This window comes from Vulpes vulpes, chromosome 10, assembly GCF_048418805.1.
Source record: "Vulpes vulpes isolate BD-2025 chromosome 10, VulVul3, whole genome shotgun sequence".
In the NCBI taxonomy this organism is placed as follows: domain Eukaryota; kingdom Metazoa; phylum Chordata; class Mammalia; order Carnivora; family Canidae; genus Vulpes; species Vulpes vulpes.
Window position 1 is genome coordinate 54,175,071 of NC_132789.1, and position 448,711 is coordinate 54,623,781.

The window sequence follows — 448,711 nt, forward strand, 5'->3', positions numbered from 1 at the left end:
GGATGCCACGTAGTAGAGCCAGAGCCAGATAGGAGATGTGGCCCATCCGGGCTTAGCAGACAGAACCTTGAAGAAGCCGGGGGAGGAGAACAGCCCCCTCCCCTGCACAAACACCTGGGTCCATATCCCCAGACTCTCTTGTTCCCTCCAGGAAAGATGTTCAGCATCCTTCCTCTCCAACCCAGGAACCAGCTCTGTCTAGAGCAGAGACAATGTGTATGAGACAGAAATGTGCCAAGAGGGTGGCATAAGATTGAGGCCTACAGGCCTGTTTACCCTCCCTCCATGAAAGAAAGTAGCAAAGAAGGGCAACAGAAGCAGCATTGACCCAGACGAAAACCACGTTTATTTCACAAACACTGGGAAGATGGGTTGGGGGCAGAGGTGGGACACCGGTACACAGGTGCACGCGGCCATCAGTGGCCCACTCCCCACACTGAGGGTCCAGCCAGGCAGTGCCTCCAAGTTGACAGGCAGCGTGCGCAGCAAGTGCAGGGGGGGCCCTGAACACCAAGCCCCCTGAAAGGCCAAGGATGACAGCTCCAGCTGTCCCGGGAAAACCACAAATAAATAAAGAGTGGGACACGGCCCCACCCAAACAGATCATCTAGTCACCCATCTTCACTCTGGAGGTCTGCAAAAGAAGAACAGGAGAAATCAGGCAGAGACAGAGGAACAGATTAAGACAGGGACAAATGACAGATCAGCTCTAGCAAACCCATGGTGGGATGGGCAGACCACAACAGATGGATGACTGGACCAAGATGGACATGGTGTGACAAACACAGGGACAGACAACTGCAGAGTCAGGCTGTGGGACACAGAGACGGAGAAGTGGCAATATGGACAGGACCAGTTACCAAGTGTCAACCCCACTTAGCACACAGTCACGTTCAGACCATCAGGCTGATCCTCAGCCTCCCTTACACACTGTTGGACAAGACACACACAATACAGACATGCTGTCCTACTGACAGCACACATGCACACAGACCCTGAGATACACAGTCACATCGAGACAAACTGACACAAGACAAGATCCCAACCTCGTCTAGACTACAAACAGAAACAAAAACTAATGGAACAAAAAGCCTCAACGGAAGACCTATAGGCACAGAACAACAGGAAAATACACATTACACTTGTCAACAATACCAGATTGGAAAGCTTCAAAAGGAAAAAACAAAAAAAATGGGAATGAAGTGGTGGGAGCTGTTCAGGGGTTCTCTGGTTACAGATGGAGAAGGGAACACAGTGGCTCCTCTGAAAGGAGGGTGAGGCTGGGATAGGGACAAGGACAGAGACTCCCCAAGGGATTCATCACCTGAAGGATTGCAACAATGACCCCAAAGAGGCCAATGGCACTGCCAAAGATCTCCACGATGAGAATCTTTACAAAGAGGCTTGGGTTCTGTGCATCGGCCAGGGCGGCTCCACTGCCCACGATGCCCACGCAGACTCCACAGAAGAGGTTAGATAGGCCTACTGTGAGGCCAGCTCCGAACATGGAGTAGCCTGAGAGGATAAAGAGTATTGAGGCCAAGCCAGGCACAGGGGGAGAGGAGGACAAGGGCCCAACATGGACTAATGGGGATAGTCAGCACTCCAACTAGGCCAAGCAGGCCAAACAAAGGGAGTGAATATTGAAATAAAGAGTCTAAGCTGAGGCATGCAAGTGGGGAAGCAGATGTGAAGCCCCAGCCTTTTTCCTTCACACATCTACCTACCTGCGTGGTAGTTTCGATGTCCAATGGCTTGGGGGTCAGTGGCACTGAAAGGCTGCAGGAGGCAGAGAAATAATCAGAATCCCCCCTCCCCCTTATGCCACTCCCTCTCCTCCAGCCTCACTAAGCACTGAATAGAACACATTGGAAGAGATGCCCACACCACCCTGGTTCTCCGTACCTCAGCCATGTTGCTAATCACAATTGCCATGATGATGCCATAGATGGCCACAGCCTCACAGAAGATGATGCTGGTAGTGGTAGTGGTGGGCATGAGGGGTGGAGAGGAGAAAAAAATGAGAAAGAAATCAACCTTCCTCCCCAGAATCCTCAGTCACCATTTCCCCCACTGACATCTCACCCCACCAGGAGGCTGGTCAGCAGCAGCATTATCAGTTCAAACAAATAGGCAGCTCCCAATGCAGCTGGTTCTGACAACCCTCCAAAGGCCCTACATTTACCTGACCAGGTTCTTGGTCTTGATTCTGGGGGCCTTCACTCCTCCCCCAATGATAGAAGAGCCAGTAATATAGATACCCCTGGTGGAAAGGTAAGAAACGGATGAGCAGAGCCTGTCACTGCCCCCAGGATGACTAAGGACCCAGTGACACCTGCTATGACTCACACCCCCCCCCCCCAACACTCACCATGCTGCCCCAACCACAGACAGGGAGATAGCTAGACCAATGCCCAAGTTTGACCACATGAAGGGGGAAGTCTCAGTCAGGAACCTGGTGTGGAAATAGGGAAGAAAGCAATTTCAGCTTTGGTGGAGAAGGGAGCACAAAATCCGTCCTCCGACCCTCCAAGCCAGTCCTGGATGCTGAGATAAAACACGTCACATCTCCCAAAGGTCTACACCGCAGACAGCTGGGGATGGGGCGGAGTAGGGGCTTAGATCAGTGAAGAGGAGCTGCAAAGTTCTTAGGGGAATCCTCTCTCCGCTCTCCGCTCTCCCTTACCAGGCCACATCAAAGCGGAACCCCAAGTCAAAAATGGTGTAGCAGATTCCTGCAGCGGTGAGGCAAAAAAAAAAAAAAAAAAAAAAAAAAAAAAAAAAGAGTTAGAGGCGGCTCTCTACAAAGAAACTTCCGAACTTCGTGGAGAAACTGCTGCTCGGCTGACATGCCCGTCCCCAAAGGCCCGCCACGCTAAGTCAAGGGAGACTCCTCGGCCGGCCTCCGTGCGGAAGCGCGGTATCTATTCAGGCTCCTCTGCTCAGACCTCCATTTTCCCCACTACCTCAGTAACCGCCCCCCCCCCCGCCCCAGGTCACCACCTCCCAGCCCGAGCCCCAGCCCAACCCCCCCCGCGGCCAGGCTCGTGGGCCTGAATCCCCTGGAGCCCGGGAGGGTGCACCGGACCCCACCAGCCCAGGCTGAGCTGCTGTTTACCCAACAAGCTGAGAGGGGGGGAAGGGCAAAAGGACCCGGTAAAGAGGAACCGGAACAGCCGGCTCGTGACCCAAGCGGGCCCCTCTGGAAGGAGCGACGGACCGCGGCAGTGAGACGGGGGAGGGGCTGCTCTCGGCCCCCTCCCCGTCATCCGCGCTCCGCGTCACGGGGCCAGAGACCCGGGTCTCCCCCGGCAGGGTCACAAGAGCCGCCGGGCCGGAGGCCACGTCCCGAAGCCCCGGACACAGGGCCCGCGCTGGGGCCCAGCACTCCTGGGACCCCGCTGCTCCCGCGGCGTTGCAGCCCCGCCCGCCAGGGCCCGGCCTCACCCACGACGACCATGCAAGCCCAGAAGGCCACGAAGACCCCGGAATAGAGCAGCGCTAGCCCCGTCATGGCGGCGACGACGGCGGGGCTCGGGTCAGTGGGGCCACAGCTAAACCCGCGTCCCTGCGTCCACCGTCCGCCCCGCAGTCTGTCCGCCCGCCCCGCAGCGTCACCTGACTCACCCACGTGACGCGCCGGCACCACGTGACCCCACGCCAGGCCTGGCGTCGCGCCGCTGCCACCCGGCCAGAACTCGGCGACGCCGGAACTGGAGCCTGGAGGATTGTGGTTGTTGTAGTCTCGCGCTTCCCGAGAGGCTCCGGCGTCCTTCGGCCCCCGACCTCTGCCTGGTCACCCGCGCTCCTCGTCTGCCCCGCAGCCAGCCCCCCTTGGGCCCACCAGCCCTGCTTCACACGGAGCCCGCCCGCGGGCCTCCCTAGCTTAGCCTCCAGCCCCGTGCTATTCCGTGGGCCTCCTCCGTTGCTGTCCTTCCCAGTCCAGGCAGGGGACTCTCCCTCACTGTGCTCTTGCTGTTTCCTCTCCCTGAAGCATCTTCGTGCTCACCCCGTTGCCCAGCTAACGCCCATTGGTCCCCAGAAAGCACTCCTCCAGGGTTCCCTCCCTAACGCAGAGGCAGATGATGGGCCTGCTCTGGGCTAACCCTGCTGCCCTGGTGATCCTTATGAAACTTAAGATCATGTCACTCTGGTTTAAAATGCCATTTCGGGCAGCCCCGGTGGTGCAGTGGTTTAGCGCCGCCTGCAGCCTGGGGTGTCATCCTGGAGACCCCGGATCGAGTCCCACGTCGGGCTCCCTGCAAGGAGTCTGCTTCTCCCTCTGCCTGTGTCTCTCTGAATAAACAAAACCTTAAAAAAAAAAAAAAAAAAAAAAAAAAAAAAAAAAAAAGCCATTTCATTCAGAATAAAAGCTAAAGTCCTAATAATGGCCAACGAGGCCTCTTCCGATGTGGCTTCCCATGCCCCTGACCTGACTTCATCTAATACACCCCTACCAACTGCACTGGCCTCCTTGCTATTTCTTGAACACACCAGCCATACCCCCACTACGTCACCCTTGCACTCGTTCCCTCTGCATCTACTCATCCATGTGGCTCACTCCATCACTCCCTTTCAGTCTTTGCTCACCCTCTTCACAAGGCCGTCCCTAGCCAACTTGTTCAATATGGCAATCCACTCTCCTCCCTTACACTCCCTCCCAGCTTTATAGCTCTCCGTAGTACTTGCTTATCACTATTGGGCATACTAATTGTTTTACTTTGTCCATCTCTTCCCCCACCCCCCAAGGGAATGTAAGCACTAGGAAACGGTTTCTGTTGAGCTTACTATTTTATGTTCAGTGACTGGCACACAGTGGCTGCTCCATACCTATTTGTAAAATAGACGATTGGTGTCCACTTTGTCTGCTGCCAGAGTTAGTTTACAGATCTGCCTCTACCAATAGACTGGGCACTCCCTGAGAGCCCGGACCTCATAGCTCCCTGTGTACCTGCTTCTTCAACACCTTGGACAGGGCGAGTATGCCAAGATTCTCTGCAAACGTGGAGATGTACGCCCTGGGGGCTTCCCTCCTCATGGAAAGTACCATTTCACTGTGTGGTAATTGCTTAAATAATTGCCTCTCTTCCTAACTACACTGTGAGGACGGGAATCCAATTAAATACAATTCAGATCTCCACTCAGGACCTGTAGTGTTTGATGAATAAAAAGAAACAGAAGGAAAAAATGTATCTAGTTTATTTAAGTTTCCCCACTCTCCCTGAGAAACAAAGTTACAGTCCGTGTAGACCAGCACTGTTCAATACAACTTTGTGCAATAATGGAAATGTCCTATAGATACACTGTCCTCTCCTGTGGCCAAACGAGCACCAAAATGTGCCCAAACGAGCACCAAAATGTGACTAGTGTGACTGAGAAACTGAGTTTTTATTTTTAAAGGTTTGTGTTGTTGTTTTTTTGTCATCTTTTTTTTTTTTGTTTTTGTTTTGTTTTGTTTGTTTTTTTTAGTAATCTCTATACCCATCATGGGGCTTGAACTCATGACTCAGATCAAGAATTGCATGAGCTGGCCAGGCACCCTGAGAAACTGAGTTTTTCAAATTGAATTTAAATTAAAAAAAAAAAAAAAAAGTAAACGAGCAAACAAAAACAAATTGAATTTGGGACACCTGGGTGGCTCAGCGGTTGAACATCTGCCTTTGGCTCAGGGTGTGATCCCGGAGACCAGGAATTGAGTCCCACATCAGGCTTCCTGCATGGAGCCTGCTTCTCTCTCTGCCTGTGTCTCTCTCTCTCTGTGTGTCTCTCATGAATAAATAAAAAATCTTAAAAAAAAAAACAAAAACAAATTGAATTTAAAATAATAAAAAAAGAAACCGTTTTTAATTTTAACTAATTTAAATTCATGCTTAAATAGCTATATGTGTCGAGTGGTTACTTTTTGGAAGGACACAAGTCTAGACTAATGGTTCTCAACTAGGGGCAGTTTTGCCCCCATTGGAGACATTTGTCAATGTCTGGAGGCATTTTTGGTTATCACAATTGGGAAGGGGTATGTTGGGGGGGGCATCTAGTGGGCAGAAACCACAGACGATGTTAAACATACTACAGTGCACAGGACAACCCCTCACAGCAAAGAATTCCGTGGCCCAAAATGTCAATAGAACCAAAGTTGAGAAACCCTGGTCTAGACCACCTAGAACCTTTGACAAGGGTAAACTGTCAATTGCACATCAGAAACTGGGACTGGCCAGAGGTCCTGGGCTGTTCCCAGGAGGACAGATGGGCCAATAAACCTTCAGGAAAGCCTCAAATCAATCCCATCAGTACAAAAGGCATTTATTAAGCCACTATATGCTAAGCCCTGTGCCGGTGCCAGGACAGGACAGAGCTGGACTCCCTTCCTCAGTGAGGGGCTATCTGCCCTTCCCTGCAGCCAGGCTCTTTCAAGGTTCCTGGCAAGGAGTGAGGTTGATGCAGGGAACATTAAAGGTCTTTGCATCAATTCTTAAGTCCATCTGTGTCTCTGGCCTCACATGGTATCAGCTGTTTCCCTCATCCTCATAGGCGATGGCAATCCCTCGTCTTCCGCTCACAGCTCCTGTCACTGGTGTCTGACCCAGGCGGGGCTCCAAGCCTCGCCAGCTCCGGGAACTAAGGAACAAGGCTGCAAAGAGAGGGGACTGAGGCCAAGTGGGCCAAATCTGGGGAAAGAGTTCAGCTGGGAACAGAGACTTGGCACACTTACCTGCAGGGCTGCTCTCAGCCAGCTCTAGCTGGGGCCGCAAGTTCAGGTCCAAACATCCAGGATCATTTGATGGCTTCCATGCAGGTGGGGGTCGGAGTTCCCCAGTAATGAGTGACACATCTGGGGTGTCCCACAGTTCTGAGTCAGGTGGTGGGAGGGGCACATGGAAGGGAGAGCCTAGGAGGGAGAAAGAGGATCCATACCGGCTCAATTCCATGCCCCAAGTGTTTCTACCTCAGCCAGTACCCCAGTACTCACCAGGCAATAAATCTGCATAATGTGTGAGGTAGGGAGCCAGGCCTGAAGGTGGCCAGGCGGGGTTGCAGGCAGCTTCTAGCTCACACGGTGCCAAGATAGGCCGGAAGAGGCCACCAGGAGGCTGTGGAGCTAAAGCACCAAGAGGGCAGGCCAATAGCACAAAGACATCCACCTCAGGGAAGTTGGCGAGCTTGGGAGGCGTGGGTCGCCCCAGGGCCAACACATAGCTACGCTTGCCTGCAGCCCGAGTCAGGTTCCGCAAGTGTGCCAGTGCCTCACGGTGTCGGGCCACACCCAATGTGCCTGCCAAGAGCCCCACCACACGGGCATCTCTGGCCCTCTCTACCAGATAGTGTCTACGTGCCTTGAGCCGCCCAGCCCGGACACCTTCATCCTGAGTCTGCCCTGTATCCGGGCAGCAGGTGAAGAAAGGCTGCCCTGGTGCCCAGCCCAAAAGCAGCCGGCTAAGGTCCGGGTCTAGGTCAGCACTGGCTTCAGAGCCCCCCACGTAGAAGGCACCATATTCTTCCAGACACCTCCCTGGAGCAAGGGGGAAGCGGCGGCCAAAACGCTCTAGGGGCTCAGGCTCTGGACTACAGGAGCCCGCTGGCAAGGGAAGAGCTGGGCTGGAGACAAGCAGGTCCAGGTACCGTGGGCGCAGGAGAGTGGCCAAAGCCTCTGGAAGGAGGAGGTGGTGTCAGAGTTGGGGTCTGCCTAAACAGGAACCCCTTCATCCCCAAGAGACTGAATGTGACCCAAAAGACTGGGATCAAGCCCATATCCCGAGATTTCTCTGGGAGTGTACTGAAGCGGGACTATCGAGGAACAAAGTAGTTGGCCTACCCTTCCTGCATGCACAGGCAAAAACCCTCACCCAAAGCGTGGGCACAGGCCGGCTCACTTAGCAGCACCACCGGAGCTTTGGGGTCTGGGTTCTCGGCCTCAAAGGCCTTGGCGCAGAGCTCCAAGTGCACAGGACGCTGACCGAGGACAAAGGCCACAGGCAGTGGGCGGGCTGGAGGGCTTAAGCAGGCAGGGCCAAAGTGTACAAGGGCCTGAGCTCCAGCTTGCTCGGCGCCCAGCACATCCACACAGCAGCTGCAGGGAAAATACAGTGAGAAGAGTTCACCGTCCTTCATGGAAGTGTGAAATGTCAGTGGGGAAAACGACGTTAGAAAAAGAAGACACTGTCTGTCATCCGGCAGAGCAAGTATCAGAAGAGGAGGGAGGCATTATCAAGGTAAAACACAGCCACTGGGGGCACACAAGGTCATAGAAGGGAAACACCCAGAGCCTTGGGTCACTAGACCTACACCCTCCCCCCACCCCCCACCCCCCAGTCCTCCAGCTCAAATCCACACCTGCCGTAGGCCGTGTCGCCCAGAATGAACATCTTCGACCCCGTGGTCCCCTCCAGTCGTGCAGCCACGGCCCCAGCATCTCCCAGTAGCTGGTCAGGGAACTGCAAGGCCACCTGTAGGCACAAGCCACGGAGTCAGGAACAGCCTCTCCTCCACTGAGCGCCTCTTCAAGAAAACCTTCCCCGAGTCCCTACCTAGCCTTCAAAGCCCCTCCTCTCAGAGGAACAACGCCCCCGCCCCATAAAGTTACCCCAAGATCCGGCTTCCGGGCTGCCCATCCCGAGGGGAGCCACCCTTCCCTGCCCTCACCCGCTGACACCCCAGGTCGCGGACAAATCCAGCGACTCGCTCCAGCTCGTACACGCGGTCCAGGTCCTCGGGGGGCGTGAGCAGCCCCGGGGCGCCCGCCTCCCGCTGCAGCGCAGCCTCAGAGGGGCTGCTGAACGTAGACTCCATGAGGCACAGCCGGGGTGGCGGGAAGCAGCGGGGACGTCCCTCGGTCAGCTTCAGGCCCCGCGTCCTCGAAAGCAGCCCTCGCTGAGTCACAGTCACCCAGTGAGGGCAGCCCTCGGACCTCGCCTGCACGGATCCAAGCTCACATTTCTCCGCTACGAAGGTGCCCACGCGCCCCGGGATCACTTCCGGGTTCTTGAGGCGGGGTCGGCGGCAGCCTCGCCAATCGTAAGCCAGCACTGCTCCCGCCCTCCAATCCCCGCCCGGCCTTCCACAGAGAACCAATGACGTGCCTCGGAGCCCGAGTCCTTCCCCAGAGGAAGGCGCGGAGCCTTGTGGGTGTTGTAGTTCCCCGGGCCTTCTTCTCCAGCCTGTCATGTCCTGGTTCAACCCCCCCCCCCCCCCACGCCTTCCAAGCGACTCTCCGGGCGTCTGGCTGGCTCCGTCAGAAGAGTATGACTCTTGACTGCAGGGTTGTGAATTGGAGCCCCACGTTGGGGGTTGAGATTAAGTTAATAAACTTAAAAAAAAAGCAGAAAAAAAAAAAAAACCAACACGACTAAGTATAGTCGTTTGAGCTCTCATCTGCCGTACACTGTTAAGCGCTTCACGTGCACTGCATAATTTTCAACTCAGGTGCCGAAGTGCCTGGCTTTGGAAATTGTGCTTACTATTTACTCAACATCTCTGTGGCTCTTTCCTCATCTGCAGGGTGGGGGTTGTAACAATAACATTCCTAGGATTGCTGTAGGATTGCTGGATCGGGTTAATCTAGATATAAAACTTCACAAAGTAAGTCTTCGAATATCATGTATACTGAAAGCATTTGCTGTTATCCTCACAGCAGTCGGTCAATCAGGCAAATATTGAGCACTTACTGTTCACCAGGTACTACATTCTTAAAGTTAACAGTCTTTGGAATAAGAATTGTCCCAGAAGCACCTGGCTGGTTGTCGGTAGAGGGTGTGTGACTCTTAATCTCAGGGTTGTGGGTTTGCACCCCACAGTGGGTGTAGAAATTACTTTTTAAAAAATCTAAAAAAAATTTTGTCTTATTTTACGATGAGGACACTGAAGTCCTGGTGAGACACAGCAAGTCAGTGGCACAATCAATATCAAACCCAGATCTGACTTCAGAAAGTAGGCTTCAGCTCCCTCGTTCTTCTAGCTTACATATGCCACATTTGATCATAGGGGATGGGGGAGGAAGAAGACGCTTGGATACCATATAGTAAGAGTAAAGGACTCAAAAGAAACATTTCCACATACTCCAGAAGTGAGAAATCAAGGATAAGGTGAGAATGGGACCAAGGAGGGGCAGGGAAAAGGGACAGAGTGGCCTCAGGGGTGATATATGGTATATAAAAGGGGGACTGATGCTGGCTGACATGGGGGGAAAAAATGAATGTTCCTCCATTTTTGTGCAAAGATTGGGAAGTGAACAGGGAAGGAGACAAACGTGGGAGTAACCAATTTTCCTGTCCCCACCAAGAAGATGCAAGGTTCAGGAATGGAAATGGGGAGATCCGAGTCCTGCTCTTCAGATCTTACTGAGGAGAAAGCTGGGATGGATAAGAGGCAACAGCGGTGGAGTTATGGCTAAGGAGACGGAAAGGAGGGAACCCTGCTCAGGGAGGGAGAGCAACAGCCATCCAGGAGCTGTCCCTGGTCCTGACTGAGCTCCAACCAAGAGCGGGTCAGGTACCACAGAGGTGGGCAGCCCTGGGTATGAAGACAGTTCTAGATCCTGCGTTCCTCTTCCTCTGGGGGCTGCCACCGTTCCTCTCACACATGTTCAGCCCCACCTTCTACACCTTTCCCCAACCCTGTGCAAGTTTGGTCTCCAGAACCCCACACAAGAAACCCATCCTGGGACTTAAAACCACTCATCATTTCTTCCCTCCTAGCTGGATCCCGCCCCACCTCATTTCTGGCCAAAAGTCCCAAGTCCTCTACCTAGGAAACCTTCCATTTCCATCAGAAATGAAAGTTCCTCCATGCATCCTTCCCTTACTGGTCCCATCCTCCGAGTTTAACATGGTGGCTATGGACTAGATCAGCCCTTGTTCAGACAGAACAAAGCAAGGCAGAACTAGGGGGCTAACACTCAGCATTGTTGAATGTCACATAAATCAATGTATGCATGCATGGATGCTGGGACTAATTTAATGGGTGGCAGTAGGGGAGGAGGTGGCTGATACTACTGCAGTCCCACTCCAACCCAACGGCAATGGCAGTATTATGAATGGCTCCAGCCTAGTAGGCTTGGCTACAGGGAACCCCTTCCACTCTAGGATCTAGAAGTTGGCCCCGTAACTCCCTATTAAGGCCTGGATCTAAAAATCCTCCCATCCTTCCCCCAGACCTTCCCACAGTTATGTGACGGTGGCAGAGGAAAGGAAGCAGAGACAGCAATGCAGTGAAGATCCAGGTTTACTCTTTGGGGATAGGGAGGGGTGAGGAGGAGGTGTGGGTGGGACAGGGGGGTGCCCCTCAGTAGTCAGCTGTATAATCTGTGCCATGTAGCCCCCGGCACAGCAGTGTGAATTCCTTCACCATCTCCTTCACCCGCCTCTTGTTCACTCGCTCACTGAAGAAGGGAAGGGAGATCAGGTTAGTACCATCCACCAGGACCACCCCCTCCTCTGCACCCAAGCCCAGGCCCCGCCAGCTCTGCTCACCGAAGGATCTGCTGGCTGAAGGTGTCCTTCTGTTCAGGACTGAGGCGGGCAGAGGGAAAACCAGGTGGCTGCAGTGCCTCCTTGATCCACATGCTCAGGAGGCTGAAGCAGTGTTTGTTCAGAGCAAATAGGATGTCGGCAAAGCAGTCCATGAGGCTGCGGGAGGCCTGGCCCCCAATGGCCTGAGGGAGATGGGTTCTCAGTATACCAGGGCCTTGCCCCTTTTGCAGCAAAGGTGCCTAGCCACACCCCACCCACTCCTGGACAGTTCCTCAGCCAAACTGCACATGGCAAGTGAGTGCTGTTTTCTGAGAGCCAGCTGATCCTCACAGCAACCCTAACAACTGTCAGCTATTTAACTGATGAAGAAACAGAATCAGAGAGAGTTTAGGGAACCAAAGGTTCAAGCTTCCCAGAAGGGCAGCTGCCTCAGCAGTGAGGGCTACCCCACCCCCCTCAAGCCCCCACCAAACACTGGCTCCATCTCACCTCCAGCACTGCTATGAGCAGCATACGGCCATCCTCCTGAACCACTTTCCCCACAGGTTCTACTTCCCCACACCGAGGCAGCAGCTCTGTCTACAGAGGATGGAGAGGCCGGTCAGCCTCAGCTCTTCCCCCATTCTCCCTGGGGACAAGACCTGCACACCACACCCCTACCCTCTGGAGTCCTGAGCAGGGCAGGGCTGGGTATAGGGGTGGTGGGGGCTCAGGACTCAGCATGGGACTCACAAAGAAGCCACAGGAGGCCTTGACAGTAGGTGCCTCGGGGAACTTGAGGGCCAGCACAGCTGTGGGAGAGGCAGAGGCAGATCAGATGGGGCCTAAGGATCCTTCTGAGGGGGCCCCAGGCCCTCCTGTCCACCTGACCCCACTTACCACACTGGAACACAGCTTTGACATCCAATCGTTCACACAGGAACAAATCTGGCTTCCGCTTCAGAGCCTGCAGGAGGTGGAGCTGGTAAGCCCAGCCCCAACCAGCTCCAAGGACCATCCCCCCTACCCCCCACTCACCTGCCACCCCAGGCCCCGACTTCACGCACCATAGGTACAGGCTGCCAAAATCAGCCACCCAGCCATCTCTGGGAGACCCAAACCACCCCACAGTTCAGTCAGCCAGGAGGGGAGCAGCCAGGGGATGCTATGTACATGTATGTGTACATGAATGCACAAGTGTGTGTGAGAGGTTGGAGAGGGTGTCACAATACAGAAAGCTTGGGTCCCAAGTCACTCCCTGAGAAAACACTTTTATTATCCCCTCCATCAAGGCCAGACCTCCTGCAGGCTCCAGATAGCCAGCAGTGACTGCTTTGATTCAGAGGCAGTCAAAGCCCTCTGGATTTATTAACAGGACAGCAGGAAGAAGAGATGGCAGCTGGATGCGGAGCCCAGTCCAAAAGCCCCCCTCCCACATCCCGCCTGCATTCCTCAGACACCCTCCAGCTTAGGAAGAGGAAAAGTAGGGTAGGAGCCTTGGAGCCACGGCCCCACCATTCAACCAGGATACCCTGTGTCCAGGCCCTTCTCAGCCACACCCAGCCCAGGAGTCAATGCTGCCATGTGGGGGGAATGGAAGGAGTACAGGGGGCAGAGAGCCCACCCCAAGTGGTACCAGGACACGAATGGCACATCCTCAGGTCACAGGAGATGCTCTGCACAGCTCCAGCAGTCATCAAACACTGCTGCTCCCCAGCAGCCCCCCAATGCCATAGCATGTAGACCCCTAACCGTCCAGCCCCTTACATACCTTCCACTCCCCCATGTTCACTCATGTGCAAACACCGCCACAAGCACTCTCTCTGGAAACACCCTACTTACCCTCTAACACACCTCTATCACATCCTTTATACATACTTTCCCACATTCGCAACACACTCTGCTACATATTCAGGTCCCCAAACCTCCCCAATCCCCCAGCCACATCCACATGCCGACACCTTCAGACTACCCAGCTCTCCAGCACATGTACTCTCCCGACACACCCATCCACAAACACACACGTCAACGCCCTCACCCCTAAAGATGCACCTTCACAGATACCCACACACGTGTCCATCCAGGCCCAGAACATACTCCCTATTCTCCCCTCCTCCTGCACCCCATCCCCCCACTAGACTATAAGTTCTAAGTGAGTAAGAACTGTGCCTGCCTTTGCTTATCATTATATCCTCAGCATCTAGCAGATACCAAACATGTATTACACACCCAATAAATATTTGTGGAATGATTAAGCAAAAAACACATCATTTACCCCAACCCACAGGAACCCCCCATTGTCCCCCCACTAACCCCATGGCCCCACAGCTCAACACATGTATCTTCCACAACATACAACCTCTAATACAGACATAGTGGTACCGTAATATATACTCCTCCACCAAAATACACACTCCCACAGTCCAATACACACACCTCCAACACATATCACTGTTCAAGCCCCATTAATGCCTAGTGCACATCAACATACAACATTCATCAATGCACGTGCCCACACTTAACACATTTATCCCAACACAACACACATGCCACTTAGAGCAGCTACATGATTTGTTTCCAGACCAAACTAAACTCAAAACACAAATAAGGTCCAACACACTTAAACACACACCAAACACAAACACATCCCAACGCAGTCTCACAATGGAGCCAGCACCCTGCCCCCCAGCAGCAGCAAACCCATCTGACAGCCCGACTCAGGGCTCCACCCCAGCACATTCATCTTCAGCCCCTCCCTTCAGAGCTCCTCCTGGCCACCTCTTCAGAGCAGGCTGGGGGCACTGAGGCAGGCAGTTCCCGGCAGGAGCACGGGGACAATGAACCCCAGGCCCTTCAACTCCAATCTTACCCCTGAACTTCTCGGGCACCCCAACTGCACAGGAGCTGCTGGGCACAGTTACTCCCCCTCCCCCGCCCAGGCCAGCCCAGCTCCCTCCCTTCGGGATGGCCTCTCCCTGGTCTTGGTGGAAGAATGAGCTAGTTGAGGCAAAGGGGCACTAAAGGAGGATGTTGGGTTGTCAACTTCCACGGAAACAGATGAAGAAACTCTATTCAACTGAACAGAAAAAAAATTTGTCAACAGAAAGCTAAAAATAGGCTTAAATTGAATTTCAACATAAGAGAAAGAGAAAGAGAGAGAACAGAACGTGAATGAATAAAACTAAAACACACCTGTGCCAGGAGTTGCATAAATGAATCAACAATATCAGGATGATCCCTGGGCCCTAAAATATAATAAAGATGGAACTTAAGAAAAAATTATACAAACAGCAACTCAACCTCATATAGTTATGTGGGACTGAGAGCCTGCAGGGAGACAGCGTGGGGGCACATGAGCAGCAGGAAGCAAGATAAAGAAACAAAACATACAAAAACCATGAACTGGGAGAAGCCCAACAGAAAGAGACGGCAAAGTGAAGGACGGGCCTGCCCCAGCTCCCTCCCAAGGGGCCTTCCACCTACTCCCCACTCCTCCTCAGGCCAGTCCCCCAAGTGATCCTTTGGTGCTGGAGCAATGTTGGACTCCACAGAGCTGAAGAGACAACCCCTACACTCTTGCTGCGGCCTCTGGCTGGCTGGGGTGCCCCTATACTGCCTCCTGGCACTTATCTCCCCAACACTAGCCATCAAAGAGGAGAGCAGGCTGGTGGGAGGCAGTCCTTGGTAACTCCCTCGGACGCCCCACTCGCCTGAAAAGGTGAGGTCATTAGGGCCTGAGCACGTGCCCTCTCGCTTTGATGGCCTTAGGGCTCTTGGTCTGGCCAGGGAAAGGAGTCACTTGGGTCCACTTAAACCAGAGGACTCCTCTCTGGCTAGGCAGAGCCCAATATGCGGTGGGGATGGTTGGGCAAGCTGCCGGCAGGGCCTAGGGGAAGAAACTGTATCATGAGGCCAAAAATGAGAGCCCCACCCAGCAAAGTCCCTCCACATGAACACCGACTCAGCAGAGAGCCAGGCTCAGGGTTGAAGACCAGCTCCCCCAATCTGGACACACAAAGAAAGAGGGAAACCAGTCAACATATCACCCCATGGTGTAGTGGGAGGGCAGAGGCTGAGAAAGGAATGGGAAGACTGGGACAGCATAACAGGTAAGGGGGCCATCCTGTCCTGCAAGACAACCAACAAGCCCAACAAATATGACTGCTGTTGGACACTACTCTGCCTCCAGTGCTGTTGACACTTGCAGCAAGGACAAGGTATGTGTCTGGAGCTCCTGCTTTGGCTGTTCCACTTTCAGGAGGAGGCGCTGCACAAATATCTGTCTGAAACACCACTAAGGAGCTGTGTGATCTTGTGCAAGCCACAAATGCCCAGTTTCCCCAACTGTAGATAATGATCTCTTTCCTGCTTCCTTCTCCAGGCTATGAGGAGCCACTGATAAAGCCCATCTCCTTCACATCTGAGCCCTGAGTTACTCAAGTCCTGGAGAGTGAGGCCCAATGTGCCCCATGCCTGGGGTCCCCCTGTGGACAGCATGTTTGATGTCCAGCAGTCACCCTGCTCGCGGTGGGCCCCAGATGGTGAGGAAGAAAGGTTCTGAGGGCAGAGGCCTCACTCTCCTCTCTTCAACAGCGTCTGATATCTGCTCTATGCTGCCCCTGTTCTGGGTACCGAGGATGCAGAAAGAAGAGACTCAATCCTGCCTTTGAGGGGCTTAGTCTAGGGAGAGAGACAAACACATGAAAGCTAATCACTGAGTATGATTGGTGCTATATCAGCAGGGCGTATGTGATGCAGTTTCAGCACGAAGTCGGTGCACCCAATTTGGCCCCAGAGAAGCTTCTCAGGGCTGATGCATGGGTAAGGCATGGAGGAGTGAGAGCTCACCCATTAAAGGGCACAGGGCATTCCAGTCAGAGGATCAAATGGGACACAGGAAAGGAGAAGTCAGTGTGGCTGGACTGCTGGTATCTTGGGGATGCTGGCAGAAGACACTGAGGAGTATGCAGGAGCTGCATCATGTGGGTGGGAGTGGGATGAGAACCTGAGGCAATGGAGAACAATGAAAGGGTTTCCAGCCAGGGAGGGAAAATACTCAGATGTGTGTAGTCTAAAGATCATTACACCTGCAGGGTGCAGAATGGCCTGGGGAGAAGGGCAGATGTCAGAGAAAGCAGTTAGAGGACGGCTGAGGTGATCCAGACACCCTACACGGAGGTGTGGTCATGGAGGGAGGGGAGAGGTAGGCAGATGGAGGGATAATCAGAAGCCAGAACCATCCAGACTTGCTCCTGACTGAGTATGAGGAGTGGGAGGGGTGGAGTTAAGGATGGCCACATCCGGTTTCTGGCTCAAGTTTCTGCCCACTTTGCACCTACCCATGGCCCACTGGAGCAGAGGCCAACATCATGGGACCACACACTTGAGGACAGAAGCAGAGAGCACTCTGGCTCCAGCTGAAATCCCTGGTAAGCTCCCAACCCGTGACTACAAGTCCAGGCAAGATTCATGAGGCTGGTGAAGTAGCGCCATTTCTTTTCCAAGTTAGAAGCCTGGAGCCCCCTGCTCCCAGCTCTCTCAGGCAGAGGGCCACAGAGAATAGAGTGCTGGGGCCTTAGCCATAGGGTGTTAGCCTAGAATGTACAGAAAGGAACCAGCACTCCCTGAACACTTCATGTGCAAAAACCCCAAGCCAGGGGACCAAAAAAAAAAAAACGCTACTTTTATACCTATCACAATTCTATCAAGTACATGAAATCTCCATTTCATAGACATGGAAACGAAGGCTCTGCAAAGGTAAGTGACTTGCCCAAGGTCACACAACTAGTTGGTGGTGATGAGCTTAAAATCTAGGTCTATCTGACTCCAAAGCCCATGCTCTTTCCACTTTTCATTATATCCCAAAGAAAAGGAGCCAGCCTAGTTCCCCAAGTCCCTCAGAGCTCTGGCCCCACCTTCCCCCACATCAAGACTGGCCCTGAGCCCAGGAGGCCAGTAGAAGACATCATTCACTCTCTTATCCACTTCAACCTAAGGTGTCAGCTATTTGTAGGGTGACAGTTGTGCTGTGCTTGATCCCGTAAGTTTCCCACCAAGTCCCATGTGCAACTCAGGGGACAGAGGAGAACAGAGTGGGCAGCTTTGGCTCCCCAGTCAGGGAAGCAGAGGCAGTGGCAGTGGCGGCAGCAGCAGAGACCCTGGTCAGGACCTACCTTGCTGGAAGAGAGTGAGTGTGACGGAGGTGACGAGCAGGAAGAGGGCCTCGATTGGGGGAAAGTGGGCAGGTTCATGAGCAAAGATGTGGACCAGCTACAACAAAGCAGGGAATGCTGGTCAGCTGAGGCCCTGTCTCATCAAGAACTGGCCAGCATCCCTGGAATGCAGGTCAGGATCCCTGCCAGGGCAGCCCTTCACCCCACTCTACCCACCCACCCATCCCCGGGTCAGATCTCTAACTAGGATGAAATCTAGAACACTGCTGCCTCAGTCAGAAGGCCTACCTGTCGAGTGAGGTCAAGAGCAGAGGCCTGGGGTATGGTGCTGTACATCCGGCCCAGCATCTCACACAGCTGTGGCACCATGGGGGCAAAGTCATCCAGCAGCGTCTTAACGGACTTCTCAAAGATAGCGCACACCGCCTTGGGAAGGAAGCAAAGGGACAAATGAGATAAACAACACTATTACGATCATCAAACTTGCCAAGAGACTAGATCTTAATTATTCCAACCACTAAAAAGAAATTATAATTGTGTGACTTGATAGGGGTGTTAATTATCATACAGCGGTAATCATATTATAATGTAGAATTGCATCAAATCCACATACTGTACACCTTGAATTTAAACAATGTTAAACATCAGATACATTTCAGTTGAAAAAAAAAAAAAATAAAGAGAAAAGGAAGAAAGCAAAGGGACCTTGGTTAGCAGGTCCTAATCAGCTGGAATAGAACTGAGGCCCTGCACAGAGGAGGCCTAAGGAGGAACCCTTACCTATAACCCTGGCCTGACCCTGAAAGGTAAACAAGTCTGACCCTCACCCTGAAAGGCAGGAGGCAAAAATGCCCTTCTCACAGCGGCACAGGATAAAACTTTGCAATTCAAGTCTTGCTACTTACATCTCCACCATTTCCTCTCAGAGAGCGGCAAAAGCAAGAAAATCCTGAATTGAAAAGGGACCAAAGGCAGGTCTCTGATTACAAAGCGGACCCCTGACTGTCACAGACCCAACATCACAGTTCTTCAGTGAAGCATTTCTTGTGATATTGGGAAGTTCTGAATGTCTTCCCAAAAGATTCCTTGTACCTGTAGGGCAGGATTCACTTCCTTTATTTTCTCCAGACCATTGCAAGCCAAGCTGGAGCAGCAACACCTTCGTCCTGCTCCATATCTAAGCAAAGTCACCATGAGGACAGAGAGCAGGACTGAGGCTTACCTCCACCACCTGGGCATCATTCAGCCATTTGCTCAGCACCTTCTGGATAAGCTGGAAGACCTGCTGCAACACCACAACCACCTGAAGACACAGAATAAGTGAGATGCCCCCGCCATCACTCTCACCTACCCATGATGGACCTGATAATACGAAGCAGGCCAGAAGTTCAAACCTATTACCCCAGACTGGACATTGGGGACTCAATGGATGGGACCTTGGGGGAAGGAGTGGTTTGTTGAAATCCTCATGAATGAAAGAGGATATTCTGAATTCTAGGGATCATTTTATAGGAAGCGTCAAAGTGCAAAGCAGGGATACTATGAGGGCTTCAGAAAATTACCAAAACTGTAACCTTTAAAAAAAATCACTCCCTATCCATTTCTGCTCAGAAAAATCCTTTTAGTGCCAAAAGCCTTTGGGTTAGCCCCTGAAGAAGTAGAGATGCTGTGTCATCTAGAGACCCTAGGCCTAAGGTGGAGAGTCCCAAGGGATGCACACATATGGTAGCACATATATGGTAGAGGGAGCAGAGAGCAGACTGAGGTCCTAGGAGGTGAGGGAAGGCAGGACAATGACTACCATGGAAGGAGAAGGGGCTCTGTTGGGAGGACGCTGGCCCAAGTTTGGTCTAGAGCCAAAAGGGCACGTGAAACTAAGGTGAGGAGTCGAGGAGAGGAGCCAGGATACTGTGGCTTCCTTTTCTCTAGGAGAAACTGTGGGAACAGTGATCCAAACAGTCTCTCACTTTTCTACAGAACTTTACAGTGTGCCAAGTACTTTCACTCAAGACCACATATGCCATCCAGCGTAGTTCTACGAGATGAACAAGCCAGCCAGTCTGACATTCATAGTTTTGAAAGGGAAGCTGAGGCTTGCCCCGGATCAAACAGCTTGTAAGTGGCCACCCCAACACCCCTGTGCCTGAGCTTACCACAGTACTTATCACATCGCTTTGTGACAATCTGTTTATATGTATTTTCCTCTAGACAGGGAGCAACTCAAAGGCAAGAACTATTACATGTAGAGCATGTAAGCATTCCCAGTGCCTGCTGGGGACAGTGAATAGTGAAGTAGAAGTAGGGGGTTAAACAGGGGCCCATAATTACATCACTTAGGAGGCTGAAGGAAAATGCCAGTGTCTCCCATGGGGTGGAGAAACCGCAATGACATTACCCTGGTTGGACTGGGGACAAAGACCATATCATCCACAGGGTTGGATGAGACAATGACATCACTCCCTATAAAGTAAGTGGCAATGATAAGGTCATTCAGGGGTCAGAGGACTAAATGTATCATGCCCCATGGGGCCAAGGGAACAATGGCAATATTACCCATAACGTTGGGGAGAAACAATGACATTCCCACAGGGTGTGTGGTGGGGGTGGGACAATGGCAACATCACCCACGGGATTGGGTCCCTGCGGCACTGGCAGCTTCCGGAGCTCAGAGCCTTCATGATCATCTTCATGATGACTGACATCCAGTGTGGTGAAGAGGTTGGAGAGAAGCCCCAAGATGTGGACAATGGCCAGCTTGTTGGAAGGATTAGGCTATGGGGAAAATCAAACCAAGCTCTGGATCTCCCGGCCCCAGCTTGGCCCCTGACCCCAGCCCTGACTGCCAACTCCAACCCTATGCCCTGACAGCCACAGCCCACACAAAGGGGAGCCCACCCCTGCCCTCTGGTGACACATACACACACACATACACACACACACACACACACACACACACACACACCCCAGCTCACTCACTATCTCCTCTGCTAGCTTCTCCAGTTGCTGGATATAGGGCGAGATAAGTGAGTGCAGATTCTTAAGGATCTCCTCCACCTGCAGGGCTGACAGCAGGAAGCCCAGTGCCTGCATCAGCCACATGCACTGGCTTGTCTGTGGAGCAGAACATGGAGAGTCAATCCTGGACACATCTCGTCATGGGTAGGAAGAATGAACCTCTTGAGGGAAGGTTCCAAGAACAGAATAAAAGACAAGGGGTAGAAAAAGGCAGAAAAGGATTTCCGCAGATTTCCATAATATCCCCAAGGATCCTCTAGAAACTTTTGGGCTCACCTTGTGGATCTGTTTCATCAGCACATCCTGGAGGTAAACAAAAGGAATATGGTACCAGTGGAGTCAGGAGAGGAGCCCTGACTCCACATGACAATGTGCCCTGAGACCCAGCCCCACCGCAGCCCCTGCATACCTGGGAGACAGCCACGATGTTAGCAGCATAGGGTGGCAGGTCATACTTGCATTCTCGGCAGATCTTCTTGAGGGTGGATACAGAAGAGACAGAGAGCTCAGGATTGCCTAGGGCATGCAGTACGAGGGGCAGAACACTGTTGATCATGACAGGGTGGTCAGCCAGCCATTCAGACAAAGCTCCTGGAGGAAGAAGGAAGATGGGAGATATTTGAGGCAGGCCAGGCTGGCTTTGTACTATGTCCCTGTGAGGTAGGCAGAGCTTCTGGCAGGATCAAGTTATAGCCCTCGTACTGAATAGGGAGATATGCATGCACATGCTTAAATAGGAGCCTTATAGCTGAGAAGCAGGAATGAGTTACTCAGAAGAGACCTAGTGCTGCTGTTCCATTGACAGCAAACCAGCCTCACTGAATTGCAGCTCAGAACACTGTGGGAAGGACCCCTAGATGTGCCAGGACAGTCAGTTGGCTGCCATGCTGATTGTGTGTGTGTGTATGTGTGGGCATGTGTGTCTTTCCCATTTTGGACAGGAACCAGCAGGCTGACTGCGGCTGGGGATGGGTGCCTGTGGCTCTGGAAATGTGCTCATGGGTATGTGCCAGGTCTCACCAATGGTGAACATGACAGTATCCGCCAGCTGCACGTTGCTGATACTGATCCGTGGAATGAGGCCAATGAGCCCAGGCACCACATCAGAATAATTGACATCGATGGTCTCTGCGATGGATTGGAAGCCATAGAGCAGGGCCTCTGTGTGCTGAGGAAAGAGGGTACCACTGGCTTGCCTGAGGAAGGGCAGTTTGGGGGAGGGCTAAGGGAATCAGGCTTGGGAAATACCTGCCAGGAGTAGGGCTCCTCTGAGCTGGTGAGCAAACGGCCTAGCTTCTCATAGAGGTTGCTGAGCAGCTCGGCCCCCAGCATCTCATACACATACATGAGCGTATCTGAGATGTCCACCCTAAGAAGTAGATGAAGACCTTATATAATGCCCGGATCCTGCCCCCAAGCCCAGGAGCCCACCCAGTTCCCTCACAACCCTGTAAAAGTGCCTAGAGAATAGGGAAAGGAGCCCCAGGATTCAGGAAGCCTGGCCTTGGGCTCCTCCTCTTATTGACTTCATTATTTCAGGATTCTATTTAGAGGTAGGACTGGCCTGCTACCATCACCTGTAAATTCGGAACTGCTCCTTCTCGTCTGAGGACCAGAATCCGTATTCCTCATCAGAAGGGAACTGAGCCTTGTGCAGAAGTACATCCACCAGCTGGAAGTAGACTGGCCGGTACACCTGCTGGTACACAGCCTGCTTCTCTGCCTCGAAAGACAGAATGTCATCCTGAGAGAGCCAGGGAAGGAAGTTAGCCATCGAGGCACTAGGCCCTATCATTACAGCTTAATCCTACTAGAGCTCACACAGACACACCTGCAGCGTGTACCAGAAGGTGAGGGTCAGGGAACTGGTGGTCTCGTTGACAGGATAGTGGCCAGGGATGCCAGTACAGAACATAATCATGTTGACAAGGGCTAGGAAGCTCTGCCAGTGCTCCACTTGGTCCAGCAAGGCCCTTGGAAAGAGGAGGTATAGTAAGGTCATTCCACCTCCCCCAGTAGGACTCCATAACTCTACCTCTTAGAGGACCCTACCCCACCCTCAGCTGCCCCACTCCTTACCGGGAGTGGTTCTCGCCCAGGGCCACAGCAATGCGACAGATGCCATGGGAGGTCTCCATGTCCCCATTCTGCACTGCCTGTCGCAATTGATCTTGCAGTCCCAGCACCAGTGGGATGAGTTTCAGGAGTGTATTCACATACCTGGAGGCATGAGGTAAGGAGACTCATCAGAGCCCTCTGCCTATCCCCCACCAGCTTTGAGAGAGAGGCACGTTCTCTGTCTGCCAGCAAAGCACCCACCCCACATTAAACCCAAAACAAAAAAGAGGTCAGGGCCTATAGGGCAGCTTTGATGCTGCCCATATCAGGAAAACCCTTAAGTCAGGGACCTCCAGGAGAACTCCAGGAAGGAAGTATGAGAAGGCCAGCGTTGAATGGGTTGAATTATGTCCTCAAATTAGACTTATAGTTGATGCTAGCATGGCTTAAGATTTCTGGGGAAGTTGGAATGAGATATACATATTTTGCATGTGGGAGGAACATAAATTTGGTGGGGGGGGGGCAGAGGGCAGACGGTTATGGGCTAAACTGTATCCCCAAAAAAGATATGTTGAAGTCCTAACCTCAGAATGCAATCTTATTTGGAAACAGGGTCATTGCAGATGAGGTCATGGCGGGGTGCGGGGGCGGGGGGGGACTCTAATACAATATAACAGGTATTCTTTTTATTTTTTTAAAGATTTTATTTATTTATTTATGAGAGACAGAGAGAGAGAGAGGCAGAGACACAGGCAGAGGGAGAAGCAGGCTCCATGCAGGGAGCCTGATGTGGGACTCGATCCTGGGACTCCAGGATCAGGATCACGCTTTGGGCTGAAGGCGGCGCTAAACCACTCAGCCACCCAGGGATCCCCCTATAACAGGTATTCTTATATGAAAACAACCATGAACACAGACTCTTACAGGGAGAATGATATGTGATCACAAAGGCAAAGATTGGAGTCATACAACTGCAAGCCAAGGAACAAGACTGCCAGCAAACCAGCAGAAGCTAGGAGGGAGTGAGGAAGGTTTGATTCTCCTACAGGTTTTTAGAGGAAGCCAACACCTTGACTTTGGACTTCTAGCCTTTGCAACCATGAGGCAATAAATTTCTGTTGTTTAAAGCTACCCAGTGTGCAGTACTTTATTATAGGTCCTCTAGGAGACTAACACAGATGCTGTTAAGGGAGACTGAACAAGGATGGGAGACAGAGAAGTTAATACAGACTTAGGAGCCCTAATAAAGACATCAGGAGGCACTGACAGCAATCCCCACAGTCCACTCCATTCCCTACCACCAAATCCTAATTCCTATGTACTCCGGTGGCAGTACGAAGGGAGAGCAATAGATGATGAACCTGGAGACAGCTAAGAGGCAAAATGGACAGGACTTGATGACTAACTGGATATAACAATGGGGAAGAATTAAGGACACCTCTCAGGTTACTGGCTGAACAACTAAGTAGATGATGGAGCTATTTACTGAGGTCAAGAGGAATGGGTGGAAGGTGAGAGTAATAAATGTAATGGGAGGCCAGAAGGTGCTAAGTTCAGTGTCAGGCATGTTGAATCAGAGGTACCTGGTGAGATCTGCAAATAGAAGTGTCCAGAGAGTTGGATATGAAAACCTGAAGCCCAAGGGAGAAGTCAGAGCAAGAGACACAGTCATGGGCAAACAGCTGGTAATTGAAGCTATGGGAGTAGATGAGCATTGCCCAGGAAGCAAGCACTGAATGGGAAAAAAGAGGGTCCAAGTCAGAGTCCTGAAGCACAATGATTTTAAAGGGGGAGCAGGGGAAGTGAAGTATACAAAGGAGATGGAGAGACTGTTACCTCAATCTCTCTGTACCCCTCCCCAGCAGCCTGCTCTGTGGAGATCAGACTAGTCAGAGGAAGTGATGCTCTTAGGGGGTGGCAGAATCAGATGCTTGAGACCCCTCTGCTACCAATCACAGTGTCACCAGAGCAATCTGTGGAGAGGCAGGGGGACTGATGGGCCAGAGGAGTTCTATCTGCATTTGCCCTAAGCAGAGTGCTAGGCAGATAGCCTCATAACCTCAAGGGTAGGATGTAAACAAGAGGCAACCAGCCAGGGATAATGGCTTTCTCCAAATCTCTATTCTGGTGGGACAAGGTGTCCACACCAGGACACCCTCAACCCAGAGACAGCCCTAGAGTGTGCTGCCTGGAGACAGCTGGGATAGCTTCAGTCTCATGACCCTGACACAGGCCGCACCACCAGACAATGGGCACCTTCAGGCCAGACTCCGGCACAAAGAGCAGGGGCAGGGCCAAAGCCATGGCCTGCGAGCTCCCCAGCAGCTGAGATGGGGGCAGGAAGTAGTGCTCTATCCCCAACGCATCCCTACCATGGCTCCTTCACACCTGCCAAAGTTGATGTACACAGCAAGTACCCCAATCTTCACTGGGTTCTTGATTTGTCACGTTTGAGTTGCATAATAGGCTAAATTACAGACAATATGGTCCAGAAGGGCTCAGAGTATTACTCAAGGTCATATAGCAACTTAGAGACAAATTCCAGGCTGAGGTAGCTGCTTCTGCTGCAGGATTGCTCTTTGAGGGCCCAACCTGAATTTCTCCAAAGGATCTATGCAAATCTCAGTCCGTATCTCAAATTCTAACTGATGGGAGCCCCCCAAGAGCCTGTTTAATTCACCTTCTTTTTTCCCCCAGCCCCCAGTGAAAAGCTTTTCCAAGATTAAAAACACATTTCAAGAAAAAGAAAACCAACGGAGAGGGAGCTGCGCAAGCAGCAGCAGCTGTGGAAGAGCGGGGATGAGGGGCCCTGAGTGCAAGCTTAGCCAAGGGGAGAGCCAATGTCAGGACACCTGGGGAAGAGAGTGGCTGGATGACCCAAGACTCAAAACCACAGGTGACTTTCTCAAGCCAAAGTCTAGGAAACTTGACTCAACAGAGCAAGGCCCAAACTCTGACACCAGGCTAGGTGCAGCCCACCAATAGGAGAAGCCCTTGTTTAGATTTCCTACCAGCTGGGCACCTGCTCCTAAGAACTGTGAGTAGACAGAGGGCAAGTCTGAGGCTTCCAGAGGTTTCTAGGTTTGGGGGAGGGAGATAGCGAGGATGTCTTTTAAGGCTGTGGCTGAGACTGGGTTCAAGAGGCCTAGTTCCATTGGTCAGCTCAAGCTGCCAGGGCAGGGCTGCTGGGACTTGCTGGCTGCCACTCACACTGAGCTCAGCCCAGACCTGCAATTAGAGCTCCGGGAGGAGAGCTGAGAAAATGGGGAGAGTTGCTAAGCAACCATGGGGGCTGCAGCCAATGGGCGCTCAGGAGGCTGTGGGTTCCCTCACTGGCTCCTTGTTCGCTCATTCGTTCAGCGGAAAAGAGGCATCAATTACCTGCCAGAGCCCTCAAGACTGGTTGGGCAGGTAAACCTGGGTGTATCCAAGGACACCCCATATCACCCATTCAGTGGCCCTGGGCAATCCCCCCTTGGCCACCAACTGTCCGAGCCCAGCTGGCACTCGAGCTTCAGGCTGCCAAGGAAGGCTAGACCTCAGACTTGGTACCCACCTTGAGTTGGAAAATCTGGGAAACCACAGGAAAGATACACTAACTGCCAATGCAGTAACAATACCAAATACTAGCAAGTGCTGTTTATGGGGGGTACAGGAACCACACGAAACCTTTCACAGACCTTCTCTTCTTTAATCCTCATACCAAAATATTCTTTATAGAGTACCAGGGGCCCTGTGCACACTATCCTATTTAAGCCTTTACAGCTCTGTGAGGTCAATATGATCACACACATTTTACTGATGAGGAAACTGAGGTTTAAAAGTAACTTATCCAAGGTCTCAGATCTAGTGAGTGGACCATCCGGGATTCAAAAGTCAGAGGTGACTAATGCCAAGGCTGGAGCCATTGACCACTCTTTGAAGCTATCTCTTTCAGCGTTTTCCCCTCCAACTCTATTAAGGGTTTCTGAAGCCCCATCTCTCATTCCTTTTTTTTTTTTTTTTTTTTTTTTTAAGTAGGCTCCTTGCCCAGTGTGGAACCTAACTCAGAGCTTGAACTCATGACCCCGAGATCAAGACCTGAGCTGAGATAAAAAGTTGGGCACTCAAATGACTGAGCCACTCAGGCACCCTATCTCTGAAGTGTTGGTGTCTCCAGTCCTGCCCTGGCCAATCCAACTTATACTAAAAATCTCATTATGCCATTTTCTCTACTTAAAATTCTTTAATAACTTTAATCCTCCTCAGGATGAAGACCAAAATCTTAAGCCTGGTTGACAAGGTCTTGCATGATCTGGACCCAAACCTCCCACAACTGGCCCTTAAACCATGCTGTTTAAGCATCACCACTCACCAGGCCCTCTCTGTGCCCTTTCCTTGCTCAGGCTCCTCTGGGAAGCCTTTCACGACCCTAAGACGGGGTTAAATGCCTCCTCTGGGCTCACATCTCCCCACTTTCTCCATTATAGCACTCATCTCATTGACCATACTTGCCCTTTACGTGTCTATTATTAGACTGTGACTTTCTGGCCTGCTGAAGTCAACCCATTCAACTTTGTGCACCTGGCACTCAACACAGGTGCTCAACAAGCGTTTGCACAAACACCTCACCATATTCACCTTCTTTCAGGTCCTTGTAGGTAACTATGGTGCTGCCCACCAAGGCCATGCCCCTGCTTTAGTTCCTGAAGCCTGGAACACTCACTCCTCCCCTGGTCTCTCCCACCCCACTCCCACCTCTCGCCACTCAGGCAACTCCTACTTTTCATCTGTTTGAAAAATACTGAATGCTACCAAATGCTGCCAGGCATAATGTGACAAAATAAAATGACACAGTGCCTGTCCTCACAGAGCTGAGAAACCAATGGAGAGACATACACTAATTTACAATGAAACTGTGTTATGGGCTAAGAAGGAAAAACACTAAGAGCTCTGAGATAAAATAATAAAAAAGACCAAAGTTGGTCTTAAAAATCATTGATGGCTTTCCCAAGAAAGAGAAGTTTCAGCTGAGGTAGAGATGATATGTCAAGTACATGTGATGGTTCAGAGGCTAGGAGGAACATGGGACATTCGAGGAACTGAAAAGATTGTGTGAGAGTAAAGAAAGGAGCATAGCATGAGAAGAGGCTAGAGGTTAGCCATACTGTGCAGCTGCTTTGTGAATCACATTAAGGATTCTGAACTTCATCCTAAGAACTGTGAAAAGCTACTGAAGAGTTCTGAACAGAAAGGACAAACTCGCTCATTTCCAAAAGATCACTCCAGCTGCTGGGTGTGCAATAAAGGGTACAAGAGTAAAAACCAGGGGACTAGTGAAAAAGCTCTGCAGTAATTTGGGGAGAGAGATGATGACAGCTTGGACTAGGGTGGTGGCAGTGGAGATGGAAAAAATAGATTTGCAATATGGTCAAGAGCAGAACAGCCAGGACTTGGCGACTGATTGGTTGAGAGAAAAAGAAGAAAGAGTCAAATACTGTAATGAATAATTCGTTGGATGGTTAGTTGTCTGTCTCCCTATTTGAACCATAAGGACCGTGTCTTGTTTGCCTCCTTGTGTATCTCCAGCATAGGACCTCATATGCAGTAGGCACTCAATTAGTGTTTATTGAATGGATGGATGGATGGATGGATGGATGGATGGATGGATGGCCACACAAGCTGTCCTTCTCTGGGAAGATGGGGACCAGCTCACCTCTGGGCATCAGGTTGCGAGATGGCATTGACAATGGCCTCCACACTGCTGTCGAAGAGCTCCGAGTCCTGCAGAGCAGCAAAGGCAGCCTGAATGAGCGCCTCACAGTCCTGCAGTGGTACCTCCAGCTGCACCCAGCTGGAAAAGCACTTGAGCACCTTCTGACGCACACAGCTGGGTGAGCTGGGCTGCTGTAGCAGCTGCTCTAGCAATGGGAAGACAGCCCCACACTCCACTGCCAGGCTGGCCCGCACCAGGCCTTTGCGGTACTGGGGCAGACGGCTTGTCTGGAACTCCTCTGGCAGCACTGTCAGCAGCTCCAGTAGGGCTAGGCAGCGGCCCTGGCCATCCACCGGTGAGTCCTCAGCCTGGAAGAGCCGTACCATATCTGCGACAGCACATGGCCAAGCGTCAGGCATCATACTGAGAGCCAGGGAGGCCAGCGCCACACACAGCCGAGTCAGCACAATCTTGGAGCCACTAGCAAAGTGGGTGATCTGGGTGAAGAGCTGTGCCTTTAGACTTTCATACTGGTCAGTGGGAATGTCACTCCAGTAGCGAGAGATCTTGATGTGTAGGGCACTGGCCCCAAAGTACTGGATCTCAGGCACCTTGTCGGGCTGCAGTAGCTGCCAGCTGAAGTGCCAGGCCTGTGGGGAGACCTGGGCCTGCATCAGCCACTTCTGAGCCAGGTTCTTGTTCTCAATGTTGGGATCGTAGTAGAGCTGGTGCAGCGCCTGCAGGACAGCACAGGACTGAGCAAGTGCTGGCCACTCTGGGTCCTGCCAGAGCCCAGAACAGAGGGCATGACTTGGTCTTGCAAGTCTGCTCTCTGTTTCTGACCGAGGGGCTCAGCAGGAAGGGCCCAGGGTCCTACTGACATCTTGAGAGCCTGAACTCTGCCCACGCTCTGCCATATTCTCTTCCTCTTATAGCAAAACACTATGGGCCAGAGAGTGAACCTCCATAGGAAAGCAGAAAAAGTGGAGGCTGAGCTCTCCAAAGGGGAGGCACCTGAGGTAAAGGATAAGGCCCAGGTTGAAGGAATGGCTCCAAAGGGATGAAGCTAAGCCTGAAAAGAGCATGGAACAGCCTGAGGGGCTGTGACCCTCCCAGGCACAGCTGCTCCCATCAACTCCAAGAGTCCTATTCAGCTCCCCCAGGATCATCCCTAGGTCACTCCAGATGCTGACACCAAAGCCAGTGTGAAATCTGAGCAGGACTAAGACTGCCAGGCGGCCGTAGGCCAGAGACGTACTGGAAGGGAGGGTGAGGACACCCCTCAGAGAGCATATGTGAGGGTCCAAAAAGCTAGTGAAGAAGTCTTGGCCGGGAGCCCTGGCAAATATCTTGTCTGGAGCTCTCAACTAGCCAAATCTCCAGGGTCCCAATTCCACAGGGACTTCACACGGCAAGAACACAGTGGTTTGTCTCCCTGGTAGCACATGGAAGAGAACGCCACCATGCCAACACCGCCCAGTCCCAGGGGGTGGAACAGCCAGGTCAGGACTCTGACTCCCTAAGCAGGATCCATCCATGTAGGCTTAGCCATATCCATACCTCTGACGGCAAGTTACAGCTACTGTCCCTTGTCTGGCCCCTCGGGGATGCTGAGGCAGGCAGAGCAAGGCAGAAAGGATGCATTCCCATCATGTGGTATGGCAAAAAGGGCTCAAGAATAACAAATGAATATCTGCAACCATTCCTTGCTTTCCTGCGCGGTACCCCAATTTTCCCATTCATCCCAGTGGGGAGGCATTTCTGCATCCCAGGCCCCCCTGGGGCAGAACACAGGAAAGAGCCAGAGAAACAGTTCAAAGAAGACAGCCTGGGCAGTGGGAAAGCCTGGGGAGGCCATGACAGGAGGCTGTGTGGGCAGGAGAGCAGGGAAGGGACCCTGAAGCTGCCAGCAGGACTGAACCCCCTGGACCCAGCACAAAACAAAGGGGGCCAGCCCTTCCTGCCTGCCCAGGACTGGTCTGGCCTCCATCCAACACAAGAAGGACCCTTCCCCAAGAAAAAGGGAAAACAGCCCAGGCTGTTTCAGTCTCGGGTTATCTCCTGAGCCGCTGGGTCACAACACAGGTCCAGGATGGCTCAGCATCTGTATGGTTCCCGGGGAATGAGCTGTAGGTCTCCCAGGTTCCCGGGTTCCTACTGCGCTGCTCATGCAGTTCCCATGGAGCTGGAGGACAGCCAGGCTGGCTGTAGGTCTGGGCTATCCGCACCCTGGAGGGACCATCCCAAGACCCTAGAGTAGCCACAGGGAACCCATATCTAAGGAAAGTCAAAAATAGCCCATTCGGAGGCCACCACACTGCTGTCCACCCTACTCAGAGAAGCAGCAAGTGCCAGGTGCCCTGGGGCACCAGCCCAGCAGGCAGCCGGCCCAAGCCTGGCTCTGGCATCCGAGCCGGGCCCCAGGACTTCTGCTCTGTCACCAGACGGCCCACCCCCGGGGCCCTCGTACCTTCTCCACGTTCTCCACAGTGAAGTCCAAGGCTGGTGCTGCTCCAGCCCCTGCAGCCCCCGGCTGCTCCTCCCGCCGCTCCATCTTTGCTCCCTCCCCGGCAGGGAGGTGGACCCCGACCTGCCTCCGGCCCCAGCCCCTTGGCTGCTGGCCCCCTGCTAGACCCCGGCTTGGGTGCCCAGGAAGCGGCGGGGTGCCAGGGGGCCCAGGGCGGGCATGGCTGCCGAGGCCGCCCCACCTCGGGCGGGGATGGGGGGCTTGCCAGACGCCCAAAGGGGTGTTCGCAGGGGGAGGCCAACCGAGGGGGCCTGGGGGAGGGGCCGGCAGTGAAGAGTCCGCAGGCGGGGTGTCGGCGGCAGGTCACGGGTCTGTCCGCACAATCTACGAGGCAGGAGTCCCTGGGAAGGCAGGCCGGGGTGGGGGGCGAGCCCCGGGCCCGGGGGAGGTCACAGGGTCGACGGCCTGTACCCACAACACCCTCGTGTGAGCGGGCTGCCGGGTCCTGCGAGGAGGTCACGGGGCGGGGGTGACGGGGGAGCGAGCCCTCCGCGGGTTACGGAGGCGTCCGACGGGGCGCAGGGCTGCAGCCTCGCGAGTCTGCGGCGAAGAGTCCGTAGAGTTGAGGGGCGGTGGCAGGTCCCCTCCGCCCGGCCCGGCCCGCGCTCTCCCCTCCGCCCGGCTCCGGCCCCGCTACCGCCGCCGCCGCCGCCCCAGTGACTGACAGGCGAGCCGGCCCGGCCGGGACGGGGCGGGGACCTCGGCGAGGCGCGGGCTGCCCCCGGCGCCTGTCCCCCGCACCGCCGCCTCAGGCGCCGCCCTCCCCCCGCGCCTGCCCTGGCCCGGCCCGGCCCGGCACAGCCCGGCCCGGCCCAGCGGAACTGCGCGGAAACTCATTCCGGGTCCCTGGTCCCGTCCCCGCGCCGGCCCGCGCGCCCCCGCGCAGGCGGCGGACCGGCGCGCCGCTCGAGGCCCCCGCTGGGCCAAGGCCCCGCCGCTGAGTGCTCTGGGATATGTAGTCCGCGCTGGGCCCAGCGGGAGGGCGGCGCCTTGCGGCAGAGGTCGGGAGCACGTGGGCTGGGGACCCGCGGGGAGCCCCGCCTGCGCGGACCTGCTGCGGGCCGCGGGGTCGGAGCCGCGGGCGGCGCCGCGGAGCAGCTCCCGAGGAGGGCGTGCCGAAGGGGCCGGGGGACGGAGCTGGGAAGCCGGGCCAGTGGATGAAGGTGCGTGTTGGCGGGTGGCGGAGAGAAACAGGTCACTGCGGTGCCGCGCGGCCGCCGCCACCTGGGGCGCAGGAAGGGGGGTTCTGGGGAGGAGGCAGCGCCCCGCCCAGAGAAGCGGGGGGGGGGGCTCGGCGCGCCGCTGGAACGGGAAGGGACGGCTCTCGGGACTGCCCGGGGAGCCACCGGCAAACCCCATACCATGGACAGTACTCGGAGACTTGGGGAGGCGCTGGGAAGCAACTTGTCTTTTATGAGTGATCAGAGTAAGAAGAGCTCACATTTAAGTGCTAGGAACAGTGCTTTGCACACCTTAGGTCCGATTCTCTGGACAACTCGGGTGGGATTTTTAGTCCCCGTTTTCAGAGGAGGAAACCGAGGTTGGGGAAGGTTCGTTCAGCTTGCCTTGTCCAGAGACACAGCTAGTGTAGCGGAGACCAGCCACAGATCTGGCTCCCGCAGACCCCAGCAGCCCCTACCCCTTAAACTTCCACTTGTCCTTTTATTAACTCTTATTTTTAAGGTTTGTTTATTATTTTTAAAAGATTGTATTTATTTACTCATGAGAGACACAAAGAGGCAGAGATAGGCAGAGGGAGAAGCAGACTCCCTGCAGGGAGCCCGATGCGGGACTCAATCCCAGGACCCCAGGATCACTACCTGAGCCAAACAAAGACAGGTGCTCAACCGCTGAGCCACCCAGGGGCCCCTAAAGTTTATTTATTTAAGTAATCTCACGTGGGGCTCAAACTCACAACCCTGAGACCAAGAGCCACATGCTCGCTCCTGACTGAGCCGCCAGGTGCCCTGTCCTCTCTGTCCTTTTATTAACTTTTGCCAGCTATCCCAGCAGGGGAAAAAATAATAATCAAAATGGAAAGGAGGACCTCTGTACCTGGATTCAGATGGAAGAAGCTGACATTGGCAATAGCTGCTAAGGCCAAAGACGATGAGTGTAGGCTCCCCTGAGGAGGAGAAACCTAGTCAGAGGTTGAAGAATAGAGAGACGCTGGTGAGGTGGGGAGCTTGATTAAGTGCGGAAGCAAAATCCTGTGAGAATCTAGTTGTTCAACAAATACCTATCTGTAGGACGTAGGATAAATTGCAGGAATGGTCTTTTCATCATTGCGGGGGGGGGGGGGGGGGGGGGTGTGGCGCAGGGAGAGAATCCCTGGCTGTTATCAGATTCTCTAAGAACTCTACAGCCCCCAAACAGGTTAAGAACCACTGCTGTGAATAATAAAGGGGATCTCATGTGGCACAGACTCTCCGACGACATCTTTTCTCTGATCCCTCAGTTTTCTACCCAGCCTCTCCTTTTCTGGAGGAGACCTCAGGGAGTAGGCCAGCGCACCAACACTCTGCCGCAGGGGTCTCGAGCCAGGGTAAATAGGGCAATCCTTGGACAAGAGAGGAGGAAAGTCGTTGGCAAGTTCAGGAAAGCACATGGAACCCCAAACCTCGATTCCTGGATGAACCAAATCTAGAGGGCAGTTGGGTGCTCCCTGAAGCTGGAAAAGCTGCCATTTCAAAGCTGCCTGTAGTTTTTCGTCTTACAAGAGGTGGTGACTTGATGGCCCTTTGGAGGAGACCGTACCTCGGTTCTGGGAAGACCACTCAAAGGGGCAATGTAGCTTTGCAAATGTGAAACGAAGACTGCAGTCAAAAATAGAGCTACCAGAACCACCTGTGACTCTCAGGAGTGGAAAGTGCTCTCCTGGTCAGGTCATAGGCAGAGAACTATAGCTCTGGGGCTTCTTCCTTTTGGGGGGAAAGTGGCTTTATTTACTTTTTTTTATTTTTATTTATTTTTATTTTTTTTTAATTTTTATTTATTTATGATAGTCACACACAGAGAGAGAGAGAGAGAGAGGCAGAGACATAGGCAGAGGGAGAAGCAGGCTCCATACACCGGGAGCCCGACGTGGGATTCGATCCCGGGTCTCCAGGATCGCGCCCTGGGCCAAAGGCAGGCGCTAAACCCCTGCGCCACCCAGGGATCCCTATTTACTTTTTTTAAAGAGGGATTTGGGAATGTGTTCTTGGAAAAGGTTCTGTTTCATCTAGGACTTTGTGAGATGTTGGGCACAATCTCTCTGGGGCCCAGAATGCAGTTGGAGGGACCCTACTGGCTTAAGGACTGGCAGTCTGGGGACAGTTGAGAACCAGCACCATTGGCTTGGGGTCTGACCTGGCTCTCTTGCTGTGAGCATTGTCAGAGGTGGCCTCAGTCGGCCTCCTTCGAGGGCTTGGGGGCTAGGCTAGGCTTTCAAGTCTTTCCAGCAGGGGCTCTCTGGGCCCAATGACCCTGCTCAACAGGATGCTCCCTCCATCCTCAACCGGGGCCAGGGCCCAGGCCTCCACGAGGCATCTGCAAACTGTATGGCACTGGTGCCATTATCTTCGGGTGGGAGTGGGAGGGCAGGAGACTGAGGATCCTGAATCAGTTTGGAGGCAGAGAGAGGTACCAAAGGAGGGTTTGAAGGTGGTGTGAGCACCAGAGTTTTGGGAGCATCTAGAACTGGGCCAGTGAGCACAGAAGACTAGAAGCCCAGACTGGTTTCTCCTTGACCCAGAATGCACACAGCCCTCACTTTTGCCTGCTCCTCGCCCTGTCCTGGGTGACGGGGGCACCTGTGCCAAAGCAGGCAGGCGCTTAGACAGTTTGCAAGGAATTTTGGTTAGCAGTGGCAGATGGCTGAGGGGTCCCAGCCTCAGCCGGCTCACTCCCATGGTGCTCCCACGCACCTCGGCCGCAGCTACTGCCCTTGTGCTCACAGCCGCCAGCACAGTCTCCAGCCCAGACCTCTCTCCTCAGCTTCAGGCCAGCGACAGGCCACCGACAACCCCTCTATATGCCTGGTGGTTCCTCTGAGTCGGCATCCTTTCCAAACGCATGTCCTCATCTTCTTTCCAAAGAACATCATCATATTGGACAAATTCATAGGACCCAGGAAACAGGATTTCACAGGACATGCAGGAAAGCTCAGAGGGGTTGCATGGACTTTTGAGAGATGACTTGGGGACACTGTGAAGGCCAGGGTCAGCACTAACCCCTCCTTCCTTCCAGATGAATGTGTATACCTATTAGTTTCTTGTCCTTTTTCATACGGTTTGTCAAATTGAATTTGTCTCTCCTGACTTAAGCTTCAGGGCAGGGATCTTGGCCCTTTCACTTCTGTATCTCTGGGGTCTCCCTAGTGTCTGACATATAGGTAACTAATCACTGTTTGTTGAATGAATAAATATCCTTGTTCATCACTCAAAATTGCAGATCCCTCTTGGGGTCTCTCAGTCCTTTCCTGCCTTTCTATTGCCTTGACACTCTCTGCTTCGTTCCTCCAGAAACCAGCCTCCCATTGCACCTTCTTCCCCAGCCCCAGCCTTTTCTGCAGCTCTTTTACCCTGGGCTGCTTCATGGAACTCGGGTAGTGAGCGCCCCCCATGCTGGATTGTCTACAAGCAGAGGCAGTGTATGCGCATGTCAGGGTGCCCTGGAGGGTAGGACACAGATTAGTGATAGTGGGATGGGGCAAGGTGTGGTTCACTGACTGTGTCATTACACATTGAGGCCCCCAGAAAGCCTGGGGTCTGTCCCAAGGGTAGGGTTTTCTTGTAACTCCAGATCCCGAGCACTGGGGACTGTGCGTGTGCACTGGGGACTGTGCGTGCGTGCGAGAGCTGGCCTGTTGGGCCAGAGAACACACCTGTGCCACCCGCTCTGCCTGTGTTCAGTGCCCCATGTCCCAGAGCTGCAGGATGGAGGCGAGCAATGGAAAATCCGGGCCAGGCCCGATTGCTGACTCAGCCTGAGGCCAGGCTCGAAGGCCATCAGCGGCTTTGACGCAGCCAGCCCCACTGCCCGGGAAAGGATCCGACACAGCACGGAAGTAAATAAATAACTTAAGAGTAATAAATAGGGGTCCAGCTCCCACCAGTGGGTACAGGCCCGTGCGCGCAACGCAACCGCGCCTCCTCCTCCGGTCCGCGCCCCCCAGGCCTAGTCAAGGCTTGGCAGCCCGGCCACTGCGGGGGGGGGGGGGGGGGCTGGCTTCGGGGCCTGGTCCGTGGGGCCTGGGGGAGGCTTGGCGCCCCGGCCACTGCAGGGTGGGGGGGTGGTGCTGGCTCCGGGGCCTGGTCCGTGGGGCCTGGTCCGTGCCAGTCCGTGCGCAGCGCGTCCTACGGGCTCCAGAGCCGACGTGTCCGTGTCTGCGGGGCGGGCACCCGGGGGGCGCGGGTCCCTGGGCCCTCCGCGTCTCGGGGCTGCTGGCATCACTCACCCGCCGGCTCCGGCTCCGAGGGGGCCCCGCGGCCGAGGGTGCAGTCCGCCCGGCCCTGGGGCGAGGCCTCAGCCCAGGCAGCCGCAGGCGGTGGCCGACAGGCGGTCCACGGTCCTCCAGGTGCTGTTGACGTCCATGAAGGAGACGGCCTCGTAGCGCGTGGGGCGGCAGCACGGCTGGCTGGCGGGCCGCGAGCCCGGGGGCGGCCGCAGCGCCCCGGCGCCCAGCAGGCTGGCCAGGCTCAGGTCGTGCGCGGAGCGCGCGCGGCGGCACGAGCCGCTGCAGAAGCGGAAGCGCACCAGCTCGTCGGAGCTGTGGCCCAGGCCGAGCGCGCGCACCGGCACCAGCTGCGAGCGCAGGCGGCAGCCCCGCGCCCCCGCGCGGCCCCCCCGGCCCCCCCGGCCCCCCGCCCGCGCCGCACGGCCCCCGCGGGAGGGCGCGGGCGAGGGCGCGGGCGGCGGGGGCGCGGCCCGGGGCGGGGGCGGCGGCCGCCGGGCTCTTCCGCCGCACGTGCGCGCCGCGCGGCCCCCTGCAAGGAGACGGAGTCACGCGCCGGGCCCCGCCCCGCCCCCGCCCCGCCCCCGCCCCTCGCCGTCACCTACCCGGCAGGTGGCCGGTGGGGGGCGCCGGGGCCGGAGCGGGGCCGAGGCGCGGGGCGGGACTGCGGGGCGCGGGGCCCAGGGAGGCCTCGGCGACGCTGCTGAGCAGGGCCAGGGCGGCCAGGGCGGGCCACAGGACGGGCTGCGCGGAGACAGGGTGTCTGGAGCCCGTAGGACCCGCTGCGCACGGATGGCACGGACCAGGCCCCACGGACCAGGCCCCGGAGCCAGCCCCGCCCCCAACCCGCAGTGGCCCGGCTCGGGTGGGGGCAGCGCGGGAAGGGATCGGAGAGAGGCTGCGCGCCTGGCTGGGTGCGCGGAGCCCCCTTAGGATGCAGGGCGGGGGAGGGCGGGGGAGGGCGGGTCCGCTGCCCCCGGGGCGCCCAGGGGCGAGCTCACACCCGAGGACGCCAACTTCCCTCCTTCTGCGGCCTGCCCAGGCCAAGCCCTGTGCTCCCTCCCCGCTCAGACCACTTCCCTCCATTGGGGGCGGCGGTGCCGGGAGGGCCGCTCACCTGCCGCCTAGGCTGCGGCCAGGGGGGCAGCACGGAAGGGCTTCCGCATCCGGACTCCATCTCTGTCAGGACCAGGAGCTCCCATCAGCCGCGGCTGACCTGGTGGCCGCCCCTCCTCTCGAGGCAGCTTGGAACATTGAGAGAGGAGTTATCCTTTGGGCAGGTCATCCCTCCACTTCGGTGTCTCCAGACGAGGTCCAAGGGGCTCGGACAGCTGGACTCAAGCCAGGAGGAGAAGTAGCTGCATTGAGAACCTAACTATGAGTTGGTGCTTTGCACCTGTCCCCGCTTGCAGTCCTCACAGCTCCAGGCCGTGGACGGCATAATCCGCATTTTCCACCCAAGCAAATAAGACTCAGAGAAGCTCAGCGGCTGCCTGACATCACAAGGCCTCTTGCCCCAGGACCTCCCTGCTCGGCGCTGCAGGGCCGGAGCTGCCAGCAGCAGCTGGAGAAGGGACTAGTTGGACATGTGTGGTCCCACCTACAGAGAGCTTCGTCTCCATGTCCCAGACAGGGCCTAGGGAGGATTTGGGGTTGACCTATCTGACATCAGCGACGCCCCGGCCTCAGCCTGTGTTGCCCACCCAGCGCTGCTGGCCCGGGGCTCCTCGGCCAGCTCTGCCTGGGTCCAGAGCCGCCAGGGTGCTCTCATCTCACCGCAGATGCCCCTCAGGAGCGCGCCGCCGTTGGGGCTGAGGGGTCCTCGCACAGAGGGCCTGGGCCTGGCTCCCCGAGGCCACCAGGGGGCAGCATTGCCAAGCCTGCAGACTCAAAGGGTGGGTGGGGGGTGGGCTTTCCACTCGGCTCAAATAGACCCCATGGTGAGCAACTCCTAGGAGGGCCAGCCAGGCCTCCACTGTAGCCAGGTCTTGGAGGGCTGGCCCAGGTCTGTCCGCCCTCCAGCTTCCTGTGCACCTGGGAGTCTGCGCCCCCCCCCCCACATCAGGTTCCCCCACGAGCCATCCTTCCTGAGCCCAGCCAGCCTTGCAGAGCCCCACCAACTTTTGGTGAACCCACACTGGCTGGCATTCCTCCCTCTGGGGCCCTGGAGCCCTCCCTGGCTCGTCCACCCTTAGGTCCCAGGTGTCACCCTCCACTCCCCCCTGCCCCCCAGGCCACAGCACACAGGACGTCTGCATACCTGTGGACCAGACCTCCCCTGGCCTCCCAGGTGTGGTCCTCCAGGGCCAGGTGTGCCTTGCTAATTGAATGAGGCCTTGAGGGGCTGTTCTCGTCGCTGGAGGGCGGGCGGGGCTGGGCAGCCTCAGTGGCCCCCTGCGCTAGGGGGAGCTCAGGAGCGGGTCTCTAGAGGGCAGGGCAGGCCCAGTCTCCCTCCTGGCAGCCTGGGGCCACTTGGTCCTCCAGTCCTCCCGCCTGCCAGCCAGCCGGATACTCACCGCGGGAGGGTCCTCCGTGTTCTTCTAGGCACCTTTCCTGGGACCAGTGCTGGCCTTTCCTCCGCAGCTGAACAGGCTCATGCCCAGGGCTGTGCACCTGGCAGCGCGTCTCTTAGCCAAGAGTGTGGCCTTGGCAGCCGGTGTGCACCCTGTAGCGGCGCGGGAGCCTCACGTTACAGCGGGCGGGCACAGTCCGGCCAGCGACAGGGGGACTGAGGGCTGGGAGGGGCGGAGAGCCGTGCCTCCAGCCCAGGAGAGGGAGGATGCGAGGGGGAGCGGAGGGGGGCTATCCAGCCCGCGCCCCCTCGCCCCACGGCTGGGACGGGGTGGGCCAACAGGTCGGCTTACCGCAGTGCAGGACTCTGGATCCGGGACACAGTAGGGCTGGCGCCCGAGGGACCTGCTGCTGGCGGAGCCCGTGGGCCGTGTCTGGGGGCCGGGCCCAACTCCATCCCTCGGCAGCCTCCTGCCCGCCGCCATCCGGTGTCAAATTCCAGCCCCGGCGTCACCGGATCCCGGGGTGGGGCCCGCAGCGCCCCCGCCCAACCCCACCTTTCAGGGCTCACCTGGCCGCTCCACCTGCTGGGATCCGGTCTCCCCCCCCACCCCACCCCCCAATCCCCGGGCTATGCTAGGTGCCCCGAGCGGGGCGGGGAGGTGGGGGGAGGAGACGCGGGGAAGGGACCCGAGACACAGGGTGAAGCCGGCGCGGCGGAGAGGCGCGGGAACTAGGCGTTCAGAGTTTGTAGACACGCGAAGTACGGAGCTGGGAGGCTGGGCTGAGGGCGGGCGGGGAGGGGACGGGCAGGTCCCTGCCTCGGCCGGGGGATGGGGGCGCCGAGATCGGCGTGGTGTCCGGGATCCCGCACCCGCAGGGTCTGGCCCACCGCTAGCTCCTCTCTGCAGACGCGGGGAAGGTGTCCAGGCGCCGGGGTGCTGCGCTGGCCTCTGGGAGCCTGACCCTGCTCCAGCCGCGCCTGGGGCTTGGGGACACACCCTGGCAAACCCCGTGCTCCAGCCTCGCCGGGCCAGCGGCCGAAGGGAGGGTCACAGAGGAGAAACATACGCGAGGCTCCTAGGTAGGAGCTGGAGGCTAGTATTTCAGGTGCCTAATGACAGCAATTTGGCAGGTGGGGTGGAGGTGGCGTGAGTAACGCGGATAGAGGTAAGGAAAGGCCAGGTGCCGCGCGTCATGCTAGGGGGTCTGGACTTTATACCAGTGGCCCTGGGGACCACCGAGGGGTGTCAGGCAAAATGTTGTGACCAGACACACATCGCAGTGACTGGCTGCGGCCGGCTGGATGGTCTGGGGAGACCGAAGCAGGCTGCGGGGAGAGGGGAGTCTGAGTTAGAGACGCGGGGTGAGCAGGGGGCTGCAAGGCTCTTCAGACCACACCTGCTGGAAAACTCAGTTGGTGCCTGATTAGATGGGGTGAAGTGACCAAGTGGAGGGGGTGCCCGCTGGCAGCTGGGGCTCCCTCCAGGAGGACAAGCTGGAGACGGGAGCTCAGGGTTGGACGGGTGGAGTTGGAGGGGCCTGTGGATCACCCCCGGGGCAATGTCCAGGAAGTGTCTGAAGCTGTGGCCCCGAGCAAAGTGGAGAGCTGGGCTGAAGATGGCAATTTGGGAACTGTCGACCGACGGACAACTGGAAGCCGTGGGTGGGGCCCAAAGTACTCAGGGGACGTGTGTGGACCAGCTTTACCTTGCCAATGCATCGGAATCACCCGTGGACCTTTAAAAACCACCCACGTCTGGGCCCCACCCCAGACCTGAATCAGAATCTTGGGGTAGGCATGTGCAGTCTTTCCAGCCCACACCGGTTTATCCTGGTGGATGGCGGCAGCAGCGGGAACCACAGCTTCGTAAGAGCAGCTTCCATGCAGTACAAGCCAGGCCTCAGAGCAATGTGGGGCCGGGGGGTGGCAAGGGGGGCTGTCCGCAGGCTTGACAGGCCCCCTGTGGGACAGGGGACCAAGCAGTGAGTAGCTCCTCGCTTTGCTGCCTCCTGCAACCTGGGGCTTGCGCAGCCCCGCTGCCTCCTGCAGGCATGCAGCCTGCGCCCCGTGACTCCAGGGGACGGCATTCCCGTAGAATAGGATGTGCGTTGGAGTTGGAGTCCTGCCCTGTTTCCAGCAACATCCCAAGGGAGCCCTGGGTGTGCCTGTCCCTCAGGGCCTTGCTTTCTTTCCAAACCTCAGCGGACACTTCTGCCTGAGGACAAAGCACAGCAGTGCAGGGGCATTGGGAGGCTGGTGGTCATTGGGATGGCAAGGACTCTAGGATTGGGGCGGCTGCCTCACTCTGCCCCAGTGGCAGCTCTGGCAGGAAGCTCACTCGCTGGCCTCAGGTGCACGTGGGTGTTGGCCCCAATCTCAGGCCCTGGGCATACCGGGAGGGTAGAAATCAGATTCTAGGGCTCTCCAGGGTTGGGGTCCGGGATGTCCTTTCTCGGGTTCACCTGAGGGTGCCTAGAGCTGGGCTGTGCCTTCCTGTCCTGTGTAGGTTAAGGGGAGCTGAGGGAAGAGGGAGAGGGTGTGCCTTTGTGCTCTGGGGGTGGGGGTGGGGGTGGGGCACATTCTCCAGAGTTCGGCCTGGCCAGGAGCAAGTGTGGCCTGTGAGCCTGTGTCGGGGCTCGGCATATAGCTTTCCTGTGCTTGCAGGAATCTCTGCATACCGAGCTGGGGCTCTGGGGACCCGGGGGCGCTGTCCTAAGGCTGTGGACTTCAGCCCCCCGCCCTGTGGCTCCTTTAGGGTAGGACAGACTACCCTATGACTACCCCTGCCCTCATACTTCTGGTCTGCCTCTTAAGGCCAAGAGGGTGCGGCCCGTGTGGGATGGGAGAGGCTTCCGAAGGCCCCCAGGTGGCCCCCAAGCTACCCAGGTCCTGCGGTAGAAGAGACAGAAGAGACAGGGACCCAGGAGTCTGTGGGCTAGAGAGATGGCCCTTGGGTTTAAGGTAGTAGCTGAGGCCCCAGGCTCCTGCTTCTTCCAGGAAAGTCAGAGAAAGCAAGAGGAGGCCAAATTCAGGGAAGAGCTTTATTGCTTCCAGGATGGCTGCCACAGCCTGCGTGAGGTCCTTGAGCCTCGCTTCCTTCTGGTCCAGGCTAAAGGCAGAGCCCAAGGACCTGACAGTCTCATTGCTGAAATCCAGAACAGCTGCCAAGTTGGTCAGTTCAGGCTGGGGCACTGTCCTATGGATCAGCGGCTGCAGGGGAGGGGGGGTGTTCCCACCACTTAGGCCGGGCCTCACCTCCCGAGCTTTGAAGTCCTCTCTGCTTAACCCAGGGTCTGTCTTGTTGGCTTAAGTGATGGCTCCAGGGTTTCCCTGTGCGGTAGTTAGGGGCTGGTGAATGGGAATACCCCATCTTCTCCTCAAGAAAGGCCAGTATCATGAGCTGGAGGGCGCTGGCGGGAGGCCCTGCCCACATCCCTGTAGCCCTGAGCAGGGCACAGGCGAGTCACGGCACCCCCACTCTACAGGGAGCCCGCTGGTACTACTACCCGGTGGGCTGCCTACGGGGCCTCTTTCTGCACGGCAAGTGGACCAAACTTGACATCTCCAACCTTATTTAAAAATAAATTATCCCTACCCTCCCCCCTACCCAAATTCACAAAATGATAATACACCAAACACTGATTGGAGAAATGATTCCAGCAGCAGCCCTGCGGCCTGATGTCTACTTCCTGCATGCTGGGCCTGCTGGGCACGGCCGGTGGCCTCCTGGCCCTCTGGCTTCAAGGACCCAGGCTGAGAATGAGCCTAAGTGCTGGTCTCTGAGGCTGGCCTCTGGGCGGACACAGCTCTGGCTGCCCTGCCAAGGCCTCGCCAGCACTGGGGCCCCTTGGCACTGTCCTTCTCTGGGTCTGAAGACTCCTGTGCCTTTCAGGCAAAGCCAGACCGAGGCCAATGAAGTGGACAGGTGGCAGTGGCTGCGGCTTCCTCTTGGCGGTGCCAGGACCTCCGTGGCCATGTGCTGGGCCCACCTCAGATGCCGCTGGTTAGGTCGGTGATGACGCGCGCCTTCACCAGCTTGCGCAGAAACTCTTTCTCTCGCTGGATATTGTGTGTCCAGGACTGAAAGGAAAGGCACGGGGAAGTGATGAGTGGAGCTTGGCACTCTCTTCTGACCACCACTCTCCCAGCGCCCTGTGACTGTGGGAAATCTGCTCTCTGAGTCCCAGGGCTCCTCCTCCTCCCTTCCCAGAACCTCTTTCCACCCCCCTACGAGAACTACGCCTCTTTCCTTCTGAGTCTTAGGAGATGTAAGACCTTCTGGCCTTGTTCCCACAGACTTGGCCTCGTCGCAGTACGTCCAGGGCACCTGGGTCCTAGACACCCTGAGGATAGGCAATGTGAGTCAGGGAGATGTGGCCCAGGCCTGGGGGGTGGGCCCTGCCGGAAGGAGAACCGTGTGGGGTGGCTGAGTCATCCTCGGGCTTGATGCAATGCAGTCTCCAGGCTGATGAAATCCTGCCTCTCAGATCAGAGGAGCCAGGGGGCCTGAGGACAAGAGGCTCACCTTTCTGCTAATTTGGAAATCACAGGGAACATGCCGCCTTCTGGGGCTTTCCTGGGTGAACAGTGCACCCAGGCTCGGGCTCTCCTGGTCCCCCGTACTCAGACCAGGAGGCTCTGGTGGCTAAGTCTCTCAGAATGAAAAAAGACTGGTGGCCTGACTCAGGGAAAGCTGACAGCCTCTTGGAGGTCTGTCTGCACCCGCGTGCTCCGCTCTACGTCAGCACTGAGCCTCACCGCCTTGTTCACGGGCACTGCTGACCTACTTGGGACCGACGGCTCTGTCCCGGCCCTGTTCTCATCCAGTCACCTTTCTCCAACCTGAGGCCAGAGATCTTTTCAATCTGAAACTCAGGCAAAATTCCCTATATCCTCTGAATATCCCTTTCAGTATCTTGGGCTGACCACGAACCTGGCTACCCCAAGGACAGTGTCCCCCTGACACCTCCCCAATGTGACTGTTTCTTCTCTCCCGCTCCATGCTCCATGGCGCCTGGAAGGTCTACAGGGTCTTCCTCTCTCAATTGCTGCGTCCACACCACTGTCTCTCCAAACTCCCCAAAACCTCTGGCCCCCCCTGGAGGCTCCTGTCATGACATTCTGCTGTCTGTGAACTGCTGCAGACCCCCAGCGCGATCTGCCCTCCTCCCTTGAGGAGTCAATCATCCAGCACACTGTCTCTCTTTGAAGGAGGGGCCTGTTTGGCACACAGTGGGTGCTCAATAAAGATGTGCCGATGGAGATTAGATTTGTGGGTCAGAACACAGAGGCTTGGAGGACTGGCAGAGCCAGGATCTGAACAAGTGTGTAAACTTGTACTGCTCTTTCCTGCTTGCCCTTTGTCACCCCCAGGAAGAAGCAGTCAGCCTGATGGGTTAGTTTCAAGAACACCCACTGGGAGTCACTGATGGCTAAAAGCTTGGTGGAAGACTGGACCTTCTTTTTTTTTTTTTTTTTTTAAAGCTTATTTATTTATTTTTTTTACTAATCTCTACACCTATCACGAGGTTCACACTCATGAACCTGATACCAAGAGTTGCATGCTCTTCTGACTGGGCCAGCCAGGCACCCCAAAACTGGAATTTTTTATGATATTAAGGAATTATTAATTTAAAAATTTTTAGGTGTGATAATGGTATCATGATGGTTTTTTGGAAGTTCCTGTCTTTTGGAGAAAGTTACGGAAATATTTATGCCTGGAATGATATGGTATCTGAGACTTGTTTCCAAATAACCAGTGGGGAGGGATGCATGATGGGAAGAACAGATGAACACTGGGCAGGTGCTGATACTTGAGGGAGTGAGTGACAGGTGCATGAGAGTTCATTATATTATTTTCTACATTTATGAATAGGTTTGACAGTGTCCATGATAAAATAGTAAACAAAAAGGTCGGCCCTGGGCTGTAGCTCTCTGGGGCCAGGCAATGCCTCCTCATTCCCCCTCCGGTGCAGAGGGCGCAGGAGCTTATGAGCGGGCTACACTATGCTGTCTATACTGTCTCCAGGCAGTCCTGGGTCCCCGGGCTCAGCGGGACCCCTGATTCTGGATGTACCTGTCCTTCTGACACCTCTTTTTCCATCTTTATCTCTGGCTCCCCATCCTTGGTCCAGTCATTAACCACTGGTGCTGCCCTGACCACCTGCACTTTGTACTCTGGGCTCCCTGGGGTATGCCCTCCAGGCGGGCCGCCTATCTGAACAGGCAGCTGGGCTCGCAGCGCACTAATGGACATTTCCAGCCTGAGTTTCCCCGCTGAGTGGCACAGTCCTGTGTGAGCCCCCTTCGGCCTTGAGCGAGCTGCTGCTCCGTCCCTCTCCTCATCCTCCTCCCCCCTTCTGGGGAGCACGTCCTATGCACCATGCCCGCCTCTCTGCACAGCCTCTACCCACTGCTCAGCTAGCAGTCTAGCTCCTAGCCACTGGCCATTTCCCACTACTCCTCTTACTGGACTCCTGGATGGCACCTGGCATGGTGGACAGCACGTGAACACCCTTGGTCTCTGCAACCCTGCACCTTAGGAACTCTTCCCTACTTTGGCTCTGTCTCCTCTCTAAACTCCCTTGAAATCCCTTGTACATCCCCCAGCCTGTGACCCTTGCTCTGCTTGTCTCCACAGCCCGCCCACTTCTGCTGGGTCTGGAGAATGGACCCGTGGGCCGAGTGCAGGGGAAGTGGTGCTGGGGCCAGGGTGCTGCATGGTTAAGTTGCTTCCTGGAGACACTCAAGGAAGAGATGCAGCAGGGATCCTAAACCCAGGCATTTCCAGGGAGTCCTCATCTAGGATATTGGGAGGTAACAGTGATGAGCACGGATAAAACATTAGTAATAATGGCTAACATTTATGAGTGCTTACTATGTGCCAGGCCTTTCTTTTTTCACACGTCATTGTGTCTAATCTTCCCCAAACCTAGGCGGTAGGTGCTGTCATTACCCTTTTACTGGTAAGGAAAGAAAAGTACAGAGCCAGGTTCTAAACCCAGGCCATTTGATCTCCTGGTGTGAAGTCCCCAGCACTCCGCATGGAGGGGGTGCAGCAGATGCCAGAAGCCTCAAGCCAGCCAGTGTCAGAGGATAATTGGGGGTGGGGGGTGGGCAGCCTGGCCTGAAAACTGAGATCTTTCTTTGGCATAAGGAAGGGAACGGGCTCCACCAGAGGGCTTCAGGGAAGGTGCTGTCCTCCCTCATTCCTATATCGAGGCAAGCCCGGGCCCTGCTGATTTAAAATTCCGTTTTTCTCTGTCTTCTCATCAACACTGAGCAGTTCCTGGTCAGGAGTCTTCATCTCTTGCCTAGACTGCCGTGATGCCCTTCCAGCTAGTTTGACCTCTCTGCCTTGTGCCGCTCTATTTGATGCTGCGGCCACAGTGACCTGCTACACGCTGATCTACAGCCTAAAACCCCTCCATGGCTCCTCCTGGCCTTCAGAGTCAAGTCCAAACTCTTCACCATGGCACAGAAAGCCCTGGGTGAGCTGGCTACAGCTTCTCATCCTCTGCCTGAAACTCTGACACAAAGTTTACACAAAAAGAGTTTGTAAGAGACCAAAGATACAAGGAACCAGAAACCAGAAGACAGGAAAGAGCTGTGCTAGTGGTTCAGAGGGGGTGGTGGCAGGGGACAAGAGAGCAAGAAGATATACAGGAGAAGAGACACAGATGGAAAGACCACTGGGCTCCTGGCAACAAGGAGGCAGGGCCTGGAACCGCTGCCGAGGTGGATGGCATCAGACAGTTCTGGAGCTGACCTAGACCCAGGATGGGCGCCCTGCTCCTGAACCCCGCTCCAGGCAACAGGAAGGCTGCTTCTGGTTTCCCAAGGCTCTCTCTTAAATTCCTGCAGTAACTTCCCATCACTTGAGATGTCCTGAGTGAACCAACAAATGCGAGACCATACAGATGGTAACTCAAGCTACAGGTGGGGACGCCAATCTCCTGGAGGATGTGGAGAGTGAGAAGAGAAGGCGGTCCAGGATGGAGCCCTAGCGAACACGGACCTTTGGGGGGTGGACTGAAATCAAGGACGCCGAGAAAGAGAAGGAGAGAGACTGGCGTGTGAAATAAGAGGAACACCAGAGACTACAGGCTCACCAGTCTGAGCAGGAAAAGTTTCAAAGAGGAAGGAGTGGTCAACAGAAAAAGCGTTTCTGGGAGTTCAGGAAAGATGAGGCTTCCATGTGTCCACTGGATTTGGCAGCCTTGAGCTGAGTCGCTGGTGACCTTAGTGGGAGACATGGCAGGTGAATGGGGCAGCCAGGGAGGGCGGAGGGCAGATGGGGTGAGTCCTTCCTGCAGGGAGGGTCGGGGAGCTTTCAGAGAGTACAGGGCTCTGGGTTGGAGAAGCACATGTGAAAGGGTAATGAGCAGGAAGGAGGGCTGGCTGAGATGGGAACCCCTATATTTACAGAACTAGAAATCTGCACAGATGGGAGGCGTCCTCAACACCCCGTCCACCCCATCCCCTCATGTGGGAGCAGAGAAGCTGCTCAAAGCGCCAGCTCACGATGTGCTGGTCCCAGGCTGGCGTCAGTGGAAGGCTGACAGTGGAAGTGGAGAGAGTTGTAAGAGGGGCTCCCACGGCTCTGGATGTGAAGGCAGAGATGCTGTCACAAGTAGCTGATGCCAGCCCAGAGAGCCTCAACGCTGCTGAACATGAGGGCAGCTGGACGTATGGATCACCCAGGAAGCAATTCTGGGTGATAAAGAGCTTCAGCTCTTCAGTGCTCCCCTTCACAGGGGAGGGAAGAACAGGTACAGGGACTGTCCCCGCGCTGACAGGCAACGTCTCTGGGTGGTTTGAGGGGGCATGGAAGTCTTCTGGGGGAAGACAAGACTTGCAATAGAGAAGATGGCCCTGAGCTGGAACCAGGATTAGCGTATGACATTTGGGAATAGCGAGGATGAGGCAGGTGCAGGACCAGGGCAGGGAGAAGGCCAGGGAGGCAAAGTTTGGGGACCAGGGATGGGAAGGGGGCACAGAATACCTGGTGATCAGACCCAAAGGCAGGGAGGGACCTCCAGTGACCCAACCTAGCTAAGGGCAGGGCGAGCCTTCTTGCCAGCTCCAGGCAGCCAGACTAGCCACTGGCTCACCCCTTTCTGTTCGTTTGTGCTGCGTGCACCCCTCCCCCGGCCCCTCCCAGGGACTGCCCCCCGCCCAGCCTGGCACCTCTTTGATGGCTGCCATGCGCACGGTCTCATAGTAGTGCAGGGGCGCGTTGGGCGTGCTCATGTCGTAGCCAAAGCCTGCGACTGCCACCTCATCACAGCCGTGTAGTGCCATGGTCACTGCCACACTGCCAAGGGTCGGGATGTTCTGGAGGGGATGGATGTGCAGAATTCAGCTGGAGCACCGAGTTGGGCTGAGAACCTTAGCCACACTCCCCAGAGCTGAACTCCATGCCCGAAGACTAGGCCCTCTGCCCCTCACCCTGCTGCACGGTCCTCCCCTCCCAGGGCATCTCTAAACCGGCTCCCCCTGCCCTCCCCAGGGCCCCGTCCCCTCACCCCGCGGCCCATGAGGCCGTTGTTGAAGGGCAGTCCGATGAGGGTGAAGGCGGCCTCCTGGATGAAGTACGGGTTGAGGATGCGAATCTCAGGGGGCTCCTTGGGCACTCGCGTGGCCACGGATTTCCAGAAGCCATCTGATGCACTCTGCGGACGTAGCATAAGGGGGCATGAGCTGGGCACACAGCTTGTGATGGGACTGCGTGCATGGCAGGGCCCCCGGTCTGTGCAAGCTAACAAGAAACAAGGAGGGGGCCCATGGTAGAGGGATGAGCTGGTGTGTGTTGGGGTGGGGTGGGGAGGGGCTGGGGATGTAGGATGTAGGACAGAGGGACAAGAGTACGTGGCAGGGCCACAGTGTGCAATGGAGGACACGGGGTGAACTGCCCACAAACGTCAGGGGCACACCGTGTGGGGCCTCGAGGTGTGCTGCTCTGGTCGGAGGGGGTGCTTGGGTCAGCAGGAAGACCCGGTCACCCAGCTGTCCCCTCCCATTGGCAGCTAATGGAGGGGCCTGCGAGGAGCCTGCCCTCTCTCTATCTGCTCTGCTGGGCTTGCCTCCTGTCCCTTCTGCTGTTTCTCCTTGCTTTCTAGTCAACTGTTCTAAAGCGAACCTGAAAAATAAGGATAGAACGTGAGCTAGTAAGGCACAGCAGACCACGGTAAGCCACTGATCAGCAGTGGGGGACTTTAGACAATGGACAAGCTCTCAGAGCTCCAGTTTCTGTAACTGCAAAGTGGAGATCTCAGGGAGCTTGGGCCCATACGGAAAAGGCATCAGCTCTGAAACCTGCCATCCCAGCATCCATTCCAGGGCCACAACATCCTCTCCCGGTTCTCTCCCTCCCTCCAGTTCCCACCCCTACGTGTCTGTTCAGCACATGAGCCCTTCCTTGTCTAGTCCCTGAAGCAGGTCACTCTAGGGACCTCTCAGGAGCATTTTACCCCTTGCCCTGCTATGGCCCCAGGCTAGGGAACCCCTGGACTTGGGCTCAACCCAATCAGCCACTTTTTCTACCCTGGGTTTTCTACTGGGTTCCGAGTACTGCTGGAGGGAAAATCTAACCACCCCTGCAGACTGGTGGCATTACCAAGCCATGGACTCCAACCTGGTATTTCAGGGCGTTTGTTATTTGCCCAGGAAACCTAAGAAAAATCAACTAAACTTAGAATGGACAGAATAATTTCATACTGGGATCTGTACTGCAACAGGAAACAGTCACTAGAAATAATACAGATCCCAATTGCAATCCTAATGAAAATATCAAATACTGACTGACAGACTTAAAGATACGTGACCTCTAAAAAAAAAACAAAAACAAAACAAAAACCCCTACAATCCTTTATTGATAAATATTTAAAAATGACTTTAAAACAAAAACAACAGGAGAGGATCCCAGGGTGGCTATATATATAGATATATATATAGTTATGCTAAAGGAAGATTCACTGTCAGTGGGTACAAGATGATTTTCTCAGCAAGTGATATTTGAAAATTTGCTTTTTAGAAAAGAAGATCCTTTTACCTCCTTTCCTCGTACCGTCCACAAAATAACTAAATGCTGAAAAAGCAAACTAAAAGAAAACTGAGGTATATATTTTATCACTGAACTTTCTACATGTTAATACAATGTTAGAAATAAATTTTTAAAAGATTCTGACTTGGTAAACATTTTTAAGGGCTTTGGTATATCAAAAATAAAATAAGTAAGACTAAGAGGGGAAACAAAAAAGTGAGAAACATTTTGTCACAAATAATAACTACATATTTTAAAAATTCATGAAAGTTAATGAGACACCGTAAAAATAGGAGAACATAAAATAAGGTTAATAAGCATAAAAAAACTCAATAGTGACAGAGATACAAATTAAAATAAGATGCTATTTATCCTCTAAAATACGTGTATGTGTATGTATGTGTCTCCGTGACCGGATCTTGGTGCTTGTGGTGGGAAGTACACCCAGGTGGAGTTCCCTGTACTGCTACAGGAGTAAAATTGGTAGAGCCTTTCTAAAAAGCAATCTGACATTATGTATCAACAGCATCAAGGCTGTTTTTATACCTGACGGCTGCAACATTTCTCTTCTAAAAGTAACCAGAATGGTGAAGACCTTTGTAAAAAAGCTGTTTATCCCAGTGTTCTTGATAAAAGTGAAATTCAAACCAGAAAATACCCCAGAAGTATACAGCAGAGGTTTGGTTAAATGATAAATCTATATAACTGAATGTTAGATATCAAAAGTATGTTTTCTTGAACACCTGGGTGGCTCAGCAGTTGAGCGCCTGCCTTCGGCCCCGGGCTCGAGTCCCACATCGGGCTCCCTGCATGGAGCCTGCTTCTCCTCTGCCTATGTCTCTGCCTCTCTCTGTGTGTCTCTCAGGAATAAATAAAGAAAATCTTAACCAAAAAAAATTTTTTAAATTTGTATTTATTTATTTAATTAAAAAATGTTTTCTAAGAACCGTGTCACCAGGATATATCATAGCTTAGTTAACCATCTGCTGTTGCTAGACATGGTTTCTGGTTTCCCCAGATCTGTTCTGTCCCTCTTCTACTATCTATATGCTCTTCTCTCTCTTTTACTATTTGTCCTCTCTCTTCTACTATCCACCCCATCTTCCAAACCAGAAACCCGGGAATCCACATTGGATTTTTGGTCTCTCCAGCCCACCCTGGCTTACTGGTCATCTGCTTTTTTCAATTCCTCTTCTCAGATTTCCACAGGCCCTAAGGCAGGGACAATAGGACCCAGTAGGAAAGGGAAGGGCAGGGATGGCTGAGATCTTATGCAGACCTGGGGAGGAGCCCCTCCTGAGAAGGCCAGGTGTGGACTGAAAGGAATGCAGGTGCCAGCCTGTGCCAGGCCCCTGTCCCTTCTGCGGAGCCTGGCAGGCCTCAACAGTTCCCCACCTAGGGTTCCTGCCCATGCCTGCCCCCCACACCTGAAGAGCAGAAGGCGGAGGGGCACAGCTAAGGGTGTGCAAGGCTCCTGGCTAGTTTTCAGAAACATTACTTGATTTCTATGTCCTCCACTTTCAACCACTTCATAGGTACAGACTCTAAGATGAGGCAATATGCTCAATCAAGGTCACGCAAGTGGCTGGGCCAATAATCAAACTTGAGTGCCATGATGCCAAGATGGTCAATGGACTACCGTCACTACCGTTCCTGCCTTAGGAATTCTAGGGCCTGGGGTTAAGGATGAATGGGACCTCCCCTCTTCCCTCCAGCAGCTCTGAGGTGAGTTGGGGTCACCTGGTAGGTGCCCCATATCCCATTTCACAGAGGGCCCTGGGGATCCGAGAGGCTAGGGGAGAATCTGGCTGGTCCAATCTCAGAATCTGGTTCTCTCCATGACACGAGATGTCCTCTCTGAAACAACGTCTGAAGTCCCGTATGTGACCACTATGCGAAACTGTTGGAAATTGGCTTATTAGCTCAAACCCTCTGTGAGATTCTGACAAAGGTTCAGTGGGGAGGAGAAGCAGCTGATCTGGCCATTTAGGTACGAGGGTACTGCGTGTGTCACATTTACTGGGATAAGGCAAGAAGTCTTTCTCTCTCACACCCACACACACCCCTCTTTTTAACTTCCTGCTTCCACGCAGCATGGGCCCAGCCTCTGCTACCGGCCTCCGGGGAAAGGAGCCCTGTGCTTGGGTCTCGAGTCCCAGAGAGCCCTGTACGAGAGCGCTGGGAACTGGCACACTGAACAATTCCGTGACTCTATATTTTATTCTTCCCATCTGTCACTGTCCTGAGGCAGAGACTCCTCAGGAATTTCAGGGAAAGGAGGAGTAAGACCAAAATATGATTTGGGGCATTTCGGGGTTTCCCCAGCCATAAAAATATCAAGTACCAACAAAACCCCAGCCTAGCTCCTAAAATAAAAGCTATGGCTTCTCTTCTCAGAAGACCCTACACATGATATTTTGCATACCACTGCGGAGGGTCGCAGGATCCCCGAAGCCAAGGGCTCTGCTGACTTCTGATTAAGAATCTCTGCTATCGGGGCAGCTCCGATGGCCCAGCAGTTTAGCGCCGCCTTCAGTCCAGGGCCTGATCCTGGAGATCTGGGATGGAGTCCCATGTCAGGATCCCAGCATGGAGCCTGCTTCTCCCTCTGCCTGTGTCCCTGCCCCACCCCCCTGTCTCTTGTGAAAAAAAAAAAAAAATCTCTGCTATCAGGATGGGCGAACTAGGTGATGGGGCTTAAAGGAGGGCACTTGTGATGAGCACCAGGTGTTATAGGGAAGCGCTGCACCACTAAATTCTACACTGGAAACTAAATAGACACTGTATGTTAACTAACTGAATTTAAGTAAAGACTTATTTAATAAGGGGGACGGCTCAGTGGTTGAGCATCTGCCTTTGGCTCAGGTCATGATCCCAGGTCCTGGGATCGAGTCCCACATTGGGCTCCCCAATGGGAGCCCACTTCTCCCTCTGCCTATGTCTCTGCCTCTCTCTGTGTCTCTCATGAATAAACAAAATTTAAAAGAAAAAAAAAAACCCTTGGAAAGGGAAAAAAAAAAAAAGAATCTCGGTATTGGGTAAGAAGGGAAGAGAACCCTGTAACCAGCTCTACTGATGGGGCAGGTGGAAGCAGCGGTGCCCGGGTTGGAGGTGGGGGGACTGGCAGGAACCAGGGGAGAGATAGGGAATGCGGTAGAGTAGCGGAGCCCTGGAGTCCACAAAACTGAGGTTCACGTCCTGATTCCACACGTGTGTGACCTGGGGTAGAGGAGTAATCTCTTTAAGCCTCAACTTCCTCGTGCATAACGGGGATGACAGGACCCTCTGGCAGAGGGCTGGGAGGGCTATCCCAGAGGCCCGGCCCGTCGGCACACAGCACAGGCCCCCTAAGTCTGATCTCCTAGGACTGTGAACCAGGGTCACAGAAGTGGAGAGTGAAGTAGAGGGTGTGGTCGGCAGTGCTGGATGCCACACAGGCAGTGCACAGACACACAGATGTTCAAATGGATGGGGGGACGCTTTGCCCTGTGGTTCCCTACAGGAGGGCAGTGGGCGTTGGAGCTGTCCCTGGCTGGGTGACACTGCCAAGCCCGCCACCAGAATACAGCCATGTCCCTGAGGGCCTACCCAAATTTGGCCCTGGGGCCTCTCACGGCTCATTTCCTTGCCCCACAGGACACAACCCAGAGGCCCATAGAGCCAGCCCATGACACTGGCCCCAGAATGGTCAAACCTCTCCCCACGGCCAGCTGTGGGCTGCATTCCTTGTCTAGTCCCTCCCCCTCCAGGAATGTCCCTGCCTCAGTCAAGTCTGGACCCAGCTCATCAGTGTGCCCTGCTCTTCAGAACAGCCAAGAGCAGTGGGGAAAGCTTCTGGGAAGAAAGCGCCTCCCCAGCCGAGCCCCTGCTGTTTGCCTTTGCAGGGTCTCCTCCCCTCCCAGAGGAGGTGAGATGTCTGGGAGTAGAGGGACTCACTGTGGGCTGGCTTTCTGTGGCCCAGAGCAGGGCAGGCGATCTCCCTCCTGCTCCCTGCTGCTGCAGCCTTGGGACAGGCCACCACCTCTCCCTGGGGGTCACCCCAACAGCCACCAGGCCTCCCAACTCCCCTTCCAATTCCTTCACTTTCCTATGCAAATCAGATCTGCACACTCTCAGGACTAAAATGTTCAGTGGCTTTCCACAGCCGACTGAGACAGCTTGGCAGGGTAATTAAGAGTGTAGGTCTGGTTTTTGTTTTTGTTTTCCTAAGCCAACAGGAATCTGAAATGCAAAAAAAAAAAAAAAAAAAAAAGGAATCTGAAATGCAATGGAAAAGATGGGGTTGTATCCAAATACCTCACTATATGGTAGGGTTAGGGTTATTATAATGCGAGAAAGAGCCAGAGAGAGGTTTAAAATATCTGCTATACTTATTTAAGTTATATACAAAGGAGACATATCCAAAAACATTCATGTGCATGGCACATAAAATGGAAGGGCATGGTGACACACTAACAGAACCATATAAGCAAAATGAAGAGCCCTAGGGGCACCTGGGAGGCTCAGTCTGCCGTTAAGTGTTCAACTCTTTTTTTTTTTTAATTAATTTATTTGACAGAGTGGGCACAAGCAGGGGGAGTGCAGGCAGAGGGAGAGGGAGAAGCAGGCTCCCTGCATAGCAGAGTGCCTGATGCGGGGCTCCATCCCAGGACCCTGGGATCATGACCTGGGCCGAAGGCAGATTCTCAACTGACTGAACCACCCAAGGTGCCCCAGGGTCCAGCTCTTGATTTTGGATCAGGTCATGAACTCAGGGTCGTGAGATCGAGCCCTGCATTGGGCTCCAAACTAGGCTTGTGGGATCTGCCTAAGATTCTCTCTCTCTCTCTCTCTCTCTCTCTCTCATTCCCTCTGCCCTTCCCCCTCCCTTTCTTACAAAAAAAAATGAGCTCAAAAAGAAGGCTATTTATAGTTGCAAATATTTCAGAGCTAATGAGTACCCTGGATCAACCAAATACCTGCGTGCTTGTTATATATAAATATATTCTTTAATATCTCGGACAACCAACAACCCTCAAAGCACGGATTTCAATCACACAAAAAGAGACATTGAACAGCATCTGGTCCGGTCTCCTGCTAAAGAAACCAAGGCCCAGGAGGATTGTTTTCTTATCCAATCTATTTTCCCGAAGGATCCACCACCATCATTCTTCCCCAACAGCCCAGGCGTGAGTCCTCCATCTCCCTTGACCCTTCCCCTCTCCCTCACCCCCAGGAACTAAGCAACTACCAAACCTTTGGCTTCTGGGCAGATCCATCACACAACCATATGCCTCCCACCTTCAAGCTCTCTGTCCACCCACCCTGGCTGGCGGCCTGGGTTGCCTCCATGATTCCATAGGTCTGTCTTTGAACCCTGACACCCTAACTACCAACTCTGTGTCCCAACCACGTTATTTGCCCCTTGTACGTCACCTTATCCTCATCTACAAAATAAGGAAAATGGGTGGCTCAGTTGGTTAAGCATCTGCCTTTGGCTCAGGTCATGATCCTGGGGTCCTGAGATCCAGCTCCCTCTGCTCCTCCTCCTGCTTGTGCTCTCTCTCTCAAATGAATAAATAAAATCTTTAAAATAAGTAAATAAATAAAAGTGAACTTATCCCTTTAAAAAAATAAGGAAAATAAGAATAGTTCCTCCTGCATAGTGGTTTTGTGCTATGACATGTAAGTCCTGCATGCAGTGTTTGGCAACAAGTCAGCTCGCTGGCCTTTGCTATTATTTCTACCTCAGGATGAAGTCCAAGCTCCTTGATGTGACCCTTTTCTAGGGACCCATTACCAGACCCTTTACCGTCTGTCCCCTGTCTACCCAGCCTCACCTGCAACCCTTGCCCATACATCCACACAAGCCACCCCCAATGCTTGTGAGCCAGAGACAAAATTACAAACGGAAACCCACATACCACACTTCTGAATTTTAGATCCTAAATATTTGAAAGTTACAGATCAAGACCTCAAGCTGTTCAATAAGATATATTCTATTCTCCCTTGAAAAACCACCTGGAAACCCAGGTTTGAATTTAGAACCCGGACTCCTGCAGATCTGTGCCAGGCTGTGGTGGTGTCAGGAGAGCCAGCCCCAGCCTGCCTCCCTTCCCTCCCCACTCCAGCTCCCACCCCACACCATGAGAAGTGCTGTGCACACATGAGCGGACTCCCCAGCCCGCACATCCGCCTTCTGCTCCCAGCCTCTGCAAACAGCCCTCCTTGGTCTACACAGCGAGGTATACAGTGTCTTCAGGAGGATGGAAGTGGACTTGGCACCACCGCTAACACAAGAAATCCTGAGGTCTCTAGGAGCTGGTGACAGTCTACCCAGTGGGGATGGGCCCACGTGGGCATCTCCCTCTTGCCTGCATATTCTTTTTCACACCAGAGCAAACAATGTGGCTAGAGGAGAGCCAGGCACCCTCTCAGCCAGGTCTAAGGGCACTACTGCACTCATACCAGTCACACTGGATTATTTTTAATTCACCAAATATACCACGCTGGTTACCAGTGCTCCTCTCTGTGCCCCAAACTTCATCTAGCACCTACAAGAGGCCAGGGCAGGCAGCTGGGTAGGGTCCTGAGTTTATTTAAGTGTCTTGGACACCAAGAAGAAATGGGAGTGGCGGGACCTTTTCCGGCCAGGTGGCACTTGCCCTGTGCCCAGGCCCTCTTGCCCTCCCTGACACACTCATCCCTGAGCCCCGGCCTGGCTGACTCTCACTGCGGTGATTGTCAGTGATCGCAGGAAGAGCACGGTGTGCCCAGTGTTGCCATGTGCACTGTCTCGCTCCCTCCTGAGGGCAGTGTGACAGGGAGCCACTCAGGGAAGCTTTTCGAATCCCCAGTGTACAGAGGAGGAAACTCAGAGATATGGGCCGAGGCAGAGGAACCATCTGTGCCCAACGCAGAATCCAGCGCTGCCTTGCGGATCTGGCTCACGCCGGAGGAGCACGGGCTGGGGGTTGGGTGGTATGTGGCTGTGACAGCAGCTGGCCCAAGCGCCCACCCCGGCTGTGGGGTCGCCGCACTGCTGCTTCACACTCCTTCGTGTCACTGAACTATACTTTGCACAATAAACCCCTCAGGTGATATTTGGGTTTGGCCATTATAAATAACACCATAATAATAATCTTTGTGTGATATTTGGATTTGTCCTATGGGTGCCAAATGTCATTTCCTTGCCAAAAATCTTGTCCCCATTTACACTGTGACCAGTAGCCTCTGAGAGCACCTGTCACTGCCCTCTTGCCAGAATCACGTATTATGATTTTATTTTAATCTTTTTAAAAAGATTTTATTTATTCATGAGACACACCGAGAGAGGCAGAGACACAGGCAGAGGGAGAAGCAGGCTCCACGCAGGAAGCCCGATGCGGGACTTGATCCCAGGACCCCGGGATCATGCCCTGAGTTGAAGGCAGACGCTCAACCACTGAGCCACCCAGGGATCCCACATATTATGATTTTAAACACATTCTTTAAAGATGTGGCAGGTGATAAAGGCATCCTGTTGCCTTCACACGAATTTTCTCTGCTGCAAAGTTGAGCATATTTGTGTTGTTCCCAGTTGTAGTTCTTCCTGTGTGATCTGTTCGGTCTCCTGCCCTTCTCTCTGCTCGGGTCCTACTGGCTTTCTTGTCAACTTCCGTAACAAACACCAGTGATCTGTCGTCTTTCCCAAACACACTTTTCAAGGTTTTGTGCTATCTCCCGTCTTTTCGTTGTTGTCAATTCAGTATAAATTTTCATATGTTATTAATCTGAGCTCTCCTAGCACGCCTATCCCTTGAAAGTTCTTTTCCCTCCAGGGATCTGATTTCTGTTCTACTCACTTTAAGGTTCCCTTTGGTCGTATTTTTTTGGGAATATTTTTACTTTTTAGCCCGTTTGGGATTTACCTTGATGTGCGCTATGAGGAGAGAGTGAGAAAACCTTTTTGAACACTGTATTTGGAAAAAGCGGCGAACAGAAATAGCTTCGTGAGGCTAACGGACAACTCCAAGAGGAAGGGCGCCAGGGAGATGGGGCAGTTCTAACCTCTTCATCGAGGACAGTGATCTTGACCCGCAGAAGGAAGATCAAACGTGGCTGAGGGAAAAGACGCCCAGGGGAGGCAAGAGGAGAGCCGGGGTCTGGATCTAAAAGAACGGCCTCCCAGGGCCATGAAAGAGGGAGGCAGCCCGGCTGAGAGGAAAGAGCCCTGACTGAGGGGCTGGAAGACCTGGGTTGGAATCCTGGCTCTACCAGAGCTTCCTGCCCTACTCTGGGCCTCAGTTTCCACACGTATCTATTCGTTTGTGGGTGGCTGACTTTTGTTAAAGACGCTGCTGGAGGTGATAGGCCTAGAGAGACAAATGCCACTGTCCCTGTCCGCCAGGGCCTTGTAAGAGCTGAGAGGGACGTAAACCCTCGTGTAGGACAGAGGGAGGAGTGTTCCGGTGTGAGGGCGGGAAACAGGATACCTATTCCGCCACAACCAGAGCGGAGGGTGTATGTTGGGTGCAAGAAAGAGGGGGCGAGGACAAGGAAGGGGCTGGGGTTGGCAGGGGCCAGGTCGCGGAGCCTGGTTTTACCACAGCTGAGCCTGTGTCCAGACCTCCTGGGGGCATCATTACAACAGGCTGTTGGGCCGGCCCCAGACTTTCTCATGAGGCCAAAGATGGAGCCCAAATGCATTTCTGACACGTTTCCAGGTGAGGCCCACGCTGTGGGCGTGAGACGTGTAGGCCGTGGGAAGCGTTAGGCAGAAGGAACCAACCAGACGGACACCCCTGGGGAGGATTCTTTTGGATACAGAGGTGGAGCATGGACTGCAGGCAGGGGGCTAGGAAGCTGCTGACACAGTGCACGCAAGGCATTTTTAAAGGTGCGAATCCCAGATTTGGAGACTGGATGAATACGGAGGGTGAAGGAGAGGGGGAGTCAAGCACGGCCCCCTGGGTGTTTAGGCAGGAGCTCAGAAGACCACGGGCTGTCCCCGCTACGCAGCCCTGAGCCCGGTTCAGTGCTCCCTGGGGGTCGGCCAACAAGGTGTTCCCGAGAGAGAGGAAGAGGTTGAGCCCGCTGGACTTGGAATCAAGAGAAGAGAAGGGAAAGATGGAGAGATGAGTCAGGGACAGGTGATCACTCTTTCCAGACACCTGGAGAAGGAGGGAAGGAGAGGGAGGAACACAAAGTAAAGAGGGCTTCTGTTTGTAAGGCGAGAGAGACCCGATCGAAATCACGTCCGTGAGAGGAGGATCCAGGAAGAGGTGAGAAGACAGACCGTCCCTGAGGAGGCAGGAGAAGATGGTGTCCGCAGGAGGCAGGAGGCAGGAGAAGATGGTGTCCGCAGCCTGAGAGAAGAGCGAGCTTGGGCGGGAGGCACAGGGAGGACGGTGAGGACGGAAGCGGGATGGACGGGGCTGCAGCCAAGTCGGGAGGGGGGAGCCTGGAAGGCCAGAGCTGCTGACTGCTGCTGACCTGGATCTTCCCTGGGGAGCGGGGTGTGAGACTTCTGCTTAGAACAGGGGTGGAGGAGGGGGCGTCACGCAGAACTGCAGACCATGGTGGGTAGGTTCTGAGAGGAGCAATGGCCAGGGACAGGACACAGGCTGGCGAGCAGCATCCAGATGCTGGTAAGGTGCTGGGGCATCTGGATGGCTCAGGGTTGAGCGTCTGCCTTCAGCTCAGGGCGTGATCCTAGGGTTCTGGATCGAGTCCCCCATCGGGCTCCCTGCAGGAAGCCTGCTTCTCCCTCTGCCTGTGTCTCTGCCTCTCTCTGTGTCTCTCATGAATAAATAAAATCTTCAACAAGGCCTCACATACAGGGACCTGGTGGCCCTGTGTGTCCTGGGGACTCCCCGGGCTATTAGCCCACCCCTGCTGTCTCTCTCAGGAGGCCTCAAGTCTCCTTCCTCTGGGCCTAGCCTCTGATTCCTGTTTTAGGTCACCTTCTGGGTCAGACCCTACAGCATAGACAGACGATCCTTCATTGCCTAGTGCAACTGGGCTGTTCTAACAGCACCACCACCAATTACAACAGTAATCATAAAATAAACAGCATTAGTCATTGCCACCGACAGCGCTTACCACGCCAGGTGCTTGTATATTGCACGTGCTTTAATTTTTAAAACAACCCCGAATGATGTGTAAAACGAAAGAGACTAAATCTAAGGGGCCTGGGTAATTTGCCCAAGGTAACTCAGCCAGCAAGTGACCGCCTCCATTTAAACCCAAGTCCAGGGACGCCCAGGTGGCTCAGCGGTTAAGCATCTGCCTTTGGCTCAGGGTGTGATCCCAGAGTCTGGGAATCGAGTCCCACAACGGGCTTCCAGCATGGAGCCTGCTTCTCCCTCTGCCTATGTCTCGATCTCTCTCCCTCTGTCTTTCTCATGAATAAATAAATAAAATCTTTAAAAATATAAACCCAAGTCCACATGATTCCAAGGCCTGATCTGCTTTCTCCTCCTAAACCATGCTGTCTTCCCAAAGTTGGGGCCCAGTGCGCTCGCGCTTGAATGCAGAGTCCCAGCAGCCTTATGCCCCTCCCTCCTTCCCGAAGGCCTTGAGCTACCACTGGGAGTCAGGCCTGTGTCAAGGTTGTCCAGGGGCTGCCCACCGTAGCCCGTCTTCTCCTGTCCCCCAGCCCAGGCCACATCTCAGGGCCTCATAGAACTGACAGCTAGTCAGGGGCCCTGCAGCGAGGCCAGCCTCCCAGTTTCCGTAGTGAGGACGAGGTGGGAGGAGGAGGAGGAAGAGGAGGAGGTAGCTAAGAGGTCTAGGAAGGCTGCTCCCTTCTGGGTTACCAGGCATCCTGGGGCATGGCGAGGGGAGGCTGGCAGAGGTGGGAGGAACAGGGCCTGAGTGGCTGCACGGGAAGCCCTGTCTCTCACGTGTCCCGTCCTCTCCAGGATGGAGCATCTTCAGCCTTCAGCAAACACCAGGAGGAGGATGCTCAGCCACAGCACCTACCACGCTGCATTATAGCTCTAGTTTCGGGACCATCACTGCCACTAGACTGTGAGACACTTGGGGACAGGAATGAGTCAAGAGCAGCACAGTGCCAGCACCTGGGACACCTCACTGACGCCTGGCAAATGAGTGCGTGTGTGGCGATATGAAGTGGGATGTGCCTCCGAGGATTCCACGAGAACTGGAGGCTGCCCTGGCCCACCGTGGACTTCCATACACCTCCACCCCCAACCTTGGCAGTCCACTGGTGCTCCTCTGAGCTGCCCCCAGCACACATGGCCTGCTGGGAACTCCCCCAAGCTTGCTGCCTAGCACAGGGCTCCTGGGGGCTGGGAGACAACGAGCCTTTGAGTAACTTGTTTGGAGTTATCTGTGCAGCTGTCCAGTGATCGGGGAACCAAATGGCCACAAATGGTGACAAGAGCCTCCATATGGATGAAGGAAGTATGGCTGGCTTTAGCACCAGCTGTCTTTTGGGTTGTTCAGTCTTCCTGTCCCATCTTTCCCCTTTCCAGATCCCATCAAGGCTCGTGGGTACCAGAAAGTTACACCCAGTGGGCAACTGTTCACAATAGCCAGTGGCAGGTGGCAGCCGTGAGTGAGGCCCAGTAACCTTTCCAGCCCTGCTCAGCCAGGCCTTGGCTCCCAAACACAGAGCTGCCTCCTGCCTGCTGGAATTCTACAGGTAAGCCTCTGGGCAGGTACAGAGAGCTCCCCAGCAGCCAAGAGGCTGCACGGTTGGAAACATCACTGTAGGAGCAGGACCAGCCTGTGGTTGGCACCAGAGAGGAAGGGCCTTCCCCACATTTACCTGGGTCTCAGATGCCAGAGAAGTGAAACAGAGCATCAGCCCTGGACTTGGGGTAGGGAAGGGTTCTAAAGGAGAGGCTTCCTGGATCACCAGAGATGGCTACAGTTGGGGAGGCATTGCTGGCTCTCCTCCAGCAGCTCACTCTAAAGGCCTGAGCTATCTCTGACTTGGGGGCCAGGGAAGGCTTGTGGAACTTCAAAGGAGTCCTCCTTGTCCCCTCTCTCTCCTCACTTACCTCTACGAACCCTGGGAATGAGTTCTCCCTAACACGAGGCTGGTCCTACAACGCTGGGCATGGCCAGGCCGAGACAGACATCCACACGCGTGAGCGTGTGCCCGAGCACAGCCCACACTTCCTCATCCCAACTGCTCCGGTACCTTCGGTCAGCCTGCAGCCAAGGCCAGGCCAGGTGGGAGCGCCTTGGAGTCTTCCTGGGAATAGTGAGGCCCTGCTGTCTGCTTCCTGAATGGCTGGAGCACAGTGAGTCTCCTGACGCTACCTGGCTGTCCTCCTTTTTTGCCTTCTTTCCTGATTTCCTTGGATGAACTCTAAGAGCCTTGAGTGAACTGACCTTGGTGTTCTTGGAGGGAACCTATGATGACAACCACCTGGCTGTCCTGACCCACCCCCTTGGCCTGTCTGTTTGATCCCAGTCTGCTCAGCAGGAAGCAGGATCTGGTGTTTGAGCCAAGTCCAGATCATTTATGATGACCGGGCATTGAGGGGTTTAAAAAAAAGCCAATGGGAGCAGGGCCCTGCCTTCCAGAAGCTCCTCTGACAGGTGTCTGTGCGCAGAGGAGAGGACGTGCCAGGAGGGGACGGGCAGGTGGGCAAGAGGCCAGGGGGAGGAAACAGCCCTCAGGCTCCCCAGAGGTCATCAAGGCAGATCCAATTCCCTCCCTTTTGCCCTGAGAAGTGTCTACCTGTGGTCCCAGTTCTGTTGCCTTCAAGGCAAAAAGAAGGACCCTGAGGACACTAGTATTCAGGCCGTGGTTCTAAAAACAGAGGGGTGCTCCCCCAGCCCCCATTCTCTCCCTGGTTTGCACGGGCAGTGGGCCTTCTTGCAACTGGAGCTGGCCAAAGCCAACCCTTTTCCTCCCCTGTGGGGAGCCAGGCTGGGCCTGGTGGAGCCTGGCTGCCACGTTCAGCTTGGCTCTGGGTGGGTTCCCCTTCCCCGCTGTCCCACCTACCTGCACTTCTGGACCTGCCTTCTGTCTTCTCTCTCGCTTGCTACCTACGTGACACTGCCTGCACTTGGCATTTCTTGGGAAAGGGCTGTGGATTTAAACCAAATTGCACTGAGACCCCCACAGGCAGGTTAAGCTGCTCCCACCCCCAAACTCGCCTGGAAACCTCCAGAAAGAACAATTAGCTTCTCACTGTCGCCAGAGGCTGTCTGTCATCATTCTCCTCCAGTAGGAGGCTCGGGTATTGGAAGAAGAATGGCCTGAACTCTGCAGGACCCCTCCCCTGGGGTGGCTAGTGACAGCTGGTGGAGGGGAGAGGGGGATGGGCCCAGACAGATTGGCAGGTATCCCTGCGGGCCCAGAGCTGAGAAGAAGAGAACAGGAGGGGACTCAGTGGGTGGCCTACCAAGGAGCAGTCACCTAGGTCACTTGGCCACACAACGTCCCTAGAGAAACAGGCCCAGGCCCTTGCCCGCCTAGAACAAGGAGTACAGAATCTGATCATTCCTGGAGTGGAACCCCTTTTCGGTGGCAGCTGGGGATCCCGCGGCAGGTCAGCGGTAAAATTATAAAAGTAGGGGAGAGGCTAGGATTTATGGGCTGGGGAATGGGACCCCTCAAGCTCAGAGAGGTCTGTTATCCCTGTGGGATGGGCCAGGGTCCAGATAAGGCCTTCCTCCCCGGGGCTGGGAATGAGGGTGGACCCACATTAGAGTCAGAGAGTCTTCACAGAGGGTAAGGGGCTCAGAGTGGGGGGCACTACAAGGTCAGGGCAGGGGAGGAGGAAGAGTAGGAGTGAAGCTGGGGCTAGCCAGATAAAAGCAGTCCTTCCAGGGGGACCTGAGGCCAGGGAAGGGCCTGCAGGGGCTGCTGGGAGACACCCATGGTCTGGCTAGGGAAGGCTGAAAGAGACCTTGCACTCTGGGCATCCGGGCAGGTGGCAGGTATCAGGCTTAGCAGCTCCCGGAGTCCACACCAGTGCCCCCTGGCATCCCCTGGCCTCTCTGTCCCTTGGTCTGAGTTTGGGTGTCTTTCAGCTTTGGGTCATTAATGCTTCTTTTGAAAGGTTCCTACTGGTTCTTTGTGGGGTTCAGGGGAAGGGGCTGACCTGGAAGCCAGGCAAGGACAGGGCAAGAGGGGAAGGAGCTGGTGCATGGGGAGCTCACCACTCTCTCCTTGTAGACGATGTACTTCAACCACTTGAAGTCCTGCCACTTGAAGCCAGCAAGGACAAATAGAGAATCGCGTTCATATTGCTCGGGCCGCTGCATGGCGCCCTCAGGGTAGGTGATGCGCAGTGTAGTTTTGCTGCCCACGTCCTTCTCAAAGCCTTTCACTGGTGCGGAGTTCAGTCTACAGAGAGCAGGCCCAGTCAGAGCCTGCCCTGGGCTCGCTGCGTGTAGTCTGTGGGCTTGTGTTTGGGGAGCCACTCTGACCCCAGAATTCCCCAGGTGCAGAGAATAGGGAGCCAGGTCACCTGAAGCCAACAGGTCACCTGGAGCCACCTAGCTTTCTACAGCCCTCCGACCAGGGTTCTTCTCTAGGCTTCTGATGACCTCCAGTCCGACTAGCCAGATGGACAGACAGTTCTCAGTGGATTCAGGGACGAGGGTTCGGGCCAGGATTCTCAGGTGCCTGAGGCACTGCTGTTTGGGGAGCTCACCTGACCACAATGTCATAGTCATCAATTCGTGACCCCAGAGACTTGTTGGCTAGGACACCTCCGTTGCCCACGATGATGCAGCGGCGGCAGCTGAGGCTGAGGGGAGAGAGGCAGAGACCTCTGGAGAGCTATCCACCAGGGCTCCTTCTCCCTACCCCTTGGGCCCATGACCTCATGCCTTTGGCCAGATGCAGGCTGGGATGGGGGAAGACCAATGGGCTTCGGGCAGCATTCTGAGGCCAAAGCCATACTGTGGTAGCTGGGCCACTTGGGACTCTTGGACAACCCTAGTCCCAGAGATTCTCCACGAAAGTGTGGCTGTGGAAGGGGCAAGGACATTAGTTCTGGGGTGGTGAGGAAGGGGCCTCTGGTAAGACGGCATTCTAGGCTCAAGGCTCCCCAAGAGTTAGTGGAGTTCAAGAAAGAGGGCAAAGTGGGCTGATTTGAAGGCTGTGCCAGAGAGGGAAGCAGAGAGGACAGGCCTGGAGGCTCCAGGACCCAAGGGTGGGCTTATTTATATTCAGCTCAGAAGCCCCCAGGCTCCCATTAGCCACCAGAGAGCCCTACTTATTTTGCTTCTCCCACCTGGGGCTTCCCGCACCCAGGGGCCATGGGCTCCTCAGCTGTCACTGCCTCCTGCGTGTAAGCCCTGCCCCCTCAGCTGCCTCCTCCACCCTGTCCTTCAGCCCCACGGCTGGGCTGATCTCAGCCCAGTGCCTGGCCTGTCCTTACCCTCCGACCTCTGCTGGCTGAGGACTGAAACACCTTGCCAAGTGCTGATGGTCCAGGGGGTGCAGGCCAGCACCGGATGGCCCCACTGATCTGCTCACCACCCCAGCATGTGTGCTGTGTGTGCACGTCCGTGGACATGCTGGAGAATGTGCTCGTGTCCACGCTAAGCCGGCAGGGCCTCGGCACCTCTGTGCATGCCAGGCAGCTGAGGGGCGGGAGGGTGGGTAGGGAGCAGCTCACCTGTCCAAGGCAGGGGTCAGGCGGTACTCTTTGGTGACTGACAAGATGGCTTTGATCAGATTGTCTGTGGACAGAGGAGGGAGGTTACTGTTAGAGGGTCACGGGCATCCCCATGAAGTGTTTGCGGATGACGTTCAGGAGGCACATGCTCCCATGTAGGGTGCAGATGGAGGTGAGGGTGGGGAGAGGGAGCTCTGGCACAAGGTTGGGCTGGGCCACTGGCCCAGCTTTCTCCCTGAGGAACGAGATGCAGGCAGGGGAACCGGCTGGTGCACTCGGCTCTGCCTGGAACCAGTTCCAGCATGGACGTGCGCTTTCTCCTCCAGGGCTCCCCAGCCCTTCCTGGGATGCCTCCTCTGGCTTCTGGAGGCTTGTGGTCAGGCCCCAGAACACGGATCCCCGGCCTGTCCCTGCTCAGGGAGAGAGACCATGCTCGGCTCGCCTCCGTGCCCCCAGTGAGGAGACACCAGAGAGCGAGTGAGGAGGCCAGCAATGATGAAGAGCTCAAGTGGGCCCACCAGTTCCCGAGTCAGACCCCTTTGCCACTTTCTGATACCAGCTTCCCCTCACTTCCCCCTCTAGCACTGCTCATCTTCAATCTTGGCCTTGCCCACCTGTCTCTGCCTCCTTCGCTCTCCAACCCAAGGCCTGGGATCTGCCCACCTGCACTCCACTCAGGCAGCCCTCAGCAAGGGCCCAGGACCTCTGTGTTCTCAGATCTGTGACCATTAGCCAGACCTCCTACTTCTTGGCCTCAGGCTTTGCCTATGGTGACTTACTCTTCTTTCAAACTCAGGTATAAGGAGAACATTGTAATATAACGTGTAAAGATACTGGCTTTGGAGTCAATCCTAGCTGTGCTACCTCAGAGCTCCGTGACCTTAGATAAATCATGTACTTTCTTTGCGTTTTAGTTCCCCATCTTTCAAGTAAAGATGGTAATTCCTATTCTGGCAGAGTCATTGGGAAGATAAAAAGATAATATACGTAGAGATCTAGAGGTAAAAGTAAGGAAATCAGTGCAACCATAGTGGAGAGCATCTTAGTAACACTGAGCAGAGATGTGGATGTGCACAGACTAAGATCTTGCAAGTCTCCTCCTAGGCAGATAGCATCTGAATGTTCCCACATTTGTTTAAGGAAACTTGTGCAAGAAGGTTCGCTGTGGAGCTGTTCATAATAGCAAAATGCTGGAGGCAAGCTAAATGTTCACCAAAGGAAGACAGATTAAATGTGGAACCCAGAGTACTATGCAGCAGTAAAAACAAATAAAAAAGTGACCTTGGGCCACATGTACTAATACAGATAATCCTGAAAAGCATAAGCAAAAAAAATTAATTTGAAACACACACACATATACATATGTATACATATAATATTATTTGTAAAATGTAAAAACATGCAAAAACAATGCCTTATTTTCAATGGACATATAAATATGTCACAGACATAGATTAAACAGGCTTTGTAATAGTAACCCCCCCAACCAGGCCAATGGTCTCCTGAGAAGGAGGGGCAGGGAATGGGAAAGGCCACACAGCTTTGATTGTATCTCCTGTTTTATTCCTTAAGCTGGCGACACAATACGTAGTTGCTCACGGTTTTCGTCTTCATTCTTTTTTATATGACTGAAATATTCCACGCAAAGAAACACTGACTCCCAACTTAAAAGAAACAACCCTGTGATTTTTTTTTTACAAGATGGGGCCACAGACCCCCTCCTTTTCCCACCTCCCATTCACCTCTAACAAAAAAGCAATATTGCTACTAATTGGCCAAAGTCAAGGATATGGCTTGGGTTTTTGTTTCCTAGGAGGGGACTTTAGCAGAAAGAGTATGAATTAGTAGGTGCTCTCCTCTTGCTGGCCAATGGGCTGTGTACCAGCCTTCTCAGGCCTTCATAGTTTAACAGGATCAGAGTGAGGATTTAGGAAAAGAGTAGGCTGCTGAGACACCTGTGCCCAGTAAAAAGGAGTTCTACCCATTAGATTTGTCCTTGGGGATCTGAGATTGAAATTTCTATTCTTGAGTGTCCTTTTGCTGGTCACTGTCTTCTTTTCAGGGAGGGGTGGACTGACTAAGTGGCAAATTCAGGTATGTTTGAGTCCCCTGGCCAAATGATATCACCTCTTCAACAGTGCTCTTATGTAAGTCTGGCCACAACCTAATACAATGGGATTATTTTCCCCCATGTAACTGATGAAGACACTAAAGCACAGGCAGGTTAAGGAACTTGTCCAAGGTCACAGCTAGTAAAGAAGTAGTACTGAGATCTGATCCTTCAGTGTCTGACCATAAGGCCCAATCCCTACCATGCAGGAACTTGACAACAGAACTGTCAAACTGTCAGGGCTAGAAAGTCTTCAGTCAGGAGGGAGCTGCATGGCCAAGGTCCCTAAGGCAATGGAAGGGGACAGTCCTGAGGGCACAAGGGACAGGTGAGCCTTGGACAGGGTAGGAAAGGACTGGAGGGGGGACCGGGGTAAGGAGGAGGTGATGGAGGAGCCTGGAGTCTTTGTGGGGGATGGCCTCTGTCTTCTCAGGGATACTCCAGCACGGATGTCCCTGGCATCCTGTGATCTCATTGTGCTCTTTCTGTGTCAGAGCCCTTACTGTCTTGCACTCTAAGTATCTGTGTCTCTACTAGACTGGAGCTTTTTTTCTTTTTTTTTTAGACTGGAGCTTTTTTAAGGCACAGGACTGTGTTGTCCGCTCCACTGTTGTGTGCCTGGCTCTGGCCGAGTGGTGGGCTCTGAGTAAACAAACAGTCCATTGAAGTTTAGAAGAAAGGAAGGTGGAAGAGAGAAGGAGAGGGGTGGATCCCCAGCATGGGGACTTCTGAGGGTATAGCCTTGCCCTGAGTGCAGGGACACAGGCTGAGGGATGACATGTTAATACAGAGTGGGCCAGGGTTCCCAACCTACCTTGACCTTTGATCCCAAAAGGCGGCACAAACTCCCGAATCCTAGCCCACTTGCGGAAAGAGTCATCCAGGAACATGGGTGCTGGCTTGGAGAACCTGGAATAAAATAGGGCTGTTGAGGATCCCCAAATACAACAAGATGGAGTTCAGATGGGCTCCTCAGTACATCTGTGTGGGCAGTGGATCTGCTGGGAGCACCTTCACAGTCCAGCATGCCCTCCCTACCCTTGGTCTGCGGGAAGCTGCGGCATCTGACCCATCTTGTCCAGTGGAGCCTGAGTTGAAGGGGCAGGTCTGGCCGGTCCCTCCGCGGCCAACTACAGGGGTGGAGAGGCAAGCTCCCACTCGGCCCGGATGGAGTTGCACACTGCAAGCTCTCTGGCAGGCGACCTAGGCACATACCCACAGCCACCGCTGCCCACACTGTGCCTGCAGTCTGGGAACCTGGAGACAACACGCTGGCCAGGTGAGAAAGAGACCCAAAGAAAGCTGGTGCCTGGGAATAGAGTTTTGGAGAGAATTCTGGGAGGTGGCCACCCAGCATGAGGAGGAAGGAGAATTCACGGCCACAGTGGGAAGAAGAACAGCCACTGGAGCAGATGTTTGGTAGAGAAGAAAAAACCCGGAGCATCCTGTGCCTGGGAGGCAGGCCTGAGAGGAGGCCTCACACGGATAGGAGCCTGGCAGAGACAAGGATGAGAGAATGCTACCCTCCTCAGGAGCTGAGGGAGGGGTATGTGAATAAAGGGAGGGGGTATCTTGCACGGAGATGCTGAGTTGAGAAGGGAAAAGAAAGTTTCACTTTTCCGGGGAAAGCCAGGGCGTGGGCAGGCCGAGGTGCAGGCTTTGGCAAGTAAGAAGGGACAGAGAAGGCAGTGAGGACTGAGGGGAGAGCAACAGGAGGCAAGCTCTTCAGGGATGCTCGGACAACGAGCCTCGCATGGAACCTGGTATCCTGGTTTTGAGGCCTTTTCAGGAACCCTGGAGGCCCTGAAGATGGCCAGCACCTGATAGTCTACTGTGTGTTGACTCTTCTGAGGAGCCTGGTTGGGGCCTTGCTGGCCAAGGAGGAAGGTGCGGAGGCCTAGGCCTTGGCTCCGTCTCTGCATTTCTAACTCAACCTGAATCAGCCACTGAAAACCTGAAGATGGGAAGAGAGGCCTCCAAGCCCTGGACCTAGAACTGAGCCCTCTGAATGTACTCCGACTCAAGCAAACCCTTCTCATTTCCATCCCACTAACCATTATAATCACCCTACCCAGGAGGAATAATATTATTAGATTTTGAAGGGAACTTGAAGGAGGCAGAAAACTTGCAGTCCTGCTCCCTCTCCCATCACTCACGGTTGGGAAGAAGTTGTCAATACCTGATAGCATAGAGGCCACTCCCCGCCGAGCAGCCCTCCTTTGGACTTAGGAGTTAGCACGCTTCCCTTCTGTGTACGGGGGTCACGCATGTTTCTCATACCTGGTATAACAAATCTAAGTACATTAATATATTTGATGTTTTCCAGAGGCGCTGAGGATGCTGGCCACAGCTTAGGTGTACCAGCAAAGGAAACCGGTCCCTGGATAAGCCCACACCAAGAACCTTTCCTCTTGTGTCAGGACTGAGCTGATGAAAAATGTTTACAAAGTCTCTCAGCCAGACCTGGACAGGATTTTATCTGCTTCCCAATATGTACTGGATGTTATATGCTAATAAAATCTCTTAAGATCTGGCCAAACATTCTCAACATATTTTTTTTTCCTTTTCTTCTCCTTTCCCTGTGTTTTTCAGTTGATGAGAAAGTTCATTACATTAATTTTTACTTTAAAAAAACTCCTTATTGGGGATCCCTGGGTGGCTCAGCAGTTTGGCACTTGCCTTCGGCCCAGGGCGTGATCCTGGAGACCTAGGATCGCATCCCACATCAGGCTCCCTGCATGGAGCCTGCTTCTCTTTCTGCCTGTGTCTCTGCCTCTCTCTCTCTCTCTCTCTCTGAGTGTGTCTCTCATGAATAAATAAAATCTTAAAGAAAAAACCTTATTTTTGGTGTAGCTTGTAATAAGTGTTAATTTGGGGGAAAAAATACTAAGGGGTGTACACACAAACACAAGTAAATAAAAAATACTCATAATCCTAAAACACAAAGGATTGTGTTTGTGTATATATCTGCACTGAGCTCTGTAGACTCTTCATTCACTTTATAATAATGAGAACATTGCTATGCAAATGGACGCAACTTTCTCCTAACACACAAAGACTAGATCAAACAACAAAAACAGTAAGCTGCTGGTAACTGACCCAAGTTGACTCCCAATGATTGAATGTACAAGGACACACAAGTGAAAATAGGACCAAGAAAAAGCGTTAAGTTCCAATATTAGTGTTACACGTTGAATGCCTGTGATCCCTCAAATTCATATGCTGAAATTTCATCCCCAACATGATAGTGTTTGCTGGTAGGGACCTTTGGGAGGTCACTGGGTCATGACGGTAGTCTTCATGAGTGGGGTTAGTGCTCTTATAAGAAGAGGCCAGAGAGCTAACCAGCTCTCCTTCCACCGTAGGAGGATACAAGGAGAAGCCAGTCATCTGAACCTGAAGACACTCTCACCAGGACCTGACCACACTGGTACCATGATCTCAGAGTTTGGCCTCCAGAACTGTGAGAAAATACATTTCTGTTGTTGAGAAGCCCAGCCTATGGTAGTTCGTTACAGCAGCTAGAGGTGATGAAGTCAGTAAGTAAGGAGAAAAAAAAGAAAAAAAAAATCGTGGGAGAGATCCTGGCAAAAAGCATTTACAGGAGTCTGATAAGCATTTCTTAAAAACCTTTGCCTCCAGTATAGAACTCATTTATTTATTTTTATTATCTGGTTTTAAACATTGTCCTTTTCACCTTGTTCTTTTATTGGGTCTTCATGTTTCAGTTGCTTATTTTGTAGACCTTCTTTATTCTTTGACAGATGGAGCCAGCCTCCTCTAACATTTCTTTCTGCTTGTTGGGTGCACCTTTGTGCAAAGGGTATTCTTTTTTCCTCCTGGGGATATATTTTTAAAACTTTGTATTATGGGAGATTTCAAACATGCACAAAAGTTGAAAAGAGAAAACAGTGAACCTTCATGGATGGACGTGTTACCCAGATGCAGAATCAGTGGTCATGGTCAATTTTGTTTCTCTTGTACTCCCTCTATTCTCTTTCTGTATTATTTTGGAAACTCCCAGAGATCCTGCCATTTCATCCATGAAATACTTTAGTATTAGTTTCTAAAAGATAAGGCCAACCTTAAAAACCATAACCACACCTAAACAACTCCTCTTAAAACCATTATCACACCTAAAACACTACAATTTCTTTTTTTAAATTTTATTTTATTATTTATTTATAATAGTCATACAGAGAGAGAGAGAGAGAGAGGCAGAGACACAGGCAGAGGGAGAAGTAGGCTCCATGCACCGGGAGCCTGACGTGGGATTCGATCCCGGGTCTCCAGGATCGCGCCCTGGGCCAAAGGCAGGCGCCAAACCGCTGCGCCACCCAGGGATCCCAACACTACAATTTCTTAATAGCAACAAATAGTTTCAGATTTCTCATTACTGTTTGCTGTTGTTGCTTCTTTTAATAGTTGGTTATTTAGATCAGAATGAAAGCATGATCCACACACTGAATTGGGCTTGTCTCTAGTCTCTTTTAAATCGATAGATTTGGGGATCCCTGGGTGGCTCAGCGGTTTGGCGTCTGCCTTCAGCCCAGGGCGTGATCCTGGAGTCCCGGGATCGAGTCCCGGGATCGAGTCCCACATCCAGCTCCCTGCATGGAGCCTGCCTCTCCCTCTGCCTGTGTCTCTGCCTCTCTGTGTCTCTCATGAATACATAAATAAATTCTTAAAAATAAATAAATAAATAAATAAATAGGTTTCCTCCTCATTCTTCTTCTCTCTTTGGCCTTTTCATCTTGGCTCTTGAATCCATTTGACGACACACCCCAATAATATGAGAAAAAAGCCTTGCTGCCCAGTATGTAAAGATGTCCCAAGTTCATCCTGTACATTTTTCTTTCTTTCTCTCTTTTCTTTCTTTCTTTCTTTCTTTCTTTCTTTCTTTTCTTTCTTTCTTTCTTTCTTTCTTTCTTTCTTTCTTTCTTTCTTTCTTTCTCTTTCTTTCTTTCCTTCCTTCCTTCTTCCTTTCCTTTCCTTTCTCTTTTTCTTTCTTTCCTTCTTTCCTTTTTTCTTTCTTTCTTTCTTTCTTTCTTTTCTTTCTCTCTCTCTCTCTCTCTCTCTCTCTCTCTCTTTCTTTCTTTCTTTCTTTCTTTCTCCTTCCTCTTCTTTCAGATTTTATTTGGGACGCCTGGGTGGCTCAAGGGCTGAGTGTCTGCCTTCAGCTCAGGGCATGATCCCAGGGTTCTGGAATCGAGTCCCGCATTGGGCTCCCTGGATGGAGCCTGCTTCTCTCTCTGCCTGTGTCTCTGCCTCTCTCTCTCTATCATGAATAAATAAATAAAATCTAATTTTTAAAAGTGATTCTTCTTCTTCTTTTTTTAAAGATTTTTATTTATTCGGGCATCTTGGGTGGCTCAGTGGTTTGGCGCCTCCTTCAGCCCAGGGTGTGATCCTGGAAACCCAGGATCCAGTCCCATGTCGGGCTCCCTTCATGGAGCCTGCTTCTCCCTCTGCCTATGTCTCTGCCTCTCTCTGTCTATCATGAATGAATAAATAAAAACCTTAAAAAAAAGAAGAAAAAAAAGAATCACTTAAAAAAATCACTTTTAAAAAAGTAAAAAGAAGAATCACATTTTATTTATTCATGATAAATGTTTGAATGAGAGGCAGAGACACAGGCAGAGGGAGAAGCAGGCTCCCTGCAGGGTGCCCAATGTGGGACTCGATCCCAGGACCCCGGGATCACGCTCTGAGCCGAAGACAGACACTCAGCCCTTGAGCCACCCACGTATGCTGTCCTGTACATTTTTTATTTAAAGACCTTATGCATTTATTCATGAAAGACATACACAGAGAGAGAGGCAGAGACACAGGCAGAGGGAGAAGCAGGCTCCATGCAGGGAGCCCGGTGTGGGACTCGATCCCAGGACTCCAGGATCATGCCCTGGGCTGAAGGCAGATGCCAAACCGCTGAGCCACCCAGGGATTCCCATGTCCTGTACATTTCTTGCCTCCTACCTGGAATTGGTCATTTTCCAAGGAACCCTGGTTCCTTTTCACTGGAAATGGTATTTAGAGACCACCTTCTCAATGGCTAGGTCACTCAGTTGCTAGGGTTAGTCATTTTCCCCAGACTTTTTCAGGGGGACAAAGCCAGGAAATAATTTTTTGAAGAAAAAGTGCATCATGCATTTATACTAGTATTCCAGTCCAAATTCAGGATGACAAGATTTGTACTTTCTTTCTCTTGTTTAATAGCTTCACTGAGATAGAATTCATATGCCATAAAAGTCATCTATCCAAACTTCCTTTATTTTATATTTGTATCTGTTTTCAATTAAGTAGACATTCTTGTTTATAGTGACATTAACACAATTGCTTATTTGCTTTAATACATACACACATACAGGTACATGTAGAAAATATAGTAGTTTCAGAATAACATTACTAACACTATCATTACTAAAAATAATTTAAAGTTTCTTTACAATTCTTTCTGCTTCAAGTATGCCCTACTAGAGAAGTACAGACAAATGACTTTGCTTTTGCCACTTGAAATAATTCTGCTGAGTTTAATTCACCAATGATACATAGTTAAGTTCATTTGTTCAATTTTGCTTTTAAGGGGTTGCTTATACTTCACTTTAATTTAATTTTGTTTTACGATGATATAAAACCTTACACAGTGCCAAAACTAAATTCACAAAACAAGATATATTCAGAGGAGTCTAACATTTATCTCTGTGTCTGGCTCCTGTTGCTTCTATTCCCATGTAGTATTTATATTTTATTATTAAACTCACTTTATTTTTATTTTATTCAGATTAGTATTATTCCTATAATGAATTCATTTTTATTTTATCCTTCCTTTGTCATTTTTTTTGATGTAAGCATTTATCATAACACACGTGTGTGTGAATAGTGTATTTTACTATTCCCTTCTTTATTCGATAAAATGATAGCCTATTATATATACTGTTTTGCCTACTGAGGGTTTGGGTTGTTGTTTTTTTGTGTTTTTTTTGCCCTATAATATATTGTGATGAACACTCCGCAGCAGCATATAGAATTACAGACTTGATAATATTATTCAGTTAGTCCCCTGGGTTGAGGCAGCCTTTTGTAAAGTGGGTTCTACCAACAGCAGTTACAATGAATAACTTCATGTATATGTCTTTTCTCTTTGCCAATTTATCTTTGGAATGGATTCCTTGAAGTGGGTCAGTCAGGTCAAAGGGAAAATGCAATAAGTAATTTTGCTCCATATTGCCAGATTACCCTCTGTGGGGATGGTGCTGTGTCGCAGTGCCCACCAGCAACAGTATGAGAGCACACTGCCAAACATTTCAATTCTGCTTGGCTGATAGGAGAAAGTATCTGTGTTGTTTTAATTTGTATTTGTTTTATTGTAAGTGAAACTGCACATCGTTATATATAGAAAGAGGTCATCTACAGCTCTTACTTTTACTTTTGTTCCTATCTTTTGCTCATTTTTCTACAGGGTTATCAGTCTCTTCTTTCTTTTCTCCCAGCTTTTTTTTTTTAAGCTTCCATTTATTTATTTGACAGAGAGAGAGAGAGAGCAAGAGCATGAGTGCACAAGCAGGGGGGAGAGGAAGAGGCAGGCTCCCCGCTGAGCAGGGAGACTGATGCAGGGCTCGATCCCAGGACCCTGGCTGGGATCATGAACTGAGCTGAAGGCAGACACTTAACCACTGAGCCACCCAGGCGCCCCTCTCCCAGCTTTTTTGACATATAATTTATGTCATTGTGTAAGTGTAAGATGTACAAGGTGTTGACTTGATACATGTCTATACTGCATTATGATCACCACCACAGCATTAGCTACCAATCTTTTTTTTTTTGCATATATCAAATATTAAACCTCCGAGATGCAATTACAAATATTTCTCCTACTTTGTTTGCTTATTTATTTAATATTTACTTGGCGGGATCCCTGGGTGGCTCAGCAGTTTGGCGCCTGCCTTCAGCCCAGGGTGTGATCCTGGAGTCCCGGGATCGAGTCCCACATCCGGCTCCCTGAATGGAGCCTGCTTCTCCTTCTGCCTGTGTCTCTGCCTCTCTCTGTGTCTCTCTGTGTCTATCATGGATATATTTTTTAAAAATCTTAAAAAAATAATATTTACTTGGCTTCTGGTGTTTTTTTCCTTTCTTTTTCCCTCCACATTTTTTGCAATAGATTTAAAAAAAAATTTTTTTTTTAAATTTAGTCACATTTATTAAACTTTTACCTTATTGTTTCTGAATTCTGAGTCTTAGAAAAATTCTCTTCATTCCCCGGTTATATCTCTTTCCTGGCTAGAATCCCATCCATTTTTTACCACTTTCTTGCCAAGACCCCATACCCTCAGTCCCACTGTCTTTCTGTCCCACTCATTAGGCAAATCCCAGAGATAATCTAATCCTACAGCCTTGTATTCTTTATACGTTAAGTGCTGCGAGAACACACACACACTGACACACTCCCATGAATTGACTTGAACCTTGGACCCTCACCTTTGCTCAGTTGCTATCCCAATTCTTCTCCAAGTCCACACTCTATCCTTTCCAGCTTTCTCGAAACTGATTACCTCTTCTCTCACTTCACAGCCCCAACCAGGACACTCAGATAGGAACTCACTCGGCTTCCTGCTTCCTTACCCCATCCCTTGGCTCACCCAGGCTGATCTCTCCAGCAGGCTATGGTTCCCTTTGCTGTGTTTTCTCCAAGCATAAATCAAGCTCAGGTCTCTCCTATGGGAGAGACACACAAACCCACTCAACAAACCTTCCTGATCAGATACCCCTTTAGCTACCCACCTTTCTCTCTCTCTCTCTCTCTCTCTCTCTCTCTCTTCCTGGCAAAACCTCCAGGAAGACCAATGGATGTGCTATCTCAGGTCCCTCATCTAGTTGCTCCTCAATCTAATGTAACTGGGATTTACATTTCTGAGACTACTGCTATGTTCCACGGCTGGCACCCTATTTGTGGCTCCCTGAACATGCTGGTCTGCGAGCATTCACACAGGCAGTGCCACTGCCCGAAATGTGCCCCCCACCCCAATTCGCACACACTCTATTCCCCGATCACCTGCCATCTCTCTCTGCCTGGAAAATCCCTTCTTATTCTTTCGGTTCACATCCTATTTCCTCGGGGACAGCCTTCCCCGATGCCCCCAGGTAGGCTCGTACTCTTCCTGCAGTGATTCCAGGGCACGTCGCTCAGCCCCCATCAGGTGGCTCAGTGCCCTCAGAGGCCTTGGAAGCTGAGCCAGGGGCCATAAACAACAGGAAATGAGGGCGGGGTGATAGCAGCGGTGATGTCTGTGTGTGTGTTTGTGTCAATTCTACAGGTGGCCTGGCCTCATGCTACACCTGGAAGAGAACCAAGGGCTTCTGTCCAGAGACTAGTGTGCCAGTTTGGGGGTCTGGCCAGGGTGGAGGTGGCCTCTGAGGTGCAGAAGGACTGGTCAGACTAGCAGGGGGTGGTGTGTGGGACGCCTGACCTGCCTGCCCTGGCCTAGGGGGTAGCAGGGGAGGGTGGGGCTAGCTCCAGGCAGACAGGTCCCAGCCTGCCAGCCCAGGGCTCCAGCACATGAGGCAGCCTCAGGATCCGGTTTCAGGAGGGTGTGTGAGTGCGTGAGAAGGAACAGGGGAAGGAGGAGAGGGAGGCAGCGCTGGAACGTGCTCCTCCTTCCTCCTTAGGTCCCAGAGCACAGTAGTTTGGAGACTTGTGGCTCTAGGAGGGCACGTGATAAGGGTGGGTCTGACCCCAATGCTCTCATAGCAAGGCTGTGACCCCAGGACCCACAAGCTGTCCTATCCACAGACTCTGAGCAGCTAGAAGGGCATTCCAGGACCCTCTGAAGATACCTCTTGGCTCATTTAATGGCCAGCGGTGTGACTGAGGTGCAGCGTAGAAGGTGAATGACCCCAACTCTGGCTAAACAACCTAAACCACTCCGGGAAGCCCAGCACTTTAGCCTGTACCCAGAGACCAGCAGGAAAGGCGACTGGGTCTATCAGGGTGGGGGAGTAGTTTTACGTGGGCACCAGCAGACTCAGAGTATCATCTCTCTCCTCCTGGTCCCATCAACCCAACTGAAAAAGTGCCTCCACAAGTGGGTTTGCTGGATTAGGGTAACGCACACTCTTAGCTCTCCATCTGTGCCCGTTTAGCCTGGTAGCTACTCACCCAAGGAACTGTGAGCAGCTCAAACAGTCTGGGGGACACAGGGAAGGCAGATCCCAGTAGTGGGTCCTGAGGACCAGAGGCCAGAACACATCAGTCCGTTAGATTCAGCCACAGGCCTTGGCCCCACAAAGTGAGACTGTCATCCAGCAGGGTGAAAGGAAAACCCCACAGACTCATCAACCTTGAGCCTGTTCTGGGAAGTGGTGAGGTGGACAAAGCAGAGGGACACTGGTTTTCTATAATTTACCTGGTCTTGTTTGGGATCTAGCTACAGCAGCCCCACCACAAATGACCCTGCACAGTGAGACCTTGGTATACATCTGTGCAGGCAAGACGCACACTTCTCAAACGCCTTGCTAAAGTCTTCCTGAGTATCTCCCTTGCTCACCACCTGAATGGGTCCCCTGAGAAAGCGGGAGAAGAGGAGGAGAGAGGATGGTAAAAGTCTGTAGAGCAGGTGGACATAGGCACAGGGAGAAGCAGCACAGAGACGAGAAGGTGAACACCAGGTAGCAACCCTGTTCCAAGCATCAGCACGAAGCTCTGGCCTCCATATCGTGTGTGGGACCAGACGAGAGTGGAAAACGCAGCCCTGTCCAACACCTACTTGCCTACTGAGTGCCAGCTCCTGTGTTGAGGGCTGGCTCGGGACCTAAAGGAAAATTAACCCTGGTATTTCCCTTCAGGAGGTAATCGCAGACACAGGTAAATAAAAAATCAAAAAATACATCTGCACACCGTGTGTTTTGTAACAGGCAGGGGTACAAAGGTCTTAGACCGACTTAGGTCTAAGAGAGGTCTAGGGTACAGGAGAAGCTTTGTGAAGGAGATGACAATGAAACTGAGCTGAGCCTTGAAAGACCAGTCAATGAGCCTGGGAGATAATGTCGGGAAGGCTGTTCCAGGAGAAGGGTGGTGTAGGCAAAGGCGTAGGAGAGAAGAGAATCTTCCCTTCAAGACAAGGCGAGGTACTGCTGAGGCCAGAGAGGGCAAAGCAGAACCCACCCCGGCCAGAACAGCTCAGCCTGGTACCTCCTCCCAGGGAATCTGCCCTCTGGTCCCACCCAGGAGGTAGGGCGGCGTGTGAGGAAGGAAGGCCCGGGCAAGTGCATTCCGACCAACCGGTGTAAATAAGGCAGCTGAGGTGCAAACTCTGCGTGGAACGAAAAGGCCAGGGCAGGGCGGGCGTCAGCAGCGTCAGAGTTGGCCTGGTGCCCTGACTCTGTGTCAGGACCAATTTCAAGCTGGATCATCACTGGTAACTTCGGGCGCTCAGTTCATGCTCTTTCTTGTTGGCGCCTTGCAGTGGGTATCTGCATCCCTTCCCCCTTTTTCCTGGAAGCCCATCTGACGGTTCATTCCGTATGGTCCTACTGAGCTGACCCCATCACTGCTACGGGGACGAACAAGTGCATGTCCTAGGCTGGCCAGTCAGGGTACTTCACCCCCTTGAACCACAATAATGTGGAATGAATCAAATTCTTCTCTGGAGTCTAATATGTGGACACTGGAGGACAAGGGAGTTTCTTTTTTTCTCTGAGATAGTGAGTTGTCATGACCATGTAAGCCAAGAACAGGGTTTGCAAAGGGACGCCTGGGTGGCTCCGTGGTTGAGCATCTGCCTTTGGCTCAGGGCGTGATCCAGGGTCCTGGGATTGAGTCCTGCATCGGGCTCCCTGCATGGAGCCTGCTTCTCCCTCTGCCTGTGTCTCTGCCTCTCTCTGTGTCTCTCATGAATAAATAAATAAAATCTTTTAAAAAAGAAAGAAAGAAAGAAAGAGAAGAGTCTACAGAACAGGCCAACTGAGATGAACATAGGACCAAAACATTGGGAGAAAGACACTGTTTGGGTCCTATATTCACTTGGGCCCAGAGAGAGTTCAGTCCCTGAACTTAACAGTTACATAGACCAATACATTTTCTTTGTGCTTCAATTAGTTTGATCTGGGTTTCTCCCGACAGTAGGTGCTAACTAGAGGATAAATTTTAACCAATTTGGTCTGGTTTCTGAAACCACTGTGATCCGGCTCCTGTCTACCTGCCTCAGATATCCCCTCTTTCCTTCTCCCTTTCCTTGAGCACTAGCCCTAACCACCTATGTAGAGTTTCTACAACCTGCCAGGCTTTTTTTTTTTTTTTTTTTAAAGATTTTATTCACTTATTCATGAGAGACATGGAGAGAGAGGCAGAGACACAGTCAGAGGGAGAAGCAGGCTCCATGCAGGGAGCCCGATGTGGGACTCAATCCTGGGTCTCCAGGATCACGCCCTGAGCTGAAGGCAGATGCTCAACCACTGAGCCCCCCAGCCGCCCCCCTGCCAGGCTCCCGAATGCCTCCGTGATTTTGTAGACTCGCTATTCCATTTGCCTGGAACTCTCTTCCCCTTCTCATTCACAGGCTCCATTTCTGCTCCTTCTTCAAGCAGGGCCCAGCATCTCTACCTCCTAACAGTGAGAATCTTCCCTGAGCCACCTGGGGCTGATGGAGGCCCCTCTCTCTGGTCTCCATGGCTTTGTGTGTACTGTGTCTTCAGGGTGCTCTCTGCACGCTGGTGTCGTTGCCTGGTCCCCCCCACCCGCCCCGGACCATGTGGCACCCCTAGTGCTCGGCCATGCACACAGTAGGTGTCCAGCAGATGCCTGCTGGTTAGAAGCGGGAGGAGCAGCTCAGGTGGCAGATTCCACAGTGTACATCCTGCTGGGCCAATCAGGCCAAATTTCTGCTCCTTCATGGAGGCCTAGGGGGCTGCCTGCCTTCTTGGGGCTCCTCATGGACACTTGGATCTCCCTGCTCCAAAGGGCCAGGCTTCCTGCGACGTCTCTGTTGTTCCACGGCAAACCCCTCCCAAGTCTGAAATACTGCCAGCGACTGCCCCTCAGCCTGCTTAGGGACCGCGGCCACAGACAGCCTGGAGCCACACGCAGGACATTTCTGACAGGCAGGGAGGCCCACACTGAAGGAGGAGAGGAAAGGCTGAGGCAGGGGTCCTCCAGGGGGCAGTGCCCGGGCTTCTGCTGACAGGCTCTCACTGGCCGTGCTGACAGCCTGGGCCTCCTGCGGATGAAGGAGGGAGGGAGGGAGGCATGAGGAGCCAGAGGGGAGGACTTCGAGCCGAGAAGCTGCTGAGAGCAGCCACTCCTCCCTGTGAGAGCATGGCTGCTGGCCAGACTGCACAGAGGCCACCTAACCCAGAGCTGAGGGCGCAGTCCCAGGTGTCCTCAGTATCCCCTCTCCAGCTCAATGACAGGGGCTAAGCCCCGCCCCCCCAGCCCCTGCGCTCGTCACTGGGAGCGTGACCACACACAGTTGAGCCTCTGCCTCTGAGGATGATGGGTGAAGCAGCCAAGCACATGCAGGCCCCCGCGCAATACCTGGTAAGGGCCATGATGATCACTACAGCAATGACGGAGACTTAAACGTTCCAGACACTGTCCTACATGCTGTGTGCACGCGGCCTCGCTTCATCCTTACAAGCACCCCATGGACAGGCACCACCCGCACCCATACTGATCACACTGCCTTCGGGAACACACGAAGGCCACTTGCCCCTTTGAGAGAAGCCTGTTGTCGGGGGGATGGGGTGGCCTGTGGTGGGGAGAGAAGTGAAAGTGTTTGGGAGAGCTCAGGCAGTCTCTATGGAACCTTGGTGGTGGAGGAGAGGATGGAAATGGAACGGGAAGTGGGGAAGCTGCAGGGTCAAGGTGGGGAGCTGGCAAGCAACATGTCTGTACTTGGGCTGGAAGGAGGCAAGCAGAAGTGGGGGAGGGGGAATGAGGCCCAAGCAGGGACGGGGGCAGGATCCAGAGTAGGAGGGAGGGACACAGGAGGCAGGACACCTCCCTGGTAATGCTGGTAATGGGGTGGGGTGAGATGTGACGCCGGCTACCCTGACAGGTGCGGCTGGAGGGAGGAGGACCCAAGTAAATGTCCCCCAGACAGAAGCTCTGATGCTGAGCACTGAGCAGAGACGCAGACCACGGCACGCCAGGGGGCCAGTGCGTGTCTTGGGTTCTCCATCAGCAGTTCAGCAGCCCAGAGGCAGAGAAGCGCCTGCAGGAATTCAATCACGGCCATCGCTGTATTTGGAACCCAATGGGACTCGGAGAAATGATGAGAGCACCCATGATGCCTAGGACTCCGAAGCTGGGTGGTGGTCTTTGGCTTCAATGGTGAAGAGGGCAAGTCCAGGCCAATGCAGCCCCCCAAGATAAACCTAACATTTCCCCATTTTCCATTCCGGTGCCATTTACCTAGCATCAGCACCTTCTATGAAGGGGAACACCTATTTCACAAACAAATCTCTATCTTGCCGACTGGATGGTATCCCTCGGCAAATCCTATTCATCTCTGAACATACTGGAAATCTATCCACTTCTCTCTATCCCCACTGCTGCCATCTGGGGCTAAGTCATCACCTCTTGACTACTGTTGATGGTCGGCGACCAGCTTCCACTCTTGCCCCTCAATCCATTCTCTAGGAAGGCCAGAACGATAGTTCTCAATTATCAGCCGTATCATGCCATTCGTCTGCGTAAGACCTTCCCAGTGCCCTTTGGATAAAACCAAACCAGGGGTGACAAGGCCAAACCCTCACCTGCCTCTCACTCCATTTCAGGTCTTCTCCTTACTCAGCCTCCTTCTGTGGAGCCGTTGAAAACAACCTAGTTTTTTCTTTGTCTGGAATTTTCCAAAAACACTCTGGGCTCTTCCCAAGGCTGGCTCTTTGTTTTCACTCAGCTCTGTTCATATGCCACCTCCTCAGGGAGGTCTTCTAGGACTCCTCCGTCTAAGGGGTTTCTCCTCCTGCCACTATCATTCACTTGCTGGATTTTCTTCTTTCTTCAATTTAGCACTGTATAAAATTATCTCGTTATTTGCTTGTGCTCTCTCTCATGTACCAGTTTCTCATAGCACAGAGAATGCAAGCTCTATGGGACGAGGGATCTGCCTATCTCGTTCACTACCATATCCCCCGGCACCCAGAACCATGTCTAGCAGAGTAGGTGCTGAATAAACATGTGCTACGTGAGATCAGCGGTCTGCCTCCCTCCCAGTCTACAAAGCCACCTGCGTCTGCTCCACCACCTCTTCCATCCTTCATGATAAGGCTGAGGAAGTGTCCGTTTTTTCTATCAATGATCAATCTCCCCACGCCCCACCTGCACAACGTCTTCCCATCTCAGTCACAGTAAAGGGTGATGTCCCTGCAATGGCCTAGAGGTCAGCCCTGATCCCTGACGCCCCTCCTCCCCCACTTCCTCTCCTGCTACTTCGCCCCCCTGCTCATACACCACAGCCATACCCCTTGCTGCCTTAGGGCCTTTACTCAGCTGTTTCCTCAGCCTGGAACGTTCTTCCTCCAATAGTCATTTGGTTTACGCCCTCACCTCTCTCGTCTTTATTCAAATTGCACCTCTCCCAGGAGATGAACTCTGACCACCCTATTTACACTGCAACCTCCTCTTACCCACCCTGGCCTACCCTTTCTCTTTTCCCACAGTATGTATCTTGTTCTGATTTACTAAATACTTTACTTACTAGTTGTTTAGGGTCTGTGCTTCCCTGCTAGAATATAAGCTTCATAAAGGTAGGCTTTTGAGATGAGGAAATTATCCTAGATTATTCAAGTGGGCCCTAAAGCATGCACAGGTGTCCTTCGAGGAGACATGGAGACAGATTTTATCACATACAGAAGAAAAGACAAAGTGACCAGAGGGGCAGAGATTGAAGTGATGTGGCCACAAGTCGGGGAACACCAGCAGCCACCAGAAGCTGGAAGAGGCAAGGAACAGATGATCTCCCACAGCATCCCGAGGGAGTGTGGCCCTGGTGACTGATTTGGGCCCAAGGATGTGGATTTTGGACTTCTAGCTTCCCGAATGGTGAGAGAATCACTTGTTACAGCAGCTACAGGAAACTCATACAGGTACGTTGTTTTCTGAGCCCCAACGGAGAAATGAAAGGAGGCTGCAGCCATCTCTCCCCTCTGCTTGGGAATGAGACATGACAGTGAGCGAGCAGAAGTGGTCTTGTCAGATGAGACCTTGTGCCTCAGCAGAGAGGGCTGGGGAAGGCAGCCCAGACTTGGGAGGGGCACAGGGGCAGTTGTTGCTGCCCCCCAACTACTCTGCATCGCACCACCGCTTACAGGCTCAGGAAGGACTAGAAAGGAAAGACTGGACAATATGACTGTTTTGACAGGGTTCAAGTTCCAAACACCCAGATGCTTATGCCCAACGGGTGGCTGCCAAATGTCCATCTCAAATTCAGACCTAAATCCTGGGCTCAAGACTTATTATCCAACTGCATCTGGAGCATCTTGGCCACGATCCCTCACTGGCATCTAGGTTCAACATATTTTTAAAAAGTAACCCCCCCCCAAAAAATAAATAAATAAATAGAAATTAAAAAAAAATAAAAAGGAATCCATGATCTCCTCCCAAATCTATGCCTCCTCCTCCCCCCCCCCCCCCCCCCCCCCAGTGAAGAGCACCCGAGTCACAGACAAAGGGACAACCTATCAGGCTGCTCGCTGCCTCTGGGGCCTGAGTGTGGCCCCACTGCTTCTTTCTCAGGGGCCAGTCCCTGAGACTTTCACATTCAGCGAAATCTACACCACCTTCCTTAGAGGGCTCAGGTCCCCTCAACTTCAGTCTCAGTCCAAAATAAAGTGTGGAAGAGAAGCCCTAAAGCAGTTATCACCTGTCTAAACACCTGTAGCATCTTCCTTCCTCACCAAGCAGGGAACAGGGCAGATGAGCTTCCTTCTAGAAGCTGCCTTGCCCTCCCCTCCTCCAGTGATCTTATTCTCTACCCTTCCTCAGTTATTTGCTCCTACATCACACCGTGGACCGGGTCATTACTAACAACGAAAGCCCTGTCCTACCCCAATCTCAGACAGGTTCTCCGGCCATCTCCACCTACTGAAGTATCTACGGCTCACCTACTCCTGTAGCTAAACTCCAAACCTTCAACTCACTAGATCTTCAGGCCACAGGTCCTGTTGTCTTTTTACTATCCTTCACCTCCTTCTGTTTGTTCTACCATCCTCACCCATCTGAAATCCATCATAACAATCTTTTTTTTTTTAATATTTTATTTATTTGACAGAGAGAGAGAGAGAGAGAGAGAGATCACGCACACAAGTAGGCAGAGCAGTAAGCAGAGGGAGAGGGAGAAGCAGGCTCTCTGTGGGGAGCCCAACACAGGGCTCAATCCCAGGATCCCGGGATCATAACCTGAGCCGAAGGCAGAGCCATCCAGGCGCCCCACACTTCCTTAATTCACTCTCAGGTTCTTCCCTCCTCTCTCATTCAGCTAAAACACAACCGTATCCATTTCCTGCCTACTCCGGGCACGTGCCTGCACAGAGAAAGGATGCAGGCCAGAGAGGGATGCACGCCGGTTCATCTCATCTGAAATGCCAGGGAGTGAGGCCTTTGTGTGGCCTGGGCCACCGTACTGTACGTTACTAGCTCAGCCACTCTCCCATCCTGGGTAACTATTCACACCTTCTCCTCTCCTGATGTCCCCCACCTCTCCTCCCTCATCCCTACTGTCCCCAGGTGGCCCCGCTGACCATGGCACTGAAGGAGCGGAGACTGTGAGAACAGAGCTTCCACAGGCTCCAAACCACCACGTGCCTGCCCTTGTGCCCATCGTTTCTACTGTCTCTACTTTCTTTCCTATTTGAACTGTCCATACTCATCACTGGGCCAACTTTTGTTCCCTCGACCTTATCCCTTCCCATGTACTACAGGACACAGCTCCGGGAAGTCTTCACTCCTGCACTGTCTCATTTCTGGATTGTTCCTGTCAGCATACAGACATTATCTTCCCCACAATGAACTGTCCCTGGCCTCCTCTTTCTTCTAAAGCTTTAACATTTTTGCTTTTCCAACTCGGTATTAGGAAAAAATTCAAACATACATAAAAGTTGAGAGACAAGTACAATGATCCCCTATATATCTGCCACCTAGATTCAGCTACTGTGCATTTCTTTCTTTCTCTCTATGGAAACACACCTTGAAAGGGTTACCTACACTTGCCCTCTCCTGACTCTTGATTTCCACTCAGGTCATGATCTCAGGGTTGTGAGATGGAGCCGAGATGGGCTCCACATGGGGCATGGAGCCTGCTTGGGATTCTCTCTCCCGCTCCCTCTGCCCCTCCCCATCTTCCTCTCTTAAAAAAAAAAAAAGTGTCCTAGTTTGGACAACTTACAGGAGCACCCTACCTACAAGCAACACATTACACAGTTAATTGTCCCTCTTAAAATACTTTAACTTGGCTTCCAGAACACCATACTTTCCTGGCTTTCCTACTATCCCACTGGTCACTCTTCTGTTTCTTTCTCCTTTGTGGAAGGTGTCTCCTCATCCCACAGGACTAAATGTTCGTTTGCCCGAGGGCTCGGTCCTTGCTTTTCTTCTCCCCCTACCTTCACTTATTTGGCGGTCTCTTCCGTTTCCATAGCCTGGACCTCTCCCCTGAGTCCCAGGCTCCTTGACACCTCCATTTGAAGGTCTAAGAGGCCTCTCTCCCTGTTGAAACTCGAATTCCCCATCCTCCCCCTAAAACCTGCTCCTCTTGCAGACCTTTCTCCAGCTTGGTAAAGGGCGCCTTCTTGGTCTTTCTCGTTGCCCAGGCTAAACACCGAACGTCAGCCTCCCCTCCTCTCTTTCTCTCACACCCACATGTGAGCTGCTGGCACGCCTGTCACCTCTGCCTTCAGATAATATGTCTCGTCTGACCACCTCTGCTGCTTCCACCATGGCCTGCGTCACCACTGTCTCTCTGGTAGATGATGACAACGGTCTCCTAGGTGGACTCCCTGCCTGGCCACAGTCTATTCTCTTTTTTTTTTTTTTTTAAGATTTATTTATTTATGATAGACATAGAGAGAGAGAGGCAGAGACACAGGAGGAGGGAGAAGCAGGCTCCACACCGGGAGCCCGACATGGGACTCGATCCCAGGACTCCAGGATCGCGCCCTGGGCCAAAGGCAGGCGCTAAACCTCTGAGCCACCCATGGATCCCCCGCCACAGTCTATTCTCATCAAGACAGCCAGAGAGATTCTGTAAAGCCTGTGATAACGCCTCTGCTCAAAATCCTCCATCCTTATAATGACCTACAAAGTCCCCATGCTTTAGACTTCTCTTTCTCTCTCTCTCTTTTTTTTTAAGATTTTATTCATTTGTCAGAGAGAGAGAGAGAGAGAGAGAAAACAAGCAGGGGGAGAGGTTGGACACAGAGAGAAACAGGCTCTCGGCTGAGCAGGGAGCCAGACATGGGGCTCGATCCCAGGACTCCAAGACCACAACCCAAGCCTAAGGCTTAACTGACTGAGCCACCTGGGCGCCCCAACTGCTGGACTTCTCTTAACTCCCTGACTTCATCTCCCATTACTTCTCACTCGGGGAACAGAGGCTCCCCTCCTGTTCTGGGATCCCACCTGAGAGCCTTCACACAGGCTGCTTCCTCTCCGGGCAAGGCTCTTCCCTCGGCAGCAGCACGGCCCCTCCCTAACTGCCCTCAGGGTTTTACCTGAGTGTCACCTGCCCAGGGAGGGCTTTTCCAGTCACCCTATCTAAAGTGGCAGCCCCCAGCCCAGGTGGCTCAGCAGTTTAGTGCCGCCTTCAGTCCTGGGGGTGATCCTGGAGACCCAGGATCGAGTCCCGCATCGGGCTCCCTGCATGGAGCCTGCTTCTCCCTCTGCCTGTGTCTCTGCCTCTCTCTGTGTCTGTCATGAGTAAATAAATGAAATCTTTAAAATAAATAAATAAATAAATAAATAAATAAATAAATAAATGGCAGCCCCTCCCTGACTTTCTAGTCACTCCCCCGCTCCATCTCACGTCCTATACATTTTACTTCTATGTCTTGGGTTTTTTTGCCTGCTTCCACTAGAATATGAGCCCCGGGAAGGCAGGGACATTTGTCTCTTTATTTTGCTCACTGCTGTGTCTCCAGCATCCGGAGCAGCACTTGATGCCTAGCAGGCCCTCCATAAATATTTGTTGAATGAATGAATGAAAGACGGAGCTAAGGCCTCCACCTCCACGGATTACCAAGTGGAGGAGATGAGATAAAGCATGCAAAGTTCCTGGCACACCATGTTGCTCAATAACTGTCAGGTTCCTTCACCTCCCTGCCTCCCCTCCCAGTTTTGGTATCAGCCATGCCCTCCCTCTCCCTCGGGGAGTGCCGGCTTAGAGGTAGGGGTGATGCAGGAGCTGCCCTACCAGACTCCAGGACTCCCTCAGCCCTGAGGCCCGGCTTGGCTCCCAGACATTGGCTCCTCTGGCTGGATGCAAGCTACGTTGCTTTAACTCAGGAAGCTGAAGGCTCCAGAACGATTGAGTGAGGCTTTCAGAAGTCCCACCTGCAAGCAGATCTGTGTATCCAAGGCCCAGGGACTGTTGTACCCAATACCCCAGCCTCTCACACACACATCAACGCTGCCCCTCTCCAGAATGCTCTCCCACAGTTCCTTGGGCCCCTTCACGTTACAGCGTACAACCTGCCCGACTCCGGCCACCTCACTCCAGGAAGACTGGTGTGTTCCATCCCCCAGAGACTGCTGCTGTTCCCCTACACAGGACGGGGCCCTGGGAACTAACCATCCTCGGCCAGCTACTTGCCTGGCACAATCCATTCTGGCCATGGCTGCTCCCTTCTGGGGTGGCCTGAGACCCAACCCTGCCCTAACTCTGGGCGCCTTTCTCTTCACTTTGGGAAAAAGGCTGTTTCCTACAGACGAACCCCTGGTCTGGGGCTGCCTCTCTTGGAGTCCCTGCCCCTATATTTGGATGACTAAGCCCGCTGGAGAAAACCCTCACAAGCACACCAGCTGGTGCCACTATGGATTCCCTGTTCCCCATGAGGCCTGCTCTGCTGCTTGGCAGTCTCTGGGTTGTCCATTCTGCAGAGTGGCCTCGTAAGCACCTCCACTCGCCCCGAACCTCCATCCTAGCACCCCGCCTTCCCATGCCACACGGGAACCCCTCTTCTGCTTTCTAGGGAAGATTAAAGGGAACCCCTTCACCCTTGTACTGCACTTCTGAGCCCGTCTAAATTTCTAGCAACCCCCCGCCTTGAGATCAAAGGCCAGTCCCTCCCCTCTCTGTCCTCAGGGATCTTGCGGTATCACCCACCCCGTCCTTCCTTCCTGTGTTCCCACCACTCCTCTCTGTGTACAAGACTTTCGACACTCTCTTCACTCTCGTGGCCACACCCTCCCCAGCTTGACGCACCTGTCCCCTCCCTCAGGAGCACAGCGCCTGCAAGAGTCCACACACACTGACCACAGGGCCCGTGTCACAATTCCGCCAGATGTGTGGCTCCCCCCAGGTCCTCCACCCCGAGACACAGGTCTCAAGGATGCCTCTGTCTCTGGTTCCAAACGCTAAGGCCCCCCCTTCCTGCCTTGACTCCTGCAGGTTTTAAGCCTCGTATTCTCCAAACATGTGTTCAGACCCTGGACCAGGCTGAGGGAAGGCCAACTGTTCTCAGCCTGACCTCAGACCTTCCTGGGAAGCCCTTCCTCTGCTTTGTCTCGGGTCCCTAGGCACTGACTGCCCCAATCCCAGGTTCGGCAACCTTGTTTCCCACGTGGCCCATGAGTGCCCCGGGCTGGTGGCATGCCCAAACCTCCCGCTGGATCAAACTTCAGCAGGACTCGTGTGGTTCCTACTGTGTCACACACAGCGCTTACAGATTGGTAGGTCTCTGATATGTGTTTAGGAAATAATAATCATCACCTTACTTTTAGCTATTGTTTTGCATTGTAACATAATCCTTTTCTCCTCACAAAAGCCACCTGCGGTAAGCGAGGTAGGCATTTCCCCTCATTTACAGATGAGGTTCAAAGAGTTTAGGTAATTTGTCCAAGGCGAGAAGATGCTGAGCCAGGTCTGAAACCTGGGATTTCTGGTTTCAACGTCGGTGTGCCTCCTAGGGCTCCGCAGTGCTCATTTAAAGGATGAGTCTTGTTTTTTGTTTTTTGTTTTTAAGGATGAGACTTGTGCCTGGAGCTCCCAGACACCAGAAGTGACAAGGTCCCAAAAGAGCATGTGGCCAACATCCTCTCACGTGGACTCAGCAAGGTATAGGAGATGGCTAGCAAAGCGGGCTAGGTGGCAGGATGGTTCAAGAGGTTGGTAGCTGGTGAACAGCTCTGCTCATGCCTACCACGTCAGTGGCAAGGTTCTGCTGTAGGCTTATCTTGATCACTGTTTTTATATATATTGTTCGGCACGGGGATAGAACGGCTTAATCATCAAATCTATGGAAAACGGGCAGCCCGGGTGGCTCAGCGGTTTAGCACCACCTTCAGCCCAAGGCCTGATCCTGGAGGCCCAGGATCGAGTCCCACATCCCTGCATGGAGCCTGCTTCTCCCTTTGCCTGTGTCTCTGCCACCCCCCCTTCATTAATAAGTAAATAAATAAAAATCTTTTAAAAAAATCTATGGAAGACAAAGAAAGGAAAGAAACAGCTTATGGTGGAGGTCTAAGGAGGATCCAAAAAGCTTCGGACAGGCAGCTACATGGGCAGGCCTGGTTTGGGCCCAGAAATTCCCTCCCACACGCCGAGTAGGACAGGGATGGGGACTTGGCAGCAGCACGTGCAGCACAGGCTTACAGCCTGTGAGTCGTGCCCATAAAGCAGTGTCTCTTGGAGGTCAGTGTCCACGAAGAGCATCACTAGGGAGGTGCTCACCCTTCTATCCTCTCTGCCTACGCGCCTACCTCTGAGGAAGCCCGAGCCCCACTCTGGGTGTCTCCCAGGGGAACAGCAATGAAGTGGACCTGCCTGAGAGAAGAGGATCGTCATGATAGCGAGGGACCTTCAGTACCTCGTTAGAGTGGAGCTGTTGGGCTAGAGAGGACAGAGTGCACATGATCAGTGGCTTTGAATCTCTGACCATCTGATAGAGGGGATCAGATTTGTTCTGTGGCTCTGGCAGTCACAAGAGGTCCCTGCACAGACGGAAGTTACAGAAAGGAAGATTTTGCCTTTTCTTAGTTTAAAACTCTCTAGTTACTGAGTATCTTGGAGTGGATGGGCTGTTTCTGCAGGCGAAGAGCCTCTGGCTATTGGGAATGGGGGATGGACCAGGTAACCTCCAGGGTTCAGAGACACTGGGGCTCTAGACGTGCCCCCCCACCCCAAGCCCAGCAAAAGGACAGGAACCATGGAAAGGAAAGGAAAGGCCCCCCCGGGGCTGAAGTTAGGTGGGAAGGGGTGGCAGGTCTAGTGTCTGTAGTCCCACTTCCGTGGCTCAGGCTGCCAGTCCAGTCACTCGGTGCCAGAGTCTGGGGACTTTCTTGGTAGGGCTGTCTACAGTTTGGATAACTTGTTTTCTCTCTTTAAAAGGAAAGACTTTGGAAAGGGGGGAGGCTGTGGGAGACTATTTCCATCTCGGGTGTCTATTCCAAAGTGCTGGTGTTTTGCCAGGATTTAAGCATAGTATACACAACACCGTTAAAAATAACCCCTTGATTGAACAGAAGGCGTGGGAGAGACGGGACAGCCAGGCAATCCTACTAGAGGGTCGGGAGGTGGATGCGGAGATGAAACTTGTACCCGGAGACCCTGGGAAGGGTTTTATTCCAGAAGAGTCATATCGACTCTAAGGGCCTAAGGGCCATCGAGATACTCTCCCTAAGTGCTCCTTTCCAGAGAACTGCCCAGTGAGTGCCCTGCTTTGGGCGTGCCTGGGACATAAACAAGCTGCCAGTTTTGAAAGGCTCTCCCAGGATCGAGTCTGCCATTTTTCAGTCCCGATTGCCAGCCTGAGACAAAGGTCAGGGAATAACAACAAAGAGAAAGAGCCAAGAAAGGTTAACCATGTCAAAAGCCACAAAGAGGTCAAAGCCACAGAGGCCAGAGAAAGGTCTACTACACTTAGCTATTGGGAGATTCTTGTGATTGTATGTGAAGCCTTCCAGACTTTTCCTTCTATAACCAGACATTTAAACACACACGGAAAAAAATAAAAAATAAAAAAATAAACACACACGGGATTATCTCATACGTACTGTTCCACAACTCGCTTTTAAAAAATTTCACAATAAATTGTGGGGTCGTGACATTAAAGCTGACATCATTTTTTATGACTACATAATATTTCATCATGTGGACATACTGTATTTACTTAATCATTCTCAACTAGGAGACACTTATGTTGTTTCCAATTTTTTGCTATCATAAACATGCTGCAGCAAGCATCATATGATAATAACTTGCATGCACAGACATGATTATGTCCTTATGTTAAATATTTAGAAGTGGAATTGTTGGATCAAATGGAATCCACATTTTATATTTTATTACACATTGCCTACATTGCCCTCCAAAATTGTGGAGAGAGCAAAATGCTGTTCTCACGACTTCCTCCAGTCTCTTGGGCCACTCTTGCCCCTATTCATCCCTTATGTGTTGGTATTCCCCAGAGTAATGTCCTTCTGTTTTCCTCTTCTTCCTCTCCAAATTACAAACTCAAATGCCTATGAAAGCCAAGAAGGTGCCATAAATACATTAATTGGACCAGATGTGAAACAATAAGAAGCAGCATGGTTATACTGAGGTGGAATATATACACCAAGCATTCACATTACCTGAAAACCCTGTGCCAGCCACACAAAGTGTGTCTGCAGGTAGATTTAGCTGGTAAGCAGCCAGTCTGTGACCTCGTCTACACACTCATCTTACACTACCTCATCCACTGCCAAAACTCCGTCTATATGCTAATAGCTCCCACTGCATCATCTCTGGCCCTGACCGCTCCTCCTGGACTCCAGTCTCATGCATGCAAATAATGGCTCTTCATCTCCCAAGTGTCCTCAAGGCATCTTAAAGTCATTGTGTCCACAACCAAGTTCATGATCTTCACCCTTCCCTCTCCTCCTGACAAAGGCCAAGAAATCCAAAGCCAGAAACAACTGTCCTTCTTTTAGGCTCCCTAGCTCGATGAATGGCACCCCTCATTTTTCCTATCTTTGAAGCCAGAAACTTGGGAGTCATTCCAGATTCTTTTCTCTCCCTAGCCTTCCAAATTACCAAATCAATACAATAGGTTTAAATAAGCATTTACTTGAGTACCTCATCAGTGCCAGGTACTCTTAGGGTTGGCCACTCAGAGGGATGATATGCAGACCCCGTCCTGGAGGGGGAGACAGATAACAATGTCACGATCAGATGTGGTGGTGGCGGCAGTATGAGAAACGACTTACAAGAGGTTCTGGGATAAGAGATGGGACACTTTGATTCTGTTTCCTAAGTGTTCCTCAAACAGTCCCTGTTCTCTGTCCTCACAGGATTGTCATTAGCAGCTACTGCAACAGTGTCCTAACTGATCTCCATGTTCCCAAGCTTCCTCCTCCAATTCATCCTCCACAAGGGGTTAGAGCGATCTTTCCAAATAGCAAATCTGACCATGTCATTCTCTCGTCTCTTGTCTAAAACATGTCAATAATTCCCCATGTTCTTCAGGATAGAATCAAAATCCTTTCAAAATGACTTGTACGGTCTCCCAGGATCTGGGCCTAGATGACTTCTCCAGTCTGTCTTCCAGCATTCTAGGACGTAACGCTACACGCAAGCCATACCAAACCATTCACAATTCTCTGAATATCCTTCTTGGATATCATGCTCTTGGTTTATGCATTCCCTCTGTCTAGAACACCTGTCCTATCATTTCTCAATTGCCTAATTCCCATACAATCTTTAAGACTTGCATAAAATATCATTTCCTTCAAAAACCCTTTCCTGATCACTTCACCCAAAAAGATGATTTCTCCAGGTGTTTCCTGTTAGAAACCCTCCCAGGACTGCAGGCTTATGGCAGGGGAAAGAAAGGAATTTCTAAGACATTTTGCCCAGGCTGCTGAAGGGGACCACATGTCCTTATCTGGAGGTCTTTGAGAACAGACAGTGTTAAGAAAATACGGGAATGTGGGGTAGATAGTGAGTGATTCCAGGGGAGGTCCGGAGACCAGAAAAAGGCACAGCTCTGGCTCTGGTTGGGCATGGCCACAAGGGTCCCATGAATGTTTCAGGTCTGTAGACCACATAATTTGAGGAGCTGCAGACATGATCTATCCCATCCACGAACACTTAAGGCACCCCCTTGCCAAATACAAAACAACACAAAACAAAACAAAAAAAGAAAGAAATGTTTTCAACTAAATGACAGTAAGATACCACTCACCAATGGACCCATGAGAGGATCATCTCTGGCTTTTATTTTTATTTTTTTAAAGATTTTATTTATTTATTCACAAGAGACACAGAGAGAGAGAGAGAGAAAGGGCAGAAACATAGGCAGAGGGAGACACAGGCTCCATGCAGGGAGCCCGATATGGGACTCGATCCCAGGACTCCAGGATCATGCCCTGGGCCAAAGGTAGGCACCAAACCGCTGAGCCACCCAGGGAGCCCTCATCTCTGGCTTTTAAATGCTAGAAGCAAATTACTAGAACTAAGGCCAAGAAGTACTGTAAATAACAGTGGTAGAAGAGAAGTGGACCCAGAAATCCAAGCCTCCTCTGACCCCCCTCAATTTAATTAGGTGTCTCCTCTCTATGTATCCATAGCATCCTATGCTTTCATCTATCATAGCACCAACACTCTATATTATAATCATTTTGTGTTCATGCCTGACTCTCTCTCTAGACTGAATTCTAGGCTGGGAATTATGTATTACTCTACATTCTTAGTACCCAGCATGGTGCCCAGCACGTGGAAATGCTTATAAGATATGTAACAGGGGAAGGAGTCAAAGGAAGCTTAGGCAAACAGATTTCAAGTGGAGAAGTCTGGTGATAAAAAGGGAAATATACAATGAATCAGTGCAATATTAAGAAAAAATGTCTTTTATTATGTCAGAGGGATGAGGAAATTGTCAAGGAACCACATAAAGATTTTGTTACAAGAATACTGTCCACAGCACTGTTGTTTATAATAGAAAGGAATTAGAAAAAAAGAAAAACAGGAGCACCTGGCTGGCTCAGTCCATGGAGCATGCAACTTTTGACCTTGGGGTTGTAAGTTTAAGTCCCACATTGGGTGTTGAGATTATTTTAAAATAAAATCTTGGGGTGCCTGGGTGGCTCAGTTGGTTAAGTGCCTGCCTTTGGCTCAGGTCATGATCTCAGGGTCCTGGGATCAAGCCCCACATTAGGCTCCCTGCTCGCTGGGGAGTCTGCTTCTTCCTCTCCCTCTGCCTCTCCCCACTGCTCATGGTCTCTCTCATAAATAAGTAAATAAATAAACAAACAAATAAAATCTTTAAAAATAAATAAAATCTTGAAAAATAAAAAGCTCCACATCTCTACTGGATGTTCCACTGAAGTTCAAGGTCAGCATTTTCCCAAATGAACTCAAGAGCTGCCCCCAAGCCTGTGTTCTCTAGGTTAGAAAGTGGTGCCAGCGTCTCCCCTTCTGCCTGGAGCAGAAGCGAGAGCTATTTTCACTCCTTCCTATACCAGCCACCTAACAGCCCCATTGCTGCTCCTCTAACATCTCACCAACCACCCCCCCACACACACCCCTTTTGTCCTATCACTGCTTCCAGAGTGTTGCCCTCCTCATTCTCACCTCCTCTAACCACTCCACTCCACCCCCATTTCCGGTAATGATCTTTTTTTTTTCTTTTTTAAAGATTTCATTTATTTATTCATTAGAGACAGAGAGGCAGAGACACAGGCAGAGAGAGAGAAGTAGACTCCCTACAGGAAGCCCGATGTAGGACTTGATCCCAGGACCCCAGGATCACATCCTGAGCCAAAGGCAGACGCTCCACCTTCTTTTTTTTTAAATTCTTTTTTTTTTTTAATTTTTAAATTTTTTTTATTTATTTATTTATGATAGTCACACACAGAGAGAGAGAGAGAGAGGCAGAGACACAGGCAGAGGGAGAAGCAGGCTCCATGCACCGGGAGCCCGATGTGGGATTCGATCCCGGGTCTCCAGGATCGCGCCCTGGGCCAAAGGCAGGCGCTAAACCGCTGCACCACCCAGGGATCCCAGACGCTCCACCTTCTGAGCCACTCAGGCATCCCGATGTTTCTTTTTCTTTTTCTTTTTTTTTTTTTTTTAAGATTTATTTATTTATTTGAGGGAAAGAGAGAGAGAGAGAGAGTGAGAGTCGGGGGAGGGGGCAGAGGGACAGAATCCTCAAGCAGTCTCCCTGTAGAGCATGGAGCCCACTGCGGGGCTCGATCCCAGGACCCTGAGATCATGACCTGAGCTGACACCAAGAGTTGGACACTTAACCAATCATGGGCCACCCAGGCACCCCAGGTAATGCCCTTTCTAAATCACAAATCCAATGCCACCCTTCCCTCCTTGCCTGGGAACCTTTACTGACCTTATCATAAATTCCTTGGCATGGCATTCAGGGCCTGTTCCCACCCCAGGGCCTCTACTCTAGGCGGCCCAAGTGATTTGCCAGGGAGCTTCCTTCTCCCAGGGTGAGTGCCTTTCCCAGACTCTGGCCAGCTGTGAATGTCCTCCAAGAGTCACCACAGGTGGCATCTCTTCTAGGAAGCTCTTCCTGCCTCCCTGCCCATTTGGTAAGCTGTCCCTAATCTGCTTGGCTTGTTCATTCCTTGCAGTCGCCCCATTCTCCTGCTTGTCACCCACTTACCATAAGCTCCCGGGTGGCAGTGACTCTTTCTTACCACTGTCCTCCAAAGCTCTGCATAGGCTTGGCAGAGAGGGGGTGCTCAGGGGTTGGGAAAGGGGGTCAGGAGTGGAGCAAGAAGCAGTCTCCATGGGCAGGGTCCAGAGGGAGCTCTGTGAGGCCTGGTCTGGTCTGCACAGAGGTGGAGGATGTGGGAAGCTTTCTTGCACGCTGAGGGCACTCCCTGTCCCGCTGGAGCCTCTGCAGGGGGCTCCGAGGATTGAGAACACATGCTGTGCAGACATGCCCAATTTCAGAGGGTGACGGTGACTTAATGATGGAGCCCTGCTTTCCCCAAGCCATTCTTCATTCTTTATGGTCTCTGAATTGCAGAAGCAGAAATTGCTCACCCTTGGTCTGAAGCTTTTCGTGACTTGTGCAGAAGAAATGTCATCAACAGCCTTTTGTTTAGGCTTGACTTGGGTGAACATGCCAAGAAGACTGGCTCAGAAGAGGCTTTTCAGATGTCATTTCTGTCTCCTTAAAGCCCTGCTCCATGAAAGCCATTCACAAGCCAGTTTTTCTGCGGCTCCAAAACTGTCATCCCCTCAGCTCTGCCACAGCTCACAGAGCTACTGTGTGACACTCACTCTGCAACGGCCTTTGCTGTCACCACACCCTGGCCCGGTGCAGGGAGGCTCTTAGACCAGTGCCTCACTTTCAACCCGGTCTGAATGTCACTAGCACCCTGAGGTGCAACCCCAACTTATATCCCCCAGATGGTGACCTGGCACCATGCCTGCATTTGTCAAAACCATTTTTTCCAATGCCCAATGCAGGCACGCAATAAAAATGCATTCAATGAAGAAATAAACAAATATGCAATTCTCAAGTATTTGAGCTAATTGAGGGAGCCCATCATACTCAGTATTTTGAGGGGGGGAATTATCTAGAAATTAATATATTCTTAAAATCATTTTAGACTCTTCCCACTACTGATGCTGGCAGTGTGGTTGCTGAGACAGAAGCCCAGAGCATTGGGTCCAGTGACACAGTGGGTCTGGATGTAGCGCAAAAAGATCGGCAGGATTCCCTTGCTTCCATTTCCCTCCCCGAGCCAAAGCTAACTGTGACAGCTGTGCTGAGGACGGAAAAAGGCAGGGGAAGCTGTCCCCGATTCATTCCCAGCTAAGTGGTGACACAGAGTGGATTAAAGGTGAAAATGAGACGAGGATTAGTGGAGGACCCAAGAGAGAACTACGAAACGATGTGTGAAGTGTTGCAAAGACACACAAAGCCATGGGAGCCCCAAACCAACTCTGCCTGGAGATCCAGGGAAGAGCTTGTCACAGAGGAGGTGACATGTGAGTTGGAGTTTGAGAGGTGGAGGCCGTGAGGAGGGACCCTCCAGATAGCAGGTACATGTGGCCAGCCCCCCAGGCTGAGAGCACACCCAGTCCAGGCCCCTTTGGCAGGAGAAGCTGCCACAAGCAGCTCTTGGAGTAGAGATTACCCTGCGCTGACCCAGGCGACATTTGGACTGCTTCCTGAAGTGAAAGGAGTGGTTCTGAAGGCAGAGAATTTGCAGGAGAGCGTTCCAGGTTGCAGGAGATGCGCACAGCACAAAGGTGAAAAAGGCTATGGCTCCAAAGGGCAAGGCCACCCGAGGGTTATGGTTCCAGGAGGCAGCAGTTCCCTGGTTCTCCGACAGCTCTGAGAAGTCTTTTGATTAAATTACAAGTTATCAGTTGCATCCTGTGTGGCTGGAGTTGCCCAAAGCCATACTTCCCGATCCGTGGAGGCATTCCTGTATCAACAAATGCCAATCACCTGGGTTTGTATACACAGTCGGGACAAGTCCTGACGGCTCCCAGCCGAGATATGTTACTGGAAGGGTTCCGGGAGAGCTGAAGCATCCAGGGTGTGAGGACAGTGCAGCAGCAACAGTTACCACCACGGGCCGGGTGTGCCCACACCAGCTGCTCGCTGCTGTGACGGCCAGCACCAGGCCCAAGCCTCACGGACGTGGAGTCCTCCTGTTACAGGACTGCGTGCTCCCTCGGCAGATGAGGGAGCCGAAACTGGCACGACTGTGGAACTTGTCCAAGGGCACACAGCGAGCTGAGTGGCAGAGCTGGGATTCAAACCCAGGTTTGCCTGATACCCAAACCAAGCTCTTTTCACTGGCGCAGCCTGAGGACGGGGATCCCCAGGCCCTATTCAGTCTCTGTTAAGATGAGATGCCGTGAATGTGGCACAGTCACTGACAAGGCCCGGACCTCAAGGGATCACTGACGCAGTGGTGAGGTCAGATGGCAAAGACACCCCCTCCTAAGGTCCCTAACCAACTTCACTCCAGCACCAGGCGATGACAGTCTGGCTACGGTGGGACCACCGCATCCCAGCTACAAAGCCCTCTGCTTACTGAAATCCAGGCCAACGCTCAGAAAAAGGGCTGAAATACAGCCAGCAGTTCAGTTCAGTCATGGCCTGGGAGGAAAACAGGCAACCTCTGGATACAGGGAGCGTGGGGGCTGCAGCCACGGAGCCCGTCTTCTTGGCCTCCTCTCTCTGCTGCATCCAGCCTCCCAGGCCCCTGCTGGCAAGGGCTCATGGCTGGACAAGGACGAGAGCTGCAGCTCACAGGGGTAGGCCCCTGGGCTCCGGAGGCAGCACTGAGAAGAATAGTCCTTCCTCTCTTCCTTGAGCAAGCGCTCCTTCACAGAGTCTTTGTGTGAGCCCCAGAACAGATGGGAGGCCCCAAACCCTTGGTTTCTTCCTGATAATCTGAGCAGCAAAGGAATGCATTTCCATGGGGGTCAGGGACTTTGCTGGAGGCCACTGGAGACAGGGCTGGGTCAAAGGCCCCATGGTCCTGGATGAGCAGTCCTTCCCTACAGCCTCGAAAACCGGGGATAAGGTTTGTGGTGCTCTGGCCTTCTGCCTCTTGCACTGCTCTTCACTCAACCTCAGGAGGACAAGGCTGCCAGCAGGACTGGCTCCACCAGAGAAAGCCACTGGCCATATTTTTTTTAAAAAAAGGTCATTGCTTCTGAAGGCTTCTTATCATCAGTGGAACCACATTAGCTCCCAGGACCTAATCAAACCAGCGGTCATTCTTGTTGCTTCCTCTCCCAGAGGTAGGGGCAGAGTAGAGCCAAGTCCACTGAGGAAGGAAAAGGACCTGGATTTCAGGGGCACTTGAGCATGTGTTAGCTTGTGAGCAGGAAGAGAAAGGCACAGGTGCAGACAGCAGCTTAGAGAGGGTCCTATGGGCAAACACACAGCTGGGCAGGGTGCTGCCCTTAATACCCTTTGCAGGTCCTGGGGGTGTGCAGGATGAGGGTGGGGGGAGAGCAGGACTCAGGTGGAGACAGCCCTTTACCTGGCCGGAACTGCACTGATCACAGCCTCCCCTTAATCCATGGAAGCAAGGTCAGCATGGGCAGCAAGCACGGGACCATCACTAATTAGGCTCCACGGAGCTCGTTTCTGCATCCAGGTCCCAGGCCCCGTATGGGGGTCTTGTTTCATTTGGGGGTATGCTTCCCTGGCAAGCTCTGCAGCCGGCCACTGGCCTAGACCCCCCTTCTTGAGAGGCTGAGCAGCAGAGTGCAAAGCATCCTTTTGTTTTTTCCAGCCATCTGTTTTCAAACTGTGTGTTCTCAAGTGCTCCTGCCGCAGGAAACTTCCCTATGCTAGGCCCCGGGAATGCAGGGAAGGAGGATGGGTCTGTCCCAACACAAAAGGCCCAGAGATATCTGGGGGTCCGCTGTTAACAGACCTGCTTTCGTGATGCTGCCAGGAGCCAGGCTGGTGTTATCTCCATCAGGGTCTCCGCAGAGCAGAGACCATGTTGCCCGATACCCTCCATACCATCTCGGACAATCTTGTCCACCTTCCAAGGTTCGTATATAAGTCACCTCCAAATTGTTCCTCTGGACCAGGCCTCTCCCCTGAGCAATTCACTGAACTCCTGCTGTGCGGGGCTGTGGCTTCCCTCTGGCTACTTCATTTGCCTAGGCCTGGACTCCCCACATGGCAAAGGGGCAGAGGCACAGGGGTGCCTGGGTGGCTCAGTAAGTTAAGTGTCTGCCTTTCGCTTAGGTCCTGAACCCAGGGCCTGGAATTGAGCCCCGCATGAGGCTCCCTGCTCAGGGGGGAGCCTGCTTCCCTGTCTCCCTCTGCCCCTCCCCTCTGTTCATGCTCTCTCTCAAATAAACAAATAAAATCTTTTTTTTTTTTTTTTTTTTTTAAAAGAAGGCTGTCGTGACACGCAGGCGGCACAGGCTGGTGTCCTGCCTCCGCCTGGGGGAGGTCAGTCTTCAGCACTGCTTCTCCCCTCTACCTCTGGCTATTTACTCTGAGGGGGCCAGTCACACAGTGACCATCCCTACTCCCTGAAATCCAGCCAGGGTAGGAAGGGCAGGACCAGTCCTCAACACGCCAGCACCGCCCCTCGGCCCACCTTCTGCCCTGGGTCGTGTGTGAGTGGAGCTGGGACGAGAACCCTCCCTCTCGCTGCAGAGCCAGAGAGATGAGCCCTGCAGGGCTGTTCCTGGCCCAAGCCTCTTGGCTTGGGAGAAGGGCCAGGATCACGTTTTGTGCTTTCACCAGCTTTTGCTCTTCACGAGCAGCACAGCTCCCCACGTGGGGATCTTGTACCTCAACCAAGAAAAGCAAAGCTGCTAATCTGACAAGATCAATCCTCAACTACCACAGGAATGCGGCCTGCCTGCCTGCTCTCACCAGGGACTGCGCTGCTAAGTACCTCGAGGATTCCTGCTGCCCCGCAGAGCCTGGAGCTCGGTCTGCAAGGGGGGAAGCTGCTCCACACCGGTGTGTTCGACCTTGCATCCTTCCAGGCACAGCTCAGGTGTCACCTGCACCAGGAACTCCCCTCACTCATCTCTTGCCAGCTCTCCCCACCTAAGGGCCTCCTCTGTGCCTGCACAGGCCTCTGTCCTCACCGCTCTCAGAGCGCATATTGCTGCAGATCTGTGCGTGTGTGTGTGTGTGTCTGTGTCTGTGTCTGCGTCTGCGTGTGTGTGCTGCCCCCCTTAATCCTGAGGTTAGGAGGTACAGACGAGGGAGGGAGGTCCAGAGTTTCAGCCACCCCGCCTTCCTCCCTAGGCTCTTACCACTACACACTGGTGCTTCTCAAACCATCTGGGAAGAAGCAACAGTTTGTTTTGCTTTTGAAACCTCCAGTCTGTTACAGCATGATACTGTTGATTTCGGCTCAGGTCTTGATCTCAGGGGCGTGAGTTCAAGCCCCACACTGGGCACTGGGCTCCACGCTAAGTGTGGAGTCTACTTAAAAAAATAAAAATAAGGGCGCCTGGATGGCTCAGTCGGTTAAGTGTCTGTCGATGGCACAGGTCATGATCTCAGGGCCGGAGAATTAAGCCCTGAGTCGGACTCTCTGCTCAAAGGGGAGTCTGCTTCTCTCTCTCACTCTGTCCTTCCCCCTGCTCATGCTCTCTCTCTCTCTTTCTCCCTCCCTCCCTCCCTCCCTCCCTCCCTCTCATAAACAAAAAAAATTTTTTTCACCCTTAAAAAAAAAAATAAGGGTGCCTGGGTGGCTGAGTTGGTTAAGCATCTGCCTTAGGCTCAGAGCATGATCTCAAGGTCCTGGGATCCAGCCCCACATTGGGCTCTCTGCCTAGCAGGGAGTCTGCTTCTCTCTCTATGTTCTCTCTCTCACTCTCTCAAATAAATAAAAATCTCTTTAAAATAAAGAAATAGGGACACCTGGGTGGCTCAGTGGTTCAGCATCTGCCTTTGGCTCAGGACATGATCCTGGAGTCCTGGGATTGAGTCCCACATCGGGCTCCCTGCATGGAGCCTGCTTCTCCCTCTGCCTGCTTCTCTGTCTCTGTCTCTGTCTGTCTCTGTCTCTGTCTCTGTCTCTGTCTCTCTCTCTCTCTTGCTGTGTCTCTCATGAATAAATAAGATCTTTGAAAAAATAAATAAAATGAATTACTAGAAAAGTTAAAATACATATAAAACATAAGCTCCATTTTTAAATGATTAGATTCACTTGGCATAAACTTACTCTAGTTGCTACAGACATTTCTAACACTTTATTACCAATTTCTCAGAAATCTGGTGGCAGACCAGGTCACATCGCTTTTGATTCCATAGCACACAACAAGCTTCCTGATTGATGCCCAAGGGTTTTGCCCAGCATTCGCCTTCTGGAGAAGTTGGAGAGAGGCCAAGACACACCTGGCTCCTCAGGTCCTGAATCTGGCAGAAGGACATGCCGGCATCATCAGGGGCAGGCAGCAGACCGAGGCCTAGCCCCACATCTGTAGCAGATGAATTTAGAGCCAGGAAAAAACCAACAGGTTTTCTGCAATGTTCAACAGTTCAAAGAAGTAGGTAGGGGTCCCCAATCATGTAGGGAAGGAAATTTTTCCATGGAAAACAACTTCTGGCCATTTACCACAGACTCACCTATAAGGGTTAGTGTACAGAGCAAAGAGGAAGGAGATGGAATGCCCAGCTCTAAGGCACAGGGCGGGGAAGACAGGGCTGGGGGTGGTGGAAAGGGAAGGCTGAGACAGGAGCAGTGTTAATTTAAAAGCAGATCATGGACTGGTTCCCAGAGGTCAGAACAGACACAGCGAATACATGAAGAAAAAACTGCCAGCGGAGAAACCAAGAGGACACAGGTGGCAACTCCTTTAGCTTCAGGCTGGAGCCCAAGTCAAGGCCAGCTGTTTAGCCTGTCTAGAACCTGCAGGGCTGTAGACCCTTGGGCACTGGGCAGCCCCAGTGGCGCAGCGGTTTGGCACTGCCTGCAGCCTGGGGTGTGATCCTGGAGACCTAGGATCAAGTCCCGCATCGGGCTCCCTGCATGGAGACTGCTTCTCTTCCTCTGCCTGTGTCTCTGCCTCTCTCTCTGTGTCAATGAATAAATAAATAAAATATTTAAAAAAAAAAGACCCTTGGGCACTATGCAGAGAAGCCTGAGTTCCTGAGTGCTCTGCACCTCCCAGAAAGGCCCAGCCCCCAGGGATTTCCTTGCAGGGGTACCCACTGAAAATATTTAAAACACTCTCCAATTAAAGGAAGGAAGGAAGGAAGGAAGGAAGGAAGGAAGGAAGGAAGGAAGGAAGGAAGGAAATAAATGGAATTTACATTCCCCTACAGGCTCATGGTTCACGGCCAAGACTCAGGACATAAGGTAGGGTGGGTGACTTTGATTCCTGGCTCTGTACTACTGTGACTGTGGCCAAGCTATAGCTAAACAACACTTATTCCAAAGGGTCACTGCACAGAATAAATCAAGTAATGAATATACAATGATGAGCACAGTGGCTGGTACGTAGTAAAACTGTGTGACCTTTTATACACACAGGCTGTGTATGTCTGCCAATGGAAAGTAAGGCCTCTGAGGGATGGATTACATGTATCTTATACAATGCTGAGGCTCTAGCACCTGGAGAAGGATCTAGCACCCAGGAGGTGCTCAAAAAACATCTGCTGAACAAATGAAATGGTAGCTATTATCATTAGGTCTAAAGGATAGTAGAGTCAATGTGGCAACTACTCTTTTTTTTTTTTTTTTAAGATTTATTTATTATTTTAAAGAGACAGTGCTAATGGGGACAGGGGTAGAGGGAGAGAATCTTTAAGCAGACCCTCAGCTGAGTACAGAATCTGCTGCCGGGGTGGGCCTACAACTCACAAGATCATGACCTGAGCTGACACCAAGAGTCAGATGTTCTACCAACCGAGCAACCCAGGCGTCCAACATGGCAACTTTTTAAGGGAAACCAGAGACCTCAGTATGATTAAATACTGGTATGAAGGAGACAGTAAAGAGAATGAAGATCCAGGTTCCTGGGTCTTTAGGTCCAAGATCCAGGAGAGGTTGAAGAGCCAGGGCACAAGAAAGGATTGACCTCAGAGAAGAGATATTCTAGAGGACAGAAGTGTCAGGACTCAGTGACTAACTGGATATTTGGTTGAGAGAAGGAGAAAGAAGAACTCTCAGATTTCTGGCTCAGGCAACACTCTCAGGTAGATATTGGTGTCATTTACTGAAATAGGCAATAGGGGCTGATTAGATTTAATAGAAATTCAGTGAGTTGGTCACATTGAGTTTGAGATCCTTGAGTCATCCAAGTGGAGCTGTCCAGCTGGAAGTTGGGTATCTGGGTCCAGAGACCAGGAGCTGAGAGTCATTGGCACATAGGTGTTAGCTGATAACAGCCAATTAAGAAGTGAAGAGGACCGTAACTGAGCCCTGGCACACATCAGCATTTGAAGGTGGGCACAAAAGAAGAAGGCTGAAGAGGGACTGAAAAGGAACAATCAGAGAAGCAGGAGGAGAACTAGAAGGGAGTTTGGCCAAAGAATTACTGAGAGGAGAGAGTTTCAAAATGGAGGAAGAGATCAATACTGCCAAATACTTCAGAGAGGTCAGAAAAAGAGAAGCTCTACCCTTGGGTTTGTCAGTTAGTCCTTTCAAGTGATCTGAGCAAGAACATTTCAGGGAGGGAAGTGGTGGGAGTGGAAAAAGCAATTGTAATGAGTCTCTGCACACTCTTGGTTGGGAGGTACTCAACTTGCTCTTAGTCTGGAAGGACAATAATTTTGTAGAAGTGGATGGTGCTCTATTCTCCTCTATAATTTAGGACAAAGTTTAGTAAGGATGACTTTCAATCTTACCATCCCTCCCTGGTATTGCAGTGATAAGAATCCCAGGATCCTTCTTGGAAGAGCAGAGAGGGAGGATCTTTGGGATATGGGGATACCACATTGCCCTGGCCAGGAGCCCATAAGCTTTCAAACCCCCCGAAGGCAGTGCAATAGGTCTCCTCTGCCTTCTCACACAAGGGTCCCAAAACACACAGCTGGGACTGTCAATATTCCAGACTTCCTGCCTCAGAGAGCTCGGCATGGTTTCAAAGGCCATCCCTACATTCTCAGGAATTCAACCAGCTTGGACCATGGCAATAATTCCTTAACGGTATGAAAATCACAGATACACACAGTCACAGATAGACACCGTGCTCCTTGGCCTTTGGAAAGCCAAGTGGATCTCAAGAGAAGGGAGGTTTTCCTCTGTAGAAATGGACAAGAAGGAAATTTCTACACCAGTATCTCATCAGCCACCACCAGACACCTGGTAGACTTCTGTACTATGGCTACTAGCCAGCCTATCCATGAGATAGCCTCTAGGAGAGGAAGCAGCACGTGGCAGGTAAGCTGGAGGGCTCTGTGGTGCTTGGGTTCAAAACTCAGCTTCATCGCTTCCAATCTTTATGACTTTAAGCAAATCGATCGATTCTCTCCACCTCCACTTCTCATACTTAAAACTGGCTCAATGACAACACCTATCTCATAAGATTGTTGGGAGGATTAAACCAGAAAAGATAGGAAAAGGTCTCAGCAGAAGACCTGGCACACTGAGAAGTATTAGCTATCACTGCTGCTGCTGTCTGGCTCTGCAGCATGGCCACAGCCTGGGCCTGGATTCTGCTTTCTGCTGAAACTGCTTGACCCACACTTAGCCTGTAGATGCTATGCCTGCTCCCCATGCTAAGTGGCTCCACTGGCCACCATCTAAAAGACATTAAATTAAATCTTTCACCAAGGTCTGCCTGGGTGGCTCAGTTAGTAAAGTATCTGACTTGATTTTGCCTCAGGCCATGATCTCAGAGTCATGAGATGGAGCCCCACATCGGGCTCCATACTAGGTGTGGAGCCTGCTTAAGATTCTCTCTCTCTCCCCTCTAAAATAAATAAATAAGTAAAAAGAAATCAATCTTTCACCAAAGCACAAAAAGTGATTCAAAAGCAGGTAGCGAAGTATTGCCAGGAAAACGGAGAGTGTCAATTAAGGTTTCATCAGCTATACTTTTTGCTTTAAAAGCTTACACTCCTTCACTCCACCCCTAAAAATTACATTTTAAATATTTATCATGATCTATTCTGGGAGCTTCCTTCCTGGAAAAAAAAAAAAAAACTTATCCGATCATAATAAAAGTCATTGAGAAAACAGAATTCACTTAGTAAGTGTCTAACATTAAAATTTTCTGGAATGATCAACATTTGTAGCCCCAAAATAGATTATCTCATTTCATTCTCTTGACTAATGAGATAAGTAATGCCCAGACTTTTCCAAAATCACACAGTATGTTAAGTGAGAAATTTGTGAGAACTTTCTGTCTCCAAATCTCATCTCTTTCCAATCTTTCATGTATTAGTATATGACAAAATAATAAATTTTCTACATCAAAAAAATTATTTTCTTCACTCTTTCCATTAGAAGAGTATTTTACCAACATCCCTCACACCTTAAGCCTCTCCATCTCCTACGGTCAGAAATTAATATCCACTCATAGAACAAATATTAAATGCCTACTAAGTGTTAAAGCCTCTATGTTAAGTGTTGGCAGCCATGGACAAGAGCACGTCTCTATGCTGAGAAGTTCACAGTCTACTATGAAAGAAATATCAATAATTTTAAGTACAATGACAGAGCTATGTAGGTGACACTGTGGTGGTATAGGTTGAGGAAAGAATAACTGAGTGGGTGCAGAGAGATGGAGGTCAGTCAGAGAAGGCTTCCCCTTCCGTGAGACCAACACTGCTCAGAGCAGAGCAGATGCTCAATAAATCTGAGTTCCTTTGGGCCTTATTCTCCCCTCTTCCCTGTCTCTCTCATTAGAAGAAGATGTCTCCAAGCAGGCAAGTCTCAGGAAAAGAAAGGCAGACTTCCCAGCAGACAGCACAAAGGGTGAAAAAGGGAACAAGCTGGCTTCCTGAGAAGCAGGACTCTGTAGGCAGAACAGGCTGGCACATTGGCATCCCTTCCATTACCACCGCCTGCTCCTCCATATGTACCCCAGTGTGAGAGTCAGTGACAGGGTGGGCTCCACAAGGAGCAAGGCTTAGAAATAGAGTAAGAATGTATGTTTCACAGAGCACTCAGTGGAAAAAAAAAAAAAAGATAAAGATTTATGGTTTATTTTTATTAGACTGTGTCATAACTAACACATCAAAACTGCATTAAGACCTTCTGTGTCAAAATGTTGATGCTATAAAAATCAAAATCCTGATTTTACTTAGTACATTTGGTCAAAATAATCAAGAAATGCTAGCTACAGTGTTCCTGGGTGGCTGTCAGTTAAGCATCAGCCTTTGTCTCAAGTCATGATCCCAGGATCCTGGAATGGAGCCCTGCTTAGCAGAGAGCCTTCTTCTCCCTCACCTTCCCACTTGTGCTCTCTCACTATCTCTGTTGTTATCTCTGTCTCTCTCTGTCTCTCTCTCTGTCTCTCTCTCTCGCAAAACAAAACAAAACAAAAGGTGAACTACCCACAGGGAAAAAAGTAAACAAACCTAAATTACAACATCACTCCTAACACCACAAACAACACAAAACCAAACAACAAAACCCCAGATGGATTAATAATTCAAATATAAATAATAAAGTCATAAAAGTACCTGAAGAAAGCATAGAAGGAGGCACCTTCACAGACTACTATGTGCAGATGTAAATCCAAAAACTGCTTGCAGAAGGCAATCCACCAGGAACTTTCAAAGTTTCAAATGCTTATAATTGTGATCCAGAAATATTATTCTTTATTCTCGATGATCTTAAATGTGTAGAAAGTGACGCACAGAGAAGATTATTCAATGATGTAATAGTAATAGTAAATGATGTAATTTAAGTAAAGTAATAGTAAAGATGAGAAATTACCTAAATGCCCATCAATAGGTAATCACCTAATAAACTATTATACATCTGTACAACCGAATGCCATGTAAAACAGAATAAGGGACTTCTGTTTCTAGCCATGATGGAATAACAGGGATGAGGTTTAACCTCTTACCTTTAACAACTAGAAAACAAGCTAAAATACATGAAAACACACACACACACACACACACACACACACACACACACACAATTTCAGACCACTACAAGGGGTCAATGGTCTTTCTGAGTTGAGAAAAAAGGTCACAGTTTAGAAGACCAAAGAGGCTAGAATTTGTGGAGAAGACTAGAAGATAGAGCTGTATAGAAAGCTCTAGAGATCTGCAAAGGGGTTCCCTTAGATCTTTGGCCAAGCACTCATCTGTATATGTGAGAGGAAACTCTGAGGCTGAGGGAAAACCACCAGGAAGCAATTCCTGATGCTCATATAGGGCTGGGAAGTGTTAGTGTTCACACAAACCCAAGTGGAAATAAGTCCGTCAGAGTGGAAATATCTCATAAAGCACAAGGAATGGGTCAAATCCTCAGAATGGTACCACATGAGAAATGAGGATAAATTAGCCCCAGACAAAAGACCACTCACAACCTGCACTAGTGGTGTGAAAAGGCAGCATCACAAGGCTACAACTGATTCCAAGTAACTCAACCCCATGCCCAAGCAAAATCTAGCACTCTTTAAAAGAATATGACAAAATCTAGCACAGAAAAATGTAAACTTTGCAATGTCTGGAATCTAATAAAAAATTACCAGGCAAGGAATACAAATAGCCAAAAAATAGGGGTCATAACCAGAAGAAAAATCATCAAGAGAAACCACCCCAGAAATGACAGACATGATGGAATTAGCAGACAAGGATGTGAAAACAGCTATTGTAAATATATTCCACATGTTCAGGAAGGTAGAGGAACACATGAGCATACCAAGGAATGAAATGGAAGATATAAAAAGACCTAAATGGATCTAGAGAGATTAAAAACTCAATATCTGAAATGAAAACATACCAGATGGGATAAACGGCTGACTGGACACTATAAAAGAAAATTCAGTGGACAGGAAAACACAGCAATATTAACTATCCAAATGAGGCACAGAGAGAAATAAGATTGTGGGGGTAGGGAAGGGAAAAGCATCAGTGGCCTATAGGATCCCCTAGAATCCAGGGAAGAAAGGTAAGGTAGAAAAAATATTTAAAAAAAAAAACAAGGATAAGAAAAAAGTCCAAATCTGATTTTTAAAAAGTCAACTATGAACCCATAGATCCAAGGAGCTAAAAAAAAAAAAAAAAAAAAATCCCAAACCAAATTAAAGAAAACCACAATAAGCCACATCATAATCAGGTTACTGAAAATCAGTGACAAAGAGAAAATCTTAAAAAGCAAGCAGAGGAAGATAAAGACATTAAGTATGAGGTAAAACAAGATAAGAATGACAGAGACTTTCATTGGAAACTATGCAAGCCAAAAGAAAATGAAGTTCTAACTTTGAAGTACTTGGTATGTGTGAAACTGTCAACCTAGAATTGTATACCCAGTCCAAAAAAACAAAACAAAAGAAAACAAAACACTCTTTCAAAACTTAATGTAAAATAAAGATTTTATCAGAGAAACCAAGGCTGAAAGACTGCATTACTGTCAAATCTGATTCATAAGAACCATTAAAAAAAGTTCTTCAGGCAGAAGAAAAGAGAAACCATATGGAAATATATATCTCTACAAAGGAAGAAAGACCAACAGTAAAAATTAACTTGTGGGTAACTATAATAGACTTCTCTCTCATTAAAAATTAAAAAGAGGGCAGCCTGGGTGGCTCACCGGTTTAGCGCTGCCTTCAGCCCCGCGGTGTGATCCTGGAGACCCGGGATCGAGTCCCACGTTGGGCTCCCTGCATGGAGCCTACCTCTCCCTCTGCCTGTATCTCTGCCTCTCTCTCTCTCTCTCTCTCTCTCTCTCTCTGTCTCTCGTGAATAAATAAATAAAATCTTTTTTAAAAAAAATTAAAAAGAAATTGGGGGCACCTGCCTGGCTCATTTGGTACAGCATGCATCCAACGCTTAGTCAAAGGGTTGTGAGTTCGAACTCCACATTGGGTATAGAATTTACTTAAAAATAAAGTCTTAAATTTTTTAAAAATTAAATTGTGGTAAAATACACATAGCATATTACCATCTTAAACTTTTTTTTTTAAGATTTATTTATTTTAGAGAAAGAGAAAGAGCACACAAGGAGGGGAAGGGACAGAGGGAATGGAAGAGAGAGAATCCTTAAGCAGACTCTCCACTGAGCATGGAGCCTGATGCAGAGCTCAACCACAGGACCTTGAGATTATGACTCAAGCCAAAATCAAGAGTTGGACACTTAACCTACTGAGCCACTCAGGTGCCCCCATCTTAAACATTTTTTTAAAAAGATTTATTTATTTATTTATTCATGATAGGGAGAGAGAGAGAGAGAGAGAGAGGCAGAGACACAGGCAGAGGGAGAAGCAGGCTCCATCCCGGAAGCCCAACGGCAGGACCCGATCCCGGGACTCCAGGGCCGCGCCCTGGGCCAAAGGCAGGTGCTAAACCGCTGAGCCACCCAGGGATCCCCATAAACATTTTTTCTTTTTTTCTTTTTTTTTAAAGATTTTATTTATTTATTCCTGAGAGACACAGAGAGAAAGAGAGGCAGAGACACAGGTAGAGGGAGAAGCAGGCTCCATGCAGGGAGCCCGACATGGGACTCGATCCCAGGTCTCCAGGACCGAAGGTGGCGCTAAACCGCTGAGCCACCTGGGCTGCCCTACATTTTTTTTAAAGTAAGCTCTATACCCAACGTTGGGCTCAAACTTATGACCCCAAGATCAAGAGTCACATGCTCCACCAACTGAGCCAGCCAGGTCCCCTCCATCTTAAACATTTTTAAGTGTACAATTGAATAGTGTTAAAGTACATACATACATATCATTATGCAATCAATCTCCAGAACTCTTTTCATTTTGCAAAACTGAAACTCTTTATCTATTTTTTTCCCTTTGCAAAAACTTGGCATTTACTAGAAAATAAAGTTAATTTTATTTATTTATTTATTTATTTATTTTTAGTCTTTATCTAATAAACAACTACTTCCCACTGCCCTTACCCCCAGTTGCTGGCAAACATGATTCTGTTTTCTGTCTCTATGAATTTGGCTACTCTATGTAGCATATAAGTGGAATCAAAGGTATTTTTCTATGACTGGCTTATTTCACTTTGCATAATGTCCTCAAAGTTCACACATGTTGAACACATGTTCACATACACAACACATATGTTGCAGCATATTAAAATTTCCTTTCTTTTTCAGGCTAAATAATGCTCCACTGCATGAATGTACCATATTTTGTTTATCCTTCCATCTCTCGATAGACACTTGGATTGCTTTGGCTATTGTAAAATAATGCTGCTATGAACATGGGTGTACAAATATCAATTTAGGACCCTGCTTTCATTTCTTTTGGGTATATACCCAGAAATGGAATTGCTGGGTCACAGAGTCATTCCATTTTCAATTTTTCTGAGGAATTACCATACTGTTCATAAACTGACTGGACCATTTTACATTCTTTTTTTTTTTTTTTTTTTTTAAGATTTTATTTATTTATTTGACAGAGAGAGAGCACAAGCAGAGGGAGTGGCAGGCAGAGGGAGCAGGAGAAGCAGGCTCCTCGCCAAGCAGGAAGCCCAATGCAGGGCTCAATCCCAGGACCTCGGGACCTTGGGACCCCGGGACCATGACCCTAGCTGAAGGCAAATGCTCAACTGACTGAGGCATGCAGGTGCCCCTCATTTTACATTCTGATCAACAATGCACAAGGGTTCCAATTTGTTTGTTGTCTTCATCAACACGTTTTTCTCTTTCTTTCTGTCTATCCTTCCTTCCTTTCTTCCTTTCTTCTCTCTCTCTCTCCCTCTCTGGATAGCAACCATCCAGTGAGATGGTTATTTATTCATGAGAGACACACACAGAGAGAGAGAGAGAGAGAGAGGCAGAGACTTAGGCAGAGGGAGGAGCAGGCTCCACACAGGGAGCCTGATGTGGGACTTGATCCTGGGACCCCAGGATCATGCCCTGGGCCAAAGGGGGTGAGATGGTAGCTCACTATGGGGGCGAGATGGTAGCTCACTATGGTTTTGATTTGCATTCCCTAGTGATTAGTGATGTTGTGTTTGTTGGGTCCTTTGTATATCTTCTTTGGAGAAGTACCTATTCAAATCTTTTGCCCATTTTTAAATCAACTGTTTTGTTGTTGTTGATAGGTGTTGAGCTGGAGTTCTTCATATATTCTAAATATAACTCCACATCAGATGTATGATTTGGAAATATCTTCTCCCACTCCGCAGGCTGCATTTTCCAGTTCATTTCTAAATCACTTTAAATAGCTGACTATTTAAAACAAAAATAAATAAGAACAATGCCATGTGGATTTATAATACATAAATGTAAAATGTATGACAAAAATAGCACAAAGGACAGGGGTGGGTAATGGAACTATACTGTTGTAAGGTTCTTAAACTCTAGATGAAGTCCTGGAATATTATATTAGAGTAGATTACAGGATTGCTTGAGTGGCTCAGTCGGTTAAGTGTCTGCCTTCAGCTCAAGTCATGATCTGGGATCATGACATCATCAACCCTGAGATCAAGCCCTATATCGAGCTCCCTGCTCAGCAGAGAGTCTGCTTCTCCCTCTGCCTCTCCCCCTGCTCATGTTCTCTCTCTCAAATAAATAAAATCTTTAAAAAAAAATTAAAGACAGATTGTAAACACTAGAACAATCATGAAAAATATAAAACAAAGAGGTATAGATAACAAGCCAACAGTATGGGTAAATTGAAGCCATAAAACACACATTCAATTAGGAGGCAGAAAAGGAAAGAAAAAAAGAACAGAAAATGGGTATCAAGATAGTAGATTTAAATCCAACCCTATTGGGATCCCTGGGTGGCGCAGCGCTTTGGCGCCTGCCTTTGGCCCAGGGCGCGATCCTGGAGACCCGGGATCGAATCCCACGTCAGGCTCCCGGTGCATGGAGCCTGCTTCTCCCTCTGCCTATGTCTCTGCCTCTCTCTCTCTCTCTCTGTATGACTCTCATAAATAAATAATAAAAAAATTTAAAAAAATGAAAGGCAAAATAACATATAAAAAAAATAACCATAAATCCAACCATATTGATGACTACATTAAAAGTAAATGGTATAAGCACTGCAATAAAAGGCAGACATTGCCAGGTTGGATAAAAAAGCAAGACTCGACTATGTGCTGTCTATAAGAAACCCACTTTAATTATAAAGACACGGGATGCCTGGGTGGCTCAGTGGTTTAGTGCCTGCCTTTGGCCCAGGGCATGATCCTGGGGTCCCAGGATCAAGTCCCACATCAGGCTCTCTGTGTGGAGCCTGCTCCTCCCTCTGCCTAAGTCTCTGCCTCTCTCTCTCTCTCTCTCTCTCTTTCTCTGTGTGTGTGTCTCTCATGAATAAATAAATAAAATCTTTAAAAAATAATAATAATTATAAAGACACATATATTTAAACATAAGAAGACCAGTTCTGAATTGAACCAGCCCTGAGAACCAACTTCTCTGAGGCTCAAGGGTAAACAAAAAGATATGCTGCCCCCCAAACACACACAATAGTAAAAGTATGGGGAAACATCAAGCACAATGAAGCTAACTCTAAAAAGGCTGGAGTAGTTACATAAGTATCAAACAAAGAAGATTTCAGAACAGAGATTATTATACCAGAGAAGAAGGGACATTTCAAAATATTGAAGGAATCTATTCACAGCAAGGGAATATAACAATCCTAAATGTATAAAAACTAGTGGCACAGCCTCAAAATATGTGAAGCAAAAACTAATAAATGAAGACTTCAACATCCCTTTGTCAATAACTGACAGAAAAATCAGTAAGGATGTAGGAAACTTGAAATAATCAACCAGTATAATCTAATTGCCATTTATAGACTACTCAATCACTGCAGAAAAATTTTTAAATGCACACTGAATATTTATCAAAACAGACCATAGTTTATCCCACAACTCAGGTCTCAATCAACTTCAAAGTGTTAAAATCATACAAGAAAATATTCTGATTACAACAAAAGTAAACCAGGTATCTGTAACACAAAGATACTTGGAACAACCTCAAATATTTGGAAATTAAGCAAAACACTTCAAAAGAACCCATGGGTCAAAGTAGAAATCACAAGTGAAGTTAGAAAATATCTTTAATGCAAAGAAAATAAGAATATAATATCAAAATTTGTGGGATGTAGCTGATACAGTTTATAGAGGGAAATTTATAGCATGAAATCAAGGAATCAAGAAATCAAATCAGTGGTCCTAACTTCTATCTCAATTAACAAAGAACAAATTTAACCCCAATAAAGCGTATGGTAGGAAAAAATAAAGGTGAGAGCAGAAAACAATGATCATAGTGAAAAAAATGAAAAGAGAAAAACCAATGAACCCAAAAGCTAGTTCTATGAGATCAATAAAAATGATAAACCTCTAACCAGAAAGACTAAGAAAAAAAGAGAAAATATATAAATTACCAATATTAAGCATAGTAAGCCAATACATTCAACAACTCAATGAAATCCACAAATTCCTCGTCTGGTACAACTACCAAAGAAGAAACAGGAAAACCTGAATACAAATAAGAAAGCTCTGGGGGTGGGGGGGGGAACAAATAAGAAAGCTCTAGATCTAATAAGGAAGTGAAATTCTTCACCTTTTTTTTTTTTTTTTTAGAAATGTAATTCTTTATTTTTATTTATTTATTTATTTATTTTTTGTAATTCTTAATTTAAAAAGGCTTCCCACGACGGGATTTTTTTTTCTAAGATTTATTTATTTATTTGAGAGACAGCATGGGTGAGTGAGAGGAGGGACAGAGGGAGAGGGACAGAAAATCTCAAGCAGACTTCCCAATGACTGTGGAGGCCAGGGCTCGATCTCAAGACCCACAAGATCATGACCCGAGCTGAAACCAAGAGTTGGGAGCTCAACCACCTGAGTCACCCAGGTGCCCCAAAGGAATTTTCTTAATACAAAACCTAGGTAGCCCTAGATATTTTTGCTGGTAAATTCTATCAGTCATTTAAAATATAAATATAAAATAAAACCAGTACTAGTTCTGTACAAAACTTTCAGGAAACTGCAGATGAAGGAGTATTTTCTCACTCGTTCTATGATGTCAGCATTACCCTGATGCCAAAACAGAACACTGTTCAGCAATAAAAAGAAACAACTGGGGGCACCTGTGTGGTTCAGTCAATTAAGCAGCTGCCTTTGGCTCAGGTCATGATCCCAGTGTCCTGGGATAGAGTTCCACACGGGGCTCCCTGTTCAGCAGGGCGCTTGCTTCTCCCTTTGACCCTCACCCCACTTGTGCTCACACATTCTCTTTTCTCTCTCTCTCTCTCTCTCTCTCTCAATGAATGAATGAATGAATGAATGAATGAATGAAATCTTAAAAAAAAAAAAAAGACCAAGAACACCAGAACGCAGCTCTGGTAAAGAAGATGCCTATATCCAGCCCTGTGTGTTTCAAGTGCCTCCTGGACGCCAGCGTATGTACCCAGCATACTGTGATTGGGGCCCAGGAAATGCAAATACAGGCGACACAAGATACCAAGCCTCAAGGAGTTCCTGGCCCAGCAGGGGGCGGGGGGCTTGATGTGCACAACTCAAGTCTCTGCCCTTTCCACTACTGTCTTCTCTCTCATCCCCAACTCAAGCTCTCTCTTGCTGTCTCTCTCTCAAATAAATAAAACCTTTAAAAAAAAAAAGACAAAAGATACACACGATACACATATGAATCTCAAATGCATTCTACTAAATGAAAGAGGTACACTCAAAAGGCTTCGACTGTATGATTCCATTAATATAACACTCTGAAAATACTATAGGAACAGGAAATGATCAGTGGTTGTCAGGGGCTGGGGGTCAGGAGAGAGGTTAACTACAAAGCAGCACAATGGAACCTTCAGGAGCCGATGATGGAAACGTTCTATTGGACTGCTGTGGTAGTTGCTCAAAGGTATGCATTTAGCAAAACTCCTACAACTACACCAAAAAGTAAATTTTACTGTATGCAAATTAAGCTTCAATAAATCCTACTTTAAAAAAATTATAATATATCCATACAATCATATGTTACACAATCATTAAACAAATAAGATTATCATATATGCTGATAAGAGGATAATCTCCAACATATATTGTTAGGAATAAAAAACAAGATACAAAATAATAAGTATGTGATGTTTCTATTTATGGTACTACTGGCAGTCTCTGGGGCAGGGATCTGGAGCAGGAGTGTATGCCCTTTTACATATTTTCAGTTATTATTTAACCATATGCTTGTATTACTTTCAATTAGAAAAAGCCAAAAAAACAAACCACATCTATATCCAGGTCAAGGAAAACTCACAGGCATCTGGTCCAGGGGACTGAGTCAAGTAAGCCCTAGAAAACATGTATAAGGACATGGAACATAGCACCAGATACTTTAGAGCTGCTCAATAAATAGCTGGGGGAAGAAAGTTATTTGGAAGCAAGTAGGAAGGCAGACCTTAGACAAAGAGATCCCTATCTGGAAACCAGATATTCAGCCAGCAGACCCCCCGTTTTTGACAAGGAACTAAGCTTGATCACTCACATTAGAAAAAGAAAAGGAGTGGGGTGCCTGGGTGGCTCAATAGGTTAAGAGTCTGACTTTGGCTCAGGGTCCTGGGATTGAGCCCCGAGTCAGGCTCCCTGCTCAGTGGAGAGTCTGCTTGTCCCTCTCCTGCCTCTCCCTTGGCTCATGCCTTCTCTTTCTCTCTCAAATAAATAAAATCTAAAAAAGAAAGAAAAAAGAAAGAAGAAAGAAAGAAAGAAAAGAAAGAAAGAAAGAAAGAAAGAAAGAAAGAAAGAAAGAAAGAAAGAAAAAGAAGCATAAAAACCACATATTCTGGGGATCCCTGGGTGGCGCAGCGGTTTGGCGCCTGCCTTTGGCCCAGGGCGCGATCCTGGAGACCCGGGATCGAATCCCACGTCGGGCTCCCGGTGCATGGAGCCTGCTTCTCCCTCTGCCTGTGTCTCTGCCTCTCTCTCTCTCTCTCTCTCTCTCTGTGACTATCATAAATAAATAAAATTTAAAGAAAAAAAAAAAACCACATATTCTGGATTTACTTTCAGGCAAGCTGTTTCTCAACACTCCTCTGCAAGCACACTATGTGCCCTAACCTCACCCTGCTCAGGCATGGATGCAAGCTGTTCCCCCAGTGAACAGATCCCACCCCAAGAGGCCACTTCCAGGGCTCCTCTGAGGTCTGAGTCCTACATCCCATCTCCCAGAGGTTCCTGGGCAGTCTTTCCTCCAACCCCTCTAAGTCAGACACTACAAGAACTTTCTGAAGGAACAAAATGACCCCGACAGTCTCATTGCACTCCAGGCTGCAGACAAACCCATCCTGGCATGTCAGAACCTTCTCTACACTACGGCTTCATGGAAAGAAAACTCGAGAGGAAAAGGCAGATATGTAAGCAAGGCCCCTCAGCAGTGGTAAAAGGAACTCCCGGGGTTTGGAACAGTTTCTCTCAGCAGGCCCGGTATCAGGAAATCAGGAACTCCAGAATGCAAGATGGACAATGAGAGAAGGTGCTGGAACAGACAGCCTCTGAAACTCTTCTTTGTTTCTTGCTTTATTTGGGTATGTTTCCCTGAAGCTGGGTAGTTCTGATACTACAGCTTGGCTCGGAGCTTCTGTGCTGGGTAGCCTTGTCTGGCTGCCTCCGGGTACCTGGCTTCCAAGGAGCAACCACACAGGTTCGACCCGTTCCCTCCCCTCCAAAGAAACAGGCTGGCAGGTGTAAGCTCCCAGAGGCAGGACAGAGTATGGTAGAGCAAGGACATAGAGTGGGACTGAGGTAGGAACCAACCCCAAACAAGTCCTTTCCAGGCACCCCTGGACTCAAGGACACAGTGAGTGAGTTACAACAGAATCTCGCATGCTCAGAGCACATCACTTATGCAGCATTGGGGTTCTGATTCCTGGGCCACGGACCAGGCCGTCTGGGCGGTGGAAAGAAACAGAAGCACTTACCGGGGAAAGATGGCAGTCATCAAGGCCGAAGCATAGCCAGGCTTGCAAGCTCCCTCTGAAAAGTTTGCGTACTTGGTGGCTAACTCAGCAGGCCTATGGGGAGAGAAGGAAAGTCACAGCTTGTTGGGCACGGAGCAGTCAGTGGTGTCCATTCTTGAAGAGCTGTAGGTAAAGAGCTTGAATAAAGCTTCATTGTCTACAATCAGCCTTTCAGCCCCTTTTCCACAAAAAGGGTTCAGGGGGAAAAAAAAATCCCAAACCAAAAAACCCTAAAGGAATAATAGGTAGATAAATGAGCAAGGCCCCTCTGTAGAATTTGGTCAAAGGGGGTGCCTGGGTGGCTCAGTCAGTTGGGTGTCTGCCTCGGGCTCAAGTCATGATCCCAGAGTCCCAGAATCCAGCCCCAGGTCCGGGCTCCCTGCTTCTCCCTCTGCCCTTCCCCCTGCTTGATCTCTCTCTCTCTCAAATAAATAATTTTTTTTTTTTTTAAGATTTAACGTATTTATTCATGAGAGACACAGAAAGAGAGAGGCAGAGACACAGGCAGAGGGAGAAGCAGGCTCCACGTAAGGAGCCTGACGTGGGACTGGATCCCGGGTCTCCAGGATCATGCCCTGGACTGAAGGTGGCGCTGAACCACTGAACCACCCAGGCTGCCCTCAAATAAAAAAAAAAAAATCTTAAAAAAAAAAAGAATTTGGTAAAAGGAACTCACTGGGTTTTGCACAGATTCCTTGCAGCAAGCTCAACTCAACACCAAGGACGTGAGGAACTCCATCCAGGCTCCTGGACAAGGCACATGGGAGAGAGCCGCCCAGGCTCTGACAGTCACGGGCACTGCCCTTCCAAGCCTCATCGGGGGACCCAACACGACACGCCGGCCACGCCTGCCTCTGCTCTCTCCACACACACACAGTGGCAACCACTCTCAGGGGCCTGAGCGGAGTCAGACAATGTTGGGGCTGTTGCAGTAACAACTAGATGTTTAGTTGAAGACGCTCTCCTGCTCTCCTATCCTCTCTGCCTGGAACGTTCTTCATTATCCCTCACCACCTGGCTCTGCCTACCCGTCCTTTGCAACCGAGCTCAAATCTCACCTTCACTGGAGTCCTGCCCTGACCCTCAGGTGGGGCTAAGTGGCTCCCCGTGCCCCACGGCCCATGCCCCTGCCCCCCACATTACAGGCCCAGCCCAGAGGCGCTGCCACACGCTACTGTAATTGCCGCTAGTACGTCTGCCCCCCTACACTGTGCATTCCCACGGCTGGGGCCTGGTCTGACCCTGCATCCCCACGACCTTGCACAGAGATGGGCCCACAGAAGACGCCGAGAAAGTTTTCTGAAGGAACAAAATGACTCTGATACAGTCTCAATGCACTTGTCCTGAAAAACAAGACCACCTGGGGAGCCCACAGTTCAGAGTGTTTGCTGACCATCTGCGGGATGTTTTTCCGAAGACGTGGGTGTTTTAGCCCTGGCTTTGTGGCTGCGACTACAGTCATGTCACTAGGGCATCAGTGTCCTTATGTGTTTGATGAGGGGCTGGAGTCATTGCCGTGCGGCCCAAACCCCTGCCAGTGCAGTCTGGAGAGAAGCACACTGGGACAACAGGACACACGCAGGGGCTGTGAGGCTGGAGGCCATGCGTGCTGGGGCACCTGAGGGAGCCCTGGCGGGGTGCCAGTCCCTGGGCCCATCCCCCTACCCCCCCTTGGGCCTGTGGCCAATGCTGCTCTGCGGCACGGGGGGCCCCCTGGTAGGTCTCCCTTCAGGCCTGCCTTCTGCAGGAACTGGGTGCGGCAGGGGCAGGGCCAGCGGGGAGGGGGCTGCCGCCCACACTGGCTCTCCAGAAACCACAATGTGTCTGTGTGATTCACTCATGTGCCCCTGCGGGTCTAGCCCAGGGCCCTGCGCAGAGTAACTCCTCACTCAATGTAGACAAACTCTTCTGCATCCCTGTGCCCCTGCTTCTAGAAATCTACTTTTTTTTTTTTTTTAAGTCTTTCTTACCAATGAAATGTAAAGCCAGAAATGCAAATGCCAATGCCAAGGGCTAAGCCAGAGTTAGAGACTTTATTTGGTAGGCAAAAGAAAGTCAAAGGTAGGGATCCCTGGGTGGCGCAGCGGTTTAGCGCCTGCCTTTGGCCCAGGGCGCGATCCTGGAGACCCGGGATTCTACATCGGGCTCCCGGTGCATGGAGCCTGCTTCTCCCTCTGCCTGTGTCTCTGCCTCTCTCTCTCTCTCTGTGACTATCATAAATAAATTAAAAAAAAAAAAAAAGAAAGTCAAAGGTTTAACAAGAGAATTTACGTAACAGTACTCTCTTATGTAAACAACTGTTATTTCCGAAACAAAACACAAAACTTCAGGACAATTCATGAACTTGCGGGAAGCCCTCAGACAGGGCACTGGTGACTGAAATATAGGTGACTGAAATATAGATTTTGTTACTTCTTCAGCAGCCATGTGAGTAGGTGGCCATGAGTTATCAATTTACACATGAGCTCAGGAAAATGAAGAGACCTAACCAAGATCAGAAGGCTCGTCAAGTGGCAGCCTTGGTAGATTTGTGCAGTGTGGATCACAGAGGGAGGCACGGAGTCCTCGGCTAGCACAGAAGTGGTGAGGGCTGGTGGGGAGGGGCAGAGAAGAGGGCCACGAAGGCCTCACACCGCGCTCTGAAAGTACGCCCCAAGCACCGAGGTGTCCTGAGTCCTTCATATCCCTGTCTCCCAGTCCCCCACCATCTGTGGGCCTGCCTTCTAACTGTGGGTTTCTGTGTTCTTTCTGAATTCCAGAAGTTTCACATTGAAGACAGAAATGTATATACAACAAGAGAAAAGCCTGTGGCCACATCTTTCCTCTCTCCAGTTTATACCATCAACCTGTGGCAAGGTGCTTCAAGGATTAAGGGCCATGGGCAGTGTTGTGCCCAAGATTGCGAATCCGAGAAACCACCAAGGAGCCGACACCGATGCAAGCGCACGAGGGTTTATTAGCAAGCTCGAGCTTGGGTCCAAGTGTACCCGACACTGTGGAGCAGGGGCTTGGACCCCGAGGTGGGTTACAGCTGGGTTTTTTATGGGCTGGTCTAGGGGATTTTCAGAAGGGGTGGAGGAATTTTTTTTTTCCATTCCAATATGGGAGCAAAGGGTTGGGGAGTCTCTTAAGATCTGATATGGGATTCTCTGAGTTCTGTTGTCTTTCTGATATGGGATTTCCTGCCGAGGGCATTCTGAGCTTTGTTCTCATTCTAATATGGGGCTTAATTGAAGTAAGGTAAAGTTCAGCTCTTATTCACAGGGCCTGAGATGGCTGTACTTGTGCTAACGCTGAACTTAAGGTGGAATGGCCTTAATTTTTCTCGGCCTCCACAGGCAGTCCAAGGTCCGAGGACTCAGGTAATCTCTCATGGGGAAGAGGGGCCACTGGTCAGATGGGGCACGGGGAAGCCAGAACTCAGCCGGGAAGGCTCTTCCCATGAGAGCGCAAGGTAGCCAGATGTGGAGGATGAGCAGCTCTAAATCAACCCCCCATTGAGAAAGCAACAGTAACTCCTAAAACATACAGCCCCGGGACAGTGGGCCAGGTCAAGTTATTACCAAATTAAAATGCCTTAGCAATGGCCTCTGACTACCCCAGGGAGAGAAGAATAGGGGGAGTGTTGGGGAGTCTGAGTCATCCAGCAGGCTGGGACCTCTGGGGCAGTTAGCGGTCAAAACCACCAAGATTAACAGTCGCCAACTCCCTCAGGCCAGAATAGTTAGTTTCTCTAAGGCACTCACACTCCAAATGCCAGGAGGGCCCCACAGATGTCTGATCAAATCATTCAGCCCTTGTTCTTCTCATACTCTCCAGCTGGCCTTTCATTTTGGGAGATTTAGCATTTCAACCAGTAAGAGCACCCATTGTCCTGCAAACGTGACTACCAAGCCCCTGGGGTGAAGAGTGTGAACCACTGCACTCAAGAGGAAATCCAGATAGACAGACTGGAACCCAAGAGAAGGAACCACACTTCCACTCAGCTGCTGCAGCCAGGAGCACGGGGTTGAAGGATCAGGCCAGGCAACGGGTGGCAAATGGGAAGAGCATAGAATCTGGAATGAGAAACTTTCACAGAAGACACTGGCACGTTGTGTGACCTTGGGCAAGTAATGGAAAATCTGATTCTCAAGCTTCCTCATCTGCAAATGGGAACCACTTAATTCCCAGGGATCTTGGGAGGATGTGGTGAGAAAGCACACTTGGAGGGGCTGGCTGTCCTCTAGAGCACCACACGAAGGCTATGTGAACCATGAGGTGGAAGAGGCAGGCATCCAGATCACGGAGACTGAATCCTTCGCTCCAGTTTGGATCCTGTCTTTGCAGAGGGTCACTGAATGATGGCCAGTGGGAGGGAGCATTTAGGGATCAATGTTTGGGAGGTGAGGAGGCTGCGAGAGGCTGGAAGGGGCAGTGCATGGGACAGAATACTCTTCTAGAGAGAGTAAGTAGGTGCTCTGTCAGTTGCCAAAGGTGAGGAAGTGTCCCAAGAGGGACAGAGGAACAAACTGCAACAACACACTGGAGGGCCTGGTAACATGTGGCCACTGGCTTGAAAGCTGGCTTTGGCAATGGGGAGGTCACTCCTGAACTTGACAAGAGCTGGTTCACTGGAGAGTGGGGGTGAAATGCTGATTTCATTGGCTTTAAGAGAAAACAGAAGAAGTGGGGTCATGGTATAGAGACCATGGTTTTTGCTATAAAGGGAGACAGAGAAATGGAGCAACAGCTGGAGGGAGGAAGCAGGGAAAGATGTTTTTGAGGTTAAAAGACAGTTGAGCATGTTTGTAAGTTGGTTGGAATAAGAGGGAAACTCCTGATGTGGCAGAGATGGGACAGTTGTAGGACAAATGTCCTCGAGGAGGTGGCAGGGGGGGTGGGGGTGGGGTGGAGAAAAGGACCCAATACAAAGTAGGAGGGCTTGCCTTCCTCTGCTCACCCTCCACCCTGGCCATCTTTGCAACATTCGGTTAAGCACCATTCCCATCCCCAGCAGAACCAACCCACCTGCCTGAAGACCCCATTTCGCCCAGCCAGCTCCACCTTAGCTTGCTTGTTCCCATGTTCTCTTTCTCTCCCGCCTCCTTCTCTTCCTCCTTCTCATTCGTTCATTCATTCATTCATGCATTCACTCGACAAAACATTTAGAGGCAAAAAAGTCACTCTGCTTGGATTTGTGTCCTGGCTCCACCCCTTCCTAGCTGTGCGACTTTGGGCACGTTATTGAATTGCTCTGTGCCTTTGTTTCCACATCTTTAAAAACTGGGATGATACTCATACAACCATATTGAAAGTTAGGTTGAGAATAAAGTACTTTTAACTAACTAGAATTAAAATTTTTTTTAAAGACATGACAAATAAACACAAAAACAAAACAACAAAACAACCAAAAATAAATTGCATCCAGGTCTTTGTGTAGCCTAAAGTTCATTTGTTTTTATCACTGAATATTAGTTAATTGTATGGATGCCCCAAACTTTGTGCATCCATTCACCTTGACAGATATCTTGGCTCCTTCCAGTTTTGGATGATTTTGAATAAAATTGCTATAAGTACTCATTTAAAAAGGAGAGAGAGAGAGAGAGAGAGAGAGAGAATAAAGTGCTTAGTATAATGCCTGGCACTTAGTTTTCTCTCAATACATGGTGACTGTAAAAGCCTTGCTGTTGTGTGCCAGACACTGGCCTGGGATTAGGGACCCAGCGATGGCCAGGACCTGGTTATGGCCTCCCACTGGTTACACTGAACAGGAACTGTCCTTTTAAATGATCCTTCTATCCTAGACCATGGTAACTAAGCATGGTGCATAGCAGAACGGTGCAAGGCATAGAGTACATAAGCACCCAACAAAACCTTTGTTGGAGTGAACTCAACTGGTTACCTTGACTGGCTGGAAGTACAATTAACAAAGTGTGAGGGAGAGATGGTGATGGCTGGGGGGAAATGGAGATGGGACTCTGAGGGTTCTCCCTAGGCTTCTACAGGCCAGTGGTGGGCATCTTGTGAGCAATAATCTAAGTTCTAGAACCTTCTTAGAGAGGACTAAAATCAGATCAGCCCCTGGCTGTCTGTCTCCTCATTCATTCAGCCCCTAGTTCACCAGTTCAGGAACTGGTCTTCACAATGAAACAAGAACACGCAGGTAACACCTGACACACTGCTTGATAAGCAGTGTGTTAATAAATATTAGTGTCCCTTCAAGCAAGTATAGTAATTTAATCAGAGATAGCCAATATTATTGTCAGAGGGAACTGCCTGAACACACCAATAAGAATCCTCAGCCCAGGGCTGGTCCCACCACTGCTTCTTCAGTGCTATCCTCTCTAACTTCCCTGATGAAGATGTATTTCTCCAATTACTAGAGATCTGTTTCTGGAACATGACTTGGGAAATGGCAGATGCAGGTTAGGTTAGCTTTCATAACCCTATTCTGTTGTTAAATACTTTCATTTTTATTTCTTTCTGAAGTAGACTAACAAAAGAAAGGCTACTAACTATGGCCATAGGTCCTTTCAAGCTCTGAGATGAAACTCTTCTCCTTAAGGATAATTTCTCTCTCCTCTGGCTGCCTCTTCCATCTGACTTCATAATTACAGATCTGCTGGCTCTTCGCATCGTTAGTCTCTTAATTCACCCACACTTGGCAGTTGCCAACCCATCTTGTGAACTCCACTGCAGGCTGGGGCTTCCATACGGTTTTTGCCCCACTTACGGTGATCTATAATAAACTTGGCAGCATTGTCCTATGTCTCTTTCATCGCTTTAAGGCAGAGAGACTGCTTGATCTGAGACATCTGGAATTTGTGATATTTCTCAGCTCTAGAGGACTTGCCTTTCAGCTCTTGCTACTTACTGTGCACTGTAATACCTTTTCAACAAACCAGGCCATTCTGCTATTCCATCAGTGATTCTGGACCTGATGCTACTGCAGTTTATCTTTGTCTCCAGAATCATGTCATTTATTTCATTTTGGCCAAGAGGATGCTCTCCTCTCCAGCAAGCTCTTGCAAGTCCTTTAGCCTGAGCTGTATAGGCAAAGCTCACAGTGATTCTCTATCAGGGGTCTGTTGCAAATGCTCCAATTCAATTGTGTTTCTATATTTCATTTCTTTTTTTTTTTTTTTAAGATTTTATTTATTTAATCATGAGAGATCCACAGAGAGAGAGAGGGAGAGAGACACAGGCACAGGCAGAGGGAGAAGCAGGCTCCATGCAGGGAGCCCGACATGGGACTCGATCCTGGGTCTCCAGGATCTGGCCCTGGGCCGAAGGTGGCACCAAACCGCTGAGTCACCAGGCTGCCCTACATTTCATTTCTTTAAACACACACACACACACACACACACACACACACACACACACACACACACACCACATCCTCTTTCAGGGTGGTAGTGGGAAGAACAGGGAAACTAACATTTACTGAGCATAAACCATATGCTAATAGTTGACCTAATTATTTCATTTAGCTTTACAATAATTCTCTAAGGCAGTAAAGCCCTGAGATCCAGGCATGCAGGGTGTAGAGTCCAAGAGAAGACATGGTTGGAAGATGTGTTCTATTTTTAACACTATAAAATTTCAAATGATAAATTCTGACAAGGATTGCATTGAATCTGTAGATTGCTTTTTTTTGTTTGTTTGGGTTTTTTTTGTAGATTGCTTTGAGTGGTATGTACATTTTAACAATATTAATTCTTCCGATCCAAGAACATGGAATATTTTTCCATTTATTTGTGTCTTCTTCGACTTCTTTCATCAAAGTCTTATAGTCTTCAGTGTACAGGTTTTTCACCTCCTTGGTTAAATTTATTTCTAGGGGTTTTATTCTTTTTGAGGCAACTGTAAATGGAATTTTTAAAAAAATATTTATTTATTTATGATAGAGAGAGAGAGAGAAAGAGGCAGAGACACAGGAGGAGGGAGAAGCAGGCCCATGCCAAGAGCCTGACGTGGGACTCGATCCCGGGACTCCAGGATCGCGCCCTGGACCAGAGGCAGACACTAAACCGCTGAGCCACCCAGGGATCCCCTGTAAATGGAATTTTAAGGAATTTCTCTTACTGATAGTTACTGCTGTATAAAAATGCAATTCATTTTTGCGTAATGACTTTATATCCCGCAACTTTACTGAATCTGTTTATCAGTTTTAATGGTCTTTGGTGGTCTTTAAAATCTTCTCTATATATCATGCCATCTGCAAATACACATACTTTCACTTCTTCCTTTCTGATTTGGATGCCTTTCTTTTTCTTGCCTGTTCTGGCTCAGACTTCTAATACTATGATGAATAAAAGTGGTGAGAGTGGACATCCTTGTCTTGTTCCTGATCTTAGAGGAAAAGCTTTAAGCTTTTTTTTTTTTTTTTAGCTTTCAGCTTTTTACTGTTGAGGATGATGTTAGCTATGAGCTTCTCATATATGGTCTTTATTATGCCAAGGTTAAGTTCCCCCTATACCCACTTTGTTGAGGGTTTTTATTATGAGCAGACATTGAAGTTTTTCAAATGCAGGTTCCTGGGTACCTTAGTCGGTTGTGCAGCTGTCTCTTGATCTCATGTCATGATCTTGGGGTCATGAGATCCAGCCCCATGTCAGGCTCCATGCTCCTTAGGGAGTCTGTTCAAGACTCTGTCTCCCTCTCCTTCTGCACCCCCACCTTCTCCACCCGCCCCCACGCCGGTGTATGCATGTGCACTCTCTCTCTCTCAAATAAACAAATCTTTAAAAAAAAAAAAACCCACAAGTTCCAGAGAGCTAAGGCACTATGAATAATAACAGTATTATTAGTTTTTTTTCTTGTGGTAGGAGGTGTGAAGTAGCCAGGAGTGATGCCCTGGACAATAAAATCCACAAAGAGAAGCCTGAACCAGAACAGAAAGAGGTGGCGTCTGGATACTGTGAAGAACTTTCATGTGTACTGAGCGGATAATAAACAAATACATAAGCATGCCCACTAAGCACCAAGCCTTATATACATTATCTCTTTGAGACCACATCTAGTTTTCTCATCTTCTTTCCCCACTGTTCTAAATCTTAATCAGTAAATCATTACATTTCACATGGGCCCATCAATGTGTTTATATACCAGAGGTGCTACTTAAAAATATTTAGCCAGGCCTCTGCACACCCTTGGTGCAGCCCTACTTTAAGGTAAGTATTATTCTCATTTTTGACAAGACAAACTGAGTCTAAAACTCATCCTCTGCTCTCACCAAAGCCCTTGCTTTCTTTGGTATGAAGAACAATGGGCATAAAGGTAAAAAGACTTGAGTTTAAGAAGCTAGCTCTTCCACTTACTAGTTAGTTGTATAACCTCCAATAAGAAGTAATTGGTTTCCTCAACTCTTACAATAGCTATAATAATACATATTTTCTAGAATGGAACGGAAAGACCAAATGATTTCCTATAACAATGTAGGTTAAAACATTCTTTGAAAGGTTACAGAAATGCCAGTTAACTACTACTGTTTTTTGTTTTCTGGGTTTCTTTTTACTCCTACTGTTTTAATGCTTGATTTCTGCTTTTACTACTTCTGGATCATCTGAATTATTATCATTTTACTAATCTAATGAGGCAAAAATTGTTCCTTTTATGTTTCTTACTTGGATTATTGTCTCCAACTCCCCTGGCTGTCTCCAAACCTCTGCTAGCAGGTGTGTGTGTAGTTAGACTTATACCAAAGTCTTGCGTTGTGTGCGTATGCTAATATAAATGATACTGTATTTTTATATATATTTTTTACTTAAAAAATATATTATTCATGTATTCATGAAAGACACAGAGTGAAAGGCAGAGACATAGGCAGAGGGAGAAGCAGGCTCCCCGCAGGGAGCCTGATTCAGGACTTGATTCCCAGACCCGGAATTACACTGAGCCAAAGGCAGACGCTCAACCGCTGAGCCACCCAGGCGTTCCTACTTTCATTTTTTTTTTACATATGAGCTATTCTTTTTATTTTCCCAGATGCAGCAATTCTTTGAAGGCTTGAGTTTTTACTTGCAAAACGGATAACAATGGCACCTACCTTAGAGGTGAGGTCTCAAAGAGATAATGTATATAAGGCTCGGTGCTTAGTGGGCATGCAGTATACTATTAGTAATTAACATAGGTTTCATTTGTTTCTGCTAATCCAAATTTTGCACTGGAACAATTAAAGCACAGGACTTCACTGTCCTCTAGAGGTTCACAGTCTAGTATTATGGCGTATTAAGAAACAAATACACGTCATACTTGTCATAACCATATTAAACATGGGTACGCAGGTCTGGGCATCTCTGATGGGCAATCTTCATCTAAGGCAGAGTAGACATCCTGACACCCCCAGGACTGTGCCAGCTGGTGCCCTGCCTGGCACTTCTTTTCTCCCACTATTAGGCTCCTGAGGCTGCCACCACAAATTATCCCAAACCAGGAAGCCTAAAACAACAGAAATTTATCCTCTCACAGTTCAGGAGGCCAGAAGTCTAAAATCAAGGTGGTTCCCTCAAGTGGTTCCTCCTAGAGGCTGTAAGGGAGACTTTGCTCTGTGCTCCTTTGTAGCTTCTGGTAGCAGCTGTCAATCCTCAGCGTTCCTTGGCTTGTGGGCACATCACTCCACTCTCTGCCTCCACTGTCATAGTGTTTCCTCAATGACACTGTTTTTAATGCCAAATTTCAGTTGCTTATTCCTGGAATATAGGAAAACAACTGACTTTTGTATATTATTAACTTCGTATCCTACAACCTTGTTAGAATTGCTAATTTTAGCTCCAGGAGTTTTTTGGCAAGTCTCTGGGTTTTTCTAGATAGACAATCATGTCATCTTTGAAAAAAAAGACAGTTTTATGTCTTCATTCCCAATCTCTAACCCTTTTAGTTCCTCTCCTTTTCTTTCTTTCTTTCTTTTTTTTTTTTTAATTGAATTAGCTGGAGCTTATAGTATATACTGTCAAGGAATAGAGAAAGGGGACATCCTTGCCTCTTCCCAATTTGGAGAAAACACATCTAGTTTTCTCATCATGAAGTATGATGTTAACTGCAAATTTTTTGTAGGTGGTCCTTATACTTTTACTAGCTTGCTGATAGTTTTTTTTTTTTCCTAAAATCATGATTGGATATTGGGTTATATCAAATGCTTTTTCTGTATCTAAGAAATTTGACCATATAATTTTTCTCCTTTAGCCTGCTGATGGGATGGAATACATAATTTTCTAATGTTGAACCAGGCTTGCATACCTGGAATAAATCCCCTTGGTCGTAGTGTTGATTCTTCTTACACATTGTTGGATTCAAAACGCTAATATTTTGTTGAAGATTTCTGTTATGTTCACAAGAGATAATGGTCTATAGTTTTCCTTTCTTATAATATATATATATATATATTTTTAAAGCAATCTGTACACCCAACGTGGGCCTTGAACCTCATGACCCTGAGCTCAAGAGTTTCATGCTTGGGATGCTTGGGTGGCTCAGTGGTTGAGAGCCTCCCTTTGGCTCAGGGCGTGATCCTGGGGTCCTGGGATCGAGTCCCGCATGGGGCTCCCCACAGGGAGCCTGCTTCTGTCTCTGCCTCTCTCTGTGTCTCTCATGAATAAATAAGTAAAACCTTTAAAAAGAAAAAAAAAGTCTCATGCTCTACCAACTGAGCTGGCCAGGTGTCCCCCTTTCTTATGTCTTCATCTGGTTTTGGTGTTAGGATAATACTAGCTTCATAGAACAAGTTAGGAAGTGTTCTCTCTCTCTCTCTCTCTCTTTTTTTTTTTTTTTTTTTTTGTTCTCTCTGTTTCTATTTCCTGGAAGAGATTATAGAGAACCCGTGACATCTTTTCCTTAAATGTTTGATAGAATTTACCAGTGAAACCAACTAAGTATAGTATTTTCTGTTTGGGAAGGTTATTAAATTTCGATTCAATTTCTTTTTTTTTTAATTATTATTTATTTATGATAGTCAGAGAGAGAGAGAGAGACAGGCAGAGACATAGGCAGAGGGAGAAGCAGGCTCCATGCACTGGGAGCCCGACATGGGATTCGATCCTGGGTCTCCAGGATCGCGCCCTGGGCCAAAGGCAGGCGCCAAACCGCTGCGCCACCCAGGGATCCCTCGATTCAATTTCTTTAGATACAGGCCTATTCAGATGATCTACTTCTTCTTGTGTGAGTTTTAGTAGTTTGTACCTTCCAAGGAGTTGGCCCATTGCACCTAAGTTATTAAATGTGCCTTTACAGAGTTGTTAATTATATTCCTTCATTATCCTTTTAATATCCATGGGATCAGTAGTAATAATGCACCTTTTATTCCTGATATTGCTCATTTGTATATTCTCTCTTTTTTCTCGGTTAGCCTGGCTAGAGGTTTATCAATTTTATTAAGATTTTTCAAAGAACCAGCTTTTGGCTTTGTTGATTTTTCTCTACTGATTTCCATCCTTTACTTCTTTACTATGTACTATCTTTCTTTATACTTCTGTCCTCTCCAATCCACCTACCCTCCTGCAGCCAAAGTCATCTTCCTACAGGTCAAAACTGATACGTTTTTCACCTGCTTAAAACACTTCAATGGCTAAATAAATATAATCTTTAAAAAAGGGTGTGGGGCACCTGGGTGGCTCAGTGGTTGAGTGTCTGCTTTTGGTTCAGGGTGTGATCCTGGGGTCCTGAGATCGAGTCCTGCACTGGGCTCCCCACAGGGAGCCTGCTTCTCCCTCTGCCTGTATCTCTGCCTCTCTCTGAGTCTCTCATGAATAAATAAATAAAATCTTTAAAAAAAGAACTTCAATATCAAATAGAAGCCTAGGGATCCCTGGGTGGCGCAGTGGTTTGGCGCCTGCCTTTGGCCCAGGGCGCGATCCTGGAGACCCGGGATCGAATCCCACGTCGGGCTCCCAGTGCATGGAGTCTGCTTCTCCTTCTGCCTGTGTCTCTGCCTCTCTCTCTCTCTGTGTGACTATCATAAATAAATAAAAATTAAAAAAAACAAAAAAAAATAGAAGCCTAAACTTGTACTGTCTGCCCTTGAGATGAAGCCTAAACTACTGTTCTATAGAAAGCCCTGCACGGGGTTGCCTGGGTGGCTCAGCAGTTGAGCATCTGCCTTCGGCTCAGGGTGTGATCCTGGGTTCCTGGGATCGAGTCTCACATCAGGCTCCCTGCATGGAGCCTGCTTCTCTCTCTGCCTATGTCTCTGCCTCTCTCTCATTCCGTGTCTCTCATGAATAAATAAAATCTTTTAAAAAAAAAAAAAACCCACATGATTTGGTCTGCCCATTCTTCCAGACTTAACATGTCTCACCCTCAGACCTCCTGGGGATTTGACAGCAGAGCAAAGACAGATATTAAGTCTTTACACAAATATTTATTTCAATTACAGATAAGAGATACTTAAATAGGCCAATAAAATGCATAGGAAACCCTTCAACTGATTCAGATTTTAAAAGGCCATAAAGAAAAAGCTAGAGAAAGGACTGGTAACCAAAAATTAATATAAAATAGATTTTTGAAAGTAGTGTTTAAAGATGTAGAGACCGTTGTGGAAGTTAGAAAAGAAGTTACAGAAAAGAATATATTCAAATATGTCTTTTCATTGTAAATGTATATGAGACAACACAGGAAATGTAAACTCAAAGGAAAAAAGGTACCCACAATGCCACTATCCTAATATAACTACAGCTACATTTCGCAGTAGTTAGTACGATATTCAGATTTGACTACAGTGACGGGCTTAAAGGCTATCTCCCATAGTTCTCAACATCCTGGGATGTTAGAATTACCTGAGAGAACTTTTAAACATTAAAGCACCTATGTCTGATTCCTGATTTGCTAAATCAGAAGAATCTCTGGGTGATGAGGACCTGGGTTGAAAGACCATGTATGCAGACAGACTCCTGTGTGTCGGCAGGGCTCTCCTCTCAAACCTGAGTTTATTCTTGGTATCAACTACCTAGGAAAGTGGAGAGTTCCTCAGACAGAGAACAGTTATCTTTCAGAGCAGGGAATCTCAACTTGGAACCATATCAGACTCACCTGAAGAGCTTAAGAAACCCTAATACCCAAGCTACACCTCAACCCCATGACTTCAGAGTCTATACAGGGTGGGATGCAGGCATGGGTAATTTCTTAAGCTCCCCAGGTGATTCCAATCTGCAGTCCAGTTTAAGGGGCTGAGAGCTCCAGGTGAGCTACAAAGTAGGAATGTGGCTCTTTGGGTCTTGATCACATAGGTATTGAGATGTGTAGGAGGAAGTCTTTGAACCGTGGGTTGTGAACAAGCTACAAGTTGTGAAGCAAAGAGCCCCATCAAATTCTGCAATGCTGTGCTCTCCTGCTGTGAACTAAGTATGGCTCTGGCTTGAGCCATCAAGAGAAGAAACAGAACTCTGTAGTTTGCAGACCACAAACTAGAGTTTTATGGGTTTCTTATGCTCTCGGGGTTTATTTCTCTATTGTCTCCCTTTTCATCTTTAGTGAAATATTTTTAGCTTTGCTTAAAGGAACCAAGAAAAAAGGTTTTTGTTGTTGTTTTCTCTCCTTCCTTTTTAAAGCATTAAAGAGAACCTGTGCTCTCTAGAGTCATCGTGATGGTGGCGGCAGCAGTCTGGAAGTGAGAGACCCTGAGGGAGACGGTGACACTCGGGGCTGAAGACAGGGCCACGTGGCAGTTCTCATCACTGTACTTCCCATTCCTCCAAAATCTTCCAAAATTGAGACCTGGGGCCTGGGTTTTGTTATTAAAGATGGTGTTAGTCTGTCTTATATTCTCTTCCTCTGTCCTTAACTGAGTTAACACTTACTGATTAATTAGTTCCTGGGCACCAGGAACAGTGTACGAGGCACCTGGGAATACATCTGTGGGCAGGACATTCATTCCTCCTGCCCTTATGAAGCTCACTTAGAATTTGGGGGGAAAAAGGGGGCAGTGGGGGTGGGAAAGCTCTTTAGAATAGTGGGACGGGTAGGAAGTCAGGAGCCAGGGAGGAGAGGGTCTGAATGCTGGCTTGATCACCCACAGTTCTGTAAATGCAGGGAAATTTTATCTACGGTGATGCTGTCATTGGTTAAAATGCACTTAAATACCACCTACTTCATAGAACTGTCCACCAATTCATTCACTCATTAATTTAACAAATATTTACTGAGCAATCACCAAGAGCTGGGCACTGTTTTAGGTGCTAAGAAATAATAGTGAGAAAAAAACAGACAAATTCCTTCCACCTGCCCTCCCTCTAGTGGGAGGGAACAACCGACAATTAGGCAAAACATAGATAGCTGACAATGAAAGACACTGGAGAAAAATGACACAGTAGGGGGGGATGGGGAATGCCAACGGAGGTTAGAGTTATGACCATAAATGGCACAGGCAAGGGACATTTGAGCTAAGGTCTGAAAAGGTGAGGCAGTCTCCGCAGATGTCTGAGGAAGAGTATCCCAAACAAAGAAATGGGCAAATGCCAAGAGGCTGAGGTGGGAATATTTGGAGCATTTGAGGCACAGCAAGGAGCCCAGTCTGGCATAATAAACAAGGAGGGGGTAAGAAAACACAGGTCGGGACTATGGAAGGGCCTGGGTGAGTGTGATAAAAACTCTGGCCCTTATTCTAAGAGAAATGGGGAGCCATTGGAGAGTTCTAATCACGGGAGAAACAAGGTCTATCTTGCACTTAACAGGATCATTTTGGCTTCCGTGTGGAATTGGACCACCGGGAAACAAGCATGAAAACAACCAGGAGTGCAATAATGTTGGGGATGGTGGCTGTCTGGACAGAGTGATGGTGGGAGAGGGAGAGAGAAGCAGCTGGATCTGGAGATATTCAAGGTAAAGCCAATAGGCTTTGCTGATGATTAGTGTCAAAGATGTGATGCTAAGGTTTTTGACCTGAGCAACCGGAAGGATGAAGTCACCATGTACTGGGGCAAGGGGTGTGAATCAGGAGTTTGGTTCTAGATATGTGAAGTGTGAGATGCCTAAACATCCACTTTAAGGAGGCATCTGGATAAACGTGTCTGCAGTACAGGCAAAGAGGACTAGGCTTGCATGACATATTTGGGAGTCAACAGCTTCAGATGACACGGTATCTAAGCTACGGGACTGGTGACATCTTCCAAGTGGCTGTGGTGAGGACAGGTAATGCAGAAAGCACCAAGCACAGCACGAGGCATATAGTAAGTGTTCAATAAACACTTGCCCGGTGTAGCCACAGGGAACTTGGCAGGCTCCTCGGGAAACAGAAAACTAGGTCTTGGGGTCTATTTTAGGCTGCCCCAGGTTTATGGGCTTTTCAGAGTTGGCTTGATTTTCACAAGCCTTTGGGGGTTAAAAATGGTTGGTTTTGGCTTTTGTATCTGTGTCTTCACAGAGAATGCCTTATGAAAGTAGGCTGAGCACTGCAGTCCCCAAGCTCTCGCCCACATAGTGACTATAAAACACCACACTGTGGCAGCAGACAGGAGCTTTCCCAGAGCACAGAGCACCTGCCCACACTCAGCTGAAACAGACGGAACCTCCATTTAACCAAATCAGCTCCCCGAAGGCTGACGTGAGCTCAGAAAACACGCACACCTGGACACCAGGGGCTGGCTCCTTCAAGGATCCAGGTGGCTCTTCTCTCCACCGGACTAACGGGCACATTCCCGGCTCCTGGTGTCACTGCCATCCATTCCTCATAACAGATTTCCTCAGGGTCCTGTGCTGAATGCTCTGCACCCCCATACTGGTGGGCCTAACCCCGTCTCTTCCTTTGAAGCCTGACTCAAATATCACCTTCCAATGAGGCCTACCCTGAATACCTCAAGTTCAAACTTAAAATCTCTCCTCCAGCATTCGCCTATCCTGCTCTATTTTCTTCCAGGCCACCTGTTAATCTTCCAAGATATTGAAAACTTTACTTATTGGTTACACGTTTGGTTCAATGACCATCGTGTTCAACCGGGATACTCTCAGAGCACAGAACACCGCCTGATGCACTCAAGTTGCTCAAGAAATTGGCTGAATAAGTGAAGAAACGCTTACCCCACTGTTGGGGCAGCAGCCTGTAGCCCTGAGCCTTTCCCCAGCACCCTCCAGAGGAGAACCTGGAGCCTCCCCAGAAACCAGACTGCTCCCCCTCCCCCACCAGAGGTATCATCAACCCAGCCGGAGTTGAGCGCACTGAGAGCCTCCATGGCCCCCCTCCCCATTCTGGGGACAAGGTGAGATTAATTCTTGGGCAATCTTGGGGCAGCCTCACATCCTGGATATTCTTGTTCAGTCCCTCAATTATGTCCTTGTTGGTCTCCTCCTGCTCAAGTCACCTCTCTGCTTGCTTTTCTCGGCCCCATCCCTCATTTCTCCCGGCCTCACTATTCTAACTTTCCACTGGGTTGTCCCTTATACATCCTTGGCTTCTTCAGTGACCATCACTTCCATCTGCTGCTGTCATGGAAACTTGGGTCTCTTCTGAAAATTCCATTTCCTCTCCAGCCCTGTGTGATGGAAGGGTGCTCTTTCTTGTGTTCCCCACGCAGCCAAGGATTCCTTGTATCCTCTTGGTACTCCATTTATGCTTCTAAGCGACAGCTTATGTCCTTCTTTTTTTTTTTATTTTAAAGCTTATGTCATTCTTATTAGACAAAATAAAAAACAAAAACCCGCTCATTGTTCATACTCTCCAGAAATACTACCTCCTACCCTCCCCTGAGGCTCTCATCTACCCCCTTCCCATTCACTAAGCCTCTGGCTCACAGGAACCCTTTCCAATCAAGCTTGTAAGGTCATCCATTTGGCTTAGAATTTCATTTTATCCCAATTACAAAGAGCATAGTTGGTACTCAAGAAATATTTGCGGGGTGCCTGGGGGTGTTCACTCAAGTCGGGTGAGTGTAGTACTCTTGGTTTGGGTTTGGGTCATGATCTTGGGGTCATGAGGTCAAGCCCTGAGTCAGGCTTCACACTCAGTGGGGAGTCTGCTTGGGATTCTTTTCCTCTCCCTCTCGGTCTGCCCCTCCCCCTGCTTATAAGCGCAGGCACACACTCTCTTTCTCTCTAAAATAAATAATCTTAAAAAAAAATACTTGTTAAATGTATGAGTTAAAAAATGAAATCTAAAAAAATAAAATAAAAAAAAAATGAAATCTGAGGCACGAACAGGAGGCAAGCTGAGGCTCAAGTCTCATTTTTGGGCTATATCCTTCCCAGTTTAGCAGACACTGATAAGGGTAGGCTGAGTCTCATCCTTGGATGATTATTATCATTCCCATTTTATAACTCACTCAAGATTACAGTTAGTAAGACGTGGAACTGGGCCTTAAAAAATCCACATCTGACACCACAGTCCACGTTTTTAACTGCCAAAAAACACTGGCCTCCTGAACATAGTTTGTAGTTAAAAGACAAGGTTTCGTCGTATAGCTCAATGTATATAGTATTCTGAATAATTTTCAAAGTGTTGACATATGATTTTGTCATATAGATACAAGCAGCAAGGAATTCTCAAAGGAAAGAGGAGACTATTTTTCTTCACAGGGATATAATTAAAATAATATAGTAAAGACCAAAAAAATCCAAAACATCTATTTCCAGATTTGGGGAGAATCACTGGATCTAGAGACATTATTTAATTAAGACTATTTGGGCAGCCCCGGTGGCGCAGCGGTTTAGCGCCGCCTGCAGCCCAGGGTGTGATCCTGGGGACCCGGGATCGAGTCCCACATCGGGCTCCTTGCATGGAGCCTGCTTCTCCCTCTGCCTGTGTCTCTGCCTCTCTCTCTCTCTGTGTGTCTCTCATGAATAAATAAATATTTTTTTAAAAAATAATAAGTAAGACTATTTCTGGGGCAGCCTGGGTGGCTCAGCAGTTTAGTGCCACCTTCAGCCCAGGGTGTGACCCTGGAGGCCTGGGATCGAGTCCCACATTGAGCTCCCTGCAAGGAGCCTGCTTCTCCCTCTGCCTGTGTCTCTGCCTCTCTTCCTCTCGGTGTACACCTCTCATGAATAAATAAATAAAATCTTAAAAAAAAAAAAAAAGACTATTTCTGCGTATTAGGATTTCAAGAATGGAAAGCACCTGAGGTGGGGAGACAATTTTCATGTAGATATATCTGTGCAGAACTCTCAATGAAGGCAACTATGATTCGTGGACCAAATCCAACCCACTATCTTGTTTTTCTTATGGCCCATGAGTTAAGAGTTATTTTTAACAGCTGAGAAAAAAAAATCAGGACTATTTCATGATACATAAAAACTATATTAAAATTTCAGTGTCCATAAATGAAATTTCATTGGAATACAAACTTACTCATTTGTCTACGTGCTGTCCCTGGCTGCCTTCATGTTATGGCAGTAGAGCTAAGGAGTTGCAACAGAAACAATAAAGCCAATGTTGGCTAAAATGTTGATCATCTGGCACTTACAGAAAATGTTGGCTAACCCATTACAAATCATTTCTTCTGACTTATCTTCCAGTTTACTAACACGGTCTTCTGTTGTATCTAATCCTGATCAATCCTATTGAGTTTTTAATTTTACTAAATGTGTTTTTCAATTCTAGAAGTTTTATTTTTCCAATATTTTGCTTTTTATAATCCCCTATACCATGTATGTAATATATAATTCAACCTTGTCTGTGTTTCCTTAAACATAGTAAATCTAATTGCTTTATCAATTGTGTCTGGTAATTCTGATTTCACAAGTCTTTATGGGTCCCCCTCTGTTGTCTGTTGTTTTTCATGGTTCTCACTAATGGAGCCTTATTTCCTTTTGTGCTTAGTTATTTTTACTGTTAGCTGTTCATTTCCTTGAAAGGTTATTTGCAAGGAGTTCATGTCTATCTCCAGAGCAGGTCTGCATTTGCCTCTGCCAAGACCTTGACAGGCACTGCCAGTCTGGAGTACCTTAAACTCTCATATACTTGAAGTTCATAGCTTGAGGTTCCATAGCTCACCAGGCTGTGAATATCAAGTGTTGCTTTTTTTTCTTTTTGAGTGTTGTTTTACTAACTTATTACCCTGGGACGCCTGGGTGGCTTAGCCGTTGAGTGCCTCTCTTCAGCCCTGGGCATGATCCTGGAGTCCTGGGATCGAGTCCCACGTTGGGCTCCTTGCATGGAGCCTGCATCTCCCTCTGCCTGTGTCTCTGCCTTTCTCTCTCTCTGTCTCTCATGAATAAATAAAATCTTAAAAACAAACAACTTATTACTCTGATCCACTCAGATCCTGGCAACCTTTACTGCAGTCCTGGTTTAGGGGTGCAGGTTTCCTTCTAGGTCATCCTATGCTGAGTCCTTTGGGGTTCCAGTTTAATGTGGAAAGGATCAAAAGATGAAAAATATGGAAGAGATGTTAGTAGACTTGGAGGCTAGAATGAAAGGTCTAACATTTAAAAACTCTGATTAAAAGGGAGAAGAGAGAGAATGGGCAGAGGCAATACTTAAACAGATAATGGGGGTGCCTGGGTGGCTCAGTCGATTAAGTGTCTGCCTTTGGCTTAGGTCATAATCCTGGGGTCCTAGGATTGAGCCCCACATCCGGCTCCCTGCTCAGTGGAGAGCCTGCTTCTCCCTCTCCCTCAACTGCTCCCCCTACTTGTCCACTCGTGCTCTCTCTGTCAAATAAATAAATAAATAAATAAATAAATAAATAAATAAATAATCTAAAAAATAAAAATAAGTAAACAAGTAATGGCTGAAAGATTTCCAAAACATATGAATTCCTATACTCCAGAAGTACAGCGACTGATAGCAGCTACACTTGTGGTGAGCAAAGCATTACGTGTGGACTCTTTAAATCACTATGTTGTACACCTGAAGCTAGTGTAACATCGTGTATCAACTATACTTCAATTTTAGACAATTCTGTTTAAAAAACTGTTCACTTTAAAAACTAAATAAATAAAAATTTAAGAATCTAAATTAATCCAATCAAGATAAAAAGAAATTCTTACATTTAAATTTATTCATATTTATACAACCCTTTCTTCTATTCTTCCTAAAAACCTTGGGAGGTATGTACTACCACCTACATTTTTCATAAGGAAAAACTGGTATTCTGAGAACTAAAACAAATTAGCTAGTCACGTAATCCTAAGCAGCAGGGGCAGGATTCAAATCCAGTTCTTGAGTCAGAACTCAAGTTCAGGTTCTTTCCCGTAGGCTGGAAATAGAATACGATACAGCAGAAGGCGACTTCATAAGAGGAGATCTGGAAACTGCTAAGGGATTATATCAGAACTCTTAATTTGGAAACTTCTTCCTGGAAGCAGGTAAAAATCATTCCCACATTATCTGTGCTTTCTTCTAAAGATAAGCACTCGGGATCCCTGGGTGGCGCAGCAGTTTGGCGCCTGCCTTTGGCCCAGGGTACGATCCTGGAGACCTGGGATCGAATCCCACATCGGGCTCCCGGTGCATGGAGCCTGCTTCTCCCTCTGCCTATGTCTCTGCCTCTCTCTCTCTCTCTCTGTGACTATCATAAATAAATAAAAATTAAAAATAAAATAAAATAAAAATAAAGATAAGCACTGGACTGGAAAAGCCTTTGCAGTAAGAAACAGGAAGAGTTCCAGCTTATACCTTAACTTGTGAGTTATTCCCTGAGCTAAAGACCAGGTTGAGGGCAGCCTGGGTGGCTCAGTGGTTGAGCGCCGCCTTCAGCCCAGGGCATGATCCTGGAGTCCCAGGATCGAGTCCCAATGTTGGGCTCCCTGCAGGGAGCCTGCTTCTCCCACTGCCTGTGTCTCTGCCTCTCTCTCTGCGTCTCTTGTGAATAAATAAATAAAATCTTAAAAAAAAAAATCAGGTTGACTCAAATGGCTCATGGGTCAAGCCTGGTACATCACAGGCTTGTGATGCACAACAGCCTGCTGGGTACCACCCAACTGTCAGGACAGCAGGACAGGAGCGCCCTCCTAATTCCCCTCCTTATGCCGCTGGAGACCGTTTAAATACTGTAGTTAACGTGTCTCAGATAACATGCCTTTTGTTCATCAATGTGATTTGACTTGGTAAATTACTACATCTCTTCCATTCTGGTGGCATTTCACTTGTTTACAACTTATCCTGGATTTCTTTTCTGCCCAGAGCACTAAATTAAGAATTTTCCTAAGAGTGAGGTCTGTGGCTTTCTAGCATAATTGGGCCCCAGTCCCCAGATGTTAACATGTGGCTGACATCTCTCTACGGGCCTGATATCAAAAGTGGACCATCTTTCCCTCGTGGCTGCCTCTGTGATGTTAGGCAACTGGGAGAATTACGATGCCTGAACTCACAGCCTGAGGCACAAGAACCACAAATCAGGAAACAGGCCTAGGCTCTAGACAATTCAGTGGGAAAGCCAAACAGCCCTAGGTTCAGTGCATCGTGTGCAGGCGCAGTCATCACCATCACAAGCAGCTCTGGCCAAGGCCTCATGCAAGAGAGCATAGAAGCCACAGGCAGTTTTGCAACCATTTCCTGCATATCAACCATGTGGGAGGTGCCGGGCAGGGCATGAACACACAGGATGGATACAGCCCAATCTCAAGGCATCTTAGGTCACCCACCTCTCCTCCATGCATCCATCAAGGGGCCACAGTGGTAGGTGCTAGGGAGACCAAGAAGGCCAGGACAGAGGGAGGATTCTGAAAGGATTACATACTCTGTACTTGAAAGCCCCTATGAATTAATGATTTCAATTAAATCCTTACAATAACCCTGTGAGGTAGGTATATTGGTGTCCTCATCTTACAGACGGAAGTGAGGCTCAGTGTGGCTAAGTAGCTCGCCCCCAATCACCAAGACAGTAAATGGCAATCCGGGATTCGAACCAAATCAGGTCTGGCTCCGAGCCCACGCTCTTAATAAATTGATAATTATTACACAGTTAATTATAGTACACGGAGATCATGGGTGACAGAGGGCAAACATTCACAGGAAGCATGGAGAAGAGGTCATGAATATTGTGTAGGGAAGAGGTGGTCTTTGAGTTTTCCTAGTTGACCAGCCAGCCAGGAAAGGGAAGTGCAAGCACCAGTAAGGAACACATGTAGAGGCAGAGGGGGATGGAGGCTTTGCCTGTGGCAGAGTGACAGGAGCTAATGCGGGACAGGAAGTCTGATCACGGAAGGCTTTGCACACCAGGCTGCCAAGAATCTTCGTGAGGTACTGCTTCCTACTGCAAAAGCCTTTCCAAAGGCCTCCTTCTTCCTCAAAGCCGGCAGTGGCTCCTTGTGTACGGAGCTGCCTGTACCAGCCAAATTGAAGGTTTTATGTTTGCACCTACAATCCCATCCTCTCTGGGCCCCTGCAAACCGCAACATGCTCTAAGAGTCAGCTGACTAGGCTGGAGACCCCAGGGAGTCCCACAACAAACACAGGGCTGAGGAGGTGAGCCTTTGAAGCTGGACCCCAGCTCCCACAGATGTCTCTAACACAGAGTCAAGGCACTTTCTCATTCTACTCACAGTTTAGAGTCCAGCTTCAGGAGGAAACCCAACCGATCATACTCTGAAAAAGAAAACCAGAAAATGTCGTTGAAGTCAAGCCACTGTTGACACTAGCAAACTGTATTATTCCCCAGACATAGACCATGGGGACAGACACCTGCTCAAGGAACAGACCCAAATACATAAGCCATGATTAAATTTAAGTCATGCTGAACACCTGTTTATTGAAGGACCAGGTTCAATGCCAGGTGTTTCCCAGACCCTCTAGGCCAGCAGTCCTAGCTGGCATGTAACTGCCTTCCTGTTTAAATGTGGTACTTGACTAAAATTTACTTAAACCACAAAACCAGACCCCCAGAAGTAATAGGGCCAGAAGCAGTCTCTGCTTCCTCTAAGTTCTAATCATAATTTTTTGCTGAAGCAGCTATGTTCACTATGAAGACTTGGAAGCCAAGGGGTCTTCAAATCCATAGCCATGATCCCTTCTTCTACATGACAACCACAAAGAGCTGACATATCTGATTACATAAAGGACAGGAAATTTAAAACAACATCTAAAATTAAGTTGTAGGATGTTTACTGCAAATGATAAATCATTAAGAGTTTAAGTCCTTTATGTCTTGCCTCATCCTAAAGTGAAGTTGAAGCAGTCTTACAAAGTTGATGAAGTATAAGATTATTAAAAAGAAGATATCTGGGACCAAAGGGGAAAGAAGCACAAGAAAAATAGTAAAACACAGCCAGGATGAGAATTCCAAAATCAGATGACCTATAAGGTCCTATATGCTTGCTAGGGGATGATTATAGATGTACCCCCAAGATTTCTCATAGCTAAAGCTAAATGCAAAGCACTGATAAAATGGTTTACAGTGTTCATATATAAACCAGGAGAATCACAGCTATTCCTGCGACTAAGCCTTGAGAAATGTCTTAAGATTATTTCTTATATCTTTGTTCAATGATTTCAAGGTGTGTGTGTGTGTGTGTGTGTGTGTGTGTGTGTGTGTGTAGAGTGACTACATCAAAACAAGGCAGTCTATGAATGCAGTTCTCAGTGAGCCTGGCTTCACCTGAAGGTAAAACAGAACACCAGGACCAAACAACTAAATGGAAAAGACCATGCAGCAAGGCTTTGGGGGAACTCAGTCTTTAATAAGCAACAATGGGCCAAGAGAAGGACGTTACACATAATAGCAAGTACCTCACAGGAGCCATTCTGCAAGGCCAAGTAAGGCCCAGATTTGTACTCTTTCTTAAGCAGCAGAGCTGTAGTAGGAGAGTAATTCCTCTTCTTAAAACTGAAGCTATCAGCTAGGACATACAGCCCAACAGAAGCTGGCCTCCCAGGAGAATACACTTGAGCAGTCAATGCCTTTCCTCAAAATAACTCTGCTTTTGCTCCAACTCAGATAGATGGATGAGAGATTTTGCTTAATATATCAGGAACTTCTAAAAGTCAGTAAGGGGGGAAAAAAGGCTTTAATTTTAAAAATAAATCGAAAACAAAATTCGCAAAAAGGCTTGGTTTCAAAGGTTAATACTCTTTCAACAATCCTATTTATCATTCCGTAAAAAAAAAATCATTAACTTGCCCACACCTGTTGCTTCTCCCCCATGTGGTCATAACCTTGGGGCAACTAGCCTGCTACTGCTCCTCAGACCTGAGCTAACACTTCCTTGGACATAGAGTGAATCCATGCTTTGGCTGCTCCCTTCCAGGGACACCAAAGAATGTTTCCCCTCGTTGCAAATTCAGATGTCAGGGCCAAGCAAGAACATAACCCAAATGAAGGGAGAAGGGGGGGGGAATATGATACTCTCCCACAGTAACTCATACTACTAATTTCAGTTGCATTAAAAACAAATCCGGTTGAAATGTCTTTTGTTTTCACTCTTCATTTTTGTACAGTAGCCACAATGATATCTATCGATTATTTTCCAGTGGCACCTTAAATTTGGTTTTATACAAATATGTACTAACTGCATTTTAAATAGATAAGAACTCTTTGCATTTCTAAAGATACTCTCTTCATGGCTCTCTTTGACTGTTGTTTTCTCTCTTTTGTTAAGAGACAGGAGTACCAGAGATGTTTCACTTTACTCTGTAATTTAAGGAAAGGTAATTGTGTGAGCCCAACAATGATAAATGGCAACTGACATTGCCTTTGGGTCACAGAGCCGAGCGGATTGGAGCCCATCTGGAGACTCCATGCCCTGCCAAAAGGGGAGCCTCCACCAGCACCAGCTAACAACGGCAGTCAGTGATGCAGGCCCAGCACTGCCATCTTCTAATTTTTTTTTTTAATTCAAGAATCTGGATCTTTTAAGGTAAAACTTCTCAATGCGTAACTATTAGCAATAGATTCAAGAAAATTTTAAAGATTATGAAAGTTACCCAAAATGTGTCCATGGGCAGGATTCAGCCTGTGGGCTAACAGTTTATAAACCCTGTCCTAGACTGGCAGCCCATGAGGACTGGAAGCGACTCTCTTTCATGGCTACAATAGTAGGTGATCCATAAATATCTGTTGATAGTTATTACCAAGATTATTTGGTCACGATGGTCATATATGCAAATCAAATTAGTCTAAGAAGATGCTAATGAGAGCATTTGAGGGGTACCTGGGTGGCTCAGTCCGTTAAGTGTCCAACCCTTGATTTTGGCTGAGTTGTGAGATACAGCCCCGAGTCAGGCTCTGCACTGGGTGTGGAGCCTGCTTAGGATTCTCTGTCTCCCTCTCCCTCTGCCCCTCCCCACCCCCTTGCTCATTTGTGCTCTCTCTTTTTAAAACAAAAAAGGGTATTTCAGGCAAGACTCCGGGATGAGAAATCTCAGGCACTAAGGTGAGGTTCTAGACTGAGATGTAAATTTTTAAGGGAAATATCTGAAAGCTTGCTATGTAATTCAAAAGGCCCTCCCTACCTCAAATATAAAAGTAACTGGCTATGAGAAATTAAGGACAGAGGATTCGAACAACTTCCCTGGAGAGGGTAGTGCTATGGACACCATTTCACTTAAGAGGCAGAACGAGTAGGACTTGTCTGTCCCTCACTCCTTGTGAGGGAAGCTTAACATTGAGCCTTAAATAATAGGGAACATGGTGGACTTCCAGGGGCCTGACTTCCATCTGACAAGTGTAAAAGGACACAAGATGGGCTGGATGCGAAGGAGAGCTGCATTAGAACCGGTCTCCACGCCCAGAATTTGTTGTAGAAAAGGATGTGTGAATGAGCTAGTATGGGTTTGTTCTAGGTCCCTTCCAAAACATCTGTCCAGGGGGTAGCCAGGGCCTCAGCAGTTCCCTCAGTGGAAAGACAGTGGTAGTCCCAGAAGCTGCAGAAGGAGTGACGAGGTTTTGGTGAGTGCATTACCCCCATCAGGGGAACTGCACAGAAGGTCTCCAAAATGCCTACCAGAGCATCTCACAAGCATTAGCCTTAAACACTCAACAGTTGAGACAGTGCTAACAGGATCTTATGTCTTTTCTGCTCACACCCTCTCTCTCCATTCCCCACCGATTCTAGAGAGGTCAGAAACTACAGCCAGCATCTGGGGAGGAGTGGCAGGAGAACGCCAAGCAGGGCACACCTCCTTCCCAGGGGCAGGCACCTGCTGGTACGAAGCCCTAAGTGCAGGGAGGGGAAAAGTCACTGGAGCTTTGAATGAATTGAAAGCTATGGCTATTACATAAGGCTGGATACTCTAATTTTGGAATTGGTGACTCAATGTGACCATGGGATTTTTATTACCTCAGCGGTATCAAAAAGATTCTCCGGACCTCCCACACTGAAAACATTTTAAGGGGACATGGGGAAACAAAATGATGTTGGCTTTGATTATTCCCTGATGTGTCTTGAATGTGCAATATCCTGGTTGTACTAATTAAGGCAGAAAGAGCAATTTAATGGTTCACACAACCAAAGCGTAGAAAGGGACTCAGTCTCTCTGCTCCTGATAGCAAAACTCCCAGGAAGGGCCCAAATGGCCTAGTGTGCATTCGTTCCTCACACCTGCTCTAATCACAGCGACAGGAGACAGGGTTGTAAAAAATTATGATTCCCACATGACACATGTGGTTGGGAGCATTTACCAGAAGAAGGAATGGGCGGTCCTGAACAAAGGCAGGGTCTCGGGACATAGGAAGTCTTTGGAAAACTTAGAGCTAGCTTCATCTCCCAGGTACAATAGGTGTGGCCACGCCTACGTCAAATGGGCCACTGTTAAAATGGGCGGTAGACTGTTTTCCCTTCACCCTCATTCTGCTGTGGGTTTTTCTTCCCTCACCAACCTTCCTTTTAAAATCTTTCTAAAGGGGTGCCTGGGTGGCTCAGTAGTTGAGCATCTGCCTTTGGCTCAGGTCATGATCCCAGAGTCCTGGGATGGACTCCCGCATCAGGCTCCCTGCAGGGAGCCTGCTTCTCCCTCTGCCTACATCTCCACCTCTCTCTCTGTCTTTCCTGAATAAATAAATTTTTTAAAGCTTTAAAAAAATAAAATAAAATCTTTCTAGAATGTCCTCTGGCTTACCTCCCTCTACTTCCCAGCAGACCGAAGCCTTGCTCTGCCCTGCAAGACCTTGCTTTTCCTGCAGCTCTCAATGGGAGGCCACTTTTCCTCTCAAATGCCAACTTCCCTCAGACATGACCAGAGAGTACTTACGAAGTGCTGTGGTGCAGTTTTCATCACCTTTCTTATGTTTGGGGTTCACTGAAGATTCTTGGATCTATGGGTTTATGGTTTTAATCAAATTTGAAAATTTTCTGGCCATGACTTCTTCAAAATGTCTGCTCTCTCTTTCAATGACACAGTATTAGTCTGCTTGACATCCCACCAGTCACTGATGCTGTCAATTTTTTTTTCCCAGTAATTTTGCTCTCTGTATTTTATTTTAGGTAATCCTATTGAAGTATCTTCTAGCTCACTACTCTTATCTTCTGGAGTGTCTAATTGGCTGTTTACCCATTCAGTATATTCTTCATCTCAAACACTATTTTTAAATCTCTGTATTTCTTTTTTATATCTTATATGTCTTTCCTTAATATTGCCATATTTTCTTCTACCTTCTTGAAGATACATGTTTCAATGTCTTTGCCTACTAATTCCACCCTTTGCATTATCACTAGGCCCATTTCTTTTATTTAATAATTTTTTAAAAATTATTTATTTTAAAATTAATTTAAAATTAAATTTTTTTTTAATTTTTAATTTTTAAAAATAATTTATTTATTTATTTGAGAGAGAGAAAGCACGCATGAGAGAGAGAGTGCGCACACACGACCGGGGGGACCAGGTAGAGGAGCAGCAGACTGCCTGCCGAGCAGGAGCCCAATGCAAGACTCGATCCCGGAACCCTGGGATTGTGACCTGAGCCAAAGGCAGATGCTTAACTGACTGAGCAACCTAGGCGCCCTCTAGGCCTATTTCTATTGATTGTTTTTTCTCCTCATTATGGGTTGTATTTTCATGCTTTTCTGAATTGCCTGGTCATTCTTTATTTATTTTAAGTTTTTGATTTAATTTAAATTTTTCAAAGATTTTTCCTTAAGTAATCTCTACACCCAACACGGTGTAGGCACCACAACCCCGAGATCATGAGATCTCACAACCCCAAGATCAAGAGTCACATGCTCTACTGACTGAGCCAGCCAGACACCCTTACACTTTTTATTTTATTCCAGTATAGTTAACAGAGTATTGTATTAGTTTCAGGTGAGCTTGGTTGATTGGATGCCAGCCATGTGAATTTTACTTTGTTGGGTGCAGGATATTTGTGCATTCCTTATTTATTTTTGAGGTGCAGTTAAATTACTTAGTACGTTTGCTCCTTTCAAGGCCTGCTTTTAAGCTCTGTAGGGTTAAGATCAGAGGCAAAGTGGACTTTAGTCTCAGTCTTCAGTCACATACTGTTTCCTGAGCTCCAGACTTGTATACCCAGCTGTCTGCTGGACATTTCCACTTCCTACAGACACCTGAAACTCAGGCTGCCTCACACAGAGTTCTCTTTCACCACTCTCACATGTGCAGAACCTGGTTCTCCTCCTGTAGTCCCTGGCTTAATGAATGGTACCACTATTCACCCAGCTCCTGAGCTTGAAACCTGAGAGAATTCCTTGATTCCTGTTTCCTTCTTACTTAATTACCATGTCCTTTTTTTAAAAAAAAGTTTCTATTTAAATTCCAGTTAGTTAACATATAGTGTAATATTAGTTTCAGGGTACAGTACAGTGATTCAACACTTCATTCCTCACCTGGTGCTCCTCGTGACAAGTGCACTCCTTAATCCCGTCCTCTATTTCCCCCACCTCCCCCACCCACCTCTCCTCTGGTAGCCAGTTTATTCTCTGTAGTTAAGAGTCTGTTTCTTGGTTTGCCTCTCTCTCTCTCTTTTTCCTCCTTGGCTCATTTCTTTTGTTTCTTAAATTCTACACATAAAATCATGGTATTTGCCTTTCTCTGACTGACTTATTTCACTTACCCTAATACTCTCTAGCTCTGTCCACATCCTTGCAAATGGCAAGGTTTCATCTTTTTTATGGCTGAGTAATTTTCCATTGTATACACACCACATCTTCTTTATCCATTCATCAATTGATGGGACACTTGGGCTGTCTCCATAATTTGGCTATTGTAGATAATGCTGCTATAAACATCGGGATGCATGAACTACTGTGTTCTTTTAATTTCATCTTCTAAGTAGATCTCAAACCCATTTACCTTTGTCCATTTTTACTATCGCTGACTAAAAAGCCAGCTTCACCTCTCATTTGGATTACCTGCCTCCTGTCTTATTCCTATCAAAGACTCTTCCTGATGTGACCAGAGCTACCTTTCTATAGGATAAATGTGGTTATGTCATATGTCTGCTTAGAACCTCTGAATGACCACTATTGTTCTAAGAATGTATCTCGGTCTCTTGGTTCATAAGGTCCTTCAGGATCTGACCTATAGAGACCATTTCAATTTTACTTTTGGAGTCCCTGCATCACCCCCACTCTGCCCCTGCCAAATTCTATGCTCTGGCCAGACTGAGCTACTTTATTTTCCTCCAAAGTATCTTTACCATCTCCAGGCCTTCATACATGCTTTTCCCCTCACTCAAAACATTATTCCCAACCCATTTCCACACTGGTTATTTCCTACACATTGCTCTAAATAACCCACAGTCGCCTCAAACTCAAAATGCTACAAATCAGACTTATCTGCACCCTTTTTTTTTTTTTAAAAGATGTATTTATTTATGACAGACAGAGAGAGGCAGAGACACAGGAGGAGGGAGAAGCGGGCTCCATGCCGAGAGCCCCACACGGAACTCAATCCCAGGACTCCAGGATCGCGCCGTGGGCCAAAGGCAGGTGCTAAACCGCTGAGCTACCCAGTGATCCCCCAACCTACTTTTTTTTAATGTTATTTATTTATTCACGAGAGACACAGAGAGAGGCAGAGACACAGGCAGAGGGAGAAGCAGTCTCCTCGCAGGGAGCCCCATGCGGGACTCGATCCCAGAACCTGGAATCATGCCCTGGGCCGAAGGCAGATGCTCAACCGCTGAGCCACCCAGGTGTCACTGCACCCTACTTTTTGGTTTGTTTCATTTGCTAGTGCCATTGCCATTCAGTTCTTCGGGAAAGACATGTTTAGTGTACCTTCTCTCATTTCTAAATACAGATCCTCTTCCCTATATCATGGTCACTGCTTTTGCGGGATCTGCGCTGCTGCTTAGGCCATGTGGCAAGCTCTTCATCTGCCTGTACCTGTCCCCCTGGCCTCACCCTCTGCCACTCCCCTTTGGGCAGCCTTGCTACCTGAGAGCTACTGCAGACAATGTTCCCTCTATTTGCAATGCCCTCACTCACCTGCTGACTTGGCAAATGCCCACTCATCCTTCAAGACAGTTGTCACCAAAGCACAATCTAACAGGTACTCCTGTAGTGCCATGAGGGCCTTCATGGCTTGGCCTTTACCTACCTTTCCATCTCCATCTTACACTATTTTCCCCACTGTGCTCTCTGCTCAGGCCTCTCCAGCTTTCTTTCAGGTCCCTGAATGAGCCATGAGCTGTCTCAACATAAGAGTTTTTCTAAGAAACAGTTTTTTCCTGTCTGAAATGTCTCCTCACCTCTCTACTTGGTTAATCCCTGCTTATCCTTTAGACTCTAGTTTGAATGTACTCTCTTTCACTTCAAATGTACATCTTTCAAATGTACCCTCCTGCCCAGGTTGCGCCCCCTCTTACATGTTCCTCTAACACCGTGCTAGAGCATCAACAAAGTTGTCCTCCGGTCCTTCTGTCCTCCTCTGGAAACAAGCCCCTTGAATTTCTTTTAAGGAACCATCCTTCTCCTACTGCAGGCAAGTGGTGAGACTGTCAACAGGATTTGCCTGCCCAGACTGGAGCCACTTGACAAAAGCTAGGTTAGTTGGACTCTCTCTCTTAAACTAAGTGGCACCAGGCAGTAAAACAGGGTGCTGAAGAAATGGACCATTTGTTGTAACCTAGATTTCTGGCACTGCCCTTTATGTCCTTTTGGAGGGCCAGCTGGTTGACATTTAACTTGACTATGGGTACCCATGCCCTTCCAGTAAATTCCTTTTAAGTTAGTCAGCTTCAGTTTCTGTTGCTTGCAATTAAACAATCCTAACTATCTGTATCTCATATAGGGTCTGACATAGGGGTTGGTATTCTTTTTTTTTTTTTTTTAAGGGATTGGTATTCCATGGACGTGCTAAACAAATGGAAGAATGCATGGAGTGACCAAATGACCAAGAGAGCCTAGTGAGTAGCCCTAAGACTTGGGTTCCTTGTCTTCTTCCACCCCTTGATGCCAGGAGAAACAATGATTGTGCACCAATGGTGGTGGCAGTAGCTGCATCTACCTATCAATAGCCTGACCACCTTTTACTGAGCTTGGGCCATTTCTGGCTCCCAGTGCTCCCAGCTAATTACATCATGGTCACCGGCCCTTAGAGAGCCTGCCCTGGCTCTTCGTAGACCCCGCTTCTCCCATTTTGGTTTCTGGCTTTTACTGTGAGGCTCCCTTTCAAAGGCTCCATATTTGCCAATGTAATTCCCTCCTGTCATTTATAAAAGCTGAAAACTTAACTTTATCCACAAAGACTTTCTGAGGCTCCTGAGTGACTACCCCATTTCCAGCACAGCCAGGGATCTGACCTGACAGGCACCACACTCTCATATTCATCAGCTGGTTACTGGTGATCTGTTCTGTGTCCAGTTCCCCAACCGGCAGGAAAGCTTAAGTCTAATCTTCAGAAAATGTAAACCAGAATAGAAAGCAGTCAGGAAGGCAGAGGCATAAAGCTCTTGGACACAGGAGCAGAATTTCTTACTGTCGGATTTGGGCAAGGCTGCAGATCCCAGGACATCTCACTGTATGCAAATGTGTTTTTGAAGTTGGATGTGAATTCAGCTTAGACAACGGAAATGCTATTTTGAGTGTACCAACTCTTCAGGGTCAGTTCATGTCTGGGGAATCTGGCAGTAAAGCCTGGGTCTCACTGTCAGTCCACTGATGCCAAATCTGCAGTAACTATAGAAGACTCTAGGACTCGCAAGTCAGCCAGGTACAATGTAGGCTGATGTGCATAGACAGCCCCCCACCCCCAGTGCCTGAAGGTACCCTCTCCTCAGGTGTCAAAGCAGCAAGCCCACAGATATGCAGTGAAGGAGAGATGTTTAGTCTAGTGGTTTGGGCTTCCTGCCTTAGCCAGGCTGCAAAGCTCAGCATTATAAAAATGCCTGACCAAGGAGCACACGTGTGTCCTTTGCCAGGCTCCAGGGGGGAAGTGGTATGGATAATGCAAATCTCTGCTCTCCTCCTGCACCTGTACCACATCAGACCTGTGAATGTACACAGACGGTGCTTTTTCAGATGCCCACGGTCTTTGAAATTAACCATTAACTCTTCTGCTGCCATTCCAAAGGACCAAGTCGATGTTCTGAGCTCAGGCAAATTCCTAGAAGGTTCAGAAGCTGGAAAGAAACAAAAGAAGGCCATGCACTGACATGTATACGTGCCTAGTGATGAAACCTCTCTCTCTGTAGGACAAAATTAATGAAATTACAAGGAGAAATATACAATATGTTTCCTGCCATCATAATGGGAAACACAAGAAGCATTGAAAAACCAGGTTCACAGAGTCAGTGAGAATTCAAAAGACCTGAACAGAACAATTAATAGAGTTGAACTGATATAAACCCAACGAGTAGAGAAAGCACATTCTTTTCAAGCATATATGTAATATTCAGGAAAACTGATGAGCTCTAAGGCATAAACCTTGATATAAGAAATTATGGACACTGAAACAAACACAAGCTTTTCACTTAAAAATTTGAAAATGTGGGCAGCCCTGGTGGCTTAGAGGTTTAGCGCCGCCTTCGGCCTGAGGTGTGATCCTGGAGACCTGGGATCAGGTCCCGCACTGGGCTCCCTGCATGGAGCCTGCTTCTCCCTCTGCCTGTGTCTCTGTCTCCTTCTCTCTCTGTGTGTGTCTCTCATGAATAAATAAATAAAATCTTTAAAAAATTTTTTTGGAAAATGTTTGTGTTTTACAGCAATTTGGTATTTAATGTAGTGCATAATACTTTGTATTTCATTTTGTTCATGATTCTGTAAACAAAATTATAAATGCTTTCATAACACGCACTTTAGATAATCCTAAGTCCCCTCCTGTTTATTTTAGGGTAGTGTACAAATAGTATCATTCTCAACTTCTGCTCTCACGTGTAAAGAGCCAGGAGCATTGCACTAAACTGCGAGATCCTATTCTAGGACGAAGGGAGACCTCCCTCAAAGTTCCCCAAGCCAAGTATCCTACCCTAGCCTCATCATCAGGCCAGTGAGCCCCAGAATGCAATTTCTGGGAATACAGGTACACATCATGAGCCAACTGTACGACTGGCATTTTGGTCTCCAGAGACCCCCATCCCTTTTTCATTCTAAAGAATCACCACAAATTCCCACCAACTGTCCCTATAATCTGCACAACACAGATGTTTATTAACTAACAGCTGCTGATGATATCAGCAAACATTTCCCATGAAGACCAGTTTGAGGAACACTATTAAGATATATAAAGTTTAGTTTACAGGATAAAAATATGGACTTCATTCTATCAGAAAAACTGCAGTGCTTCATATTGGAATGCACACAAGCCAGACAGACAGGGCAGGCCAACAGGCAAGAAAACTCCGACCGCCAAAAAGAAGAGGCTCTGCAGCCAGATTTTCTCTAAACGAGTCGTCTTTGGTTCCAATCTCTGAGCTACAATAAATTACTATGTGCCAAGGGCTAAAGGATAATGGAATGAGGACCTACCCTCACTGAAATAGGTCTCTCATTTCCAAAGGAATGGCATTTCACAGTCTCTGATAAAAGTCCTATACTATATTAAATATAAGTAATATATGTCATGGCGTGGGTAAAGGAGAAGATTGGCAAGAGTAGCAAATGGACTGTCAGACATGAAAGGGAAAAAGTGAGGGGAATGATAGCTTATCGAGCACCCACTGTGTACTCTCGCTGCTATCCGTATTTTACCTACACTCTCTATTTAATCTCATGGCCCAAAGGGGCAGGCACTGGCTCCACTCTACAGATGAGAGAACAGAGGCTTAAAGAGCAGAGATCACGTGTTCAAAATCCCCAACCAGTAAGTGGACCAGCTGAACCAACCCAGGTCTGACTATAAAGCTTCTTTTCTTTAAATTATGCCACGCTGACTCTTCGAGGCCACAACAGCAGACCTGCATATTAAGAGAACAGCTGCTTGGAGGGCAGTTATCTATTACCTCCACCCCTCTGCCCCAGGGTGGTGTCAAAAAAGCCCTAGCCATGCACCCCCCCAACCTGCCCATGAATCATGGGAGTCAACAAAAGCCCAGAGGGGTTGGCCAAAATGCAAACAGCTCCCACACATCATCTCAAGTCAGGGAAATAAATCATAATGGAGGATCAATTAATCAAAGACAAACTAAAATAGGAAAAGCAGTATTATAAAAAAAAACACAGAAAAATTCACTGACCTAGACTAAATTAAGTGACCCAGTAAAATAACTTAGAAGTTCACAAACTGAAATCCCATCCTAAATGGTGCACATTGGTATGGGGAGGAGAGAGGCCTTGTGAGAAGCTCCTGATAAGTCGTGGTCCCCTGGGACTGTGTCCCCTCCATCCGAGCACAGCATAGCTCTTCTCCAGTGTGTCACACTTGGCGCCAATGGAAAGTGGAACCTCAACTGGGAGGCAGAAGCCCCAGCCCAGCCAATGGAAGCAAAGGGGTCATGCACCTATTTCCCCTCTGTCCTGGGGAAACAGCAATGCCCAGAGCAAGGCATCCAGTGATTTCAGCTCTATTCTAGCAAGTTGTGTCCAGACTAGGGCATCTCGAGTGAAGCTGCAGGAGAATTTTGGCGGACGACATGTCAAAAAGAGCAGCTGGGACAAGAGAGAGCAAAAATGGCTCACTCTGTAGTTCATATCTCAAACTTCATGGAGCTTACCACCTACTAGGGTAGATAAGGACAAATAATCACCAAACAATTATTATTTAAAATAAGACAGTCCCGGGATCCCTAGGTGGCGCAGCGGTTTGGCGCCTGCCTTTGGCCCAGGGCGCGATCCTGGAGGCCCGGGATCGAGTCCCACGTCGGGCTCCCGGTGCATGGAGCCTGCTTCTCCCTCTGCCTGTGTCTTTGCCTCTCTTTCTCTCTGTGACTATCATAAATAAATAAAAATTTAAAAAAAAATTAAAAGAAAATAAGACAGTCCCTCTCTCCAAACAAAAATCATTTTCTTTTTTCCCAGTTATGGGATTAACACATGCTATTTATTTATTTATTTTTTAACACATGCTATTTATTAACCACATAATAATTTTTTTACATTTGGATTTTCAAAGAACGAAGAATCATTTGAAATTCTCATAACCTAAAGTTAATTGCTGCAAATATGTTGGTGAATATCTTCCCAGAAATCTTTTTCCATAAATACATGTGTGACTATGCATATATAATTTTACTAGAAGGCCATGGCCTTAGTATACATGCTCTTTGTTCCTGTTTTTGCTCACTCAACAATATCCTCAACATCTTCTGTGTCAATAAAAATTAAATTGTATTATCATTTTTAGTGACTATCCAGTATTCCACTATATAGATGTGCCTTTTTTTCAACGTAATCCTTAAGTACGTATTGCATCATGGACATTACCATTTCTATTTTTCTACTCTTCATTCAACACATATTTACTGAGTGCCTACTATGTGCCAGGTACTATTCTCTTAGTACCAGGGACACAGTGATGACCAAGACCAGCAAGGTCCCTGCCAAATTCTACTGGGGGAGATTGACAGTATGCAAGTAAATAGCAGATAATTTGAAGTAAGGATGAGTGCAAAGAAGAAATAAAGACATATCTTCTTAGAGAAGGACTGGGTGTCAAGAGGGCAGACTACTTTAGGTGCAGTAAAGGTGCCAGAAGACCTCCCTGCAGAGAGGACATGTGAACACACACCTGGGACAGTCACGTAAAGCAGGGGTAAAGCACTCTAGGTAGAGGAGACACTGAGCACAAAGGCCCTGGTGCAGGAAAGGGCCTGGCATATTCACGGACTCAGGAATGTCAACGTGGCTTCAGGGCAGGGAGGGACAAAATGGACATACACGCAAGTGTTGTGATAATTCAAGAGAAACCGAAGTGGGAGGCAGCAAGTTGGACTCTGCAGGTCATGGAGTTTGGACTTTATTTTAAGTGCATTATGAAGTCAGCAGACAGCTTTCAGTGGGAACAAGATATGTCCGATCTACATTTTAAAAGATCATTCTGGCTACAGTGCAGAGAATAGACTACTGGGAGGGCAACCAATGAGCAGGGAGACCAATAGATGTTTCCTTACCCAGGAAAGAGAGGATGGTACCTTGGACAGAGCTGCTAGAGAAAGGCTGGACAAGAACACCCCGAAAAGACAGAAAAAGTGAGAAAGGGAGAAAAGACAGGCAACAAAGTGGTTTCCAGGGCTGTGGCTTGAACGCTGGGGTGGAGGGGGACGAACAAATGGAAGAGGAACAACTTCGAGTGCACAGCTCCCATACATGTTCCATTAGGTTAATACATAAGTATTTTGGTTTGGAGAGGGGCTACTATTAATTTTTTATTTTTTTAAGATTTTATTTATTTATTCATGAGAGACACAGAGAGAAGCAGAGACATAGGCAGAGGGAGAGGCTGGCTCCCTGATGTGGACTTGATCCCAGGACCCCAGGGTCATGACCTGAGCCAAAGGCAGATGCTCAACCACTGAGCACCCAGGCATCCTATACTGTTAATTTTTTAAATTATTTTTATTTTTATGTATTCATTGCTAGCATACAGAAATACAATTAATTTTTCATGTTTTGATCTTATATCCCATCATCTTGCTAAACTCAGTTATTAGTTCTAGGAGATTTTGTGTGTGTGTGTGTGTGTGTGTGTGTAGATTCCTTGAGATTTTTCTATGTAGGCAATCATGTCACCTATGAGAAGGGTCAGTTGTATTCCTTCCTTTCCAATCCATATTCTCATCGTTCCTTTTTCTTGCCTTACTGCACTGGCTAGGACTTGCAGGAGTGGCTCCGGATCTCTGGGGAAGGGCAGTCTCTCACCATGAAAGCATGATGTTTGCTATAGGTTGTTTGGAAACGTCTCATATCCAATTGAAGAAGTTCCCTTCTAAGTTTACTGAGAGTTTTTCTCAGGAGTAGACGTTGAATTTTTGTCAAACGTTTTTTCTTCACCAATCAACATGAACATACAGTTTACCTTCCTTAGTGCACAAGGCAGACTACACTGACTGACTTTTGAATGATGAACCAGCCTTCCATTTATTTGCAGGATAAACCCGGCTTATCCTGGGGAGGGGTTATCCTTATCTGGGGAGCTTTAGCCATTATTCCTTTGAGCGCCTCTTTTCCTCTTCTTCTGGGACTCCAATGGCAGACAGTAACCTTCTGGTATTGCCCCACGAGTCACTGAGGCTCTGCTCAACTTTTTAACTCTTTTTTTCTTCTGTTGTTCACAATGAATACTTCCTATTGCTTTACTTTCAAGTTTATTGATTCTTTCCTCTTCATCTCTATTTTGTTATTAAGTATATTTTTTTAAAATTTCAGTTACTGTATTTTTTTCCTTTATCTCCACTTAGTTCTTTTTTATATCTTTTTTTTTTTTTTTTGGCAGGGGGAGGGCTTAACAGTTTCAATCTTTTTTTTTTTAATCTTTTTTGTTTCAATATTGTCTGTTCTTACTGTGTGAAGCGTTTTTGTAATAGCTACTTTAAAGTCATTGTCAAATTATTCCAACATCTCTGTTGAGATTTTCCTGGTTCTTCACATGATGAGTAATTTCGGATTATATCTTGGCTATTTTGAATATGAAGTTATGAAACTCTAGGTCCTGTTTAAATTCAGTGGAAAGCCACTCTGTCGGCTTATGTGTTGGACTCTTGATTTCAGTTCAGGTCCTGATCCCAGGGTCCTTGGATCAAGCCCCATATCAGGCTCTGCACTTAGCAGGGAGTCTGCTTAAGGATTCTCTCTCCCTCTGCCCCTCCCCCTGCTGGCGTGCACGCTCTCTTTCTCTCTCATTCTCTCTCCCTAAAATAAATAAATAAATCTTTAAAAATAAATAAATAGATCCAGTGGAGAATGTTGAGATTTTTGTTTTACCAGATTCTCAACCAGGCTGGATTTAGGTGGCAAGTTCTGACCAGCCTTCCATGGGTTGTGGTTTCAATGTCAGTTCCAGTTTTAAAGCCTACTCAGGTGTGTCCTCTGTGGATGCCACCCCATGTCCAGTCTGGGTCTTAGGTGGTGGTCTACCTTTCAGATCAGTTCTCAAAGTCTTTGGTAGGTTGGTTAGAATCAGACACATGCTGGTACAGCTCAGGGGTTAGCTCAGAAGGTTGTAAGTAACTTTCTGCAGTTGCTTTCTTGAGTTCTTTCCTCTCTGCTTTCTCCTTGTAGCTTCCAGTTCCTTGAGCCTGCCCTTCTTGGTTCTCTGGCCTGAAAGCTGGGATCTTGGTTACCACATTCTGCTACACATTTTCTGAACTGTACCCAAATCCAATCAGCAGGAAGTCAGAGGGGGGGAAAAGCATTAAAAAAAAAAAAAAAAAGACTTCACCCCACCTTCTTGAAATTATACCTCCTCTGACCAGAGAGAAAGGCTTTACTTTTTTAGTTTTAGGTGCCTGAAGACCCGACTGCTGCCACTGAAACCAGCACCACCACTACCATGGGACTTTCTGGGGACTAAGGCATCAGAGGACAGAGGAACAGATAATTCTTGAGATTTCCCCCTCTGCCTGAGCCTTAGAGCCCCTTCCCCACCCCAGAGCCCTGAGTAGAGGTCTTCTGGAATTCCCTCTTGTTGTGCCCTGATGTGCACTGCTGGATGTAGGGCTCTAAGTCTAGGACGTGGAACATCAGAGGAAAAATGAGAAATTCACTGCCAGTATGGCAGTACTTTTAATTCTAGTCTTTTCCCCCAATCTGTCTGCTACCATTTATATTTCAGAGTCTTCAGATAGCTGCTAAATGCATCGGTCCAGGCCATTAGCTGCATTCAATGATCCAGAGAGATTCTTGTGCATGTATCTTATACACATATTCTGGTATCTACAGAAGCATCCGTTTATGTAGGGAATATAGTGATGAGAGGAAACGCCAGGTCATGAGGGATGCGGATATTTACATTTTGCTAGATACTATGTGGTCTTTTCTACAGGGGCTGTAACCAACTTACCCTCTGGCCAGTAAAGACTCAGTCTCCACTGTACACTAGCCTCACCGACACTGAAATAGCAAGTTTTTCTAATTTTGCCATTTTGGTAGAGGTGCTGTGGTATCTCACTGTAGTCCTAATTTGCCTTTCCCTAGGTAGCAATGCAAAATGCCATCAAACACCTTTTCACAAGTTTCTTGGCCTTCTGGATTTCCTTCTTTGTGAAGCGCCCACTCAGGTCTTTTGTTCGTTTCGATAATGGGTTGTTTCCTTATCCCTATTGATTTTTTGTAGTTCTTCACTCTGGAAAACACCCCCTGTTGGCTGTTTGTGTTATAAATATATTTTTTCTGTTCTGGATTGCTTTTCACTTGCTTAATGGTGTCTTTTTGATGAATGAGAAGTTCTTAACTTTAATGTAATAAAATTGATCATTCTTTTCCCATAGATACAACTTTTGTGTCTATATAAAAACTTTCTATTTGTCTACTCTGTCTGAAAGTGATCTCTCTTGGGCAGCCTGGGTGGCTCAGCGGTTTAAGTGCCTGCCTTCCACCCAGGGCGTGATCCTGGAGTCCCAGGATCGAGGTCCCACGTCAGACTCCCTGCATGGAGCCTGCTCCTCCCTCTGCCTGTGTCTCTGCCTGTCTCTCTGTGTGTGTCTATCATGAATAAATAAATAAAATCTTTAAAAAAGAAAGAAAGAAAGAAAGAAAGAAAGAAAGAAAGAAAGAAAGAAAGAAGAAAGAAAGAAAGTGATCTCTCATGTCTTAACATCTGGGTGGAATACATCTCAAGCCTATGAGGTATGAGACAGCAAGATCACAAGGGGGACAGTATGAGCTCCAGAGGTAGAGAGATCTGAGTGGCCTCAGACAGGTTCCTTTATCTTTTGAAGCATTAGTTTCTTTTACCTTATCAAAGATACACTCTCTACCTACAAGATGTGTATAAAGCACCTACCATGGCGTTGGTACATAGTAAGCCCTTAGTAAATGATGGTAGCCATGACTACATTCTCCGAATTCACCTTTCCCCTTGTCCACATTGCCACGACTGCCTGAACCTCATGGCTGCTTTGTGAAACATCAGTCGACTGCATTCAAGGACAACTAAATGGATTAACTGCCCTCAGTAGGCCAGCAGTCTCTCGCAGGCAGCACCCACCATACAAGAACCACCATCTTCAACTAAAAATGCAGGCCTGACACCCGGAGGTGTCCTTCTCACAAAGTCAAGTCATCCTGGGGCTCCCATGCAAACCTAATGGCTGCAAGTTGAAGAATCAAAGTAACGTGTCTCTCTGCTCACTGCCCACAGCACAGTGATACGCAGCAGGTCAACTGCCTCAGACATGGGAGAGCCAAGCTCCACCGAGCCTGGCTGATGTGGTGTCAGAGGTGCGGGTAGGTCAATCTGTGTCCTGCATGTGGACACAAGGAAGAGAGGGAGCATGTTGGCCTGCACATGGGTTGTCATCCTGGAGGACGTGTGTACCTGAGCATATGGGATGTCCATGTAAACGTGCAATGGTGTATATTCCCAGGAAGCTATATCTTGCTGGAGAGCTCTGATGATTACCTACTCTAGCATACCCAGAGTTTGGGGTCTCTTCAGGCTCTCTGCCCCGCTCTCTGGGCCAGGATATGTGCTCAGAAAATACACACCCTTTATACGAACCTGGAACACTCTGAATAAGGAGGGAGCATCTACCCAAACCTCTTCAGTGCCCACTTTTAAAGCAACTGACAAAATCTTCTGGATGTTGCATCCCACTTTGTAGGCCATGAGTCCCCAGAAAAGTTGAAGACTTTCCCACAATTCTGAGGTATGCCACTGCCCTCCCCAGATACCTCCCTCACCCAACCTCACCAGGCTCCACTTCAAATGTGGCCAAGTGCTGCGTGCCCAAAGGATAGAGGTGGAAGGATTGGTACCTGAGCCTAGTGTTTGTCCAGCGGAGTCAAAGGAAAGAACCACTGAATCTGCAACACAAGAGGACAAGTTCATTTTTTCTCCTTCTTAGAGGGAAAAACAAAAACAAAAACCAAAAACCAAGCTCCCACCGACTCTGCCCAAACCCTCCCCGGAGGGAAAGTCAACTGGATGGAAACTGAGCTGCATAGACAGCTTCCACGGGTCCATGCCCACCCATCCACTGGGCCAGGAGGCCCTGCCGAGCCCCACCCCTCGCCTCCTGCCACTGGGAAGAACATCTCAGGGCAGAGACAGGCCCCACATTCTTCAGAGGTATTTCCTGCCAAATTAGGGGAGACATTTATATCTTTTTTCCTTCTTACAATGAAAATAAAATTAAAGCAATGCAAAAGAAAACATCTCTCCTGCATCTGGTTAAAGGCACTAACATTCCCCTTTGATTCTCCCTTTCTTTTCCTCCTCTTATACCCAAGTGTTGATTATTTCTTTCCCAAAAGGACTTAGAGTGGCCTACAGGAATTTATAGTACACACTGGAACTTAAAAATGAAGAAGTCAAGAAAGGAAAGATATGGTCAGGGGAATGTTAGTACACAACACGCATGCCATGAGGACACATACGCCAGAAGCAGGATCAGGAAGGCTGGAGCTCCCAAACCACCAAAGGAAAGGAGAAAATAAACAGCTACAAGATTTGGTGCCCACCGTGCACTCATTTGGCCATTCAGTAAATATTTATTGGGTGCGATATCAGACAATGACTTTGAGATACAGCAGCTAGCAAACAAGCATGCTCTCTACCCTCACAGATCTCCCTGCGATTAGTCTAAGAGACAAAAAAAGTTGCCAAACAACAAAAGCATCTGATTAAAAGCTGATGAAGTAAAAAAGGGTGCTGTGAACATTCCCATTAAGAACCAGACCTAGGGGGGCACCTAGAGGGCTCAGTCAGTTAAGCGTCCGACTCTTGGTCTCAGCTCACAGTCTTGATCTCAGGGTCGTGAGTTCGAGCCCCGTGTTGGGCTCCATGCCAGGTGTGGAGCCTACTTAAAACATAAAAATTAGAACTCACAGGTGAAGGGAAGTAGGGATTAAACCTAACAAGAATGGAATGACACATTCAGGGGGATCCCTGGGTGGCGCAGCGGTTTGGCGCCTGCCTTTGGCCCAGGGCGCGATCCTGGAGACCCGGGATCGAATCCCACATCGGGCTCCCGGTGCATGGAGCCTGCTTCTCCCTCTGCCTATGTCTCTGCCTCTCTCTCTCTCTCTCTCTCTCTCTCTCTCTCTCTCTGTGACTATCATAAAAAAAAAAAAATTTAAAAAGGAATGATGCATTCAAAGAGAATGCCATGTCTCATGTGTGGAGACCTGAATCACAGCAGAGCAATTAAAAGACCAAAATACTCAACAGTATTTAGCAAATACTAAACAGTCATCAGAAAGAAATTTCTCTTGTGGGTCCTAATAATAAAGGGGGCGCCATATGATGTTGAAGACTGTAGCTTCTACAGCATGTCTATAATAAGTAAGTGTGAATCTTGTATGGCTATTCCTTCCAACAGGGGCTCATACAAAATGATGGCATAAAGCCAATGAACAGTTCAATAAAAGCAATTATAAGGAACACCAAGATAATTTAAGGCCCAAGACAACCCCAGATACCCCAGACTCAAAAGGGATCATATTCCAAAGGTTCACTCACTACCAATGAAAGCCAGCTGGATGCATAGAGGACCAGGATCTACAGCCACACTCCCACCCTAGCATTATCCTTCAGATCTTAGGTTGATGTCATTTTCTCTCATTGTACAAGGAAATCCAATGCAATAGTTATCTTAACTGTAAGTAACATCTGTGCCCACTGCTGGACTATCAGCCCCATAAAGGCAGACACTCTGCCTGCTTTGTCCCCTGCTCCATTACCAGCAGAACCCCTGGCACTCAATAACCATTGACTGAATAACCGTGCCCAGAGAAATGAATGGGCCACAGATCGTTTGGGCAAGCCTTCATAAAATATTTTGTCTTGGAGCCAAGTGTTTACAAAGAAAAAGGGTGGCAGACAGCTGGAGGATACGGCTTTTGATAAGGATCCAGAGGCAATATTCTGTACTGACAGTTAAGGGCAGATCCACATGCTTTGAAACCTACCAAGTAGATGGTAGGGTTGATTTTTTTTTTTTTTTTTTTTTTTTTTTTTTTTTTTTTTTTTACAAAACTGCAAAAGCACAGGTAGGTCACTTGGCTGGTCAGACAGGTGACCATCCTATCTCTGTGAGGTAAAATCAATGTCTCTTACAAATTCTACTTCTTTTTTTTTTTTAAGATTTTATTTATTTATTCATGGGAGACACAGGCAGAGGGAGAAACAGGCTCCATGCAGGGAGCCCGATGTGGGACTCGATCCCGGATCCCAGGATCAGGCCCTGGGCTGAAGGTGGCGCTAAACTGCTGAGCCACCAGGGCTGCCCCCAAATTCTACTTCTTTATCAACGTTTCACACATCTGTCTTCTCTCAATGCTACTGCCCTTCCAGAAGAGAACCCTGTATTTCTTTTTTTTAAGGCGCTTTATTGAGATATAATTTACATACTATAAAATTCACTCATTTAAAATGTACAATTCAGGCAGCCCCGGTGGCTCAGGGGTTTAGCGCCGCCTTCAGCCCAGGGCCTGACCCTGGAGACCCAGGATTGAGTCCCACGTCAGGCTCCCTGCATGGAGCATGCTTCTCCCTCTGCCTGTGTCTCCGCCTCTCTCTCTCTCTCTCTCTCTCTCTCTGTCTCTCATGCATAAATAAAAGTCTTTTAAAAAAATAAAAAATAAAAATAAAATGTACAATTCGATGACTTTTAGAGAATTTACAGAGCTATGCAACCATCACCACATGCAATTTTTCGACATCTCCATTACTCTAAGATCCCTCATGTCCATTTACAGTCCCGCCCCGTTCCCACCTCTGGCCCCAGGCAAACACTGACTGGTTCACTTACTGTTTCTATAAATTTGCCTTTCTGGACATCTGTTTACCACTTTTGCTGGGTTGTTCTGATAGCCGCTAACCACACCCCTGCCCTCAATGTGGCCCACTTCCATCAGCCTTTGTACCGCTGCTATTATTTCCAAAGGAAAAATATACCTCACTGTGGCTTTGCTCCTGATTAAAATCCCTCAGAGGCTTCCCAGTGCCTATAAGATTAAGTCCAAGCTCTGACATTCCTTCATTTGCCATTTTTAATATATCTCATGTTCTAGATGGGCCAAACTACCTCTACTTCCCCCCAGAGGTATCCATCTGCGTGTCTTCACACATCAGACATACTGTGCTCACTTCCCATTTGCATGAGAAAAATCTCCAACTTTTCCATTAAGATCCAACTCAATTATCTCTTCTTCTTTCTTTTTCTTCTCCTTCTCCTTCCCCTTCCCCTCCTCCTCCATCTTCTTCTTCTTCTTCTTCTTCTTCTTCTTCTTCTTCTTCTTCTTCTTCTTCTTCTTCTTCTTCTTTTTTTAAGTAGGCTCCATGCCTAGTGCAGAGCCCAACACATGGCTTAACTCATGACCCTCAGGTCAAGACCTGAGCTGAGATCATGAGTCGGGACCCTTAGCCAACTGAGCCACCCAGGCGCCCTAATCGTCCCCTCTTCTTGATGCCTTCTCTAGTCAGTTCTGGTCATCCCCTTTGGGACATCACTGTACTGTTATGTCATTTATTATAATCCCTGGTTACTTCTCTTTTTCTCTTATTAAGCAATTCAAGTTCCCTGAGGACAAGAAGTGTGTATTTTTTTGAGGTGGTGATGCCTAGCTCAGTGATTAACACACAGAAAGTGGTCAATGTGTTTCTTAAGCAAAAAAATAGGGCATATGAGTGGCTCAGTCAGTTAAGCATCTGCCTTCGGCTAAGGTCATGATCCCAGGGTACTGGGATCAAGCACCACATTGGTCTCCCTATTCAGAGGAGAGCCTGCTTCTCCTTCTCCCTCTCCCTCTGCCACTCCTTTTGCTTGTGCTCTCTTGCTCTCTACAAATAAATAAAATCTTTTTTAAAAAATGAGTGAAGGATGCCTGGGTGGCTCAGTGGTTGAGTGTCTGGCCTTTGGCTCAGGGCGTGATCCCCAGGCCAGGGTCTTGGGATCAAGTCCCACATCAGGATCCTCACAGGGAGCCTACTTCTCCCTCTGCCTATGTCTCTGCCTCTCTCTGTGTTTCTCATGGATGAAGAAATAAAATCTTTTAAAAAAATAATAAATTAAAAAAATAATAATAATAATAATAAAAATATTAATGAATTAAACAAATAAACAAAGGAATAAATCATTAAATGTCCTTGCTTGCTTTCAGAGGTGATGTGATCTAAATGGTATTTCACAAGCTGGAGGGAAAAAAAAACTCCATTCTGCATATAGATTTTCATTCAATTCAAGTCAACCTAACTGTCCCTTGGCAGTGAGGCTTCAGGGGTTCGAGTGTGGCCTCCTCCTAGTAGGATAAAAATATGTACGTGAATTAGCATAAGGAGAATAAGAAAAGAGGCCTCACAGCTTCTAGGTTAGAGGCTGCAGCCACCTGGAGAAGATTAGGACCAGCTTCCTGAGGAGGTGATTGCTCACATGAGCAACAATAAAAACAGCATCTCAAATTTTTATTGCATTTAACAAGTACCATTCCAATTGTAATTCACGTTCTTTGTACTCTCAAGCAGTCCTGAAATAATCTCTTTTAAACTTTCCAATATAAAAAAAATAATAATAAAATAAAATAAAATAAAATAAAATAAAATAAAATAAAATAAAATAAAATAAAATAAACTTTCCAATATAAACCAAGAAAAATAGCTTAAGAGTTAAGTAAAAGACTAAAACTTAACTGAGCCTAAAAGTAGTGAGATGAAATGTTAACAGTGGCTGTCTCTGGTGACAGAATTAGAATAATGTTTTTTATTGTGTTTTTGCAAAATTTCTGCAGTGAACATGTATTGCTTATATCATCAGAATAAAAAAAACTGAAAAAAATAACTCTAACCCATGTGTAAGATTTTAACCTCTAATTCGCTGGTACCAATGCAAAAGGATGGAAGGTTCTTGATTGTCTTCGTTTTTCACTGTACATGCCAAAAAGCTGTTCAGCTTTTTCCTGTAGTTACTGAGGTCATCCTTATATTCCAATTCCTAAATAGAATGGGCTTTTTATTGTTATTATTCTTTTTATCTTCCCTCCTCTCCTCCCTCCAAATATCATCAAATGCCTATTATGTGCCAGGTCCTGTGCCAGATACTAGAGACAGGGAGCCAAATAAGAGACTGTCTCTGACTATCTTGCAGCCAAGGAAGATGGACAAGCTAATTGGCACCTAAAATAAAAATAAAGTAGATAAAGATGTGCAAAAAGTAAGCAGTAAGCAAATGACAGTTTTACTGGAAAGAAAAAGTCAGGGTTTTTGCAGCTATTACTTCCAGTGGTAGTGGCCTGCCCCCAAGAGCAGCACACCTCTGTACTGTGGAAGATGCAAGTGACAGGGTGGAAATTTCAGGAAGAAATTAGTGACATATTCATACTTTGTGTAAGTTTTGATGGATTTTGCTTTCAGCATGAAAGGCACAGACTTGAGAATCAGTTTGGTCATTTGTTACTTGTGTTTATTCTAAAGGATGTAAGATCATTTTAGTCATCAACCACTGTGACAGCAAAAGCGAAAACTCAGTATTCAACGCATCAAGAAGTTTGTTTTGCGAGAAACAGAGCAAGAATATCCAGACTTCTCCCTCTCAAGCTAACAAATATGTCATTTTTATTTCAAGCAGCCCAGGCTCCAGCTGTTCCTGGCTCCCAGGCCAGAGGCAGCCATGTGGTGTGCTACACAAGTGACCGAAGAGAATTCCAGACCAAGGTACAACAGAGCTTTGCTGTGCACAACTTTGTTCAATGAGGACCTAGAATTTACTGGAAATCTTTTATTATAGTCAGATGTTTCCTGTGTCTGGTTTCTGAGGCGGATAAAAGGAATATAAAAGCACTATGAAGAATGGGGCTCAGTCTTTCCAGTCGCTGGAGCGGCTTCCAAAGATCAAATTACGTGAACACGTATGTATTCGGGTACATTGGGGTAGTTGTCACAGTGCACACTCAACACGTATCTTCTGCTATCTCCCATGTGTAAGCCCTAGAGATGTAAGAGTGATCAAAAAAATCTTGCACGCAGGTGAAATAAAAACACATCCCATACTATACATGTGATATTTGCTACGAGAGTGGATCTTAAATGTTGTCACCACACGCAAATACACACACAAAACTAGGATGAGTTGATGGACGTCCTAACTTGCCTTGTTGGGTGATCATTTCAAATCATCACATTGTACATCTTGAACTTACACAAAGTTGGTGGTCAATTCTATCTGATTAAAGTTGGGGATAAAAGGCTAAGCAATAACACAGAGGGATGGAAATAAGAGTAATGAGGGAGATGTTTCACTGTCTGTTAATTTAGCAGGTATTTATTAAGCAACTCCTCTACACCAGTCTTAGGGATAAGCAAGGACAAGAATGTTCTTATTCTCAAGGAATTATGTTTTAGGCAGGGAGATGAAAAAAATGAGTAAGCAAACCTGTGGTATGAGGAATGTTCAGTGATGTGACAGTGGCCAAGGGTGAAGCAGATGGGGTGTTTCGGGAAGGCTTCTATGAGGAGGTGCCATTTGGACTGAGACCCAAAGACACAGGCCAGCCAGGAGAAGACGAAGGGTACAAAAGAGCACTTGGCCAAAGGAAAAGCAAATATAGCAATCTTAGTACATTTAAGAAACAGAGAGAAGGCCAGTGTTGCTGGATCACAGAACACGGAAAATTCAAGGAGGGTGGGAAATGAGGTCAAAGAGGAAAACAGGAACCAGATCCTTGGGAGGCCCTATGTAGGAGGCCACAGAAAGACTCTGCATTGTATTTCAATACTTTTAACCAGTGGAGTAACATGATCTGATTTATTTTTTAAACATCAACTTTGACTGCTATGTGGGAATGAAATGGATTATTCTGGCAAGGGAGTAAAAGACAGATTAGGGCAGAGAGCCTGAAGGCAGGGAGATAGATAAGGAGGAGAACACTCATCCAGATAAGAGAACATGGCACCCTGAACCAAGGCAGTGGCAACAGGAAGAGAAGGATGGATGCTAACTATGTTTAAAAGTGACTGGTGGGACAAGACGGAAAGATGAGGAAGGAGAAGGATTATTTCTACATGTGGGGCTTGGGCAACTAGACGGTAACTGTGGCTTGACTGTCTTCATCTACACCATGTGACCCTGCCTCTCCTCTGGCCACTGACAACTGGACCATAGTGGGAACCTGACCCAGGGACAGGCAATCCACAGATTGATCATCATCCATCTATGAGGCAGACAGGGTCTACCTTTGGTAGTTCAGAGAGTTAAGGAGACACAGCAGACAAATAAGAGCAAAGACCAGTAGGCCATGAGCCAGAGTTCATGCTGGGCCCTAGAGCCCAGCCCGCCTTAGAGGCAGAGAGTACAACCCTGCCATTGAGGGCAACAAGACATCTTAAAGAGCTATCTTGGGGGATCCCTGGGTGGCTCAGTGGTTTGGTGCCTGCCTTTGGCCCAGGGCGCGATCCTGGAGTCCCAGGATCGAGTCCTGCGTCGGGCTCCCTGCATGGAGCCTGCTTCTCCCTCCTCCTGTGTCTCTGCCTCTCTCTCTCTCTCTCTCTCTCTCTCTCTGTCTATCATAAATAAATAAATACATACATACATATATAAATAAATAAATCTTGGGGACCCCTGGGTGGTGCAGCGGTTTGGCGCCTGCCTTTGGCCCAGGGCGCGATCCTGGAGACCCGGGATCGAGTCCCACGTCGGGCTCCCGGTGCATGGAGCCTGCTTCTCCCTCTGCCTGTGTCTCTGCCTCTCTCTCTGTGTGTGTGTGTGTGTGTGTGTGTGTGTGACTATCATAAATAAATAAAAAAATTTTTAAAAATAAATAAATAAATAAATAAATAAATCTTAAAAAAAAAAAAAGAGCTATCTTAAATCCAATGCCAGTGCCTGTGGCATTCAACTATACCATGGATCACACTTCCACTAGACCTTAGGGTTCAGCTTTTCCTTGGTTCCTTTGAGGCTTACCCTATAGTTGAGATTCTCCTTTTTGTGTCTCTTGCTATCTGTCATGGAATCATCTATAGTCTGAGTGGGCTCACTTACTCTACCTTCCAGTCCTCACCCTTTAATACTCTAAAGCACATTCCACCTTCCTGATGACTGGGTATAACATGCAGATCTGACACTAGGCTGGACCTACACCACTCACCCCACAGGGTCTGAATCTCAGAAGTAGAAGGCCCCTCTTGGACCTTGGCTCTCAGCTGTGTTCTCCAACTGAGCTTTACAGAAGAGCCTCAACTTTAAGAGTTTATTGGTCTATTAGCAGAACCCATACTTTAATGGCCATGTGGCTGTTTCTTATTCTAGCTTCTCCTTAGCTCTACTCCTGGGCAGAGGGTTCTAACCTCCTAGCCTTGGCTGCTAAATTTCTACCCTCTCTCCCCAGTCCCAAACATACAAAACCTGAATAAATGAGATTCCTGAAGATAAAGAAAAAAGAAGATAGAGAAAAAAGGTCTGAGGACAGAAAATAAAACCCACCCATTAATTTAAGGGCACGTGGTATATGGAAGAGAAATCAGTGAAATAATCAAAGAGACAGGAGTGACAGGACAGAGCAAGCCATAGGAGGTAAGAGCTGGTTACAAGAAGAAATATTGAAATGTGGCAAGAGGTGGAAGAAACTGATGGATGAAAAGATACAGCAGAATTATTCACTGCAAAGACACCTGTAACCTCAGTGGGAACCATTTCTGTACAATGATCTGCTTGCAGACTCGGCTGTGAATAAGCAGAGTAGATATAGTAAACTTATTTCAAGAAGTTTCTTAGATCTATTTCATTAATTTAACTTCTCAAACACACATAATAGGATTCTTACTAAGCTCGAAAGAGGAAAAGATTAGACATGGTCCCTGACATGGAAGAGTTTATGAACGAACCATCCATCAGGAAGAGAATACAGAGATGTTGCTATAGGAGTTCAGAGGCAAGAGGAAGAGTTTTTGCTGGGAGAACCTAGTAAGACATGGAAGAGATAGTGTTCGAGCTGGTATGAAATGACCTTATAGGACAGGCTATGCTGGTAGGGTGGGAACAGCTTAGGAGAGGCACTGAAGCATTGCAAGTGAGGGGTGTGTGGTTTCAGGAAGCTAAAATCATACCTAATTAATATATTAGGGTTTCTTTCAGGAGGTAAAAATGCATGTGACTAAAAGGGAACTCGTCAATACGATCTGTTTAGACTTTCAAAAAAGGCTTTGACACATCAAAGACTATTTTTAAAAAGTGAGTCACCACAGAATTGAGAAAGAAAGTGCTATATCATCCAGGAGACAAAAGGCACTTGGCTGAGGAGCAGGGGCAGGACGCCCCCTGGGGCATCAGCACCCACAGGGAGACCAGAAAGTCTAGGAGGAGCTGGAATTCTACTACCTCTGTGAGGGTGGAGCTGGAATTCTACTACCTCTGTGAGGGTGGGGGAAGGGAAGGAGGGTAGCACTGCTTATAAACCCCAGAGTGGGCAACAGAAGCAGCTGGAATGACACCAGAACTAGGCATGTGCTGAAACTGAGTGAGGTGTCAGATGAAGTCTGGAACTGCAGGGGCACTAGAAAGCTTTAGTCCTAGTGCCCTCAAAATAGGAAAGAGCTGGACTGGGTGCGGGAACTACAGTTTGCTGTACTCTGGCTTCAAGTACCCACATAACTCCACTCCCTTCTAAACCCCTCTAAGTGACATAAAAGATCATTTGTTGTAAAGCAGAAAGAAGTACACAAAGACAAAGAAAACAGGAGAGGAGACACGGTTTTTGCAATAACGGTTTTTGAAGCTGGAAAGCAGGTAAACAAGAACTGATGCAGCAAACCCCCTGAAAGCTAAATCCTAGGCTAGTAGTGGAGAAAGCTGACATAGAACCTGAAATACCCCACAGAACCCCCCAAAGGCTCAATCGTTGAGCACAACAGGTACCACTGAAGTGGGAGAGCAAACAATACTAAAAACAAGACACCACACTCTTAAGTACGGACTGAGATCACAAGGCATTAGAAAAAAGTATCCAATGTAAAGAACAGAGACCAAAACAATTGGAAAACAACTGCAATGGTGGAAAACACAGAAGATACAAATGGAGATGAAAACTCATTGAAAAAAATTATTAAAATCCTCAGAGAGAAGATACTTTATTCATGAAACAAATGATGTCAATTTTTCAAAAAGGCACGTTTAGTGAATAAAATGAAAATAATAACTCTCAAAAATTAAAAAGATGATAGTAGAAATGAAAAAGATTGGAAAATAAGTTGAGGAAATCTCTCAGAATGTACAGTGAAAAATAGTTAGAAAACAGGAGAGAAAAAAATTCTTTTTAAATTAGAGGGCCAGTCTAGGAGACATGACATCTGAATACAGGAGTTCTAGGAAGAAAAAATAAGAAAAAAATGAAAGGGAGAAAATATTCAAAGAAGTAACTCAATAAAATCTCTCCATAATTAAAGGGCTTGGGGGTTTTCTTTTACCTCTGAAAGGACTTCTGAGAGTAGAGCACAATATGAAAATCACCCTCCATCAAGGTACAGCATCATGAGATTTCAGAACAGCCAAATTTCCAGAGGTTTTATGCAAATAATAAATCGGAATGGCATTAAGACCCCTCAACAGAACAGAGAAAGACTAGAATGCAGTGGGACAATATCTTCAAAATACTAAAGGAAAATAATTTCCTTCTTTAGAGTTTATTCATATGAGAGAGAGAGAGAGAGAGAGAGAGAGCACGTGAACATGAGCAGGGGGAGGGGCAAAGAGAGAAAGGCAAGGAGAGAGTCAAGCAGACTCCCCAATGAATGCAGCGCCCAGACGCACACTTGATCCCAGGACCCAGAGATCATGACCTGAGCCAAATTCAGACATTTAACCAACTGAGCCACTCAGGTACCCCTAAGGGAAAATAATTTCTAACCAAGAATTCTATACCTAGCTAGACTATCCATTAAGTATGAGATTAAAAACACATTCATACAGGCAAGGTCTCAAAAATTTACCTCTCATGCATCCTTCCTCAGGAAACTATTAGAGGATATGTTCCATTAAATGAAGAAAAACAACAACAACAAGAAAAACAACACACACACAAAAAAAAAACCCATGGGATCCAGGAAGCAAGACACACCAGAAGAGTATGACAGTGGAGAGTGACTCCAAGACACAGCCCAGCAGTAGGGATAAAGAGCAAACGGTCCAGAGTAGTGCCCATCAGAAGGCTCCTAGAGAGATTTTATTCAAGAAAATGAAAATGATAGACCACCTAACATGTTTGAAGGTATGGAGAATAGATTCATACAACTGAGGAAGAATTTAAAATTGAATTAGTGATAAATACACAGAAAACTAAGCAAAACAAAATGTGCAGTGAAAACACAGTAACCTTGTTATCTACAGATAGCATTTTCATGGTCATAGTATATGGACTGAATGCTGTTCTAACTGTATCAGAAGAATGGGAGGATGAACTTCCTATCTGTGGTGGAGAAGCAGTGAGTGTGATCAAGTACCAAATCTTCATCTTCCATTGTAGAAAGTCAATAGGTAATACCCAAAGCAAAAGTATTAAGAACTAGCAATATAAGTATGTTATTTAGAGATTTAGAGGTAAATACCAAGCACAGTACTTAAAAGAATTGAAAGTGGATGCCTCTAGAGGTAGGAAATCAAGTAGCGGTGGTAATACAGGAGGGCTTTTCTTTCTTGTCCATTTTTGTTGGTAACAAGCCTTGCAGAGGTGTCTTTCTGAACTATGTACATGTATAATTTCAGTAAGAACAAACACTAAATTAACTTGCACAGGATTACATAGCCTACAGTGGTAGGAATGGGGCTTCAAATCTAGTTGATCTGGTTCTCTAACCTATTTGTCATATATCTACCAACAAGGCCAAGGAAGAGTCTATTAGAAATCTGGGTGACTCATATTTGACCACATCCTACTTACTTAATGCCTTACTAGATACTGTCTTATGTCATTTCATGATTATTTATCTAAACTTGATTTATCAAAAATAGTTTAGAATAAAAGGCAATCAAAAGACAAACAACCAAATACGTGAACCTTGTTTGGGCCCAGATTAAAAAAAACAACAACAACAAACTACAATAATTAGAGACATTTGAGTATGGATTATGTATTAGAAGATTAATTAAAGAATTAGATTAATGTGAGGTAATAACACGATAGCTATATTTTTAAAAGTCCTTCTCTTAGAGATGTATACTGAAATATTTATGGGTAAAACGACATAATATCTAGGATTTGCTTTAAAATCCAATATAATTTTTTAAAAATCCAATAATAAAAGAGAAATGAATCTCTGTGAGAACAGGGCCTGCATTATTCACATGTACCAGAGACTCTCAGACAGTATGGGACTCTAGTCATTTGCTCTATGACATTCTGTTCTTCATCTGGAAAAAAGATGTACTTGATAGGCTGTCATTAAAAGAAGATGATCCTGGGATGTCTGGGTAGCTCAGTCAGTTGAGCATCTGACTCTTCATTTTAGCTCAGGTCATGATCTCAGGGTTGTGGGATTGAGCCCTGAGTCAGTCTCCCTGCTCAGCATGGAGTCTGCTTGAAATCCTCTCTCTCCCTCTGTCCAAGCCCCCAGTCTCTCTCTCTCTCTCAAATAATAAATAAATAAATCTTTAAAAAAGAGAGAGTATGGTATTTGGGGCACCTGGCTAGCTCAGTGGGTGGAATATGTGATTCTTCACTTGATCTTAGCCAAAAGGCCGAGAAGCAATGAGTATATGACTCTTGATCTCGAGATCATGAGTTCAAGTCCCTTGTTGGGTGTGAAGATTATTTTAAAAAAATAAAATTTTTTAAATAAACAAATAAAAATAAAAAAGTATGATGCCATTCTATTCTCCGGAGATAACTTAGTTAAGGCAAAGGGAGGGGATAGAGTAAAAAGGTTGCTCAACAAAGTTTTTATATTATGTCGTGAGAAATTATGTGTATCTATGACTCTGTAATATTTCTATATAAGAAGGGAGGGTATGCACCAGTCAGTACTCCAGTTGAGAAATGAAAAGCTGTACCTAGTTGCCATCACTATTGTTCATCTTAAGTACTGAGAATGGAAGGTAGGGGAGAAATGGAATACATCATGGGTGAGAATGTAAAATGATGAAGCAGCTCTGGAAGAGTCTGGGATTTCCTCAGTAGTTTTTTGTTGTTGTTGTTGTTGCTTTATTTTTTTTTATTTTTTATGTTTTTTTAAAGATTTTATTTATTTATTCATAGACACCGAGAGAAAGGCAGAGACACAGGCAGGGGGAGAGGGAGAGGGAGAAGCAGGCTCCATGCAGGGAGCCCAGTTGTGGGACTCGATCCCAGGTCTCCAGGATCACACCCCAGGCTGCAGGCGGAGCCAAACCGCTGTGCCACCGGGGCTGCCCTGTTGTTGCTTTAGTTTTTGTTTATATACTTATCTAAGTAATCTCTATACCCAACATGGGGCTCAAACTCATGACCCTGAGATCAAGAGTCACCTGTTCCTCCACCCCAGTCAGCTGGCCCTCCGCACCCCCCTCAGTAGGTTAAATATAGTTTCTATATGACTCAACAATTCTACTGCTAGGTGTATACATACCCAAGAGAATTTTATGTCCACACAAAAACCTGAACATCAATGTTTACAGCAGTATTACTCACGATAGCCAGAAAGTGGAAGCCACCTAAATGTCTATCAGCTGATTAGTGGATAAACTAGATGTGGACTATCTATATCATGGATTATCATTCACCATAAAAAGGAATGAAGTATTGTTACATGCTTCAGCATGGATGAATCTTGAAACATTATACAAAGTGAAAGCCAGTCACAAAAGACCAAATACTGTATGATTCCATTTATACGAAATGCCCCAAATAGGCAAATCTATCGTGGTAGAAAGTAGATTAGCAGCTGCCTAGGGCTAGGAGTGGTTGGGGGAAAGTAGAGCATGACTACAAATGGGCAGGGTTTCTTCCTAAAATAATGAAAATGTTAAAAAATTCATTGTAGTGATGTGTACACCCTCTAAAAGGACCAAAAACCATTTGATTGTGCACTTTCAATGGGTGAGCTGTATCTGATATAAATTATAGTTCAAGAAAGCTGTTACCTAAAGAAAAGGGGGAGGAGACTGGAAGACACATCATGTCCCCTCTAGGGAAACATGACTCCTCTGAACACAGGGAACTTTACTGTTCGGATTTTTTTTTTTTTTTAAGATTTATTTATTTATTCAGAGAGAGAGAGAGGCAGAAACACAGGCAGAGGGAGAAGCAGGCTCCATGCAGGAAGCCTGACATGGAACTTGATCCCAGGTCTCCAGGATCACACCCCGGGCTGCAGGCTGCGCTAAACCGCTGCGCCAATAGGGCTGCCCTTTTTTTTTTTTTTTAAAATCTTTTTTTTTTTTATTTATGATAGTCACAGAGAGAGAGAGAGAGAGGCAGAGACACAGGCAGAGGGAGAAGCAGGCTCCATGCACCGGGAGCCCGACGTGGGATTCGATCCCGGGTCTCCAGGATCGCGCCCTGGGCCAAAGGCAGGCGCTAAACCGCTGCGCCACCCAGGGATCCCTTTTTTTTTTTTTTTTAACAAAAGCAAGAAAGAAACCTCAGCAGAGGGCTAAGAAATCAGTGAAGGCAATCATTATTTATTACTTAATTATTATAGCGAAGAGAAAATTAAAAGGACCTAGTTTTAAAAATCCTCTTTTGGCTTCTTTCCTTAGTATTCTGAATCTCTTATATAGCAATTTTTTTAAAGGATTTTATTTATTTATTCATGAAAGACAGAGAGAGAGAGAGAGAGAGAGAGAGGCAGAGACACAGGCAGAGGGAGAAGCAGGCTCCATGCAGAGAGTCTGCCGCGGGACTCCATCCCGGGTCTCCAGGATCAGGCCCTGAGCCGAAGGCGGCGCCAAACCGCTGAGCCACCGGGGCTGCCCCACATACTCTTTACTTAGCACAGTACCTGATGCACAGCAGACATTCAGTAACTATTCTTTTTTTAAAGATTTATTTATTTATTCATTAGAGGCACAGACTGAGACAGAGGCAGAGACACGGGCAGAGGGAGAAGCAGGCTCCATGCAGGGAGCCCGACATGGGACTCCATCCCGGATCCCAGGATCACGACCTGAGCCAAAGGCAGGCGCCAAACCACTGAGCCACCCAGGCGTCCCAGTAACTATTTATTGAATGATAAATTTAAAAAATGAATGAACAAATGATGTGGAATCTGAAAACAGTCAATCTTTAGTAAACAAAAATCCTACCATGTCCTTTTTCACTATAAAAGAGTTGAAACTTACATAGCGTTACTGTAGATTTTTTGAAGTCTGTGTTTTAGAATATCCACAGGATGCTTGATTCCACCTCCCTCAGAGAGAGGAATAACGTATGCCTTCATGCAGGGCTTTCCCTTACTTCATACAGGGCTTTACTATTCTAGTCCTGTCTCTGGCCCCTAAGCTAAAAACTCGTGATCATGGTCAGCAATGCAAAGGTCCTGAATCTGCCAGAGAGGATCTCACTCAGTGGCCCACATACCTGCACTTATAGCAAGGTGCAGTCTTCTGGAAACATTCACTGCAAAACTCTCCACCAGAGACTGGCACAGAAAACAACTCTGATTCTTTTTTTTTTTTTAACAGCTCTGATTCTTATTAAAATATATAATAAGCTATATGGCCCCATTTGCTCAGTGAAACTATAATAAAATATCAAGAGAAAAAACCAAGTTAGAACTGGAATCACCACAGCCTCTAACACTGTTTTATATAATAACAACGATTCAGTGTCATCACATACAGTACATATTAAGATCTAACCAACTGCCCCCCAAATGTCTTTTACGGCCTTTCTCTTCACATGTGGGTTCCAATTAAACTTCACCCATCCCATGTGGCTATTTTGTCTCCTTAACCTCTTAATTTAGGAACAGCCCACTTCCTCTCATTTTTGTTTACTCATGTCACTGACTTTTTTTTTCAGAAGAGTCCAGGTCAATTGGTTTGTAGCATGTCCTACACATTGGATTTGTCCGATTATGTCCTCAATATCAGATTCAGGTTAAATATTTTTGGCACACTCTGTAGATGATGGGGATTTACCTCTGCATCACATTAGAAGGCATATAATGTCAGACTACCATACTGATGATGTTATACTTGATCATCTGATTAAGATCACCTTTTCTCCCTTGTGATTAGTAAGCTAATTATTAAGAAATTAATGAGAATTAATAAGTCAATTTTCTTAGTGTGATAATGGTACTGTGGCTATGTAGGAGAAAATGCTTGAGGTTTTTTTGGAGGGGAGGGTTGGGGCTTTTTTGAGGGGGAGTTGGAGTTTTTTTGAGGGAGGGAGAGGCACAGAGGGAGAAGAAAAGAGAGAATCTCAAGCAGGCTTCACACCCAGCATGCAGCCTGATGCAGGGCTAGATCTCATGATCCTGAGATCATGACCTGAGCCAAAATCAAGAGTGGGATGGGAGGCAGCCGGGTTGGCTCAGTGGTTTAGCGCCCCCTTCAGTCCAGGGCCTGATCCTGGAGACCTGGGATCAAGTCCCATGTTGGGCTCTCTACGTGGAGCCTGCTTCTCCCTCTGCCTGTGTCTCTGCCTCTCTCTGTGTGTGTCTCTCATGAATAAATAAATAAAATCTTAAAAAAAAAAGTATCAAAAACTGCAGCTTACTTTTAAATAAAGGAATACTATGAACAACCCTAGGCCTACAGGTTTGATAACCTAGATGAGATGGATTAATTCCTTGGAGACACAATATGCCAAAACTCACACAAGAAGAAATCAACAATCTGAATAGGCCTGTATCTATCAAAGAAATTGAATCAATAATCAATAGCCTTCTAAAACAGAAGGCACCAAGCCCAGATGGGTTCACTGGTGAATTCTACCAAACATTTAGGTAAGACATTAAACCAATTCGCTATTATATCTTCCAGAAGACTTCTAGAAGCAGAGGGAATGCTTCCTCACTTATTCTAAAAACCTGGCATTATTCTAATACCAAAACAGGACAAAGACATTACAGGAAAAGAAAACTACAGACCGATATCTCTCATGAACATAGATGTAAAAATCCTCAACAACATATCAGAAAATTGAATCCAGCAATGTATTAAAAGAATCATATACCACAACCAAGTGGGATTTATCCCAGATGGAAGGCTGATTTGATATTTGAAAATCAATTAATATAACACATCAATATCAGCAGGCTAATAAAGAAGAAAAAGCACATGATCACATCAACAAATACAGAAAAAGCATTTAACACAATCTAACACCCAGTGATGATAAAAACTCTCAGTAAACTAAGAAAAGAGCAGAACTTTCTCAACTCGATAAAGAATATCTACAAGAAAACTACTAATACTATCACTTAATGGTGAGAAACTAGAAGTTTTCCCACTATGATCAGGAAAGGAACAAGGCAAGAATGTCCCCTCTCACCACTCCTTTTCAACACTGTACTGGAAGTCCAAGCTAACGCAATGAGGGGGAAAAAAGGAAATAAGGTATACTGATAGGGAAGACATAAAACTGTCTTTGTTCACAGATGACATGACTGTCTATGTAAAAAATCTGAAAGAATTGACAAAAAAAAAAAACCTCTTATAACTAATAAGTAATTATAGCAAGGGTGCAAGATACAATGTTAATATATAAACGTCAATCACTCCTATAAACTAGCATTGAATGAATGGAATTTGAAATTTAAGACAATACCATTTACAGTAGTACTCCCCAAAATGAAACACTTAGGTTTAAATCTAACAAAATACAAGATCTATATGAGGAAAAATGTAATTTCAGATGAACGAAATCAAAGCAGAATTAATAAATGGAGAGACATCTCACATTCTACTAGAAGACTAAATATTGCCAAGAGGTTAGTTCTTCCAAACTTGAGCTATAGATTCAAGGCAATCCCAACCAAAATCCCAGCAAGCTATTTTATGAATACTGACAAACTGATTCTAAGGTTTATATGGAGAGGTAAATGACCCAGAACAGGTGACATAACACTGTAGAAGAAGAACAAAGGTGGGAGACTGGCATTACCTAACTTCAACACTTACTATAACACTACAGTAATCAAGACAGTGTATTGGCCAAAGAAGAGACAAACAGATCAATGGAACAGCACAGAGAGTCCAGACACAGACTCACATAGAGTCAACTGATCTTTGACAAAGGAGCAAAAGCAACACAGGGAGCTTTCAACAAGTGGTGTCCTTTCAACAAGTGGTGCTGGAACAATTGGCCATCCACATGAAAAAGAAAGAAAGAAAGAAAAGAAAGAAAGGAAAGGAAAGGAAAGCAAAGGAAAGGAAAGCAAAGGAAAGGAAAGGAAAGGAATCTAGGTAGGGACCTTTCAAAAAACTCAAAATGGATCACAGACCTATTTATAAAACAGAGAACTCTTTAGAAGACAGAGGAGAGGGGATCCCTGGGTGGCGCAGCGGTTTGGCGCCTGCCTTTGGCCCAGGGTGCGATCCTGGAGACCCGGGATCGAATCCCACGTCGGGCTCCCGGTGCATGGAGCCCGCTTCTCCCTCTGCCTGTGTCTCTGCCTCTCTCTCTCTCTCTCTCTCTCTCTGTGACTATCATAAATAAATAAATAAATAAATAAATAAATAAATAAATAAAGAAGACAGAGGAGAAATCTAGATGACCTTGGGTTTGGCGGTAACTTTTTAGATACAACACCAAAAGTGTGATCCAGGAAAGAAAGAACTGTCATATTAGACCTCGTTAAAATGAAAAACTTCTGCTCCATAAAGACAGTGAAGAGACAAGCACAGTTTGGGAGAAAATAATTGTAAAAGGCAAATCTGATAAAGGACAATTATCCAAAATACACAAAGAACTCTTAAAACTCAACAATAAAAACAGACAACCCAATTTAAAAATGGGCTAAAGACCTTAATAGACTCCTCACCAAACAGAATATATGGATGACAAACAAACCTATAAAAAGACATTCCACAGGGCACCTGGCTGGCTCAGTGGGTAGAGCAGGTGACCCTTGATCTCAGGGGTTGTGAGTTCAAGTCCCATGGTGGGTGTGGAACCTAATTAAAATAATAAATAAAGTAAAAACTTCCCCCCAAAATAGATGTTCCATATCATATGCCAACAAGCTTTGCACAGTGACAGTATCATAGCCAATGAGGTTCATCTGAGGTGTGATTATTGGCAATTGAAAATTTTTCCCATATCATATGCCAACAGAGAAATGCAAATCAAAACAATGACATACTACTACACATCTATTAGAATGGCCAAGATCCAGAACACTGACAGCACCAAATACTGACAAGGATGTGGAGCAACAGGATTTTTCATTTATTGTTAGTAGGAATGCAAAGTGGTTCAGCCATTTTAGAAAACAATTTGGCAGTATCTTACAGAACTAAACCTACCCTGCTATACATTCCAACAATCGTATTCTTTAGTATTTATTGTAAGGGACTGAAAATTTACATCCACACACACACAAAAAAAACCTGCATACAGATGTTTATAACAGCTTCATTCACAATTGCCAAAACCTGGAAGCAATTGAGATGTCCTTTAGTAGTTAAATAGATAAGTAAACTGTGGTAGATCCAGAAAATGGAATATTATTAAGTGATAACAAGAAATAAACTATCAAGTCATGAAAAGACATGGAGGAGCCATAAATCCATATTACTGAGTGAAAGAAGCCAATCTGAAAAGGCTGCATACTGTAGGATTCCAACAATATGACATTTCAGGAAAAGGCAAAACTATAGAGACAATAAAAAGATCAGTGTTTACCAGGGGTTGGGAAGAAGGGGAGAGATGAACAAGTGGAGCACAGGGGATTTTTTTAGGGCAGTGAAACTATCCTGTATGACAATATAATAGTGGATACATGTCATTACACATTTATCCAAAGCAACACACAGTGTAACACTAAGAGTAAACCCTACTGTAAACGATGGGCTCTGGGTGATAATGATGTGTCTGTGGTTCATCAACTGCAACAATGGGGATGGTTGGGGGTGTTGATAGTGGTGGAGGCCATATATGTGAGGGGACAGAGGGTTTATGGGAAAAAACTGTACTTCCCCCTCAATTTTGCTATGAACCTAAAACTGCTCTAAAAAATGAAGTCTTAAAAATAAAAACTCTGCAACTTACTTTCAAATAGTACAGAAAAATGTGTCTGTCCATCCGTCTGTCTACAGAGAAAGAACAGATGCGGCAAGACATTAAAATGTTAACTAGAAAATCTAGCTGAAAGGATCCTGATGCTCACTGTACTGCTGTTTCAACATTTCATTGGTTTTTTTTTTTTTTTTTTTTTTTTGGTAATTTTTCCAAAGCAAAAAACTGAGGTGAAACAAACAAAAAGGATTAACAGTGGGTCAGAACTGAAGTCCTGAGACAAGAGCGTGTAGTAATCTCCATCAGCTAACACTAAGATGCCAAAGAAGGTTGAGCTAGAATCTCTCCACTCCTTAGGGAAAAAGAAAAAACAAAAACTCACAGGTTGAATGTCAACCAGAAGCCATAATCACAGCCACCAGAGGTGGGTCAGATGCGAGCCTACGGAGGTAATTGAGAAGTAAGTCACTGCAGTGACAATACTCAAAACCCTTCACTTCTTACTGTCTCACTCCCATGTTCCTACTCATGAGAGCATTCACAACCAAACTAAGAAATTCATTAGGGACGCCTGGGTGGCTCAGTGGTTGAGCATCTGTCTTGGGCTCAGGGCGTGATCCCGGAGTCCTGGGATTGAGCCCCACGTTGGGCCCCCCACAGGGAGCCTTCTTCTCCCTCTGCTTGTGTCTCTGCCTCTGTGTGTCTCTCTCACGAATAAATAAAATCTTTAAAAAAAAAGAAAACTTAAAATTATATCTATACACCAATGTGATTATATACAACAAGGAAAAATGTTTGGGACACAGGAAGCAATTCAAAAAAAAATAGAACAAAAAATTACTTCAGATTGCCTCTGAATGACAGAAGTATATATAGGTGTTCATTCTAAAACGAGCCTTATTTTTTCGTGACTCAAACACACACACACACACACACAATTTTATGAAAAATTCTAATTCCTGAGTTCTGGTCTAATTTTGAGATTTACTGCATCGAAAGTGGTTTCCAAAAAGACCCAGTCTCACTTATTTAAATAAAAATGAGGATTTCCAAGAATCTGTATCACAGTGCATGCAGAAAAGGTCTCTAATTCATGTTTTCCAAACCAGTTTGTTTATGGCAGACACGTTCAAGCACTCATTTTAGATATAAAATGCGTTCAAAATTTTTATGTACATGTAAATAAGCAGGCATGCTGATTGCCCAAAGGGAGGGAGCCAGGGGAAGGTGGGTGCTGGGAACCACAGAGAGAGACGCCAGGGTCGACCCCAGGTGACACGGGAAGAGGGAATCCCACTGGATGTGGCAAAACCGGAATGAAGATCGGATTCTGGCAGATGCAGGGGGGAGGCCCCGGGTCACAGGAGATGCCAGCCAGCCTTGGCCTTCTGGCAGACGAGCTGCGAAGCTGGTGGCCCATCAGGGCATGCAGGGCTCTGTACACCCTGCCGGGGAGTTTTGAACACATCCTGCCCGGGACCAGGGCGCAGTGCTTCCCTCCAGCTCCGAGCCGGGACTTCATTTGATTTAATATCCCAGCCATTTGGCAAAATATCTGGCCTGCAGCAGGAATTCAGCAATATTCGCTGAACTGAATGAGGTCTTCTCCCTTCTGAGCAATGAGAGGTCAGGGGAGCTCTGATCAGAGGCTTTGCTTCTCGCATGGACAGTCGAGAGCGGTCCAACTAATTTTCATCCCTGTCTCGCTTCCAGGACGGCTTGTTGCTTTTCCTCTGATCAAGGTGGTCTTTGGACAAGATGTGCCTTTTTTAAAAAAATATTTTATTTATTTATTCATGAGACACACAGAGAGAGAGAGAGAGAGAGAGAGGTAGAGACACAGGCAGAGGGAGAAGCAGGCTCCATGCAGGGAGCCCGATGTGGGACTCCATCCTGGGGCTCTAGGATCACACCCTGGGCCCAAGGCAGCGCTAAACTGCTGAGTCACCTGGGCTGCCCAAGACATGCCTTTTCATTATGATTTTTGTCACCAGCTCGACAAGATGAGCTTGCACCTCCCTTTTTGCACCAAAAGCTCTAAGTCTGCTCTGTTCCTATTCGTTAATCTATGCATACAGGTGGGGGCCTGAAGGCCAGTCACCGGGGAAGAGGTTCTCTCTCAAAACTTCTTGTATAAAATTGCTCGTAATACACTGTTTTTAAGGTCTTCGGCTTCTCTCGCACAGTCTCTCCTCCATTCCTGGCGTTGCTCATTTGGCCCTGGTGTTCCCACGCTCCCCCCCCCCAACCCATCCATCCTTCTATGCTCAGCCCTACCAGAGGTCTGTCCATTTTATCACTCTTTTGAAAGGACAAACTTTTGTTTTGTTTTGTTTGTTAATTCTCTATATTCTGAGGTGAGTTGTGTTTTTGTTTTTGTTTTTTCTCTTCCAACTCTCTTTATTACTTTGGCTTCCTTCTTTGGGTTTAACTTGCTGTACATTTCCTAACTTCTTGAAACACAGGTTCAGATCTCTGATTTTCAGCCTTTGTTTGTTTTTTCCTAATACACGTACTTAGGTCTGATTTCCCAGGAAGCTTGGTTTTAATAGCATTACATATGTTCTAACGTGTTTTTAGTGTTTTTAGTATCGTTTAGCTCAAAATACTCTCCAGTTTCCGTTATGATTTGTTTTCATTGACATGACAGTTATTTACAAGTTTACTTCTTGACTTCTAAACACGTGATGATTTTCTAGTTATCTTTCTGTTACTATTTCTAGCTTAATTCCACTCTGGCCAGAGAATTTATTCTGTATGCTATCAATCCTGGGAAATTGGTTGAGACCTGCTATGTGGACAGCCTGGGGCCTCCTCTTCATTTACCTGGTAGAGTCTAAATTTTTCAGTGCAACCTGAGTCATGACCCACCCACCTGGTGAGGGACATGTCCCCATTAGAGCCCTGCCGTGCTGGCCATGCTGGCTTCCCCATAGTTGTCCAAAAATGCCAGGCTTTCATATTCTGTCACTTCACCTGTAATCTTCACTTTGCCAGAGATGCCCCAGTGCCACTGTCTGCTCCTCCTTAGGATCCTTCTCTATGCAGCTCGGATCACCCCCCACCCTCCATGCAGCCTTTCCAGTCCCCACCCCATCCCTGAACTCACAGAGGCAGCTGGTACCTACACTTCATCTCCTTTCTCTCGTTACTGCTCTTCCACGCTGCTGCCAGAGTTACCTTTCTAGAGCACAGATCCAACCATTTCTCGCTCTGGCTTACAATCCTCATCAGACCCCTCTACCCAGAGCCTGAAGTCTGTGTTCCACACAGGAGTCTCTCCTGGCCTTTGTCCAGGTCCCCACACCTGTGTTCATGCTATTTCCTACCTAAAATGCACTTCCCGCCTCATTCCTGCAGCTTTCAAGTAAAGGCTCAGGACTTGCTTCCTCCACAAAGTCCTTGCAACACCCCCATCCCCTAACACTGCACTTCCAGGGCAAAGTAATCATTCCCTGTATAACGGTCATCATCAAGGGCAGAGGCGGGAGCAGGGTAATTTTAATTATGCTATTTCTTTTATTTCAGGGAGATTTTGGTACTTTCACAGCAGAGTGTGGGCTTTGCAAAAGGTTGGCCTGCACTGTATACCCAGCCATATCTCCCTCCATCTTAGCACATGTCACACCTAGGGCACTAATTTTTTAAAGTATGTCTTACCTACCAGACTATAATTTCCTTAAAAGTAGGGAATGAAGCTTATTTAATTTTGTTCTTCAGAGACAAGCACAGTAACTAGCTTAATAAGTACAACTAAATGAACTTCACTGAGGGAATTAAAGGAAGACAATTTTAAATTCTAGGTACTCAAATAGAAATTCCAGAAGAAAGCTCTGCGCTCTGTTAATTCCTGAAGTCCAGAGCACCATGTTTCCACCAGGTATTTCCATTCCGGGTAAGAAACTTTAATGGCTCCGCTGCATTAAATCTAAATTTGCAGAGCTGGCACCCAGGCCTCCGTAATGGGACTCTGCCCCCCATTCCAATCTTCTGTCCCACTTCTGCGCCCCACCCCACCCCCTGCCACCATTATTCACAAATGACTCTCAGCAATCACTGTTGCTTCAGAAATATTGCTAATGCTCTACTTAACGGGAGCACTTTCCCCAGGTCCCCTAATGTCTTACCCCACCCATCAGGGTCCCGGCTTCAGAGAACACTTAATCCCACCTGTCTTAGCCTTGGTTCCTTTCTCTGAGCCTCAGCTTTCAGGCTGCAAACTTGTCAGGCCCTGGTGCCTCTCATCCTGTGTGCCCACACAGTGCCTAGAACATGGCTAGAAGAGGCCCAGCTGTCACTTGGCAGTAACACCTGTTGACGACAAAGTCATTGATCTCTCTACCTTGGCTTCCCTCCTGCGATTCAAGGGCTACCTGGGTGGTATCCAGCAAATCCCCAGGAGCTATCAGTGCTATTTGTGTGAATATTTCCTTGTAATTCTATACCTCCCGACTATCTCCTTGGCACCCTGCGGAAGATATTTCTGGATAACAGAGAGAAAAGCCTGTTTCCATAGCCATGGAGTAGAATCAGAGGCTTTTCCATTTTCTTCTGCACCCCTAGAAATATATACACATACACACGTGCACACACAACTGCACTTGTTTTACCTCTTTTTGCCTTTCCAGAGCAAGCAATCCTTAAATTCTCGGCTCTGTGTGACTTTGTTCTATTTCCACCATCTGGTAAAATTTTGCTTTCCTGAACCTTTTAAAAATACCCCCAGGTAAAAATAAAACTGTGATATGATAGTTTGGGAAATTTAAATATGTAGCTCTAAGAAATTAAAAGCACAGTTTTGAAGCATCTTTCATCTACCAATAGTGCTGAAATCCAGCCACAGCAGGGTATGGGCAAAATAATACTGGAGCGATGAGGGTTCCATGTCTGTCCTTTCCCGCCCAGGCACATAACTCCTCTAGGTGCCAGCTTCCCTTAGTCAGTGACCGGGGTCTGGTCAATGGGATGTGGGCTACAGAAGCACGTCACCTCCAGTACTGGCCCACAGAGACCTATAGAATCTCAACGTTCTCACCAGTTTCTCCTCTGTGGACTGGATCAGGACCAGAGGAGGACTCCAAGGCCCCAGGGGCTGGTGGGGTCACTAGATAGGAGGAGACTGTGGCTCTGAGCCAATGAGGTAGAACAGAACTCTTCCCCCCAGCCCTGCACTAGAGTGTGATAAGAAAGAAATAAACCTTCACTGTGTTAAGCCACTGCAATTCAGGGGTGGTTTGTAATAACAGAAAGTCCACCCTAAAATGATATTATCCTGAATTCTTAAAGTTAAAAATTATTATTATCCCTGAGAATTACTTACAAGCAACTCTGTCTAAAGCTCTTTTGTCACTATTCTCCCTGTGACTTAGGCGCAGGGGGGAGTTGTAGCATACCCCTCAGATCCCCCCACCACCCGGCAAGGAGGAAGACTAGTCCCCATCTGCTGGCATCATGGTGAGCAGAAAGACCCCAGATGTCAGGCATCTTCAGGAAATGGTTTAGTTGAAAAGAGCTGCCTGCCCAGGGTCATGCCATTCCTGGATTGGCCTTCCAAAGATTAGTGGCAGTCTATGACCAGTTGAGGAGAAACGATAAAGGCACAGCCCCTTCACCCCAACTCTGAAGGGCTGTCCCTACTTCACAGTCCCCATGGCATCAGCTGAGGCCTTTCCTGGGACTGAAGTACAGCCCAAATTCTCCCTCTGCACAATCCCGCTTCCCTTTCCTCCCTTTCCTTTCTTTGCGTATCAGGGCATTAACCCCAAAACCACTCCCCGGTAAGCTTTCTACACACTAACTCTTCTCTCAGAGTTACTTCCCTGTGATCCCAACCTGAGACAGGCACTGTGTTCTTGATGCAGCGTCACGTTGCCCAAGCCTGCCTCAGCATATGGCACAAATACCATGTTTTTCAATCAAAAATGAAAATACACAAAGTCACAATGGGTCAGAAGCTCCAAAATTGAGACTCTCCAAGATGGGTTAAACAGGTGATGGGGATTAAGGAGTGGATCTTCTGTGATGAGCACCCAGGAAGGTACAGAAGTGTGGAATCTATACTATGCACCTGAAACTAGTATTACACTGCAGGCTAACTTGCTGGAATTTAAGATTTTTTTTTTATTTTTTTTATTTTTTATTTTTTTGCCCAGAGAAAAAGAGTACAAGCAGGGGGAGCAGCAGGCAGAGAGAGAGAGAGGGAGAAGCAGGCTCCTGGAGGAGCAGACAACCTGATGCAGGCAGAACTCGAGCCCAGGACCCTGGGACCATGACCTGAGATGAAGGCAGACACTTAACCAACTGAGCCACCCAAATTCTAAATAAAAACTAAAAGAAAAAAGAAAAAAGAAAAAAAAAACCCTGAGTCTTATAGTATTATACCATTAAAAGATAGACTCTTTGCTAGGAAATGAGAGAAACCATAAACATTTGAGACCCCCGTCGGGAAAAGGGGCTTTGAAATTTCCCAAAGAAAACATCACTACCTGGCTTGTCATCCAATAAAGAAATTATTAAATACATAATAAAGAGCTACATTACAAAAATTATTGAGGATCCATTATCCACCTGTGCAGGTATTTGGTATTATTATTATACTTGCAGCAGTTACTTTTTGAGCTAAGAGCTTTATGGACACTCATTACCTCAATAAATTCTTCATACATTTGGCAGGTGGTAAAACTCAGGTTCACAGTGAGTAAATAAATTACCTAAAGTCAGGGATCCCTGGGTGGCTCAGCAGTTTAGCGCCTGCCTTTGGCACGGGGCGTGGTCCTGGAGTCCTGGAGTCCTGGGATCGAGTCCTGCGTCGGGCTCCCTGCATGTGGCCTGCTCTGCCCTCTGCCTGTGTCTCTGCCTCTCTCTCTCTCTCTCTCTCTGTCTCTCATGAATAAATAAATAAAATCTTTAAAAAAAAATTACCTCAAGTCCCAGAGTTAGGGCTCAAAGTCAGGTTGGGGTTACTCCAAGCCTCAACTCTGTGGTATGTCTTGCATATTCAAGCTACTATAAGGAGTTCAGTAAGTAATTTGCAAGGGGGGAGGGAAAGCAAAAGGCAAGTATATATGATTCCAAGACCTGTTCTCTTCTCTTACCCCGTCTCAACTGACAATAGGCAGTCACTGCCTTTTAGGTACACAGACGCCAGACATGAATTAAAGAATTATTCCACACACAATTTTGCCAAAAGAAGATACCTTCCCCCCCCCAAAAAAAAGAAAGTGGATCCCTGAGTGGCTCAGCGGTTTAGCACCTGCCTTTGGCCCAGGGCGTGATCCTGGAGTCCTGGGATGGAGTCCCACATCGGGCTCTCGGCATGGAGCCTGCTTCTCCCTCTGCCTGTGTCTCTGCCTCTCTCTCTATGTGTATCATAAATAAATAAATCTTTTTAAAATATAAAAAAATAAAAATAAAAAGATACCCAGCACAAAACTGTTCTATGGCGATTCAAAAGGTAATCCTGCCCTCTTGTGGCTCAAGGAGACGACTACATATCAAAGCTCCATTAAAAAGCTAAAATACCATATAAAGGCAACTGGCAGTCACATAAAACAGCAGGAGGCAACTGAGATGGGCTCTAAATGAAGCCGATTCAGTGACTCAAAAATCTGATTTTTTTAAAAAAAATTATTTGTCCATGAGAGACACACACAGAGAGGCAGAGACACAGGCAGAGGGAGAAGCAGGCTCCATGCAGGGAGCCTGACATGGGACTCGATTCCAGGCTGCCTCGGGGTGACTTTATAAGCAGCAATCACTTGCTGTTCCCCCACCCTTAGTTATAAAATCCTCCAGGACTTGGTTCTGGGTCCTCTTTCATCCCATGTCCTTTCCCAGCTATCAGTTTTCTTCCCCGAAGGCATTCAATGTTACTATTTTGGGGGTTTATGCTTCCAAAATAATCTTATGCATATCATGCAAATCTATATGTTATATATATATATATGTATACATATATATATGCCTGTGTGTGTGTACAAATATGAATGTACACGCACAAGACTTTTCCTCTTCCCGTCTATAAAAATGTCAGCATTCATATTCATATGCAAACTGAAGGAGTTCTAAGGGGATATTGCCAAGCAGCAACTTTCATAAGAAATGAAACTGTGACCCCAAACATTTTGCAACCCACAGTTATGTGGCAGACAACTGGAGTGAATCCATAGGGGAAGATCAAATTCAAGTACTGTCTCCCACCCTAGTCTACTGTTTGAAAAGGTTTCACAAAGTAGCCACAAATTAATTCAAGGGAAGGATAGAACACAGATGCTGATAAATCAAAGATCAGAGACTACATACGATCTTTCACATCTATGGTTATTTACCTATGAAAAATATTATATTTTATTTTTTTTTAAGATTTTGTTTATTTATTCATAGAGACACAGAGAGAGAGAGAGAGGCAGAGATACAGGCAGAGGGAGAAGCAGGCTCCATGCAGGGAGCCCGACGGGGGACTTGATCCCAGGTCTCCAGGATCACACCCCAGGCTGCAGGCGGCGCTAAAACTGCTGTGCCACCGGGGCTGCCCCTTTTATTTTATTTTTAATGAAAGTTCTCTAACTACATAAAAGTCAAGAGAAGAGTGAAATGAACCCCATCCTACAGATTAAACAATTAAAACGTTTCACTACTGGTTTTGTGGCTTCATTCCTTTCTTCTGTCTCTCTTCCCTTCCCTCCTGGGCTGGGCCGCTCCTTCTCTCTGTTTTAGCTATATTATTTAAAAATAAGTCCCTGACATCATGCTGTTTCATCCCTAAATGCTTTGTCTGGACATAATTATAAAACACAAAGACATTTCCTTATATGACCACAATATCATTATCGCATCTAACAAAGTCAATAATTTCTTGATATCATCAAATGCTCAGTCCATATTCATACTTCTACAATTATCTCAAGAAAATCTTTCTACAGCTGGCCTCTCAAGTTTCAAAGGAACTGTACAGCCAAAGAAATTCCAAGGCCAGTCTGCAACGGCCCATGACTATTAAATCTTGAATCTCCAGGTTTCCAAACCCCCACCAACAGGAAATGAACTGCTAAAGCTCCCAGGAACGGCATTTCTCCCAGTGCCCATTCTGACGTGGCCTTGGGAACTCTGGGTTAAGGAAGAACCACTCTTTACCCTTTAGCTACCATATTCCCAGACCCCCGGTCCTATACAAAGACTATTTTGTCTCTATAGATTTGTCTAATTTGGACATCTCATACAACATATGGTCCTTTGTTGGGTTCACATGCTTTCAATGTTCATTCATGTTGTAGGATATATCAGTACCTCATTCCTTTCCTAATATTCCATTCTATGGATATACCACATTTCATTTCATTTATCCACCCATCAGTGGATAGACATTTGGGTTGTTCACACTTTTTGGCTGTTATGAATAATACTGCTATGATCATTTGTGTATAAGTTTTAATTTGGACAAATGTTTCCATTTCTCTTGAGACTCTGGGTCAAATGGCAACCCAAATTCTAACTTTAAGGAACTGCCAGACTGTTCTCCAAAGTGGCCACACCATTTTATATTCCTTGCAGCAGTGCATGAAGGCTCTAATTTCTCCATGTCCTCACCAACACATATTGTTATCTATTGTTTTGATTAGAACAACATTAGTAGGTGTTAAGTGGTGTCTCAGTGTGATTCTGATTTGCATTGCCCTGGTCACTAATGATGTTGGACATCTTTTCATGTGCTTATTGACCATGTACACAGGTTCCCTCCATTACCCAAAAGTGGAATGTTCCTATGAAATCTTTCATAAGCCAAAATGGCATACAGTGAAGAAGCACTTAACCATTAATTTATATAGAAAAATGTTTGAGCGTCCCCGACCCAAAAATATAACCCCTCTAGGCCTTTCTGACACCTTAGGGCACATCTTGCTAAAGGATGCACAAAATAAATTGAGCAAAAGTGCAGATGCTCACAGACACAGTTCAATGCTATAGGCGGCTTGATGATGACACACTGAAGGAGCTTGGAGGTGCCACTCTTGTTGCTTAGAGTTCGCGCTGCCTTTATAATAGTTTGCTGCAAAACACTGCATGTCTTTTTCTCTTTTTGTCTTTTTTTTTTTTTCCCATGAAAGCAAAAATCCTCTTCAGAGTTCCCTCAGAGAAAGCAGGTACTAATAATGTAGGTCTTTCGTAAAAGTGAAGTGGCTAACACGAACTTTTGAAAAACCAGGAGATACCTGTATCTTTGGTGAAATGGCTATTCAGATCCTTTGCCCATTTGAAAAATTGGTTTGTCTTTTGATTATTGAGTTATAAGAGTTATACGTTCTATTTTTTTCCCCATCTTTTCCATTGAGAATAAAAGGTTTCCAACCACTTAAAAGAGTATTGATTGTTCTTTTTTCTATAGCAAAAAGTAACCACCAAAACTAGTTTCAAGCTTATCCAAATCAATGACAGATTCACACCATAATACAGGCTTTTGAAAAGCCAGACAATCAACAACAGCTTCACTTCAATGACTATGCTTCTGAAAGCCATCCCATTCAACAACAATCTTACTCAGACAACTGAGTAAAGGTCACAGCGAAAGGTCAACCAATCCCTAAACGCTCTTACTTCTGAAAGTCTACCATGGCCTGAACGCCATTCTTTTGAAGACTCTAGAATAAACCACTGGTTCTTAAATTTCTGGTATCAGGACCATTTTACATCCTTAAAACTTACTGAGAACTCTAAGGAGGGTCTATATGTGTGGGTGAATAATATTTACTATACCAGAAATAAAAAGAAATGTTTAAATACTAATTTAAAATTTATAATAAGCCCATTAAATATTATCATAAACAATATAATTTTATGAAAAAAGAACTTTCTAAAAATATGAGTAGGAAAAGAGTGGCACTGTTTTACATTTGTACAATGTCTTTAATTTACAACTTTATAAAAGTGTGGATTCTCATCAATTTCCACCTTCACTCTGTTGTGAAACATTGTTTCTTTTTTTTTAAGATTTTATTTATTTATTCATAGACACAGAGAAAGAGGCAGAGACACAGGCAGAGGGAGAAGCAGGCTCCACGCAGGAAGCCCGATGCGGGACTCGATCCCTGGTCTCCAGGATCACACCCCAGGCTGCAGGCGGCGCCAAACCGCTGCGCCACCGGGGCTGCCCGAAACACTGTTTTAAATGCATGAAAAAAAAATTCTGGCCTCTCACAGATACATGATTAGAAGAGGGAGAGGTGAAGAAGGAGGAGGAGGAAGATGAGGGAGAGGTATTATAATAACCTTTTCAGATGTTTATGGATATTCCTCTTTGATGCTATACCAAAAGTCAAAAAGTGGTAGTTTCTTAAAGGTTAGAGGCAATACTGAATCTGAAACCATACCAGTAAACATTTTCATACTTTATCACATTAACATCCACTGGTCTCACGCTTTGAACAAAGCTTTTCACCATGCATGAACTGTGAGCATCAGAACAGCGGGCTTTTGGACATTATTAGTTCACTGAGTTATATAGAACTTCCAATGCTTTCATATTCATTAATCCATATTTTTAAAAAATCACATTTGTAGGGCACCTGGGCGGCTCAACATCAATGCAAATGTCAACACGGTTCAACAGCCAACCAATATTTTATCATCAATGTGAGAATACTTTTTTTTAAAGACTTCTTTTTTTTTTAAGATGTATTCATTTTAGAGGAGAGGGGCAGAGGGAAAAGGAGAATCTCAAACAGACTCTGTGATGAGCATGGAGCCCGATGTGGGGCTCGATCCCATGATCCCAAGATCACAACCTGAGCTGAAACACCCAACCGACTGCACCACCCAGGAGCCCCAACATGAAAATACTCTTGATAAAAAAAAAAAAAAAGAAAAGAAAATACTCTTGATCAAACTCTGAAAATTACTGCTACAAGACAGCTCTCTGCTTTGTCTAGAGAGACTGTGTCCCACACAAGCACAGTTCTCCTCGCTCCAACTACCAGTACATTCAACAATTTTGGTTGATGTTAAGTGTTGGCCTCCTCTGGCAAAATCATTTGTTTGACTTTCCTGCCTTCTGTTTATTCTCATTACATTTTTCCTTCTGTTGGCTTTTGAGTCATGCACTTTCCACACTCTATTTGCATGGCGGTTAACCTAGAAATCTTACCTGCATGTAAAACTTAAAACTCTAAATTTATCAATATATTTAACCCTCCTACTAAACAACACAAGAAAAATACTTTAACTCTTAACATTTCTCAGATATGCTATTGCTGGCTAGTGGTAGAGTTCTCTCCCTTTGTTCTTATAATGCCAAACACTGTGCAATACTGTCATTTCTTTTTCTATGGCCATCTTGAACTTCAATTTCCCCACATGCCTACTGTTCCCTTTGCTCACCATTCCCCCCTGCACCTTCCTTCTAGGATCATTTTCTTTACTCTGATGTTGATACTCTCCAAGTGCCTTTACTGAGTATCTGTTAGTGTGAACTTCCTTCAACATTTGTCTCATTCTTGAAACATGGTTTAGCTGCAAATACAAGTTCTAGGCTGACAGTTGTTTTCTTTACACACAATAAAATAGCTCACTGTCTCTGGCTTTTATTGCTACTCTTGAGGAGACAATTATCAGTCCAACTCTTGTTCCTTGGACAGTAATCAGTCTTTTTTCTCTGGCTATTCTTTTTTTTTTTTTTTTTAAGATTTTATTTATGTATTCATGAGAGACAGAGAGAGATAGAGAGAGAGGCAGAGACAGAAAGAAGCAGGCTCCATGCAGGGAGCCCGACGTGGGACTCGATCCCGGGACTCCAGGATCACGCCCTGGGCCGAAGGCAGGCACTCAACCGCTGAGCTACCCAAGGATCCCTCTCTGGCTATTCTTAAAAACAGTATCACCAAGGTATAAACTAACATACAATAAACTGTCCATATAGAAAGTGTACATCATGAATTTTAACATTAACCCATGAAATCATCATCACAATTACAATAAATATATCAACCCCCAAAGTTTCCCCTTGCCTCTTTACTTCCACTCCTCACCCCACCCCATTACCATGCTACCCTTGGTCTGCTCCTTGTCACTATAAATAAGTTTGCCTGTTATAAATAGAGTCATATTTTATGTACTCATCTGTGTCTGGCTTCTTTCACTCAGCACAATCATTGTGAGATTATTCCATGTTATTTGTGTATCAGAAGTTCATTCCTTTTCTGTAACTATGTGAGGTGATAGATGTTATGTAAATTTATTGTGATTACTTCACAATATATACATATATCAAGTCATCATGCTCTACACCTAAAACCAATACAATGCTGTATGTCAATTATGTCTCATAAAACTGGAAAAAACAGCTCATTTTTTTAGGTCATTCCTTTTTAATTAATTAATTTATTTATTTATTATTTATTTATTTATTTTAGGTCATTCCTTTTTAATACTGAGTTGCATTCCCTTGTATGGATGTACCACCATTTACCTACTGATTGATCTTTGAGTTATTTCTAGTTTCAGCTTTTACAAATAAACCTGCAATGAACATGCATGTACAAGTCTTCGTATGAACATATGCTTTCACTCCTCTTGGATAGGAGTGGTTGGGGGTGTTTAATGTTTTAAAAAATTGCCAAACTATTTTTCCAAGCAGTTATACCATTTTACATTCCCACCAGTAGGTGTTATGGTTGTTCCAATCCTGAACACCTGATATGGTCCATCTTTTAAATTTTAGCCATTCTAAAGAGTTTAGAGTAGGAGCACCTCGGTGGCTCAGTGGTTGAGCATCTACCTTTGGCTCAGGGGGTGATCCCGGGGTCCTGGGATCGAGTCCTGCATTAGGCTCCCTGCAAGGAGCCTGTTTCTCCCTTTGCCTGTGTCTCTGCCTATCTCTCTGGGTCTTTCATGAATAAATAAAATCTTAAAAAAAAAGTTTAGAGTAATATTTCATTGTGGTTTTAATTTCCATTTTCTCCTAATGACTAATCATGTTGAGAATCTGTCCATGTGCTCACAATGCCATCCACACATCTACTTTAGTAAAGTGTGGATTCACATCTTTGCCCATTTTTAACTGGCTCTTTGTCTTATTACTAAGTTGTAAAAGGTCTATAAATTCAAAATGCAAGTTATTTACTGTACATATGGTTTGTAAAATTTTCTCTCAGCCTGTGGCTTGCCTTTAAATTTTTGGAACAATGTCAGGGCACCTGGGTGGCTCAGTCTGTTAAGTGTAAGACTCTCGATTTCAGCTCAGGTCATGATCTCAGGTCATGAGGTCATGCCCTGCCTCAGGCTCTGCACTCAGCACAGAATCTGCTTGAGGATTCTCTCTCTCTCCCTCTCCTTCTGCCCCCTCCTCCAATCTCTGTCTTTTTCTCAAATAAAATATTTTTTAAAAATCTTTTAATGTTTTTAGAAGAGCAAAATTTTTTACTGTTGATGAAGCCCAATTTATTAATTTTTTTCTTTTTTTTTCTTTTTCTTTTTTTTTTTTTTTATCCTCCTTAAGAAATCTTTAGCAAACCTGGGTGGCTCTGTCGGTTGAGCATCCAACTCTTGATTTTGCCTCAGGTCATGGTTTCAGGGTTGTGGGATCAAGCCCTGGGTAAGGCTCCACACTCAGTGAGGACTCTGCTTGGTTTTTCTCACCCTCTGTCCCCTCTCCCTGATCACGTACTTTCTCTCTCTCTAAAATAAATAAATAAATATTGTAAAAAATCTTTAGCAAACTCAAGGTTACTAAGATTCTCCTCTATATTTTGTTCTAGGAGTTTCAGTTTTAGCACTTCCATTTAGATTTGTGATACATTTTAAATTTGGGGATCCCTGGTTGGCGCAGCGGTTTGGCGCCTGCCTGCCTTTGGCCCAGGGCGCGATCCTGGAGACCCGGGATCGAATCCCACGTCGGGCTCCCGGTGCATGGAGCCTGCTTCTCCCTCTGCCTGTATCTCTGCCTCTCTCTCTCTCTCTGTGTGACTATCATAAATAAATAAAAATTAAAAAAAAAAATAAATAAAATAAATTAATCTTGTATATGGGGAGAAACACAAGTCAAGTTTTGCCTGTTTACTACCATTTATTGAAAAAATTATACTTTTTCTATTGAACTGCCTTGGCACCTTTATCAAAAATCAATTGGCTATTAAATGAATAAGTCAGAGGAATAAAAGGCACAGCATAAAGAATACAGTCAATGATATCGTTACAGAGATGAAACAGGACAGGTGGTATCTACACTTGTGGTGAATACAGCATCATATGTAAACTTGTCAAATCACTAAGTTGCATACCTGAAGCTAATGTAACATTGTGTCAACTATGCCCAAATTTAAAAAAAAGTTTTTAATAAAAAAAATTCCATTGGCCATATATGTGTGGGTCTATTACTTGACTGTTTTCTATTCCATTCGCTTTAATACCATCAGCATTCTATTGTGATTATTGTAGCTTTATAAGTTTTTGAAAGCAGGTAGTAAATAAATCCTGCAATTTATTTATTTTTTTCTAGTATTTATTTTTAAGTAAGCTTTACACCCAACTTGGGGCTTCAACTCACAACCTCAAAATCAAAAGTCGAATGCTCCACTGACTGAGCCAGCCAGGTGTCCCTGTTATTTTTTAAAACTGTTTTGACTATTTTAAATTCTCTGTATTTGCATATAAACTTTAGAGTCAGTTAGCAATTTCTACCAAAAAATAAATTAAAAAAAAAAAAAGCCTACCAAGCCTTCTGGAATTTTTTTTTTTTTAAGATTTTATTTATTTATTCATGAGAGACATACAGAGAAAGAGAGGCAGAGACACAGACAGAGGGAGAAGCAGGCTCCACGCAGGGAGCCGGATGTGGGATTCAATCCCAGGTCTCCAGGATCCGGCCCTGGGCTGAAGGCGGCGCTAAACTGCTGAGCCACCCAGGCTGCCCTGCCTTTTGGAATTTTTATTGGAAATGTGTTGAAGCTTAAAACAAACTGGGGAGACTCAGTATCTTAATATCATGCCTTCTGCTCCATGAATACGGTGTATCTTTATTTCAATTTTCTTTCATTTCTCATGCAGCAATGTTTTTCAGTGTACATACTAGCTATTTGGCTCCCTAGAGGGTCTTTTCATTCTGCACTCAGGCTATCCTCCTAACCATCACAGAATGTACAGGCACACAGAAATAAATATCCAACCACATTGAGGGAATGCAAGGAACCCTATGGAAAATAGTATTAATCAAGTCATAAATTATATTCCACTTTTTTTTCATTTCCTTCCTCCTACAGAGGCATACACTCTATTACTTAATATATATATTTGCTGATGTTCTTTTAATATGTATGTTTGATATGCATTTACTTTTTCTTATCAACTTTATCCAGGAATAATTTATATACAATAAACTGCTTTAATTTACTGTATACAATATGAAGAGTATTGACAGTTGTATACATTCACAAAACCACTGCCATCATCAAGACACAGAACATTTCTATCAATCCCAAAAAATTCCTATACCCTTTTGCAATCCATCCCTCATTTCACATTTCATCGAAGGGAACAATCTGCTTTTAATAACTAATAATTAGTTTGTATTTTATATAAATGTAGCCATATAATATGTACTTTTCTTGGTCTGATTTCCTCTGCTCAGAGTACTGTTTGACATTCATCCACGATGTTGCATGTATCAAGGCTGTTCCTTTTCATTGTGAAATGGTACTTCACTGTCTAAATATACCACATTTGTTTATCCATTCACCTGTTTATAGACATTTAGGTTGGTTTCCAGTTTAGAGCTCCTGGGAATAAACCTGCTTTGAGCATTCACGTACAGATCTTTATGTAGTCATCTGCTTTTATTTTTCTCAGGTAAATATTGAAGAGTGGAGTACTCTGTCATTTGGCAGGTATATGTATAACTTTTTAAGATACTGCCAAACTGGTTTCCAAAGTCGTTGAACAATTTTATATTCACAACAGTAACAGGAGAGATCCATTTATTCCATATTCTTGCTAACACTTTATCTTTTTCTAAAACTGAAGTCATCTTAATTGGTATCTAATGTTACCTGTGGTTTTAATTTGTATTTCTATAATGAGTAACAATGTTGAGAATTTTTTCCTGTGTTTATTGGCCATTCCTACATCTTCTTTTGTAAAGTGTCTCTTTAAATCTTTTACCCATTTTGATTAAGCTGTTTACCTTCTTATTAACTTACGAGAATTTTTAAATATACTTTAGATACAAACATAGGCATGTGCTGAATATTTCATAACTGAATATTGTATGTACAAGTACTGAATATTCATTCCCATTCTATGGCTTGTCTTTTCATTTCCTTAGTGGTGTTTTTTAAAGGGCAAACATTTTTAATTTTGATAAAGCTTAATTTATCAAATTTTAATTTTATGGCTCATGTTTTTTGTACCCTAAGAAGTCCTCGTATGCCTGTCTTTTTAATTTATAGAAAAATGGCATTGTGTTGTTTCAGTTTTTACTTAAACTGTGTTTTTAACGTCCCATCCATGTTGTTTTGTGTATATTGGATCTGTTATTTTTAACAGCTGTAAATCATTACATGATATAAATACCCTACTTTTTGCCTATTCACCCCTACCCCTAGGATGGAAGCACACTCATTTTCCAACTCCCTGGACACACAAATAATGCATGTAACTGTTAAGTGCCATGGGATGGATGGATGGATATATATATATGATATATATATATATATATCATATATATATATCATATATATAGACTTGCTGAGCTAAATGACATGTTGATTAATTATTACAACTGTGCTCCAGAATGGCTTTGCTAGCCTACTTTCCCTCCAGCAAAGAATACTGGTTACTATATTCTCACATTCCTACCAACACTTGCCATTATCCAGCTAACTATTTTTTGTCAGTCTAAGAGATATAAAGTAGTATCTTGTTAATAAATATTTTAATATTTGTTATAGCCCACGAGTTTGAATATCTATTCCTATGCCTAGCCTATGGGTTTCTTATTCTGTAAATTCTTTGTTCTAATTCTTTGCCCATTTTCTTTCCTTCTTTTTTGTTTTAGATTTATTTGAGGGTGGGAGCAGAGGGAAAAGGATAAGACTCCATGCTGAGCACGGAGCTGCAGGGGGCTCGATCTCACAACCCTAAATTACAACCTGAGCCAAAATCAAATCAGTGGCTTAACTGACTAAGCCACCCAGGCACCTCCTCTCTGCCCATTTTCTACTGGAAATGCTGCCTTTTTCTTCTTAATTTGCAGGAATTCCTTGTGTATTCTAAATATCAACCCTAGCAATTTTTTTAAAATTTTAGTTCCAGTACAGTTAACATACAAATATTGAAGTTTTTGGGGCGCCTGGGTGGCTCAGTTCACTGGTCATCAGCCTTTGGCTCAGGTCATGATTCCAGAGTCCTGGAGTCAACCCCCACGTCGGGCTCCTGCTCAGTGGGGAGTCTTCTCTCTCTGCCTCTCCTCCTGCTTGTGCTCCCTCTCTCTCGAATGAATAAATAAAATCTTTAAAAAAATAATTAAAATGCTCTTCTCCCAGCATATTATCTGCATATTAACTGTCTATGATGTCTTCAATGACATAAAAATCTCAATGAGGGATCCCTGGGTGGCGCAGCGGTTTGGCACCGGTCTTTGGCCCAGGGCGCGATCCTGGAAACCCGGGATCGAATCCCACGTCGGGCTCCCGGTGCATGGAGCCTGCTTCTCCCTCTGCCTATGTCTCTGCCTCTCTCTCTCTCTCTCTCTCTCTCTCTCTCTCCGTGACTATCATAAATAAATTAAAAAAAAAAAAAGGAAAACATTTAAAAAAAATAAAAAAATAAAAAAAAAATAAAAATCTCAATGAACATTCTGTGCACACTTGGAACAAATGTATAGTCTGGCATTATTTTGTAAAGTGTTCTATAAATGTCAATTAGGTAAAGGTAGTTGCTTAGATCTTCTATATCCTTACAGATTTTTGACCTGTTTTATTAATTACTGAGAGAAGGGTATTAATATACTTGAGCATCATTGTGGATTTGTCCCTTTCTCCTCCCTAGGCTTAACAGTTTTTGCTTAATGAAGTTGGATACTTTCTGAGTAGGCACATACATATTTATGTATGTCTTTCTGATAAATTGCTTTTTGACCATTATGTAATGACACTCTGCAATCTCTTGTAATACTCTTGCTTAAGGTATGTGCTGAAACTAATACAGCTACGTCAGCTTCTCTATGCTTATTGTTTATTTTCCTTCCTTTTAATTTGAACCTGTTATGGTATTTGGTTTTTTGTAAGATTTATTTATTTATTTTCAAAAGAGAGAGCATGTGGTGTGGGGCATGGGAGCGGAGGAGAGACAGAGAGAGGGAAGGAGACACTCAAGCAGACTGGGTGCTGAGTGCAGAGCCTGATGCAGGGCTCAATCTCACAACCCCGAGATCACAACCTGAGCTGAAACCAAGAGTAGGATGCCCAACCAACTGTGTTCCCCAGGTGTCCCTACTTTGACCCTTTTTTTTTTTAAGATTTTATTTATTGAGGATCCCTAGGTGGCTCAGCAGTTCAGTACCTGCCTTTGGCCCAGGGCATGATCCTGGAGTCCCGGGATCGAGTCCCACATCGGGCTCCTGGCATGGAGCCCACTTCTCCCTCTGCCTGTGTCTCTACCTCTCTCTCTCTCTCTCTATCATGAATAAATAAACAAAATCTTTTAAATATATGTTTTAAATATAAGATTTTATTTATTTATTCATGAGAGACACAAAGAGAGAGGGAGAGACATAGGCAGAGGGAGAAGCAGGCTCCCAGCAAGGAGCCAGATGTGGAACTCAATCCCAGGACCCCAGGATCATGACTTGAGCCAAAGGCTCAATCACTGAGCCACTCAGGTGTCCCTAAGCCTGTTTTTAAACTTAAAATATAGGTCTCTTATATCAAAACATACATCATGCTTTGTTAACAATTTTGACAATTTCTGGCTTTAGCTGGAGCTTTAATACATTCACATGTAAATGTAACTGTTGATACTCAAGAGTAAGTCAACTATCTTACCATTTGTTTTTCATTTCTCTCATCTGTTTTGTGCTTTTATATTGCTATTTAATTGCTTTCTTTGGGGTTAACTAGATTTTTTTTAGTGCTTTTTATTTCTTCTTCGGCTTCTTAGATATATATTTGGGAGGGGATTGTTGTTGTTTTTATTAATTTTTTTTCTAGTAGTTGTTTTACCAAGGAGTTCTATTAAGGAATACACATCTTTACCTTATCAGAGTCTATGTAGAATCAATATAATACCTCTTCATATCGGATAGTTCATTCCTCTTATTTTAACTCTTTCTTCATCTTACACACAACATTCCTACTTCCCACTTATTTTTCACAAATGTAATAACCTTACAACATAAGGTTCCATTTAGCTCCTCTCTCCCCATTCCTTGTGCAAATTTTGTCACAGCTTACTTCTACATATATTCTAAACCTCATTCTATGTGGTTATTATTTTTGCCTTAATCAACTGTCTTTTAAGCAAATTTTAAGAAAAAAACAGAAAAGAGCCTTTTGTATTTGCCCATTATTTACCTTTTCCAGTGATCTTCATTTTTTCCTATAGATCCAAGTTTCCATCTGGTCTCCCGTCCTATTGTCCCAAAGGACATCCATTAGTATTTTTTATAATGCTGTCTGCTAACAACCAATTCTCTTTTATTTGAAAAAATACCTTCATTTCATCCTTGTTTTAAAAGGATATTTTCAACAGATAAAGAATTCTGGAACAACAGGTGTTTTGGTATTTTTCTTTCAGCACGTTAAAGATCTTCATTGTGTTAACTCCACTATTTATGATGAAGGGTCAGTGGGATTTCTTACCCACATATATAACGTTTCTTTTTCTCCACTTTCAAGATTTTCATGTTAGATTTCAGATGCTTGACTATGATAAACCTAGATTTTCCCAATATTTATCCTTTAAGTTTGCTGAAGATCTGTTAAGTCAATTGTTTTCACCAAATTTAGGAAGTTTCCAGACATTACATCTTTAATTTTTTCCTGTCCAATACTCATATAGATCAGATAATTTTATATTGTAACACAGCCCCCTGAGACGATTCATTTTTCTTCAATATTTTTTCTTTCTGTGATGGGATAATTTTTATTGCACTCCAGTTCACTGACTTCTGTTATATTCAATCTACTGGTACATGAAATCTTCATTTTCCGTTCCTATACTTCTCAGTACTATAATTTGCTCCCTTTTTAATGGTTTTCTCTCCTGAGACTACTTAACTGTTCACTGTATTTTTAATTCTTTAAATTACTTATAATAGCTACATTGCTAAGTCCAATATCTGAGCCATCTCATCTATAGACTTTTTCATGAATATGGGTCACAATTTCCCGTGTGTTTGTATGTTTGGTAACTTTTAACACTGACCACTGTGGATATCGCTTGAAGAAACTATGAATACTGACCACTGTCAGTTTGTATTTTCTTTAATAAGAATTTTAAAAATCTTATTTAAATTCAATATAATTACCAAATAATGTATTATTAGTTTCAGAGATAGAGGTCAGTGATTCATCGGTCTTATATAACACCCAGGACTCATTATCTCACGTGCCCTCCTTAATGTCTATCACCCAGTTACCCCATCCTCTGACCACCTCCCCTCAGTTTATTTCCTATGACTAAGAGTTTTTATGGTTTGTCTCCCTCTCTGATTTCATCTTGTTTTACTTTTGCCTCCCTTCCCCTATGATCTTGTTTCTTAAATTCCACATATGAATGAGATCATGACAATCGTCTTTCTTTGATATACCTTTTTCACTAAGCATAATATCCTCCAGTTCCATCCACATCATTGCAAATGGCAAGATTTCTTTTTTTGATGGCTGAGTAGTATTCAACTGTATATATACCACCTCTATATCCATTCATCTGTTGATGGACATCTGGGCTCTTTCCAAGTCTGGCTATTGTGAACATTGCTGCTATAAACACTTAGGGTGCAGGCACCCCTTCAAATCACTACATTTGTATCTTGGGGGTAAATACCCAGTAGTGCAATTACTGGGTCATAGGGTAGCTCTATTTTCAACTTCTTAAGGAATCTCTATACTGTTTTCTGGAGTGGCTAAACCAGCTTGCATTTCCACCAACAATGTAAGAGGGATTCCTTTTCTCTGCATCCTCACCATCATCTTGCTTCCTGACTTGAGAGAGAGAGAGAGAGAGGCAGAGACACAGGCAGAGGGAGAAGCAGGCTCCATGCACCGGGAGCCCGACGTGGGATTCGATCCCAGGTCTCCAGGATCGCGCCCTGGGCCAAAGGCAGGCACTTAACCGCTGCGCCACCCAGGGATCCCTCATTGTGGTTTTGAATTGTATTTCCCTGATGCCAAATAATGTTGAGCATTTTTTTCATGTGTCTGTTGGCCATTTGCATGTCTTCTTTGAAGAAAGGTCTGTTCATGTCTTCTGCCTATTTCTTGGTTGGGTTATTTGTTCTTTGGGTGTTGAGTTTGAGAAGTTCTTTACAGATTTTGGATAAGTAGGGCAGCCCAGGTGGCTCAGCAGTTTAGCGCTGCCTTCGGTCCAGGGTGTGATCCAAGAGATCCAGGATCGAATCCCATGTCAGGCTCCCATGGAGCTTGCTTCTCCCTCTGCCCGCCCCCCCACCGCCTCTCTCTCATGAATAAATAAAATATTTTTAAAAAAGGATTTTGGACAACTAGCCCTTTATCTGATGTGTCATTTGTAAATATCTTCTCCCATTCTGTCAGTTGTCTTTTGGTTTTGTCACCAATTTTCTTTGTTGTGCAAAACCATTTTATCTTGATGAAGTCCCAACAGTTCATTTTTGCCCTTGTTTCCCTTGTCTCCATTTCCCTTGCCTCTGGAGACGTATCTAGCAAGAACTTGCTGTGGCTAAGGTCACAAAGGTTGCTGCCTGTGTTCTCCTCTAAGATTTTGATGGATTCTTATCTCACAATTAAGTCTTTCATCCATTTTGAGCCTATTTTTTTGGATGGTGTGAAGAAATGGGCCAGTTTATTCTTCTGCATGTGGCTACCTAATTTTCCCAACACTATTTGTTGAAGAGACAGTCTTTTATCTATTGCAATAGATATTCTTTTCTGCTTTGTCAAAGATTAGCTGACCATAGAGGGTCCTTTCTGAATTCTCTATTCTGTTCCATTAATCTGTGTGTCTGTTTTTGTGCCAGTACCATACTGTCTTGATGATTACAGCTCTGTAATGGAGCTTGAAGTCCAGAATTGTGATGCCACCAGTTTGGGTTTTATCAACATTCCTTGGTTATTCTGGCTCTTTTCTGGTTCCATACAAATTTTAGGATTATTTATTCCAGCTCTGGAAAATAAGTTGATGGAATTTTGATAGGGATTGCATGGAATGTATAGATCGCTCTAAGTAGCATAGGTATTTTAACAATATTTGTTCTTCCAATCCATGGGCATGGAATGTTTTTTCAGGTGTTTGTATCTCCCTCAATTTCTTTCATGAGTGTTCTATAGTTTTCTGAGCACAGATCCTTTGCCTCTTTGTTTAGGTTTATTCCTAAAGTCATCTTATGGTTTTGGGTGCAATTATAAATGGGACTGACTCATTAATTTCTCCTTCTTCTGCCTCATTGTTAATGTACAGAAATGCAACTGATTTCTGTGCATCGATTTTATACCCTGCCACGCTGCTGAATTCCTGTGTGAGTGCTAGCAATTTTGAGGTGGAGTCTTTTGGATTTTCCACATAGAGTATCATGTCATCTGCAAAGAGTGAGAGTTTGACTTCTTTGCCAACGCAGATGCCTTTTTATTTCTTTTTGTTGTCTGACTGCTGAGGCTAGATCTTCTGGTACTATGTTGAACAACAGTGTTGAGAGTGGACATCCCTGCTGTGTTCCTGACCTTAGGGGGAAAACACTGTTTTTCTTCATTGAGGATATTTGCTGTGATCTTTTTGTATATGGCTTTTACGAGATTGAGGTATGTTCCCTCTGTCCCTACACTGTGAAGAGTTTTAACCAAGGAAGGATGTTGTACTTTGTCAAATGCTTTTTCTGCATCTATTAAGAGGATCCTATGGTTCTTGTCCTTTCTTTATTAAAGTAGTGTATCACAGATTGATTTGCAGATGTTGAACTACCCTTGCAGCCCAGGAATAAATCCCACTTGGTCGTGATGAATAATCCTTTTAATGTACTGTTGAATTCTATTGGCTAGTATTTTAGTGAGAATTTTTGCATCCATGTTCATCAGGGATATTGGTCTATAATTCTCCTTTTTGGTGGGGTCTCTGTCAGGTTTTGGGATTAAGGTAATGTGGGCCTCATAGAAAGAGTTTGGAAGTTTTCCAGTTCTTTTTTTGAAACAGCTTCAAAAGAATAGGTATTCACTATTCTTTAAATGTTTGTAGCATTCCACTGGGAAGCCATCTGTCCCTGGACTCATTTGTTGGGAGATTGTTTTAATACTGCTTCAATTTCCTTGCTGGTTATGGGTCTGTTCAGGTTTTCTATTTCTTCCTGTTTCACTTTTGGTAAATACGTCTCTAGGATGCATCCATTTCTTCCAGATTGCCTAATTTTTTGGCATATAATTGTTCATGATATGTTCTTATAATTGTTTGTATTTCTTCAGTGTTGGTTGTGATCTCTCTTCTTTCATTCATGATTTTATTTATTTGGGTCCTTTCTCTTTTCTTTTTGATAAATCTGTCCAGGGGTTTATCAATCTTATTAATTCTTTCAAAGAACCAGGTCTTAGTTTCATTGATCTGTTCTACTGTTCTTTTGGTTTCTCTTTCATGGATTCTCCTCTAATCTTATTTCTCTTCTCCTCTAATCTTTATTATTTCTCTTCTCCTGCTGGGTTTAGGCTTTATTTGCTGTTTCTCCAGCACACTTAGGTATAAGGTTAGGTTGTGTAGTTGAGACCTTTCTTGTTTTTTGAGAAAGGCTGGACTGCTAAATATTTTCCTCTTAGGACTGCCTTTGTTGCATCCCAAAGGTTTCAACAGTTGTATTTTCTTTTTCATTTGTTTCCTGAATTTTTAAATTCTTCTTTAATTTCCTGGTTGATCCATTCATTCTTTGATAGGATGTTCTTTAGCCTTCATGTATATGAGTCCTTTCCAAATTTCCTCTTGTGATTGAGTTCCAGTTTCAAAGCATTGTGGTCTGGAAATATATAGGGAATGATCCCAATCTTTTGGTACTCATTGAGGCCTGATTTGTGACTCAGTATGTGATTTATTCTGAAGAATGTTCCACGTCCACTTGAGAAGAATGTGTTTTGTTGCTTTAGGATAGAATGCTCTGAATATATCTGTGAAGTCTATCTGGTCCTGTGTGTCATTCAAAGCCCTTGTTTCCTTGCTTATCTTCAGTTTAGGTTATCTATCCACTGCAGTGAGTGGGGTGTTAAAGTCCCCTACTATTATTGTATTATTATCAGTGTGTTGAATTTTGCTATTAATTGCCTTATATAATTGGCTGCTCCCGTGTTAGGGGCATAAATTTTCACAATTGCTAGATCTTGTTGGTTAGAGCCTTTAATTATGATATAGTGTCCTTCCTCATCTTTCACTACAGTCTTTGGTTTAAAATTGAATTTTTCTGATATATGATTGCCACTCCAGCTTTCTATTCATGTCCATTAGCATGATAAATGGTTTTCCACCCCCTCACTTTCAATCTGGAGGTGTCTTTGGGTCTAAAATGAGTCCCTTTTAAAAATTAATTAATTAATTAATTAATTAATTAATTAATTAATTAAAATTAGTCTCTTGCAGACAGCATATTGATGGATCTTGCTTTTTTAATTCAATCTGATACCCTGCATGTTTTGATTGGGGCATTTAGTCCATTTACATTCAGAATATGAATTTAGTGTCATTGTATTACCTGTAAAGTCACTGTTTCTGTATGTTGTTCTGTTCTTTCTGGTCTATGTTATTTTGGGGCTCTCTTTTCACTTCACCTCAAGGATCCCCTTTAATATTTCTTGCAAGGCTGGTTTGGTAATCACTTTTTTTTTTTTTTTTAATTCTTTTAGTTTCTGTTTGTCCTGGAAGCTTTTTATCTATTTTGAATGACACTCTAGCTGGATAAAGTATTCCTGGCTGCATATTTCCCTCATTTAGCACCCTGAATTTATCATGCCAGTCCTTTCTGGCCTGCCAGGTCTGTGGATAGATGCTGCCAGTCTAATGTTTCTATCCTTGTAGGTTATGGACTTCTTGGCAAAGCTGCTTTCAGGATTTTCTCTTTGTTTCTGAGATTTCCAAGCTTCACTATTATATGTTAGGGTGCTTATCTATTTTTATTGATTTTGAGGGGGGTTCCCTGTGCCTCATGGACTTGGTTGGATACCTGTTTCCTTCCCCAGAGTAGGGAAATTCTCTGCTATAATTTCCTCCAATCGGGATCCCTGGGTGGCGCAGCGGTTTGGTGCCTGCCTTTGGCCCAGGGCGCGATCCTGGAGACCCGGGATTGAATCCCATATCAGGCTCCCGGTGCATGAAGCCTGCTTCTCCCTCCGCCTGTGTCTCTGCCTCTCTCTCTCTCTGTGACTATCATAAATAAATAAAAATTAAAAAAATAATAATAAAATGTTCAAAATAGAGCTTCTGCCTCCCCCCTCCCCTTTAAAAAAAAATAATAATAATAATTTCCTCCAATCTACCTTCTGCCTGACTCTACTCTTCTTATAGGATCCCAATTATTCTAATATTGTTTTATTTTATGGTACCCACTTATCTCTTGATTTCCTCCCTCGAGATCCAGTAATTGTTTATCTTTTTCTCAGACAGCTTCTTTATTCTCCATCATTTTGTCCTCTATATAACTAATTCTCTCTTCTGCCTCATTTATCCTAGCAGTTAGAGCCTCTATTGTATATTGCATCTCACTAATAGCCTTTTTTATTTCGACTTGAGTAAATTTTAGTTCTTTCATTTCTCCAGAAACGGATTCTCTAGTGTCCTCTATGCTTTTTTCAAGCCTAGCTAGTATCTTTATAATCAATATTCTGAACCCCAGTTCTGACATCTTACTTTTGTCCATACTAATTATATCCCTGGCAGTCAGTACTGCTTCTTGTTCTTTTTTTAATTTTTATTTTTTTTAAGGATTTAATTTATTTTTTCATGACAGACACAGAGAGAGAGAGGGGCAAGGACACAGGCAGAGGGAGAAGCAGGCTCCATGCAGAGAGCCCAGCGTGGGACTCGATCCGGGGACTCCAGGATGATGCCCTGGGCTCAAGGTAGTGCTAAACTGCTGAGCCACCCAGTCTGCCCTCTTGTTCGCTTTTCTGAGGTGAGTTTTTCCATCCTTCATTTTGTCCAGAGAAGAACAGATGAATGAGAGAACAAAATACTGAAATGGCAACAACCCCAGAGAAATATACACTAAGCAAATCAGAAAAGACCCAAAATTGAAAAATAAATAAATAATAAACAAAAACAAAGAGAGAATATAATCAGACAGAGGAACAGAAACAGGAGCAATACACTGGTTCTCATGTGTATTTTGGCCCATTTATTAGAAAACTAGATCCCAAAATTGTAACAAAAGAAAAACCTGTATGTACCCCCCACCCCGACAAAAAAATTTAAATACAATGAAAGGATAGTCTGTAACTGTAAAACTAAAGAGTAAAAGCCAAAAAAAAGGAAGTAGAAGGAGATCCCTGGGTGGCTCAGCAGTTTAGTGCCTGCCTTTGGTCCAGGGCAGATCCTGGAGTCCCGGGATCGAGTCTCACATCGGGATCCCTGCATGGAGCCTGCTTTTCCCTCTGCCTGTGTCTTTGCCTGTCTCTGTGTCTCTCATAAAATAAAATCTTTTTTAAAATACATAAATAAAAATTTTAAAAACTCTGACCTAGCTACAAAAGCCAAAGTTGATTTGACTAATGCTCCATTTAGATAATGTCAAAGCAAACACAATTAGGTTTAAGATGTACAAGACTGACTTAGTAATACCCCAAGAGTTTCTTTCCGGTCACTGTATTTAAAATTTGGGTCATTTCTCTCAGAGAAAGCATCTGACAAAGTACAACAGCCATTCATGATAAAAAACCCTCAACAGGGCAGCCCAGGTGGCTCAGCGGTTTAGTGCTGCCTTCAGCCCAGGGCGTGATCCTAGAGACCCCGATCGAGTCCCATGTCGGGCTCCCTGCATGGAACCTGCTTCTCTCTATGCGTCTCTCTCTCTGTCTCTCATGAATAAATAAAATATCAAAAAAAGAAGAAGGAGGAGGAGGAGGAATATAAACAGACAAGTGAGCAGAACAGAGCAATACACCACATCCTGAGTGTATTTTGGTCAGTTGGTTAGAAGAGACTACATCTCAAAATTGTAAAGAAAGAAAAAGATACATGTATACAAAACAAAAATTAAATACACTAAAAAGACAGAATGTAACTGTAGAGATGAAAATTAAAAACGACTTTAACAAAAAAGAAAAAGAAGAAGAAAAAAGAAAAGAAGTGAATATAATTAGATAAGTGAAGAGAACAGAGCCATACACTAGATTCTGGCTGTATTTTGGTCTGTTAGAAGAGCCTGCATCCCAAAATTATAAAGAAAAACATATATATATATATATATATAAAACATATATATATATATTACATATATATATGCTATATACATATATATACAAAAATAGAATTATTTTTTTAAATGATTTTATTTATTCATAGAGACACAGAAAGAGAGAGAGAGAGGCAGAGGCACAGGCAGAGGGAGAAGCAGGCTCCATGCAGGGAGCCTGATGTGGGACTCGATCCAGGGTCCCCAGGATCAAACCCCAGGCTGCAGGCGGCGCTAAACCGCTGCGCCACCAGGGCTGCCCACAAAAATAGAATTAAATATAACGAAAGGGTAGAATGCAATTGTGAAGTGAGAATTTAAAAATATTTTTTAAAAAGAAAACAGTTGGGATCCCTGGGTGGCGCAGCGGTTTGGCGCCTGCCTTTGGCCCAGGGCGTGATCCTGGAGACCCGGGATCGAATCCCACGTCGGGCTCCCGGTGCATGGAGCCTGCTTCTCCCTCTGCCTGTGTCTCTGCCTCTCTCTCTCTCTCTGTGACTATCATAAATAAATAAATAAAATTTAAAAAAAAAAAAGAAAAAGAAAACAGTTTTATTTTGATAAAATAAGAAATTGGTTGGAAAAGGAACGAGAAATAGAATTAAAATTGGAAAACTAAAGAATCGTGGGGGACCATTTGCTTCAACGTGGATGGAACTGGAGGGTATTATGCTGAGTGCAGTAAGTCAATCGGAGAAGGACAAACGTGTATGTTCTCATTCATTTGGGGAATATAAATAATAGTGAAAGGGAATATAAAGGAAGGGAGAAGAAATGTGTGGGAAATATCAGGAAGGGAGACAGAACATAAAGACTCCTAACTCTGGGAAACGAACTAGGGGTGGTGGAAGGGGAGGAGGGAGGGGGGTGGGGGGGAATGGGTGACGGGCACTGAGGGGGACACTTGACGGGATGAGCACTGGGTGTTATTCTGTATGTTGGTAAATTGAACACCAATAAAAATTAATTTATTAAAAAAAAAAAGAATAGTGGGGGAAAAAAACCCATAAATTCTATATGACATATACCCGTAGCACTGGAAATTTAAAGTTCTCAATGTTTGAATGGTAAACTTGGCCTTGGCTGGATGTTCTTGTTGATCTTCTGGGGAAGGAGCCTGTTGTTGATTCTTAGGTGTCTTTGCCCCAGGCGGAACTGTAACTTGCCAGGGGGCCAGGCTAAGTAATCGGTTTGGGATTGCTCTATGTGGCTTTTGTTCCCTGAAGGCTTTCCACAAAGCTTCAGAGGATGAGAATGAAAAGGGCAGCCTCCCAATCTCCAGCCCCAGAATCTACAGCTCAGGGCCCCACTCCTCAGTGCACCCTCAGGGAAAAGCAGTCAGTCACTCCTGTCTCCCGGGTCTCTGTCCCTGCTCACCCAACCTGTGACCCAGCATCTCTATCTCAGGCACACAACTCCATCTGGAGTCCCCAAACCCTGCAGACTCCTGCAGCACACTCTCACACTGCTCCTCCAGAGGGAAGAAGAAGGGGTGGGGTGTCTCCCTGCTTCTGCTGCCAGCTGGGCCCCTGCTCAGACAGCAGTTCAGTTCGTGGTTTATGCTCCACCACCCCCGGCGCCCCCCACTGGCTGAGAGCCCACTCCTGGGCTCCTTGATTGCAGCTAGCTTCCCAACCCGATGCCTGGGAACTTGCTGCACTCAGGCACACCCCCACCCCCGTCTTCCTATGACCTCAGGGATCTTGAGACCACACTGTCCCACCTAGGATTCCACTCCCGCTTCACTGCCTGAGCACCTTCCAGGCCAGGATGTCCTGCACCAAAGCAGACTTCTAAAAGTTCTGATTTTAGAACTGGTGCTCCGCTGCCAGAGGCTCCCTCCCCTCTGCGGTTTACCTTCCCATATATCGCCTGAGTCACTTCTCTGCACTTCTTACCTTGCAGAAAGAGGTCGCTTTTTTATTTGTAGAGTCCTAGCTATTCTTTTCTTAGATCTTTGGTTGAGTTCACAGGTGTTCAGAATAATTTAATAGCTATCTAGCTGAATTCCTGAGACCAGATGGAACTAAAGTCTCCTACTCTGCCATCTTGGACTCTCTCCTTTTGATGCGTATTTTAACAGGTTGTTCAATTACTGCCTGACCACCTTGAATTTGTGTAGGAATGAGTCTACGCTATGTTTTTGTGTATCTGAGGAAATCCATGGTATTTTTTACTTCTCTAACTTGATGGGACCCAACATTCAAAATCTGCATTGCAGGGGCTTGGTTATACTCTTGTTAGGGTGAGTCTTGAGTAGATCTTATTCTTTATTCTTAAGGCCTGGCCTTTCCAGCACCTTCATGCCAGGGGTAGTAAAGTATTAATGAGATTTCTCCACTCTGCAGGGCTATCACTTCAAAGTCCCTGACTCTTCAGCTGCCCACAACACTGCTTGACCTCCACTCCCATTCTGTGTGCATGGTTATACTCAGATGGTTTTGCCCTGTGCATATTATACAGCCCAGTCCCCAGCTACAGACTCCAAGGAACTGCCTCTGCCCCCAGACTTCCGAGACCCTGTCTCTGAGCAATTTCCTACTCAGTGATGACCCATCTCATGGACTCCAACCACTTCAGCTGCCCTGAAGTCTGATCTCTGCCTTGTTAGCCAAGTGGAAGCACTGCAGTGTTTAGATTCCAGTTCTCTGAACAAGGTTGGGAAACTGTTCCGCCCCCCTCCAAAGAGAACCGTGGAGCTCACCTCACAAGTTTCCTTTCCTTAGGGACTAAATTTTATACTGCCTACTGTCCACTACTTGACAAGAGTTGCTTCATTTATTTTGTCCAGTTTCAGAACTATAGAGAGGCTAGCCCAATACCAGTTATGCCTTTATCAATAAGAAGCAGAGGGTTACCCTCAGCTACAAGCTAAAAATGCCAGCCTCTATTTCATTTTTAAGATGGAAAACTAATAGTTAATATAATTTCTTAGGTCTATTAAGTTAAACTGAATCTACCCTTCTCCCAATATCAGATCCAAAATTCAACTTACTTGCCAGATGGTACTCTCCATAGTAATCAGATCAATAATGCATATTTTATAATCTCTCCAATTATGATCTTTTGTAAATATAGGCAAGAACACAGAGGAGTTGCTGTAATGATAAACATGATAGTATGAATTTTTAAAGGTCTCATAAGAAATTAATCCTACTCCTATAAAATATCCACTTTATGAAATACAAATAGATAAAAATAGTAAAATACGTAAAGTTTCCATGAAATGGACCACAGGTATTAAGTCTACTGATAGGAGACAACTGCCCAACTCTCCTACAAGGCCTGACCTGAATAAAGCATCAGATCCAAGGGAAATGTCAGTATTTTGTCTCCATTTTGGAGATGAAGAAACTGAAGTACACCCAATTCCTTCCAAGACTGTGTTGATTTGTTCATTGAGTTAAAGATATGTACATATATTTTTTATCATATTATGTGTGTTTACATGTACACACATACATAAAATATAATTTTACAGTACTTTTTTATTAAGACTTTAAGATTTTATTTATTTATCTGACACACAGAGAGAGAGAGAGAGAGAAAGAGAGAGTGAGCACTCACAAGCAGGAGGAGCAGGAGAGGGAGAAGGAGAAGCACGCTTCCCATCAAGCATGGAGCCCGATGTGGGGCTCGATCCTAGGACCCTGGTACCATGACCTGAGCTGAAGGTAGATGCTTAAGCAACTGAGCCATCCAGGTGCCCCAAGACTATTTTTTTTTTAGAACAGTATTAGGTTCACAGCAAAGTGAGGGGAAAGTACAGGGATTTCTCTTATATCTCCAGCCCCCACATATGTATATCCTCCCCCATTATTGATATCCCTCATCAGAGTGGTATACTTTTAAAAGTGATGAACCTACACTGACACATCATAATTACCTAAAGTCCATAGTTTACGTAAGGGTTTATGCTTAGTGTTGTGTATTCTATGTGTCTGGACAAAAGTACAAAAACATATTCATCATTATGATACCATACAGATTGATCACTCTAAAAATTCTCTATGACTTGCTTGTACATCACTCCCTTCATTGCCAACCATTAATCTTTTTTACTGTCCCCATAGTTTTGCCTTTTCCAGAAATGTCATATAGTTGGAATCACACAGTATGTAGCATTTTCAGATTGGCTTCTTTCACTTAAAAATATGCATGTAAGGCTCTTCCATAACTTTTCATAACTTGATAGTTTATTTAGTTTTAGCACTTAATAATATTTCATTGTATGGATCTATCACAGTTTATCCATTCAACTACTAAAGGACATCTCAGTTGCTTCCAAGTTTTGGCAATTATGAATATAACTGCTATAAACATCCGTATGCAGGGTTTTTTTGTGAATATAAGCTTTCAATTCCTTTTGGTAAATACTAAGGAATGTGACTGCTGGATCACAGAGTTATCTTTAGTATTATAAGAAACTCCCAAACTGTTTTCCAAAGTCACTGTACCATTATGCATTCCCACCAGCAATGATTGAGAGGTCCTGGTGCTCCAAACCTTGCCAGCATGCGGTGTTATCAGTGTTCTGGATTTTGGCTATTCTAATAGGTATATAGTGGTATCTGAGTGTTGTGGTTGTTTTGTTTGTTTGAAACAGGCTCCAATGTACAATGTGGGGCTGAACTCATGACCCAGAGATCAAGACATGTTCTACCCACTGAACCACCCAGGCACCCCAAGCTATAGGACTTTTAAAAACAGGTTGAGGGGTGTCTGGGTGACTCAGTTGGTTAAGCATTCAACTCCTGATCTCAGCTTGGGTCTCGATCCCAGGGTCATAAGTTTAGGCCCTGCACTGGGCTCCATGTTAGGCTTGGAGCCTACTTAATAAAGAAAAAACATTTTTTTTTTTAATTTGAAAACAGGTTAATAACTAGATCAATCTTATACTTAAAGCCTTTCATGTTGAGCATCTGACCCAAGTCCTAGCAATCTGACCAAGACTTAATCACACATAGCTAGCTCTAAGCTGCTCAAAACAAAGCAGTTTGCATCCTGCCACAGTATGTCTCAGGATTAACAAAATCATAAAATTTTCCATCTGGAGGGGACTCCATGCTCCAACATGGCATTTCATACAGACATCTGCTTTAAAACACAACACAGAAGTGCTATTTTATTTCTTTCTCATGTTATAGGGCTACAAGTACACAGGTCTACGTCCATCTTACATGCTGTTTACACAGAACAGCACATGGACCATAACAGGAATAAACTGCTTAGAAAATGAATAATTTAGTGATAGAAATCTCTAGACCCCCTACCACCACCGCTATGAAGGAATTCTAATACATGAATTTGGTAAGTCATAAAAAGTATAAAAACTAAAGAAATGTAATGCTAAAGACATTTATTTTTCAAACTTGTAAATGTCCTCGTGTGAAAGGCATAAACACTCTTACTGAGCCTCTCTGAAGCCTCAGCTTCCACATCTGTGGGACAGGACAGTCATGGTCAGTCTAAAGTCCGAGGACCCAGTGAAAGTTGGAATGTGTATTGTTCCCATGACAGTGCGGACACAGAGTAGACACTAAGTCACTATTCCCATTATTGGCAGCAGCACCAGTATTAACCACAACCTAAATCTCCCTCCACAACAGGCACCTATCTGCCTTAGGGAGCACCCTCCGGCTGACTCTGTGAATGGAGTAAAGGTCCTTTCTTCGCCTTGGTAAGCCATCAGAGTTAGTCATATTACCCTGCTTTCTGATGTGACGGCACAGGGAACAATGTGCTACAGTAAGATAGTCTAAAACAACCTATTCAAACTCAAGTATCTGAAAGGTTTGGGAGTCGGAATAAGAGAAAGATGCAAATGGTGGTTAGTCAGCTGATAACTCACTCAAAGGAAAGCAGACAGCTATTCAGGAACTACTGAGGCAAGCCTACAGCCCTCGTGAGTGGATCACCTCCAAGGTCATAAACCCCTCTGTCTTCTGGAGCACTTTCTTGCCATTCCCCTTACTTTCCTTCCTTTTTCTTTCTCCACCGCCCTCCTGATGCTCTTCACTATTTCTTCTGAGTCCTTCTCATCTCTTTTTACCAATCAGAATTCAATCCAATTCTTAGTCTTTGTACTTACTGAACTTTTCAACAACATAATGATACAGGTTTTAAAGACAACAGGGGGGTGGGGGATGTGGGGGCAGGCACCAGGGCGGCTGAGTCATTAAGCATCCTACTCCTGATACTGGCTCAGGTCATGAACTCAGGGTCGTGAGATAGAGCCCCACATAGGGCTCTGTGCTCAGAGTGGAATCTGCTAGAGATTCTCCCTCTCCCTCTGCCTCTCTCCTCCCTGCTCACTTGCGCACACATTCTCAATCTCTCTAAAACAAATAAATAAAATTTCTATAAAAATTTGTAAAAATAAAGATAAACCAAGATTCAATTCTGGCTCTAATAATTAGCTGTGTAACTTAGGTAAATTAATTAAATACTTCAGTTTGCTCAACAGGAAAACAAGGATAACTGCATTTTGTCATGGCTAGAGTGAGAAGTAAATTAAATTTGTAAGTTGGCTAGCTTAAAGTCTGACATCTAATAGGTCTTCCATAAAGTTAATGTCCTTCTCAACTTTCTCCAGGAAAACATTATCTAATTCTTGGTTATGTTGTCTACAGGTCAATAGTTCTCGACCGAAAAGGAGACAGCTGTTCCTCGAATGTAGTTTTATCTATTTTATGGATACAGACGAATCTATCCATTATGGACACAGACAATGCCTTTCACTACAGAATTTTGCACTGCAGTGATACAAACACTTTATTTCAGGTAGTCTCCTTGATTTTAAAAATAAGCGAACAGAGAAATTTAAACAACTCTGGAAACACAAAGTAATTAGTAAAAATTATAAGCTGAGCATTTAAGAGGCATGTAAACATTAAATATAAAACAAAAGAGGTGCCTGGGTGGCTCAGCTGGTTAAGCAACTACCTTAAAATATAGTGTTATAGCTTTAATTTATTGTTTCATTTTTATTTATTTACTTATTGTAAAGACTTTATTAAAACCCAGGACCTCTGGGATCATGACCTGAGCCAAAGGCAGACGATTAACTCACTGAGCCATCCAGGCCCCCCATAACACTACATTTTAAAAAATGGCTTGACACTGCTTCAGGAGTTTGAGCCAGGTAAGAAATAAATGAGCCTATTTCATAGGAATGGTTCCCATATTACAGTCTCAGTACACTCTACCAGGCAAACTGCCAGCTGCCTCTTCTAACTCACTCTAGCTCATTTTAACCTCACACCTAGAGACTGACTCTACTCTTGGGTAAATTCTACACTGGTATCCAATTGTTATTTGTAAAAATAAAACTATTTTAGAGAAATCACATTCACTGGGAATCAGGACCCACTACCCAATGTCTCCTGCACCTAGCTCAGACAGCCACGAGACAAAAGAAGCCAAAGGAAAACTACTTATGGCCGCTGTGTGATACTTCGAGCTGCATCCAAGAAGAGAACAAGCCAAGGTCAGTGCCACCCAAAGTGAGCCCTTCAACCACAAGCCTAAAACCACAATACAGAAGCCAGGCTGGATGAATCGAAACTAAGTCAGAAGGGTGCAGAAAGCTACGTAGGAAACACTGTGTAACACAGAAGCCACAGGTACTACAAGCCAAATAAAGGGATTAGGAGTTACTGGGGATGAGGGGTGGGGAAAGCCATTATTCTATTCAGAGGGCAAAATAATTAGACAAGTGAACTTTCTTTAGGGAAAACAAAGCAAAGACAATATCAAATTAAAAACTGAAAATTCAAAGAATAGGTAAAGGTGAATGTTTTAAGGGCAGAAGAAAACCAACTTCAATCCCAAGCCCTAAGGCAATGAATACAAATGGGAGTGGCAATACACTACAGTGATTAAAAAGAACTGCATTCAAAAACTAGAAGTACTGGTAGAGTTTGGGGGTTTTATTGCAGATTAGCATGTTTTCACTGGGATCATAAAAGGATATGCCATGGCATGCAGTTTTTGAAAAACATCAAAGTTCTCAACCTACAGCAACAAAAATGGCAGGCAATCTGAGCCAGGAGCATGTGGCTTCCTCTCACTGCCAGTCTCTGAAGAATATGAGAGCACTGCAGCCCCCTGAACCCCCAGTTACTGCCCGTTCCACGACGGGCTTCTCCTGGGGGCAGGCTGGAGCAACCATACTTACTGGAGTCCTCCCACTGGAGTAAATGCAGCTTCCACGCAGAATAATACAAAAATCCCAGTACCAGAAAAAGGCAGAGGGCTAGCAGCAGATTGCGTACAAATACCAAGAGTCCCATCTTCACATGATTTACGATTTCCTACATGACCTAAAATCAAAAAACAAACAAAAAACCAATTTAGGTCTTAAAGGATAAAGCAATCATCTTGTTGATATACTCTACCTTAAAATAAGCGTGCATAGGGGAATTTGCAAATGAAGAACCACCTGAATTCCTGACATGGTGTCCTCCAACCTGCTAGTCCTGGGTCTCAAGAAAACAGCTTCACCAGTCACTCACCAGTATCCAAGCCAGAAATCAGCAATCACCCCAGTGTCCCTCCTCTCCCTCGTTCCCAGCAGCCAATGACCAAATTCTGGCAATTCCAACCCTGCCAGATAAACCCTCAATCACACCCCCTGCCCGCCCATCACTACCCTAGTCCGTGCCACCACTGGGCCCCAAAGACAAGCTCCCCCCATCTCCAAACTGCGCTCTCCCAAATCCACTTTCCACACGGAAGCAGGACTGGTCTGTTAGCAACACAAAATCTGACATTCCTCTCCTGCTTAAACCCCTCTCCACTGCTGCTGTGACAACACCACAACCTCGGTGGCTGAAAACATGAACATATTATCTCAAGTCCAGGTGTGGTTCAGCAGGGTCCTCTACATGGGGTCTCCCAGGGCCAAGACCAAGGGGGCGGCAGGGCTGTGCTAGGCTCTGCAGACTCCCAAGGCCAAGCCGCCTAAAAGCTCACTCATTCCAGCTACTGGCCAAAAGCAGTTCCCTGCATCTGCAGAGCCGGGTCCCATCTCCTTGCTGGTTATCACACAGTCTCTGCTCCTGTATTTCCTTCTCATGTTTTCCAAGGAACCCCCTTCATCCACAATGAGTCTCTCTACCACATTTTGCTTCTGTGTCCGGCCAGAGAAATTTCTTTGCTTCTCAGGCTCATGTGATGAGGAGGTTGGGCCCTCTTGAAGAATCCAGAATAATGTCCCTATTTTAAGGCCTTATAGCCTTAATTGCATCTACAAAGTCCCTTCTGGCACATAAGGGAATATATTTTTGGATTCCAGGGATTCAGGTATGGACATCTTTGGGGTGCCATTCCTCCTCACACACCTTTCAGTAAATCCTCAATTCCTTTAGAATAAACTAATTACCCCTGAGAGTCTAGCAGCTTCTGACTGCGCCCCTACTTTACTCTCCAAGCCACCTCTTACACTCCCAACCTTGTCTGTGTCCCGTGCCTGTCTTCTTCCAATTCATAGGAATGTAGCCTTGTTATTTCTCTCTCCCCGAGGCCTGTCTGGGACATTCTCTGCCACACTGCTTGCACCTATGGCACATTATCTGATGGATGCTCATCTGAAATGGAACATCAGCCAAGAAGACTTTCCAGGATCACCCCCAACCCCAATATTTTAAATAAAGTGATAAAAAGTTACCATTTGCAGATTTAACTGTCCACCTAGAAAAGCAAAGAGAATCAACTGAAAAACCATTAGAACTAATAAGTAGGTGATTATTAAGATTAATTTACAATTTTTTAAAAGTTTTATTTATTTAAGCAATCTACACCCTACATGGCACTCAAACTTACAACCTTGAGATTAAGAGTCACATGCTCTCCCAACTGAGCCAGCCAGGTGCCCCACAAAAACCAACAGCTTCTTAAAAACTATACCAGCAATAACTGATGAGAACACATAAGGGGAAGAATTCCACTCATGATGGCAACAAAATCTGTAAAATATCTAAAAATGAACAGGAGGAAACGGGCAAGATTTTCACCAATGAACGTAAGAGATCTGAATAAATAAAGACACGTAATAAGCTCCTCAGTGAGAAGTTTCAGCACTGGAAATAATATATCAGTACTCTATAAATTCAATCTGACTCCAGGCAAAACCCATGTTTGTTTGTTTAACTTAAATCTAAAGTTAATCCGAAGATTTCATGCCCAAGAAGAGCCCAAAAATTAAAAAGAAAAAAAAATTAGATGAGGATTTGCCTTATCAGATATGAAAACTGATGCAAAGGATGCCTGGGTGGCTCAGCTGGTTAAGTGTCTGCCTTCGGCTCAGGTCATGATCCCAGAGTCCTGGGATCGAGTCCGGTATCGGACTCCTTGCTCAGCAGGGAGCCTGCTTCTCCCTCTGCTTGCCACTCCCCCTGCTTGTGCTGTCTCTTTCTCTCTCTCTCTGACAAATAATAAAATCTCAAAAAAAAAAAAAAAAAAAACTAACTCAAAGCTGTAATTCTTAAGATAGATGAGTACTGGCACAGGAAAAGACAAATAGATCAATAGAACAGAGTAGAGTCTACAGATGCACTCGCAAAAGAGACAGATACACATATATATAAATGAATTTACCTTATCTATATATGAATTTATTCTATGATAAGCATATAAGTTTCGCAAAGAAAAAAAACATGATAGGCTACGTAGCTAACTGTGATGTGGTTATCTCCAGGAAACACGATGAAACAATGGGAAGTACTTTTCCTTTTATATATGTCTAAAATTCAATTTATTTGTTTTAAGTCACAAGTATTACTTCTATAATTTTTTTTAAGATTTACTTATTTGAGAAAGAGAGAGAGAGAGTTGGGCAGCCTGGTGGCTCAGTGGTTTAGAGCTGCCTTTAGCCTGGGGCGTGATCCTGGAGTCCTGGGATGAAGTCCTGTATCGGGCTCCCTACATGGAGCCTGCTTCTCCCTCTGCCTGTGTCTCTGCATCTCTCTCTCTCCCTGTGTGTTTCATGAATAAATAAATAAAATCTTAAAAAAGAGAGAGAGAGAGAGAGAGAGAAAGAGAGGGCATGAGCCAGAGAGGCAGAGAGAGAGGGAGAATCTTAAGCAGACTCTGCACTCAGCACAGAACCCTACATGGAACTCAATCTCATGACCCTGAGATCATGACCTGAGCTGAAATAAAGAGTCGGACACTTAACTGACTGTGTCACCCAGCCACCCTATACCTCTATAATTTTTTATATTAAAAAAAAATCAAACAACACATTGTAGAAATGTAAACTGGTAAACTCCTGAAGGAGCAACTGGGAAATAGCTACTGAAATTTCCAACATTCATGCACCTCCACCTGCTATTTCTACTTCTGTGATTTTTTTCCTACAGGAACATTCCAACAAATACTTTACAAGATATGTATATGACTATTCATTAGCAATGCTCATTATAAGAACAAAATATAAGAAAAAAATTTCAAATGTCCATCAATAGTGAACAAAGAAATGAATTACGGTACGTCTACACAATGACATCTCTATCAGTGGGTGTCTTGGCAGGAAACAGATGGCACTTGCAAAGGAATTAACCAAAGGAAGTTAATGATGGGACTTTTTTATAGCTGTGTGATTAGAGTTAAAGGAACCAACTGGGGGTGCAGGGGTGGTGAAGCACCCAGGGACCATCAACAGTAGGAAGCTACTCCTGCCTTCGAGGTAAAAGAACAAAAGACAGAAGGGTTCCAGTGGAAGAGAGCCCAGCCATCAGGAGCAGTGCTGGGGCGAGGGGGGGGGGGGGTTGGACGACGGGGACAGCCACTCCAGGGGGCAGAGGGGGATATGAAATGCTCTGACTTCTCTCATCACTTTGATCTCTGTCAGTGTCTTTTATCAGCTGATTCCAATTGGAAGCCAGAGGGCAAGGAAGCTGGGATGATGCTGTCTGTAAAGGTCAGTCACCAGCACAGAGGATACAGGTGGGTAATGGATCAATGAGGGGAGGAGAATAACAAGCATAGAGCATGATGTATTGGTTAGAGAGAGTGAGGCACCGCTGTATGTCCTGACACAGGGGAAATGTCTAGTATATACTGCTAAATGAAAACAAAAATCGAGTTGTAGAATAGTAATATACATCTACGTAGGGCCTCATACTGGTGGTAACAAACAAGGGCAACAGTAATACTGAAAATTAAGGCTACATATTAAGTACATACTTAATATGCATAGACTGAAAAGTAGAGGGGGTGTTTTATACAATCTATTTATTAGTATATTTATTATTAATTTTAATTTTTATACTTATGCAAATAACAAAGTTTTCAAATTGCAAATGAACTCAGAGACTTGTAATTCTAGCAACACAAAGGACTATATATCCAGTGCTCCCAATGAAGACAAATTTAAAGTATAAGTGGCCTGCCTACAAAAGCAGGTGGCTGTTGGAAAGCCTTTCCCTTCAGAAGGTGGCTGGTACCAGGCCCTCCTCCTTCTGTCTGTCCAGAAAGCAGATGTGATACCTGAACTGCCACAGCCACACAGTGACTCCAACCTAAGGCTCCAGCCGACACACAACCATCAGTCAGCCACCTGACTTATCTGTCCATTCAGCAAATATCAAATATCACAGAGAAGGCTGAACTAATTACCTATTTTACTTCTATCTTTTCCATTATGGAAAAGGATCTTCAATGAAGAGTTAGAACAAACACCCAAAGAGGAAACTGATTTCTAAAAGTAGATGACAAAAAAAAAAAAAAGTAGATGACATACAAAGAAGAGCTTAAAATAAGTCAAGACCTTCAAGACAAGGAAAAGAACAATATCTCGAGATTCTTAAAGAGATAAAATTTCAAACTCATTGCTAGGACAAAAGCTTGAGGCTGTGAGAGGAACCGGTCCTCTCACATACTGCTTGGCAGTGGAAAGGAAAAGACCACATCTAACGAAATTACACATGCTTTTACCCTTTACCTCAATAACCTCACTTTTAAGAAACCATCCCAAGGGCACCTGGGTGACTCAGTACATTGAGGGTACTACTCTTGATTTGGCTCAGGTCGTGACCTCAGAGTCATGAGATCCAGCCCTGCATCAGGCTCTGCACTCAGCACGGAGTCTGCTTGAGATGCTCTCTCTCCCGCTGCCCTTCCCTCGCTTGTACTCACTCTTGCTCTTTCTGCGTCTCTCTAAAATAAATAAAGAAGTTAAATATAAAAAAAAAAAAAATCCCAAAGATACACTGACAAAAATTCAAAACAACTTATGCACATAGCTGTTCACTACAGCACTATTTGTAATATAAGAGAGTAAGTCAGTCCTTCACTGGGATTGAATGAACTATATAACCACAAAACGGGAGGATTATACAACCACAAAAAGGCATGAGCTCTCTCTCCATGTTCCTTTCTGAATAATTTAATCTAAAAGCCATTAAGCTTCAGGCACCAATCAAGGCAGGCATGCATACCTGGAATGAAGGGACATGTGGGGCATCAGTCCATCGTGACTGGTCCGGGGGTGTGGCAACAGGCAATACTGGGATTGACCAAGTAAGTAAATATACTGACGCTAAGAGGAGCCAGATTTCTCAATGATGGAGAAGGGAGGTGCAAACAGGAAAACTGGAATAAATTTGGAGGGTGTACTGAAGTTGAAGGGATTGGTGTAAATGGATGGCTTTTGATATATAAAAAAGATATAGGGCAGCCCGGCTGACTCAGTGGTTTAGCGCCGCCTTCAGCCCAGGGCCTGACCCTGGAGACCCAGGATCGAGTCCCACGTCAGGCTCCCTGCCTGCTTCTCCCTCTGCCTGTGTCTCTGCCTCTCTGTGTCTCTCATGAATAAATAAATAAAATCCTTAAAATAAAATTAAATTTAAAAGATATAAAAATAGAAGTAAAGATAGTGTGTGCCTTTGTGTGCAATACATGCATAAATTCCCAGCTCTGGTCACTGAAAAGGGCCTGGCAGCAGTCATGCTCCGATTACAGGGACATGTACATCTAGCAACTAGGTCTTGGTTTTTATTTGATTTTTTAAAGATTTCATTTATTTATTTGAAAGATAGAAAGGGAGCATGAGCAGAGAGAGGGGCAGAGGGAGAAGCAGACTCCCCACTGAGCAGGGAGCCTGACGTGGGGCTCCATCAGGTTCCTGGGATCATGACCTGAGCTGAAGGCAGATGCTTAGCAGACTGAGCCACCCAGGTGCCCCTAGACCTTGGTTTTTAAATACCATTCTTCCCTAATGGGAACCAAGGATCCCTGGAAGAATGGCCAATAGCAGGGCTGAAGCAAAGAAAGTATAAACAAGCCGAGGCTGGAAACTTCTAGGTGCCTAGAAGTAAGAAAAGTCTCAGAGTAAAACCATGTCAGAAGGAAAAAGGAGCCAGCTTGAGGGGCTCCTAATGGCCAGCTAAGGAGCAATTCAGACCAATAATAATAGATTATAACCCATTAACTAAGAACCTAATGAATGAGAGGAGAAAGCTCTCCCTCAGAGCAGAATGCCCACTGATGAATGCAGAAGGAATAGTGTAATTAGAAAGTCACCATTTGGTGACCATTTCAGTAATAATTTGGCTAAGAAATATCAAAGGATGCTAAAATTAATGGGTAGACTTTTGAGAAATGGGGTATTATACAGTCTTCAAGTATCTGCCCACAAGATGTTTCTTAATTACAGAGGGGACAAGAGTTGCTTCACAAAGGAGAGACCTGATAGACCCACCATAAACTGGCTGAAGGCTATAGGGGAGTTCTCTGTAATATTTTTTGCAACTTTTTTGTAATTTTCAGATATTTCAAAAGAAAAAAGAAACCAAATGCTCAAGTAAGTGTTTGAATGAACATCCAAATGAGACATTTGGCAGCCACGTGAGATGTAACTGATGAAAAAAAAAAAAAGATGTAATTTATGTCTTTAAAAGATTTTATTCATTTGAGAGAAAGAGAGAGTGTGCACACACAAGCAGGAGGAGTGGCAGGCAGAGGCAGAGGGACAAGCCAACTCCTCACCAATGCGGGGCTCGATCCCAGGACCCCGGGATCATGACCTGAACTGAAGGCAGATGCTTAACCGACTGAGCCACCCAGGCACCCCAAAAGGTTTTATTTTGTGAAAAAAAACTGTAATGACATAGGGAAATGCTGATGACATACTACTGGGTGAAAAAAAAATTGACAATGATGTACCCAATCATTAAAAAAAAGAAGAAAAAGACTAGACTAAAACATAAGAACACTAACACTAGATTAATACTGAAGATTGTTGGGGCTAGAGGAGCTCACGTGGCCTCCCTGCGCAGGTGAACAGCTGCAGTAAGCTCACTTCAGCCGTAGAGGGAATGCGGCGATCCGGGCTCTTGCCCTTCCCCTGCAGTCATCTTGGAGAAGGAGGTGTTTCTCTTCTGTCCAAAGCTGATACAACACTAAGTGCCAGGAGTTATGCAAAGCATGGGGGACGCTAAGACAATCAAATTCATACCCTGCGCTAGAGGGTCCCCAAGTGTGCCACTGACCTAGTAACTGTCAGGCCTGCTGGACGTTACTGTCTTCCCATGCCTTGACCTTTCTACAGCATCTGAAACTGGAGGAGGCAGCACAGCAGGTGGGAGAGACCCTTCTCTGCCTTCTGTGCCTACCAATGCCAGCTCATCTTTAGGGCTCCGTTCAAGTCTTACCTCCTTCAGGAAGCTTTCCTTCATCATAGCCCTATACTCTGTGTCTGCTTCCATAACCTCCCACGCTTACCTGTGTCATAGCATTTATAAAACATCCTGCCTGTTTTTCTGCCTCGGCCAAGAATAAGTACACAATTTGAAAGCAGAAATCTGTAACTTAGGCCTGTGAATCACCTGCCTTTAACAGCACAGCACCACTGTTTAAAGAATAAACTACTGTATTTCTAATGATATGCCCCAACTCCAGACACAGTATAGTAAGTTGTACACATTCCAAAACATAAAACATCCTGAAGGTATGATTTGTGTGCATGTACATATGCACAGCAATTTTTTAATCAGGAGAGAAGCTTGCGGTAATGTGTGCAGCTTAACATTTCCATTCTGCAGACATCCCCAAGGCAATTTCGTTCTGCTTCTGTGATTTAATTTGCCATCATTATGCTGACCATCCCAAACTTGATCTCTTCCATCTAGATAACTACTTCTGAATTTCACGTCCGTGTATTTAACTTCCCACTCGACAGCATCATCTAGATGTTTCACAGATGCCCCAAATTTCCTCTTTCTCCACTGGTCCCCATCTCAAGTAAGAAGCAACAGCCTCCCAGGTGCTTCTGTCAGAGACCTGGAAGTTATCCTTGACACTACCCTCCTCCTCGCTCTCACCTCCACATAAAGTCAATCACCGAGTCCTGTGAACTTCACCTCTGAAACCCTTCCTGAATCCATCCTCCCTCCCTCCATCCCATTTCAAGTCGCTATCATCTTTGGCTTGGACTCCTACTACAGCCCCAGGTTAGCCTCCCATACCCACTCCCGATCCTCTCCAACTCATTCTCCACACAGCAGCCGATGTGAATTTATCTCACTCCCAGGCTTTAACTGTGCAAATGTCCCACCGTCCTTAGGGTAAGGCCCCATTCCCTTCACAGGGCCTGTAAGGCTCAGGTGCTCTGGCCCCTGCCGTCCTCTCCCCACACCTCTTGCCATCCCTGACACCTCGCCCCGGTGGGTCTGCAACACTGACCACCTCTCGGAGTGTTCCAGGCCCCATGCTCCCTTCCCAGGTCAGGATGACACTGTCTGGACCCTCCCACTTCAGCTCACCAGGTCCCACTCAGCCTTTAATTCTCAGCTTAAAGATTAATTCCACAGAAAAGCCTTACCCGGCTCCACACTTTAGTTAGGTCTCCCTGTTATAAATTCCCACAGCAGCTGTTTATCCTCATCCCAGTACCCAGGGCACTTGTAATCTTCCGAGTATTTACAGTAATTTGTTTTAACATTTATACTGCGGCTAATCCAGGCAGGGAGTGCGTCTATTTAGTCACCACTGTATCCCTGGTAGGTATTCAAGAACTATCTGCTCACTGACTGAAGATTCATTCAGTCAATGATAATATGCTCACAAAAGAAACAAAGAAAGGTACAAAGGGTATATAATGCTAGGTTATTTTAATTGAACCATCAAAAGAAAATCATATAAAAATCTGAGCTCACTGAAACAAACTGCACCAAACTCCGTCATTTCTAAAACAGCCTACAATACGGTTATTTTCTCAACTCTACCTGGCAACATTTTTTAGTCTAAAATGTCAGAATTTTGCTGACCTTCAAATATCAGCCATACTGGATATAAACCCAAGTATGACGAAAGTATGCAGAGCAAAAACCGCTAAGTATTTCCTGAGCATGTCCCCTGTGAATATTTTTGAGGCAAGCTAATCAGAAGTTATTATATGCAGTATTATTTATCATCCAGCTTCCCAAAAAAAGTCACTGAAAAGCTCATCAATTTTTTTAACAAACATTTTTGCTGAATGCACACCTCCTATTCAGACATTATGCATGACAAGGAGGATTTAAGTAGTTAATTAATATGCAATATGTTAAATTATTCTATGCAGAAGAACTGTATTTTCTAATTGCAAGTCAATGTGCAGGTAAGTTTATATTGTTAATATTCATATAGCACTTACTGTGGACCAATCACAGGTCTAAATTTTGAACAATTTAATTCACTGAATCTTCTCGCCAATCCTAAGGTTATCATTCCGATTACATACAGAAAAAACTGAGGCACAGAGAGGTTAAATTATCTTGTTTAAGATCACAGAGCTAGTGGAGTGCCTGGGTGGCTCAGCTGGTTAAAAATCTGCCTTCTCAGGTCATGATCCCAGGGTTCTGGGATCAAGCCCCACATCCGTCTCTCTGCACAGCAGAGAGCCTGCTTCTCCCTCGGCCTGCCACTCCCCCTGCTTGTGCTCCCTCTCTTTGTCAAATAAATAAATAAAATCTTTAAAAAAAAAAAAATCATTACCGAGGTAGTAAGTGGCAAAGCCAGGATCCAAATCCCAATGATCTGGCTTCAAGTTACAATACTTTTTCATCTGAAGAGGTGCTATAGAGTATATCAAAACAAAACAAAAAAATCAGTATGGGGTCTAAACAAAAATGCTGCAACCCAGTGGAAGAAAGAAGTAGGGAGGGTTGAGGCAAAACATGGTAGATGAAGATCCCAGGACAGAAAAATATGCTGTCACAGAACAGATTAAAGATCCTTAACAAAGATTACCCAAGCCCCCACCCACTCCCAAATGGCTCACAAGAGCTAAGAGCAGGCATTAAAGGGAGAGCTCAGGAAAAAAATACTAAGAAACACCATTTTTCTAAATAAAATAAAATTAGCATTCGGGCAGAGTGAACAAAGAAAAAAAAATACCATCACGAAAATGAAAATCTCAGTGGAAGAGAACAAAGTGGTCACTGCTGAAAAAACAGTTAAGAGTCATGAAAGCAACAGTGGGGGTGCCTGGCTGACTAAGTGGGCAGAGGGTGTGGCTCTTCATCTTCGGATGGTGAGTTTGAGCCCCATGTTGGGTGTGGAGTTTACTTAAAAAAAGTAAAATCTGGGCAGCCCGGGTGGCTCAGCGGTTTAGCGCCACCTTCAGCCCAGGGTGTGATCCTGGAGACCTGGGATGGAGTCCCACATCGGGCTCCCTGCATGGAGCCTGCTCCTCCCTCTGCCTGTGTCTCTGCCCCTCTCTCTCTGTCCCTGATGAATAAAAAAAAAAAAAAAAAAAAAAGTAAAATCTTGGAGGGAGGGAGGGAGGGAGGAAAGAAGGAAGGAAGGAAGGAAGGAAGGAAGGAAGGAAGGAAGGAAGGAAGGAAGGAAGGAAACACTGGTGGTTAAAAAGCAAGATAAAATGAAAAACAGGAGCGCCTGGGTGGCTCAGCCAGTTAAGCCTGGGCTCAGGTCATGATCCTCACTCTAGAGCCCAGTCCCTCCTCCCCTCATGCTTGCACTCTCTCTCCCTATCAAGTAAATAAATAAAATCTTTTTTAAAAAGAAAAAGAATAAAAAACGTAGGATTACTAAAACAAATCCAAACAACAAAACAAAAACATGCAGCAGCAGGAGTTAGAGGAGATCCACTGTACTCATAGTTGCTATCTGAAAAAAAGAGAACCAAGCAAACAGAACAGAAAAACATATGTAAAAATGGACTAGAGAGAGCTGGGCTGAGGGCGAGTTGTCCCAAAGATATAGTATTCTGGCTTCTCTGAACCACAATGGCCTAGAGGCAAGGATAACCTTGAGAACCCCAAAGGGAATGAAAAAGCTGGGGGGATACTGAGGTCCCAATGACTCCTGTGTGGGTTACTGACTTACTGCCCCTCAGCTCCACATTCACCGTGTTTGCTTGCTCTGTCAAGATGGATCTACTCCCGCTAAGTACTTTTCTTGCCAGGAGGCAGGATATTGAGTTCTATCAGTAAAAGGTGCGGGATGAAAAAAAGGGTTTTGTTTCTGGGTTCCAGTGTGTTCCTCTGGGTAGGCTCCTCTAGCACACCTGGCTTTCCCAGTGCCCAACCATGTGCAATGAGCAGCAGCCAACAGCTCCCCCAAGCACCCTTCTTGGGCAGTTTTGTAGCAGAGCGCCTCTGGTGAGACTTCTCTATGCAAACAGCTTCCTCCCAACACCACTGAAGGCTGATTTCCAGCCAATTCCAGCACGCAGCATCACAGGAACTCATCTGCAACCCAGCAGGCCATGGTCCTGTCCACTACACCCCAAAGTCTGTATCTTGGCTTGCACCAGGTGTGCGGTAGACCGGGGAGCTCTTCAATGAACCCTCTCTCTCAGCCCTGGGGTGGTGGTTACTCCTTACAAGGTGCTACATCTATATTCTTTAGAGTTCTCTTTATTTCTTTGAAAAGCTTTATTGAAGTAGCATTCACGTACCGTACAATTCAACCATTTCACATTTCAATGGCTTTTAGTATTTTCACACAGTCGTGCAAACATTACCACAATTTTAGAGCATTTCCATTACCCCAAAATGATATCTTGCACCCCTGAGCTGTCACCCCCCTGCCCAACCTCCCATCCTCTTAGCCCTAAGCAACTACTAATCTACTTTCTGTTCTACAAAATAGGCAAATGTCTACAGACACTTCATACATATGGAATCATAAAATATGTGGTCTTTTGTGACAGATTCCTTTCACTCAGCCTGATGTTTCCAAGGTTCACATATGTTCACATATGTAACAGGGATCAGTATTTCATTTCTTTTTAGTGCCAAATAACATTCCATCACATGAATATGCCACATTTTATTTATTCATTCATCAGTTGATGGACGTTTGGGTTGTTTCCACTTTTTGGCGAATGATGCTGCCAGGAACACTGATGTACAAGTTCTTATAAGGACATATTTTTTTTTTTTAATTTTTATTTATGATAGTCACAGAGAGAGAGAGAGAGGCAGAGACACAGGCAGAGGGAGAAGCAGGCTCCATGCACTGGGAGCCTGATGTGGGATTCGATCCCGGGTCTCCAGGATCGCGCCCTGGGCCAAAGGCAGGCACCAAACCGCTGCGCCACCCAGGGATCCCAAGGACATATATTTTAATTTCTCTTGGTTGTGTGTGTATACACACACACACACACACACACACACACACCCCTAGGGAAGGGCTTGGGTATACACCTAGGATATATACCTGGGTCATATGGTGACTATGTTTAACTGTTGGAGGAAATGCCAGCTGTACCATTTTACATTTCCATCAGCAACATGAGATGAGAGTTCTGATTTCTCCACATCTGTGCCAACACTAGTTATTATCTTCTTTATTACAGCCGTCCTGGTGGGTGTGAACCAAGCAAATGGATCAATAAATATATATATATATATGCAAAAATAGATAATCAGAGAAACCTGGGGTGAGGGCAAGTGTCTCATTCTGGTTTTGCTTTGCATTCCCCTGATGGCTAATAATGTTAAGCATCCTTCAATGTGCTTATTTACTTCTTACTAGCGGATCTCATGTTGCTCCAAATCCCCGTTATAGTTAATTTTTTTTTTTAAGATTTTATTTATTTATTCATGAGGGACACAGAGAGAGAGAGGCAGAGACACAGGCAGAGGGAGAAGCAGGCTCCGTCCAGGGAGCTTGATGTGGGACTCGATCCCGGGGCTCCGGGATCACAACCAGAGTCAAAGGCAGACACTCAACCGCTGAGCCACCCAGGTGTCCCTAGTTAATAATTCTTACATTAAAGTTTATCTGCTCAGAGTACTGTGTGGTTTCTCTCTCTTGATGAGACCCTGATTCCTGTAACACAGGTGGTCAGTGACTTTCTAAGTAGAAATCGGATATCCACCAAAGTTATAAAAATAGAAGACTGAAGAGGAAAGCTGAAAAATGTTTTGTCCCTGGTCAGATGCTCCCTTCAGAAGTAGCTGAGGAAAAGCTGGGGCGGGGGGAGGGGGAGGGTCCAAGGGAACAAAACTTTCAGCTCATCTTTGCTTTTATCTAAAAAACAAATAAGTAAAACAACACTTTCTGAATAGGAGCTGTTATGGTTTGCTTTTTGGGTTTTTTGTTTGTTTAAAGATTTTTATTTATTCATGAAAGACACACAGAGAGAGGCAGAGACACACAAAGGGAGAAGCAGGCTCCATGCAGGGAGCCCGATGTGAGACTCATCCCAGGATCCCAGGATCACACCCTGAGCTGAATGAAGGCAGGTGCTCAACCCCTGAGCCACCCAGAGGTCCCTGTTAAGGTTTGGTTTTAAGGGGGTTTTGCTTAATGGTGTTTTAATGGTGTTTGGGGGACAAGGTTATAGACATAATGTTTTATTTAGAAAAGGTAAATTCTCTGTGTAAGAGTAAAAATGCTGAATGCAATCAGTCTTGAGAAAATTCAACTGGAGGCAGCCCCAGTGGCGCAGCGGTTTAGCGCTGCCTGCAGCCCAGGGCGTGATCTCCTGGATCGAGTCCCACGTGGGCTCTCGGTATGGTGCCTGCTTCTCCCTCAGCCTGTGTCTCTGCCTCTCTCTCTCTCTCTCTCTCTGAATAAATAAATAAAATATTTTTTTTGAAAAAAGGGGAAAAAAAAGAAAATTAAACTGGAATGTTTGAAAAGGTGACCCTCCTTTGCCTGGGCCAACTGAGATCAAAGGGTTGGGGCTGGTGTTGAAGGGGGCTGGGAGATGGCCATGTACCCAGAAAACTAGAAACAGAAAACTGTAGCCTGAGAGCAGTCAGTAACGATACTCACACATGGGCATGGATGGCAGTGTCCCAGTAAAACCTACAAGCTCATTTGCCAGCCCCTGTTGGGTGCCTTGTGTGTGGGCATGTAACATGTAGCAAAAGCATAAAAACACGTATGGGAATTTAAAAACTTTAAATTCAAGATGCTGCTTTCTCTGGTGAACAAGGAAAGAGACTAGGGAAAAAATACATAGGAGGCATTTACTGGAAATGTAACATTCTATTTCTTTTAAGCAAAATGAAACAAAATAAAACCCCTGAAGCGATATGGCATATTAAGACTTAGAAACAGACATCATTATACAGTTCTGGTGTTCTAAGTGTAAAATACATCATTAGAAAATATGGGGGCGCCTGGCTAGCTCAGGGGGCAGAGCGTGAGACTCTTGATCTTGGGGTAGTGAGTTTGAGTCTCTACACACTGGGTGTAGAGATTACCAAAAGTAAATAAATAAACTTAAAAAAAATAAAAATAAGAGCATGGGATGCCTCGATGGCTCAGCGGATGGGTGTCTGCCTTTGACTCAGGGCGTGATCCTGGGATCCAGGATTGAGTCCCATATCGGGCTCCTTGCATGGAGCCTGCTTTTCCCTCTGCCTGCCTCTCTCTCTCTCTCTCTCTCTCTCTCTCTCTCTCTGTATCTCTAATAAATAAATAATCTTTTAAAAAAATAATAAAATTAAAAAAAAAAAGATGCTCGCTCCCTCTCTCTCTGCCTCTCACCTCCTCCCTCTAAAAACAACAACAAAATCAAAACCAGAAACTGATGTTTAGGGACGCCTGTGTGGCTCAGGGGTTGAGCGCCTGCCTTCGGCCCAGGGAGTGATCCCAGAGCCCCGGGATCAAGTCCCACATTACGCTCCCTGCATGGAGCCTGCTTCTTCCTCTACCTGTGTCTCTGCCTCTCTCTGTCTCATAAATAGATAAATAAAATCTTTTAAAAAATTAAAAAAACAACCTGATGTTTGGTAGTGTTCCCACCTTATTTCATTTTGTTGTCAAAAAGATATAAAAGTGTCATGTATAAAAACTCTCATATCTATGTCAACAGTTCTCAAACTGATCCAGGGACCTATGAGGGTCTCCAAGGCCCTTTCAGCAGATCCACAAATTTAAAACTATTTTCAAAATAATTCTCAGACATCATTTGCCTTGCTTACTCTCACTTTCTCACAGGGGTCCAGCAGATTTTCCAGAGGCTACATATCACAACATATCACAACATCACTGTCCTCACACCTAATGGAATGTATGGTTGTATTCCTGTGATTTAAATGTTCTCGGTGGGGCACCTGGGTGGCTCAGTCAGATAAGTGTCTGCCTTCAGTCTCTGGTCATGATCTCAGGGTTGTGGGATCCAAGCAGGGAGCCTGCTTCTCCCTCTCCCTCTGCCTGCCACTCCCCCTGCTTATGCGCATTCTCTCTCTCTCTCTCTCTCTCTCTCTCAATCTCTGTCAAACTTTAAAAATAGGGATACCTGGGTGGCTCAGTTGTTGAGCATCTGCCTTCAGCTCAGGGTGTGATCCTGGAGTCCTGGGATCTAGTCCTGCATCGGGCCGCCTGCATGGAGCCTGCTTCTCCCTCTGCCTGTGTCTCTGCCTCTCTCTCGAATAAATAAATAAAATCTTTTTAAAAAAATTTTAATAAATAAAATAAAGCAAAATTTTCTCAGTAAGTTTTAATATCTTAAATCTCAATAGACAAAGCCCATAAAAACAGAAGTTCTTTGGGGTTTCAATAATTTTTAAACTTTAAAGGGGTCTTGAGACTAAAAGCTTTAAGAATCACTGCTATGTAATTTATTTTTTATATACTTTAGAAACTTAGTAATAAAGCATCAATTATGCTTCAATTAAAAAAAAAAAAAAACTCAGTGGAGGGCACCTGGCTGGCTTAGTCTGAAGAACATGTAACTCTTGTTCTCAGGTCGTGAATTCGAGCCCCATACTGGGTGTAGAGATTACTTAAAAAATAAAATCTTTAGAAAAAAAAATTATATTGCTAAGTTCTTTCCTTTAATTAATTAACTAATGAATTAATTAAAGTAATCTCTACACCCAACATGGGGCTCGAACTCATGACCCAAAGATTAAGACTCAAACACTCCACTGACTGAGCCAGCTAGGTGCTCCAGTCATAGAATTTTTTAACCTGTTCAACATATTTCTCTTTCTTTTTAGATTTTATTTATTTATTCATGGGAGACAGAGAAGCAGAGACACAGGCAGAGAGAGAAGCAAGCTCCCCTGCAGAAAGCCTGATGCAGGACTTGATCCCAGGACCCCGGGATCATGACCTGAGCCAAAGGCAGATATGCTCAACTGCTGAGCTGCCCAGGTGCCCCTGTTCAACATATTTCAAACAAAAGGTCTCGGTGGATTTTTAAGTCATGTCAAAAATACACAAACATGCCATCTTTCCATTATTTTGTAAGAAAAACTGACATCAAGAAAAAGGGAAAATGCACTGACATGTAGTCAAATAATGATAAGACAAGAAGATAGTAGATGACATTTAATCAGAGTAACATAAATTACATTGTACAGGAACTCAGAGAGGAGGAACTCCCATCATCAGCCAGGATGACCAGGGAGGAACCTAATAGAAAGCAAATATGATTAGAGCCCCATTATCATCTTTAAAACCATGCTCAAAAGAAGAGAGGAGCAAAACTTCAGAGGGAAGCAGTCGACGACGAAAGACCAAAGAAACACACACTCTTTGGCTGCACGCGCAGTGCTCACGTTACAGGGCCAAGAGTGTGTGCACTCTGCACACGCGGCTTCTGGGTGAGGGCTGGAAACAGCTGAAGAGCCATATATCATTTGTTGGCATTGAAAGAATGTTTATGCTGGTATGATATCCGTATCAGTTCTTTCCTTCTGGATTTCAGAAGAATTCCCCATGCCTATCACTCCCAGACCAGAATTTGCCAATCACTTAAGATATAGAAATAAAACCACAATGTTGACAGTGGCTATCTCTCTAGACCAGGGGATGTAAGGCTCTCCATCACCACCATGAACTAAGTAAACGTCAGAAGTCTTAAAACTATTATTTTTACTTTAAGAGGTCCTTTATGTTATCTAATAGCACCAGGCTTTCTATTTGCTTGAATCCCCAGAGGCAGCAACCTGGCAAGGTAGGGACTTTTTCACCCCATTTTACAAATTTGGAAACCAAGAAGATACAAAGGTTCTGAGGCTTGCCCAAGGTCATACTGCAGACACTAGGGAAACCATGAAGGAAAAAGGAAACCATGAAGGAAATCCTGGTCTGCGAACTCCTGTATATGATGCTCAAATCCACCTCAGGGGTGGACCTGGCCTCCACCCCTCACATCACTGCCCTAGTCTAACTGGTGCCTCCCCCCACTCACCCCACGCTCCTCTCTCCCCACAGATAAACATTCTATGACTCTTGTGTAGCAGGCACAGAACTATGGCTGCAAACCTCAGAACCTCCCGTGGCAAGGAAATGGAGTATTTACTCCTCCGCTTCCTCTACACACAGTGATCTTCCAAAAAAAAAAAAAAAACCAAAGTTGATTTCCTACCTTTAAATCCTTCAGTGGCTCCTAATGATCTGCAGGATAAAGCTCTGACTCCTGAGCTCACAAGCCTTTGCAAGCTGCCTTCTGCAGCCTTCACATGCTCCCTTTTCTCTCCTGCCACTCAAGTGTCCTCAGGACACAGCCACACTCTCTTGTGTTTCTAGGCCATTACACCCATCGCTTCCTGTCAGAAAGCCTTTCAAACCCACATGCAACCAGCTTATAATTAGTGACTCTTCCAGACTTAGGTTAGGTGTGAACTTCTCTGGATAACCATTATTTGTATTCCCAGAGCCACACCAGGTCCCCTTTTAGGAGATCCCATGGGACCCTCAAACACAGCCCTTGTTACCATGTATTTTAACTGCTGGCTTACTGGCTTCTGTCCTACCAGACTATAGGCTCCTTTATTAAGGCCAGGGACACCTCATTCTTATTTACAATGCCATGACCCAGCACAGTGTCTTGCACACAGCACCTGTTCGGTAAATATTCATGGGATGACTGGAGTGGCCCATGTGATGGGGGACATATAAACATGCACATGACTAAGTAAAATAAAACATGACAAATGTGAAAATTAGAAAGTTGGGAAGGAAAAAAAGTAGGGAAATCTGAGGGAACCCATCTACTTACATTCCTGGGGTTTCTCAACATTTTTTCAAATCCTGCTGCTGCTGCTGGTCACATTCATGAACATGAGTGCTTACTCTGAACCAGGTACTATGCAAAGCACTTTACCAGTAAACAAACCCTTCTGATTCACCCTATGTGTTGAAAACACCCTATGCATTTTACTGATAACCTTGGACTCAAAAATAAGACACTTGCTCAATGGCAGACAATTAGTGGCAGAGACAAGATTTCAACCCAGATCTTGTCTCCCGAACCATCGCTCCAACCAGCAGTCTAGGCTTCTATTCCTTATTGAAAGTGAAATCTCAGGGCTCCTGGGTGGCTCAGTCGGTTAGGCATCCAACTCTTGGTTTCACCTCAGATCATGATCTTGGGATCAGAAGATGGAGCCCCAGGGCAACCTGGATGGCTCAGCAGTTTAGTGCCACCTTCAGCCCAGGGTCTGATCCTGGAGACCTGGGATCGAGTCCCTGCATGGAGCCTGCTTCTTCCTCTGAATGTGTGTGTCTCTGCCTCTCTCTCTCTCTCGCTCCCTCTCTCTCTCTCTCTGGTCTCTCATGAATAAATAAAATCTTTTAAAAATTTTTAAAAATTAAAGAATAAGATAGAGCCCCACGTCAGGCTCCACACTTACCGCAGAGTCTGCTTGAGATTCTTTGCCCTTCCTCCTGCTTGATCCCTCTATCAAATATATAAATAAAATCTAAAAAAAATAAAAAGTGAAATCTCTTCCCTGAATACCAAAGTTCGATGGCCTCAAGGAAACCCAATTAAACCAATGTTAGACTAAGATTCCTTCCTAATTATACAAGGGAAAATGTACCTTGAGTTATTTCACTCTTCCCAGCTAAATAACTTGAATATGTTTGAGCTTTTTTTGGATGCTTCAGGACCATTCCCATGTTCATTATTGAGGGTGCTGTGAAACAGTGGTGCCCTTAGGCGTCACTATGCTGGGACTAGGGTGCACCAGACAACCCCTGTACCAGCAGCCCTGGCCTGTGGGCATGTACAGTGCCAATCCACCCTCATCCCATGCCTAGTTAGAGCTCCTAGTTCTTGCTGCTGTCAACATGCTCATCTCTAGCAGGCCTTTTGATTTTGTTATCTCCAATCTTTTACGGACTATGATACTCATAAAAGATGTAGTAGTCCTTCCTGCTGCGTACCAATTAGGTCTGGCTCTTTGCTTTCTAGGCACACGTTAAGGTGCAATTCCCTGGTCTTCTTTAAAGTTAGGCATAGCCATGTGATTTGCCTTAGCTGATGAAATATGAACGCAAGTGACATGTGCCATTTGGGAACCATACCCCCTGACCACCATCTTTCACACAATCAAAATGATCGTGCAAACACTATATTCAGATAGAGTTTCCAAAAGCCTGGGTCCCTGAGTGACTGACTGTGAGGCACACAGTTCCCCACACACACACGCTGGCCATGTGGCATGAATGAGAAATCATTTTGTTCTGTTAAGCCACTTAAGTCTTAATGGGTTTTTGTTAATGCAACCTAATCCAAGCTAACCGGATCAATACATCAGATCATCAGATCTCTCTCTCTCTCTCTCTAAGATTTTATTTTATTTATTTATTTTAAATTTTTATTTATTTATGATAGTCACACACAGAGAGAGAGAGAGGCAGAGACACAGGCAGAGGGAGAAGCAGGCTCCATGCACCGGGAGCCCGATGTGGGATTCGATCCCGGGTCTCCAGGATCGCGCCCTGGGCCAAAGGCAGGCGCCAAACCGCTGCGCCACCCAGGGATCCCTCTAAGATTTTATTTTTAAGTAATTTCTACATCCAATATAGGGCTCAAACTCACAACCCAGAGATCAAGAGTCACATGCTCCACTGACTCAGCCAGCCAGGCAACCCTCATCAGATCTCTTAGTAAGGAATTCTCTCACATAAGTAACTTTCTTTACAGACTTTATGATCAACATTTTGTTTACACACAGAATTTTTTTTTTTTGCATCCATCTTGGTTCAAAGCTATGTTCAGTATAAAACAAACCTGTCAAGAACCTACTATGTACAAAACACTATGCAAGATGATGAAGAAGACCTGAGTCTATGTCTCAGAAAAATCTGTCTTATGTTGACAACTGTGCCAAAAAGGCAGACTCTAGTGTTATAACAGTCTAAAGGAAAGACAAGTCCCATCTAGACAGGAAGAAAAGTACAGGAAAGTCTCACGAAGGAAGTTCCATATCACATGGCCCTGAAACATGGGTAAGAACCAACAATTAAAGATTCAAGGGGGTCATTTAAGATAGAAAAAGCAACATAAGCAAAGGTATGGAACACAAACAGCAAAGCACAAAAAGCAAATAGTTCTACTGACCTGGAAAAAAAAAATCATAAAACCTAAGGGGATGAAAAGCAATGAGCTTACCCATAGTGTCTGTGCCAGGCTGGTCTGAGCTTAATTCAACAGACAGTGGGGAACTGTTAAAAGTCTTGACTGGGGAAGGGAGACATCTGGAAGTGATAGAGGTACACAGAATAGATGGGAGGAAAGGAAAAAAAAAAATTGGGGGGGGGGGTTCCCACAATAATTCAACAGAATGGTATCGATGATCCAATATAAACCTGAATACAGTAGAAATGGAAAGAAGCAAATGCAGGAGTCCATCAGCAAGGCCCTACAGCCAAGTGAACACAAAGGGTGAGAAGGAAGGCAAGAGGTGCTGATCCCTGGGCAGCCGCCAAGGATGGTCAGTCCATGCAGCTGAGATTAATCAGAAAAACGACAAGAACAAATAAAGTGCTACTGTATATTTTTCTAATGGCTAGCTGAAGTAAATGCTACCACCTGCCCGAGACAAAGTACTTTGTCCAAAGTACAAAGACATGCAACCCACCCACCTTTTTTTTAACCTCTCAGTTTCTCTAACAAGAACCCAGAGGAATCACTCATGAGCATTTCGGGTTGTCCCCTGCCCCACTGGCCATCCTCACTTTCTCATTTCTTCCCTTCTTCATCCCCCAGGCTTACCGAGTCACTGCTCAAGGCAAGCCTCAGCTTCCCTGTGAACCCTTCCTCTAACACCTGGGTTTCTCCTTTCCCCAGATCCTCATGCCTACTGTCGAGGAATCCTAGAGGCAAGATCATCGGTTATCAGATTCCTGTGTGCCCTTTAGTCCCACAGCTATCTCCTGGGCTCATCAGAACAGGACTCTTAGGTTACGGGTCTTCCGTTGCCCACACTCTTCACTGCCTTGCACACAGTATGTATTCATTAGGCACTTTATTGATGATCCTAAGCCAGTCACTCTAAGAACATGCCTGTCTTATTCCCTCTTTAATAATCTACTTTTATTAAACCACGACTACACATTCAGACACGCAAAACCGCGAGACTCATCATTTCATACTTCAAGATGTCCTTGGGTAAAGAATCTTTCATCTCAGGATGAGACGCCTTAAGAGATGATCTGAAAACACCCATTTGGTCATACGTGTTGGTGTGCCAGCTTCCTTTCAATCCTTGTGACTTGCAGGTAAACCAGACGGCTCCACGATCATCGTTCCAAGGTGACTGTGACTCTGAAACAACCTCATGTTCCACGAGGACACGTTTAATTTCAGGAACCTAGTAAGTGCTTGTGTTCTACCTTCAACCGGCTACACTACAGACAACTCAAACCCTGACCACAGAAAAGTTCCCAGGTTTTGTTTTGTTTTGTTTTGTTTTGTTTTACCAAATAACAGCCGCTTTGGTTGGCCTGTCTCTCTCTCCCAATTAAGTACTAGGATTTAGTTCACGCGTCTCACTCTTTCCTCGGGAGGGAAACGCAAACAGAAATGAAGTGGACTGAGGCATCCTAAAAATGAGCAGCGGTAAAGAAGAAATCCCAAATATTCGTGGGACAGCATCCTCCCCAAACCTGCTCTCATCACGGAGGTGCCTCCCCTTGCAAGCAAGACCCCGGAATCAACAGTGGGGATGGGGGGGGGGCCGGGGGGGGCCGGAGGGAGGGGAGCGGGAGGCCAAGCGTGCGGGCCCCAGCGACCGGACCCGAGCGCGCGGCTGCCTGAGCGGCGAGCAGGGCGGCCGCGCGCTGCGACTCCCGCTCCGCCGGCGGAGGCCCGGCCGGCCCTGCTGGGCGCCAGGTGCGCAGCGCGCGGGGTCCCGCAGCCGGCTGCAGGCGCCCTCCCCGGGCCCGGCCGCAGCGGCCCCTCCGGGCTGAGGGCTGAGGTCGCCGGGGCCGGGCCCCAGGGCTCGGGGCAGCTGGGCCGTGCCCACCCCCCCCCCCCCGTCCCCGGCGCGGGCGGGGCGGCCCCCGTTAGCCGCGCGCACCGCGGGCCTTACCGCAGCGGAGACGGAGGCAGCGGGGAGGCGGCGCCCGGGCCGGCGCGGGCGGGGAGGCGGAGGCCGGGGCGCGGGCGGCCGCCACAGCCGCGGGGGACCCCGGCGGGCGCCCACGACGCGGTGGGCTGCACGGGCGCCGCCATGGTGGGGACGCAGCGGCGGGCGGAGCGCGACCACCAATCCCGCTCTCCGCCTCGGCGCCCTCGCCGGGGGTCGGGCGGCGCCGGCCAATCGGGGCGCGGGGGGCGGGCGGGGCGCCGCGCTGACCAATGGGGAGCGGCGCTGCGGGCCGTGGGCGGGCGCAGGCTCGCGGAGGCCCAATCGGCGCGGGACCCGGGCCGCGGGGCTGCGGGGCTGCGAGTGGGCTCGGCCGCCGGCAGCAACCCCCTCCCCCGCCTCTCGCCCCGCAGGAGCCCCGCGGCCGCGACCCAGCCCCTCGGGACACGTGTCCTCGCCGGCGACGGCCCCCCGGGGCCCAGGGCTTGGGGGGAGCTCCACGGGCTGGGCGACCCGGCCCGACCCTGCGGCGGCCGAGGGCACGGGGTTCCCTGCTACCGGGGGGACGGACACGTCTAGCGCGGACTCAGGACCCCCGCCCTGTGCAGCTCCCGAGGTCCCAGCTCCCTCCCACCCTTCGCTCCCGCAGCTGAGCCAATAGCAGGGACGGGGCTGCGAGCCTCGGTTGCCCACCCGGGGTACCACCTTAGCGGCCGCAGTTTGTCCCCTACAAAAACCCATCCCTGCAGTCGGCTTCCAAGGCCTGGGCATGACCGCACGGGCAGGCAGGCGGTGAGGACGGACGCAAACCGACGGCCTGTTCCGTGGGATGCAAGCAAATCTCATCGCCTCTTTAAACTTCGGTTTCCCCAGTTATTACTTGGCCAAAATGCAAAGGGCGGTATTTCTAGAAAAAGCCGGCTGTTAAGAACTCTGCTGGAGTTAGACCAGGCACCTCATCCCTGCAGGGCTTTCAGCAAGGACCAGGATGGTGGGGTCCATCAGAGGAGTAGGGCCTGGGACCCTGCCAAGTCTGGAGAAGCAGTCCTGCTTATCAAGGAAATGCGCTCCCAGGGCTCAACAATCCATTAAGCCTGGTCGCATCTCCCAAATGAACTCTTGGATGCTGGACAAAAAAAGTCAACTTCCTTTTCTTGGCCCCAGGGAGGAGAAAAGTATCTTTGAAACCTGCCGCTTCTCTCTTTCTCCTACAATCAGACACCAGGTAGCAGCCACCTCCAAAGCCCCGGGATACAAAGAAGCATTGAGTTGCTGAAATGACCAAGCCTCTCTAGCACCTGGACAGGGCCATGAAACAAGTGTCCGGTCATCCAAGGGTCAGCTGGAGCAGCTGCCCAAGTCCTGCACCTAGTCACTGGCCCCTCCCTGCCCTGCTGCTGCTCTATCCTCAACCACCAATAGCCCAGGAACCCACCAGGCAAAGGGACAGATTTTCCCCAGGGAAGTTTCTCACCAACAACAGGCAGCTCACAGTAGCTTCAAGCCCCCACTGGATCCCACTGGGGTGTCGAGTCCCTTGCTCTTAAAGCATCTTTATGCTAGCCCCACAATTTGTACGAAACACAGATGATGGATGATGTGGACTTAGACCAGCTCCATGAAGATAGGAAGATAATGAAGTGAGAGCTCAAACCCAGTTTGACTGGGAGAGTGGTCCGGTCCTCAATCCCCTCCCTTCCTACCCTGGAAGACAAAGGAAGCAAAACAAAGAGCTCATAGCCACCAGTGCCTCTGCTCCCCAGGTCTCCCCCTGCCTGGTCTAACACACAGCCCACAGGACCAGGACTTGACAAGGAACCCATCGCTTTAGGACAGCTTCCTAGATCCTGCCCGAGTGGTGTTCTTAAAAGAGCTGGCCCTGCCCCAGAGCTTATAACTAGATCTACCCCCAGCCTGACCCTGGGCCATTCAGGCTCCGTGGGGCAGACACAGCAAATCCTCTGCTCAACACATTTTATTGCTAAGGACAAGGTGATGCACCAGTTTTCAAAATAATTTGGTTTATAGCGTTCATACGTAACAAAAAACAGGGAAGTATTATAAATCTGATTCTTGTATACACAAGGGTATAGGTGTGAAGCCCTCCAGTCCTGGGCCCAGGCAAACAAATTCATGAGGAGCAAAAACCTGTTTAACCCCTTCAGCGTTGCCCTCCAGTCCCAGTCCCACCCCCACCCCCAAATCAGCTCCCTCCCACCCCCAGACCAGGGGCATATCTAGACCTGCCCCCCAGTCTCCAGTGGCCCCAGTTCATCTTAACCCTCCCAGCCCCTGCATGATTGCAATTTTCTGTTGCCAGAATCACCCACCAGGCTCTGCCTGCTTCCATCATTAAGATCCCCCTTCAGGTGCTCCCCACCTGCACCCTAATACTGTGCCAGAGAGGTCCTGTGCCTAGAGTGATACGGGCACAGCCCCATGTTACCTCCTATCTTCTTCATCAAAATAGGACAAAGAGGTGGCATTAACTCCCTAATATCTCAACACTGCAGCTTCGCCAGCCCTGCCTTGAGCCCGTTCCAGGGACACAGATGCCATACTTATCTCCAGCCAACCCCCAGGAGCCTTTGCTCAGCTCAGCTGAGGGCCAAATTTCACATTCTGTTTGCCCTGGACAGGCAAAGAAGGAAGTAAAGGCCAAGGGCTGGCAGAAGCTGGTCCAGACCAAACATCCACACATGTGCACACGGACACACACACACACACACACACATATACACGCAGGCGCGCACGCACACACACACACATAAATACAAAAGGGGGGAGGAAGGAAGCACCAGCACCTCTGCCTAGTTGGTGCAGGTGATTGTTAGGAAGCTAAGTCCTAGGCCAGGAACAGGGCAACCAGCCCAGCCAGTACAGTCAACCCCGCTGCAGACTGGGGCCAGGGCAGCCCCAGCAGTTCAGTGCACAGCCCTTCAGCTGGGAGATCAGTGGCTGCTGCCACATGTCCAAGGAAGGCTGTCCTTTCACTACAGCGGAATGCGACAGGGATGGGGGTGTGAGAAGACAATGGGGTCAGTTATTCCATTCCTTTTCATTGTACAACTTCACTTTCAAAGCCTTCAGAGTTCCAAGGGTCTGCGCTGTGCTGTGGAACCCCACAGTGCTCTCGCCTTGATGGCTGGGCACCGGTTGGCCCCTGGAAGCACCTACTCCATGATGGCTCGGTATAGTGCAGGCTCGATGTAATCTTCCCGGTATCTTGAGTTGATCACTCGTTGCCGTTTCTTTTCCTGCTTAACTTCCTTCTCTGTGAAAATCTCGTTGAAGCGCATGTCTGAGGCTACAGACTGTAGAGGAAAAAGCAAGCCCAATGAGCACTTTGTGGCCAACCACCCCAGGGAAAGAACAAAAGGACACACCCTTGCCTTGTTCCCTCCCTCCCAGACCGGAACCATGAACACACAGAAAACACACTCACCAGTCTAGACTTGACTCTCTTGGGAAGCTCTTCATCCAGCGTGTACACGTCATCTCTCTTAACCACAAGCTGTGAGCCATCCTCAAACTCCACCTACCGAATAAACAAAGACCTTTGGCTAACAGATCCCTTTCTCCCTGGTCCACTGTGCACAGTGGCAATTTCCTGCCATCACAGGAAGGATCCAGAACACTGAATGAAGGACTGCCAAATCTGAAGCCACCTCTGGCAGACTAGACACAGAGCAGCCCCAAGCTCTTAAAAGGTTATTACTGACCGCCGAGCTCTCCCAAGAGCAAAGATTCCCCTCCAGCCTAAGAGGAAACATTTGAATTAATCAAGTGCTCCCCAGCCCCCGACAAAAACCTTTGGCTGGCTACCTGGTACATCTGGATGGGGTGGGAGGCCACAAATTTGGCTCCGTAGACTTGGCCATCTGTCCATCTCACTTGGACCACTTCTCCTTCAGCAGGAGGACCCAACTGGAGACAGTCCTGACTCTGAGGGAACAGTAAGGGAGAAGAGTGAAAGGAAGATCCCTCTGCGTGCAGGGGTTACCACCACCTACTTAGGGAAGAATGAACTGGGACAAATTCCTGCTCAGGCATACAGGCCAGGCAGGCTCTCCCTGGGCTGAAAGATACCCTAGTAGTTAGAGATCTGCCTGCTGAGTCCAAGTCAGCCCCATCTCTCTGCCCCTGTTGCTCTGAGGTGACAGAGCAAACATAGAGTAAATTTAATAAACATAGTGCCAAGATCAAGAATCCTTCTCACATTGCTTTAACCGTCCTGCTAAAGGTCAAGGGACAGGCCCTGTCCCAAGGAGACAGGAGACAATGACGAATTCTGAGTAACGTTAAAACATTATTAGCCTCTTTCTTTGTGCTGTATTTTTTCACCACCGGGAGCTTATAATTGAGGGAAAAGAGAAAAATGCCTGGTTTCACATAATAGTGTCTCTTGATGAAGCAGAAAAACTTAACTTGTCAAACCTCAGTCCTGGAGTATGCATGTGAGTACTTGGAGACGGACACTTCTACTGCAGGCTGAAGGAGGATGGTTGTCTTGAGGGAAAGCATTGTGGAACCGAGTTGTGAGCTGCTTTTTATCATGGAGCACTAGCTTTGTTTGAAAAACTGGCTGACAGACAAACTATGGTTATTCAGACTTGGGTTTTGGCAGACATCTTCTCGGAAATGAATGAAATAAGCTTGTCACTTCAAGGAAAATAAAAGACAGTACTGCCAATAAAAAAACTTCAGCCTTTAGAAAAATCTGAACGTCAGAAAAGTTGTATCACCACAATAAGCTTCAATAAGCTTGAAGCTTTGTCAAATTTAAACATATTTCTGAGGGCACCAGGCAGGCTCAGTTGGTGGAGTGTGTGACTCTTGATCTCAGGGTCGTGGGTTTGAACCCCAAGTTGGGTGTAAAGGTTATTTATAAATAAATAAAATCTTAGAAAAAAAAAAAAGATGTGCAGAAATGTAGAAAATGGCCTTTTCCCACTAATATTTTATTTTAAAAGTTATCTTTAAAAACCCAGATTATATTAATCTCCATTTTAATTCCAGTAAACATAGGCAGACATTACCCACAAAAAAACTCTATGAGGTCCTCAGTAATTTTTAGAAAACAGAGTCCTGAGATCATGGATCGAAGTTAGAGATAGCACCGCTTGCTTCTCAGAAGTGACAGAGACACCTAACATGAAGCATTTAGTACAGGGCCTGGTGTGCTAGAAAAGCTTAGTAAATTATACCTCTACTGCTGCCACAAACACTATTAATATCATCTTTACTATGACTCAAGTCTACCTTGTAATTAACGTTAGGTGCTTTTAGCAACTAGATTGCTAATACAGGATAAAGATGGGAACTACTGGATTCCTTAAGGCAGAAGTGGCTTCATCCACTACTTTGGTGCTTAGGAAAGGGCAGAGTGAGAGTAAGGGAAACTCAAACTAAGTCCTGAATACTGAGCCAGGAAACCTAGAAGTGGGTCCAGGCAGAGCTTCCAGTGTGTCAGGTGTCAATAACATAAGCAGGCCAGGGATGTCTCCAAGCAGTGTCTACTCAGCCCCAAAGCCTTCACCTGTAAAGAACCAAAAGCAAATTCCATACATCCACTAAGAGGGCATGACAGGAAAAGAAGGTGGATAATTCTTCCAAAATCACACAGCTACTAAGCAAAGGAGCTGGTATTGGCACACTGGTCGGATTCTACTGCACTAGAACACCTTTCATGGGTAGTTTGACTGAAATAGAAGCAGGCTTCAAAATATTGCAGAAGGGATCCCTGGGTGGCGCAGTGGTTTGGCGCCTGCCTTTGGCCCAGGGCGCGATCCTGGAGACCCGGGATCGAATCCCACGTCGGGCTCCCGGTGCATGGAGCCTGCTTCTCCCTCTGCCTGTGTCTCTGCCTGTTTCTCTCTCTCTGTATGACTATCACAAATAAATAAAAATTAAAAAAAAAAAAATTTACAAAATATTGCAGAAAACACGGATTCCGGGCACCTGGATGGCTCAGTGGTTAAGCACCTGCCTTTGGCTCAGTTCGTGATCCTGGGGCCCTGGAATCGAGTCCTGCATCAAGCGCCCCACAGGGAGCCTGCTTCTCCCTCTGCCTATGTTTGTGTCTCTGTGTGTCTCTAATGAATAAATAAATAAAATCAAGGAAAAAGAAAAGAAAACACGGATTCCTGTGAGCGTCTAGGGGAAGCAGGGTAGCCTAGCAGCACGCAGTTTTCTTCACAAAGAAACACCAGTACAAAATGCTTCTTTATGTTCAGGGAAAGCCTGATGGGACTGTGGGCCCAGCTAGAAATGGCAGGCAGGCCCACAGTCAGTCTGCCAGCCAGCCCCAGAAACACCCCCATCCCAAACTGCCCAAGAAGCTCCTTGCAGACATTACCACTATGTCCTCAGGATAGAGATTGTCACTGAAGGAACCATCATCAAAGTTGACTTCATAGAAGGTCTCAGTGGTGAGCCTGACCACCTCACACTGGTAGAAGCGCCCGTTCTTGTGCTTGCTAATGACCTTCTGGCCTGCAGTGATGCTCTGCAAGGCCCCCTTGGCACGCTGGAAAAAAATAGAGGCTTGGGTTACTCCCACATGATTTGACAAGCCTGAAAAATGTGGACCAAGACCAACTGGTTTTCCTTTCCCAGGGAAAGACGATGGAAATGGAAAATCAAGAAAGACTAGGGGGTGGGAGCTGAACAAGGTATTTCCAGGTACTCAAATCCCAGCAGGGAGGCTACAAGAAACCAGCAGCATGTTTCCCTTCATAAATGTAGCACCTCAGGATCCCTGGGTGGTGCAGCGGTGTAACGCTTGCCTTTGGCCCAGGGCGCGATCCTGGAGACCCAGGATCGAATCCCACGTCGGGCTCCCGGAGCATGGAGCCTGCTTCTCCTTCTGCCTATGTCTCTGCCTCTCTCTCTCTCTGTGATGACTATCATAAATAAATAAAAATTAAAAAAAAAAAAAATGTAGCACCTCCCTAGTTCCCAGTCCACAGTGGGTCCTTCTACCATACTATCTCCCAGAATAGACTCTTGTGACTTCCCTATTGTTGCCAGGAACTGACCAAATAGCACCTACGAATGCATACAGCTTAGATACACATCAAGGAAGACACTCAGTGGGGGCTCTGAGCCCAGGGCCCCAAACAATGCACCATGCTAATCTCAGCACTAGCTCTACACTCAGGGCTAAAGCACAAAGATTGAAGATCCCTGAATGTCCTTAGCCGCATGTGACCAGGAGCTCCCATTCTAAGGGCCCTATAGTCTCTGAGACACTCACACCACCCTCTCATCCTGAACTTACCCCTGATGCAAATGGATCACAGAGCATCTGGTGGCACTAGATCCAACCACTCCTCCCCAAGTTCCCCCAAGCATTGTACTCTGTCACGCTGGCCCCCTTACTGTCCCCTGAACATGTGTGCCAAACACATTCCCCACCTCAGAGTCTTTGCCCTGCTGTTCCCTCTACCTGAAATGCTATTCCTCAGTCATCTGCACACTGGCCCCCTCACATCCAAATGTCAACCTATTGACACTTCCTTAATATTCCTCTTCCATTCCCCTTATCCTGCTACATTTTCATCCACCGCCTCTCTGGCCGTCTGACATACCGTACATTTACACGTTTCAATGGGTTTTCCAACTGCATGGAGCAAAAGGACAGGCACGGTTGGGTCTGGGTCACTGGTATACTCCCAATGCCTAAACCTGAGCCTAAGATGTAATAGGTGCTTAGTAAGTATTTGAAGAGATTATGAAAGAAATACTCAACAGTACCCCATGTTCTCACAGGGTCAGCAGCCTACAGCTGCCAATTTAAGGATCTGGAGTGCTAGGGATGCCTGGGTGGCTCAGTGGTTTAGCACCTGCCTTTGGCCCAGGGCATGATCCTGGAGTCCAAGGATCAGGTCCTGGGATTGGGTCCCATGTCGGGCTCCCTGTGAGGAGCCTGCTTCTCCCTCTGCCTGTGTCTCTGCATCTCTCATGAATAAACAGATAAATAAAATCTTTAAAAAAAAAAAAAAAAGGATCTGGAGTGCTGAGGACAATCCCCGTAGTACTGGCCTGGCTCCATAAGCAAACTCCTGCTTCCCTGATCCTTGGGGCTCAGCACTACACCTCACGCACCGCCCCTCCAGTCTCTTTCTCACAAAGACTTTCCCCTCTTCCTGAGCTCCTAACCCACCTGCCCACCTGTCATGCTTAGTCAAAAATCTTTATGAAAAAGAAGAATCCAGTCAGCCAACAAGCCCTATGCCACAATCTCCAATGGTAATGACAGGTGTGCTCCTCTAGAGGAGCCCTCTATTGTGTTCTTCACTACCATATTCATCATCTTTATAAGCATCTCTCCTATTTGACTCTAACTCCCCCAACTAGAGTCTGGCTTCTGACCAGAAGACCCCATGGCAACTCCTCAGTGTGGGCACCAATGAGCACTATGCCAGACCTGCCGGCCCCAGAGCACACAACCTCCTGATCCCCCTCCAGTGGCTTCCATCTGTACTTTTTCAGCTACTTTTGCTGGCTTCTGCTCTGCCATCTGCTCCTTATATTAGGAATCTCCAGAGTCCAGTTTCTAATGGCAACTGGATTGAACTACCCTGTTAAAGACTGCTAAGATCCAAATCTTCACCCTCATAGTTAAAGCAGCCTCCTTTAGAAGCTCAGAGTGCTCCAGCAATCACCTCAATGTCAAATGTCCTATCCTCTTCACTTCTCCCCCTCCCCACCTGGGAACCAGCCCTACTCTGAATCAATTCCGGCCAGTTAATAGCATCATCGAATTTGCATCCCTTCCATCTTTCAGGGGAAGAACATGAGCCGTCTTAAATAGACTCTCCCTTACACTTTCCCCATGTTAATCTCTAAGGCGATCAACAATCCTTGTCAATTCCACCCGTCATAGGAGCCCATGGTTAGATGTGACCCCCAAAGCTCTACCTCCCTCTATGTTCTCACTTCAGACCTCACTTTAATCCCAAACTAACTAGTCCCCCTGCCTTAAATTTCAATTTCGAGCCTTTGAATCCACCACTAGAGTAACTGTTAAGAAATATGGCTCAAAATCAATTTTTGAAAAGTTCTCATCTAGTGGGAGAGAGATCAAATTCCTAAATGGGGCAGTCCAGGGCCTTAACCGCCTGGCGCCACTCATCTTTCAGTACCTACCATATTCCCACAACCAGCCTCACATGCGCCTTCTCCTGAGCCTTGCTCGTTCTGCTTCTGAAGCCCTGAATGCCCTCCCTCTCACAATTGCTACTTATTGTTTAAGTCCCAATTCAACTGCCACCTTCTACCCAAACCCTTTCATAACTTGTCTAGCTAAGATGACATGTAATTTTCTCCAAGCTTCACTATTTAGAGAAGCACAAAAGTCAACTGTATGGTGGTTAACAGTTAACTCTTCCGAGCACTCTCTACCAGCTGACACTATCTGCAGAGCTCCTGCTACATCCTAGACACCGTGTTAGGGAAGAGGGGCACTCATGTTAATAAGCTAGGGCCCCCTCAGGGATGGGTGGCAAACAAGTAAACAGATAATCACAAAGAATCGACCACAAGCAGTTTGATGCTGATTAGGAGGTATAAGGCAGGGAGCAGAGATGGATGAGGGCCACCTCTTCATCCCTTCCACATTGGCACTCTCCATAAAGCAGGACTCTGGAAAGAATACTTGCTGACACAATAAATGGATAGCCTGCAGAGAAAATGACCCTAGAAACTGTCAAGAGGATTCTAGAATGGCATCCTCCCTCACCTCCAGATTAGGGATCTTGTGTCGAAAGCAGGTAATGAAGACAACAAAAGGCCAGTCATCGGGCTGCATCATCACCCCAGCAGCCTGGGCACAGCTCACATGGAAGGCAGTTGGGCAACGGCCGTGAGAACACTGCACACAGCAACCAGCGGTTCTTTTCCTCCGCTTCTTGCAGAAGACACATTTCTACAACACAAGGGAAGCAAGCCAGTGATTCCAGCAGCTACCACTGCAGTCTCCTCCACTCTTCCCCTGCCCAAATGCACACAGCCAAACCAGCAACCTTCTTCCTGAAACAAAAGGGTACATACACCTCTTTCAACCTCCTATCTGAATACATGTGTCCTCAGTAAGTAGTTTTAACCATATGGTGCCTCACAAACCTTGAACAAAACCAAGGGTAAAAGATGACCACTGGGCCTCAAAAACGTTATGTTCTCCTCCACCCAGAGACGTGTAAATGGGGCAATGACATAGAGAGTCCCCAAGCCCATTTCCTCTTCCTTACCAGTTTGAAGCGGGGCAAGGGAATTTTGCTCACATCCACTGGACTTCTTTCGGCAATGTTGACAAACCTTGCTTCCAAAATTGCCACAGCACATGAGACGTGGACCCACCTGCCAAAAGGCAAAGGCTACCTCAGTCACCTCTGGCTGTAAGGCCCTGTTGCCCTTTCATCAAATCTATCAATTCGGGGCCGGGGGGGGGGGGGGGGGGGCGGACACAGTGCTCCCTCCCTAGCCAAACATGGCCTCTTCCTTCCACCTGCAAGGTCCAGGGACTTGGCAAGGTAAGAACCAGGAGTGTTCACACTGCATACAGAAATGGGTCCCTACTATACGGCCCTGCATTAGCACAGGGTTGTACTTCCTACACCACAAACTCATATAAAATCTCTTGCAAAATGAGCAGAAACACAGCTGATTGAAAGGGGTAGGTTTCAGGAAGTGAGAATAAATCAGAGAGCTCTATATAGACCTCTTTTACCACAGAAGCTGGGTGCTTCCTCAAAATGTCTCCATCTGTCCCCTGTCTGCCAGTAGCCACAGGTCTCCCCTCTAGGCCTTCACCCAAACCTTTCCCCTGGGCTGAAATGACCTCTCTTTCTGATCCCTGCATCCACAGCAAGCTCACTCGTTAAGGTCTGGCACAGGCCCCACCTACTCTGACAGGTCTGTTCAATGGACATTTTGAGAAAATTACAGTTCTGGGCATTTTGAGAAATTGATAGGAACATGATGAGACTCTTAACATCAGGCCAGATAAAAGCTATCACAGACAATGTGGGGCCCACACAGAAGCTGTCTATATAGTATTGGTGGGGCTCCTCTGCAACTGTGGGAACAGACTTGTTTGGCATGGCCCCACAGGAGCAGAACTAGAGACATAGGGTTAAGGTGGGAGGCTCAAGGAGAGCCACTTCTGCTCCAAGTAAGGAAGAACTTTTAACAGCGCTCTCCCACAACTATGAGGAACACGATGACCTCGAATAATGGCAGCAAGTGCCTTTGAAGGCCTGGAAGCGGGCAGCCCAGAGTGGCTCAGCGGTTGAGCGCCACCTTCAGCCCAGGGCGTGATCCTGGAGACCAGGAATCAAGTCCCATGTCAGGTTCCCTGCTTGGAGCCTGCTTCTCCCTCTGCCTATGCCTCTGCCTCTGTGTGTGTGTGTGTGTCTGTGTCTCTCATGAATAAATAAATAGAATATTTAAAAGAAAAAAAATAAAGGCCTGGAAGCAGCAAGCAGAAGAGCCGTCTATATGGAACAGCACAAATGATCGGGGAGGTTCCTGTATTGCAGGCAGGCTCCAATTCCCACAGGATGTTAACTGGAAGCAGGATATTCACCACCGGCTGCCCACCAATCTATGTGCACTACAGCCCCTCGACAGCCAGCTTTTCCAGAGCAAAAACTTCATCCGCCTCACACTTCTACCTCAGACAAAGTAAGCTAAGACCAGGCACAAAGGGTCAGCTCAGAAGAAAAGCTGCCTGCCCGCTAGGATGCCCAGACTTCTGTAGGTCTGACTCCACAGCAGGTGGGCGAGGCTGAGCTCTCCTCCATGTCCCACTCTGCTCCCCAAGGACACTCACCCTCCTTCCAACAGCAGGCCTGAGCCAGGCAGAGTGCGCCTGTGGACAAGGGCTCACAAGCCCATGCCCATGGCCACCTCTGCACCAGCCCCAGCTATAATAAGGTAACTGTCTCACTTCTGGCCCATGGGGCCTCTACATGGTCTGTGCAGGATCTCCACACCCTCATGTGCCTGTCTTAGCTCCTCCAAAAGGAAGACATCACTTATATCTCTGCCTCGGAGGAGAAGCTAGATTGGAAAGGTCTAGAGCTGCTTGGCTCCCCTTGGCAACCCATTTTCAAAATTAGTCTTGGAGATGCTATTCCAGCTCCAACAATGTGCTTCCCAAACCCTCCATCAGTCATTTTGATGAACGGCCACTGCCCTCTCAGAGCCTCTGCAACGCTGCTCCAGAGCTGAGCGGCGGAGCCACTGCTCAGAAACTCACCTGTCATCATTGGCTCTCTGTAGGGCTCCCCCTCGTAGTGAGCACAAACAGCAATCCTGCCAAGAAGGGATGGGGAGGAAGGGCAGTTACCACCAAGTCATTAACATCCAATCTGCTCTCTCCTTGGCCTCCTTTGGGTAACTGCAGCCTCCACATAAGAAAGTGGCTTAATGGCATGTGGGGCCTCGCCTACACAGTCCACATAAGCAGGACTCCCCCACAGGAAGACAAGGAGACCACCCAGAGCTAAAGTATACCAAGTATTTGCCTGACTTAACATAATCCTCTTAGTTGTTAATAGTAACAACTGTAAGTGGTCACCAAGAACGCTCTGCCCAAACTGAAGGCATTACAGGTCTCTGCCCACCTCCTACATGGGGTGCTGCCAAGGTTCCGGGGCAGGGGATGAAGAGGAGAAAGCTACTAAATGAAGCATCTGAGCCCCATTCTGATGGCCCAACCCAATAGCTAAGTTCTTTAAAGGGGGTTATAGCTGGTTCACAGGGGGACCTACTTGGTCCAGATACAACGTAGCAAATACAACTTTCAGACTCGATACATGTCCTGCCATAGCTGAGCAGCAACCAGGCTATGGGGGTTTATTCTGACAATACCCACTCTGACATCACTGTGAACCAGGCCCTGTGCAGACTGCTGGAGACAGAAAGCCCACATGAGGGGCACCTGGGTGGCTTAGTTAAGCATAGGCCTTCAGCTCAGATCATGATCTCGGGGTTCTGGGATCAAGCCCCATGTTGGACTCCCTGCACAGTGAGAAGTCTGCTTGTCTTCCTGTCCCTCTGGCCCTCCCCCCATTTGTGATCTCTAATAAAATAAGTAAAATCTAAAAAAAAAAAAAAAAAAAAAAAAGAGGAAGAAGAAAGTAAGTCCATACAAAAAAACCTGGCCCTGAGCAAACCCCAAGTCTCACGGGCAAGACAGCAACACTGTGGACACACTCACCTCCTCCAGGGCATTGGCTGAACATCGAGAACACATCCAGTCTTCAGAAGCCTTTGTCGGGGGGACCCCATAGCAACCTAACAAGGACACCAAGATGAGTAAATTAAACCCAGAGACCAGAGTAAGAATATATACTTGCAACTCTTTTCCATAGACCACCAGTCTGAAAGCTGTAACCAAATCTTACAGAAAACCTCTGAATTCTAGAGTCAGGGGCCCCAGGATTCACCCACACGGTATGGCCCAAGGTCTCAAAAGTCAAAGACTGTAGATTCCCTGGTACGAGCACGCAGAGAACTAATCCCCCACCCCCCACCCCCGGTATGTGCAGCCCAGAGAAGAGTACAAGGTTGACTACACAAGCAAAGACCCCAAAATCAATGGAACTCCAATTATCAGCAGCGAACTCCCCCAACAACACAAGAGCAATCTTTGCACTTGAGGGCCTGGGAAGGCCCCTGGAAAGCTGTGATGAGGCCAACATGGGGTGAGACCACAGTGAGCAGGCCTCTGGGTCAGGCCGTAGAGCAAAGGTGAACCACTCACTGGCATGGACGCGGACACTGCACTTCTTGCAGGAAACCAGAAGACTAGTGCCGTCCTCCTCAAGGTAAGGGGTAGAAAGGTTGATGTCGGTGCTGCAGCCAGTGGAGGTGAAACACATTTCTGGAATCAATGGCTTGGTCCTCTGCTTCTGGGGGGCCAGAGCTGAAGTGTTTCCACAGCTCTGACTAAGGCCTCCAAACTCAACCTAAGGAGAGCAAGCAGGGGCAGCCCTCAGTGAGCATGTGCCTGTATTCCCAGCTTCCCACCTGCTCTGTCAGCAGAAAGCTGCCTCTCTTACTGGTAGGACTCTGGCTACAGTTCCCGGGTGGCAGCTATTATCCCAGAGCTGCTAATTGAAGTTACCTCTAATGACTCAAATTCAATTTCCCACAACAGCATCAAACAAAGGCCCCTGGGGACAACTGAGGAAACGGAGCGAGGTAAGAGGCAACTGGGATTTCAATCTTTCCAAACCAAGTGGTAATAAAACGCGCTGAGATGTTAGCAAGGTTGCTCTCGTGGGCTCCCCTATGTGCGGCACTGCATGGTGGCCCCGGCCCAGGGAGAGGACCCAGAGCTGGTGCTCCTAATGGACTAGCGTGATTTCCGCCAGGGGCCAACGGCAGTGAGACACCTGAGCTGCAAGCACTGCCACATGGCTGGAGTCCCACCTGTGATTCCTGGCTAGGGGTCCCTTCAGAAAGAATGGTAGGTCCATGTACTTTCCTTGACAAATACCCTAACTGCAAATATCTGCTGGCACTACCAGCATTTCAAGGACAGAGCCTCAAATATGTCAACCCTAAGTACATGCCCCTCATGAAAACAGAGACCCACTTGGTAGGTCTGCTAACAGTACAACCAGGCCATGGTTGTACTTGTCTCACAGGCAAGGACACATACAATTCTTCAGTTCTGCTTTTTTTCGGTCAATGGAAAGAAGCAGTGAGCTACCAATCCAAAGTATGTATGGTCTCACAGTTCCATTCTTTGGCAAGTATGAATCTGGGGCCATGCCAGGCTCAGTGTAGCCATGCCAGATCACCCTGTGCAGGTCCCAGCTGAGACCAAGCTCCTCACCTGGCACATGCTGGATGGCCAACCCAAGGATGGCCATCAATGCCCCAGGGACCCAAGAGGCACAGATGAACTCAGCCCCAGTGCCTCCCCCTCCTGCACACCTTCTACTCCTACCTCCCCACCCTAGTTTCCACCAACACCCACTGTAGCAAAGAGAAAGGAAAGACCGTACTGGAGGCTCTGGCAGACTAAAGAAATGCACAGTGCTCCAGCCTGGCCAGGACAAAAAAAAAAAACACCTGGAAGGAACAGTTTCTGACTAGAAGGATAACAACAGATTTCTCTGCAAATGGTGTAAATGCCACAGGATGCAGGGAATCCCCCCAAGGCTAAGCCACACCCCAGTTCTGCAAACCATTCTCAGGTAAAAACTCACATTGCTGGATTATCTGCCTGGAGAAACCTGACTACAGTACATGGATGGGGCAGTGAACACTAGAAGAACATGCCTTTCCCAAGACAACCAGTGACAAACTCTGTACCCACAATTAAACCTCGCTTCCCTCTGGACTGCTGGCTCTGAGTAAAAGGAGAGGATGAAGTGGGCGTATTACCTGATGGTAAGTCTGAAAGATCATACAGACAGCGCAGTGAGGGGCCTGCTGGGCCATGGTCTCATTGAATTCCTTTTCAGCCTCAAAGTTCGGGGGTCGGTTCTGCCATAGTTGGCTCAGGGGCTTGGCCCAGGCCTCTGTCTCCTCAGCCTCCTCCTCAGGGGTCAGCTGTTCAGACGACTCTGGAGCAGAGAGCAGAGCACAAGTCAGCACCAGCCCCGTACATGTGTAACTCTGCCTAGAGAGCAGATGAGCTCAGCCTGACTCCAGGCTGGCCTAAACCTAAGACCCTACAGGTGATAAAGGCAAAGGGCAGAAGCAATTTTCAACAGACTCCTCCAATACGTGTATGATACTGCAGATGGTCCTGCCTGTAGCCCCTTCTCTTCTTACCCACAGAGTCCAGCCTGCTCCTCTCCCCTAACAGCTGCCAGCGTTCAAAGCCTGTGCCCAAGGGCAGCACAGTAAGACACAGTCTTGCCAGAAACCACGTTACTTGTTGTCTCTGGTATGTTAGCATGTTGAGTTCCTACCTTTTAAGAGTTTTCTCTACAGTTGCACTGAAGGGAAACAAGGGAAAAAAAAACAAAAAACAAAAAACAAACAAACAAAAAAACAAAACAAGGAAATGGCAAGACTTAAAGGTTTTTATGTCATGTGCGTTAGTCAGAACTTTCTAGTTCCCTCTGCAAAGGTCGGTGGGACAGCTGCCTTTTCTGGACAGGGATCCCCAACCGTCCTGGCTCTGCTCAGAGGAAGGTAGAGCGTGACCAAGACAAACCCTCTTTCCCACACCTTAAGTCTAGGCCAAGGCCTAACACACAATGATGCCCCACAAGACAAATGCAATCCACTTGGGGGGCCAAGAACTGTTTTTACATTTTTAAAGGATTAAAGGGAAGAAAGAGAGAAAGAGAAAGAGAGAGAGAGAAAGGAAGGAAAGAAGGAAGGAAGGAAGGAAGGAAGGAAGGAAGGAAGGAAAAAGAAAAGAAAAGAAAAGGACAGAGAGAGAGAGAAAGAAGAAAGAAAAAGAAAGAAAGAAAGAAAGAAAGAAAGAAAGAAAGAAAGAAAGAAAGAAAGAAAGAAAATAAATGTGAAGCCTATGAAGTCTGAAATATTTACTATCTGGTCCTTCACAGACCTCTGGTCTAGATGACAAATTTGTGTCTCTTCATTACTCTAAGACAGCAGAGCGTAGGATTCATTGGGCCCCAGCACTGCCTAAGGAAGGAAAACCCCCTCCACGTGCCATCTTCCCAAAAGAAAGGGACACACTGCTGAATGGAAAACAAAAAAACTGGGCTCAAAAAACAAGATGGATGTGATACGGTAAATCAGTGAGATGGACATAGCCCATTGGATTCCAACATAAACCATAAAGGAGGGAGGAAAATATCACAACTCTAATATTATGGGTCAACGGAAGCAATCTTTGGTAAAAGGAGCAACAAACATCAAAATAAATGAAATAGTGTTTCTCCAGATGCTCCCCCAAGTGAGGGAAATATGAGAGGTCACATTTGGGATGTCCTTCTTTGGCAAGTGAGTCCAAAAAAAGGTCCAAGTATGACACATCTTACAGGAGATCGGCTCCATGCCAGTGACACCACGTGAAGCCCTCATTGGAGTCACCATATCTATCTATGTAGAGGCATCAGGAATCCCCAGCTAGGATCTCACTTCCCAGACAGAACCACTATGAAGAGGCCCTACAGATCTAAGCAGAGCAGCCCAAGGAAGGCGCTGGTATGTACTTGCACTAGGTGCCTATTTATTTGTTCATTTCTAGCAACTCCAGCTCAGTGCGAATAGTTACCTACTCTGCCTTAAGTCATGTTAAATGACCCCTGGCAGCTGCCATGAGTGTGACCTCAGTCAAGTGTACTGTTAACGCAGTGAGGTAATTGCAGACAATTATTTTTTTTAAAGGTAGATTGATTGATTGATTCATTCATTCATTCATTCATTCATTCATTCATGATAGACATAGAGAGAGAGAGAGGCAGAGACACAGACAAAGGGAGAAGCAGGCTCCATGCCAGGAGCCTGACGCTGGACTCGATCCCAGGACTCCAGGATCGCGCCCTGGGCCAAAGGCAAGCACCAAACTGCTGAGCCACCCAGGGATCCCCATTGCAGACAATTAAAATCAACCTATACAAGCCCTATCAACCAGGCCGACCAGGAACCATGGTGCCAAAACCAAAGCAAGTATTTTCCTTATCCTGGGCAAAACAAGAGTGACCAAGATTGAATAGAAGAAACAGAAACAGACAGCCTCTCAAATCACAAGAGAAAAATTAACACAGTGATATCTGCTCTGTTTACCAAACCATAGGTGGTAAAACAAAACAAAACAAAACAAAACAAAACAAAACAAAAAAACAGGCAGCCCTGGTGGCCCAGCTGTTTAGCGCTGCCTTCTGCCCAGGGTGTGATCCTGGAGACCCGGGATTGAGTCCCATGTCGGGCTCTCCGCATGGAGCCTGCTTCTCCCTCTGCCTGTGTCTCTGCCTCCCTCTCTGTGTCACTCATGAATAAATAAAATCTTAAAAAAAAAAAAAAAAATCACTCCACTTATAACCACTGTAATGAGAAGGAAAAATGTTCACTATGTTAAGTGAAAATTGCAGGAAATTTACAATTTACATGTACAAACCATCACTGAGATGCACAAAAAAGATGTATTTCATTGAGTATTTTATTCCTCGATTAAAAAAAATTTGGTAAGGGGGGGACGCATGCTAGACTAAGAGACTAAAGAAACAAGACTGAAATGGGTGACCCCGGTTTGGTTTATACTGGTTTAAAGGGAAAAAGCTATGAAACACACTTTTGGGATAAGCAGGGAAAAATTAACATGGACTGAGATAGGAGAACATCATGAAACACTGCCTATTTTCCTAGATGTGGCAACAGCATTTATATGAGTCTTAAGGAAGTGCCTCTCAGTGCACTTTAAGTGACCTGATGAGGACAACCCACTCTCATGTGGTGGCAAGTGTATGCAGCATGTACCCCAATAACACAAGCAGAGCGAGCGCCCACGGCAACATGGCAGCGGCTGCTGACAACAGGAGACACGCACAGGGCTTCCATCCCTTCAACATTTCCACATTTGAAATTGATCATGAATAGCTGTGAGGTCATATGTTATTATCTCAACGGCATCATTACAAAAAGACATACGAAAAAAAAAAAAATAAAAAGACATACGTGGATATAATCTAGTATCTGGCTAGGAAAATCAGGAAGATTAACACATTAAGACATGCAAGTGGTCACCTTTGCAGGGTAATTCTGTTGTCCTCTCTATAAATGTTTCCTGTTCCAATTTCCTACAACCTCTATTTGGAGCCTTTAGAGCACCAGGGGGTTGGGGGTCAGGGGATCCTGAAGCTAGGCTGCTGCTACCCAGAGAACCCAAGCTCCATCTGGGCCAGAGGAAGAGCAGAGAGACTTCTTAAGACTCTGACACAGGCTCTGGCCTACTTTTGACTAGAGGATCTCAAGACTTTCCCTACTTGCTTATTACAATCCTACTACCAAGGAAAACAGCAGAGATAGGGATCAGAAGAGAAAGGGAACATGGGGCTTGCTTCAGGAGCAGAGAGGCTAGTGAGAGTCTGGGCCTTCTCACCCAGTCACTGGTGCCAGGAAGGGCAGGGCAGGGCAGGAAAGGGCCTGGCATCAGTCAAGAGTAACAAAGGACCTGCTCACTGCCAAAGACTTGGCCACACTCATGTTCCTGGAACTCGAGCTCCAGGCAGCACAGGAGACCGCGCTGCACTGAGGCCAACAACTCTTGAGCTCCAGCGATAGACACAGTTCCCATTTCTGCTCCAATCTCTGCCTATTTCCCTTCTGTCTCCTTCACCAGCTCCTCTTCCTGTCTTTCCACCCCCAGCCTCTGCCCTCTCCCAAGTGGCCTCATGTACTCTAAGTAAAGGTTATCAAACCGATGGTAGCTACACTCGTGGTGAGCACAGAATACAAGAGCTGTCCAATCACTATGCTGTATACCTGGAAGTAACGTAATAGTGTGTAAACTACACTTCCGCTTAAAAAAAAAAAGTTTAATAAACATTTTAAAATTATTTATTTACTTTAGAGAGCACGTGGGGGTGGGGGGGAGCAGAGGGAGAGACTCTCAAGCAGACTTCCCACTGAGCCCAAAGCCCACAACCCATAGGACCACGACCTGGACCCTGAGGATCATGACCTGAGCTGAAATCAAGAGTCTGACACTTAACTGAGCCACCCAGGTGCCCCATTTTGGTTAAATTTTTTCAAAAGGTATCAAACACTACCTCTGCTGAGCCCCAAATCTACATTCCCCACAGACACTGAACTTAGGTTTCTAATCCCAACCAAAGCTAGAACGCAGGGAGGCACTGAACTCAGGCTTCTACATGCCCCACACTCACAGCTCTACACCCAACCCCCAAATCCAGCTGACTTTAGGCTCCCAACACCTGTCACTGAATCCCTCCCCCATCCTTACCACCATCATCCTGCTTCAGACCCTCCGCTCACAGAGACCAAGGCAAAAGCCCATCTGTTGCCTTCAAACCCATTCTCTAGATGCAGTCGCTAGGAGCAATCCTTCTTTTTCTTTTTCTTTTTCTTTTTCTTTTTTTTATTTTTTTAAGATTTTATCTATTTACTCATGAGAGACACAGAGAGAGAGGCAGAGACACAGGCAGAGGGAGAAACAGGTCCCATGCAGGGAGCCCAACGTGGGACTTGATCCCAGGGTCCCCAGGATCACACCCTGGGCTGAAGGCGGCACTAAACCGCTAAGCCACCCAAGCTGCCCAGGAGCATTCCTTCTTATGTACATCTGGCCACTTAAAACCCATCAAAGGAAAAAAAAAAAAAAAAAAAAACATCGAAGGCTCCTGAAGGCCCACTATAGTAAGGCCTCCCTCTCAGCCTCCCCCCACCTCACTCTGGCCCGCCCATCACACCCTGGCCTGGCCCTTTAACTGAGCAGCTCCCTCTGAATCGATCTTCACGCTCTCCCTTCTGCTGTAGATTAACATCTCCTCTCTTTAGATCTGTTTACCTGTCAGTTTGCCCAACTACCTTGTGAGCTTTTTGAGGGCACGGACATATCTTAGTTATCTCTGTAGCTACACATTCAGCATTGGGCTTGGCATCATTGACAGAATTGCTATCCAGAAAAATCAGCCTGTACCTCCTAGTAAAGAAAGAGAAGAACCTGCATGCGATCATCCTGTATTAGGTACATTCCAAGATACATAGACATACAAAGAAATATGATTATAAATTAAGTATCAAATGAGATCCTGTTCTCTTTGTGGAGTATCTGGGAGAATAGTGAAGCATGGGCCCACCCCTGGCACTTAGCTGGGCCTCCCAATGTCCTGTCAGAGCAAGTCCTAATGGGGTAAAACACTTTCCTCTTCCTGGTCAAGAGGGAAAGCAACACTTACCATCATCACTGACGCAATCCTGCAACACGAGTGGGTGATGGCGGGGGAGCTTGCTTAAGGGCTGACGACGGCCCTTGGACTTCTTATTCTCCTCCAGGGAAAACATGTATTCATCTGCCACCTAGGCAAACCACAAGAAGAAATCAAATTGGTCTTGCCTCCACTTAGGGACACAGCAGAGGTTGGTCTTACAGTGAAAACCAACAGAAAGGACAGGCCTACAGAGAAATATAAAACCAAACACAGAATACACCTGCCTTTCGATAAACCAAAATGACAGTACCACACAAATTAATCTAAACTAGGATTATGTAAACATTTTAGGGCAAAATTTGTGCCTAACAAGTATAGCTCCTGTTCTCAAAAGCAGCCTGAAACAAATCTACCAAAAATAAATGTACTCTACAGGAGAGCCATGCCCCCTCCCTTAAGGTCTGGGTCATGAGATTGTATCTCAGAAAACCCCAGAGAAACCAGGTGCCCCTTTTCATGGACCAGAAGGGCAGGAACACCTGTTACAAAGAGCCAGGCAGCTGGGCCATCGGACTTGAAATGCTAGAGGACGTCCGAAGGGGTGAGGAACAGCTGACCCACTTCTCACGCACTGTCAAGCCCTCAGCTCTAGTTGATACTATTTATTTGTCAGCTAGTTTCCTCATCAGACAGGACAGAGTATTTAAAACTGTGACCTAATGGAACGCCTGAGTGGCTCAGCAGTTGAGCGTCTGTCTTTGGCTCAGGGAGTGATCCTGGGGTCCCGGGATTGAGTCCCACATTGGGCTCCCTGCAGAGAGCCTGCTTCTCCCTCTGCCTGTGTCTCTGCCTCTGTGTTTCTCATGGATAAACAAATAAAATCTTTTCAAAAATAAATAAATAAAAATTTAAAAAACTCTGACCTAGCTACAAAAGCCAAAGTTGATTTGACTAATGCTCCATTTAGATAATGTCAGAGCAAGCACAATTAGGTTTAAGATGTACAAGACTGACTCAGTAATACCACAAGAGTTTCTTTCCAGTCACTGTATTTAAAATTTGGGTCATTCCTCTCAGAGAAAGCATCTGACAACATCCATTCATGATAAAAACTCTCAACAGGGCAGCCTGGGTGGCTCAGCGGTTTAGCACCACCTTCAGCCCAGGGCATGATCCTGGAAACCCAGAATCGAATCCCATGTTGGGCTCCCTGCATGGAGCCTGCTTCTCCCTCTGCCTGTGTCTCTGCCTCTCTCTGTGTCTCTCATGAATAAATAAATAAAATCTTAAAAAAAAAAAAAAACTCAACAAACTAGGTTTAAAGGGAACATACCTCGACACAATAAAGGCCATTTATGAAAAACCCACAGCTAACATCCTCAATGGAGAAAAATTGAGAGCTTTTTTTCTAAGGTCAGGAACAAGACAAGGATGTCCAGTCTCACTACTTTATTTAATAGTACTGGATGTCCTAGCCACAACAATCAGACAAGAAATAAAACGTACCTAGATCGGTAATGAAGAAGTAAAACTCTATTTACAGATGACATGACACCATATATAGAAAACCTGAAAGACTCCACCAAAAAACTGCTAGAACTGATAAAGGAGGGGATCCCTGGGTGGCGCAGCGGTTTGGCGCCTGCCTTTGGCCCAGGGCGCGATCCTGGAGACCCCGGATCGAATCCCATGTCGGGCTCCTGGTGCATGGAGCCTGCTTCACCCTCTGCCTATGTCTCTGCCTCTCTCTCTCTCTCTCTCTGTGTGTGTGTGTGACTATCATTAATTAATTAATTAATTAATTTAAAAAAACTGATAAAGGAATTCAGTGAAGTCTCAGGATACAAAAATCAATCTCCAGAACTCTGCTCCATTTCTATACACCAATAATGAAGCAACAAAAAGAAAAGAATCCCCTTTACAATTATACCAAAAATACTAAGATACCTAAGAATAAACCTAAACAAAGAGGGAAAGACCTACACTGTGAAAACTATGAAACACTGATGAAAAAAAACTGAAGACGACACAAAAAAATGGAAAGACATTCCACACTTACGAATTGGAAGAATAAATACTTTAAAAATGTCTATAGTACTCAAAGCAATGTACACAGTTAATGCAATTACTATCAAAACAGCAACAGCATTTTTCACAGAAATGGAACAAAGAATCCTAAAATTTGTATGGAACCACAAAAGATCCCCAAACACCCAAAGCAATACTGAAAAGAAAAGCAAAGCTGGGGGATCCCTGGGTGGCACAGCGGTTTGGCGCCTGCCTTTGGCCCGGGGTGCAATCCTGGAGACCCGGGATCGGGATCCCACGTTGGGCTCCCTGCAGGGAGCCTGCTTCTGCCTGTGTCTGCTTCTCTGTCTCTCTCTGTGTGACTATCATGAATAAATAAATAAAATCTTAAAAAAGAAAAGAAAAGAAAAGAAAAGCTGGAAGCATCACAATTCCAGACTTCAAGTTATGTTACAAAGCTGCTGTGATCAAAACAGTATGTTAATGGCACAAAGACACACAGATCAATGGAACAGAAAACCCAGAAATAAACCCACAAGTATAGAGTCAATTACATTTAACAAAGCAGGAAAGAATATGCTGTGGGGATGAGAGTCTCTTCAACAAGCCGTGTACAGAAAACTGGACCGCTACATGCAAAAGAATGAAGCTGGACCACTTTCTTACACCACACACAAAAATAACTTCAAAATGGATTAAAGACACCTAAATGTAAGACCTGAAACCATAAAAATTCTAAAAAAGATTTGCACAGGCAGTAATTTCTGACATTGGCCATAGCAACTTTTTTCTAGATATGTCTCCCAAGGCAAAAGAAACAAAAGCAAAAATAAACTATTGTGACTACATCAAAATAAAGGAACCCTTTTGCACTCCTGATGGGAATGCAAACTGGTACAACCCCTGTGGAAAAGAGTATGGAGGTTCTTCAAAAAATTAAAAATAGAACTGCCATACAACCTAGTAATCACACTAACTACTGGGTATTTACCCAAAGAACACAAAAATACTACTTGAATAATGCACCCCAATGTTTATAGCAGCATTATTTACAATAGCCAAATTATGGAAGCAGCCCAAGTGTCCATTTACTGTTAAAAGGATAAAGATGCAGTATGTGTGCATATATACAGATATATAACAGAATATTGGGGATCCCTGGGTGGCGCAGCGGCTTGGCGCCTGCGTTTGGTCCAGGGCGCGATCCTGGAGACCCGGGATCGAATCCCACATTGGGCTCCCGGTGCATGGAGCCTGCTTCTTCCTCTGCCTGTGTCTCTGCCTCTCTGCCTCTCTCTGTGTGACTATCATAAATAAATAAAAATTAAAAAAAGAAAAACAGAATATTATTCAGCCGTAAAAAAAAGACTGAAATCTTGCCATTTGCAACAACATGGATCGAGCTCGAGGATGATATTAAGGGACATAAGTCAGAGAAAGACAAATACCATAGGATTTCATTCATATGTGGAATATTTTTTTTTTAAGATTTTATTTATTTATTCGTGGGAGACACAGAGAGGCAGAGACACAAGCAGAGACAGAAGCAGGCTCCACGCAGGGAGCCCGATGTGGGACTCGAACCCGGGTCTCCAGGATCAGGCCCTGGGCTGAAGGCGGTGCTAAACCGCTGAGCCACCTGGGCTGCCCTCATATGTGGAATTTAACAACAAAAGGAGCAAAGGGAAATAGAAACAAACCAAGAAACAGACTCTTAACTATAGAGAACAAACTCCAGACAGGAGGTGGGTGGGGGAATGGGTGAAACGGATGGGGATTAAGGAGTGCAACTTAATAAGCACCAGGCAATTTAAATAAAAACCTAAAAAAACTGGGATGCCTGGGTGGCTCAACGGTTGAGTATCTGCCTTCAGCTAAGGGCATGATCCTTGAGTACCGAGTTTGAGTCCCACATTGGGCTCCCCTCAAAGAGCCTGCTTCTCCCTCTGCCTACATCTCTGCCTCTCTCTCTGCAATCTCTCGTGAACAAATACATAGTATCATTAAAAAAAAAAAAAATCTTGATCATCCTACATTTAGGAGAAATAGAGTTAGCTAAAACCATTAAGCAAGGAAACAAGGCCTGGAGGAGGGCTACTTTGCAACTATGAAAAAAAACAATTCATCAGCAGTGCTAGAGAGAAGTGGTGGTACTGCAGGGCCACTTCAGAAGTCACACTAGGCCTACAGGCTTCATGTGTTAACTACACAGACCAGATAACTCGAGGCCTGCACTTGGAATGCCAAGAAAAACCAAATTCTGAGCAAGCTACGTCCAGGGAGAATAGAGCCAGCCAGGCACCCCAATGATCACAGACTTTTAATCAGATCTGAACTATACTGACAGGCTATAAACCAGCAATTTCCAAAGTGCACAAGAAGGCCCCTCAAGAGCCTCCAACCAAAACAGCCCTGCTTTTGATTTATACTTTTCAAATGAGAAAGATTTCACTTAAAGAAAGGGTTCTTTGGCTAAAACAAACTGGAAAACAATACTCAAATGTATTTCACAGTGCAACCATGGAACTAAAAAACTTTAGGGACATGCACCCCCATCATATGTATACTTACTAACAAATTACATACACCAATGTGTTTATGCATATTTTAAAAGAAGAATAAGCACCTGAGTAGCACAATAGACTAAGCATTTGACTCTTGGTTTTGGCTCAGGCCATGATCTCAGGGTTATGAGATCAAGCCTGGAGCTGGGCTCTCTGCTCAGCGCAGAGTATGCCTAAGACAATCTCCCTCAGCCCCTAAATCTCTCCCCCCACTGCCCTGCAGGTGGACATGTACGCTCTTCCTCAAATAGATAAATCTTGGGACACCTGGGTAGCTCAGTGGTTGAGCGTGTCTGCCTTCGGCTCAGGGTGTGATCCTGGGGTCCCGGGATCGAGTCTCACGTTGGGCTCCCTGCATGGAGCCTGCTTCTCCCTCTGCCTGTGTCTCAGTCTCTCTCTCTCTCTCTCTCTCTCTCTCTGTCTCTCATGAATAAATAAAATCTTTTAAAAAATAAATAAATACATAAAGTTCCATTATTTCTGCATCCAGATAAACTTCTTGCATTCCTCCTTTGAAGACCACCTGTAAATAGGCCTAAATCTGGGATATGGCAGTGGCAAAGACTAGGAAGTAAGAAAAAATAAAGGAACCAGAAATGGCGGGATTTCCAGTCTGGATCACCAAGGCGAGAGGGACTTAAGAGGATTCATGCAGATGAAGGGGGAGTAGAAACAAACCAAGCTAAACAGGATAGGCAGGTAACACCCACCCTGTTTCTGTGGAAACACCCAGAGGGGCAAGAAGAAATTAGCCTGAGGGTTCAGAAAGCAGGTCAGAGCAAGAGCTGTAGATTTAAGGATACTTAGCATCAGGTTGAGAATTGAAATCGTGGGAGTGAATGACATTACTGGTGGAAGATACACTGAAAGGAGATCAAGCCTTTGGGAATAGGAGGAGGAAGAGAAAGAGAAAAAAGAGATCCTGCCACAGAGTACAGGAGGAATAGAGGGCAAGGAGGGGAAAGCCGCAATGTCAAGGGATGCCAACAGCTGAGCAGGAAAGTAGCCAAAGGACTGGGCAACTGGGAGGCATCAGGACTTTGCTGAGATAGTTTGTCTGCTAGAACTTAAGGAATAAATGCATCCAAAACTCTTTTTGAGAAGATTAAGAAAAGAAATGAGATCATGGGGAATTCCCTCCAACTGTATTTGAAAAAAGGGGCTGCATAGGGTTTTACGGGCAGAGAGAAAAGAAACCTGTGAGACGAGAGGTACTACACATGTGGCAGACAGAAAACGGATCCCAGAGATGTGCACTTCTAATCCCTGTGAATGCTATGTTGACATGAAAAACATTAAGTTTGCTCATCAGATAAAAGAGTAAGATTATCCTAGATTCTCTGGGCAGGCCCAATGTAATCAAAGTGTTTAATAGTGAAGACGGAACCAGAAGACTCAATGTCTATGTGATGTGATGCACGCAAGACCTGGCCAATGTGGCTGCTTTTGAAGATGAAAGAAAAAGGCAAGGACCAAGGAACATAAGCAGCCTGAGCAGGACAAGGGGGGGGGGCTTGGTGTGCGCGACTTAAGTCTCTGCCCTTTCCACTACTGTCTTGTTGCCTCTGACCGAAGTAGTCTAGTCAAGTAAGTATCTTTACAGATTTTCTCATCTTCCAGCCTAAGTACTCCTGCTCCCTGGTCTCCACACGGCCTTCATGTGCTCATTTCTAAATTCCCTCACAGCAGGTAGCAGAAACGGCTGAGTTCCAATCCTAGTTCTAGCAACTAGCTGTGTGAGCCTAGGCAAGTAGCATCCCACTCATCAAGTGGGAGGACTGAATGCTGCGCCCTGCCCAGGGCGCTGTGAGGATGGGGTGTGATAGCAGGTAGGGTCTCCCAGGCCTCTGCCTGCAAGAGAGCTAGAGCTCAGGCTCCTGAGTTCTCTGTTCCCCAACTAACATCAGGCCCCCAAGTCAAGGTCAGTGTGACTAACGGACTGTATAGAGAAGAGCCAACTGTTCCCTCCTCGTTTTGGGAACTTACTTTTTCAAAGCAGCTTAAACTAAAACGAAATGTTATAACAGACACATCACTGGAGCTCTGTCTGCAGTTAAGTGAACATCCTAAAGCTTGGGTGCTTCTACAGTCCGTCAACCTGGGTGCTTTTACTAAGGCCCTTGACATAGAGGAGCACATAAACTGAGCAGCAAGAGGCCTGAATTACAGCATGGGGAATGCAAAAGGGGGGCAGGAGCGACACCAGGGTGCTCTTCAAAACCCAGCTATTTCCAAATACAGCTACAATGCCATTAGACCTCCCCAGGGATCGGTAAGGTGCTTCAGCTTCTGCCCCAAGCAGTGACTATCACTCCCCCATCCCACCCAATTAATCCTGCTGTCAGCTTCCTGGTAAAACTAAACTTCCATTCCTTCCTTCCACGTTTACAGAAGGTTCATGGGCTGAGTCCCAGGACCATGTCGGTGCGTGAAGCAGCAACGCGGATATGGCACAGGGCCTGGCTCCCTCAGCAACCTGGGACAACTGTGCAGAGTGACACGGACTGTGGTGAAAAGGGAGCAGAGTGCTACAGGTGTTCCAGGCAGGAAGATTGGAAGCAGTGAACGGGTGCTGGGAATGGTGATTTTTGCAAAGGACTGGGCTCCAATAAGCAAGAAAGTCGTGTTCCAGGAAGAGAGGTGTGCTGAGGACTCCCTGGCTCTTCCTACCTCAAAACCTTCTGTAGCCTGGTGATGGCTGCACGAGTGAGAAGGCATAAAAGGTCCGAGAACTGTATGCTAAAAAATGTTTAAAATGACAGATTTTACATCATGTATACTTTACCACAACTAAAAACAAATCAACCCAAAATTTCAAAAATAAATATAATAAAAGGAGTTAATTAAAAGTGAAAAAGGAAGGGGGTAGCTGACTGGCTTAGTCCAAAAGGCACGTGACTCTTGATCTTGGGGTCGTGAGTTCAAGCCCTGCATAGGATGTAGAGATTACTTTAAAAAATAAAAACAAAACAAAAAAACAAACTTAAGGTACACCTGGGTGAGTCAGCAGTTGAGCATCTGCCTTCAGCCCCGGGCGTGATCCTGGAGTCCTGGGATGAGTCCCACATCGGGCTCCCTGCAGGGAGCCTGCTTCTCCCTCTGCTTGTGTCTCTGCCTCTCTGTGTGTCTCTCATGAATAAAGTCTTTTAAAAAATTAAATTTTAAAAACTCAAAATTGTCAACCCATATATAGCACTCTACTCCTCATCCAGCTGTGCTGGAGCCCCACACCCACCCCTGGGTATTTGGACCTGCAGGATCCAGTCCTCCCCCCTTACCCTCATGACTTCCAATAACACAGCCACACTTGCCTGTTGCTCCCAGGTCTTCAGTCCTTCGCCCCTTGCCCTGGACACACTGCCCTTCTCTACTTCCCCATAACCTTGGGCTGCTCTACCCTGGCCTCTACTCCACCCCATTATGAAAAGTATTCTCCACACTTCGCATGCTCCACAGGTAAGCTCCTCCACGCCCCCCCCCCCCCCCATACCTCCAGTGACTGCCTCCTACCCAACCTTCCTGAACTTCAGGTCTGCGCACACACATCTCCATCCCCTACCTCACACACGTCACTCAGCACGCACCAAACTTGAACTCCCCACCTGAGCCACACTCAAATACCCTTTGGCTTTTCCATTAATGCACCCCCATCCATCCAATAACTTAAGTCTGAATCCGAGTCAACTCCCACCCACCCCACCCCTACAGCCAGCCACCCCAGTCCTGTGCTCCCGCCCTCAGGGGCTCTCAGGTCCACCTTCTGCTCCTTATCCCTGTCACCACCACGCAGCCCAGGTCCTCACCACGTCACTTTTCAGACTAAACAGGTTCCAAAATGATTTCCCTATTGCAAATCTTTCTTTCTTCCTGAAGTAGAAGTATTTGACTATATGTGGTTAATCATAAAAATATTCCAATTTATAAATGTAGAAAGTGAAATATCCATAATCCACCTTCAGGAGAACCTCTGCTATTTCTGCTTTTGCCTACTTCCCCACCCCCAGCCCCAAAATCCTTTATACTTTTTCCAAAATGATCTTTCAAAACATCAGTGCAGAGCTAAAAAACCCTTCACCAGACAACCTGAAGAACTGGCATTGTTTCTTGAGTAAGCTAGGAGGCAGGGGGAGCACTGCCCTAAAATGAGACCACAGAAACAGAAGGTGTGAGACTAGACTAAATCCTGATTCAAACAAACCTAATGTAAAATCAAATTTGTTTAGACAACTGGATTATAGGCTGGATATTAGATGATGCTAAGGAACTCTCCTAAATTTGCTAGGCAGAATGACGGAAATACCCACAGTTTTTGGAGGTCACAATGAGTGGGGAAGAAACAACACACCTGTGATTTGCCTTAATGTGCTTCAAATGACAAAAGGCTAGGTGAAGTAAATGTGGCCAAGTACTGACAACCGTCAGACCTAGGTGAGGAGCATTTGTGGGTTCACGTTAGTATTCCACATGCAACTTTGTGCATTTAAAAATGTATTCTGGGGACGCCTAGGTGGCTTGGTGGTTAAGCTTCTGCCTTTGGCTCAGGACATGACTCCAGGATCTGGGATCGAGTCTCATATCGGGCTCCCTGCGAGGAGCCTGCTTCTCCCTCTGCCTATGCCTCTGCCTCTGTGTGTCTCTCATGAATAAATAAATAATTTAAAATAAAAAATAAAAATGTATTCTGAAAATCTTCAATCTCCAAAAACACATGGCGGTGAACCTTCCAAAGTCAAACTGCTTCATGGCACACAGGCAGACTGTGATGATCTGACTCCTCACACCCTCCAGCAACAGTTCCCAAGGCTCTCTCCAGGCCCATAGGCCTGAGACTAACACAACTCTGCAGGCCCCCATGTGCTTTGACCTTGGCATGTGCTACTTAAGTCTCTGCCCTTTCCACTACTGTCTTGTTGCCTCTGACCGAAGTAGTCTAGTCAAGTAAGTATCTTTACAGATTTTTACAGAGGAACAGGTTCCTCTCCTCGATTCCCTTTCCATTTTCCCTCAAGGCACTGGGCATACTTCTGCAAATCTTCAGCCTAGTTATAATGCCTGCTTCTCTGCAGTCTCCTCAAACTCTACACCCCAACCCTAGGCTGAGCCACTAACTCTTCCACTTGGACTACAACACTTATCCCTGAGGAGTAGACTAATTTGCTTGCATCTAGACCACGAGCTCCCTGAAGGCACAGTCCTGGCCCCAAGTAGGCACGCCGTGTAATTACGGAGTAAAGCAAAGAGGCAGAGCAGCAAAGATATTTTTTCAAAGATGCAGCACATCTAGGAGGTTGAGGGCAAGGGGCAGGAAGGCAATGCCACCGAGAATGGTATTACCATCAGACTACTAGCTAAGACCATACAGAAATAAAAATGAACCAAGAAGGCACTCCTGGGGTTTTTTTTGAGGAGTAAAGATTCATGTCAGAGAGAAGCCTCCTTCTCCCAGCATATTCCACATGGCTTTTCTCCTCAACCTCTGGATGACAGTGAGCTTCACTTAGCTGGGATCTGCCTTTTGCGGAGGGAGTACATTCAGATCTGTGTCCACCACCAAGAAAGGCAAGTGGACAACGTTCAGCCACCATGAGAGGCCTGTGTCCTCTACGACTGCCTGCTGACTAGGCAGGTAACTTGTCTCACTGAAGGTAAATGAGCAGCAAAGCTATTTGGCCATAGGTTAAAAGCCACTCTCTCCAATCAATTTAACTGGTAATGAAGCAACATTCTTAACTCCACATGCTGACTCCTGTATCCATTCCATAACTGGTTCTTAATTTGGAGAGGAAAAAAGATGGGTGTCATATGTTGACTCCTCCTACCAAACACACACAACTTGACTATAGTAAGATTAATTTAGCAGTAACATATAGTATGAAGAATGCGGATAAAGTATTTAGCATGTAGTAACTCCTTGCTTGATTAGCTGCTTTTGTGGTTGTGACTATAACCAGAGGTAAGAAAGTCAGGAGGATGCTGCAAGAGGACAGTGGGCCCTGTAGCATGATAGCAGGGTCAATGAAGTCCTGAGGGCTCTGTGAAGAAAGGCTCCAATGTGGCAACAGGGACCATAAAGGGATTCTGGTGTCTAAGATGGAAAGCCACCTCTTGTGGAAGCTGCCACAGGACAGCAGACAGCAGCCACCAGAAGTGATGGGAAGGAGACATAGCTTCAGGCTCATCAGCCTGCACCCAACCGGATGGAAGGAAGAACATGCAGCAGAAAAGTACACCTACAGAAATCGAGCCCTGAGGGCAGCCCCGGTGGGGCAGCGGTTTAGTGCCACCTGCAGCCTGGGGCGTGATCCTGGAGACCCAGGATCGAGTCCCACATCAGGCTCTCTGCATGGAGCCTGCTTCTCCCTCTGCCTGTGTCTCTGCCTCTCATTCTCTCTCTGTGCCTCCATGAATAAATAAATAAAATCTTTAAAAAAAAAAAAAAAAAGAAAGAAAGAAAATGAGCCCTGAGACTGAGAGACAGGAGAAAGAAAAGTGATGTGGGTATTCAAAACAAGGAACAGACCAACCACAAAAATGCACTACTAGGGAAACCAGAACTGTAATATGGACTCAGGGTTAGTACTTTAGCCCAAAACACAGAAAGCCAAAAGGCTAAATGTTAACATACGGAGAAAGTGAGCACACAGGAGGGGCTGGTGATGGTACTCGTATGTACTTTTAAAACATTTCATAATAAAAACTCCTTGGGCAGCCCAGGTGGCTCAGCGGTCTAGCACCACCTTCAGCCCAGGGCCTGATCTTGGAGTCCGGGGATCGAGTCCCATGTCAGGCTCCCTGCATGGGCCTGCTTCTCCCTCTGCCATGTCTCTGCCTCTCTCTCTCTCTCTCTCTCTCTCTCTCTCATGAATAAATAAATAAAATCTTTAAAAAATAATAATAATAAAAACTCCTAAAAGAGCAATTTTTCAAAGGTAAAGATAAGGAAATGGGAAATAACTCAAAAGTCTCTGTGCTGACTTCTATCAGTGACCCCACCCTAGCCCCACTCAAGGCTGCAACTAGACCCACATAAGCTGTGAGGCTGAAAATAAGACCAGGTCACTTGGGTAGGCACAAGTCTGGATCCATTCAACACAGCTCTACTGGTGGCCCCCTCGGGTCCATCAGGAGCCTTTTTACACAAAGCAGAGAGAGAACAGCTTTTGGTGTCAGTAGGTTCTAGAAGGAAGCCTGGGAAAACGTTCACATTTATGGCTTCGGGAATTCATTCTGGGCTCCAAAAAGATGCTCTATCAACAATGTTGTACTGGAAGGTGGAAAATGTATGGGGAGGAGTAGAGAGAGAATTCCCATGGGTGTCTACAAGGCAGTCAAGATTTTTAAGGGAAAAAAAAAAAACAAAAACTGAATTTTAGGTAAGAAGAGCCATCTCATTCCCAAACCACATCTAGGCTAAAACCACTGCCACTCTAACCTTCATGCCTCTAGGGCAGGTTGGGTCAAGGGTACATCCCACAGCTAGAGCTCTGCAACTGTCACTAAGGCTATAATGCAATTCTCTGGAACAGTCACACAGGGGCCAGAGAAAAGGAGCTCCCAACAAAGAACAAGCTAGAAGTGAACCAATGGCACTAGCTTTCTGCTTGACACTGCAGGTCCATTCTGCTGGTCTCCTGCCACCCTGCACACCTGCAGCAAGCACACTCACCCTCCAGACGACCCCCTGCCCCCAGGATCCCAGCCAGGCAGCCACCCCCCCAGCACTGCCCAGGGCCCGTACCTCTGCCAGCTCCCGCTCACTGATACTTCCGGTGGCGCCCCCTTTCTTCCTCGTGCAGGGCTCTCCCATGGCGACCCTGCCGTCCCCTTTGGCATAGCTGTGTACAGTGAGAACTCCCGACTGCCCTTGGGCTCGGCAGGACAGAGGCTCACTGGTTTCTGAATCGGAAGAAATAGAATCCCGAGAAGAACTGGAGCCCAGGCTAGAAGAGGATTTCTTTTTCGAACCTGAGAGGACAAGGCGTCCCCCTATAGAAGCAGGATTCACAGAAAGATCCAAGGCGGCTGCTTCTTGTTCCTCCTCTTCCTCCTCATCCTCCTCTTCAAGTTTGACATTTTTAAGCTCTTCAAATTTGACTTCAGAGGAGTCAGAATAATCTGAAACACACACACACACACACACATTGGCCAGAGTCAACTTCCTCCAGCACATCTGAAGCAAGTGAAAAGCAAAGCGGCGAAGCAAGAGAACACGGGTGGCGAGTGAGGTATGGCTTCCAATTCCAATCTTATCCCTTACAGGTGCCTGTGGGACCTGGGGCTGATCCCTTAGCAGCTCCAGGCCTCCACGCTCATCCTATGGACTGCAAGCAGCCTACCCCCTATCTCCAGGGTTCTGTGTCTGCGATGGAGCACAGCCTGGCACACAGCAGACACTCAGTAAGTGGCCACCGTCATCTCCCCAGAAGTGTCTTACAGGAATGAAGGCCTGAGCTCGGCAGACCCGGTGACCCCTAGCTAGACAAGCTGCTAGACAGAGGCAGCCAGGCCCCCGGGCCCCAGTCCACAGGGCCGTCCAGCTGTCTGTCAGCAGATGTACCATGGCACTCTCAGTACAGATCCTCCACGCCTCACCCAAGACTGCCACCAGCCCCTCCCTAACACATCTACTCTCAATAACCCCTTGAGCGGGTTGGAGTCAGTAGAGGGGGAGGAGGGAACAGCTGCCCCACCACACTGCTGGACCACACCACTTACTTCCTAAAATCCAAGTGGCCCCTCAAGCCCTCTAGTGAGCAAACTCTAAGATGGCAGCCAGTCCCCCAACCATCTCATTCCTGCTTCTCTAGCCTCATTTCCTGCTAGCACAGCTGTCTTCTCCCCTTCCCACCCCACTATGTTCAAATTACAGGAAACTACTACAAACTCTCCAAATAGCTCCTGTGACTTCACATCTCCATGCCGTCACCCCTGTACTCCCCTCTGGGTGCCCAACCCTCTGCCTGCCTGGGAAATTCTGACCTCTCTTGTAAGAGTTGGTTTAGCGTCACTCCACCAACCCTCAGTGTTGCCCTGACCCCTCCCCAGGTGGTGGAGGGGCACTTCCACCCAGCATGTCCCCCTCTGAAGGACTCCTCACAGCCACTCTCACACTCCACTTACACTCTCTGCTCAGACCCACCTCCCCCCTTTTTCCTACCCATGACCCTGAATACAGCACGGCATCTAATGTAGAACAGAATACAGTTAGGCATGTGGGGAAAACACTGTAACCAACTAACCTGGGAAGGGAAGATTGTCCTCAACTTGCCGCACGGAGCTATGGGTGGGCCTCACGGGAGCAAGGGCGGCCTGGCACTCCGTCATGTCGTACTGTCCAGTACTCAGCTCCTCCTTGGGGAAGAGCTCACTCTGACTCACCTCCTGTGGTATCTCAAGACACACTCGGTGCCGTTTTGTCCCTATACGGTGCTTGGCGAGGCTGCGAGGAGAGCAGATGTTTTAAGGGCCCAGGAGTACATTTATGGACACACATGTTCACACACATCCACACACATAACCCAAAATGAACGAGTGGCCAGAGCCTGCCCAGGCTCCACACATCGGCCCCACCTCCTATTGGTGGAGAGACAAGGGACTCCACCTCTCTGAGCCTGTCCCACCCAAAGGAAAATAGGAATTATCACCATCCACGTCAAAAGATTTGATGTGAAGCTTAAAAGGTGTGCAAGGTACCTGGCATACAGTAGGCACCCCATAAATACTCTCCTTTCTTCTCCACATGGCCCAGGATCAACTCACCAGGACAGATCCTCCAGCTCAGACACCAATGATGCTGGCCAACATCAATCACGCACACCCCCTGCCTCTGTGAGTTTCATTCCCACCCTCCATTCTCTTTTCTAAAGAACATCTCATATGATAGGGCGCCTGGTTGGCTCATTTAGTAGAGCATGCAACCCCTGATCTCAAAGCCGTGAGTTTGAGCCCCATGTTGGGCATGAAGCCCACTTACAATAAAAAATAAATAAAAAATGTCTTATGTGGCAATGAGAAAATGACTTCTCTGGCTGAGGGAGCCATGCTCTCTCGTGTGTGTGATCTTCGTTCCAGATACGGATGTGGTCATTCCTGGGCGACAGCCACAAGGAAGAGCCTGAATGCCCTTGCTCTGGGCATTCCAGAGCCTTTACTGAGAAGAAAGTTCCCTCAGTTGTGGCTAGAACCCCTCACTTTGAAAGAGCCCCTTGACAGGTTATGGAAGCTGCCCAGGTCCCCCAACACACACAGCTGGGCCCAGAGGGCCGCTGCGTTACCTTCTCTTAAAGTCACCCTCCTCTCCATCCTCAAGCCCTTCCATGTCATCCTCCTCTGGACACTCCTCGTTTCTGGTTCTCGGGGCCAGTTCACTCTCCTTAAGAAACTCGGCTGCTTCTGGTGTGGGCAGGGTATGGTCAATAACTGTGCTGTCCTTCCCAGCTTTCCAAAGTTTGTACCTTTCTGGCTGGAACTTCCTCACAAACACATCCATGGAGATCTTCACCATGTCCTTCCTACAGGAGCACTGTCCCAGGGAACCAGAAAAGCTCCAGTCAGCACTCATTAGTGGCTTCCACGCAACCCCTGTATCCCCTCTCCTCCCTCCAAGTGAAAAAGACACAAGACAGTTTAAAGCCAAACTGCTTGTGTTGATAGGCTGAGGGCATACTGTCATTGCAGAGCCTTCAGGCATTGAAGGAAGCAGGGAAAACAGCAGGGAGGAATGTGTGGTGCTGGGGTGCACCCACCCAGGCACTAACTAAGCTACATAGAGAATGATGCAATGAGGGTGTGCCTGTGTGGCTCAGTGTGTTAAGCGTCTGCCTTCTGCTCAGGTCATGATGCCAGGGTCCCGGAATGAAGCCCCACCAGGCTCCCTGTTCAGTGGGGAGTCTGCTTCTCGTGCTGCCCCTCCCCCACTGCTCGTGCTCACTCTCTCCCCCCAAAAATAAATAAAATCTTAAAAAAAAAGAAAGAAATGCTGCAATGACGTTCTGCACTCAGAACCAGGACGGTCAATGTCCAACCTTCCCTCTGAGATCTAGCCAAGCCAGGACCACAGGAGCAAATGTCAATGTCCAGCCTTGCCTTGCTTCCCTAATCCTAAGAATTTCTCAAGAGAAATCCCAGAGTGGCCAGAGCAAGAAATATCAATGTGTGTGGTTTTCAAGCTCAAAGGACATAAGCATGAAATCTCACTTTATGCACCCCAAACCTGAACAAACTTTTCACAATTCGGTATGAACACACTATGCTGGCACATTTGCACATCCCTGTCACCCCGTTTCTGAATTCAAAGAATGTTCTAATCGCCAGCCAGTGTATCTAGCAAGAATTTGGTCAGCAGACATTTTTAGTCATGGCGTTATCCAAAGAAACCAAACGGACTTACCAGCACGGCTTGTTTGCCATACTCAATCCACCGCCGGGTAGCAAAATTGGTAGACTCCGCACAGTTGAAACCATGGTTAAAGCCGGCATGGTAACCATAAGGGAAAGTGATCATGAATTCTCCAGCTTCTTGAGTTACCTGAATGAGAGGAGACTTGACGCAGCTGCGGCAGATGGCTCAAGTCTACAGAACTGGGCCTCTGAGCTCCAAGTCTGCCATAGCTTAGCTGAGTAACACAGGAGAAGTCCTAAAACTCACAGGGACCTTTATAAAACACCCAGCCCCGTCATATCAGACCCCCTCACTATAAATGACCATTCATCCAAATCAACACTGCCCAAGGGGATGTGACTCTGCTCTGGCACCGGGAAGCTACAGTAGCTCCACCTTTAATATCCTCAGATCAATGTACTGCCATACAGGTTAGCCTTGGCCCATCCCTGGAACAGACCGATGAACGAGATTAAAGGTCCTTGTGACACAGACCCAAAAGGGTGGCTTCCTTGTAAGCCAAAGGGCTTCTGCATGTGAAATCATCTCACCTTGTCAAAGGGAATTCCGTATTTCTTCAGCATCAAAGGGGAAATCAAGGTCATCTTGTGGCGGAGAAAAGCCTCGCAGCTTTGAGCACTTCCAGGGAAAAAACCTGTTTCATTGAACACGGGCACGAGTTAATGCACTGTTCCACACTAGCTCTGCAACCCTGGACTTGCTGCATGCTCATGCATCATCTGGATGATAAGGAGGATAAACCACCACAGACCCTTCTAGCTTCAGGCCAATCCTAAGATTCTACAATGAGCCTCTGGGCTCTCTCCCATGTAAGCTGTTATGTGAGTAAACAAATTGGAAGAGTGACATCACCCGAGCTGCCCTGTCCTTATAAAAAGCTTTGAAACTATTTGGGACCTTCCTCCATTAAACCTGTAAACCTCACTCTTTTGTTGGTAACACCTCTACAGCACAGATTACCCAAGCTCTCCTGAAATGGGCTCTCTAGAGGTACAAATCTATTAAAGTCCACTTAAAAAACAGAAGCACAAAAATTCCATTTTCACATTTGGATTTCTGGCAGAAGAACCAGACCCAATATGCCTGGTATACTATCTGTGGTCAAATAAACTCATACCTGATGGGCAGCCCAGGTGGCTCAGTGGTTTAGCGCTGCCTTCAGCCCAGGGCATGATCCTGGAGACCCGGGACTGAGTCCCACATCAGGCTCTCTGCATGGAGCCTGCTTCTCCCTCTGCCTGTGTCTCTGCCTCCCTCTCTCTCTCTCTCTCTCTGTGCCTCTCATGAATAAATAAATAAAATCTTTAAAAAAAAGGAAGAATAAACTCATACCTGATAAAACTGAGGCAAAAACTAAGCATTACTTAGTCCAAAAAAAAAAAAAAAAAAAAGAATTACTTTGTCCCTTCCCAGGACAAACAGAGAAAGCTTCCAACTTTAACTGCTCCACTGGGGTGACCAATCTGGGCGTTTAGCTCATCCCCTACACAGAGGCCTGAGAAAGGACACTTAAGAGTCTGACCATAGGGAATGGACATTTCAGACCAATTAGCACAGCTCACAGAAAGTCTGACCCAGCACAGGAAGAAGAAATAGTACCTTTGGCAAGGCGCTCCAACCGCTTTCCATGCTCAGGGGGAACAGAGTACCTGCAATCATATAAAAGCGTTGGATGCTGAGCAGAGGACACTATAGGAGCCAAGGGGCTCGTACCCATTCTCTAAACAGCTCAAAATACCAGATTTTTCATCTGCCCAACCACAAAAACTGGAAAGAAGTCTGGAGAAATGTGTTAGACTATCTGGAGAGAGGAGGGAGGAGCCCATGAAGAAGTATGAGTAAATTTATTTCTCTTTATGTTCACTCATTTACCAAGACATTTGCTGAATACTCACCACGAGCCATAATTTATGGTATGTATTCAGCATGTCTCTCCTTAATAATGTTCCAGCAATAAAATTCTTTTTAAAAGGATAGGATTAGGGGACGCCTGGGAGGCTCGGCGGTTGAGCACCTGCCTTTGGTTCAGGGCGTGGTCCCAGAGTCCCAGGATAGAGTCCCACATCAGGCTCCTTATAAGGAGCCTGCTTCTCCCTCTGCCTATGTCTCTGCCCTTCCCCCCAGTCTCTCATGAATACATAAAATCTTTTTTAAAAATAATAAATAAATAAAAGGATAGCATTAAAGTGCTCCTGAGAGGCTGGAAGGCCTAACTAGGATAGGATAGAGGAGGAAGAGAAAACAAGGTGAAAATGGGATTTGATACTAGAAACCAGGCCCTATATATGCTGCTGACCCCATTTTTCTCTTCATCTCCATTAACAGCTACAGTGATTACCCATTAATTACTCCACCCCACAGAGTAGTCAGAGAAACTGCTCTTCATCAAAAAAAGAAGCCACGTAACTACTTAAAATTTTTGCAAAACTGTTAAAACTCGATATTCTGAAGCTCCCAGCAAGTCGATTTTAACCTTTATAATTGATTCTAAAAACTATCCCACAACAACAGAAATCTCTCATTCCAAATAATTTCATTATGAAACAAAACACATGGGGAATAAAGGAAAATGTTGGTCACCCAAAGGACCTTGGTATCCATCAGGCAACCTTGCCCAGAAGTCTCTGGAGATCCCACTTCCAAAGACCTAACGAGCATGTGTAATAACCAGAAAATCTTCTCTCTCTACAGAAAAATTAAAACCCAATCTCAAGGAATTTAGGAGTAAACGGGAGGAAGGCTCAAAAGCTACATTTATAGATTCTAGAAGTCTATCCATCTAAAAAAGGAAATGCGGGACACCTGGGTGGCTCAGGGGCTGAACGTCTGCCTTTGGCTGGGGTTGTGATCCCAAGGTCCCGGGATTGAGTCCCATATCCGGCTCCCCACAGGGAGCCTGCTTCTCCTTCTGCCTGTGTCTCTGCCTCTCTCTCCGTTGTCTCTCACGAATAAATATATAATCTTAAAGAAAAAAAAAAAGACTAGAAACTGGAAAGCATCTGGGAAAGGAAGTGGCTGAAGACGCTGGCAAGGGAAATGAAGATGCTTGGTTCCACAACTCCTGGACCTGGCCCAAGGTGTCCCCACCAGCCTCTTCCTAATTCCTCCGTCCTTCTACGAGGCACCCAAACCATAGGGGACTTCCTCTAGTTCCCGGAGATCTCATGCTCTCTCTCAACCGAGGCTCTCTGCACATGCTGTTCCAATCACCTGGGCACTTTCCTCAGTCTTCTCTGCCCAAAACCGGCCACCTGCCCAGCAGCTAGGCCTCACGTTAGGTCTCAGCTTCATTGTCACCTCTTCCAGGGAAGCCTTCTCCAATCCTCACACCACCTTCACATGCCCTTCCTATGTGGCCCTAGGGCACCCATCAGAACTTCTCTCACGATGGATTATTATTTCCTCACACATTCTATCTCCTGACCAGTCTCCTGTGAGGAAACCTCATCTGTCTTAGTCACAGTCGTCCAACACAGTACCTTCACTAAAATGTGGAGACTGAGATGGATCAGCCCAGGGAAAGAGGAGAGAATAGATCTTTGTCTCCCCAACTAGATGGAGAACATCCTGGAGAGCAGGAAGCAGATGCTGAATAGCCTCCATCCTCTCTTGGGTCAAGTACACACTGCTGCTCACCAAATATTTTTTCCATGAGGAAAAGATAGCTTTCTATCATCTGAAAGAGTGACTCCAGTCTTAGAAGTCTGCCTCTAAGAAATGCCTCAGGCCTATTCAGAAGAAGAAATCAAAAAGCAGTAGGAGAGCCCGGAAGAGCCTTGGTGGCTCTCAGTAACTTAGCCAACTTAGCTTTTCATACAATAGTGCTAAATACCCTGCCCTCTAAAGCCTTGCTATTCAAAGAGGAGTTTGAGCACCAGAGCTCCAACAGCATCTTCCTGCTTAAACACCTGGTGAAAATGTCAAATGCCAGCTTCGGCCCAGGCCTACCAAAGCAGAATCTGCATTTTAACCAGATCCCAAGGTGCCGTGTAGGCATCTGAGAGCTAAGAGGCCTGCAGTGGCCCAAGAAGCCCCAGGGCCAAGGGCAGCCCGGCTTTACCAAGACTTTGGCTCTCCAAAGTGCAGGTAGTTAATGCTGTACAGGTCCATGTCTTCGGTGTGCCAGGCAAAGGAGGTCTTCCACATGCCAAAGTACAGGTACGGGGTGTTCACACCCTCAATGGTGATCCCACTCTCCTTTTCCACCAAGTCCAGGATTGTTTTCAGCCGGCCAATATTCCACTCATCAACATGCTGCAAAGGAAATCAGAGTTGAGAGCAAGTACAGTAAATATCAACTAAGGCTCTGCAAATCAGAAGAGGTCACAGGTGACTTGTCACCTCTAACAAAGATGTGGAATAATGTCAAAACAGCCTGGATCTGAAGACCGCAGCCCGCCTCACTCACTCTTCACATGGCCACCACTGGAATGGGCACCATTAGACCTCTGAAGGGCAAATACCACTTGGTAAAGAAAACCAATATATGACAGGTGAATGAGGAGGAACAGCCAGCCTCCTGTTCTCAACCCCTGGAGGCAGAGCTTGATCTAAAGCTAAAGAAACTTAGGTCAAAATAGGAAAGGACTCCTAAACTACTGAATATATAACATGAGAGTTAACTATCCTGATTTGTGACTATTTGATCTCAATTTCTACTGGGCAGTGTCTTCAGTAAAAAGTCGACCATGTCACCCAACTCCTTTTCCTGAATTGTAACAGTCAGTTGCTTTTGTGCCTCCCCAGTCCAGATCCTTACAGTATCTCCCTGCCATTTACATCTCTAAGTTTCACTTTCTGCCTTACTCTAAGTCTCACTTTCTGTTCTTTTCTGACTTAAAGAACTTGTCATCAACAAACTTGGAATCTATTTAAATCAATTCCTTACTCCCAATAATTTATAAAAACATTAAATCAATCAGAGTGATAAGACCTGAAATACTCTACAGGGTTTTTAATCATCCAAAAACCATCCCAAATATTCCTTCCTTAGACCATATCTAAGGCTGTTCTTTATGCTGAAAACGCTACACCCCAATCCAATGCAAATTGTTACAATAGCTTCGGCTAAAGAATCTTGTTTGGAGGTGCTGAAAATCTAAATATGTTTCTCTTCTTAAATGTATATACCCCTTTCAGTAGATTAGTCAGTGATCTTTTTTCTGCAGGAACCACATTGCCTCTCCCCCAACATTTCATTAATGGTGATCCCACCCTTTCCAAGAACTCATTGGCTACCACCCACAGACTATTCTACCAGCCCTTGCAAAGAAGGCCACATCCCCCAATTCACATGTAGAGTGAGAGAAATAAAATTCAGTCACATGCAAAAACCCCTACAATTAAGTGAGCACAAGGGCATCAGCTGGTGGTGGATCATTCCTTTGTTCAACCACTCATTCAGCAAGCAGCTTTTAGATGCCTACTAGGTGCTGGGCAGATAAAAAACGGTATTAAATTACAAAACTCAATGATGTTTCCAGCAAGTCTCACCTTTTCATAGAGAGTGCCATTCACATCTGCACCATAGATTGGGGGATTAAACGTGAGATTTTTCCAGTATTTCCGTTCAAGCTCTTCAAACTCACTGTACCGTGGGGTACAGTACCTTTCAAAAGTAAACAAAGTGTTAACCCACTTACCAGGACTAAATTCATTAGGCATTATCAACAGCACAAGACACAATCCCTTGTTCTAGGGAAACCAAGCTATTTCAAGGCCTTCAAAGCTCCAATCCAGAGTAACTTCCTCAACATCCCTTCCATGAGCTCTGGGCCTGAGGAAGGTCATGTACCTGAAGATGTGAAGCCCATCTTCTGTATGAGGCATAATACCCTCAACGCTTTCAAGAGCCCACTAAAACTTCATCTTGCGGGGATCAGGGGATCAGGGGATCAGGAGTGGCCTGGCCACCCAGAGCAAAAATAGGCTTACAAACTAGTGAGAACCAAGAATACAAATCCCTATATATCCACAGACAACCAAACCCCGCCAGCACGTGAAGAGCTGGGACCCTAAAACAGCATTTACTTCCCCGCACTCTGTATCGGAAATGGCTCCAAGAGGGCTCACCTGTATAGTCATTGCTACATTCGCAGCACCCTATGTAAATGGGTAACTCAATAAATAATCACATCTAAAAACTAAGTATTTTAATAAAAATATAAAATATTCTCAGGTGCCTGGGTGGCTCAGCCAGTTAAGCATCATGCCTTTGGCTCAGGTCATGATCTCAGGGTCCTGGGACTGAACCTGTATCAGACTCCCTGCTCTGCAGGGATTCTGCTACTCCCTCTGCCCCTCCCCCTGCTTGTGCTCATGTGCACACTCTAATAAATCATATGTAAAATATATTCCTAAAAATATTAGATTTTTAAATATCAAATGTTTTAGTTAGGAAAAAATCTAATTTTACATATGCATTCATACACATATAGGTGTCTGCATGTCTCCATATAAAAACATTAAAAATGGGGCACCTGGGTGGCTCAGTTGGTTACGCATCTGCCTTCGACTCAGGTTATGATCTCAGGGTGTTAGAATCGAGCCCTCTGCCAGGCTCCCTACTAGGCAGGGAGTCTGCTTCTCCCTCTCCCCCTGCTAGTGCTCTTTCCCTCTTTCACAAATAAATAAAATCTTTAAAAAATATATTAAAGGGCAGCCCAGGTGGCTCAGCAGTCTAACGCCGCCTTCAGCCCAGGGTGTGATCCTGGAGACCCAGGATCAAGTCCCACGTCGGGCTCCCTGCATGGAGGCTGCTTCTCCCCTGCCTCTCTCTCTCTCTCTCTCTCTCTCTCTCTCTGTGTGTCTCTCATGAATAAATAAATAAAATCTTTTAAAAATAAATAAATAAAAATTAAAAATATATTAAAAATACCTATACTCTTTAGCTTAATTATCACCTACTAAGAATTTACTCCAAAAAAATCTTTTAAAAAATTCAACCACTCAAAAAAAAAAAAATTCAACCACTCAAAAAGTACTAACACAGCAATTTAAAAGAGTTATGTTGGGCAGCCCCTGTGGTGCAGCGGTTTAGCGTCGCCTGCAGCCCGGGGTGTGATCCTGGAGACCCAGGATCAAGTCCCGAATCGGGCTCCCTGCATGGTGCCTGCTTCTCCCTCTGCCTGTGTCTCTGCCTCTCTCTCTAGCTGTGTCTCTATGAATAAATAAATAAAATCTTTAAAAAAAAAAAACAAAAGAGTTATGTGTAGGGCAGCACTGGTGGCTCAGCAGTTTAGCGCTGCCTTCAGCCCAGGGTGTGATCCTGGAGACCCCGGATGGAGTCCCATGTCCGGTTCCTGGCATGGAGCCTGCTTCTCCCTCTGCCTGTGTCTCTGCCTCTCTCTCTATATATAATAAATAAATAAAATCTTAAAAAAAAGTTATATGTAAATTGAATAAATATTTGAAAATGCACATTATAATTCAAAAGGGAAAAAAACATTATGAATGGATAGAAAGGAAGCAAAGACCCAAAACAAACTGTGTGGAGACAATGGGCTGAAGGGGGAAAAAAAAAAATCTTACTTTAAATACGGCCATACCAAAAAAAAAAGGGGGGGGAGGGATAAATAAATAAATAAATAAATAAATAAAGAAGGCCATACATTTTAATGTCAACCTATTGAATAATAAAGTCTAGGACTCTTAAGTTCCCTTTGAAATATAAGTAACTCTTCCACCTCCAACTGATCTGCTTCATAAATTGCGATTTTTACCTGCTGGGTTTTCTTAAAGCTGGCTGACAATGCACATAGAAATTAAGGGGAAGAATTTATTGCATTTCAGACAAAGGGGAAAGACACAGGACTGGCTAATTGAAAAGAAGAGGTATCTTTAAAGAAAAGGCCTACTATATGTTGAGAAGAGAAACCAGCCAGAGAGCGAGGCCTCTGGCTGAGCCCCATGTGAGCTAGAAGGCAGGCAAGCCTCTCAGCGCATAGCTAGAAACCAGACATAAAGGATGGCACAGCCTTTCACCTGCAGAGCATGTCACACTTCTTGTACACACTCTTACATAAATTTGCTCTTTAGACAGCAGGTTGGTCAGCAATGCAGATGTTTTAAGAGTTAAGCTGTCAATAAAACTGGAAAACAACATTCTGAACTGTGATAAGTCAAAGGAAAAGATGGCAAAACACAGAAATAGAACAAGATCTGATGTGAGAGAGCAATGATAAAGCACATGAAGTGGTGGTGCCCTCAGAAGCGTGAAAACTGGTGAGCTAAACATCCAGCTCTGGGGTCATTCACAGCAAACACACAATCTAACACATCTGATTGGCTGAAATCAAGACGTACGTAGATCAAAAGGGCACAGGGAAAAAAGCAAGAGAAAATAAAGGAATCCCTCGTGGACACTAAAAAATCAAGCAGTAACACAGGAAGGGAGAAAGTCCAAGAAAGGATTAAGTAGGAGCAGTCAGAGCTCAATGAAGGAAACCACAAAATCACACTCTGTAAATCTGAGGTCAAATGAAAGCTAAATATGAAAAACAACAGACAAGAAATCATGGAAAACAGCAGACCTACAGGCCTACACAAAGATGTGTCTAACAGAGATAAGGATGTATGGATGAAGAGGAATGGAAGCAAAGGAAACAGCAACCAGGGGATCCCTGGATCCTGGTGGCTCAGGAGTTTAGTGCCTGCCTTTGGCCCAGGTCGTGATCCTGGGGTCCCAGGATCGAGTCCCACATCGGGTTCCCTGCATGGAGCCTGCTTCTCCCCTCTGCCTGTGTCTCTCAGGAATAAATAAATAAAACCTTTAAAAAAAAAAAAAAAAGAAAAAGAAAACAGAAAAAGAAAAAGAAAGAAAAAGAAAACAGCAACCAGCTTGGCAGTTTGATCACACTTTTTTTTTCTTTTTTAAGATTTTATTTATTTATTTGAGAGACAGAGCAGTGAGAGAGAGAGTACATGAGTGGGGTGAGGGGCAGAGGGAGAAGCAAACTCACCACTGAGCAGGGAGCCCAATGTGGGGCTTGATCCCAGGACTCTGGGATCATGATCCAAGTCTAAGGCAGACGCTTCACTGACTAAGCCACCCAGGTGCCCAGTCATATTTTAAGTCAAAATAGAAGGGGACAACTGGAGGGTATTATGCTGAGTGAAGTAAGTCAATCGGAGAAGGACAAACAGTGTATGTTCTCATTCATTTGGGGAATATGAATAATAGTGAAAGGGAATATAAAGGAAGGGAAAAGAAATGTTCGGAAATATCAGGAAGGGAGACAGAACATAAAGACTCCTAACTCGGGGAAACGAACTAGGGGTGGTGGAAGGGGAGGAGGGCGGGTGTTGGAGGGGAATGGGTGACGGGCACTGAGGTGGACACTTGACGGGATGAGCACTGGGTGTTTTTCTGTATGTTGGTAAATTGAACACCAATAAAAATTAATTAAAAATTAAAAAAAAAAAATAGAAGGGGACAGTGGCTAGTAGTGAGTAGTTTGAGCATGAAAAGACAGGAGGACCCAGAAGGAAGAGAAAAAACCACTAAGGCAACCTTTCGATAAGCTGGTATTATCAACACAGCTGACCAAAACTCTTTTTGAACCAACTCCTAACTTTCTCCTTTACAACTCTACAATTTACCAGGGTCAGAGAATGATTCTGCCTCTGATGGAAGAACAATGAGATTACTTTAGGGAAGACTTATGGATGCGTTTAGACTGTGACACAGTACTGGGAGTAGTAAGGATGCTTCCATAAAAAGAGCAGAAAGGGAGACAGAGCTAGGGCTGAGGAAAGCATCCTTCAGTGGCTCGGCAGCGACCTTAGGAGACAGCTATAAAGATCAGACGTTAGCTCCTAGGTGCTACTGCAGGCGGGAAGGGACGGGTTTTCACTCACTTATCACTATTGGCTATCTTGCGGAACTCTCGAACAGTCATGGCTTTCTTCTGGATGTTATACTGAGTGAAGAGGCCAGACTGCCCTGTCACTAGCTGCTGGATGGGGGCAGGAATGACCAGATCATCAATATCATCATAGGACGCTCGAGGTTTCCACTCCTTTGGAGGAACGACCTGTAGGGAACACAAGAAACAAAGAGATCAGAAACCTAGCAGGCCAGGTCCCAGCCCAGGTTGGGGATAGGCCGCTATCCAACCGAAAGGTCAATTTTACTATAAAGTGACTCTGATTTAACCAAATATACCCAAACATAGCAAGTCACGCTGTTGTGCTAACCCTGATCCAATTCAGCCACCGATTGGCTGCCTTATTGCATTGATCAAAATAAGTAATACTCATTCTAAGCTCAGTATCTTATCTGGACATCAAGACAAAAGCTGATTCTCATAATCTAACAGAAAGTGCACATAAAGTGCACATAAAGAGCCAACTTGCTAACAGAGTGCTAGATGAGACTGAAATGGGAACAAGGTGGATGGTATAAGCCTCAGTGACAGGTACAAACACTAAAGCACACATCTCTGCCATGAGAATGGAAGCAGCACAGCAGCTGGCCCTGGGACACTGGCTCTTTACTTTGCTTAGGCTCTTTATTTCTCTTTAAAGACTCCAAGCAGCTCCCGCCCTACCTAAAAGATGCTTGCTTCAGATGTTAACGAAAGGAATTAACTTACAAATAGGACAGTATATACTCAACACCCAGCCTGGCTTTTTGTGAAACTCAGTTCTTTCACCCACCTTTTAGGAAAAATTCCTGCTGCCCTAAGGAACAACCCCACCCACCCTCACCTTGGCCAGCCCAGCCCGATGAGCTCCTTGGGATTCAATGTAGGCCATGTATCTACTGAAGTTCCGGAACTCCTCCATGGTTGGGTAAAACGTCATTATCCGAGCACTGGGATTCAGAGTTTCAGATTCAGAAGCCATCTTCCTTCCTTTCTGAGGTCACTTTGGTCAGACAGGAATCTGAAGAAATACATGAAGAGCATAAACTGTAGGGACACCTGGGTGGCTCAGTGGTTGAGTGTCTGCTTTCAGCTCAGAGTGTGATCCCGGATTCCCAGGGCTGAGTCCTGTATTGGGCTCCTTGCATGGAGCCTGCTTCTCCCTCTGCCTCTCTTTCGGTGTCTCTCGTGAATAAATAAATAAATTCTTTTTTTTTTTTTAAGAGCATAAACTGTAATTTGAATTAAATGCTGGGTATATCAGGGCAGATGGGTGATTGAGTGATGGATATTAAGGAGGCAGGGCACTTGTAATGAGCATGGGTGTTATAAACAAGTGATGAAATCACTAAATTCACACCTGAAACTAATATTTCACTGTATATTAACTGAATGGAATTTTTTTAAAACTTGATAAAAAAAAAAAAAGGCTTGGAATGTCAATGCTGAAACAGCAAAGGATGTAGAAATCCTGAAGTTTTAAGACCTCACACCTTGAATCTGCCTCTAGATAGGTTACTTAAGTAAACAAAAACAGAGTGAGAATCCAATGTATCAAAATTGTAAGTATTCAAATCTCATTTAAATGGAGACACTGTTTCAGCTAAAATCTGTTACTAGATTGTTGTACTTAACAATACTAAAGCTGCCTGCCCTACTTTATCTTGTCCAATTGCTCCCTTATCCACCTTTGATAACTGCTTCAGGATGTATTAAACAATGTATTAGTCAGATTTAAAAAAACAAACTATGGCTCCCTTTCAGGGCACAACCTAAAACAAGATTCTAGATTCCTAAGGCAAGTTACTTGGCCATAAAATTATAAAGTTTTAAGAGTTAAAAAAGCACTCTGATATTTGTATTTAAAACCCCTAAAATGAGATTGTTCTCTAAACCAAAACGTCATTTCAGCAATACATGAGGTCAAGCTGGAGACTAGTTAACTACACAGTACCCAGAATTCAAAGGACAAAATTTAAATGGGCGATAAACTGGCAATACAGGGCACACTTCAAACTGACCGGAAAAGGTGAAACACTGTGCTCCTAGATGAGGCCTTCGACTAAGTGGGTGCATCCCCATTGCCTGATTAACACGATAGATGATTTCAAATGAGTAAGAACCAGGCACAAGATCTAAAAGAAGCCACTTTAGGAGCAAACATTTCCCTCGACTCCTCCAGTCTGGGCCCCAAAGCCATGGCAGTTCAGCTCCCAGGGTTCCCTTGAGAGCTGGAGAGCTCAGAAGGAAACTACAGCACCTCCAACCTGCCAGCAACCTACTAACACACTGGGAAGCCAGGATGACACAAAACTGTCTAAGCCCCATTACCCACATCTCTCAAGCTTCCATTTCACCAAAAAATAAAGTGTTCTTGGCCAGGAGCTTTTCAGGCGCCTCCCCAAAACTTTACAGAACAGCTAGACTGTTAACCCCATTTTACAAAGCAGGACTTTCCCCCCACAGCCCTGCAACTCATCCCCACTGCTTCTTCCATTACTCTGTGCTGCCTACTGTATAATTTCCACCTAGAAGCAGCCCTTTGCAAGGGCAGATCCAAGTGTGGAGGAACCTCAAGTTCGATCAATTTTAAAGACTGTCTTATTCAGAATTAAAAAATCTTGCTTCAGCCTAATTTGATGAAAACATCCTAATCGTGTGAACACAGTGCTAGGCCTGGAACGGGGCTTCATCTGCCTCTGGACTTAGTCATCTTTGTACGCCTGGAACCTAGAACAATGCACGGCTCGGCGCAGACACTCCGTAACTGTTGAATAACTGATTCCCTCGCCCCCACTTCGCTCGCTCATTGCCTTTCTCCGACCCTAGGATTCCCTTCCCCCCACCTCCCCCCTGGGGGAAGCTCCAGTGCCCCGACTCTTTCATGTCCCCCATTCAGCAACAAAGCCTGGTGTGGTTCAAGAGCACCGGCTCCGGAGCCCGAACAACTCTGGATTCAGATCCGGTCTCTGCCATTCGTTGGCTGTGTGACCTTGGCTGTGTGAGCTGCCCGAGTCTCAGTTTCCCCACCTGTAAAATGGGGATCCCCACCTCCTCGCCCAGCAGGGCTGCTCCGATGAACTCAGATGATGCAAGCGAAACGCTGAGCACTAGGCCCGGCACTTAAGAACTCAATAAAGGTCGCCGCCGCTAACACCCGCCTCCAACTGCCGCCCCGCCCCTCGAAGCTGCCCCCCACGGCACCCCCCCAGGGCAGCCCCCTGCTCCCGGGGCCCCCCCACCTCACCGCGTCGAGGGCCAGCCCCTCCCGGCCCCGCCGCCTAGGCGAGTGAGGCCCGGCCGCAGGAAGAAGAAAATAAGGCCCAGGACACCCGCCTCCCTTCCCGACGTGCATTGGCCACAGGAGATTAGAAAGGACCAATCTCGGGATGCATTTCGGAGCCGCGGTCCGCATTGGGCAAGGAGCACGCCTATCACTCGGCGCTGACGGCAAGCCCCCGCCCCTCCCCCACCGGAGCTCACGGTCACAGGGACGGCTGCAACGCACCCGGAGCACTCGGAAGCCGTACGGTCCTTACCCGCCAGCCCTCCGCCCCTGCAGGGCCCGGGCCTGGCTCCCGCGGTCGCCGGCGGCCGCGCGCTCCACTCCTCCAGCCGGCGGAGGACGGAGCTCCGCCTCCCCCAGAAAGTCGGCCCTTGCGCAGCCGCGCGGCCCTGACCAATGGGAGCCCGCTGGCGCTCGGCAAGCAGCCAATGGGAGCGCGCCTATGATCTGCTCCGCCAATGAGCGCCGGGTCGGGCTGTTGCCAGGAGGAAAAGCCGCGCCGCCCGGCTCTGCGGCCACTGAGCACCTTGGCTGAGCCGCGGGGCGGGCCAATCACAGGCGGCCATCCCCCCTCCCCCCCCCCCCCCCGGCTCCCCGGGGTGGAAAGAGGCGAGTGCCTGGAAGTGGGACGCTCGGCGAGGGTCGGGGCCGCGGGATGCTCGTCTGGTGCTCGCGGGATGCTCGTGGGATGTGACTAGCGAAGAGTCTAGGGGCCTCCCCAAGGTGGGGCCTCCCCAAGGTGGCAGTGCGCTGGGAGCCCTTGGGGGCCGCTTCCGAGATCTGATAGGATGACCAACTTGGCCCTTTTTGCCCGAGACTGCCTTGGCTTTTCTTTCTTTCTTTCTTTTTCTTTTCTTTCTTTCTTTTCTTTTTTTTTTTTTTTTTTTTTTTAAGATTTCCTTTATTTATTCATGAGAGAGACAGAGAGAGAGGCAGGCTCCATGCAGGGAGCCCGACGTGGGACTCGATCCCGGGACCCCAGGATCACGCGCCCTGGGCCGGAGGCAGGTGCTCAACCGCTGAGCCACCTGGGGATCCCTGCCTTGGCTTTCAAAACTGGAAGTCCCGTGCCATGGGAAACCTCCCACTCGCCGGCAGAACCAGACATTTCCTGAAGGGGAGACAGCTCTGAAGGGGGAATGTCCTTAGGGTCATTAAGAGAAGAGTTGTTCAATGAGCGGGGATTTGGGGGTCATTAGGAGCAGCTCTTGGGGCGTGGGAGAAGGTCCTGGGAGTCATTACACATACTTCTGGAAAGTTGAGGGGGTGCCTAGAAGTCATTAGGAACTTCCTAAGGGGCACTGAGGCACCCTAAGGAGCTCCCAGATTATCGCGGATCGTGGGCCCGGAAGCCTACGGAACGCTCTGATAGGCCCAATAGAAAAGTAGAATAATCACAACCAGCATCATAAAGTGGCCACAATTACCCACGGGTGAGCTATGATGCAGTGCCCTGTAAAGAGCTATGGAGTCAGATCTGCGTTCAAAATCCACCCCTCCTCTGAGCCTGGGTTTTCCCATCAGCAAAATGGAAAAGATAATACCTGCCTTGCGGGATTGTTGCAAAAAGGAGGGGTAATAAATGTTGGCCAAAAGGATGGTATTACCTAGAGTGCCAGAGGTAGAACAATTATGATTTATCCCCCTGAGGCTGGGCACGTGCACCCAAAAAAACCCAAACCAAACCAAAAAAAACAACAAAGCAGAGTTATATTGGGGGAAAATTTTTAAAAAGGAATGATCATTGATAGTTGTTGGGCAATCAATAGTCTTTCACAACAATTAAAGTTGTTCTCTCCAGACCTAGTAAGGTATTAGCTACTAGATTATACTGGGTAGCTCACAAAATTGTTAAGAGCCTGAAGAATCCAACCTGGAAGGTTCTTAATGAGGAAAACAACCCCAAATCATGCCAAAGAATTCATCAGCCGGTCTCCTTGCTGCTGCCACGAAGTAAGATGCTGCAGCGGGCCTCCCCAGCTCCCCTGACCTGAGCATGGATACAGTTGTTAGTGCTGCTGTCACTGCCAACTACTTTGTGAATGTGATCTTGCTACATTTCCCAATGTTGCCAAAGAGGAGTTTCCAAGAGTCACTGCTACTTTGTATCACCAGCTTCCAGTTGGTGTGTGCATATGGTAGTTGAAGCCTGGCTCTCTGGAAGTCCTCCCATTTCCCTGACCAGTTTATCTCAGTCACCTTTTTAAGCTCATCTTTACTGTCCCACCTCTTAATGTTGATATTTACAGCAAAACTAATCATGGTAAAAGAAGCCAAAAGTGGGGTTACCTTTGAGTGGGGGACAAGGAATGATGGGGGAGTAGCATAAAGAATGCTTCCAGAAGAAAAGAAAGTTTCTGGGGCGTTAAGGTGTTAGTAATGTCAGGGGAATTTTTGAGGTTTGGGGTGGGGGCTTTTAAATTTTGGGGGGGAGGGGGCAGCCCTGGTGGCTCAGCTGTTTAGCACCACCTTCAGCCCAGGGCCTGGGCCTGGAGACTCAGGATCGAGTCCCAGGTCAGGCTCCCTGCATGGAGACTGCTTCTCCCTCTGCCTGTGTCTCTGCCTCTCTCTCTGTGTGTATCTCATGAATAAATAAATAAAATGTTTTTTTTAAAAAGTAAAATAAAAATAAAAAATAATTTTTTGGTTTTGGTTTTGTTTGTTTTAGTAGCATTCTAAAGTAGTTTCTTGATCTGGATGGTGGCTATTACACTGGTATGTTCATATTTTAAATTTTCTTTGAGCTGTACACTTATAAGTTGTCCATAACATTTAATGTACACAATACCTTAATTTTTTTGATACCTTAATTTTTTAAAAGATTTATTTCCATGAATGGGTGATGGGCACTGAGGGGGGCACTTGATGGGATGAGCACTGGGTGTTATTCTGTATGTTGGCAAGTTGAACATCAATAAAAAATAAATTTATTATTATATAAATAAATAAATAAATAAATAAATAAATAAATAAATATTTCCTTCCAAGAAGAAAAAAAAAAAAAAAAGATTTATTTATTTTCTCCCTGTAAGGGAGAGGGGGTAGTTGGAGAGGGAGTGAGAGTCCCAAGCAAACTCCTCACTGAGCGCAGAGCCCCAACTCGGGCTTGATTCCACGACCCCAAGATCACAACCAGTGCTGAAACCAAGATTCAGACACATAACCAACTGAGCCACCCAGATGCCCCATGATACCTTAATTTTTTTTTTTTTTTTTTTTTTTTAATTCATGATAGACACACACAGAGAGAGGTAGAGAGACAGGCAGAGGGAGAAGCAGGCTCCATGCTGGGAGCCCAATGCTGGACTCAATCCCAGGACTCCAGGATCATGCCCTGGGCCAAAGGCAGGCGCTAAACCACTGAGCCACCCAGGGATCCCCTACCTTAATGTTTTTAATTACAAAATTAATCTTTAATTTAAAAAAAAACTAAAGAACTGAAAATATGTTTCTGTGCTTGTGGCTGTCTCTTGCCCTCTTCTCTCATTCTACAAGCTCTCCTTAGATGTTTCTGATTTCACAAGTCACTAGCAGTATGACCCGGGGCAAGTTACTTAATTTCTCTAATCCTCAATTATAACTAAAATTGGAACAGTACTTCTCTTTCTTGGTTGTGAGAGCTGAACAAGATAATGCAGGTAAAGTACTTAGAAGTCAAACTGGCACATATTGAGTGCTCTGTAAATGTTAGCTGTGGAATGGATGGTGGTGGTGGTGGTAATAATACAAAGCACTTAACCTAAAGCCTGAAGCAAGAGTTCAAAACACTTAAACTCTCAGGCTTCACTCACGTGTGCACACTGATGAAACCCATTCCGTACTCCAGCACGATCTTCTCCCCTGTGCTCAGATCCAAGCATCCTCCTACCTCTGGATCCCTCCTGCTGGATTCCTACAGGTACCTAAAACCCACATGCTCAATTAAGAACTAATGTATTTGCCCCACAAATGAGCTCCACCTTTTAGGTTTTCTATCTCAGTTAGTGGGGCAGTCATCCACCCAATCGCCTGAGCCAGGAACTGGTGTGTAAGCAGGACTCCTTGATGCAGTCTATTGCCTCACCCTGCACAGAGTTCCACAAACAAGTGTTCTGCAAGTGCCTGGATTTGTTACGTGTCCATCTTCCTCCACTAGGCAAAATCTCTCAAGAGCATTACTTCAGTCTTATTGATATTATCATTTATGAATGTGTTCCATCACCAAAAATAGAAAACCCTAGCAACAGTGGCTTAGATAAATACAGAGGGTTTTCCCCCTCCCGTGTAATAAGAAGGCTGAAGGGAGGTTTTGTTTTGTTTTGTTTTCTTTATAAATGAAGGGAGGTATTTATTGGCATTCGCTCAATGCTCAATAAAGTCACCAAAGAGTCAGGCTGCTTCCACCTTTCTCTATACTTCACAACCTGGCTTTGGCCCTCAGAGGTGTGCACCTCATGGTTGGAAGGCGACTGCTGAAGCTCCAGATATCCCATCTCCTTCATGGGGATAAGGAGGAAACAGTACCAGCAGCCGGGTGTCCCGGAGCACCTGACTCCTAATCGAGGGTCATGAGTTTGAGCCCCACGATGGGTGTAAATATTACTTTAAAAATTTTGGGGGGAGGGCAGATAGGGTGGCTCAGTGGTTTAGCACCTGCCTTCAGGCCCAGAGCATGATCCTGGAGTCCCAGGATGGAGTCCCACGTCGGGCTTCCTGCATGGAGCCTGCTTCTCCCTCTGCCTGTGTCTCTCATGAATAAATAAATTTTTAAAAATCTTTAAAATATATGTATTTTTTAAAGATTTTATTTATTCATGAGAGAGACAGACAAGCAGAGACACAGGCAGAGGAAGAAGCAGGCTCCATGCAGGAAGCCTGATCTGGGACTTGATCCTGGAATTCCGGAGCTGAAGGCAGATGCCTAACCGCTGAGCCACCCAGGCATTGGCAGTAAATTAAAAAAAATCTTGAAAACAAAAAACAAAAAACAGAACCATATAAATAGAACCGTATAATATACGCTCTTTGTATCTGGCTTTTTTTCCCTAAAATTTTATTTAAATTTAATTAGTTAACATATAATGTATTATTAGTTTCAGTGGTAGAGGTCAGTGATTCATCAGTCTTATACAACACCCAGTACTCGTTACCTCACGAGCCCTCCTTAATGCCCATCATCACCCAGTTGCCCCATCTCCCTACCCCCTTCCCTCCAGTGACCCTCAGTTTATGATTGAGTCTCATGGTTTGTCTCACTCTCTCATTTCATCTTATTTTATTTTTTCCTCTCTTCCCCTATGATCCTCTGTTTTGTTTCTTAAATTCCACAAACGAGTGAGGTCATATGATAATCATCTTTCTCTGATTGATTTATTTCACTTCACCTAATATCTTCTAGTTTCATCTATGTTATTGTAAATGGCAAGATTTCATTCTTTTTTTTTTGGTCGGCTGAGTAGTAGTAGTCCATTGTATAAATGTGCCACATTTTTATCCATTCATCTGTCAGCAGACATCTGGGCTCTTTCCATAGTTTGGCTATTGCGAACATTGCTGCTATAAACATTTGGGGTGCAGGTGCCCCTTCAGATCACTGCATTTGTATCTTTAGGGTAAATACCTGGTAGTGCAATTGCTGTGTCACAGGGTATCTCTATTATCAACTTTTTTTTATTTCAAAGATTTTATTTATTCATTTGATACAGAGAGAGAGAGAGAGAGAGAGAGGCAAAGACACAGGCAGAGGGAGAAGCAGGCTCCACACAGGAAGCCCGATGCAGGACTCGATCCCGAGTCTCCAGGATCACACCCTGGGCTGAAGCTGGCGCTAAACCGCTGAGCCATCCAGGCTGCCCAATTGTCAACTTTTTGAGGAACCTCCACACTGTTTTCCAGAGTAGCTGCACCTCCTTGCATTCCCACCAACAGTGTACGAGGGTTCCCTTCTCTGTGTCCTTGCCAACATCTGCATTTCCTGACTCGTTATTTTTTTGGCTTTTTTTTTTAAGATGTTATTTTTATTTTATTTTTTAAAAGATTTTTAAATTTATTATTTATTCATGATAGACGAGAGAGAGAGAGAGGCAGAGACACAGGCAGAAGGAGAAGCAGGCTCCATGCAGGGAGCCCGACGTGGGACTCGATCCCAGAACTCCAGGATTGCGCGGGACTCGATCCCGGGACTCCAGGATTGCGCCCTGGGCCAAAGGCAGGCGCCAAACCGCTGAGCCACCCAGGGATTCCCTTAAGATTTTATTTTTAAGTAATCTCTACACCCAACCTGTGGCTTGAATTCACAACCCCGAGATCAAGAGACCTGCGTTCTACCTACTAAGCCAGCCCAATGCCCTCTTGTTGTACTATTATTAGCTAGGATGCCATGGGAAGTTACGCAGCAGAAACAGGAGGGGAAGGGACAGAAGCAGGGAAGGAATGTGTTTTGTTTTGCAGAACCAACAGTTCCAGCCAAGGAGACACCCAAATAGTTTTTTCACCTGATAACCTCTTGCTAGGTACGTCTCTCCCAATAGCCCCTTACATGAGCCAGTTCTGAGATGGGTTGGAGCTTCAGACACACACAGAAGCCCCCCCCCTCCCCAGTTGTCCTGAGGTTCCCTTTAGCTCATTATAATACTACGATCTTCTCCCTTGTATGTTTTGTTTTCCTCCATTTTTTGGACATAAAATGTATGCACCAGCGTGTTGACATATTAGGAATGCACAATTGAACAGAAAATGCTTACACAAGCTCCCTGACCCTGTCCCCTATTAAACTGAATAAAAATGTCCTCTGCTAATCCCATGGGGAGACAGTGCTTTAAGCACATCTCTCGGGGATCCCTGGGTGGCGCAGCGGTTTGGCGCCTGCCTTTGGCCCAGGGCGCGATCCTGGAGACCCGGGATCGAATCCCACGTCGGGCTCCCGGTGCATGGAGCCTGCTTGTCCCTCTGCCTGTGTCTCTGCCTCTCTCTCTCTGACTATCATAAATAAATAAAAATTAAAAAAAAAAAAAGGCTGAGGGAGTTCAGCCTTGTATTTAAAAAAAAAAAAAAAAAAGCACATCTCTCCGTCTCCTTACTTGTAACAAGTAAAAGTTATTTGCCTTCCACATTTTCTTGGGTTGTGTTTAATTTGATGCACTCCGAGGAGCAAACTCTCTGAGTTAGGTTACAGTATTGATTAACTGTAATTTGGGCTGTTTCCACTTTTTGGCTATTATGAATAGAACCTCTATAAACATTTATGTGCAAATCTTTGTGTTGAACATGTGTTTTCCTTTCTCTTGGGTAGATAATTAAGGGTGGGATTTCTGTGTTGCAAAGTAAATTTATATTTATCTTTTAAGAAACTACCAAACTGTTTTCCAAAATGGTTGTACCATTTTACATTTCCATTAACAATAGACGAGGATCCCCATTTCTCCGTATCCTTGTCAACATTTGTTATTATCTGTCTTTCTGATGATTATAGCCATTCTAATGAGTGTAAAATGGTGTCCTCATTAGGGATTTGATTTGCATTTCTCTAATGATTAAGGACTTTGAACATCTTTTCATATGCTTATTAGCCATTCATATCTTCTCTGGTGAAATATCCATTTAAATCTTTGGTCCAGGGCAGCCCAGGTGGCTCAGCGGTTTAGTGCTGCCTTTGGTCCAGGGCGTGATCCTGGAGACCCAGGATTGAGTCCCACATCAGACTCCCTGCATGGAGCCTGTTTCTCCCTCAGCCTTTGTCTCTGCCCCCAGCACCCTCTGTGCCTCTCGTGAATAAATAAGTAAAATCTTTTATTTTATTTTTTTTTAAAGATTTATTTATTTATTTATTTATTTATTTATTCTTGAGAGATAGAAGGAGAGACAGAGCCAGAGACACAGGCAGAGACAGAGCCAGAGACACAGGCTCCATGCACCGGGAGCCCGATGTGGGATTCGATCCCGGGTCTCCAGGATCGCGCCCTGGGCCAAAGGCAGGCGCCAAACCACTGCGCCACCCAGGGATCCCAATAAATAAGTAAAATCTTTTAAAAAATAAATCTTTGGTCCATTTTTTCCTTCTGCCCATTTTTTAATTGAATTTTCTTAACATTGAGTTGTAAGAGTTATTTATATATTCTGGATACAAGTCCTTTATCAGATATAGGCTTCGTAAATATTTTCCCTTATTCTGTGACTTGTCTTTTCATTTTAATAGTGTCTTTTGAAGCACAAATGTGGTTTATTTTTATTTTTTTAAAGATTTTATTTATTTATTCATGAGAGACACACACAAAGAGAGAGAGAGGCAGAGATACAGGCAGAGGGAGAAGCGGGCTTCATGCAGGGAACCTGATGTGGGACTCGGTCCTGGGTCTCCAGGATCACGCTCTGAGCCAAAGGCAGGCACTTGACTGCTGAGCCACCCAGGCATCCCAGCACAAATGTTTTTAATTTTGACAAAGTCTAATTTACTGAAAAAAGAATATATGAATTTTGCTTTTAGGGCATTGACATTAACATTCATATAGTTCTGCTCTGCCTGTAAAATATATCCCAAATCCAGCTCATTCCTCCAGTTCCACATTCCTCCAGGTGTTAATGCTTGCTCCTTCTTCTGCTTCAGAGCCTTGCCGACATGTCACCTCCCCAGTGAAGCCTTCCTTGACCACCACTATATGCTTTATTTATTTTTCTATCACCTCTCCCCATTAGAACGTCTGCCATGGGAATCCCTGGGTGGCTCAGTGATTTCACGCTTGCCTTTAGCCCAGGGCACGATCCTGGAGTCCCGGGATCAAGTCCCGCGTCGGGCTCCTGGCGTGGATCCTGCTTCGCCCTCTGCCTGTCTCTCTCTCTCTCTCTCTCTCTCTCTCTCTCTGTCTATCATAAGTAAAAATAAATCTTAAAAAAAAAAAAAGTCTGTTCCATGAGGGCGGGGATCTGTGTTTTGTTCACCACTATCCTGAGCACTTAGGTCAGCCCCAGCCCTTCGTGCTAAATATTTGTTGAGTGAATGGATGATAGTTCTTAATTTCATCATCATAATAAACTTCTGAAGAAGGCTTTGGGACTGTTCCCATTTTATAGCTGATGGATTTAGGATGCTGGGAGTTTCACTCACTGGAACACTGGACCTGAGGGTATTTGCTGAATAGAGGACTGAGAAGGCTGCAGGAGTAAGCCGACAGGAAGGACTGTTTGTATGCTAATGATGCTTTTGGTCTTCACCTCTGGGTCAAGTCTTCTTCCAACCTTTGCCTGTGGGCACTGGTTACTAAACTTAAAAAACCTTTCTCTCCGGAGCTTTGGAGGCTCTGGGCAAAGCGCCTGACACTAGCTGCTCGGAAAAGAAGCCTTGATCTGTGAGCAACAGGAACACGGTGACTCAGCCTTGACCTGCTCAGCCCGGTTGGCTGGGGGCGGGCCTTGAGGGTCTGCAGCTAGGTCAGTCCAGGTAAGTAAAGAGAATTCAGCTTTGCAGACAAGGTCAGCTGGAAAGACTGGGGCCTTCTAGCCTATGAAAAATAAAAACATTGGGGCATCTGGGTGGTTCAGCGGTTGAGCATCTGCCTTAAGCTCAGGGGGTGATCCCGGGGTCCTGGGATCGAGTCCCACATTGGGCTCCCTGCATGGAGGCTGCTTCTCCCTCTGCCTGTGTCTCTGCCTCTCTCTCTCTCTCTCTCTCTCTCACGAATAAATAAATAAAATCTTAAAGAAAAGAAACATAAGAACACAAATATAAAAATGTTTCGAGGCAGACACATACATACCCAGAAATACACCCTGGATTCCTCCATTTAATAAAACTTGATTTTTCTTCTTAGCCCTGACCTCTTTTCCTGCTCTGCAGAGGATGCCTCAGTGTCAGAGGCAAAGGCACAGAAAGCCTTGGTGAGCACCCGGGACAACAGGCACCCCAGGAGCCACTTCCACCTCCCTTCGGCCCTTTATTCTTTGCTTCCGCCAACTGTTCTATTTTGTTTTTTGTTTTGTTTTGATCTCAGGCACCAAAATGTCTTCATCTCAAGGCCAGATCCCATCCATTCTTCAAGGCGTGACTCCAATTCTACTTCCATTTGTGCATTTTTTTTGTTGTTGTTCACAGCTTTTAAAATAAGCACCAATTTTGTGCTGATTCTAGGGGCCCAAAGATGGAGACAACTCTCATGGTCCACTGGGAAGGCATCTCAAACTCAACAAAAGCAAACTCTTGGTTCTCCCCTCAGCCTGCTCCTCCCTCAGTGGTCTCATCTCAGAAAAGGCACCGTACTCCTCTAGGTGTCCAGCCCCTCTAGTCTTCTCTTGCGGCCCACCCTCAATCCGACTTGCCTTACTTTCAAAACTCCATGCCACATCCCCCCTCCCCTCCCCACGCCCATCACTGCCGTCCCATGTCAAGCCGTGGGACGGTAACCGTTGCCCCTTCCAATGTGTTCTCCACATGGCAGCAGAGTGATCTTTCCAGAAAGCAAGTCTGACCTCACCATTCTATTGAAAACCCTTTGAATCTTCGTAAGTCCCTTGCCTTGGCCAACCAGGCCCTGAGTGCACAGGCCCCGACCCACTCTCCCCTCCAACCCTGCACACTGCAGTGCTCTCTGGGCTGCAGGCCTGCTGGCCTTTGCCCCGCTTTTCTAAAGCACTCCTTCAGGGAGCTGTGTTCTCTCCCACCTCGGGCCTTTATTAAAGACCACTTCCTCACAGAAGCCTCCCCACACCGGTCCTGTGCTGCTTTCATTGCTTTTGGTGCTTTGCCCACAGAGCACGGCATCCGGGAGAGTTTGTAATCATAGGATTTCTGGGACTGGTGTCTGCTTCCCACAAGACCAAGCCTCTAAGGGGAGGGACTTTGTTTTCTACCATTGAATCCCATCACTTTGTGCAGAGTCTGGCTCAGGTAACATCCTGGAATATTTCTGGAAGGGATGCATGAATGAAGCCACATGGACTGCAATTTGCATTGCAGTAAGCATTCCGGCTCTGGAGTCACACAGATCCAAGTTTATTTTATTTTACTCATTTATTTTTAAGATTTTTAAAGATTTTTTATTTTTATTTATTCATGAGAGACACAGAGAGAGGCAGAGACACAGGTAGAGGGAGAAGCAGGCTCCATGCAGGGAGCCTGACCTGGGACTCGATCCTGAGTCTCCAGGACCAGGCCCTGGGCCAAAGGCAGACGCTAAACCACTGAGCCACCCAGGCGTCCCTACTCATTTATTTTTAAAGATTTTATCTATTTATTTGAGAGAGAGAGAGTGAGAGAACACAAGAGGTGGAGAGGGAGAAGCAGGCTGCCCATCGAGCAGGGAGCCCGACGTGGGGCTCAACCCCAGTACCCTGGGTCATGACCTGAGCTGAAGACAGCCATTCAACTGACTGAGCTATCTGGGCCCCCAGCTCCATTATATCTAGGTTCTATTCCCTTCCTGTGTGACTTAGGGTGAATCGCTCCATCTCTCTGAATCTTAGCCTTCAGCTGCAAAAGGAGATAATATACAACCAGCTATACAGGGCTGTTGCAGGAATTGAATTTTAGCAACATATGGGGTGGCTGGCTCAGTCAGGGAAGCACGCTACAACGCTTCATCCCAGAGTTGTGAGTTCAAGCCCCATGTTGGGCATGGAGCCTACTTCAAAAAATAAAAACATAAATTTTAACAACACAGAGTGCTTGTCAATTTAAGGGGTTAGTAAGTTATCAGGTATCATTACAGCAGGTGGTAAATGTGTAGCATGTTTGTTGGATTTAAGTGTTCAGGACCACACAGAAGCTCAGACAGGAGCTGCTGCACAGGCTGCCCTGGGGTGAGGCTGGAAGAAGCCTTCCCTGCAGAGGGGGTTTGGGCCACAAGGAAACTGAGGGGTACCCCCAGTTCTGGGGTCAAAAATCTCCCTGTGGCTTAAAGTCTAGTCCAGATCCTAAAGAGTCTTATTGATTTATTTATTTTTTATATTTTTAGTCTTATTGATTTATAAAATAAAATACTAGGGGGCAGCCTGGGTGGCTCAGCAGTTTGGTGCTGCCTTCAGACCAGGGAGTGATCCTGGAGACCCAGGATCGAGTCCCATGTTGGGGTCCATGCATGGAGCCTGCTTCTCCCTCTGCCTATGTGTCTGCCTCTCTCTGTGTGTGTCTCTCATAAATAAATAAAATATTTTAAAAATAATAAAAAATGAAATAAAATGCTGGGGACAGCGGGGTGGCTCAGTGGGTGAAACATCTGCCTTTGGTTCAGGTCTGACCTCTAGGTCCTGGGATGGAGCCCTGTGTTGGGCTCACGGCTGAGCAGGGGAGTCTGCTCCTCCCCACTCTCATGCACTCTCTCTCTCTCTTTATTTATGTATTTATGTATTTATTTATTTTAATGCACTCTCTCTCTAATAAATAAAATCTTTAAATAATAATTTTTAAAAATCCTGTTGGGGCCCCAGGGTGGCTCAGTTGGTTAAGTGTCCAACTCTTGATTTTGGTTTAGGTCGTGATCTCAGGGTCTCGAGACAGAGCCCTGGCATTGGGCTCCATGCTCAGCGGAGAGTCAGCTTGAGGTTCTCTCCCTCTACCCCTCTCCTAGTACTCTCTGTCTCAAAGAAATAAAGAAATCTTGAAAAATATATACTGTTGCTTGGTAAATCTCCATTTGAGCCATTGGTGCAGTTGGCATGGGGGAAGGGAAGCAAGCAGCTCATCAGGGAGAGGGCGGTCTGGTGTGATGGATACAGGCCCTTTCTTAGGTGAGGTGGTTGGGGGATGAGAAGTCCTGCTAGGAGCTGACCAGGGTGTGTGCTCAGGGTGGGAGCCGAAGGAAGGCCTTGGAGGAGGGGAGAGAGGAGATTCTGAGTGCAGCCCCAGCCAGAATTCCTCCTGACATATCAGATTTACTTCTTGCCTCAGGCCAGGGCAAACACCTTCCCTTTCATCCACTTAGCAGACTTGTATTGAGTCCCTACTCTGGGCCAGACGAAGCTGGGAGGCAAGTGAGACGTGGTCCTTGGAAGTTCACAGTCCACTGGAGGAGACAGATGAATCAAACCATAATTATAATGTCAATTTGCATTTCCTTTCTGCACTGCAGCCTGGATAATTTCTTTGGTATTTTTTCCTATTTTAGTTTAGTGAACAGCTGAAGAAGCAAGAATAATAATTTCAGCACAGTGCTATGGTTACTGGACCAACAACACAGCTGGATGGGAGGCTGTCTGGTTGGGGGTGGAGGAGGAAGGGGCTAAGATTGGGATTTCTTTCTTTTTTTTTTTTTAAGATTTTATTTTATTTGAGAGAGAGTGAGAGAGAGCACAGGAGGGGGAGTGACAGAGGGAGAGGGAGAAGCAGGCTCCACGTTGAGCGGGGAGCCTGACATGGCACTCCATCCCAAGACCTCGTGATCATGGCCTGAGCCAAAGGCAGATGCTCAACTGACTGAGCCACCTAGGTGTCCCTAAGTTGGGATTTCTTAGAGATTTCCTTAGGTCTTGGATGAGGTGCCAGGAAAGGTGTCCAGGCATATTCAGCCATGGAATGATATGTTCTACAACTGACACATTCTTATGAAAACAGTGCATGTCAGAGGTAGAAAAACTAGCAAATGCATTTAAAACAGGGAGCATTGGGATGCCTAGATGGCTCAGTGGTTGAGCATCTGCCTCCGGCTCAGGGTGTGATCCTGGAGTCCTGGGATGAGTCCCACATCAGGCTCCCTGCATGGAGACTGATTCTCCCTCTGCCTGTGTCTCTGCCTCTCTCTCTCTCTGTCTTCCATGAATAAACAAATAAAATTAAAAAAAAAAAATAAAAAAATAAAACAGGGAGCATCACTCCCTGAAAAATCACCGCTAACATTTTGTGGTATATTCTTGCCATGCTTCTCTAATTTAAATGCTCATACAAATACCCCAAGGGATTGTCAGAATAAAAACTGTTTCAGTAGGTCTGGGGTCCTGGCACCTGTTGAGACTGTTTCTAAAACGTCCTCAGGTGATACGGATACTAACAGTCTCCAAATTCACTTGAGCAAGATTGAAGACTACATATGTATCGGGGTGTGTCTTTTGGTTGTTTCCAACTTTTTATTTTTATTTTTTAATTAAAAAAAAAAGATTTATTTATTTATTCATGAGAGACACACACAGAGAGAGAGAGAGAGATTGAGAGAGAGAGAGACACAGGCAGAGGGAGAAGCAGGCCCCATGCTGGAAGCCTGACGCGGGACTGGATCCCAGGTCTCCAGGATCACACCCTGGGCTGCAGGCGGCGCTAAACTCCTGAGCCACCTGGGCTGCCCAGTTTCCAACGTTTTAGTATTATAAATGATGCAGTAGTGAATCTTTGCCCATGGGTTTTAAAAATATTTGTCGGATTGTTTCTTTTATATAAATTCCTAAATGTATATCAGCGGGGCAAGGGTAAAGCATGTTTTAAGGCGTTTGATACGGTAAATATTCCTCCAGAGAGGTAGAACCAGCTTATATCCCCACTAATAATATGAGTGTCCAGTTCCTCCCACCATGTTAACATATAACTTTTGCCAATCTGATAGTCAAACAATAGTACCTCTTTGTTGTTTCTATTTGCATTTCTTTCCTTTTTTTTTTTTTTAAGATTTTATTTATTCATGAGAGATAGAGAGAGAGAGGCAGAGACACAGGCAGAGGGAGAAGCAGGCTCCATGCAGGGAGCGATCCCGGTCTCCAGGATCACACCCTGGCCCGAAGGCATGCACTAACCCGCTGAGCCACCCAGGGATCCCTCTTTTTTTTTTTTTTTTTTTTCCAATTTGCATTTCTTCCATAGTGAGGCTGAGTATCTTCCACATTTTTATTGGAATTCCTGTGTCTCACTTTGTAAATGGCCTATTTGTGTCCATGCCCATCTTTCTATTAGGCTATTAGGGTGCTTTTGTTTTCATTGATTTGAAAGAAGCATTGGATTTAACACTTTCCTTGGTACAAATATCAAAGTATAAATGATGTACTTAGGGGGATCCCTGGGTGGCTCACTAGTTTAGCGCCTGCCTTTGGCCCAGGGCGTGATCCTGGAGTCCCACATTGGGCTCCCTGCATGGAGCCTGTTTCTCCCTCTGCCTGTGTCTCTGCCTGTCTCATGAATAAATAAAATCTTAAAAAAAAAAATAAATGATGTACTTAGGAAATGACAAGTATTTGGAGCACCTGGGTGGCTCACTGGTTGAGTGTCTGCCTTTGGCCCAAGTCATGATCCCAGGGTCCTGGGATCAAGTCCTGCATTGGGCTCCCCACAGGGAGCCTGCTTCTCCCTCTGCCTGTGTCTCTACCTCTCTCTGTGCGTCTCTCATGAATAAATAAATAAAATCTTAAAAAAAAGAAAAAAAGAAACAAGTATTTAGATAAGCCTGGGGTAAAGGGCTTAGGGAGAGATGAGCCACATGTTGAAGAAGAGCATGACGGTCTAAAGTGCCAGGCTGTTGACACTGGGGATGTTGAGAGGTTGCAGGCACATTACAGCACTTGCTCTAGAAACTGGGATGACTCCCTTTCAGCAGTATTATAAATGCTATAGTCAGTAAGCAGTGCTGGATGAGCACAGCTTACTTTTAATCCCAAATTCTAGGTTGCATCGAGGCTTCAGCCTTTCTTTGTTTTATGTTTACACATGTTCTTCAGATACATTGCTGTTGCTTTTATTGATTGAGATACAATCAAATCTGCAACCTACATGGAGGGAGGGGAATTTTCCAAAAACAAGCTAGAATCCAGTTGGAAGCAAAACAGGGGGATAGCACTATTTTTGAAAAAAAAAAAAAAAAAAGATAATGATGGGGGGTACTAGCTGTGTCAGGTAATAAAACAAAGCCACAACAGTCAAATGAGTAGTTTTGGCTTTGACTAGACGGATGAATGAAATAGACTTGAGACCCAGAAATAGACACTGTACTGATAATGATTTCACAGGAGATAAAAAGGAGGCATTACAAATCAGTGCAGGGGAAAAGGTGATCTAACAAATAATTATTTGGAGGAGAAAAAAGCAAATTTTGGGGGGGTGGTTAACTCTATTCACATTAACCAAACACCAAAGTTTTTTTTTTTTTTTTTTTTTTTTTTTTTTTTTTTACAGAAAGGCAGAGGGAGAAACAGGCTCCTTGCAGGAAGCCCAATGCAGGACTTGATCCCAGGACCCCGGGATCATGACCTGAGCCAAAGGCAGAGGCTCAACCACTGAGCCACCCAGGCATCCCTTTTTTTCTTTTTCTTTATTTAATTTTTTATTGTTTAAAAATTTTTTTATTATTATTATTTTCCTTTTCTTTCAAATAGACTCTACCTTGGGGCACCTGGCTTCCCATCAAAATCCGACATTCTTCTTAAAGCCAAAATACTTGAGTCAAAGGTTGTTCTTCCCAAGAGAAGCTTGGACAGGTTTCAAGTTCAGAGTCCACAAATAAAAAATCAAAGTGGTCCACAGGGCAAATATTGGGGTAATTTGATAAGGAAACCCATCAACGAAGCCTCCACGGTTGCCATACATCCCCTCTTCTTTCAACAACTGGTTAATACAGAACCAGGAAAAATATCTTCAGGTTTCTGGGGAAAACAATTTTTTTATAAAGAAGCCCACACCAGGCAAAGTTAAAACTGCAAGTGTAAAAGAAAGATATTTTCAGGGATGCCTGGGTGGCTCAGTGGTTGAGCGTCTGCCTTTGGTTCAGGGCATGATTCTAGATTCCTGGGATCGGGTTAAATTCCACATATGAGGGCAGCCCAGGTGGCTCAGTGGTTTAGCACCGCATTCAGCCCAGGGCCTGATCCTGGAGACCCGGGATCGAGTCCCACATCGGGCCCCCTGCATGGAGCCTGCTTCTCTTCCCTCTGCCTGTGTCTCTGCCTCTCTCTCTTTGTGTCTCTCCTGAATAAATAAAATCTTAAAAAAAAAAAAAAGATATTTTCAGACATACAAGAATCAGAAAGTTTCTAACCCTGGGCGCCAAAATCTCACAAAGGGAGTACTCACCAAAGAAAAAGATTAATAATGCTGTCTGAGCAACAGTGGCAGCTGAGTGTGATCCACAAGTGAAGGGAATAAAGAAAAAAATCAGAAGACATATTTGAAATTGATGCTTGAAAGATTTTTCATAAACATACAATTAAAATACTGTTTATTGGTTTTCACTTTCTAGAATGGACGGCTTAACTGCACTAATAGAACAGGAAATATTGTAAACCTTGACAAGGCGAAGTAACAAAAAATGGTGGTGGGAGAGGGAGAGGGGTCCAGGGAAGTGAGCTAATGTCCTCATTCTTCATAGAGGGCAATCAATAGGTACTGCTGAAGGCGATAAATCAAGACACAGATGTGTAAATATATTGTTTAAAGTCATAAGGGAGTTCCAGAAGAATGAAAGGTAATAATATAGCTAACCAAATCAGGAGATACAGGTGGGAGGTCACATAAATGGATCAAATCCCCACAACCTGGAGTCCCCAGGCGCTGTCTGCTAAAGGTGCATCTCATCCTTCCAAGCTGTGATGCTTCCCGCCCCAGAAACCTCAGCCAGAAGCTTCAGGGAATGAAAGTGGAGCTGGGGAGAGGTTGGAGGAAAGCTGACCTCTTGTTTTGTGTCCTCCAAGAATTATTTTTATCTATAACTTGCTCCCATTTTTTTTTTCTTCAGTAAAAAAACTGTATTGGTAACCGTTTTAAGAACTTATGGTAGGTTTTTAACAGTAGAGAGTATAGCAGTTTAAAGGATGAGGTACTGACATGGAAAGAGGTCTACAGCATATATATATATATATATATATATATATATATATATATACACATATATACATATACATATATTTAAATGTTTTATTTATTTTTAAAGATTGTATTTATTTATTCAGAGAGACACACAGAGAGAGAGGCAGAGACACAGGCAGAGTGAGAAGCAGGCTCCAGGCAGGGAGCCCAATGTGGGACTAGATCCCAGGTCTCCAGGATCACACCCTGGGCCAAAGGCGGTGCTAAATCGCTGAGCCACCCACGGATCCTGGTCTACAGTATATGTAAGTGAAAAAGGGTGATTTGCAGAAAGGTGGGACTACGGGGTGGGGGGGGGGCATGGGTGGCTCAAGTAGTTAAGCAGCTGCCTTCGGCTCAGGTCATGATCCCAGGGTTCTGGGATGGAGCCTCAGGTCAGTATCCCTGCCCAGTGGGGAGCCTGCTTTTCCCTCTGCCCCCTGCTTGTGCTCCCTCTCTCACTGTCTCTTTCTCAAATCAATAAATCTTTTTTAAAAAAGGTAGGGCTGGGGATCCCTGGGTGGCGCAGCAGTTTGGCGCCTGCCTTTGGCCCAGGGCGCGATCCTGGAGACCCGGGATCGAATCCCACATCGGGCTCCCGGTGCATGGAGCCTGCTTCTCCCTCTGCCTGTGTCTCTGCCTCTCTCTCTCTCTCTGTGACTATCATAAATAAATAAAAAATTTAAAAAAAAAAAAAAAAAAAAAATAAAAAAGGTAGGGCTGTGATTCCAGTTGTATAAAAAATAATTTGTATGCATGTTTATATATTCACAGAAAATGCCTAGAAGGCTATAGACTAAATCTTTGTGACTACCTCTCGGGATTTTGGGGGCAGGAAAAAGAACAGGGACTTGAACATTTTCTGCTTCTATCCTATTTGAAAGACATTAAAAAATTAAAAGTAGAGGCAACTGGGTGGCTCTGTGGTTGAGTGTCTGCCTTTGGCTCAGGTCCTAGGATTGAGTCCCGCATGGGGCTCCCCATAGGGAGTCTGCTTCTCCTCTGCCTGTGTCTCTGTGTCTCTGATGAATAAATAAATAACACCTTTAAAAAAATTAAAGCAATATTAATTCTTTCCAGAAATTTTAAAAAATTATGAAGACAATCATCTAACCTCACAACTCGTGGTGTATTTCCTTCCATACATTTTCCCGCATCTGTGTCCTTGGCTCTGGGCAGGTGGCAGTGTGGGAAGAGCCCTGAAGTCAGGCCGGCCAGGGAGCGCTGGCAACTCCACTGCATTCCAGCTGGGGACCCTCAAGCAGGTTATTCAACACTTAGGCTCAGCCTTCCCCATTCCAATAAATGACAACTCCTTCCTTCCATTTGCTCCAGCCAAGGCTGTGGGGTCAACCTCAACCTTGACTCTTTCATCTGGCCTCTTAGTCCCACGTCCAAGATGAACGAGTATCTGGTCACTTCTCGCCACACCTGGGTTTCTGCAAAGTCTGGCTCCCATTTCTGACCTCCCCCTCCACTACTCTCTCGCCCCTGGTTCCTGGTCTCACAGCCACACCAGCCTCAACAATCAGGCACATTCCTGCCCAGGACCTTGGCTCTTGGCCACTCTTTCTGCCTGGATGCGCATGCATTGTCAGGCAAAAATCCCTCACCAGCTTCCTCTTTCTTCCCATCGGATCTTTTCAGTGAGGTTTCCTCTGACCACACTTTCCTACAGGCCTGATCCCCCCATTCTAACCCCTTCTCCATGGCTTTTATCAGCAAGAAACTACATATACATTTATGATTTGTCATGTGCAGCGCCAGGTTTCCTCCTAGGGATGTAAATACCTCAAGATCATTAGTCTGTGTTTAGGTCACCAGTGTGACTAGCACACAGCCCATGCTCATTAAGATGTGCTGAGGGCGCCTGGGTGGGCTCAGTTGGTTGTCTGCCTTCAGCTCAGGTCCTGATCTCAGGGTGCTGGGATGGAGCCCTGCATCCGGCTCCCGGTTCTGCGGGGGGCCTGCTAGTCTGCTAGTCCCCCACTCCTCCCCGGCCACTTCCCCTCCTTGTGCTCTAATAAGTAAAACCTTTTTATTTCTTAAGTATATGTTGAATGAGGGGACAAGACCTAATTTTCTCAACTACAAAATGGGCATAATAGGACCCACACTGTACAGTATTGAGGATTACATGAAAAAACATCCAAATTGTTTGCACAGGAGAGTCAGTCAACCTAATTTAGGATAGTTAAGGATAGGGATCCCTGGGTGGCGCAGCGGTTTGGCGCCTGCCTTTGGCCCAGGGCGTGATCCTGGAGACCCGGGATCGAATCCCACGTCGGGCTCCCGCTGCATGGAGCCTGCTTCTCCCCCTGCCTGTGTCTCTGCCAATCTCTCTCTCTCTATCTCTCTGTGACTATCATAAATAAATAAAAATTGAAAAAAAAAAAAAGGATAGTTAAGGATAGTTTCTGAAGAAAATGTTTCAGTGGAGACCTAATGAGCAGGATTTAGCCAGCTGGGCAGCCTTGGTGGCTCAGCGGTTTAGTGCCGTCTTCAGTCCAGGGAGTGATCCTGGAGACCCGGGATCAAGTCCCACATCAGGCTCCCTGCGTGGAGCCTGCCTCTCCCTCTGCCTGTGTCTCTGCCTCTATGTGTCTCTCATGAATAAATGAAATCTTAAAAAAAAAAAAAAAAAGGATTTAGCCAGCTACAGAGGTGGTGTGTGTGTGTGTGTGAATGTTCCAGAATAGTTTATGGGACGGTACGGACCTGAGAGGTGGAGTGGTGAGGTAGGCACAAGCTGACAGAGTAGACTGTGTCATGGCTGGAGGGCAGGGGGCGAGGGGCAGGGAGGCTGCAGAGACCGGGTCCTGCCCCCTGGGAAACCTGTGCAGTTTGGGCCGACCGTGGGGGCTTGGCCGGGTCTGGTCAAGCCGGTGACAAGGTCACTTCTGCCCAAGGGAAGAATCCATCATTCCGGCTGCTGTGCTGAGAATGCGTTGGCTAGGGCGGGGCTGGGGGCAGGGCTGGGGGCAGGCCCAGCAGGTGAGAGTCCAGGCGGGAGGGTGGTGGGGGACACCAGCAGGGGATGCAGAGAGGCCAAAGGGGAGAGGGAAGGCCGGATGGGCGCGGCTCGCTGATGAGCTGGGTGTGTGTGGGGGACTGAGTGGATGGGGTGCTGCACACTGTGACAGGGGCCCAGAGGAGAGGGGGGAGGGGCAGGGACTCTGGAGCAGAGGTAGCCAGGTGTCAGTCCCAGCTCTGGCGCTCACCTGCCCTGTGGTCTTTGACAAGTGAATCCACGTAAACCTCAGTCTGGTCTGTGGCGCGGAGCACAGAGGGTCTGCCTTGGCGATCAGGACCTCAGGATGTGCAGAGCCTGCCCCGCGGTCCTCAGGCTCCTGTCCAAGTGACGATCTGACACTTACTCCTCACTTGGAGATGTCTGGCGGTTCATTCTTTTATTTAGTAAACAATCACTCAAATTTAATACCATCAAGAGTAACGCAATGACGAGGTCATTTTTCTAAGCAAGTAGAAACACGCAAGGCACTGAGTGAGGTGCTGGGGAGCCCGGATCCCAGGCCTTGGGGACTCGGGGTCCCCCAGGGGGCAGCTGTCAACACTGGAGGCGGCAGGATGTGACTGAGGGACCTTGCCTGCCGGGAACTTGTCCGGTCGACATCAACCGAAACCCCTGCGCTGCGCCATCTGGCTACTTCCAGCGGCCTTTCTCGGGGTGTCTCAGCCCCCGACCCCCCCACCCAGTCACACCCCACTCCTTGCAGTTCCTCCTGTCGGTCTGCTTTCCACTTCCAAGCCTCTGTGAGTTGCTCTCTCCATTGGAAATGCTTTCCCCACTTCGTAAAAGTCATCACCGCTGGCCCCATGAAACACTCCGAATCCAGCTGAGGTCACCTCCTCTGGGAAGCCTGCGCCCACCCGCAGCGGAGTCAGGTGCAGGTGCTGCCTGGGCGTGCCCGCGACTCCTCCGTGCTGGGCTCATCACGGCCAGAGCTGTCCGACAGCCCGGTCCCTGCTGACTTAGCTCCGACCCTGCTCGGTCCGGGTCTGGCCTCTGTGCCTGGGAAGTTCCGTGGCCTCACAAGCTGGCAGGGCTGGGCCGGTCACTGCTGGAGAGGCTGCAGGGCTCCAGGAGCTGAGCCAGGCCCATGATGCTGCTGCTCATCGGGGGGCCAGACAGCCACTTTGGGTCCAGTCGCTTCATCACGTGGATTCCAAGAGTCCTCACTAACCAATCTCCGTTGGGTCCCAGCCTCCGGGGGCACCCAGGCCATCTCTCTCCTTGGCAGGGGAGGTGGAGAGGGAAGGGGAGGAGAGGCAAAGCGTCTGCTGGCTGCCTGGGGAGCTGGGTCCCCCATGGGGTGCTCCTGATACACACCGGCGGCTGGTTTCCAGGCTTCGTAACGCTCCTTTCAGAAAGTGAGCCGCAGTGCTGGGAGCCCGAGCTGCCACAAATACTCAGGCCAGCCTCGCTGCCTCCTTAGGCAGCAGGGCATCTCCAGAATCTACCCCTCGCTACTGACCTTACAGAGCCCACTCTTTGGTTCCGGAAAGAGCTGAGACAGAGGCCCGGTTTGTAAGAAATCGGATTATTCAAATTTATTACCATCAAGAATTATGCAATGATGCTGTAGTTCTCTTAACAAATAGAAAACAGACTGTGTACAACAGTGGACTCTACAGCACTAGCATCCACAAGGTAAAAATGAATGTTTCATCCAACATTACCAACCCTGGATTGTTGATCTTGACTGAGCCTAGCTAGATCTGGGGACGAGCTCCATGTCCCTAGGCTAAAACAGCTATGCACCCTTCCCCGCCCCCCGCTTACCTACCTAGATAGTGTTGCCCAGAGGCCCTCTCCCTGCCCCTCAGCAAGCCGAGATAATAAGGATTGATTATAGTACCATTGAGAGAAGTCCAGTAGTCTTGCCACATTGGTATATGAGGGCATCTTGAGAGAGTGGAATAGAGCGATTCTCAGGGGCTCTGACAACAGCTGCAAACCAGGGGGGGGAATCATCTGGCCCCTGCTCTGAGGACACACGTGTGCTCCCAGGCCCACTGGCCTGGACCTGAAGGGCCAGCTGTGCCCCTGCTCGGCCCTGAGGTGTGCGGGGTGTGGCACACACCCTGACCTGTGTCGATCCCCGTGGCTGCACGGCCAGATCCACAGCTGACCACCACCACGCCATACCGCAAGGCTGGGGACGAAAGCACGGCTCTGAGGGCCCCCGAGGTCAGCCCGGCAGCTCCCCTGGGGAGCCCAGGCACAAGGGGCCACCTCCCCCTCTTGGGGGCTGGAAGCAGACGCCAGGGGGATGACTCTTGTTTTTTTTTCTTGGTGGGTTTTGTTTTTTTGGGATTTTTTTTTTTTGTGTGTGTGTTTTTTTTAAACCTTTGCAAACACGATGGTGATGAGGAATGCCTTGCCAGGCTCCCCGAGACACGTCTGTGGTTCTGGGCTGTGAATGTTACACACACACACACACACACACACACACGCACGCACGGGAATAGACAACTGGAGATGAGTGTTTCCTATCTCCTCCCCGCCCACCACTGTCTGTGGGGCCTAAAATAAGGCTCTGGAGGAAAAACAAAACAAAACTTAAAAAAAGAATTGTGTTTCCCCACATTTGGCTGAAACAGGATCTTGTCTGAAGGGCTGGAGGAGCAGCTGGGTCAGCGGTGCCTCCCAGGCCCACGGCTGGGCCTCCACTCAGGCTGGCGGCCCCAGCTCTGCACAGAGGAAGGCATGTTCTGTCCTTCAGCAGCAAAAGTCATACACAAAAAGGATCCAAAGTGAACTCAAGAAAGAAAACAACTGAACCCCAACCCCCACAGCGGCCCATTCTGCAGTTAAGGATTTGCAAAAGGAAAATCAAGAGGGAAGAGGCTAGAATCAAATCCCCTCAGTCTACCCCCACTTAATGTATAAAAAAGGAGACTTTGCCCCCATCCCCACCCCATGAGAAGAAGCATGAGAAACACGGCACAGAACAGAGAGCTCGACGCAGGCTCCGGGCAGGCCTGGTGGACAGAGACGGGCCATGGCATCCGCCTGTCGGCCCACCCACTCGCCCAGTGGTGTTCTGGGCTCTCCATTTGGTGTGGCAATGTTCCTGAAACGCTGTGACCCCAGTGGGCTGTGCTCTGCCAGCAACAGCATCCGTGCAGGAGGGCTAGACGATGGTCGGTATGGCTCAGAGGAGCTGGGTCCCCTCCGGAGCCCCAGGCAGGGGCAGCGGAGGAGAGGGGAGCGGTAGTTACGTTGCATAGTGGTCAAAGCTGCCAAGGTACTCCAGGGCCGCACGATAGCACAGCTGGTACTGGTCCTGCCGGGACAGGGGCGGGTCAGCCAAGGCAGCGTGAGCGGATACTCCCGACGCACTGCCAAGGGCACTCACGCTGCAGCTGGGGGCCACAGGCAGGTGCTAGACCAGATGTCTGCCCCAGGCGGTGTCCAGGGAGCCTGGAGGAGCCCTGGAAGGCTTGGTTCTCCCCATTTGCCACTGCCCTGCCCCTACCATGTTTATCTGCTCCTAGACTGCGCAGCCCATAAGGACTGCTGTCCCACCCTCGCCGGAACCAGGCACACTGCTGGTGCTCAGGGCACAGCTGCAGAAGGAGGAGCACACTCCACTCATCCTACCGCAGCGCCTCAGGCAGAGCAGGGAATGGTAAACGTTGGCGGCACGCGGGTGGGAGGAGCCGGGCCCTGTGCCAGCCAGTGGGGGGCCTGCGTACCTCCGTCTGCACCATGGCTGGGCGCTGTGTGCGCAGGGTCTTCACGGTCTGGAACATGTCGACCACGCCCTCGTAGCGCATCCGCTCCAGGACGATGCTCAGAGTGATGAACACCCCGGTGCGGCCCACGCCGGCGCTGCTCAAGGACATCATTGGATTGGGGTCCTGCCCACCAGGCCCACGGGCGCCCCCGTGCCCCAGCTCCCCACAGGGTCAGCCCTACCTGCAGTGCACCGTGATGGGCCCATCCTGCCCGAACTGCTCCTTGGTCTTGTGCACTTGCCCGATGAAGTCGATGAAGCCCTCACCCGTCTTAGGCACGCCCTGCTCGGGCCAGTCTGTGAACTGGAACTGCCGGATTGTCCTCGACTGCCCATCCTGGAAGAGGGGGGCAGAGAACAGGGTTAGCCTCTGTGCCCCCGCGGCCCCACCAGGCCATACGGGCAGCACGACATGGGTGCGCGCCCATGAAACTATCATGCCTAAGGCCCCGGGAGAGGTGCTCCTGGCCCCACACCCTCACCCTCACCTCAGGTTCCTGCAGCTTGAGCCAGGGCTCCGTGAAGACTGCCACCACCCCACATGTACTTGGGCAACATCACAGACATGCTATCGTGCAGACATACACATCCCTGCTCTGTACACTCACCCGGGCATCCGTGACCTTGAACTCACGCAGGATGTACTGCGGCATGTTGTACTCAGCCATCGGGTCAACGACAAAGTACTGGTAGCGAGCGGAGCGCTCTGCTGGCCAGTACTGGTGGCATTTCTCCTGTGGACAAAGGGCCCAGTCCCCGTGGTCAAGTGGAGAGGGATTGGGGGGACAGCTGCAGGTTTCAGAGGGTTCTGGGGCAGGATGCTGCAGGTGGTGAGGAGGGGGCCTGAGGCTCTGCCGGGGTGGTTGGGGGGAGGCCGGCTGTGAAAGGGGAGAGGTGTGGAGAGGTGGTCGGCGTGTGCCAAGGTGTGGGGGGTGGGCTCACCCTGCCCATCTCCCGAAGCCTGGTCAGCATGACGACGATGGTGGAGCCATGCTCCCAGAGCATGCGCCAGAAGTCCTCGGTGCTCTCTGCCAGGGGCCCCTGCGTGGCGATGTAGGCCTTCTGCTGCCTGCAGCGGGCATGGGACCGGACACGCTGGAGCTGCTGCTGCCCCCTGAGTCTCCCCAAGACTGCCTCATCAGTCCCTTGGACTCCCCCTCCTCCAGGAAGCCTGCTCTGATCTCCCGGGCTGGCCCTACTCTGCTGTGCCCCCCAGCTGGCCTGCTGCAGGCCCAGGCGCCTGCAGAGTGTGTGGGGCGGTCACGGGCATGCTGACCTATAGCCGTCCAAGAAGCTGGCATTGATGTAGTCAGAGCCCTCCACACCACGGATGGGCTGCAGACACACACGGGTCAACTCATAGGGCATGATGTTCACCAGGCGGTTCTTGAACTTGTTGCAGGGCAGGTTGGCGCTAATGAAGCGGGATGTGTGGGCCTTGGAGCTGGCCAGCAGCTAGACAGAGGGATAGGCCAGTCAGGCCTGGCTTCTCGGTGGGGGTGGGGGTCTCCCCCTCAGCCCAGTCCAGGCCCCTGAGCCCACCTTGAACTCGAGCTCCATGGCAGTCACACTCTCCCCGGGAGGCACTTGGCCCAGCTTCTGGATATGGGCATACAGGCTGCGGGCAGGCACCTCCGTGTGTCCGCACGTGGCGGCCTCTAGCAGCGCCTCGTGGATGAACACGTACTGGTCCTCTGTCTGCACCATGTAGTTCCGCTGCGATCGCATGCACGTCACGTGGCCGTAGATGTCCACTGTCTTCTCGTGCTTCATCCGCTCCAGCATGGCGTCGATGACGATGAAGCAGCCCGTGCGGCCCACGCCCGCACTGCAGGACACGGGCTTGCTTGGGCAGAGGTCCAGCCCGCCTCCCACGCCCGCCCCCAGGGTGGCCTCGAACACTCTCACCTGCAGTGCACCACCATGGGCCCTGCGTCTAGCGGGTTACAGGCCTTGACCCGCCGCAGGAAGGCCAGGATGGGGGTGGGGTACTCGGGAACCCCGTGGTCCGGCCAGGCCATGAACTGGAACTGACGCAGCTCCCGCTTCTCGCTGGAGCCACTCTGGGGAGAAAAGCGGGGAGACCCGAAGTGTCAGGGCAAGCGTGCCCACTCTAGACTCAGGGCAGGACAACCTGGCACTGAGGCCAGGCCAGGACTCCGGCCACAGGAGGGGGACTGGAGGAGCCTGAGGCGCTGTTCCCACCCCCCACCCCTGCCCCATGGCACGGGCTGCCACAGGGCACTTACACACCTCTGGGCCCTGACTCTCAGCACACCGTGCTTAGAACGGTTCCTGACAGGGCCGGGGCTGGGGGAGGGGGGGGCGAGCACGGGGGCAGGCTGTACCTTGTGGAGTGCAAAGGTGCGCACAGTGTATGTGGCCAGCTCCACCGTGTCCAGCAGGGTCACCTGAATGAGGCCGTGGGTCTCGGTACCCCGGGCTGGCCAGTACTGATCACACTTCACCTATATAGGGACAAGTGGGGCAGGTCTGAGGGTGCTTAGGTGTCCCCAAAGGCCCGGACAGGCAGGGACCCTGGGGCAAAAGGGGGGGTGGGAGGTCTGGCCCACATGGCTACCAGGCCCCCAGCCCCGAACTCTCACATCTATCATGCCACCTCCCTGCCAAACCAAATCAGGTTCTCACGCTACACTGCCATCCCTGCCCTAGCTAGGAGAATGAGGGCCATAATTGAAAATTATTTATTCATGACCAGATCGCACCAGGCACATTTTCTGCCAAATTTACCCATAACGTTTATGCGCCATTTTCAAGCTCTGTAAATTTTACGTTCCGGTTGATGCTTTGCAGTGCAGAAGCAGATAACGGCAGCTCTTTCCACTAATTAACTTAGGAGATGGGCTAATGTCCCGGGAACACTCCAGCATCTGGGGAACATGTGAACATCCTGGGAACATGCTAGCAACTGGGGAACACATTAACGTTCCTGGAGAAAGACAGCATCTGATACAACATATTAATATCCGAGGAACGTGCCGGCGTCTAGAGAACGTGCCACAGCCCAGGAATACCCAGCAACTGGGGGGCGTGAGAACACCCCAAGAAGACAAGAGGACTTGGTGAACCTCTTGGGGAGCTTCTGACAGAGGCAGGAAGAGGTGCCTGAAAGTCACTGGAGACTGAGTCTTCCCCAGCCCACCTCCCCAGCAGGAAGGCTGCTGCACAGTCCTACCCGAGACTTCTCCTCCAGCCGTGTCATCATGACCACGGTGGCCGTGCGCTGTTCCCACACCATCCGCCAGAAATCGCCCATGGTCTCGGGCAGTGGGCCCTGCGTGGCAATGTAGGCGTTCTGCTTGCGGTAGCCATCGATGTAGTTGGCATTGATATAGTCACTCCCTGGGACACCTGTGAACAGGAAGGGACCCAGGAGAGCATTATTCCAGGGGCCCCATCCAGCCGTCTCTACCTCGGTGCACCTGAGGCCCGCGGGCCTCTCCTGCAGGAGGAAACATCACCCCAGCCAGCAAGGAGGAGAGCAAGGGGATGGAGGGGGCGCTGCCCTTGGCTCACCATCGATGGAGGTAAGGATGACTCGGGAGTGGTCGTAGGCGATGACGTTTGCATAGCGGTTCTTGGGCTTGTTCACCTCCAGGTTTGAATTCTCCCAGGTGAACTGCTGTCCAGGGTCAATGGACTGTAGGAAATGGAGGCAGGTAGGGCAGGGTAAGGGCTGAGGTCTCCCTGCTGCTCGCGAGACCCAGCCTGCCGGGTGGTGCCCACATGCTGCCTTCGCTTCCGGGCCTTGACCAGCCCCACGCTCCCCTAGCCGTAGGACTGAGGCTGCCCTACCACCTGTTGGGTAGGTGATGGACCAGAGACCCTTCTGAAGACCCTTCTGAATGGGGCACCAAATCTCCTTGCCCAGTAGAGTGGCCAGGGGAAAGTCCCTCAGACCCTGCGCCCAACTAGCAAAATGCGTACGGACCAAGAGGGAGCGATGGTAGCCAGTGGTGCCGCACCCAATGCCACTGAGGGCGCTGGGCACCTGCTGCATCACCGTGTCCGGCTCTCCTCCTACCTCCCCGGCCCTTCCTTGTCTGTCTCCGCTCTGCCCACCTGCCCTTGCCACAGGCAGGGCCCAGCACTCCTCCAGGGGCCGTTCCTGGGCTTCCTTCGCACTCTATCACTTGCTGGGGCCCTCATTTGCTCGTAGGGTCTTGCACTCACATCCTGGGGCTGCACGCACCCCCAGCCGCAGCCCAGTCTCCCTGAGCTCCCGAGCTTAATGGCCGGCAGCCTCCTGGGCAACCCCACCTGGGGGCCCACAGGCCCTGCGATCTCAACCCTTGCTAAGTAGCTCGGCCACCGGAACACCATCTCGGTCAAAGGCACTTTCATGCATTTACCCTCATGTCATCCTCAAAAACCCCTTCGTGCCCCTGTCCCCTCAGGCCCCACCATGTCCTAGGGCTTCCATACCCTCCTCAGCCTCTCTTCAACCTGCTGTCACCGGCCTCGGCCAGGCCACCCCAACTTGGGCATCTCCCTTTCTGCTTTTACCCCATTCTGTCCTGTGGCTGGAACAACCCTCAGAAAATGCTGATTTATCATTTTCCTGCTTCAGTGCCTTCTGCGCTCACCACCACAGATCATGACGGTAGTAGCAGTCTCAGAATCCATGGTGTACATGGCGCTATTCTGAGCACTTTGCACATATTCCCTCACCTAATGCCCCTCTGAAGCAGGCTCCAGGACTATCCCCGTTCTACAGAAGGACATTACCCGAAGTCCTCAGCAGAGCGCGCGCTGTGCTCGTGTTTTGGCGCCAGGCTACTACTCTCTACAGGACAGCAGGCACAGCTGAGGCCCTCCAGCACACCCCGCCCCTCGGCCTGCCTTGGTGCTGCCAGCCTGCTTTCTCTGCATGATTTGGCATATGTAATCCGAAGGTATAATGTTGTATTCAGGGCCGATCACCTGCCTGAACTGGCCTCCCCACCGGCTGAGCCGCCTGACGAATTTGTCTCCGTAAGCCCAGCATTCAGCACAGGTAGGCGCTGGGCAGTGTGATCACTGACTGGCTGTCAGAGGTGACAGAGTTATGGGATCCTGGCTGAGGGAAAGCCCACAGCAGGCCCAGGAGGGCAGAGAAGGCTTCTGGGAGGAGGAGGAGGAAAAGCTCAGGCCAGAGGAGAGAAGTGGGCAGAAGGTGAGAGAGGGGACGCTGTGAGCCTCGACAGTGAGAAAGAAAGGGCAGCTGTTGGGACATGGGACGGGACAGGGGTGGGCAGAAATCACGGAAGGTCCTCCAGGCCAGTGGAAGAACTGAAAGCAGGCCCCAGGGGCTGCTCTACAGGTCAAGGCGGCATGCCTTCCTCATGGCAGACACGTTTATCAACCTGCCTGCCAGGCCCAATTGCTTCTGCAAAAATCTGGCCCACGGCCGTGAGAACCCAGCTGACCCACAGCCCCCAGAAGGGGAATCCTGGGACCCCAGGGTACCACGCACCACTGGGGTGACGGTGGGGGACATCTGATGAGAGGGAGCGGACTCACAGGCTGGGCTGTCCATTATTGATCGAGGGTGAGTACTGGCCAGGCCTGTGCCGGGAGCAGGGGCAACGGCAAGAGAGGAGCTGAAGCAGGATACCACCTGTGTGTGCTCCCTGGAGCACAGGTGAGGAGGTGGGGGCCTCCTTCATCACCTCCTTCTCCAGCAGAGCCCTCCCCGCTGGGCCGCCTGGAAGCCCTCAGACTCCAGGAGCTCCGAGGTTGGAGCCCTCAGCAGGTAGGAGTCAAGACCAGAGTGAAGAGGGCACGTACGTGGGGGGCTGTGAGCTGGAAGGTTTGTGCAGCCTGAGCAGCGGGCCTGGAGTCCCTAGACTCCCTGCTCTGTGACCTGTGTTGCTCTGAGAACACACACAAGGGTGTCAGGCAGGCCTGGGTCTGACTCCTGGCTCTACTATGCACCAGCTCTCTGCCTTGGGCAAGTCACTTCACCTCTCTGAGCCTCAGTTTCCTCATCTGTAAGGTGGGCTAACAACAGAACCATTTCACACTGTGAGGAGAGCAGAACGAGAAGACGCACATAAACTGCCTAGGCTGGTCTGGCCTGTGGAAGCTCCTGATGTGTGAGCTGTTACTACTGGTCCACGCGTGAGCGGGTCCAGCCGTGGGCTGCTTACAAGGGCTCAGCCAGGCCTAGCACCCGAGGAGCTGGGTTCTCCAGGAGCCACTGCTGACTCCTCCAAATCTGTGCTCTAGGGAAGTCCAGAGGCCCCCCCACCATGGCTGGGACCCGATGCAGGGCAGGAGCTGGCATGGGGGTGGGCCTAGCCCTGGCACATGCAGAGGTAGGGACATCTCACCTCGTACTCCTGGGAGAACTTGAGGCCGTCATTGGCTTTGAGACGCTCGATGTTGTCGGCCAGGTCAGTGATGGGGATGGGTGGGTGGTCTCGCATACCTGGGGGGGGGCACACACGGGTGGTGTCAACACGAGGCCCACGCCGGCAGTGGAGATAGCCCAATGCATGTTATGTGCACATGTGTGACCATGGAGCACTCGGCACTGGTGGCATGAGAACAGCAGCACATGCGGCGACAGGGATGGCGGAGCACACAGCGGCCGGGGGCAGGGGTGGAGTGAGGCAATGTGTGTGCTGTGAGCACGCGTGGGCGTGGGCTGCGGCGCTCAGTGGGGGCACCAGGGCCCCGCCTGGCGGGTCCTCTAGGGGGACACCAGGCTTCCTTCCTCCCGGGTGGGGGCTGGAAGCCCAGGTAGCAGCTGCACACCCCACCCCACGGGCCCTGCCTGTGGACAGCCCTCCTGCCCCTCACTGGCGCCAGTCACGGTGGGAGACTCGGTGACATCGGCGCTACACCGAGCATGTGGATGGAGTGGACGCAAAGTACGACGACATAGAATGGCGCAGAAGATTCCCGAGAGAGGCGCAGAGATGGGGAGGGAGATGTGGACACGGGAGACAGAGGAGGCCCCCAAAGGGTGTCGGATGGGGACTGGAGATCACAGAGGCAGAGACCAGGGCCGGGCCAGTGGGGAGGAAGACAGGACTGGAGGAAGGTGGGGGACACAAGGAGAGGAGGGGAAGAAGATTCAAGAAGGGACGGAGGCGATGGCGTGAGAAAAAGTTGGAGGAAACAGACACAGAAGCCAGAGTAGCCCCCGAACTCAGAAAACTAACTTGAGATATTCGGGCAACTGGGGACACTGGAACCTGCAGAGAAAGAAAACAGAAAAACTAGCGGGGCAAAAGAAGGAAGCCCAGAACCTTCTCAGGGGGGCTGCGTGAAGGGACTGGGGGAATGGGCCCAACCACAGGCCCCCTCCGCACCCTTCCCCCCAGGAACGCTCGCCCATCTCCCACCAGGAGCGGAGCGCTCCCAACCCCCAGGGGCCTGGGCAGCCGTGGGGGACTCTTTTTAAGACTAAATTCTAGATCCCAACCAACCCTTAGCCCCTCTGGTATCAACATTTGACCTTGGCTATTTTCAGATGATTAGGCGAAAGGGGAGCGTGCTTTCCCCTAGAGAGAGGAGGCACGCATGGCCAGAAACAACAGGGTCAGGCTACACAGGATATGCATATAGGACTGTATTTTCTGTGATTCTGAAACATTTTCAGAATAAAGATTAAATTATAGAAGGAAAAAAAACCCTCTATGAACTAAAAAAAATTTGAAGAAAACTCGCCATGCCCCTGATTCCTTCCCTTGTCCCTTCTGGTCCCCGGTTCTCTCAATAGTCCAGGGACTGCTGTGTCCGCGGGGATGCCTCTCCCCACTGGCAGGGCCGGTTCCTTGAGCTCTGCACGTGTGGTGACTCATGGCTGGCCCCAGCCCCCAGCCCCTCCTGGACACCCCATCCCTCTGCATTCGGCCCTTCCCACGTCTGCACCCTCCTTTCACTCTCTCTCCATCCCTCCTTTTCTCTCAGATCCCTACAGTTTCCCTCCAGCCCCTGCAGCCATAGGCACTCGGGATCTGAACCCCGGGCCCTTGGCGGCTCAGCAGTCCTCCCGGGGCATGCCTGCTTAGCGCCCACATCCAGGCCACACCTTCCCTGATGCTCTAACCAATCTCACCTCATCATGGAGAAAACCACGGCCACCAGCCCAGAGCTCCAGCAGGACCTGACCACCATGCTCTCTCCACAGTCCCAACTGCCAAAGCCAACAGTCCTCCCAGTGCACAGCCAGCCCCGGCCTTGGCTCAGGGACGCTCCGCTCCTCCCATACTCGTCCTTTCTGGCTGCTCCTTAATCTCCCTGGCTACTCTTCATTCAGCCTTCCTCAACTTCCCCTCCTTCTTGGCTGCCCTGCCTTCTGTCCTCCAGCTTTGACCACCACAGGCTGCTTGTCACCTCCCACATCCGTAGTTTCAGGTGGGTGGCAGTGGTGGAGGCATGGACCCACAGACCGGGGGGCCTCCTGGAACCCCACACTCATTGCTCAGCCTTAAGCCCAAGCCCTGCTGCCTCCTCACGCTAGCGACGCCTGCCCCCCACCCCCACGGCCACCCTCTTTGTCCACGTCCTCGGCGCCTCTCACTCCATGGCTTTCAAGTCTCCCAATCTCTCCCCTCCAGTCTGACTTCCACACAGTGGCCAGAGTGAGATGTCCAAATCACAATTTGACCCTATCGCTCCCCTGGTGAAGACTTTCAATGCCTCCCTGGTACCGTCATGATGAAGTCCAAACCTTAGCCTGGCACTCAGGTTCCCCTGTGGTGGCCCCTGTCTACCCCCCAATCTCATCTGTGGGCTCTCAGTACCCCAACTCCAAGAATGCAGGACACCCAGTGCCTGTGGGCTGTTTCCGCAGTGCTATTTCCACCGAATGGAGCTCCCTCCCACTTCCCCCCATTTGCTTGACTCATGCTCACACCCCTGGCATCCCCTCTCAGAGGAGGCTTCTCCACCCTCCAGGCCCCTAAGCAGCCTAGAGAGTGGATTCCGCGTAGGTAGATATGATCATGCTGGGTTGCAACAGCCTGCGAGGTGGCCCGGCTTGCTTGCTCTCAGGACGCATGCCTTTGGGACTCAGTTACCGTGCTGTGACGGAGCCAGGGCCATGTGAAGAGCCTCGTGCGGTCGTTCCCGCTGACAACCCCAGGTGGGCTCACGGCTGACTGACTCTAGCATCAACACCCGACATGTAAATGAATGAGTCTTCAGAATTCAGGGGACAAGAAACCGTTCCACAAAGGCCAACTAGTAAACATCCTTGGTTTTGTGCCCATACAGTAGATGCTACTTCACCTTGCCTTTGTAGCGTGAAAGTAGCCGTGCGTGGTATATGAATGAGTGGCCGTGGCTGGGTTCTAATAAAACTTTATTTGCAGAACCAGGTGGTGGGTCATGTTTGGCTATAAGCCGAAGTTTGCTAACGTTTACTTTAAGTGATTCTAGCTCTCAGACTCTAAGTTCTCCAGGTGAGGGCCCCAGACATCCTGGAATAGAGACAAGCTGTTCCTGCTATATACTCCTGTCTGAATTTCTAATCCACAAACTGAAAAGGGTAACGCATAATTATTGTTGTCTTAAGCCGTCACATTTTGCAGCAATTTGATACGCGCTAATTTAACTACCTCACGTAAGCCCCATGTGTGTGTTAGTTCACTCACGCAATCGTGTGTCCATTTCACAGGTATCCAATCAGAGCCCACTGTGTGCACAGTACAAGGGATGGCGATGAACAAGACACAGTTCTTGGCTCCACAGAACTTGGATTGCCATGGAGGTGATTCTAGCCCAGAGCAAGAGGTGTCATTGGGGAAGGAGCAGGGAGGTTCTGGAAACCAGGGGAGACCCCTAGGCCTGTGTGGGAGCTGAGGTGGGTTGGAAGGCGTCATCTAGGGGAGGCATCTCAGGTGTGTCTACTGGGGCATGGAGAGGCAGTGACACTTTAGGAAGAAGGGACAGCCAGAGAGCCGTGTGAGAGTGGCTGCAGAAGGAAGGGCAGGTGTAATGCTCTGAGTGGGGTCCTTGTGCTCACACAGTTAAGTCTGGGCAACCTATCTCACCAGAAGTGTCTGATGGGGCATTTACCACCTCTTGTACAGAAGGGACAAAGGGCAGGTGTAGACCCTGGCCACCCTGTGGCTGGGACGTGGGCCCCGTAAGGGTCCTTAGCCCAGATTCGGAGGCCTTGACCTAACATGAGGCAGGGCCTATGCAGCTGGGCCTCCCGAGACGCTGTGGGGCTCCAGGGCTCCTGGGCATTTGCTGCCTATAAAAGCTTCTGTCACTTCAACAAAGTGGATGGGTTCAGGGAGCAGGCAGCAAGAAACAAGAGTAGGAGGTGGGGGCACAAGGCCAGGAGCTCTTGGGAGAGACTCCAGGACCTGCAGGCCTGGGCAGGGGGCAGGTAGGCTGGGGAGCTGCCTACCTGGCGTCTGGTAGTTGAGCCTCCGCATCTCCACAGGGTCAGAGGAATGGGCCAGCAAGGAGTCTTTCAGCCCGATTGACTGCTCGTCCTTGGACGATGGGGAGTGGGTCCTCTTCCTGAGGAGGCAGCAGGGTGGCTGGTGAGGACTTGAGGTCCACGCAGAGGACAGAGACGGGCGGTGTGGCTGGCTGTGCCAGAGACCCTGCGTCTACGGCTCGGTCCCTCCCACCGCCCCAGCCCCTCCTGGGGTCTTGGAGCATAGGGGAGCCAGTGGCAGAGCAGCTTTAACAGAGAACACAGGGTAGGGCGGGTGGGGAGACAGCAGGACCGGGGTGGACAGAGGGCCAGTGCAGCAAGGGGGCAAGGGCTTGCAAAGGCTGGTGGCGTCTCCCAACAGAGCGCAGGCTGCTGCTGGGCAGGAGCTGCTGTCCCCGAGGCTGCCACAGTGAGGGCAGCAGGAGCCACCAGGAATAAACATGCAAATGACACATAAGATACGCAAACATCACAGAGAGCCGGGCCCCAGCTGTCTGTCTCTCGGTATCAGGGTCAATGTCCAGAGAAGCAGGGGAGGGACGGGGAAGGCGTCACCCTAGCTGGGCAGAGTCCTCCCTCGTTGGCCTCAGCTCCCTGTCTATGAGGACAGGGTCAGAGACAGACCATGGGGTCCAGCTGCTGACAAGCATCCGGGAGCCGCTCCTGCTATGTGGACACGGGTGTTTGCATAAATGTGCACGAGTGTGTAGAAACACACACCTCCCCCTGCCTCGCACCCAGTGCTCTTTGCACGTATGTCTCCAGCAGCACTTAGATAATCTTAGAGAACCAGGAGCCTGGTAGAAGGTTCCAGTGAACTTGGAGCCCATCTGTGCACTCAGGGGAGGCACTGAAGCCTGCACTGTGCTCACGCCATGGGGACAGGGCTTCCCCTGTGCAGGGTACAAGGCGGGAGAGCAACAGAGCCCACCCCAGAGCCTGCTGAGCTGACCAGACAAGCACAGGCCAGGAGGCTTCTGGTCGGAGCCTCGTCCCTCCCTGCTGGGCCCGAAATGTGCAGAGGGATAAGAAGTGAAGGGGCAGGCGTGTGAAGAGAGAAGGAATGAGTCCTACCTTTCTTGTTTACTAGGTCCCGAAAGACAGGCAAGGACAGAAGAAAGGAATGGTCACTGTTTCTGCCAAGCACTCAGGCCCTCTTGCGACATGGGGGACACGGAGGGACCTATCTACAGCACCTACGTGGCACTCCCAGGCAGGGTGCTGGCTCTCCTGAAAGGCCCCAGGACCCGGATGAGATAGGGAGGAGGATGAGGGGATGTGCGGGGCACTCCTCGGGCCGCCGCCTCTAGTCTCCATGCCCTGGACCAGGAAAGCCTGTCCCTCTTCACCCCGGGAGGAAGGAATGAACTCTTCAAGAGGGAGGCCCTCGGTCCAGGTCAGGGGTCAGGGGTAGGTGGGGCACAGAGCACAGGACCTCCTCTGTGCAGACTCGTTCAGATATACAAACCAATACGGCCTCACTGACAAGTGTTCACGGACATGCCCTAAGGGCTCAGAGCGGTGTGCTGGGTGCAAGAAACACAGTCCTAGTGATGTGCCCACTGGGGCAGATAGGGGAGATGTAGGGAAGAAGCAGAGACCAGGAGGGTCTGGTGGGCACCAGAGCTGGAAGGGAGGAAAGGGAGTCTTTTTTTTTCCTTCCCTAAAGTAAGTTCTAGGGATGCCTGGGTGGCTCAGCAGTTAAGGCATGTGCCTTTGGCTCAGGTTATGATCCTCAAGACCCGGAACTGGGTCCCACATCAGGCTCCCTGCACGGAGCCTGCTTCTCCTTCTGCCTGGGTCTCTGCCTCTCTGTGTGTGTGTGTCTCCCATGAATAAATAAATTAAAACAAATCTTAAAAAAAATAAAAATTAAAATAAAAATACAGTAAGTTCTACTTTATTCAATGTGGGGCTTGAACTGACCACCTCAAGATCCAGAGATGCCTGTTCTCCCGACTGAGCCAGCCAGGGGTCCCTGGAAGGGAGTCTCGAAGGATGCAATGGTAGCAGCTGGGTGGGCCTGAGCAGGAAAGCTGCAGAGTGGAGGGGGCACAGCCCTGGTTGGCCAGGGAATGGCGTTAGCTCAGTGATGAGGTCAGGAATGGCAGGAGGGGCCAGACCAGTCAGGCACCTGACTGTCAGGTGATAGAGGTCACGCTGTATTTTGGGAGCCACTGATAAGTTTTAAACTGTGGGTCACAGGGACGCCTGGGTGGCTCAGTGCTTTAGGGCCACCTTCAGCCCAGGGCCTGATCCTGGAGTCCCAGGATTGAGTCCCACGTCTGGCTCCCTGCATGGAGCCTGCTTCTCCCTCTGCCTGTGTCTCTGCTTCTCTCTCTCTCTCTCTCTCTGGGTCTCTCATGAATAGATAAATAAAATCTTAAAACAAACAACTGTGGGTGACAAATCTTTGGAAGTACCTTTTAGGCTGGTAGGTGGATGGATAGAAGGGGTGGCTCCAGGGGTAGGTGGCTACCAGCACCCGAGAGGACTGAGGAGCCCCTTGTGCCAGGTCCCCAGCTATGTCTGCACGTGTACCGTCTCACATGGAGCCCACCGGGAGAGGAGGAGCAGGTGCAGCCATCTTCGGGACAGAACTCTCAGGGACCGGGCGAGTAAAAGGGAAGAGGAGGGGGAGGCTGGCATCCAGCTTTCTGGTTGCTAACCAGGTGGAGGGACCAGTCCCTTGTTGCAGGGACTGCACGGAGGAAGGTTGAGGGGAAGGTTCAAGACACGTTGAGTTTGCAACAGCTAGGGATGCTGTGGTTACACCAGGAGCGCAATACACGGGCGCCAAGTGAATGTCCGTGGGTGTGTGGGCCTGCAGTTGGGTCTGCACCTCTCTAGGCCTAAGTGGGAGAGCCGGGCTGGGGAGTCGTCTAGGAATGGTGGCAGAAGAAGTGCTGGATATAGGAGACTAGGAGAGGGCAGTGTCCTGAAGCTTAAAGACAGACATGCTCACATCCACCGAAACAGAGACACAGATGGACAGACGTGCCCAGGGATGCAAGTGAACCAGCCCTCTGTGAAGCTGTGGCTCCTCGGCGCACCTAGATTAACACACACGTGTGTGCACACATGCTGCTTCTGCTGTTCTGGGCTCCCCAGTGAGCCCAGGAGCTAGGGTGCAGGCTGCGGTGGCTGCCCTGTACCTGTGTGAACCATGCCGGGGAGGACCTCAGAGTCCAGGGGCAGGTGGCTGTCCCCTAGAGCCCTGAGTACAGCACTCACCTCTTGAACAGGAGGATGGCGATGACAATGAGGATGATGAGGATGACTGCCAGGACGGGGCCTGTCACCCACAGCATCTCAGGCTCCTCCTGCTGCTGGGCTGGTGTCACCTGGACCACGATCTCATCAGAGTAGGGGCTGGAGGCATAGCGCTTCTGTGTCCCAGTGGAGGAACGGCATGGGTGGTGAGCTGAGTGTGAGACCCCCCACCGTCTGCCCACCAAACCTGGAGAAAGGGCTCTGGGGCTGGGCTCTGCTGGGCTGGCTGGGCCTGGATCCTAAGGGGCAGACCTGAGCCTGGCCAGCTGACTGAGTCCCTAGGGCCGGATCAGCTCTGGTCTTCCGGGCCCTAGGGGTTGGTGTCTTTTGAGATCCCTAGTGCAGGTCTGGGGTCTCTGGGGCAGCCCTAGGTCTGGGATCCCATGGTGCTTGACATGGCCTACTCTCGGGGTGCTGGGAGCCCAGGCGGCTAAGGCAGACCTGGTCCACGGGTTCCTTCAGGGAGGCGAGCACAAAGCACTGATAGCTCAGGTCTGGAGACAGAGGCCGGTTGTAGAAGCCCCGGTAGCTCTTCTTGTCTCCCAGGGTGAAGCTCTCGGGGAGCACGTCCACCTGTGCAGCCACATATGGCTTCAGCCGCTCCGCCTGCCGCCGTCGTCGCCGCTCCCCACCGCCCTGCTCGATGGCCTCCAGAAGCTGATGGAGCAGAGCACAGGGATCACACCGAGCCTCAGACCAGGTGCCCCGGGGCCTGTGGCTTGACATCTCCCTGGCCGAGACCAAGGCTCACTTTCCATGGAAGGGGCCTGAGTCTGGCCCTGCCCCTCGTCCTCACAGAATAAAGCCACATACCAGCATAGAGACATGCCAGCCCTGTGAGCAGAGGACCTCTGGGTAACCTGCTCCTCACCCTAACCAGACGGGGCTGGCTCTGCACCTCTAGGAGGAGGGGACGGGGGTTCCCAATCTGCTGGGACTGCCCAGTCGGTAGGGCTCAGGAGCCTCTGGACCTGCAAAGCAGGTCCTGGGGGATCCTCAGCAAAACCCTCCAGGGTGTCTCTAGTCTCTGTAAGCCTTCCAAGAGTTTTCTGAAAACTCCCAGGGGACCGACTGCTTCAGAGCCCCCAGAGAGGCCCAGGCTACTGGCCAGAGCAGCCAGACAGTGATTCCAACTTGGGGGTGTCACTGGGGCCACCGCCAACCAATGCAATGGGGCTGTCATTGATGGCGCCCCATCCCATCCGCAGGCACCTCGTCCAGCTCTAGCTCCTCAGGCGTGCTCCATCTCGGGGCCAGCACGCTCCCACCCACGCGGTCGATGGGTACCACCACGATGTAGAACCACCTGGGTGGGCAGAGCAGGAATGAGGGCTGGCATCGCCCACGCTGGCGTCACCAGCCCTGTCCCTCTCCCGCACGGCCTCATCCACACACCTGATGAGTGAGGTATCCTGCACGTGGGGCATGGAGAGGGTGAAGCGACCATCCTCTATGAAGGCGGAGGCGGGCATCGGCTTGTGTGGCAGGAGGTCTGGGGCCGTGCGGATGGACACGAGGTGCTGCAGGCCCCCAGCGCTGTTGCCACGGTTCATCAGCACGAACGAGTACTCCGTGTTCGGCTGCAGGTCTGCGATCAGTTTCCGCATGGAGTGCCCGTCCACCTCCACACTCTGCCCATTGTACAGGATCTGTGGGGGGGGGGTGGGAGGGACAGGCGGTGTGTTTAGGGGGGGCCTCCCTGTCATGGGCCTATGGGCCAGAGCATGTGTGGTCACCTAACCAGGAAACTGCGTCACAAATGCCCCCACATAAGACGGCCCATGGCAGGCCTGTGTGCATGCTAGGCTTGGCTGGCCATGGCCCTCACCCACCTTGAAGGGTACAGCCGACTTGTAGGAGTCTGGGACCTCCCAGCTGAGCAGCACAGATGTCTTCATAGCGGCCGCCACACGGAAGTTCTTGGCAAACACTGTGGAATACAATGGGGGGGAGGGGGTGATCATCTCGGGCTGTGTAACGAGGCTGGGGTGACAGGTTCCCTGCCAGGAAGAGACGCTGGTCAGGGCTGGCGGTCAGGAATGGCTGCAGAGGCCAGGTACCCCGCTCCTAGCCAGCTTCAAATCACACAGCTCAGCTCTCAGCCCAAACTCCTCTTCACAGTGAGTACCGAGCCAGGCAGATGCCACAGGACCCATGGTCAGGATCTCCAGAGGTGCTGGTCAGTGACCAGTTGTCAGTGGGATTTGGTCATGAGAAGCCTGTGACCCCACACCAGAGCACGGTGGAGCATGTTCACTGGAAGTCAGTGGGTCATGGCCCCAAGAGATTAGCGTCCCACACCCAAGAATGGTGATGCGGTCAGAAGAGATCAGTGGGTCAAGGTCACGAGAGATTGGAGTCACACAGCAGAGGTCAGTAGGTCAAGGAGAGCAGAGGTCAAAGGTCGCACACTGAGAATGTGGCACCTGTTCGCTAGAGGTTAGTGGTCATGGTCATGAGATTGGAGGATCACACAGCAGAGGCTGGTGGATCACAGTCGCCAGAGGTCAGTGAGTGAAGGAGAGCAGAGATCCCCAGGCGCGGCCATGTGCCGGCAGCACACACCTTGCTCCATGGGCATGGTCCGGGACTGGATGCTGGGGCTGAGTGGGCCGGCGCCCTTGCTGGTACGTGCGCGGACCTTGATGTCGTAAGTGGTGTCCGGCTTGAGGCCAGAGAGCATGAGGTGGGTGTCGGCGGTGACATTCTGTAGCTCCTGCTGGCTGTTGATGTCACGATACACCACGGAGTAGTTGGTGATGCGCCCGTTCCTCTCCGCCAGCACCGGGGGGTCCCAGGTCAGCTCCGTGGTAGAGGTGGTCAGCCCTATCACGCGCAGGTTTTGGGGGAAGCCGCTGGGCGCATCCTCGGGAGTTGTGATCTCCTTCTCGAACTCCTCTCCCAGGCCAGCCCGGTTCTTGGCGGCAAGCCGGAAAATGTAGGTGGCTCCCTTGTGTAGGCCGGTGACTGTAAAGTGCTGGTCGTCCTTGCCAAAATCTAGGATGTTGGGCTTTGCCTCATCGGCACGGTGGTACTGCAGCCGGTAGCCCAGCAGCTCCCCTGGCAGCTCCTTGGGGGGGTGCCACTGCAGCAGTGCGGTGTTCATGGCCGTGGTGCTGACCATCATGGTGGGCCGGCCTGGGACTGAACAACCACGCACTGGCTCTGGTGCTGCCCGCCTTGCTGCCCCCGCCCTCGGCTGTCCTGGACCGCCCCCACTCACCTGCCCCGGTCGTCGTGACAACTTTGGGCTTGCTGCGGGCACCATCCCCTTTGGTGGTGTAGGCGGCGACGGTAATGGAATAGGTGGTCTCTGGGGTCAGGCCGCTGATGATGGTTTCCTAAGGAGGAGGAGGGGCCCATTCCCATCACAGAGGAGCAAGGAGGCCAGACTGTGCCAGCCCCTCAGGACCTTAGCCGGCAGGGAGTGGCTGGGGCACACAGGGCTAGAGGTCCTGGGGGGCAGGGTGGCGGTGCTGTGCAATGCTGGATTCTGCTGGACACAGAGGGCGGGCAGGTGGGATGTGTGCCCAGGAGGTCCCCGCCCATCCCGGGAGCTGCACGCCTGCACCAGACAGCTCACTCTTCCTCTCAGGTAAAAACAAAGGGCTACACTGTTCCTCTACTCCATTGCACTGTGCATACATGACACACAGGGCATAGAGCTTCGCATGCACGTAGCACCTTGTGTGGTTCCTGGCACACACATGCAGGCAGCCTACAGCTCCTCCTGTGTAAGCAGGCAGAGGGCCACTGCAGTGCACGGGTGTGCGCGCGCGCGCGCACACACACACACACACACACCCATCTACACCCACAGCCACAAGCAAGGTGGAGTGGGCCCAGGTCCCACCCTGCAGGACCAAGTCAGGACCCCATGCGACCTCACGTAGGAAAGGGCTCTGTGAACACCATGTGCTCACAATACCTCATGAGACAAGAAGAAAGCAGAGGAAGATAGAAAACCCCCACCATGGGGAACACACTTCCCCACTGTCCCAGGTGATGCCCAAGGAGTCGGCCAGGGTACTGTCTCCTGGCCTTGGCAGGCCCTGCCTATGCCCATCTCCAGCTGAGGCATTATTTCCAGAACATGCGGACAAACACCACAGAAGGCCAAGCCACGCCACATGGAGGGCAGAGTGGGAAGGAAGGGAACCACCGAGCAGTGGGAACAGAGCTGTCACCGCCAACCCTGGTGTCCCTCCAGCTCTGAGTCTCAGGTGGGGCCACTGCAGCCACCACCCACCCCTCGCAGACACCCTCCTGCCCCAGCTGGAGGGTGTCCCAGGGCTGGGGCTCCAGAATGTACCAATGCCGGAACCGGCTCCCCTGATTTCCCTCCCAGCCTGGGCCCGGGAGCAGGGGATTTTTCACTCCAGGGATCAATAAGCCCTAATGATCAGGATCGGATTTAACTCCATCCCCGTCTGGCCAGAGTAGGGGCCAAGCCCTGGTCGATCACAAACACTGGCCTGAAATTGCCGCTCGACAGGCGAGAAGTAAGGATTAGAGGAAATGCCAATCGCTGCTCAGCTCGCCGCCTGAGTCTAAACGCCAATTTTCTCCGGATGTGGCTGGTGCCCTGCGGATCTTGGCAGCTCAGGCTGGGGGAGAAGGCGGGGTAGGGGAGTGTCCCACGAGCCCAGCCTGACCCAGGTCTCTCCTGCGCTCGCACACCTGTTACTTACATAGTCCTCGGACTCCTCTGGCCGCCACTGACCGCGGGAGGGAGAGAAAGGGAGACAGGATGTGAAGGACTCTGGCTGGAGCGGGCCTGGCCCGGGGAGGGCAGATGGAGGCCGTGGGCCTCTGAAGGGCCTGCCCTTGGCGGGTAGCACCCCAGGACCACTCCCCATCTGCAGATGCGCCAGGGTTGAGGAGAGGAGGGAGTCGGGGAGGGCACACAGGCTGAAGGGGGAGGGCGCCAGGACACAGAGGGACCAGGGAGCGCTGCCTACAGGTGCTTTGAGGGAGAGGCCGCCAGACTTAGGGGAAGACCCCCAACTCCTCTGGGAGAGTCTGGCCTAAATGCCTGTAGTCACAGTGACTATTCAATCTTTCACTTTCCCAAGTCTCCCACTTGGGAGACAGTACAGCTGGCCCGGGCAGGAGGGTATCTCCAGAACGGTGACGAGCTGCACAGGGCCAGGAGGTCGGGGCAGGCTGGCCAGCATGATGATGAAAGGGTGAGTGCCAAGCTTGGAGTCTGGGCCCTTCCCCACAGGTACAAGGGAAGCAGTCAGACCCTTGTTCCTCCTGGGGGTGCCCGAGATCTCATTTTGGTAGGAAGGCATACTTGAGGGCCGGCAAAGTTGCTATTTCTCCGTACGTTCTTCTTTAGGCAACAGTGCATGCAGATGCGCTAGTTAGACAGGCAGAGGCAGTGAGGTGTCCCTTCTGGGGTCCTGCGGCACCAGAGGGCCGAAGCTGGCCAGCATCCAGCACAGCAAAGGGAGGTGGCTCAGGACACCTCCAGGCTAGAGGTACCATGGGGTCCTCTGGCCCAACCACCCTCGTCGAAATGCTGGTGTGGCCTCTGTCCACGGACCCCGGTTTCTCCTGTTCTGGGAAGCTGTTGGAAAGGCCTTGAAAGGGGCATGGGACAGGATATGGCAGGAGGCCATCGATGGGTCCCTGCGGGCCATGTCCACTTTCCAGGGTGTGGCTGGGCCCACCTCTGCTCTAGGTTCCCCGTCAGGGGGATGGGGGGGGAACCTCTCGCTGTCCAAGCGAGGCCTGGGCATGAATGAAGGTCCTCACAGAGCACCTCTCCCGTGTCGGAGGCAAAGGGAGTGAGAAGGAGGAAAGACAAAGCGGATGAAGGAAAATGGAAGGACAGAGGATGGAAGGGAGTGGCAGAAGGGAGAAGACGAGGTGGACACAGCCAAAGAGAGGAGACAAAGAGGGAGGAAAGGAAAACATGCTGGGAGAACAGACCTGAGAGGGAGTGTACAATACATAAAAGGTGACAGGTCTGGCCACACATTTGAGGAGGGTGTGACCCCCATGGTACTTCCAGAACTGAGGGGAGCCCTGGCCTAAGCAGGTGGGGCAGCTGCTGGGTAAAGGAGGACAGGCTGTGGTGTCCTTGACAAGACGGTCAGGGGACAGCTGGGCCCTGTGGTCAGGCTGGGGACCAGGCCCCATCTGCTCTCCTCCAGGCTTGGAGCAGAATGACCCAATCCCAGGGGGTCACAGGGCAGGCCCTCCATCTTCAGCTGGATTTCCTGGAGCCTGGAGCTCATGTCTGCCCCCCTGTTGTGGGATGTCTGAGGTCACAAGGACAGTGTCCCTCCTCCTATGGCCCAGCTCCCTTCTGACCACTTAGAACCAGAAGGGGCACCTGAAAGGGTAACCCCACTGGCACAGCTGTGTCGCTAGCCCCCTAGGATGGGAGGGGCTGGAGGGAGCCCATTCCCGGGATGTTTCTGGGTGGGTGTGTCGTGGATGCTCCAGGAGGAGTTCTCGACCTGCCCCAGGAATGCAGGCGGGTGCACATGTCCGCCTCCTCCACCCCCATACCCCCTCAGCACTGGGCAGGCTGAGGAGAGGAAGACAGGACCCTCTGGCCAGAGAGGAATGTTGCCTCAGAGGGCTAAGCCCAGCCAGAGGCATGAAGGGGGTCTTTCTATGTGGGTGAGCTCACCCTGAGCACAGCATATAGAATAGGGGGTCTGTCCCCAGCACCCCTGGGCCCAGCCCACATAGGGCTGGAAAGCTGGATGGGGAAGGCGTGTGGTCTCCGAAGGGAATCTGGGCTCCTTCTCCCCCTCCGCCAGGGCCGGCTCAGTGCTGCCCTGCAGGTCCCCTCCCAAGGCCCTGGTTCTGGCTGGGGACACCTTGAAGGCAGACCACACCAGGTGTTAGGACTCTTCAGCAGAGTATTTGGGGAGGAAATTCGCCACAGCACTCACAGCCCTTTCCAGGAGTTAAGAGACGGTTCTTGTCCAAGCTCAGCCACCTACTTCCTGGGAGATTCTGGGCCATTCACGTAATCTCCCAGTATCCCAGATTCTTGCCCTGAATCGCAAACCAGTGCTCGGAACACCCCAGGGACCTCACCCCAAGCTCACAGGCAAAAATCATTATCCCCTGGAGAACAGATGCGCACAGAGGAACACATGAGGCTGGCGGCCAGGCTAGATCTTGAGCGTAAACACCAGGGGCTGAGCCATCCTCCTGCGGGGCCAGGCACAGAGCAACACCCTGGCTCAGCCGTTCACAAAAGTGCCATGGCCAAAGGCCAAGCGGGGACCAGCGACTGCGGGAGCACTCTCCCTGCCCTGGCTGGGACGGGAACAGCTGCCCAGCCCGGCACTGCTGAGGAGGAAGGTGGATCACAGATCCCAGCCTAACCGACAGTGAACGTGCTCTCTGCAAAACACAAAGGAGGGTCTGGGGGGAGCTGAAGCCCAGGCCGGGGCAGGGGGGGTGTACACTGGGAGCCGGAGTCTGGGCTCCTTGCTGCCTGTGTTGGTATCTGCTAGTCACAGAGAGGACTGCCAGGCTGGGACAGTCACCAGGGTAGATGGGGCTGGCGGGGCCTGGGCTGGCATGACTCAGGTAGACCCAAGACAGAAGAGGGGGTGTCCCTGGCACCTAGCCCTGACCTCCTGGTCTGAAACCTCCCCAGCCTGACGCAACAGGGTATCTGGGTGTCTCCGTCCTCTGAGGGGAGGCAGGGGACGCAGGCTCCAAAGACGTAGAGCAGCAGGCTGGTCTTGTCCACCCTTCCACCCGCCACCTCCCAGTGGCACACCTGGGCCTCAGCCAGCATGACGTCCTGGATGATGGGTGGGCCACGGGGCTCGCCATTCTCTAGCCGCACATAGGTGACCTGGTAGCCACGGATCTGGCCGTGCTGCTTGCTGGGGACGGGCAGCTTCCAAGAGACACGCACAGCAGTGGAATTCAGTGGTTCCACCTCCACCTTCCGTGGTGGTCCACTGGGCACTGGGGACCAGGAGGAGGGGAGAGTCAGGCCTGGCGGTATGGACCTTGAGTTGGGGGGGGGGGGACACAGACACTCCAGGGCCTTGCCTTTGCACTCCCTGCCCCTGGAAAGGCCCTGATACAGCTTCTACAGACCGTCTGTCCCAGGTGCCTAGCACAGGGAAGCCCAGCTGACCCCGGCCCTGAGCTACCTCACTTGGTGGGGAGAGTGGTGGTGAGGCACCAGGCCTTCGGCCACCCCGGAGTCAAGCACGACCTGTTCCATCTCCTCCCGGGCCCCCACATCGTGCCGATGTCTGGCCAAGACCGAGTCTAGTTGATTGTGCTCTGAGTGTCTCCTGCACCAGTCTCCCCAGTCTCAACCTCCCAGACCTTCGGGAGGGGCCGCTGCTTCTGCCTTGGAGCTAGCCCCAAAGCCTGGGATTCGGGCACAGGCTATCCCCCTCTGCTACATTCCCCCAGCATGGGCTACCAAGCCTGTACCAGGCGAAGGCCCTGGGGTGCCGTGGGGGTATCTGGGAGGGGTGCCTCCCTCCCCTGCCCCTCCCCTTGGCGCCACGGCCTACCGTCCTCGTCTGTGCGCACGAGCACCGGGCTGCTCTCCGGGCCAGGGCCCACGTCAGTGTGCGCCCGCACCCACACCCGGTACTCCGTCCACTTCTCCAGGCCCACCAGGTCCCAGCTGGAGTGCTCGCGACTGATGCTCTCCACCACATGCCGCCCTCGGTCCTCGCCGTCCACTGCCTCGTAGGCCACTGAGTACTGGGTGATGACGCCGTTGCGGCTGGCAGCTGGCGGCGGGACCCAACTTACCCGAACCGTGGTGGAGCCCGTGCTCACACAGGTCACCTTCTGGGGAGGGGCAGAGGGGGCTGGGGAAGACAAATGGGGGGAAGCAGGCAGATGGAGGGTGGGGGTCACGGGCACAGTGACTAGTCACAGAGGATGGGAAACTCACCCAGGCAGGCTACTCCCTGAGTGCAGAGTGGCTATCCCAGGGCCCCTCCTAGGCAGGCTGCCACCGCCGCCAGATAGCCCGGCTCCCTCTGGACCACAGGCTACACACACACACACGCACACACAAGGTCTCTCCCACATGTATGCCATCTTGCATTAAACCTCGCATCAAACCCTGCCAGCTACACACAAGCATGGGTCATGACTCCCTGGCCCCTGGGCCTCTGGGCCCCTGGCCCCTGGTCACACACACAGCCATGTAAGGAGAACCTCTAGCTGCTGTGCCACAGCTCCTGTCAGGACGAGCAGCCTTAGTGGCTCTTCGGGCACAAGGGAGCCGTGGCCTGTGCCTACGTGGACAGGGTGCCTGTGCCGGAGCCACTAGGAACCTGAGACTGGAGGCTGGACAGGAAGGAGGCCCATGGCCTTGGGTAATCTGGAGAAAATGTACTCTATGGAGATGCTCTCCCTCAGTGAGTCCCCTGGGGTCAGGAAGCAGATCTGAGCCCCCTTCCCTCGCCCCCAGGGGCATATCCAGTCCTCAGTCCTACCAAGGAACCTGGTGCTGTTACATGGCTTCCTCACCATCTGGAGTTGTGGCCCCACACTGTGCCAGGGTGACTTGGGCACCTCCCTCCCTGGCCCCTGAGGCCCTCATCTCCACGGCTTTCTCCTTCCCTGCATCGCAGTGGGCACACCCTGGGTATCGCCACGCTCAGGATGGTCCTACTCCCTGCACGTGGCCTCCCACACCCCCTCACAGACCCTCACCTTGTCCCAGCTCAGCTGCTCAAGGTGCGCAGCAGCACCCTGGCTCCTCGCCCCCCTGCGACCTCCGCCTGTTTGCCTACCATCCTTACTGCCCTCAATGTTGGGCTTTGACCCTGAGGTCTGCACTCACCATCTACCCCCAACTCCCTCACCTACTTCTCTTTCCAAGCCCCTGCCCGGCCAGTGCCAAGCCCTGGATGGGTCCAACCCTCTGCCCTCTCCAAGGCGGTCGGTCCTAAGGCAGGTGGAAAAGCGTTGCCTGCCCTGGAAGCCTGGCATCCTGTGTGCAAAGTCCCCAATGGCCTCACCTGGGCCCTGTGTGCTGTCTGCGGCCTCTCTTCTCTGCCCAGCTCACTCTGCTGCTGTACACAGAACGTTTTCAACCTCCTCCACGCTCCGCTAACCTCCAGCTCTCAGCACACAACTGTCTCCCACTTTGCAGAGAAAACTGAAGCCTCCCACCAGCAGCTCCCTCCATCTCTCACTACCAAACCCACCGAACAACTGCAATCTCACTGAGCCGCCCTTGCTTCCCATGAGGAGGGAGCTGTGCTCTCCCGTCAAAGGTGGATCTCTCCCATCCATGCTGTCCCCTCCCCCTACCTCCTGAGCCTCCAAAATCCTTGTCTTTCCTGAATTTTCGACTTCTCTGAATGGACTCATTCCTCACCACGTTTAAACATGCTCAAGGGCAGCCCCGGTGGCCCAGCAGTTTAGCACCTCCCCCCCTTTTTTTTTTTTAAGAAAAAGAATTATAAGAAAAAGTAGTTTTCTGCAGGCACATTGTGCTTTCCTAACCCCCACCCCCGTTTTTTTGGTTAAATAAAGTGTTTTGTAAAAAAAAAAAAAAAAAAAAAGCCCAGGGCCTGATCCTACAGACTCGGGATCGTGTCCCAAGTCAGGCTCCTCCCTCTGCCTGTGTCTCTGCTTCTCTCTCTGTGTGTGTCTCTCATGAATAAATAAATAAAATCTTAAAAAAAAAAAAAGCTAAAAAATTTCCTATCTTTAAAGACAAAAGCCCATCCTTGGGCCCGCAGCACTCAGCCTCCACCTACAGCAGTCCCCTCCCTCTGGCTAGGCCTCACAACCCTCGCCCCAGGTCCTCCATCCAGCAGACGTTCCTGCGTTCCTCTGGCCCTGACTGCTCAGCAGCAGCATCGGCTCTGTTCCTTCTGCTCTCTTCTTCCAGCCTCCGAGACACTCCCTTCTCTGGGATTTCCCACTACCTCTGGTCCTTGTCCTCAGGTTCCCTCACCCCTAACCCAGCATTGCCACCTGCACAGCTGGCACAAGGCTCCGGGCTGAGGTGCCTGCTTCGGCCCTACTTCCTGCCTTCTTCCCAGGTCTGCACACCAGAAGCACAGACTTCGCCTGATGCTCTCCTTTCCCTCAGCATCCGAAAGCCAAGCCGTCACCAAGTCCCAGGCAGCTACCACCCCAGACGGCTATCTGATCCACCACCATCACATCTGAGCTGCCGTCTTTTGCTTAGACTCTTGCACAGCCTCCTAACTGGTGTCCAGCATCCTGCTGGGCTGTCCCTCCTACCTGTCTTGTCCTCTCAACCCGTGGCCAGCTGCCATGGCCTGCTGCTTATCCCAAACCACAACTAAGTGCCTTCCCGCTTCAGGGTCTTTGCACCTGCTGCCCCTCTGCGTGAGGCCTACATCACCCAAGGAAGCCCCCTGGCCCCCTCAGACCAGATGAAGCTCCCATCCCAGCACCTCTCCACTGTTTGTCTCCTCCGCAGCACTTCAGACAAATGTAATTAAAAGCTCATTTGGGTAATTGCAGGTTGAACATCCATCTGCCCCACTAGACTAGGATTCCCTGCAGGTACAGGCCACGTCGGGGTCATGCTGCCAGTCCTGCTCCGTGCATGGGCACAGTGGGAGCGCAGCAGGTGCCTGTAAGTCAGATCCGTGAACACGGAGTCCCATCTACACACAGTCTGGGGGCACATGGACTGCCTCACAGACACCGCCGTGTTTAAGGCCGTCACACGTGCTGTGACTGCCTCAATGTCATGATCCTGTCCAGTCACACATCCACGGCCCCTGTTAGCACACAGAGCCTCACGGCCACCCAACCCCGGGGCACACCAGACACTCATATGGGTGCGGCCCTGCCAGGTGGCCACACGGGGTCACACGCAGGTCCACAGCACTAGTCTCACGTACACAGGAATACGATAACCACACAGCAGGCAGCCCCACAAGCGGAAGGCCGTGTGGTCCTAAGGCAGGCACGTGGACAGTCTGCCACCTGGGCTCGTTCTCACAGACATGTCCCTACGTGCCGTGGGCTCAGTGTGATGACACAGCTCCCATGTTCTTCTCGTGGTGCGGGGCATGAGGCAGGGAATGCAGGTGACAGGGGAGATGAGATGTGGGGATATGGAGCAGGAGGACAGCTGCCAGAGCGGGGACATGTCTGAGACATGGCAAGCGTGGCCGTCCCAGCGCTGAGCATGGCCCAGTCAGCTAGTGTGACCAGCGCAGACGGGTGGGGGCGGGGGAGGGGGATGAGTCACAGACATAGAACTTACCTGGTGGGGGGCTGGGGGAGGGAGGGACAGAAGTCGGGTGGGGAACGGCGTGGGCAGCAATTGCCTGGACACAGACTAGTAGGAACTTACCTGCCCCTGTGAGTCCAGACCCGGAACCCAGACAAGAGCCCATCCAGGGCCCAGCAGACCTGACCACCCCCCGCCCCGGTCGAGGGGGAAGGGTGTGTGTGTCTCTGCCCAGCTACAGGAGGCGTAGCCTCAGGAGACACTTACTGGACTGTGCTGTGCGGGCCTCAACGGTGGGGGTGAACACGCCCACCCCCATCTCAGAACGGGCGGCCAGCTGGAAGTGGTACAGTGTGTCAGGCTTCAGATCCTCCAGGGTGTAGGAGGAGGTAGGGTCGAAGGTCACCTTGTGCTGGAAGAGCAGGGAGCACTCACTGACGCTCTGACGTCACAGGCTGCTCCCCAACCTGGGCTGCGGCTGGCCCCTGTGGACCCACTGTGGCCTAGGGCCACCTCCATATCACACAGCCACTGCACAGACTCCGTGGCCATGAGCGTCTGAGACAACAGCTCTGTGAGTGCCAGGTAAGCCACAGAGCCGGACAGACCCAAGGGCAGACTGAGGGACTGTCTCCCAGCAGCAGGGACAAAGACTATAGAACCATGCTGGCCACGTGAGCCCCAGGGCCACCCCTGGGGGCCATGTCCATACAACCACAGGATCCAGAAAGTCTGCCTGGGGGAGCCCCGCACAGAGCCTACGGGATCCAGGGGAGCCCTCCTCCCTGCTCTTGTCCCCACCGAGCACCCACCTGCTGGCCTTCATCCTCTGCTGCCCAGTACACCAGCTCGTACTTGATGATCCGCTCCTGCGGGGGCAGTAGCCACGAGAGCTGGATCCTGGTGTCCGACTCCGCCTCAGCCTGGAAGTCCGCCGGTTGGGCAGGCACTGCAACACCCCCACGCCAGGCGCCGTGAGCCTCGCCGGTTCCCCGCGAGGGCCGGGGGCACCCGGAGAAAGGAGGCACGGAAAGACAGCCCTGGAACCCTGTCCCGCATCCCAGGTGACTGCACACGGCAGGGTACAGGCCCTCAGCCTCCCCCAGCCCCCAAGGCCCCGCCGCAGCGGCCCGGCCGGCGTGCTGACCGCACCCACCTCCCTGCTGCGTCTTGACCTGGATGGTGGGGCTGGGAGGGCCGTCGCCCACGGCGGTGAAGGCCAGCACGCGCAGGCTGTAGGTGATTCCAGGCAGCAGGCTGCCCACGGTGGTGAGGAGGCCCGCGTCCGTGTTGTGCTTGTGCCAGGCGCTCAGGGGGCGGCGGGCGTCAGGAGTGTAGTAGACGCGGTACCCTCGCACCAGGCCGTTGGGCTCCTCGGGCGGCTCCCACTGCACCAGCATGGTGCTCGCGCTCAGCATGCGTGCCTGCACGCGGCGCGGGGGGCTGGAGGGCGCCTGCTCCCCTGTGCGCGCCCGCACCGCCTCGCTGGGCGGTCCCCGGCCGATGCTGTTCACCGCCAGCACGCGGAAGGCGTACTCGGAGAAGGGGCTGAGGCCGCCAATGCTGTAGCGGGTGGTGGCCACGCCGTCCACCTCTTGGAAGGGGCCCTCCGTCCCCGCCGCGCGGTACTGGATGCCGTAGTAGGACACGGGCTCTGAGTTCCCAGAGTCCCAGGTCAGGGTGACGCTGGTGGCAGTTGTCTCAGTCACCAGGAGGTCGATTGGAGGTTTCGGCAGAGCTGGGAGACAAAGCGGGAGGCTCAGAGCTGCCCGAGGTCAGGACCCCAGAGGCCAATCCTGCTCCGGGTGTTAACTACCCACGGTACAGCTGGCCCCCACGGGCCTCCTTGAAAAATGGCCTGGGGAGCTCGAGGTGACCTCAAAGGGCACCTAGCAGGGTATGGCAACACCTGTCAGAGCCCTCAGGGGCCTTCGGTCATCTAGGGTCTACCCACATCACTTCCAGAACTCACTGGCTCCTCACTTAACAACAGCCCCAGAGGTGGCGTGGCCTGGCCGGGTCCCTGCAGATGGAAAGCGCTCCGGCTGGGAGGCAGAGGTCTGCCTCTGGGGCTTGCCTGTGCTTCCTCACGTGTAACTGGGGTTGGTGTCGGGGAGAGATGTGCCTAAGAGGACAGCCTAGATGGGGCTGCTGGCCCTACACACCTGTGGCTTGGCTCAAATTGAAGGTGGAGCAGTCCCAGATCCCAGGCCAAACATTACACAATTATCAAGTGCCTACTAAGTGCTGGGCTGAGGACACGAGGTCACACGGTTGGTCACATCCCTGCTCTGGTGGACTTTACATTCTAGGGTGACTGGAAAGCACCGAGTCTGTAACCATGACTCTGGTGCATGCGAGGACAGCAGAGAGCGGGATGCTGAGCTGGGGAAAATCCATGAAGGCCTCAGAGAGCTGAGGCCCAGACAGTGAGAGGACCAGCATGGCGAGGGCTGGGTGAGGGCCAGGAGGAACCCAGCAGAGCCAGGAGGGCCAGGCAAGAGGAGTGAGGATCCCGCTCTTTACCCTGAAAGCAATGGGAAGTCACTGGAAGGCAGTTTCTTAAAACAGGGGAGATCTTGCTTTGTATCTTCAAAAGATAATTCTAGTTGCAGAAGGGAGGATGGGTCTGAGGAGGGAGGATGGAAGCATGGAGCCTGGAGGAGTGTGCGTGCCCATCCTGGGGCCCTGGTGGAGAGCCCACTCCCTGTGGCCACTCTTTCACTGCAGCCTTGACGTGAGGCTGATGAAGCTGAGGGTCTTGCGCCAGGTCGTGGCTCGGGGGCCTTTCGGTGGCATCAGACCCCTGCCGGTTCAAGTCCCCACCCTGTCACTGACTCCCGCATGACCTTGCACCTCAGTTCTCTCATTTGTAAGAAGAGAATGAGAATGTCTACCTCCCAGCGTAACAGAGACTGAACAATCTGTGCTAACCAGCACAGCATCTGCCCCCAGGAGCTCAGTACCCGTTAGCTATTATTACTAACACCACGAATGACAGAAACCCCTCTCTTCACCCGAGGGCTGGTAGGACCCCAGGAGGCACCTGGGAGAGGGCAACGACCCCTCAACCTCATCCATCCCCACAACAGCCATGCTCACCTGCTACAGGTGCTGGGACTTCCCGTCACCCTCTGCACCAAGGCAGGCCTTAGGTCACAGCAGGCATACACATGGCACTCACCTTTCACTGTGACCTGGGCCGTGGCCTCGATCATGCCTAGAGAGGAGATGGCCACGCAGGTGTAGTTGGCGGAGCGCACGACATTGCTGAGCTCCAGCACGTTGCGGCCAACTGGCATCTCATCCTCCTTGGTGAGCTCCTCGGCCCCCATCATCCACTTCACGTAGGGCATGGGTGCCCCCACAGCAACACAAGTCAGGTTTACGCTGCCACCCGGCATCACCTCCTGGCTGCTGGGAGGGATGGAGAAACGAGGAGCCACACGGCGCACTGCGGGAGGAGGGAGAGAGGCACTCACAGGCCGGGCAAGATACTTGGGAGGATGGAAGGGCAGGGGCCCCTCATCCAGGAAGCCCCTCTTGTCAGAGCCAAACCCACCTGAGAGACAGGTGGGGTGGAGTCCCGGGGCCCCGGCTTACCACCTCCCACCCCACTTTTGGCTACAAGTAGCCCCCACACTCAAGAGAATGGAACACAAGAGATTCCACAACCAAGCTCCCCTGTTTTACAGCCTAGGAAACTGAGGCCCAGAAATGTGCTGTCTGCCCAGAGTCACATAGGGATTCAGCGCAAGGTCCAGGCCCCAGGTCTATACCGCAGGCCTCCTCAAGGCCACATTCCAGGTCGCCATCCGGTGCCTGCCCCTACTTGCTCCTGACCCCCACAATGGGCCTCCAGAGGGGCTCACTGGGGCACGAGTGAAGTCCAGGCACCTTAGGGTGGAGGACCTCAGAGCATCTGGGGCAGGGCACAGGGCTGGTCCAGGAGTGACGTGGCCACCTTGTCTAGAGTCACGGCCTCCACCTCTGGGCCGTGACCTGAGGGAAGAGATGAGGGCAGGGGCATGACCGCTTGCCAGGATCTCAGCCATGCTTAAGGCATAGCCTGGGAACTCCAGGGAAAGGGCTGCCCCTCAGAAGGGGGTGGGCAGGGGCAAGGGATCAGGGCGGGCCAGGGATGTGGTCCGCGGGCAGGATGGGCATGACGATGGCAGTAACATGATGAGGGCGCCGAACAGACGGCTTTCTGAGCCAATGAACAAGGGTCTCAAGGGGGAGGGTGGCTGTGCCTGGCCACGACCTCCGGCCTTGGGCTTCCCAGGCCAGAAACTGTTCTGAGCTTCCCAGGCCAAGGTGCAGCCTGGAACCCCCCCCCCCCCCCCCCCCCGCCAAAGTTGCAAGCTTGGCACAAACATTTGGAACATGCAGAGGGAGGGAAGTCAGGCAAGACCTAGCCATGGGCAGGCATGCTTGGCGTGCTGACGGGTCATGCAGCTGGTGGGCAGGGGCTGAGGTGTGTCCTTCGTGGGCACCCCTACTGACAGGGCTGGAGGAGGCAGGCAGTGAGGCAGAGTGACCAAATGGCCTCACTGAGAGTGTGTGTGGGTCTCCCAGGACCCTTGCTGGGGTGCCCGGCATGCAAAGGACCCATGCTGTCCCATCAGGAGCACCTCCGCTATGGGTTCCAGACTCTGCTGCTCGTGTAGCCCCAAACCACAAAATCAGAGCTGGAAGTAGTAACTACAGACACCATCTTGTCCAACCCCTGACCTCACTGCCACAGGGGTCAAGCTGTGGCCCAGAGCCTAGACACCCAAGGAATCACCTGTTAACGGATGGCCCAAAGGCATCTTTCCAACCCAGTAATTTCTCTTCAAACCCAGAGGTTCCCCAGGTTGGGAGTAGAGTTACTTAAAGAAAAAGAAATGCCTTGGAGTGAACCAACCCCAGAAGCTACTGCCCCACCAGAGCCTCAGCCCCTCCATCTCTCCCTGCACTGACGCACTGGGGGGCTCTCTCCCAGAACCGGCCCCCCACAAACAAGCAAGTCTGCTTGCATCATTTCTCTGTTAAAAACCCCTGCTCGGTTCCCTGAGGGATTCCTCACTCAGCCTCACTCCGAGGCCTCCACACAGCACCCCCAAGCAAGCCACGTGCGACTGGCACCGTGGGCTGAGTTCCCTCTGTGCCACAGGCTCACTGGGGGCTTCGGTGCGTCTCATGGACATCTCGTGTTCTACCTTCTAGAACTGGCCTTGTTTTCTTTAGAGGAACCACCTCTCCCCACCCTAGTCTTGCTACGTGGGACATGTGACCCAGATCTGGCTAACGAGATGTAGCCTGTGGACTTTTGCAAAGACCATTAGAACAACGACTTTCTCTCTGTACTGCAGGGGCCGACCTGAGAGGAACTGAGGCCCACCTTTCCTAACACATGGGAGCACATGCTGGAGAATAAAGGAGTCTATTGTGGAGGGCAGAGTTAAGAGACAAACAGAAAAGCCTGATCAAACTGCTTAAATATCTGGATCTAGCCCTGCCTGACACCAAATCTACTTCTACATATTTTAGTTGGGTAAGACAAGAATCTCCTTGTTTTGCTTAAGCTGATTAAGTGTTTCTGTCACTTGTCCCAAAGCTGGAAGTCCCCCATGGAACGATGACAACATGTCATGGGTAGACACTTCCGCATGGCAGGCAATAGGTGGGTCCTGGGCAGGGCTGGCAGGAGGGCCCCATGCCAGAGCACCATTCAGCACTCCCTCAAATGGCACAAGAGTGAGACCAGGAGGCAAGGACAGACGTGTCACCCAGCCTGGTGCTGCGTGCCCTTCCCGAGCTCTGGAGCTGGGCCTGGGGGACAGGCAGGTCTATCTGCTGGCCAGGGGTCCAGCTCAGCCCTGGCTGGAGCAGAAAGGCAGAGGGGCGCAGCCTTAAGTCATCAGGTCTTTATTCTTAGCCAGAGGCGGCCCATCTCCTCTTGGTTCACAGGCATCAGAACAGCCTTAGGGAAGGGAAACTGCTCTTGAGCTCCTGCTACATGAGGCAGGCTTCCTTGCTGTAGATCCCATCACCTCTCGATGGCGGACAAGGGAATGGATGTAAGACTGATACTTTTTAAGTGACGTGCCTGGGTTTATGTATTATCAGGAGGTCATCAGTGGGATCAAAAGCTCACGGCCTTTTAAGGCCTGGCTGACAGGGTGGAAAAAAGATGCTGAGGAGGCTCCAGGGAGAAGCTTCTGGAGCTTCTGGGTAGTCAAGGCTGGTGGAAGGTATTCTCCAGTTGGCAGGACGGGGCTTGGAGGAGCCTGCGTCAGGAGAGGTCATGGCCGCAGGTGTGACCCTGGCCAGTGGCAGAAATCTTGGGGCCAGGCAGCCCTGGTGGTTCAGCGGTTTAGCACCGCCTTCAGCCCGGGGTGTGATCCTGGAGACCCGGGATCGAGTCCCATGTCAGGCTCCCTGCATGGAGCCTGCTTTTCCCTCTGCCTGTGTCTCTGCCTCTCTCTCTCTCCTCTCTATGTTTCTCATGAATAAATAAATAAAATCTTAAAAGAAATCTTGGGGCCTGATTAGTCCCAGGGGAGAAAAACAAAGCGCCCCACAGAAAGGAAGTAGGTCCTTGGCCAATACACGTCGGGTCCCAACCTAAGCAGTCCAGAAAGCGGATAGGACAGTACTCCAAATGGTCCCGGGGGGCGGGCAAAGTCTTCTGTTCCACCGCCAAGTAATGGAGGTCTTTCAGAACAAACATTGGGAATAGTTTTGCTTTTAGTTTTATTTTTCCTCTCCTCCATGCAGGTAGAAGGGAGAAGTCCAGGGGCTAAGGATGAGTTTGAGAGGTCAGATGTGACCCTTTGAATCATCCCTAGGACCAGGCAAGGGCTTCCAGCCCAGAGACTGCTGGGGGCGCCCCCCCTGACGCTCTCACCAGAACACTGGGCTCCGGGCACATATAAAAGGAGTTCTGGGGTGCGATTCCCCACAGCTCAGGCTCATCCTCCCTGCAGTGTGACGTAGGTTAGGGTATGTCCACAGAGGGAGGTTGGGGGCAAGAGAGGGAAGACACACCCTCCTGGGATCTTGAGCGCCAGTGGGGCCCTGTATCCTGCACCTGCCTGGACAGCCACCCCCATCCTAAGAGCCAGGAGCGGCTGGAGCCTCCCTGCAGCAGCCCCACCAGCACTCCTCCCGCTGGCCCAGACATGAGGCCACCAAGAGGGAGCAGGACTCGCCCTGGACTCAGTCTATTGACAGAAGCAACAGCAGGGAAGAAAAAAACCAGAGCTGGGGAAAAAACACACTTAGGGTCTAATCTTGGGCTCCTCCAACAATGCCGGTCTATTACTGTTCCCCGTGCATCCTTACTGCTGACATTTTATAGACAATTTCCAAAACAGGGCTCTGCCATTTCTGGATTATATTTCAGCTGTAACTTTTAAGTCTAATTATTTGCGCTGACAACCCCATATAATAGGGCGGTGTGGCGCCCGGAGGCATCAGCATTCAGCAGAGTGACAGCATAATCGCAGGGGGAGGCAGCCCCGCAATCTGCATTCGCTCGCAGAAATTTCTCTGATGAAAATAACACAACATTAAGGAGGGGATAAGGGGCAGGATCCACTGTATCAAGATAAAATAACTCTTTAATAAATAACCTTGTGGCTGCCGCAGAGCAGTAATTAAATGCCGGCGCACTCGGCACACAGTTTTAAGTAAAGCTGGAAAAATGTAAGATGTAATTATCAGCGCCAAACAAATTACCAGCCCGGCAAATCCCCCTGGAATATTTAGAAACTCATTTCTGCCTTCCCGTTAAATATTTGTATACGCGCTTTATTTTTGGTGGGACCAGAGAGGGGGGAGGAGAAAGGACCAGGGACCGGGACAGTGGCGGGGAGGGGTGTAGGGGGAGGTGGCTGAGGGCTGGCTGTCTCTGCTGATGACTGCTTTCTGAACGCCCCAGCAGATCCGCCAGGTCAGCGAAATGGTGAAACCGAAATGCCCCAGAGCTCAGGAGTGCATATGGATGGATGCTCAGGGCTGATATCTGAGCTCAGGACGCAGCCCTCCTCCCCACTGGCTCCTTTCTCCCTCATGGAGAAAACCCAAGCCAAGGAGATATGATGCAGAGGGGGAGCCGGTGGCCCGAGCCTGTTCCCTGGGACTCAGCCCAAAGCCCAGTAGACAAGTGAGTCTCATCTGACCGCTTGGACCATGTGCCCCAAGAATGACCGCTAGCCCCTGCTGCCAGTCCCAAGGCTGGGGTAGAGGTCTGACCTGGGTGGGGCTGAGAACTGAGCCCCGTGTGAGAATGCTCTGGAGTGAGCTAGAGCAGGGGCTCCTGGGAGCCCTCCCCAATCTGTGGCCGGGCTGGGGCCTCTCCGGGGGTCCCACGTGGACCTCACTAAGTCTCCGTCAACCGTTCCTCAGCTGTGAGCTCTGTGAACCTGAGTGCTCAGCACCCAGCACAGGCCTGAGGAAACAGAGCAGGCTGGGAGGGCCTGGGCAGAGGGACCTAGGGCAGGTGGCAAGATCTTCATTTGGCTCAGGTCGGGGAGGGAAAAGACAAGAGTGTAGATTTCCTCTGTGCCTAACGTGACGCCACCAACCCGTGCCATGGACACCAAGCCTCATGAGGCAGACCAGGGCTGGCTACCCCACTGAGCTCCGCGGGGACCTCAAGGTCACGGCAGACCTGAGGGACTTTTGTCCTGTGCTGCAGGACCTTGAGGCGTGAGCTCATTCTAGATTATTAGTCTATTCCCTTCGTCTTCACAAGTGGCTGCAACTGAGCTCGGGCTAAGGTGGAGTTTAGGCGATGAGGTTGTGGAAGGTCCCAGAGGCACACGTAATGCACTACAGCTCTCACAGCTCCCCCAACCACTCCTGGGCCCCACCCAGAACAGACAGCTGGCCCGACCCAGGCATAACGGGGGCACAGTTTTGTGTCATGCACCATGCCTGCCTGACCACCCCTGCAGGGGAGCCCAGCTAAGGGGACATGCAGACACTGGCACATCAGGGACTCAAGCAGCAGAAACATGCAGGGCAGGGGGCCTGCCCACCCACCCCTAGTCCTGCCGGCCTGCCGGCCCAAACAACGGAGAGCAGAGCCCGACTGGCGGGCAGGCCTGGCTGGAGCGAGCCCGAGGGAGCTGACCGAGCCCGCTGGTCCCTACTGACGGGAGCATCCCATCGACGGGCGAACTGTAGATGGATAAGAAGTGAAAAGGACCAACCTTCTCGCTGATCTGAGAGATGAGAGTTTGGGTTGATGGCAGAGTGCGATGAGGATGAGGAGGGAATAAAAAAAAGACAAGGAGAAACACAGAGAGAGTAAAAACAGGCCAACCTTCATCTGCCCACACAGCACGGACACGAGACAAGACTCTTGTGCCCCACGCACACGCACGTGCACGCAGGTGCACGTGGACCACGCCGCTCACGAAAGACTCAGGACTCATGGAGGACACGGTGGACAGGGCTGGGTCCCGCTGGCAGGTGTGGCAGGATGCCATGGGCAGGACAGGGAGGGGTGGAAGGGGAGCACAGGTGGGCCCCCATGCCTCACGCACACCCCATAGCTCAACAGACCCAGTGAGCTGGGCTCAAGTCGGGGCCCCCCCAGCCCACAAACCCACCAAGGCACAGGGGCCACTAGATTCCCACCATCTTGAGGAAGCCCCACACTGCAGGGCAGCAGGGTGAGGAACCGGTCTGGGCACCTATGGGGAGAAAGGCTGTGGGGACGCTGCCCCGTTTAGAGACAGCTGTGGCCAGCGGCCAGCTCCCTGCAGAGAAAGGAAAGGTCGGGGGCAGGCAGGGCACGGCACGCCCTGGCCCCTGGCAGCTCTGCGTCCTGAGAACTGTAGAAAAGAGACGCTGTGGATAGAAGGAGAGGGTGAGTCACTCGGAGGGAGATGGATAGTGACACAGAGAGGCTGGTCCACCCAGCCTGCCTGGGCCTGCTGGACCGCGGGTGGAGCTGCGGGCAACCGTGAGCAAAGGCAGATGTAACTGGATGACGCATCCCCCGACAGCTATCCTGACGGCAGCAGCGGTCAGTGGCCGCCAAGCACTTCTTGTGTCCCTGCCACTGTGCCGGGAGCGTCAGCGGCAGCCGCAGGGGCTCAGAGAGACAGCGGAGCCCTGAGAGTCTGGGTGACATAGGATGTGAAGCAATGAAGACAAATCCAAGGAGGAGACGTAGCCTTGAGCCCAGTGGACACAGTGGACACAGCGGGAGAAGAGGGAGGTGAAGGGAGCTGAATATTGGCAGGAGGCTGTCCATCTAGAGCAGTGGTTCCCAACGTCCAGGGCGGGGAGGGGTCCCCCCAGGTGACACTGGGCAAGGTCTGGAGATATTGTGTGTTCTCGGGACTAGGGGTGCTGCTGGCATTTAGGGGGCCACACGTGCTGCTACACATCATATGACGCCCAGGAGAGCCCCATGTCACAAAGAGTCATCTGACCCCCAGTGTCAACGGTGCCGAGGATGAGAATCCTGGGCTGGAAGCCACCCGGACCCGGATGTTGAGGCTCCTGACAGCTGGGGCCCACTGGTCTGGAGGGGAACAGGTGCCTGCTCTGGAAGGAGGTCTCAGAGCCGCTCTGCTGGCAGCAGGCGGGCAGGCACCGGGGGATTGCTCTACGGGCGGCTCACTCACAAGCAGGGTTCGGGACAGAGCTGGTGGCCGGCACGGGAGAGGTGGTCTCAGGGACGCCGGGGCTGATGGGCCCTCAGCACTGCTGGGAGCAGAACGCAAGGGCTTTTTGCCAGGACTGAGGTGAGAAGCGGTGGGGACACCAGAGGCAAAAAGCCCTAGGAAGAGGCTTCCAGGTGTCTCCAGGTCTCCTCAGCAGGGCCTGTCCTGGGGCTACAGGGCAAATTGCTCTTGACAAAACAGGGCAGGTACAGATGCAGGTGGGGCCGGGCTGTAAGGCAGGTCCTGGGCACAGAGACTTAGGACTGGCCCGCAGACATCGGGTCCGCAGGAATGTGTGTGAGAGGGAAAGAGCAGCAAAGCCGAGCTGGGACAGCCTGCCTTAGGGTCCCCGGCAAGTGGGTCAAGAACCAAAGAAACCCCCACACTCATTGCCCAGAAGGCCTGTGCGTATGCGTGGTGTTGGGACCCCGCCTGATCCCACCACGTGGGGCTGGAGGTACGAGCTCCCTGGTTAGTACCCGAGCTGCCACCTGGGGCGGCTGGGCTCAGCTCACCTCCAGAGACCCACCGCCTCGCCTCAGGGCCAAGGCCAGCGTGACGCAGACTTCAGAGAATACTACCCAGCCAAGATAATAACGCAGGCTCCGTCACCTACGTCTGGGCCTCCTCCTGCCTCAGTATGGCCCCCTGCAGCTCTGCCCCAGGAAATGTGTCCATTAGACCATGCCCAGGCAGTTTGCTTGGGTTTCTCAGTGGCCCTGCTGGGCCGCTCCTCTCCCTGGTGCAGCCACATACAGCGAATGGCTTTCGAGGCATCTCTTTTGACCCTATGATCTTTTGGGAAAAGTGTTCAGTCAAGATCGCGTAGCATTTGGAATGGTCCAGGTGGCAGGAGGCAGGTCTCTGAGCAGGGCTGTTCTAGCGTTCCTCCCTAGGAGGGGACTCGTCCAAGCCCTGTGTGCCTGTCAGGCGCTCTGTCTGAAGCCGTGGCGGGGGGAGGCCGTGCGCTTCAGCACCGTACGCATCTCAGCCATCTGGGTGGCTCTCAGGCCCCTGGCTTCTCTGCCCTGATGTTGTTCCTTAAGACAGGCCCTGGGGCCACTTAGGCAAGCCTTGAGGGGCAGGACACCTGACCGAGGGGCCAGTGGGGACCTCCTACTCCACACCCCCAACTCCAGTGAAGTGTCGTCTGTCGTCTCTGAGACATAACGTGCCTATCACCCTATGGGCTGGTACCCTTGGCCTCTTGGGAATCTGACACGGAGCAGCTCCTCGATAACTATATGGTTGACCATGTGGCTCCAAAGAGTAGGACAGGCCACTAACACCGCCTGGGTGGAGGGGCAGAAGATCCCCTTGAGAAGCTACACTAAGCACTTAGCGTGATGAAGTCATCGCTGCAAGGAAGCCACGGCCACTTTCCTTTCCAAATCCCCCGAGTGGAGACAGTTTCACTTGTAATGACGCCCATCTGTGCAGAAGGGCTAAGTGACGGGGTGTGGGGGCAGGAGGGGCTCCAAGGGTGCACTGTGCACAGCAGACCCAGCACGTTCTCTGGAAAGAGCAGGTGACCAGCTTTGGTCACCCTGGGGCTGGGAGCACAGCAGACACTGGACACTCCCCAATAGTCTCCAGGTTTCTCTCTGCTGGGAACCTGGGCTGATGAAGATGCAGGATTCACTAAGTCTCAGCAAGGAACACCTGAAACACAGCAGGTGCTCACCTGCAGGGGCTCACAGCTGCCTCACACTGACCTTCTATACAAGGGTCCTGGCTGGTGACAGGCTGCAGCTGGCTCCTCCTCCAGGAGGAAGGCCCTGGGCAGCCCTGGCCAGAGGGCAGGCTCATTTGGCCTGGAACCCCTTTGCTGGGCTGGGCAGGAAGGATTCGAGGAACGTCAGGGAAGTATGCCCGATGTTTACACGCAAATATGTGCCTGCTGGTGCACGTGCACGTGCACACACACACACACACACACACACCACAGTGAAAAGTCTGCTTGGAAGGCTCTAGACTCCCTTGGGGCTCTGGGCCCTTGAGACAGAACCTACAAGAGATACAAATACTCCCAAGAGTGGCTGCGTCCCAAAGGGCCTGCGGAGAAGGAAGGAAAAGTAGCAGCGGCCATCAGGAGTGTGCCCAGTGGGAGCTGCTGTGGCTGTTCCTGCTGCTGCAGAAAGAGGCAGGAAAAGGAGAAGCGGGGCCCATGGCAGCCCCCACTGTCCCCAGCAAGGGATCCAGACAGCATGGCCAGCAGGGCCAGTTCAGCTCCGTGGAGACAGGGCTGGGCACTGCCTGCGTCCTTACCTCGTACGTATAGGTTGGCGGGGGCCGAGTAGCGTGTGCCTGCAGAGTTGGTCGCCACACACTCGTACTTGCCTTGGTCCGACTCCTCACTGCTCTCAATCTGCAAGGCACCTGTGGGGACACGGTGACAGAGGTCAGGTCTGGATCATGGGGAGGGGGCTCGATGGCATTTGGGCTTGTGTTGACCAGACGCTGTAGATAATCAGGGCCACACCAGTGTTGCTTCCAGGAAGCTCTCCCTGATGAGCCCACCGGCCTCCTGGCAGGGAGCAAGCCTTGGGCTCTGGAGCACAGTCCCGCTTGCCCTGCCCTGCACTCTAGTGGAGCTGTCGGCTGGGCCAGGGACTCCATCCCATCCCCCAGCTCCATGGAGTGCAAGTGAGCATCCCCGTTAGTGCTCCCAGACCTCCTGGCCCTGCCAGGCGACGTGGAGCCAGGCGTGGGTGGGAGCCGCCTGAATACCTGCTGGCCCGGGAGTTGCAAGCATGCAACGGCCCTCATCGCCCACCAGAACTCCACAGGAAGGAAGGGGCTTGCTCTGGGGGCCTGGTGCCCAGCAGCCTCGGCTCAGAGCACCCATCCTCTCCCTCCACCCCACCCCCACCCCGCCGGCCCCACCCATTCCGGCTCCTCTCCTCAGCCTGGTCCTGCTAAAGTGCTTCGACCCACCACGGCTGCTGCATAATTCAGGAGGCTAATGGAGGCTGTAGCTCCCACTCGGGCCAGTGCCCTGAGGAGCTGCTCTGGCCGCAGACGGACAGACAGGAGCCAGGAGTGGGGGGGGCAGGGCAGCTGTAAAGGCCCCTCCACAGGGCCAGTCCTGGCAGGTCTGGGTAGGGGAGCCCACGGCTCTGGAGGTGGGCCGTGAAACCACTCGGCTTGGCCACCCCCTGGCCCCGGCAGTCAACACTTAGAAACACTGTTCTTGAGAGCACACCAGGCAAGCCGTCCGTGACAGTGACACCCCAAGGCACAGGCAATACCCCCTCCCGGGAACAAGCCGACAGACAGTCAAACCCACACAGGACAGTCCAACGGACACTTAATAACCCCACAGCACAAGCCTGACAGAGAACCGCCGCCTGTACAGAACAGCCAGAGCGACCCTAAAGGCCCCTTCCCGGGGCTCAGGCTGGCTGATGGCACCACACCCACAAAGGACAGAGACAGAACTGCTGAACCCCACCTGTGTGGACTGCATAAGGAGCGGAGGAAGAGTTCCAAGCCACACTCTCATGGCCCAGGCCCCAGGAGAGGACTGCCCTGGGTGCAGGGCTGCAGCCCCCCACTGCCCGCCCTCCCTCTTCTGCCGCCCAGACCCAGGGTAGCAGGAGGGGCTCTGAACACTCAGGGGGCTGGGGCCCGGGGGCTGGAGGTGGGGGAAGGGGCAGCGAAGGCTTAATGCCGAGGCCGGCCTGCTCTGCGGTTCTGGCCTCAGCCCTCCCCACTGGACATCAGGGAGCATGAGGGCCCAGGGCACATGCCAAATACCCATCTCCTGCAAGAACAGTTCTGACGGGCACCCAACAGGTCATGTGTATGGGATGGATGGACACTGTTACAGAAAATGTTCCCTCAAGCAGGCAGGGTCAGGCCCCTGGCTGGTTGGGGGTGGGGGGTGCTGCACTAGGTCAGCTCAGCTGGGGAGTGAGGGGAGACCTGGGGGCCTGGCGCCACAGGCAGGGACAAGAACTAGTGCCTGGGTGAGACCCCTGCTCGGGGAGGAGGCTCCCCTGTGTGGAGACCTAGGACTGGCTGGGGACCCAACACACAGCCCGGGCCTGGATACACACAGAAACCCCCAAATCTGGAACCAACACCAAGACCCGGTGGCAGGGGCATGAAGAACTAGAAGTGGTCCTGGCCTGGGAGGGTCACGGACAAGATGCCCCACAGGGAGGCAGCTGCTCCTCTCAGCCCTATCTTCTGTCCTGAGACGACCCTGGCCCTGGACTGAGTGTCCAGATGTGCCCAGGGAAGCCAAGAGACTTGTGAAGAAATGATATGAATCAAATCAGTCCAGAGCGACCATTTTATAGTGGGCCTGCTCCGAGCCAGACACTGCCCAGCCCCTCATCCCCTCCTCTAAACCTCAGGAGTCCGTGAGGTGGGCCCTGGCCCCGATTTAAAGAGGAGGACGCAGACTTCTGAGAGATCAGACCGATTTTCTGAAAGTCACACAGGTGATTCAAAGTTGCACCCGGATCTTTGGGTCCAGAGTGTGGTTCTGGAGCTCCAGGCTGCAGGGCTCTGGGGCATGAGAGCAGCCAGGGCTGGCAGGCGATCTGAGCTAGTCATGGTGGACCCTGGTTGTTCCCTGTGTCCCAGCAGCATCTGTGCTGGGCTACAGGGATTTACAGGATGGTCGTCAGTCTGCTCTAGGGCCAGGATGTTAAAGGGAAGTCAAGCCATCATGGAGGACCCCAAGAAAAAGGAGCTTCCTGGGAAGAAAGGGGGGCCTGGTCATGCTGCCCCACCTCCCGGGAAGGCTCTCCACCTGTGGTCGGGCTTGGGGCTCAGCACTTAGCTTCAGTGTGGGGCGGACAGGGTCCCTTCTGTGGGGTTGGCCTGGAAGGCCCGGGAAGCAGGGCTTGCCATCCCCCAGGCAGGGCTCAGCTGAGTATATCTACAGTCCAGACTTGCAATGGATGAGTCCACAGGAGGGAATGACCAAGAGTGGAGGTGTGTGGTGGTCGGTGGTGCTTGGGGGACCGGAGCTGGAGATGAGGAGGCTGGAGAGGTCAGGATGGGGATGGGGGAGGTGACGGACTGGACGGGATGGAGTGGTGGTGACGGCAGTGGCGTGGCGTGGCGTGGCGTGGCGTGGCGTGGCGAGATGCACGGACAGCATTCTTACCTCTGATTGGTGAACCACCTGGCGAGGTAATTTGAATGCAAATAAGATCAGAGAGAAGCATTAGTACAAAAGGAAGGAAAAGCCACAAAAAGCCAAACCAGATAAAATAAAACACGGAGAAATCAAGGCCTGAGTTAGGCCAACGCAGGTGGTAAGTGCGCGGGCGCCAGGCTGAGCCAGGCTGAGTGTGGGTGAAGCTGTGTCCCCCAGGTCACTGGCACTGCTCCGAGGGGGCGGAGAGAGGGGAGTGGGGCTGGGGTCATCGGGGCTGGAGGGGACGGGAATCAGGAAAGTGGGGTCAGGGCTCCTGCAGACCAAGCTGGCTAAAGCCAATAAGGGGAAAGTGAATAAAAGAGGTAGCAACCCCACTCCTAGGGGCACCCAAATGTCACAGGTGGGCAAGATTTCAAAATAAAGCACTTACCAAAACAAACCAAGGAGGTTAAGCACACAGAATGGGCTAATGGGAGGGCTTGCTGTAGGCTACCACCAGGCCAGGTCTCCCTCAAGCAGACACACCAGCCCGGCCGGGCCCCATCGTGGGACCTGGGGTGAACTTACAACCCAGTGGCAGATGCCCTGTAGTGCGCACTCATCCCACTCATAAAAAAGTTTGTGACTACTGAGCTTTCCCTGAACCCGACTGGTGAGAGCCAGAGGCCAGGGCCTCCTCCTTGCCCTTTTAGTGCTTCAAGCCCAGAGGGCCAGACATGCACCCTCCAAATGCCCAATGCAGGGCTGTTACGAGGTCTGCACAGGCTGCCTTCCCACACGTGCCTCCTCTGAGGCTGCACTCAGGGCCCTGCTTCTGCTACTGCCTCATCCAGTAGGTGAGGAGCCTATGAGCGGGCCTGGCCCCAATGCCATCTACCCTGCCTCCCCTGACCCCGCCCTCTCTGCCCATTGCAGTGGGGAGGGAAGTGTGCCAAGAGACAAACACCGATCACTCTCTCATCGAACTTGATGACACCTGCCTAGGAGGAATTATCCGTGTCTATGTCGGAATGATGAAACAAGCTAAGGGCCAAGTGGCTTCCCCAGAGCCCAAGGTCATGTGGCCTGTGAGGCGGCAGGAACTAACCAGGTCTGGTGCACAGCCTTCCCACTGGATTAGACTGCCTCCTGCAGACACAGGGGCTGGACGGGAGGCAGAGGCAGCTGCTGGGACCTGGGCTGGGCATGTGAGGGGCTGCAGAGACCCTGGGAAGAACCATCATCACAGCGATCCCCCAGGCATGGTCCAGGCACCTTGAGTGTCTCTGAGACTCTTTCAGAGGGTCCACAAGGTCAAAGCTATTTTCCTGATACTAAGAAGTTATTTGCCCTTTTCACTTTGGCTCTCTTATGAATAAACGGTGGAGTCGTCCGGAAACTCCACGAAGTGTGATACTGCAACAGACCAAACGTAGAAGCAGACCTGAGAATCCGGCAGTCTTCTATCCAGGCCCCAATTAAAGAGATTTGCGAAAATGTAAAACAATGCCACTCTCTTCACAAAATGTTTTTGTTTTACAAAACAATTATTTTTCATTAGAAATGTTATTTAACGTGTAATGGGTTTTAAAATTATTTTAAGATTTAAATATTTAAAACCTTTTCAGTCTCAACATCTAATACGGTAAATACTGATGAATAAAACCTACACAAACAAAAGCTCTCTGAGGTCCTCTAATATTTACAATCAGAGGTCCCAAGACCAAAAAGTCAACAACCGCTGATCTGCTTCTGCAGGGCAGGCCCGGCCTGGGAGAGGGCGTCAGTGGAATGGGCCAAGGCTGGCACCCCTAGCTCCCGGTCTCTGCTCCCCCAAAACCTAACCTGCTGGTAATGAGTCTCTGGACCTCTCAGAAGAGTCATTCCTCCACCAAATAAAAAATTTGCCTTACCATTTCACAAGGTGGGTGTGGGAGACTGGAGGGACCCAGGAGTCAGCAGCGCTCCTGAGAGGTGCCAGTGTGCTCAGGCCAAAGGGAAATCATGACCATGCACTGCCAGTGTGCCCTCCTGGCAGCCCCAGCTGGTGGGAAGGGTGAGTCGGGGGACAGGCTCTTTCAGTCAGAGCCGGGCCAGCCAGCAGAGTAGGGGACTGTAGGCCTCAGGCCCACCCTGGAGTCTGCACCTGGCTCTGGGTCCCATCTGCCAGGGCCGGTGGGCCTCCACCCACAGTCAGCTGCTGGCATCTCTGCTCAGGCCCTGTAGTCTCAGCCCGGGTGTCAGAGGGTGTGGAAGGAGACTGTGCTCTGGGTGAGTACATGCATGTGGTGGATCAGGTTGTCCTTGACAGTGATGCATTCAGGGCCCTGGGATGGAGCAGAGCCTCATAGGGCTCCTCGGCACCCTGTCCGGGCTGGGCAGAGCCTGTGGGCCACTAGCTCCTTTCAGGACCCAGAAGGGGCTCTGAGCCCCACCTGGAGGTCAGCCTCCGCCTGCTGCTCCGGTGACACCGTCTGCACCTGACTTGACTTCCACTCTCCCTGAGTTTGTCTCCATTCCTCGCGGGCCCACCTTGGGCCTCAACTGTAAATTCCCAAGAGGCTCTTGTGGCACTTCAGTGAGGAAAACACCTGCAGAACAGAGCTCAGGCCTGGACAGCGCTCACACCAGCCGCCCTCCTCTCCAGCTGCTGTTCCAGGGGCCACACCCTGTGACCCGTGCTGGAGCTCAGCCTGCAGGTGCCTGATAAGTTCTGGGGACCTGTCAGGGAGGGCCTGAGATCTGGAGAGGATGGGACCGTTGCAGCTCTGCAGTGCTCGCAGGGTCCAAGCGTACCCCAGGCCCCAGGTTTGGCGTTTGTGACACTAGAAGGCCTCTGGGTGACTGCCCGGGGGAGTTTCCGGCCCTGGATCTCCATGTGGGACCGCGGGTGAGTCCCTTTAACTCAGCTGTAAAGTGAGCTGTAAAGTGTATAATCACAACCTGTCCTACTTCTCAGGGTTGCAGAAAAACCAAGTGCAACAAAAGGCAGGGAAATACCTTGTGATCCGTCGGTGATGCATAAACTGTGAAAGTCCCTGTAAACAGCTGAGTGCTTGGGGGCTTGATTCCACTCCATGAAGAGATGTCCCTGTCAAATGTGTGGGGATTGGCCCCAGCACCCTTTTACATGGTAATAGGACAGGGCCAACAGCTCCTGGAGTCAGGGCCTGGTGCCAGGGCCAGGCAGAAGGGGGGTGCGGGGAGTCCTGCTACTATACAGGTGGGATGATTTAAGTCCCCTCAGGTGCCATCCCAGGAACTGGACCTGAGGTCCATAACCCCCAGGTTACAGCTTCCAGGTGGCAGCAAAGGTCAAACAAGGTCTTCCTTGGACCTAAGAGGCAGGGGGAGTGGACCTTTGTCTGCAGGGACAGGGCCCAAAGGTCTCGTTCATGAAATAATTTATCAGCAAGGGCTCAGAGATACCTGTCCTGTAGCTGGATTTGGGTTGGGAGCTGGGGGGGGGGGGAAGGGGACCTCGCAGTGGGGACCCAGACCCAAGCCCTCCCTGCAAGGTGCGCCCTCGCCTAAGTGAGCCGAGCTGGAGCCAGGCAGTGACAACACGGCGTGGGGTGTGTCCTGAAGGAGGAGGCCTTAGTTGGGCAGAGAAAGGAGAGGCTTCCTGATTTGGTGGCTTAGAGCAGACGGCAAGGATGGGTCAGGGTGGCTCTGTGCAAGTGGCAAGTGGCCAGAAATAACAAGAACCCCATTCCTGAAGCCCTCCCCATACGCCAGGCGGGGAACTAAAGCTGCCATTGCTGTTGTCTTGCTTAATCCTTCCTGTCACTCCTTTTTAAAGGTGGGGAAACAGAAGCTCAAAGAAGTTAAAGAACTTCACTGAGGCCACAGAGCTTGTAGGTGCGGAGCTAAGACCCAAGGGGGTTAAGCCGGAGGTGTGAGCTGGGAAGGTCAGGAGCGGTTCTGTGTGGCTTGCTCAGGAGCAGGTGCCTGGCCACGTGGGCAATGAGATGCTACTGAGGTTGTTGGAGCACAGAGGGACACGGGCAGAAAACTGGCAGCTGCTGGGGGCTGGATTCCCGGGGAGGGCCCGGAGGCAGGGAGCACAGCACTTGGTGACTGGGACATGGCTGGGAGGCAGTGGGAGGACAAAGCGGGTCGACAAAGCGGGTCCAGCATGACAGCCGTGTGGGTGACCAGTGGACGTGACGCGTCCTGATGGGAGAAGGAGTCGGCGTGCATCCCCTGCCACTAGCAGGGAGATGGTTGGTGGGAGAAGGCCACAGTTGTCTGGGAAGAAGTCACCACTCACGGCCAGTCAGGGTGACACCCTGAAGGCAGCTAGGTTTTTTTTTTTTGTCTTTTTGTTTTTTTAATCTAAAGCTCGGGCAAGCTGTGTGGTGCTGGAGACAGAACGAGGGGTGTGGGAGCAGAGGGGGCCTGAAGCTACAGGAGCAGGTGAGCTGGCCCACGGGAAGGCCCTGTCCGTGGGGACAGCGCAGGGGCCAAGGGCTCCCCAGCCGGAGGGAGGAGCCGAGGAAGAGGAGGCCTCAGGGAAGCCAGGAGGGAGAGGGAAGCCAGGGAGAAGGGGGAGGGGGAGCAGCCAGTGGAGCAACGGGCAGGAGCCGACTCATCGGGCAGTGAATGGGTGGCACAGGGCCTGGCACACAGTAAGCACCACATAAATACTTGATGAACAAGCGCGAGAGACAGAGAGCCTTCCCAGAATTGCTGCCACGGACAGTCAGTGCCATTCTGGGGCGGAGGCCAGGCCTGTGGGGAGGACCATCTGGCTGTTTGGGGAGCCTGCTTGGGGGGCTGTGGGGAAATGCAGAGGAGCTGAAGCATGCCGGCCGCTGGGCAGTGCTGGGCAGTGGCTGCAAATGCTGCCGGACCATTTCCTGCCTTGATTATGGCTGTTTTAATTAACTGCATTACAGCTGCCTCCATCTTGTTGAGTTTTAATTAAATTAAATGAGCTAACACTTTATAGGCTGTCTCAGGCGGCCATGGCTAGGGCCTGAATCCTGCCCCTGCTGGGCAGCTCACCGCTCCCTCCTCCCCTGGTGGGAGGGAGCGGGGAGGGGCTGGCACCCCAGGGAGCAGCACGGGCACCTCTAAAGCCTACCCCAAAAGGGCAGAGTCACGTACTCCTTTGTAGTGTGGACCTCACAGATGACGGGCCGCAGGGGCTCTGGTGGCGCTGGCCATCTTGCCTGAGCCCACCGTCCCGCAGCTAGCGGAAAGTTTCTGGACCAAGGTCTATTGGTCCAGGGTTGGCTGGCGGGCAAATGCAGAATGCAGCTAAGCCGATTCTGAGCCTCCTTTCCCGCCTGCACCGTTCCCACAAAAACTGAATCAATTATCCTGGCGGGAGTCTCGGAGGCAGATCGATCAATGGGGCGACACCTCCTGCCTGGTCATGACAGCATCCTTGCTGCCAGGGCTCCGAGCTGGCTCAACTCAGATATCTGGAGGAGACAGGTGGCCTTGGTGGCCAAGGGATGGCAGCAAGTCCTCCTGGCTCTAAGCTCCTGAGGTCCAGCCTTTTGAAGCCTGATGAATCAGGCATCTCTGGCCTCTATTCCTGGCTAAGCCAGGAGAAGTAAAGAGAAGCATCATGTAGGCCTCCTTTCGGGCCAGGCTGTAGGCAAGATGGAGGATAGACACCCACAGAGCACCTCTGCAGAGCCCAGCACCACACTGGGCACAACACTCAATGCTGCATGGAGCCACGCTGGACCAAAGTTTAGGCTCTGACCATTCCAGGAAGGTAAAAGAATCACCAGCAACGAACCCACACTGTCAAGCTCTCTTCCCTGGGCCAGGAGGGCCTGTACCAAGATCTGACCCACCCACCGGATGCCCTCTGCTCAGCCCCAAGAGGGAAGGCAGTGCTGGGTGTCAGGTGGACACCTTTCCTGGAGTCTGTGTGGCCCCTTGACCCTTACCCTCTGCTCACCTGAACGCAGCTGCTTGATGCGGCCATTGCTTGTGGCAGGGTCCACAGGGAGGAAGTCCTTGAACCAAGAGATCTCAGGGTCTGGATTCCCGCCTGCTGCGCACAGCATAGTGGCTGTGCGCGCCTTCTCCACCACCTTCAGCTGAGGCCCCATGTCGATGGAGGGGAACCCAGGGGGCAGCTGTTCTTCTGCAGACAAAAAACAGAAGTGCAAGTTAGGGTCGGCATTGCCTGCCTGCTGGCACCTTCCAGCATGGGCAGCTTCTCCTGACTCCTGGGTTGGCTGGGACCCTTAAGACCCTCGTCTTCCAGTTCCTGACTTCTAAGGATGCTCCATGTGAGGAACCAGAGTCCCAAGTCCTGCTTCCCAGGCCTGCTCCCCAGTCCTACACAGTGGGGCCCACCCTGCCCCGTCAGGGAGTTTCCAGGTCTGAGAAACAATGCCTCAGACTGGAGATGTCAGCACTTATCTCTCTGGGCTCTGGGAAAAACAAGGATTGATGCTCTGCTGGCCACAGCAGAAAGTGCTACACGGATGCTGGGCTGCGAGGGGCCCACAGCTCGTACGGCAGCCCCTAGAGCCACAGTTCAGCCCAAAGGCTCCCGGGGCTGTCTGGTACCCACTCCTTTTTCTGAACATGCGGTGTCCCCTCCACCGTTTGCATCTAGCCTTTAGCTCCACAGCATAGCAGAATCCCACATCACAGCCCGGATTCAGGACCGGACTGGGCAACCCCTGCCCTACCAGTGAGCCCCCGCAAACCCTGGTCCTGACCCATTCTCTACTAGAGTCATTTTTTTTTTTTAAGATTTTATTTGTTTATTCATGAGAGACCACAGAAAGAGAGAGAGAGAGAGAGATGCAGAGACACAGGCAGAGGGAGAAGCAGGCTCCACGCAGGGAGCCTGATGTGGGACTCGATCCCGTCTCCAGGATCACACCCTGGGCTGCAGGTGGCGCTAAACCGCTGTGCCACCACGGCTCCCCTCTACTAGAGTCTTGACCCTGACCTTCTCGTAGTCCCTGGGGGGGCCATAGTCAGGCCTGGGGACCATGTTGGAGCACGTGGAGGCCAAGGAGATAAAAAAAAAAACTCTATGAGGACACCAACATTTGATGAAGGGAGGCACAACTCCTCCCTGGCTGCCTTTTCCTACCTTGCTGGGGGTTGGAGGCTCATGCAGGAGATGGTCCCAAGGGAGCAACAGCCACAGACGTCAGCACACCCTCACTCCCGCTGCAGAGACTCGGACACACAGCCCTGGAAGCTGGCGGAGCAAGGCCGGCCTCTCCCCACCCTTGGAAGCACCAGGGGCTGGGAGCACAGGCTCTGGACTGGTACGAGCCAACTGGGGCTCCCACCTCTACCATTAACTAGCTCTGTGACCTGGGTGCCTTACTAGTCCTCTCTGTGCCTCCACTATCTGTAGACAGGGTTCAAGTGCCCGGCTTGTAAAGCCATCACGAGGACCACATCTAAGGATGCACAAGGTGCTGGGGAGTGTCTGACAGAGAATCTGCACCAGGGAGTACTGGCTGACATCATCATCATCAGTGGCTAAGCCACCTGGGTGGACGGGTACCGAGACTAGGGCCTGGGGCTGGTGGGGTTTGCAAACCCCAGAGCAAAGCTCAGAATGCGTCTGAGCACTCAGCAGAGAGCCTCTCCCATGGTGTGGATGCCTGACACGCCCTATGGAGGACAGAGAACAGTGTCTGTCTTCCAATGGGGGAGCGAGGCTCCGTGGTGGCAGAAACCAGGACATAGCCCTTCCTCAGGCCCAGCACAACACAGGCGTGTGGGGACACTTGCTGAGGTTGGACTCCTGTGCCAGGGAAAAGGCACATGGCATCCTCAGAAGTGATTCTAGAAAATAAAGGCTGGCAGTGCTGATCCTCCCTATAGACTCTCAGAGACCCAGGGGGACTGACTGGGGAGGCAGGCGGGAGAGGAAGCTGGAGGAGCCCCAGTAGGCGGGGATAAAACATCCCTCTATCGGCTGCCAGACCTGGGGTGGGGGTGAGGGGGTGGGTTCCTGCCAGGGCTCCGGCTGCCAGGGACATCCCGAAGGGGCTGTGGTGGCCCCATCAGGACAGGGGGTCTTGGGCTGGGGAGCAGCAGGACTTGGAGCACGGCCTTGCTCCCAGTGCAAGGCCGCCTCTCCCAGTGGCTACCCCTGCCTCTCCCAGTGGCTGGCGCTATGCTTACTTCCCCACCTGCAGCCCTATAAATTCCAGATGTGAACCCAGCATCTCCTTGACTGTAAATCTGATCCCACAGTGTCCTGACTTCCAGCTCTGATTTTCCAAGGAAAACATTAAACAGTGGCAGGGAAGCAGGACTTGGGATGTACCACGCAGGAAGCAGCTTCCTTTGGGCCTGAGGCCCAGTGCTCCCACCCTCCCTCCTCCGCCCTCCTCAGCAGCTGGGGGACACTCAGGACAGTTAGAGCCACCCTAGCTCACCGAAGTGACAGTCCTCAATCCTCCCTGCTCAGCCATCCCGAGCATGTGGGGGATGCAGGGACGACAGAGTCGGCCCGAGTCCAGGCCCGGGGGCCAGCCGGCCCTGGCTCCCTGGCAAGGTAGAGCAAGGAGAAAGGAAGAAGTATGAACACCTGCGGCCCCGTGTCCCGGCATCCACTCTGAATTCCTAACACGGGGAAGGTCTGGGGGATTTACGCCAAATTAAGGACAATTAATTTTCCTCCCTCAATTATCGCGCCCTCAATGGCTCCGTCCTTGGCTCAGATCATGCCTCAGGCGCTGCCGCCAGAGCCTAAAACCGGCATGTGTGAAGAGCTGTCCATAAAACAGCAGGACCCAAACGCCAGTCCCTTGTGCCAACTAGGCTTCTAGGCAGAACTCAGACGACCGCAGTCCCGCACCTCCAGCGGAGGGAGCGTGTCTCGCAGGAGGACTCCAGCCCCTCAGGGGCAACTCGCTGCTGTCTCTTCCCTCTCTGCTCCCCAGGAGGCTTCCAGCACATTCAAACGGAGCCAAGGTCAGCAGCTGCTTACTGATGCCCACTGTGTGTCTGGCCAAGCTGGGCACAGGGCACGCTGGACCCATTCTCTCATCCGGCACTGCCCCCCTGCCCTGCACCCACACCACCACCTGAACCACTGAGGCTCAGGGTAAATCCCTCACTCTGACCTCACATGATCACTGCAAACCCATCAACAATCAGGAAAACTGAGGCCCAGATAAGAAGCATAGAAGGTTACGGTTCTGGAGTATTTACCGTGCTCCACGTAGAGAGATAATAACATGCTTTAAAACATGATTTATTCTTAGCAAAACCCTACAGCGGGTGGAGGAGCAATGGGGTGCTTGCAGACCTGGCCAAGGTCATGCAAGCTGAATGAGGCGGGGCTAGGGTGACCCGGGGGCGGGCCCCAACCTGGCAGGGCCGGGCCTCGGACTCCCGGTGGGGGCGCCCCTAGGGGACAGTGCCACCACCCCGCCCCCTACCACGCCCTCCGCCGGCTTCGGGGCTCGCCGCTCCTGGAAGCCCCCCAGCACCGAGCGGCCACACGACCCCGGATGTCCCCCACACGGGGCCGCCCGCGGGCGCGCACCCACATCCCCGCACCCTGGGGCGTGCTCAGCGCGGCCCCTCGGAACCTGTCCTGCGGGCTGCGGGTGGAGGGGAGGAAGGGCCCCTCCCCCTCCCGGCCACCGGTAACCATGGCAACGGCGGAGAGGCGGGCTCCGGAGGAAGGCTGCGCGCGCCCGTGTCCCAGCGGGCGCGCGCCGGGGTCGGTCGGACAGCTGCCGCCCCTCCGCCCCGACCCGCACCTGCCGGGACCCTGCTCCCCCATCCCAACTCCCAGCCCTCCGCTCCCCTCCCGGCCTCCTTCCCGCTCAAGCGATCAGCCGCGGGCCCGCCCCGCACACCTGCCTCTCAGCCCCACGTTCGCAGTGTGTGTGCCTGCAGGGCAGAGGCCCCTCCATTCTCTGATACGGAGGTCCCTGGGAGGGAAAGAGAAGCCCACGGGGCCTTTAAGGGACTGCAGAGCCCCGGTCTCTACAGCTGCCTGTGGCTCCTGCCAGCACGCACAGGTAGGGCGCACGCACATTCCCAAGGGGCGGCCCCCAACGGATCCCTGCGAACCCGTGGTGGGTGCGCACCTGGATGTTAACGGTTCCTGCAGCAAACCGCACTGGTCTTTGGATGCTGCAACAGATCTAAACTCCTCCCCTGTTGTCCCCGCTGGGCAGAGGCAGATGACAGGGTGCTTGTGTGGGGGTGGAGGGTGTTGAGAGACTAAGGCTCAGAGAGGGCCAGAAACTTGGCTGAGGCCCCACAGCAGTGGTGGAGCTGCTTCTGCTCCATGACTCACTTGCTATCTTGGTGACTTCCTGGAGGAGGAGACAGATGCAGGAGTACTAAACCCTTGAGCATGGGAGGCAGGGAGAACTTTGGTGGCGGGGGTGGGGTGGGGTGGGGGGGGAGACATCTGAGTGAAGGCTATAGGAGGGTAGGGGGCCAGTAGGAAGATAAATCTGGTTGCAGCTAAGGCAAATGTTGAGGTCCTGATAGATGAGGCTGGGGTAGGGGTGGACAAGGAGATGAGCTTAAGCTGGCTGCAAGGGCTGAGGGGAGGGAGGCTGGTGAGGCCCCTACAAAGCACACACAGGTTTCTTTGTCCAGCTCAGCCTGGGATGCCTGAGGCTGAGTCTGGGCCAGAGGGAGGGGGCTGCACCAGGGAAGCCGACAGATGGAGACGCCTTGCAGGGTCCTGGGGCGGGCAGCACCGTCTGTCAGCACGACCTTCTCACCCGTGTTTACCCAGCTTCATGGCGTCTCTGTGCATATGCAGGCACACACCAGCACACACGTACACAGGCTCCCTGGGGTGGCACCATCTGTAAGCCTGACCTCCTCCCCTGTGCCTGAGTGTTGGGCCTGGCCTCACCCTGTCTCGGAACACAGACACCTAGAAACATGCACAACCAGGGACCTGCGGAGATATACATGGAGGAGACAGGTGCAAAAATAGAAGCCTACATGCGTGTGTGGAGGGGCACCTGTGGTGCCAAGCACCTGTGGAAGCAGACTCACACAAGCAGCTCCAGAGGCGGTACACACGGGTACTTCACACACATGTGGAGACGTGCAGCCAGAGATACACGTATGCAGAGGCACGTGCGCCCAGAGACACGGCAAATGTGCCGACAGGTAGACACACATGAAGGAAGCTCACAGGTAGCCCGGCTGCTGGTTCCCGCAGGCCCTGTGCACCCTAAAGAAGCCGAGGCACCTCAAGCATTGGCCCTGAGGCGGCTCCATCCTGAGCAGGGCTGGGGCCAAGACACCAGCTACCCATTCGGAGGTCCCCCCAAGCCCTGTAGGCTCCTGCTCTCCCAGAGAGCACCCCCACCCTGCTTCTAGGCAGTAAGGGGGGGCTGAGGGAGCCTGGGGCCCATCTTCCTTCACAGCTTTCAGTCTCGATTTTCAGCTTTTTCTAAGAGAAAACTCCCACCTCTTCCAGCACTCAGATTTCATCAAACTTGGCATCTTAAAAGCCTGTTTTGTTTTTGAATCTGAGCTGTTTGGGGCCTGTCGGCAGCGAGAGCCCGAGAGTGGCAGTGAGAGCTGAGAGCAGTGGTGGCCTCCCCTCCCCCAGGGCTTCCCTGGCATCTCACACTGCCCTACTCTACCTGGTTGGTGAGGCCTCCTCGCCACACCCCCCCAAGTGAATCCCGGGGCTATCCCCAGACAGACACCATACCCGCACTCTGGCTTTCGGACCCTGCCCTAGGCTGGACTCTCCTCCTGGGGTTCCCCCACCTTGGCCCTACTCCAGGAAGATTCTTTTTATCCATTTACCGCCCCCCCCCCCCCCCCCCGCCGCCCCGCCGAGGTTCAGGCCCAGTCACTCCAGACCACCGACAGTCTCCCACTCATTCCTCAGACCTGTCACCCCAACTGGCCAGTTCACCAAGGCCAACCATGACTCCATGGGGGCTAAGTCCAAAGGACACTTGCCAGTGCGCATCTTGCCTGACCTCTTGACAAGCGCCCCGCCCCATGGACCACTCCCTCCTCCTTCACATACCTCTCTTCTCTCCACTTCCACAGCCTCGCTCTGGGTTTCCCTCTTCCCTTTCAGGCCCCTCCTCACCAGATTCCTATGGAACACCACCACCCCCCTCTCCACCGCCCTCCAACATAAAGTACTAGCCAGCTGGGGCTCCATCCGGGCACTCTTCCTCTCTTCTTGGCTCTAGCTCTCTGAGATGTGCCATTTCTCAGCCTTCAAAACTCCATTTCCAGATGTCCCTTGGAGTGCCAGGCGAATCTGAACAAGGCCTCCTGGATACCTCCCCCTGGATGCCCGCACATGCCTGATACAACAGATTTCTAGCTGAACTTGTCAATCTGCCCCTTCAGACTAAGTCCTAAACCTCAGAAAATGGCACCACCATCTACCTGGCCCCAGAGCCATAACCTAGAGTCTTTCACTTCCCCAGTTCAAGTAGCCAGGCAGCTCGCCACTCTTTCTCCCATTCCCCCTTCCTCCCCTGCTGGCTGCCTGGGTTTGGGCCATTGCCACCACTTGCCTGGGCTGCGGGGCTGCCCCAACCTCTCACTGGTCTCCTGCCACTCTGCACTCTCTGCACCCTCAGGGACCGTTCTGAAGCATACATTTGATCGTGTCATTCCTCTGATTAAAATCCTCTCTCTCCTGGCAACCAGAGGGAGGCATCTTACCAAGAATGAAGAATGTGCACACACGGGGGCATTTAAAACCTCCAACTTGGTTAGCTGTTCCCAGAGCCGCTGGCTCCACTCTGTGGTCATGAGGTTGGGGGAGAGAGGAGTCAGCGAGGGGGCCAAGCCCACAGCAGGGCCAGGCACAGACCTACTGTCTGGCTAACAGAAGACACAAGTGTACTGCCTACGGCCCAGGAGGACCATTCAGAAGGGAATCCACTTGGGTCCTTGGAAAAGGATCAAAACTAGAGAAAATGAGGGAGTCTAGGTACCAAGAAACCCAGAGTCTGGAGTTGAAGACCCTCCTGGCAATGCCCATCTATAATACCTCTCTCAGCCCCAGGCCTCAGGGCCAGAACTCTCCAGGAAAAGGTTGAAGAGCCTCATGTTTGTATGGTCCCAAATGCTGCAGTGGCTGTGAAGGGGGGTGGAAGGACAGGTCGCAGAGACCACAGGCTCTGGACCGGAAGCATGCAGGTCCATGGCTCAGCTGTGAGGGGAGGGGCAGGAGCTGGCCTGGGTTGTAGCCCTTCTGCAGCTGCAACTCAGGGAGGGGACAGGCCCAGCTTCTGCAAAACCAACCTGTTAACCAGACACATACGTAGGCAACAGGGAGAGGGCACGACCTGCCACTTGGGAAGTCATCCTCTGCCTGTGGTAGCCCTTTATCCAAAGGCCCCCAACACCAGTCAGGCCTGGGGCAGCGGCAGAAAGGAGGGTAGAGTAAGGAGTGCCAACTCCCGGGGAAAACAACCCCCCCCATCCTGAAAGCAAGTTCCCTACTGACTCTACTCTAGGCCTAGCCCAGCCCAGGGCCTCAGCACAGGGTCACATGTGGCTGATCAGCCCTCCGGTCCCTGAGGCTGTTTCCAAAGGGATGGAGAATGGGGGTGAGGAGGTAGGGGGTGTCTCAAGAGGTCCTTCATCACCTTCCAGGTCTCTAAGCCAGCCAGGGTCAGAGCCACTGTGAAAAGTCGGGGATCCAGGCCCAGTACTGACTGCCCCACTACCCCAGTGAGTATCCTGTATGCTTAACATGCTTAACAGTTGGCACCCTAAGAGCCTGCCACCAAGTAGGCAAGACTGGATGCACTCCATGTGGGCACCTGGATTCCTGGCCCACGTGGCATCCGAGGATAGTACACTCCACATCAGTCGGCAGACACCGAGGCCAAGTGCAAACAGGTAAGAGGAGGGACATGGAGGGGTCCCGAGGTCTGGTGTATCCTCCCTCTGGCTGGCTGCAGAGGAACCACGCTGGGGGTGCCACTGTACTTGAGAACAGGTCAGCCTGACCACTCTGCCCCACATTCATCTGCCCAGCTGTCGTGCTGACCAACGGCTCCGAGCAGGGAACCCATGGGTCCCCAAGATAATGAGCCCAGACACAGCCTCTCTGACCATCCCCCCCAGTGTCAGACTGACCCCCACACATTCAGCTCAGGCCGCTTGCCACACAAGCACCACACACCTCACACACACTGATGTGCGTGCACACGCAGACACAGCACGATGCACACCACCTGCTGTATATACACCTCCCCAGTGCTTGATGGGTACACACACACACACACACACACACACGTGCGCACACACAATCTGCTGCACATCCCCTACTGAGCACAAAGGCACACACCCGCCGCATACACAACGCCACGCACACACTGCCCTACCCAAGGCATACAGGGAAGCCACAGCACACACGGGGCGCCTCTCGGCCCTGTCCATGATACCACCTGCACCCTGAGCCCTGAGAACCAGGCCCCCCCAGGGCAGGGTGGGAAACAGCTCATTGGTGCTCCTGGGCTCCCCCCAGCCTCCCCCTCCCGCCTCGCCTGCCTTAGCCCTCCCAGAACCCACCCAGGTCACCTGGGCCCTGCCCACACCTCTGCTGCTGGCCTCCCTGGGGCTCTCCTGACCACTGTCCTGCCCGGCCTGGAACCTGGTGGCTCAGGCAAGTCCTGCGCCCGAATGAGCCCCAAGACCCTCGCTCCCCCACCCCAGGGAGGGAAAGGCCAGGAAGCAAAGCCTGCCTCCCCTCCCCCTCCCTCGAGAGAGAGAAAATGTCAGCTTCTCTGTCTCAGTGGTGGCAGCGGGCGGGTTGGAGGGGGAGTGATTCAGCCTCTGCCTCAAGAGTGCGGAGTGAGAAGAGCTTTTCCTGCCATTACCGGGGAGGGAGAGGCTGGCGCGCTAATGGCTTCAATTACCTCTCAGACAGGAACACCGGGCGGCGGGCCCTGCTCGCCCGGCCTGGCTCGCCCAGCCCCTGGAGCCGGGCACCGCTCCCTGTCCCCAGCCCCCCGGCTCTGGCCTGGGGCGGGGGGGGGGCAGGGGGCCGTGGTGGAGCCCCCGGGGCCGCCGGGGCACGCAAGGCCACACCGGGCCACACCCGGACACGCGAGGTCAGGGGAGCCGGTGCAAAGGCCGGGGCAAGGGCGTGGCGGGCCTCGAGGCTGCGGGGCGCTGCGGGGTGCTCCCCAGCCTGTGTCAGGGCCCGTCTGGGGAGGCTGGGCCTGCCGGAGACAACACGGGCAGGGGGGCACGGGACCAGACTTGTAGGCTTGGGCTCCCCTCTGGCGGTGACACCGACTCCTCCCTGAGCCCTGTCGCTGTAGGCGGCCCTCAGCCGCTCCCGAGGAGCCCAGCGCACAGGAAGCATGTGCACGGACAGGTGCTTTGGGGCGTACGTGCAGTGTGTGACACCTGTAAGGCTCACTTATTCCCAACCCCCAAACCAGCTTCAAGCGCTCCCCGGGCCTCCTTAGAGCCTGTGGAGGCCTCCCAGGAACGCCCTGGCCCTCCTCTGGCTCCAGCCCACAGCCCCAGACAGACTACCCTCTCCCTTGCTTCCCCCCAACACCTTTTCGGGGTGGGGGGGAAGGGGCACAGTCTGGGCTGCTTCCTCCTGGCCTCGCCTCCCGGCACCTTTGAGGCCTCCCGCTCCACTCCTCTCTGCCAAGCCAGGAGCCTGGTCAAGGTTACACAGACCAACATGGTAAGTCAGCATTTCGTCTTCCGGCTGCTGCGTTTCAGGAGGAGGAGGCGGGGGGGTTCACCGAGGCCCACGGGGGCAGGAGCACGAGCAGGGCAGGGACCTGCCCCACACTCACCCCAACCTTACTGGACACCTCTCACAGCCCAGAAGTGCAAACACACCCAGAATGCCCCTCAGGATGGAGGGACCCCGTCCAAGTCTGAATCCCACCCCACCCCTCTCACCTCAGGACCTGGAAGACCATCCTCATCTTCCTGAATCCTTTAGAAGATAAAGCTGCCCAGGGTGGCGGGAAAGGAGTGTGCCCACAATGGAACTGGGGTGCAGGGACTGGGGGGGTTGCTTTTCTTTCTACACTAACATGGAGGTCCTCTTCCCTCAAGAGAAGAAGATGATCCAATGTCCTCTGGGGCAGACACCAACGGCGGGGGGACAGGCAGGGCTAAACTATTTGTCCCTGGTTATGGCTACAGAAACTCACGTAGGGCCTGTCATCTGGGTCCCTGCTCCACAGGTAAGTCCCCCCGTGGGAACAGACCATGAGGCTGCACCACCTCCACGATACCATGGGAGCCAGCTACAGCCAGCTTCCAGCCCGGCAGCAACCACCATTCCCCCTGGAATCCCGTGAAGTCCTCTACATCATATTCAGTTCTCCAACCCAGCTCAGGTCGTAGGTTTATGGATGGAGCAAATGAAGCCTGATCAGAGGCACGGTTACTTGTCCAGGTCCCAGGGGAAGACAGGAAGGGGTTGCAGAGCCCCTGCTCTTCACCACTGTCCTCCACTGTCCCTCTAAACTGGACACCCCCCACCACACACACACAGGAGATGCTCAGGCACAAGGGAGTTACCGAATAGATGCGTTCAAACACATAAAGCCATAGCATAAAAATGGCCAATGTGAAAAGATGTTCAACTGCTCTTGTAATCAAAGAAATGCAAATTAAATTGAGATGCCATTTTTTGCCTATTAACTTGGCAAAGATTTTTTTTTTAATGATAATTCCCACTGCTGGTGAGGATGTGCAGAAAAGAGGCCCTCTCATGCCCTGCTTGGTGGGAGTGTAAACTGACACAATCTTCTGGAAATACTGAAAGGCTTAAAAATTCATGTGTCCTCTTGACGGGATAAGCACTGGGTGTTATTCTGTATGTTGGTAAATTGAACACCAATAAAAAATTAATTTATTAAAAAAAATTCATGTGTCCTTTGATACAGCAATTCTACTTCCATGAATCTAGAATAAGGAAATAATCAGGAAGGTGAACACATCTTCTCCGCAAGGAAGTGCAGAGCGCTTTATTTATAAAAGCAAGAAAATGGGAACAATATACGTGTCCAACAATAAAGGAACAGCTAAATAAGTTAAGGTGCTTTGTGTGAACCTACAACCATTAGAGATAATGATATAGAATATTTAATGGTGAGGAAGATGTTCATGATACGCTATTTTAAAAAGCACTCTACAAATGAGGGGCACCCAGCTGGCTTAGTCGATGGAGCATACATGCAACTCTTGATCTCAGGGTTTTGAGTTTGAGCCCCACATTGGGTGTAGAGATTACTCAAAAATAAAATCTTGAAAAAAGAAAAGCAGTCTATAAACCATTGGGGAGGACGTGATCCCATTTTTCTTATACAACCGACCCTTGAACAACATGGGTTTGAACTGCACAGTTCCACTTAATGTGGACTTATTTAAGATTTTATTTATTTACTCATAAGAGACACACAGAGAAAGGCAGAGGGAGAAGCAGGATCCCTGTAGGGAGCCCGATGCGGGACTCGATCCCAGGACCTAAGGATCATGCCCTGAGCCAAAGGCAGACACTCAACCACTGAGCCACCCAGGCATCCCCTGTGGGCTTCTTTCGATAAATACAATACTATACAAATGTATTTTGTCTCATGATTTGATTTTTCTAAAGTTTATCATTTTTTTTAGTAATTTCTGTAGTCAACGTGGAGCTTGAACTCACGACCACAAGGTCGAGAGTCATAAGCTCTCCTGACTGAGCCAGCCAGGTGCCCCCCTCTCATGATTATCTTAGTAAGATTTTTTTTTTCTCTAGCTTACTTTATCATAGGAATACAGTATATCGTACATGTACAAGATATGTGTTAATCAACTTTTTTTTTTTAAGTTTTATTTACGAGAGAAACAGAGAGAGAGAATGCAATGTGTGCATGCTAGAGCACAAGCTGGTGGGGAGGCAGAGAGAGAAGCAGGCTCCCCTACTGAGCAGGGAGCCCAAAGAGGGTCCCTCAATCTCAGGATCCGGAGTTTATGACCTGAGCCGAAAGCAGACCCTTAACCAGTCGAGCCACCCAGGAGCCTCTGATTGACTTTATGGTATAGGTAAGGCTTCCAGTAAACAGAAGACTATTAGTAGTTAGGTTTTCAAAGAGTCAAAAAGTTATATGCAGATTGTGGACTGCTTGGCAGTGAGGGGTGGCGGAGTCAGCATACCTAACCCCTGCGTTGTTCCAGGGTCAATTGCATACATAATGTCTGTCTAGAAAATGGACCTTAAGGAAAGAACCAAGTGTCATTGGTAGAGGCAAGACGACAGGTGATCTTTACTTTTTCCTATGCGCCTTTATACTTCTCAAATTTTCAACAGTGAATAGGTATTGTTACTATAAATTTTTTCTAAAAGGCAACGATCAAGACTATATTTTGAAAATACACAGACATTCAGGCTGAGGAATCCGTTGTGGCTGGGGGCCAATTGTGTCACTCCCTACCCTGTGGTTTCCTACTTCCCCAGGAAAACGTTCATTTCTCAGCCTCCTCCTGTGACATCTGTCCCCCAGCCTCTCCAAATCTCCCCTGGTGTCTCTCCGTGCCCTCAAACTCCACCCGCCCCCCCAAACCCAACTGAGTAACTTCGAGTTCTCTGAGAGCATCCTTCTCTCCTGCTTGTGGGCCTTGGCATGTGGCTGCTGCTGTTCTTTATGCCTACGTCCCCACCCCAACTCTTACTTACCCTTCTGGCTCAGCTCAGACAATAGTTCCCTCTCCTCTGTGCTCCTCTAGCCCCCTGGCTGCCCCTGTAAAACTTCCTGGAGACTGTCTCAAGGGCTGGGCCCAGGTCAATGGCCCTCTGGACTTGAGAGAAGCATTAGGGAGTGTTTGTGCATGAATACAGGAGCCAGGAGGTGAGCGGACACTGAAATCCACACAGAGCCCTAGCCCCCAGCCTAGGACTCCTGTTCATAAGGGCTACAGGGAACACACCTCTCCGAAGCTCCCCACCAGGCTCCACAGGAAAATCAGATCTGCTGCCATGAGCCACGTAACCCAAACATTAGATAACTGCAGCCCCACACCTGAAGTCAGACCTCAGACCCTACCCGAGCAATGCCACGGCTCAGCAGGAGGATACAGACGCCAGACACACAGCTAAACAATCCAGGCCGGATCCAATGACCATCCCCTTCCACACCTGACCTTTGCCGATGCCAGGATGGCCAGTTCTCCTTTCTGCCAAACACAGAGCAGCCCGCGGCAGGGACAAGGGCTGGCTGACTGGCTCTTCCCACAAGTCAGTCTACCCACCCGCCCCACCACGTTCCTCCCCAGCGCATACCTTCAAGAACTGAGAGCTTGGCACTTGTGTTAATCTCTCCCAGACTGTTGGTGGCTGTGCACTCGTAGATGGCTTCATCTCGTTGCACCCGCAATGGCTGGATCCGCAGCACAGACCCTGCCCCATCATCAAACTCAATGACCTGCCAGAGGACAGACACAGGGTCACAGCCTGCCTGGGGTCAGACATCCTCCCACCCCCAAAAGGGCCCTGAGGAGGGAGACCAAGGAGAGAGGATGTAGGGCCAGACCCTGGAACAGGATAGGCAGACCGTGAGCCCTGCCTGCCCCTTCCTACCCAAGGTTATACCTCAAAGCGCTGGGAGCTGACTTTCTTCCCCTTCTTCATCCATGTGATGCGTGGCTTGGGCTCCCCTGTGGCTTGGCACACGAAGGAGGCCACTCCTCCTGACAGCCCAGTCTGGTCCTCGGGGACCTTAATGAAGGCAGGTTTGCCTGGAAAAATGGAGACACACAGTCACCATGGCACAGTCACTACAGACATGGCCAATGCTCCATAGGTGGCAGTCATGGCGATAGGGGGATGGCAAGAAGATCTATAAAGAAAATATTAGGGATGCCTGCGTGGCTCAGTCGGCCAAGCGCCTCTTGGTTTCTGCTCCGGTCATGATCTCGGGGGTGTGAAATCAAGCCCCGCTGTGTCGGGCTCTGTGTTCAGCGTGAAGTCTGTTTGAGATTCTCTCCCTCTGCCCCTTCCCCCTCTCGCTCTCTAAAATAAATAAGTAAATCTTTCGAAAAAAGAAATAAAGAATATTAATAGTGCCACCTAACCCTCCTAAAGTGTTTACTATGTGCCAGACACTATTCAAAGAACTGCAGCATATGAAGTGGGTACTACAATACATCTGCTTATAAAGAGGCACAGAGAGTTGAAGGGGTTTATCCAACATGATACAGCTGGTTAGTGGCAGAGCGGAGATTTGAACCTAGAGTTCTGAGTCTGGAGTCTGCGCTTTAACCTCTATGCTCTGTCTCCCATCCCCTCATCAATTCCAAGCTGGAGGACAAAGGCTGGAAGAGCCCCAGCATCTCTCTCAGGCTTGTCCCTCCCCCACAGCTCTCCATCTGGGTGATGGTCCCTCCATCTACCCCAAGGCTCAAGCCAGAAAGCGTGACTCCTCCTCTCTCTCAGCCCCCACACACCAGCAGTCCCGAAAGGCCTAGACATTCCACCTCTTAAGTGTCTCTGGACGGCTTCCCAGGTGAATGCTTTCCTGTAAATCTGCACCCCCCACCCGCCCCCACTGACTTGGTTATTGCCTTCTGATACAGCTAGCCTGCACATCTCCCCAAGGTGTCCGCTGGGAGGCGGGGAGGGGAAGGAGGAAGGGGCCTCAGACACCATACTTCCATGCCCACATCACCTGGGTACGTACACCAGGGCTGACCTGGAGCACCTGTCCCTATGAATCCCACCTCCCAGGGTCACAAGACCAGAGAAACCTGCTTCCATTAAGACGCAGCAACGCCTCGTTAATCCTGACAGAGGATCCATTTCCTATTAATCAGGCCAATGAACAGCTCTAGGGAGGCTAATACCGTGAGAAATGACCTTTCGGACCACCTGGTCAGGGCCGATAAGCCCAGGCCCAACCCAATCCTCATGGCAGAAACATGCACATGCCATGATAACAATCTCTCCCTATGCACCCACTCTGCACCAGGACCTTTGTCTCGTTTAGTCTTTCATCATCGTTATTCCCAGTTTACAGGCTCAGAGAGGTCAAGTCACTTGCCCAAAGTCACACAGCCATCGAGTGGCACATCCAAGACTTGAATTCAAGCCTGACTCCAAGACACTTGGTACAGAACGGAGGGGACTTGTGTAGAGTAGGGTCAGGGGCGTGCGGGGTGAGGAAGTGGAGGGAAGAGTGCGGTGACCGTTAACAGACATTGGCTGTGACAAGAAGGCACAGAACAGATGGCACCTGGAGGGGTCCAGGGAGGTTTACATCTTGGGTTCTTTTTTGGTTTCCTAAGACGTGAAAGACAATGTTTACGTGCTGATGGGAAGGAGGCAGCAGAGAGGAGAGGGTGCCAATCCAGGATCCAGTGGGCAGAGATGGGCACAGTCCCCGAGGAGGGGAGGGTCCGGGGGACCACCGACGTCAGCAGTTACAGTGAGTAGGAGGGCTCAGCTTTGCAGGGAGAGGGAAGGGTACCACCTTACTGAGCACCCTGGGGCCCCGTGGGGGTTTTATGTAATTTCCGAGCAAGCCACCCATCATCTCTGAGCCCCTGCTTTCTCATCTGCAAAATGGTGCTAGTGACTCAAGAGTCTGTGCAGACGAAATGTGATGCTATTAACTGTGGGCACAGGCTTGGCACCTGGTGGGCCTTGCCGGAGGGCAGTCATCACTCTCCTTCATATAATTAGTCTTCAAACCATGCCGTGGGTAGGATTAGCATCTTCATCTGAGAGATGGGGAAATGGCGGCTCAGAAGGCTAAGTAACGGACAAGTCACAGCGATATAGGGGTGGAGCTCGGCTCTGGCTGGAGTTCCAAATCCTAAGGCTCGTTGTCCAGCACCAGCACCCAAGGCTCCAGCGAGGAGGGAAATGTGGGCCCCACCTGACTGCTCTTGGAGTGCTCAGAGTGGGTGAGGGAAGCTGGGACAGAATGGCCTGGGGATAGATAACAAGCTTCTAGAAGCTTCAGTTTGCTTCACATTTCCTCCACCTGAGCTCTGAAGGAGGCTCCAGACTCTCCCAGCCTGTGGTTGTCAGCGGAGCCTGCCCCTGTTGGCTGGTCCTTTCAGACGGGTCTCCCGGACAGGACTCTGCACACTGGGGCTCTACTGGGTGCACCCCTCCTCCACACCTGAGGACCCGCACACAACAGCTCCATGATCTCCTCCTCACCCCCTTAGTCCAGATACCGCCTTCCCTTGACTAGACACTACCTGTGTCCCTGCCTCCAGTCTGGCTCCCTCCAGTCCAGTTTCTATTCAGCAGCCAGAGTGAACTGCCTCTCTCCTCTGATCAAAATCCTGTGAGGGCCTCCCATTGCTATGAAAACAAAATTTCAACTCCTTTCCTGGTGGACAGAGCCCTGGCAGCTCTGACCCCAGCCACCCCCTACCCCCAGGCCTCGTTTCCTTTCCCCGGGATAAGCAATATTCCCTGTGGCCTCAGGGCCTTTGCATAAGCTGTTCCTGCTGCCACAAACCTCTTGGAAAAACTCTTTACTCATTAACTCCTATTTACCTTCCTGATCCCAACTTAAACATCATTTCTTTAGGAAACCTTCCTTGGTCTCCCTGTCATCCTGCCCTGCTCCATTAGCTCAGCTTTCTGGTAAACACCCTCTGCCTCCCTCCTACCTGTGTGGGGTTATTGCTTTTCTAGTTTGGGGGGAATACTTGGCTCACAGCAGCTTCCCCACCTAGAATAATACCCCGGGGCAGAACAGACACCATGCCTGCCTTGCTTCCTGCCCTGTCCCAGGTGTCCGACCCAGTTCCTGGCACACAGGGGTGTAGAACAAATGAGGGGGTGACCTGACAAGGGAATGCCTGGGGGGGATGGAGAATGTAGCCCCTTACACACTGGGGGTGGGGTGGGGTGATGCCTGGTGCCCCAGGGAAAGCAGCCCAGGGTAGAAACCCTCTGGCTCTTGCCTCAACGTGTCCACAGCAGAAACCAGAGGCTGGAAACCTGCTGAACCAGAATGGCCAGGGGAGCGCGCCTGGGGGCGGGGCCTCCCGCCAAACAAAGAACCAGAAGCCAGGGAGGAGAGCCAGGTCCGGGTCACGAGAGAGCAGGCAGGCGAGAAGGGAAAGGCCTGAGTACTGTGTGGAGGCTGGCCTGCGCCCAAGGCCTGGGGCCGCCGAGGAGCCGGAACCCCGTGGAGGCTGGCCCGAAGCCAGCACCCCGCCCAGCCCACCCACCCACCACCCACGGGCAGAGGCCCCCCCAGCCCCATGCACCGCCAGGGGGCCGGCCCCTGCGCTCACTTAGGCCTCACCCACCCCCACTCCCACCCAGGGTCCCCTCGCCCAGCGCTGGAGCCAAACCCCGCTCGGCCCCATCCCAAAGCCCTGCCAAGCCCTTGCCCCTTTTGTTCCCCAGGCCAACTTCTGGGGAGCACAAATCTGACCAGGTCGCTCCCCAGCTACAAACTGTGTCGGCTCCCGTGTCCCTCTGACGCCCTCTGCACACTTGCTCAGGCCCAGAGCACCCCTGCGGGCCAAGCACTGTGCTAGAACACGGCTGGGCCCTGGTGGACTTGCCACCCCCTCCCCAGACCTGCCCTGACAGGCCAGGCCAGAGGGCCCCTCCTGCCTTTGCGTGTGCCCTGCCCCCTCCCGCACCCCTCCCCCCAAAGCCTGTGGGAACCTGCTCTGCCTCCAGCAGCCCTTGGGTGTCCCACCTCAGCTCTGATCCCAGCTATGCTGACCGAGGACACACCGTCAGAACCAGGCAGCCCAATCACCCGGCCTGGTGCAGACCCAGAGCTGGTGTCGAGGGAGGGACTGACTTTCAGCACCCCTGCTGGCCCCCCTTCCTTGCAGCAGGGCAGGGCGACTGTGGGCCTCACAGCTCTTTGGACTGCAGCTCCCAGGTGTGCCCTGGGGCACTCTGCACCCAAGCAGGCCACTGAGCCTAGGCACAGGGGGAGTGAGCTGGCTTGGGGAGAAGATGGGCACATGGGGGGAGTGTACGTGTACACACACGTACACAGAAGCGGAGAGCAGACACGTAGCCATGAGGGAGTGAGGGACAGCAAGGCAGGGAAGGGAGCTCCTGTAGAGGTGGATTTTCCAGGCCCTCAACCACCTACTGTGCTGGGGACTTATCAATTCTGGCTCCGGTGACCACTCTTGGTGCCCTCCAGGGGGGAGCCTGCTCGGAGACAACCCTGGGTTCCCAGGGAACACACGGGGTGCCCCAGGTCATGGCCTCGGATGCAGGGACCACATACTAGTTGCCAGGTGCCTTGAACATGTGACCTCAGTTAACCTTTCCAGGTAGGAGCGATTACCCTCGTTAGGCAAGAGGAAAACAGGCCTAGAGAGGGAAAGCAATCTGCCGGAAGTGCCCCAGAGGGCAGAGTCTAGGCAGGCCACCAGGTCCTACCCCCCCCCGGGTGGCCCTGCCTACCCATGAGGCTGGCAGGGCGGGGGTATGCCATGACACACACATCATCCGCTACACAGGCCCTTGCCCCCACCCCCGCAGCTATCGCGCATCCTGCTCTGGCCTCCGATGAGTCCAAGTAACAACCAAAACCAGGGCCCCAGCTCAAAACTGATCACCTGTGCCGCATCTCTGCCTCTGTTGCAGGCTGTCTGGGGACAAAAGATCTTCACTGAGCTCTGTCATGAGCTCCATGGAGAAGCCCAGGGCTGTTCCTCCCCCTACCCTGAATCTCACCCCACCAAGCAACACTCCCCATCAGCAAATACTCAGTCACCCTTCAGGGTTCCCTTCTTCCGGGAAGCCTCCCAATGGCTCTACCAGGGACTTATTAGGTCACTACCTCTGCGCTGGTGCCACCCCCAACAGAAGCCCCGCTGCGGGTTCTGGGTCTCAAAGGCAGGCCTGTGTGGCCATGTAGCACCTGACTCACATGTTAAAGCAGGAGAAACCTCTTCCTGCTTGGAACCACCTCTAGCCTGCTCAAAGCACAAAGGCTGGGCTCAGGGAGCTGCCCAAGCCCCGGGTGCCTGGGTCTCCACTGGAGCTGACTCGGCATTAATGTGGGGGCCTCTGGGCTAACTCTTGGCAGATGCTTCTCCACCCCCCTTCCCTCCGCTCCCCTCAGAGGCCAGGGCTCTCATTCATTTGTCTCGTTAAGAGGCCTATAGAAACACATTTGTCCGCTCCGCGCTTCACTGCCCCGGTCGTCAATTCTCCGGGGCGCCTGCCCTACCTTTTGCAGCAGCTCCGTCCACATTTGCCCACTCACCCTGGCTAGAAGTCTCCCAAGCCCAGCCTAAGTCTGGTCACAGTGGGAGGGGTACAGATCCAAAAGGGTGTGTAGCGTAAGGCAGGCCTGCGAGACAGACCCTGCCTCCTGGGGCCAGGTCCCCACAGCTCCCAGCCCAGGCCCCTTTCCCACAGCTCTCTGCCTGGGAGCAGAGCCCCACTCACCCTATTTCAGCATCTCCAGCTGGTTACTACCTTCCAGACCCTGGTCTCTGGGTTCTGGGTCTTGAGGGACCAGCATGGAGGTTCTGGGACTCTGCTCCAAAAATCGTTCCACTCTGCCCCCCAAGTAGCACATGACCCAGACTCCTGGAGGAAGTGTATGGGAACTGGCCAGGTGAGGGGATGAGAAGAGTGTTCCAAGCAGAGGGATCCGAAGGAACAGGGGCCTGGGGAGCACACGAGGGGCAGAGAAGTCAGCATGGAAGGAGTACGGGGTGGGGGAGGGGGGGCAGAGTAAAGGAGGAGGTTGGCAGAGCCTGGAAAATGCAGGGCCTTGAGAAGCACTGAGACCCCTAGGCTTGATCCTGAAGGCAACAGGGGAAGAGAGTGAGGGATCTCAAACTGAGGGGTGACACAGTCAGGCTCTCACGCTGGAAGGAGGACTGGATCGCGAGGGCATGGAGGCAGGAAGCCATCAGAAGGCAGTTGTGTGTGAAAGCCCAAGAGAGAGCTGAGGGTGGCTTGGGGGGAGGCAGCGGAGGGGAAGGTGGATGCATTCCAAAGATATTTAAAAGGGAGAAGCAACAGAAGTTGGTGATGGATTAGATGTGGGGTATGAGACAGGGAGGAGGCCCCAGGTTCTGACTTGGGTGGCGGGGTGGGTGGTAATGCCAATTCGCCAGGAGAGAGAAGGCAGGAAGGAGAGCAGGTCTGGGGGGATGAGGGTACGAGTTAGGGCATGTCTCAGTCTGCGCAGGAGGGGGAGGCAGTCTCCCAGGATGCGCTGTCTGAAAACCCAGCTGGGCGCTCCTCCCTCTGCCCTCAAGCTCCTGTCCAAAGGCCATAAGAGTGTCCAGGGTGAGGTCGGGGAGCAAGGACAGTACTTCAGCGTCCAAGGGCTACTGACCACACCTGACTGTTGACAAGCCTTTGCTTCCCTGCCAACGTCAGAGTCACACCCAGTGACTTCTACCCCAGCCTGCCCCTGCAGGCTCAAGCTCTCTCCAGCAGCCCCGGCCAGGCCTGGGGATCAACCCCCCACCCCCACCCTGGCCCTGCTCCTGCTTGCCCAGGCCTCCGTTGGCCTGCACCTCAAAGCTCCCACCACCACCCCTCACTGCACCGCGCCCCCCCCCCCCCCCCAGGAGGAACGCCCTCCCCTTCCTGGGCCCTACTAGCCCCACCAGGGCCCAGCTTCAGAGGACAAAGGGCGGGGTGCCTGAGTCCCACCCCTCTCCAGGATCTGGTCCTGAATAATTAATGAGCCATTAGGAGAAAGGGCCTGGGTGGGGCAAGGAGACAGATGAGTGTCCAGATACTTGGAGTGGGGGGTGAGGGAAGCCCTATGGCCCACTGTCACCCAGGCTGACCTCCAGGTTGGCCCTTGGCCACCTCTGGGCTCCGGACAGGGTGGGAACAGCCCCTGCCCCCAGGGACCTTGGCTCCGACCTCACCCCTCCCAGTCAGCATGCAGATTGGCTAAATCTGCCCTGTGCTCCGCCTCCCACCAGTAACCAAGCAGTGGTAACCATGGTGACGGGGCGGGCTGCGGCCAGTCTCGTAGTGCCAGGCAGGGGGAAGGGCGGCAGGAAAGGGACGAAAGTTCAGAGTTGGATTTGGGCAGGGGACAATCCCACTTCCCCCAATACACACATCCACACACGCATACACACACACACATCCACACACACAGAGAGCCCCCCCCCCCCTCCCCAGGCTGAAGGGCTGGGGGAAGGGGGATGACCTTTTGCCTTAAAGGTGGTGGAGAAGGGGAAGGAGGGGCTCAGTATCCCCACATCTGAATCCCAAGGGTCTGGCCCAGGGAAAGGGCTGTGGTGGCTCTGGCTTCCTCTCACTCCCTGGACCTGTGGACACATCTGGCACCCCATTCACACACCCATACACGTTCCCTGTATGCCACCCCCTATTCCCACTCAACCCTGACATGGCTCACTCTGGGTCCTCGGCACAGATCTGCAGTGGCAGACACGCTACACGCCTGAGCATGTCACCCGATGACCACATGAATCCTGGTCAGGTCTCACCCCAGTTCCATACAACAGGTTGCAGTTAGACACACTCCACCCTGCAGCGCCTTAAGGGCCATGCAGGCATTCCCCAGGATGCTCCTAGGAAGCATGGGGCTGGACCACTTCTTGGAGGGTGGGTTCTCTAACTGAAGCAGGGGTGTCTCTCTAGGGCAGTGGGTCTGGGTAGGTATTGGACTATCCCGCCCTTCATGGTAGCTGGTCGCGTCCCCCAGCCTAGAATCCTACGACAAGGACCGCTACCTTTGGACCCGGGAGGTCCTGCACCCTGAGGGGCCAGACTTACTGTCACCATGGGCACCTGCCACCAAGCCAAGCATCACGAGCGCAGGCACAAGGGGCACCATCGTCTTCCCTGGGGCTGGCTCAGGGGCCATCCGGGGCTCTAGCACCACGGCCAGCCACCACCACAGCCACAGCCAACCTGTGATGGAGAGAAGGGCAGAGCCAGTCAGTTGGTGTCCAACAGTGTCCCTATCACCCTCCCTATGCCGCCTCCTGGCCCCTGCTCACCCCCCAGAGCCCGCTCATCCTTACCGACCATCCAGAGCCTAGTTCAACAGACAGTGTTGAACAGTGTCCCTATCGCACCCCCACCCACCACCTCCTCGACTTCAGACTGGGTCATGGCCACCCAGACCCAGAGCCCTTTGACGACCCAGGCTCCTCACCAATGCCAAGGATAACCTGACAGATACTGTTGGGCGAGAGACAGCATAAGAGGCCTTCAGGTCATACTGTAAACCTGAGCAGGAGGGCAGGGGGTCACTGGGACCAGAGGATCTGTACAGGGCTGTTCTGTCTCAGACTGTGGGTTCCCAACTTGCCTCCATAAGGGGACAGGAATAGGAAACAGGGCTGGACACAGACACACAGACTAAACAAGCCAGAGACAGGGAGCCTGAGAAGGTAGCAGACCCATGCAGGCCTAGGACTCTGGTGTCCCCGGGGCATCCCATGGTCTCTCATCTCCCCAGCGGGGAGGCCGGAGGCAGTGGGCCAGACCCCGCATGCTGAGTACAGGCCCCAGAGCACAGACTTGTTAGCAGCAGACAGAATCCAGGTATCCGAGGCTTGGAGCCAAAGCCACAACCCGTCCGGGCTCGCCAGGACGTGCTCTTGACAAGTCGTAGCTGCCCTGCCCGGCCACCCTCGTCCTACCCAATTCCCATGGCACCTTCCCACTCCAAAAGGAAACCACAGGGAGTCCCTAGTGGCCAGGAATGGGGGTGCCAGACCCGCAGATTCCACCCACACCTCCTCTGCCCTTGCCCTGGTGGCCCATGGCAGATCAAGCTTCAGGGAGCAGCTTTCTCAGAACAGCCTTCCAGACTGAGGCGGGCACCTGTACGTAGGAAAGGCTGTGCTGAGATTGCTCACAGGGCTCCTCCGCCAGGTGCGTCCTCCCCAGTCTGCCTGGCACCTGCGAGAAGCCTTTGGCACGGCCACAACACGCACCGCAGATGCACTGCTCTCGCTCTATAGTCCCGATGGTGAGCTTCCAAGGGGCTCTCTCCTATGGCCCCTCACCCAGGGGGCGTCAGGGGATCCACAATGGTGCCCACTAGCTCCACTCACGCCTTACTCTGAGCAGGTGGCTGGTACATGAGAAGCTCCTCAATGATGCTCTGAGAGCACAACAGGGGATGCAGCGGGGAGGGGGTGATGATGAACACGCCCCGGGCCCAGGCGGTGGTACCCACGGGCTCTGGTGGGAGAGCCCTGATAAGACCCAGGTACCCGCTGATCCACGACAGTAAGAGAATGTGCAAGGAAGTGACGGGGCTCAGAGATGGCTCTGCTCCTTTCTGGAACTTGAACTAAGGTCCTAAAATCGGAGGGTGCTAGGTAAGCAAAGGCGCTAAGGCAAAACAGGCAGGGCCGTGAAGTGGGGCAGGGGCTACACACAAAGGGAGATGCCCTCTGGCCTGAGATCTGGCCTGAGATCTCCTAGATGGGAGCTGAGAAACAAAAGCAAGAGAGCTGAAGGGGCGTGGAGGGCATCGGGGCCCATTCACACCAAGCCTGCGGTTCCACTCAGCAGTCACAAAGTTCAGGTGGCTGTGACCAGGACAGAGGGCGTCCCCACCGTGATGCCTAGTATCGCCAGCCTGCGATGGAGGCCCCCGTATCACGAAGGCCCTGTCTGAGCATGCCATCGCTGGGGTGGAGCCAGGGAATCAACAACAGAATCCTCTTAGCAGACATCAGGCGGTGAACTGCCTGGCCAGCAGGGGCATGGCTCCCTGACACAACCATCCTGTCACCCCCCAGTACAGAGACCACGGGTTTACGGCGCAGGGGCGTGCTGCACTGACAGGCAGGGGCACAGGGGCTGAGGCCAGGCATCGTGGGGTACCACAACACCATATTTGCAGAGCTTTCGCTCCCAGGTACAAGCATTATGGGTGTGCACCCCGTCCCCAGTGTAGACACCGCAGGGGTGTAACCTTCTGCAACACACATCATGGCAGGTCTCCCTGGCATGAAATAAAGGGGATAAAGCTACAAAGAAGAGATGTCACAGAGGTACAAGTGCACGGCACAATAGCATGAGACGTGACTCCCCCGGATGATGATCACGGAGGCATAGCCCCGCGTCGGCCTACGTACAGGAATCACAGAACCGTAACTCCCAGGTGGAGACATCGTGGCGGGGCATAGCTGTCCGGGCCAGACATGGCGTGAGTGGGGATTGAGGGTCCAGTTGCCCAACAGACATTATAGGGGCCTAACTTCCCATTATGTCATTGTAGAGGTGTACCCCCCCGGACACAGACGTCATGGGGTGTCCGTCCCTGGTACCGATATCAAAGGGGTGTGAGTCCCCAGGACAGCCACCATGGATGGGGCCTAACTCCAGAACAGATGTCACATGGTACAGTCTAGGATGAGATTCTGGGCCGTGGGTGTCAGAGAATTTGGGCCCCCAGGGTGAGAAGATGAGTGACACTTACTCGGGGACTCCGAGGGCCCCCTATGTATCTGACTCTGGGATACCAGCAAGCTGTGCAGACACGGCAAGGTGGAGAAGGTGAAAACAAAGACGTTCCCTCTCTCTGCAAAGAGCTTCTCCCAGAGGCCCATGGACTCAGGGATGAGGCTACCCAGAGGCGGAGACACAGGGGACACACAGACATGGACACGTTCTCAGGGAACTGCTCCGGCAACCACAATGCTGTCCAAGCCAGGGCTTCTCCGTCACCAGCTTCTGGTGAGAGCGAGCTGCCCCAGCTCCGGGACCCCCTCCTCCGAGTCCTGGGTCCCTGGGCCTCACCGTGTCCCCACCCCAGAGTGCCTGGGGTCACCTGTGGGGAGAAGGTGGGAGAGGAGCAGGGAGCGGGGGACTGATGCTGACCTTACTGGGGTGGCCGAGAACCTTCTGAATCCAGCGTGACCGTGTTAAGGGCCGAGTGTCCACTTGCCCCAGCATGGCTGGGTGAGCCTGGGGTCCTGACAGCTGAGATGAGAGCAAGGCCTGAGCTCCGGGCGTTAACGAAGGCTTGTCTCTGAAATGCACTGGACCACTGGTTCTACCTCCCTGACGTACTTGGGCAGGAAAACAATGCTGTGCGTCCATACTGGGCGACGTTTCAGGGACATAAGTGGGCACGGTTTTCCTACACTCAGAATGGTTTTGATATATCCTTTTTCTTTGCTACGTCAGTGTAAAGCCGCCAAATGCCCTTTCTTGGGAAGAACTGTCCTTTCTTCTCAAATTGTGTTTTGGTGTTAAAATGTCCTTTCTTGTATGCAATACGGTGACAGCAGAGAGCAGTATTTTCTATAATGTCCTTACTTGGCAAAATAAAAAATTGCCATTCCTGTGTCTGAACCCCAAGTACTTTTGCAAAGTGTACTGGTTTGCGAAATCGAAGAGTCTGGGAATCACTGCTTTGAGGAAAAAGGAAGGAAGCACACGAAGCCACAAGATGCAAATAAGAACGTCATGGAAGTGCAGGTAGCAGGGAGGCCACGTCACCTCCGTGCAGCCCGACCTAAGCACCCCGGCCAGCCGTGGGTCCCTCCCACCCCAAGACACCGTGCTATGCCAGAGATGGGGGGGATCCCTGGCTGGAGAACAGCTGGGATCATTCTGAGTCCTCTTCATGAATATGCAAACACAGATTGATTTGTTTCCCTTGGGCACGTGTTATTATTCACAAATATTAATTAGTCTCCAAATACCACCTGTTCCTACAGCTCCCCCACCCCCAGACCAGGACCCCGGCTCCCTGGAGGCTGGGGCCCCAAAATGGACATCAATGAGAGGAGGGTACCCGGGCCCCCCCTCCGAGGGGCCGGCCTAGAGGAGTGACCAGCGCCTGGGCGACAGGGGCCTGGGAGCAGCGGGGGGGGGGGGGGGGGGGGGGGGGAGCGCCGGAGCCGTTCACGCTCTCACCCACGGGCAGCTAACCGAGCCCTTTTGTCATGTCCTGGACAGTTCACCGCGTGGCACTGCAGCAGCGGCCGCGGGGGCGGAAACAGGCCTTGTTACACTTGGGAAGGAAAACCAACATGTTTCCAACTCTCACCAAACCGACCGCCGGATTATGACAGGAATAAATCAGTCTCAGCCTCGACCCCGGCCCCGAGGAAGGAGGCAGCCGGCAGCAGGCAGCTTCCCTCTTACAGCCGGGTGGCCAGAGTTTGTGGGCACAGCCTGCAGCGGCCCACCCACCCTCCTACAGCTGGGCCCCCTACCCTCTCACAGCCCTCAGCTCCTTGGGCCCCCCTGGGAATGGAGGGGATCTGAGGAAGAGCATCCCAGAGTCTCTCCAGGTGGCACAAGGGCCAGCAGGGGTGAAGCTGGCAAAGACCAAGGGGACCAGCGGAGGCACCTGCTTACAGCTATGGACCCTGAGCCCCCAGCGTTCTGGGTTCCTTCCTCAGGTGGCGGAGCCTCCCTGGGGTTAGCGCTCAGCAGCACCTCCAGGCCTCTGTACTTGCTGTTCTCTCTACTGGGGGGAATGCCCTTCTCTGCCCTCAGCCACCTACTCACCCCTCAGAACTCAGCTCAGGTGACCCATCCCTGTAAATCCCCCCAGTTTAGTGAAGGCAGTAAGAGGTGGTGTTGGCCAGTGGTTCTCAATCCAGGGTGATCCTGCATCTGCCCCCCAACCCCATGGGAGTTAGGCAATGTCTGCAGACACTTTTCATTGTCAAGAGTGGAGGAGGCGGGGTGGGGCGGCAGGTGCTGCTGGCATCCAGTGGGAAGAAACAAGGGATGTTGCTGGATATCTTACAGGAATAGGCCAGCCCCCCACAACAAAGGATTGTCTGGTCCAAAAAGTCAACAGTACTGAGGTTGAGAAACCCTGACGTAGACAGCAAGATGCTTTGCTGATGCAGGCTAGGGCCGACCCCAGAGCCCAGTCCCCCAGGAGCACCTTGGACTCTCTACCAGAAGGCACCCCAGCCTGGCTCTTGTATCAGCTGTACGTGGGCCTCAGGACCTCAGGGCATCTTCCCCTCCCCGTCAAAGTCAGCCTCGCCTCCAGGAGCCAGGCCTTACACACATGTCCCACGGCCCTTCACACATGCCTCAGCAAGCGGCCTCCCTAGAAGATACAGCTCCATTTTCAGGTATGTTTTTTGCTGAGAATGGGCTCCCAGGTGATGGGACCCAACATCTGAGGATGGACAGGTGAAGGGACACATGGTAGCCCCACATCCACCCTCCCCAGCTGACCCTTCCCACCGGTGACACAGCCTTCCTGCCACACCCTCTATGCTACCCCAATGTCCACCTCGCCACACACAGGACCTGGCCCCTAGCAGACACCCAATGCACGCTCATCCCCTTGCCTGCCTAGGCTGGGCCCATCATGACACTCCTCATCAGTTGACCGGACAGGAGTATTCAGTGGGCCCGACTGGGCCCTGAACCACAGGGCAGGGAGAGGAATCAGAGAGCCATGGGTTGGGCCTTCCAGGACCTACGGAAGATGACCCAACCAGAACTTACCCTTCCCTGTCCCGTCCCTCGTCCAGGTCCCCATCTTAGTGACGAGCGCTACAGCTGACCTGGGCTCCCAAGCCAGCCAAATTGTCCCTTTTCTGTACCCCACACACCCAAGAGGTCAGTAAGTCCGAATCTGTGTGCCTCTGCGCCAACCACCGATGTTGGTGAGGCCTCGAGTCTGTATACCTCTTCCGGGGGCCTCCTGCCTCAGGCTTCTCCCCGTCCACCCTGCACACAAACCAATGCCCCCACGGCCTTACAGAAATGCAAAGGTGATCACGGCCCTCAAACGAATCTGACTGCCTGATTCCATAGTAGACACAGTTTCAGGACTGAGCGGATGGGCAGATGGAAAGATGGATCCACAGATGATGCTTCTCTGCCTAAGAACCTTCAGTGACTCCATATAACCCTCAGGAAAAAGTCTAGAGTCTTTTTTTTTTTTAATTTATTTATGATAGTCACAGAGAGAGAGAGAGAGAGAGGCAGAGACATAGGCAGAGGGAGAAGCAAGCTCCATGCACCGGGAGCCCGATGTGGGATTCGATCCCGGGTCTCCAGGATCGCGCCCTGGGCCAAAGGCAGGCACCAAACTGCTGCGTCACCCAGGGATCCCAAGTCTAGAGTCTTTAGCCAGATGTCCAAGGCTCATCAGCTCTATCTCCAACTTCACCCTTTCCAGCCCCACCCCACCTGCTCTGTGCTTCTGGTAGAAAGACAGGAGGAGAAGGGGACGTGAAAGAGACACAGTAGGAGGTACCTGGATCTCAGGAGTCCCCTGCTCTTCCTACCACAACGTACAGTTGATGGGAACAGACTTTTCCTCAGAAACGTGGAGAATGGAGAAGCAGACAGATCCCAGTGTGAAGTCCCAGAAGCCTATTTCACACCTACAGCAGCTGACGATCTGTATCTCGCTCCCCACCCACCTCCATCAAGCATTCTGGCCAGACACCCAGCACCATCCTTGACACCTCCCCTCCTCCCTCATGTCCTACATTCAGCCCTTCACCCTGTCCTGTCTCCTCTGCACCCCAAAACAGCATTCACATCTCTTCTCTCCACCTCCATCCCCACCTCCCTGCTCCTTCGCCGTCACTCAGCCATATACACACTGGACCATGTCATGTGTCCAGTGGTTACCCTTCCGTGGCTCACCACCAGCCTGCATCCCAATCCGAGTGCTCAGCCTGGCTCATGGGATCCCTCTGTGCCCCTGACCCCTGCCACCTCCTGGGGCACACTCACCAGGTCTCTGCTGGCTCACGTCAGTCACTCTTGGACAACCAGCTCTGAGGGCAGGGCATGGGGGTCTCCGCTCCTTCCTGGAGAGAGAGTAAAGGATGAGAAAACACCAAGAATTTCATCACAGCAAAGTATACCCGACACAGAAAGACATTCAAAACCTGCTCTTTGGGGATCCCTGGGTGGCTCAGCGTTAAGAACCTACCTTTGGCCCATGGCATGATCCTGGAGACCCAGGATTGAGTCCCATGTCAGGCTCCCTGCATGGAGCCTGCTTCTCCCTCTGCCTGTGTCTCTGCCTCTCTCATGAATAAATAAAATCTTAAAAAAAAACCAAAAACACCTTGCTCTTTAAGGGGGGAAAAACTATTCAGTAAATATGCCCATCTCTTTACTCGCTCGCTCACTCACTCTTCTCAGGACTCCTGAGCATCTATGTGCGGGGCTTTCATCCAGGTACCAGCCGTGAGCAACATGCATGGACTGAGCCCCCCACTTCAGTCGGCAAACTGGTGTCTGCGCTCCTCCACCACCCCTCCAGTCACCCCTCCAGCCACCCCTCTAGCCACCACACCTCCAGTCACCATCCCTCCCCGTCACCCCTCCAGCTACCATCCCTATAGTCACCCCTCCAGTCACTCCTCCAGCCACCATCCCTCCAGTCACCCCTTCAGCCACCACCCCTCCAGCACATCCCTCCAGCCACCACCCCTCCAGCAGAGCTGAGGCCCCGCCCACCTCTGCAGCCCCACCTGCCCAAGCTCTGGCCTGCCAGTCAACCACAAGAACTTCCTCTTCTGCTCCTCAAATGTGCCACATTTTGTGCAGTCTCCAGCCTTGTCAGTGCCTGAAATATGCTGCCCATGCTCTTGTGCCACGTACCCTTTGATCTCAGAGCCAATGGCACTTTCTCAGGGAGGCTTTCCATGACATCCCAGACTACATGGATTATTTTATTTTTAAGATAGATAGATAGATAGATAGATAGATTTAGTTAGTTAGTTCATGAGACACACAGAGACACAGGCAGAGGGAGAAGCAGGCTCTATGCGGGGAGCCCAATGGACCAGGATCACGACCTGAGTCAAAAGCAGATGCTCAACCGCTGAGCCACCCAGGCGTCCCCTTTAAAAAAATTTTTTTTAAAGATTTATTTATTGGGTAGCCCCGGTGGCACAGCGGTTTGGCGCCGCCTGCAGCCTGGGGTGTGATCCTGGGGACCCGGGATCGAGTCCCACATCGGGCTCCCCGCGTGGAGCTGCTTCTCTCTCTGCCTATGTCTCTGCCTCTTTCTGTGTCTATGAATAAATAAATAAAATATTAAAAAAGATTTATTTATTTATGAATAAATAAATCTTATTCATGAGAGAGAGAGAGAGAGAGAGAGAGGAAGAGACACAGGCAGGAGAAGCAGGCTCCACACAGGGAGCCCGACATGGGACTCGATCCTGGGACCCCAGGATCACACCCTGGGCTGAAGGCAGGTGCTAAACCGCTGAGCCATCCAGGCTGCCTGTTTTTTGTTTTTTTTTTTTTAATTTTTAAAAAAGATTTTGTTTATTTGACAGAGAGAAACGCAGAGAGTGCACAACAGGGGCAGTGGCAGAGGGAGAGGGAGAAGCAAGCTCCCTGCTGTGCAGGGAGCCTGACGTGGGGCTTGATCCCAGGACCTGAACCAAAGGCAGATGTTTCACCGACTGAGCCACCCAGGAGCCCTGCTAATTATTTTTCCGTACAACTGCTGAGTGGTCCCTGAGTCATGACCATGCGCCTGGTGTGTGCCCAGCTCAGGTGCGTGTCCCCAGCACCCAGTGGAGAGCAGGTGCATAGTAGGTGCTCCATCAGGATGTGCCGAATGGGTGGATGAACACATGAATGAGTTCAGAGAAAACACCCCAGCTCGGAAGAACCACACCGGCATACGTGCAGCCTTCAAAGAAGCTTCAGCAGCAATATTTATTTTTGACTTTCTGCTTCTCTATAATTTTTAAAATGAAGGTGTGCCCCTGGATGCCTCCTCCGCCGGCACACACACAGCCACTCAGCCCTGCTCTTCCCTCCAGAATCATCACAGAGCCCCCCACCAGCGTGGGCGCCGTCCCGGGGGGGGGGTGCGGACAGGCCCACAGTCTTGTCACCACCACACCCCAGCTCAGCGATGCGGGCCCTGGGGCCCTCTCAGCGAAGGCCACACGTCGCGGGGGGCTCCTCCCCAAACGGACCCCCGGGTCGGGGGTCAGGAGCGCCAACCCACAGCCAGCCTCCCGCACCTGGGATCGTGCCCCCTCGAGACCCACGGCCTTTGCCAACACGGGGCGTCCTCACTGACGGAAGGCCCCCAGGGGCCCAAGGCGAGCCTCGCCAACCCACCGCCATCCCGGGCGGACCTGCAGCTCACCCTCTCTCTAGTCCCACAGGCCTCTGCCCCTGCCCGACCCAAGCCCTGGCCCTCAGGACGGCCGCGTGCCTCCCCGCCCAGGTCCAGGAGATTCCACAACGTTCCCTGTGGCCGCTGCTCCCTGCACACGGACTGCTGGGCGGGTCCGGCCAGACAAACCAGCTTCCATGTCCCAGCCTCAAAGGCCGGTTTGTCGGGGACGCCCGCTGGGGCCTCCTGGTGCCACCTGTGAGGCTGTTGGCTCTCCCGTTGCTCAGGGACCCTGGGGCAGGGGACAGAGTCTGAGGCAGGAATGGGAGGGGTTCCCTAAGGCAGCTGGCACTAACGCCACTCCCAAGGCCACGCCAGGAGCAGTGCTCTAAAATGACCAGGAGTCACACCTGGAAAGAGGTATTTGTCCAAAATGGCCTGGCGGTGGGTCAGAGAACGGACAAGACGGGCACAGACAAAACTTGGCACTTGGAAAGACGTTGAAGTACACAGAACAGCACCAGGGCAGCATTCTGGAACGGCCAGGACAGTACCCAGGACCACAGCAGCCCAGAACCAAACTGGCCCCCAAACAACCTAGACAGGCAGTCACCCCTTACATTCACCAGCAGCAGCTCCCAGAAACACTCTAGACTCATCCTGGGACAAACCCAGGGCACCAGACGCACCCAGAAAGCCAACTAGAAAACTACTCAGAAAGGACCGACTGGTTCTGAACCCAAGTTTGGAATCGCTGGCTGGCACCCAGGAAGGCCTCAGAAGTGAGGTTGGGCAGCAATAACCGGGATCAGGTAAGAGGCCCTGGCACCAGCCCGGGGCTGGCCCCCAGCAGGGCTCTCGGTCAAATGCCCGCACCTGGAACCCCGCCCGGCAGCGGGACCAGGAGTGAGCCCGAAATCTAGAGGAGCAGGGAGAGACCCGGCAAGCCTCCCACGCGGGTCCTCTGGCTATACCGGGTACAATCCCCAAAGGCAGCAGCTGAACCACCACTGAGGAGCAAAAGCCACTGTTCTCAGATCTGGAAGTTAGGGACACACAGAGACCAGTGCATCTGGACCTCAGACCAGTGCAGGGCCTCATTAGACGCCCAGGACCCCGGTGGGGTGGGGCAAGGGGGTCCTGAGCACGCTGAGGCCTATAGTCTCACACCAGCCCCCGGGAAGGTCAAATACACCTGAGCAACACTCCCAGGCCCAAAGATGAAGACGAGGGTGGGCAGCTGGGGGCCACGCAGGCTCCTTGCTGAGCTCCCCCAACCTGCTCACCTCAGTTCGGAATTGCAATTAGCTTAGACGGGCGGGTGCCCTAACCTTAAGTTTCAAAGGCACCTCGTTGCCCCCCCCAGGATTCTGATGGGGGTGGGTGTGCACCAGCCCCGTTGATGAGGATTACGACGCTATCTCTAATGCTATTGAGATATCGTACTGACTAGAGGTCAGGCCCTGTTCTAAGCACATTCTACATGTTCCACCTTAATCCCCATCACAACCCCACGAGGCATGGATTGTCTTATTCTTGTCCATCCCACAAAGGAGCAAACGGAGTCAGAGACCTTAAGCAACTTGCTCAAGGTCACACTGCTGCAAGAGGAATGGCACCTCAGCAGCGAGGAACCAGAGCCTGCACTAACCACTGCAGAGCACGGCCCCACACTCTCTCGACCTCTTTCCGCCCTTCCTCTAGCCTGGATTTCTCTCCCAAACTCCAGATCCTCACTCCAGCCCCTCCTGGAACTCAAGTGTCCCAAGCACCTCAACGACAAGTCCAACCAGAAGCTCGAGCTCCTTATCTGCCCCCTAAATCTATCTCTCCTCCCTGTTCCCAGCTCAGTGAGGCCTTCAGTTGAGGCCCCACAGGGTCACCCCCAGGAGCCTGGACCCCTTCCTCTTCCTCTCTTCCACCCCCGCCTCCCATAAATCACCCTGTCCTGATAAATTAAATGTGCCTTCTAAGTGGCTCCGTACTACTGCCCTATCCAAGACACCGCCACCTCTTGCCTGATTCATCCACACTCCCCTCACTGGGCATCCTGGGTCCATCCGCTTCCCAGAGCCACAGATCCTCTTCCAGAAATGTAAATCTGATCATAGCTCATTCCACCCCTGCCCAAGCTTTAAATCTTTGGTGTCTCCCTTCTATATTCTCAGAGTAAAATCACAGCTACTTACAGAGCGTTAAGGATCCTCTGTGATCTGCGCTACCTTACAACACCTCAACCTCAGAGTCTTCACTCACAGTCTTTTTTTTTTTTTTTTCCTGCCTGGAGAGCCCTTTGTTCAACCGGAAAACTCCTGTTCATTCCTCAAAACCCACTTCAGAGAGCCCCCTCTCAGTCCCTTCCGGAACTCATCTCACTGTGACCCTTGAACTCTCCCTTGCCTCATGCAGAGGCAGCTTCCCCGGCCTTGTGACTTCAGCTCTGGACCGCGGCTGCTTTAGATGAGCTGATGCTGAGCTCAACCTCAGTGGTTCCTGAGGGGAGGGCTGCCTCTTCCACGCAGCTGCTAGTCCCCGAGGAAGCAGGGCAGCCTGGCTGAAAGTGCCTAGCCCAGTGTCTGGCACACAGTCGGGAATCAATAAGAGGTTAGTGAATTGCTCCGCGTTCCCATGATGCAGTCTGTTCCCCCAGGGACCAAGAGCTTCTCAAGGGCAGGGCCCTGGCTGCAAGCTTGGCCCAAGCACACAACAGTGTCAAGTCACACGAGAAGGGCCTGCCACTGTTGATGATGAACTGCCACACGGCTCCCTGAGATTCTCACAGCAGCCTTGGGGCCCGATCGGGGTTGGACTGGTGGTCCCATTTCACAGGGGGTAAAAGTGAGGTGCAGGAAGGGACAGGCTGGAGAGTGGAGAAGCTGTGACACATGTCACAGTCGATATCAAACAGGCCTGGGTCCCACTTCCCCCTGACGGAGGGCCCTGAACTCCTGAGGGCAGAGTGGAGAGACCGCAAATTGCCAGGGCCAGCATTTTGCTGCATATCAACCCAATTCCCAAGAAAAGCTTTTCAGCCACCCCTCACCAACTGCTTCACTGGCCCCCAACTCAACGCCCTGGACACCACCCCTATGCTGATGGGATGAACAAGGCTGAACAGAGAGGAGGTCAGAAGTCGCAGGGCGCACGGGGGTGGGGGTGGGGGAGAATAATATTCAAACAATTTCCTTGTTAAAGGAAAGAAAGAGGGAAGAGAAAGAGCAATTGGAAAAGAAAACAAAACTACAGACACATTTCCAATAATAAGGGGAAAACTGAGCCAGCCAAGATGTGCAAGAAGGTGGGTGCCGGAGAGCACGCTAGACTGTGAGTGCACACACACCCCTCCCCAAGATGTGCAAAGGGGTGCTGTGAGGGCACAAGCAAGCACACAGCGTGGTGCATGGGCGTGCAAGCAGATTCCTGAGCTCTGGCTGCTGTGCAGGCCCCAGTCTGCAAGTGTGAGGGCAAGAAGGCAAGTGGGTGTGCAGTGTGTGTGGGGTGAGCTGAGTGTGGGAATGGAGGGGTGTGTGCGTGTATGCGAGTGTGTGGCCTATGCCCCGGGCTGCGGATGTTGGGGGCTGTGCTTGGGAAGTTACACCTGCTCCTTCTCAAAGCCCTAGGCTCATTCATACAAATCAGTGAAAAACAGGGATTTTCTTGCTCCCTGAAGCAAGAGTTAATAAGGCGCCAAGCATAGAATTTTCTGAGATTTCCTCTCAGGACCCTCCTCTGGATCCCATCAGGTCTCTGATGCCTCCCAAAGGATCCCTTGGCAGAGCCCCTTCCCTTCGCAGGGGATCCCTCACCCCAAGGATCCCCCAGAAGGATTCCCCTGGATCTTTCTCTAGGCCTTCCACCCCAATGCACTTCCCTGGATTTTCTGGCCAGATTCCGCACCAGGTCACTCTGGATCCCTGCCCTTGTCTCTTCAGGAACCAAACTAGAACCTTCATGGACACTAAGCAGTCCAGTCTCCCAGGCTCTGCCGGGTGGCCCTCAAGGGAATCCAGAGAATCCCCTCCCTTCCAGCTCACAGCTCAGGTATGGTGCTCCCACCCCCAACCTGTTTCAAGGTGGGGGCCCTGCACCGAGCCAGGTGGGGGTGGGGGGTGTTGAAATGGGGAGAAAGGCTAGCCCCTCCCCCACCCTGGGGTGGAAGAACCAGAGAGGCGGCATTCCAGAGAAATGAGGAGGGGGCCTGAGGAGGGCTGGCAGAGATTCTGGTCAGTGGGAGACAGAGACACCGAAAAACCAATAGGACACACGTGAGAGAGACCCGGGGAGACAGATTCAGAGATGGGGGAGGGGGAGCAGAGAGAGCGAACATAGAGACCCCCGGAGGGGGAACACAGAGACCTGGGAGGGGGAACAGAGAGACCCGGGGAGGGGGAACATAGAGACCCGGGGAGGGGGAACACGGAGACCCGGGGAGGGGGAACAGAGAGACCCCGGGAGAGGGAACATAGAGACCCGGGGAGGGGGAACAGAGAGACCCGGGGAGGGGGAACACGGAGACCCGGGGAGGGGGAACACAGAGACCCGGGGAGGAAGAGCTCAGAGACCCGGGGAGGGGGAGCACAGAGACCCGGGGAGGGGGAGCACAGAGACCCGGGGAGGGGGAGCACGGAGACCCGGGGAGGGGGAGCACAGAGACCCGGGGAGGAAGAGCTCAGAGACCCGGGGAGGGGGAGCACAGAGACCCGGGGAGGGGGAGCACAGAGACCCGGGGAGGGGGAGCACAGAGACCCGGGGAGGGGGAGCACGGAGACCCGGGGAGGGGGAGCACAGAGACCCGGGGAGGGGGAGCACAGAGACCCGGGGAGGGGGAGCACAGAGACCCGGGGAGGGAGCCACAGACAGCGGGAGAAACCCCGGGGCTGCAGGGGGCGAGACCAGGAAGCAGTGACACAGGGAGACAGAGACACAGAGACACTGGAGGGCCCTGAGACTGAGACGCGGAGGAAAACAAAAAAGCTGAGCCTGACACGGGGGCAGGGCGACGAGGCCGGGGCACCGGGACGGGACGGGCGCGGGGCGGCGACTGAGTGAACTTTCCGGAGCGGGTCCGAGCGGACACGTCCTCACGGGACAGGCCGCCCCGGGGCCCTCGGGTCTCGCAAGCCCGCCGGGGCCCCTCCCCTCCGTCCCCCCCCGCCGGGGCCCCCGAACTCGCGGCCGGCGCACCCCGGGCCCGCACGTGCGCCGGGGCGGCGAGCGAGACCGGGGCGCGTCGGCTGCGGCTCCCCCGCCGGCGGGGAGGGGGCGCCGTGCGGCGGGGGCGGGGGCGGCGGCGGGGGCGCGGCCTGGCCCCGCCCGGGGCTGGGGCGGGGGGCGGCGGGGGGCCGGGGAGGGCCGCGGAGGGCCGTGGAGGGCCGCCCCCGGAGCGCGGCCACCCCGCGGGGGGAGGCGAGGCGGGCCCGCGCACGGGAGCACGGACGCGAAGGGAAACTTTGCACCGGGGGGCGCGGGCTGCGGCTCAGGTGCGGCGGGGGCCGGGGGGCCGGGGGGCCGGGGGGCGGGGGCCGGGGGCGGGGGGCGCGTCTGCCGCGGGGGCGGCGCGGGGAGGAGCCGCCAGGCGGGGGGGGCCGCCGGGGCTGCGGGCGCGGCAGGTGGGGGCGCGGCCCGGCCTAAGCGGCGCCGCCGACCGCGCTCGGAGGACGCGGGGAAGGGGGCGGCGGGAGCCGGGGTGCGGAGGGGCCGGGGGTGGGGGCCCGGGGTCACTCACCGCCCATCCAGGGGCCGTCGGTCCGCATGTCCCCCCCCAGCCGCCGGGGCCGCTGCTCCCGCCGCCGCCGCCGGGTCGCTCTCCCGCCACCGCCACCGGAGCCCGAGCCCGAGCCCGAGCCCGAGCCGGAGCCGCCGCCTCTGCCTCTGCCTCTGCCTCTGCCGCCGCCGCCGCCGCCGCCGCTCCCGCCGCTCCCGCGCCAGCTCCAGCCGCGCGCCCCGCTCGCGCCCGCGCCCGCGCCCGCGCCCGCGCCCCTGCCCCCGCCGTGCGCGCGCCCGCCGCCGCCCCTCCCCTCGTGCGCTCGGGCCCGCGGAGCCGCGAGCCGCCAGGCCGCCGAGGCCACAGCCCGGCCCCAGCGCGGCCGACCCGCGCTCCCCGCCGCGGCCCGCGTGCCAGCGGGGGCTCCCGCCCCGACCGTGCGCCGGGGCCTCCCCTGGGCCCCGCTTCCTCCTCCCACACCTCTGCGCCTGACCGGGAGCCCAGGCCCACTCCCAAACAATATTGCCTCCGAACCCCCAAGTCTGCCCCCACCTTGGCACAAGTAGTCCTTTCACCTGGCACCCCCATATCGACCCCAAGTACCAGCTCTGACTCCAAACCCCTTTGTCATCTCTACCTGCCCGAGCTTAGTAGTGACACCAGCACCAGCTCTGGTCGGCAAATGGACCCCAGCACTAATGCCCAGCCCCAGATCCCTCTGTGAACCCTAAAGCCCAACAGCCGGCTACCTTGCTATGAACCCCAGTACTCTCTTCTGAACCCCAAGACTTACATAAAACTCCAATACTGCACTCCGAGTCCCAGGCCAACACCAGTACTTTCTGACTTGGGATTCCCAATTCCAGAATTGGATTGGGTCATCAGATACTGACCTGAAACTCCACAAATCCTTGGGGGCAATATAAGACCCTAACTTGCCCCAACTCTGATAATAATCTTAGAACGCAAGGCTAATGGGACTAGCTTTGCGGAAACACCACATAAATTTTCATCCCGGGGCTCGCCCTCCTCTTATCTGACCTGATGTCAACACGAACGAGAGGCTAGCCAACACCCTAATACTTATACCAATTCCAACTGTGAGCCTGGATCAAGTCTTTCACTGGTTCCCGAGCTCAAGACGATAAATGTCTCCCAAACCTGATTTTAAAAATTAAATAAATAAATAAAAAACAAAAACAAAATCCCACGGTACTGAGTTTCTGACTTCTCATACCAAACTCAAATGCTGACCTTATAAATTTCTGGGCTAAACCTATACTTACCTGAAGATTCATTCCAAGTCCTCACTCAGAGGGGAGACTCGGTGAGCTCCAAAGCAAGCGCCACACACGGGGACACGAAAGCACTCCCCTCCCCATCTGCTCCAGACCCACCCTCCCAGTCCATGTCACCGCTGTTTAAGAATCAGCCACACAGCCCTCTCCTTCCTGGGACAGATGAGAACCCGCCCCTATACCCTCGGGCAGTTGACCCCTGTGGGGTCTCTGATCTAGGGTCTCCCTGATACCCTCGTGAGTCTGGAAGTCAGGTGAGAAATAGAAGATTGTTGAGGCACCTGGACGCAGGGATCACAGCGTTCCTGGGCCGGCAGGGGGGGGAGGGGGGCTCTAGGGATCTGGGCTGAGGGTCAAGGTCTGGTTGTCACCTAATTCACTGCCTGCTTTGGCGCAGGACGCGGATTCAGAAGCAGTGCGTGTGCGCCCCCTGGTGTGCGAGGACGGGATGGACCGCAAATGTGGGCAACAATTAGGTCCCATGACAAATAGCTCAAAAATGAGTATTCCCAGTCGGTGGTTTTTTACCCATTGGTCATTTTGGTGTACTGTGGGGGAGGTGTTGTAAGTTTTATGTATCTTTAGACATGTTGCCTGGTTTTTTGAGCTTGGAGCCGGTTTAGTTTCTCGTTTCTGTTTTCTGATTTTAAAAACATATACTTTTTAGCCAATTAAGCCTGTTCTTGGCCGACTTCCCCTTGGCTTCAGTGGCCTGTACCGTCCTCACTGGCTACCCCTTCTCAAGCTCTTTTGCCATCCCCTGCTCCTCCCAGGGTCTATCCTAGGCCTCCCGTTCCCCCCTCTGCTCCTTGCCCCGGGACCATCCAGCCCACTTTGTGCCCATGACCTCCGCCCCGTCTCCAGTCTGGGCTCCCTTCTGAGCTCCGTTCCAACTAACCAGGAACCTTCTCCATACCACTCCCTGGAGGTTCCTTGGGTAAACCGAATTCCCACTTTCTCCCGCCGCACATCTGCTGGTCATCAGGAGTCCTCCCCCCGGGTCATGGCATCCTCATTCTTTCTGCCACAGGGCCACAAACACGGACACCACAAAAACCCCTGCACCCCATTCAATCAGTCACCAGTCCTGTAAACCTTGAAAGAGAGAGACTGGAGACCACGAGCTCCTTGAGAGACATAAAGGGTAGGAGGTAGGGGCAGCTGGGTAGCTCAGTGGTTGAACCTCTGCCTTTGGCTCAGGTCCTGATCCTGGGGTCCTGGGATCGAGTCCCACATCAGGCTCCTCGCAGGCAGCCTGCTTCTCCCTCTGCCTGTGTCTCTGCCTCTCTCTCTCTCTCTCTATGTCTATCATGAATAAATAAATAAATCTTAAAAAAAAAACTAAAAAAAAAAAGCTAGGAGTTAGGGGTACAGAAAAATGAGGAGAGGGAGGAGGTGAGGGGGAGAGACAGAGTTTCTGATTTTGGGGGTTTTGATCCATATAAAACCAATTTGGTCCTAAAATCTCTTGCATGTAGTCATTAAATAACACCCCTTAAGATTTGCTTTTCCTGAAATGGTACCTGGGAACCTGTTTACAGCCATTGCTTCCAATGGGAAGCCTTTCTTTTCTTTTCTTTTCTTTCTTTCTTTCTTTCTTTCTTTCTTTCTTTCTTTCTTTCTTTCTTTCTTTCTTTCTTTTTAAGGTTTTATTTATTTATTCACGAGAGACACACACACACACAGAGGCAGAGACACAGAGGCAGAAGCAGGCTCTATCCAGGGAGCCTGATGTGGGACTCGATCCCAGGACCCCGGGATCGCGCCCTGAGCCAAAGGCAGATGCTCAACTGCTGAGCCACCCAGGGATGCCCAGGAAGCCATTCTTAATCCTTGGCTGGGTCAAGGGCTGGCCTGCTGAAGTGCTAAGCACTAGGTATCACCACCCCGCAGACTGTGGGTTCCCCAAGGGCAGGAGGGATGAGACTGTGTTGTCCACTGCCATAGCCCGGTAGCCAACACGGGGCCCCGTACCCCAGAGGTGCTCCTTATGTATTTGTAAGGGAGTGAAAAGGTAAATGTTCCTCTTCTGTGCTCAGGGACCCATCAGACGTAAATGACAAGGGAGGGCAAAGCTCCCTGACCGAGCCTCAGAGCTCTTCCACTCCTGGGGCCTCCACAGGCGCAGCCAATGCCGAGGAGGGGCTGGTGATGTCTGCTGTCCCCCATGCCTGCTAGCCTGCACCTCACTAGGGCTAAAGCCCTGGCAGGCCAGCTCCCTCTGCGCAGCACAGCCTGGTCTGTGACCACAATGCTTGGAGGTTGGGTAGGCAAGGCCCCTACACTTCTGCGGTTGGAGCCAGCAGCCCCCACTCACTGCTGTGCTAACCAGGGTCTTGTTCAGCCCCCACCCCCCCCCGCCAACCCCGAGGACGCAGTGGTCTTGGAAACTCAGCCCATCAGGCCCCAGTCCCTTGCACGCCCAGCTTCCGGTACCACACATGGTCAAGTGTTGACCGAGGCAGCACGAGGGTGCCTATGTGCAGCCTGCCCGGGCCTCACATGAAACTGGACACAAGGCCAAGGCAGAGAAGCCAGAGTCCCAGGCCCCAGGGCCACTCAGACCAGAGCCTCAGGTGGCTGGGCCTGCGAGTGCGTGACAGCTGTGGAAGGAGAAGAGCCAAGGCTCTGTGAGCACGGGGTCCATGTGGGACTGACCTGCCTCCCTGCCCCTGGGCCTGGAGGGGAGGGACGTCCTTGTGCTCATCTGTGAAGGCCGAGTGGTACCACGTGGTCATTCTGTGTCTGCTGTGTTCCAGCCCCAGGGTGCCGGGTGAGGGGAGAGCCAGATGTCAGCTCCCACTCACCGTTCGCCCTTTGTCCAGGCCCTGGGCCCACCGGACACTCGCCTCAAACTCAGGTCGTAAATAATCTCTTCGTGGGTCTAAATCAAATTAACTTCAGCTTTGAGTCCCTGCCCAGCAGACCAGCGAGGATTCCATATCCCACAACCCTCCTTCACCCCCCTCCAATTACCAAGACCTCCGGGCCTGCACAGCCCCCCCAAAACAATCTGGGCTCCGCAGCTTTGCAGGGGAAGGCTGAGGTCTGTTCCAGGCCTCGGCTGTTGTGAGGGACACAGCCGTCGCTGCCCTGGGGCTTCCTCCTTTTGGCCTCATCTGCGGGGCCTCACTTGTTCAGCCTGGGCTTTAGTAAGGGGACCCCCCCAAACTCTTTCCATCCAGGCTCTTGAAGGGGGCCTCTCCCCTAGATGCACCAAGTTGCAGCCTTGAGTTCTTGGCATTTTTGGTGATACACAGCTATTTTTCTGGAGGTTGTCAGCATGAGAGGGGGCATGCCTGACCCCTGGCCCCGTCTTCCGTCTTCCGTGTTGGCCAGTCAGCTCCCCGAGATACGAGATACGGGGGTGTTCTCCTTTTTAGCCCCCTCGGAAGGAGTTGAGACTGCAAAGCAGTGTGTTTACCTTCTCAGGTGTGGGGCGGGAGAAGAAAGGCCCAGGCCTCAAACACAAAAGCCGGGTTGATGCCCTTCATTCCTTCCTGATGAGTCACTCTAAGGGGGGAAAATGAGCCAGGGGTCAATTTCTCAACAGAGCGCTCTGCTGGGGACTTGGCCTGAAGCTTCTCTGAGGAAACAGAAGCCCCAAAGGAGGACTCCATCATCCCCCCACTACCAAATCCACCGACCCACACCATCTCCTCATGTCAGTCTCCATCCTGGTTCCCAGGAGGATGCGCCCCACACAGCAGGCGCTGATCCCCCCCGCCCCCCCCCCCCCCCCCCCCCCCCGTGTGCAGGATGCTTCCGCTTCTCTGTGACTTGGTTGCTCCCCCCACTCCATCACCCCCCCCCCTTTTTTTTACTGTGTCATTCCCACCTGCTTGCAGTCATGTTAGGTCATTCCCATCCTAAGAAAAATCCCTTGCCTTGCCCCCACACCCCCCTCAGAGTGGGAGAGATTGAGCGTTTCTCTGCTCTCCTTCACAGCAAACCCAAGAGCCTGTCTGTACATGAAGCTTCCACTCTTCCATCCCGTGCTCACACTCAACCCCCTACCACCTCGCTCTCCGACCAACACTCCACGGCAATGGCTCTTGACATAATGACTATTCACCTCCGTTTTGCCAAACCCAGTGGCCCTGCCTCTGTTTGCAGCTGAGGGGACTTCCCAGTGGCTTTTGCTGCTTCCTGCCATCGGCCTGGGTCACTTGGGTACAAGTGCAGATAGGCCAGCTCCTTGACGTCATCACAATGCCCATCTTCCACAGGCCACTTAGGCCACCCATTTCTTTCTTTCTTTCTTTCTTTCTTTCTTTCTTTCTTTCTTTCTTTCTTTCTTCCTTCCTTCCTCCTTTCTTTCTTTCTTTCTTTCTTTCTTTCTTTCTTTCTTTCTTTCTTTCTTTCTTTCTTTCTTCCTTTCTTAGGATTTTATTTTCAAATAAATACCCAACGTGGGACTCAAACTCACAACCCTTAGATGAAGAGTCTCATGCTCCACCGACTGAGCCAGGCAGGCTCTCCAGGCCACCCATTCTTACTGGGCTTGTCCCCATCCCTGAACGCACCTCCAACTGCTCCCACCTTGCTCATGGGACTTTGAGATGGCTGTTTGGTCTCATCAGACCCCCACCCTGTTGACCTCTTAGTGTTTTCCTCACACACCAGCTCTCTCCTTGTGTCACTTCTCTTCTTGGCCAACTTAGAAGCCAGGGCCCCACACTTCAATGACACTTGCCAATACCTCAAACTCTGCCTCTCTGCCTTTATATCACATGTGTCAGGCACACGCGCAGCTCGAAGGAGCCCTCCTATCTGCCTTTTTTTTTTTAAGTAATCTCTACTCGAACTCATAACCCCAAGATCAAGAGTCACATGTTCTATCAACTGAGCCAGGCAGGCACTCCTCTATCTGCCTTCTTGTGCTGTGCTCAAGCAGCCAAGTGACTCGACAGGTCAGCTTGATGTTCCCATAAATCATAGCCCCTGACGGCATATGGGCCCTTGACACGTTTCTCCACCTGCTCCCTGTGATGGCTGTTTTCAGCCTTCCCTGTCCTCTTGAAGTCTCCCACCAGCCCATTTCCTCCTCGATGGCAGAGGTGACCTTGCTGCTCCTTTACAGAGAGGATTAAAGCCACCAGACTGGAGCTCCCCCAGTCTCCCCCTGGCACAGCCCACGTCTCCCTACATCTGCCCTCTCCCCTACTGCGTTGGAGAAACCGCCCCTCCTGTCTCAGGCCAGTGCTCCTGCCTGTCTTTGATTGCCTAGGCCACTCACTCAGTGTCATCTCCTCTTCCTCTGAGCACCCTCCCAACTGGAGCCTTCCTATCAACCTGCCCCCTGCAACCTCCACCTGGCTCACTTCCTCACTGCTGGCCATTATGGGTTCCTAGTCGCTCCAACATTCAGTCACATGTGGCTTTCACTTCCCACAGCTCCCCCAGAACATGATGCTTGAGATATGATCTCCATGTCTCAAACTGGATGGCCTTTTTTTCCCTCTTTCAGTATCCATCTTATTAGATCTCTTGATTACTACATTCTTAAAACACTGGCTTCTAAAAAAGACAAAAACAAAAACAAAAAAAAACAAAAAAACCACTGGCTTCTTTGACTCCCTGGACATTGTACTCTCCTCGTTTCTCTTAACTCCTTGGTCTCCTCTTCAGGCTTCTTTGCAGGGTCCCCCTCCTCCACCAAATGTTCATCTTCCTCAAGGCTGATTCCCAGGCCTCCCCACCCCCTTGCTGTGGACTCTCCCCGGTGATCTCACCCATGCCCATAGCTTTGATTATCGTGCATCTGCTGATGATTCACACCTGTGTGTCTCCAGCCCGGGGGAGCCTCCCATCTAAGCAGCCAGCAGGTGCCTAGCTAACTGCCTAGTCAACATCTCCAACTTGACGTCTCAAAGGCACCCAACCGCAGCACGTCCAAGACCTAACTTGCTCTCTCACCTCCCCAGCGTTCTCTGTCTCAGTGAATGGCACCATTGTCCACCTAACAGGCAAGCTGGAGCCCTAGGAGCCATCACCAAATCCTGTCAGTTTTACCTCCAAAGCATCTCTCTAACCTACTCTCTTCTCTTCATCTCTACCGGTATCTCACTGATCCCAGCTACCATTGTGTCTTATCTGGATTCCTACGGTGGCTCCTAAACGATCTCACTGCACCTGCTCAGCCCTTCTTCAGTCCTCTCACGTCACTCTCCTTTTATGACTTTCTGATAGCCTCCTATTGCTCCTGGGATTAAAAAGCCCACTCCTTACCCTCCCCTTGCCTTCTGCCCAGCCTCATCCAGCATCACTCTCCCCCTTGCTTGGCTCCCCTCCTTGCTGTGCTGGCTTCCATTCACTTCCTCAAACACACATGAACACCCCACTCCCAACCACCTGAACATTTTTTCTAGGTGATTTCCCCACACCCCACCTGTTTTTACCTTTAGCTCATCTTCACTTTTGGCTCAAGCATCACTGGCTTGGGGCAGCCGTCTCGGACCCTTGGTCTAGGTCAGGGTTGTTTGTTAGACATTCTTACACAGCTCTGTTTCTTCCACCAAGAATGATGCATCCATACCTCTCTGGGACCACAGCTGTGTGCAGAAGGTGGGTGGAGTCTATGGGCATTTCAGGCATTATGGGCAGTGGGATTCAGAGGTGTGGTGAGAGCTTCTGGCTTGGGGCCTGGAGCTGCATGGGTGAAGATCAGGAACACCTCCAGGTGTTCCCCATATGCCACCAATACAACCAACGCCACAGGCTGGACTGGCCCCAGTCAGGACAGACCAGATACTGGGGGCAGCCTAGCATCCAGGGGTTTCCGCACCTGGTCTGAATGACAGCCACTTACTAGTTGCGTGGCCTTGGATAAATTACTTCTCTAAGCCTCAGTTTCTTCTTCTGTAAAAAGGGGATGCTACTTGCTTTGCAGCATTGTAAAAATGACATGAGATTGTGTTTATAAAGCGCTTCACCAGAGCTTCACATCACAGGTCCTTGAAAATAGAAGCTATTTGATGATTATTTGAATTAGCATAATCAAGCCTTTAATAGCACCAGTTTGGAGGACTATTTAAAAGCTAATCCCACTGGGCCCCATATCCTGGTAATCCTCAGCCACTGTCTGAATGAGAGCTGGCTTCATCCTCCATCAACCTTCTTCTGCATTTCCTCTCCCCTGATCCAACCTCCCACTTCTCCCTCCTCAACCTTCCCTGTAGCCCTCCAGAAGCCCTCAACCCCTTCAGAGGTCCTTTCTCTAATTCCTGCCTAACTGAGGACCCAGCACCCGTCTCCAGGGGAGCTGCCATTCTCCACAACCACAGAGTGAGGAGGCAGGGGCAGAGCCTTCCCCGCTCTCAAAAGCCACTCCCAGATCATTATTTCTTTAGCCTCATGGAAAAATCCCTGCTCATTTAAGGCTCATGCCATCTGGCTCTTGCAATTCATTCGTTCAACCAAGATTTATTGAGTGCTTTTTCCTCTTTCTCTCCCTTATCTTCTTTCACCAAGGATTTCGGTGACTTAGAAAAAACAAAACATGTAATATAAGGTGCCTGGTACCTAGTAGGACTTCTATATTTGTGAATAGATGAATGCCCTTAAAAATATTACATAGATGTTTACCTCTCCCCAATACCCACCTTCAGAGGTGGGTTTCATCTAACATAAGCAGAGAAGTGGAAGGCTTAGCTTAGATCTCCCTTGAGTTGTTTCGACTGGGAGCTGGCCTGCCGTATTTAAATGTTCTTCTAAGTTCTCATCACATCTCATAATGCTTGTCATCACCTGGAGCTTGGGATGTAGAGACCTTAAGGAAACTTTGCTCCCTCCTCATGAACCTCAGCAATGAGAGGAGGGTAGAGCAGGACCCCCATCCCCTTTACCACCACACCTTTTCATTCTCCCCAAGACCATCTTATTTTTTTTTTAATTTTTTTTTTAAAATTTATTTGTGATAGCCACAGAGAGAGAGAGAGAGAGAGAGAGAGAGAGAGGCAGAGACACAGACAGAGGGAGAAGCAGACTCCATGCACCGGGAGCCCCATGTGGGATTCGATCCCGGGTCTCCAGAATCGCGCCCTGGGCCAAAGGCAGGCGCCAAACCGCTGCGCCACCCAGGGATCCCCCAAGACCATCTTATGAAGCTGGGCTGCCCAGTGTGACTTGCTTTAATGAAGGGCAGGACAGCTTAAAAGAGTGATTACAATGCAGAAAGAGAAAACTAGGGACGCCTGGGTGGCTCAAGTGGTTGAGCGTCTGCCTGTGGCTCAGGGCGTGATCGGAGTCCTGCATCAGGCTCCTCCCAGGGAGCCTGCTTCTCCCTCTGCCTATGTCTCTGCCTCTCTCGGTGTGTCTCATGAATAAATATATAAAATCTTTTAAAAAAGAAAGAGAAAATTATAGCTGGACAATAAGTAGGACTTTCCTAGAGACCAAAGTAAAAAGTATCTCAGGATTCAAATGTTTTTTTTTTTTTTTTTTTTAGGATTCAAATGTTAACTTTGCTCTCCTGTCCTCCATTGTATATCTTCTCTCTGGACTTCATCCTTCCTCAGCTTCCCCTTGTAACTCATTTGCAGAAAATCCCTTCTGTCTTCACCAGTAGTTGGGGCGGGGGGCATCTATCTCCCAGGCTCCCTTCCCTTCCCCTATTCACTTTCCCAAGCCAGGATAACTGGGGAGTCACATCTGCAGCTTCCTTAAGTTGGTCAGTAATGTGCATATTGGCACCTCCTCCCGAAGACCATGTTTGTAGGGAAGGGCATTGGCATTCTACATCCCATCTTTCAAGGTGGGTTCCTTTTCTTCGAGGGCTTTCTTTTTGATATTCTATATCCATATTGGTTTCCTTAAATGTTGAACTTGCTAAACAAATACGTTCATATCCATAGCTCAAAGACAGACGTTACTTCTTAGGTCTAGCACATTCTAAAGCCATATTGAGAATGGAAATAATTCCTTAACTGCCTCATAATTAGCAGTGTGTCTTCCCTTCTCCCTGGGAAAAAGTAAATCCGATTATTGTGGCAAGGGTAGAATGTCTGCTCCTTTCTTGATCCCCTTTGGGATTTGTACGAATAAGAATATGGCCATAGTCCCTTTAATGACTTCTCAATGATTTTCACAAGAGAGGCTTTGATGGCTTGATTTTAGGAAGCCTCAATTACATTCTCACCAAGAGCTAATATCAATTTGGGGAAAGAGAAAGAGGATGACCTATTCTTCCAGTTAAATAAAATTAAGAGTAACTGTATGAAGAAACTGAGAAAAAAAAAACAAACAAACCAAAATAATCATCAAGCATTGCAATATTGGCATAAAGATAGATACACAAATAGATGGAAGAGAAATGAGAGTTCTGAAATAAATCCCTACAGTTATGGTCAGTTGATTTTTGACAGAGGTGCCAAGGCAATTTGATGGGGAAAGGATAGTCTTTGCAACAAATAGTTCTGGATATCCACATGCAAAATATTACTTTACACTCCTATCTCATGCCATACTCAAAAATTAATTCAAAATGGGCCATAGAGGGGGATCCCTGGGTGGCGCAGCGGTTTGGCGCCTGCCTTTGGCCCAGGGCGCGATCCTGGAGACCCGGGATCGAATCCCACGTCAGGCTCCCGGTGCATGGAGCCTGCTTCTCCCTCTGCCTGTGTCTCTGCCTCTCTCTCTCTCTCTCTGTGTGACTATCATAAATAAATAAAAATTAAAAAAAAAAAAAAAAAAAAAAAAACAAAATGGGCCATAGAGCTAAATCCAGTCTTAGAAGAAACATGGGAGTGACTCTTCATATGCCTTTGGGTTAGGAAAAGTTCTTAGGTATGACACGGAAAGCACAAGCAGGGCAGCCTGGGTGGCTCAGCAGTTTAGCGCCTCCTTCAGTTCAGGGCGTGATCCTGGGGACCCGGGATTGAGTCCCACATTGGGCTCCCTGCATGGAGCCTGCTTCTCCCTCTGCTTGTCTCTCTCTGTCTCTCTCTGTGTCTCTCATGAATAAATAAATAAAATCTTTAAAAAAATTAAAAAAAATTTTTCTTAAAAAAAAAAACAAAAACACAAAAGCACAAGCAATAGAAGAAAAAAATGATACATCGGACTTCACAAAAATTAAAAACTTTTCAATTCAAAAAATACCATTACGAAAGTGAAAGCCAGGTTCGACTAGGAGAAAATATTTGTAAGCCTATGTCTGATAAAAAGCATTTGTATCCAGAATATGCTGCTCAATGATAAGAAGACAAATAACTATATTTAAAAATGGGGCAAAAGAAAGCGAATAGACATTTTGCCAAAGAAGGCATGTGAATGGCCAACAAGCATGTGAAAAGATGCTCACTGTTAGTTGTTAGGGAAATGCAGACCACAATGAGAACCCACGACACACCCACTAGAATGGCTATAATAAAAAAGACAGGCTATAGCAGGTGTTGATGAGGATGTGGAGAAATGGGAGCTTTCATACGTTGCTTGTGGGAATGAGAAAACAGTGTGGCACTTGGCACCAGTTTGGCAGATTCTTAACATAAATTTACCATGTGACCCAGCAATTCCACTGGTAGCCATGTACCCAGGAGAAATGCAAACATGCATCTGCAGAAGGACTTCTACCGGAAAGCCCATAGTAGCGGCATTCCCAACAGCCACAAAAAGTAGAAATAACTTAAATGTTTATCAAGTGGTGGATGGATAAACAAAATGAAGTGTATCTGTACAGTAGAATACTATTTGCCAATAAAAAGGAATGAAGTACTGATAGATTTTACAGATGAACTTCAGAAACATTATGCTCAGTGAAAGAAGCCAAACACAAAAAAATCACATATGATATGATTCCATTTATATAAAATGCCCAGAAAAAGCACATCTACAGAAACGGAAAGTAGATTAGTGGTTGCCTGTGGGAATATGGAGTGACTAGAAATGAGCACAAGGATTCTTTTTGGGGTGATGGAAATGTGTGTGGGATAGTTGCACAACTCTGTAAATGTACTAAAAATCATTGAAGGATACGCTGAAAAATCAAGCAGACAAGTGAAAAAGGCAACAGGGTAGGAAAGGGACAAGTGGAAGTGAGGGCCACGTCAGTATCCCTGGCGGGTTCCAAATTTGGTCCAACTTCCTGACAGCCCAGGGAGAAAGGAAACTCGACAGAGTATGCAATTCATAGCAGCTTTAGGATTAAAAATAAAACAAAACTACCTAGTTGTTTAAGAGCGACTTTGCCTCTTCAGGTCCTTAGACCTGAGAAAAATATTTCCTAGCGAGAGGACAGCCCATGAGCCAGTGAGCACCCCGAGTGCCAACCTACAGTCGATTTAATTTTCAGTTTTCTTTGATGGCTTCCTATGATGTCTCTCATCGTCACTGGTGGAATTAGGCTAGAGTTGTGTTGCTGAGTAAGATAGTGACCGATTGCCTGTGGCTATTTTTTTTTTTTTTTTAAGATTTTATTTATTTACTCATAGAGACAGAGAGAGAGAGGCAGAGACACAGGCAGAGGGAGAAGCAGGCTCCATGCAGGGAGCCTGATGTGGGACTCGATCCCAGGACCCCGGGATCACGCCCTGAGCCAAAGGTAGATGCTCAATCACTGAGCCACCCAGGTGTCCCTATTTTAATTAAAATTAAATAAAATTAGAAGTTAATTAACCTAGCCACATTCCAAGTGCTCAGTAGGCCCCTGGGCTCGTGGCTACCACATTGGATGGTGCCTCTACAGAACGTTTCCATCATTGCCTAAAGTTCTATTGGGTAGCGCTAGGCTAGAGGGTCATTTAGTAAAAGTAAAGTAAGCTTAGACCTTAGGATGTTGGGGAAAGAGTAATTCTGTCCCAACTTTGGCAAGGGCAGAAGTTTTTTTCTTACATTTTAATAAAACTTTATTAAAGGTGTGAGCTTAAAATTTAATGTAAATATTCAAGAAACTATGTTTCTTATGTAGAGAAGATGAAACCGTGAGGCAGCAAAAGTATTTCATTTGGTTTCATTTTTTTTTTAAAGATTTTATTTATTTATTTGAGAAAGAGAGAGTGAGTGAGTGGGAGCAGGAGGGATGGGGGGGCAGAGGGAGAAGCAGACTCCCTGCTGAGCAGGGAGGATGGCTGCGATAATGGGGGAGGTGTGGGGTGAGGTGGGGTGGGGGGGCGGGGGGTGTTTGGATCCCAGGATCCCGGGATCATGACCTGAGCTGAAGGCTGACCCTTAACCAACAGGAGCCACTCAGGCACCCCATGTGGTTTTGATTTAACAAACAAGCAACAAGTGGAACCCGTTTTTTTTTTTTTTTTTTTTAAGATTTTATTTATTTATTCATGAGACTACACAGAGAGGAGAGAGAGGCAGAGACACAGGCAGAGGGAGAAGCAGGCTCCAGCAGGGAGCCCGACATGGGATTCGATCCCGGGTCTCCAGGATCAGGCCCTAGGCTGAAAGAGGCACTAAACCGCTGAGCCACCTAGGCTGCCCTAGAACCCATTTTTTAAAAAACTTTATTTATTTTGGGGGGAGGGAAAGGCAGAGGGAGAGAGACTCCTGAAGCAGACTCCCTGCCTAGTGCGGAGCCCAGGTTGGGCTCCAATTCCAGGTTCTGATCTGAAGTCAAGAGTTAGCAACTTGGGGGATCTCTGGGTGGCTCAGTGGTTTAGCGCTGCCTTCAGCCCAGGGTGTGATCCTGGAGTCCCGAGATCGAGTCCCACGTCTGGCTCCTGCATTGAGCCTGCTTCTCCCTCTGCCTGTGTCTCTCATGAATAAATAAATAAAATCTTAAAAAAAAAGAAAAAGCAGCTTAACCAACTGGGTCACCCCGGCTCCCCCAAGCAGAACCCTGGACCCGGGTGTGGTGCAGGCCCCTTCCTCTGTATATCTGCCTCTTTCTCGCCCCGCAAACTAACCAGGCAAGAGTCAGTTCTCTGATGTCATTCTACCCAGTTTATTCACACAATGAACCATCTTATTACGAGTGCCAGATAATTACCATTCACCCCATTAGTATTTACAGGCAACACACACGTTGAACAAAGGATGGAACGTTTCGATCTACTTTCATAACTTCACACATCGAGAAGGGGGTGGGCACAAAGATGGGTTGGGGATAGGAGTGGAAGCATTGTTTGAAACAATAGGACAAAGTTGGACGCAGCTGTGTTTCATGGAGTGGTGGGGTACACAGAGGCCCACCAGGTGCACACTGGGGTAAACATTTGGTTAGTTTGGCCGCTCAGCTAATGACTGGGCTTTTGTTTTTGCAAAGCACCCTTTGGCTGGCATCTCTTCCACTGAGTGGAATATTCAGGCTGGCAGGATTGTGATACACAGAGCCGGGAGGGCCAGGGCCAGCCTGCCTGGCAGGGGCTGGAGTACCAAGGGCTGGGGAAGAGAGGGAGAGTGGGCTCGGCCTGGGGAGGGGTGCTCCAGGAGCATGCCTCTGACGGGGCTCTCTGTGCAGAGGGCCATGCAGCCTGCTCTCCCAGAAGCTTCTGGTCACACCGGACTTAAGTTTGTATCTGGGGGATATTTCGTGGAGTGTGAGTTCAAGCAGTGGTGCAGGGAGATTCCCTGGTGGGGGTCTCGTCTGAGATTTTTTTTTTCTTTTTTTTAACCAACCAGGTGATGGTCCTAGGCTACATCTTGGATGAAACCTTCCTGCTCCGGAGTACAACCTCATGCTGCCAAGCTTGCAGATTTACAGCACAAAGAAATGAGGATTGATCAGGCTTGAGCTGTAATGAGATTTGGAATCCCATCTCAAAGTCGGGGGGAAATTGTGGAAACCACTCTGAGACAGAAACGACAACGGTGGTGGTACAAGGTTCCCTGTAGGCCTATATTGCCCGCCTTCCTGAAGCATGGGACATGCAAAGACCAGAGCGACAATAGGGACATGGGGCCACGTGACTCCTGACTGAAGAGTCAACAGCTCTTTCTGCAAAATGGCACACAGGCCAGCTGCCAGGAGGGGATGGGTGCTGGTAGCATGAAAGTCGATATTTCTTTCTTGTAGATCCTCTAACCAGTGGCCCCAGCCCCAACCCTGCCCCTCCTCCCCTGGTGTGCAACCAGACGGGACCAAACAACCGATAGCTTGTACCAGAGTCCAAGGAGGCGGGCTCCTGCAGGAGGGAAGGAAAGGGATTATAGGACACAAATAGGTGGAGCTGAAGAAGAAAGCAGGAGAGTTCGAGAATTTTTTTCCTCCCAGTGTAGATTGGGGAAGGCATTGTAGGTGCAGAGAGAGCCTCCCCCCAAAACCCCTTGCTTACTGAGGTGCTGTTAGGGGTCAGCCATTCCTGAGAAACAGTTCTCTGGATGCTCTTGTGCAGTTTGGAGAAAAGCTCAAGACAGAAGTCAACAATGATTTTGTACATTTTTTTTCTGCGCTTTGGAGACATGGGTTTCTGGCTAGCGGTACAGTTACTTAGAGTAAATGGTGCTTCCCCCGGCCTTCCACGTGCAGAGTGTAGTGTTGGAGGGAACACCACCCAGAAGTATTGACCAAAGCAGGTGTCAGCTGGGACCAGACCCAACCACCCCACTGAGCTGAGGGAGCCATGTGGCCCGTTGCGGCATCCAAGGAGTGGTATGAACGTACTGAGGAACAGGGGACATCCGGCGTGAGAGGGACAGAGAGGAGAGTCCAGGTGGGCCACGGTCATGCCTGGCTCCGGAGCTGCTGGAGGGTGTCATTGCTGAGAACAGGTGGTCCGACCACACAGCCACGGACGACGTGGAGGGGAGGCCGCCGGTGCAGGGAGCCAAGCGATCACATTCGATCTGAACAAACCTCAAGTGACAGCTGCAAACAGTCATCACTAAAGAAACACATGACGACCTACTGCCATTCTCCAAGGCCTATCCTTCTTTGGCTATGCCAAAAAAACAAACAAAATATAACATTAGATCCTTCCTACAAGGAAAGCTCTTAATCCATACAGGTCAGGGATGTGGGCAGGGAGTTGGGGCTGCTAGTGCTGTTGTTCCAGCTGCACTCTTGGGAGCTAGGGGACTGGTAGCAGGATAAGGCTGGGGCCTTCTGGGGCCTCCTGTAAGATGGACTCAGGTTCAGATCTCCACTTGCCCCAAACCCATCCACTCCCACCCTAACCAGTGGGCCTGAGGGGCATCCTAGAGCCCCAGGAGACAATGTTAGGTTAGTATCAGTGCCCAAGAATCTCCACCCTATTCCACGTAGGCCCAGGCCCCAAAAGAGGGTAGTGTATTCAGGACCCCAGGGATCAGCTAGTCTGTGCTCCTCTGCCTCTGCTGACCTATCCAGCCTAGGCCTCCCTCACCACTCCCTCCTGGAAGGTGTGTTAGTTAGGATTCTTTCCACTGCAGGTGGCAAAGAAAAGACAATTGGTGTAGCTGGGGGAATGGTGAGTCAATATATCCGTGCCTCTGGGCTCCCAGCTGGTTGAGTCAGTAGAGCATGCAACTCTTGATCTCGGGGTCATGAGTTCGAGTCCTGCGTTGGGTGGAGAGATGACTACTTAAAATAAATAAATACACTTAGAAAGGAAAAGAAAAAGGACAATTGGTTTGTGGAAGTGAAAAGCCTGCTGAGGAATAACTGACGTACACCACTGTGTACCTTTAAGGCGTGCATCACGATGGGTTGCTTTACGTACATTGTGAAACGACTAACCCAATAGGTTCAGCTGACTTCCATTTCCTTGTACAGAGAAAGTTTTCTTTTTTTTTTTTTTTTGAGAAAGTTTTTAAAAAAGAAAGAAAGAAAAAAGACCAAAAGGAAGAAGATGTGCTCCTCGTGGTAAGAACTCACAGCTTTCCTATGGACATCGGTGTTAGCCATCATAGTGTGCTTTTAGTGGGACTTTGCCCTAATCAGTACTTAGGTTTCTTGCACAACTTGTGTGAGGGGGAAAGACCTCACAACTGCTTTTCCTAAATGCCTAGAAACCCTACCACTCCCGTACTGCTGGTCAGCTTGAGGAAAACAAGACCGCTGAAGTCATACTCGACAGGTTAAATATTACAAGGCTGATGGAAAGTTCAATATCCTCTAACAAACTTACGATGAGTAAATACAATTTTCTACAATAAACCAGCATCACAGTCTCAAGGTGAAGGGTTATAAAACAATAAAACATTGTAGTTAGAGTAGAATATTATCGGAGAGCTTCTTGCATACAAGCCACTCAATATCATCGCGACGAGATACAAAATAAGAATAAATGTAATTTGAAGATCTCGACTCCATATGGCTAATACTCTCCTCTCTCTCTTTCTGTTCCTTGTACCTTTCAACTTACTCTTGATCTTTGCCACAGAAAAAATTATATCCAGCCAATGCTTTGCATCCTTAGAAGGCTTCATGCCAGTAACTTTTCATTCTCTTGAGATTCCTTATTTACTATTACTGAAACCTCTGGTTTCTTTTCTTTTCTTTTCTTTTTAAAGATTTTATTTATTTATTCAATATAAATAATATTTATTTATTTATTTATTTATTTATTTATTTATTTATTTATTCTGAGAGAGAGGCAGAGGGAGAAGCAGGCTCCCTGGGACTCGATCCTGCGACCCCAGGATCACGACCTAAGCCAAAGGCAGATGCTCAACCACTGAGCCACCCAGGTGCCCCAAAAATCTCTGGTTTCAACGGCAATTCTAGACAAAGGTGAAATAAGAGATTGCGGGCTTGTAATAGTTTATTTCCTCAAAGGATAGATGCTCCCAAATGGCTGGGGCCAGGGGCTCAAATCATGGTCATCAGAGTTATTTCTTTGTTTGCCTCTATCTGTTTGGCTCTCAGCTCTATTTAATCTCTGGTTGGATTGGCCTGTTGGCCTCATTCTCTTCTGTGGTACAATTTCTCTTCCATGTGCACAGTGAAATGACCACAGGCAACTCCAGCTGGTGCTCTCTGGGAATGAGAGAGCTTTTTCTTCGTAGGCCTGATAGAAAACTCCCAGGCAAGAATCAGGTTGGCCCAGCTTTGGGGGGCTCCCATCCCTGAACTAGTAATCACTGAGGCTAGAGGAATGGAGTGGCCTGCAGGCCCGTGCTGGATACCCCCCCTTTGGGCTCTGGAGGTGGGGACCGAATGGGGGTAAGTGCCATCTCAACCACATGAAATGAAGGAGGGATGGTTCTCCAAAGGGAAGGAAGGATGCTCCACAAACAACCGTAGTCTAGGGCAAGAGGATGAAAGGTAGTTATGTTAGGTCAGTGGGGGTGATAAGCCCATCTGGCAGGGAGGCCTAGACCGTAGAGTTAATAGGCTATAGGATTTTCAATGCTGAAGCGGGTTATTGAGACTATATTTAAGGACCACGAATAGGGAGCCCCCTTCCAGCGCGGGTTGCTACTCACCTCCCTCGCTAGGGCTGAATCGGATTATTAGAAGGAAGGTCGGATGGAGGCTCCAGGAGCCTGTAGGCCCAGCGTTGTTATCATATACTCTGCAAGTGCAGCCGCTGTGCTACAGAGGTCACATCCTCTGGTTGCTGAGACCATCTTTAATGAGGGAGTGTAGGCCAGCTGGAATGGCAGAGGGGTCTGGAGAAGAGGCTGGGCCGACAGCCTTGGGCAACCCTCGGAAGCTGTACTTGCAACCTTGAATTATGTGACCCAAATCCACCTCCCAGCCCCAGGAGGAGGTGCGGAGCAAGCAAGGAGCTTTCCCGGGAAGTGAGCAGTTGTTGCCAGTGGAGGGGAAGAAGTGGGTCCTTTTGGCAGGAAGCACACAGAGCCCCTCTTACGGCCTGAACGCCCTCCTCCAGGGATGACACGGGCCGCCCTGATTAGTGGGTTTTGCACAGGATTCTGCGTGCCTCATAAATGAGCTTGGAAGCAGTTGGTACTGGTTCAAAAAGTGTGCCCCGCAGCACCGAGGTCCACGCATGATGATTTCGGGCCTTGGGGAGAGAACAGATGCGGGGGCTAATTAGGACACGGTTCCTCTGGCCCAGGATGGCAGAGGACGTCCAGATAAAATGGGACACCTGCGTCCAGAGCATTAGAGGGACAACACTGCTCACCATGCAGCCTATCTGGAGATGACTCAGAGCGCCAGGCTTGAAGGAATGGTGTGCCTCAATTGCCATCTCCTGGAACCAGACAGTCCACATCAGGGTGTCGCGGCTCCTCCTGGGCCTGCATATTCCACCGGGGATCAAGAAGCTTCTGTGGCAGGGGTGTGGCGGGAGAGGCTCTCGGTTGGTGTTTTCCCATTTTTAAGCATCCTTGCCAAGAAGTTGGGAGATTCTGAGAATGGTTTTGCGTGCCGACTTGTCACAGCAAGGCTAGGACTGTCCCCCCAAAGGTGGACCCCGAGCCAAGGGATTTCAAAGAACTTTACTAAACGTGCGTGGAACGCTCTGTTCAGATCCAAGGCGGCCATGGCGCCGGTTGTCCAGCCACCCTGATCCCTACGGGGCCCTGGGGCTCTGCTCTATGGCGAGAGTTGTCCTGGAGCCATGGCCACTATCGGTCTTACCCTGAGCCTGACGACAAGGGGACGTGCAGGGACAGCCTCCCGCCGTATGCCGCCAAGCTCCAGGTGGCTGATGGTTCGCCACTGTGGCAGGTTGATAGAACACTGCACGGAAAACTCTATCTGAGCCTGTAGAGCAGACATCTGTTGTTTTGGCCTGCTCAGAGGCCATCTAGCCTCCTGGTGACCACACTCCGACGGTCACTTGGGGAACCATGCCTCAGCCTCTCTGTCCCTGTAGCTCAGGGGCCAGGGGTGAGGGGAGCTGATGACACCTTCAAGCAAGAAGAGAGGTGGATTCCCGACGATATTGTTTAAGCCAGGGCTTGGCAAAGTTTTCTACCAAGGGTCAGTAGCAAATATGTTCAGCTTTGCAAGCTCTCCGGGCTCTGTTGCAACTATATACTGGAAGCAGCCGAGGCGGTGTGTAGACCAATAAACCTGGCTGTGTCCCAGTAAAAGCTTACTTATGGGGCTCCTGGGTGGCTCAGTCAGTGAGGGATCCTCCTTTGACTCAGGTCGTGGTCCTGGGGTCCTGGGATGGAGCCCTACATTGGGCTCCCTGCTTCTCCCTCTCCCTCTGCTGCTCCCCCTGCTTGTGCTCTCTCACTCTCTCTCTGTCAGGTAAATAAATAAAATTAAAAAAAAATTATTTATGGGCAGCCCAGGGGGCTCAGTGGCTTAGCGCCACCTTCGGCCCAGGGCCTGATCCTGGAGACCGGGATCAAGTCCCACGTCGGGCTCCCTGCATGGAGACTGCTTCTCCCTCTGCCTGTGTCTCTGCCTCTCCCTCTCTGTGTCTCTCATGAATAAATGAATGAATGAATGAATGAATGAATGAATAAATAAATAAATAAATAAATAAATAAATAAAATTAAAAAAAATTATTCATGAGGCAGGCGACAGGCTAGACGCGGCCTAGGGTGTGTATATAGTTACCAACCTTTGGTTTGAGTACCTGGAACCTGCTGATCATGATGCTAACTGCCCTTGTGACTTTCCAGGTAATGAACCAGTACGTTCCTCCTCCACGCAGAGCAATTTGAGCTGGTGTTCTCGTCAACACAACGGAGAAGTTTCTTACTAAGTGACCCCGGACAGAGCCGTGGTTGCAAACTGGAGATTGGATTCCGTGATGCAGCTGGTGGCCCCAGGTAGGCAAGAGATAGTTTAGCACTAAAGGAAACCCCTCCTGTGAGGGAGGACTGCTCCGGGTCCCTGCCAGGTTATAACAATGCAGCCAGAGGCCGCGCTCTTAAGATTGTGCATCTAACTGAGCTTTTAGCCAAGAGAGACCTGGAGGGATGACAGACACATGTGAGGACACTGACCGTAACCCCCATGCACAGCTGAAGAGGAAATGCCCCAGAGAAGCCAAGGACGAGCCAGTCCTCCCTTTGAGAGGACTAGGTGGGGAGACAGATGGTGGGAAGGGGGATGGTGGGGGGGTTGCTGGTGACCCTTGGGAATGGGAGTCCAGTGATGCCCCGATCCCAGGCCAGGGTGAGACCCTCGTGACTGTCCATGGGCACATGGCAAGCCCTCTCTACAACACTCAGCCTGGACACCAGAGAATGAGGAGGAAGAAAAGAGCACCGTGGAGGGAAGGTTGTGGGAGGAGGGGAGGGGCAATTTTCAGCCCCCGTGGCACGCAGGGGAAGCCACCGGCCACTCGGCTGATACATTAGAGGATGGTTTGGTCCAAGACAGACCCCACTTGTCTCTCTGTGGGGCATGGGGTACGCCCCAGGCTGCCCTGGCTGCCCTTCATGTAGAAGGGATCTGTGTCCCCCTCTTTAGGAGGAAATAAGAAACTCCAGCCTCGAGGGACTGACAATTCCTTAAGGGGTTGCAGCTTTTCCTGGGAGTGGGACAAGCTACACCTGGACTAGTCTGGGGCAGCAGGCTTCACCTGCTGGCTGAGCAGATGCCAGAGGACAGGTACTGTGTCCCCAGGATGGGAGATGAGTTAGCGGGTGGCTAGAACATGCCAGAGAAGTGCAGCAGCTGGACAGAGGCCACAGCGGCACGGTCAGTGCTCTGCCCATATTCCCCGGGATGGTGTTGTGCACACCGGCTCCACGAGGGCTTTCACACCCAGCAGCCTGCACTCCATCTCAGCCGGAGACCAGGCTCAGACAAGGGCCTGAGAATTGACCCGGGGCAGGGCAGCCTTTACCAGTGACTGTGGGGATCCCCTGTTCCCCGTCAGGACAATCCTAGGGGTGCCCACACCACCCTCGATGCCCACGGTGGGGTCAAGCCACAGTTGCCCTCTGTGGGACTTGGCTCAACATTCCACCTCACTTGACCTCCTCTCGTCCTTGTCCCTGACTCCTTTCTTGCCCCACCGGCTTTCCCCGGGGACACTTAAATCACCAGCATACCCATCCTCCTTTTAGGGTTTGCTTCTGAGGAACCAGGCCAAGTGTCTGTGGTCCCGTTAGCTGACAGCTGTGACCGCGCCTTACAAAGGTGCCCTCCCAGTGCTGACTTAGTAGCCCCACATCACCCGGGGGGATGATCCCTCACATGTGCACGGTCTCTGGGGACATTTGGGGTGAGCTGCTTGACAAGGTGCACAGAACCTGGGCTTTGAGAATCTGGAATGGCTGAAACCAGTCAGTGTGGGGACGTTTCAGCCAGGCTTGAAGATTGAAGATCCTCCAGAATCTGGAGGGGCCACCCACATTCTAGCTCTTACTGAGGAGCAAGAGAGGGAGTTAGGATCAGGGCTGGCCTCAGAGGGGTCGGCTTTGGGGGAGCTGGTGGTGATGTAGGTCAAGGTCTCGGTAAGTGAAGCCTGGGGAAGGGGGAGGTAAGCCCCTCATCTGGGGGCCCCTCAGGCCTGGACCTGGCTAGCTACAACTCCCAACTTTGTCTTTGGGGTGGTCCTTTGGGATTTTGGGGTCTCTCGGACCCCCTAGGCCTCAGCAGAAGTGTGGCAGTCTCAGGGACAACTCTCCACAGTCCGGAGCTCTGTGGTATAAAAGCCTCCACTCTCTCCTGCCCTGGGAATCTGTAGAGAGTGAGACAATGAAGGCGTGGTAAGCAGAACGTGTCCGGGGGAGGACAGGGTGGCAAACACTGCCTTTCTCCCTGAAGGGGCCTGCAGCAGGCACAGCAGCCACCCTGGTTGCTCCTTGGGGAGTGAGGGGGTGAGAGACATGGAGTGGTAGGCCTGGAGGACGGGGCCCTGGGGGCCCCAGCAGCAGGTGCAGCGTGCTGGCCCCGTGCCTGGGGAGTCCCAGGACTTGCGGGTTTGCCTTCATGCAGGTCTCCCGGTCCTTAGCTCCCAGGTCACCCCTGAGGGTGACCCCAGCTGGGGTCCAAGGAGAGGCCCTGGAGAGGAGCTGACAAGCTAGGCCGGGCACTGGAGAGCGTATCACCAAGCAAAGCTTCAGGGATGAAGACCAGGCTGGGGAGCAGAGGGAGGAGGGGGCAGCAGGCTGGGCTCGAGCCCCAAGAGACTCTAGGACACAAGCAAATAGCACACTGACCGCACTTTGCTAAAGACCACAAGCATCTGCCGAGCAGGAGAGGCTGGCAAGCTGGACCAAGGCCTCCCGGGGGATGCTGGGTGAGTGACCGCGGTGGCCTCTGTGTGGCTAATGGTGCTGGAGTTTTGCATGCTGATTTTGAGACAGAATGGGTAAGGAGGCTGGAGCCACCAGGGAGAGAGAGCAAGGAAGAGAGGCTGCAGAGATGGGAGGGACGTGCTACAGGCCGACCTCTGCTGAAGGAGCAGGTGGGGAGCATTAGGACTCCTCTGGCACCTCACAAACCCTCAGGAAAATCCAAATTATCCACTGCTGCCTTTGGAGTTGGAATTCTGTTTATCTGGGATGCATAGAGACACACAGGAACTGGCCTCCAGGCTGTCAGAGGAAGGGCTTCTGTTTGGTCCGCTCACATGCAGGCGACATGATAAGCCAGTGAAATCCAGAGAAGGTTCAAGTGGAGGCGTGAGAGAGGCCCCTGTGCTCAGAATCCCAATGAAGACCTCCTGTTTCTGCTCCTCTATTTTCAGGACAAACATGACCCTGTGCAGCCCAGAAGAGGTGGTTAGCAAGGGAGAATGGCTTTAGGACTCAGAGAAGGCTCCCAGCTCTCCCCCGGCAGGATGGAGATGGTGGGCTTTGCTGCTTTGGAGACCAGCCCTGGCTAGTCAGGCCCTGCCACCAGACCGGCCCGGTGGGTCAGGGAACATTTCAGAGGACAAAGACCTGGGGAAAGGGGGATCGGGGAGCTCGCGTGCTTGCCCTGAATTTGATCCTAGGCCCATGAAGTATGAGACTTTCAGAGCCATAGGGGCTGCAGAGAAAAACCAGGGACTTGATGAGACCTCAGGAGACACAGGTGATACAGACCCCTGAGGGGTGGAGGTGGGGCCCTCTCTCCAGGGCTGTGTGAGCCCTTCCATGCCAGGACTCTCCTCTCCAGGGCCAGCCCTTTGGGGAGCAGGGGAGTCTAGGTATGACGCTTGTGAGAGGGAGAAGGTACAAAATCTGAATTTCAGCCGCTGTTGGGTCCCCGGCAGCAGCGAAGACTGGTAAGCCTGGCCCAAGGCAGGTTACCTCCTGCCATGGGGCTGTGAGTACGCAAAGGAAGATAGCTCCGAGCAGAAAGAGATTCCTTCTTGTTGCTGACATCTGCCAAGCTTCTGGACCTGTCGTTCTCGATGCTATCACACCCAGCACGCATTTCTCACAAATGTTTCCTAACATCTCCTTTACTATCCTGAAATAAATGCATAGGTGACATTACCTACGATACTATAGTTTCAATGTCCAAACTGTCCAAATGTCAAAAATGCCTAAAGAAGGCCCCACGAGTGATAAAAAGGAGAGACATAGGGAGAATGATGCAGGATGATAAGGTTGTGGGTCAGTACGTGAGGGCTCAGACCTGACTGCCCTGAAGACACGATGAAGGAGTCAGGTGCTCATGCGTGAACATGGAATCACCGTGAACACCGTGGCTACGGATGTAGCATGTGGAATGAACACGTCTCTAGGGGCTTTGTTCTCAGTGGTTTTCCAAGGCGGCAAGCAGGTGTTGGAAAAGTTCTAAGCGGAACAAAGGCCAACCCTCTCTCCAACTATGCTGTGTTTGTTCCGTCCCTGGAGGGGTTGTCCATGAGGACAGCGACATCACTCGGGATCCTGGCAGAACTTCAGGGTATGGGGAGAGGGAGCCCCCATCCAGTCTTCAAAAGATGAGGAAGAGCGTGTAGACGACTCCTCAAGAGATGCATAGAAAACGCCTGGTGGTGGCTTTGCTTGTGTTCGTGCTGGAGGGGAGTCCTCAGATTCGGGGGTCAGGTGCACTGGAAGCTGGTGCTCTGCAAACTCAGGACAGTCCCACGCAGTGAAGAATCCCGCTACCCCCGGCCCGACCTGGGAGCCCCTGGACTTCCGTGTAAGTGGATGGCCTGTTTATACTGCTCTGAGCCTAGATCCTCACTCTGTGTCCCCTGAACACAGAGCATGCGGCCCCTCATGGAACCTCCACGCTGATGTAGCGAATGCCGAGGGCTCTGCACATGCATGCAGGGGGCTTCGGCCTGGGCCTGGCTTTTGTTTTTGTTTTTTTAAGATTTTATTTATTTATTCATGAGAGACACACACACACACAGAGGCAGAGACACAGGCAGAGGGAGAAGCAGGCTTCATGCCGGGAGCCCGACGTGGGACTTGATCTCCGGTCTCCAGGATCACGCCCTGGACCGAAAGCAGATGCTCAAACCCTGAGCCACCCGGGCGTCCCTGGGCCTGACTTTTGCACACAGCCAGGGAGCTGGCCATGTGGGCAGCCCCACTCTAGGTACAGACCCAGCGCCTCACGCAAGAAATGGGACGGGGATTTCTACTAAGTGGCCTTCAGGTCTGATCACGAGGCTGAGCGCCTCTCCAGGGGAGCAGCCCTATGCGACCGAGCTCCCCAAAGTATGAAAGAGCCATCTGAAGCCACTGTCCTTGAGACGCAGCCTCGTGTAGAGCGGGCTCAGGTTCCCTGGACTCATCCATGGCCTACACTACGCATGTGGCCAGCCTCCCCAGGAGACAGCTGCTAAAGAGAAAACAGAAGCAAGTGGCCGGGTGGGAGAGGTGTGTGCAAAGGCGCTGGCTGCGGAAAGTGAAGAGTACAAGAAAGCCCACTGCGGGAGAATGGGCCATTGGTGCTTGTGGCCGAGAAGCACATTTCTTTCTTCCTGTTGGTAACACCTGTTATTCCTCTGGGGACTCCCTTCTGAGCCCCAAGACACCTTCGTGGGAAGGTCAAGGCATCCTGCCTGCCTGACTTCCTCCCAGGCTTGGCCAATCAGAATGCCCCCGCTCTGTCCGATGGGGCCAGGAAAGGCCTGTGACCTAAGCTGGGCCTTGGTCACACAGTGGTCTGGGCCTTGCAGCCATGCAAATGGTGAGAGAAGCAAAAATGCTTTTTTCCCTAGTGTTGCTAAGCGGAGAATATGTGGATGCAGAGCTGGCCGCACCCATCTCCCCTGGCAACACGGAGGAGATCCATCCAGGGCGATAGACGATGAGACGGACACACAGAGGGAAGCAGAAGGAGGCTCGCTGGCACTGAGGCTCTGGATACAGCTGTGCAGGGTGCTGAGCTGCCGGAGCGAGCTGGGGAATCCACACCCCTTCCCCTCTTGTTGCTGCAGCTAGAGAAGGATTGTAACAGAGAGTCCCACCCTCTACAAGTAGCATTGCTTGCTACTCAAGCACGAGCTGAGTGTCTATCACGCACCAGGCACTGTCCCATACCCTAGAGCTACAAGAGTAAGCAAGTGGATTTAATCCCTGCCCTCAGAGAGCTTACTTACTGTTTTGTGGGAGAGGCAGAATGAAAACAATTCCACAATCAATTATTTTACATAGATATTCTAAGAAAAGCTATGGAGAATACCTGTAGAATTTTTTTCTTAAAGATTTTACTTATTTATTCATGAGAGACATACAGAGAAAGAGAGGCAGAGACACAGGCAGAGGGAGAAGCAGGCTCCATGCAGGGAGCCCGATGTGGGACTCCATCCCGGGACCCCGGGATCACACCCTGAGCCGAAGGCAGACACTCAACCACTGGGCCACCCAGATGCCCTGAATACCTGTAGAATTAAGCTCCATAAAGGCGGGACCTTTGTCTTTTTTATTCACTGACACACCATCAGGGTTGAGGACAGAGCCTGGCACGCAGTGGACACTCTGTATGTAAATGTTTACTGAAAAAAAAAAAAAAAACTGAACAAAGGACAAAGTTCTGGACTTAGCAGAGAGGAGGCATGAGAGTCGGGGAGAGTTTCCTCTGGAAGCAACACTTAAGCTGACGGCTGTCCAGAGAACACAGGGGAGTTGGCCAGGTGGCAGGGGCAGAGGGACAGGATCTGTGAAGGTGGGGCTGGAGGCAGTAGGCCGGCAGGACCAGGAGGAGCCGAGGGAGCAGAGGGAGGTCAGTGGGCCCTGACATGAGCGTGGGGGGGACTCACCCCAGGCTGCAAGGGGCCACACTTGGGATTTGGATCCCATTCTGAGAGCAGTGGGGAGCTAGTGTTCAGAGGGGTGAACAAAGCAGTCAAGGGCCTCCGCCTCAAGGGTCGTAAATGAAGGCAAAGGATGAGAAAGGCATGAGGGGTGGAGAGAAAGTGGAGAGACGAGTTCGAAGGATGCGGCCTTTGCCCTGGAGAGGGCTGCCAGAGAGCAGGGCTCAGCCAACAGATACTTACAATCATTTGGAGCAAATGAACGGAAGTAATAGTCACAGATCCAATGGAAATGACTTCCTGTGCTGAGACTTGATGAGGTAAATAAGTCCATGAATTCCAAGGAAAATTAACAATGAATGAGAAGATATGGGCATATCCTGGCAATGAAAAAATGATTCTAAGACAAGAGAAAGGTATACGGATCCATACGTTAAGTCAGCTGATGGAAGAGAGGCTTCGCCTCAGCATTTCTGAACACTGGAAGGCAGGGAGCAATGGTTAGAGCTTTGAGAAGGAAAGATCGTGACCCAAGAGTTCTGTGCCAAACAAACTGTCATTCACGTCATGCCCAAACAACAGAAACATATTCCAGATTTACAGAAAAGGGTGTAGAAAAGAACGGACCACTCCTGTGTTCTCTGTAAGTCAACAAGTTGAAGATGCACTTCGGTTGCTCAGGAGATGAATTAAAATAAAAAAACCTGAAAGTGGGAACATTATAATACTATAGAAGATGTGGTCGTGAGAGTTAAAACCGACTAAATATGTCATAAGAATTGAACAACAACAGTAAAGATATAGATGGTTGAAATGTAAGTTGGATTTATAAACCCCAGGACATTTTTAAGGACTGAGAAGCCCCAAGTGGGGAGAGGGCGAGGCAGACAGAGGCATGCGGAGGTCGTCATCGGAGGTCGAGGAAGGGAATTAGGAGACACTGACTGTTCTCAACTTGTCTAATCAGGGAAATAGAGGTTTAAGAATATATCTGGGGGTGCCTGGGGGGCTAAGTCAGGTAAGCAACTGACTCTTGATTTCGGCTCTGGTCATGATCTCATGGTCCTGGGATGGAGCCCAGCCTTGGGCTCTGTGCTCTGTGCTCAGTGGGGAGTCTGCTTAAGATTCTCCCTCCCTCTCCCTCTGCCCTCCCCACCCTTCATTCATGCTCTCTCTCAAGAAAGAAAGAACGAAAAGAAAAGAAAAAAAGAAAAGAAAAGAAAAGAAAGAAAGGAAAAGAAAAGAAAAAAAGAAAAGAAAAGAAAAGAAAAGAAAAGAAAAGAAAAGAAAAGAAAAGAAAAGAAAAGAAAAGAATTAAGAATATATCTGGTGGGCAGCCCCGGTGGCACAGTGGTTTAGCGCTGCCTACAGCCCGGGGTGTGATCCTGGAGACCCGGGATCGAGTCCCACATCAGGCTCCCTGCATGGAGCCTGCTTCTCCCTCTGCCTGTGACTCTCTCTCTCTCTCTCTCTGAATAAATTAAAAAAAAATAAAATCTTAAAAAAAAAAAGAATATATCTGGTAATATAAAAGTCAATCACTAATAAAGTTAAAAACAGGAGGGGATCCCTGGGTGGCGCAGCGGTTTGGCGCCTGCCTTTGGCCCAGGGCGCGATCCTGGAGACCCGGGATCGAATCCCACATCGGGCTCCCGGTGCATGGAGCCTGCTTCTCCCTCTGCCTGTGTCTTTGCCTCTCTCTCTCTCTCTCTTTGACTATCATAAATAAATAAAAATTAAAAAAAAAATTAAAAAAAAAAAAGTTAAAAACAGGATTACAACCTTTTAAACCATAGGAAGTGACAAAAGAAAACAGAACATTCTAAGGCTTTTTTAAAAAAAGTAACTTCCACACCCAACCTGGGGCTCAAACTCACGACCCCAAGATCAACAGTTGCTTGTTCTACCGGCTGAGCTAGCCAGTCGCCCCCAGAACATTCTATATAGCAAAAAAGCAGGAAGTAAAGGATTCCTCCGTAATAGAGATGGAATGTGAAAAAAAGATTTAAAAAAATAATCTGAAAAAAAAATAATCTGATGCTAAGATTTCAAATGATTTCAATAAAATAGGGGATATGAGGGGTCAGGAGTGGAGTTCAGGTGTGTTATGGTCTTACCTTGCTTGGAGGAAAGTCATTAACTGGTTTGATTCTTGACACCGATGGAGAAATTTGTTTCAGTATTTAACAAAATAGGAAGGACAACAGTCGGAAAAAAACAGAATGCAAAACATTCAGACCACAAAATAATCAAAGATGTGCTATCAAGCCTCAAAAGGCAGGGAGGGGGAAAAAGGAAATCAGAAAGCATGATCAATAGAAAATAGAAAATAAAACAGTGGGCATAAATCCAAATACATTAGTAATTACAGTAAACTTATTTGCAAATGATACGCTGCTCTCCCTAGGAAAGGTGTGATAATCAACTGTAAAACCATTAAAATCAAGAAAAATGTTCAGAAGGGATGCCAACACACCAAAATCAATAGCTTTTCTATTTGTCTGTAGTAATCTATTAACAATGATAACTTCAAAATACCTAGGAATACACTTAAAACGAAGTGTACAAGATAAGCAAATGACAAACTATCCAATAGAAAAATAAGCAAAGGTCTCGAACAGACAGTTCACCAAAAAGGGAAAACGGTCAATAAACATAAAACCATGTTCAAGCTCACTAGTAATCAGAGATATGGAAATTGAAACAATATTAATATCAAAAGTGAAAAATGATTCTTAGTATTTAGTGATGGGGATGCGGGGGTGGGGGGGCATGCTTGTGCAGGAGTAAGAATCCAGAAAGCCGTTTTGGAGGGCAATTTGGGAATGTTTTACATTTAAATGCATGTGTCTTTTGACCCAGCAATCCTGCTTTCAAGCATCTACTCTACAGAAATATCTGCACTCATGCCAAGATACTCTTGCAGAATTATTTATAATAATAGAAAAGGAGGGAAACAAATACCCCAAAGTAGAGGAACAATCAATTAAATTACAATATATCCATATGTAAGAGATTGCCAACAGCTGTCCCTCTTCTCTGCTTAGGTGGATTTGATATTTCACCTTGAAACAGGTCTCCTCCATTCAGAGAGGGATAGCCTTGGTGGTATCCATTATTTATGGGAGTGCGGGTTAGATAGGCACCCCTCGCCCTGAGGGAATGGAGGGATGAAGCCTTCTGCGGCTTCATGAAAGCAGGATTCTTACAGACGCCCTTGGTGCAGAGACTTGGTCTGGGAGGGGAAGGTAGACTGATTTGCATTGGGAGCCCAAGGCCTGTGAGAAGGGAGGAATGGCAGTGACAGCCCCCCTTCTCCAATATTTGACACGAATGAGACTTGACCTGGTCAGATGGAACACTTGGGTGTTGACATAGGGTCTGCTGGTAGGAAGAACACCGTGGTTTCCAAGGGAGGGATGGCCATGAAGGAAGGTGGGATCCGGGCTCCAAATGGGTATCCCAGAGATGACAGGGAAAGCTGTCCTTTAGACCAGAGTACCCCGGCATGGCATTGTTTTGGAGAAACTATAGCTGGGTTACAGCTCTACTAAGATAGACCCAGGCCAACTAGTCCATCAACGGAGTAGAAAGGCATTCACTGGATTGTAGGGGCCAGGTTCAACAGGAACACTGGGTGGTTATCAACTGGAAGAAAAAACATACTAGTGGTTCAAGGGGTCAAAATGCCCCCTTCCATGGAGTGTCATGGAGAGATAGACAAGTGTGGTGGCCTCCAAGGCCAGTGTCACTTGGTCCTCTGTAGCCGTCAGACTCAGTGTTCGATTACGGCCACCTCTCTCACTCTGCTTCAGACACAGCAGCCTTTTTTTTTTTTTTCTTTTTTTTCACAGCAGCCTCTTTACTGTTCCCCAAACATGCTAGCACGTTCCTGCTTAGTCTTTGCTCTTGCTCCATCTCTGCCTGGAAAGTCCTTTTCTCCTCCAGCTTCGCTTCTTACACGTCTGCTTGAATATCACATTGTGAGTGAGGCCTTCCTTGTTCACGCTTTGAAAAACTGCAAACCCTTTACCCTCCCAGTGGGCTAGGTCTTTATTGCCTTTCTCACTGGATCTTAGCCAAAAGGCTGAGAAGTGATTTTATGGCCTTTCGCATTTAATTTTTCTCTGAAGCACTTAGCACCTGATATATTTTATGTATCGCCAATTTCTAAGCCACCTCCTCCCACCCTTGGTGGAATGTAAGCTTCGTGAAGCCAAGTGTTGTGTATGTTTGGTTCACTGATTTGCTTCCTAGGACCTGGAACAGTGCCTGACACAACAGTAGATGCTCTATGAATATGTGATGAGAGAATAAATAGGTGCCCGTAGAAAAACCCTAAAATGGGTGGTAAGTGAACAAAAAGCAGATTGTCAAGTAACGTGCATAGTATTACACCATTCATGTAAAAATAACATGTGTGTGTGCTGATAGAGGAGAAATGCCAAACTATTATTGGAGAGGGAGATGGGAGGTGAATAACTAAATAAATAGCTAAAGTGATGCATTTTTTAATTACTTAAAAATTAACTTTTCCTTTGTATACTTCTGTATCATTTGGCAATTGTGTGACATATGAGTATTTATCATTTGTAAATCAAAATAGATAAAAATAGTTCTTTGAAAGATTTAATTAATTAATTAATTAATTAAAAAATATTTTATTTATTCATGAGAGACAGAGACAGAGAGAGAGAAAGAGAGAGAGAGGCAGAGACACAGGCAGAGGGAGAAGCAGGCTCCATGCCGGGAGCCTGATGTGGGACTTGATCCTGGGACTCCAGGATCATGCCCTGGGCTGAAAGCAGGCGTTAAACTGCTGAGCCACCCAGGGATCCCAAGATTTTATTTTTTTAAAGTAATCCCTATGCCCAACATGGGGTTCAAAGTCACAACCCTAAGATTCAGAGTCAAATGTTTTACCACCTGAGCCAACCAAGTGTCCTGATAATAACTTTTTATAACTAATAATAAGAGGCTAACAGTGCAGGAACAAGGGTCCTAACCTTTGGTACTGGCAGTGTGGTTTAGAGAAGATTAGTCCTCTTGCAGATAAAAATGATAAAGTCTGGTCAAAATATTTTTTGGAAATGACTGGAAAGGCAATGACTGGGAGAATGACTAAAAGCAGGCAAAAACTTGAGGCGATTCAGTTCTTGCGAGAAATGCAACTGTGTGGGTGAGAGCCACATTTATATGGTTTCTCCTCTGAGGGTACTTCCCAGTTGTTGCAAAACATAAGGATAGAGAAAAAAACAGAAAGCTGTGGACTCAGTAGTCACAGGACAGGGTTTGGGACTGTCAGAGCAGCAGGGCATCGAGGAGGGAAAACCAGAAAGAAAGGAGTTACAGAAGGGGCAGCACTAAATCTATATATAAATTTTTCTAAGACCCTTGGCTGATCCCTAAGCTACAAGAGTGGAGGGACTCCAAAGAGATTAAGGAAGAAAAACAGCTGGAAGCCTAAAAGAGCTGAGCAGAGATTTCAGTAGTTGCCCACTTCAGGGGAAGCAGTTCTTAAAAACAAGACAATAGGCCCCAAATGGAGTCACTTATGCAAAGCCCTCCATCGCCAAACTGAGACTTAATGACAGTTTCAGTCTCTCCTGGAAATGAAATATTAAACCAGTCAATCAGGATTCACCTATTAGTGAGGTAATCTGCCTGAGAGACCCCTGCCCTCCCCTAAAGGAAGGTGACTTGGCCAAAGTCCACCTGCTACTTGCTATTATGATTTTCTCATCCCACTCCCTTTTGCTGGTAGAGGTGAAAAGCCAATAGAATCCAAAGAAGATATACAAGTGGCCAATAAGCACATGAAAAGATCTCAGCATCATTCACCACCAGGGAAATGCAAATCAAACGCACAATGAGATACCATTTCACAGTCACTGGGAAGGCTATAATAAAAAAGACATGTAATAACAAGTATTTGTGAGGATGTTGGAAATTGGAACACTTGTACGTTGCCAGCGGAATTTAAAATGGGTCACTTTGGAAAACAATCTAGCAGTTGGTTCATCAAATGTTTAAACACAGAGTTACCATATGACCCCCAACACTTAAACTGCTAGGTGGACGCTCAAGAAAATGAAAACACATGTTTACACAAAAACTTATACACAGATGTTCATAGTGACATCATTCATTATAGCCAAAGACTAGAAACAACTCAGTGTCCATCCACTGATGAATGGATAAGTAAAATTGATACATCCATACAATGGAATATTACTCGACAATAAAAAGAAATGAAGTACTGATACATGCTGCATGACATAAATGAATCTTGAAAACATTATGGAGCTGGACCTGAAAGACCACAGATAAAATATTTCATTTATACAAAATGTCCAGAATAAACAATTCTATGGAGACAAAGTAGATTAGTGGTTGACAGACTAGAATTTTTTTTAAAGGTTTTATTTATTTATTCATGAGAGACACACAGAGACAGGCAGAGACACAGGCAGAGGGAGAAGCAGGCTCCCTGCAGGGAGCCCGATGCGGGACTCGATCCCAGGACTCCGGGATCATGCCCTGAGCCTAAGGCACATGTTAAACTGTTGAGCCACCCTGGTGTCCCTAGAATTTTTTTTCAGAGCAGGATTTGATTCCCATTTCTCTTAATCTTTCTTGAGCTTTGCTCTGGATGCAACTAAATTACTTTCAAACAGTTTGATCCTTTCAGGTGTTAGGTGAGTCTGTAGCAGTGCTCAGTCTAAGACTAATTATTTTCCACTCCTGGGGGCCATTCCACAAAATGCCTGAGTACTGTGCCTAATATCTGGTGAATTTAGAGTTTTCTAGTGTGGACTTGTGTGGGTGCCAGGCACTATTCCCTCTAATCTTTTTGGATGATTCTTTCTCTAGCCTCAGGATGTGTCCTCACATACATGCACTGACTAGGACTCTTGAATACTGGAGTGGGATCCTCTGTAAATCTTCAGGGTTTCTCTCTGTGCAGCTCTTCCCACTCTCATATTCTATTCTGTGAACTCTAGCTACCTCATCTCCAGATTCTCAGTTCCATCTTCTCAAATCATGGCATCTCTAGATTCTGCCCAAGTTCCCCCCATTTATGCCTTGACCTAGAAACTCTCCCAAGGCATCAGGTTTGGACAGTCATAGGATTTATTTTTATTTTTTTAAAAATATTTTATTATTTTTTAATTTGAGAGAGAGTGAGAGAGAGTGCAAGTGGGATGAGGGACAGTGTGGGAAGGAGAGGGAGAGAAGAATCCCAAAGCAGACTCCATGCCAAGCACAGAGCCTGATGCTGGGCTTGATCCCAAGACCCTGAGATTGAAACCAAGAGTCAGATACTCAACCAACTAAACCACCCAGACATCCTGACAATCGTAGAAATTAAATGATCTGTTTCCCATCTCTTAGGGATCACGTCTTCTTTCCTTGATGTTCACTGTCTTGAAAATTTCTGTCCCATATATTTTGTCTGTTTTTGTTTGTTTCCAGTGAGAGGATAATCTGGTCTCTGCTGGAAGTGTAAGGAATCATTTATTAAAAAAAAAAAAGAAAGAAATCATTTATCACTGTTTAATATTAGAAAAGGTAGACTTTTTTGGCACATAAGTAATGAACCACTGAATTCTACTCCAGAAACTAATATTGCATTGTATGTTAACTAAGTAAAATTTAAATAATAAAAAAATAAAGTCTAGACGAGGGGAAAAATGGAAAAAGCAGACTTTAAGACAAGGAATATTATTGGAGATAAAGCTATCATTTCTTTTTTTTTTAAAAGATTTTATTTATTTATTCATGATAGACAGAGAGACAGAGAGAGGCAGAGACACAGGCAGAGGGAGAAGCAGGCTTCATGCAGGGAGCCCGAGGCGGGACTCAATCCTGGGACTCCAGGATCGCGCCCTGGGCCAAAGGCAGGCGCCAAACCGCTGAGCCACCCAAGGACCCCCAAAGCTATCATTTCTTAGTGATAAAAGAGTCAACCTTTCAAGAAAGAGGGTGAAATCGTCAATGACCATGGATTTGACTAGTTGTCTTGATAGTTGTCAATTTTGCTTTATGTATTTTAGGCTGTTATTACCTGCTGTTATGGGTTGAATGTTTGTGTTCCTCCACCCGTGAATTTATATGGGGAATTTTAATCCACAAAGTGATGGTTTTGGGAGGAAAGGCCTTTGGTAGGTAACTAGGTTTAGATGAGGTCATGAGAGTGGGACCCTCATGATGAAATTAGTGTCCTTATAAGAAGAGGAAGAGATCAGAGCTCTTCCTCTGTCTGGGATGTGACAATACAGTGACAAGCTTGGTTGTCTGCAAGCTTGGAGGAGGGCTTGCACTCTGAACTGAGTCTGCTAGCACTTTGATGCTGGACTTCCCAGCTTCCAGAACTATGTGAAATAAATGTCTGTTGTTTAAGCTACCCAGTTGTGGTATCTTGTTATGGCAGCCCGAGCCGACTGATACAGGTATGTATACATTTTTCAAATTGTTATCTCTTCTTGGCAATTGGGAAAGGAGGTGCACTAAAGATCATAAGGATACAGAATATTTGAACTAACATTTTCAACCAATTTGACCTAATTGACATTTATAAGTTTTTATAAATAGAACACTGATTTCAAAACTTCAGGATACATCTCTTCAAGTGCAGGAGGAACATTTACCAAAAAAAAAAAAAAAAAAAAAAAAAAGAGGAGGAGCATTTACCAAAGTAGACTATTTTCTTTCTTTCTTCTTTCTTTCTTTCTTTCTTTCTTTCTTTCTTTCTTTCTTTCTTTCTTTTTTTTTTTTTTTAAAAGATTTTATTTATTTATTTGAGAGAGAGAGAGAGACAGAGAGAGAGAACAAGCAGGGGAGGACAGAGAGATGGAGAGACAGAAGCAGACGCCTCACTGAGCAAGGAGCCTGATGTGGAGCTTGATCCCCGGACCCCTGGGTCGTGACCCGAGCCAAGGCCAGGTGCTTAACCAACTGAGCCACCCAGGTGCCCCCAAAGTAGACTATTTTCTAGGCAATAAGACAAGTCTCAGTGAATTTCAAAGGACTTAACCATACAGAGTATGTTCCCTGATCACTGTGGAAGGAAGTTAAAAACAAACAAAAATAAGTTTAAAAACCAGAAAATACCCATTTAGATATTAGAGGACACACTTTTAACCTCTATGTTAATAAGAAATCACAGGGATATTAATATATAATCTGGAAGTGGGTGATGATTAAATTATACCATATCAAAATTTGGGGAATGCAGCTAAAGCAGCACTTAGAAGTAAATTTATCTTTAAATACTAATGTTATAAAACAAGATCATCTAAAAATCAATTATCTAAGTCTCTGCTTTAGAATGCTGGAAAAAGAAGAGCAAATTAAACTCAAATAATAAAGGAGAAAGGAAATAATAGTCGCAACAAATGAAAGAGAAGCAGACAAAACAGAAAAAAATCAACAAACTTCAAATCTGTAAAAAAGACAAATGACTGATACATGTAATATATGTTTGGATCTTAAAAGTATGTTAAGTGGAAGAAGCCAGACCAAAAGAGTACATACAGGTTTTTATTTAATTAATTATTTTATTTATTTGTTTGTTTGTTTGTTTAGGGTTCTAGATAGCCACCCCCTTTTAAAAAAGATTTTATTTTTTTATTCATGAGACACACAGAGAGAGGCAGAGACACAGGCAGAGAGAGAAGCAGGCTCCATGCAGGGAGCCCGATGTGGGACTTGATCCCAGGACCCCGGGATCACACTCTGAACCAAAGGCAGATGCTCAACCACTGAGCCACTCAGATGTCTCTAGACAGCCCATTGATCAAATTGGGCCTCATACCAGTTTCTCTGTGTGACCTTGAGCTAAGAGTGGTTTTTACATGTTTAGAAGATTGCAAAGGAGAAGGAGGAGGAAGAAAAGTAGTAATGACCAGTAGGCCACAGAGCCTGAAATGTCTCTTATCTGTCTCTTTTTAAAGATCTTTCATTTTTAAGTAATCTCTGCACCCAACGTGGGGCTCAAACTCACAACCCCAAGATCGAGAGTCACATGTTCCACCAATTGAGGCCAGCCAGGCGCGCTACTATTTGTCTCCTTACAGAAGAGTTCTCGGATATATGATCCCCACAAATGGCTATGACAACAGATGTGAGAGTAGTGGCTTCACCTGGGTGGGGGGGTGTGGGAGGGATGACTGGATCAGGGCCGGGGGAACTTTCCTGTGTAATGGACATGTTTACTATTTTGATTGTAATGATACTTGAATGTATAATCTTGTCAAAATCCATTAAAATCTGAGCATTTTACTGTACATATATTTTACCTTAATAGAAGAACCAAGAAGGGGTCTCCCCGCTTCAGTCATGAATTGTAGTCACTGAGTAAAATAAAAACAGATTTTTTTTTTAGGATTTTATTTATGAGAGACCTAGAGAGAGAGGCAGAGACACAGGCAGAGTGAGAAGCAGGCTCCCTGTCGGGAACCCGATGTGGAACTCGATCCCAGGACCTGGGATCACAACCTGAACCAAAGGCTCAACCACTGAGCCATCCAGGAGTCTCAAATATAGATCCTTAGAAAGCATGTTTAAACCCCCCCCCAATATCTTTTCTTCTAAGTGGGGATTCATATCTGGAACATAGAGCTTTGTATCTGAGGTCTTCTTTGATGTTTTAGCTTGACTGAGGGCAATAAAATAAAAAACAGTGTTTACAGGGCTTCAGAAATTGTTTCCTTAAGATTGTGCTTCCCAAGTAACAATTTAACATGATTGAAAATATAAATGTATGCTGTGAACTGATGTTCTCTAATGTCTGTCTGCCTATATGTGAATGGGGCTGAGCAGTGTACTCACTCCTCCACTATGTTAAAATTTATGAAAAACACACTGTAAATTATTTTGCGACATATTCTGTTTTCTATCCATTAGAATGAATTTGCCTGATAGAAAATTGACTTGGTCTTTAAACTGATATTAAATTCTGTTCTAGTATGACTTTTGGTTTTGAGAATCCAATGTTACGAATTCTTCCTTCTTTCATATTTATAATTTTCTTTAGGACGAAATGATGTTGACCTGTGTTTGCTTCGTCTGTAAATCAGAAGACCTAGCTCCCTCTTCCCTGATCAAGAAATAAAATTGGGTTATTAGAAAAAACTTCAGGGGATCCCTGGGTGGCTCAGTGGTTCAGTGCCTTCCTTTGGCCCAGGGTGTGATCCTGGAGACTGGGGATCGAGTCCCACGTCAGGCTCCCGGCATGGAGCCTGCTTCTCCCTCTGCCTGTGTCTCTGCCCCCCCCCTTTCTATGTCTATCATGAATAAATAAATAAAATCTTAAAAAAAGAAAAAGCTTCAGTAATATAGATTTTGAAATATATTTGATTTATTCATAAAGCAATACACAGGAGTAAAAATCCCAGAGCCATTAAAGGAGTGAATATTAGTACAATTTTTTTTAATTTGGGGGATATTCCACTTAAAAATAGGTTTCCAAGACCCCTTCTATATATATATATTTTATCCATGACTCCTAAATGTCCTGCCCCAATGAGCAAGAGGAGATAGGGTAGAAATGTCTTAAAAGTTGATTTAGGGATGCCTGGGTTGCTCAGTGGTTGAGCATCTATCTGCCTTGGGCTCAGGGCGTGACCCTGGAGTCCCGGGATAGAGTCCCGCATTGGGCTCCCTGCATGGAGCCTGCTTCTCCCTCTGCCTGTGTCTCTGCCTCTTTCTCTCTCTGTGTGTCTCTCATGAACGAAATCTTTAAAATAAAATAAAATAAAATAAAATAAAATAAAATAAAATAAAATAAAGTTGATTTAAAGGATACCACTCTGGGGTGCCTGGTAAGGAGTTTGGACCAGAATCCTCCACATGAGGCTGAGATTCTCCACAGGCCAACAGGGATATGATTGAACTGAAAAATGTTACCAACAGGAAAAGACCGTGAGGATGCCCTGTCTACAAACTTGGAAGTGATGCCTCATAACGGTGTATCAAAAAAACTCTCAAGTCTAAAACTTAGAAGTGAGTCTAGGTTTGTGGTACCTCCAACTAGTTGGCAGAAGCAAACATGGAAGATTTCTCCATGGAGGAACACGTTCTCATTGAGGCCTCACTTCCCACAGATACATTTCCAAAGAACTAGAGTTCATACACATTTCTTTATTTCTTTCAGATTTTATATTTACGTAATCTCAACACCCAACATGGGGCTCAAATGCATGACCCCAACATCAAGAGACATGTGCTCCATTGGGTCAGCCAGGAGCCAGCCCTTTTTTATTTTTATTGATTGAGAGGAGACAAGTGAGCTCTAGGGAGTGTGGGGTGGGGAGGGACAGGGAGAGAAGGACAAGCAGACTCTGTGCTGAGTGTGGAACTTAACTCGGGGCTGGATCCCACCACCCTGAGATCATGACCTGAGCAGAAATCAAGAGTGGGACGCTCAACCAACTGAGCCACCCAGGGGCTTCGAGAAACACAAAAGACATCAGAAGTTTGACAAAGGCCCAACAGATCATCAGGAAGGATTAGGCAGGTTTGAAAAGAAACAAAATAGAAATTCTAGAAAGTGGAAGTAAAGTGGGAGAGAATAGAGACCAGAAATGGACCACATATACGTGGTCAATTTGTTTTTTTATAAAGATACAAACATGGAGAAAGGATGGTATTTTCAATAAACAGCTGCTGGAACAATTGAATATCCATATGCAGAACTTTGACACACACCTCACACTTTATACAAAAATTAACTCGAGGGGATCCCTGGGTGGCTCAGCGGTTTAGCGCCAGCCTTCGGCCCAGGGCGTGATCCTGGAGACCGGGGATCAAATCCCACGTCGGGCTCCCTGCGTGGAGCCTGCTTCTCCCTCTGCCTGTGTCTCTGCCTCTCTCTCTCTGTGTCTCTCATGAATGAATAAACAAAAATCTTTTTAAAAAAATTAACTCGAAATGGTTCAGAGGCTAAATGTAAAACCTACGGCTATAAAACCTCTTGGAGAAAACATAAAAGAAAATTACTGTGTCCTTTTTAGCATGTGATGCCAAAAGCATGATTCATTTAAAGAAGGTAAAGAAGAGCTTTAATTAAGAAAATAAATTTAAAAAAAGAAAATAAATTAGACTTCGTCAAAAGTAAACATTTCTGCTCTGTGGAAGGAAGGCCCCACTGAAGAACAGAAAGACAAGTTGCAGACTGGGAAGAAATATTTGCCAAAAATGGATCTGACAAAGGATATGTATCTAAAATACATTTAAAAAAAAACCACACCACTCTCTCAAAACTCAGTAATAAAAAAATAGCTCAGTTTAAAAATAGGCCAACTTTTGTAACAGACACTTCACTCAAAAAGATATTTGGGTAGGAAATAAGCCAATGAAAAGATGCTCTACAGCAGTAGATCTTAGGGAAGGGCTGTGTGGCACCCCCATACGGTTATTGGCCATTGGGTCGGTGCCAGGGGGTGAGAGCTGACCAGGCCACGCAGGGCCTGTCACACGGTGCAGCAGCCACTCTGGGAGGCGGCATGGCGGGGTGAAGCATACACTTAAGATGTCATTCAGCAATCACACGCCTAGGCATTTTTCCGAGAAAAATGAGACCTTATGTTTGCACTGAAATCTATACACAAATGTTTATAGCTGCTTTATTCATAATTATGGAAAACTGGAAACGCAAATATCCATCAACTGGCAAACAAATAAACTGCGATAATGTCCACGCGATGTGAGACCGCTGCATGCAACAGGACCTAGCAGCAAGAATGAACTGGACACATGGTAGCCAGAATGAGCCACAAACAGTAGTGTCGGGGATGGGAAGCCAATCGCAAAAGAGAACACACAATACACTTTTACCTGTCGCAAGGTAACAACACAGGCCGAACCAAACAGCATATAGTATATTATATATATAATAGTACATATGAATATATAAATGTAATAAAACTATGAAGAAATGCAATGAAATGATCAACAGCAATTTGGGATGGTGGTCCCCTCTGGGTTCAGGGAGGAGGACACATTTGCCTTTGAAGAAGGGCACACAGGGGATCCCTGGGTGGCTCAGCGGTTGAGCATCTGCCTTCGGCCTGGGGTGTGATCCTGGAGACCCGGGATCAAGTCCCACGTCGGGCTCCCTGTGTGGGGCCTGCTTCTGCCTCTGCCTCTGACCCTCTCTCTCTCTCTCTCATAAATAAATAAATAAAAATTTAAAAAAGGAGAGGGGCACATAAAAAAAAAACCCTCAGAGTTTCTCTTCTTTTTTTTTTTCAAAAAGATTATTTATTTATTTACGAGAACCACAGAAAGAGAGGCAGAGACACATGTCGCCCCGGTTCACTCCACTGATGGCAGCTCGGCTAAGTGATGTGGGTAGTGGGACGTGCCGAGCACTCTCCATGCAAGATATATGTATGCCTTTGGCAGGGGGCCCTGCCACATAGGTGCAATTTCTGAGGCCTCAGTGGTCTGGGGCCTCCTAGAGTGAGAGGCAAATTGCCACCTCTTGAATTTCACACTCTGGGGTCGGAGGGAGGTCACCTGGCACAGCTCCATCCTAGAGGGAGCAGAGCTTTGCTCTTATGGGTTAAAGATTATGCTGAGTGAAATAAGTCAGTCAGAGAAGGACAAACATTATATGGCTTCATTCATTCGGGGAATATAAAAAATAGTGAAAGGGAATAAAGGGGAAAGGAGAAAAAATGAGTGCGAAATATCAGAAAGGGAGACAGAACATGAGAGACTCCTAACTCTGGGAAACGAACTAGGGGAGGTGGAAGGGGATGTGGAAGGGGGTGGGGGTGACTGGGTGACGGGCACTGAGGGGGGCACTTGACGGGATGATCACTGGGTGTTATTGGCAAATTGAACACCAATAAAAATAAATTTATATATAAAAAATAATAATAAAAAGCAAAAAAAAAATTAAGACGGAGCTTGGTTTCTTTTGTCTTCTCTGCCTGAAATGCCTCTGCCAGCATCATGTGCAGACTTACAGAACGCCGTATCCCTGACTGGGGTATCAGACACGTCATCTCCAATGAGGGACACGTCTCACAGCACAAGGAGTGTGGCAATTGGTGCGTGCCCATGAGAATCATTGGTATCACCATGCGGCTTGCTGCCTGGGGTCGAGGCACTGGAGAGAATGATGAAGTGGGTTACTAAAGCCTCAGTTATGCGCCAGCAGGAACCAAACAGCTTCCAAGGAGCATAGGCTTGAGGGCGCCTGGCTGGCTCAGTTGGAAGAGCATGCGACTCTTGATCTCAGGGCCGTGAGTTTGAGCTCCACGGTGGGTATAGAGATTACTAAAGAATAAATAAGCAAATACACTTAAAAAAAAAAAAAAGAGCCTATGCTATAAAACAGACGTCAGTATACGAGCCATCTCCCCCAGAGCCAGGAAGCATGCTTCAGAGAAGACCTTTCTGCTTTCCATCCCCAGTACCGTAGGCCCAGCGCACCTGAAGGTTCTAGTGTGCTCAGTAGCAATACTCCCACCAGGAAGCACAGTCACAGTGCTAATGATCTCGAGGCTAAAATTTATCGTGATCGTTTTAGGCTCCCCATGTCCCTCCGTAGCCAGGACAGGGGTTCTCTGGCTGGGGTAACTGTTCCTGGTCACCAGGGAGAAATTGTGTGGCCCCCGTGGGGGCGAGGAGGACTTTGTGTAGGGTATGTCTCTTCTTCTCCTGCTACAAAGCTCTGGTCAGTGGAAGATGGACAACCCAGGATGGTCAATGACTCAGCTCCTCCAGAAGGAGGGTATGAATCATTCCACCAGGTCGGGAAACTCATCCGGCTGCGGTGCTAGAAGAGGGCAGAGGGAACTTGGATCAAGTGTTGGAAGCACACTGCTGGGGTATGACCTAGGCACTGTCACCAGCTATGGTGATGAGGACTGTAACCGCTCCACTTAGGTGACTTTACTGCTCATCCCCTGTTTGGTTTCCATTGCTTCTTTTTTTTTTTTTTTTTTAAGATTTTATTTATTTATTCATAGAGATGCAGAGAGAGAGAGGCAGAGACACAGGCAGAGGGAGAAGCAGGCTCCATGCAGGGAGCCTGACGTGGGACTCGATCCAGGGTCTCCAGGATCACGCCCTGGGCTGCAGGTGGTGCTAAACCGCTGCGCCACCGGCCTGCCCAGTTTCCATTGCTTCTTGAGACGTTATCACAAATATAGCAGCTGAAAACAACACCCATTCGTTAGCTTATATGCTGGAGGTCAGAAGTCCGGGCATGGTGGACATGGCTGTGGCCTCAGTTCAGAAAGCTCCTGTGGGTGTTGAGCTGCGTTCTCATCTGGAGCTCAGGGGCCTCTTTCAGGAGCATGTGGTTGTGGCCGAATTCAGTTCCCTGTGACTAGCCTTGAGACCTCCCGTAGATCCCTTCTCCGGAAAGAGACCTCACCCTTTCAAGAGCTCACCTGATTAGGCCAGGATCACCCAGGGCAATCTCCCTTTCCTAACGGTTTGGGACCATAATTACATCTGCAAACTCTCTTTAGAGTGGTACCAATGAGTGTCTGATTGAGTTTGGGAGGGAACGTGTGCACACGCCCGGAAGCAGGAATTTAAGAGGCTGCTTCAGGATCCTGTTGGCTCGCTTCCCCCAGCTTTCCTCTGATTCCTTATCCAAAGAATATCAGTGGTGGTAATGCTTTGAGCCTTCAGGGGGGATTATGCTGGATTAGGATCGCCATGTGGTGAAACAGTAGCCAGTGAGACTTGGTGTGTCCTGTGGATTGGGACACGAGTTCTTCACTCAGATGAAGGATAACAGTGTATCCCAAGGGAGGAAAGACATGAGCTGTGCCAGATGCACCATGTTTGTCCCTCCAGAGTTTGATTCCTTCCCAATCTCTGCCCAAGTAGGCAGACCTAGCCTCGTCTCATCATCCGGGCCCCTTTGTCCTCTGTGTCTGTTTGCTTTGGCTTATCTGGTTTAGCCAGAGATGGGAAGGAGGGAGGAGAGTGAGGTCCGGGCGTCCGGTGCTTGGACGTGCTCCCTGCAGGCCACTTCAGGCTGTGGGGTCCTTCAGCTGTGGGTGGAGGGCGGCTGTCTCCACATAAGCCTCCCCCGCAAGGGCCCATCCCCTTGACCTTTCCGGGCCCGGGCAGGGCAGCGGGCTTGCTGCGATGGCCTAGGCTGCTGTGCCAGCCCCATATCTGCCCACGCCCTGCCCACACCTTCATAAAGACTGCCTTTTTAAAAATCTCCCAAATTATCCTAATTTGAATGTGCCATCTGTTTTCTGTTTGGACTCTGACTGATATAAGAACCTATCAAGAGATAGACACAGGAGTGTGACAGATGGAAATACAAATATTACTTTTATGACAGCCACCAGTGATACTGGGCAATATGGCTTGGGTCTGCGGGGCAGGCAGGTTCGCTGGTAGCCCACCCCGGGGTCAGCCCGGGAGTCCCGGTCCTATGACCCTGGTGACCCCCGCAGAGCACCAAGTAGTGCTTGCTTACTTTTTTTTTTTTTTTTTAGGTTTATTTATTTATTCATTAGAGACACACAGAGAGGCAGAGACACAGGCAGAGAGAGAAGCAGGCTCCATGCAGGGAGCCTGACGTGGGACTCGATCCCGGGTCTCCAGGATCATGCCCTGGGCTGAAGGCAGGCGCTCAATGGCTGAGCCACCCAGGCATCTCTAAGCAGTGGTTTCTCACCAAGATCAGGGAGGAGAGCCTGAGCTGAGCACTTTAGCACCCCCTTTCCACCGACCTGGGGGTTTCGCCTGGATGACTGAGGGCAGCCTTCCTTTCCACATAGCAACAGGAAGCTCCACGGAAAGGCACTCAGAACAGCAAATGTTGCTTTAAAGAAAGGGAAAGATAAGCAAAACAGCCAAAGACGTAACGTCTGCGATTTCTATAAAGAGTACCTACACACTGACTCGTTAGAACTCTAAGAATCCCAAGGAGAAGCGGACAAAGGCTACTGCTCAGCAAGTCACAGAAGCGGGAAGAGTAATGGCACATAAACCTCTGGAATGATGTCCAATCTCAGTAATAATCAAGGACTTGATATTTATTTATTTATCAGATTTTATTCATTTATTTATTTGAGAGAGCATGCATAGTGGGGTGAGGGGGGGTGGGGAGAAGCAGGCTCCCTGATGAGCAGGGACCGCCCAGACCAAGGGCTCTATCCCACGACCATGGGGATCATGGATCACGACCCAAGCCCAAGGTAGCTGCTCAACTAACCAACCGAGCCACACAGGTGTACCTCAAGGACTTGATTTTTAACCCCTTCAGGTTGACAAGAATCTTAAAAATGTTATGATTCAGTGTTGATGAAGATGTAGGGAAACAGGTACTCCGACAGACTGATAGAAAGAATGCAAATTGATAAAGTCCTTTAAAGAGCAATTTGGCTGTGGATTAGAGCTTTCAGGGTGCATGTCCTACAACCTAGCAAGTCCACTTATGGGATAGACGCTGGAGAAATACTCGTATTTGTACACACACAAAACATAAACAAAGATGCTTATTGTTTGTAATAGTGATTTGGAGGCAATCCTTATCCATTAATAGGGGGACGATAAAAATCTTCGTATTTTGGGTCACCTCACTAGTTCAGTCTGAAAATACGACTAGATCTAGGGGTTGTGCGTTTGAGCCCCACGGTGGGGGTAGAGATTATTTAATAATAAAATTTTGGGGGGATGCCTGGGTGGCTCAGTGGTGGAGCGTCTGCCTTTGGCTCAGGGCGTGATCCTGGAGTTTGGGATCGAGTCCCACATCGGGCTCCCTGCGTGGAGCCTGCTTCTCCCTCTGCCTGTGTCTCTGCCTCTCTCTCTTTCTGTGTCTCTCATGAATAAATAAATAAAATCTTAAAAAACTACATATTTTGGAATAAAATGCAGTTAAAAGAATGGCCTAAGAAAGGGGAAGAGAACAGTAAGGGAGACTGATATATTTTCCTAAAAATATATTTCCTACATATGTCTGATAGATATTATAAAATAAACAAGCTGCTAAAAGTATATACATAACACCACGAGTAGAATTCAGATGTGTAAAAATTAAACAAGGGAAGGATAGGATTTTGTAGTCAGGGTTACCGAGATTTTTCAAAATTGCAAACATAAAAAACAGCGTTTTGAATATTCACACCTGTACCCTTTGAGTCACACATACACTGGTTGTATTTAACCAAGTTTAAAGTTTGCATGTGGATGGGTGTGTAGTTCATTAACACTCCATTAGCTAAGACTTCCAAGGGCTTTGTGTGTTACTAATAGCACGCATCTGTAAGGGAAGGAAGGGCACAAGAAGAGTGTCTGGATGTGATCCAAACACCAGTAATAGAATAAAAACGGAAGGGCCAGTTATAGGAATCTCCTTTGCAAGACAAGGGCGTATAACATGAAACAGCAAATATGATAATACTCTTCCAAGAATATTATATGATCATTCATGCAAACAAATTTCATAAAATGATTCCATGCTGTTTGGTATAATGATGTTATTCAATATACTGTGTGTGCAAGATGATTCTGTTTAAATTTCTGCTGAAATTTTAGTGGGAGAGTCCTAATGTAGATGCACCATGGATATTTCTCTAGGACGTGCTTGGATACAAGAGAAGACTATGAAAGAAAACTTTACTGAAGACTTAGCTTCCTTTCTGATAACAGTTCAAAATGAATCCATGTGATATGGACTATTGCCGGCATACTGAGTAAAGCAGGGAAGATCACTTCTGAAGTCTTAGCAATGCAGCTTCAATGGCTCAAAAAAAGAAAAATAGAGTAACACTTGAATGTTGATATTCTTACATCCAGGCACCTGTAACTGAACACATGGCTGGATGTCAAAATATAGAACATGACATATCGAATCCGATTTGAGCACTGCTGTAGAGAAGTGGTATAAAGACCAGTGGCTGAGAGGATCCCTGGGTGGCGCAGCGGTTTGGCGCCTGCCTTTGGCCCAGGGCGCGATCCTGGAGACCCGGGATCGAATCCCACGTCAGGCTCCCGGTGCATGGAGCCTGCTTCTCCCTCTGCCTGTGTCTCTGCCTCTCTCTCTCTCTCTGTGACTATCATAAATAAATAAAAATTAAAAAAAATAAATTAAAAAAAAAAAAAAGACCAGTGGCTGAAAAAAGAAAGTTAGGTAGAAAAGATGATACTCTTCTATTAGAACAAGGGTAGGAAAGAGTTTAATGAAGTTTGGGTGAAATGGAAAACATCAGTATAAACTCATGACTTTGAAAGATAAAGACTCTGCCACAGGCTATATGAAATTATATAAATTCAGAAAATGACATCAATACATAGCCCCAGTGCCCAGGATTCAGGTCTTTAAATGGAAGCATTTACATTTTACCAAGAAAACCAAGTGTTTCCCGAAAGGCGCACCATGCTGGATCTCGGGATGACAAAAGCAAGTTAGTTCTAGGACATCTGGTTTTTAGAAGGAGCAAAGATGAAGTAAGAGGGCCAGTGCTTTATTCTCTCTGGCTGACTGTCCCCATGAGCTATGGTTCTGTTAGGAAGGAAAAGAGAGGGAACAGACGTTGGGTAGGTGACCTACAATGTCTATAACAGGTTATATGGTTGATCCAGCTTGGGTCAGGCGCCCACTCATTGACCAATTACTGGGACTTGGACGAGAGAATCATATGAGAAAATGGTAGCACCCATTTACACCTTAAGGTGAAGGAGTGGTAGAAATGACATTGCTTCCTCAAACCAGGGAGCTTATCCCAGAAGAAGAAAGAGATCCTTTATTAGTAACCTACTGCTGCCAAAAAAATTACCTCAAAACTTTGTGGCTTAAAACAACAAACATTTACTATCAAAGAGTTTCTGTAGGTCAGGAATTCAGGGGTGGCTTAGCTGGTATCTCTGATTCTAACCTGATAAGGCTGCAATTAAGATGTTCGAGGTACAGTCTTGAGGCTTAATGGCAGCAGATCTGCTTCTAAGCTCACTCACATGACTGTTGGCAGGCCTCAGGTCCTTGCTGGCTGTTAGCCAGAGACATCAGTCCCTTGACGTGTGTCTTTCCATAAGGCAGCTCACAATATGGTAGTTGGTTTTCCTCAGAGCAAGTGAGTAAAAGAGTGAGAGAGGGGCACCTAAGACAGAAGCCACAGCCTTTTTGTTAGCTAATTTCTGAGGTTCTATTCTATTTGTTAGAAGGAAGTTGCCAGATCCAGCCTGCATTTGAGGGGAGAGGGTGTGAAGACCAGGAGGTGGACATCACCGTGGGACCAGTCGACAGGCTGCCTACCATAGCTTCTAGGCAGGTAATACAAGAAAAGACCCCTACACGGCACAGCGACACCCTAAATCCAAAACGTGGTGATTATGAGTCTGTTACAAATAGGCTGTCTGTAGAGAAATCCTTTTTTTTTTTCTGTAGAGAAATCCTTGCAGTTATGATGACACTACTAGAAGGACGTTAACGCAAAGTGGGCTAACAGGTGCCGATAATGCTTACAAGGTTTTAAAGACTCATTTTTATTAAATACGAAAGATATAAAATGGTATTTCTAAAATATATGCGAGATATAAAGGGTAGTGATAAAATAGAGGTGCACGCATACGTGAGCATCTCAGCCAGTGTAAGAGAAAGGGGATGGCCACTACTTTTGAAGCCTCCAACGCCCCTCTTTTCCCTACCCATCTGGAGCTCACCACCATTCTGAATTTTGCCATCATTATTCACTTGCTCTTCACAGTCCTACCACAGATGCTCCCATCCTTACATAAGATATTGTCTGGTTTTCCCTGCTTTGGAATTTATATAAATGGGGCCACACTCTATGTGTTTCTCTGTGATTTGCTTCTTTCATTCAAGATTATGTTTCTGAGATTTATCCAGTTGATGTGTTCACACTAATGTTTCCAATTTGATCCAAACTTCATTAAGCTCTTCATGTATCACTTGAATACAAGAGCAAACTCAATTCTATTATTTGAGCCACCAGCTTTCTCTTCACTTTTCTATACAACACTGGATGACTAGCCTGCCACTCATCTCCATACATAGTAGTTGGGGTTAGATTCCTATTTCTGCTACATAAACAGTGCTGCTATGAACATCCCTGGACTCCTGGTACACCTGTGCAGACTTTCTGAAGGGATATACCTGGGAAAGGAACTGCAGGATCAAACGTATATGGGTGTTCAGCCTTAAGAGATACTACAAAATTGTTTTCCAAAGTGATTGTAGGGATTCACACACTTCTCCTGGCAGTGAATAAATGTTCTAGCTGTTTCAAATCCAATCCACTATTAGATAATGTCTGACTTAAAATTTTTTGTCAGTCTGGAAGGTATAAAATGAATTTCATTGAGGTTTTGATTTGCATTTCACATGAGATGTGTGTATGTGTGTGCGTGTGTGTGTGTGTGTGTGTGTGTGTATATATATATATATATTTTTTTTTTTTTTTACCACACTGGCAAGTGCAATCCAGTGATCAAATAAGACTCTAAACTCTGCAGTCAAGTCTTAGCCATCATCCATGTAACTATTTATAAATTATTGTTATCTTAACTCATTGTTATGTCAAATTCTTTGGTTAAAAGTTAAATGCAAAGAATCAAGATTTGCAATAATAATTTAGTATAAGGACTATGTTGCAAAGTAGTATATGGTAGGAAGTCAAACAGTGAATAAAGAAAATAATTCTCGGGGCACTTGGCTGGCTCCGTTG

The 448,711-nt window shown here is 49.3% G+C and overlaps 7 protein-coding genes and 1 pseudogene across 53 annotated transcripts; 1 reads left to right on the plus strand and 7 right to left on the minus strand.

Annotated features, from left to right (window-relative positions):
* Positions 1 to 323: 323 nt before the first annotated feature.
* On the minus strand, positions 324 to 3,761 carry ATP6V0B (ATPase H+ transporting V0 subunit b). Of its 2 annotated transcripts, none has more exons than XM_072724239.1 (8): positions 3,628 to 3,761; positions 2,687 to 2,735; positions 2,372 to 2,455; positions 2,186 to 2,263; positions 1,906 to 1,975; positions 1,728 to 1,779; positions 1,325 to 1,515; positions 324 to 634 (listed from the first exon to the last, which is right to left on the minus strand). In XM_072724239.1, the coding sequence occupies exons 3-8, from the start codon at positions 2,428 to 2,430 to the stop codon at positions 608 to 610; spliced, it is 477 nt and encodes a 158-aa protein (XP_072580340.1). In that variant the 5' UTR covers positions 2,431 to 2,455; positions 2,687 to 2,735; positions 3,628 to 3,761; the 3' UTR covers positions 324 to 607. The 2 variants fall into 2 exon arrangements, with proteins under 2 accessions (XP_072580340.1, XP_025847806.1); XM_025992021.2 differs by lacking the exon at positions 3,628 to 3,761 and adding an exon at positions 3,448 to 3,627.
* On the minus strand, positions 3,759 to 8,991 carry DPH2 (diphthamide biosynthesis 2). Of its 5 annotated transcripts, none has more exons than XM_072724236.1 (6): positions 8,638 to 8,978; positions 8,329 to 8,441; positions 7,842 to 8,065; positions 6,968 to 7,645; positions 6,710 to 6,886; positions 3,759 to 4,311 (listed from the first exon to the last, which is right to left on the minus strand). In XM_072724236.1, the coding sequence occupies exons 1-6, from the start codon at positions 8,782 to 8,784 to the stop codon at positions 4,220 to 4,222; spliced, it is 1,431 nt and encodes a 476-aa protein (XP_072580337.1). In that variant the 5' UTR covers positions 8,785 to 8,978; the 3' UTR covers positions 3,759 to 4,219. The 5 variants fall into 5 exon arrangements, with proteins under 5 accessions (XP_072580337.1, XP_025847807.1, XP_072580338.1 ...); XM_025992022.2 differs by lacking the exon at positions 3,759 to 4,311 and adding an exon at positions 5,182 to 6,628 and having other exon boundaries at positions 8,638 to 8,991; XM_072724237.1 differs by lacking the exon at positions 3,759 to 4,311 and adding an exon at positions 5,182 to 6,644.
* Positions 8,992 to 11,196: 2,205 nt separating this feature from the next.
* Positions 11,197 to 31,571, minus strand: IPO13 (importin 13). The gene is made up of 20 exons (XM_025992024.2): positions 30,853 to 31,571; positions 28,383 to 29,119; positions 22,709 to 22,849; positions 22,461 to 22,602; positions 22,207 to 22,373; positions 21,878 to 21,998; positions 21,650 to 21,797; positions 21,039 to 21,220; positions 20,906 to 20,932; positions 20,591 to 20,725; positions 20,243 to 20,386; positions 18,837 to 18,917; positions 17,903 to 18,040; positions 17,615 to 17,711; positions 14,634 to 14,686; positions 12,342 to 12,408; positions 12,195 to 12,253; positions 11,952 to 12,041; positions 11,463 to 11,644; positions 11,197 to 11,371 (listed from the first exon to the last, which is right to left on the minus strand). Exons 1-20 carry the CDS (start codon positions 30,934 to 30,936, stop codon positions 11,275 to 11,277), a joined length of 2,892 nt encoding a protein of 963 aa, XP_025847809.1. The 5' UTR covers positions 30,937 to 31,571; the 3' UTR covers positions 11,197 to 11,274.
* ARTN (artemin) lies at positions 29,030 to 37,617 on the minus strand. The gene is made up of 4 exons (XM_072724235.1): positions 37,464 to 37,617; positions 36,952 to 37,090; positions 36,350 to 36,878; positions 29,030 to 29,119 (listed from the first exon to the last, which is right to left on the minus strand). The coding sequence occupies exons 1-3, from the start codon at positions 37,521 to 37,523 to the stop codon at positions 36,418 to 36,420; spliced, it is 660 nt and encodes a 219-aa protein (XP_072580336.1). The 5' UTR covers positions 37,524 to 37,617; the 3' UTR covers positions 29,030 to 29,119; positions 36,350 to 36,417.
* Positions 37,618 to 41,888: 4,271 nt separating this feature from the next.
* ST3GAL3 (ST3 beta-galactoside alpha-2,3-sialyltransferase 3) lies at positions 41,889 to 240,215 on the minus strand. 9 transcript variants are annotated; one of them, XM_072724230.1, is made up of 13 exons: positions 217,460 to 217,604; positions 212,276 to 212,378; positions 201,245 to 201,302; positions 160,359 to 160,406; positions 141,660 to 141,702; positions 118,233 to 118,325; positions 68,408 to 68,502; positions 65,484 to 65,547; positions 64,512 to 64,607; positions 64,015 to 64,201; positions 48,389 to 48,535; positions 48,051 to 48,197; positions 41,889 to 42,941 (listed from the first exon to the last, which is right to left on the minus strand). In XM_072724230.1, the coding sequence occupies exons 3-13, from the start codon at positions 201,261 to 201,263 to the stop codon at positions 42,852 to 42,854; spliced, it is 1,029 nt and encodes a 342-aa protein (XP_072580331.1). In that variant the 5' UTR covers positions 201,264 to 201,302; positions 212,276 to 212,378; positions 217,460 to 217,604; the 3' UTR covers positions 41,889 to 42,851. The 9 variants fall into 9 exon arrangements, with proteins under 9 accessions (XP_072580331.1, XP_072580328.1, XP_025847815.1 ...); XM_072724227.1 differs by lacking the exons at positions 201,245 to 201,302; positions 212,276 to 212,378 and adding an exon at positions 240,024 to 240,215; XM_025992030.2 differs by lacking the exon at positions 201,245 to 201,302.
* Positions 179,697 to 179,812, plus strand: LOC112915079 (U4 spliceosomal RNA; annotated as a pseudogene).
* Positions 240,216 to 241,977: 1,762 nt separating the features above from the next.
* Positions 241,978 to 290,411, minus strand: KDM4A (lysine demethylase 4A). 11 transcript variants are annotated; one of them, XM_025992032.2, is made up of 22 exons: positions 290,259 to 290,411; positions 287,564 to 287,740; positions 286,712 to 286,887; positions 282,347 to 282,461; positions 280,914 to 281,107; positions 278,453 to 278,502; positions 277,384 to 277,487; positions 276,842 to 276,979; positions 275,727 to 275,974; positions 274,692 to 274,891; positions 273,191 to 273,567; positions 260,888 to 261,008; positions 255,429 to 255,610; positions 253,795 to 253,999; positions 253,249 to 253,325; positions 252,286 to 252,341; positions 250,274 to 250,382; positions 249,766 to 249,951; positions 246,379 to 246,549; positions 243,846 to 243,965; positions 243,466 to 243,558; positions 241,978 to 243,334 (listed from the first exon to the last, which is right to left on the minus strand). In XM_025992032.2, exons 2-22 carry the CDS (start codon positions 287,699 to 287,701, stop codon positions 243,194 to 243,196), a joined length of 3,201 nt encoding a protein of 1,066 aa, XP_025847817.1. In that variant the 5' UTR covers positions 287,702 to 287,740; positions 290,259 to 290,411; the 3' UTR covers positions 241,978 to 243,193. The 11 variants fall into 11 exon arrangements, with proteins under 11 accessions (XP_025847817.1, XP_072580323.1, XP_025847816.1 ...); XM_072724222.1 differs by having other exon boundaries at positions 275,907 to 275,974; positions 290,259 to 290,390; XM_025992031.2 differs by having other exon boundaries at positions 290,228 to 290,388.
* A 21,856-nt stretch (positions 290,412 to 312,267) lies between these two features.
* Positions 312,268 to 399,043, minus strand: PTPRF (protein tyrosine phosphatase receptor type F). Of its 24 annotated transcripts, XM_072724240.1 has the most exons (36): positions 398,845 to 399,043; positions 390,755 to 390,831; positions 383,828 to 383,965; positions 375,689 to 375,834; positions 375,380 to 375,521; positions 362,063 to 362,251; positions 356,167 to 356,184; positions 353,310 to 353,420; positions 343,553 to 343,822; positions 341,525 to 342,106; positions 341,181 to 341,317; positions 340,636 to 340,780; positions 336,692 to 336,997; positions 335,932 to 336,125; positions 332,861 to 332,887; positions 331,393 to 331,510; positions 330,735 to 331,313; positions 330,002 to 330,099; positions 329,565 to 329,818; positions 329,382 to 329,475; positions 328,611 to 328,826; positions 328,131 to 328,285; positions 324,861 to 324,976; positions 321,658 to 321,690; positions 320,821 to 320,918; positions 318,023 to 318,146; positions 317,682 to 317,857; positions 316,834 to 316,953; positions 316,394 to 316,548; positions 316,028 to 316,313; positions 315,762 to 315,940; positions 315,428 to 315,554; positions 315,094 to 315,219; positions 314,668 to 314,822; positions 314,445 to 314,580; positions 312,268 to 314,032 (listed from the first exon to the last, which is right to left on the minus strand). In XM_072724240.1, exons 3-36 carry the CDS (start codon positions 383,916 to 383,918, stop codon positions 313,964 to 313,966), a joined length of 5,772 nt encoding a protein of 1,923 aa, XP_072580341.1. In that variant the 5' UTR covers positions 383,919 to 383,965; positions 390,755 to 390,831; positions 398,845 to 399,043; the 3' UTR covers positions 312,268 to 313,963. The 24 variants fall into 24 exon arrangements, with proteins under 24 accessions (XP_072580341.1, XP_072580342.1, XP_072580349.1 ...); XM_072724241.1 differs by lacking the exon at positions 356,167 to 356,184; XM_072724248.1 differs by lacking the exon at positions 336,692 to 336,997.
* Between the last annotated feature and the right edge of the window lie 49,668 nt (positions 399,044 to 448,711).

Excerpts from the sequence above, each read along its gene's own strand:
- PTPRF (XM_072724240.1), bottom strand. The coding sequence starts at position 383,918 with ATGGCCCCTGAGCCAGCCCCAGGGAAGACGATGGTGCCCCTTGTGCCT. Across the intron at positions 341,318-341,524 it reads GGTCAAGACGCAGCAGGGAG|TGCCTGCCCAACCGGCGGAC; the intron begins GTGGGTGCGGTC and ends GGGGTGTTGCAG. Across the intron at positions 331,511-332,860 it reads CAGAGGAGTCCGAGGACTAT|GAAACCATCATCAGCGGCCT; the intron begins GTAAGTAACAGG and ends CCTCCTCCTTAG.
- IPO13 (XM_025992024.2), bottom strand. The coding sequence starts at position 30,936 with ATGGAGCGGCGGGAGGAGCAGCCGGGGGCTGCAGGGGCTGGAGCAGCA. Across the intron at positions 21,221-21,649 it reads TACTGTCATGTTCACCATTG|GAGCTTTGTCTGAATGGCTG; the intron begins GTGAGACCTGGC and ends TTCTTCCTCCAG. Across the intron at positions 20,726-20,905 it reads TGATGAAACAGATCCACAAG|ACAAGCCAGTGCATGTGGCT; the intron begins GTGAGCCCAAAA and ends TCTGCTCCACAG.
- ST3GAL3 (XM_072724227.1), bottom strand. The coding sequence starts at position 217,574 with ATGGGACTCTTGGTATTTGTACGCAATCTGCTGCTAGCCCTCTGCCTT. Across the intron at positions 64,608-65,483 it reads CTGACCCCTGCCTTGGACAG|CCTCAGCTGCCGCCGCTGCA; the intron begins GTGAGCTGCTCC and ends CTCTCCCCTCAG. Across the intron at positions 42,942-48,050 it reads GCATGGCAGCCATCAAAGAG|TCCTGGACACACAATATCCA; the intron begins GTGCCAGGCTGG and ends CTTTCCTTTCAG.
- ARTN (XM_072724235.1), bottom strand. The coding sequence starts at position 37,523 with ATGGAGTCCGGATGCGGAAGCCCTTCCGTGCTGCCCCCCTGGCCGCAG. Across the intron at positions 37,091-37,463 it reads GGCCGCAGCCTAGGCGGCAG|CCCGTCCTGTGGCCCGCCCT; the intron begins GTGAGCGGCCCT and ends GTCTCCGCGCAG. Across the intron at positions 36,879-36,951 it reads CCCCACCGGCCACCTGCCGG|GGGGCCGCGCGGCGCGCACG; the intron begins GTAGGTGACGGC and ends GTCTCCTTGCAG.
- ATP6V0B (XM_025992021.2), bottom strand. The coding sequence starts at position 3,514 with ATGACGGGGCTAGCGCTGCTCTATTCCGGGGTCTTCGTGGCCTTCTGG. Across the intron at positions 2,264-2,371 it reads TCTGTGGTTGGGGCAGCATG|GGGTATCTATATTACTGGCT; the intron begins GTGAGTGTTGGG and ends CCTTTCCACCAG. Across the intron at positions 1,516-1,727 it reads ACATCGAAACTACCACGCAG|GCTACTCCATGTTCGGAGCT; the intron begins GTAGGTAGATGT and ends TTATCCTCTCAG.
- KDM4A (XM_025992032.2), bottom strand. The coding sequence starts at position 287,701 with ATGGCTTCTGAATCTGAAACTCTGAATCCCAGTGCTCGGATAATGACG. Across the intron at positions 278,503-280,913 it reads TTTGGAGAGCCAAAGTCTTG|GTACTCTGTTCCCCCTGAGC; the intron begins GTAAAGCCGGGC and ends ATATGATTGCAG. Across the intron at positions 250,383-252,285 it reads CAGAGAGCCAATGATGACAG|GTGGGTCCACGTCTCATGTG; the intron begins GTGAGTTTCTGA and ends GCCTTTTGGCAG.
- DPH2 (XM_025992022.2), bottom strand. The coding sequence starts at position 8,784 with ATGGAGTCTACGTTCAGCAGCCCCTCTGAGGCTGCGCTGCAGCGGGAG. Across the intron at positions 7,646-7,841 it reads GGCCTGTGCCCACGCTTTGG|AGGCTTTGGCCACTCTCCTG; the intron begins GTGAGGGTTTTT and ends TCCTCCTTCCAG. Across the intron at positions 6,629-6,709 it reads GGCTGAGAGCAGCCCTGCAG|CCTTGTTCCTTAGTTCCCGG; the intron begins GTAAGTGTGCCA and ends CTCTCTTTGCAG.